General features: G+C 39.1%; 6 protein-coding genes across 14 annotated transcripts; 3 read left to right on the top strand and 3 right to left on the bottom strand.

The window, feature by feature from the left end:
- The first annotated feature begins 213014 nt into the window (after positions 1 to 213014).
- Positions 213015 to 451387, top strand: LOC117157569 (limbic system-associated membrane protein). 2 transcript variants are annotated; one of them, XM_033335694.2, is made up of 8 exons: positions 213015 to 213804; positions 334786 to 334827; positions 406750 to 406911; positions 424470 to 424711; positions 428634 to 428853; positions 439996 to 440179; positions 445884 to 446026; positions 448397 to 451387. In XM_033335694.2, the coding sequence occupies exons 3-8, from the start codon at positions 406833 to 406835 to the stop codon at positions 448504 to 448506; spliced, it is 978 nt and encodes a 325-aa protein (XP_033191585.1). In that variant the 5' UTR covers positions 213015 to 213804; positions 334786 to 334827; positions 406750 to 406832; the 3' UTR covers positions 448507 to 451387. The 2 variants fall into 2 exon arrangements, with proteins under 2 accessions (XP_033191585.1, XP_033191580.1); XM_033335689.2 differs by having other exon boundaries at positions 448394 to 451387.
- A 12959-nt stretch (positions 451388 to 464346) lies between these two features.
- Positions 464347 to 476910, top strand: Crzr (corazonin receptor). 4 transcript variants are annotated; one of them, XM_076618106.1, is made up of 7 exons: positions 464347 to 465828; positions 466665 to 466795; positions 468999 to 469665; positions 474906 to 475089; positions 475158 to 475360; positions 475699 to 475814; positions 475953 to 476910. In XM_076618106.1, the coding sequence occupies exons 2-7, from the start codon at positions 466779 to 466781 to the stop codon at positions 476056 to 476058; spliced, it is 1293 nt and encodes a 430-aa protein (XP_076474221.1). In that variant the 5' UTR covers positions 464347 to 465828; positions 466665 to 466778; the 3' UTR covers positions 476059 to 476910. The 4 variants fall into 4 exon arrangements, with proteins under 4 accessions (XP_076474221.1, XP_033191542.2, XP_076474222.1 ...); XM_033335651.2 differs by having other exon boundaries at positions 464347 to 466795; XM_076618107.1 differs by lacking the exon at positions 466665 to 466795 and having other exon boundaries at positions 464656 to 466203.
- Positions 471808 to 473584, bottom strand: LOC117157560 (uncharacterized). Its single transcript, XM_076618110.1, is given in 3 exon segments — positions 471808 to 472481; positions 472688 to 473220; positions 473223 to 473584. Coding segments are annotated over 2 exon segments (708 nt in total). The 5' UTR covers positions 473410 to 473584; the 3' UTR covers positions 471808 to 472481; positions 472688 to 472699.
- A 152-nt stretch (positions 476911 to 477062) lies between the features above and the next one.
- On the top strand, positions 477063 to 481438 carry LOC117157555 (uncharacterized). 3 transcript variants are annotated; one of them, XR_013058244.1, is made up of 8 exons: positions 477063 to 477532; positions 477906 to 478953; positions 479021 to 479212; positions 479268 to 479461; positions 479524 to 479687; positions 480696 to 480839; positions 481066 to 481217; positions 481299 to 481438. XR_013058244.1 is itself a non-coding variant. In XM_033335649.2 (8 exons), exons 2-8 carry the CDS (start codon positions 478009 to 478011, stop codon positions 481433 to 481435), a joined length of 2037 nt encoding a protein of 678 aa, XP_033191540.2. In that variant the 5' UTR covers positions 477063 to 477532; positions 477906 to 478008. The 3 variants fall into 3 exon arrangements, 2 of the variants coding, with proteins under 2 accessions (XP_033191540.2, XP_033191541.2); XM_033335649.2 differs by having other exon boundaries at positions 480696 to 480948; positions 481299 to 481435; XM_033335650.2 differs by having other exon boundaries at positions 477063 to 477620; positions 480696 to 480948; positions 481299 to 481435.
- Positions 481439 to 481571: 133 nt separating this feature from the next.
- On the bottom strand, positions 481572 to 483394 carry Uch-L5 (ubiquitin carboxy-terminal hydrolase L5). The gene is made up of 6 exons (XM_033335657.2): positions 483255 to 483394; positions 483000 to 483063; positions 482627 to 482732; positions 482369 to 482556; positions 482035 to 482232; positions 481572 to 481969 (listed from the first exon to the last, which is right to left on the bottom strand). Exons 1-6 carry the CDS (start codon positions 483328 to 483330, stop codon positions 481666 to 481668), a joined length of 936 nt encoding a protein of 311 aa, XP_033191548.1. The 5' UTR covers positions 483331 to 483394; the 3' UTR covers positions 481572 to 481665.
- Atg13 (Autophagy-related 13) lies at positions 483303 to 487013 on the bottom strand. 3 transcript variants are annotated; one of them, XM_033335656.2, is made up of 6 exons: positions 486206 to 487012; positions 485521 to 485869; positions 485220 to 485403; positions 484808 to 485141; positions 484573 to 484736; positions 483303 to 483426 (listed from the first exon to the last, which is right to left on the bottom strand). In XM_033335656.2, the coding sequence occupies exons 1-6, from the start codon at positions 486356 to 486358 to the stop codon at positions 483393 to 483395; spliced, it is 1218 nt and encodes a 405-aa protein (XP_033191547.1). In that variant the 5' UTR covers positions 486359 to 487012; the 3' UTR covers positions 483303 to 483392. The 3 variants fall into 3 exon arrangements, with proteins under 3 accessions (XP_033191547.1, XP_033191545.1, XP_033191544.1); XM_033335654.2 differs by lacking the exon at positions 483303 to 483426 and having other exon boundaries at positions 483945 to 484736; positions 484817 to 485141; positions 486206 to 487013; XM_033335653.2 differs by lacking the exon at positions 483303 to 483426 and having other exon boundaries at positions 483945 to 484736; positions 486206 to 487010.
- Positions 487014 to 496528: the final 9515 nt, after the last annotated feature.

The raw sequence follows: 496528 nt of genomic DNA, 5'->3' as shown, positions 1-496528 counted from the left end.
ATTGCTCGATAGAAAGAGAAACCAAATATGTATGTATACAATAGTTTATCCGAAAGACCGATTATAATATAATTAGTGGAGCAGAAAGTAAGCCACGCATCTATCGCTGGCGAGTGTCTTGTAACGGCGTATGAGGTATTTGTATCTGTTTTTAATTTTACAGGCCGGTCGAAACCTTTTACGAATGTATTTACATGGTTACTCGCACGTGCATGTTCGTGCGAGATACGATGCAAGCAGTGCGTTAAAGCTGTTTAAGCCGATCGAGATATAACTTAACTGCGATTGCCTTTTAGACGAAATTAAGTTTATAATGCGAGCTCCCTGGGCAGCTTTGTCAATTTGTTTGTAAAAAATAATTTTGAACATCGAAGATTGGGCAAATCTTGGGCAAAGATTGGGTCCCTTGAACTTTGTCCTTTGAAAGCAAAAACGTATCTATCGTGGTGACGCGGGGGAGCGTCGATGTCGTAATTATCCACAGACTGTTGCGAACAAGTGGATGCATTTATATTTGCATTTGTGGTAAACTAGGGCAGAGAATGTCATTTATCGAAACGAAATTTTAGCTAGTGCTCGATTAAGTGAACACGAACGCCAATTATTCGAACGAGAAATCATAGGTAGTAGAGAGATTTGGTGAATTCCTATTGTATAACCTCTAGTTACATGAACTGTTTGTCCCTCAACGGGTTCGGATAAATGGAGTTCTATCGTACAGATAATGATACGAATGCGTTGATATCGATCTTCTGCCGATCTTACGATGCGCTGTTAAATTATGAAAAAATCTTAAATTAAAGCATCTACTCAGGAAATTATTGCTTATTGCTACTACGAATCACCTATTATTAGATCGTGGATGTTTATGGAAATTTACATTTTCATGGATCGGGTCAAAAAGGAGCAATAGAATAGGACAATTAAACGCTCTAATTTTCTTTCATACCCTAAAATTTTACAACGAATACTTTACCTTGATACTCGTATTTCGTATATTCTTGTATACATTGTGTAAATTTGTGCACATTTAAGTTTTCCATAACGTTTTATTTTAATATTCATGATCGATCAACTGGGTTCGGTTCTCATACCGTTCCAACATCTTGTAGAATTTATCGTAAAATGGACCTATATATCGCGGTACATCATCGGTTCGTTAAATCGTTTCTTACGTGAAATTACGTATTACGTGAGATCAAGACACATCGATGGGCGATATCGTGCAAGAAATAAACATTGCTAGTAAGTAAACTAGCAATTTTTATATATTCTTTATCGTTCGACGATGTTTTGGAAACTTGCCAGCATATCGTGGAAAATATCATAACGCTGTGTTGTAAATTCGTGCGATCAACCAACTCTTACAGTTTGTTGAATTCGTTAGTTCCCTCTTGCCCCATTAACCTTGGAGAAATGCAGATCCTCGATTTTCATTAGTACCTATCCTCTTCCCATGCAAATTTCATTGAATCGAAGATTTTCTCGTTATTTTAAAGATATTAATTATTATGTACATTCGTACGACATGTTATCCCATTTCAACTTCTCTCAGGCAGGTATATTTATTATTACAGATACATATATGTACGTGTATGTACGTAGAAGGTATAAATAAATGTTACCTTTTTTATCACTTATCATGTTCAGCTCTTAACTACTGTTTTTCGTAGCCATGTCCTTATTTCATAGACTATTTCCTATTAAAAGGTGTTGCAGCGAATGAAACGAATAGTAATCGAAAATCAGATGATTACCTCGAAAAACAGAAACGTATTAAGCTTTCTACTGCGACGTTAACAAGCGTTAACAAGCGATAGCGCCTCGTTATTGTACATCCATTTTACGTTTAATTTCACACTTAACGGTTTAGTCTTTAGCGAAAAACTAACGACTATCGCTGGTATTCGGATTATTCTTCCATTATTTTTGGACGATTAATGTCAAGTTAATAGTTAAGCTGAAAATAATTAATTAATTAATTATGAAACTAATCAAGTCGAAAATGAATAAAACCGCATGACACAATGAATCGCAGACACAGCATGTATTAAGAGTTAATAAGTATTAAGTATTAAGATGTTAATGTAAATAGGAGAGGCGGTTTGTCGTTGATATGGTAGCTAAGGTCTCTCTCGCCGTATAGTGGTAGTTTAATTAGGAAACACGCGAAAGCAACTGCCGGACGTTTACACGGTTTTGAGATCGGCAAAGCCGAAAACAATCGTTGCCAATGTCCTTGGAGCCCGCAGGCTTTGCCCGAGAAATTAATCGGACGCCGCTGCACGCCGTGGCGGAGCAAACAGCAAGCTTCGCATTTACTCGCGTCTGCCTGCCTGCCTGCCTGCCTGCCTGCCTGCCTGCCTGCCTGCCTGCCCCTCCGCCTGGCCGGTCGGGTCCAGTTGCTTGTTTCCTCTATTGCTCCGTCGACGACCACGACAACAATGCACCCTCGACAGCTACCTCTATCAGCACTCTAATTTGCTTCCGAGATACCAATTATCGATTCGTTCGATCAATGAAAACGGCTCGACACTGAATTATCCTGCTACATTACCAGGCTACTATACTTTTTTCAAATACAACTACCGTGATCCGATCTATAAACTCCATCTACAAACTCGTATTCAATACAATAATATCTATTATATCCAGTTGTTTGCGTATATTTCATTGGATATTTGTATTCTGAATGTCGCGTGTTTCAACATATTTTCTATTTAGAAGTTTCGATAGTATTATAGCAGGCTTTGATATTATCGATTACTCTACCTATCTACTATATATTACATATTGCGTATCTCGTTGAAATTGAAAAATAAAAAATTGAATAATACAAGGCCAACTTTGCATGGCCAGAAAGTTATGTGTACTTTGTAAAATTTATAATATTATTAAAGCACTCGAATAACTTGGATTTCGATGAACATGTACATGTTATTAGTACGACGATTAATTTCAAGTTTATGAATAGATAGGTTTACAAAATAGAGTAAACGTTGAATTAATACAACGCGCGATTATCCCAAATATTATGTATATATTTTGTGCATGGTAGGCTTTGCTATTTTTATCAAAAAATTATTATTCTACCATGGATGTTTCTTATTTCATTTTCCCGTGTTTCTTCGTATCAGTTTCTTTGTATGTCGCAGGCATGTCGTGCTACAGGCTACGATACGCAAGAAAATATTATTTTTATTTTTACTTTTGTCGTGGCTTTTGCAATTTATTTGTTTCTTTTAACTTTGCATTCTATTCGTACAAACGGAACTACAAAGTTTATGATCTATATATTTCTATATGTTTACCGTAATATATGCTACGTATACATACATAAGATGATTCTGTCACGAATAAGCGGGAACGCGTTAAAACTACATGACCTTTCAATAACCTGTTTCGTTGTACAAAGATTAAATGTTATCTAATTAATTTCATTGAAATTTTGAAAGCTGTTTTCACTCCTGGCTATCCTCTATATCACACCTTTAAATACTTCCTCGATTCGTGTTTCAACACCAACTCTAGGAACAATGCGCTCCAATAACCGAATGTATCGGTATTCCAATCGGGTTTCGAGATACCAATTCGTTTAACTATTCACTTCGGTAAATTGTCGCCCGTCAACCTACGAATTAAAAAGAACACAAAACAATACTTTCAGAGAAGATTCGTGCTACATTGATTATTTATTCACTTTTGTGCTGGAAATTGAGTTTACTATAGTAACGTATAAGTGTAGTAACGTATTGTCGCATAGCTTGATATTGTATTAGTTTGTACACTTGAACCGTGCTCCGTGACAATTGTACAATTGAAAAATTGTACCTCGCGTCATATTAAAATTTAGATTGTCTATGTTAATAAGTTTTCGTTCGTTTACGGCTTACGGTTTAACGCTGTACGATCTATCGCATTGAATTTGAAAGATAAACTCCATTGCAAATTTGGAAAGGTCAAGTTGCTATTGTATAGAAAACACGAGGTTGTCAGTGTTCGCCTTATCGACAGTGACGAAGTACGCCGAGAGAAGCCATTACGAAAATCTGTACGATGTATCTAGCGTGTAGGTTGGTTGAAATTGAATCTCGAAGAATACGAATGGTAATTATTTATAATGTCACGAGTATTCGAATAGTATAAAAGTAGTAATTAAATGGTAGTACGTAGTAATTAAGAATTTGATGAAATTTAAATTTGAAAAACTGATTTAATGCCGAATCCTACGCTACGTGGTAACTTGTGTGAGATTATCCGAAGGGTTGCAGATAGAGGTGAGAACGTGAGAACGCCATGAGGGTGGTTTCCTGAATTTTGCATACACTCCACACAAGCAGCTGTATAGGGTATGCAGGCATGCAATGCGGGAATGTTGCATACGACCTTAATTTGGCAAACCGGTCCGCAATCTCACAGTTCCTGTTTCAAATCTACTATTGTCGAAGGTTTACAGTGGTACATCGATCATTATTTAGCGATATGGAGGAACATGGTGTTACCAAAATCATAACCCTCGCTCGGATAACATCGACTTTTTGTTACATACATATTTACTTGCTTGTCAGGTATCCATTTATCTGATTGTAGCAAATTCAAGTTCCGTTTTTCGAACATAATCTTATTTTGAATTGATCTGAGATTTGTAGCGATTCGAACCGATTTGACGCGATTTGAAGCGAAATAAAGATACAGATACGTACATATATAAAAAGTTAATTTTATAGAATCATTACGAACCCCTTCGAATATATTTATATTTTATATAGAAATATTTAACGATACGTATCATCGTTGTCAATTATCGAGATAACTTTACTAATATAAAAACATGTATACATATTCATTATCGTTGTAACGGAGGATAACGGAAATAACGATAATTATCTTTGATCGAGTCATCGCCTGCGTCTTAATCTTTTATTAACCGCTTAATTGAGTCCAATCTGTATCCACGCAAAATTCTATTTTGGTGCGATTGACCTGTATAGTCGTCGTGTGAAATAAAAAATTACCACTTACTGTAAAAAGTCAGAATTTTAGTAAAAAGTAATATAAGTGACACTTAGCGTTATGTTTTCTTTATACTTGCACTAAAACTATTATATATCTTATAAAGAAAAGTTTGTTTATTTGATTATTCTCTTTGGTATATCGGCCATGCTCCGTATAACGTATCACTTTTTCTAAACTGAGTTGATTATTTTCCTCGATGAAACCCCATTTGTGTACTTTACCGCGTATATCGGCTATTCCCCGAATTCTTCTGCACGCCCTACTCTATTATTTTTTGTCAATTTTCAAGTTTTGAATAAAAATGTAATCCTTCCTGGTTTTGCTTGGTTTTAGCTACGCACCCCAACGCATCCCGCCGACCGCGGATTCGTTTTCGACCCTAAGACCATTGTCATTAGCGTCTAATCACCGCGGTTACTTGTCAATTCTGGAATATCCACACTTGTACTAATAATCATATTTGCACTAGTCAATGTCTTCTCTATTGCATAACAACAATGTGTAATCCAAATGAAGATTCGTTTCACGCCTCTAACACTAATCATAATATGAACCCGACATATATATATATATATATATATATATGTATATATATACATATATATATACATATATATATATATACATATATATATATATATACATATATATATATATACATATATATATATACATATATATATATATATATATATATATATATATATGTATATGTATATAAGAGCAAGAGCAAGAGCAAAAGCAAGAGCAAAGTGAATGTGGAGCGTTTGATCTTGCCGAATATGTTCTCGGCGGATGACGCCTGCTGAAAGAAAGATGCACTCGGTCTACCGACGTCCGATGGATGCATTGCCACGAGATCGAATGACAGTCGATGGTGAATTCGGAGGAACTCGCCTATACAGTTCGCTGGCAATCGGTTCGGTAGATCGTAGACTGTAGATCATAGACTGTAGATCGTAGACTGTAGATCGTAGACGGGCAGACAAAAGAAAGAGATTCTCCTACTTACGAAACAGTAAACAGATTTTGAATACATAATGTCAAGGTAACTTTGTCGTATCAGCTAGTTTTTAACGACTGCTTTAGTTGAAAATCACAAATCGTTGACAGATTTATCGGTTTGTCGGCATTCGAGCGAAGGAGGCAGCGGAGGAAGCAACGGAGGAGACAAAGAACGAAGAACGGATTGGTCGAAGAGAGTTAATTAGTTTTCGCCATAATCTCGATGGCTTTAGACCATACGCGCTGGCTTAACGCACGTTTATTGCATGCAGCTGGAGCTTGCGTGTATTCCCGCGTTCTATCCCTTTTCGCTTCCTGCGGATCTGCACGGACAAGCCCTTTCGCCCGTATTCCCTCTTTCCTGTTTCGCGCAACCAACAAGCTAACTAGAGAATGTCCAGTTCTCTCTTTGTTCTCCAATTTCGTGATCAACGATCGATACGTAATCCGCCTGTCTTGAATAATTCGTGAAATTTGTTTTTTTAATATTCGTTTGTAGTTATTGTTTTCTGTGTTTGATCGATTACGAATAAAAGGAATATTCAAATTATCGTACTAAATATTATTCTAACGTTTTCTAAACGTTATACGCCACCGCGTTTTATAGCAAGCAGTTGAAATTTTATATCTGTGAAAAAATGGGTAAGTGTTGGGTCACAAACTAGACACGGTCAAACTACGGGTATCGTGCGATTTCCTCGTCGTTTGCCAAGTCATATGCGATCGAAAAGCAAATAAAGGAAGAAATAGAAACACTCAAGCGTTTATGCACAGTGCCATATACAAACATAAAGGCGTAAACGAGTGAATGGATGTAAGCGGAAGAATTTATTAAAAAGTTTTCGTCTTCAAGAAAAAGGGAACTGGATTACTAAAGGAATATTTAAAAAGTCGCTAACTTAAAACACTACACGGTTTTAAATACATCTTCGGAATCAATGAAATTCAAGCAAGGATATTACTCGAGAAATATCTGTTATATAATAGCGTTGATGTACAATGTACATAGTGGCTGTTGTTCGAAGATGGAAGTAATTAATCGAACGCCAAGTAGAATAAACCGCAGATTTTACCACGTATGATAATTAATAATATTTTATTACGAAGAACCAAATTCAATAGAGAAAATGGTACACGATTATTTAGGAAGCTGCCGGTATCTTGGGTTTCGATGATTCCTTAATATGATTTTAATTGTCGGGAAAACATGATTCTGAACAACTCTTGCCCATACACGTAACTGCCGTTTCGACTTGTTCGACAGTATCGGTTGTCGGACTGTCTCCCAAACCTGACTCTTATCTTTTCTTTATATAAACTAGTACGTATAAACGAAGACTGGACGAGACTGAGCGTATTTCACGGGTCCTTCGGATTACGCAACCGTGGACAACTCAGTATTGAAAACATGATTACCATTAATCACGCGGCTTAGTCTTTTAAATCCGGCCGCCGTGACGTTATATAGGTTTGGTTAGTAAATACAAATATAATTACAATTCGTATTGAGCTCTAGATTTTATTACTATCGTTTGAAATTGGACAAATTTCAGCCACGATATCGAAGGATTTAATTATTCCGTCGTTGTGCCGTCGTTGAAACAGATTTTCCAAGACATTTTCTGCAGCCTCGCATATACGGTTGAATATAAGCGAATGTCAAGGAAAGAGATAACCTATAGTTTATATACACGCGCTCTGATTTACCCATAGTATTGCGTTTTACTCGGGATGCTTGAATACGCGTAGCATCGTTTTTTCTGCCGCAGGATCCGTGGTTCTGCTTTGACGGTTCTACATAGAGGAATAGCGAGGTATACAGGGTGTTGCAGTCGCGAGACCGTTGGGGTCCGTTGGGTTCCTTTGACTCGTGACCCAGCATAATTTACGGCATCCTCGATCTTTTTCGCTATCTCACTTTCTACAATCAGAGGTGATAAAATGCAGGGAACCGCTCTGACCGTTCGAAGTCTTACGTTTTCTTACGAAACAGGCGTATACGATAATCTATCGGCGATTAGCGCGTGGTTGGTACAAGATTAAACGCTTTCGTGCGATGATCGTTGATTAGCGAGAGCAGGCGAAAAAAGGCCCTTCGCGAGGCTGCAGTCCGGGAAAACATGGCTACACAAAGTCCCTTTTAGCGCGGCTACTAAAAGTGACTAGACTAAAGTGCTGCCGTTTCAGGAGTGGGCTAAATTTCTCTTACAGGCTGCCGTACAAGACATTGGTAAAAAAAGATGGTTTTCTCATCGTTTATATCATTTAGATAGCTTTTTAGTAGATTAATTGTTTCTAATTCATAAATTGAAAAATCTTGCGAGCGCAGCAATTCCAAAATTGAAGATATTTATAAATCTGGAATAATAAAATAATAATACGGTTAATGGATAAAGTTATTCTAAATGATATTTCATCACTCTATTTAAAGAAACTTACGCGCGCTTGTGATAATATGTGACTTTTTATCTTTAGTAGGACATCGTAACGTTTGTGTAACGCGTGTTTGTTATTCGTTGCATACTCGTATTTTCTCAAACTGTAGAGGGTACAAATTATATTTCTACGAGTAACTAAGCGATTCTTCTGTCGCGTCTTTTAACGTCAAACAAACCGAGCTTCTGCGTCATCGATATTCAGGATTGCCGTTTCGATGCTCTCTTCAGGTCTCGTAAATCACAACCGAATTTTTCCTGCGATCCAAGTTTACAACGCGACGCAAAACGACACGACGTACACGACAACTAATATGAATTGAGATACATTGTTTCGAACTCTAGTTTTAGTTACACGGCACAGTTCTCAACAAAGGGACAGCGACAGTAAAATATTCCATAATTGATTATGTCGTTGGTCGTTGAAATTCTTGATTTCGTGAAAGTAAAATGCGCAAGGGAGTAACTAGTTGATCCTGTATTGTCATATTAACGCAAAGGAAGAATAAACGATAATTATTTCAATGAATATTCGATACCGTGTTTACGCGTCACATTTCGTTTGCTATTTCTACATCTGAAAAAATAAATTATTTATTTATTGAAAACAATGCACGCATTTCTGCTTCGTGGATTGCGCCATAGATTGGCATACCGGATAAAAGGTGGTTTATTATATGCGATGAAAAGCTTTTGATCAATTTATTAAGAACAAACTAGAGGTAGTCGTGTTACGCGGTTCATAATTTATCTCTGTACCTTCTCAGCGGGTTGCTTTACAACGTTAGTAGGTAATAGTAACGACGCGTGACATGATTGATACTTGGTGATTTATAAAAAATGGTTCACGCATATACCTGTATATGTATTAAACTCTGACGGTGTTCAAATCTAGCATCCAAGTCTAGTATCCGAATACTTTTTTTAACTACCTTTTTTAAATGCATATTCCATTAACTTTAAAGAAAGCTATTACGAAATACATGAAAAGCGAAGATGTATAACGAGCCCGACGAGTTTATATGTTATATGAATTTTACTCAAATACAATAAGTAAAGTATAGATAATAAATATTGATCGATGACCGATTGAGATACAGCAAACGATATTTCTCGTCATCAACAACACAGCTTAATCGACGTTGAATATTTTTGAAGGTTTTGCTGGTCGTTAAGCCGTCGAACGAAATATTCGCTCGACAGAGTATGGTTGTTAGCGGATGTTACGAGCAACGATAGGTTGCGTCGGAGGAGTTATCCACCTGTATGGGAACACTGTCAGCATGGTTGTCATCGAGAATCCAATCAAGTAGGCGAGCAGAGTGTGCCTCGATGATCTCAATAATAACCGACCGTTTAATTTCGATCAATGATAGATTGCTCGAATCACTGATCTTGAATCACTTGCGCCCACGAGATTCGATTTTGAATGTGTTATCGTGCCCTGTTACCCACCGCCCCAGCATTTAGAAACGATTTTCTGTCGTATTTATCTAAGAGTAAGTTTAATTACGTTAATCCGTAGTAACGAAAACTTTGTTAAAATTTCGGGTATCGGGAATATACTCGTATTTGTGACAATATATGGATTGGTTTTAACCGACTGCAACAAGTCGTTTAAGTACGTAGCTTAGAAAATCTAAGTATGAAATTGATTTCTTCGAACAAATTTTCCTCCAGATTTGATATCTTCTATCGATTACGGCTTACGACGCTTGTATAAAAAGTCCGATTCGGATTCTTCGTAACGAACGGATGTAACTTATAGCTTATAGCTTATAGCTAGCTATTCGCGAACAAAGTACGATCGTAAATAGTCGTCGAGTTGTTGTATTAACACATGTATATGCGTGACAATAACGATAGATTATTTGAAAGATATATCTACTTCTTGTGTAATTATTTACATTGCGAGATACGTACATTTAAAACGCTACATTCGAAATAAATGAAATGGAAAGTAAATTAAAATTTCACAAAATAGAATACAAAGGTGAAACGTACGGAGAAGCGAAAGCAAAAAAGAGATATCGGTAAACGGGAGATATTCGGTCAGTCGATCACTCGTGACAGGGCGAGTTTTCAATGTATCATAGGGAAATACAGTGATTCTGAAATCTCGTACACGAGAAGCTTGTACAGGGATCACAGGATTTATCACTCGTTTAGCGCGTGTTCAAATCGCGCATCTGAGAGATGCGATATCTTTGCTGATGGACCAATCTTCAACCGAATGATGCAACAGCGTAGCAAATGTCTACCATTTGCAGCGCGCGCGTTTTTTGTGTGTGTGCGCGTGTGTGCGTGTGATTTCAAAGATAATATCGATGAAAGATAGCGATGCGGGAGGGTAAACACGAGCCGGCACGAGGAAGCGAAGAAGGGAAACAGATAGAGAGGAGGAGAGGAAGAAAGGAAGAGAGATCTAGGTAAGTAGTGCATACATGGTCAGAATGGAGCTTGGCATTGCCTGCCTGGCTGTGTAAGTACAGTGGGTGCGAAATGCTTGGCGATGGTCAATCAGGAATGACAAGGGTAATAAGTCGTACGCTGTTCACCGTTATCCTGGTCTGTAAGGCATTTGCGTCGAGGATATATCGCGTCAGGTCGTCACGCTGTTGCAACAGTTTCTGATTTTCACGTTTTTTATTCCCTCAATATTTTTCTGCATTTTGCAGAATCATGCGCAGATCTTTTCGTAAAATCTCCGCCTCAGGTGTACGTATCAAGTACGTTTATATGGACGTATAAGTGCCCATATTACGAGCATGTACACTTGTCACTGCTTAGAAATAATCATATTTCGAACCGGAAGTCTTTAAAGTTAAAGAAGACAACGTATATAAAATTGAAGGAAATTTGTGTTTCTTATTTTATTTTGTATTATTACTTTATTTTTGATCGTATGGTTGTAAGGTGGTGATCAATCATCAATATGGTACAAATCCGAATCAAATAGTTTGTCGTAAACTTCTTCAAAGGTATCAAACTCGTCCGATGAGTTTAGCAACTGCTATTACAACTTTTAATATAATTTTGTCACAATATAGACAAAGTTTTATAACAGCTCTTGGAATTATTTGTTTTGTTCGTGTAATGTCTTGAATTAAAGTAAGAAATGTCGTATGTGCTATTGTTGTCTGTGGCTAATTATATTTCTTGCGACAAGATCACAAATGACGGAACCATTATGTTTTTACGCGACGTTATTTATTATTACACATCTGATTTTCCATGATCTGTTGCTACGACAACCGTACATACATATACATATACACTTACTTACGTACTTATCATCGAGCATTACTTTTATTATTCATTACCTTCGAACCTATCGATGCATGAAGATTCGAATAAAGTATTCTCTGTTTTATGAGCGTCATAATTGAGTTTTTATTCATAGAGATGCTTTCGATAAACAAGCAAAGTGATATGTATTTAGTATACGTATGACGCTGTTATACGTACGATAGAACTATAATATATATGAACGTAAGAACTATACGAAATTATTTGAAAATAGCTGCGTCATACTTTACAGCACACAGAATAACAATTAAGTCGATAATTCTTCGTCGAATTAAAAGTTGTATCTTTTATTGGCGATATAAAGCGTCTTTTATTGTACACGGCAGTACTACATCGGGGACAGTAATGTTTCGATTTCGTATATCGACGACTAGTGCACGACTCTACACGATACTTATTTATTTACTTGCCACATGTATTATCAAACATCGAAACAAGGGGCAAATAAATTGTAGCTTTTGGCGAAATACATACGTTTAACGTCGTGAAAATGAAAAATCAGAGGCCCAAGGGGGATTTCATTGTGCTCTGTTGGCAAACTTTCGCAGACTATGAGTACCAAGGAACAGAAAGAAGACCGCCATTAAGTTCAGGAGCGAGAGAATACCCACGGAGGAAAATACCGGCACGACCCTTCTTAGGCATTTTCAATTACGTAAAATTACCTTGGGTTATTAATAATGCTGGCTGATATTTACGTTACCTGGCGCCTCGCCGCCACCACGAACCACGCTATTCTCTCTTAAATATAGTGCTATGCCGACGGAAGCAAATAAAGCTTATTAGGCAGTCGCGTGCGCTGAAAATATGCACACTATCGTACCAATTTAAATCGACACAGTGGCTTGTGCTTACGCTCGCTTTTTCCAACTTCCAATTCCTTCCATTCCACTGAAACAACAACCACGTGTAAACAAAGTATAGGAAGAAGAGTAAATGTAAAATGGTCGTTTAAACAATTTTAGTTAATTTTCCTGTAACTGTAGCCAAATACCTGGCTTTTATCCCTCTTTGCATTACTTTGCATTACCAGATGTAGACCGATAAAGATGTCCATTAAATTTACAATTAACTTAGTAATCGAATGTGTCACGATGTAAATCGTGTCGATCGAAGTATTACTTTGAGGTTTGTTTAAATTGGTATGTAGAAACTTTCCATACGTGTATAGATTATGAGGAAATTTCAATCCTCCACTGTTCAACTATGACGCGGTATTCATCGATTTAACATGTTCGCGCAAAAAAGAAAAAAAAAAAGAAAAAAAAGAAAAAGAAAAGAACAAAATAGAAGAAAGAAAAAAGGGGAATTATAGATGTCTTTCGTATAATAACCTATTGAAATTAAGATAACGCAAGGGTTTTTTTTTCTCGTGTGTTACAACAATAAATAAGAAAGACATTTTCTGTTTCCTATGACACAATGTTTCTCTTATTCGTGATACTTACGTGCTTTACCTTTTATTTATATCGTCTTATTAATAATATACATAATTTACACCAGCCTGGATCTTTTAATATTAATAATTGAAAGCTTGCGTCCTCGTATTTGCTCCTTAAAATATATCAATACGAATTGATTTTCATTCAACCAGACACGCTTTGATAACTGAATTTGATCGTGAGTGGTATATGGCAAATATGGCATACAGCAGGATACAGCATTTCCATCATAAACCGGTCAGCGTGTATTCATTGTCGATACATGTATGTTCTCACCGACGGGTTAATCGTGTATCGTTCGTGTGTATTATAATGTAATTATTTATAACTCGATAAATATTAATAACTTCGCGTATAAAATTATAATATGACATATATATGTGCTCGAAATATTATACGGTGCTAGTGTAAAGGCTTTGCGAATGGATTATCTTTGTAGCAGTTTTACGTAGGTAGAGAAATCGTAAAAATTCCTTTTACGAGATCTTTGAAAACTTTACGTATTAGTCGATATTTTGTCATCGATTAGAGCGTAGTATTTTGTATTTTTAGTGCCTTCCTCTTAATTGTGTAAATAAAATGCTTAAATAAAGGGCTTCGGTACTAGTCCTTCTAATGCTAGTTAACTCGTAGTCTAACTCAGGTATATATCTTTTCTGTTATTACACGTGACCTTTGTGCATGGGGCCTTAAACTCGCCCAATCCGCGTTTATAAATGACAGATAAGCGGCCGGCAACCCAATACTCGTAGCATGCACTGCCACAGACGTACAACTATAAACAGTAATACGCCGTAACGTTACCGACAGTTTTTTGCAAATATCTCGAAAACTGAGCGTATCCACCCGTTTTATATGTAAAGGAAGAAATTGTTCGAAATATCGATATCTAACATATCTAAACATATCTAAAACCTATCTAAAAAATCATCGAAAGCGGAGCGTAATCGGTCTTTCTACGATTTCATCGAACGAAAATTTTCTCATGAGACGCTTGTCGAAACTCAGACGCGTTATTTTAAAATATCGCATTATCGACTAGTCTTTTGACCGTTTATATTGTATTATATTGTATTACCGCTTGTAGAATGACAAGAAGTAACGAGTGTAATGAAACTTTTCACGTGTAATGAAGCATGTCCACGTTATTTTCATAAAGAGTGCAGCCATATCTCGTCATATATTATTCGCAGATTAGGTTTCTGTAAAAAAGCTTTGATATCGTTAATTCCAGTTAGGATTGAAACCCGGATACTGCTGTCCTTGACCGCTACTAATTTCGTTATATTAGCGTTTTTAAGCGTGTTTCTATAAATATTATATATTAAATTACCGATGCGATTATCTATTTTAGTATCACTGTCTTTGATACACATGTATCGCGTTTTACTTAAGTAAACTACGTAATTATAATATATGCGCAATACGAATAGTACCAATGATATTGACGAATCGAACATATAAAAATGGATGATATTATTTATGCCATAACGTAAAGGGCGAAATGTATTTTAAGAAAATTTATTACGATGAGACACGATGAGACACGATGAGACACGATATGATCGATAATCGTATTTATGAGAGAGGTTTGGAACAGGATGGGTATACTCGCATACATATATACATACGCACATACGTAGGCTGAACATATATATGGCTGAAATGATGTCTGAAAGAGTTTGGCAGTGAAGCCAGCTTGGCCACGTTCTCCCGATATTTCTACAACGTAAAACGGAGAATGCAGATTACGCTGCTAGAATGGAATAACATGGTAGAAAATGCCGAGGATGATGCATGCGCCAACTGGTGCTGCTATACAGATGAGAAACAGTGTCTTACGAGCAACTTATGGCGTTCTTTTCGTCCTCGTACATTTGCGGCACCTCGACGAATGCATTTGCTCTTCTTTTTCCTTCCTTTCGGAACTTTGTACCTGTACGTACGATCAATTGTTGCGTTAAACGAATTCATAAACGTTGCACGAGTTACGTGAATTTGATGTTATTACTTTGTTGATTTCAGTCAAGTGCATATTATATCGTGTTATAAGGGTGAATTGACAAGTTGTAATATTGTACAGGTACCTACGTATGTTGAATATGATTCTGTAATTTCACTCTATCGCAACTCAGATCGCGATTTATCGAGTTTTTAGAGTGATGCTAGAACGGTGATTAACGCGAATAATCAACAGCACCAGAAACCGGATACAGTTACACACACACACACGCGCGCGCGCCAGATTTCTACGAACCTCTTTGTTCAGCTTCCCGAAGTCTATTCGTGCAGCATTATTTTTTCAGACTTTATAAGCCGGAATTTAGAACGTACAGTGTTCAGTTTTAATCGCTTTGACTTGCCGCTATTCCAATATTCCACAGGTTTTCTCTTGTACTCGAACGTGGCGAATTCTTCGTTCGGCTTGCACATAATATAGATCGCTTTTCATAAATATAATCAAAAACATTTGCCTCTATTTTCATTATTCTCGTTTAGCCAGCCTAAATCTACATCATGGATTTCCGTCTCCACCGCGGTGTTCCATCAATTTCAAGACGCGTTCCCTGTTCTACCGTAAAAGTCGTTTCTTCCACGCTTCTTGTAATTAAGTAAAATAAAACATTAATTTTTAAGGGATCCACGTCCGTTTGCAACTAGGACAAAGATCCAGCGACGCGGATTTTTTGACAATTAACGTACATTTTCTTCCTTTCCTTAAACTTGGTGTGCTTTGTTATTTTATTGCTTGCGGATCGTTAGACTGATTTTAACGTTAAAACAACTGGCGACATTCGCATGGTACGCAGCTCCGATACGCACGACTACGATACTTGGATTCTTGGCTACATTTTCAATTCGATGGAAAATGGTGTGAGAAAACTGCCACAAAATTCACTTTGAGATTGAATTCCAAGGTCAGATTTTCGTTACTTGCCCCGTATTATTCTCTAACTAAGCATAAAACAAGCGCTTAGAGTAACGTCGATGGTAGTAGCATCCGTGCAGTTGTGTTCTGAATACGATACGGACATACGTATAATTGTGAAAATCCTCGTCATATTCTAGCTTAAAAACGGTATAATCTTTCGCAACACGATCAGAAGAATTAGCTTGTAACAATTTTTCAATTTGATTTCCAAGAAAGCAAAGTTATGAATTTGTTCATAATTGCCACGAATAGAATTAATTGATAGCGGGTTAGTTGATGCGGGTTAACGCGGTAAGTGGTGCAGACGAATAAAATAGCAAGAGCTAACTCGACGTTTGCTGTTACGCCAGGAATATTAGTGCCGTCGCGTCGGGGAGATTGGTGTAAGAAGCACTCGAGAATAGAGCCGCGGTTATGGGATTCCATAACGACGAGGCAGGTATATACATAGATATAAGTAACAGCCGTAGCTTCGTTGTACGTTTCACCACCTCTTTCGCCTCTTTTTTCTTTTCTCATAGGGCGTTTACTCCCGGCAAAAATGAAAGTAATAATTACCGAGCGCTCTGCTTGACGCGCAATTTTCACCCCTGTCGTTCTTGGTATACCCTAGGTATACGCTGCACGTTTTACGAGGAGAGAAAATCTAAAATATCTGTGAAATTACAGCTACCGACTTCTTTAAACGTTCCTCGGATTTTTATTAAAGACGATTCATAACTAACGTAACGTAACAAGTTCTCCGTAAATAATATGTCGAACTTGGTGTTTCTTATCGTTTATTTCTGAATTATCAAGCGCATGATCGTATTTCCGGATCGATGCTACGTTACGTTTACTATTTCTGGTTTTAATCACTGTATAGTTTAATCGGTGTATCGTCCAATACGTTATAAATCTCGTCAAGTATATTAACATTTATCGCAATACACGCAATAACCGTTTATCGTGTGGCACGGTTTATGGCATGGCCGGGCAGATCGCTATTTTCTTAAGATAGACTTTCAGCTTAGAAACAATTGGAAACTCGTGCGAGATTTATTCTGGATACTTGATAATCATCGGGGGCAGAAGAAATTGGCATTATTCTGCATCTTGGACGAGAAAACTGTCATAAATCAGGCATTTCCAAAAGGTAGGAAAATACATTTACCTACAAGGATACAATGACTCTAGGGACGAACCTAAAGGAAACTCCTTGCTGCTGTTAAATTTATAACCAGATGTAAATGTATGCTCGCGTCGACGTGACATAGTCATCGCATTCATCCTCGTTAATTGTAAGTCAAGGCGCGCTGAAAATGCATTGGGAAGGCGCTGACGATATTCGTTATATATGTATATATATATATATATATATATATATATATATATATATGCATACATATATCGATGTTCCATATATCGATATTCGATATTTAAGTTTTTAATTCATTTCCGGGAGTTTTGTAATTCATTTCCGCTACTACTACCGCTGTACTAGTTGTAACTCGATTTAGACTCTTGTTTTCTGGTAATATCTAACGGTGATCTACCGAGGAGAAGCCGATACAATACGATTTTCGCAAATTTGTACAAGCACGAGAGATAAAAAAAAAAAAAAACGTAGCGAATAACCCTCATCTTAACACAAGGTAAGGCGACAAATAATTAGTAACAGTTTCATAGTAGTTGCAGGATGTGACTATATTATTTCGAATAAATTTTCTCTTGGTGTACGAAAAGTTCTGACAGGTATACAAATTGCGATGTACGCAACTAACGATGAGAATTTCCGAGGAATTATCGCCGGAATGTTTCGTAGCAACATGATCGAGCATTCTTCTCTTACCACGACTAATTACGGTTTATCACCTTGTATATTCGCAACAGATAGAAGAGACACGAAACGGGACGTCGGGAGCGAAACGGGACGAGTCCTGCAAGTGTAACCCTTCGCATCGAATGCTTTTGGAATTCGCTGCGGAATGTACCGAGTATCGATTCGCCTGAAGCCGAACTTTAATAGTTGTGAAATACGTGTGCTAGACAAGCATAAGGGGTAAATCGTTTTCCTACTATTCACCGACTTTTACGTCTATACATATGTACAATTGCCTACGACTAGATTCAACAAGTCAGTTGGCACTAACTTGAATTCGAATAATCCAGTCTTTTTACCGTTCGTTTATCCGTTTGCTCGTTCACTCGTCAACGTTTGAAGCTGGCGTGTGAAGGAAAAAAGTTGAAAAGCTTGCAAAATATATCGACATTAATAAATATTCGGTTGAAGCAGTTAGATTAGTTCCATAGCGAGTCTTATATTGCGTCTGACGTATCTAATAGGTGGTAGTGTCCTAGCGGTGGCCAAGATGCGATTAGTCCAAAGGAAGATACAATTTCGGGACAAGTAACAGCACCGTTCAGAGACATTGTAGGCGAACAATGGGTCAAACATAAGATGGCGACGTTTAAGAGACATAGCTTAAGACGAGATAGCACGTTTGTATAGTCGTGGTGATAGATGGACGCGGGACAGCCCATATTACGGTCGGCTATGGGTAGAAATTTACGTCGAACGCTCTCTACTTCGATGCATAGGTATCGATGACAAAGCGACTAAACAGCCGAGCGGTACTCGAAATGTGCCGCAACTAAAAAACAATAGGATATTCTTAAAGTGCTTATGTTCTCAAACTATTTAGATGCTTTGTTAACGAAACATAAGTTTCCGTAAGCGACACCGGAGATATTCGTAATACGTTTAGCAAACGATACATTGAACGAAGATGTAAAGGATCGGATATATCGTTAATAAAAGGAATTGAAAAATGAAAAGATTAAAAGGTCCAGGGCGAGAAACATATGGAACAGCCGAAGTAACCTTTATAATATTTGAGAATGCTAGACTGTTAAACGTAACAGCTTGTGACCTGCCAGATCACAATATAAAGTTGCTTATCCAAGCCAGAAAAATACCAGATATGCCATACGCTGTTAGTTTGGATAGAGGAATGGAGCGACCGATAGCGATGGTACAACGGCATAAATTAGCGGCAATAGATCTTTTTGATAAGAAGCCATGCTGTTCATCGATAACCATGTTCTTACAGAGCGGAGAGAGTTTGATTTCACTTTCTTCGTGACTTTTTCGACAAATTTTAAGAAAATCATTCTGCAAATTATAGTTTTGGCTATTCCAAGGGTCGCCACGTTTAAACGATTTTCACGATACGGACAACACTGCGATAAAATTATGTGTCTGTTATAAATGAAAATCTTACGTCTGTCAACGTTAATCGATTAGTTCTGTAGAAGAAGACAAACCATTACGTCTCTTGTGTTTCTAATCTATCCAAATTTCTCACTTTCTAAGTTATATTACCAAACAACAAGTTATTTCGATAAACGATCCGCGAGCTTAGGATGTTAATCGCGATGACGAATGTTCGATCCGACAGATACGCATGTACGTGTACAAACCAAGTAATTAATTCTCACCTGTAGTACGTAAGATTTCGTATTAATAGAAACAGCTATGCTTTGTTCAACCTATTATTATTACGTGTATGAACACAATTCACAATTACGTAGAGTACCTTTGACCCTTTTATCAGTTGTGTCATATAAGAAAAGTTGAATACTTTCGATGTAGTATAATTTGTAATCCTTAAGCTACATCTTAACGAGTAGCGCGTATTTGTTTGTTTGAAACGATTTACTGTGAATAAATTTACGCGATCACAAGGGAACATTTTTTAAACGGATTGCTCGTTAGAAAATCCGTAAAAAGTTCCATTGCAAGTTTGATGCTTACATCTTTTAAATAAATTATCGAAAATATTAACTCAGTGCGCTTGTAGGTTGTCGGGGAAATTGAACAATTTGGTCGGAATTGATTTACGAATTTGGCAATTGGTCGCTAAACGAATACGCATCGTAACAGGAGCGATATTATTTAGTCTCGACTGAACAAACGGCAATCGATAGAAAAAGAATTCACGTTGATTCTACGTCTAATGAAAGGGAAGGTGTGGAAGATGGCAATACGAAGCTTGCCATCATTCGCGTATCAACTTGGCCGTGTAGCAGACTTTCAACATTACTTTTCTCCGTATGATCTTTAAACAGATGGTGGGTGACGATGGATCAAGTAAAAATACTATTTACGGTTTGAAATAAATGGAAATAAAAATAGAAGGAAATTATTTGGAATATGATTTTTAAGTTATTATATTTATAAATGTGCCTGGTAACTCGACCTATTTATGTTGCGAAGTGAAATTTATTAATATGGTAATTAGTACGTGGTAATTGCAACTTGAATACGGATGGCTTTGTAACGCCGATACCTTAGTTATTATAGAGTTTACGAGTTTTAGCCGCTTATTTGACGAGCGCCGAGCACCGAGCGAGCAGCGATCGAGAGGAAATCGACCCCTACCTTTGAGTCTCATGGTTGCAGGAGCGCTTACTGCGTACAGTTGCGCGACTACTGAGGGATATAACGATGTAAGGTGTATACTTGTACCTCTCGACTCGATACACGAAGTTGAGGAAGGAAGCGCTAAGACGGTTAAGCGACGTAGAAAATGGTTACACCTGAACGTGGTTGTTTGGCCAAAACTCGTTATACTTTTAAGGTATGTATTTTGGGTAATCTCTCCACAGCTTAAGCGTCGAACTATGAAAGGAACTCGTTTGTAGCGAGAGATTCGCTCGGGGTTATATTCTCAGATTTAATGAAACTTTGTTCTCGCGTAGATCTCGAGCTGTGAATGAAGAATATACGGAATGATCGCGTATGTTAAAACAAGCGAAGATGTAATCGAAAATTATTTTCTTATACCGTTAGCATCGTTAGAATCGTTAGAACGTTTATGATAAACTTAATTTTTCGTCTCTTTTATCTGATCTCTTTCTTTTTTTTCCCCCCTCCAATTCCTTTATCCGAATATAGTTAGTTGTACTTTCATCAATTAGAAATCAAGGTTAACTTTGTAATTTTGTCTTTTAAAAGGGGTAGTTTGTAAAGATTTAAAGCATTTATTCACTTCGCGTGTGAATCACTTAAAAATTAACCAACGCCAAGAAGCCATTAAACGTCGCCTTGCAGACTTTACCGACAATGAGAATCGGATACAAGTCCGACCCGTCTGGTCTCTTATGTCCGATCGATCGTATCGATCGCGCTTAAGCTACTTATTATCCCCTATACTTATTACCGTTGCACCTTTCAAATTCTACACGAGTACATCGCGAATCGAGTGCATCCAGCAATTATAATTTTGAGGGAATATTTCCTCGTTGAATTCGGTTTATGTGAATTTATAACAACCAGCTGGAAAAACAATTTTCTATCCGGTTAACTAATTTTCAATTTACTATCCCTCTTCGGATAACTTGTTATTATTATTATTATTATCATTTACAAGCTACTAGGTCGGTTAAATATACATCTAATCCACACGTACATAGTTTGTTTCAAACATTGTAACATTCCCGCACGATCCTATGTATCTCGTCAATAAATTAACTATTTTCATTATCGCACGTGTAAAACTGCAAACGTTTTAAATTATTTATACTACGTACATATAAATTCGCCAATTTGTTCACCATCTCGTTGCATCTAATAATTCCACGTGCGTTCCCTCTGTTTCTCTGCAATGTGCTCTTCTTCTAATCGATCGATGTACATATTCGAGTAACTGACGTAAATTTCCGTTTATAGAAAACCGAAATGAATAAATCTTGCAAATGGTCATCAAAAGTTATCGTTATTTTTTGATCTCGTACGAAGTAATAATTTTTTATCAATATGAAATTAAATGTACGTTCATATATACATCGTACTGTATCGAACCAATATTCCGAATGTTATGCAAAATTTACCACTCAACTGACAAGCGATGCTGTGCTTTTCGACTGCCTCGTGTTTCCTCCTCCGCTCCCCGCTTTTAACTATCTCAAGCTATCTCATTTGCTCATTTTTTTCCTTTTCTTTTCTGCTCTTTCCTTGTTCTAATGACAAACAATTAGCTTATGGTCAATTGCGTACATTCGAAAGGTTATCTTTCTTGCTGTTTTCAAAACTTTATATTCCATGATCTTTTTATCTTTCGTCCTGGTTTATTTTCTGATTGAAAATCACTCGTCTTGTATTTCACGAACCAACGTTGGATTATTTCAATATTTACACGACCTTCTCCAAATCTTGAATTGATGTTTTCAGCAATTTTTTCGACATTTCTACAGAGTTTAAAATTGTCTAAAGAAAATAAATGTATATAGACAGATTTCGCGGTTATTGATATTGCGGTGACGGTTGATATTTTTGTTACGAATCTTGCGTGTATTCGATCCACATGTATCAGAAATGTATGAAAGTGAAAGATTAGAGAAACATTTCATAAGCACTGTAATAACCCAGCTAATGGGTTTTATCATATCGTGGGTCCTTAGAGTCAGTTCGTCGTTTAAACGTCGGTTCGATTTTTTAAATTGAAATATGCATATAAACATGCGTCATTTAGCTGCGAATAATACGAAATGACTGAAAACCTTGCCAGAGGGTCTTCAATGCGGAAACTCTCCATCTATATATTGTTCATACGCTTAAACGCGACGCGGACGTTTGTATTGGTTTTCGAACACGAGCCAGACGTTCTTGGGTCTTTAATCATGAATTACAGTGCAACTCCATTTATTCGAACGAGTTTCGTTACCAGTAGCTGGTTTATTGAACATGTTGCCGAGATGGTATTATCCAAATTCGAGCCAGGTGGGATAGTACAATAAATAGAGTAGGATCGCGTATAACGCGGTACTCGTCTAACTTGTGTATTACGCGATCGCGGCATTGCTTGAAAACGCTCTGTGATGTATACATGCATTTCAATGAGAACGTACGACGATGTAACTGATAGGGGTGAAAATATCATTCATTGTTTTAAACGTACAAGCTAAACGAATCAAGAGCAGCATCTGTTTATAATCGCTTTGCTGCGTTTGTCTCTTATTCGAGTATCTGCGTTTCTGAATCGACCCGAAAATCATAATTGCGCATTAACTTTTGTACGATAAGAAGGATTTTACGTACATCGTGACGTTTCTACTATCTCTAGATCTCTAGAATCAGTTGTTACTCGAAATTAAGAAAGAAAATTTATTTTGGTTTTTGCGCCCGCGTATTTTGTGGGACCCGCGTAGTAACGTGTTATTTGTTACGTAATGGGAGATCGCCTGCGCCTACTCCGTACGAGTTTCTTTCACATTACGTCGAATGTACGACGAGTGTGCGATCTATACACACTATCGTATAGGCTATCGACCGAAGAACGGATATACGAATATTAATTCTTAGCGTCGAAATGAACAAGCAACGATGCGAACGAAAATTAGGAAATTCCTATTACGATCTGGAAAACCGAAACATCTTGTTATCCAAGCGGATTTGCCTGCCGTCGCGACCTGCTATTATAAGCGGAGTCCTGTTGTATACTACGTTTATCTACTATTGTCCGTGAATAGGATCTATATTACGATTTTCTCTCTCTCTCTCTCTCTGTATTAATATGCCGTAGCAATATAACAGCTTACGCATTTTCCTCCTCTCTGCGTTTCACAGTGACACAACGCGTCTCTATTCTACTATTAGACACTATTCTACCCTCGGATAACAGTATATTTACAATTACAATAATATACAACTTAATAACATTCGTCTAGTTTCTCTTCTCTCTTGGTTGGAACGCGTTGAAATCTTTATTTTAATCGTTGACGACAAAGCTTACCTTTCTATATATAATATTTCATCGAATTAAGCTTAAATCAACTTTTTGCTAGAAATTGTTCAATCAACGGTCTGCGTTTGCCGATCTAGAAAATTCTATGGCTCGTACAAGAACCTTTTTCGTTGGATATACGATATTTCGTAGCATCGTTGCTTTATAGTTGCATACGGGTATGCGATGTTCGCGCTTGGAAACGATTAACACTGATTTCTATCATAGTAGCTACTTGTGAGAGTAGAGCGTAAGCCAAAGAGAGAGGCCTTTTGACAGACTACGCCTGCCATACAAACATATTGTAGTCTCATTGTGTCAACAGAGTAGGTTCATTGCATCAACTAATTATTTATTACCTCGTGAAAGTAACGCTCTTTCGGCCATGTGAATAAGTAACCGCCATTAAAGTTGAGCATGTAGGCGATATATCTGTCAAGAGTAGGAGAGTGCTTCCGGCCTCGGTACGACTTTTACGAGCACGTTGTAAGACTATCGTCCTTAGTCCTTCGTCCCATTTCCTCTTTGTTTTCTCGTGAAAATGGAGCTGTGAACTGAGTGCTTTCTTCGATAAAAAACAAATTTTTCTGGTTATTTCTTAGTCATTTTTTAAACCTGTGCCGATGCAATATGCCACATGCAACGATAAGCGGAGATACAAACATACGTTTACGTATATACGTATACACGTGTCGATCGATATTATACCTTGTAAAAGCAGAGAATCGTTGTTTCTTAAATCTTTTTACTCTGCAACTCTGATAATACGTATAGTTGCAGTGACGCAAAAACTATCGGTGTACGTTACACGGTTAGGATGGAATTTATTCTTAATCTTCTAATTTATTCCTTGCGCGTGCTTCTTCTCGAAGTACCCGTCACCGTCACCGCCACTACAACCACCGTTAAGAAAGACTTACGATCGAAATTATATCGAATTAATTGCGTTACTTCGCCTCGATTCGTTTAAAATAAAACCATCTGTAGTAAATAGTTTATCATTAATTGCAACGAAAACAGATGTCGTCATACCTACATATAATATACATATTTTATCCTCCAGTGATTGGGTTATAACAAATCCTATCAAGTCGTATAGAATTTATCGACGAAGATGACGCCATGGTTAGCTATTATCAATAGCTAATAAACAAAAGATAATAAAACGAGCCTCTAAACACAGGCACGCATAAGCAAATGTACAAATACTTTGTACGCACGTTACGTGACAAATGGAGCGGACGAAGTGAAAGGTATTCGGAGGAGAATCTATTTTCATTGGAACAGTTTGATTATACAGGTCACTAAAACCGAAATTATCGGAAAGTTGGACAATTGGACAGAGAAAAACGAAGAAACAAAATAAAAAGTAGAAAGAGGAAATACGGTAGTTTGTGACTTTCTTCTATATCGTTATTTATTGATCTTTCGAAGGATAGTTTTGAAATGGTACGCGAGTGAGCTGGCGAAAGCGTTTGTAGGAAGTACGTATATGTATATGTATATGATTATATAGAGTAAACGCAAGTGTATGCGAAGACGTGTGAAAGAGGTTAAATCGGAAGGACGGATTATTGCTAGAGTATTTCGGATATCGCTGGGAGCACGTAAGCCCTCGAGGGTAGCCCCATAGGAACGTTGTTCGGTACTCGTGCACAGTACACCGCAGCTATGTGTAATCGAGGCACTAGCTTGCGAAGATAGTGAAATAGTGATCCGCGGAATAGGGGCGGCCAGGGGAGACGGAAGCGCATGAGTGGAAGAGAGAAAGGAGGGGGAAAAGTGATTTCGACCATAACAACTGCTTCTCCTAGAAGCGACAGCCAGCCTTGAATGCGGTCGAGAGTTTCAACCAGACTCACGAGACTTGCCCAGAGTGATCCAAGACGACTAACAATAAGATGGTAGGGTTAAGTAAACGTGTGCTGTTCGGCTGGAGGAGATCTAAGATTACGGTGAAAAGCTCGAGAGCCTATAAATTGGTGGACGGTAAGTGTTACTGTTATCAAGAAACTTGGACACAGTTCCCACTATACTGCGATTATATAATCGCTCTGTTGGTCCAGCGAAATCTAATTAAAAAGACTGGAGCCCGGTGCCTAGTCACCGTTATTAGTTGTCATCGTTATAACCGCTTTAATTTTATTTCAGAAACGAATTAATCAAAGTAGTAGAAACAAGATTGGCCAAAGATAGGTTGATTGGTTGGCTATCTTTTAAAATGAAAATAAGATGTAAAATAAAAAGTGAACGATTAGCAACGGTACATCGACAGTATAGTAAGAAAAAGAAAGGTTTAATTGGTAAAAATTAGTAAGAAATCCCTTCTAGATATTTCCCTTCTAGATGAATTCGATTAGGAAAGCGGTGGTGAAGAGATAATTTGGAAACTCGTCGGTATCGGTTCGTCGTATTTTCACCACTTTCTGATTTCGTATACGCTCGAGTCTTATACTCCCGATATACTCTGTCCTTCCTTCCATCAAGCAAACTAAACTCGGATACTAATCGTAGGCAAGTTTCGTTTCTCTTAGACCGTGTGTTAAACAGATACTGTGCTCGTGATCTTATTTAGGTCAAACCTGGTCACAGTTGGCATACGTTGATAATTGTACACAGCTGTGTTGAAATTGTATCCATTTGCGCTGACTCAAATACGCGTTTTAACTTTTCTTAATAAGAGATTTCAACGTGTCAAGATTCAAGTTTAAATTTTAAATTATATTCGGTGGACGAAATGTTGCAAAACGTTGCTTCTTCCACATGAAAAATAGCCCATTTATCTAAAATGCCTATCTTTCACATTTGTTCGTTGAAAAAGCTACGTTACCGATCCAAACGTCGATTAACGAAGAAATTTCAAGTATTATATCGTATCTTGAGGCGTCACGAAACTCCAAGTACATAAGCGCCTGTTACGTATAAATATACATTGTATCGCGTAATACGATGTACGTGTGTTTACCTTTTCCTCTTTTTAATTATGCGGATAATTTCGAGGACCGAAGGAGACATGGACCCTGTCCAGTTGGAAATTTCGTAGGACAGATTACGATACCCCATTCCGGATCCCTATGAGCAAGTAGGCAAGTTGGATGTTTAATCGGCGATGTTTCTTACAAAGTGCGACATTTTTCACGGCGCCGAACGTCGTAGTCTTTTTCTCTATGGCTTGTACGAGGCAATACGCCGGACACGTTTCACCGGGTTTCAGGATCATTGTGTGTTTTCTGTCGCCTGGGTCTTAGGTCGACCTATATTCGTTCGTATCGTATTATAAGGAAGCCTGTTTCATTTTTCTGTAAACATGCTATATAGGATTTGTGTAATGGTAAGGCTTAGTGATGAAAGTTATTTCGTTGTTCAAACGTACCCTAAACATCGTCGGTTTCTAGTGGATTGAAATAAGAAAATATAGCATGATCGATGTAAAACGTCGATCGTTATAGGCCCGTGATAGCGAAAAGTAAAAACGATTGGAAGGAATACCGGTAAGGAGGAACTAGTTTAGTAGCGGTAGGCTGTGAAATACGGCGAACGAAGCTGAAAGGTTATTCGTTTGGTTGTCGGAATCAGAGTGTAAACTAATAACAACGTTTAAAGGTAATTATTCGGTAAAACATTTGCTGCCGCGTCTCTATTCGTTATGGATGCTTGTGTATATTGGATGGCGGGAGTTGCCGGCTGGCTAAGGTAAAGGGTAAAAGGATAGGTAAGAAGAAGATGTAAGAAGAGGACGAAGAAGAAAGAGCGGGACGAAGAGAGAAAGAATAGGAGGAGAAGAAAAGGAAAAGGAAGAAGGGTCTTAGCACGCGGAAACTTTAGATCTTATAAGAAAAGTTAGTAGTTCGGCCTCGCACAGTTCTTCTATTTCCCGTTTCGGTCGCTCCTGGCTCCACTTCCTTTTGCTCCTTCTATGCTTCGACCTCCGTCGAGCAGGCCTTCTTTTTCCTACGCTGCTACCACCACCATCGCCAACACCACCACCACCACCACCACCACCACTTCAAACGCCTGTAGGTACCTTTCGTCTTTCGTCAGGAGCATGCCCACCCACCACCCGAGGTCCTCCTCCTCCTCCGGATATAATACACCTTTAATTTCCGGATTATAAAGTCCCGCTTGACGCGCCACGGTTAATTTACCGTTCTCACGCGCGTTTCTATCCGCAAATGTATGCGCGCACGTACCTGTAAATTCATCGTTAGAAAATTAGTAGGCTTTCGAGTGTAAATAGCATATCGCATGAAAATTTCAGCCAATAACACTTTACGGATTTCCACTTTGTGCTAACCTTTTTCCCGTTTCCCATATTATTACTCTTACGAGATAGTATATAGTTTCCTATTCCTAAACTCTAATCTCACTGATATGTACCTACCTACGAGTTAATGATCTTTCTATGTTTTTCCACCTTATATACTTATACTTCTATACTTATTCGCGAGTATTCTTTGTCACGCACACGTTAAAACAGACATTCACGCGTACTTTAACGATATCGATCGACCATTCGTATCCTTGTCACAACCATCTAATAACAACGTATGTTAATTTGTCACGGCACTGCCTGTCATATTATTTTCTTGTCGTAATATTAATACCGTTGCGTATAAACACAAAGCGTGAAAGCGGTTTTAGCAAACCTTTGGAAATCTTGTTGAAAGCTTCGATAGAACTATTCGTCGTTCCGAAATTGCAATGGTCGATGATCATTTTCGTTGCGATACAGCGTAATGTCTTGGCTGCAGTTTGTTCCTCCTAAGCGCGTTTAAAACTTTCTACTAATTTTTAAATTCTCCTTCGGCAGCATGACGGAGGCAGGAAGAAGTTTGTCAGGAGAAATAATGACTAGCTAACCCGATAAGATAAAACGATCGAAAGTTGGTGTAGGTTCTTGTCGCGAATAGCGGGCTTGGCCCAATTTTTCGGCCAATCGACGATTGCGAATTCATGGAGATTCTGTTTCACGTTCGAACGAGACCGTTCGAATGAAAAAGTAACAAAGCTCGATAACAGCCAGGATAAATCACGTTATTCGCTCGTAAGACTGAATTATTAATATTCAGCGAGTACTTCAAGACGATACGATTTCGTTGCTATCGGTGGTCCTGTGGGTGTCTCGGAATCACAAAAACGAGTGGAGAAAAGCGTGACCGCCTGGTCAAGAAGCTAAAAGTTTCAACCATGGCTTCGGTATAAACTACCAAGGAAAAGAGAAACACTTTTATCGAGCGCCAACACTCGCCGAACTTGCTCACGAGATAGAAGAACTCTCGGGAACTCGACACTTGAACTTCAACCATTTAATGTAGTTGCTGTGTGCGTGTATCTATAGGTACGTGCGTTTATCTAGAAGAATGTATATAGCGGCGAGAAGAGTATGGCAAAGCGAGGATAATAATATATTCGATAGACACTAAGACGTAGTTTAGAAAACTTTGTAGACTACACGCATACGCTATATGCATATTCAGGAAGAAACTCTGGCTACGTGATGATAAACGTTCAAGTCGATCGATTCGTTACTATGTATTTTTCAAATTGTCAAATTTTTATGTATCGTATAATTTCTATTATTATTTAATACTTTTCATTCTACGTTTCGACATCTGTTATTTACACATTTTAACATTTATTTTTATTTTACATTTAACGACAGCACATCTGAATACCGTAATCCTAATAATGTGATTGTGAATATTGTACTGTAGCGTACAGTATTTATATTTGTAGTTGTAGTAGTTGTATTTGTTAGCGTACGTATCTTTAGTGCACATACGTTTGTCACGTACGTATTTGTTAGCGGCAGCGGCAACGGTAAGGGGGGGTCAACGCATCTTCGCGACGATGTAAGGGCAAATAGCCCTTTATGCCTAAATATTTAGCCTTTATGCCAATATCAATGTATGTGGAATGTAATATAACGAGTGCTCGAACGAATGTTTGGAAAGTCGATAGTCGCCGAGCTACGAGGTGTCGATGACACGTTGCTTAGAGTTTAGAGAATGCGTTACTAATAGAGTTGCCGATGTCAAAGAACAGAGACTGTCTTAAAGGACCTGACCACGGTCTGTGACTGTGGACAGGAACCGCACGGTACTTTCCCCGGTACCTCGACAAAGAGTATAGTTTCTCGCTATAGAAAATTTTCCATACCCGTGTTATGTTCCATCTCCTTTTACCATCGTTTCTATTTTGATGTTCCATTGAAACGCGATCCTAAAGCGGATCAACCAGATACATAACCGCGATATTACATTTTTCGTAATAAACTTGCTGGTTTATTAAAGCGACGAGAGATTGTTGCAAAGATAACAATATCGGCGACCGATGCGAATTAGAATCGTTTTAGGACAACAGATATCTGGAATAATGTACACGTTATCGGCTGAAACATCGACACGATCTACACCTAACGCTTAACATAGCAGTTTAAGTTTTAATAAATTCAACGACCTGAGCCGATTCAACGACCAGCTTCTGAAACATAGAAATACTAGGCGCAAATGGGTAGAAAAATCCTCTGGAATATCCGAAGAAACAAGTGCAAACATAATTTACCTTTCAATTGTAAAGAATCGCGTAAAATTGATCTTCGTTGACTCGTTGATTAAAATATAGGATTAATGTGGACAATATTTATTTATGAAGCAAAAATGTTTCTCGATGAATCGAGTCATACGTTTTCCGAACGTATGTACAAGTAAACCGTAAGAAAGCTATTTTGTCGTATTTTAAGACAGATTCGTAAGGGATCGATTTTCTGTAAATACGGAAAATTCCGTGTACAGGTGCTATCGCGGAGCAGCGATCAAATTATTGTTCATATCCGATATACGTTTGATCGTGTATGGTTACCGCTGGAAGATGGGAAGATGTAGAAGCAACCAAGCTACGGAGAAACCGTCGTTAATTAATTAGTTCCTAAATCGACCAATCATCGATCTTCTCCTCGATCAGTGAACCAAATCGAATCGGACGATGATTGCCGATTACAGAGTTGACCCAGTCGAGATACTGCGTGCAATCGCCGATACGCTAAAAGCTAATAGATTTCACATTGGTCTGATTGATTTAAGAACGGTAACATTGTTCGAGTTGAAGAACGCGTAACCAATTCCAAATAGTAAATTAAAATGCTAATTAGGAAAGAGGAGGAAACTAGCGCCAGGGAATTCCAATCTCCTACATACTGTCAAACAGCGATAACTAATTCTTCCGTCTTCTCTCGTTATACCTTGTGGTTTATGTCTTTCCCTTTTTCCTTTTTCTTCTTCTCTTCTTCTTCTTCTTCTTCTTCTTCTTCTTCTTCTTCTTCTTCTTCTTCTTCTTCTTTCCCTCTTCTTTTCTTTATCTCAGGCGTAATAGCTATCGGTATTTACTCTCAAAGTTATAAAAAAATTGTCAAGTGGTCGTAGCTGTAACTGGGTAACTTGTCCAAGACAATGTCGAAGCAAGCCGATTTTATTATTCCAAACATCTCGTGAAAGGCGAATGAACAAAAAGGAGAAATTGGTCGCCGGAATGTGACAGCAGTAAGGTGAAGTGGAACGTTGGGAAAAAGATCAGGATGCTCTAACGGGTGACACTGCTACGCTTATTTGACACTTGGAACGACAAACGGCCACCTTATTACCTTCCCATCGTCCTCCTTGTTCTCGGTCGCATCGTCCTCTTGATAGCCTCGAAGAAATCGATTTCTGAAGGACCACTCTGACATCTCCTTGGTCCAGGAATTCATTTTGAAAGGAATTTTGATAAGGGTTTCAGCGGGCAACTTGTATCCTTCCGCCATGCGATATTCAGACGGAAAACTTGCTATTCCCGTCAACTAGTTTCCCGTTTTTTTTTTTTTTTTTTCTCTTCTATTATACGTATATATTATAAAATGAAAGGGATTTTTGTTCTTCCTGGAAAGAGAAGAAACTTGTTCAAGTATGTCGATATAACTATATAACCAATGCTATATAAAATATTAGAAATGCGTGGGTACTACGTGGGTACATCGTTAGCGTTTTAATTATCAAACTTATCACCTGGAAAGGTTTGAAAGGTTTCGACGACGGTCGAAACACGATTGTGTCATTTAATCGAGTCGCTGTAGATTTTTCAGCAAAGAAGAATGCAACTTCTTTATAGAAAATTAATTCACCGAGGAAACGGTTTCTGAAGCAAAATTGTTTTACGAAATAATGAGTTCAAGTAAGAGTTATTTCGTTGCAAACTTGAGAGAGGCGGTAGAAAAAAATGTAAAGGAAATTACATCTAAAGTTAACGGAAGATGCATTACGAAGATTAATTCGTATTCTTTGTTTCTTCAGGCTGGGCTCTGTGATATAGCGTAAACGAAGGTCAAACTACGCGCATTACTCGCTAATGCCTAATCACATGCCAGATAGATATTGCATTAATCGTGTATGCACGAGCGGCCGCGTATATATACGGTAATATACAGCTGCGATTTCACCTCTCACGATCAAGAAAGGCCTATCGTCTATCATCGACTGGCTTATCGTAATTGACGATATGGTTCATCGGCGAATACGAAATTATTTAATACGCGATAATCGTGATTTTCCTTTTTACCTTTTCAGATATCTGTGTAACGAGCTTCCCCGCCCTTCTGAACCTTGCGTTGCTGATGTAGCTGGTCTTCGAACATTCTCATGGTCGAGTTTTGCTTATTTATTACTTTGACAGTTAAATATCAAGTTAATCGAAAGATGGATCGCATTGCACGAACGTTTAAACTAACGACTAACTTGCATCCACTATCATCGAATGATATGCTGAAAAATTAAGCGATTTTCCGTCGTATCTGAGAAAAATTGAAACGAGTACGAAACAAGTACATTCGAAAAGTTACTCGTGCGAGGAAACGATTGTCGTATGGAGGAAGAAGTTTAGTTTACAGGGATATTCTTTTAAAAGTATTTTCGATTCGTTCGAGGCGCGGGATGATAGCGGGTACCTCGAAATTGTCATGGGCTTCTCTTTTTATAATAGTACGGTACGAATGGAACACAGAGGGACAAGATGCGATAAATAATCGATGAATAACGTTGGATGAAAAAAGGCGTGAAAAAAGGTCTTAACCGACGTGAACCGATCAGTTACCGGAAAAATCGTTGATAGCACTTTCGTTGTTGGTGACAACGCTTTGCGGTCAGAGGCGTTGGATTCGCGGTAGAAGCACTGAAAGCAGCGGTTGAAACCGAATAAAAAGGACGTATTGAAAAATGGGGAAAAAACGCGGGACGAAATACATGGATGCCGCTGCATTGGCTTTCGAAGCGATTGCCACTGGCGATAAGGACTTCATTGTCTCGGTACCGAATCGAAAAACGAGCGGAACGCCGCGCCGCCGTGCTAGATAGATGGAAAAAGTAGAAGGGAAGAGTCGGAGGTTGTTGGCGCGCGACTAAACGATCGCCATTTTTCCCATTTCTCTCTTGTCTCTTGCTAAATGCCAACTCGATATGCACATGTCCACTACTGCAAAATGTGTCGTTATTCTGAGAAAATGAGCCAGATGGTGTAGCGTCACGCAGTTTCCCATAGTCTGAATCGTTAGCTACGTATTGCATCGTATTCCATCGTGTTCGATCGTATTCGCTTAATTCCTTCCTACTTGGAAATACCGCGAGACGTTTTACATTTTCCCATGAATTCCCCGAATTTTCCCGCTTTTCTAGGTTTACTGCTATTCACGTTGAAACGGCTCCTCCGATTTTCATTTCTAATTTCATTTCTAACAATGATTATCACTTTTTCTAATCGTACGTAACATACTTTCCTCGGTTATTCCTACGAAACAATGCACACCTCGTCGATGTTTGAATATCGCGAGATTGCCAGAGTTGTAGACTTTCGATTACGTATTTCAGGATTGTGACAACTTTCGAAACTGCGCTGATTCTTCCAACTTGTAAAGACTTTCTGTCTGTTCAACGTTTTCAAATGTAAATGTCAAGTACTTTCCGCATGTATCTTCCCATCATTATGCCGAAGACAACATAGGATAATGGAAATGTAAGAGCTGCAGAAACGTTTACTTATACAGCGACTGTTCCTAGACAAATCTTACGCTTTTCTTATTTTTCCCTATTGATTTTTCCCCTGGCTTTTCCTATTCGCGTCATTCTGTCACAATGTCTGCGATCTATCAATCAGAAATAGTCCCATACCAATTACTCGTACACTAGACGCATTAGTAGAAAGTGCATTTTGCATCTTTAAATAATTACGAGTAGACAATAGTAAATGAGAAAGTTATATCGCGTTGAAAATTTCTATTACTCGTTGTATTTAAGCTTGCTGATTGCATAAAATCTGCAATTCGAAGAATTTTTAAGGCAAATATAATTTAACGCGCGACAACGATGATTTGCCTAGCAAATAAAATCATATTTATAATATTTCTCGTGTTTCGATTCGATTCGATAGCGAGATAGATAAATGAAGATTTAGCTAAAGCATCGAAACAACGTTCGTTATATTAGACGAAACGAATTGTGCGAGTTTTTCTTCGAGTATCGGGTTATGCATTGTTTGAAACGAATAAAGAGCGGAATTCTACCAGCAACTGATTGTGTATTCGACTTGGCGAATCTGAAACGTCGTAATACCGAGCTGCAGAACTCTTCTAGCCGAGTATGTAACGACGAAAGGTACAACTCGACTAAGAATAACTGGATTTAACAACTACGTAGCTAGGGTGTATTACGAGTACGACGCGCGTCGCGTCGTTTAGTCTGTCAAGAGAAATGGTAACCGATGGTTTATCATCTCGATTATTTGCCCTTGATAACAGTGATATATAAAAGATATTCGATTCGATGGTCGTTTTGTCGTCAATGAAACATCCAAGGTGTATGTGATATCGAAATTAGTTCTATTTAACGACTACGTTAAAGTTGTTACGCGTCTTTATGAAATTGCAATCCGTTGTTCGACATTCGCCTCCCTCTGACGTTCGATATAACGAGACGAAATAAAATTCAAACTTGTGGGTAAAACACATTTTACTGTAATAAAGCAACGGCATCGAAGTTTACATACGATCTTAATTATCTTTCAAATACATTCGTTTCTACATGTATGATATTCGCATTGTACGTGTAGGTACGTTATATCGAAGAGTGTGGTAACTTTGAAGAAAATCTATCGTACATAATCGTGCGAATTCGTTCATAATCTATATGGAAAATTTTAACACGAGCGTAAATTCTCTCTTGGTTTTAGAACGTGCAATTCGTCCACAGAATGATGCGTCGTTTCGATGCAGTTTCCTCTATGTAAATTGTATGCATACCTGATAATAGCGTGAATATCGGAGAATTCCATTAGCCGCGCGTCCTATTTCCTTGTACTCTGCTATACTCCATTCTCAACTGGTTTCCTCGGTCGCGTTCACATTCTGCGTCCATTTTCTTCCTCTTCGTGTAAGAAACTCGCGTCAAGGATGGAAAGAGAAGAGAAGGAACGGTGGAAGATGAAACGAGTCTTAGTAGCTCGAAAGCCATATTAATAGTCAGCACTTAAGAGTTTCATTAAGTCGCAACCGCTCGATCACTGCCTACCACTACCCTTCCAACAACTTTCATCCCTTTTAACTACCACCCCTATTTCCAAGTTAGCTCGGATTCTACACTAGAATTAGTCCGCGCACAATTATAAGATATACAGCCGTATATTTATTTCTAACTGCTGTCATCCACACTCGGAATAACGCCAGCCCCGCTAATTATTTCACACCCGTTTCCATTTCAGCAAGTTCAGCATGCCCTGGCAAATTTCAATATCCATTCTATTCACCTTTGATCGAACTCACCTTCTACTATATATTCTACATCCTACTTTCGTTACTCTCCTTACTGGCGAGCTATTTTCAGCCATATAATTTACTCTACTGCCTTCTTTCGTTGCAGATTATCCTGCCACTTTGGACGAAAAGGATACGAGATTACGACAAAGGATAAATATATAATCGACAGGTGAGAAGCATACTGTGTATCTCTGAGTAGTAATCAAAGATAGGACAATGTTGAAAAGCTTTTTATCGTGAAACGAGCACAGTTCGTACCTACCAATGATAAATTCGTGACTTTCTAGCGATTCGATTACTCTTTGCCAAGATGTTAAAGCCGATAGTAACGTTTCGAGTAGATACGCGATAAAAACAGAAGATCCTTTAAGGTAAAAGCGTATGGAGATGCCGTGTAATCTTTTTTCTCTGTTTTCTCTCTTTTCTCTTTCTTTGTTTTGTTTTTTTGTTTAAAATTACCGTAACCGTAATACTTTCATAAAGCAGTAGGACGGCATATGCTGGATCTTTAACGTTATTCTTTCCTCTGTAAACACCGAATAAATGCGAGTATTCGTCCCTGTTGTTCGGCTGTGTTCGGCGAGTGAACAGGGCCAGAAATTTAGCTGGGTGTTTCCTTTAAAGTTGACGGCGTGGCACCCCTTTGCAGAAGCTGAAACAGCAGGACCGTCACCACGTCGTTAACAACGACTATCGTTCTATGGAATTTTTCGGTGGATTTTCTTTCGCTCTCGGTAATACGCCTAACCCAGGAAACGACGACAGAAGACTATGTCCGATGGGACATAGGTCGCCATGGCAAAAGCTGGAACGGGAATGAAATCTGCGCGAGAGGACATTTCATCGGTGTACCGACCCGTTGGGAAAACAAGCACATACGCGCGTACATATCTAACCGGAATTATACGCGGTGTATGTACGCGGGACCAACGTGAAACACGGTTGTCGGGATGACAGGATGGAATTCACGAGTCGGCGTGCGATCTATTAAACGCGTCGAGCTAGACGATGCGCCATAGCTTGCTGTGACTCGGATAGAAAATGGCACACCCGTACGTTTTTAACCCTCCTCTTTCCTTCGCTTCGTTTCGTTTCGTTTCGTTTCGCTCGTTAGCAAGGGTTACGAGCATCCAAGATAACGGATAAATCATAAAGTAAGCTCTCTCTCAAGAAACCGCTCTAATTCCATTAGACATTCCAATAGACATTTTCATCGACTTTGGTGGTGTTGCGGCGCAGACCGTCGGAAAGATAGGAAAGAGAAAACTCGGGTGACAGACGACTCTTATAATATGCAGCGTCGAGCAGTCGTGAGCAGTAGATTTTCTTTTAAATCTGAAAGAAATCGGTAATCCAGCTATCTCGCATCGCCTCGTTTGTAAATATCGATAGAGTTTGGAAATAGCTCCGTATACAGTTAGAAATAGTAGAATAAATAGCTTATAACGTTAATGTCGGCAGCGGCATAAAATAAAATAAAAGAAGGCTGAGTGGCGTGAATCGGCGATACGCAACGTAAATGTAATAACGTAAGCGTAACGTAAACGTTCGATGAATTTTCAGCAGGCTCGACCGATCGTGGGCCAGCTCGTTGCGTCTCTATCTGCGACCTTCTCTCTATTACGGTGAGAAAAATTTATGACCAGCCGTGCGTCGGTGATTGAGATGGCTACACCTAATGGCCCGCTGTCTGTGCCGAGTATCTATCATTTATATGTATATCGTTAGGTCCTTCTCGTGTTGCCTGTTTTTGCCAATACCTTCGCGGTTCGAACGTCTAAGAAAAGGCAGAGAAAGACGATAGCGAGGAGAACAGCTACATGGAGCAACGTGATTTAACGTTGTTAGCCACCGAATAGAAGAATATCGTCATGGATAAAAGTGAGCCATGTATGTATAACGTAGACGTATATATCCACATCGATCTCGGCGGTGATCTGTAAACATTTAAACATTATAACATTTATCATAACAGTTTAATCGAATGAAAAGATAGTCCTCCGATTCTTCCTAGAGGTCCTTAGAGAACGAACGATCGATTATTTCTAATTTTCAATGTCTGCCTCGCCCTTCCAACATATACCACCACTCTTCCATCGTACAAAGTTTCTAATGTAATTTAATAGCATAATTTAATGACGTAAGGAATATGTTCGACGTAGAAATCGATATGTGTAACTCAGATTGCTCGGCTCACAATTAGTAAGCGCTAAGTACGCGAGTACATCTCGTTTACTGCATCGAGGACAATGGCGCATCGTGCTCTTAGAAAAATCTTTCTTCAAATTCCTTTCCCAAGATTTCTCTAGACATTTTCGGTTTTCTATTTCTTCGTCTCTCTACTTTCAAGGATATTCGCTTTGCCTTGGAAGTACACACGTGGCATCTTAGTAAATGTAGACAGGTTCTGTCTTCTCTCAGATTTTCTTTTCTCGGTGCACTTCTTCCATTTCTGTTTCTATCTGTCCCTATTCTCGTCTTTCTCCTTTAAGCCTTATTTAAACTCAGCAATTTTCTTTCTAAACGCAGTCCTTCCCATTTACCGTTACTGGTAACGTATAAAAGTTGCCAACCAGCTGGCGATATCCGCAAGATTTTTAACTTGTGCTCGTTATAAAATGTTTCGATCGTGGAATTATAAACAATTTGTCGGGCAGGAAAATATTAGGATGAGAAATTTATTGGAACACGCGGACTGATAAATGGTAAAAGGCTGGCAATTTCAGAAGAATCACGCTTCCAAAGTGATTAAACAATAATAATAGTTCGGAGAATATAAGAGTTTAAAATTAGTCAGCTGAAACTGCGGATTTACGATAAAACCGATCGAGTATTTATGGAAAAGTTGAAACATCGCGTAAACGAGTTGTATCCGTTCAGCCGAGGTAAAATTATTTAAATTCATAAGGGAATAACGGAATAAAAACACTTTTGACTTTATTTTGAGATTAAATCCCTCGGCTGTCAATGGCCTCGTTGTATTTTATCATTGCAAAGGTATTGTGACGTTTATCGTATATTAATTTCATTGGTACGAAAGATATCAACGATAACGTACGACATAAATTGCGATGATACTATCGCACTGTAGGATAGAGCGTAGATTTCTTCGTAGTCGGATCGATCGGGTAAAGTTAATTTCGTGCTTAAAATACGAGTCTAAATTCTAGTTAATACAAGTACTCGACTATGACGATACTTTCTCTTACTATTTACCGATAACGATGATATCTTCGCGTTAGAAGTGTTTTAAATTACACTTGTTACGATATTAATATACTCGTAGACGAAAACTCGTGGCAAAGTCAAGAGATTTGTCTATTTCGATAATAAATACGAAAGTTGTTCACAGGTTTTAAAGTTCGTGGATGTATCATAAAGCAAGTTACTCCCCGGAAAGTAACTTGGGAAATTAAATGCAATTTTCCTACAGTCGATAGGTCTGAACCGAGAGGAAATTCCGGTGCTGTTGCCAAACTTTCGTCCACTTGGAAGTTGGTATATGTTGTAGGTATGTATACATGCATCCGTCTTCGCTAAAAGATGTGCTACACTGAGTTCTAATGACCATTAGTCTTGTGCAGGGGTTTTATATTTAATTAATGCAATAAGCAAGAAATAAACAACTCGCGTGAACGTAAGAGATACGTAATGCGAGTTATTCTCACGATACGACAAAACGTTACAGTTAGTAAATTCAGTAACACCACGATGCTACATGTTCGGTTGGATGCAAGATACGAGTAAAGAAATTCGATCGATAAACGATTTGCAAATACCACGCGTGAAAGTAATTTTATTATCACGGATCGAGTATATTTCACAGGGTTATTGCTTTTAACGATTGATTATAGTTTCGACGAATAGTAGTTACTGCATCGGCCACGATTACACGCCGTGTATTATTTAATTGCTGCTATATACATACTTGCAGTTGCAAACGCAAGATGCGTACCTGTGTATGCGAATGTCGCGATGTCGTAACGAACCGGTGATCATTCGCATTACCGCAGAATTTCGTAATGCGATAGAGGCAATGCGCAATTCTCCACGATAACGGCTGTTCGCCATGTACCCTTCGTCATAGCGCTGAAATAGAGTGTAGCTCGTACAACAGCGTTGTTGCTGTTTACTAATGAAATTTCTTATTCGTACCGCGTGTCACAATGTTCTTTTCTTTCGTTTATAATGTATTTCAACTTATACGTATGTACATATATTCGTTTTAATGTAATCAAGAAATTACGTTTTAGTCGTTTTTGCCTTTCGAGATTGTAACATCAAAGCGAGATAATTGAAATTACGATCGTAACAAGCGTTTGTCGTGCGACGTTGATGAAGGCACGGGACGGGCACGAGTAAAAGTCAGGCATAAAGCATACAGATTCTAAAGTTGAAATGTAGACGCGAATTATATTTCATCGCGATAAGATCGATATCGAATTATCATTCGAAACGGAACGTCGTCGAGCATCGTTGTTCACCGCGGGAATAATTGAGTGGTGAACGTGTGCAACGTCACGTCGGGAATAATGCTCGTCTAATTATACCCGTTTGTGACCACTGAAATTGCATCGTTTTAATTTCGCCCCATTACACGCATTTCGTCGGAGTTGTCCGAATTCTGCGAATTGTTTCACGTCTCTCCATAACCAACGCCTACAGTCTACAATAAGCGTCAAATCCGATAGGCCATGTCAAGTTTAATACGATCGATAGATGTTTGCATTTCGAAATGCAAACCTTCGATGAATTTCAACGTTTTACGACATAGGGAATTTATGAAACATTCGCAAAGTATACCGAAACGTGTTTTAACGAATTATTTATTTCACAAATATACAGGACGCTTACAAACTTGATTTTACGGAACGAATCTAATTAAATGTTTGATCGTGTGATTCCTCGCACTATGTATTAGTTGTAAGTTACCGTTTTCGGGCGTATTTTCAGCAAAACTGGGCTGTTCAATTTTAACTTTTATATTTACGGCAGAATATTTCACAAAGATTCGCATAGATTATTCGCGTATACGCGTACTCGACTTAAACGGATGGTATTGGCGAATCAACCAATCTGTTGTTTCGTCAAAACCGTACTACGGTGAACAAAATTTTATTTCAAATACGACAAATATAATAGAATAATATAAATTCTACCTATTAATAAAACATCTACCCGCATAATAATAACTTGAGGCGATACAGAATGGAAAATAACAGAAAGTTGATTAAGGTAATACGCACGTACATGTGTTATGTAATAGTTTCATCGAAGACATATGCTGTTACATTCATCAGTTTCGTCATACATTCTTTTTTCTTTTTTTTTTTTTTTTTTACGAAAATTATGTCCTCTGCTATGGCCAGGAAAGAAGATAAAGCAAAAGTTTTTCAAAAGCGTTCGTCCAGAAATTGCATTCGGAAAGTAAGAAATTAAGAAATTATCGATTTCAAATATCTAATGGTTTGTTTCATCGTCGATTGTCAGTTAAACGTTAAAGCATGGCAACGTTAAAGCTTGTTCGTTGTACGGCTGCTAGCTCTTTTATCGTAATACGAGTGAGCGATAAAAGAGTAGAAAATAGATTGAATTTATCAGCGAAATAAACAGCTATCTATTAACGACGTACATTCAAATTCAACAAACCTGTAGAAACCGTGACAGATTCAAACGTTCCCACGTATATTACGCTCCATTTGTTATTCGTATTTCCTTCATTATTCTTTCGCATCTATTCTGTAAGTTGTTAAATCGTTTACGTCACATTTAAACATGTTACGCGAACATTTCCGATTAATTTCCAACCTGCACTAATATCGCAATGCGATAATAACGAAACTAACGAACTATTTTAAAGAAAAATCGAGAAAGTAAAAAGGACGTATATAAAGTTTTTACTTCTGAATCTTTAAGAAGTTTACAAGATTTTAGTTTTAGCTTCCTGAAGGTATGCTTTGCTGTCTGAGCCAATAAAGGCCAGAATATAAGTTTATAATGAAGAAACTTTCTTGCCAGAGGTTAAAAGTATTAAATTCGAAATAAGAACAAGGTAGCTTCGTTCCTCTTTTTCTATAAAGCAGACTGAAATTAACGAATGATTACATATAAATTTGACACGTTTTATTTCGTTATTTATGTAACAATCCCATATTGTACTAACAAAGGACAAAAATTCTGGAATGAAAAGAACTTGCGCTGCAAAACTAATTGATATTAATATATTATATTACGCGTATATAACGGTAACGACTGTATCGAGTTTACTGTGTGTAGATCAGCTACACCATTGTCGTAATTAATTTCGTAATTACGATTCTTCATTCCAGTTGGAGAAGGTATATGCTTGGAGAAGACTTGGGTTCGACTCGAACGTGCAGACGATTCTTGACGACTGATCGTTTCGAACGAACAAACAATTCTGCCCTTTCCAAATTCGACGGAGCGTCGAATAAGATTGCGGTGTGGATGGTCCCAAAATACAGAACTGCTTGTAATAACGTGTAAGGTCACAATTTGCAATGTTAATAGTCGAGTATTCACGGCGAGACTGATTGATCGACACTGGTACTGACACTGACATCGACTGGCTCAACGCAGGGAGCGCCGCTCTATTTATTATGTACTGTTTTCCTAGACATTCTTCGCCGTGTCTACGTGTGCACATGTATACATATGTACGTCAAAATGTTCGATTTTTATCATCGTGAAAGTGAAAACCAATCGATTATGATTAAGAATTATAATAATTAATTATGATTAGGAGTTAAACAAAAAGGACAAGAGAATAAGATGAAATATATGCCATATAGAACTAACTACTACGTAATATACAGTGTCATGCTTTTACTGCGATGTCATACTTCTTACTACTTCATCGACCTATTTACTAAGTGGTAAATAGGTGTAGGTACACCTTACTTACTTGCTTAGATTACAACCTCAAAGTAGCCTACCTAACCATAAATCACACCTACGTAAAAATCTAAATATCTGTTTACTCTATCTACGTAATAATTTAAATATAATAAAGAAAAAAGGAAGGGATACCGTATGGAGTACGAGCTCTCTTTGCTCGATGCCACGAAACATCCTAGGACAAATTCGATCTGCGAAAGGTTAATAAAATTCTACAAAATGCGTATAATTACTTCCTACATATAATAGGGTTCTTTAGCATTTTAGTAGTAGTTAACACTAACAAAGGAATATGTCTTGTAGCAGTATTTTCAGTAAGAAATGGGGTAATAAGGGGCGCTATAAAAGAAACAATGCAGCAGCCAGAAGGGCTAATAAAATTCGATCGTCTTCCACTCTATATAAACTAGATCAACAAACCGTGAGTGGAATGGAATATTCTTTATGTTTCGCAACGCTAATTTCCTACTAATATTTATGAAACAGAAAATGCTCAAAATCAAACGCGAAAAAGTGTTCCGTTGCATCTGCAATATCAATTAATCTATCATTTACAAGAACAAAAGAAAAAGAGAAAAAAGAGTTTGAAAAAGGTCTGAAAATTCCCGATATTTGATACGCAAAGCTAATAAATGTTAATCTACGCACTCGTATTTAACATTCCTGTTACTTTTACATTATCCCTGCTATCGATCAATGACCTACACAAAAAATAACTGGAAGTTAAAACAAATGTATAAAATAATTAAATCGTGAGAATACGATCAAACTCAAGTTTTATTACAAAAGATACGATAGAAGCTACCCGTAACAGTAGCATAGCATTTAGTAAATAGACGACTGAAGAAAAATTAGAACAAGAAATTTCAGAAAACCATTCGATTACATTATCTTAACGTTCGACGAATCGTTAAATAAACGTGTATCGATTAAACTATATTAATAACGAGATATGAACGATAGTAAAAAAAAACAAAAAAAAAAGTAACGAAGAAACGACGCGATCCATGTTATCGGCACGGATTCAGACAACTGAATGACTTCTCGCACCTTAGTTTCGTTACGCAACTTCCAAAGTGATAAGGGGTCGCACGAGCCGGTGGCACAAACAGTTACGGAAAATTAAACGATCTACATAAAAAAGAAAAAACGTATGTATCTGCAAGAACATTCATCTTGCACGCAGCGCTTGCATGAACCTTTCCAAATTTCAAACAAAGCATACATCACGCGATATTTATATCCGGTACAATGATTAATGGTTTAACCGTGAGGAATTAATAGATCAAACGTTGTAAATTATTCGTTTAATTGTTACAAATCAATAACTAAATAATTAATAAGTAAGTAAGTAAAAGTTCTATTTCGATTTACACAGATGGAGATGGCAGATGGAGGAAAAATGAGCTTCCGCGCGAGTCGAACATTCTTATACATGTTATATACATATACGCGTGAAAAAATACACGGTAGCAGGCGCGTTAACTTTAGCAACAGGGACGCTGCGGTGTTGCTATCTGTCACATTGTAAAACAAAATGCGATACATTAGATTCGGTGGCTACGTACGTTCTATCGATAGCCGACTTATCGCGATCTTAGCATCGTTGATTGTAAAGCAAAGTATAGTTTCTATGTGCATGTACGTACGTACGTACGTACGTACGTATGTATGTATGTATGTATGTATGCATTATCCTGTATTACGAACGCGACGTAGAATAGTAGTAACGGTACAAGATCGCCGCGCCATTCCCGATATTACTATTTAATCGCGAGACCGCAAACCAAGAGACTGTTCAAAGCGTTGCGTAAGTTATTGGTTCGTACCTTGTTCACATCGGGTTCGGCACTACCGGCGCCCTGCGCATACCGGCTTGTGTGTACAGTGCACCGTCAGACCGCAGCATTCACCACGACGATTTTTCATCGGTACGTTGACAATCGGTCCCTTCGAGATATACCAGGCAACGATTCATCGTCGTCAACGAAACTTGAAATTTCTGACTTTAAACATCGTAGAGTGTAAACTTTCTTGCAGAAGAAGAAGGTGGCTGGTGCATTCTAATATCTTCATTTATAATCCTCCTCGCTGGGATATCTGATTTCTCGCGTTTAAGATTGGTGTTGCTGGAACGAGTGTCGAACGCCAACGGTCGTTTCAATCTTTCCATCCCTTCCTCTGTAAATGTTAAAAAAACTCGTTACGTATTAAAAATAACGAAAACGAAAATATATAGAAAGGCAAGATGCAAATAGAATAAATATTTAATTTCAATCGTCTTGTACATGTGTGTATGTACGTTATTAGATAATGTAAGATTTTCCAATTTATTCGAAATTATCCTGTTTTTCAGAAACAGAGCCACAATTAGAATTAGAATTTAGCAAGTTGATATCAAGAAATATTATATACGGCAACGATTGATTAACTCGAGTTTCACTTTTCGAATTCGAGTAAATAAAGTTGGAAGATAGTAATTTATTAATCTATTCGGAAAACCAAAGTTCTTATCGGATATTATTTATTCTTACTGGATATAATATATCGGGTATCGGACATTTAATAATTGTTGCGTAATTGTAGAATAGAATGTAACTAAAGAATGCAATAGCTGTAAGAAAACAAAGAAATAATCGTTTGTAGGAAGCAAGAAGTATCAATGGATATCGATAATCTGAATTCCTCTGTTATAAATTGGTCTATGGTTCATGGGACGTGATGTACGAAGAGTTTAAGGGCATCGGACGTTATTGGAATTTACTGGTCCGAAAATTGGGACGCGTTAAGCCCTCTAGAATTACGTGTTCCTTCCGGATCTTCCTTCATTCCTTCCTTTCAACCCTTCTCCCCGAACAAACCTTCTGTTTCACCACTATCGCAATCTTCAACTTTACACCACTCATCTTGCACCAAACCGTGCTATCCGTTCGTCGAAGCTATCCATCTTCCCTTCTTACTTAGCTTCCTTCCATATACGTATATATTCATTTATATACTTTTATACGTTCACGATCGTACACGTATTTTTATCTTCATCGTCTCCAACAACAACAACTCCTTTAACTTTTCTTTTCTGGAAGGAACGTTTTTTACATACACAACTTCCTTTCTTTCTCAAATTAAGAATTAGTTTTAAATTAAGAATCCAGAAAGTTAGAAAATGTTATTTGCGGAATTTTCATGCTTTCGTTCGTCATGAATCGGAACAGCGATTGGAAGATACGATAAACGTGTGCGAGGAAAGGATTGATTTTTAATAAATAATAATAACAATTGAATGTTTTGGAAGTTTGAAATTTGGAAGGTGACGGTGGAAAACAGCGCATCAACGGTCCATTAAAAAACTGGTCAATCGTGGCATACTCGCAACAACGTTAATCCAGTGCCGACTAAACAATATCGTAATATCGCCGCGCTAATATCTCCGCCCGACATATCCATGCGGTTCGATATATAACTCAGTAATGTACTGCATGTGTTATTGCTATACCATATTATTACGCAGACTGCTTTATTAAATCTTGTTACGCGGCAAAGCCGCAAACTGCTACACCGTTATAATTCAATTTCATGTAGAAAGCAAGTCCATTAGTTCGCTACTGACACATGTGCTATCGAAAATGAAAATGTTGCCAGCGTCGACATTATATTTTAGCTTTCATTAAGTAATTCCATTAACTTACACCTTTAAATTGTACCTTTGTGTTTGTTTAATTGTTTTCGTTATGCTTGTATCGGACTTTCAAACAACCAGCATGATTGTCCTTTTGCCGAGAAATCACCTAAAACGGTCCTTTCCTTTTTTCGAAAATATTTATCCTGCACGTAACAGGAATAGTTGCCTAGTATTGGATATATATATATATATATATATATATATATATATATATATATATGAAATGAAAAAAGGCTTTCGAGACATTAATTTTCATATAACTTCGTCAAATAGTGCAAATTTTGATGCAGCAATGTTATAAACTGATATAAAGCAAAAAGTTATGCTTTACTTAAAAGGTTGACAAATATCGTTACTAATAATATTTGAGTTAACTTATTGCAATTACCACGTTATTAATTTTTGTATTTTCGATACATGCGAGATATTTTAAGGCACGGATACAAGTTAACGTCGATATAATCGACCTACACAACAGCACAAGTAATATGATCACTTTTGTCGATTAAACATATGGATACAATAATAATAATATTGATACAATAATATGGATACACGTATAAATAGCGTTCGATTGAACTACATCCACGTTTAGAGTGTTAGATTCATGCAAAATTGTGTGCATGCATAATACAAATAGATATTCGGGAGAAACGTTTCCAGCTAAGGTACGACGCAATGTTATAGGAAATATGTATATAGAAAGCAACGAAGTGCCTGAATAATGAACTACTCGTCCATTCAAAACTAAAATACACGACATTTCAGGCCGTTCCCTTACTATTTTTTAATTACTATTGCCTAGGATACGTGTAAATGTTTATCGATAGAATAACTGCAAATCTTCGTAATTCATTGATTAATTTTATATTTTTACTTAACAATTGGCAATTTTCTATAAATAAGGTAAATAGATTGATAGAATATACAGAATTTTGACAATTGGAAATGTTTTAATTGACAGTATTGTTTTAACAGGCATCACATTTTTAATTATAATTGACCGAAGCACAACAACAAATGTCGCTCTGGTTACTGGTGTACACGAGGAACGCACGCATACTTGCCTCCACGTATTTTAAAAATCGAATTACTCGAATTACAAAAGTTAATATATTAAAAGATATTGATTACTTGTGTTATGCGAATATAGCATGTCGATTAATAATTTCGAACAGATATTAACGAACCGTGCTGCGAGAGAGTAGCGGAAAAAGGAAAAAGAGCAGGGTATAGCAAAATTTATTCAAATGTAGTTTCCAAGCCCGTGCGTCGCATTAGAATAATTACATGCAGTCACCTACACATCCCCTTTCCAGGTCGGTTTATATGGATCGAATCTGTATATTTGAGAGAACATAGAAGGAGGCAAGGAGGTGAAAGGAAGGTGGGAAGGGTGGAAGAAAGGAGGGAAGTAGGGTAGAATGGAAGGAGGGAAGGAGGGAAGGAAGGAAGGAAGGAAGGAAGGAAGGAAGGAAGGAAGGAAGGAAGGAAGGAAGGAAGGAAGGAAGGAAGGGAGGAAGGAAGGAAGGGAGGAAGGGAGGAAGAGAGGAAGGGAGGAAGGAGGGAGGGAGGGAGGGAGGAAGGAGGAACTGAAGGAAGGAAACAAGAACGAAAGAATAGCAATAGATGGCGGAGGAGAGGAAAGAGAGGAAGGAAGCAGAGAAACGCAGATGGGGCAAGCGCGGATGAACGAATGCCACGCCGCAAATTCTCAATCGCGCGAGTTACATTCCTCTCGGGTTTTCTCGTTTCTTACGATTGAACGTTTTAAACGAAACGTAAATGCGACATATTTGAACGCCTGGGCAAGAAATCGGTAACAGAAGTAAACAATTCTGCTAATTATCAAGTATCAAGAGATGATTATGTATATTACCTACTTGAATGCATATTATGTTCGCAACGTATATAACGGAATATGGATGCGTTAAATGGCAGCCTAATTATTACATATTTCAACACGGTTTATAGAAATAAATCTGGGAGAAATTTTACACTCGTATAATACTAGTAATTACATTGGCGACAGTGTATTCAGAATTACGTATATGTATAGACGTTTAAAATGAAACTGAGTAATAAACGTAACGGTGCGTATAAAGTGTAAAAGGAAATTTATGATAAAATATCGCTGAATTTCTACTTTTGAAGCAAAACACGCGATAAAGCTAGCAATTAAGCTTTATCTCTATTATAGAAATAATTGCTTCGATAATTTCATTATTCAAGTTATTTGTCTAGATAATGTTATGTCATATAAAAGATAAAGTAAGTAACGCACTGCCAACATTATCTGCTTTCTTCTTCGAAAGACCATCGAACGATGTTTGACGCGACTTCAATTTTCGATTTATTACGATAAAACGAAGAGAAAAGGCTGAGTGCTTTTGAGTATCTGAGGGTGAAATGTTTGATCGATGTTGAAGAAAAAAACTGAAAGTCTAATTTCTTTACGATACTGATACCACCGCAGACCCGCGAGACTGCCTTGCCCGATAGCTGTCTCGCTCGAGTTGCCTGGTGCACGCAACCGAAACAGAGCGAGCCTCAGTTTGTATGGTAACGTTGAACGCACGTCCAAACGAAGCGAGTAAGTAGCTACGAGACACCTTTGATCTCGCCAAAAATCCGACGATCGTTGGCTCGTCCAGAGCCAGTCTGGGCCCGAGGCACGCCTCGCGGATCTGCTTCGCGCTGTCTGTGCATAGCTACAGCTTTAGGTTGAACTTTTAGACCCAACTGAAACCTAAACTTAACTTCTGAATGCAAAGTTTCTGCGAACAGTCACTGGAAGTTCGATGACTTTAGTGCGTGTGAATGGTCTTTAGCTAGAAAATTGAGATTGTTTCCTTCCTATAAATTATGCTTAGAAAATAAAGACTTTTTCTCCAAAATATCTCGCAACGTGCAATTTTTCGTCTCTTGGGCACCTAGAACTGCTAGAAATTGCAAAGTTTCGGTCAAAGGTCCTATCGATACGTGTGCGTTTACAAATCTCTTATCGGTTGTGATATTTCTGGCGAACAATCTCATGGCGTAAAACTGCCGTGACTTATTCATACTCGTATAAAAATTCGATCTTTAAATCAGAAACATCATTCACTCCGATAATAATTACAGAGAAGAAAGTAAAGTTACAGCACGTGTATACGTGCGTATATGTACGCGAACAATCGTTGAAGATGAAAAAGAGGTATTAATTAATTTCTTGTAAAAAATAATTCGTGGTATAGCGTATTACATTCGTATCTTCGAATAGGTTTTGCAAATCTCGCTCTAGTGAAATTTGTACTCGAAGTAAATGAATGCCTATGTAAATATCAACGGAAATATAAATCTAAATGCGATAGACAGATGCATTTCAGCAGACGTATACATAGATTGTATATCAGCTAAACTCATGTACTTTGGATGTTACTTTTCTAGCTGTTCGTGAAACAGCTACATAGAGTAGCGGAACAATAAGGGAAGAACACGGGGTGCGTGAAAGGTGGCATCCTTTGTACCCACTAGGATCTCCGCTGTTTCACTTTGCCCTTTGAGGTTGCACGTTATACTACTTAGAACGTGTTAGAGAGTGGTAATGTGTCGAGGTGGAAAAAGCAAAGAGCAGTAGTAAAAAGAAAGATCCGGCGACATCTCACATTCTGCAACTTTCCTTCACAATTACATTTTATTTAAACGTGACTGTTTCTAAAAGCTACTTTATTTTAGTCTAATACAACGTTTTAACCGTTACTTCTGCAATAACAATAAAATTCAAACTACTTTTATATACGTTATTTGATATTGGCATTATCATAGTGATCATTATCTTGGTAGCACTAAAATTTGTACCTTCATTTAGGTTAAATCGTTAAATCTAACTAACCTGCCACATATTCGATATTTTTCCATTTTCTATATCTAGTCAATTTCATGATAATACTGAACTTTCTTTTATCGACTTTCTATTTAGCTATATCGCGATCGATAAAGATATTTACCTTACTAAACGTTAAAAAAAAAAAAAATGATTATACATTCTGTGTTTCGCATTTTATATTTCATAACGGTAGCTTACAAGTTACTCGCACGGTTTCATATCGGATGACATGTTTATTACACAAAAGCTATTAATCTTTTCTCCTATATTTTTGTGGATATTGATTGGAAGCACAGGACGCGGCTATAAACTAACAAAATTGTGTTCTTATGCTGCGTTTGATATTTAGAGGAAAAAGACGTATCTTAATAGATAAAAACAAATTGATCAGTGTACGAGAAAATATATGGTTCGATTTAAAAACGCAAGTGGTACGTACGTTTAAAATCGTTTAACTCCATTTCCCAAACAGGCGCATGTACGTATAAGAGAATGAGGGAACGAAGGAGGCAAATGTCTATTTCAACTGCTAGGCAATGACACGCGGCCTACACGCGCTACACCATTGGGCCGGCTTAGTTCGGGCCTGACGACAGTTTTATGACTTTTGTGACTGTCATCATGGCCCCTGTAACAACGACCAGATCTCAGATACTCGAGAACGTCGGCTGAGATTCGGAAAACCAATCGTCATAATCGAGCCACTCTTTCGTTGAACGTTGCCTAGTAGTTACGTAAAACGTTATCCGAGTGAATACAACATACACGCTTGTACGATCTTGTTTCTCGCAATTGTAAACATATGGATTAGTCGAAATAGTTTTCTAGTTCCCGAGTAAGGTACACGCACACACACGCGAGCGCTTAAAGAATAACAATACATTCCTAGAAAGACTGTTATCGTACGTGAAAGCCAAGTGGAGACGTACACAAGATACGCACAACGGAATCCGTTAATCGCCATAGAAGTACCGTGTTACAGCAGTTGCCATTTTGTCCTACTGTCTGACAGATCAGACGATAAATTGACTTGCTCAAATTAGTAGGTTTATCCCTGACGATACATTACCCAGAGGTAGTTTGGAGATGTACGAGTAGGAATCTCATTGAATTAATTTCTCTCGTTTCCTTCGTCTTCCCCCCCCCCATCTCTCTCCCTCCCTCTCGCCCCTTCCTTCCTTTCCTTTTCCCTTTCATACTTATTCTAATCTTCGAACTGTTTCCGTCTTGCAGCCAGTTGCATCTATATGTTTATTCCGTTGCACCTTCTATGCCTAGGTGAGCGTCACTTGGAAGATAAGCTGAAAAGCAGCAGGTATTTCGATGAAATGTCCGGTATTACTGACAAAGATAGAACGAGAAGCTACGAAGCTGGAAAACGCTGGTGAATATAGTATAACTAAGAGAAACATGAAAGAGCCTGCGGGTCTGTTTAACGAGTAAAGTCAGTATGACCTCCGTAGATTTCGCTATCGGCCATGAAACGTGGATCCAACAACTTCAAGACGAACTAACCAGTCATCTAACTCGCGACAGTCTCTCTTACGTCCCTTTTAATAAAGCTTCGGCCGCGAAAAAGGCATTCTGCCTGCTCTTTCTCTCGTCCCTACTTTTCGAGGATTGACCGAACCAACTTTGTTACCTTCGACTAAGTATACAAATTTTGATTCTATCAGTTAGAACTAATAATCGATAAATATTCATCGATTCTTGAATTTTACAATTACTATGCTGTACGCATTTATATATTATATTTGTAGCGCGATGATACTAATTCAGATGACAAATTTGAAAATTCACACTGCACCTGTGCAATTTCGACTTTGCAAATATAAATAGTATGTTTAACTTATCGCTATGTGAGTGCCTCCGCGAACGATGTTTGGAGCTAACACATAATACACGCCATTTTTGCGTGTCTTCGGTGATCGTGACATTTGATCGTGACCCCTTTATTTCGGTAATTTTTACATCATAAGGAACATTACGTTGAAAATAATCGTATGCCTTGAATTTCGTTTGATTATTCGTACATGATTATTTTCGTTTATACCGTGGTTTACTTCGTCCGTTATAATCCTTATTATATAAGAGACGTATTAAACTTTTGAAAATAAATTATTCTCCTCACTTTATATCGTCGTCTAAATGATACGATACTCGCAACTAGTCAAATTAATATACCTAATCGCTATAAAATTCTTTCCTACCGATTGAAATTTTATTTACACATTGTACCATTACGTGGATATATTTTATTATCGTCTCACTGTTTACCATCTTCTACTAGTCGATTATATTTTATACGACTGTTAAAGATTCGTGCAATTTGTATTTAATTTTCGTTTCAATTAAACTTAACTGAACCACGATACTTTATTCAAAATTTTGAATATCTTTGATATTTGAAGAAATCGTGCGAAGTTTAAACAATAACAATTGTATATTAATTATACAATCCCTGCTTCCCAAATGCAAATCAACCTGTTTCGCGTGTTTCAATATCTGTCAAAGTTCAAATCAGACCTACAGACGGAAAAAAGGTATCGAATATCAAATCGTATTCTGAAATATTAAATCCTATTCGATCATACTTGCTCTACGATGTGCGTAACTTACACAGAACGTAACACAGCACCGTGCAATGTTATTTATTCCAATTGTTTTATAGTATCCGAGTGATTATTTTAATGCAACCGTTTTCATTAGCACGTAGCCGGGCGCTATTTCGCAGTTATCACTTGGGTGCGTCGATGCTTCGATGCTTCTGCGCTTTGATGCTTCGATGCTTTTTACAGTAGACCAGCTTCTGTAATATAGATGCATCATTCCGCGAAATTAACGTATCAATTTGGGCCACGCATTTTCCCAGCGTATTCGTTTCAAAGATCGCCATCTTTTAATTCACGTAATGTATAAATTGATCGTTGACATCGATAAATTACTTTAACGGTCCAACGATGTTTTGTGAAAATATTTTTAAATGGTCATACCAGTGCACTTTTTTTCAACGTCTGCGTTAAACGTTCAAACGGTAAATAAAAATGCAAATATTTCGAGAATCTATCAGGTAGATTTCATTAGCAAGAGACAAGGAAAGTGCCAACGTGTGTGATTTTCTTAAATACTTTGTAAGCTATTTCCGATAGGCTTGGCACTGTTGTAAAGAAAAAGTCGCATGTAGAAATAAAACGATGTAGCAACGCATAAACGGTGGCCGATTTAAGGGAAAGAGAAAAAAGGAGAAAGAACAGTGCAGTTCCCTTGGCCATGCGCCGGCCCGCGGAACTTTCTTCCAGCAACGCATCTTGTTGACGGTATCTTGCGAAGTTCGAGTGACGAAGATGAAAGCAATTACAGTAGTCTGTTCACCGTCGCGGGAAAGAATGGTTCTCCTCTCTAACGAAGGCTTCTCGTTGCCACCTGATCGGACAAACTCCATCGTCGTTCCTTGTCCATTAACTTTGTATTACAACTTAACTTTGCTTCATTTCCGCCCTTTCCTGTCCTTTCCAGGTGTGTCTGTCAAAGCCTAAACGCATGGGCCAAGAAGAACAGAATGTGAACAGAATGTGACAGAAGGTCGAAAATGTTTCATCTTTACAAACATAACTAAGAACTGTCGCGTAACACTGTTGCGTGCCGGAGAGGAAGTTACTTTTAAAACACGAAAAAGAAAAAAAGTAAAAAGTGTACGCGAAAGCGAAGGAAATGTATTTTCATACCGTTTTCGAAAACAGAAGCACCAACGATTTTGAAATACCGATACATTTTCAGAAGGCTCGCTGAACATTTATAGACTCAAAGATATCAAGTGTCGAAAGAACGAGTCCTTAGTTTTGTTCCAAGTTGAGGTTCTCACTTCGAACGACCGGTGAGCAACAGAAAAGCAGCTGTAATATAATTCTGAAACAGGATTTTATCGTTCTTAGATCGATAAATTTGAGGAAAACGTTCAAAGAAATTATATCGGATGGCGTGTTAAGCCTAGACAAGGTGGAGTCGGGATGCAGTGTCGTCGATGAGATCGAAACCCAATTGTAACATCAGGTCGTACACACAGGCGTGGAAACTGTTGTGGCAGGAGCAGTTCCAGACTCGAGAACAGAAAGTTTCTTGTATCGATCATCGCATACAGGTCGCTGATGCCAAGTAATAGAAAACATTTTTTATCATTTTCACAATACTTTATGAGCAGGTATAACGTTATTTATTCGTAAACTGTTCCATTTATGATTTATGGTTAAACTTCGAGGGTGACGAAAGCCAGGCACTTTGAGTAAAATCGCTGCGAGCGATCGGTTCGAAGTTTCGCGTTCTTTTTTTACAGGTGAATGAAATTTCTCTGAAGGTTAGTACGGTAGTAACGTCTTAACGCTTGCCTAAAAAAAAAAAATTCTGTTTTCTTTCTAGAAATCACATGTTTTTGTTTCGACCGAATTAGTTGACATTGATAGATGAAAAAAGTAAGACACGCTTTGATAGATCTTCGTACTGTCTGCATACCGGCAAATGTATCAATAGGCTGCGTGGTTTTATTGCGACCAAAGAACCGTACAGAAGTTGACACTTTCCGCAAGATAAATCGTTATTCTCACTGTGATGTGATTGTTTTGGGCTCGAATGAATAGATACCTGCATGTACACGCAAAAAGTCGTGTAAACGTGAAGCATCTATTTGACGCAGAATTAAACTTTCCTTCTATATCGTATATCACCGACGCGGTAGTATTCGGATTTTATAAAACTAGCGAGTTTCATGAATGTAAAAAGAGGGATTGTAGCGATGAGTACTTCAGATACATGCATTGTACACATTCTTCTATTGTACACATACGATGTAGTATATATAACTAATAATTTATACGAAACACTGTAATATGTTTTTTAATCAACGAAGGAATAAATATAATACTTTCATTTGTAACGTATGCGCCAATGGCGTAACGATAATATCGATATGGAAAGAAGTAATTCGGAAATAAAAGATATTTCAAAAATTGATCGATATTCGATATGTTTGTGCCGTATATATGAAAGTGGAAGAAAATTATCTGCGATTGATTAGCATCGTATGGCACGATTTCTCGTAACATTGACGCGTTGATACAACCGAGCCGTGTGCCTGCTGTTTTCATCACGATAGCACATGCGAGTTAAGGGGTTTGAGCTTGAGCAGTAGGGGGTTAGGGCAGCATACGTCGGCCGCTACCACGAGAGGGATGAATTATCGCACCCGGTAACCGAGTCGAAAGTTCTCAATTCCCATTAAGCGAGGCAGCCGGCCAGAAACCGATAGGTTAGTTGGCGAACCTGCTGAGAATCCCCGGTGTTCAGACCACCGACCAACAACCATCGGTGACTACATATCGGTCCGATGTGGAACATCGGCAAGCAGGCGCCAGGAGAGCACTGCCTATCCACTGATCGCTAACCTCGCTTCTGCGACTAACAACGCTAATAATAATACTAATCTGATGCTACACCAACACCATGACTATGACTATAAATAAAACGACTGTAACTACAAATAAAACTATAAGTATAACTCTGACTGTCAACGGATCTTTGTTTTTCTGAATACATTGTTTTATTCATATATATATATATATATATATATATATATATATATGTCGGAGATGAAAGGAAAGCCGAAGCCCTTCCTTGGAAATTTTGGGAACATCCTCTAGTACCTTAGCCTAGATTTTATTATAGTTGTAATTGCTTAAGATTTGTAATAAGCGAGATTGGGTTCGAGGTGACAATCGGTCGCTGAACGTAGCCACGGTCACGGGATGGATGTTTTATCTAACGGAGGTCTGGAGTGGTTGTATGTGTTTTCCGAGAAATGTGGTTGTGGCGGCATGCGGCCTCGAGAGCGGGCCGAGCCACGTGTGATGTTGCCTCGGAGGTGCCGATGCAATGGGACATACATTGTATTTAGTAATCAAAACTCCAGGCGGAAACTGCCTAGCAACGGCGTTTGGAACTTTCTCGATGCTTCCAACGAGTGTGCCTAGCAACGGCGTTTGGAACCTTCTCGATGCTTCCAAACGGGGATAGAAAACAAAATGCAATCGTACAGGGAGAAAAATCTCCACGAGGCTGGCATTCTTGCGATTGCCTTGGAGAGTGATACATCGAGCGTTTTCGAGGATCGCATTTGCGTCTAAGTTAGTTTCGCTTAGTAAGGAGTTATCCCGGTGACCGTGGATTCGTTTGAACTCAAACATTGCTAATAGTATTATTTAATTTAATTATTCGTAGATCGTATTATTTATTAGGCTTAGTGTTTGTTAGACTTATTATTAGTTGTACTTATTATTTGTTAAGCTTAGTGATAGACCTGTATATACGTGTATAAAATCTCGGCTTTGTGAAACGATGGCTAGTCCACATGAAGAGTCGTCGCGCGCCCAAAATTCGAATTCTGATCCGACATATATAATATATGTCTGAATAACCATAGGAATACCTATGGAGAAAGCGATGTATTTCATCGTACGAATTCTCGACATCGACATAATTTTCTAATTAACGGCTAGGTTGAAAATCGCAAGTAAAATTCTGTAAGCGGCGGTACAACCACCGCTTGGTAACTATTAATTAAATGGGCGTAGACGATGGACCGTTGGTGGGTGGATACCGTAGCCTTAATTGTACCGTTCTCACTTACTTGCTCCGAGTCCGACGACCTTTCTCAACGTCTCTTCGCCTTTTCCCCTCTTCTCCACTACCTGGCTTATAAATTACACGTACGAATCTATTATTCCATAGTTACATAAACAATCGGACGACCGCAAGAAGCAACGCATTTATACGCGTAAAGACACGCGTGTATGAAAGTGTACGAAGCTAGATATTCGCATAAATTATCATCGACATAATGACGCGCGTGTACGGGCACACTAATCTACGTAATCGTACAAACCTAGGTAAAAAAGATTCTATCTACGTTCCTTCGAATTTGTCATTCTCCTTCGAAAAATCAGTGCACGTTGGGCGTATTCGTTGTACGTTTCAAATGTTTCGACAATTATTCCATCAGCTCGTTCGTATTCCGATAAAGTAATTATGCTTAGGAACGAGTTTGTTCGTTATTTCATAACCACTGATAGACTGTTGGCTTTCAAGACGATACATTGGAAAATTGTTGCGCTCTTCCAAATATATCTGAAAAAAATTCAAAGATTAAACAATTTCGTGCTGCCTCCGCTTTATTACCAATCATTCGACGTAGACTCGAAACGATTCCGTGCAACGTTTCTAATGGAAAATGAACGAACCGTGGCGTACTTCTATTCACGCAGTTACTGGTATGTACATATGTACGTACGTACATGCATATGGACGGTATAGAGTATAGAAAGCAATGTACGTGCATATAGAAGCTGTTGCGTACAAGCAAGAACGTGCACAATTCCATGCTGGTTGCTCGGTTTTAAGGTCTGTCCGTTTCGTTCCATGTCGCTTCGCTCCGCTTACGAAGCCACGTTTAGGGGTCAGATGCGGCGGCGCAACTTTTGTTTTCCGCTCGTTGATTTCAATATCGTACACTCTGCACTGCACGACGAATAAATGCTGTTCAAGTACACCGAAATGGCGGTTTACAGATGATAGCGCGTCAACTATACGTTTCAATGTTCACTGCAATGCGTATCGCAGAATCTTCCGTCGTTTCTCTCCAAGTATCTACGTAATTGGAAAGAACGTGGAATATCGTACTTTGTATCGTATCGTAGTTGGATTCGGCGATTTGTCTTTCTTAAGATTAAGTTTATCCTCGATCGCGTGTGTAGACGACAGAAACTTGTTTCAAAATAGGTTGTGGAGTCTTGATTATCGTTTATTCTTATACGTTTAGAACTAGAAAAGTTTACTGCAAAAACTCTGCTGTAATATTCAAGTTTCGACCAAACTGTTAGATTCACATTTTCTCTCATAGTTGAAACAGGCAACTGCCTTTAATCTGACCTAATTTCACGACGCAGTTTTATTTGCCACGACTCGCTCGTTCATTCAGTCGGATATGCTCTATCGTTGCATCATCATAGCATTTTTCTTTTGATAATCAAACGCGTTAAATACACTACTAATACAGCTTGTATATGATCAAGCTTAGATCCATCGAGACATAAACTTAAAAATATCGTTGAGTTACTACCGGCCGTGCGTTAGCCGTGATTCGCGAACTTGTCGATAGACGAGCGATAATTTATCGTTAATCGGAACGTGCTAACTTTTCACCCAGTGAATCATACTGTGGGCAAGGGCTAGAGGGCTAAAAGGTCGCTGCTTCTCCGCCTTCTATCCAACGCATATCGTATATAGGCTAGGAAAACCTGTAGATCCAATGATTCTGATTGGTGCTCTGACTGTACGCGATCGTTACGTGCCGTCGCTTCTTTCTCATATAAATACAGTTTAGTACGCGTTAAATATATCCGCGTGTCTCTGCCTCTTAAACGGTAGTCTCCAACGATATTAATGTTCAAACTTAAGAACTACCGATATCGTAATTCCTGACGTATTCAAGGTGTATCATAGAAATTAGTTGAAAAATTAGTTGTAAGCTGTTTTAACTTTAATAGAAGCAGGCGTAAACAACGAATGGAAACATTCATACCTGGTGCAATTTCAGTCATTCTATCCGAAACTGTCCAATAAAGTCGAGATGACGAAAGAGGAGGAGAGTTGACGTTACCTTCATCGATTTATCGTTCCTTGATGCTGTTCGGTAAAGAATAAAGAGAAACGAGATGAAGGTACAGGGAGCGAAGCTTACTCGTGATCGACGGCCAACGACGGCCGACAGTTAATTATCGATAGAGATGAATGATGCTATGGAGAAAATGAAGATTTTTACCTATATCGTTTGTTGTATATATGTATATTGGCAAGAAAATAGCCAAAAAGAATAAGTTTGTAATCTTTTCAACTTGTAGTTGATAATTTTACTTCCACGCGTTACAGGATTACCTAAGGCATACTTGTACAATACAAAATTGTATATGCGAGCTTTACTAATTCTAATTGGGGTTAGGTTTTGGGGTTTCTTAATTCTAATCGACGAAATAATCTATAGAACGAAAATTGAACGTATCAAGCGTTTCGTAATGTGAAATAGAACAGAAATAATAACATGAAATAGAAAGGATAAGATTCGATGAGATTCGATGAGAGAAAAGAAAACGATACCTTCCCTTCTCCCGATCAATCGTAAAACCTCATTTACTACGGAATATTGCCCTTAATCGAAGGTAATAACATCGAAGGTAAGGTTAACATTGAAAATCACCAAGTCCAGACGGTGGCGCGACGACAGTCGGTTTCAGCAGCGATCAACACACGGAGTGTGCTAATTACTAATCGAAATTTGAAAATTGCCCAATTTCACAGCAAACGATCGAAACTTTTTGTAAATAATCTTTTTTACATTCAGATATCTACACGAAACGAATTACAGGGGCGTGATTACTGTTCCCGGTAACTGGAATTATATCGGTAGCGTGTTGCGTACGTTACCATAATGCGATAAACGCATTAATGGGCGCAGATATGCCATATTTACATTACGGCTGATTTGTCGCGCAGTGCGTTCTATCCAACTCGGTTGCCACCGTTGCTGTCAGCATAGTCACGCTAGTTTAGCCGTAACGTCGTACCTTGTCGCACGTATACTTAACATCGTAATCTTATGGGATGAACGGAGAATGTGCGTAGCGTAGATACGCATTCATTTATGTGCACACGCGCACGTACGTACGTGTGGAATACGTGGATTATAGTTTGTTGCAAAGCTGCAACAAATAAAACGGATTACGATAATATCGTGACTGAACGGAGACGCGTATAAAAATATTCTTGTATTCAAACATCTGACTTATGTCAGAGCTTTATAAATCTTACATAATATAGTTGTAACAATTTTTACAACGACGATGCGATTTTAATGCGATTTTTTGTCTTTAATCGAATACTGATATAGGTGAGCTGCGTAATAACGTGTTAGATTCGAAGGTAATGCACTTATAAACGTTAAATATTAATCCTATGATTATAGTTACAATCTAATTATAACTACGATAGAAAGTTATTTAAACGTTCGTAAATTAAATTAAAGGTATCGCTATATAATGATCTTGATCGGCAAAGGCATAAAATATCAACGGTGCAGGGAGTAAGGTAATGGTTCGATCATTAAATTCTGCTAGGTATTCAGACATACGTTATTTATTTTGGTTCAACGACAGGGAACGTCTTTTGTCGCTACACTATTTGTACATGAACGAGAACAAACGCGGAACAGTCAAACGCAAGCAAGCTCGATTAATGGCGAGTAATAAATCTATCGTCGATTTCCGTAGCTGAACGACGCGACGTTATTTTACCAACACTGCCTACGTCCCTTTATTATTTCTGCCATTTAAATAGCATAACGCCTCTGTAAGCCCCTTCACATTGATATTTCCATGATGTGAATGTCCGCGAAAGAATATTCCCGATATTTCGAGCGCACTTGTTCGACCTGCATGAAAACTGCAATTGCTTATATTTACAATGATAACAAACATATCCTAGCCAGCGTAGTAGTCGATGTTTCAGCAATTTTCTTTATACGTAGATAGCTGACGAATATCAAACAGCTAACGAATACTATGATACTGGTAAAATTAGTTAATAGGCATATACGCGTTGCAATCATGTATGCAAAAAATCATCTCAAATAATGCATAAACGTACATGCGTACTTGATTATGCATACACGTGCTACGTTCCGTATTCTAGCGTCGACTCCTATATAGAGGAGATGCACGTGTCAAGGTCAACGCATCGTGCATCGTGCATTGTGCATCGTATTGCCGATAGCTGGGACCATAAACGCGTTGTCAGGCTTGCTAGCGACTTTGAGGGGCGGTACTCCAAAGGACCGGCATAGTTCTAAGAGTCGCGGATGTTATAGTTACGGGGCGTCGACAAGGGCTTCGACGCTCTCTGTTGTCCGCCGTCGTGGATCGCGTGCAGGAGGCCGAGTGCTCGCACACGATGACACGGGGCACACCAGGGTAGGTTCGGGGTCAGAGTCACGGTGGTACCGTGGCACGTGGGAAGCGATAACGGTTTTCTAGAATCATTCGACCACGGAATAGGGAGGGTAATGAATCCTCAGGCAACAGGACCTGCCGATCACGAGTGAAAAAGCTGAGCAGTTGACGCGGTTACTCCAGAGCCTTGGCTAGATCAAGATCGTCCAACATCGATGTACGTCTTATCTAATACGTAATATCAGGATTACTAATAATTTGTCTTATAATTTTTTTTCGTTTTTCCGTATTTTGATCCGATCGTAATTAATCAGACGTTGATCGTAAAAACTGAATCAATCGTTTTAAAAGCTTTATAAGAAAACGATTATCGTTTTCCCATATGGATATACTTTCTCCCCCCACGTTTTATATTGTTGTAAATAAAAGTGTCAGATACTGCAGAAACTGTGCTGGGCGGATAGATAGAACATAGAACACTTTCAACCGAGCTGGTGAGCGGAGCATACAGAGAAATATGTAGGTATTACGAAAATAAAGAACTTTTAAAAAGTCTTGGTATTCCGTATTTAGTAATTATTCCACTATTTGACAATTATTACTGACACGTTCTATAAATATAATATAAATACAAATTTACAAACGTCTCGTTATTGCTTGTTAGTCTAGCAGGAGTTACGACGATTCGTTGTAGTTCGACGCAAAGATACGCCGCTACGGAAATTTAGTTTTTCATAAACCCATTAACACGATTTCAGCTAATGCATAATTTGCGTTGTGACAATGTTGTGCTATATAAAACGTATAGTGCATAAAACGTACCATGTAACGATGTAACTGAATGCAAAATGAGGAGCATTTAGGAAGCTTATTTAAATACAGACACACAGGATAGTTGCCTTTCGAGTTAAAATCCAGTCCGTATTCTTAAAAGGCGAACGGGAAAAAGTTCAACTTGGTAAGCAATTTGCAATTCTTTTGAATCGTGCTCGGCACATAGTCTGATTTTAACCAATTCTACGACGTAGTATACGTACTAGCGTTTATTCGAAAAAGCTTTTTCCTCTATTCAAAACTGTCGCTTTACGTTTCTTCCTTACTCGATCGTGTTTGCTTGATTTTAAAAATCGAGTTAATCGCCACAGCAATGATAAAGATATCGTTGTCGATATATGTATGTTAATAAGAAGAACATAATGAAAAGGTGTTTCATATGAAATTTGTATACAGTAGACCGGGCCTGATTTTAGAGCACGATTTTGATATACGATTTCGCAACAACTATCGTTGTTACAAACACGTCGATTACAAAATATTCTATTCTTATCAGCTTCGTGATAAGTAATTAAAAAAAGAAACGAGCAATCCCAGCATGAGGTTCCACACTATGAGATCGGTAGTAACGGAATTTCAAAAATCAAATTATTCTTCCGGCATACGTGCCCTATTCGCTTTTGTCGATTCAGCAGGAGCGCATAACAGTCAACAGTAATTTATCAATAATGTTCTACGATTTTATTGCTTGGTTAGTTTAATTTGCTACCGTTTCTGCGCCGAATATTCAAGGCAAATACGAAGTTGGGCTTATTTACCGGTAAAACGCCGAAGAGAGAGAGAGAGAGAGAGAGAGAGAGAGAGAGAGAGAGTCGTTGAAATCAAACTATCAAATGTAATTATAAATATAAAGACTATAAATATAAAGTATACATGTAAGGAATAAGTAACTTTAAATTAATCAGGTATATTGGCGACATTGTACATGTATATTAGACGTGATTAACATTGTATATTGTACAATGATGTACCGGAAAAAGTAAATTTAAACTTCACGACAAAGATAACGACCGGAGGAAGTTTATTCCATCGCGTCAATTTGGATCTTGGAGTGAACACGCCATGTTCGAACAGGTACGTAGGTTAACGAACAAGATCACTATCGCAGCCGAGGCAAAAAAAGAAAAAAAATACTTCACTGTCATAATTTTGGATGTTAAGAAGGCATTTGACAAAGTATGGTGCAGGGGATTTGTTTCTAAAATTAAGCAAAACGTTCCCATCCAGCTTTCTCTGCTTGTCAAAGCGTACTTTGAAAGTAGATAGTTCTTTGTTAAATATCAAAACTCTGATTCAAACTTACACGCTATCGATGCCGGCGCCCCTGAACGAAGGTATCTCGATCAACTTTACACTTATTTTATCAACATTTGCAGCTGATACGGTAACTTTAGTCATTGACGAAGATCGTAAGGTTTGTTAAGGTAAATGTGGTAACACGTACGATCGATGGAACACTGTCTAAATCAGTGGAGAATGAAAGTAAACGACGACGAGTGCAACTACGTCACTTTTACGTCAAGGAAGAGCATTATACCCCCTGTCCCTCCTCCGCGCATCCAACTTAATAGGTACGTTATACCTGAAACTCTACTGGTTAGATACCTGGGTTACGTCTAAGCTCCGAGCTAACATGTAGCCAACAAATAAGCAGAAGTATCCAGCAAACTCGATTCAGGAGGGAAGATATGATTTGGTTAACCGGCAGACATTCCAGGTGTAACTTAGAAAACAAGTAACTTATATACACCTAAGTTTATCATTAAATCAATCTGGACATCCGGCATTCAATTGTGTGGTAGATGCATGGTATGTTCGAAACGATGAAATTCGTAAAGATCTTCGGATAAACTCTTTTATGGAGGAAATAACGCGACTGTGTGCTCGATACTGTGTTCAAGAGTGAACGATCATCTCTCTCGTATTAGCCAAAGACTTATTCCGTAGATTCCGAAGAGAATGTTCTAGTAACGTTCTACAATCGACAATAAGTTATCAGTGAAATAGACGTATGCGTTGACGTAATTTTGTACAAATGCCAAAAGGAATGGATAGGCTTCCTCCTGATACATACTCGCATTCTGGTACGTCGATTTACCGAACGCCCCTTTCCGACAAATTGTAAAGACTCTAGAATACAAAAAAAAAAAAAAAGAGAAAGAAAGAATTCCGTTGTTAATTCATATCATAGGCTTAGGAAACTCCGATGTTCTGGTTCAAAGAAGAATATATGAAAATATCGTACTAAAAATGAATTTTCAGTACTTTAAAACTTTATATTTTACTTTCGTTTGCCGTTTTCGATGTTCTCGTGAAAAGATATTCGTATGCAAAGTCGTCAATGTGATTGAAATATGTATCTTATAATTTTAATATGTTGCAAGCGAAACAGTTACAACGCTACAGAAAAAAATAGCCTCTGTTAATAACCGAATATATGTATATGTATCTAGATACACACACATATATGTAACAGATACGATGAATACTTTAGAGCGTTTTAACAACGCAACGGCACGCGTGACTCGAATAAAAAATCTCGCAGGCAGCATAGCGTGGAATACATTAAATTAGCCGAATAAGATTTGCAAACATAAATCGTCCTATAAAAAGTGAACAAGCTGACTTTAACAATATTCTTTAATATAACTGTTATATATCCGATAATTTGCTGCGAAATTGTAGAGATTTGGACGGCACTTACAGCTAATCAAACTTTGTCAAAATTATCCAGCTTTTACGTTTTAACGATAATCAATGCAGTAAGAAATATCGAAGAAGATGGCGATATAGCAATGTTGTACCGCTTTATTCTTACTACGTTATCCTCTCCGTCGTTTGTTCCACCACGGACGTAAGATATCTTCTTATCCTTGCCAAGTAACAGACAATTCTTATTTTTCATAACACTGTACGAATCGACGTGATATTTTGATCGTGTCGATTATTTTAACAATTACTTTTTATTTTTACAATTGTTTTTATGCGTGTAAGCACGTGGTAGAAAAATACAAAGCATATGAAAATAAAGCAGATATAACGACTATAGAGCAATATAAAAAGCTTGACAACAGACATAATATTCCTCGGAGTGGATAATACGTACTTCGTATCGCAATTTTCTATTTTGAATACGCTTTTTTTTATTTTTTTTTTTTTTTTTTTTTTTGTTGCCAGCAGTACATAATTGCTATCGTACCAGTAATTGCCATCCTTTCCTCCTTTCTTGTGAAATACATCGATGCTTTAATTACTTAATAGGTACATTCATTGTATACGATTTTCTGCCTTCCTATTGTGCATTCCACACACGTTTCCTGAGCGTTTCAATCCGATGGTATTTAATACGAATGTTTCGGTTTGAAATGTCAAACGCTAGTTTCCATCAAAATTAAAGTGCCTGAAGCAGGGGTGCCGTTACTACCAACGCGGTAGAAACTGAAACATGTACTTCGATTCTATTGCTGAACATTGTGGTACACTGAATGAAATAGAATTCTTTTCAACAGGCGTCCTTCCTTTTCGACTATTTCAAGAAATTTCTGTAACGTTGAAGCACACAAGTCGGAATAAAAATAAACTCTACTCGATGTAGTACAAGTATTTTTGCAATTAGACACGAATGTAAATTCGTACGTAGGAAATGAATCAAGACAATTTCGTCTTTTTCTACGTTTCGTCGGTTATACGACAGAATTTTTATTTAGACACCGATATAATTTTGATGATCAAAGAACTCTATTTTTCGATATAATGGCACAAGTGTTTCCAGTTATATGATAATAATTAATTATAATATGTAGTAATAAATTTAGTAATTATAAATCGTGATATCCTGATTTTTTTACCAGTTAGCCTTAACTTAACTTAGGTAAAGGTCTTAAGAAACGCACAACATTTAAAGTACGTAACGATAAAAATATTTTTGCGTATATCTGGGAAAGTAAAGTCGAGCGACGGTAGCATGTATAAGAAAAGGTTGTTGAGAATCATGTGTTGCCGGTAATATTATCTCAAGCCTATCTAAATTGACGTCAAGTGCCCTTTCGTAAATAATTACCATTATTTCAATCGTTCTTTCTTTCTCGCTTGTTTCTCCCTTACTCTTTCCCTCTTTCCTTCATTTTACGGATATTTATAAATCTCCATTGATGAACACTTTGATACGATGAAAAATATTAACCGAGTGGTCGTGAAATTTTTTAAAATTAGTTACACAAATAAGTACGATGTACGGTTTTTGTACGTCAAATTACTAATCAAGTATTAAAAGTATCGTTTAAACGTAAAAGACTAATCAAATATTAAATAATGCCGTTTGTACAAAAGTTGATCTTGTGTACTTAAGACCCCTGCCAGGGCTTTCAGTTTGTATTATATGCATGCATGAATTTCCATAACAGTTTGCAAGTTTACATTATCAGCGAACATGACAGCTGGTGGTAGGCAATGTAAATTCACCTATACGTATATACAACCGTTAAAGTTAAAGAATATCAAACGCACTGGCATGCTTGAACTTTAATGAAATCGTACTTTTCTCCTATAAAAAAACATGGAAGGATCTGATGAGCGGAACATTTTATTCGACGGTATGAGATATTATTATTGTTTAAACGCGAGCTTGGTAGATTACGCGTTAAGCATTTCTCATTCTCAATATATGGTCGGTTTAAAATTAAGGCAGGTAATGGAGTCGATGTTGATCGATCCTTAGTAGTCACGATTAACGGGCCATAAACCGTAAACCGTAAGCCGTAAGCCAACGATTCACATATCGGATACCTTCGAGTCTGTCAAGATAAAACTTCGTACAACCAATTGCACAGTGAAGACATTTTTGTCTAGCTGTTGTTCTGTCGATGGTGATATTTCTATGATCTCGTTTCGATTAGTGAAATTGCTTGAATCGAAGTCGCTCGGACGTAAGCTTGCGTTTAGACGAATCAAATTAGTCGAATTTACGCGAACAGGAACCTGGGTGAATCAAAGAATGTGGAATTTACCAATGTCGGTGATGGCGAATAATATTCATTTTGGAAAGGAAAAGTAGTTGACGATGTAAGCCGTTCAAAATCTATCTCGAGTTTCAAGGGATAATTTCTTAAGTTTACTTGAAACTTCAGAGGACCTTTCAAGCCAGGTAAAACAACAAATTCACGTTAGTAAAGTACATTCGAACTACTCCAATTCAAGCGAACAGTATTCTTTAAATGCTGCTAAACGTTGGTGGTGGATATGTGTATGTATGACGATCTCGCAGGTTTATTTATTGTCAGATACGTTCTCGAGCACGCCTTGTGCGACAAGCATACACAGGTAGACAAACGTTGTTTTGAAAATATGAAAGGATGCGGGGCTTTCAAAGAAAAGATTGAAAAATCTGAATTTACCTTGCGAGATTAAGAGAGGGTAAAGGCGGATTCTTTGTGTAAAGCAGAAATTTTGAGGAGAATATAATTAAGTGACTTGCCCAGGTTAAATTATCCACATAGTATCCCTTAATCATGCTACTACGTACGGATAGTAAAACAGATACGAAAATGACTGCCATAAAGCACGATACTGCGCAACGTTATCTCTTGGGAAACAAACTACGTATATGTATTCCATTGGCTGTGTTTTAGCAGGTCGATAATATCGAACATCCATTTCGATTAAGAATTTAAACTCAAAGTATTACATTAACGCCTGGTTTTAATTAATCGTGGACTGTTTGATAAGATCGCGTATACATATTTATATTTGCCAATTTACCGTGCACTTTTAGTTTTTCCTTATAATTAACTAGTTAAAACGATTTATCGATAACTTGACAAGTTTCTGACGATCGATTCGTGTACATCGACGAGACAACTTTGAATTTGCGCATGAAAGTGTAGAATTTTATTATTTATTTCGCATTTTATTAACCTATTAACTATTGAAAGGGTGAGATTTTGCGGTGCGCGTATTTAACGTTTAAAATATCGCCTTTTATTATTCTTTACAAGACAACGGTAATCGTTATTTCGTTAAAATATTACAACGTTAAAAGAGTATTTCGAGGTTTAAAAATACTCTCTGATCAAGTACTCGAGATAGTGGACGATTACTTTTCAACGTTTACCTAGTTTTCTGCATGCATGTTATAAAAACATCGTATTAAAAATAATTCAGAGTTGTTTCGTGACTTTGAAGAAATTGTTTACGAGACGAAGTAAAAATATAAATAATTCCTTATTTAAAATTCCAGTGGAATATTCCATCGATACTTTACTTTATATAATTAATTTCTGTTTCAGCTAGTTAATTAACGTATTTTTGTGCTTTATTTAAATCACATAGCTACGATCAGCAATCGTGAAAGACGAAACGTAATGTACGCGTCTAGTTGAACTGTTTTCGCTTTGGCGAGTATCTACCGGGCAATTTCCAAGGCGAACTCTATTACTCACCTAGGTAGTTAAAGCGTCGAGATCGGTGCATAAATGCATGATTGCATTTATAAAAGAATTAGGGTCAAAGATATCCCCGATATTTTCAAAAGTCACGCGAAAGAAATTAGGCTGCCTCATCGTCGGGCTTAATTGCGATCTTAATGACTTGATCGATAGCCGATAGATCATAATTGATATGATTACTGCGCCGACCCCGAGGTCGCTTGTTAATACGTTCCGTATTTACGAGGGTGGACGATGTGCAGACTGTAATCAACCGCCGATTGTTTATCGGCAATCAGTCGCCGGTCTACGATTGCCAATCATCCCGTAATTCGGTAATTGTAATTGAAACGCGTCGAAGGTGATTCGTATCTCTGTCGCAGCATTTCAAAGATCGTAAGTAACCCGCTTCACATCCTTACGGTCCATTTAACCATTTAACATTCGCGCAGCAGTTTCAGTTGTATCCGCGTGCGACCCTCTCAAAAAACAAACTGACCGATTATTGACTATTTTCAATGAACCGTATCGTGCATTTCGTTAAGATAACAACGAAAAAAAGAGAAATTACGTATATGTGTGTACATCTATACGAGACTATGTATACGTATAATGAATATCCTCTCCTAATGAATATCCGTTACTCGTCATTTGTGCTTATATTTCATATCAATTGCTGTTCATTAATCTACGATTAAAGCCACGATTAAACCTTAGTCGCTAAATCAGTTGTCCACGAGTTGCGACGAAGCTTGCGATGCTTTTCACGCTTTATCTTCGTTACCGAGGTACAGGAACTTTGAACGATGCAGCATCTAATCTAGGCGTATGTATGTATATACGCATTCGCTACAAATATGTATCACGAATACTAATGCAACATCTTTTACACGCAACATATGACATCTTTTGTGATAGCATCCCCTGAAAGTGCTATATTATACCGTGATCATTGTCGAATAATATTAACAATGTATAATAAATCTCTTGGCTATAGATACATTTTTTGGTAGAATCGTCGGTTACTTATGGTCTCTGAGTAAGTAAATATATAACGTATTCGGTGAAAGACTTAGACCATAGACATATAGATAGGCTATAGATAGGCATAGCTTATAAAGCAGATTTATACTATAAATGGCTTGTTATTAATTGATTTCTTGCTGTTCTGATAAATTGGCTAAATTAAAAATGAGTTGAAAACGTATCGTAGCGAATGGAATCTAATAATATAAATGACGAAGAATAGTTATCATTATCGTAATTTTAACTCGAATTTTTAATTCGACCATTCCCAAATGATACTTTCTACCCCCCGGATGGAAAACGTATTTTTATACGTTTAGACTTGTTGTCGTTAAAATACATTTATTTTATGCTCTATCGGTATAGAGCAGTGAAAACGCTAAAGTGTAAAAGCAAGCTTGAGACAGAGATCAGAAAAGTACATAATTAATCGTATGAATACAAATAATCGCGTAGGCATATCTAATTTGAAAACGGGATACTTTAATATACGATGAAATTTAATTTTAAATTTTGCTTTAAACGAGATTGCACGATAAAAGAACTTGAAATAGGACTATTGAAACTGAATGAAAATTAACTGAAAGTAACATAATCTTGAGATGAGAATGCTTACGAGTACGAGTATAGTGATATTAATTGATTTTATAATTCGGTAGATACGTATTTGCGATATAACAATGAATTTTTTTTCTTACAGAGAATATGCAAATTTCTTACTATGACGATATACATACCTTCGGTTGGAATAAAATCAACCAGCTGTAGTATTTATTTGCATCTTCTAAAATGTAGAGATAAGAAATTCATCGATTCGTTTTCCAGAATAGCGCACGTACTCTTTTATATAAGAAATCGATTCATCGAATCTTCCTCTCGAGATTGGATGCCAAGGACGGGATTGAGGAGAAGTCGTCAAGTACGGAATAATTCCTGAAGGCCTTAAGGATGCATAGAGTTTGAAAGCAGTCTAATATGTTGAAGGGCCATTGGGATATCCGCGTTCCATCCTATTTCATTCGAAATCAATTTATCATTATGATCTTCCAGGACAACGTTTTATTATAATAAATAAGAAGTTTGCATACCATAAAATGTACTGCATCTATTATATCATATTGAAATAATATGAAACGCAACGCGAAGCAAACGGCATCTACAAGTATCCTATTCGCATGTTCGTAGCTTTAACAAATTTGTTATTGAAACATGAACGGAATAAAAGGAGGAAATATATATACATATATATATTTTTTTTTATATCGTTTATCTTTTGTATCGAGGTAAACTACTCTTATTCGATTAATATTTTATTGTCGAGAAAGTTGAATAAATTAATACGAGATTTGTATCGGTAGAGATCAATGACACTTGGAAATACGAAAATACATATGTAATACGTAGGTGTAGGTACATACGTCTTTATATCAATGTAGTCTACCAGGTCACGTCAAATATGGCATTGAATATTTTCTTTATTGCTGATAATATGGCAGAACGTGAAAGATATAATTCTTTCCAATGTAACGTATTTCGAACTTTTGAACATCAGCGATGTCTTTCTATATGAAAGAAGATACGTACATATATGTAAGTGACACGTGCAAAAACGATGTGTCGTAATATATTTAAATTGTGTTTCGCAGATCCGATTTATTGGTCAGTATCTTTACCGTGGTACAACGAGATATAAAACGCAGGAGAACAAAAATCATAATCTTCCAACATGTTTGCTGAAATGTGGTTGTACAAACACAGTTTTCACAATCATATATATCAAGTAAAAATGCATTATAATCATAAAGAGACATAAAATGCTTTTACTTATTTACTCGGCTGAAGATTAACGCTTGCACGAAAAGTCAATCGGAATTCTATGTAACAAGAAGACAAACAAGGAACAACGAATATCCATCGTACGAGGTATGTATGCACGTACGTACGTACGTATGTAAATTGCATTTCCACACGATGCGCGATCGCAGATAAAGTTTAGATGTGGACAGTTTCTACACGAATCAGATAAAGCGTTCGATGCTTTCCACGAAACTTTAACACGATAGTTTAAACGAAACATAAGCTAATAAAAGGCGGCACAGAATGAAAAGCGGAATAAAAAGAATATTACGCGCCCATAAAAGCTGAATTTCCAAATAAGATACGATGAAACGAGACGTATAGTCGACGTGGCATCTAAGATTTATATAGTGTTTAAAGTTTGGAAGCAGCGATAGCGAAACACGTAGAATAGTATTGCAAGATCGTTGCAGGTGAACGATTTCAGTTTTACAAAGGTTTCCCAAGTACTTGGAAGAATGATACGGTATACTTGTAACGATGTCACTCAAACCTCTAGCAGTGACTTTAAAAGCAACCCAGGTTAGATAGACGTCGATCGGCTGATGCTGTAAGAAATTCCAATTACCGATCGCTGTATCTAATTAGTGTCGCGCATTTCCTTCTCTGTGGCACGCCCTTTTCAAGGAGGGAAGAAACAAGGGGACCGCTGTAGCCTATGCTGGCCAGAAGTAACTGAAGTTTGGCAATCCTGTAAACTTTTTTCTTTGGCAGCTTCTGGTATTATGACGTAAAACATACGAACTTTTAAAAACTGAATCCAAGTAACTCTACTTGTCTGTATCGGACATGAGAGTATAGCGCGACGTACGGTGATCGTGGAATATGTTCGTACAATGATTACTTATCGTACTATGTGTATGAAAAAGTTTAGGAACGTCTATCGCGTAACAGCCGTCGATAACATTTACCTAGGTACGTATATTAGCAAGCCCGTGAAAAGGAAGGAAATTCTCGTTAAGAAACGAGTTTCCAATTACGGAATATGCACGTCGGAGACGTTTTTACGTTCGGTAATATTTCATATTAGACGTAGAATCGAATGCTATACTTTGGGCAAAGTTTCAAGCAGAAGCGAGATTACACATTTCAATGTTTCGGATAACATAGTCTAATCTTTGGCTATCGTCGTTCGTTACGAAGCATCGGAGAAGGGTTCGTTTAACTATCGGGAGTTGAGCAAGTCTTGTGGTTACACCGAAATACGTGTAATCTTGCGATGTTAGAGAATGGTCTACCGATAGGACCGGTGAAATCAATGAAGGTGTAGAAAGCGCCGTACCACTGATGGGACCGAAGATAGAACAGGCTATGGCTACGAGAGAATGAGGTGCCTCGAAGCGTCATTTACGAAGGAGATTGATTTAATTGGAAGAAGTATCAGGCTTTCTCGCTGTGACAAGAGGCGAGAGTTCGAATTTATTTTTTGACAGATGCGCGCTAATTTCATTGACTTTCACGATCATACGTGGTGGATACGTAAGAGACGAAACAGAGAGGGGAACAAGTTACTTTTCATCGAAATATAATTAAAAGCGAGATAGTATAGCTGCACGAATACTATTAAATCAGATCTTTGTCGTTCTGATATCGTTGTCGCGTACGATCGATGATTTATTAACATTTTATAATTTTCGAAACATAAGCAGCTAAAAAACTCAAACGTTTTTCTTCTCTCTTTGATACCTTCGTATTTGCTTATGGTGTTTCGTAGTTTCTTCGCTATGAATTTTAAAGCGAAAACTTGATTTAAACAAATTTTCGTGATTTACACTCTGGTACGGTGTTGTAGCTATATTCTCGTAATACGCCGTACATAGGTATACAGGAAGAAAAGAGCGATGCGAAAAGTAACTTTTCCACACGTGGCGTCGCGTGAAGTTGCGCTTTTGCCTGGAAGGAAAGAAAAACTCTGACGACTGTGTACACACACTACGATTTAACCTACGACGTAATTTAGGACCAGCGGCAAACAGCCCCGATGCTTCATCGCATGCTTACACTCTAGTGCGCGTACTTTTGTGAAAGTCGCTGACAGCAGAAGGACAAAAACGATACTTTTATGATGTTCTGTTCCATTCTCCTAAGCTGTTGGTTACTCAAACGAATAACATCTCGAGTAAAATCTCGTAGAAGGATAACGTTATGAGATTTTATGTAAATCGTTGGAACAACGAGAAATTTCTAATTGAAGCCCTGTTGAAAATCTATCACTTGCTGCAGTTCGCACGACGAAATCGTTCTCGTTCGATCGTCGCAACAATTCGAACAATGGTCTTGCAAGGCTCGTTCAGACGTGGCGCTCGAAGATACACGTTATATGCAGAAAACTAACGTGTCTAACGATCAAAGAAAATTCTCTCTGCGTAGTCGTGGACGATCCAGTGGATCACCGTGTATCGTCGATCTGTGAAAATACTAAGCTTATAGCGGAAAACTTTGTTGTTGTTATCAATGCTGAATAGAACTGCCACGAATATGCTAATATCTCGATTCAAGAATAATGTAAACGGGACAAAGCCGGTATGTATGTAATAGGAAAAAATTGTATTTTAAACGCTTCGCTTACTTCTATATAAAGAACAATATTTTTCTGTGCATCTTTAACTTGATACGCACGACTGTAAATTCAACATTTTACTCTACGTATTTGATCTGCATCTTTATACAGAAGAAACATATTCCTGATTTCATTGTGTCTTGAGTATAATTCGGAGATAAAATATTCCTGAAAGATGGATGAAAGCTTTCTCTCGTGTAAAAGATCGTGCATCGTTTATCATTGTTGCTGCAACAACGTACTTGTGATAGTCAGCAGAGTACGTTTGAAAATTAATTAATGGCATTTGTGATATAGTATGTATGATACGCATAGCATGATTGTACATAAATCGTGATAATTAACGGGATAGACGCGATAGGAATGCTGTTCTTATTCGATTCGATTCGCATTGAAACGTGGCATTTCATTAACTTACTGAATCCGTCGCACGCTAGTTTCTAGATTTTTCTTCGTCAACCGTAGGATGTTTCATACTTGCATCAGAACTTGTGCACCTTAGCTTTCTCGTATGCGTACTGGCCATGTCCGCTTAAACTGACCATTCCGTTTTAAGTTACGTATAATATTTTCGTTGTGTTACCACGTTATCGTGCATCAATATACACGTGTTTTATAGCATTTTCAGCTTGAAACTCGTACATGGTTATAAAAATGTATGCACGTTTTGGAGCAAAGAGTAAGAGACACGTGTAGTGTGTTTAAACTATCATATACTTTTCAAAATAATCCGCGGGCAAGATATCGGCAAGGATTTTGATCCTCGATCAACACGATACGTAAGAAAACGATCGCTCCGATATTCAGTACACGACAGAATATGTGTATCTGGATGAACGTGTATGCGTTAACAGAAGTCAGTTAATTGGTTGAACCTTCCATGGCCAAAACTATATATTTATGTTGGTTTCCAAAGTCGTTCGGAGATTCCGTGTAAAACACCATGGTCCGAATTAGCTTGACTTCGCATTATGTCATTTGCAGATCAGACAACTTGGTCCGTCTCCTTCGTTACATGCTTATATTCCTCATTTTTCGTTGTCAAATTCCTTCTCTACGTTTTCTCGCCTACTTAGTTCTGTACCTTGCCAACTGTACGAATACTTTTGTCTCTTGCTGTATGATAAGTTTCCGCGTAAAAGTCGAATTTATAAAAAAGATTGTACGAAAGACGCGATAAAAGACGACAGAGATTTAACGTTTGCGTGGAATTCAACGAGCATTAATAGAATCGATCGCGTGTCGTTTTAAAGCTATGGCTTGACCCAGTTGGGGTATCTTGTATATTACATTTCGCTTAAGTGGCTGTTTAACAGAGATATGGGACCGCTCTTTTATGACGTTTCGTATGACAAAGAAAAGTTATACGACGTGAAAGGCAAGCGAGACGAAGGTCTAGCGAAGGACGTTAGATCCTCCCGCGATAGCGATCGGCTGCTGATACGAAAGCAAGAATTTCAAATGTCCGACGAGCCAGTTACTAATGGAACGTGAATTTTTTACATCTTTCGATAAATCAATATGAAACTGAAGCATACGCTGTAGTTCTGGCGTAGATTCGTCCGGCGTTTCAGCGACCGGGTACATACTTTACAAAACATCGTAATGAGGCCGAGTTTAAGGTTGGTGAAGTTCGGTTGCATCGAAAGTCTTGGATGAATGAACGTTCAACGAACACGTAGTGTGGCGCTTCCACTAGTTTTATTTCTTTTTCTTTCTTTTTTTCCAAATAATGGTTTGCAGGATTACAAAACTGTCAGTATTCTCGCAGAATTGTCATAACATTTTTCAGTGCATCGATTGAAAATGCGAATGATGAAAATACAACGATGCGCGAATGCGTATCTTTAATGCGTGAATAAGTAACTTTAAGATTCGATTGATGGATTTCATCGTTGCTAGAACCTGCGATCTACGTGTACAAATTAGTATACGCTGTGTATACAAGCTCATACTATATTTCTTTGCCTTTTCGTAATTTCGATATTAGGCGATATTTGTAGAAAGAAATTTCGGAATTTGCGAGGTTTTTGAAGATAGCACGATAGGACGAAACGTTGATGCTTTATCGATTAAATGAAAATGCCACTCTGGCTTCGTTTCAGACAGAGTAGTAGAAACGCGTATCGATTTTGTTTCGTTTCGTCTCGTGTACATTTCGTCGCGTTTCGTCGCATTTCGTCGTTTCGAATTTCACGAGGTCGTAAATTCCGGTTACGTTCATTCGCGACGATGCGATGTATCAAGACGCTGATTTATGTGAAATTAATCGCATAAACCTGCGTGAAAATAGGTGCGGCTAACTATTATCACTGGACGTGCTTTTCAAACGATGTTTGTAATTTAACGGCTTAAGAAGTGACAGGTGCGAATGTTGCCGACGATGAACGCAACCGATAGAGTACGTAAAGCGAAGATTTTCGTCGACGAGTTAATAACAAGTTTGCGAAAAGAAAAGCTGCGTAGCGGCTCGCATAAGGATCAGAGTTGGAGGAAAATTCCGTGACTTTGTCTAATAAGAATGCTGAAGGTAATAACCGATCGTGTTCATCTATAACCTATATCACCTATCCTCTCCTAGCCAAGGCGTACTAGAGGTTTCCGCGATAGATGGTGTCTGCAATATCCTAGAAGTATGCTGATTGAAAATTTCCTGCGCTTGATGGAAACCAATCAGTATGCATACTTTGGATAGTGTAGTATCGAGTAGTAGGTATTCCTTCTTCGAATTATTTCCAAGGTAACAGAGAAATGCGTTTGAATTCTCCAAAGTTATCTTGACATCGTATTTACTTTCATGAAAAAGAAATCTCAAAGGGTATATTTTCTCATCTTGTACGTTAACGCAACACCGTAAAGCACAAGCCTTTCTGACAAGTTATTTCTTTCAAATTCCACAATTTTGTTCTAATTTTTTAATAGGTCATCGCAGACTCGTGCCCGTACAACATTTTCGTTGCATTTGCGACTGTACGACACGCTGACAAAGTTTCTACGCAAATCTGAGAAAGATACTCTGTATATTTTAAAAGTACGCGGCTGCTTGCAAACTCTCTTTTTCATGAGTAAGAACGTAGAAAAATTAAAATTCCTATTAAGTGCGATATATCGAAGTAAAATAACATTGGTAGAACTACTCTGTGTCAAATGAAAATGTTACATCGTAATAATCCGCTAATATCATAACGAGAGTAATATAAGTGGTCAGTGGTTAAAGAGAGAAAGTTTTTGATCTTTCGCGTAAGATGGTCTCTTGTTCCCTAACCAAAGGATATGGAAGTCAGGCTCCTTTAAGGAATAGCAGAGCCAAAAGGGTCGGGTAGATATTGCGAGAAATGATTTATGAGAGAAGCGCGAGACTGCATATTGCTAGCAAAGATCGGCATGTAGACTTGGCTCGTGATGTCGGTATGATCGAACTCGTACATAACTATTACACGTTGGAAAGTTACATCTATAGTTACAACGCAGTCGTGCAAGTGCACTTACGCTTCTAGCCTCTGTGTGTATCTACCGATACTAATGTCTATGCCAATATTCCTCAGCGACTTGGAAACTCTTTCTCTCACTTACATCTACGGAAATTCCATTTGCGGCTTGCTGAAATCCCTAGGTCCAAGTAACGCCGGCTCTGATACGCGTTAGTTGCCTGAATTTTGCTTACCGTAAATCGGTATCTCTATCGAACTAAAAAATCTATCTTATGAAATTATCTACTATATCTCATGGCCTACATAGGTACGTATCAACTTTTTTTTTTCTTGAATTAAATGTACGTCTTCCACGAGCGAATAATAAAATAATTAGTGTCATAGTAATGTCAAATGTTCGCGCCACCTCATACATCTAATTTGTAATTATAAATTTTTAATACAAACGGAAAAAGTGTTACACATCGTTGCACCGAAATAACGAACATCGAAATAATTGTTCCGTGACATTTTCTGTTACCGTAAGAAGAATGGAAAACCGCATTGACCGACATTATGCCATATCGAAAAGTATTAGGTAGCAATTGTGAACAAATCTGAAACTGTAGTGCGATATTATTGTCCTGTGAACACTAACGATAACTTTTGTTCATTCCCTTCGATACGAATAAAAACGAACTGCCTCAAGCTGTTTGGATTCCTGTTGCTTACTACTGGATTATCGGTGTTTGATTTTTATCGAACGATCGAATGTAACAAAATCAATGAGTCGATTCGATAGCTATAAATAATAAAGGAACGTACGCGATTGCGATCTTGAACAAATACCGGTACGGTATTGTCCAGCTTACACGATGCGACGTCGAAAGTTTCGGATTAAATAGATGTTAATAGAACCATAACACTACGTATTGACCAGCTATCGTTCTACGTATAATAGAAATGTGTTTTTATTTAAAATTTTATTAATTTATAATATCGATATGTTTCCAATCTTAATTTAATTATTTTTCATTAAAATCTAGGTACAAAAGCATATTTTCCAACTGCCAATATTTAGGTTTTTTTTCAACATCATTTATGATTTACCTATACTTTTTCAAATTCTTCTGGTAATCGTTTAATTACTTTAAACGACTTTGTTTCGCAACACGATTATTCACTCTCGCCTATCGTTTTTATTTAATGTAGGCTGCGGTTAGGTTGAGAAAAAGTTTAATCATCTGTCACATATGTAGGTGTAGCATAGCTTTTTACGTTGCTACTTCCAAAAAAAACGGATGGTTTTGCTCCAGTGCAATTCGCTACTGTCTCCGTCCTCTTTGGGCGATACAAAGTACTATCCACTATTATTATCCGGCATTTCTATCGAAAATGTTCAAGTTCATTTTCGTAATTTATAGAAAATTTGTTGAAACCAGTTTCTGAATTTTGTTTGGTTCGCTTTATCGTGCCATTCGCAACTCCTTTTTGACTAGGAAACCTCGTCAGCAAAACCAACCTGTTACTACTAGCATGTGCGTTAATTAAACGTTTATATACTAAAAGTCCTTTTTATTTCTGTAGAAGAAAAGAAAGGAAACCGTTTAACAACGATTCTCTGAAATATATCACACACGTTTTTCTACATTTTACTTTTTCCCATCTTTTACTTCCGCATTGATCAAACTTTTGTTCAAATGTTCAATATACATGCATCGAACATATTATGCATGCTAAATTTTATAATAACCGACGTTATTATTATTACTATTGTTGTTGTTGTTATTGTTATTATTATTACTAATAATATGCCAGGCAACATGTACAACATATAGAATAGGATACACACCACAGGTTTCATTCACTTTCATACGTAATATCCTGACAATACCTTACGCATATGCAGCATGTTTCTTACTCGTATTCCATGTAATAGAAAAGTATAGACACTGGGATGCCTGCGCCGTATGTTTCAACAGCCATATCTTTAGCATGGATAACTGCAACGATATGTACTCTGTATCAAGTAGCTTTTTCGCAAATTTATAATTCGAAAATTCGACAATCAATAATAACGTGAAAACAAGGGAAGAAAGTAAAAGAGAGTCTTTTTTGTTTCTATCAAATTTCCCGATATTTTTTAGCTCGATATCAAAGTTAAGCTGTCGCGTATCTTATGCAGAAAACAAGTTCTACATGTGTGCATGTGTGATGCAAGTCTTACAATCATGTTCATAGGCCGTTTCGAAGTTGTTTCGATGAACGATATCATTGGATTAGATACATTAGTCTCGTATTTCTTAACTTATAGAAGAAATTGATTGAAATGAAACGAATGCATTTCTTTTTTATCCTTCCGAGTTATAATTTCCCAATACAATTTTACGTATCATAATTTTTTGTATCGGTCGTTACAAAACGTTGTAAACTTTACTACGGACGAGAATGTGACAGAAAACATTTGGAAAACATTAATCTAATTATGTAACTTGTAAAACCTCAATCCTCTGCCACTAATTTTCTGCACTCTGTACTTAAGCACCGTTTGAGGTGGAAGTACAACTCCGGCTTCGAATTATCCGCATCACGAAATTTCAGTCGACAGCAAGTGATGCTTGGTATCCAAGCTTTACATTTTGCATCGTGTTCCAGATATACATTAAATATTTTCGTTTCACGTTTTGTCACACGTTTTGTTACGTTATGATCACAATCACAGTCCCAGCAAATGCAGAATATTTTATTACTGTTCTATCTAAATAATAATCCGAATTATTATCGATGACAAAGACAAGAGAAATGTCGTCGATTGAACGACGAATTATGGCCTTAAAATAAATTTTTTAATATTTGGCATCTTGCTACTACGTTACTGTAACACCAAATTCATGAATTTCGTATATATCGAGGGTGTATAGAATAAAGAATAAATAAGAATAAAGTTAATTTTAATTAATCTTTCAGCCTAAACGATTATATAGATTCGATCGAATTTCTTCTCGTAGCGTTCGCAACGTTCGCTTTTCTGTAAATGCTATTGATAAAAATATTATTGTCGAATGACTTTTGACGAAAATACTTAAGAAGACTCGGTAAAAATAGCAAAGGAAGTAAAACGGATATTAACTTATGGATTGTATCCACTGTCACAGTTAGTATACGTTCCGCTTTAAAAATTCTTTTAAAGTTCCTTTTCAGACGTTTCCATTTCACTTCGTCGCTGTTACTGTGTACTTTTCTCGTCGAATCCGACTGAATAATGCAACCATTACCGGGTATTCTTTTCTCTGATACACCGTGCGCTCTGCGAGCTCTCTAAACATCCACAAACGAGCAGCATTCGTAACAGTTGATTCCATCTTCGTGCAAAGACAGACGATCGCTAGCAAATGACAAGTGCACGCGTCAACCGACGGATTAACCCCGGCCTTTTTTTTTTTTTTTTTTTTTTATAAAAAGCAGACGTTCGGTCTCGGCAACTTGAAGTAGAAGATGTAAGAGGTTGTAAACGAAGGGGCTGAGACGCGATCACGAGATGGTGGGTGGCCGGCAATGAGAAAGAGGAGGTGGATCGAGAGGTGCTCTAGACTCGATAATGAAATGGATGCCCTCGGGTGCAAACGGGCGAAGCAGCGCGTAGTGTGAAACCCATTCGCAAATTAACCTTACTTATTCATTAACGCTAACGACCTACCAGCATTGCCTTCAACCATCCCCCACCTTTAATAATTCCCCGCACTCTTCACCTATCCTCCGTTTTTTCTCTTTCTTGGAGCAAGAACTCGGTAGGCAGAAAATCCACCGCTCATTAATTTTTTTGCCGTGTCATCTGCAATTGATATTTTTTCAATCGACTTTCTAACCGTACAGTCGATATTCATAGAACTGTTAAGAGAACGTTAAGAAACTGTTTACTCCTAGATGTGATCCTTCGATTGTTAACACTCGATTCGGCAATTACATCGGGCAATCGTGTATCCGATACACACAGATACGCAAATAGCTTGTAACGAAGTTCTTAAAGCTATCGTAAAGTTATATGCGGCAGATAAAACGTCTCTTCGCAGAATACATCAGAGATATTTGCTGAGATATTATATTTGTTTGAAACAACCGTAACGAATTTCAACGAAATATTTACTAGAAAATATCGCGATGTAAGAAAAGATAACGATTATGAGACCGTCGTATAACGTAACGATAAAATTTTCTTGCTAACTTATTCAAAAGATTGGAGCGTGTAGTGGTACCTATTTGTACGGCTTGAATGTCACGATCATTTGTATTCCTTGTAAAGCGTCCACCGAATAGCAAATAGTTTAAAGAAAAATGGTCATCCATTGAGCTGGATGACGAGGAAACGTGACGAGGAAAATACTCGACAGGACCAATAGGCCAGTTAGAAACGCCGTGTTTCGTTCCGTAGCTTTTATTTTAAATTTCGCCAGGGATCCTGTGAAACATTAATTTTACATACGACAACGTAACTTTGTTCGTCACATAAGTAGAAACGTTTTCTACAAACGATCGAACTGACTCTAGGCAAGGAGGTATCAGAATAGTTAATTACCGATAAAGGTGTGGTAAAATAAAATTACCGTCAAATTTATAAATCAACTGAAAGCGAAGGAATAAGAAAAATTGATTAAAATTATGAGAAGAAAGGGATAAATTTCCACCAACAGACGATTATCGTTACTGTCGGATGGCAATCGCGATTTGTTAGGGATGATAAAGAAGGTGAATAAATGTAATTAATCGACCAGATTAAGGAAATAAACGTCGTCCTCCGGACTAAAAGGAAAGAGAAGAAGGCAAGGGGATGAAATCTTAAACAATTATCGCGAAATCCGGTAACAGACGAAATACCGGAACGATAACTGTGGCAGAAACAGAGAAACGGAAAGGTTTAGGTGGGCCAAAGGGGCAGAAAAATTACTTTAAACGGAAAAAATGTGGCAAGAGACCGCAGACTTGGCCTCAACGTCGTTCCAGTCTTTTTCACAGACTTTTCTCTCCCTCTCTTTCTGTTCCTCTTCCCTAGCGCGAAACCTTTCTCCGCTGCACTCGTTTCTCATGGCTGGGAGAAGTCAGCGAGGGAAATACGCTGCCCGTCTCCGCTGGTAATTTTTCAACTCTCCGTTTGACTCACCTCATCCCTTCAAACCAGCAGTTCTCGTGTCTACCACCTTTCCTCTACTTTTCTTCTCCTTCCGAGCAGTATTTCGCGACCTCCGACCTCCGACAACGATCTTCGTCCCTTGTGCGTATAATTTCTCAAGCTCGCAAGACCGATTTTCCTTAGCCACCTGTCAATTGTTTCGTGCAACGAGCATCGCGACAGTGATAACCTACCTATCGTTCGGTGCTTCGGTCGTATTTGTTTAACGCGTCTACCGATAGACAGACGTAACAACGATTTACCATCATCTACGGATTCTACGTGATTCTCTTGATTCCTCGAGTATGGTTAGATCAAACAGACTGGTCCTTTGTTGTGACATGTTCCAATAACGACAAGTAAGAAAGAGTGGGCCAATACTTCTCGAATTATTTTCAGTCTACCCTCTGAGAAATGCTAGCCGACGATCAGTTTAAGAACAGCCAAATGTAAGACTAATTTTCTTTTGCTACCTTATTAAATACGTATATATCGTATAACGAAGAATTTGGTATATTCGTCGAACACGTTTTCAATCACTTTGATACGTACCGAAACTATACGTATCAGCGTATGCGATAGCTAAGCCAGCTTCCAGCGTTCAATGCACGCTATACACTATACGTTATACATGATTTCGTTTCAATACATATCAGCTAACAATGCTTTAATCAATTGAAAACCAAGTTATATTATTAACCGATCTTGTACTATATCGTTACGCATACTGGCGATTTATACTACTCGATTACATAATTACCAATTCATACGGTGCAAATGTATGTCGAGAACAATGTATTTGACGCGATATAATTGGCTATAAGTGCAATACACGCCCTACTCGATTTTATCCAGTCATAATGCTAGAACGTGGACAACCAATCGACCGCGTCGCGTCCATGGTTCTACTTTCTAAATCAGATTTTGTCAAGCAATTAGAACAATTTACATTTACGCCCGCGACGTTATGATCGACGATAACGCGGTATTATTCAACTTGATCGAATCGTTATCAGAACTTGACACTGTCGTAGCGTAAATGTTCCAGAAAATAATTATGCGTCGCCCTAACCTGAAGTACTCGATAAATAATTCTGTTAGACGGCACAAATAAATATATGAAAATTATACGTGTACGTAATTTGCGAGATAATATTTTGCAGTTAGATTGTAAATAAGCTAAACTAACGTGCGAAAACATCCTCGTTGAATAATTGTACACAGAACGTATATACGGTATCGATAGAAACTTTAATAGTAATACGTAGTATTATACATACGTATACACATATCGTATAAAAAAAAAAAAAAAAAAAAAAAAAATAGCAAGAAAAACGCATATGTTACGATTTCCTTATTACGTATATAGGAAGTTTGTCATCGTTGTTAATCGTTAGGCATCGTATAAGAATGATATAGAATATACATAATTTATTGACGTAGTTCGTTCTATGGCGGACAATTCAATGATTCGCTCCAATTTAACTGGCCTGACCGTACGGTGTACACCTGTAGGCTTCTAATATGTTTGCACGTACGTCTAAGTACGCTTACATAGAGAATAGGCATTGGAAATAGCGTTAAACAGCGAGACGCATGTTGCTTCCTCGCTACTACTGTACAGGTACGAACAATAATTAGGTATTCCAATAACAATTATCGTTGAATTCGAGATCGATATGAATTTGGAATCGACAAACCATACTACGAATTAATACCCCCGATGGAGAATTGGCGCTGATGCAAGAGAAACATTTAGATAAACCACTTTTCACGTTGATTATGCGAGATAGTACGTAGATATTTTCAACTGTCTACAAGGTGATTCGTAATAAATATCAGATATCGTTTTACTGACGATAAATTCATTCTACAAATTATTCTATTGATATACGTATAACGACAATTACTTTTGTCAAAATTACTGTGTAATCTACAACATCGAATCTATACATGACATATATCGTTTAAGTATTGTAATAAACAAATAAATATCATCTATTTTAAATGGAGTATGTACTTACGACAGCTACACGCAACTCAAATTATTTCTGTTTGAACAGGAAAATACATTTCGCATCACTGATATAAGATGATTAAATTTTGATTCGAATAAACGACGCGGTGATATTGACACGTACATGTAATACATATCGTTCGATCGCTTTGTAATTCTAAATTATTCCGAGTAGATCGAACAACTGTGTTGAGAAACCAATAAATTCGTTGTAATTGATAGATCTCTACTTGCAAATAATTAAGGAAGCAAGGTTTCAAGAGTAATTAATGCAAATTTGAACGTTGCAAATATGTAGTGAATTGAGAGATATGCAGATGGGATGACGTGCTAGCGGTAGGAAACTGGTAGAACGCGGGAAAATACTCAAGTGTTTCTGTTGTCGTAAACACGCGTAATATACACGATGCCCTATTATACACAAAGTGCTAATGAAATGTTATCGTCCGAAATTTCGGTGGCAATGTCTTCTACGGAGTAATTCGCCGGATTATAATCCTTAATTGCTTTCCGCTGCTATCATCCGCTTGTAAAGGTGGCCATACTTGGTTGTTTTGCAATTTCACCTACCAGTTGAAATACGATGTAGATTAAAATTAATAAAAATGTCAATGATACAATGAAAATTTCTAGTTTACAAATATTACAATTAACGTATAACAAAATCATAGAAAATCGAACGAACGTCGGATCTCTATGTTTGTTCTGCTACATTCTCGAAAATATTCTTTTCGAGCAAGCAACACACAAAAAGAATAACGATATTTGTATTTTGCAAATTTCACTTACGATCAAAATCTTCGAATGTTTTTAAACATTTTCTTCGCAATTTGCGGTTGTTTTAAACTCGCGACGTTTAGAAGTAGATCGGATTCGACCGCTGATTAGGATTATCGAAAGATTATCTTCATGCTGCTAATGTAATTTTTAGTAGCGCGGTCCGTTATTTCATCACAAAATCCACGATTCGACGATTTATGCAGTAATGATCCTTAAAAATAACGAGAGCTTGCCATTCGCATTATAAAGCCTGTTCGTAATGAGATTTGCACAAATGCGATTATTACGACCCGAAAATTATTACAACTTGTACGAGCCATAATATTTAGTTTATTAATTAAGGAATCGTTGAAGCTGTTGCTCTCGTTGTCGCGTTACACAGCTGTACCTGTCTGATTATGAACGGATGTAGCCTCGCTAACGTATTTCGTCTCTTTACATCTTCAAATCCATAATTACATAATATTTTCCACTAATTGATTATGATTTTTAATATAACTTTGCTATAACGCTTGAGAAATTATAAAATCACTCGACGTCTTACATCCAAGTAACGGTATAACTATATAACGTATTTCAAGAATTAATTTTCTCGAAATCCTCCGTGTATAGGTATGATAAACAGGTGTATAATACAGATGTACGATAAAACCAGTGCCGTTCACGGTTCAGGTTCTCCGCGCGGCTTTGTCCCCATCTGCACTATTCATCTAGAATCTAGACTCTAGACCACTTACATGTATAATAACCTACCCCACAGCGGGCTAGAGTAGCTTACACGTCCCTTTCTGCCACACATTTTCTCGTTTCATAATCATCTTATGGAACACGTACCGGTTTTACACAACATCTTATTCAGAGTAAAAATAATCAATCATTTTTGTTATCCTTCGTTTCGATATGTAGATGTAACGAATAAACACTATAGAGAAAGTCCGACGATACACGCAGTATTAAAGACAATTTCAATTTCTAACGCAAATACGTTTGTTCCGGCAGGAATGGCACGTTCGTTTTACTCACGGTGAAATATTTTATTTAGATGAAAACATCGTTCTTAAATTCTAAAAAATTTTGCGTTCGAAGGAAATTCGAAGATAAGCATGTCAAGTATGTGATACTCTGCTGCTGTTTCTTGATTCGTTACGGCGAAAACAGGCAACCTCTTCGATTAAAAATATCGTCAAACATCATAAAAAATCTAGTGTTGTTGAAACTTGAAATTTTTCAAACTCTAACATGCTGGACATTGTAATAAATCAGTCAACCACTTTCAGCTCTTTTCCATCATCGTCCTCTCTTTTCCAAAGTTTTTCCTGCATCCCTCTATTTTTTCCGTTCATATAAATTTCGTACGTCATCCAATCGTGTATCTCGATTTCTAACGCTTCCTCTCTGTTTCCTTCCCCTTCGAATAGTGACCACTTAGCAACAATTACATACGAGTACCGAATTCGATTCAACTTGCGATTAGTTGTAGCGGAGAAACACGTTCGGTTTTAACTTTTAACGCTCGACGTATTGTATCACATTTGCAAAAAATACGGTACCTCGAAATGTAAAATATTCAGCTATTCATCGCCATAGCATTTTAACTGACAAAGCGCTCTCGCAGTAGTAAATAGTATTAAATAGTATTAAAATTAGTATTAAAACATTCGGAAATTCACGCGAGTGTTCAACGTAAAAAAACGAGACGTGAGTTACGAGTCCAACATTACTCTTACGTAGTATTCGACTAACGTTACAATGAAACTGTTGAGGACGATACCAGATTATCAGATATTCTCTTACCATGGATTAGAAAGTGTTATATCTTTACGTATGAAGTACATTCGTATAATATCAACGCAACAACCAACGTATCTACGTATATTTAATATTATATTCAAGACTAAGTTTTGTTCTGACAACGAGTCAAATTAATTTAATGCGCGACGTTAATAATCAGGAAAGAATTTTTTTAGTGAATTTTATCATTTGCCGTATCGGTTGATGTCGTTCTTCTCATAGCGTAAGGAAATTACTATAAAACAGCGAATATTCTTCTATCCCGAAAATCCTTTATCCGAACCAGTATATCTTTTTATCAATTTCATCGTCGTCTCGTTTGCGCGTGAAAAGACGAACGTGGCTATTATTAGCTAATTATCGAATGAAATGAATTGGAACAAAACTTTTCTCAAGAAGCTATTTTATTTTTCCAACATATTATTTCAATTACTATTATTATGTAGCATATATGTATAATAAAATAGAGAGAAACGAGGCAATCCAACGATAATAGTTGCACGAGGATCTGTCGAAAAATACAAAAATTGTAATTTCCACTGGTACGTGTTTCATCGGGCATCCGAAATTATCGTTTTTATTTGTCATCGGCCGATCATGCGAGGCTAAAATATCGTTCGCTGCTGCTCGGGCTGAATGAATAAAAAACCGGAGGGAAATGCGATCTCTCGTTCGTCGGATACACACGTACAGCGCGTATACAGCGCGACCTAATAACTTCGATCATCTTAAACATCTCCGTTATCTTTAGAGACACGGAAATTAGAAAAATTACAGTGTAGTAGCTATCATATGTGAAGTAATCGTCTGTTTGTAGATTGTTTTGATCTGTTTTGAAGATTTTAAAGATTATATTTTCTATTTCGGATAGATTATCAGTTTGCGCCAACGCAACGTTATGATTGCCAGATTTACAAAGTCTCGCAATTTTCATCATTTCCAAATCGATTGTAACGTATAACAAGAACGAGCACTTACGTCATACCTATTGCGTTATTGGATCGTTTTTTCCGATACGCAACGTCTTCTAATTCTACACGTGAATGAAAAATCCGTTACCATACCGATAAAAAGAAGTCTAACGTTTTCCAGCAATGTTGATTAGTCGAACTTACTATTTACCATTATTGTTTATCGTTGAAATGTTTCGCTTTATGCCGCAAATTAGCAGTAAAATTACCTACAACGATTAATACGGGGACAACGCCACAGGTCGAGTCATGGCAACTAACGGACCCCGTTAACCGCGTAGGCTCCTGGGACCCCTTTGATCCTTTGCTATCCTTCCTGTAGAGGATGTCACTCTTACGTACCTCGCGATGGCTGGTGGTTGGATACCCTAAACACGGCTGACCAAGAACGTTCCAAAGCAAACGATCGACTACTCGTGCCACCGTCCTCTTAATCCGCGTTAATATTTCCAACAAGCATTAAATTCGTAGACAGAATAGGAGAATTAAAGTACGAGTACACGTATCCAGAAGATTAAAATTTCGTTGATCTTTTGGAGTAAATTGCGCTCTTCGCTCAATGTGCGTTTTATTACCCTTGTATAATTAGCATTGCTCGTCCTTTTCCGACAAACAAACTAGAATAACGCGTATAATTTGCAATAAAACAATGGGTATAGGCGTTATTAGCGATGGAATAATGGATTATGCGAGATATTCGGAATAATGTTCGTGTTTTATCAATTTATGGAGATGGAGAGTACGAACGCACGGCTGTGCGACAGTGCCTGTTAATCCTGCGTACATAACGACACCCTCAGACTTGTATTTCAAAGGGTAATAGACTTTTGGGACCACGGATGTTACAGACCACTCCCTTCAACATTCGCGCTCAAAGAAACATGCTTCGGTTCTATACCTTGAGAACGCTTATATTTTAGCTTAGTTATTTTTCACACTTACAAATTAGTGACGCTATCCGAATAGCTATATCATACGTATATCATACGTATGTATACGAATACCTGGACACATCTCGCAAAGAATCTCTTTATACTGGAGATAAAGGTGTCTGGATAAATCTAGAGCGCTAACAGGCTCTAAACGCATTGCCTTTGTGCGCTAAATCTGTTGCTTTTCCGAATACAAAGTGAACACTCCCTCTTTATAGGTGAAATCTTTCATTATCGTATCTAGATTTCGCATAGGCATTTTTATATGTTTGCCGAAATTTCGCCAATTTATCTTTGCGAAGGAAACTATTTACTATTGTTTAATATAACTATAATCTGTCGAAGGCAGTCCAGGCAATATTACTACTGTACTACTTGTATTACCTAATACTACGTTACATGCCTATTGTATTAAAAACGGATAATAAATTAACGTGAATAAAAAAAAAAAAAAAAGAAGAAGCAAATTTCAAACCTACGCGCTAACTAAAAATCATATTCACGCGATTAGTTGAAAAAGACATTTTTCGATCGAAATCAACGATTTTGCTCGTTCTCTTGTAAAATTGAAGTACACATTGGTGTTCACCTTGTTTCGCTAACAAAACATGGGACCGGTAATACCGATTTGCTTGGAAGCTTTGCGCGTTTCCGTCAATGTCGACCATTCGTTCGAAATTTTTCAACGCATTGTATTATCCGTAGTAACATGTAAACGGCCGGCAATCTAGCCGCAATAATTTGCCAACGTTTGTTCCGGCTCCGTGTTCAACGATCGTTACACTATCAATGCGTACAACGTCAGATGTATTTGTGGAGCAGCTAACTCATGAATCGAGCGAACCAATCAGCAGTAGCCTATTAACTATTTCAGTTTCACCGTGCTCGTAACGCTGGAATTCGCGCATTCCTTCTTGTTCCACGAATTTACCGTAATTTTGTTTCGCGAAAGAATTTATTTCGTCGATTCGTTTACTTTTTATTTCGTTCGCCTTTTCCTTCGACTAAGCAGCTTCCGTACATCGAAGTTCATTTTGACAGCAGCGCGCGCAAATCAAGCAGTCGAATTATTTGCAAAGTCACTATAATTCGATTATACTTCGTTAAAAGTATTATAAACCAAAGCTGTTAATAGAACCATGTATTATATGCGTGTTCAACTTTGTTGAGACGTGGGAATCGTATTTGTCGCCGCTTCGCAAATTCACATGGATGAACCGTTCCAATTCCGCGAGGATTCTCTTTGGAAATTGAATTTCATGTAGGATTCAACGGCGCTACTTGATGGCGGTGTACAGTAGTAGGTAGAAGGCTTTTACCGATGTCATGGTCGTACGTTGAAATTCACAAATTTAAATTGTTCGTTGTGCATTTAAAGGAATCTATCGTTTCCCATAGATTACAAATATTTTCTCATACAAATGCTTTTTCGTTGCGTGATTTCACTCAGTTACACGAACTAATCGCTGATCGAATGATCGAGCACAACAATAGGTAAGTAGGTACAATATTAGAAGAAAAAAGAGAATTTTCCAGGTAAAGGTATCCATCTTTTTGTCACATTAGGAAGATACCTAATAATCTATTACTCCTGAGCATTTTGGGACAATCGGTTCGTAAGCAATTAGGAAAATTAACTTTCACGTCCAGCTTTTCAGACTAATCAATACGAACCTTTTATTAAAGAACTCCATTCAAAATCACATGAAATTACCCGAGACGGTTTGATTTTAATTTTATGCACAAGTTCGCAAGTGGGTCATCGATTCCAATTGTTAATTTTTCTGCTAGTCTACAAAAGTCAAACGAAGGAGAAAAATTCGCGTTCGATGGAATATTTGCGAAACTATTACTTTTTATCGAACCAAGATTTAACTTTCTCTTTTAATCGTAACGCGAATTGCGGCAAGAAATCTCAGTAAAGTAAAATCCATAACGCTTTTAGTTTCTCGCCGCTCGATTCGAAGCAATTTCCCATCCTCTTACTCGATATCACGCGCATTAAAATTTATCCAACGTATTGACCGGTTGTAACAGCGAAATTTACTCGTTAAACAGATAACTAAGATAACTTGTTTCTCCTGATTTTACTTTCTATTTCGTTATCTTTTAAGTACTTTGATGTATCTTACGGTTTCTAAATGTATTATTTTCAATGACATTTTCTCGTATTACTTGACTCGTTACTTTTTATCGATCGAAGAATTAAGCAATCGCGTTGATCGTTGTTCGGTCGATATTTGAAATTGTTCGCTCTTCTGGAACATAACTTTATCTCGATTGCACGATTCAATGAAAATAAAGCATACGAGCACGAGGTGTAATATCACCTTTCTCCAAATATCCGGGATAATATCGATGGTCACGTCGAAAAGATCAGTGGAAGACTGCGAGTTATGGGGTCTTTTGCGGATCAGAGGTTCGCATGAACAGAAAGGAAGGAGAGGAAGAAAAGCAAGGAAGAGGGAGTGGGTGGATTTGTCGCGGCGCGAGATATATCCTATCTCTCGTTTCTCATAAAAAATGATCGATCTTTCCAGTCAGTGCTGCCACAGTGGACGATTGAGTTCGACTCGAGTCGCTAGATATTAAGACCCGTATCGATTTATAAGACGGCCGGCTCTCCATTAAAAGATTTAAGCTCGTGTCTCTCATCGTTCTCAGCTTCTCGTTTTATCTCGCCTTGCGCGATGCTACTTTCGTTTCAAATTTATAAGTTCCAATATACTTGACAAATTTTCAAACTCGATTATTCTCGAAAACCAAGCCTCGAACGAAAAATCGGACGAAAAATCGGGCGAAAAATCGGACGAAAAATTCGATATTTTCGATTGATTAGATTACGCGCAACACCCTCTATATGTATACATTTTCTCACGTGATAATCGTTGTTTCGTTGAAAATATAACGAAAGATACTAGAAGCGAGGACCGAACGATCCAACGGTCTAGCTTTTTACCGACTTATCTTTCTTACGATGTAACAATGACAAATTTCTATATGTAAGATATTAGATACTACACTTACATACTAAGACAACTGAAATGAACCTTATGACGAGTGATTAGTTTAATATATGCGCGTATGATTTACGTCGCACGAATGCTTGATAAATTTGTATTACTATCGTTTTCTCCCACAATTTTACTTGAAAAAGCAACACGAAACTCGTGTTATACGAATGACACTGCGTTATTTTATTCCTTGCTATCTCTTGGGAAAGAAAAGGTTTCATTTGACCGTTTCCTTTGTAAAGCAACTCTTGAGAAACCTGAAGGTATTCTTACCGAAATGAAATTCAATCAATGAAATGGAATAAATACTTTCTCTAGCCGTTGGAAGCTGATCGATAACGCGGTTCTTCTATCCTTGTTAATAATCGTAACATGGAAATGACATATTTATTTAATAAATATTTCTTTAGCTTGGATGAACCGGTAAAGTTTCGTTAAAGTTTTACAACTAACGCGTTTGTTACGTTTAAATAATAATAATACGATGCGTAAAATAAAAACGAGCGAGAGTTTGTTGTCTTTTAAAAGCGAACAAACGAGAAAACCGGGAAACTGTTCCGATTGTAAGTTAGACGCGATTAACATGTAACTCGGTAGAGGAAGAAAAAAGATCTCAAGTTGGTAAGTTGGCAGGTTAATCTAAAGATATTCGGTCATTTGCGAAGTGACGAGCTCGTTCGATCGCAACTCACGTACATGAAGTAATTTGTTCCGATTAAACCAACCAGTAGAAACGACCGCAGGAGAGTCTGCTCAGTTTAGTTACAGCTGCACTTTCTAAGGGAGGAGCCAGAGTACTAGATATCGATCGCTTAGCATACGGAATCAGAAAATGATAGAAATTCGCCACATGCCACTTTTTCACCTAACAATTCAACGTTGCAAGCGTATTAATGGTTCGATGTATATTTAACGGAATGTATAATAAGCGGAGATGTATAATTGTCAGAGCTATCCACGAAAACAAGTGTATGTGTATATGTTCGCGTATAATTTAAAGAGACTAAAACTGTTTTCTTAAATACCAAGAAACAAACATGATTTTAATTATAATCCGATAAGTCTTGTAAATCTAATAGCGTTAAATATCGTTGATCGTTCGTGTTTATCCAGATAGATGTAATTGGAAATTTCCAAAATGCATATACATTTGCAGGTAAAGCGATTTTCGAATTTTTCGATAATCGTAAAAACGTAGTTGTAATATACGCGACGTCGGTTGCTCGAGGAAGTCGGAATATGGACGCGATGTTCCTGGAATTATCCAGCCACACATCGCGCGTACGTCTAAAGGTTTGAAACTAAATAACAGTAGAAAAGGAAAAAGACAAAGGACAGGATGAAATAGAAGTGAAATAGAAGGGTAGGGAAGGATAAAGAGAAGGATAGAGTGCTTAGAAGGGGTGGAGAGAATAGCTGGACGAGAAACGAGTTAAATTTCGTGGGGGATGTTACGCCGAACTCGTACCTCGAGGCTTCCTCGTGGCGATAAGAGGTCCAAACGTGATATAAATTCGCGAGGGGTTTAAGCCACGATCGGTCTAACGAGCGTACACAGCTCCGAACTCAGGGTCAGAAGTTTACCGAATGGCGAAACCGCACGGTAATTTTCTCGAGTAATCGTCGCCTGTAGTCCACGAGACTGTGCCGCCACGCTTCACCCCGGTTCGTCTTTCCGCGTTGGCCAACGGTTCGTTCCTTCTTTCTCCCTATCCTCCGCCTTTTTCCAACCACCGCGTCGTGCTTCTGATTGTTCACAGCCGTTTTCTTCGCTTTCTCTTACTCCCGTTTCCTTATTTCCGTTTTTCTTTTTCCCTCCTTCTACTCCTTCTAATAATGTATCATCGCCACTCTGTGCCGCTTTTCTCTTAGCTAAGCGCGATAGCGATAAATAATACTTACGCTTCGCTGTTATAACCTCGATGACGTAGCAGAGTCGTAAAATCGGTCAAACGTCCTAGGCACCAACTAACAGAAACTGAAATCTTAGTTCACAACCACCTGAAATATGTATGACGTGTACCTGGGCCTCTGTTAACGTCGTACAAGACCCTTATAATGTCCGTGCATCGATCGGTCACGTTATTCATTTAATAATTTAATTTAAGGGTCGGTTATATCGCGTGGGCTACTCTAACTCCGTCGCGATTCATATGCTTCGCGTTACAGCATTTCGTATCTCCTCTGTTATATCCATTTTCACGACACGTATATTCGTTTATCATCATCGTTATTCTTCATCTTTATTACCTTCGTTTACTTCTGATATCCTTCGAACTTATATGTATCATGAAAAGTAAATATACGTAGTACCCCAGTGGGATTACATGTCAGAACTAATAAATTGTTGATATTATTTGTTCTGTACTAACCTAACCTAACCTAAAAATGCTCTTTTTACTTACTTTACTATGTAATTTTAGCCACGAGCCAGGAAAATATAGCGAGCAAACTGACCTAACTAATTTAAACGCGAATACACTGTAGGGTTTACAAAACTGCGAAAATTATTATCGTTGAAATGAAAAATACGTAATCTTGAAAATGCGCTACACTAACAAAATTGTAAATATTTAGATCAACGTATCGCTTGAAGAAATATTTTATGCTAGATTTGATAAAGGAAATATCCGCTACATATAGGAGTATATATATATATATATATATACCCGGAGTAAATATAGGGGACACGTTAATATTATCTAGTAATATATTATTTCTGTAGCACAAAGAAAATATTTCAAAGTGTTTTAGAAATTTTCCTACATATCGTGGAACGTTAACAAACGATTGAAACGAGATGGAGAGTGAAATTGAACTTTATCGAAAATTAGAAATTTCACAGAACGCTTCATACTTTTCAGACTGGTCTGCGTTGTTTATTAACAAAATTTACGTAAACACGAAATTGGAAAACTTGGAAAAAATAAGTATTTTTTAAACGAATCGTATCCTACTGGATATAGCCAGGTTATATGTTCGCCAACGATTATATTTATAAATGAGATTTAAAAAGATAATTTTCATTGATTATTTACTTTGATTGATTATTTGATTGATTATTTACTTGATTTTATTGATTATTTATTTAATATACAGTGATTATTATGATGTATGATAGGCCAGGAAGGGCCCAATCTATGTGCTCTTAGGGAAGGGAAAGAACAAAGGATCGATATATAATTTTAGTCAGGGAATGTTTTTTACTCCGTCTACAGCATGTTTTTCACGCCTATGATGATACGGATTGTCTGTCAGAAAACTCAGCGTCGTGCGACTCGGTCGCAAGTAGAAATAAGTCCTTAGCCTTTGAAATAAACAACTTTACTTCAACGCCTTGTCCTAACCGAAAGAAAAAGTACTTGACAAAATTCTCCCGTTAAATTAACTTTTTTAACTTTTTGTGGTAGTGGTCATGAAACACTTGGTTCACTTGTAATTATTTAATCGAAATAGAGTACTATTAATGCAATAGATATTCTATGATAAAAAGGAAAATCGTATTATATCGAGAGTAAAATCAGGAACTCGCGATACAATTTTTGCCGAGTCAGCAAGCAGGTCACTCGACGATGATTGCAATTGTACTTACTTATACGAGCACGGCCGATCATTCGACGAACCGAATATAAACGACGGAGAATTTTTAATCGTTTGTTGTATCGTTTGATAAATCTTCTAAAAAAAGACGATGTATGTGAATTGAAAGACGTTCTGTCGCTTCGTTCGGTTTCGTTACAGCATCTTGCGGCAAGTTGCAAATTTTACTGCGCAAATTGTTTCAAATCATTTAATAGCGCGGTAGATGGCGTCGAGTGACATCCTCAACTTCGTTAGAGGGCAATAAACTGCGATCCGCTGGTACTGTTAGTTGTCGTGGTCAGGTAGACCGAGCACATCTCCAAATCTAGAGCTACAACCTCGCCAATAAGACGTTGACAATACGGTTACTGGAGTCTAATTGGTTTAGCGCAGCTTCCCGAACATAGTATTTGTACGAACGGTAGTTTACATCAAATGTTTATTTTTACGATATCTATACGCATATATCGGTTTTTGACTTTTAATTATGACTGTATCGCATGTAATGCATGGTTCTCGTGTATCGTTTGAAGTAACAAAATCGGATCAATTAGACCGTATATATTATTACTTATATATATAGGTCGGAGATGAAAGAACATCGAGATTTCCCATCCGGAAGGTTGGGGAAAACCCCAATACCCTAGTCCAGACTTTTACTATAGCTACACTTAAGTAATAAAAATAAGAAATAGTTTTAATGTTCCAATCTGGCTTTATGACGATGGGTTCGGGCTCGAAGTGACATAGCGGGTCACTAGACGTAGCCACGGTCACGGGAGGGACGTGTACCTGACAGAGGTATGGAATGATTATATGGCTCTCCTTAAAACCCGAGAAGTGGGAACAGGAATATATAAAGGCAGTTTCATTTGGATTACGGGTTAGTTAATTAGTCGTTGGACGAATTACTGATTGAATTATCGAGAAAGTTACCCGAATCGTGTATTATGTTTGTACTCGTCATCCCGTGGACCGTGGATTCGTTATCGGATCTGAATTCGTTGTCATCATCATCTCGACCATCCTATCGCCGTTATTACTCATAGCCTCTTGTAGTATCCACATTTATGTAGTGTACCGATAAACATTAGCTACATCCGCGATGGTAAAGTAAGTAAAGGTTCATCGAACGCCCCAAAATTCCATCCTGACTCCGATATATATATATATATATATATATATATATATATATATATATATATATATATACATATACATATACATATATATCACTTTCTCCGTTACTAGTCTAGTAAGCATAATAAAACTCTGTGGAGTTGTTAGTGTCTAATTTTTATGTTTTTCATGTGTCTATAAAACGTATGTATGTTTACGGGTTGGTATAAGTTCTGTCCTTAAGAACATCGCGATTCTAATTGTATCGACGCTGCGCCCATTAAATCATCTCCCTCATCTACACTAATTACTAACGAGTAATCTTCAGCTTTGCAAATGACAGCTATACTGCGTGTGAAGCTTTGCCAGTGGACAGTGGATCTGAATTAGATCTTCGAGAATCTATAATTTTCTATAGATTACCGAGGGTTACTCGGAATACATTTAACGATATGGAAATCTGATTTTTGTTCTTGACCATGTTGATAGTCGAATCAGATCGCGTCTCGACTTATTTTTATCGCAGAAACCGGCACAATCCAGTAGTAATAATTGTATAAAAATCTAATAAATGATATAAAAATATTGATTTTCGCATTATATTATATATATGTATATCGCTAGGTAAAGTCGTTGAAACCTCAATATCTTTCGATGTCGCATTTTTTTCGCAAGTTGTAACGAATCTTCGTTGCTGGTTCAGACTTCCGAGTATAAGTCGCCTCCAATAGGAATTTTATCCCAACGTTTCGCTAGCACTGCAGCTAGCTTCCTCTGGGATCAAAAGATTTGCGATTGGCGATCAGTGATCCGTGATCTGAACACGGTCGATACATATACTCCCGAACTACCAGAAATACGACATTATCAGTGTGTCACCTGGCCCTTGAGAAAGCTAGCCGCGTTGCTTACGAAATATTGGAGTAAAATTCGTGAACGCGGATTGCAACCTCAACTAGTAAGGATATAGACGCATGCTATGAAAAACTAAAATTCTGTACGTTTCAATTATACTTCGCCACTGTGTTATCTGCTCGTTCGAGTGTTACATTTCATCAGTTAATTGTATTTATCTATACCTTTATGTCATATATCGAGATAGAAATAAATCTCGAAACAACCGTTATCACATATCTTCTTTCATCCGATGCGTAATACTTATTTTCAAATATTTCAGTCTTGATAGCGCGGCTCATTTACGCTTTGCTACTCGTGTAAGAATTAAACGCGTACATCTTTAAATCATCCTCTGGTCTTTGATCACGGTCCACAACGTAAAACGAGATTTTATAGATTTAAAATGCAAGCATTGTAATTTCTCGAATAATTTCCATTCCAATTTATTGGACACTTACAAGCTTATGAAATACGTAGCGTGTATTTTTAATGAAAAAATTCAGAAAGCCAGGATTAGAAGAAGTAAAACGAAAGTCAAGAAAAGATATAGTAAAATAATATCCGTGATTGGAAAATATGTCTGGGGCAAAAATTTAACTTGCGATTGGCTTTGAATTCAAACGCAACGAAGGAACAAAGGTTATCTCGAGGATATGACGGTTGTTCCGAGTTTCAAGGAATTGGCCCCGATTCAGAGAAGGTCTGATTTCCTGCGGCAAGTAACGGCAAACCGCAGCGAAGTAGTTCGTCGCAGATGTTACGAAATGAAAAATTTTACAATCAGATTAGTAAAAGCAATGTGATATGAAACGGTAGAAGATAACCTACCGTTAATAATTGTCTTGCTATTCGATATATGGAAGAAAGTTGACGCGATAAACTTTATGCTTGAATTTTCTTTCCGATTTCTGCTTTGCAGCTATTCTGTCTTATTATTGTACACAATATCGTTCTTTGACGCTTTCGATTTTGCTAACGTAAGAGTGTCTGATCACGCCCCTATTCATGTATATCTTTTTATAAAGTAAACTTTAATCTGACTTTAAGCGACTCGTTTCAAACATCTTAAACGTTTTCGTATATTAAATCAATCGAAGCACTTTTTAATGTTTCGATGTTTCAAATACACAATTATGTGGCGTATCGGTATATTTAATTTCCTGATGACTTTAATTACTGAAATATAAAAAGACATTGGAAATAAAATAATCGAATAGAACGAGCGATATCGTGAAAATATCGATAAGCAAAAGCGAAACGTTTGTCTTATAATACGTTTGAAATATTAATTCCATTTCGTCGCACCGTACATTCTACATTCTCGTATTCGTTGTCTCGCCACCACGTTCACGCGTCATTGCGCTCATTGCACTCGTATAAAATAGATGTAACTACCTGACAACTGTAACTAATTAATAGTATAACACGATATGTTATTTTTCTCATTACTATATCGTTAATATCGATATAAACTTGAAGCAAAAGTTGAACCGACAATTGATATTGGTAATATTTTAATCGCTGTTGTCGTTCATATTGTTACGAACGATCTCCAAAAATAATATTGACATACATTTCGTACATCATGGACGTTATGTATCCTAAAATATCTATTAACCGCATCACAAACTTTATTATCTTTATTCCGATATTACATACACATTTCTACCAAGAATTGTGTAACTTAATATGTATATCGGTAATTCGCTTCTGCATCGTTCTGCCTGATGTTTAACTTTGTTATAGCACAATACAACTTCGTTAAACTATCATCCCTCGAGATAGTAGAGGGAAGTTATACGTGAACCTTTAATGGTTTAATAAGTCGTACTTTGCAAGAGTAAGGTATTGTTCCGATGATGATACGATATGATATGATATGAATTATAAATTGACGTTTATTTAAATACTTACATCGAACGTCACATCCGACGTCGCAATAATAAGAGCGAGTGATATTTTTCAGTGAAATAAAATATAATTATAAGATATAAAATGTAAATGAAGATAGAATACGATTTCTAGATTTCTCTTATTTCAGTATTTAAGAATTTCAGGATTCTTTTGGCTGCATTTACGTCGTATAATTACGACATTTTATAACCATCATCCATACATGTATAGGAGTACTAGCATTTTATCCTATATTACTCCGGATAAGTAAATTTATAGGAAAGAACTAAAAATTTCAAACAATGATGATACATGTTTGAAAATAATGGCAACAACTATCGATTAATCCTATACGTATAAGATGAAAATGATTAACAGTCGATCGACGATTTGCTACTCGTGACAAGAATGTGTTAAAGTTTACTGACGGATGAGCGGAATGAAACGGACTGAAGCGGAACGAAGCGGAACGAAGCGGAACGAAGCGGAATGAAATGGATTGAAGCGGAAATTATTTTTGAACGATTGTATGTTTTATTTGATATGCACGGTCGAGGTTAGAACGGCGCGTTGAACAGTATCTTTCTTGGACGAGAAATAAGGGTGGCACGTGGGTACCTGACGTTCGCTCTGTCTGTCTGGAGTCGAGGACCCAGACCAACGAGCAATATAGATGGGATAATTGCAGATAATTTGCGGCGTCGATTGCTACGCGTTCTCCACTTCAGCCACCCTTCTCTCGTCAGCCACGTCCGTCCCCTCGTTCTCCAATTATCGTCCCCCTTGCTTCCTACCTCGTCTTCTCACCACTCGAGTTTGCCTCATTTTGCTCGTCGAGAAGGAACAGCTTTTTGCTCGCAACTCCGAAACCTAGCGATCGCGCGAATCATTTACATGCAGCTATAACTTATAATCTACGGACCTGAAGCGCCATTGTTTTTACGTGCTGCACGTTCAGGAACTCTCATTGCAGTTATACTTCTTTGCTTTTTGCTTTTTCGTGCCAGCGATTTTTGCGCTTGAGTAATTTACTGGTTTTTATCTGCAATCTGAATAAATACACTTGTTCCATGTTACACGCTCAAAACTACTCTAAAATTAATATTCCAACATACTCTTATCTTTTAAAATATTGTTCTATATATTATTACACAAAGATAACGTATATAAAATAGAAATTATGAGGATTTAAAATACATCTCATTTATTAATGGATAATTCATATTAAATATGAAATAAAATCGTCCCGTAAAATATTCAATTTCAATAAGCAAGTAAATGTAAAAGATTAAATAAATATTCGTTTCGATACGATGTATATATGTGATATAAGATAAGAAAAAATGATCGTATTTATAAAGGAATATTACACAACCTGTATTATTTTAAGCGGATCTCTTCCCAACGCTTTGAATGTATCACAGCTATAGGTATGTAATTACTTATAGATGAGCGAAGCGAAATGGCGCGCTAGCAGAAATCGAACGTGAAAAAACATGCGTTCCGTACGTGAAAATAGCAAACTCGAGTCAAGAATAGCGCCAGTAAATTATCGCATTCGTGCCGAATAATGTTGCTAAATACATATTTCGACATGCGACACGCACGTTTCTTCCTGTTCGATTGACGCTGTTTCGCTTCCATCGACTATACGTTCAATGTATTGTAAAGGCACTCGCTCGTGATATCGAACGCTAATGAACAATAAAACATTTTACATCATGCATAATATACGTAACTATTAAATTTATCGACAGGCAAAAATACGAAGAATATCGCGCGTGTGATCACAGTTATTCTATTTATATATAAATAATTGTTACTTTAAATACGAATGTTTACATGTAGTCGGCAGTGGATATCGATATACGATCGATGAAACAAGTAACCGACAGTATCGTGAGTTGTGAGTTGGGATGAAAATTACGAGCTATCCTGAGTTTGCAAGAAAAATAATGCTAAATGAAACAACAGCGAATGTATCAAAGTTCTAAAAAGAGAAATCGGTGAGCGTACAATCTGTCGCGGTTTCCTTAAGAAGGAAAACTTCACTACTCGGATTTGATCTTGGGAATGGTTGGATGAAATTGCCCATAAGCACACCGAAGTCTCTCCCAGCGGTGGACGAGCAAGAGTGCGACTTATCGAAACTCTTCCGAAACTTTTGCGAGAGGTCTTTTCCTCGGCTCATCACTTCTGGTTCCCTCCCTTATTGACTTTAAGTCTGCCATTTGGAAACTCTTCGTTGCCTTTCGCGCTTACAACTTACAACAATCTGACCCCCTGACACGTTCCTTTACCCGTTTCACTCGATCGTTCCAATAACTTGATTTACTAATGTGCCGATTCTCCTACTATCATTTACATTGTTTCCTCTAGATAAATTTATCATTTATTCGATCTTCCTCCTACTCTAATTCCTCGTACGGTTGTTAAATGTGTTATTCTTTGGTCAACTCTTTCCAAGTAACCATCGAACGGTCGTCTCGTTAACAGAATCCTCTCTTAAGGCTAAATTAATATTTCGGCATGTTTCAGCTGCACTACGGCATAACTTAAATTCATATAAGATAGTATTCTAGATTCCTCCGAAGATACTATACTCCTTGCTTAGACAAAATAGTTAAATAACTATGAGGAACAGCTTAAGAGACGAAAGAAACAAAAAGATGTAATACAACCGATCTAACGTACAAATAATTGTCTAAGTTATGTAAAACTTTGATACATATCATTTAAGATACATAAATTACTGTACTTTCCTTCAGAGTAATTTATCTTTATCTCTAACACAAAACTCAGGACGCGTCTACCCGATTTCACAATCATGTTATGTACCACATTCTGCGATCTGGATGTCAAAGTATAGATTCATCGATCTATGCAGAAAGGTGAGAACGATTTTGGGTCGGGATATCTCGGAATACCGCGATACCGTGTTTCGTACATTATTATATACGGTTAAATTTTGAGAGGGAAGCGATGAACATTTCTATGATACCCGTCTTTACCTTTCGACGATGAAAAGTCGTACTTCACACCCTCCCCTCTTCCCCGGGCCATCCCTTTTTCTAGAATCCCGCTTATATCCTCTAGGGTATTTTTATAAATTAAATTGGATCAATGTAATTCCCGACATCTACGCATATCTTGCAAAAAATGTCATAGTAACTCAATGTTGCGTTATCTCAGGGTTTCTCAGTCGCGTGATATTAACGTGCGAGCCGCTCAACTCTATAAATTGAAAAGTGCGAGAAAGTGATAATTTTACAGACACTGTATTTTTAAGGTTACTTAAAAATTTACCAGTATTTACGTCAACTTTTTGCGGTAAATGAATTTATAGAAGTAAGATACCTATTTCTTTTGTTGCGAATTAATCATTGATCGTGTACCGACGAGACGGAGAAACGAAGAATAGGTGGAGTATTGGTCAGTTTGACTTCTGAGAGTTTCGTGTATGACGTAGGTTGCAGGTAATTGTGTTTACTATCTCTTTAATTCCTAGTTCAAACAAAGTTGAAGCTTAAATAAACATCGTTATTATTTGCTAATTTAGAAGCATATATCTTCAAATTATTATATCGCCGTCTGTTACATATTTCAAGAGCTACCACTGTTATTTATTTATACTTACAATGTATTTACATACGTATAACGTAGTATCGACTGGTTTTCCGTTGGGAGTCACTGCGTTACAGGGAAAACGGAGAGGATGCGTGAGGTAGATACGCGTACAGGTAAATGTATCAGTCCCCCTCGTAGTGAATTAAATAGACCATGCGTGGTCCAATCCCTAGCTTATTGGATCTCTCTCTCTCTCTCTCTCTCTCTCTCTCTCTCTCTCTCACCCTCGAAAGTGACCAGAGTTTCACTTACTGCCCTCCTAGCCTCTCTCGAGGGCATTGCGTTGATAGGCACATCACTATCCCTCGTCATGCTCATGGTAACGTCCCTATTACGTAGGCGTGATCACTTCTTAATTAACGTAATAACTTCTTTGAATTTACGCAGATAATAACAAAAGTCTACCAATACCTGGCAAGTCTTTCGACATCTTATATTTGACACGAGATGATCGATGAAAAAAGTGCACAAAAAGAAATTGTACAAGTATTATTAAGCAATTACAGCTGCATAACGCTTAATCGAAAGACTGTGTTATTTCATAGAAACGAAACACGTTCTATTTACCATTCCGCAGATTTATTTATTTCTCTGGATTTATATCGTCTTTATTGTAGATACCTGTATGTAAATAATTTTTAAGCAAAAGTTTTGCGTTAGCTCATGTTTCAATGATAATATAAAATTCTATTATATTTATATCCATTGGAAACCATTTTCCCATTATAAATGTAGAAAAATTGGTTGAATAAATGAACAAACTTAATGATTTCCTTAGAACTATTTACTCATTCACTGTGTTCCTTATAAGATAATTTTCTCTAAAACCTGAAAGGAGCATAAGCCGTGTAGCGTTGTATCAAAGTCTTATTTATTCATCGCCCTACTTCTGTAGTAGAAAAAGGATAGTAGGGAGGTAAAAAAGAAAGATATATATATACATATATATGAAAAAGAAACCTGAGAAAAAGTAAAATAGCGCTAGATTAAAGCTGTTCATGCCTTAAACGAGGATGTGTTTATAGGTCGCTACTTTGACTGTACCTGATAAAAGATCGACACGTTGCAATGATTTCCTGTTTTTCGACCTTTTCACTTTTAAGGAGAATTTTTTTTTTTTTTTTTTTTGTTTGCCTCAACCTTAAATCCGAAAAAAATTCTGTAGCCTATCACACTATCGATCGAAACGATTGAAAACGAGACGATAGGAATCATTCTTATGAAAGATGAAATTTAATTCTTTATTCGTTACACATTGGAAGAGGGTGATTTTCTGTATTGCCAAAATAGTATCTGATCACCGATTTTTAAGTAAATTTAATCATTACGTCAAAATTGGAGATCACGAACAAGCAATTCCTTCCAAATTATATATAATCATCGCTTGATATCGTTTAAGTATAATATAATAGAATGGAATATAAACGATGAATTCTCTACTATCTAAATTAACAAAGGAACAGGATTGTTCGGACGAGCTGGATCCGTATAAGGATATGGAAGAATGAAGTGTCGCGTAAATGCATTATTCTTTCATTTGCGAATCCTATATCCTTTTCTGCTAATCTACGTAAATCTTGTACGAATCTAACACGTTAAGTCGAGTCGAATTAGATACGTATACATATCCTATTTGCGCTTTTGCCCCGATATCTATACAAATAAACAGTTATATCCTTAACTATATCCTGACTATAGGTAACTATAGGTATGTATATACGTATATTGCGCAGGAAATATCGATTTGGCATTACAAATAGAAATTTTGTAACCAGCATGTTATAGATTCATGGTTCAAAAAATTGTTGGCGGACGTGTTTTTAGTATGGAAATTGCGGAAATTTACGTGTTTCTTCTGAAATCGACTAAATTCAGAAAGAGAAAGGTTACCGCGGGGACGAAGAAAATGACTATGACGAAGCAAAGAAAAAAGTGAGAGGTAATATTAGGGCGAGGAGCGAAGATAGAAGATAGAAGATAGGGGATAGAAGATAGGGGATAGAAGATAGAAGATAGACAGAACACCGACGGAACACTAGAGATAGAAGAGTAGGAAAAAACAGAAGGAAGAAAAGCCAGTCGATTCTAGGAGGCTGATAATTTACGAACTTGCTGGATCAGAATCATCTTCCCATTCCTTCGCAACCCCTCCACTTCTCATTCTCCCTTCCCGCCTATCTGCGATTTAGTAGCCAATTTCCAAAGTGCGAGGCGTTGCTAGTACTTAGACGTTACTCCCTTTTAGGAGATCGAATGGCATGACGGAATACGAGGCAAGAGAAGAAGGAAGAGACTACGAGGTTACAGTTGAGAGTTAGAAAATGGAAGCTTCAATTTCAATTTAAATAGTTCTTACCTCACCTTCAGACAGCAGAATCTTTCCCTTTAGTCAATACGTCCGTTTCTTCGTTTCTAACTGGCACGCGCTTACGCTTACGTACGTATACCTATACGGAAATGGAAGAAAGCGACGAAAAAGGAAATAGGAAATAAAAAGGGATATTCTGTGAGAGAGGGTAGTTTCTTGCCACAGCTGAAATCCAATATTCGGACAACGACGGAGAATCTCGGGAGTTCCATCTACCATTTACTTCCTTGAAATTTATATCGCGCTGCAATCTATCTCGTGTTACACATCCGAATCTTTTTTATCTTATTTATACAAATAAGATAACGCAGCCAAAAATAAGTTCAAATTTTATTCGTAACATTTTTAATTTTTACTTTATGTATCAAACCTTTGCCACCGATTTCGAATTACCTTTAATAATCGATAATCAAACGCGATGAAGATTACGCTTAACAACAGTAAAATAACTGCGTGTATAGCAAAATTTAAAAAATTATAAAAATGTTAAATTCGTCTCTACATATACTGAAGTGTTTAGAGATAGATATACCAAGTTGTGCCGCTTCTTGGAAAAGTTGTCGTACGATGTACCATAATACTAACTTATGTAAAGAGGGAGAACGCAAGAAGGTAAGTGAATAAGAGAGAAGAGTGGGCGGGGTTTTCCGTTCGCGTCAATTAAATCTAATTACTCCAATTCTCGTTATCCGTGAGGGTAACGTCCATCTAATTATCGTTTGACCGAAGCAAGTATTAATAGCAGGCCTGTGGACCAGCTTATATCCAGCCGTCACTTCGGTCCCAGTCCCATACCAATACTATTCTCTTATCCGCTGCCGTACGATTGCACTTGCACGTGAGTGCACGTGTACGGGCACGTACGAGTAAACGTGCATGCCACGTGCATACGTATATTTACGTGCCGTAAGCTAATGACGAAGAAAGGAGGAAAGAGCGAAAGAGCGAAAGAGCGAAAGAAAAAAAGAAAGAAGGAGAGAGAGAGAGAGAGAGAGAGAGAAAGAAAGAAAGAAAGAAAGCGGTCGGAGTCACGGAGTCACGGGGTCAACAGGGTTAAATCGTTCCTCTGACCAGCCAGTCGGCTATTACTAGCCTATTACACGGACCTACGGCCTCGTAATTCTTGACGCAAACCGTAAACGCTGTCCCCTGCCCTGTCAGTTTACTTATGAACGATGAATCGTAAGCGAATTCCATGCCTCGTTGTCAGATAATTATTCCGTCTCTACAAAGCAAGGGAGAACATTTCTTAACGCGAGGTTAACGAAGCTTAAACTTTAACGCGACTGTAACGGTAAGCGCGATTGTCAAAGTATGGAAGTATGTAACTTTTTAAACGAGTCGAAAAACATAATACGATTAACGTAATATACTAACTGATGTAATATACCTTGTATAGCTATGTGGCAGGAAATCAGATTTTTTACTTAAAGGTGTATACACGCTTGATTTTACGGTTTTCTTAACGTAACGTTTTGAAGTAACTTTGGCGAGTAAAAACTTCTAATCCCAATGGAGTGTATCGTGATACCAATGGTTTCATTGTTTATTAAAAATAGCTGCAGTTGGAAAGTTTTCTCATGAAACCGCTGTAGTTCTAATTGCGGTGGCGTCGCAGCCATCGTGAGTAGGATGTTCATACAGCGTATTCACGCAACTTTCAACGCTGCTGCACTTGCAAACGGCAGCTTTGCATACGTATATGGACCAACTTTGAGGAACTCGAAGATTGAAAAACTAAGTCTCCTTACATAACTCGACTCCCAACTTCCAAGCGCAATAACGTTTCGTAGGATTTTCAAGTGATAACGAAAATGAGATCAGGAAGCGACTGTCAGCATTCTTGTTAAATTTCCATTAAGTCATCGAAGCGAAGATCGTAAAACATAACGAGAAACCCCGCAATATGAAATATCTACGAAAATTACAAAAGAATTTTCGGCAACGATGTTAAACGAGTAAATTAATATTGAAATATTTCAGGATTTCATTAATTGTTCGTTAATTTCCGTATTTTTCGCAATTTTCTCGCATACTATTTCCAAATATTATTATAAATCTTTCTTTTTTCTTTCCCCTATATTACTGTAATACCTGTCGTAATATTAAAATTACTTGATCACTAATATTCAAATTACAAAATTTGTCTTACAAACTTCAAAAAATCATATAATGCACGATGAACAGTATGTACATCGTATTTAACACTCAATTATACCTTTTAATTTTAATTTAACGCGAATATTTGTACGATTAAATAAATTAAAAGAGCTTCTGTTCGACTTTAGGTATCGGGGATCGGGCGAAATAAAGAACGTAAATGTCAAAACCAAAAACTAGTCACTAGAGATGTTCAGTTTGGCATTTATAATGTTTGCTAGTTCAAGCTTACAACTTACAATTAAGTAGATGTGGGTAAGAGAGATGTGAAATGTCGAGAATTCTCATTAACACAGAGTAATGATCAGTCGTTACCCTTTGAGATAGGTAGGTATTTATTAATAGCATACTTGCTACTGAAATTCGGGTTATATACAAATCATATCGATAAGTTCACTTTTTCTTTTCGTTGCCGTAAAACGGATAAATTACTCGATATCGATCACAGAGCGGAGAATCTAATAAATTTCTAGACTTCTTAATATCCGTTTATTCGCTTGACTCTGCATCAACAAATATTTCAGTCTCAGAGCGGAGAAAAGCATCGGAGCCGCGCTTGATAAAGATGCCTAATGGCGCCTTTCAATTTGTACGTTAATACATTTTTCAGTGAGCATACCTCTCCCCCTCTCGATTCGTCGAATAAACAGGCATGCTTCAGCCTCGTAATAACAAGCCATCGTTCGCCCTCTGCTAACCGGCATGATATAATAACGCTCGAACTTCTGCTCGAACACAAATTACAACCACACCCACGGCCTCGAGAGGCCAAACGTCGCGTTTCATCGTGACATTTCGGCGGAAAGTTTTCCACAATTTGGAAAATTGTTGCTCTTTCATCGGGTGCTTGGTCTTTCATTAAGTAAGCAACGTGCATTCGTAGATCGTGCCTCCGTACTTGACGATACACCTAATGCCGTATGTACTTCCGCCCATGTTACAATACTTACGGCGTAACAATTGACAAAACCGAAGAAGCATACAGAAGCTACGCGATGATGCAAACTTTATTGCCGGCAAATAATCTTGAATTTTACTCACGTAACTAAATTTATCTTTTATTCGCTGATACGAGCCAAGTATGCCTAAGGTATTTCAGATAATATTGCCGACATATAATATATTTTACTGCTTACGATATAATAGTAGAAAATATATCTTTAGGTATATGGTGTCGATCGAATAACTACGAGTATCGTATTATCGTTGTTTTATCGTTATAATTTGAAAAGAAAATTTGACTTTATTAAAAATATTATACAGAGGGAAACGTTTGTCCTATATAAAAGGACTTGTATTTTAATTTTCATTTCATTACGTCCAACTGAAAACTTTCTTATTAGAAATGATATGATATCGTTATTCTTGGTATCTCATCTTGTTAGCCAGTTATTACTACTATCTTCGGTCATTTTCATTTTCTTTCATTTTGACAAAACAGCTGGCGAAACTAAGTATGTATCTACGTTCTAAGAAACTGGTGTTCTCAAAATCACCTAAACAGTAACAGGGTGTTTTAGTAAACTTTCGTAGATATATGTATAATACATGCGCCTATTAACGAATACAGCTTCGTTTAGGCGAAACTCCTTGGTAATTTGGTATCGTTATTAAGCTTATATTTCGTTAATTTTCCTAAATGAAGTTTAACAGAACTCTGCATAGGTCTCGGCATATCCGTACTATCGGTTGCGATTAACACAAGTACACAGTTATTTTTAAATATAGATAGAGCAGCTTTGCGTTTAAGTTCCAAAAAAATTATAAAAATATCGCCTAACTTTCGAGAATAACAGTGAAATATTTCTTCATCGTTTTGATAACATCCATACTCCATACAGAAGTAAGAATAATAACAAGAATTCCACTACTTCTCTAATAACTCTCGAAGGCTATATAAATACATTTTCGCAACTTATTTGCAACGTATAAATTGTACGCTACTAACGATAAAACTAAATATGAAGAAAATTGTCCGACGTTTGCATTTAACATATTTATCTGTCCTTGTGCATTATGTGTTAATTTCCAGTCATCGGTAAGTAGACTATATCGATAGTATATCGTGTGTTATATATTTATACGCGTGCTTATATATTTTGTGTATTTTATACGCATATATTATAGGCAACTTAACGTACAGTATATACGGAAGCAGGAAAGACGGAAATTCTATAGACTCGCTTAAGTTAGAAAATGTATAACAGGAGAAAGTAACGTGATCTTCGTTTCGCGATCACTTTATCGTACATTCTAATTATCTTTCCTCGAAACTGAATCATGTCGGATATAGATATCTTTTTACTTTTTTCCTGCTTATTTCTTTCTGGCCAGCCTGGTCTCTTTTACAGCGACTGGACATAAATCACTCCGTCCACGGTCATTACGAACAAAACCACCGTTATCCCCTTTTCCTCATCCGCCATATTTCGAAATATTTTCTACCTTGGATCAGAAATACGAAACTTTATACATGTGCATAATTCACGTAGATGAGAAAAATCTTGGAATACGATACGGAAACACATTGTTGGCATAGAAAATTGCCTTTCTAATATTCTATCTCATTTTTCTTTTCGTTTCTCTTCCTTCTCGCGGCTATCAATTGCTCCTGTCTTTAATTTAATAATAGAAGGTTATCGTCTGTTTTAAAAAGAAGAAGCTCGCCAAGTAAATTATCGAACAATTAACTGTAATTACTAAATATTCCTAAATTATTGATAGTAGGAAAAATATGCCGATAGAAATATTAAATGGTTTCGTGGAACGACGATATGTACATGTATTGTTTAGAAAACATTTGAGTCAAAATCATTACGAACCAGTTATATTACATGACTCTTGAAAATGTAATTCTTTTATCATCAACGTAAGATTGTTAAGGTTTGCGTTCCATTATCTATTTACAAATGTTTCGCCAAACATTAATATGAAAAGTTATCGTATTATTTTACGATCGGACATTTTTTACTCACTTATCGTTCTGCACTCTGTTGTTCGTCAATTTTTTTTTTAGTAAAATTATTCACCGCCGTATTCCTGCTTTTTGCCAGTTTTTTCTACGCTTTCCTCGTATTCTCTTTCTTTTAGCGCGCTGAATATAACAGTATAAGTATCAAGGGTGGAATAGACTAAGCCTGCTACATATCAATATATGGTTGAAACCTCTCGCGAGCGGGAAACCGGAGCCGAGGCTTAGCCGAGTCATCTTCTACGTAGCGTGTTATAGCTTCACGATTCACCACACTTTCCACATACGTACACACACTCCCGTATACCGTCAACTCTTCTCCGTATATGTATGTACTATGGACAGAAATTTGATCGCAAACTTGCAATGCTTTTATCGAATATTTGGAAAAATAATTACGTTATCACGGACGTTCATGTTATCATACGAGTATAAACGTTAAACGTGTTACTTACGAATATAGTTTGATATCAATAAGTAGCATGTTTCATATCCGCTGGTATTGTACATAGACGCTTCGTAATCGTCCAGTCGTCAAATATAATTTAGTATTTCCGACAATGTGCTCATCGAATAAACAAACGGCCTACTAGTACAGGTCATAGTTGAAATTAAGCGACTGTTTTCCACTAAATTACATCGAACGTGTGAAATAGCAGTTTTCATATTTTGCCTTTTCGTTGGTATGTTTTTTTAAACGTGTCATTGATATAAGAGTAATTATTATTTAATATGAAGTTTTTAATATAAAAGCTGTTCTCAAACACGTGATAACGCGTGAACGATAATGCGGTTTTACAGTGGAAATAAGTATATGCATAATGTACAGTATTTGAGAAGGAATGATCAACACTGGAAAGGGAATACTCGAGAAGATACTCTGTTCGATTAAACGAAACACGCATATTACACAGCTAACTCAAGCCGTACATTTGTGCGATCTTTCTTGGCTGAACGTCTTAGAACGTTAAAGTTTCATGGAACTTTTACACTTGCACCGCTAGAAACTATTTTAATCTATCTAGTTACAATAATTAATGACGCGTCTACTCTGTACGCAGTTTCACTTAATTTGCGAGCAGCTCCTCGATAAGTAACGGAGAAGGAGAGGAAAGTAAGAGAGAAGAGGGGGGGGGAAAGAAGAGAGAAGAGAGGGCTGTTGGCGCACGGCGTGACGCGGAGCGACGCGGAGCGACGCGGCGCGGCGCGGCGCACGGTTCAGCCGGAAGCTGAATGCCGTGCGAGCATATGCCTCCCGTGGGATAATCGAGAGAGGCCATGATGGACGATGCATTCTTTCTCTTTCCCAGCGGAGATAAAACGAAACGACGGGACAGATGAGCTGAGTTGCCGCTCTAAAAGTTTTTCAGTGCGTAATACGCGGCCGGAAAAAGGGCGGGAGGGAAGGGCGTTGGAAAACGAAAAGGCGGCTGCATTGTGGCGCACATAGGGTGAGCCACGGAACTAGGACAAGTTGTATTTGTGTCACTGTTTGGTCTGGAGGGAAACACTAAGCTCCCTGGCTGAAAGGAAGGAAACGTTTCTCGTATCGAATACCTACGAACCGAGATGCTGCGTATATTTTTATTTTCACTCGCTTGCCGTTTATTTTCTCGATATAATAATGAAATTTATCGCGTATTTGTCTGATCGAACAACATTAATAAACATTCCGATACGTTGCAAGCCTGTTATAATCGCTTTATAAATTACTTGTATCATAGGCATATTATCGATTACTTGCGTGTGATACGTACATAACAGACACACACATACACACGCGCGCGTGCGTACATACATATTATTTACACAAATTATATTTTATAATGACCATTATGGAAACCATTAAATGGTATGTACGATAGTGATTTCAATACCAGCGTATAAAGCTATTAGCACGAGATTCGTATACGTGCAAGTTATGTTCGTAAAATAATCTTTTATAAAAGTTGGTATAAAATACTATACGTATGATACATCGATAATAATCTCGTATGTTAGAAATTAAAACGTTCAATCGGAGTAATGGGAAAGTCGTGCTTGATCGTACGAGCCCTTAATTGAAGTATACGAAGTATGTAAGCCTTAACCTGTTTTATTTCCACCCTGTATAAGATTGTACTGTATTTCCCGTTGCGAGATAGTCGGTACTGGTAGTAATACTGGTGTCGAGTCTTCTTATGGTAGCGACGGTGGTGGTGACTCGAGAGCGGTTCGGCATCGCAACATAAAATCGCCATTACCGCAGCGGTATGGCGAGTTACGGCACTACGAACTACGAACATCTTCCTATCTCTCCACGGTCCTGTAAATAAATACGTCGTTCCATCTTACGTACTTGAACCTCTGAACGTATATAGATTTCGGAACAGGGGAAGTGACAGACCAGCCTTGGCAGTATTCCAATAAAAATCCAACAATGTCGTGCAACCTGACGTGAAAACGGATTGAGGCGCGTGTACGCTCCGCTTACCGAAACTTCTACCTCTGTCAAACTTGTTTACTCATAAAAGTTGTATAATTGTTCGTTCTACGACAATCGAAATCAGTTTATTAGTCAGTTATTATCAGTTTATTATTTATTTTTCAGAAAATACATCAAATAAATAAAACTATGTGTATCGTTTATAACAAATCAATTGTCCTTTACTAAGCGAGCAATTATAGAACTCACATTTTACGCAATGTCTCTACAACCAAAGAATGTTTAAAACTTGTATATCAGACGATAGATATATCGTAGTATATCGATCTTCGGCGATCTCGATTTGGCGCAGGTTCTAGAGTAACGGCGTAAGAATCGGTCAATCCTCTTGGCAGAAGGTTCATCGCACTCGTCATTCCGAAAACCGTTATCGCTTTCCACGTACCACGAGGCACCGCGACTGTGACCCCGAGTGTGCCCGAATGTGGTTGTGGCGCGACCGGGTCATCGGTGCCGTGCACGTGACCCTTGACGGCGGAGAACAGAGAGCGTCGAAACCCTTGTCGGCACCACGAAACTATAACATCCGTGACTCTTAGAACCGCGCTAGTTCTTAAGAGTATCGCCACTCGAAGTCGCCCTCGAGCCTGACGATACATTTACGGTTCCGGCTATCGACGATGCGACACCCTTGGAAGTAGATCGACACCGCACGACGCACGACGCAGGACGCACGAAGCACGACCTTGACACGTGCATCGTGACACTCCTATAGAGGAGTCGACGCTAACATGTAAACTGCAAACAATTTTGGATAATATATACGGACCGATTAATATATTATATCAGATCAAAGGCATGGCCCTTACGACGAAAAAACAAAGATAACGCTTAAATTTTCTAACACGCTATAATACACGTTATGAATAAAATGAAAATCGATGACCACTTTAGTCGGTGGCAAAGGGCTAATTTTGTTAGACAGAATTTTTGAACGGAATTGTCACGGGACGTTATTTGTACCAGTTACTTACTTGTACAAGGTTAAATGTAATTAGAATGAATCATTCGTTGTTGTTCCCAAAGGACGGAGGGGGCGCGAATTACTTCCTTACTACTGTACGTTGCAATATACATATGTAACTGAGCATATATATGGTAGATCACACAACTTTATCTCTCGGAATGACGTTCACAATATGCGATGTATTATACAAATGTTATGTGATCTCGAAGAGGATATGTAAGATTGCAGCGGTTTTTTATGCGATTTCTAATACATGTATCGAGATATTTCGAAATATTTCGTTCGAAGCTTTTCCATACAGATTTAAACAGATAGTAAAGTTTCTATAAAGAGACATTACGCTTTCTCTACCTTGAATCTAATAGTTATCTTAAACTTAATAAAGATATTTTTAGAAAAATATTATTCGTGGTTTTACTAGTTGAAGTTAACTTTGATACGATCCGATGTCGTTTAATAAGAAGGTTTGTCAAGAAAAACTTATAATCTCTAATATAGTCAGGCATGTCATTAGCCATTCCGTCAATGAATACTTTTATTCAGACGATCGAAGTTATTCTGCGATCTGGGAATAATTAAAGTTTCACGAATTCGAAGGAATTCGAGTAGAAGGGAAACTTTCAGATAGCGAGACAATCTGCAGCATTGCCACTAAGAGATTGCTTTAATTAAGACCGCCGACGTATGAATCAATAAAATTCGGAATAAATGTTTGTACTTGATTCTTTATTCATGTTTAACTCGTAGAAGCGGTCGTAATTTAAATTACGTTAGGACAAAAATAGAATAGGAGGGATTCGATGCGTAAACAGATGTTGCTTCCCCAGAACGTATAAAAAACGTTCAATTATTAGAGACAGACAGACAGAGAGATAGACAGACGGACAGATCGTTTACTATCAGTAATTGATCAATGATTTAGTATTACGCGTAACTGCAAATATATAGAATACCTGTTGCATAGCCTGTGCAACAAAAACTTGCATAAGCAAAATTTCCAACGAAGCATTTTCAATTCTTCAATTTCCTACTACGGTTAAGATATCTAGTAATGGAAAATACCCTGTATTTATGTACGTGTAAAATAGAATTATATATCGATGCCCTTAAAGAGCAATTACGTATTTCGATTACAATTAGACGATTGGCCAGCAAAATAATATATGAATATTGTACTTTCTTCGCTGGATATTGAAAAGAAAATTTCTTAAAGTATTTATAGCTAGTTGATTCGTTGCGAAACGAAAAATATAGAGTAAAACAATTTTTCAATAAGAAATTTAGTAAATTTATACACAGATTCATCGTTACAAACTTTTGAAAAGTTCATATTAAATTAAAAAATTTAGAATCAAAATTTGATTATGTGCAATTAATACCACTGGGTGCGAAAATCTTAAAGAAGTGTCAGTAAAACCGGAAAAATCGTTCTTAAAATGTTAAGAATTAAATCCTTTGCGAATGCTATGTACGCATCAGAAAAGTGTCAAGCGGAAAGTGGTTGTAAAAAGAAAAGAGCGAAACGCGGGGCTTACAGCTGTTTAGTAGTCTCATAAAAACGTCTCCCCAGTCTGAGCGCTTACTGCATCGCTTTTTCCTTCCACCGTTGCATCGTGTCCACGTTCTTCCTGTATACTACTTCCGTTTCCAAGCAACACGTAGTGTCCATTTGTCGACGATAGCTTGGTTTCCCGGTTTCACCTAGAAATACGATATTTTTATTAGCCGTCTCGATAAATTGGTTTAGGGAAACAACAATTTATCATAACTATGTAACAGGTTTCGCTTCTCTTTCTCTTGCGTTTTATTTTGCAAATTGGTAGAAAAAATATCGAAAACGCTCTTCTACAATTTTTCTTCAATTTCATATAATTAGAATTTTTGATCTTTATACGCTCGGAATTAACGAGGTCGCAAGTTATTTTAATAGATCGGCAAAAGCGCATCGAACATTAAAAGAAATAAGATTCAATAAGATTCAACGAACATGCATTAGACAATTAACGATAGAAAATATTCAATTTTATAAAGCGTACGACGATTTCTAAATTGGATAAACTTGAAAATAAACGTAAATTTATCTACGTCATTTGCAAAGTTTTCCTTAAACGTAAAGTCGTAACGATTATTACCTCCTTTACAGTCCATTTGATCGAAATTAATGTTTACAATTAATCGAATATCACAGATACATGTAAAATTATTACGATTCGTCAACTTTAGACAAACTTAATGGAAGAATGCTTAATAGGCGAGTATTAACTCATGAATACGTTATGGGTGCAAGGATTTATATGATAGATTCCGAAGACACGTCTGTTATGCACACATAGCCGAATAAAGAAAAGGAAACGCAAAGAGCAACCTGTAGAATTCTCGAGGTTGTACCATTGAAGAGGTTTCGATACATCCGGTCCTCGAGACGCTATCCTACATCTAGTCGCTAGCTGCTGTGTCAGCCAAGTAACTATCTCGAATTACAGAAATTGGCCTTCGCAATGTGAAACCACGATCCTTGCTGATAATTAGGGACAAGCTCCATCTGCATTTCGATATTTATGGCTGCTTATTAAACCCACACAAACATATATATACGTTGGAATCTTCGTCTGCAATTAGAGATATTTCTGAAAACACTGTTTAAGAATGGTCATTGGTTTTCATTAACTTGCCTGAGAGTCAGTGGAAAATGGAGAAAGTTGGTAAAGCTGATAGGAACTGAGCTGACGAGCGTTTCAGAGGCTGATGGAAGCACCGAGGGATTTGTCCCTTCTCTACCTTCCGTACTATCGCTACTATTCCTTTTCTTGTCTTCGCCGTCGGTACACGAAGGTTTGTAATTTTAATTATTTCATTAGTGGAAATCCTTCAAATATACAAAGGAGATACGGAATAGAAGGTGAACTTCCCTTGTTCCTCTAGCTCGAGAGAATTCGTTGACGTCGTCGCCATTCTAAATCGGCTCTATTTTTCTTACAGAGGCATTTCCCTTCTTTGTCGCTACTTCTTACCGACTTCTTCCTTTATCTTCAGATTTGTCGACGTCTCTGCAATTTTACTTCTCCGATAGTTAGCTTCTGCGCTTTGACTCAATCGCCATTCATAAAAATCAGTATACTCGAATATCAACGAATCGTATCACTAATATTTTAGAAGAAAATGAAAAATGTTGACTGATTTCATTGATTCTTTCACTGTTTTGATAGAAAATAGTAATTAGACAACAGTTAACGATTACGTAACGAACTTGGACGAAGATGAGAAAAGTTCGAAATTAGAACCTATATCGATTCGTCTGGATCCGTATTACATACCTTCGAAGGTCATTGTTTCCGCGTTATTTATGGCAAGAATTCATTCTGTCAAAAAAAAAAAAAAAAAAAAAAAAAATAAGAGAGAATTTCCAAGGATTGCTAGTTGATGGGCATAGAAATTGACAGCTTGGAACAAAGCATAAGAAAATTTTAAACTGATAAGCGATCTGACGTTGTCTTGAAGTATAGGAACATTGCCTCTAAAGCGACAATCTAAGGATAGTAATGTGACCATAACATAGGAAAGACACGAATGATAATAAATAAATGAGAAACAGTACGACACTCGTCCCGGAATTGCTAAATGAACGGAATGGGAAGGCAATTTTACTTTCATAAAATGCTGTTTTACTACTACCGTATATTCTAAAGAACGTTCGTTTCGAAGCTGTATGTTTCGAACGATGAATTGTGTAACGTCAAATCTTCGAAGATATTGTTTATTTCATTGAGTCATTAGTGACTATTACGGATTACATGGTATATGGGCGGCTTATATAGGGGTGACAGATGATTGACAATCAACAAGATGCGATTTATTAGATTCTCTAAATTTACGACGAAGCGGAACTATGTGCTATGATGATGGTTATCATAGCGATAGCGGCAGATGCGCGGCTGTCGCGATATTAGCCCGTAATAAACCACGACGTAGATAATCAAATACACGACACGTAACAAGGGCCAAGCACCTACCTCTACGTACAACGGGTCGCGTGGTGCGCTGGTAATTTAGGTACCATTGATTTGGTTAATAGCCAATTCCTATTTGGCTTAGATCCAAGAGGTCGAACAAACTGGTCGTACCACTGCGAAGGATAAAGATTAAAGCTGAGAAATCCATCGTGCTCGGCCATCGTTCTTCAGCTTTCGATAATCCTTTATTCTTACGTGCTACCTCTCTATACGTAAATATTCTTCCTTCCGTTTCCCGCCCTTTAACATTGAGTGGCGCATTCGAATTATCGTCATCTGTTCTTACGTTCCCACCTTGAATCCAATAAATCGATGCGAGTTACGAAAATTTCATACACTTACACATATAAGCACGTTCTACCTAAAAGCAAATGAGTTCAGCGCTGTATTTTATTAACCATTTATTTAAAACGTCGATTATTAGCATACATATATATTACGGCAAGCTTAAACAAAGTTATAAAATGTAATTAATCGTTTAATAACATGAAAAATTGAATACACGCGTAAGATATTACGATATTACACGTAATTAGTCAAGCAGTTATTAACAAATAAATTACTGTTGCACTGTTGCAGTTATTAACCATTAAAATTTAATACACATGCCCCTATATGTACAAGTAGGTTAAATGCATATCTATAGGATATTTAGGATATTTATATTAAGTAACTAGCAAGGAAGCCTTAGAAGAAATAAAATAGAAGAAAATGCGGCGAAAGTTAAGAATCAGAAAATTGCGTTTCATTTAAGATTCTCTTTTTTTTAGTTATGAACACGCAAAAAGCAGACAAAATATACGGGTATATGCATTTGCACGTTGGAACAGATATTAATCTATCATGATTATCCTGATCAAATTTTACCAAATGTTTCGATGCTGAAACATCAAAATCCTCGAACGTAGTTTTCACCAGGTAGATTACGAACCACGCCTCGTTGCTTTCTGCCGATAATTATACATACATAACAGCAGCTAATGCATAGAGGTTTTCTGGTTTCTTTAAATGTTTACAACTGAGAATAGGTAAGCCTGAAACACAGTTTCATAATTCTTAATTTTCGGCTTGTTTCGTTTATGGTATATGAGTATTATTAAAATTCCTTCTTGCGTTGAAAATAGTATCGTCATTTGAAAGCTGTAATAAAAGTCATAAAAATAGAATATAAATTGTTTTCGAATTCTTTTTATCTTGATATTTGCTTTAAACGTTATGAACGATAACTATTACAAACTAATTAACTAGGTAAGAGAAAACTCGTTATATGGATTACCGATAGTTTAAATGTATTAATTTATTTGCAGAGAATTTCTCAATTTTTTTCGGTAAATTAATATATGTATACTAAACATAGAAAATTTCTATCGAAAGATCGTTAATATCCGAATTGTTGTAATTCTCTACATTATAAATTAAAATTAAAGTAAAGTATTTATTTTCATATATGTGCAGCTTATATGTGGTGTGACTTTCGAGGAACGAGCATGAGCCGAAGCTATACATCTATTTGGGATCCGCTATCTCTTTTCGTGACAGTCACGAAATTTCATCGCGATCGGTCGGTCACCCGTATCATTCGTGGCAATACCATATTTTATCGTTATCACGTTCGTTGTTATGCTCAAACTTGTGAAAATGTGAAAGTCTGAAGTTCGTAAGAAATTGAAAGAAACGTGAAAGTACGAGTATATCGGGATATCATCGGGATAGCAAGTCTATCGCTCGGTTACATTCGTTCCGTGCCAGTGTTATCGTCGGAAAAAACTCTACTTTCCGGGATGACTATCTTGTTAAGGCCCGCGGTGGCACGCATGCAAGGAAGAATCGTATCGCGAAGAAACGGCACAATTTTTCTTTTATTCTCCATATATCTCTCTGCAATTTGTCTGTAATTGATACGGCAATCGAACAGCACGAGCAGCGACGAACAATGTTCGATGTTCGCGTGATCGGTCAGTGACAGATCAAAGGAATAATTGCTAGCGCCCGATCAGTCATCTATCGATGAAACTTAACATTTTTATATTAATAATTATATCTACTACTACGAACTACCATTGTTGAATTACTGAAATCTCGTCGATAAAAAAAAAACGCGATCCTGTGAGATTACCAATGCTATTAAAAATATTTGAGAGTGAACAACGACCGAAATCCACGTAGATACTATAACTGAATATAGTTTAATTTCTCTATCTAGGAATTGGGATTTAGGTGTTTGAATTCATTTCGATCGGGGAACCTCAGGTTTTCGTCGATAACATTTTCAATGTAAACTCAAAAATGAACTTTCGACGTGCAGCTGGGTAATCGCGCGAGTCGCAAATGTCATTCATTGTGTAATTCATTGGTCTTATTGATTAAAACATTTGGATAAAATTGGAATCGAACGACTTATTAATAAACAGTAATAAAAGAAGTTAGCCGGAAGAGTTCTTCCGCGCTATTAGGAGATTAACCGCGGAGATTCTTCGGTTCATTGTCATATTTCGTGAGCTTCCTTCTACAGATACTCTCCTTTCTTCTTTTATTTTATTTTTATTCCCATTAGTCATACAGATCTCTTGGTTGCAGTGACGTAGGTCCTTAGTGTCCTAGTTTCCAAACTGCCAGAGAATATATTTGCAAGACTTGTACTATCGACCGTTGGTACTTGTTCTCATTTTCATCTTTGTTCTCTTCGTTTCCTGTCTTGTCTCTAGATTTCGAATCACCAGACTACGGCGCCGCGGCGCATCTACGCTACCGTAGATATGCTATAATGCTCGATGGCATGTTCGGAGATCTGGCAAATGGAAAACCGTTCGCGTTTGAACATCGTATCTGTACAGCAAGCGTTTTTCGTGTTATATCAACGGACACGATATGACTTTATAGTTTAACCTATTCGAGACAATACGCCAGTTCGTTAGAACAGATGCAGACCAGGTAAAGAACAGTGAAACGCGAGAAAAATATACTATCGTCAGTTACGATTCTTTTTACCAGATCGTTAAGGTAACCGTGTGATCGTTAAGGACTACCGATCACAAACTAACTTAATTCGCAAACTATTAATATTAATTCATATTATTCTCACTGGCGCGTAACCGTGTTTCAAAGGGTAATCCGTATCTCAGGTAAAAAATTTTGCGGAACGTCTCGCGTAAATATTAAAAGTTTACCTTTAATCTAAAGCAACAATTATTCACGTTATATAGTGATAAATGATTCACGAGCAAAGAATAGGGTGACTTTTTGTGGGAAAGAAATGAGATGGAAGAAGAAGCTATCCTCGCCTGGTTTATAGGTAGCGAGCCGCGTTTAATTACGTCTATGGATCTATAAGAGAACCGGTAGGGGTAGGAGAACGGTAGTGGCATGATCGGCGCGGCGGCCCGAGTATACCCTGGAGACCCGTAGCTAGCTTTATAATGCACGACACAATGTCTCATTGTCAGTAGTGACTCAGCGTGCAGCTGTCTGTCCTTAGCTTATTAAAGCACACATGCTATCGCATGTAACGTCATAAATACGAAATGCGAGCATGAACTATATACACTATATACGCATCGAAGGAAAAGTTACCAATTATTCGACGATACGCGTATAAACATTTCGAAATCATCCATAAATGACAATTTGGAATATCCCTTTTGTATACGCACTATAACTAACTACGTTCCAAGGGCAATCGTTAAAGATATCGATCTCATAATCGTTACGGATGTTTGTAAGATTCTGCTTCAAAATTATATCCCCCCCCCCTCCAAAAAAAATCGTAAAAGCTATTAATACGTTGAAACGTTACTCTTTTCGATAGAATATAAAATGAACATCTATTTCGATGAATACATGTATGTGAATAAATTATAAATATGTATGTATGTATGTATGTATGTATAAATTTTCAACACATTCTGAACATCAGCATACTATTCATGAAATAGATCCGTCTTTCGTAATGCAGCATAAATTTATGTTTGCATTGCAGAAAAATGTAAATTCACCTATTCGCTGTTCTATAGCTAAGGTATGATTGAAATTCATTGAAAATCCGCTAGCGAACGCGATTTTCTTCCAAGATAGTTTCAATAGTAGGAAAGGGCGTTTGTTGCTCAGCATACAAAGCGTTTTGTCATGCTTAATGCATAGGTACATGGTACATAGAACAATGCAAAGAACAGCTGCTAAGCGATATTGAAATCAAAATTCAAAAACAAGCATCTTTCTATAACTGTGAATATCAAATGTATATTCCAGCTTTATTTAGTTTGTTTTATTTACGATTAATCGCCACCATTTCGTCTACGTAAAGCATCGATCTGTGTTTCTATAATTAGCAGCTTATTAGCACCTTGTTGTTTGTAGTTTTGAATCATTGTTGTTTTCTTTACCATAATTTATAAGCTTCGACAGAAATTTCTTTTGTTCTAGTTGTACCTTATGTTGTTTAGTTGTTGTTCATCGAAGAGTTACGCTTTTTAATCGTTCACTTGTCCGATTTCGTTTCTCTGCATAATTCATAAGAAAAGATCAAACGCTTTCTATTTATTTACACTATTCGCTTGCTATCGGTAGATTATTTTATTTTCACAGTGACAAAAGATCAATTAAGAATTTCTCACATATTCGTATGTCTTATGGCGTATTATTAAATATTCTATCGCGAGGTAACGTTATCGACGCGTATTTCTCATTTGATATTAATTCGCTATTAATATCCAATTTCATCGGTTTTACAAAAGCATGTCTGAAAATGCCACGAATTAGGATTTTAATTGATAAGTGGGAATATTATGAACAGAATGTCGGATGGTCTGGTTCGATTAAATACTTAAGGATTTTAAAATGAATGCAAATATCGGGTGGCGAAGGCGTGACGGTTAGGATTGGTGGGGAAGCACGTTCTCTATTTTGCTGGGGAATCGGTCTGATCGTAGCCTGAACTGGGCTAGGAAGCAATCTCGCGAGACGACAGGATCGCACGAGTCGTTAACGAAATTCGTTAACGACATTCGTGCGTTCGAGCGAAATAAGGTTGGGTAGTTTAATCGAACGATCTCTTCTCGGATGTTTTCCTTTTCCGTTACCTTTTTCCTCCGCCAAGATGGGAAAATCGAATGGATCGAGCGACGGTTTCCGCGATCGTCCCTTTTGGTAATTACTCTTCCTTGTCTCGTTGTTTGACTAATTAACGTTTCTTAATGTGAATTAATCCCAGAGATAACTAACAGATATATACTTTTATACACTAAATTCACATACCTAGCTTTACTCGTGATCATTTAATATTTTTACGACTCTAAAGACATAATATATATATATATATATATGTAAAAAGACCCGAAGAGCCTGATACACATAATATACAACTGCTTCAGTCGTATCACGAGTAAAAATTCAAACACAAGGTATAATAATGTAATCATAATAAATTACATTCAATTGATTGAACGGCCAATAAGATAATAACCAATTACATTAAAACGAATATATACGGATATGATGAAAAATTTTCTGTTCTTCGTTTGCCAGTTACGATATACACGTGTACATGTACACACAGAATATCGTTAGCTTCTTAGATTTAAAGTATAAGATTCGTTTCGATAATTTGACCGACTAACAAAACCGCTATAATCACCAATTACCACGTTGATCATATCTAACGAATTTTATATAAAATTAATTTTTATATCATACCAGAATGACCAAACACCAGAATTTCAAGCGGCAGTTTAACTTCTTTTATCTATCAAAGTGCCTACGCGATGCCATTCTATGATCGATTGATCGATCGAAATTTATAACTATTTTTCAATATTTTCTTATCATACTTGCACTCAACTTGCGCTTCTTTTTTCAGTTGTCCGAAATATCGGCTTTAAAAGTTCAGATTCGTAAGCTGGCGACAACTCGTTCCCGTCTTTCCTTGGATATTTTTTACCAGCGGTCTCGTCGCTTCGCTTTATTGCTACGAGTCTTTCTATTCGATACTAATCGATAAACATTCTACGTGAATACAGTCTGCGAGATTTGATATGAAAATCTAGCCAACGCTACTCTCTTTCCACGTGTGTACGTCTTTCTGCGAAGAAAATTATTCGATGATCAAATAATTCGAAAGAATGAAAATTATTATAAAATATGAGACAGGATATGTTTTAAAAATTATCGAGCGAATATTTATAGGAAGGAACGTTTTCTCGATCACGGTCTGGAACATTAAGTATTACTGGCCCCATGGCACGAACGAACCACCTATATTATTTGCTATGAGCTAGGAACACGGTATCAAATCATAAACAAATATTCCGGTAACGAGAAGCAAACAGTGCGTTCATGGGACAGCTGAGATGATACCTACGTAGTAATGGTAGGTAACCAAGAGAGATAAAAGACAAAAAAGACCGAGAACGGTATGGTGAAGCAGTGAATGAATATAACAAGCGATAAAAAGTGACGCAGAATACGTTCTAAACGCGTAAAGATGGTGCACAACGACGAATAAAAATTAAGAATAAAAAATTAAATACATGCGTAACTTTGGTATATAGTAAATTATACACGTATAGCTATGAGCGAGCAAGATAATAGACAATAGGCATATAAAATTATGACAAAAAGTTGGTGAAAAAGTTGTATAATTTATCCGTAAAATGAGATTCCACGAGCGAAAAAGATACATCGTAATTCTTTCTTTCATAGAGTTATTATCACATAATGCGCAATATATCTATATACGTTATATTTGTACGTATATGCATATATACGTGTACATAACATGTTATAATATTAGAAATTTAATTGGGAATTATATTCAGCAAAGAAGGCTCTAAATCAGGAAACTTTCGTATATTTTAAAGACAAGGAAAAAGTACGGTATCAATTTTAGATTATTAAATTTCTATCAACGCGCAATAAAAAATTAAGAAATAATATCATCTTACTTATTTTACGTGTAATAAAACTGTTGATTTTTTTTATTACGTAATAAAACGCAACTACGTAATTACAACGTAAAACATAACTCTTCCTTGCATGTTTTCCGTAGTCCACGTTTCGCCCTTAAATCCCTTCGTTTCTTCCGTATGCACATGTATGTGTATGCATACGCGAGTCGTATAATGTATGTACGTAGACACGTACATACATGCATAGTCGAAAAATAAACATGTTTCGCTTATCTTTGGTTGGAGCAAATTTTCAATAATAGCCACGATTATCGAATACCTGTGAGAGAAGAATAGTTATAGTTTAAGCGGAATTTGGGAAAGGACGAAAGTAAATTCAGACGGGGACAGAAGCGGATAAAGTACCGGGAAAGGAAAATTTGAGGAGAAAACAGAATCCATTCGCGTTCGTACCTGCGTATGCATAAGCATTTTATCTGCAAGGCTACGCAAAGACGAAAGAAAACTCCTTGAAAGTAGAAAGATGGAAGAATAGAAAACTGGAAATATCTATAGAAATCTGGATAGAGGAAACTTGGGAAAAACAAAATAAAAAACACATTTCTAAGTGCACGCTGCCTGGCACATGATAACAGCGTTATAAACTACTCATTTCGCCGAATATTCTGCCACTGATTAAGGACACGATGCACGTTCCTTGATCTGAGGTAATATGAAATGATTATTACAAAAGCTCTTTGCATTACGAAAAACTTCGATATCCCCGATAATCATGCAAGATTTAAAATAAGCATTCGTTCAAATATAAGAACGCTTAAAAATATTCTGGATTAAAGCGCTGTTTCCTGTTTCTTAATAAAAGCCAATCGATTCCTTATATAATTATATTCTTTGTCTAATGAAACATTGTTTGCAAGCTTTCTCCGATACGTGTAAATGTGTAATCGTCGTGGAAACAGCAATCGATGGAAGGTATATAAGGAACGAAATAAAAAGAAAATAAGCAATTTTAAAAGAGACGCGCAGATACATACCAAAGTACAGTGCAAACTGGCAGATTGCACACTCTTGCCTATTGTGTCTATCTATGTGTATGCGTGTACGTGTGTGTACATACACACACACACACACACACACGCGCGCGCGCGCGCGTGTGTGTGTCCATATATATATACGCATACATATATCTATGTACATACATAACTGCTGCATATTTTCGGCACTGCAGCTTGATATCGACGTACTACATGCCACGCGTACAGCATACAGACATACATGGTAAATACCATGTACCATACCATGAAATCGCATATCAGGTGTGCATCGTAGAATGGTATGTGCGTATTAGTCTCCACACAAATGCGCGCGTTACATATATGTACATACTCGGTGGAAACTTCTATATTCTATATATACCGGTATAGATATTCTATATGATATATTCCTCGGTAATGCTCGTATCATTCGTAATCCACGCGTGTATATCCTATATGATCTGAATTCATACGATGCGACTCGTATTCTTCAGATATGCGTATTAGTTTTATAATAACTTAAAAGCATTATTTTCTGTAAAACAGTCATCTATAAATCTGCAGAGCGACGTTACTTACTAACTTTGCTGCGAAATTTTCTGACACTTTACTCGAACGAAAAATGACACTTTTGTAGACGGTTGTGCGTAATATCTCGATAAAGGAAAAAGGAAGAAAAAAGGTAGAGAAAAAGAAAGGAAAAATCAAAGTAGTGAGAAAAGTGATCGAACGCTGAGACCTTTCAACTTGCCGCCGATGTATCCGTCGATGTGTTGGCAAATAAAACGTTAGAAAACCGACTAATGACTATACGCGTATAATATATGCGAATACTAGTCTAGCGGCAGAAGCTGCCGGACGTCAGAAACAACCTCGTGCTTGCGAAAATAATGGGGGCGGGAAACGAGCGAGTGCTCGAGAACACTGGGGCAAGTACGAGAGATGCGGCCGAGCGATTAGGGCGTAGACCGTTTCTCTTACGCCGCGTTCCAGCTGCTGCAACGAACGGCACAGAATACACTCGAACCGTTTAAAAAAAGGACCCTTTTAATAGGCTCTGTCCATTAACTGTGAGAAAACGCGTGCTACGCGTAAACGAATAGACTTCCTTTTTCCTATACTCGACGATATAATATCGTAAATAACGATGATAACAATAACTTTGTATATGTACAAGTTCTACCAGATCGACGTACGGAGATCGCACGAGGATCAGGTCGATCCAGTTCATAATTTCATAGAAAAAATTTAGCTAAGCCATCTCTATCGCAGAGCCATTCGTTTGATATGTATGATATATATCTTGGATATGATATCTTATGAGCTAGGAAAAGATCAAAACGACGACCGAAGACCTCTATTTTCTACCAATATAATCGTGTGTTGTACTTTTTGCATCACGCTTCTACGAACACTTTTCAAGGTGTCTTGCATTTTCGAATACTCCAAAGTATAACATAGAATGCTGGCCACGAACCATGAACAGGCTGCTTCAACTTTCTCGTTTTATCGGACCCAGTTTTTAACTGAACGCTATTCGAGGAAACGTATCAGCTTAAACCCTGTGCTTTTCTCTACAGGCACGTGCCTTAGGATTGGAACAACGTTAGGAACACCGAGATGAAACTTGAAAAAGCTGCATGCTAGTTCAACTGCGATGCTAGTTTCCATGTTACTTCGTTCGATCCACCGTTATAATGAAAATATCTACGAAACCTTTGGATTATTCTGAAAAAACGTTAACGATACGGTGAATTCTTATTTGTACTTGAACGAATCGAATTAGGGATACGAAGGACAGCGTATAAAACGATAAAAGAATAACGGTAAATCCGTTAGCCACTGACATCATTACGTCTGGCTGTACCCAATTTTAATAGCCTTTGAACTTCCTAAACGAACACTATACCATACGGATACGGATTCAAGTACAAAAAGGCTATAACCTATAACAACCCGCGATAAATGCTTCAAGCTGGATGCACGATACGATCTACCAACTGCAACTGTATATACATACGTATGTACGTGTTAGCAAACTAAACAAATACAGGCACAGCTTCCAACTTTGATCACTCGTTGCACGAGAAGCCAGGTTATATGGGCTTTCAAAACGTTGCGATTGTTTCACGAAAGTCCCGGCAACTAGCCATCTGGTGCTCTCATTTATTGCAATTCCCGTCACATTATATACCGTACGTTCGAACAGCTTTAAAATTCACCAGTTACTCGATGACGATATACAGGCTAGCGCTCTATGTTAATTTAGAATGAACGTCCATTTTTTATTGGCACGGATAGATACGTTATGTAACAAACTGTTTTTGTGGTTACGGTTTTCGTTAAATCCACGAGTGGTAGGATAGCAATTGATTATTACATTTATAGAAATATGTTAAATACAAGTATAAAGTTACTAGCAAGTATTCGATACGCGTGTCTTTAAAATTTTCTTACCGATAGATAAGATTGGACGCGTGTTTATTGAACGACTATCGTAATACAATTACATTCGTGTAATTTGCGTGATACAATGTTGTAACTATATCGTATTGGCCTATGTAACTTAATTATTTATCGAGAAACCGAAGAACGTTAGTTCTAAACGTTAGAATAGTTATCGTTACGATCGATAAACCGATAAATCCTTTATCGAGCGATCGACAAACCGCTGGCACGATAAATCGTTTGCTGCTTGCGAGTATCGTAATAACACGGCCGACATTGCATAACTGTAAAGAGTCGATTGGTTATCCAGAGGAAGACGTTTTACGTTTCACTCGATAACCATGCAGCTCAGTTTTCGACTGAAAAAGGCAGTACCGAGTTGGCTCGTTAAATCTGGATGCTTTCATTTTGCTGCGCAGAGTAACAGCAAGGTAACTCCGAGGGCGACGAGATCCCCGAAGCAGGAAAAGAGGAAGATCGGAAAGAGGCGTAACCTTCTGTCTCTTCTTACCTGAAGCTGTAGCCGACCTAGTTAATGCCGGTCGCGTCTACGATGGAGATTCACTAAGAAAGAAGCTCCAACGAGCGTGACTAATGCGGGGTTATACGTATACGTTTCTCTGGATAGATACAGAAAAGCGAGTAAAAGGGAGCAACTGCAGCCACTAGTTCGCTTGACAAGATTCCTGCCTGGCACGGTGGGGTTGGAGGCGGAAAACGTATTCAGAAGGCAGGCACGAGCGACGGAGGACCCGTTGTATCCACCGACAAATACGGCGCATCCCTCTTCGCCGTTTCTCCGAAAGAAAAACTCCGATGTGATATGCTTCTAGCATAAGAGTAAGAGGACGTTGGGCTAAGGCGAAAACCGACAAAAACAATAACCCGTCGTGTCGCCTCGAACTCAACCGATCACTCTGCTCCCTTCTCTTTCGACGATATTCTCGTTTTTGTTGCTGCGCAAACAGCTTATAAGAAAAACATGTATTCCTATACGGACGTTGCATCCCCCGCGCGAAATAAATTACACACACATTTACGGCGAAGCATTCGCCAAGGCAAATACTCGAGAGTAAGATACGACAGACTTTCCAGACGAACCAATTTCATCGTGAATGCCCTCTGATTAAATGACACCAGTCAGCTTTACCTAAGACCTAGAGCATCGCCAACTGGAACAAAATCCTGGCAACAAGTTTCGACTTATACATGTTGTACGTGTAGTACGTATCACGTATACGCAGGAAAGTATCCACGAGAAGCTATTTGTTTCGGTTTAACGACGAATCGGTTCTTTTAATTAAAACGACATCGGTAGCTCTCGATCGACTTTCTCACTTTCTGACAGTCACGTTCTCCGACTAAACTAACATTCTCGACCGTTAAATGCGTCAAAGAATAAAGAGCTGTTCCTTGCCCGACAGTTTCGTACATCGTTTGTCCGTAGACGAACAACGTCTAATATTTAAAGAAAGGCGGGAACAAACAAGTAAGAAACGAAGGCGGTGCGTAAAACATAAAACATCGCAACTTCTCTTAAGCTTATAATTATCTTTTTCAATAGTGCGCGAGATCTTTACTAACGTTGTATAAAAGATATTATATATTCCGATGAATATAATTCTGCCTTATACGTGGCTATAAAAACGTTTCATTATTTGTTAAAGGTAAAAATGTAAGTGAGACTTTTTAGTTTTCCGTGAATTTCAAATCTTTTCTCGCGCGATATTTAACTATGCCATTTTACGTTTACAAAGAGCTAGTCATTTTCACTGCGTACGAGTATGCTACACTATCCCACTATAAAACGATCCGTTACGCTCGCCAATCGTAGCCAATGTTCGACTACTCATTTTTCTTATGCTTTTTTTCGCGTTAATTTTTTCCCAGCTTCCATCAACCGTCGTTCCAATCCAATTGCGTATCGTCGATGTTGAATCGGCTTCAAATCTTACACCAGTATCGGCGTTACTTGTATTCCAATTGATAACGACGTCACGTCATTCTACATTTCGGTGGTACGTAATGTCACCTCGCAATTATTTAAATTCATAACAGCGGCTTTTTCAAACGATGTTAGCTACAAATTACGTACCTGTTTTCAATTTTGTGCTAGACATTTCCATCGACTAATGTAAACCACAGTACATCGGCTACGCGTACATCGATTATTATTATTACTCACCATTTACAGGAAATGAACGAGGATCCGTTACATAAGTATTAGTTAGGTAGGTGTTTGTAACGTATCGACTTACCAATCCATATTGTTATTTATTTATATCTTTGTACGTATATCTTTTACAACGGCACGTACGTATTTAACAAATTTAATTAGAATAAATTGTCTGTATAGAATTTTGTACTCCATTATTGGATTTGTATTATATTATTATGTTCGAACAACGTAACAATATCTTTTCGCAGTTTCAAATATATTCTAGTAGAATGTTTTGTGCGAACGAGGAAGAAAATCACGTTCGTTCGATGAATAGATTTGAAAGCGAAAATTTTGTAAAATTTTGTAAAATTGAAAATTTTTTATATTTTTGATTAAAACTTCGTTTGGAGCGCAACGAGTCCACGATTATAGGAAACTACCACTAAATGGTAGAAAATTTAATATACTTGTGGCTAAATAATTAGTATGTAAATGTTATAGGCAAAAATATTTTGAAAATCAACTTGTAAATAGCATTCGACGGTCGCACGCATTGCACGCCCGACGTTCGAGTCTGGCGCCTGTTTTATAGCGTTTTATGACGAAACCTCTTTGTTTTACATTTTTTGTTAATAAAAATTTCATTAACATATTGATGAGATTTTCCCAATTTAAAATGAGACCAAACACGAAATTGTTACAAAATTCGGTTACGTTGATCGAGCTTATGCATCTTCTTTTTCGAAGCGTTATTCGGTCGGTTATATTCGCCGCTATTGCCGCTATTGCCGTTATCCAGTGTTCGGCTGGGTCCTGGTTGCTAGATCGTAACTTCGGACGTTTAAAGGACGACACGAATAAACGCAAATACGATACACCATAACACATTAGCACAGTATAATTTTCTTTCTTAGTCTTATATCGTTCTTATATCGTGCTATTACCTTTAACGTTAAGTAGTAACTTAAACAATATGCAGTGATGCACTGGTAGTGATACCTCGGTGGTATCTCGGAAGGAGAAACGTCGTTCGCGAGCAGTCGATCAAGCACCAATCTGTTAAGTTATCGATCTCGCCACGTATATAATCCTCCTAATTTTAGCTAGATCGAGATTCACAGCATTAATAAATTTTACTCGACTATGAAAGCAAGATGGATAAAAATCACAAATTAGCCGCGACGTTAAATCTTGTCTGAAGTTAATTCGTTCTTCCGTTTTTATCGTTCTTATAAATGAACACGCGTATAAAATAGATACATCGCGTTAGGAATATCATTCGTAGCACGTCAACTACTGAAATTACTATTAAAATGAAATTTAGGTTTTATCATAAGAAGGAAATTATCGCGACAAAGGTATATCCAGTGTTAAGTCTAGAAAGCTATTGCGTATGGGGAATATATTCAGATTATTGCATCGTTCGTTTCATTGATCCGTTATCGTTTAAGAGAAAAGATTTTCTTTGTTCCTCTGAAAAAAGAGCGTAAACCATTAATTTCCCTTTCTTACGAAAATTCAATTTAATTATCGCGTAATTTTGTTATTCTCGTACTTTTATGTTATGTCGTAATACGTAGGAAAGTATGAACTTTTCCGTGCAAGCGTAGGATTGAACAGGTTTCTGTATACGTACTGTTCTGTATACGTATGAAAGTACGCACATACATTCTAGCGGGGAATAACTTGCTTGTGGTGAAACTAAACAGATTCTTGTCTATGCTATTGTGGAACTCGATAGGTTCTTGTCCATGCTGCTGTTAAACTCAATGGGTTCTTGTATACGTTAGAGTCGAATCGCTGGAACAGCTGGCCGCTTGACGCAGCACTTATATAAAGATAGAGCACGTGAGTCGTACGTTACCGCGTAAGTCAGCGCCGTCCAATGTTGTCTCCTGGGTACAGTCGTATACACAAGGTACGTGCGACTCGTCATGGAATTTATAATTCCTACTAGCACGGTAAGCGCTACAATCGGTTTCTGTATTCTGTTGGTAACGTTGCGAGTGACACGAATATGATAACGGGCCTCTAGGGACCAAGAAATTTGGGCTGAAAAAACATTGCACGGTCGATCTATTTACTCGAATCTTGAAAAAGGAAAAATGTATATTTTGTTCGCGATCTAGAGCTCCCGTATCTCGGTACGAGAAAATGCATGGATCGGGCGATTGGCACAGGCCAATCAGGTAAAGAACAGCTTTACCTCGTTCGTGGTCTCGCGTAATGCTGTATTTATCGGTATTTACTGCTATTCTGTATTTAGTGGTATTAATGATATTTGCTCGCGTTAACCGTTTGCTACATATACCATTGGCTAATGTCAATTCGCAATATGTACATACATTTGTAGGAAATTATAACCTACAGAAGAGAACTGTCCGGCTGTTGAAACTTACCTTACACAGGTACCTCACGGGTATCGTCGTAATGTTTTTAACATTGTTTGGTAAAGAAATACGTATGGGATACCAGGATATTTAGAAATAATTAGCAGACAGATAAAGTAAGGTATTCGTGAGATGAAAAGAATAAAGCTTCCAATTTCCTTTTCTTTTCATCACACGCTCGACGAAAATTTTGTAACTTTTTACAGATGAAAGAAACACGTGAAAGATACTTGGAACTGCGTATAGTTCGCTTCTATAGCCATTTCGCCGTTACACGGAAGTTGTTCGAAGCTTCGTTAGAAAGTTATCAAATAACATATTTACTTAATTAAAACTTAAAGAATCCGGCGAAACGAGTTAAAATTTCATCGAAATAAAACTTTGAAATTTCATCGCGTTAAATCTCATTCGCGGAATCTTACGCATACTCCTATGCAGTTTGTACAAGTTGCAAACCATCGATGTATCACACTCTCAGCGCGAGCCATTATTTTCAGAACTTCTTTAACGCGAGACCTAGCGAAGGTAAGTTGCGCAACTTCTCGAGAAGTTAGACAGTGCATCGTGCCTCTTCTAAGAGAACTCGAGGAAGGGTTTCGTGCGATGTGATACTACTTTGCCGGAATTCATCCGCGAATCCTCGTTCGAAACTTTTACCGAAGTGTTGGATAGCTTCGTTTTCTAAAACTTTTTAGCTTTCCCCAATAAGTCTGAAAACATATAAGACGTCACCGACAGTTTTTCTTTTCCTTGTAATCGTGCTTGCCGAAGTTTCCCTGATTACTAAAGTATTTACGTTTTATAACGACAGTCGACGAACGATTAAAAATATATTACAATTGTGCACGTTAATCGTAGAAATGAAAATGCGAGACAACAGCGTTCATCTTCAGCGAAGAAAGAAAATATTTTATTTCTAAACAGAAACAAAATACTGTAAATTTGTTTACTTATCGTCACTCTTCATATTCTGCAATCATACTATATTCACTTTTCGATCATCTTCGTAACTACATCGACACGTCAATTTCCATTCGTCGAATTACTATGCTCGTTGCATGAAATTTAATTACTTTTAGTAATCGATATGCGAATAAATTGATAAACAACGATATTATAGAACCGCCATCAGGTTTTTACTCGTGACATATAGGACGAAACGACTATCCAATTACAATTAGACAACGGATATAGCTATATAAAAAGAATTATTCAAAATCGTTACTCTCTATTCTTCCAGTGTTTTCCGTTATTTTTCTAGGCCATGCGTCACGACTCGATGTAGTCATCCGCAAAAGATAATCTGTCACGTCAACCTGGAATCTTGGGCGACAGCGATACCCACGGTATGGATATAATTATTCGTATATCAACGTCGATGTAATATTTACAAAATTTTATGCCAACGCTTAACTGAACATCGTTGCTTCATAAAGGAGCACAAAAGTTTGGATTAGATTTGATTTACATGGATTTCAACATATTTAATTCGAATTTCTGTATACTTCGCTAAAAATCCAGAGTATCGTGGAAATAAAGTGCTCTAAAATTAATCGAGTTGGTTGAGATTGTCGCGAATTACCTACCGTGAATCCAATAGCATCGATCGAGGATTAAAAATTCCTGTTACCACCTAACGGATATTCCATTGCCGTGAAAATTGCTGTTCAAAGGATTGGACATTGGTGTTGGCGTGTCACGTAACCCGATACAACATTAATAATTCCAGCCGATCGACCGGCTCGTCGACGGAAACGGTCGCTGTTCTATAAAACTATATTAGCGGTAGACATAGCATCGCTAAACAGTCTGCTGAATTCTAAACACGATTTCGATTGTAATTGCGCGACGTTTCGATATCGTTATCTGCGATTAAATTGGTCCTGGAACAGAGACCATGATTTCGATGCGGTAATTTACGCGGGACCATTCGGTTTAGTCTGCCATTGTCAAGATTTAAGGAGATATTCCATCGTAAATCTGTCTGAAAATATTCTTTTTTTTTTAGATTTTCTGAAAGTATACGCATATACTTAATTTATAAAATTAATCGACCGATTACGTACGTATAGGGTAAAGTAAAAAATCGTTACTTCTTCCAATTATTTTAACCCGTGAAAACTGGAAAGAAGCTAAAAAGATCGACAGAGAATGTTCAAAGAGTCTTCATTTTCCTATTGGTCTTTCCTATTGGTTTCGTTTTAGTATCCGCACGACCAAACTATAATAATTAAGAGCTTTTCTAATCCACTTATTTCATAAATAAGCAGAGTAAATAAGTTAGAATCACGACCATTGGAAGACATTTTTCTTTCATCTATCCTTTTCAAGGATATTCGAGGTTTTTCGCTAGCGGCGACTTTTTTTATTGTTCGTTTTGAAGAAGATTCGTAAATATTACTGAAACACGAATAAAAAAAAAAAAAAAAAAAAACGTCGTGTTCTTTGGTAGTATAGAAGTGGGGAAAAAAGACGGAAGAGAAACACGTTGAACGGTAGAATACTCCTCAAAGGAGTTATCGCAACTCGATGTTATCCGATAGCACTTACTTCTCGTCGCTGTAAGATCGGCAAAAGTGAAGTTTTCTTTCGGTTACCAACAGTTTCTTCGAACTTAAACGAACCTCTTCCAAACCTCTTGGAAAGTAGCTTTCTATTCGTTAGATGATAAAAGGACATTTAGCTTCCGAGTCTACTTTAGACGGAACTCTCGAAAAGTTACGCTGCAAATATGTTTTATTCTCGTTTGCGTTACAATGGATACAGCATCGGATTTAACAGCCGTCGAAGAGAAATAAAATTTATTTAAGCAGAACGTTCTTACACACCTACGTCACATATTATATGGTATATAGATGGAGGTAGGATCCAGGCAAGCGAAGAAATTCAGGCTAGGTCCTTCGGAATAATTTGGCAGTGTTTCAAGTTAAGAATATTACGTTTGAATTCTATTCGAAAGAAATAACTTGGAATAATAGCTTGGCTTTGAAGCCATTTCTGAAAGCCGGCGTCGACCTTGATGATCTACCTTAATATCTTATCGAGTATTCCTTTCTTCCTTTGCGCTTCCACATAAAATACCGAATACAACTCAACGTTTTTTTTTTTTTTTTTTTTACTTGACATAAATAAGAGTTGTCCAGTGTAAGTCCAGAACAATTTCACAGTGGATCGAGCAAGCAAATTTCTCATAGCGTCTTCTTTGGTTCTAGTTTGGTAGAAACTTTATATCTAACACTTTCGTATCTTAAATACGTTTCATACGTATAGTGAATTTCGGTACTTTTGCTACCGCCACTGTCGTTGCCAAGAAAATTTATATTCAAATCGTCGTGTCTAAAACAAAATTTCTCAATGTTTCGAATTAAAATGTGCAATGCTAATTATACGAATACTTTACGTGTGCAAGATCGTTACTTCAGAGCTTTTTTACCTAACCGTATCACGTTTTACCTATATCGATTTCCACAAATCTTGTTACGTTTGCTTGTGTCCATTAGGTTTCACGAGAATCGAAGAGAGCGTAGTCGTACCTTTCGAGTACAGGAACGGTTCTGTCGTGTTCGATAAATCTGAGGTCGATCCCTATCGACTCGCGTAATTCGGCGATCGTCTCCAACGTGTCATACGAATTTCGAAACCGTCTCGATCATGTTGCACCGTTCTGCAATCGTCCTTTTGGTTCAAAGACGAATCTTCGGTTACTGAATTTTCATCGATCGAACGTCGTTGTTGACGAACGGGGGAACGAAACGAAGAGAAAAGTACACAACGGCTGCTACGTTTATAGCGACAGAACTTTTTATCGCGTTTCCTCTTCTTTTTATTTTCATGCAAAAGATGGTGAAACGAGTCACCACAATGTGGGGCATCGTGACACAGCAAAACGCGCGGGAACAGTCCATGACTAGGTGATAAATCATAATTGATAATTAATCATTCCTCTCCTAGGAGAAACTTTATCATTTGTAGGATTAAAAGTTCCGTTGCATAAATCATGTCGCCCTTCAAAGGGTGTTGCAAACACGTGCCAACTACGCGGGAACTTAACGCGGGAACGACACTTACACTTCCTCTTTGGGATTTTATCTACGGCTGTTTAAGGCAGTGGCGGCGAGCCCGTCTTCCAATCTTATGGAGAAAGTTGCCCGGTAAATGCATTCAGTCAACGATCCAAAAGCGACGACACTGACCCATATTCCTGCACCGTGTTCCGGCCTTTTAGGGCTAATGGCGCTTTTACATCCACTTAGAAGAATATCTATAATATACGACAGGCAGCAGAAGAAAAAACGTATAAAGCGTCTTTGCCACCGGTATCTTGCTTAACGACACTTTCAAGGTTCAACGCTCGTTGCTCTGTTCTTCGTCGAATCTTTTCGGTTAAATGTGGCGTAAGTTCTGATCAACGATCGATTTTCCAGCGATCACGAAACTCTATCGATTTACGAATCACTGATTTATGAAAAAGAAAAAAAAAAAAGGAAAAAACAGAAAGAAAACGTACAATACTTGTACCATTTTATTCCTAACAGCTAAAGCTATAAGCTTAAAGCTATAAATCATACGTACGAAAAAAGCTATAAATCTTACGTACGTAAAAAAATGTTGAAATCTTTTAAATCCTAAATTAACGATAGGATATTCGTCTAGGAAGTAATTCCCTTGACACGTTATAAAGGGTTAATCAAATTCTAGAATCTCGGAGGGATTGTAACAAGAAATTCACGTTAAGTTAACTTTTGATGCATGGTGTTGCCCCGTTATAAATCATTCTTTGCTGGAAAGCGCGAACCCGTTGAAATTTATCAGCTGGATAAAAATAGATACACAGATACGTAATAACGAGATAGCAACTGGAAATCCTAGGAAAGCGCGATCGATCGATCGATCGTCAAACTCTACGAGTGCTGACTGAGATCGCTGCGATGCGAGATCGATCCGACGTTCTTCGTTTTTCGCAACTATTTCGATTAACGCGATATATTGCTATTTTATTCGACGAAACAGAGACGGAACGTGGAATTTCCAGTTGAAATCTTGAACGCTTTTTAGTTACCAGCTTCGTGGGTTAAAGTTTAGCGAAGGAAAAGCCACGTGTCTCGTAAATTATGGTTGCTCGTTATTGCTTTATGAATAAAGCCGAATACTAATCGGCGAGTGCATGATCGACGAAGTCAACTATTGCGAGAAAGGGGCGATATAAAGTAGCGTCTCCCTTTCGACAGTGGGCCATTATCGGAAGAAATATTCATAGACTTTGAGAAAGCGAAGCAGAAGAATAAGAATAGATAAACACGTATACGCGATGAAACGTTTCCAGCTATTGAAATATCGATTTATTCGGAAACATTTGGATAGTCGATCTATGTAAACGAGGTTTCTTTTTAAGAGAAAGCGAAATCTTTCGAGGATATTTATTCACCTTTCTGGTGTAAAATTATTCTGCAATTTGTAAGTGATACTCTCATCGTAAATATATTTATTGACTTGTACTTTAAGTGACGTTAATTAACGGAAAACTTGTTACATTATTATACGTGTTACTATTCTAGAGATAAATAATCAGCGAGAATAGCAACCGCACAGGTGAAACGTCGAATTCGTAAGATAAAAACGTTTGGAACTCGGTTCACGTTTATTGGTAACACAATGTAACATGGCACACTCGAATTCTCGTTTTACGACGCCGTTTCTCATTTTCCAAAATCCTCTTTATCGTAGATAGTTTTTCAATCAAAGTCGACCCTTTCCATTGCCACTCGGAAAACCAGTTTCATAAAACCGTATTCAGCCTTCGAGGCCTTCGACCTATACCTCGGACTACCTTTCGAGAATCGATTAAAATTCTGCGGAACGCGTCTCATTTCCATTTAAACGTTTACGAGCCTTCCCATCGATGGTCGCAAGTTTCCGACATTTTCGTCTCCTTCCTCCTCTTTCTTTGTTTTCGTTTTCTTTGCGCGTGAATTCGTCCGATTGCCTCGACTCGGATAACATAATCGCCGGCTGTAAAAACCCGCGGGCAATCTACCGCTCCAAACACGCGGCTGTGCAAATTGGCTTCCGATTGCTCGCTGTGTTCTCATTCGAACAAAAGCGTTGATCGTTCGCGCGTTTCAACTGTCATTTCTGTACTTTGTCTTTAAACCGCCAAAACAGTGTTGCAAGTACCAGCAATTTTCTTACGAATCGTTTGCGACGACACGCATCTTCGTGAAACACGATCTGCTACATTGGAACGTTGGAACGTGTTAGGCCGAGTAGCGGTTCATGGTACAACCGGAGTGCAGAAAATTCTATAATTCCAAACGTGTCGCAATGACTATACATAAGCGTAATAACAAATGTTACGATAGCTGTACGGTCACTGTACGAGGTTGTGTTTTTGCAAGAAAACTAATTCACGTTGCCGTCTTCGCTCTATGCATATAACGTAGTAATAAAAGTAGTGTAGTAGAGTGAAAAGTAAAAAGGTGAGAAAAAGGAAAGAAAAGGTTATACGTTATTCGGCTGGTATCGGAATAAACAGCTCGACGTAAAAGTTTCGATCGCTGTCGGTCGGATCGGGAAAGAGGATCCGATAATTCGAAAGATGGGTGATCGAACGAAATTAATAGTTTTCATTTCAATAGTTAGAAATAGCGTTTCACGTAGGACGCGTTAAAAGAGAATGGATCGTAATACTTACGATGCTGTGACGAGCAAAGGCGTGACTGTCCTATCTTCAGTCGCTTATCGTCGTTCTACCGTCTTTCGAACAGAAAATTTGATCATTGTATCGTCGAACGAGAACTTGAAAGGCACGTGTATCGTACGAAACAAGGTCCAAGTAAGCAAGGAATCAGCGTACATTTTAATATTCGTTCTTTCGATTTACCATATATTTCGGTACAATGTTTCACGAATCGCGCGAATGAATTTTGCGATCCAGCTACTAGAACGTATATTTATTCCGACTAAATAGGACTGGTACATCGACGAAGAGATAGCGCAGTCTCGAGGGCGCGATCGAACGTCCTGTGCCGTTCATTTGAATACGCAATGCGTAAATGCAACGTGAGCGTTGCAAATGGAACGCAGTACTTGGGAATTTCGAAATAAAATGTTTAGCGCCGGGATATCTTGCGCCTGTTCGTTTCATGAATTCGGACGAAAGGTAAGAAGAGCAGAAGCTACGGGTCGATGCGGATATGACGTTTTTCAGAGGATCGCGAGACGCGGCAGGATATTATCTTCGTTCTGATTAAGTAGAACGGTGAAAAATTCAGAGTAGTGAAATCGCTCGCGTTCGTTTCCACGTTTCAAATTAAACGCAAACGTTTGATGGCTCGTTCGCGGAAGTGAAACGCTTCTACGTGCATCGAAGATGAGCGTTTAGAGACGCATCGACGTACCCTGGACAAAAATATTTTTCGCGTTACAGAACACTTCGCATAAAACTTCGATATTATCGTTCGATAAACTACCGTGACGGACGAATAGAGTATTTTAACGCAGTAATCTATCGAGTAGTAGATATCGACGAATCGATAAACAACGAGTCAAAGTTATTCGTCCATGAAACTTTCTCATCTTTTTTCATTTTCGAATCGATCAATTAATTATTATCCATTGATTATCGCTGTTTCCGAATGTTCGACATTTGGAACCACGTGGTTGGTATTTTAAATCACAGTATTACTTGCTCTGATAGCAATTTTCATGCGCGATATGTCGGACATGTGTCACAGCGTTGACACCAAAAATAGAAAAAAAAAAAAAGATTTCAACAATTTTACCGCAGTTTTTACAGTGTTGAACCACGAGAGAAGAAGAGAACACAGCATCGAATATGAATTTTATCGACTGTCATCGTATTCACGCCCGTTTTACCAGATATATGTATATATCTTTAGCAGAGTGATAAACGTCACGATATTATAAAATTGAAATGTATCAATACCATAAATACGCTGAGATATCTCAATTTAAAGTATCGTAGCAGGCTGCGAAATTCTTTCCAACACCCAATAAAATTGGATTATGCAATTTTCCTATTCAAGTTTATACGACTCTACCATTCAACGTCGGTAACTGTATCCTTGTTTGATGTCTTTCTATACACTGTATATAGATATTCGTAATTTCCAGTGATATTTCGTATTCTTCCTCGCTTTATTACACGTTGCAAAGTTGTTCTCGAGCTTTAGACAACTGGTGAAATTGTCTCAGATAGATAGGGAGATAATAAAATGCAAACACGTTTCCCCTAGTTGCACGAATTGTGTTGCAGCCTTTAAATCGTTGTTACTAGTTTACCACATCTTGAAAGTAACGATAAAGATCGTAATTTAGTAACTAAGATAGTTGAAACCGATTCGTGTTGTTTTAGAAGGTCTGTGAAGCGAAATAGACATTTTTCAAATAAATGTTTGCCCATGAAAATTTTCGCATTGTTTTGTTCGTTTGCATTATTTCTGCACACGTAATATTCAATGCTCGAAAACAGAACGCTTTTATACGGAAATTCGTTGGAAATAATCGTTTCGTTCTTTTCCGCCGGGAAAGATCCGCAACTCTGGTGCTTCGCGTAGACATGTTTCGTAGGACGAATATTATCGCATCTTCTACGGAAACAGAATCAGCTGGAAACAAGGAGCTGTGTTTACTTGTAACAAAGGAAGCCTGCAATTACTATACACCGCACCCCAGGGAATAATTGACCTCTCTATTCCGTTTAGGCTATTCCGCGTACCCAGAATGTGTCGCAGACACGATACACCGATGTAAATAATTGGAAATCTCGGAAAGTCAATTTACATTGTTGTTATCTCGAATTCTGAATAATCTGTCTTGCATGTTGCCTGTTTGTTTCGTCGATTTAAGTCTTTTAGCGAATTGCGAGTCGATTGCACCGTGAAAGAAGTGATATTTTGTCCTTAATGTTCGAGAATGTATTCTCTTCAAACTCTTCTTTAAACTCCGAATCACTGTCCCATCGTGTTTCCTAGTGTTTGGTTATACGAAACAAGAAACGCGAAGCGTGCTGTGCCATTTTTTAAATCCCAGCGTGTAAAACAAAAACACATCGTTCAGAAAATGTAGCAGCAGATAAAAATCGAATCCAACGTATAATCCAGCTGTAAGAGAAGACATTTTATCGAGAAAAAAGAAACGGAAGGTACGATGCAACGTGGAGTTATTTCGATTGGAGTAAGAACTTGTTTCCAAAAAGAAAAATCCGGAAATTTGTTAAGAGATGTATGGAGTTTGTAGTTCGAAAGATACGTAAACGTGGAAGAATGATAAACGGTTGAATTATGTAATCGTAAAATTAAATGCGTAAATGTGGATCATTCGATTATACACGAATAAAACCAAGCGAAACAACAAATAGAACGGATGTGGTAGACGGTTTTGCAACCGTGTCGTTTGCATGTTTTTATTTAACAAGAACAGCTAAAATTTTTAGTTCGATGTCTAATTTGTGTATTCGTAATGGAACTATTTGTAGAAATTTATAAAATTTAAAGGACTAGGAATTTGAGCAAGAGATACAAGACGATCGAGTTAAAATGTTAGCGCTTTTACTCTTAAATACGCTTTACTTAGCGGCAGGCGTAAAACCCAAGCCATAGCCGTAACGATATACCAGAAACACAGGTTAAAGGGCGGTTTAAAGAATTCTCTCGCAGCGACATTAACGAAGGGTCAACGAACGTCTGCTGAAAGTTGACCGATCGAAGCTTTCGTGCAACCTTCGACGTCGCGAGTCGATAACTTGGATCGTATACTTTCCACTCGATTGTCGTATCGTTGGCAGAAAGGCATCGAAGCTTCATTGAACGAAAGAAGAAAGAATACCTTGTCCCGCGAAGCGACACATGCCAACGGCAAATAATGTACTTTTACACGAACACGATGGCATCGGTCGAAGCCGGATACGTATTTGCAGTTGGAAGAGAGACGCAGCCGCAGTCACTCAGCAATAATAAACCGATTCGCCATCCCGTGCACCAGTACGCATCAACTGCACTTGTAACGTATTAGGAGCTACGAATATTTGCATGCTGTGACGTAGAATTACGACAACGCGTTCTCTCTGAATTGTTACGACTCGCAATCAGCAGAAAATCCACGACTTCAGCTTCTTAACCTTTTTGCTCATTTTTGTTTGAAAAGTGGAGCATGCGAATTGCAATTGACGCGATTCTTATAACACAGTCGATTTACACGTATATATCTCGGGAAGAAAATGAATTTGGGAAGTAGAGCAAGATACTATCTAGTTGGACGTTCCTTTCGAGAGTTATGGAATGACTGTTTCGTACTATAGAAATGTTAGACGGATTTTATGATTCATAAACTGGATCCATTATCAGACGCACAAGGGCTCGTTTAACCGAAAACTTTGACGGTAATTACGGTCGGAGCGCGACTCGAGCGACATAGTACTGGTTGAATTTTTAATTTTTAACCGTTAAATTTTTAATTTTTGCTGAAGCGCAATCTGCGCAACTTAAAATTGAATTTCACGAATGACCATGCTTTATTTCTAAGCTTTGTTGCTTATTCGTTGGAGAATGAGAATCTCGTTAGATAACAAGAAACATTGTTCGCTATTCTTACTCGTTACATACATTAGCTATGTGCTAACAAGTAATTCCTATACATATATGTATTTAAATTAAAACAATACGCAGAGTGTCGAGGCTTTACAATAATATTTATATACCACATTTTCTCTTGAACGAATTACTAGAAATATTAATCTGTGTTGCATGTTTCGGAATTCGCGTCACACCTATATTACATGTAAATGTCGTATATCGCAATGCCAATCGTCGCATTCCAAGATACAAGACAGCGTTCAAATATGCCAACGAATTATCGAACGAATGAAACGATATTTCATGAAACAGCATTTTTATGCATAACTACTTTAATACCTAACATTTTTCTTTCTACGGTAAAAATATGCCTAGACTAAGCAAGAATAAGTAAGAAACTAAATCCAAAAATCCGTAGCAACGAATACAGGTGCTCGAGTGTTGTAAGTTAACAAGCCAAGGGATCAGAGTTTCTCAGCGGTAGTAGGCCACGATACCACAACCGCGTTGGGATTATCTCACGACTGCTCGGATTTTCGCCTTGGCCGCAGTTGTCAACGATTATTTTATTAATATTCGCCGGGCAAAGAAATCCACGGTTACAAGCGATTGCGTCGTTTCGCGCTTTCAGGTCGTTGCCGTTTTACCGACGTTGCGTTAATCGAAGCTCCGTTGCGCGATGCTCTTTGGTTAATTACGGATAATCACCGACAGGCCATTTTTCACCCATATAAATTACACGATCTCCCGACAAATTTCTCGAAAAATACAAAATACCAGAATCGTTATTGACACGAACAAGTTACCGCGTTCTACGTTGCTTTGCTAATTTTACCGACTATTCTTGCCGTAAGTTGCCGTAATAAGTATCCCTAATTGAAGCAACGTTACTAGACAGGATAAGAGGCCATTTGGATGTAAAGATACGGAAAAGCACATTCTCCTTTGCGTAGTTAAATCTTAATAATGACGTAAAGAAAACGCTTGGATGACTTCCAGATATCCTTTTGTTTCGAATGAAAAGAATCGTTCGTTAAAGTGGAATATTATACTCGTACTTTTTTACGTTACCATCGTATTGATATTATTCGCGTTCAACGAATTTCATGAAAAGATAACTATTGTAAATGCGAGTAAAGGTAAGGTAAAGCGATATAAGTGAAATCGAGAACTAGCACACTATAGTCTGAATATTCTTTTCTCGGCATTTTTCCTACCATTTGGGTCACACGAAGTTCTATGATTTCTCGTTTCCTGCTTTCCGATAGAACTTAATGTTCGCCATTAGAAGCCTTATCTTCGGAATATTCTAATCGGCAGCACAACTACGAACTACCGGAATAGCTGCTTCGAGCGCGTAACTACGTCGTTTTTATCACGTACGCCCACGACACCGCGAAATTTTCGTCCGTATGCCATCGAATTTGCCTCAAAGGGTTTTGTCTTCCTGTTTCCTGCCGCGCACTGCACTCATCGACTATTTGCGATCTCGCGTTCCAAATATCCTAACCGAGCGAATTTACCACACAGCACGAACTCACCGTCGTACCAGCATAAACAAACGTTTTGCGTGCAAGATGTAATCCAAATGTTCAAACGTGATTAAAATGAGAATAAAGTGTTCGTATCAGGTATTATAGTGGCATGTATTCAAAGTTTTCGAATATCAGATAAGAGTTTAATATAATATGATTTAATATAATACGTAAATGTTGATTTAATTCGCTTTAGAGACTGTGGAACATTAAAAAATCGCGAAAATAGTACATATACACGTAATACGCTTTCCGTATTGTACATGCCACGTTTTACGTTACGTTTTACCTCGTGTCTCACTCTATATGTACTTATACTACTGTCGCAAGAACCGAATAAATCCTTGCTTCGTTCTTTGACAATATTTTAATGTTGCAGACAAGTTTCACCGTATGAAGGATTTAGTGTATTTAAAACCATAGATGTACATTTCACGTGGCCCAATAACAAAAACATACAAAACATTTTGAAGAGGAGAAATTTTTTTTGTAGATTGGAAAGAGGCTTTCGCCTTACAGTCTTATACGCCACGAGAGATAATGGATCGCTTTATCGTGCACGCCCATAGTAATCTCATACTCGTACCAAACAACAACTCTCTAATGTATTGCTGTATCCATAACCATAAAATGTACGTGGACGTGGAACCAAGCACCTTGAAACGTACATATGTATGTATTTATCACGTGCCCTATTCATAGTGACGATATTTAATACGAAATAAAATTTGTACATATGAATATTTGTTAGATTTCTACAACGAAATTTTTAACAATTTCATTACATAATGTTACATAATGTGGAAATATCAAGAAAATGTTTCTTTATTACGGGAGCTGTACTTTTTGCACGCCTCGTCATCATCGGTAGTCCCTCTGACGGTAAAGTGTCGGACGATAAATCTTCAGCTGCGTTTTCATGGCATACATTATTCGTCGTATAACTGTGCGACTTCAAGGATCTAACGATAAAGTACATCTTGAGCGACGCATACCCTGTTCCGCAACTCGACGACAGACAATTCCTTTCATTCTGACGGATGATGCAATAACGATATACGAGGACGAATTCAAGCCAACGATACGAGTGCTTCGATCCAATTAACATGTTACACTTAAGAGTATTTTATACCAAATTTGTTACTAGTCGATATATTTCGTTTACTTTGAGTTTTCTACTTAAATAATCAAAGGCCGATAAAATGTTTTTATAAAACTATGCAAATATCGAGATACAGAAATGCACAGAATGCATATAACGCATAAAAATGTATAAATATGCAAAGTAAAGCATCTGTTGTGATATTTAGAGAATGTAACAAATCTCTACCTAGTTTCCACTTCTTTAGTTATATTCGTAAAAATGTAAATTTGCACAAACATTCGCGGTCCGTAATACATAGAATACACACGGTATACAGATAAAAGTTTCCCAGGATAAGTGTGGAAATATTTTCGCCGGCCACGCAACCGTACAAATATATGAAAAATCTAGTTCGGTGTCTAATCCTGGATCGATGAACGCGACGATAATACGCGCCAGAGATAATTGGCATTATTATAGGTCGATCGAACCCGCTAGCCTGTCGGTCACTCTCACTTGCAGCCCCTATCAGTCCGCAAACCACGTAGCAGATGCACGTGCTGTTGCGTATAGCATATAATGCGGTGGTAATGTGGCCAGTTCGTACCATTGATTACAATATTCAAATTTTCCAATCTCCATATGCACGTGTGTGTACGCAGACGTGCAGGTAGCACGCGTGCGTCGTCAATGAAAACGGCCAACGCCTATGGGTGGCCCGAATGTCAAATTCCCAGGCACAGCGTCGCGTCAGTTATTCGACTATCCTGTGCACGCGTATTTTACATTCAATCTTCGAAACCCGATGCGCGAAACTCTGCGAGAAATTCGACGAATCCACGAATCCGCGAATTCTCTTCCACGAAGCTCGATTTAACGATCAGCTCACCGATACGCACTCGGATGTACGTTGATCGAACCTCCGCGGGCTTGATTAAACGGGAATACAATCACGCGGCTAATCAAACTCTAACATCTTTCGTCGATATCGCAGCCATCGAACGCTTCGAGATAGCCTACCGTGTTTCCCCTGTTTTCTGCGATATCAACGTGACAGACACCGCTGGTTGCGCAAAGCCTTCATTCTGTATTCGCCGAGTCGACAAATCCAGATGTCAATCGTGTAGGTTCCTTGTCTCAGCTTCGCGAATTGAATTTGCATAGTCGAGCAAAATAATAATATGCCGAATGAAATATTTTGCTGTTATTCCAATTGTGACATCGCATTTTCTACCTATTTCGAGTACGAAACAGAAGCGCACGAGTCTACGCGTCTACCGTGTTGTCAGGCCAAGAAAAGGGAAACGTTCGTTAATAGAAAATAGTTCTAACACTAATATCGCGAGAGCTTTGGGACGTCGTGGATTCCGGAGCCTAGAATGTCATTAATCTCAGACACTATGATTCCCACTGACATAGATGTCGAGAATCCTTTGGATAACTCAGCTATAGTATTACAAACATAATTTCATAGAAATCGAGATGGTTCAGGTTCCTTGCTTCGGATTATCGTAGATGTCAAGGCTACCACTCTGCCGAATGGTTACTTTGGGTCTCAAAATTCACGAGTCATAAGCACCACGGTCCTTGAATCCCAAGTTTATTTGGCTCAGTTTCCTCGATAATCTGCTTCTCATCCCGGGACTTCAGGATTATGGATTTTGATGTCCCATAGTTTCAAATTGTTCCCAGACAGTTATCGTTTCTTCGATGTTGTGAATTTTGATGTTCCATATTGAGTGGCGTGAGTGGCTCGCAACGCATCCTTTGGCTTTAAGATGACTTACATTATTCCAATGATGGTAAAGGCATTCGTAGTTTGTTATACATATATGTATATGTTTCGGTTTCCGAGATGCATCGCATGTCCTTTTGGTAATCTCAGGTGATCGCTATTAGCACGTGATAGCGCGTATACGTTCCTATGGGCTTAGTACGATGTGTTGCCTTTCCCTTAATGTCGCTATATCGCGAATATCGGGTAGTTAGTCGTGTCAGCCCCGTCGATTATAAATTGTATTTCTCCGTTTCTATCGTAATTATCGACCGAAGAATTAACCAAAAGCTTTCATTTTTATACGCTTATAACGATAGAAAGTTAATTCTATGTATAGTTTTTAGAATTGAGAATTTTAATAGTTCCATGTTTCGCGCATAATCTGAGACATTTTTTACAATCTTAAACGCGATCTTACAGCTACGTCGTTCAAGGGATTACGAGTTATAATACAGGTTGTGACAACGGAGGATCTTCCGTAACGCACAAAATCTTGCGTCTATCATTTACTTATCAGAGAGTCGACGCGGACTGATTTTTCGCCCATTGGACGAGTATGGGTAAAACTGATCGAATGACGCTAGGGAGGAGGTGGCAGGCATTCATCAGGGCGGAAAGTGTACGAAGGGGCTGGAGAGAAACCGCTGCACATCCCTTCTGCAACCAGCGGTGTGCGGATAACCAGTAATTAGTCGAGATATTATCGCGATCGGTGATGTACTCCGGTAAAATCTATCTATTATCGTTAACCCTAAAACGGCTGGTCATCGTTCCGTCTCTCTTAGGAGCACCTGCATTTTTCCACGTCTTTGGATCCGCAACTGCTTTTCCTATTAAATGCTGTTTATGCTTCCTGGTCGAGTACCTTATCTACATTACGATCTGCCATCTTTTTCCGCCAATTACAAATCTCTACTTTACGATCCTTTTTTATCGATAGTCCTTTTAATCATTTGCGTGGCGGATTTTTTTACGTTAATTATCATAATTATCTTCCTACATAGATTTTTCTACGTATATTTTTCTATATTTTTTTAGAGGAATGCCTGATATTATATTTTATCTTTTGGCTTACGGTTTAGTAATATAGAGCAATTAATTTGCGCGGACCTCTTTTCGGGCCCCTCCTTTTGGGTTCGCCGAATATTAGAAAATAAATATAAAAAAATTTCTAACATTCGTACGTCTGTTAATCGTTCACCGTGACAAATTTCTGTCAGAAAGATATTTGAATTAACGTCGGTAGAATTTTAATTTGATACATCTACATACGTTCTCTGGATCTATTCGAATTATTAAACGCGTCGTTCACCTTATATATTCTCTTATAATATAAGAGATGTCTGTTAATTTATGAATTACTTTTGAATAGTAGATTCTCTTGAACTGGCAAAGTTTATTCGAGTTATCCGTATATTATCTTGCCGTGGAATTCTTCTGACACGATCATTCGTGGACCAAAGTTCCTAATTCGCGAAACTTTGGAGCTGTTTCCTAATCCTGGCCTACTGTTGACCTACATGGGATAACTTTAATCAATTCCGTTTTATCCCACCAAGCTCTTTGATCCAACGGCTGCTTATCATGTGTCTAGATTAACCATTTCCCTTACAATCAATTATCGCGTTCCGTATGAAACCAAGTGTCCCGATAATAATGAATGAACGAGGGTGTACATATAGAGTCGTGGAAACTAATAACACAGTAAGCGAAAGACAAACGAATATTCCAATCTCTGCTTCTTCGACCAATAGAAGCCTCCCATTGAAACATCCAGTTTCTGAAACCGAGCAAGTTTGTAAACAGGCAAGTGCCAGAACACCAAGGAACAGCGAAAGCATAGACGACTACTAAACGGAAGCAAACTGCAGGCCAGAGTGGAACTGCACCGTTGGCCCTTCTTTGCTCTCTGGAGCGTAAAGATTATTCGTTCGTTTGAACGAAGCTCGCGTGCGCGTAAGGGCTATTTATACCAATAGCGAGGACATGCAAGCGTCCGAATGGCCGTGGCTCTTTGTACCTGATCGGAAACAAAGCGCTTCTTTGACAGACCCCGTTGCACGACCGAAGCACCCCCGTGCACAAGCCGAAAGACTTCCACCGGCAGGTGTTTTCGGATGCGCTGTGCGCGTTATTAAAGTGGAAGCCTGAAAAATGACAAAAGCCGCCGTTGGTGATTACGTCCCTTTCTCTCTTTCTCTCCTCGGTTTGACAAAGAGAACGAAATTACAGAGAAGGAGCGAGGAACGAGAGAAACGAACGGAAAGACGACCACGTGGCCAACGACGGTTGCTTGGCAAAATAAAAGTTAGCTGTGGGCTAGTTGCAAAATGGGGGTGATCTTATTCTACCCTCTCTTCCTCGTTAAAATTGGGTTTTTATTATTATATCGCGCGTACCGATTAATCTCATGTCCTTTTTTGTACATGTCTGTCGAACAACGCTCGTTAGTTTAAGGGGAGAAAATCTGTCTCATGACAGGATTTTCCATTTATCGGAGTTTAGTCGATTTTTATCCTTTATCGGATAAAATATCTTGCAGTTTGTATAAAATTGAAAATTCCGCAGAGTCAAGGTTTCATTTAAACTGTTAATATCTTGAACGTAACTGTTAATATTTATTTGTCTACGAATATTTAGCTTTTAATATATCATATTATTTCGTTCTCACGATTGCTTATTCATGCTGAATTTTGCAGTTGAAGAAGTAGTTTCTAACGAAGAACAAATGGTCATGACAGCTATTAACAAAACATGAAATTATCTGTTTACGATGTTCTATCGTTCCTATCCTATCCCTAACGACTACTACCATCAGTGTGTACGTATAGTTAAAAATTTTCACGACAAAGGGGGCTGCTTCGTTACAAGGATCAATGGAGCCTGATTAACAAAGAGAATAATGCCAGGCAAATGAAGGCGCGTCGAGCTCCACTCAACTTTCGAGCGGTTCCATGGAAAGATACCGGCGTACCCGTTACAGTCGGTTTCCATCTTGATAAATTAATTTTGCTTTCGAGTTCACGAAGAGCCAACCGCTTTGTTAGCCTTCGTTTGCTCCGGAAAATTACAGCGTTCGCCACGTAGTTACCGAGTATACACGCTTTAGCGACAGTTGATGTCCCGTTAGCGGCACGACTACGTGTTTGCTGCGGCAACGGAACAGGAGCCATCAAACAGCCTCGCCCGTTACAAGTTTATTTCCTTGACCCACGACCCACGATCTCGCCTCCGCGACCGCTACAAATACTCGCAATCTTACGCCAAGTCCGACAGTCCAACTTACTCTTCCAGCCTTCTACCAGACTTTACTTCAAATTCTCCTAAGGGACCATACATGTCGATTGCCATTCTTTCTTTTGCTAACTCTTTCAAGTTTTCGGAGCAGCGATTTTTAATCATTTTTATCTCGCGGTACATATAAGCTAATTACTAAAATTCTGCGGCGCATCCAAAAATAAATTATATTTGCTATTATTGGTTTACGATTGGACTAAGTAGTTAGATATTGTAAGTTTCAAAAATTCATACGGCAACCTTACCGGTTGAAAATTGCGGTTATAGAGTTACAATTTGTAAGGCGAGGTTATATTTTATGACACAAGGGATATTTAATGAGATTTATGAATCTAAACAATTTAAATATGAAAAATAAGCCTCTCTTCGTCAAAGATTCGCACAACGAGATTTCATCGAGTGGAAAAAACACGGGAACTGAGGGATGCGAAATTTGCGCGGCAGCGAGGTAAAACTATTATCTGGAGCGAAATTCAGCGCGGATAAATTTCCTTAAATTTTCGTCTGGCACAAGATAGCATATCCGTGACACAGGGAACGTCGCAAAGACATTTTTATGGCTTGTACCCAGCAGTGTCTTCATGGGAACGATGTGGTGGATAAAGTTGGCGAACACGATTCTACGGCCGGCCGATGTTCTTTATTGCATGGTCACGTACTTCGGCGACGTCAGCTTCGAGGCCACGTTGTAGTTTTATCTGGTTTTGGTTGATGTATTGTGCGAACGAGGCACTGGGTGTTCTTTCACCGTGCATCGTATGCTTGTCAAACGTAACGAGGATATTCTATCCAGCTAAACGTGAAACGACAAAGTGCAGATCAGACGTACTACAGTTGATCTGTAGCGTATAAACGGAACTAGTAATAATTCATTGTAATTAATGTTACAAAATACATATCAAGGAGTGTGAGCAACAGGATGCGTAACGACTCGAATTATTTCGATAAATACGTAGCTCATTGGCTCGTATCAAAATCAGTTTTATCTTAATCCCTTATTAATCCCTTTTGCTTATAATAATATTAATATCGATCATAGTAACATTATACAAATGTGATAACTTAAATGGGTCTTAGAGTAAGGACAAGTAATGATGTTTTATTTGGAGTTAAGTTTAGTTTAACAAGCAATACTCGATACAAAGAACTGATTACAATCGTACACGTCTTATTATTATACTCGGCTCTCAACTTCCCGATTCATACTCTCCGGCTTCTCCACTCACACTCTCTGCGGCATCTCCACTGACTCTCTTCGACTTCTCGACGGACACACTGCGACTTCTCCTGTATTGTAGTCAGTCATTGTTCTGAGATATCACTTTCACGAATAAACAATCACTTAAACTCTTCACTTGTCACTTGGCGTTCTAAATCCCGGCTCGAGCCCCCAAAATATGTGGGGACTTAGGCTGTAGATGTCGCTGCTGGGTACCGCCGCCGCTTTTCTTCTCACACTTTTGTATCGTGGAAGAAAAACCGAACTCCGGTCGCCGGGATTCGAACCCGGGTTCCGAACGTTCGTAAACCTAAAGCGCTAACCACTGCGCTGCCGTCGTCCGACACTAATTAGAGTCGAGTGGTGGTATTTGCTATCGAATGCCGCCACAGGCCTTTTTTCCACGATACTACACAAATAATACCAACGAAGCAAATAAAATATAACATAGAAGCAAGGAAGAAAAAGATCAAGCGTTCGGAGAAGCAGAAATGTAGAATAAATTTCAATTGATCAAACATGTATTAACATGATTCACTTTGATATGTGTCTAAGAAAATGAAAAAGGGAAGGTTGCTTTTTATCCGATGATATTCTAAAGTTATTCGATGATATTCACAGATAATAAAGCAAAGAACGTTGGAAGGTGTCGGTCTTTGCTTCATATTTAACCAGTGGCAATTTTCTTGTACACGATCGCGCGGGGAACCGACCGAAGACTATGAGAATTTTCGAGATATCGCGTATCAAAGACGTATCGACGATATCGCTGTTGCACGTTGATCTTGTTGCACTGTTCTTGCGATGACGTTGATATTGCCACCACAATATTTCGATCGGTAGTGGTGTTTCCGAAAATTTATACGAGACACCGCTGCGTCGCGATCGGTTTCCAATTCTCAGACACAACTACTATGTTTCCTTTCGTTTCGTTGCCCTATGGATTTGAGAATGCGTTGCACAAAGTGTGAGAAAGCCGGATAAAACGGTAGCATCGCAATAGGAAAACAATATCCCGACCGAATCTCCACGACTATCAGTCAAATTGGCACATTCAGCCAAACGAGTTAACGATGCGCTTGTATAAGCGACGGTCTTGCACCGATTCATTTGCGCGTCCTGTAATTTCACTGGAACATCGGCCTTCCTATTGAACGCGATACCGACGCGACGCAACATGTCCGCTCTGTTGTTTGCCAATCAACGGCTACGTGCCGCTATGCCAAAAATCGAATGTAAATTTGATAATTTTGCTCGGTAGACACCAATGGTTCGTTTCTGTCGGCGTTCGTTTTCGTCCATCGTGTCAACTTTACGCTCTTGTTACCTTGAAAATCTGCTTCGTCATACTCTACAGACTCTGTAAGCCTTCTTAGATAACCTAAGTAAATATTACTTGGATAATTGACTGTTTTATATTAGATTAGAAAACTATGGAACAATTAATGATATTTATTATTTATCAGCTCGCAAAATTCACTAGTATAATCGATCCGTTCACAGACCAAATCGGTTAATTCTACTCTTTAAAATTGTCGAAATTTTTGCAATTCTAGTGCCAAAGTACTTGCAGCTGATGCAAAGAACTCATAAGGGAATTCTTATTCTATACATATATAATTGCATTAGTTTTCTCTACATTTTGTTTCGCAAAGTTAACCGATTTAGCGGTGTTAATAAAATTTTTAAATGGCTCGATAAATAATAAAATATGTAATTATTAAAGTACGCGTTGGTCGTGTACAGAACGTGATAATCGATTCATATTGTTAGGGATACGATGAATCAATTAGAATTTCGCATGAAAGTATATATTCTTATAAAATTTGCGTTGCCGAATTGCTCAGTTTTCTTGAACGTACGCAAGTCACTGTCTAGAGAAGTTAAGGGATGCAGTCGATGAACGCAGTATTCTTGGGCAATGTTTTCCGCATAGCGATAGAGACGATTGAAATTACCGTGTCGCAGAAGCATCGTCAGAATGTGAATGGAAGGGACGGGGGCCACAAATTGCGTTAGTTTAAAGGAAGATTGAACGTACTCGCTGATCGATGCATGCGTACAGATCAGTGGCACAATCGATCAGTGACATGCGTTCGATCGGCGGCGTTAATCAACGCCAGTCTGCAATTACGTTACCTAACACCATGAACGTTACACGCTTTGTCGAACATAATTCACATTACCAGGATTACAAGGCAGAAGTTGGCAGCCGTGTATGACAAGCGAACCTCACTTTTTCGCACTCCTGTCTTTATAATTGGGGATTCGATCTTTTCAAAGAGACGAAATTTCATTTCATGCAACATCGTTAGAACACTATGGGTGGCGGGGGGAGGGATGGGGGAAGTGCGATAGTTTGAAACAGAAAACGTTCCTGTGAGTTCGATGATTGACAAAATGCAATAAATAAATACCTAATAATTATACACTCATAATTGTGCTTTATTTTATTATTTAGCTTAATTAGATATATATATGTGTGTGTGTGTGTGTGTGTAATACAAAAATTTGTCGATCCATAAATATGAAACTGATAAAGAAACGCTTCATTGAAAAATAAGGTCATGTGCAAATACTTCTTGTAGTTGCTGTTTGCCTTCTGCAATGGTGAAAATACTTATGCAACAGCTTCTTACGTTATTAACGATAAATTATCGACAATGACAGGCGCATCCTCGTCACATCCGTTTACAGTGCCGAACTGTTTCCCTTTCAGCCAGTAATTTGCATTGTGGGAATTCTGTTCGCTGAACCATAACGCGAGGATATCGATGCAACGTAAGCCATACAATGACGTTAATTAGCAGGACCGATCGACTTGTGTAAAGATAGAACAGACGATATTTATCGTGTATCCCTGAACTAATTATCCGCTCTCCCAAATTACTAATGAAATCGATCGCGTTAGCGGGAAATGTCCGATCAACAGTATCGATCACTGATTCGATAAGTATCCTCCAGTTATTTGCCCTAACAAAATTCCTTATGTCCTCGCGGTCAATTTCGCCGAGTATACCCTATGAAGATGTATAAAATATCGATCTCTGTAAAATTTCATACGCGCCAGTACAAAATTTTAATCTTTCTTCGTTCAATGTGAGATGGAAGTACAGTCTTTCATTCGAGATAATATTTAAGATACTCGCCAATATTTATCACACGTTCATGTAATTGGCAGGATCTTTTATTCGTTACTATTTGCTTATTTTGCCACTCTCGTGACTCTCTAAAATTCTGTTCCAGGATAGCAAGATGGTTAATCTCAGCGATCAATTTCTCATGTGTCATCGGTATTGCGTATCCAACTCCAAGGATCGTCGATATCGACGTCTCGTTATTCCATGGCCGATCACGTCACGTCTCACTACCAACCATGTCTCGATATTGTGTTCCACTCGAAGCTCGCTACTATCCACGTCTCATCTCGCGTTACTTGAATACCCTTTATCTTTACTAAGATAAAGGTGTCCAAATTCTGATTTAAAATCCAAAATATATCGTCGTTTCGTTATATAATACGATGCTACACGCGATACGTATGATATAAAATTTCTCACTCGTGATATCGCTATCAAATTTAATCATTACGCGTTACATAGCTGAATCATGTTTTTAGTTTCATATAGTAAGTTGGATCGGTCGGTGATTGAATTTATCGTTGCGATAAATTCCACTATTTTTCACTATTCTAGCTATACTCTGTAACATGTGCTCTGGCATTCTAAATTCGGAGAGTTGTTACCAACGATACATTAACGTTTCAATGGTCAGCTGTGTCCTATTTCGCTGTTCAGGTTTCAAATAATTACTATTTAGGGTTACACGACGGACGAACGAACAAATCAGTACTTGTGAGATATACTTCTACTTAGCTGTTAAATTTCATCATAGCGTGCTTCTCATGCATTTATCGTAAACGTAATTTAATCAATTTTTGCTACTCCCGTCAATGATGTATTTCATTATTTTGGACAACTATATGACTTCCTCGTTCATCGATATATTGTACAAAGTCTTATTAGAGAAAAGCACTATTCTACCGCGATTTGTTCTGTTTCGTTGTATTCTACCGCGATTTATTCTACTTCATAATTGTAATTTGCCACGAAAAACTTAAAATTTAACTATTCGAATTTATAAAATTATATTTAAAGCGTAGTAATATTTGCTAGATGTAATTCTGTACAACCTATTGCATTGTAACTTGGACAATAATATTGAAATTAAGATTACGAAGCAGTTAAAACACAAGATTCATTAACTTGAACTACTTGAACTTGTCAAAATGTTAGCCTGTACTGTTCTATCCCGTGAATACGTTTGTTTCCATTCTGTTGTTTACAAAAATCTCGTGGACCGTTCTAAAATTGTTTAAACATCTGTTTAAACTTGCTGCTTGCCTTAGTTGCTGATTTACAACTTCTCGAATTCACAGCGCCAACCCGCTCGAATCTCGGATATCGCATTAAGGGTTTTCTTGATACTGATAAACGAGTTCTAGTTAGTTCGTTGCAGACTAATTGGCATCGTAATTACACAGATAACCACGAAGACCGAATAGGTATTCGAAGTTCAATTTACCATTCAGCGATGTGATTATTTGATACATATTCAGAATGCACTTTTGATATTGTAGCAATTCCCTTTGGACCGTGATAAAACGTAACGGATTTCGTTGCAAATGAAACTGGCCCACTACCAAGCGAACATACTCGAGTACGATAATTCTGTTGTATAGAATCACTCGCTGATTAAACGTAAATACACATTTCTATGTACACTTATTAATTGGAAAATTTGATATAATTTATGAATAACCGTTTAGGATACAAATCTTCACACACCAATTTCGCCGCCAACGAAAACGGAAACGAAAACGGAAACGAAAACGGAAACGAAAATGGAAAAGGAAACGGAAACTGAAACGCGAACGATAACGAAAATAACTGGCAACAATTCTCAAAAAATAGTATACACTAAACGCTACTTATCACTACGTTTGTAAGATCGATCGAAACTGAGATTGCAGCAAATTTTTTAATTTACTGAAGCGCATGTGTCTCGTAACGGGTCTCCGTTAATGAGCTTTGGTATTTCGTTCACGTTTTCACCATTCAATTTAAGGATTTTATAGATTGCTAGGTATGAACATTATAGGAAAGGATTATTGCGCTGTAAAGTTTAATAACATTATACAAATAATACGTATTCGATCGTGATAGTTGTTTCATAATCTACGACGAGCAATGGAATTTCAATCGAAAGACGAATTAAACAAATATCGTATTGACATCTTTATACCGATGGAAATATCGTCGATGGATATTTGAAATGGTGATCACAGCCGTACAGTAATAGTTGGATGGGTAATTTATAGGTGTGTTTATTAACCACGTTCGCGGAACATCCTATTTCTATTGTGGAAATTCTCTTTAGCGTAATACGTAGTTGAGGTAGAGCAGCGTTGCGTAACCCGATCGATAACATTGATTACTGGAAGAGGTGAAACGATCCTTGGCTGGGTAAATCTGTCGAGTAACGTTCATTCCGTCGCTCTGTGCGAATTTATAACTCTATCGCAACAGTCGTAAACGACAGTCATCGTTCAAAAACGATGAACGCGAAACCAAAAAATTTACAAAGAGATGAAAACGTGAAAATACGTTAATTCAGATACAGATTTATTTCTTTCGTAATAAGACAGAAAAAGATATTTTTATCTTTTCGACGGAGAACTTATGCTTCTTATTGATCGTAAACTGTTTTAGTTTGGTTCGATTACATTTATTTACAATGTTACATTTGTTACATTTATTTAGAATTTAATCAAATTACAGTTATTATGCCCATAAAGTAGTCCACGTCAGAAGAAATTATCAGTTGTCGACGATGGTGCTGGGAAAGGTAGTGTCATCGTTAAACGAGCTTTAAATCAGAATGACGAATGGATCAGACGGTGACGTCCTCGTAAACGTTGATCGGCTGGACATCGTACGTGGTCCGATCAATCATGGCATAGCATCGATTAAAAGCAGAAATAAATATATACGAGTCACCACGTTACAGAAAAGGATGTTCCTATATACGAATTCTTTAGCAATTTACACAGTTGTTTGATTGTACGTACGTAATAGCGAAAGTAAGCCGTTTGACATTATCGTATTACTCGTTTATTCCACTTGTCTCGCACGTTTAAACATATTTAATTACTACCAACTTTTTCTACGCTATTAATCTTTTTCCTACTATTCTCTTCTTTCTTTTCAATCCATCCTCTGCCATGGTTTACCATATTTTTTTACCGATGGTCCTTCGCGTTTTCTTCCAGTAGTCTTTACTTTGTAATTTGTTTCTTCGCTTTCTTGAACATTCGCCCTATTTATTTCGCTTGCGTTCCTCCCTTAATCTTGTTCATCTGCAACGTTTGAGCGACTGATGTTCGATACGTGTAATTAAATCTCCGATCGGATCGTTTCTATTTGCGTGATAACTTTCAGCTTGATAAACACGTAGCCATGCTCGGCTGGAACATGGTCGACGCGGGAACTTTTTGAGAAGAGGGAAACATCACTGGTCCATCTCGATCACTGTACAACGAGGATAAACGTTTTCACGAGTTTATCGAATTTGTTGTCGCCCTTTCCTAAAAGATGGTACCTAAATGGTTCCTAAAAGTACAATTAGGTAGGGGCTGATATTCTGATGTGGCGTTCGTGTGATCGTACGATCGGTCAAGAATTTTCATTGGCTTCGCCCACTGTCACGCGTTTTTAGAGAATATGCGAACAACGATGATTCTTCAAACTCAGCACTTTCAATTAAAAGTTTAATTTACGCGTGTTTTAGTAATTTTTGTGGATATAACAGATTTTTACCGTGCAAAATGTGCAAATGTACGATATTTTAATAATAAAGTTCAAGGCAGCTGTTAAAGGCAACCCCAACCTAACCGCTAATCGATACAAGTACATAGGGTAAAATTCGATTATCACAACTTATCGTAACAATTATCCAAACTAATCGAACAACCGAATAACTTTGTTTTCATACGAGGAAAGACCATTTACATCGAATTGTTTCGTAAATATTAATCTTTGAATAAAAAATGTAATAATATCTTTTAACTTGTTTTCTTGATTTCCAATTTTTCTCACAAGGGGATTTTTCATTGATCGATTGTTTCGTTACACGATGTTCTACTTAATATTACTGTTAACGTTTTATCTCGTAATAGAGAGAGAGAGAGAGAGAGAGAGAGAGAGGAAATGCGTGGATGAATGTATAATAGAAAAATATATTTAAGCAGGCTTAAGTATAAGTACAATGTGTATGCTAGTTCAGATCCGCACGCTGGCAGCGTTACTTTACGAAAAAGCTTCGAAGCCATGGGTCTATGAGTATTTATATAATTATCATCTGTGCGAGTTATGTTCCTAGAAAAATACGAGACTGAGAGGTCATTCAAATTGATTTAGTGCTAAACAATACTCGATAGCTTGGAGGGCTAAGAAAACTAAACTTTAGAAAATATGCGGAGCTCCCCTTGAAGTGAGACGCACTTTGACGATTATGATTCTGCAAAAAGACAGGTATAAAAATGTAACTAGCGTAAGATCAAAGTTCGATAATGAAATTATCGAAGAGTATGATAGAAAGAAGAAGAAAATACTAAAAATAGTTTTCTAATCACCATCGTGTTTTGGTGTAAAGAGATGGTCCGATGACAGCGGGTATAAACGGACCGAGTAAATTAATTACCTATATCTAGAGAGTTCTCATTAAAGTTCCTGCAACTGTTCATGGCACGAGCTACCAACTACGGTATATGAGCGCATATGTGTGACCGTGTTAAGTTATCGGTCGTGTGCGTGGCGAACAGCGCTTTACATGAGCGCATTTAACAGGCTCGTCATGGCTCGGCTCGGCTCGTCTCGTCTGGCGAAACTAGCGCGCTAGTTTTAAGCCTCGATGCCATGGATGTTGCTATTTTAATATCATCCTGTTAGCCTTCGCACGTTACGAAAGTATAGTTGATTCGAAAATCAGAAACTTCTATAGCTGATTATACAATATTTTACAATAGACCAAGATTTAACGATAGATCTGGTAAATGTGTAAAATATTACAAATCCTAGTCTTCATCTTTGGAAACAGCGTGCTTTTTTTATATTGAACGAAATTAGGAAAATGTCACCAAGCTTGAATTAAATAACAGTTTATTAAAATATTAAACATAATACAAGTTGCAGAGTTGTATATGACTAATCTCTCGAATGAAGAACGATTCAAAGGAACTCGTAATAGTTTCCATGAATTAAATTACCGCTACGTGTTCGTCAGATAAAGCAGCAGATCGTCAAAAGTATTAAAATAGAGTCATTGGAAATAACCAGCAAAGGGAATGAATTATTCAAAGGTCCTGTTTTAAATTTCAAGAGACAAACCTCTTTGAAAACGTAATACAGTTTTGAAGGCAATTGTTTAATGTGTTTCTGGAGTTCTGCCAAAGTTTCGGAACTTGTTCTTCGAACTAAGTTTTGTTATATATGCTATATACATATGTAAGACCTAAACTATTAATCATAAGCCGTGTTAAGTTAAGATGTTGTGTTGTAAGGAATACCTAGATATCTATGAACAGTTTACTGTGAAATAAAGTTTGCTGCTTTGAAATAAGTTTAAGTTAAGAATAAAATTTTCTTTATTCGACGTAATCTCTACTACGCCGTATGAGTAAATTTTCTTTCCCAAATTTAATGAAATATTATACATCGGATGACTGCAGGTTATTAATTCACTTTGACCGCTTTCTTGCGCGAGAGAACTTGTTTTCTTTTATGTGGGTCATGTTTATAGGTTCGTTGACCTAATATTAAAATTTGCACGGCTGAGTCGTTTTTGATGAAATTTTACGGACTAGTAACTTACATCCTTATACAACCTTACAAACTTATAGACCTACGATATGAAATCTGAAAGTCGATGTGAGATAACTCTGCTATCGAATGAACGTGTTTTTAATGACTATTAAATTATCACGAATAAAATAAAACAAAGTTTGATATCCCTCGTTTGAATTCGATCCAGTTTTAGCTTAACGTAGGTTTGCCACGTATCTAATCTGGACTTACTTTGCACTTAATCCAGATTTCACAGGAAGCATGGACCTAATTTAAACTTTATTCGGCTTTAACGTTTAACCAATGTACACGACGATGGAGTGCTCATTCGCGTCTCCAATTCAGGTTTCATTAACTCGCGACTCGATCAAAATTTCCCCTGCTTTTTATATTTACGAACCGGGAAGTTACGAGTTGTCGACTTACGGCTGTCGTGCGATATTAATCGATAGTTTCGATTGTTCCCACTCGCGCGATATATTTCATTAAATTTTTAATCCTGCTCGATCAATAGACAGAGTAAATTTACTCGAACGAATAGATTTTGTTATTCACGAAGAAGTTAAGAAGAAGGAAAGTTGATCTTCCGCGTGATATTCTTCTTTGTATCGAAATTGCTCCATCTTCGCGAATCAAAACGCTGTCGAGATATTAAAAATCCAAGGCAAATAAGCTCAAAGAAAATAGGCGTGTCACAACCGTTCCGTTGATCTCGAATTCCTCGAAGGTAACACAGGAAAAATTTAATTTCTTCCATTTTTTTGAAATTTTCCTCTGTCTCGGCAGCGTACGACGCGCACAGGGTTCACTCAAATGCACCGAACGTATTCCAATTCAACCTCTTTCACTTGGATTTCTAGCTCTCATTCTCCGGCTATGCCAGCAACAATCCTTTCGCCGAGCAAATCTCGCACCTGTTGTCGATCACCGACGGAATGGATTTCGCTTGCCGGTTAATCTGGCTAACTCTTTAGGCCAAGGAAAATCCAATAGCTATAGAATCCTCTCATGTAGACGCTTATCGATAGCTTTAATGTCCGTTTGTCTGGAGTCGACATGACTCACAGGCTGGTGACGCCATTCGACCACGCCAATCCGTGGTTAGTCGCGGTTATCCTCGGTTAAACGAGGACCCGATGACCCGAATTTTGCAGGGATGGCTTACGCGCGTTTCTCAACTCGACACATTGTTCTTTCGCATTGCGAACTTGTGCCAAAAAGTATAAAGAGTATCGGGCCGGTTTGTTATCAGGCTCGGATAAAGGACAAACGCGACGAACGAGAGGAAATAATTACAACAACGGAAATTACGGCCTTTTGTAACCATGAATTCTGTTATCAGTTGCCTGGATTTGATGATCCAAGACAAGGAAATCGTCGTCACGCTAACCGTCCTCTCATTTAAATAAGACATTTGAAATAAAACGGTAAAAACTTTTCCAGTAAGCCGTTGAGGCTCTTACACCACAAACTATTTTATCTATTAACTCGTAGCGTTGCGTTTAAAACGTAGATCTCCCAATATTATGCGGTTATAAAGGTGGTCCTTTGCTAACGGTCTCAGAATGAAACGAGGATCTTTTCATTCTGTTTCCTCCCCTTTCTACGACCGTACCTTCTTCGTACAAGCTCCTTTGTCGGACAAAGCTCGCCCGGTTGGAGCAGTGATCAAATTCTAATCAGCAATTCGTCTCTTTGTACGATCGAGAACATAGTTGGTCGAATGGAAATGTTTTCATTCCTTTACCTCTTATTGAGACTCTACCTCGAAAAGAGCAAAAACTAACGTTCCGTGACAAACACACGGCGCAACAGGGAGAGCACATTTGTTCCCGCTCATCTGCCTACAAATTGGCTGTCCGTAAGGAAAAGACGTCGATGTGGCCCCACAGTAGCGGCCGTGGAACTTTAGTCGATCGACAAATACGTCGGACAAACTGGTAGCGAAGAGGACGAGAATTCATACTCCGCGGAAAGAGAGGAGACACGACGACGAACGCCGCGGCAATAAGCCACGAATCTCCGGAGAGCTCACGTAATTTCGCCATAACTCCCGCGCGGTGTGCCTTGTAATTAAGGTAGCGGACGGCTGCGCGATATCGAGATTTACGATCGTCGATCGAGGGAACGTCCCGTTAACGAGTTAAGGACGAACCGAAGCTGGCGTTGCAAGCTGAAAAACTCGTTATCGCGGGTTCAACAGAACCGAGCTCGGCCGAAGTGACAGTGAGTGACCCTGTGTGCCACGACGAAATAAAGTCGACGTGGATCAAATTAATAACCGAATTAGATTACGACGAGCAAGGTATTACGAAAGCTTATGTTTTTTTTTTTTTTGTTTATTATTACAAACTGTAGATATTTGTAGTCTGGCAAGTATTCACAGTAGATTTCCGTTAATCGCAAAACAACTTCGATTAATGCTGACTGATCTTTCGCCGACTCAAATTTTCGACACGATTTCAACTCTATGTAAACGAAAAATAACAGGTAGCAGAGAAAATTTGGTAAATTGTTACAACACAAACTCCAATTATATAAATTGTCCAGCGAAGAGTTCGAATAAATGGATTTTTACCATACTGGATTTAGCAATGGAAGTTTTATTATCCGAAGGTGAGAATAATTGCAAATAATTTGTATTTCGTTCATCGAATTAACACACCTGTTGACGAGTTTCAGAATTATATGTTATTCCGTAGCAATCTACATTATCCACTTAAATTATCGGAATTATATTTGTCAGATTACGGATCTGCGTTGCAATCAGATTAATGAAATCCTCTTTGGCACTCTTAATCCCCTTTCGAGATCTAAGACACTACAGTACTACATAAATTGCTGTCGTCTTATAGGATTGTTGTTTTACAAGCCGTACTGCCGCTGAAACGACGAAAGATCGTTAAAGATGCCACTTTACAACGATCCTTTGTATTTAATTCATCGTCTTGTTCTAATTCTATTTACGAATCCATCCACACTGTAATTATTCTAAACTGCTTATATCGTATTGGCAGCTTTTATCCATCCGCGTGTATTTCTTACCGCTAACAATACGATGACCATTCTTAATTGTGTTAACGATACGAACATTTCCAATATACATATATTATAAAGGATACGAGCATTGTTAATTCGTATTAACGATATACAAATTGCTTTGTATCGCAATCATAGTCGAATTTTCTTAATCTTTTCAAATTTTCCATCGTCACATTACGAAGTAGAGGCTTTCAAAATAATCGACTCGTCTCGAGTTTACCTGTATCCTAGCGTGTTAACCGTTAGATGGCCACCGTGCATCGCACACCGTGCACCGTGCTGCACAGCCTTACAAACGTAGCGCAAAAATTGAAGAGATTCTCAGATACCTCGGGTGCAACGATCTACAAGTATATTCCGTGACATGGCACCAACATCCCTAGAAACGTTCTTCTGGCAAAAAGAAAGATCTCGACGTTCCCTGCGGAAATAACGAGACGCCATGTAGCTGCCTACTCGTGGACCGATACCGAACGATCGATATAGGAATTCCATAAGGTTCGAGTGGATGCGTGGTAAGAGTACCTGGCCCGGTTTCCATGCCACGATCGGCAAAACTCATGGCTCGGCAAATATTCTGGAAACAGTCTGGACGCGGCGAACTAGCGTAGACGGTGTGACGAATCGGCGCAAATGAAAACGCGTAACAGCGGATAGAGGCGAAGTTGATTCAGGTAAGTCAGACGAAAAGGTAAGGAAAATCCAAGCAAATGCAAGGTAAGAGATTAGTGTGCAATGTACGTGGAACGTGCAACGCATTGGACGCTGTAATCGCAATTTAGCTGATACATTCGCGGTCAGGCGAAAAGAGCATTCCCCAGTGGGCGTAGAATTTTTAATCTGCTTCCGAGCGAATCGTCGTCGTGGAGAACGAAGCTATTTAAACGCAGGGAACACGTCCGAAAAGAGAGTAACGGAAACGCGAAGCGCGGGGAACAGCACGGAGAAAGGGAAGGTACACGGATCTTATCGCGGCCGGAGAAGCGCTAAGTACACGTGCTTGAATCGAACTTAATTCCGCGATACGATCTTAAACGAGTACAGGTTATCAGGGCACAAGCGGGTGCAATAAAGGCACGAGCAGAAACGGCGAGGTGGTGCAGTTTAAAGCGACGCTGCGCAAAGAGAACGGAAGGAAAACTCGATGAAAAAAGAGGCGAAAGGGTAAAAGAGCGTGGCAAGAGTAGAGTTGAAAAGGGAAAAAATCGCGGAAAAAAACACACGTACAGGCACGCATACGCTGGCACGAGAAAAGAGGTGAAAATGAAGAGAGAAATCCGGGTATAGAGGAAAAAGGCGGGCGAGAAAGAGAAAGAGAAAGAGAAAGAGAAAGAGAAAGAGAAAGAGAAAGAGAAAGAAAAGGGTGCTGGCCAATGAAGACGGGATGAAACATCGTTTCGACGGACGTTTGGATTCGCCAATGATTTTTCTCAGCCACTGGCCTATGCAGTCTGCTGGCCCCCTCGACTCTTTCAAATTCCAGGCATGCCTGAAAGAATCTGATTCACGTGCTTGTATATCGGAGCAACGTGCTACGACTTAATATTTATAGGGCGAAATGCATGTCTTACTTTATTCAGAAGCGTACTGTCGTCCACCGCTTTAAACGGCTGACCCCTCCGCTCGTAATTTCACTGCCGAACCCCCTACGGACGAGAGCCTCGAAACAATGGGCGTATTTCAACGCGTGGCCGGGATCGAAACTGCGCCACATTCCTTCGCGGATACTGTAAAATTCTGCTCAGAGAAATCATACTAAAATTATTACTCTAAAATACCATATCCCATAAAACACTAGCCAACATCCTTTCACAATTTGGATAAATAATATTTGAATATAGTCGGCCGTATCCTGTTACATGTTTATTGTCCTTTAATCGCTAATTAAACAAATTTACTTACAGTGTTCATCGAACTAGTCACGAATCAAAGTAAATAATTTTCTTTTGAAAAGAATTAATAATTACATTTCTTAATGACAAATCTCTTATCGCAATGGTTTTTTAAAGTCAAATTATTGATACGTTCTTAAGTATGCCGAGCTTGTAAGCGACATGTTTTCCACGTAAATTTCCACGTAATAACGTCTAAAATACGAGGCGATAAACATCGAATCAGCATCTATTCAATACCGATTGCACCACATAAAATGCCATGTATGCAAAACAGAAAAAAATACATTTTTCTAGATTACGTCCAGCCGTCTTACTTACAGTTAATTCTTTAATTTAGAACTCTAAAGTACTCTATTTCCTTCGAGTTTTCTCGAATCTCAAGTTAACTGTAACTGTAATTGTAACTGATGTTCTTTAATTAACTGCAGCTTGAAGCCAAGTGTGCGATAGCCAAAGACCGAAACAGGTTGCAGCTGCTGAATGACAAAACGGAGTTACCTTTGCGTCGTTGTAAAACAAGATCTTTCTTGTCTCGGTAAGCACCGCCACTCTGAAACTTGTGCATGTTCCGGCAGTTGTTGTTCTTCTTTAAGGCGAGCGTCCATGCATGTCAACATTTCCCCTACGACCTGTATCCCCGTGAGATTCTAGACCCGATATAAAGCGAATTACAAGCCCATTGTGTCTTGATTTAAGGGTGTACAAAGGGTTCATAGGTCACGCTCGGTTTATGCATCTTACGTGACAAGAGACCATAGAAAAAAGAGTTTATCAGAATTTTTCTATCTCGCACCGCGACTCGACAAATTAATAGCGAGCCTATTTTACGGATTGCTTCCGACTCTTCTTCTTCGCCATTGCATCCTATCGACCTACTATACCCTGTCTATACCTATAGATCTACAGAATATCACAACGTCGTAATAGTAATTTTTATTTAAAAATGTTATCTCCGGATCATTTGATTTCTCAGCTATAAGTGAAATAAACAGGTCCTTTACAGTAGGTTGATCACCGTGGTTTGTTTCGACGTTAGCTAGCAGAATTATCGGAATTATCAACTTTCCATTATTTCGTACGATAATCTAAGTAATTGTGGTGAACTAGTGCACATATTTGCGACTAGACTGTAGATTTCTATGTATTTATTCAAAACTTAAAGATCCAAAATCGCATCGACCGCGTATAACATACAAGAATATATACTTAAAATACCTAAAGTAGCGTACTCGTAATAATTTTTATTCAATAGGTAAAAAAATTCTATTTCCATAGAAATATAAGTTTGCGCGATAGCATATATTACCATAGTAATCAGTCGTACGATAAGTTTTACTTGTTCTCTATATACATATTTGATATACACGTGAAGACTGACTCGTTCTATTCCGTTATCAGAGCCTTCGACCAGAGCAACGAGGATGATGTAACGGATTGAATGAATAGTGGTTGAATTAGAATAATCCCTAGTAAAGTTGGCCTCTCTTTTCTGGTGTCATCGACAATATTCGTAGCGACGCGCTTGCGTAAGAATAATACCGCGAGCCAAGCTTCCGAGGTTCGACCGCTGTAAATTCAATTACAGTTGAGTTCGTGCCAGAATTTGAATTGCGCAGCCCTGTTTTAAACCATGCCCTGGACGCGGCTTTCACAGCGAAATATTACGTTCTTTGGTACGGTTAACCCGGTTATTTATTACCTGCAGAATGGAATATTGTATTACATCAGGATACGCGTCCATCCTCTACTTACTTTTCTGGCTGCAACGTAGGTACCATTAAATTCCTAGTTTTCACTCCCATATATCCCTTCGTATAATATAATCGATAATTATTTATTGGCCTGTTATATCAATCGAACCGAACGAAGCGATCGATATAGAAAATGTAAATTGTGAAATTGAAATTTAACACTTGAACAGTGTCGAATCTCACGATCGATGATATCATCTTCTTCGTTTCAGTACACTTTCCTTTACATATACATATTTATGTTACTAGAACGTTTCTTCGTTTCATCTTGTAGAATATTCTTTTACATCATATATATTTCGGTTATTTTGACTACAATATCCTGCAGATAAGATAGATACCTTTTTGCACGAAAGTGTCAAAGCTGTAAGTTGTACATTTGTACGCAACGGTACAAGTTGGTACGGTTTGATTAGTAAAATTCGTACAGTAAATTCTAGTTTTCTAGTCTCCGATATAAAATAAACTAAATAGAACTATTTGAAATTCCCAGAACGTTAATAAATCTCTATATGTTTCTGCAGAATCGAAAGAATTCACACGCTGTGTGAAGTGTGCCAACTAATTGCGCGATGGATAGGGTCGTATGAGAATTTGTAAGTTAGCGTCGAGTGAGACGTTTGAATGAAGTGGCGAATAAGAGTTCTTTAGAATGCCGGAGTGGAAATTGTGCCAAAGAGAGGAAGAGCTACAAAGAACTGCAAAGAGTGCAGAGAGCAATGCACAAAGATTTCAGGTGAACAGAGTTAGAGGGGGAAGGGAAGCTAAGAGTTAAAGAGAACGTTGTGCTCCATTTGTGGATATTCTCTGAGTATCGCACGGTATGTGCCCACTATACCTTTCACCATGCCACAAAACATCGAAGGAAATTTTAAGAAAATCTAGATGATCGGTTTAAAGAACTTTAAGTCGGAATGTGCTAGACCCATTCGATATAGGTTAAGGAGATGTAGAATTTTGGGATCAAGGTTTAAAGGGGCTTATGAGATTAGATACTTTGCTACACATGCGTGAAACGTTTATCGTATCGTGAAATATCCCGATAGCGCGAAGGATACGCATACTGTATATTAAGATTCCCTTCCAAATACCACTTTGCGAGACTACGTGTATATACACATTTTCGTATTCAGATAAGGCAATATCGCGAGCGTAGAAAAGCTATTTACGAAGAATGGAAATATAACGTTTCCAGACAGCCTTAAATCGTAACAAGTATCAGGAAAAAGGAAAATTCTGCAGTTACGTACGATCGAATAACAATTTATTCGTTCCGAAAGAAATTTCACCTGAATTTAACCAGGACGATATTTAATGAAACAATTCTCCACCTAGATTATATTTTTGAATTATATTTGTAAAAATATATATTTGTAAAATAATCTTAGGATTCTTGTGTAGAGAAATCTTATAAACGTAGAACAAAGTACGGTAATTATATAGAAATTGTTCGGATTAACATTCTAAGCACCGCTTGGCCTTCGTTTCCGAAATAGTCACAAGTGACCGCATTTTTATACACTCCAACGTAAGCTTAATTTATCGATGCTAATCATTTTTAATATAAATGAAAAAAGATAAATGAATGGGTTATAGAATGGACCTTACGGCGGTCGCAAATAGTAACGCTAGCACGGCTTATTTTTTACGTTAGACCACTTTGTAAGTGTATCGTAAATTCGATTACCGCCATTTATCGTTATTTATATATATACTTCCAAACAGTTTTCATTATTTATTTTTGCGTATAACTTGAAAAAGTAAAATCATGCGTGGTTATCGTTAGATTACGTGTTGGGGGAAGGGGGAGGGCTGTGTGTATACGTATCTGTTGACTCTAATTGTTATTATCGGTATGTACGCGAGAAACGGACGGATAAGAAATAGTGAAATGATTTCATATATCGATAGCTTCGTTGGAAGTTATTTCACGCTGGGCATTGCCGGTCGCCTAACGGCGATCGTATACATCCCAGACCCATAACCCTGACAGTTTTCTTTCTTAGTTACACGATATTAAAAATTTTTCGGACTTTGTACATTGGACTGTAGAGAATCGCGCTCTCTTACTCGAGAATGGAGTGTGATCGCAATATAGATCGAATTGCGAGTAGTTTCTTGGGAATTTCGAAGAAATTAAGGCCAAAATACGACGGTATCGTGTATAGGAAAAAGTTAAAACGTGCCCTTTTCTACATAATTGCCAAAAGTACGAAAAACTGCTGTAGGACCTTATTACGTTCGGCAAGTGTACAGTGTTTGAAATGCCAAGAGAAAACAATTCTATCCGTGAATTTCTCTCTGCGCCATAAAGACAAAAGCAATATTTGAACAGGAAGTAAGAGGGAGCTAAAAAAGAGAGCCGGTCGTTGTAGACCAAAGTAACAGTTTCGTTTCGACCAGGCTGTGAGTTTAAACGATCGTTTAAACGGTACGATAGAACATTTACCGTGCGGTTGCAAAACTTCTGTCCGTTTAGGCAAATAAAGAGCGGAATTGAATTTTTTTGATTTTCTCGTGCTTTTAAATCACGGACACGGCACACCTTATAAAACGCGATAAAATCAGATTATAAGAAAGAAAAAACGTTTGATCGAGAACGAGAAGAAAGGAGAGCGGACAGAACTTTTATCCCACACTTGCAGTATTTATAACGTGCCATAACACCGGAGTGTTCTGGGACGTGTCATAAATCCGACGGAACGCGTGTGAGCTCTAACGTAAACAGCTTGTATGATTGATCGTAAAGCCGCCGAGATCGACTTAATATCTTACGCGATCGTGAAACCGCACGTTTGGGACCGATTTTCTTTTCTACGCCCACAACATGCCAGCTGAGAACGCGTACAAGTTGCCTTTATACTCTACAACGAGCTCTTCGAGTTTAGACAGTGATAACGAGCTCGCTATGAACGCTCCTTTCGTATCTCAAGCAGATTTGATCAGTGAAGAAATTTGTTTATTATCTATCGCCATTTTAATATTAAACATTTTTTAAAATAATATTGTAAAACAGATTTTTGCTTCTGGAAATAAGTTGAAATAATATTTGATTACATATACTTACGCTACTATCGAAATTTGAAAACAATCTATTCTTACTATTGTCACTAGTGTAAAATTGTTAAATTGAAGATAAAGAAAGGTTCGATAAACGCTTTGATTTTATTTAGTTAAAAAAAGTTTGGATCTGGAATAGATTCGGACTGATGTAAAACTCTGTATAATTTCGAGCCGAATTTCGGAACATACGCGTATTACGTGCAATACGTACGTTTACAAGTACATGTAAACTACGAAATTTGTTGAAATGTTATTTATAATATATACTAGTATACATTTTGAATGCGTGTACGATAGATAAATTTAGCTGCAGCACAACGAAGAACATAGTTGCGTTTATGTATGAAAAATGTCGACGGAAAACGAAGTCGGTAAATTTTTCAGGTTCGCAGTGACTTTCTGAAAATAAACTGTATTGTATTGGGTCTATCTATTCGTATCTATTCGTATCTATTCGTATCTATTCGTATTGTTTCATGTTCGAATGCACTGTACAGCGAAAAACCCATAGATGCAATATCTTTTCGTTCCTTTCGTGGTTATTCACTCCATCGCACTACTGTCCAGCTTTTTCTCAAATCTTCGTCGTTTTCGAATAAAAGTCTCATCGATGAGAAGTCATAACGACAGGTTGCTTCTCGAAAACAATTAGTTTCCGTGTAACAAAATAATTCGTTCGATTGCTTTCACAAGCACCTTTTTATTAATAGTACGATGGTATTAATATAGGGAACCGTTTAAAAGAAAAAAGTCGGCCCTTCCATATATTCATAAAGCATAAAAATTTAATTAATAAAGTGCATTTCAATGATTTTCTTTTTAAATTTAATAGATACGCTTGTGTATACCATATATATATATATATATATATATATATATATATATATATAGCGTACCATGATATTACGGACATTTGAGCAATATTATCTCGAACAATTCTTAACGATATCCCTGCATTATAATTAGTATAATGCATTCAGAAATATTCTACCGTTTCATTCCGGTAGGATACATATTAATCTTGAAATTCTGTTCTAGATAATGTCAAGCGATCGAGATTACATTATGTCAGCTGATTTATGAATCTACGCGTGGCACAAGTATGCACATGTTCAATAATCATTAATTATCGTAATCGTAAACGTTCGGTTAAATATGCATACATCGAAGAAAAACAAAATTGGTTACGGCTCAGTTTAACGCTGACAATGAGTCAGCGTACGCGGCATGCGATCTTCCCATTTATCTCAAATATTTGTCCCCTTACTTGACGCTACTCAAAGTGCTCCTTGACAAGTGTATAGGTAGTAGCTACTATTATCGTCGAAACTGTTTTGTAATTTAGACCGTGTTAAGCTAACAGGCTTTCATAATCGATTACGTAACCACACAATACGTTGTTTACATTTCCACGTACTTACTCTACAGAGGTGAATATGTACCTAAGCTATATAAACGCGTACTTCTTGTATAATGTGAAGCAATTAATTGGGCAAAGTTTCATTATCACCCTATCCGGTGAACTTGTTGTTCCCAAGTACCACTGTGAACCGCCGTAAGCTACGATTTTCTTCGTTATTTAAAGTACGCGACTATACGAACATGATTTCTTTCGATAGTGCAAAATTAATTAAGTTCGATGGCGCAAAAAAAAAAAAAAAAAAAAGATAAAAAAATGAACAAACAGGCCTTGATGGATGCATCGATGTCGGAATTATAGCGAACGCTCAAGATGCAAGACGCCTCGAGATATATGTTTTGCGTAGAAACGAGGGATTGGTAATAATAGGATGATAGAAATGAAGCATGCTGGACGAAGAAACGAAGGAGAACTAAGGGGTTGTTGCACGACCCAGCTGTGACTTCGCCGTATTTCCACTCTACAGCCTAGAACAATGGCCAAGATACGCGCGGTCTCGTATCATGAATATTTAGCGTGCGAAACGGAATGGCTGGAGCTAAACTCGGCCACTCTCGAGATCTTATGTACTCGACTAAAAAGGATACGTTCTTGTTGAATTCGTCCTTCCATTGCGTGTGTTAAGCTAAAAGACAGATGCCAGTGACTACAGGCAACCACGATTGGTAACCTAGTTTCTCCGATGAATAGTTTTCGTTATCCTTTATCTCTAGGTATTGAGTTTGCGAAAGGGTAAGAGAAAATTACTCTAATATATTTTCGATATTTCTTACACTACCTTTTTACATTGACAAAGTAGAATATTTTTTATTGTGAGAATCGTAAGGCGTACCACGAAAATCATTTTATACGAGCATAATAATACTACATACTTTTATACGTAATTCCACGTAGTTCGTTCTCTGAATGAAATTATCTCGAATTGCATCGATCACCGTTTCTTACGGCATAACAGATTCTTATATGCATCAGTTACGAGAAAGTTAAAGAAATTTGTCCACGTATTTATTAGTCTTTCACCGTTCGTTGCACCAAAGAAAGGAGGAACACACGTAAAAGATGCGTCTCTTTCAGTCACGATCGTTACGTTACTTGTCTCGCATGGACGATCGCTACGTCCAGTTGTTCGTCCTATTTATCTTTAATGCTTCGCGAGATACTAGAGTTCGACGGCCGAAGGGACGAACGGAAACAAAGTTCCAGAAAACCTTCTTCTTCTTTTTATTTCGCGTTTTTTGGCCTCGCCGCTCGGAGAGGATTGTTTGGCACTTGGCCAATGTGCCTCGGCTCCTGTCACTTTTGGCTTCCTTATCCTGAGGCTTCGGTTTGTCGTTGAACGCTGCTAGCCCGTTGCCTCCGAGCGTTCCGTGCTAAAGAGGCCTCGCGCAAACTCCAACATACTTAATAGCCGTCGACGTTGGCGAATTTTGAGCGAGATTATCGTCGTCTTCGACGATGCGACGCCCGGTCGTCTTGTAACAACCACGTCGAGCAGTTTGCAGGAACGATTAACGTCCCTGTCGACAGAGCCTCGTTCATCCTGTATTCTCCGTTCGAGAGGACGGCGCAAGAAAATTTGAAGGCGTTTTCACGTCACACGACAAGTGCTTGCACGCCCAATGAGTGGTGTATGCAAAATTTTCTCCCGTCGACGCTTTTATTATTTTACCGCTATTTTATGTTTTTACTACTCTTCTCATTGAAAAAAGCGATATCAAGTGGATGTAATCGTATGGTGTCAGATGTTATTAAAAACATCTAAGAAACTGACTAAGAAAATGACTGATTATGATAAAATATTGATGTACATTGATATCGAAGACACCGAAGGTTTATACAAATTTCAGTGGTTGTTTTCTTAACTCAGATATGGAACTCTCCATGTAACTCGAGTACAATGTTATACGAGGATTATCGCCGTTATATAAAGCTACTTCGCACTTGGATCGCTTGTAAGATGTCCGTATTCTCTGATACAATATCGTTTAATAACGTAGCAACTTTTGCTAAACATGGTAGTAAGTAGTTGTACTCTGGTGAAACGTTAGCAATTTAAATAACCTTTGAAATCTATTTATTTAACTCAGCTTTGTCTTTCTTTAACGCAAAATTGAACAGCATTCCACGCGTTAGAGTTTCTTCGCCACCATTTAGTTTAATTAGTTCGATGCGAAACAAATTTTATAACTTCGTCGAATCTCACGGTCTTTCGTTCTTACCTGTCTTTCTTAAAAAATGTTTAAAGAATCTCAAAGATCGAAGGATCTTACATAGGCAGAAAACAGCCTGGGTCTCTCGTAAACGAATGAAACGAACGAGCCTTTGAAATATCGAGACGTTATTTCGAATTTGGAAAATTGACGTATCGTTTCAAAAAAATGTGCCAGCTAAAAATATCGAACAGTCGAGAGTAACTTTCGATTGTTCGAACGATTGAAATGTTTGAACGGAATCCATAGTTGACGCGCGTCATCAAAACTTGCGAGCTTTAATTAGCAATCATGCTGTTCATTTTCCAGTTAAGTACGCACTTGTAACCTTGAGTTTGTTCCCGGGCAATTGTGAGATCCGGGAGAGGCACACGCGTACTAACTAGCGGCAACCTCGCGAAATTCGTTAATGAGAACGAGTCACGATTGGCAGAGAGCACCAAGTGAGAGTCGTTCGCGCGAATTATTTTTCCACGATATCGTTACATCGGTAATTGGTTCAAACGTCGCATTTCGTGCGTGTGTCGCGGACCGTTGATTAAATTAACGCCATTTAAGAGATAAAAAGTGGACGATAAAAAGTAAAGCAAGCTACGACGATGCTAGAACCTAGTATCAAAATTATGTTTAAAGATAAAGTAGAAGAGTGATTTTACCGAGGTTTCGATACGTTTAGAGAATTTGTAAGAATTTTACAACAACAACGAAAGGAAAGAAAGAAGGGAATGATACTTAATTAAGTTTCGTAACGTATGAAACATTTTGTGACTGTTCAGGCGAAAGTCTCACTGAGAAATTTTCGTGCTCGATACTTCGAGTTGCATGAAAATTTCCAAAGCTAAGAAAGTGGTAGACGTTGCTCGTGTAACCTTGTTCTAAAATAAAGTATATAGGGATGTCGATTCATGAACTTTTTGCGGAGACGATATTTTTGACGCGCGATGTATCTTCGACAGAGTAGAATATTTCTTTCTTTTTCGCTGTTTTATGTATTGAAGAAACTTCCATTACTTTCACATCGACCCTCTACATTATACTAGTTCACAAACTCGCTGTATTTCCACCTTTCTATTCGATGTCCCATTTCACCGCAGCACGCTCCATCTAGCGCGACAAGAAACGAAAAACCGGATGTAGGAACTCGAGTCCCCGATGTCTTTGTTCCGGAAAAAAGATTACTCGTCGTATTGAAAAAATCTTAGCGACGATATTATCCAAATATTTCTATATAACGAAACAGTTCAATGGTTACAATTTTATTTCTTTGCACATATGTATTAGCGCGATTTTCAAATATTTTAATTAATGTAATTCCAAGCTTCTTTGTAGTTGCTCGAAACAAATTTCATCCGTTTAAGAGATGCGGTAAAAAGGAAACGGCATCCACTTGAATGAAATTTTTGTGCTGCTAATTTGAGATTGTCGAGACACGGTAAAAGAAAAAGTGTCTGCGCTGGAAGTAGTCCCCCTGGTACACCGTATTAATTCGCGTAGAATCGCCTCCGAAACTTTCATCAAGACGTTCCATAATCCGGGATTCTGCTCGAATCGCTGCACCATTAATGGATAATAATTAACGCGACTTCTTCTCGGAGATTCTCTCGAACGAAAGCTAAAGAGAACTCGCAACTCCTCGGCCATTTTAGCGATCCGCCTCTTGAAAAAATTCGTCGAGAACTTAACGTCATACCTATTCAGCTGACTCGTTGACCGTGCAAGTTGCGTTATACAGCGTATATCATCAATCGCGTTCTTTCACCGGATAATTTTAATTCACGCGGATGTAATTGAAAGGATAACGGGTATGTATATGTTTGAGATACAGCGATATGTCGACATATGATTCGACGACAGCGCGGATCCGATAACAGTAACGTGTAAAGGGACGGCTCGATCGTTCGGTGAAGTCATCCAGTCCACACTATGGAAAACGCGTACTCAGCTTATCGTTTACGAGGTTAAACGATCAACAATTTTCACGTGGATATGCATTTTAACCTCTTAAACAAGCATAAGGAAAAGTTGCAACGGTTTAAAAACATTCGACCAAACGAAGCTATACCGATAGTTTTTATAGTCGAAATTGCTCGTAATCGGTAACTCGACCGAGTTGATTCGAATCACGGATTCGATAGAACGATATTATCTCGCGTAAAATGACAGAATTATAGAATGAATTAATTGTTATCGTAATCCTCGATTATCAACCTATTTGTTAATAACTCGTTCAAAGTGAACAAGCGATAGGGAATCGATATTATTAAATCCGCAGAATGTGTCCATGTCTGTACATGTACATGTACGAGTACTAAACCATCCTGCAAGCGATGCAACTGTGCTGATTGATTTTAAAAGAGTGACGGCAGGAGTTTCATAAAAAGGTAACGGAGAACTTATCGTTAGCAGGAAAACGGCAAACATCACCGACTAACAAGCTATGGATATCTATTTTTTCAAATTTATATTTTCATAAACGGAATAGGACGAGTAGAAAATAGAGATTTGATTGGTCTTCTAAATAGTATAACGATTTATTTGCATCTGTAAATTTTCCATAAATGTATAAAAGTCCGCGGTCGCCTGATTAATTACCGACAGGTAACGATGTTTACAGGATGATTGATAATTACTATAGGGTAACAGACGTAACAAAGCGATCAATGGGAACAAGTGACGACATTTGCAAACCGAACACGTATCGAGGATACCGTCCGTATAACTCTGTTTTCATTTAAATAGGTATACTAGATAGAGACGGTGCTGGCGATAAACCTTCCGAGGGCGTTTCGATATTCCTCATCCCCCGGGCTATCGTTGGCTAAAGGTATCAGGTTGGAGAACGCGAAGAGACCGTTCGTGTTCAGAGACATTCGGATACTCGGCACGAGACGCGCTCTCCTTTGCAAAATGGCTCGATTCGTGCGGTCTGGAATAACGAAGCCGGTAAGTGGTACTAGAGCGAGGGCAAGGGATTTTTTCGAATCACGAGGACGTCCCGTAAATTCGTGAGGCTTTCGCGGTGAAAGGGCGAAAGGGCGAAAGGGAAAACAACGGGCCTCGTCAAAAACGTCGTCGCGAACGATTTCGAGATGCTTTCGTCGACGAAAGAGACGAAAATCGGTGCAAAGTACGTGCACCTACGTGCTACGGGGCATCCAAAAGTATCCTGAAATATTTAGTTAACGCTGTTGGCATCGCAATGGAAGTGGACTTGAGATCCGAAAGTTCACGTACAACGACGATGACACGCTACATCGATGTCGTTTCTGGATCCTTTTGATTCTCCAATGGCTTTCTTTTCCCCCTTTCCCACTCCCTTTCCCACCCTCTTTTCTCACAGTCCGTTTCTTTTCTCCTATATTTCGTGTTTCATTTACTTCGTTTCCGCCACTGTTTCTCTTCCCCTTCTCTGAACCATCTCCGTTTGTAAATCTCTTTCCCTTCCTTTTCTTAAGGTGTCTCGTGGTAGTTTTGTTTTCCCGAGTCGCGTCTTTCGCCTCTGCCCTCCACTTTATTTTCCTTCATTTTCCAGCGCACTATTGTCCCCTTCTTTATTCCCCAAGATGTAAATATTTTTCTACCGAAACACCAGAGCCTTTCTCTGCTTCCCCTTCGGCTATTCGTATCTTTGCCCGAGTATCCCTCTGAGTGCGAGTAATTGCTCTTTTTCCATCTTTCCTTGTTTCAAATCTATGTCGATGATTTCACAGTTCGAACGTTTACACGACGATATTTTCTAACGATCGTTACTCGCTTTCTTTTCTCACTTTAAACATAAATTAATAGTAAGAACGTACACGTTAGTAGGCCCTGAGCTTCTTGTTCTATTTATTCCGCGTCTTTTTTCGTCCCCACTCGCCGATCTACCACATCGTCTTTATCTTCCCATTGCTGTCTCGTCTTAGTTCTCCTTCAGTTTGCCTCGGTTACGTCGATATTACGTAAATTGAGCTTAAGCGGTATCACGCTGTGGAAACGCCGGCCAAATGGGTCAGCTCTGGCCGAGCTACGACTGTGCAGTCAAGAGATTTTCGACGGAACAGCCCAAACCGTTTATCATTCCTGAGAACGATCCACGGACAAGACGTTTCGTTCCGTTCCTTGCGACTTTTTTGGATGGCAGTTGGGGCACAGCTCGCTACGCTACAAATCTCCAAAATTTCCAAAGTTTCTTCCTATACATTTGATGCCGAAATATCAAGCCGTTATTACAAGATAAGCCTTTTTTACTTCTCAAAGGCCGGCATTTTTAAATCGAAAGAATCCTGATTGACTTATCTTTAATCGATGCAGAGAACCGAGATCGTTGTATAATATTTAATTTTAAATTCTATTCCGGTTGTTATTCCAACGTTATTTATCTCATTAACTGTATATCTTTCGTCAGCGAGTCTGGAAATTCTGTGAATCTCCAGGTGCAAAATTTGTTATCTACCGAGCGATCAGCATATTAAATTTACATCGTTTCTTTTGAAACATGATACTCGCTTCCTGAAGTAGACTGAAAAAATTCGATCGAATGAATGGAAAAGTCAATTCTTTCTGATTAATAGAGCATTAAGTATTCGCGTCTCTTTACAAAGTGCTATAATTACACCCTTGTTCGTTAACCTTTCTCTTCCATAACTCGTCTAGAATCATTTCACTTCGTCGCACGAAGAAGTGTACTTGGCGTTAATTGATCGTCTCGTCGAAGAATTGTTCCGAAATATCGTAATCGCGTGTTCACACTATTTTAGAATTACTTCAGCCTGTAGTCAGGGCAAGGTTGCGAATCAGCACTGTAGAAGTATGCATCGATCTGCACCACGAGACACACGTTCCCAAACCTGTTGGAAAATTTGTGCGCGTAATTATCTTGCGAATTTAATGTCCAAAAGTAATTTTCGCTCGTGGAGAATTGTCTCGGGATTTATTTACATGCGTTTCACGCGATAGCGGAAGAATGGTAGTTGAGAGTAGGTTTCTGGTTCGCCATTCGGTATACGCAACTAGTTTTGCATGGTTCGCGTTCATTTCGTATTAATCTGCGGCTGTCTCTGTAATATACACTTGTTACCAGAGAATATTAACGACAAGGTTCGAGATAATTATTAAAGGTATTAACGATTGATAGTTTTGTAGACTAACGTGGAAATATAGTTCGAGAAGCGTCTTGTAAAAGACTTTTAAAAGACCTCTGGATCGGTCGTTTACTGGCATTACCCAGGTTTCACACGAAATATATTTATTTCCAATTTAAACACTACTTGTATCCATGTTGAAAATTCATAGAAATGTTCACTCGCAAGACGATTTTCGCCCGTAAAATCTTAGACGAAACAATAATTATATCTGATAACGATATATTACCGATAATTATCGACTTTTGCTCCGATTAAATGCTTAATTCTCTAGGACAAACTCTCGATCTGGAAGCTGACGCACATCCTGAACTTTCGACTCTGAACTCTCTCTAATTCTTCAATTTCTTACTCTCACCTGCTCGCGTACTTATTTTCCATAATCATTTATCACGCACATTTCTTTTTCCTCTAGTTCTCCCTCAAGCTCTCTTTCGTTCAGTGTGGACATTGAGACACGTACACCGCAGTCTTGAATAGTCGTGCATAATCGCGAGCTCTTCAAACATTCTTCTTTCGCATCTCTAACACTTTAGCACTAAGTACCCTTCGTTCGCATATCCATAGCTCTAACTCAAACGCTTTTTGCTCTCTGCTGTAGTACACTAAACAAAGTGTTACTACAAAACATGAACCGTTGTGCAACAATTTCGCTGATTAGAATCAAATGCCCGCTTTAGGAATCTTTTAAAAACAAATGCAAACATTTTCACGAAATATCTCTCGCTGCAAAAATCAATTGTACGCACACTGGCCATGCACGAAGGAATTAACCTTCCGCTGTCGGATGTTACCATATGGCGACATTTAAAATTTATCTTAAACGTCGACCATAGCGGCGGCATTCAAAATTTCTCTGCAGAATCGGATGGCATTACTATGACAGCGGTAAACAGAAAAGTATGCCGTTGATCGTAAAGGGTTAATTAATCCATAACATGCTCCCAGAGGCAGCAAACTTTCCACAAAAAATATTTGTTCGTTTCAAAGGACGATCAGCGACTTTTGCGGTTTATCGTAAAGGCGACACGATCCAAAGGTAAATTCGTGGATACGTGGCAAGCGAAGAATTAATCCTCTCGCGTGCCGACAGAGGGTAGCGTATTCTACACGGCGAGGTTTGTCAGTGTAGCTGGATTTGGCCGGTGGGCACGGCTCGTTTAACCGCGGCCAGCCTCGTATTTCGTGGCACAAAAGCCCGATGCCGTGAATGGAAGGGTTAGAGGGTCGAAAAGCAGGTATCTTCGGGCTACGGGGTAGCCGTACGATTGAAAGCGACGCGGTTTTAGAGGCTGCGGAACGAGGGCAGGCTACAACTAACCGGACTGGTTCGTGGAGTCTTCGGACCCGACCTCGCTCGCGCCTGTAACGGACCTACTGTTTGCACAGATAAGAGTAATTAATGTCTTCTCGGCTCTGGGTTCCCGGGGCGACAACCTCGCTTCGTCGCCTCACACGACCGGCTAACAGCCGCTGGCTCGACGAGCTGCCTTCTTTCTTCCTAGATGCACCCGAAGACTCGCCAAGGTGAGAAGTAACACCACGTCACCTGCTAAACGACTCTGTTAGGACACCAAGGTGACCGTTACTCGCTCGATTGGTCGAGGTTGCTTTTAAAGGACAGACGCGGTGACTGCTGGCAATTCAGTTTCCGACGACATTGGTCGAGAAGATCGAACCGCAAACCGAACCGAGGTTTGTATTGAGAAAATCCAAGGGATACAGAAGTGGTTAAAATGGTACTTGTATTTGAAGAAGTTGGAGATTGGAGATTGTAACAGACAATGTCCGCACTTATCCTCGTTTGCCAGTGAAGCGTTTTTTATTCGGTTCCATATTTCATTCCCGTAGTATCAAATTTTTTCCAATCATACGAAAGTACTATTTTAAGCGTTTTTTTTTTCTTGTCCTTCGTGCATATTTCTTGGCATTTCCCGCCAGTTGTCGTCGACGTTTTTTAAGAATAGAGGTGAGAAGATTCGTTGACGTAATTCAGCTATTGTCATTGAAACGTAGATCTTCCTGAAAAGTATACTCTGTCTTAAGAAAGCTAAGAAGGTGAGTTCGAAAATTTAACAGCCAGCTTTATATAACGATAGAAGCAAAATTTGTCGAGTTCTGTCGTTCTTTAAAAGACACGATGCTTACGAGATCCAGGAGAAAAATCGACGGAACAAAGTGTGAAAACAAGATGATAGAGCGGCAGTTCTCGAACATTGACAGCTCTCTCGGCGCTATCTATAATGGATTAAACTTCGACTTGGACGGATCGTCATCGACTCGTTCGCGTAACTGGCAATTTCACGCGTCTATGGTATCGATAAGACACTCTCTTACTTAATAACAGGAAATCGAATAAAATAAAAAGGTTCAGATTCTTGCTCATCGGAGCGTCCGGTGAAACAACGAAGTTTCGAAGACTCGAAGTCGATCAAAGAACGAAAAGTTGATCCGGACGATCGTTAACGACGAAGTATACAAAACGTGGATACCGTCTACTATAAATACGATGTTTCGTAAGCGCCTGCAACCACGAAGGCAGCCAAAAAGAACGTAACTTTCGTTGCCGAAGTTGCGCAAGTTTTCTTTCAATATAAGCCAAGATATTCTGTAGTCGCGAGAGCCAGCCGCGAATAAACCGAACTGCAACGGCATCGGGATCTTAAATAAGATACTCGTTATGTGATGCCAGAACTACCGAAGCTCCCATAATCTTTCTAGGCGTAGGATTAAACTTTGACTTGGCGAGTTTGCTTCCGCAGGGATCGTGCGACGACGCGCTTTATCCGAGAGACGACAGAAAAAAAAAGGAATGCCCTGCTTTGGCTTACTTGCAAAAGTTTTTACAAAATGCTGTAAGAAAAAAAAAGAAAGAGAAAAGAAAGAATAAAAGGTAGACGATATCGTGCGTGCATACGTTGTATACGAAGATTTTGTTTCACAGAAATTGCAAGGGTGAATCTTATCTGTCATGTACCGTAATGTATGTATAACTTTAGTCTAAAAGATATAAAAGAACTGTAAACAAAAATTGCAAGTTCCCTGCGAATCAACACGAAGAACGGTAGAACGAGTATAGATATATTACTATCACTTGATATTATTGTAAAATTATATTATCATTGCGTTTAACTATGCATATTTGCGTTTTTATTCGCTGGAGGATTCAGTCCAAATGTCGTTATTTCACCTTTGCTATAAGAATACTTTTCCTAAGCATTTACCAAAGTTATCGGTAACTTGCAAATAGTTTATATACGTATGAATTATACGTTACAACTTATATATCTATAAGCGATGTCTTATTCATCGTGAAATTGTATGTTATATCTATTTTTAATGGTTACGTTAATTCTAAGCTATATCTCCCTATGCTGTACTCGAGACTTAGCACTCCTATAGGGACTATAGTCCAGATTTAAGTCACGCTCGACCCAAACCAAACCAAAGTCTAACCTAAATCTAACAGTCCAAGAGGGTTGCACGTTTAGTTGTTTTACAACCAAGTGGCTCTCTGTGGTACACTGGTCAATGCCCTGCGAGAAGTTGATTTAAGGATTCTACCCGCATACATTGTGCACAAGAACAACGTTAGAATGTCAAATTTTCGTTAATTCTCATAAATAAAAGCGTTGATTTGATGTAACACTTACGCAATATTTCTTGCGGTATCCGATAAACAATATTGCATTCTTTGTAGATAAAGAATGAGAAAATATAACTCGAATCCTCGATAAATATTTAGTAAAAGTATGAACTATATAAAAATTCTTAAAGGTAAGAAAGTTCAAAGATTAACTTCTGTTATATCTTTAGTCGAAATTAAATCATATTGGGATCTATATACATAGGTACGTGTTACCAGACTGCGAATTTTTATATTATGGTGATTATATGAAATTTGGAACTACAAAGTTGCACAGAATGCGCATAATACGAAAAAATATACGAAATATTCAAAGCATAGCGCTTCGTACGAGACTTGGTAAGCGAAACAATTTTCTACCAAGGTTCTACCCTTTGATCATAATCTCAAGGATAGGCATTTGCATAAAAATCCGCAACCAGTCTACTACGTGTAGTCGTAGTCTATCGCAGTGAAAACTTTCACGTATACGAATTATAACGAGTCATTGTAAATTTGGTCGAACCAAGTGACCTCGTGAGACGCGAATAAAGGCGAAACAGTTTTATCGTCAAATTTCATCAGGGCAATCGGCACAGAAGTCGAATAAGAGGAATTAGTGTCGTGTACGTGAGTTTTCAGCACCGATGGGAGACCGCGTCTAACTGCCAACAGCTATTACGATGTGCAGAAACCACCACGGATCTACCACTGACCTTTCCATGATCCTTTCAAAGGATTAAACTTTAACGTGTCCGCGGTAAGCGCTTTCTCAAACAACAACCAGCAACAGTGTTTCCATTAACAAAGTACCAAGCTGACTATGCTTTATAATTGCATTGCGACAAGAAAGAACATAAATTCGTCAAGTGTATAGAATTGCATTATCCGAGGATAATTATTCAGCGATAACTTTAATTTCAAGTGTAATTAATTCTCTGAAATAATTGTTAGTGGGAAGTTTAGTAAGGGAAGTTTAATAAGGAAATATTTTTCTAGTGGATGTCAGTGGTTGCGCGAGACAGTCAAACGAGAGAGAATCATTTGAAGAAGATAAACTGACTTAAAAGTTGGACAGACGAAACTCTTGAACTGCTTTCATTAAACATGCGCACGTATTAGGACTTTGTGGAAATATTTGCTGTACCTTAACGATTTATAGTAAATATTGGAATTTTCGAAAACGAAGGCGTGAATATCAAAAGAATATAGAATTTCTGTGGAAAATGGAAAGTACGTTAATGCACATTTACATAGAAAATTCCTTAGTCTACTTATATCCCATAAAAAGACTAATTCGTTTCGACAATGATTTTGCGTAATAGAGACCATCTTAGCGAGGAAATTTAGGTAAACTTGACAAATCCCTGAAATAATTACAAAGAATTGAAGTTAGAACTATTATATAAATGAATGTTTCGCTATTTAGGAGAAAATACGATTTGTCGAATCTGTAATAAGGGTTCTATCGAAATTTCGAATCCGATAACGATAATAAAAATAGGTATAGATGAAAGTTTGCCGTAAATCTTAGCCGATGGAAGTGGTTATAAAACGAAATTAAGATTTATTTACGTTGGAGAAGAAGTTCCAAGAATCCTAAGTCGAATCCTAATTCGCGAATAAGACTTGCCCGTGAAACCAAAGATTTATCGAGGTATAGGGCGGAGTTTCTAAAACTTTAAGTCAAAGCCTATTTTACGTAGAAATTTGTTTCTCTGCTAGATGTACTTGGATGTTCGCCGTTGTGTATAGTATAATTCCACATGGTAAACGCTCGTCTTCGATTAATTCGTGCACGGAATATTAAAACGCCACAAATCCATCGGGTAAAGTGTCCTCGATGTTATTACAGATATCCATTAATTTCGCAACGACCTTAAAAGTAATGCAATTAAAATCAGTGGATATTCTGTCGTAAATTTCATTAACGAATCTCTTTAAACTCCGCCAAAGGTCAGCTCGGCGATACTTCCATATTACAAATAGAATCTCTGCTAAAATGTACAATGCCGGCATCCTTTTTTTCTTTTTCTTTCTCTTTTCTTTATTTGTCATAATTACTAAAGTTTAACATATAAATACAGTAAAATATATAAAATATTATCATTCTCTCTCGTTGAAATCTTTTGCCTCGCATTTTTGCCAATTATTATGACGACGTATCTGATTTACATGGCGATACGAGTACACGAAACAATTTTTCATGCGTATTTTCGTTCGCACGGGGGCGAATTAACGAAAGGTGAGATCAAAAAATGGCACAAGCCCCCGAAAAGATTGCGGAAATAATTATCACATTAAATTGTAAACATTGGATTAAGAAGTTCTGCGAGAATTTTAATTAAGAAACTTTTCTGGAACTTGAAGGAATTAAAGGAGTTAAAAGTTGAAAGATTTAAAAGCTGACATGCCCACTTAAGAAATTTGTAAGACTCAACCCTTTCACGAAATGGAAAAGTCAACTTTTGGAACTCTTCGAGTTAAAACATTCGATTCTTCTTTCAATTCTGTTTGACATTCCTACTAATTTCATATAGTACTCTTTCACTATAAAGATATGTTATACATATCAGCGGTATCTTTAAAAGGCTATGGTAACGCGCATCCGCGGGATGTTTCGTTATAAATTATAAACATTTCGATTTTAAGCCGAATTACTATCGTCTTCTTACGTGGGAATGTATTCCGTATTCGAGGAACTTTAAAGATTTTGGCAAGCCTAGAATTGTACGATCGGTATTCCGATTACGCCATTGGCGAATTCGAGTTTACCCTCGATCCAGATCGTACGGACCGTAGTTTATCTTAACCATCCGAAAGATCGACGATAGAACCGAAACTAGGCACCTGGCGCATTATCGATTTCCCAACAGACAAATACACTCGATATCAGCGTGTCTTCCTTCTAGACCATCCAAAGTAAACTTGCAGGATAACTAGATAGTCGAGCGTAATGATATTTCAGAATTCGATTGATTATAGCATTGGAAGATCACGCGAGTACATAATAGATACGTTAATATTTGATATTTGTTGAAAAACGTAAGTTAATAGAATATCAGAGTTGCTCTTTGGTATTGTAAAAGAACCGTTGAATGTGGAGAGAATTAACATGGCACAGTGAATTAAACGAACGAATCTTAATATTAAAAAAATTCATATGATATTTAAATATTTAAGAATTCAATAGCTAGACACAGGATACGATCGTTTAAAATTAATGCACATATAGCATCGTTACCGACATCCGATGATAATGTTCGTTTCTCAGATATCTGGCTGAATACCGCGTGTTCTACTGCTACAGACTACGTCGCCGCGCCGTCTGATCGTACATTTGGTCACTCTACTGGCGGTAGAAAATTCTCACGTGTAATATTTATTGGAAGAATAGCGCGCAATTCTAAACAAAATATCGGTTTAAGAGCTAGTTTGTTTGCAAGCTGGCAGAGATCTCTTACAACTCGTTACATTTTGCTGAATGTTATTATATTATATATTATAAAATAGATATTGCCAGCTGTTTCGGCCGAATATTAGACAACTCTGTTAAAGCAAGACATAAAATGTTTGCGACTATTTAAGGGTAGAAAGGGACGCTTTTACAACACATTTTGCAGTTGCTGCTTCTTTCGATACAGTCGTGTATCGTTGTATCGTAATTACGCACAACAACGTGGAAAGTAGTCGGAAATAAATAAGCGTAAAGTCGTGTCGAGACATACCACAGAAACACGGTTATCGCCACCTCTGGAGCAATTATTAGCATCGAACACATTGCCCCTAATAGATTGGTATGGTGATAAACATCACCCGAAAGGTTGTCAAGCTCGCTCCAGCCGACGCGTTGCTCTCTCGCGCTGGCTCGCGAGTTAATAGCCCGTACTTTCAGCTCGTAACTCCGAGGGCGATCTAGATAAAGCTGCTTTATGAAGCCAGAGTGAGCACACAGTTTCTCTTCCGTAGTCGCTCGCCGCGTGTCGTCGAGTCGGGTCGAGTCGTAGGCCAACAATAGCCACGCGTCGTCTGACGCGTACCTAGCCGTGTTCAGCTCCGGTGAACTCGTTCTACCCATCGAGAACCAACTTTAGGTATTTTCTCATACACTGTGCGCAAATTTGTCCCCGTCATAGTTTCTCTAACATTAACAGACTGTTTCTAGTAGTACGCGGCTACGGAATGTCATGATTTACGAGAATTACGCTGTCTACACGCGAAACTTCGTTACAGTATAACCACGTGAAATTTCTTCGGTCTGATTTCACACGGGTTTCTTCCAGTTGCTTCGACGCTGCGTTAATTTGCAGCGTAACGATGCTTTACCGCTCGACGATTTCCTATTATTTTCCCGTACGTTACAATGACGTGGACATAAAAGTGGAAACGTCGGTAGTGAATGTTCAACCTCGGCTTATACGCTGCATGCGCTTTTGGTTTTTATTAAAGTAATAAAGTATCTTTAGGCGTAAAAAGAGCACAGTATTCTTATGTGAAGTTGTCAAATTATATAGAAACGGAGAGATACTTTCGCACGTTCCTTTTATCAGACTGATCAGAAAGTGATACTGTCTTGTAACAGAAAATATAGAACATCAAATATCGTATGAGTTATATCGGCAAAATGAAATCGAATTCTGTATTAAACTTTTTAGCAGAATAGACCGAATCGTATTATAATTTACTTCAGTCTGAAGCAAGAATCGTTGAAACACTGGCACCGGCTACAACTTGGAAACGGTATCTAGAGTGGCAGAGGAAACCTACTTATGTAAAAGCATTTTTTTCTCGCTAAAACCTATTTGTACTTACATTTCATTAAATACGTTAAATACTGTTTAGCGTGAAAAGCGAAATATAAAGTTTGACACTGGTAAAACGTTGCCCGCTAATGAAGCGCATTCACCGTACCGTGCTATGACAAAAAATTCAGTTTTCAAAATATGAACAGTTACGGCCTTTATATCTGCGTGGTCGTACAACGTGATGGAGCAACGTGAAAGGACACGTGAATGGGGAAGGAGAAAAAGAAGAAGCAGCGTATAAATCTGTCGTTTTCACACGATATCCTATTTAATTGGTACGAGTAGCGTGTAAAAGTTTTATACAATCACTTACAGGCCTGTACCGCGTTGCTCACGCTGGTGGACTTTGTAGTATCAACGATACCGTTCCATTTTTTAAACTGTTACCCGTGGTCTGTTTTAAACGGGACGCGAGAGTAGCCGCACTCGTTTTCATATTTGCGGAAGGACGGTTTTTCGGGCAAGGTGGTCGAAATATTTTGTCGCTTCAGCTCCCTACTTCCGATATTTCATCTCGGCGACGATAAACGAAGCTTTCTCGAGTAGCAACGCAAACGCGACCGCGCTTTTATAATTTCATCGGTCCTATATTAATCCGAGTGGCGCACGATCCCGACAAAATTAGTTATCGAACGTGGAAAGATCGCCGAATCCTGTTAACCGCTGCCATTTACGATCCCGATGCGTGCATAAACTCGTAAATCTAAGGACCGAACATTCAGGATCAAACGTTTTGTCAGATCCTGAAATATTATCGTATCGTTACTCTCTTTATTATTATATTATATTCCTCTATGGATTTTTGCACTCGCGGATATCCGTAACAGCTGCAGATATTTTCAAATAAACGTGTATCGATGTACGAACAGATCCTTTTTGGTAAAAATTGTTCAGGTTTCGAATCGAATTAACATTTTCTCAAACAATGTATTACCATTTTAGCGAATGCGTAGGAAATACGGGATAAAAATACGTCGCAAAGAACCGAAATGTAATGTAAAGTTCACTGAATTTCACTTTGCACCTCCCGTATCGATGAAATATTATACATATCGATAGAATCGTAACATTAACCTTCATCGTAGAATTGGCACGCTATTATTTATTTTTCTGTAGAACTTGTACGTTATAAAAAGTGAATATTTCACTTTATCTCTTGAGGCATTCTCTCAAAAGCGGCGAATACACGCACGAAAAGCCTAACGCCGTTCTCCTGTCGGACAACGAGCGGCTCTTCCAAAACGTGCCTGACGTTTTTCAGCTGAACGGCCAGCGTTTTACAAAACGATTCGACGGTACTCTCGACGACGAAATCGCACAGGAGTCAGTTGCGGTTAAACGTTACCCCCTGCTGGTTTATTCGTCCTTTCTTTTTCGTCCAGTTTTCATCCCCCTTCCTTATCCGAGTGGGATACGAACACTTGGGATTATTTGCATAGCTGGTCGCGGTTTACACAACGGCCACGTAACAGCACAGACTATCGAAATATTTTGTCGGTTCCTCTTCAACCTTCCATAAATTCAGGTTACACCCCTGTTTCGTTCCGTAAGCCGAGAAATCCATCAAACTTTCCATTCCCTCTTGTTCGCCATTGATACTTGGCTACTGGTCGATAAAGTACATTTTTACAAAAATATTGATTCCTGTTTCCTGTGCAAAGATCATCGACAAAGTCGCCGCGTGAAAGTATTCGCGGTGAAGATGATCTAACCGAATATGGCTTGTAAACGTAGCGCTGTATCGACTGTTGCAATATATTTCATTATATCTATATATAATATATTTTCAGATCCGTTTCAAATTTTAATAAATAATATCGCCAATAAAATCGCGTTAGCGCGTCCTTTGGCGCCAATGAGATTTCAAAATGTTATCTACGCTATATACGTAAATAATTTCCATCGTTCGTTCTTTCTCACAACCGCGACGTTTGCCGACGTTTATTTGAAATTAGCAGTAATCTTAATTTAATTTAATCAATTTAAAAAAAAAGTATAAATATCTGTGTATAATCGTTCTTTCGAATTGCAAACCTTTTGATTTTCAATTAATCTTTTCTTAAACGTGCCTCGAATCCTTTTTAAAACAATGGGACGCTTCGGATCAAAACGAAGATAATAAAAATAAACGTGAATTCGAACGAAACGACGTTAAATGCAATTTCATTGCGTCCTCTAATTGAGTAATTTCCAATAATTATCGCTCGTTCCCGCCTAGCAACGAGCAACGCTTTGTTTAAATAACTTACATACCCGTGGATTCTAAATGGTATTTTATTTAATCCCTGGTGCGATTGAATGTCAGAAGAATAAAGTCCCAAAATTAATGTAACGCGGTACGTCGATTCGATAACAGAAAGTAGCCGTTTTCAATGCTAATTAAATCTCGTGCTTTTGTTACGCGTAATAAATTCGATACGCATTAAATTTTCGTTTTTAACGTTACTTCGGTTTAATGGATATTTTAATCAATTTTCTGCTATAATATCAAAAATATTTTTCCTCGATTTAGCTTCATCTCAGTTACCATTCTTGACGTATCCGATATTCAAATTCTAATTTATACATTCGCAAAAAGTTTAGTAATAAAATTTCAATGAAATATCCTCTATTTCGGATCCTTCGGACAGAGGCGAAATCAATGACTGGATTAAGAATTTAAAAGTACGTTCAATTTCTCGACGATCGATTTGACATCGTCTCGGTTGACATGCTTGTCTTTTCTAATATTGGAACTGTAGCTCATAAATTCGCAAAGAACTTACTAATGAAAAGAAAATCTCGTCTAACAAATTTTCTATTCCTGATTTACAAAGACAGCTTGGACCTACCGCGTCTATTTTTTTTCTCCTTGCACGGCCCCGTAATTCGTGCGAGGGTCTCCGATAATCCAAACATCTATCGGCCGAAGCCGATGATACAGTCCGTTTGACGAATCGACAACAGCTACGAAGCGTTATTAGACGAAGGCGAGAACAAACGATTATCGTAAAAATTCGCTGTCATTCTGAACAGTCGCCTTCGCCACTGTTAAAACGGTGCATAGTATCGCGAAAAGCTGTATATAAATATAAATATAATATATAATATAAATTGCGTAGCTAAGAAGAGTGAAACGTAGCGACAAAGCGCTGTTCTTCCATATTCATGCGTTCTCCTCCTTGGAATCGTGGCGAAATAAGCTGTAGAAAGGGATTGTTAAGACGAAAACCAAAATACTTAGGTTAGAAGGTTTCCGTCGCTGAGGCGCATTAACTGGCAACAGATTTTGTACATCTTTTTGGAGATTTTTCAATCTTTGTTTCATATTTAAATATTTGTCTTTTTAATTTGATTACGATCGAATGTTGGGTAACAATCTTACGAACTAAGAATATCTCTAAATTTGTGAAAGATATCGCTGATAATACGAAAAATTCGTCCACCTTTCGATTTAATACCGCGAAAAGTTACGACAACCGCGCCATTGTATCCATCCTCCCTCCCCCCGACTACTATCCAGAACGGAGGATCCTTAAAAAGAGGGGGCACACGATTGTAAGTTTCTGCTACGCTACGTAGAAAGATCTCGCAAAGTTTAACCAATAAAAAGGCAAACTTACCGCAGGAAAGTCTGCCGCCTGAACAAGAAAACGTGATTTCGTTGTAGACGCTACAGGCTCCCATTGCAATAATATCTCATTGAATCGCGTTTCTGCTGATAAGTCCGCGTTTAACGAGCGCTAGATACTTACGTAGCTGTTTCGTGTCTACGATCGTTTATTAATAAAGATAGACGACAGGTTTTTAGCGAGAAAGAACGAAGGTGAAATATTACGAAAGAAAATTATAAACGCAACTATAAGATAAGATTGTACACCAATAAGATAAACGCCAGATAATTATTTAATTTCTGGAAGAGGCTTTCATCCATCTATGTATCGAATACTAAACTTTACTATTTATTTACTAAACTATTTATTTATTTATTTTCATTACCTATGGCAAATGGTTTTCAATAAAATGAAAACGCGGCCCGGAATACGGTCAAAAGTATCGAAATAGCATGTTACCAGAAGGTGATCGTGAAAAATAGCAAAAGTTCTCGCACTCAGCGTGTTCGGAAGAATAACATTTCGAGAAGCGACAGATTTGTTCAGGTTTTTCGTGACAGACACAATTGATTCTCGCTTCGCCGCCATCTGGAAATATATCGAATTTTTCATGCCTGGTGCGTGGTTAGAAAAATAAAATCTCAGCCAAGTGGCAAATTTGTCCGCGCAGTTGTCTTGAGAAATGGCAGATTCCTCGTACGAATACCATCGAGGGACAAGAATTTCTTATATCCAGAAACACGATAGACGAGAAGTATAAGGTATTGCGAGATCTTGAAACAAGCAAATTTTCTTTTTTTCTTTTTTTCCTCTTGTTTTTTAAATTACGATATATCGTAAAATTACGATAACTTCTTTTCATTATAATTGCGTAATAATCAATAAAGATTCCCAGGAGATAGTATCGCATTGTTCCAAGTCGAATCTAATTTTCTTCGTTCAAACTTTACTCTTATTGATTAAACGTTATAGAGGGAAATCTCGCAGTTTAAAATTATGTTTTCGTTGGTTCGTTAAAAAGTAGAAATAACGGAGAAAATGCAATTGCCAGTCTCGTTTTCCTTTCGAATCGATATGCTCTATTAAGTTTTCCATTCCGAGCTTCGGATCTCAAACGTATCCAGCTTTCATTCTCCGATATTCCTTATTTGTTGCGAATCGTGTAACGTTATTTAACAATAACGAATAATTCCTGTATTATACTAGCTGTAAAATATGTTGTTAGTACTTATCAATGAAATAAACGAATGCTCTTAAGTAGTCCTTTATACTGTAGATTGTAGATTATAATAAAATACTGACAAACCTTGTAATATATAAATATATTATATAAAAATCATAGATTAACGTAGTTACTGCTGTTTATACGATCAATATGCTTCTTTCGCTATGCATTTCGTCTTTCCACTATGTTATCAGGATTAAAAATTGATCGTCGAGAGTTGCGAATCACGTAACCGTGATTCGTAAGCAGCTAAAACGTGGATTAAGTTTTCATGAAAGATTTTGCAACAATCAAAACGAAGCCATAATTTTATTCGTCCCGATTAACTCGAACGAGATAGCAAGATCCCTTTGACAGCGTTTCCTTTAGACATTATTCCCGAGACAGCTGGACAAATTCAGGAAAGTCAATGGAAACGATATGAAATCAAGGAGATTCTGATCCTCTATTTTACGAGATATTTGCATTTATTTACGGATTAAGCGCCGCGTCCGTGCGGAGTGCGGAGAACTTTATTCGAAAGTTGCCCTAGCATACACGCTACACCGAGTTATTACTGTCTGAAAATTTCCTAAGTGCATCGAATGGATTCAGCGAACGTACTTTAAGGGACTTACTACTCCCTGGTGAAAAAGACGGGAAAGCCGAAAGTTTCGCGAGCACCGCAGCGCTGCATAATTAATCGGTAAAAGTCGCTGTGCAACTCGTTCGAATCGTCGCGCAACGCTATCTCTTATGCATTGCCGCAAATCGGCAAAATTCGCGATACTTGCAGCGGGAAACTCGCAAGATCCGGTCAGCAGACGGGAATAAACGTTTCGACGGATGTCAAGCGGGGATGTTCGGCCGGATGCGTTGTTTCGCGATAGAATCGCTTTCGAAAGGCAAGGAAATGAAAATGAAGTAAACGAGTTCTGGACGAAACGGAACGATGCTCTGTGGCGTTTGAGGGTTGGGTACCAATCTGTTTTCGTAGGTATTCGTTCGTCTATCGACTCGCCCCTAATAATCAGCTTCGATGATATAAACGTCGGACGAACGAAAGTACTTGAACAGCTGTTGTAGAAAACCTTTATGCATATAACCGAGTTACATAAAATATTTAAAAACACTTTGTTAATACCGCAATAAGACACGACTATTACAACTATGTTGGTCAATTTCAAACTGATCTGAAAATGCATGTACATATCGAAGTAAGTATGAAAGTGCTAATGAAATTTCAAAATGTTTCGTATAACTCGCAAAATATATTCGTAAATAGTTGCTGGAAATCCTGTTTGAAAGTCTGTTTCAAATTTAACACGTTGAAACCGGCATGACCCACCATCCGCGTGGTCCACAATCCGCGCTTCTTTCTGCCAATTTTTATTTATAAAACTGTAATTTAACGAAAATTGGAATAAAATTCAAATGCTTGCCGAATAAGGTTAAATAAGGACAGGTAGCGTTGGCCTTTAAAGATGGTCTTATTTATTTAAATAAGTTTGATCGTACAAGAGATAAGCAGCTTATTCGATAAGAATAAGAACATTCCGCGCAGAGTACGAAAAGACGCGCGCGCCGGCTTCAACGTGTTAAACATTTTCCTTCGTTTATTTGCCTTTGTTCTTTTTAATCGCGAATCAAATATAATGTAACTCGTAGGTTCTCTCGTAGTTTTAAGAGGAACAGGAAGAGGGTTGTAAATGTAAACCGTATTTCGACAGGAGCAAGTCTTGTAGGAAGTTCGCACGTGATGACTATACGTGGTAAAAAGCCGAAATAGCCTGCATATGACGAAAGGGAAGAAGACAAGGCGAAAGCCTTTCTTCAGGGAACATTTATCCAAGTTAGAATCATCTTATCGTCGGTGTCGCGACAGTTGTTTGGAATACTGCTTTTTCAGATAATGTTTGCATGTTCTACTAATTTACGTAATAAACTGACTTATATCGATCACCGATATATTTAAAATAATTATTAATGTTCTATTTACATTGCTGATTTTGACAATTTAATCAGGCTATTGCCGATATTTCTAGCGTACTAATATAACAAATTACGAAATACACGATCGAGATATCGCAGGTTTGCATAGCGAATTTACGTCATCCAATTTACCATTTCGAGCGAACAATAAAGTAAATTCGGTATTTTGAAATTTCTGTCGGAACCGGGGAGAAACAGAAATTAAAAAGTGTCGGCGTACAGGCTTATTAACTGTTAGATAAAAATGCAACGGTGGTACGTGTGACGTTGAAGCTTCTCCTCGTTTGCATCCTGCTATATATCTCCTCGATTTGCATTTTAGTCGCATTATCCGAGTTTGTCGAGTGAATTTTCCATTTCGCTGGAAACTCATCATAGTCGCCCTTCGCACGACATTGTTGTTTAGTAATGGAGAAAGATGAGGCACGCCTGATAAGATAAAGAACCAAATAATAATTAGGAACGAACACGTTTAACAGCTTTATTAAAGGTTTTTAACTAATTTAATTTTCGATATTTCGTAAACATAAAATTCAATTTATCCGAGGGATAATACGGCTTTATAATGAGAAAATTTCGCTGTTCAGCCTGTATTCGTTTTACTATAGCCGAGCACAGAAGAGAACAACGTAATTAGTATCGTATTTTACATTATGTATAAAATAAGTAAAATTCGACGAACGAGACGTCCTTTATTTCTTTAATTTCTTTTTATCTTAATGTAGCTGACGTATTTGCATAATTTCCCTCCGATAACAATACAGAGTATTATATGGTTATCTCGTTCAGCGTCATAAAGGAGAGCTCGTGACGGTACCATAGACACTTTTAGTCACAGCCGTTGAATAAAAATCACACTTTAATCTCGAGTAATTACTTTGAAATCGTAAACGCGTGATAAGTAAAAAGCCGCGATACTCGATCTTTGTCCATTTTTCCTGCCTACAGGTCGGATATATCGTGCGACAATTAATTCTTTCAGCTCGCGCATCGTGTTCGTATCGATAACCGTGTCATCGAACACGGTCGACAAATTGTAAATCAAATATCTGCGGTCGCTTGTTTCGTCGATTTCGTTGGAACACGCAAGACCCAAGACCACGAGCTGAAAAAGCGACGATTCGAATCGAAGCGAAGAACCGTCGTGGAGCGAAAAAATGGGCAAAAGGTAACGTTGAAAATCGCTGGTTCGACGGTCGATTATCGAGATTGCTTTCGTCTAGCGAGCATGCCGGGCCGGGTACGAAAGGTCGAGCTCGATCATCCAAACCGAACACATAAATCTGACGCGGTTGTGTTTAAACAGGGCCGACTGAATCTTTTATTTTCTTTCGGCGTTTCTCGTTTATACGATACTGTTCCGAGATACGTCCAATACTCCGAGCGTTGCATTATTCTTCCAGCTATAAGAAGTTATGGGAGAGCGTACGCAGGTGTAGAAACCTCGTTATTAGCGTCGTGAAGCTTCGACCCTCGTTCTATCACGAAACTAGAAATCATATCGGTCGAATCGTGTCTCCTGTTCGCGTTTCGATCGTCTCGATTCTGTATATCCGTATCTTGTTTTTCGCTATCGAATCGACGACACGTTCGATTCTCACGGATTCTCTCAGATCTCTCACGGATCTCTTTCGTTTTTGCGACACCGTTTGCGCGTCGTCAATTTCTTCGTTCGTCTCTTGTCTTGCAATTTTCTAATCGAAATTCGTCGCATGCGTCTCCTTCGGAGAAGGATTCAAACGAAAACACGAACGAAACGAAACGAATTGAAAATATTATCTTTCTAAGAGTTGCTCGTATCAACGGAAACGTCTTTAATCGATCGATCTTTGGGAAGATATTTGATCGTGATTCTCGTAATGTTTGCATTTATTTGGGTTAGATTGGCGCGAGGATACGTTCTTGGTAAAAGTCGCCTACACCGATAGACATCGAAACATCTTTGATTAAACCGTCGTAACTGTCGTAACTTGTTATAACTGTCGCATCGTACTTTGACTAACTGTAGAATAGACAATATGCATGTCTTTGTCTTTTTCTGCGTCTTCTTATTTCATTGAATCGAGGGAAGAAATTTCCGTAAGGGCAAAACGTGCTCGGAGAATCGGCAGACTCAATCTCCTAAGGGATATACAGCGCGAATCTTGCAGCATTTCTCTCTTTGCCGTCACCATAATTCGTCGCTTTTGAAATATCTGTGGCGTACAATTGCTTTCTGCAAATATTATTTGTATCTTCGACGTTGAAAACGTTGTAAACATTTTGTTGTATAAGCGATGCTTATGCGTCGTAAAAGCATTTTCTTTATCGATATAACGAACGAACGAAACACTGGATTTTCCGTTGTACTTTTTAATTTTACTGATTCGTCGTATTTCTATCGTGTTAACATTTACCCAGATATTCGTTATACGAACGAATAATCGTCAGCGAAATCGTGAAATCGATACGTTTAATCGAATACAGCAGATTATCGCGCTTTCGTGATACGCGGTGCAACAAATAACACGTACCATTTTTCTTTGTTTCTTGTATGCCTACGTATAACTAAGAGACGGTCTTCTATCTTTACATTTCCATACGTAATACCGAAAAATGCGACCAAACGGTTGGTAGCGTAAAACATTCAGCCAGTGCAACTGTGTATTTTAGAGATGAAAATATTACGGTGACGTAACAGATCGATTAATCACTTTCCGTACTAATTTCGACCTACGCTGCTGTCGTTCGAGCTTTCAAACTTTTTGCGATACAGCAACTCTTTTATTCGTTCTGATTTAACGAAATCGCATTTAATACGAAAAATTCTCTGCCAAGTTCGAAACATTAAATAAAATAAAAATCAAATACGAAGAAATTGTTTAATAGAAAACATGTATTCGTAGCTGCATTCATCCGGTTGTTGTCGACGGTATGCACCTCGGCAAAGTTGTTTCAAGAGCATCGTTGTCATCATATCGCCGACTCGGTTCGTTCACTCGGTCGTTCGAAACCGAACTCGATCAAGTGCTCTAGAGACTCGTTGAATTTCCGAGCGCCTCTCCGAGTTCCTCTTTCCGAAAAAAGAAATCGACTGCCTGCCAGTTTCTCTTCCCTGTTCTCCTTCCGTCTCGTCCTTCCAATTCCGTGTCCTTCGAATCCCTCTTTTTCTCCTGTTCGTTAACCATGAATGGCTGTCGGTATCTTCCGACACTTTTTCCAGTTAGCAACGAGTGCCGATGCGAGCAACTTGCTGAAACACCGAACAGTCGAGAACGGGACCGTAGGAACGATTTTACAACGTCTTACAACGATATCGCATCGTGAAGATAAAAAACTGAAAGATGCAAGCGATTGGCGAAACGCAGCCTGAGCAGAAATTTAAAGCCGATAGAAGCCAACATCAGCCAAGTTACGCGTTACTCGTAGATCGGCAAGGTAAGACAAGATCGGGACATTGAGAAATTCGAAAGACTCAAACGATACTCGTAATTAGACTGTGCATAAAAGGTGACCTATTACTTATAAATAATATGGAAAAATATAATATAAATATGGGTAAAATATAAAATATTTATGGTACGATACTTTTACTTATATTTTTAGTAAATGAAACAATTTTCTGCTTAGGTTCCAGTGTATTTGTAAAAATATGAATTTTCACAGGTCTGCTGCATTTCAGTCTGCTCGTAATAATTGGAGCATCGCGATAATTGTAACGCAACGCTGACAAAATTCATTTTCTCGCATTTGATTCGTCGCTTTGCGATCGATATAGAGATCTGCTCTAATTTGCAACTGACTGCGTTGCTAAATTACGTCAAAGGGTTTGGAATTGAAATTCCGTTGCAACTTCGTGAAATAAAGAGGGGGACAATGAAAGATGACAGGAACGTTTTCCACGTCTGAATCGCTTCTCGCAGAGCGCATGTAGCGAGGATACTGACACGAGAGGAAAGTGGATCGGTACACAGCGATAGATTCGAATGTAAAAACGAGCCATCCTCGCAGTTACATGGATATTAATCAAGCGATCGATTGTAGATTCGCGTCGAATTGCTTTCTAAAACGGATTTGCTGTTAATATCGTGAAACGCATCAGCGAATAGCGTGACGCGGCTCGTTCGTTCGATTCTATTCGACTGTATATTGACAGAGGATTTGAAATCAGGCCGCAGCGGATCAGCGCATTCGGTAACGACATTCCTACGACGACTACGTTGCACGCGAAAACTCGTTTCATTTTACACGATGGTAACGATATAGGTAAAAACGAAGGCAAGCGTTATTGGTGCGCGCACGAGGTACCAAGGATAGACAATGCTAGCGCCAAATAGAACACGCTCGTTTACGTGTAACCCATCTATACGATACGACCAAAGTACACGAAGAAAATAAAACAACCTTGAGAACAATGCGCCGGAACTGTCACATTTTAAACGTAAACAAGAAAACCGCCACGTTCTTTTCCAAAACCAACTACGAGGTCCGGCACAATATCCACTAGAAACGAACAATTAACAGATAAAGAAACTACGGTAGAAGAGCGAAAAACCGGCTAAGTAGGGGAACAAAAGAGAACACGAGATGGAAAATATTCCGGGCGGTCTTTACAGTCCGCTCACATTCTTGCTCGCGTCTTCAACACGAATACGAATGACGAACGAATCATACGATAGAATAATTTAATTGAAACATTTCAGATTCAACGCCAGAACAGAATGAGGAATCCAGTCGTCCCCTATTTTCTATCCTACTTTGTGCCCTATTTTGTACCCTATTTTGTACCCTATTTTTTGCCCTATATTTTCATCTACATCCTCGTTCTACGTTGTATGAAATATTAATGGAAATATCGCTCGAAACGTTATTTCAAACACCCTTTAAAACATAGTTCGAAACATTAGCAATATTTTACAAATCGGCATAGCTTCTGTCTACTTAATAATGGACTTACTAAAGTATTCGAACGATCTTAGAAACATTTTATTTATATGTTACATAAAATATTTTCGAATTCCATTAGCATCGTAACTGAACAGTCGAATATTCGCTATATTAACAAGCCACGAGCAAGTAGCGAGACCGTCTTTAAAACAGATTGTACATACGTTTAAATATATACTAATTATTACTGATTATTCGTTAACTTTATCTTTGCAATAAAACTCTTGTAACTTTTGTACGTATTCTGCATATATGTATATATCCTGGAAATGATTTGAAATTTTACAAGAATTAATGAAAAATCGTGCGGCTAGTGTTCCAATACTTTCGTCAGCCACTGTATACTAAGCTGTAGATACTACTAACGGATTAGGACATAGTATTATGAACCAAAGTGAGAATGGAGTGTAATACGCAAGGATGTTGTTGTTGCAAGCGTGTAACTTTAGGAACAACGATAAACATTTTCACGAGGAAAAGTAATTGCTTCGTCCTGATATCCCGTCGTGTCGAGTGGCACGAGTCTCAGGAAGGTTCCGTTGATGCGACATTAGCGAATGGATTAATCCGCTTTACGTCAGCTTGGCATCGCGCCGATCTAACTATACGAAGAGGCTGGCGCTCGCTCCATGCATATATAACTTGCAGCGTAATTGTTATGCCTGGTAGACATTTGCGAGACGTTGCTTATCAAAACACATACTTTCGCCGTTCGCAGTTCCATGGTAATGAGATATCAACACTTCAGACGCTTTGCCAGCCACTCGAGGCAATGCCTACAAGTTTTCGTTGTTGCGCGTACGCCACCAGTGACTTTAAAACCCACGAAACAACTTTTCCAACTTTGACTGATAATGAAAAGTAATAATCTGTTTTGTTACTGTTGGGTTCGTTCGAAAGTTCCGTCGCCACGTTTTGTAGGGATATCCACTAAACTTTTACTATCATCTCCACGACGTAAATGATAAGAAGGCAATCTAATATCGTCGGAGAAATAATCTTTCGTTGGATCGATGCCCCGTGAAGTAACGATTAGTCGCGTTTCGTAAATTTCGCAAAAACGGAAAGATTCATAAAACACCTAGAACGAGTCGGAATGAAAAATTGGAATCTTTCTTCCATTTCTTACGCTTGAAAAATTCTCGTTACTTCGGTGATCGTTCCTATAATTTATTCTTCCGTTTAACTTGCTTGTTCTACTTGAAGCAATCTGCAGAAGTGCTACTGCGCGTTGCAAATAATTGCCAACTTTCTAGACGCCAAAGCTATTACCGAATCTACCCTCTTTATTAGCCTAATTTACGTTTCTTTGCTGTATCGCCTATTATTTCTTTCGATTAATTCAAAGCAACGATTGCGTCCACATCGTGCAGAATATTTTTCTTAAACCGACTAAAACCATTCGAACCATTTACTATCTGATATTAATCTCCGTTCCTAAGCTAATGCGATAATAATTATCAATTTCTCCATCGATATCAACAAAGTGCTAGTATTACAAACAACAAAGTACTCGTTTATAGTAGAGAATTACGTTGATCGACGAGTATTCCTGCAATATCGACAAAGATTCTCGTCGGAAGATATATACCTGCTTGCAAGCTTTATTTTCCTCTCTCCTTTCCCTCTGGCAGACTAACAGTTAGCGATTCGATTTAACTTCCGCTGATCGCAATATCTTTTACGTTCAAGTTATTTATTAACTCGATCGCGCCACGCTGGATCGCGAATCGCTGACATTTAACACCGTTCTTCATTCCTCCATCTCGTTTCCCGTGTAAAAATTTTATTATTTCGCTCTACTCGAACGCCTTTAATTCTCAGATATTCCATTAACATCGAAATATTTTCCATCTTGCCTCTTACCTTGTATGGGTGGTGAAATCGTTCGTGAAATGTAATCGCGTCAAACTCGCACGCAATTGGATCCTTTATTTATTGACGTTTATGCAAATAAGCTTCGTACAAGGTAAATTTTTCCTCCAAGCCATAAATCTTGGTACTACGTAAATTAAAGTACGAAACCATTTCGCAGTACTTTATTTCACAACCTTAAAGCCGTACCGGTGAATTTACGCGCACAATACACATTAACGCTAAGTGCATATACCTAATTTTCACCGCGTAAAACTCTGCAACTTTATTCCTTGTTTCATCTAAAATTTCGATGAAATTGAAATATTTATGCGTGTTACACAGCCTTGGACCTACACAAACTTTATAATTCTTACTTTTCTCGTGTTTCACGCACGAAAGTTAACAAGTCCCTAAGTAATCCATTTCCACTATTTTCAACCATTTCATATCGAAATTGCACATCCTTTTACTGAGAAAATGGCATAAAAATCTTCTGCGGGAAATAGACGTACCAGTCGTATCATTTGCGTACGGTATATTACGGTCCTTTATATGTATATCGCGTGCATCCTGTGCATTTTCGCATTTGTCTTTATATTATCCATAAATGCATAAAAATCCACGATCTAATTAGAATTTCACTAGTTAACGAACCGTCCCCTCGCCTCCCATCTCTGACAACAGATCGCCTCTTTCCTCGGACAACAACCTAACAGGAATTTTTACGATATTTTTCCCACCCAATATCCTGCTTCACATTCCTTCTGGAACGTCGTTAACGCTTGTACTCGAGGAAACCGCCTCGAAATTTTCCCCTGGAACCATTCTGTCATCGGGAGGTGAACCCGAGAAGAGAACGTGAAGCGACGTTTAAGCCGTTATTCTCGGAATAGACGACGCTCTCAATTAGAAGCATGTTCTCGTCGCTCTTCGTGTCGGTGGCTTTCCAAGGTACTCGTCGCTAACTAGTAATTCTTTTACTCTCTTTCGACTCGTCTACGATCGCCTTGGGCGCTGCTCGCTGAAACGTCGTTCGTTTGAGACGCGTAAAACACGACCAGAAACGCGTTCGAGCGCAGGATGGAGCGAAAGTTTCGAAGATGGTTACGAACAATCAGATTTCGGGACTACACTGTCCCTGTCCATCTGCGGATTAACCAGAAAATGCTGGATCGCTATAGCGATAGGTAGTAGTTGCTTGCGTGGTCCCTGTAATGAGAACGATCGGAAAGGTTCAGAGAGATCCGTTTGTTAAAGAGTAACGACGAAGATTTGGAACCTGAAACACATCTTCGATCGAATTCTTAGAAATATAATAATTTGAAAAACCTGATAAACATTGGCTATTTAAACAGGTCTGTTCAAAGTATTCATAAAGCTTAGTTGCGTTCAGTGATTAAAATTCGTCTTGAGCGTACTATCTTTTTCATAATTTTAAAGACTAAGGTTAAGATAAACGAACGTTATATCGGTATGGCTTTTATTCCACGATTAGTAACGACAAATGATTTATTCGGAGAAAACTGAGCTGTGTGAGAATGATTTTTATAAGCCATCTAGAGAATTGTTCGGCGAAATGGGTAAAGTAGAAAAGCACGGTCATTAGTCAGACGTCGTGGAATAGTGTCCTCGGGGAGAAGATCTACTTAGAGAGAAGATCCAGAAATTCCGTGATCGCAGAATTCACCAACGATCTTGTAATGCCGAAGAAAGGGTGAAACTTTTTAAGTGATAATCACGACTCTAGTCGCTAGATTTATGGGGAAATATTAATCAATTCGGATTATGCGTAAAATCGATCGATTCATCCAACTGAATACATGTTAAAAGGTTTCGCGAAATTGAATCGCATAGAACGAATATCTACCTGCTCGAAAACGATTCTGACCGACTTTTCCACCCATTGATTAACACGTCATTTACATAATTTTTCCAAGAGTAAACAAAAATTATCGAAGCAAGTGCCATCTGCTTTAATTACTAAAATGCTAAAATAATACTAAATAATACTACATAATAAAATAATAATAATTACTAAAATAATAAGATAATAATATTTAATTAATGAGATAAAATTCGATTACTTAATTTATTCGCGAATTACAGTTTTCTTCTTTCAAACGCATATTAATTTGAAATCTCTCATGGCGAACCTTTTTAGAAAGTATTCGATCAATTTCGTAATAAATTTTCCTTGTTCGGCTGTCGTTAATACCCAATAGATTACGTTACGCCTTACGACTCGGTACAGCGTGGAATAAAATATCAGCGGAAATTCCAGTTTGAAACAAATTTCCCTTCGACGAGGGCTCGAAATTAAACTGTAGGTACTCGCTTAATTGATTTTAACCGCGACTTGTAAATCTTCGTTTAACGACGAAACTTGGAGAATACGGCTGTGAGGCGTGATCGCGGGAAAGGCAGAACGGAAACCATGGAAAAAGGGAAGCATTTGTTACATGTCGCTGAACAATGTCCCTTAAGAGCATCGTTTCTCGCCGATATCAGTGGGGGAAGAAGAAAATTGTCGCTACGACATCGTTAAGCCTCCACGGTTCATCCCTTCTGAATGAATAATGATTCGTCTAAGTCGTCCGCCGGCAATAGTCTTTTGTTACTTAATTAATTACTCCGTGGCCAACTGGGATGCATTGATTCCACGACTACAATTGTTTTTTCCTCGCCCATACATTTATCTGTAGCTCGATGAATTTGTGATTTATATAAATTTGCTCCTCCTCTGCGTAACAAACACTCCTTCTTATTGCGAAAGTTTTGCATTTCCGCACTTTAAGACCTACTTGAGATTATTCTTTTGCCTCGGTCGCTCACTAAAAGTTTCAAAATGTACGATTTATCCAAATTCGTTTCTTTCAAATATTTTGTATATAAACAGGATTTAAAAAAAGCGGACAATTAAAAATAAATGTACCGACTAAAGCCTCGTTAGCATTCGTTCAAATTTCTTAAGCTAGTATAATTCGCGTCGCATGAAAATTCATTCGTTGAAATTCATTCGTAAAAATTTAACAAACTTCATCGTGTACGAAGTTCGTGAAATATTTGGTAAAAAAATTAAACATTAATTTGATCCCAGGATGTCGCGATACCAACTTGAAAATACAAATGATATTAAATCAGATATGACGTGTTACGAGAACCGCTGGAATCGTCTGCTATTGAATTGTCTGTCCTGTCATTCTCCGTTATCGTATGTGTAAAAATATATGTCGTGTTATGTAACAGTTGAACATTTGAAGCTTGGGCTGTGCATAACGACTACTTCTTTAAACGGCGGTAACAAAAGAGTTAATATCGAAACGTCGGAAAGCAACAAATGTATTTACCTTTTTCAAATTACCTTGGGAGAAAGAGGGCAAATTCAGAATTCATAACAGCGAGAACGCTGTCTACCTACTCAGTTTAGTCTAAAATACTATTTCAATTAAAACGCTCATAACAGAGTAACATAGCGTCGCGTCGCATAAATTCCCCGACACTTTCGCTGCTCAACCTCATTTTCCCATACAACTGTGAAACGTATTCCGTAATGGATAAAGTAAACGCAATACACATCGTTCAACCATGGGAGAGATACCGTTCTCAAACGAAGTAGCAATTTCATTTCCATTCTCATCTCGTCGTATGGTAGTTACATTTTAATCCGCGGAGGAACCCAATTTTTCCTAATCCGGTAATATCTTTCGCCTTATTCCTTCGCCCTGATACTCCTCTCCTCCTTGACCATTTACATTTCTACGCTTAAGTACGAGTGTACGGAGGTATAAAGCGTCCATATAGATATGGCAGATTCGCGGACCAGCAACGGGTACGGCTATATCGGGAACGCTGGTCCATGTCGTAGATCCTACCTAGCAACCTATATACGTACCTGTTACGTCCAATATCCTCACAGGAACGACATTAAGGTAGGTGCAATGTCGGAAATTTGAGGCAAACCGACCAGCCTCTCTCAAACCGCATCCATTCCGGCTCCCAACCTTCCTACTACCTGCAACGTCTCGTTCGAACTCGAATGATTTTCCAGCACCCTGTCGCGTACAATTTAACGAACACATCGTGGGACAAGGAATTTCGCTATTTCATGCAATAATATCGTGATAACGTTCTTTTCATTTCACGATTGGTGAAACGATTGAAACCAAATTCCGAGGCCTTTCACTTTTATGACATTTAACGAGCTTTTAATTAAGTCGCTCAAAACGCACACCGATCAACCGCATATTCTACCAAAATGCAGAGACAAAATTATTACAATCGTTGTATTTTACAATTTATCTAGAAATTTACGATTCTTTGTGCGATCTTATTGAAAATAAGCTTCCGACGAACTCGAATTTCGAGGCTTCCTTGTAAAATCTAGTCGATAATTTCTATATAAAATTCTAAATCACAATACCGGGAACGATTTCAAACGAAACACTCTGATTCGTTGGTAAATGTACGGCTTCATACACATTTAAACGTATGAACGCGTAGTCCAATCTCGATCGACCTCAATTTATCTTCACGATAAACGTCTGGATCCTCGCGGAATATTTCATCTTTCTTTTGAGTGAAAACACGGGACAGTTATTCTTTCTGATCCCTTTAGAGTTCTACTCCTTATTTCGTAGCAAAAGTAAATATTAAACTGTCGCGATGCCGGTTACGTGATTCGAAAAATTATACAGAGAAATTATTAAGCGGATCGAGAACGTAATGTTTATGCCATAAAATCAATCGTAAACTCAAAGTTAATAATGTCGACGATTAGTAGACATTTTACGCAGTCGCCGATAATCGTTGCTTGTCTTGATATAATATTTGAAGAAAACGTATTCAGCATCGCAGACAAAAGGAACATTGTCATTGAACATTAACGTTAGCGCAACATTGCACAGAACCGAAAACGAACAAGTCGCGAAATATCTTCTGAGAAGATAAATTCCTATTTAACGAATGCTTTTTTCGATTTATAAATATCCCAACCACGGACAAGGAATTTCTGGTCACTGTATCTTCTTATTATAGTCGAAGGAGAGCGTTTCCGAGGTATCGTCAGAAAGTAGATCATTTACCCGCTCGTTGTCGTCTTTCTTTCTCGGCTCTCTCTACTCACCTTTGAAACGGTGCTGTGCCGTACCATAAAGGAGTAGTCTCGCCGCCCTTCTCCTTGCAAAGAGAATGATTTACTACTTCTACGGTCAAGACGAGAAAATAAAGCGCAGCTTTTAAACACGAACCTCTTAATCGTTTAGCCATTCTATTAATATTGATTCGGATACATCGAACTGTATAGATTAGAGGAATTTTTTAAACGCAGTAATTCTCGTATAGTCGTATATGTCGATATAGCAGTAATATTAATATAATATTCTAGCCGTTAGTCACAATTAAATCACGAATTTATTATGTAGTTATAACGAAATACTTTGCGAGCTTTCTATATAATTTAGACATAGAAAAGTACATAGTACCTACTAATATTAATTAAAGAAAAATAAATCTCATAAATCGTAAAACTACAAGGTTTAAATTAAGTATCGAGGAAAATATATTTTGGCAGATAACCGGCATCAAAGGAAAAGTAGATTTTTAAGCAAAATATAAATGACTTTAAAGAATATTTACGATTATCGGCTCACCAGTTAGTTTATGTCGTGAGATGCACACATGGTCAGAGTTATCCTCTAATGGCCACAGTTTGACTTGTACGAACATGCCACTTGCAACGCCACAAGAAATATCTGTCTATTGACAACCTGTCAACACTACAAGGGCTCTTATGTCACGTCACATTCCGGAAGCTTAAATATTTTCTGCCGCCGCAGTTAAATCGATGACGCCGGGGCGAAGCTGTCAGCGCCCCCGAAAGGATTCGAAAAATCTCGATATATGACAAGTTACGCAAAACGGAACGAATCTTTCGTTTCGTTCGATTCGAACTACGAACATTTGTAGCAACGATAACTAGAAACATATCTCTGGACGTGGTGAATATTCTTAAACTGAAAGTAACGTTTTACATAAACGTTTCAAACGATTTGTTAAAACAGAGATTGGTTAAAACGCAAGTGAAACTGAGAACGAAGCTCTCTTACAGCCCTTACTCTCGATTCTCTCAAAAATGGATCGTTGAAAGATCCAGGCGAAGCTTTGGGTGCTACGCTAAACAGGTATCCTTGATAGACGTCGTTAATTGTAGCGGTCAGTCGACGTTCTAATACCTACCTTACGCTCTAGAGTCTAGAGCAAGCATTTTTCACATAGCACACCTATCGCTCTATTTTACAAAATTGCATCGATATGCATTTTGCGTGGTTGCCTCGTAACGAAAAGCGAAAGAGAGTATAATATTTTATTAAGCCAAACAACGAAACTAACGGCGATCGATTTATACACGATATCTATATTATTTTGGAAAGTAGCTGGCATCGCAATTCTTCACAGCCATTAATGCACATCCTCGGGCATGTTCGATGAAAAGAGATGACACAGAAATACGAAATTTATGATGCGAACCCTGGATGGTGCGCACGCCGATCTCCCTTGTCGTTCGACCGCATAAAATATTTATATAGGCGCACCTATTGCGGCGTGATGAAATTTGAAATTTTACCAAGCTTTCTGTGGCTTCCCTCTACCGTGGGACTCGGATATTTGCTTCTTGCCAGACGTAGCAGATTGCGCTCGACGCTTCACGGCAAAAGAACCAGGGTCCCTACGTGGCAGAAATTTCGCGTTTTTCGCGTTCTATGGATATTATTTGAAAAACATTTACATCGGTCAACAAATGTTGGTCGACCGATTGCGCTATCGAGATTTCTTATTTCGAATATTAGAGTCACAGAGATACAGATTTAAAGAGCAAGTCTTGTTCGTTTCTCATATACTATTTCTTCGTGTATATACTTTTCGTATACCAGATTCTACGTTGTTGTGAATTTTTCAGTTATGTGTGGAGGAGAGCGTGTAGCACCGACCGGCACATACAAACAGCAAGACAAGCAGAAAGACAGAAGAAAATTAGTTCTGGTTTTTTTCAGCAGATATTAGCGCTTCGTTCGAATAAACAAACAAGTATAGCAATTCATTTCCGAGCAATATTATTTATTCCACTGTTCTCGCTGTTCTGACACGTTAAACGTATACGCTGATATTCAAAGTGCTAAAGTTTACGGTTATTTTCTATTACGTATAATATATCTAGTCTATTGATTTATCATTATTAATTTATTATCAGCTCTAGGTTTGCAAGTTTTTTTCAATCTTATGCACATTGTAATCTAAAACGTTTCAACGTGTGCGTCGTCTAGTATCGACCAATCGGACGAACAGTACGGACCAAATTTTTGTTATCCGTAAGTTCGATCTGTTGGCCACTGAAATTGAATTAAAAGATGTTCGTTTAATCTCTCTTCTACCGCGAAATAACGTCTGAAATTTCAAAGCAGACAAAGGTTTTCGAGTTTCGATCAATGTCAATTGAAATGGAGATGTTGGTCGCGAGTCGAGTTAACCAGCGAGAGGATCGGCCGTTATTTGTGCCATTGATTTAAACATCGAATGACGGTAGCGGATGGAGAATCATATTATATACGTAGATATGTACATGGTTTCTTTCGTTTCTTTCTTATCTACTCATCATAGATTCCGTCATATATCGAAAGTATTCATATTGAACGACATAAAAATAATGAAACTTCTGTATCGCTTTTATTCATAGAAAAATCTTGCAACATCCTGTAGCTTGGTCCATAGGTTGGCCCCTGTCAAATATATCTATGTATAGTCTTTCCATCGAATTGTTGGAAAGCTAACCATTAACCGTGGCTGGACACGAACGTGGATAGGCTTGAAAAGCGTTGAGTAATCTGAATGTAGAACCGACAAGAGGAAGAGGGGGGGGGGGAGCGGCGGCGGACGGTGCAATGAAAATGGGCCGTGATTGAACCTTTAACGTAAATCAAGCCTCGCCATTACATGCTGTCGAAGCTATAATCGTTGTATAACGTGTTATGCGGCGCACTTTAGCCGTTACAGGAGGAGCAGTATCGCGGTACCAGCGTAATCGGCAGTGATTTAAGCCAAGCGGCACTCGATCATTCGATGGTACATCCAAGTGGAACCGAGCGTCCGCCGGTCGGGGCTAATCTGGTTCTCGTGAAATTAATTCCCGAACTCGGCAGACGGCCGACAGAGACTAAGTTTTTCACTCCCATAGGCATTACCGGTCGATCGATCGACGAGTCGTCCCTTTGATCGTCGCCGCTGCCGCCGATTCACCAATAAAGCAAAATACCACGAACAGTTAGCTTTTATCGAAATTTTCGTAAGCATCGTTCTAGAACGACGATGCTTGCTGTTCCGAAGCGAAAACGATACGTACGTTTCAACTTTTTTCCAATGTGGCTGCGAGCACGCTGCTCGTCGTACGTGACAAACTTTGAACCTATCGTTCGTCGAAAAATTTACGGGAAATAGAGCGATAGCTTTGAAATTCGATAGACTAGTTGCAAAAATAGTTTCTGCTTACCCAGAGTGCTTTGGTAGATTAATATCAATTACGGTTTTCACGCGTGATGTAATATATTTTTGTTTCGGAATATCTATTTATAGTTTGGAATTATTTGGGATATCGTTCGAATCAGAAACGAATATGTATCTGTAACTAGTTAAAATATACACCGTATTATCTTTGGTCGATACATTTCAACCCAAACGGTGTATGTAATTCGACAGAAAAGTGATTATCGTCGAATAGGATAAGAAATCTGTAAAGGTGTAGCGAAAATGATTATGAAAGTGACACAAAATTGTTTAATAGATTTCGAGGAAAATTACAATAGGCGAAAAAGTCCTAAAAAATATATTATTAATATTTATTAGATATCGAGAAAAAGTTATGGAAAGGGAAAGAAGCATTTTAAACTGAGGAACGAAAAAATGAAAATAAAGTTATATAATTATAACTTATAACACAATATACAAAGAAAGAAGCTTGACAGAGATTCGAAGAGCTACAGCGATGAAATTTTGTATAAAGATACGAGGCAATCACGAACTTTGGCGAGTTAACATCTTGCATACTTTTGAGAGTGCTCGAATTGATAATCTCTGCACAAAAATGCTTTGAAGTTTCAAGATGCTTGGTGACACTTGATATATTGGTTTTTTTTTTGCTCGTAACAGTTGGGAAGTGGAGACAAGCTGCTCGAAGAAATCAGTTTAAGGGTCGATTAACCTACAAAGTTGCGCTACCGAAGTCAAATCGTTATTTGTTCCATCGATGCATATCATTTCATACGTACGATAACTTCTATACATTTCTCGACCTATATCAATTAACGAACACACAGACTTTTTTTATTATTCGTTCCTGTTTCCACGTTTACGTGCTATAAATACTGGAATCTTTCAAAATTGATAAAACTATGAAATCCAAACGGAAAAAGCAATGGTGGTTTAAGGATACGAAGCAAACGTTTGAAAGTCGCTTTGATAACTGAAATACTAAAAAGTAGAGAAAGTTTTCTGCACATGAAACGTTGTATTAACACGATACTGGTCCTTAGCGGATCGTACGAATTTAAATTCAATTTTCACAAAAGATATACGATAACACACTTTGTTGCTATCTTATAAATTCAACTCTACGTCTCATACGTTTCCATCGTACGTTACATAAATTTACTCTTTCGAGTCAAATGTAGATGAAATATTTCTCAAATCTTAATCAATGTCATTTCATCTCTCGAAAGGATAGTCGTGTTTTCCGAGTAACAATATGTCACGCTAAAATAAGATTTTTCCAGCTAGAACTTATCTGCATATTAGTTTAAAATTAAATTCTTGATGGGCTAGAAACGTGAAGCGGAATCGATTTCGGTAAGAAAGCGGAGAAAGAAAGCTCGCAACATAGTTGGGAAAAAATAGACAAAAGTAATTATTTATGCACCGGTACAGACCGCACCATGGGATCTATCGGGGAATGGAATTAAATAACACGCGAAAACATAGGAGACGCGATACTAATTACGTTAAAAGCATACAAGCGACAGCGATGGAGAACATAGTCCGGCATTAGTAACGACGAAAAAGCTCAAACATGTGACTAGCGAGAACAAAGACCGGCGAACAACGATCTATTTTCCTTTATTCGAAAGGGCACAGTCGTTGGACGCGATAGAGGCACGAGCAAACGCAAAAAATTAAGGAACAAAAGCGGCGAATTACGAGAAAAAGCATGGCACCAGGCTAAAAAGTGCGCGCTGAAAGCGGCACGACGACGACGACCGAACGACGTTCACCGCCGTTCGCGGGCATAGGGAATGCTCGGGAACAGAGGGGAAGGGTAATAGTAGCGAAAATGGAGGAAGAACAAACGCGAGGAGAAAAGAGGAACGCGTAGGACAAACGGGAGAATGGGAAAGAGCCAGATACGTTCGCTATTATAAACAGAGAAATGAACGAAGAGAAAGCAGCGATGGGAGGAGGTGATGCAAATGACACGCAGGAAAAGAAGAACAGCGACTAAAATCCGAAGGGGACGAAGAAGAGAGACAGTATTGGTCGAAGGATCAGGTGAGAAGGCATTGGTATGGGGGTCAGGGAAAAATATGCTCGCGCAATGGCTTGCTCCTGCACGGGCCAACTCGGGTAAGGCGTGGGTGGTACAGGGGTGAGGATCGAGGCACGTTTAGCGGGTAAAAGAAAGACGAGGCGGACAAGAGCGAGGAAACGAAAGGGCAGGAAAAGAAGGGCAAGAAAGAGAAGACAGATAGAAACGGAGGCGGAGGAACGGGGTTGAAAGAGACGATAGAAAAGGAGAACTGGATCTCCGAAGGGTGAAACGAGCAGAGACAGCGAGACTCCGAGGGAGAGAGCTTGCGTGAGAGAGGGAGAGCATAAAAGTGGTCGACGGATGGAGAGAGAGAGAGAGAGAGAGAGAGTGAGGAGGGGGAGGGCGCGCGCGCGGTACAGAGTGAGAGAGAGAGAGAGAGAGAGAGACGTGGGTTGGTTCGCGGAGCTCAGTTACGCCGCGCCCCTTGCGAAGTGCGCTGCGCCTCACGAGCGAGATTACGGTGTCCTCGCAGCCCGAAAATACTTTTTACCACCACGTTTTCGGCGCGTTTACCGAACGTTCGGCTCCCGTGCACGTTCCTTTGTTTTCGTTTTCGCATCCGGTCCCGCGTCGAGCTGCGTGACATCGTTCGGTGGACACGTTTCGATGTTGCGATCGAGCACGAGTTTCGCGCAAGGTTTATCGGCTGCGAACGAAACGAACGTGAGTGAGAGACTAAGCGACAGGGATAATGATTCGGTGAAACTGTAGCGTTCGCGCGAAAAGTGTGGTGAAACGAAAGTGTGGCGAATCGAAATTGACACGAAGAGCTTGCGAGACGAACGCGTTCGAAAAGTTCGAACGTGGAAAGCGTTCTCTTCTCGTTGATTTTTAGGGCTTGACTCCCGGAACTAGATTCGAATAAAAAGAAGACGATAAGGTTAGAGGAACGAGGTGATCCGATGGTTGAAAGAGAGGTTGAACAAGCGTCGATGAGCGAGTCCGACCGTATCGAGACGTAAATAAAGTCAAACGACTCGGGTAACTCGGTTCATCGGTTACCATAAAAGAAACGCCTTCAACGGTTCACACGATGGATAATGGACTTTGCTGAAGGTTTTGCATTCGGTTTCTATTGGCAGACACGGTTGGTCACGTACACGGAAAGATCGAGCATCGAGAATACCGTGGCATCCGCGACGAGAGGGAACCGCTCTGGAAACCGCGATGGATCAAGTGGAACGAAGTATTAGGTCCGCTGTTTTCGTACCTTGAGACCATCCATCAAAGGTAAACAGCACGCACGTTTTCCGTCCACTAACCGGAATACTTTGCCATTTTATCGAAATCTCTATTTGCATAGAGTTTCGATCTCTTTCAAACAGGAAGGATTCTTGTGGAATTTCATTTATTCCTTTTTAGGCGAGATATTAAAATATATATCTGGTAGACTCTGATTAACTTAATTAAACTAGCAGACTCTAATTTATCGAGACGAAATGTAACAGATATTTCGACAAATGGTTAAACGGTAATTGGAAATATGATCAAAGTTGTGGGTAATGTTTTCTACTGGATATATACATGGTTGATCGCAAAAGTATCTTACCGCGTTAGACATTTAATACCGTGAATATTCGTTATTTTACTTTACAATGAACTTACATGATCTACCTGGTGATTTGAAAATAAAAGAGCGAATACGTAGTAGAAAATTGTATTATATATTACAAACAGACTAGGAGGTATTCAGATTACCAAATATTTTCGACACTAACTGTAAATATAATACCTTGAGCTACAATTGTCTAAAAAAACGAAGATCTCTCTACTTGATAACAAACTTCCGAGAATACATCGATATCGTGTAACAAATTGATAGAGATAATTACAGAATAATTACAAGAAGGTTTGCGTTACGTGATTGGACCAAATTCCATCCATTCGAACTCGGAAATACGTATTCGTGGAGCGGAGCAAGCGGCAGTTGTCAACTTTTCATAGACAGAACTCGTTAAAGAAATCGTGTAAATAACATTTTCGAGATAAGTACCTCTGGAAAAGAGGCGTGTCGCTTTCGTCTTTTCTCAATAACGCGACGCTTTCGAGCGTTTCGTTAAACGTAACTTTAAAATTCAAATTAAGACATAGCCCGTCCGATGGCGAAGGCTCCAGCTTATTTACATTTCCAATTATTGCAAAGACCGCGTCGTTTCTCGATCCATGCTCCCATGAAACTGTTATTTGTTCCAATTGGATCGAAGGGAATAGAACTTGAACCCGAGAAATCCTGAGACGGTTTTAATAGTTGGACAACGTTATCGAATGCACGATCTCGTCTGATAAAGAAAGGTTACGTTGGCTAACGTTGTTGCGAACTCGCTTCGAAGACGCGCAATGTTCGAATATTCATGGCCTTGCTGTATGTATATATGGAGCCGATTCCTGATTGTTTTTTCACGCTGTCGAGTTCTCGTCGCGTCGTACGTCCGTCTTCGTTGTTTTTAACTGGGAAAACAAGAAAGACCTAGGGGCCCAAGAACGGTGAAAGGAAATCGGATAAAGCGAATAAAAGGAATTTTATGAGATAAAAGAGAAACCCGCGTCTCTTTTCTAACTTATTGTCAAATATGTCAAATATAGGGCGGGGGTTTGTCAAAATTCGGTATAAAAAATAAAAGAAAAGATTAATATAACCGCTTGAGCTTTATTATTTCATATCGATGAAGATGTCGTTTCAAAATTATGGAAATCGGAGAGGCAGTAGCTTTTCTACGACCTCGCCAAAGTTCGTAATTACGAAAGTATGTACGAATTTTTGCACGCGGCCAATCTTTCTGTTGTCTTAACGACAAGATAGGACAGATCGGTGGAGATAAAAAGTTTTAGGAATACCAAAACGAAAAAACGTCACAAACAACTTAAATGACCATACCCGTGGGTCTGGTTTTAAATTAATTGCTAGAGCGTGAACGTTTAAAATTACACAAAATCTAGGTACAGAATATACAAAGATATTAGGCAGAGTATCCGAAGTATAGCACCGTTATATTTATTGGTTGAGAGAAGTCTTTGATTAGATTTTATTTCTTTAATCGTACTTATGAAAATGTGAATTTGAATACCGGCGATCTACCGATTTACCGATAATAATCTCGGAATTTGCAAGTCTAGGCTCTGGACGATCAAATATCGATGTATAATAACTTCGTAACAACAGTCTTTCGACCATCGAATCGTAACCGAATACTAGCCCACCCACTAGTCCAAATCAATCGCTTTGCAATCCCAAGTTCGTGCCAAGTACTCGAACGATTCGAAGACCCGAAATTCGGTGTCGATACCTTGCGAATGTGACGAGTCTGTTCTATTCTCTCTTCGTCTCTTTCCGAGCTCTGTTTTCTCTGTGACATCGGAAACACGATGCTCGAATAGCGGATATGAGAGGAAACAGGAAGGGAACCCGAGAGAAACTTTAGCCATCCAAGCGGAAACGCGAAGAGAGCGAAGAGAACGTGGTCGGATAGTTCTCCTCGAGGGACGACGAACTCGCGTCGATTTCGGCGGGCGAACCATCGAAAAAAAGTTGTTAAAAGTCGAACTTAACTCGAGTTTCTCGGTGAACTTGGCGAGATAATCGGCGTGCTGATGCTACAAACGTGAGCGCCTAATTGAAATTCTATTGTCGCCTGTCAATTCTATCTAGTCTAGTAACGTCGTGTATGTACACGTATGAAACGATGAAAAAAGTTCACGTACAAAACTATCGTTGGAAGCTTATTTTTCAAGTCGTTGGTTCTTGTTTTTAGAAAAGCAAGACGATCGGATAACTCGAAGACTCTCGATCAGGAGGGTGGCTCCTGAAGCGAGTGGGTGAGATGAGGAAGACAGTTTTAGTTTTTCGAGTCGAGTCAGAAGCAGAAAACCAACGGCAAGTTCGCTCAGTTCGGTAAATTTCACCGCATCGTAAGATTCTGTCAGTCTCGTTCAGGAGACACGATCAGCGTAACGTTGCCAATACGTCGAAATTAGATGGTCAGCTTCGAGCATCGACGACGCGTATCGTGCAATATTCAAGGCGAAAAGAAATTGCGTAACAAACAGTCGAGCGGAGCAGCCATCCAGTAACAGAGGAAAAGCTGCGTCAGTTGAGTTATCGTACCGCTACTAAGTTAAATTGTCCGTAACTTGAAAATTAAGCCTGAAAACGACACTCTTCTACACCAAGTTTCTTCGTCGTTTTGCTGTTTAAAATCCACCATATAAATATCCCGCACGTATTTCGTATTGACATTCCGTATTACAAACGTGTCTGTGGCTATTGATTGGTTCGGGTCAAACGACGATGAAGAAATTTGAAGCCGAGAAATTTGCCGACTTTTCATACGCGATTATCGATTTTCGAGAGTTTAACGATGCTCTTGTTGCCACCACGAGCATAACGGACAGAGAAATAACGGAAAGTAGCTGGAACGTAATGGAACCAGAAATTCTTATTGGACGCACACAGACACATCGATCGTTGGGAAAAATGAGATGGTTCTGTTGGGCGAATTGTTATCTCAGGATGGACGTCTCGTCGTGCAAAAGTTTTTGCCAGCTTCGACGAAGACAGGATTGCTTCATTCGGAAGCTGTTGGATCTTGAGAGACGTTGAATAGAGTTGTTAAGCTTGTCTGTATTGTTTGCCGATTCCAATCTAGGATGGATAGGACAGTTTTGTTAGTCAAATTGGGTACAACTTACATGGAAGAATCGTTAAATGTGTGAATAGATTAGAATAGAATAGAATCGTTCGATATATTTATTTTATATAAAGTATCGAGAATATCCAATTTATAGAAAATTAAAAAATGAATGAGAATTGTATCGTGGTTACCAGTTATGAATATAAATAAACTGTGGATTTTTCATGCAAAATCATATTTCGGAAAGTACAGTTTTACTCCGTTTCTCTTGTCCCGTCCGAGAACAAAGTCAAGCCGAATAGTATACCCGATTAGTAACGAGCCACTGGCCCGGTACCGAGTGTGTTTGCTTATTTCCAAGCGAAACGTATAATTAAAGAAGTAGATCTTCGGTAAAAAGTTGTTTTACCTACCAGTGTAAGTACAGAAAGCACTATGCTTCGTGCGATCTTGCACTTTCAAATTCAAAATATATATATATATATATGTATAATACACGAAAATCTGCTGCCTCCTACGTTTTATTAACAGAAGAGTAAAAACTGCTAGAGTTTGATAGATTCCGCTATATATTAATTTGATAGAGTTGAATTACGAGCCAAGTATCCTTGAGTCACAAATAATATTCGGAAATGTGATTCGTAATTGGTAGCAACCGAGCGAATTATCAGAGAATTAAGGAAGAATGTGCAAACGTTAAATTTCACCATCGAGAAATGGTTGTCGGCTGAGGTATGTATGTAGAGGGTAGTGGATAAATTCTAAAATACGATAGTTATTTTGGTAGCAAGGAAGACGAGGCGGTATAGCGGAAGAAAAAGGCGGAGACGGGTCGGTAGATACGATGGAGGCAGAGAAGTGTAGAAAGGGGTGGCAGTCGGCGTAAACGAGCTAGATTATAAACGTATTAAGGGTCGGTTGTTTTTGCTTTCTTTGATTCCACTGCAGCCGGCGCGTTTTTCGTCGACGGCTGGCAGGAGAGGAAACACCTTCGTTGCGAAAATCCGGCCAGCTTTCCGGCCTTTGTCAAAGGATCGGATGATTAATCACTCTCGTAGTGTTTCCCTCGCTGCGGGCACACGCGCATACGTCACCGCCGACGGGAATTCGTCAACGTCGAAAATTCCGATAAAAGCACGCCCGGTGATCAACCTGCTCGGACTTTGTCGTTCAACAGCGTTGCTCCTTGGAGATGCTTTTAACCACTGTGTGCTATGATTCACCGCAAACGAACGATGGTAGCCAATATAACTGTCTTTATATATACGAAGATCACATTTTCTGATTTTAATATCTCATTATGAAAATGAAAATAATTTGTTAGACTCAAGGTGTATGTCTCTGACAACTGATTGGTAAGTTGAGGTCAATAATAACAATAATAGTAATAATAATAATAATAATAATAATAATCAATAGGTTGCAGCCAGAAGTAGAATTATTAAGAGAAGCCATATTTTGAAAGCCAAAAGACACATTTTGGGCTATTTAGGATTAATCGATGATGTACTAAATTTGAAAAGCGTTCAAAATCGATTTAAACAAGCCATTTCCGTGTACATAAGTACATAATGTTCGATCTCGAGAAACGTGCATAAACGTTATTAACAATTGTGAAATAAATTTTTACATCTCTGTTATTTTATTATACATACTATCCACGTCTCGTTATTTTAGTAACATCGATTCGACTGTTGGTCGAATAACCCGTCCTTCTGTTCTATGTCAATAGATCGTTAGGTTCATTGCACGCGCGTATAAAGTTACAAGATCGTAATTATCGTGTGTTAATGCGGCGAAACGACTAAGGCTGCATCGATGAAAAGGAATAGTTGGACAAACGAGTTAGCCGGAAATCCCGAATTGGCCATTGCTAATCACGGTTGATCCGCTAATTTATTCCACACCCAGTCAAATAGTACCGTTTGTAATTAATTAATGAGGTTATTTATTACATTAAACGAATATGATGGGATAGTCGGGGGGTGTTGTGACCTAAATTACGACGAAGAGATTGATATCATTAACGTAGAGATAGCGTTGTAACTCGAATGACATTTACTGGCATGGGATAATTATTACGTTTCGTTTTATCCTCTAAATATACCAAGGTGTATTTCACTTTGCACATTCTGGATATTTTTATATAGTATGTGTTCCACGGTTTGGTATTGAAATTATTGAAATTATTGAAATTATCGAAATTATCGAAATTATTGAAGTTATTTGAAGTAGAATCAAATTTCTTAAAACACTCGATAATTATTATCTTGGTTTCCTTGTGATTTAGACGTTCTTTAGATCGATCGATGACAGTTTATTTCACGTTGCTATACACAATCTTCGTCACATCGATCATTCGATACAGAAGGTTTTGTACCGCGTCTATCGCTCTATTATTCTCCGCATCGTTGCATCGTACGAAATGTCGCCGATATCGGTAGATCATCTCGTGTAATTACTCTGTGTTTATCATCGACCTTTACGCGAAATGGAATTTCCACGAAACACCGACAGGAACAACACGGTAAAATCGACCATTTCATTGTGAAGCCAATTTTCTTACTACAAGCAGCCCTCTCCCTGTCGTCTCGTTTCTTTTCAATTTTCTCGGCCGCGTTTTTTTATCAACCTACGTCGCGTTCATCCGTCTTTCTCGTTTCAGACCTTGGTCCCACTGGATTTTTCCTCCTGTTTTACTGCTTTTTATTTTCCCCATTTCCGGACACGATAGAGGAAGTGGTTGCGCACTAGGAGAAAATTGTCCGCTACTTACGACAGGTTTCCGGTATACGTCTCGTTTTTGCATCGCGATCGTGCCGACCATAGAACATCGTGAACACGTCGGCGAATCGTTTAAAACGGTTTCGACGAAATTTAATGTCTTTTCCTTGTCAGCCTATTTTGAACTTGGCGCATGCTTGGATACAAAGTCCAGCGATTCTGAAGCGAATTCTATGTGAATCAGCAATTTTCCATGTGATAAAATACGGAGCAGCGTGTTCATTTACGTTCGAGCCAGTAATTAATCGTGTTATTTTCAGTGCGTGTGTAGATATTCAATTATTTGTAAATTAAAAACGTGCTTTTTGAAATTTCCAAATTGCAAATAACAATGACAATTTTCTTCTTTTTTTTTTTTAACACGTAATGTGTTTTTCGGACAGACTTTGAGGCCATCTCCGATTTATTTCTTTTTCATAACTTTTTAATTTCGCGAGTTTATCCACTGTAATGGGTCGAATACAATTTTTCAACAGTCACTTTGCGGAAACTATCGTGAAACAGCTGTATGCTGCGTTTTATCGCATTTTATCCGTTTTATCCGACTCGCGATTCACTTTGTCTTTGCAATCGAGTGTTAAAAAAATCGATTTTGAGCTCGCATTCGACGAATTGCGTTTTTATGCGAGCAGTCGGCGAGAATATAAATGGAAACGGGATTCGCTTATCCAATTTTAAGAACCGAACAGCATATTAAGAAAGTGATAGAAATAGTCGGGAGTTTTTCGAACGTAGTTGGAGATTTGTCGAGAAGGTTGAAGCTTCTTTTTGACACCGGTATCACGTACGCGGTACTTGGATGTATGTAGATTTCGCTGGTTGGGCTAGAACGTGTTGCATGGCTCACGTAAATCTGGTTTGAAGACGCAGCAAATGTTTTATATCGTGCGGTAGCTCTTCGGATATATACCGAGGGATTCTGATTGCAAGAATATCGTGTATGCTGCTGAATCTTGTCTTTCCTCGAGCGTTATTGAGTTTGCAGAAATTTGCTGTATAGGGGATGGATCGCGGATATTTTTGATTCCCGAGCAAGTTATCCCGAGCAACGAGAAAAAATGCTAGTAAGGAATTTAAAATTTTTAAATCGGCTTACCAATTTGATTTTGCATGCGCGAGTCCTCGTATCACTTTACGAAGTTCGTAGACAGGTTACTACGTCGAAGGAATAATCAACTTGCAAAGTATCGGACACCTTTTTGATGCACGTTCAGAAAATGATTCGTCGAATATCTACACGTCTTTGTCCTGCACATTTTATTCGATATTTTTATTTTTAATTCGTCGTTCGTCACTAGCAAGTCATAAATGATTTAACTTTAATCCGCTATTCCGATCTATATGTTCCTTTGTATCCATTAACCTCTATCTTTACGTATCGTAAAGCAGAGTATCGTATGTCCGATAAACCTGACCGAACGATACTTTGGCAAACTACGCTGGCATGTTGCGATTCATCGAGGATTAAATCGGTTGTCGAGCGGACCGAGTATTCGAAAGTCTTTGCTATCGCGACGAAAAGAAGGAAATTTCGTGGCATTTGTCAAACGAATCGTATCGCTAATTGTTTTTCACGACCAATTCGTCCGTGCTTTCTTTCCATTGTACTCGTTCGTGTTTAATTTACTATCATCCGCTTTCATCTAGAGCAGCTCTACATGCTATTAATTAGAAGGAAACTTTACAGTAATGAATTTTTCTTAGTAAGATAAATTTTTAGTAAGATTAATGGCAACTGTATATCGTTAGATTATTCTGATTAATCGGTTTCGTCTAAGCCTTAAAATCGCCATAAAATAGAAATTACTTTCAATGCTACTTTCCTAACAAAATTCTTCGGTCATAAATGATTCAACCTTTACAGAATGATATCAAACCGGTCAATTGTTCGCGTGCATGGAACATACTATTTGTCTCGGTCGAAGAAAAAGTTGAAAAATGACGGACAATTGATCGAACGTTCGCAAGAAGAGATTGATTGGTACAGATTAGTCAAGTTTTTGCTTACGGTTCTCGTTCTTATGTACGGGATGTACGGAAATGAGGGAGAGGGATAGAACGAAGTTTTCGAACTTGTCGTCTCGTATTTCATTGGCCGAAAAAAATATGTTTCTCGTTCGCTGGATGTTTTTGAAAACGCGTTTTTTCTTTTATTCGTACAGCTAATTTCATTTAACAAGAAAGGAAGGAAAAAAAGAAAAGATGAAGACGAAAGAAGATACGGGCAGAGATTTTCAAGTTTTTTGAAACAGAGCCTCGTGGCTCCGATAAACTAATTACTAAAATTCTTCGGCTCGCCAAAAAATATATCGTACGTATGTATTTGATTCAGGACACTTACACTTACTTCGCAATCTGAAGGGAACGAAGTCAGTGGCTCTGATTAGATAGTCGAGTACCGCGTGTTCCAAAAATTCCAGCGACGCATAATCACAAACAGTGTTGATCCATTTAGATTCAATGTATGTATTTATAGCAGTTACAATTACATTAATTTCAAAGTAATAACCGTAATGATAATAAACCGCGTATATGTATACCATTCACATTGCATAACGCGGGAAAAGCGAAAGATGATCGCATTTGTAGCTGGAATTCAGGAATGTACGCGGTTGGAAAGCGTTCGATCATCGGAAGGTGGTGGGATTTTAAAGGAAAGTCTATTTACCACGGCCTATATCGGACCAAAAATGGGGAAAAGATTCGGCCCTGGCAACGTGAACGCGATTACGGCCGCGTACTTCGCTATGATGACGCAATTTATGGGCTGGAGAACAGAGCAGGCATGCTCGACGTTCTGACCCCGTTCGATCGTTTAATCCGTCCGAGATAGGTACGTACGATTAGACGATTCGACGGAAGCCGAGAACCATTTGGTATATCCCGTCCCTATCCACCCCGACCCCCACCATTCATCCATTATAGGCAGTCCCTTCGCACTGTGCCACCACCCTTTCAGCAACCGATCCCTTGAATCGGACAGAACCACTGGCATTCGTACGGTTTCAGCTTGCAATTCGAATACATTCTATTCCATCTCTCTGCATTTGTCCAGGCTTGCGAGCTTTTCGGTATACGAATTAACGAGATCGCGACTTCAGCAAGCACCTAACTATATATATATATATATATATATATATACGAGATGTCTATTCGTAAGGGACTAACTGACAATCGGCGAATCGATGCGGAATTCGATTGCCGATTGCCAATTGCCGATTGCCGATTGCCGATTGATCAAAGAGTTGCCGAAGAGTGATCAAAATGTTGGTCCAACTAGAAGACCTTTGCCGCTTTTCGACTCGATTCTGTAGCCTGATAACCACGGATAGCGTGTCCTAACGCAAATTAGGTAAATGAAGGTGTTTCGGGAATTAACGAGTTTTCGTTGCGGCAGAGTCGGGTGAAAGAAGCTTAAGGAAATCGTAAAATTGTTTTCTAGGATACAGTTAGTAGCATTAATGGGACGATTAAAGCTGGCGATATACTTTTGTTTTCAATTAATAAGGGACTTTTGCGTCGAACGAAGAATCATCTAGTCTGTGATAAATTAAAACGTAAAATCCCTATGTTTGCAACATATTCTGTACAAAATTTGTCATTTATACAAATTTCCTATCTAAATTTAAAATTTACCTATCTCGCAGGAGTTAATATAGTCGTGTGAATTTGGCTGAAGCTCGAGAGATTTTATACGATACAAAAATTTAAAGGAATTGATATATCGCGCATCGAACGCACATTCTACAGCGGCTAAGGTGTTAGTTAATTTCTTACTAAGTTAGTTAATTTCCTACTACACCTAGATCCGTCTCGAGATTAAATTACTTTCGATATTTACATCCGCGAGAATCGTTGAGAAACAACAAACAATTCATAAAAATCTGTTAACAGTCTGCCACTAATACGAAAATTCCATTCATACGAAGACAATTGCATATGTGATTAGCACGCATATCAATAGGAAGCTAACGATCGTTTTTTAGGAATGGAAATATGGGAAAGATGCAAGATGAAAGGAAAAATAATCGAAACAATGGCCTGTATTTTACGACCTCTCCTCTGTTTTCGTTTCAAGGTGTGGCGAACTGCAATGAGAGAAAACTTGCTTGTTTCGGAAAGGATTTAAAGACGAGATATCGAGACCGAAGCGCGCCTCGTGCCCTAAACGATTTGTTAATAGATACTCGAGCAGAAATAAGCGTTCGTAATTCGAGAAAAATAAAGGTTGGCGAACGTGAGACGACTGTACGTCGCGCGAAGGTAAAATATCGCTCCATGCGCAGAAGGAAGATGTACGACATCTAACGTATTCAGATTTTTCATGGAAGGATGTTTCTAATATTGTGCTATAATAGCGATGTTTCGTTCAATACGTGACAAAAATTCCGATTTTTATCGAAAGATACGAAACAATAACATCCGCAAGAACGTTTTAACGTTTCCCTTCTTTTGTGTTCGAGATATTTCTACTTTCGAAAAGCATACACCTTTTATATCGTGCTCATTTGAACCGCACTTGTACGACGAACATATATTCTAACGTATATCCTGACATTTTCGCTATTTCCATTCTCTGCCGAAGGTATTTTCGATTCGGAAAAGCATTCGCTTCTGCTTTTTAAGGGGAAAACGTTAAAATAGAAGATTCTGCGAGTTCATTCGTGTTTTTCCATAGTATTGAAAATACGAATTTCACGGATATACGTAGAAATAATATCGTTTCTTAATATGTATTTTGCCGCATTCTTTTGCTTTTTCCGCCGCGATAGAAATATTTTTACGTTGTTATTTCTGATAGAGAAGTTTACGAACATGTAGGACCGCGCGTGTTAGTAGTATTGGCCGAACGCACAGGAAAGCAAAACAATTGCGCTATCTAGATCTAGTTTAATAACAAACGGTTACTCTGCGCGATGGAACGCAGCAAAAGGTTCTTGGTTCGTCAATTGTCGGGATCGTAACGTGGCGTGGACATTCGTGAACTTTCTAAATTCTGCAATCGCAACGCGAACACAGTATGTTCACTTGTAAAAGCATTTTTTCGGTAGAGTACGCATCAGATATGTATTGATATTATCGATGATCTTTCTCCTTATAACGGTACTAATTTAAATCTTCGACAAACGATATTCGAGGTCCTGATGAATCTAGATTGAAATTTAAACGAATATCCGAGTGAATTTCAAATATATCTCATTGTCCGTATGAAAAATTGTCTATTGTACGAAATAATGTGGTTTATGTATCGAGTGTACGAATAGGAATCCGATTACGAGAGAAAGATTGTCACGAAGGTGTTAAGTTGACAAATAAAGACTCGTTTGCCTCTGCTAACAAGGATTCTAAGTAAATTACCAACTTTTTACCTAATTAAAGATAACGTCGTAGTTGACGTTAAAAGTACCGCGACAGATGAAAAAATTTAATGAAAACGTAACATAATATATATATGTTCCCGGCAAATGGCGACATTTCATGCATATATGATACAGTTGCATGCACGCGTATGAATCCGCTTGAAATTATATGGAAAGAAAGGAAGGAAGAATCTACGTTTTATGATTCTGCGAGACAAATATTCCAGCAACGAGCAATGCGTTATGTTTGTACACGGTAGTTCTTTTACGCGTAAATACCGAATTGTACACTGCATGTATACTGCATCTTCTGTACGAACGCGTAACTGTAACTTACAGAAACCTACTTATATTATACGAATCGTGTGTACTTTGAAATGTACCAAACGTAAATTAAATGCCATCGTATTTTTTGCCACTACTTATTGGCTTACATCGGATTGGATTACGCTTGACCTCGTTTCATTTTTACCGAACAAAAGTATCGATTTACAATTAGTCGTTTTACGGTTAGTTGAATCTGAAAAATGTGTTATAATCTGTTGTAAATAATTCTACTAGTAATTAGTTCTTAGTAGTTGTCGGCGTAAGCGAAGAAGCGATAAATTTTGCTATTCTTGATCGCGTATTAACAAGCTCCTTGAACAAATTTATTCCGATCGATAATACATTTTTTGATCATCTCGAGGGAGATACATGCGTAGAAAAATATTTAAATGATCGAAAATGATCGGAATACACGATTTCGATAACGGGGAGTTTCGGCTATTTCAAATGCGCGCATGAAAATGGCTCGCGATGTCCACCTATTCGTCATAGTAACTTATCAAACCTACAAATGGTCATCCTCGAGTGAAAATTCGTGTATGTACTTTGTCGACGCTGCGGATCTTACCACGGAATAAAGCAGTTACATACGCATGTTCGTATGTAGGTTGTCAATCGTTATTTTGTTTCTTTTAATATGTATCTGTATCGCTTAGCATTGAAATCCTACAATTATCAGCACGGTCGACTTTTTGATAATTTCAATTCTAATATTCGATAAACGATCTTATCTTTGTTACAAGCTCGGAATTGTTTGCTGCTAATATTTTGGAGCGACGTACGACAAACGAAACGCGTGTGTTTACAATATCTTACGATATTTCAATAGAGTTAGTTCAATAGAGTAGAGAATTACGATAGAGCAAACAAAGATGTATCGCGTCCTGATACAATCTGAAACCAGCATCGATATGCGGGGCTTTCCCTGGAAAACATGTTCTCTATGGTTAGAAATATATGGAAATTCCTCTGGAAATATTCAACCCGTGAATATCTGTTGACATCGTTATTCCAATAGACGTGTATATGTCTCTGGAAACTGCATTCGAATTATTTGCGGTACAATTAAAGTGCGTTAAATGTTATCGCATAAGTATACTACGTAAATGCACGCTTCGATGAGCGTGCCACCGATATAGTTTTTGTTCTCGATTATTAAAATCGAATCAATTGGAAGCAATCTCGTTGTACGATGCAGTCGTTTAAATTTTTCTGGAATATTCCTCCGTTCTGTAATAACTGCGATTCAACTGAGAATCGTTTAAAAGCCCATTGACCGTTACATTCGTGCATTATCGTATAAAACAAACGGAAAATTAAGGAAATGTAATAAGTTTGAAGGAAGATTACATTTTTTAATCAACGAATTAAAAAGAAAAATAGGAAATATTATCGAGCTTGTTCCAGCTTCCATGAATTAATTTTAGCCTTTGAAACGATGAAACGTGCAGTATCTTAACAGAATAAACTATATTCATCGGAAGAAATAAATTTATTCGAAAGCTGCGTATTCGGTAAAATCTCTGTCAATCGTCCCTGATGTTTCATAAATTCACGATTATACGACTGAGAAAAACGCATTAATTTTAATGCAGATAAATTTGTCACGGGCAATGGACGTTTGCGGGGAAAAAAGGTTGATATCGAATAATTACGATGCGATATCCGCGAACGAAAAACGGAATCGTTCGTACATGGCTAAATAATGCTCGTTAAATAATATTCGATCCGGAGAATTTACGCCTGGGAACAGAAACCGAATTGGCGAGCGTGCGCGTGATCGATTAATATTTTCGTGCGGGTCCTTGTCGAGCGGCATTCCCGTAAATCTTTTTCCCGTCCCCGTAAATATAATCGACTACGTTCGAGTGGAATTTTCGCACGACTCGCGTCCCGAATCAGCCGGTTTCTCGTCGTTTGCAATTTTTAATCTGTTCCGCCGCTTGCTAACCGACGATTCGTCGCGTGACATCGAAACGATTCGACGCGAAGCTTTGTAATTTCATTTGTGCCGCGGCCATGATGATTTACGAGGTAATTCGCGCCAAAGAAACTATCGTACCAAGAGAAGGGAAACTGTTCGACGCAAGTATCGTGCCTGTCGTTACGGGTTCACGAATAATAAGGCAAACGTACTGAAATTGGCTTAAGATAGCGATGTACGATTCAACCGTGACGATGTAAATCATCGTTCTTCGTGACGTTCGTTATAAGAAACGTTAGGAGGCATTTGCATAACTTTTCTTCGACCCACCTTTCTCTCTTTCTCACATAAATTATACAGCGAGACTTTCTGCCTTAGTTTCTTTCTGCTTTAGGTCTTCTTGTATGGTATTTTTGTCGAGCGAGGATTATTCGTGGTCAACGTAATTACGGTTACACCGAACGAAACATCCGAACATCGAAATGCATCCATAGTGATCATCGTCTTATTCGTTCGTTAAATTAACGGCTATGATCAGGCTACCGATATTTACGCAACTTTGTCCTTTTATTAATATAATTTAAACTTACTTCTCGTGGTAAGTACTATAAGCTCTTAAAGTCTTAGACTTGGACTCTTTTTTTCCAACACCCTGCATATGTTTACGTATCATATGCATTCTATATATTTTTTCACTTCATAAATATATAGAAATTCGCAACCTGCTTATGATTTATTGAAATTTCTTGAGTTTACACGGATCGCTCTCTCTCTCTCTCTCTCTCTCTCTTTTTCTCTATTGTAAGTTGAATTTTATTTCTCTGTTGCTCAACGATTTTGTTCTTCGACTTCTCCTTTCTTCTTGGTTAAAATAGCGCACGAAGGAAATATTATCGAATTCTGTTGTAAATAAGATTACTTTGAGACATCGTGCAACCTTTATACTCTATTTTATGGAAGTCTTAAGGAGACGTATCGAGAGCATCGATAGGATGCCCCTACTAATATCTCTGTATCAGACGTTACAAGGAACTTGCACGCAAGAAGGCATAACCATTGGAAAGGGGAACATTAAGTTTATAACAGGCGTCTCGAATCCAATATCACAGGAGAAATTTATTATAGCAGCACGCGCGAAATCGCCGGTATAGGTAAGCATAGGTCATGCACGAAAGCCCATAAATACGATCGACCGAACTTCCCACCCGATAAAAGCGATTCTTTCTACTGGCGCGTCAGTAGTACGAGTCGAGCAATTGTGAAAATAAGAATGTGCACCTGTCGATTCTTCGAGTTGAAGCGACATTTTGGCATTGTATCTTATTACACAACACACGTTTTCCCATATCATGCATCGAACGTTGTCATTCGTAGTAGATCGTACTTACGATGTTAATAAACACGTTCGTCGTAACAATTCTAACAATATCGTGTTGGACGTTGAGTCGAATATTTTACAATTTTTCGCTGTATCGTTCTCTTTGTCGAAGTAAGACACGTCACGTTGCAATTAATCTCAGAGATCGTTTAATCATAATTATACTTGATTATAGATCGACCACGGATCTCAATATGTTACATTTCTGAAGATTTATTTACCTCTTTGTCACGAACGATCCAAGTTTCTTCCGCGATTTAATACGACTGAATAAAAATTGTTTCTTCCAAGCAGAGGGTCGAATAATTGGCCTTATGAAAGTAACGAGCAGTTTGAGAGTCGTAGAATAGGAACGAGTGGAACACGAAGCAAAGTACATAAATTCCCAGTTGTCGCTAGTTGCAATTATTACTTGGCGAATATATATCGCGCTGGCCGAGAATTCTTGTTGAACTCGGATCTACGAGAATTCAATCGTATAATAATGTTTCGCAGAGCTTTGTTCTTCGGCGAAATTGCTGAAAGTCGAATGCGAGAAAACAACCGATGAAAATGTGTTTTGTAAAACAACTCGGCGTTCAATCACGAAATTGTGTCACTCGCTGCATTCTGGATACGATTACACAATATCTCAGTTCGGCGTTAATTAACGCGCGATGAAATAAACGAACGCAGTTGCCAGAAGGACTTTTCATACGCGAATGAAACTTGTCTTTGTATCTTTTTTTTCGATTTTACTAACATTCTTTTACTAATCGTAGAATGTTTCGCGTAGATCGATCCATTTCTAGCAATTATGAAAAAATGCAACGAAAGTCGAAGAACACCCGATGAAAATGTGTTTTGTAAAACAACTCGGCGTTCAATCACGAAATTGTGTCACTCGCTGCATTCTGGATACGATTACACAATATCTCAGTTCGGCGCTAATTAACGCACGATGAAATAAACGAACGCAGTTGCCAGAAGGACTTTTCGTACGCGAATGAAACTTGTCTTTGTATCTTTTTTTCGATTTTACTAACATTCTTTTACTAATCGTAGAATGTTTCGCGTAGATCGATCCATTTCTAACAATTATGAAAAAATGTAACGAAAGCCGAAGAACATAGAAATATGTGATACGCATATTAAACGTTTTTCGCCAAGGCCTACAAACTTTAGAAAATATTTTGAAGTAATATAATTATTTATAAATTTGATTTTATGTATCACCCGAAGTGAACATTTCATTATTACTTAAATACGAAGAAACCAAATTACTTTCGACATTTTTATTCGCAATTCGTTCGTAATTTATCGATTACTCCTTTATCTACGGTTTCATTTGATATCGTTGCTCGACTGTATTTTTGCTTTTGATAACTTTCGCGAATATTGTACGGTGATACGACCAGACAGGCTATTTGTTGCATTTGCATGAGGGAAGAGAATGCACGTGGATGTAATACCCTATAATAGCTGGTCTTATTTGGAGATGCCCCCTTTTTCTCTTTCTCCTATCTAGCCGACAATTATGTGGGTATAACGTTCGTGGCAGAAGTAACGAACCGTTTTCGTAGAACGCTTGAATCGCAGTGCAATGAAGGATACAGCTGGCGGAGTTAAAGTAAGGGGAGAGAAGAGCGTGCGATGTTGAAATTTTGCGGTAGAAATGATATCGCGTCGAAAACCGCCGGATACGATTACCATAATCGTAGCGGTCAGCGATCGATGCACGAAATGCTGTCCCTCCGAAAAGACGGATACGCCCGTAAATTTGAAATATTTGTACACATCGTCCCGATTCGAAAGTTTGAAATATTTTCGGAGCAACAGTTTTCATATACGAACCAAGCAATCCGGTTACGATACGAGAAAGAACATAGAAAATTCTATAGATATTTTCGCGTAATCTTATATTTGCTAATTTCGTTATACTTTCGAAATTCAGTTAATTACATTTACTTCGGCGAGAGAAACCAGTCTTCGTTCAGATTAATTCTCGATTGCTATTATTCGTATACGTATATTGGTACATATCGGTATGTAACACAAAGACAACAAACAACGTTTCGAGCGAAGAAATTTTGCTTGAAATTTGAAAACATACTCCAAATGAAGCAAAAACTGAGCAAACATTTGGATACTTTTAAGATGTAATATACGTAACAATGTAAAACGTAAAATGATAAAAGAAGCATCGAAATACAACGCTCATCAAGTATTAAATAGAGATGTACGTTTGAAATGGTTTCCACCATTGTTTATATAGAGAATTTTTAATACCATTAACCGGAATGTTATCGCCCGGCAACGATTCCTGCGCGAAATCCCCGTTTAATATTCTCACCGTCGATTAACCCCCTTTTTGCAACGAGTTTCTCGTGTTTCGCATTTGGGTTGCAAAATAGAGACTAATTTCACGTCGACGGTGACCGAACAGTAGCTGACGAGAGCATATTTTATGCTGCGGTGTGGCGCACATTTTGATATTTCTAATGCGTTACCAGAGACAACTCTCCCATCCCCTGTGTAGTGGTTTACAACCGGGATGCGGAACCGCCTCGTATACGCTGTCCGCTGAAAAATGAGATTTTAAATATAACAAAGCGAAACACGGGTATCGAGATGAATTATAAATATTCGTTTAACGTGGATCCATGGACCGGCGTATTTTAGCAAAACCCTGGGTTTTTTCAGTCCACTACTTACATTTATCAAGAGAACTTGCGAGAGAATGTGGAAACATCGACGTATAAACTTGCGAAGAATCCAGATGCAACTAAAACTTTTGGATTTTGGCGCGGTTTCGATATCCCTGGTGCAAGACCGAAGAGAAAAGTGCTCTTTGTTGATGCAGAATCGACAGGAATCGGTAGCAAGAATCGAAAGAAAACATTTTCTTCCAGGAAACATGAAATATTATACATTCAAACATCGAATAGAAACGTTCGTATTTTCTACCTGATAATCTTATTTATCGAATGCGTTGTAAGACTCAATCTGATAAAATTGTTTCGTTAGTATTCCGAAATATCGAAGAACTCGATATATATCGACGAGACTTTTTCCAGAGATGTATTAAAAATGGATGTAAAATACTTTTGAAAATGCATAAAGTATGTACTACGAAAAAAATTGTCAAGTCGTAGAGCTATCGCGAAGCTGAGTCGACGGAACTCCGTTGATTAGAATTAGTACCAACTTACGAGAGACGATCTAGAAACTCTATGCACCGTTGTGGTACCGTGAGATGCAAAATAGAGCGCTGTAAACTAGGCTAATGGCTATGTAACTGTGATAAATAAAGGTGATTAGATTTAGTGAATGTGTAGCGACAAAAGTAGCAACGCAAGGTGAGGGACTCCGTAACGGTAGTTGAATGCAGAGGAGCAAGAGTAGTTGAGAAGTAAAGTTCGACGATCATCTTTCAACGATCGTGATTAATCTCACGTTTGCTACGCACATGTTGATACTTCACGATGATACTTTTCTCTCTTTATCCTCTTTCGATTTAAATATGATTTTTAATAATCTACATTTATTATTACCATCGCACGTGTGGATATACATCGACAATCGTCATTATTAATCGCTGCCCACTATTATACGTTCTATGCCATTTATACGAATGCAACGAACAATCGATCTAATAAATTATTAAATTAGATTGCACGAACAACGGTTGAGGAAATATCAATCGGCATATTGATTACAATGACACAACGATTAGAGAACATAAATAAATCTGTAGAGTACGTGGACAATGAACGCAGTTGCTCCAGTTTTAACCATATAATTCGTTGCGATAATTCGATTTAATTATTATAATTAATAATTAGTTATATTACATTGAACGCTATTATTAATTCGCGAAGTATACAATTTCTGTTCGTGTCCCACAGGAAGTTGCAAAAACAAACTAATCATTTTTTGTTTATAACGAGCGAAACTAACGTGTTCGCTGGCACTGGTAGGTATACACAGTATATACATGTAACCAGAGAGATTCTCATAACGCGAACTGTGTTTTCCTTTCGTTCTTCCTCGCTGTAAATCTGCCGGTTGCGCGCTCTTTTTCACCTGGTGCGGCACTCACCCCCGTTAAGTTCGATCGTACATTCCTCCGACGAGGCGTAATTTTCATGCAATTCCGCGTAAACAGCCAAAGTTGCCTGCCATTTGCGAAAACAAAACGGCGGAGCGTTTCCCGTGTTATTTGCAACAGGACGCGGCGCGGCGCGGCTGAGCGCAATGTCCCTCGATTCCATTCCCCGCTCGCTTCGTTTCCCTTCTCCTCTTCTATTCCTATTCTTTAACTTTTTCGCGAAATTTCCGCAATTGCTTGCCAGTTAGCTTGTTGCATATAACGTGGACACGAACTGATCGAAGTCGTAGAAAGTGAAACTGCACGCGAGCAAAACCGTTTCGAATAACGTCGAGCGCGTTCGACGTCTCTACGTAACACGTACCGTGGTTGTCAGAATAATTGAATTCCTGTTCGTTGCTCGTAATTTCGGTAAGTCAGTCACTCGCCTGACAGATTTCTGACATCGAAAACGAACGCTACTTGGCAGAAAGATATTTTTACCGGAACAATGTTCCAAAATTGTGCTACCTCGAGGAAAGAAGAAAATCTTATTGCAAGCTTATCGAATTCAATCAATGGACGAAATTTTAACATTGCTCTCCATAACGTGTTCGAATATCCATGTTTTACGTATATAATGACCAATCTCTCTGCTCTAAATGCAACTTCTCTCAACGTCTCAAACATAACTTTTTATTCTTATTTATTTTTATTATTTATTTTTATTTTTCCATCTTTTTACTTCGTTATTTTCTATATATAATCGCTATATATAATCTTTTATACCAATTAGTAGGCTGTGGATTTTGAATAAAAGACGCACGTAATCTATATTAAAAGCAGAAATACATAACATATCGAAGTGGAGTATTTGTTGTAATATTTGATCGATAAGTTACTCATAGTTGGTAACAGTGTAAAAAAGCATAGAAATTGATAGGATAAACGATACGAGACAAAGTTCGCTTACTTTACGTGCGAGTGATCGAAATTTCAAATTTTCCAAACGTATTCTAATCGAACAACCTTATACGTATTAAGAGGGCCGATCTTTTGCGCATTGCGGTGAAAAGAAAATTGCCACTTAAGGGCCGGAAATTGTGGCAAAATAAAGCGCTGGCTGCATTTTAATAATCACAACAGCAGGCCGCTTCTCGTCGTTAAACGACTAAATTGCTCTATCGAAATGTCAAACGGTTGAACCGCGAAGCGAAAGTTTCTCCTTGTTCCCTGATAATTGTTCGTACGATTAATCTACGTCTACGACAAGAATACGCCGCGGTATTACTGGTTTGGATCTCGAATTATGCGAGCCTTATGAAAAACGCAAAACAATGATCACGGATTTATGTCGGTAGTTAGGCGGAAGTTGGCGAACACGGCACGTACATACCTCAAACCACAGAAAGAGTTACGAGTTCGACGAGAAGCGAGGAACGCCTTGTTGAAATCGTTTCGAAGAAAGAATGAAAAATCGTTACTGGAGAATGCGTCGCACGGATTTCCAGGCGTTCCTGAGGCGAACAAGCTACGACATCGCGCTATCATGTTAGAAACATGAAATGTCACGATGTCACGATGATTCAGAGTTTTGAAATTGCTATTTCGTTGTTACCGCAAGATGGAAGAAATTGGAAGAATTCGTGAAAGAATTTTCCTGCAAATGCAAATCTATTTAGAAAGTCGGTTATAACGGTTCGCACGACGTGTAAAAATGTAGAAGACGAACAATTTCGTTTGCAACTACTCTCGATGGTCAAAGAGTCGCACCTAAGTAACAGTTTTAGGCAAAGCATCCCGAATTAACGACAATTTTAACAAGAAATTGCAATATTTGCAATGTTCTTACTTAGCTAGGTAATCGGAAACAAATCAACAAATGCTGTAGCATCACGTTGCCGGTTAATTATTGCTATTTGCAATTTGTTATCTTTTTAGTTATCTTTAAACGTAATAACGTATCTTTGAACGTAATAGAAAATCAAAGCGAACGATGAATTTATATGCGTATGTACGCGAGAAATAAGAAGACAGAGTCATACTCTGTACAACAAATTTTACTCGCGTTTCCCCGAGAAAAAATATTTTATTCCGCCTCGTGCATCGATCAGAGTATTCGTTAATTTTCTATCGAACAGCCGATCCAGTTCGTTTAGCTCGTTGATTTTCGTCCGAGAATGTCAATTACCATGCATTTCTCTCCAGCGAACGATATTTATTAGCAGTGTGTGGCGTGCCACGGAAGTGATCCTCCCATCGTCACCGACGTTAATTGAATTCTATTGTATGGAGGAAATTTACGAGCGTTTTACAGAGCTGTTGGAACCGTCGGATCGGCGGAATCGGTTCGATGCGCGTCGCTGAATCGCGCGTCTTATCTTACTTTGTCGGTTTAAACGGTATTTTCGTTCGTTGCAACTTTCTTGCTAAGCGTAGTGTTAAGCGAAACACATTTGTGATTCGTTGTTGCGAGTTACGTTATTTGATATTTCAAGCCATAGACCGAAAGATGAACCATGTCGATAAGTAGACCGTGTAGTTTTATGCAAATTCGTATCTTTCAGAATATACGATTAAAAACGTAGACCCTTGGTAGAAAATTGTTTTACCCCAAGCATCGTAGGAAGCGCTATACTTTGCATATTTTATATATTTTTCTCATATTGTGTGGATTCTCGTATTTTGTGCAATTTTCGACTTTCGAATTTCCTATAAACGTATAAGAATCCGCAATCTATCAATAAGTATAATTTGAAATTTGAAATCAAAATTCATCCAAATTATACCTTTTCGAGCGAATTATATAATTGTTTAAATATAAAATATCGTTTCTATACGTCTACAAAGTCTTGGAGCACCTACTAACGAAACTTTTCAAATTTATGCTATTAATATGAAACATTCCGAATCATTCCGTGTATACGTATTCGATGTTAATTAAGAATAACGTTATTGTTTCGTCAACGTACAGTTTAACTGCTGAGTATTGTATTATCGTATACATGTATGTACGTGTATCACGATATATGATGTAACGTATGGTATTTTGAACAACAGATTCGCGCGACAAATTTACCGAGAACATAATAAATTATGTTAAAATAACACGGCGTTGCCTTTTACAGGTATGCCATTCGTGTGTCGAACATTGATAGAAAGTTCTGACGAGTGACGTTATGGACGATCTGATCGGTATTCCGGGATTGTAAATGCCGATTGCGACGCATTCGAAACAAGATTTCTTTTTCATAAAACGAAAAAAACACGATCGGCGTGTCTTTGGTTATAGAGTTTGTCTGTGTACGCGTATCGGAATTATACGAATTCCAACGTATCATAAATATTAACTTTATCAAGATAACAAACGGTACAAATTGTTTACTTCCCGCCTGGGGAAGCAAGCAAAAAGATAAGCAAAGGGAGTCGGTGTTGATAGTACATACAGAATGCTAGAAGCATATTATACTATCAAAATAGTAATAGTCGTTAGAGTTGTAGCTCTTATTACGTTTATTTTCAAAAATATAACACCAATAAATTCAGCCGATACTTTGTCATTTTCTATAATTTAAACGTCTGTTTGACAATTCTAGATCTTATAATAAAGAACGGGGCTAGAATTTGCCGATGAAAAATTCGAATTTTATTCATTGTTAAATACAAAGTTGATCTTGTCGAGAGCTTACGGGCTTGACCATTTGATAGAAATATTTTTTATTCGTGTAATATTATAGATGGAAAGCGTTCCCAGCATGAAATTGTAAGTTTACGGTTTTCGCCAAAAGTTAGATATTCGTATGATACACCGCGAGGAGAACCGTATTTCTACGCAAAGGAATCAGAAACTATTTGAGAAACGATTTCGCAGCGGAGAGAGAGGATGAGGATCGCTCATTGAAAAACAACTGCTTTCCTGCCAGTTTCGAGAAGTTGTAAAAATACCGGGGAAATATCGAGTTCAAGCCCATAAAAATTCTCACACAAGCTTTTGGATTAAGAGGTATGCTAAATAAAGGTTAAAGTGTTCGCCAGAATCGAACAGAGCCGTGGCACTTATCGATGTTCGATATTCCTGCCGCATAAACGAGCATTCGTTGCCTCTCGTTTACCCTCTTTTGGCCGAAACCTTCGATACGTAAACACGCTGTTAATAAGCCAAAGACGGAAAACCCTGAAAACTAGAGGAATGGACGAGAGGGATCGTGGCTATGTCATGTCACGACGTCGTAATAGTCCCCGACATCAGGCAAAAACTTGGTCGGATCGACGTTAATAAAGAACAGGGCTAATCGAGAGTTTTTTCTAAGTTTTACGAGCCCTCCTTCTCCACGAACGAATTCACGGATGGTGGTGGGTGTATTATCAAGGAAAACTAGAGCAGAATGATAAATACGTCGATCCAGTGGTGATTATCGACTGGTATGCTAATCAGGCAAGTCGGAGCTGCCACGAACATCCACGGCTCGAGTTTGCATCCGATCGTCCAAGAACATCTACTGAATTGCTAACGGTACGACGATCGCGTCCACAGTCCAGGCAACTTTCGTGACGAATCTCGTTTCGTCCCGTCCTCGCATAATTTCCCCATTGAACGTCAGCAAATTTCCCGTGTCCCGCATTCTACCAAAACGCCCTGCACGTCGCGTGTAATTTCTTCCTCTGGTCTCTCGTCTCACCTCGTCACACCCCTTGCCTTTTCCGCAGTCCGTTCCAGTGGAGCTCATTGTCCTTCTTGTCGTTCTATCGCTTCCTCTCATATTCCACTTGCACTTCTTTCTCTTCGTCGGCTTCTCTTTCGTACCGCCTTTTCTCCGCACCATACATCGTTGCTTCGTTTCCATTGCTAAAGGATGATGCAATTGAAAGTTAGGCTTTGCGAATCGCGAAGCAACTGACGGCAAAATTTTCAAACGATATATCGAGTATACTACGATAGAGCGATCGAAGCTTCGTCAAATTAGGATTTTGAGGATTTGAATTTAATCGCGTAAGTGTTTCAACTTTTAGAAGCGTCATCTTGCTGGTAAAAGTTGTAATTAATTAAGTTATAACTTGATTCCCTGTCGCGATACGTTTTCACGACTCTAAGAAAATGTAATGATATTTCTGTAACGCTAAACACGAAACCCACTATATGTTATTTATAGGCACGAATACGAAACATACAGTCTTCCGATTCTCTTTAGTCCTCTTCGTAAATTCGCGTTTCTCCCATTTTACACTTCTGTTATCGCATGCCAGCATCTTTCGGATATTCCTTCGCCTCTTTTCCTTACGCGTTATCCTTCGAAATCGATGTAACCTCCGGAGCTCTTCTCACGCTCGTTCCGCTGCTCTGTTCACAGTCTGCGATACAAATTGCCTGGTAGCGTGTCGCCTCGCGAGCAAAGCAGATAACGGCAATTAGAACATCATCCAGAGTGGTGCGCTCAGAGTGCGCCCGATTAGTCTCTCCCCTTGACATTTCGCTGCATAGTAAACGACTAACACGCTGGGGTGTTGAAGTTTCCACGAATCGCTATCGCCGCTCAGAAATGTTATAACGCCGGTGCACCGTAAAATCGTCTGTCTGTTTCGTCTACCCCGTTGTCCCATAAATTTTGTCTCAACCTAACCCTAACCTGTGCAAGTGCTTCCTATGTTCGTGATGACATTAGATCGCCTTCTGACGAAATATCTGCAATCTGTGTGTACCAAAATTGATCAACAGGAACCGTAGAACCATATTTTACTCTCTTAGTTGCAATTTTCTAATTTGTTCGTACCGATTTAAAGGTCGGACTGTACTTCTGTTGCGAGTAATGTTATAGTTAGAATATCGTAGATCTCGTATTTTAACTGCTTACTGAACTGTTTTAGTCCTGCCAACGATGTATTTGAAATTAATAGAAAATTTTCATCGCAAAAACAAGGCGTCGCTAAAATTTTAAGGAACGAGGCCTGCAGCAATGATTATCTGGAAAATAAAAATATTTCCAGCCTTTGATTTCTATATATCTTCTGCAAAGGGAGGGAGGCCTGTTAAATTTTCCATTACGGAGTATATTATAACTCGCGGCACATATCTACGTCGTGCGAAGAAAAGCTTTCCTCGTCACCTTTCAAAGAGTTCGCTAAATGAAATTTTATTAACTCGGTGTGAACCATGCGGGCAATATAATACGTGTCTTTTAATGAAATTTTAATGGAATACCGACGCTTAAACATAATTGATTTTCAAACAAATAATTAACAATTGAATGGCAAACTAATCGAACGAAATGCGTGGCCACTGTGATTACAGATAATATAATTCTCTGTGTGTCACTCGTTTCTCTCGCATAAATTGTACGCTTTCTCGCGTCACGCTAATTTATAAAAATCGATCGTCACGTGCGCCTAAAAGCAACAAAGGTTTTTACATCCTATGCAGTTTATCTAGTGTGTAGTATTATATAAAACTTTATTATTTACGATGCGTCTACGATAAAGAAATAATTTCAATGTCCTTCTTAGCAAGCGGAAAGTTTCCTCTCTGTTTGGATTTTGATCGCAGCATGCCGAGTAATATTATCTAACCTGATTAAATTGCTTGGAATTCCCACGTGATAATATTCGCGTGTCTATTAATTAAGTATGCTTATGTAGCGAGAGAATAAGAGCAGCTGTTCAAATGTCAGCGTGTATGCTAAATAGACGCGTTAAGGTTAATCTTGTAATCATAATATCATCGCTATATCGAACATGGTATTATGTTTATACAAAAATATCTTTCTAGTAGCCCTTAAATATGTTATCCTACGAATAAATTATCGAGTGAATCCCGCGATACGTAAATACATATATGACGAGGTGAAAGTCATGGTGGTATAGTTTAGAACTTTGAGGATTTCAATTGAACCACATGTTTCAATCATTGAAAGTATCATCCTACTAATTACAATAAAACTGCCATAATTAATTAAGTTGCACCTTTATCCTTCGCCACGTAACGTTTTCATGATTTGAAAAGATATAACGAAATTTTCTAAATGATAAATACAAAACGCTGTGTCAGTAAATCACGCTATGATTCTCCATATTTCGATGACAAAGTAGAGGATTAAAATATTATTATTTTCTAATTTTGTGTCTGCTTCATGCTCCCTCTCCCTCTCTCTCCCTCCCTCTCTCTCTCTCTCTCTCTCTCTCTCTCTCTTCGCGTAATTTTCAACTCGCAGTAATTACAAGCTCTCGTTCATCACGAACACTCTGTCGTTGACGTATTTTTATCTGCGAAGATGGCGAGCACTGGGATGGATCGTTCTTCACGGTCGTTTAATTGCAACTGCGCTTAAGTTCAGAGAATGATGGACAAGCGTGTAACCGTGAGGAACGCGAAAGCTTTTCCGTCGGGGAAAAGGGTCGTCCGGTCTCTCTCGCCGCTTAGTTTAATACCTTTCATTAAAGGAGAATTCGCTGAAAGGCGAATGATTTCGTCGCGCCGAAAAAGCAGGTTAACCGAAAGCGGAAAAGCGTGCGATTCCATTTGAGGAAAGAACTTTGCATCCGTGACGATTTTGCGGATGGAAGATGATTCGGTTTCATATAACGCAATGTCCATGTCCGAATCTTTCTCTCTTCCGACGCGATTGTTCGCTCGAAATGGGTACAATTGCTTGCCCGACTGTGCTCTGTTTTCCTTCATTTTCCTGAAATAACAAGTTCCAATTCCAAAAAATTGAACATCCTACGTATAGTTGTTCTACGTATAGTTGTCGATAAAGTTCGAAACAAACCTGAAGGTACGCGTAATCTGTAACAGAACCCTAAGGTCTTTAGTGCCAGTAGCATATACATTTCGAAAGCATTTAAACGATCAGTTACCATCATTGATCGAATTATTTTAACAAACGTTCAATTGTATCAATAATTTTGTAATTTTATCGAAGAATGTTAATTACAATGTCAGCTGTGTTAATATCGGGATAGTTTGACGTACTAAGATCATCAGATTTCACGTTCTCACGTTCAAATTCCTCTGCCGCGACCTCTTTTCAGTTTCGTCGATAATTTTCATTTCTCCGACACAGTTTTGATAAACATACGAGAAAGTTTCCGTGCCAGATTTAGTTGGCCGGTGCGCGATCTTTCGTCCGATACCGGTGACCTTTTCGATCGTTAAGTCGAAGACTGTTTCTCGAAAGTCAAACAACGAGCGCGTGTCTACCGATGAAATTCCTTCCGACGTTCGATTCGATCATGGAGAACTTTTTGTTCGCAGCACGTCCTGCTCTATTAACTGCCAACTGACATGTCACCCTATACTTTCGAGACAGTTGGAGAAGCAACCGATATTCACAAGTGTAGAGTATACGAACACACGTCTGCTAACTTTCGAATAGAAGTTGTCGAAATTAGGCGATAGACGTTGATAATAGATCGTTGAGCCTTCGGTTAGAAGTTGAATTTAAATTCAATTGAAAGGTATTTGCCCTATCAAATGACAAAATAAATCTTTATGGTGGTGGATATTATCAGTGGATACTTTGATAAATAATCAAATTAATCGACTAATCGATGTAAATTAATAACGATTGCGCTTCGTCTTCTTTTAATCTGTTCTGCCCTTTTGCTTGCCATCGATGGTCATATTTCTGCTACGTTATTTATCTTGAAGTATTCATATTCGCAGTCTAAAAAGTTAATTAATCCTGCGGAAATCGTGGTTACGTTGTCTGTCAGATGCATGCGAAATATAATTGTGATTTACTTCGAACGAATTCATATTTACAAATTTGTACGTTATATAGGAAAATCACGACGGGAAAAGATACGACAAAAGTCACATTTTTTGTATTTTCCAAACTTCGTTATGGAGTTTTGCTGAAAAATGTTGACATAAAAAAGAAATTGATTTCTCAAAGGCATTACATATTTTACGACTTGAACACGTCGTTAGTTTTTTCACAAAACTTCACGGATTTTGTTACATGCTATTGTTAAGCATATTTTTAGAGCGAATAGGTCGTTTCCCCGTGCGACTATGTTGCATTAAATTACGTTTTATTAGTTTGTTAGCTTCGAAATGATATGAAAATTAGAAAATGAACAAAATTATCATAAAATACCTTCGTATTTTCTAAAGCATTCTGACGAATGATTTTCGATTTACAAGTTTAAAGGCACGCTGTACGCGCTATAAATCCGCAGTTTGCTTCTCACGCACGAAATAACGAAAGCGCAGCCTCTGTTTAGTCGTGTCTTTTGTTAAATTTTCGATAGCACGCGTGCAGGACGATGTTTCGCGTGGAATACATTAATCACGTATAACGTTACACGCGATGCATATTGCAAAAGCATAGTTGTTTGCTGTTCCTTTCTCGTACAGTGTCGTGTACAAAATGAAAGCCAGGGGCATTAACGAACCGTCTCTATATTACACCGCCTTTTTATTCGCTTCATCGTACTTGGAAATACTTACAACGAAATATTGTTTTGCGCATTAAATCTGTCGACCGAATGGACGATACGCGTTTGATATTTCGCGAGAATAAAAACCGCGAGTCATCGTTTCACGGAAACGCGATGGCAAACGCATGAAATTCAAAAATCGAACGTTGAACCGCATGAAACGCGCGAATAGAATCTATTGTTTGCTGGGCATACACGGAAACATTGCATGGCGCGTTATTCGCTGTAAAAATGAATTTTCATGCAGCCGCGGTCGACCATCTTATTTGATCACATTGGATCGCTTTCTGATACAGGCTTCGTAAAAATGCGCATCTTAGGTACCCGTACTAATAGGCAGGCGAGAGCGTCCGAATATCTTGGAAACCTTTTATGTATGCTTTATACGAAACATTTTGAAACATTTATCGGAAGCATACATTTCGCAATGATCGCTAAAGTACTTGGATAGTCGGTTCAATTATTCGTTATTCAACTAAAGCACAAGTTTGGCGTTAGTTGTCCGTACAAGATATTATTTACGCTGTATACTAATTCTTCGTCGACGATTTAATTTATCGATTAATTTAATTTATGTTTGGAATAAATGTCTCGTAATTTCTATATACATATAGTTTCGGATGACTTTCAATCTCTAATACTATAGTAGATGACGATAGTCGTGTCATATCGCGGTGCTAAGAAACGTAAGAAAACGCAAAGGGCAACTGCCCGATCTTCGTCGCCTTCGTCGGCTATGGGAAAAGGCAGGCGTCAACGCTTTGGGACGCTATAAACTAAACCGTTATCCGCCGCGTAGCGTGTGGGCCAGGTATCCCGACGTCTTGCGATTGCGATTGCCTGGATTCCAGTAGGAGACAGCGAAACCAGGTGAGAACGTCGAAAGCTATGCCATTTCCCTTGCTGGAGCACAGGCTAGCGGGCTCTGACCTTGTTCGCGGCTGCGACGCTGAGCTTAACTTGAAAGCGAATTGGTCATTTTCCGATCTTACTGAACGCGTTGTAAACGCTGTCTTCGTAAAATTTTCTATCTCCAAAGAATCTCTATCTCCAAAGCTGACACGACACGCGAGTCAAATTTCACCGTTGAACACCTTATTTCACAGTCTACGAAGCCAATTTCAGGGACGTCGATAATGTTCTTGAATATCTTGCTCGAAGCGAAGTTTCTCGTACGTATCTATCAAAGCTATCGAAGACACCGGCAGTAGCCAATGTATCGGGTTAAAAATTTCTGTACGTTTACGCGGTGATAACTCGGGGGTGGAACGTCTATCGTAAGGCGCACAGGTGCTTTTATCGTTAACTGGATCCACGTATCGCGGATCAGAAAAGAGAGGTACAAGTTAGATAGCGCGCGTATCGAAAAGATGGCGAGAAGTCAGCTGCCGTGCGAATTCATGGAACGCAGCTCGTTGCGGCCACCGATGTGCGGCGCGGTTTGGGATCCTGGTGCCAACGTGGCTGTTCGGAGCGAGTAAATCGCTGAGAAAAGCAATACTCGAACCGCTGAATTGCGAACACGGTGAGAATGCATCGATGACGGCAAACAGCAATACATAAAGGCGCGTGAAACCAAGAAGAATCGATACGTGTTTGCACGTAAACCGCAACACGTGTCGAAACTTACGGATCAAACGCGTGACGTTTGACGACAGTGGGAATTCAGCAAAGTCTCGTGTATGCATAGATATTTTGTAATTCCGGCGATGTATCGGCGCTAAATTGTTCGACGAAGAAAGCAAATTCGACGAACGATAGAAAGAACGCAGGCTAGAATATAAAATCGATCGGTGGCGATTATAGGGATTGCTTGAAAGCGATATTTGCAACTACGTACGCGACAATTAAACGTTTCCGCAAAACGGAAGGAAATATTTTAGGATTGGTATCGCAACGACGAACAAATTTAACTTTTCTACTGGACATCTTGATTTTCGTATCTTTGGTACGTTGTAAAATATATTGGGGTGATTTACTTTATTACAATGGTAACAAAAAATTGTACACACGCTTATTTTTCAAAGAAGCGGTTTTCCAATCGGTTCTACGTTTTAGTTGCATAGTATCGAGTCTCCTTGTGTAACCGCATAAAATATCTATTAATGTAGAGAACTCGTACGCGAGTGAAAGCACGGAACGCCGAAGGAGTTTACACGAACGAACGACGAGAGCGTATATCTATCCCTATTAGGAAAGAGGAATACGCGTGCAAGTAAGCGGGTAGAATCGGTTCGACTATCGGAAGCATCGAAGTGCTCTCGAGAATCGAAGTGAATCTCGAGCGAGCGAAAATAGTTGGAAGCTCGGTAAACGTTGCCTCGGCTCCAGTGTGCCAAGACTCCATTTCGAGCGTGGCTGTCCGATGAATGTTTGATGCACGCTCTGGCTTGCTTGCGGATTCACGCGGTGTCTTGCTACGAGAGAACGACAAGCTTGCCGCTCGCTAGGCGTCACCAACTCGAGCTTGCGGGCTTTCATCCGGTTTCACCGAGTTCCCTCGCATTTTTGCCTCCTTTTCGAATACCTCTCGTTGTTTCGCGGCGCTGGAGTTAAAAATTCACTTCTCTTTCCCGTGTCGTCACACTGCTCGTCACCTTTTACGCTGGAACCACAATCGGCTACGTAACTGTAAAAGATCGTAATGATCGCATCGAAAACGTGGAATTCGTTGTATACGTACATCCCGTTCCTAAGTATCGAGATATTTATGACAAAGAGCGAGATAAACCATTAGACAATGAGTCTTGAGTTTCCTTGCACCCTTAGACTGTAAAAAGTTTATACGTTTAACATCGTAGTAACATCTGTGAACGAAGGTGTACGAGTACGATACATGTACGTGTAAGTTTCGATGTGACGAGAAAAACTTTCGGTGCTCCTGTACCACCTTCTCATCGTAAAATATTTTACGGAGCGAACAAAGTCGATTTTCTTGCAAAACGAAGCATATATTTTTTGTCAGATATAATGCGTTGATCGGCTGTAAATCGTGAATCGTCTCACGCTGATAAATAAAGTCTTCTTTTCACGGTTCAACGTGGTACGATACACGCCTCGCTCGATACTGTCTGTCGCCTTCGTAAATAGATTCTACATCAGCCGGAAGGATTTTCCCTTAAAGAGAATCTTCGTGGAAACTTCATTGTGAAATATTATTTCGAACTTCCATCGGCATCGATCTATGTTAGACATTTATCTTCTTTTTAGGTTCTTATCTCTTACACCTACGAAATGGCTGAACGACGAGGTACGATTCGATCGCTTCTAGAAACTCTTCTAACTCTAACAAATATCTTGCGATAATAACATCTAAAAGTATAACCAAGCGTGGCTTTGATTTCGAATTTTATATTAAAGATAACGGAAAAAGAAGTCTACGACGAAGAAAGAAATCTTTAAATTGAAACGAAAGTATCGCTAATTATTTCATATTAACAATCAAAAATTAATTACGATACTACCGATACTACCGAATTCCCCTCGATCGCGCGGCTTAACGAAGACTTAAGGCTCGAGCGAAAGAATTAATCAGCCGATTTGAATCAATTTGCCTGTACGATTCTCGTCTTACGATTTACTAGAAATTCGAGAATCTCGCTAGATCCATACTGTCTAGTTCGATCGCAGTCCCTTCCAAATTAATCACCGATGCCGTACTAACTGTATTGCCAACTGAAAAAGAAGCTAATCCTAAGACTCGAATACCCATAGACACGTAAATAAGCAGGATCTTTCCACCACTTTGAGATACGTTTTTTAATACGATCTAAGCCCTGGGCCAAGTCTCTGGTTTCTTCGTCGATGTAAATTCATCACGCTTCCAATGTTTTTACGAGATTCGTGGCCGAGATGAGTGGGCGGATTCCTTTGCATTAAACCTATCATCGTTGCTACCTCTTTTCCTTTCGTTTGGTTATAAATCAGCCGGACGCGATTCTCGCTGCGATCTCTAGAGAGACCTTCTCATTCCCCCATTCTCTTTCTGCCTTTGCCACGGCATTTTCATTCGAATTAAAGCCGGTCGGCTACCGGATCGCGATAACAGATGAAATACGCCAATGCGACCATAGCCGACCGACTATCTTTTTCCGCCCCTCTTCTCCTTCGCGCGCGGCTCGAAATAAAAATTCCGCTGGAAAGTAGCGCGAAAGAGCCCGGACGTTATCGGCGTGTCCCTGTCGCGTTACGGGATACCCGGTTTATCTATGAATTTTAAAAAACTACACCAACGCTGTTCAGCCTGGCCTACCGCTTCGAAAATTCCTATTAGACCTTAAACGTTGACCGACTTCTCTTTGACTCGCGTTGAAGGAACGCGGATCGCTACACTTTGAATTTATTCGAATGCCGCAATTTCTATACATAATAGGAAAGGAAACGGGAAGTCGGTACACGACGCATACCTATACGATGTTTTAAGTTGAGAAAATACGTTTATGCTCGTTGATGATTTAAATGTTTTTATCGTGTGTGTCACTTAGGAGCGAAGTTGTAACGATATATACCGTGGCTATAATAAAACGCGTGTGCATACGATTGCATTTGTTACGAAGGCGAAGAGAAACAGAACGAAGAAAAGAAACTGTCGTGGATACGTACCGTTTATCGATAACTCGATCGTTCAAAGGCATTTCTCTTGGTTGAATCGACGTAAATTTCACGGACACCCGCGTTAGATTCACCGTCTCGTTAGGCGCGTGTAAGCGCGCTGAGTGGACGCGAAATAAAGAAAGCGATCGTAGTTGCGTATACGTTAACGAACACACAGAGGCTTTTGTGGCGGTTTAATTTACACGGGACACGCGCTACGCAAACGAGGCGGTGTGCTTAATTTGATACCGTTTCGTTCCATTCCGTTCGACGATGGCAAGCGTCCAGACAATAAAATTAAACAGTCTTTGAACCACACCGGTGCGGTGCCACGTTGAAACACCGACATTACGGCAAATACCTCGCGCTACCATTTTAAATATAAAACGCCAAACGGTCACGCGGATAGCGCGATACTCTGAACGCGATATTACGTCGCTCGTTTATCAGAAACGGCTGATACAGACGCGCTATAACCGAAGAAAATTCCGTTAACTTCGAAATCACTTTCCGCGTTCCAACCTTTAAGCTATGTACTTGTTTGTCGTGCATCGAATATCGGCTGGTTGCGCAATTTTCGCGAGAGGTGCAACCGCGTTGCAGCGTTCGATCTTCGGTTGTTTGCGTTGTCATTAGCATTTGGGATCAACGTCTTCATTTCCGAGCACGAAGTTGGCGCGGGAACGTGACGTGGACGCCATTCCTCTACCACCGCGATCGGCTAGTTAAAACAATTAAACGGATATGTATGTAAACAATGTCGCGATAGTAATTCCAAAAACGCTAAATGCGTAGTAAGTGATATTACGATTACATATAGCTTTCGAAGCGAGATCGATCGTTACGAGGCGATTTTGCAATTTTTAGCAAACCGAAAGGCTTTATTTGAATTAAAGCGTGATGCGTTTGCGAAAGTTTCTCCGTTGGAAATGAAATTAACTTATTCTTGTATGGAATTTAATTTCTCAACGCTTTTGGATGAAATTAATTTTTGTATACGTGTCGATATTGATAGTTGGTATATGTAAAGTACGACGATGGAGGTGCTCGGAGCCAAAATTAGTTCGTACGATAAAATTTGTAGATTCGATTTCAAGCATTCTAAGAAATACATAAAATATAAAATGTCCTCCTTATAATGGATAAAAGGATGTAAGTTGAGTATAAATGCAGTTGCGTGTTAGTCAAGATATATGATCAGGTTTTAGTGGAAGCTTAAAGCACCGTTTTATGGAGATTTACTAAGACGGTCGGGAAAAATATTTCATTTTTTATAATTTTATCATGTACTTTTTCTTAAAACAACGGGAAACACTTTCCCGTTAAAGCAGAATCTGTTTAAAGACTTGTGAGAACGACGAAAGCGTTCCTTCTATCTGAATGTTCGAAACTCTGCAATTAGCTTTTCTCCTCGAGACCGTTATTTTGACGAAGGAAATATTTCGAGATGACTTTCTAAGTGGCGGAATTAATAGACAGATATTTAATAACGTTGTTTTGTTTTTAAGAGAATCTTGAAATTAATTTCGCTAATTCTATTCCGTAACGAAATGTTCCGCCGTAAGAAGGAAACGATAAGATTTATATCGCCAAAGGTATACGTACGCGTACGTATATATTAAAATTTTTCGTAAATTAATCTGTCCATGCGAACGTCATACATTCGTTGAACGAGTTCTCTTCGAGTTCTCATTCAGAGCTTTTACTCGTTCCTTCTTTACCTTTGCGTTAAAACTCTCGCGTTAAACTTCCCATTCGCCCTTAAAAACTCTAAAGCCAAACATACACGAATAAGTGCACTTACGACCGCCACTTTACCTTTGAAATATAAGTACACGCATTTCTAGGATCCCTGCATTCCAAACATAATATTCATACTGCACACTCGAAAAGCTTTCACCATTGTGAGATATCTTTGGCTACTTACACAGGTCGTACATAAACAGTGAGTGTTTCGACTAAGAAATTTTCTCCGACCGATGATAAATAATATCGGGTCGTGTGGAAAGTTCGTAGCGAAATTCATGCGTGTTACTGAGAAATTGTAGAATCATATAGCGAAGCATCTCGCAAGATAACGGTAGCACGTGGCAACGTGTCACGTTTCGATCTTTCATCTTGTAACATGGAAATGTTAATAATTCTAGGGAAGAGCGGTGGCCTGCAAAATTCTCGATTCTGTTGGCAAGTATTAAAACTTTCCGTACTGGGGATTCGACGAGGTTTGTGCACGCATCGCGCCAGGTGGAATATGCGGTTCACGAATACGTGCCCTGCGAACTCATTGTAGGATTGCACCCGGCGAGAATGGAAATGGGAAGGTGGGCGTGGTTCGAGGGCATTGATACCTATTCGAGCACTGGCATCCGTCCAGTTCTAATAAGACTTAATATTTTTGTTTAACGAGCCCTCTCTTTATGGCAATATCGTTCTAGTTTCGCTAATTGGATAGCCAAGGTCCGCCTTCGATCGTAAACTTTTCCATCCGTCCACGACAATTAACTCGTTCGTGTCTACGAATGAAACTGCCAAGTCGACAACCACGCGTTTTCCGATAATTCACGAACGATACGTGAATCGTATTGTCACGCGAAATTTAGTAAGTAGCGGACAGACAAAAAATTCCTACCGATTGGAGAGACCTTTGGTATATTAGGGGAAATGAAAGAAACGCTCTCGAAAGATTCGATCTCCAACTAGTTGCAAGTATTTGCTTATACCACCTTTCGAGCAAATTGTTAACTAGAACGTCCACCAAGACGTCAAAATTTTACGTAAAAAATTCTAAAAATATAAAATTGAGAAGATACTACTACGACATGCTACGAATCTCGGTATCACGAAAGATCGGACTTGCTGGATCTAAACGAGGCATTAAGGACTCTGTTTTAGCGAATCAGTGAACGAACGTCGAAACAATCGAGTTAGCGAAGCGTGTCTCGTTCGAGTATTCTTCTCCGAGCATTGACTTAATTCTGCAAGTGTAGGAAGCATCGACGAACGCATTACGCGGAAGATTATCAAGGATCGGGTCGCTAGAAGCCATCTCTTTCGCGACAACCGTGCAGCGGCTAGCAAAGAGCCTACGCGGGACAAGGTAAAATGTCCCGTTCATGCATTATTTATCCGAGCGGCGCTTACCGTCGAATCCACTCAGTTGCCACGACGAACATCCCTCGAAGGCGCGAATCGATTTCCCGAAAAGAGAGAGAGAGAGAGAGAGAGAGAGAGAGAGAGAGTAGTACACGGTAGCCTCTTTGAAACCACGCCATAAGAAACAGGCGGACGGAGAATTCGCGTTTGAAGAATCGTGGCCCTCCTTTCGGCACGACGCGACGTCGCCCGATCTTACGTCCATTTCCATGACAATGAAATACCGAAACGTTCCCGCTGCTGGAATCTCGATGAAATATCTCTGGCGGTATTCGCTAGTCACCGGTCGAATGAAAATGTCCGGCAACCGGGTTATCCGGCGTTTGACGCGACATAGCGTGAAATATAAGGAAATCTCGTTCATAGATATTAGTACTTTGATTTTACTATTATTAGTACCTTGATTTTTTATGTAAGACGCGATAATTGGTTCGAGGAAATGATAGATCAAAATTTTCCATTCGTACAAGGTGACCCATAAAACATGTTTCAGCTTAAAATTTGTGCAACTTCCTTTTGAAAAAAGAAAAAAGTGTTCACAACGAAGCAACGAGCAAAAATCCTCGAAAAAGTAAGTGAGCTACAAGCTTCGCAGGATGCAACGACTCTTGGATTTTCAGTGGCTGAAAATCTGATGTTTTATCTATTAACATGGCGGTTAAGATGAGAACGAATTTGGTCTCTCGTTAGAATGGAGATGGAATAATGGAGCATTGATTTCTAAAGGAACGTATAATTATTTGTACTCGGTTTTGGAGAGATTCGAGAGATATCGGCGTAGAGGGACCGGTAGGAGAACTTTTGTCGTATCTGTTTGCAGTTGATGGACGAACGGCGCGAGAATGAGGCGAACGAGGCTGAAACGAACGCGGGTGAACGATAGAGAGATCGTTGATCCTGGAGACAGAGCCCGGTTGGATTCGCGCCAAATGGTTTATCGGTGAACTTTTTATTTTCCGTATCGAGCGATATATCTACCGTTCAAGTCAACTCGATCTCGTTTCACCAGATTGGCGGTTTAATTATGGATTAACCAATTCAGGACCAACGTTGCAGCGTTTCACGTGTAATTTCTGTTTTTTTAGTCGATTTATTTTATTCTATTCTATCGAATTCATATTGCGATTGTAAATGGTATTCCAATATTTCAGTATTTCCTCGATATTCTCTTTCGTTACTATGTATTCATCTAAATTCTACGACTTTATGGTGTTTGAAGAAATTTAATTGATACTTTATAGCGGCGTAATAAATCATTTCCTTTCAAATTACACCTGTATAATGTATTTTTTTATATTTCGCTACCTATGTGCCAGCGATAACGCAGTTTCTTTACGATATTATGACAGATAACACAGGCCGCCGCTATTTAACCTTGCCGTAATTTGTAATTGGATCGAGGGCTTGGTAAGGGTGCTCGAGCGAATGTTTGGAAATTCGATAGCAAGCAATCGGACATCGCATTGCCAAAGAACGGAGACCTTATCTAAAGGATCTAGCCACAGAGCTGGGAAGGCATCGATGCCTCCGTGGTAAGCGAACTGCGACTACGAGGGACCGCTCGGCACATATCCCAGAAAGAAAGAGTCCGAGTTTCTTTATAAAAATATCTAACACGCGAAACAACAATTTGCTATATTTACGTTTGTTTCATAATGTTGCGCCTATGTAAATTTACGCGTTATTACACTGCGTGTTCGTTGACGAATTATCGAATAATTAATGGCAGTAATACATTTTCAGATTCGTTTCGGATTTGATCAATCGCGTCTCGTTACAGCGCAAATCGAAAAGTTTTCTATGCTAAGTGCATAATATCGCACTGCAAGCGCAATAACAATAATTTTATCATTGTCGTTACGTACCCACTTTGCCCGCGCTGAATCCATTGCCTGTGATATTATTTGACGGATGAAGCGAAGCGAGCCGATTGAAAGCACCTAGTTGGTTAAGCTGAAAACAAAGAACGTGCAAACCGATTGTTCCAGCAAAGGAAAATCTAATGGATTCAAGATGTGCGTACAAAGTGCCGCTAAATTTGTATTATTTTTAAAACTTAGGTAACGAGTCTGTAATTTCAAACGTTAGTACGTTATGTTACATACTGTCTATGCGACCAGGTGATCATAGAACGAAAACGTACAAATTACCGTATCTCGATAGTCATCGTGAAACAGATACGTGTACGATCGCGTGACGCGACGTCCCTTTTCACTCTCCAAAAATTACACGTCGTTCTGCAGAGACGCGTTGCACCTCGCAGTGCATATATATATATATATATATATCGTATCACGAATATCGTATATTGTAATTCAAGGAATACGAGTTCGTGACTCGATGAATACGTATACTTAAACGATTCTACGGAAAAAGGAAAATCCGAAACACCATGGTACTTGAAACTATTCGAACATATGTACGTATTATGCGTGCTATACGAGAGACAGATGCATTCTAGATTTCTGCACAGTGATCCAAGTCTCTGACAGGTGCTCTATGATTCGAGGATCACGGAAGTTGATCGGAAATTAACGCAAACCGGATGTTGCGTTAAGTTTCTCGGATGAGCGATATCCCCCGCGTGAAAAGCGAAACGGCAGAAACTGTTCTCGAAGGCGACGAAAGGAGCGAACTGTTTGAACTGTGTCGTGCGATACGCTCGAGTAATTTCTGCTGCCTGTTGGAGCTGTTTGAAGGAACGGTACCAGAGGAAACAGATAAACGACCGTGACATAGGAGATTAGGATAAAAATCGTAGAATATTAATCCTCGCGATTATACAAATCGAAATGGATGGTACGCTTCGATAGATATTACGAAGGTATAAACAGTTGTTCGATAAAGATGCGTTGAATCGCGGGAAACGAATACCACGCGTCTTGGCTTATTACTTTTGCTGTCAGTACGTCGGCTGATGCGGAAAGGCATCCGTCTCTCCTCAGCCGTGTCTGTCACTGACCATTGTGCATGTGCGACGCGTGGGATAGGCGAACGAAAAAGCGCGCGAGTGGCCCGAGTACGAGGAAGTCGTGCGAGCGAAGATAGACCAACTTCTCGAAATGCTTGTTCGCTTCTAACGATGATATCTCGAAAAACGCGAAATAAACGCACAGAGACACGGGACAAAAAGGGACTTCGAGCGGAAGATTCATAGATTCTATTTAGGCCAATTTTAACGTACGTTCGTTTCGACCAACGTACGATATTTGAAGTCCGGCACAACTCAACGAGTTGTTTTCCGTTTTAATTCGAAACTCGGTTTCTAATATCGTCGACGTTATTAACATCGATATCGCATTAAGCAATAAATAACTGAACGATACGTACCCGCTGAAAATTCATTGAAAACGAGTAAATTACGAAACGATAAAACTCGGAAAGTCGTATACGGAATATTGCAAGCCAGAGAAAATTTCCAGTGTCTCTCTCTTAAAGAAAAGCAATTATCGCGAACGAATCCAGGTATACGCATATTTCTTGAAACGACGAAATTGAGGATACGGAAGAAAATAGGTGCGAAATTGCGAAAAGAACGAAGCGAGCGACCATCGTCGAAACGGAAGTATCTTGTTCGCGTGAAAAGGGCACGATTCGTGTTTCATTTAAAACGAATTAATTCCTTCGCAAGCGTCACTTAGTTCGCTAATTAGCAACTGTATTTTCCATGCTGTCGAGCAAACAGTCACGGGAGTAGCACATTTTAAAAGCGACAATTTCCAACTGTGCTTGTTACGAAGCTGAAAATATGCGGCGGTCTAGTGGAATCGCGCGCGTTGGTTTCGAAGCACACGTTCCGCTTTCGCCTATATATCCGGCTCTTCCGCGATTATTTCACCGTGCCATGCCATTTCGCGTACTCATCTCCGCTCGTAAATACGCGTAATTTTACAATAAGCGATACACGTTCTCATTCTACGAAAACTTTTACTCTCCGACGACGTGACGCCGCGACGTTTCCTTCTTTTAAATATCCTACTCTTGCGCGATCCAAATATTTCCATTTCTGCCGTTTTTTATACAAGATATTATTTCCTTTTGCTTTCACGCGAAAATTGCATCGCACTTTTCCGCGTAAAGGCAACTTCGACGACTGTGAAATCGATTAAACTGTGTCTGTAAATAATCCTCCAGTAACTTTTATTCCCATTCGAGGTATCGAATTTGCGATAAACAGCTTTTCATTTTCCAACTTTGAACGAATATTCGTAAACGTTTATTTTTCTACCGTTCTTGTTTATTACAAAAAAGTTTTCCGTTGTTCGTTTGTTCGTTGTCCGAAACAGCAGTGGAACATAAAAATTCGGCAAGCGTCTTTTTTTTTTTTTTGTTTACGAAGAAACGTTTGATAAGTTGAAAACGAACGATTGATCGGGGATTACCGGGGTTGAAGTATCTAAAATAACGGTTGATCGAGAGCTTCAAATTTCTGCTTGCTCTAATTCTCGTCAAACGATGATTGCAATGTCAAGCAGGCTAGATCGAGCCGACTTTTTGCTCGGAGAAGCTTTCATCGAAATTGAATTCTTAATTGCGAACGGGTGGGGACCAGAGTACCAATACACTATGAACGAAGCTCTAACGCACTACCAATTGGAAAAGTTTTCTTACTTTGACCGCATTAGCGTGATAACGTTATACGCGTGTATACGCGTCAGGGATTGCGACGATACAATTATGATTTACAAATATTTCATTCGGTCGATATACACGACACTGCCTGTATATTTCGTTATTTGAGATACTATTCGAACACCAGAACCTCGAGGACCTGCTATCGTCAGGGCATTCAAAATTAAATTTCACATTTTACGTTCAAACTGAAAGTCGTGATTGAGACTTTTGCTTCGCGATATAGCCTCGACTGTTTCCTCGTTCGACCAATCGACCGGAAATTAATTCATTCTAGTCGCGTGAACGCCACCGACTACCCGAGCATTTGGACGCTGATCGTACTATGCTCAGATTATAGGAAATTATTAGCGGTGAGAGTGCTGAGATAGAGAAATAATAAAAATCGTACGTGTCTTCCGAAGAATAACGTTCGATGGATTATTAAAATCAATAAAACTCGCTAATGCAAATATTTGCTGTTACGTGCGTTTCTTTTGGATATTATAGTTAAAGTTAAATTACCAAAGTTATTATAGTTAAAAGTTTCCTTTGGAATTATCTTGTATTATCTAGAAACGAATAAAACAATTTTGTGAACGAAACAATTTAGAGAAATATTAAAGGATCTTGTTTCACGTTTTGCACGAATTAACGAATAAGTTGTATTTTTTACTGAAATTTGGAAATCACGTAGGACAGATATTACACGACTAGAATAGATAGAAATAAAAATAATGTTATTGGATGTAATTGTTTTGGTATCGCGGGATTCTGCGAAAGGTGCGTCTATAGAACCTGCTCATAATCGATCTTCAGTAGACTCACACGTGTATTTATTTTGCCAACGGAAGAAATGAAAACGTTCAACGTACGTTCGGTGATCGCGCGGAGTAAAAAATTTGAACGATCAACTATTTTTCTCGAGATTTACGTTACCGAAAAACGGAGTACGTTCGTTCTACGAACGTATGCTAAATGCGAAACATTTCAAGTTTATTTCGTTAGAAGCGAACGAAGATTATATATTAGTAATTTCATGTAAACGATATAATACATTTCAATTGGAAATATAAACAACTTTAAACTTTGCGATCAATAGTAAATTTAGTAGTAAGATAGTAAAAAACGACATAATATAGTAAATAGTTAATTTTACAGATTTCGAACGACGAATCAAACAACTTGGAAAAATAACGATAGATCGAAACGATTCGATGGATTCGATTTATAAAAGGTTGATAATTTTGCCAAGTATGTTTTGTTCGAAGGAAATGGAAGTGGTAAAAGATTGAACGTGGAAAGAAAACGGTGAAATGGTACAAAAGCGAGAAAATGGCTGTTAAAAATAATCGGCGATTTAAATGCGCGCGTTAACAGGAACGATTTGCTAATCGGAATGCATAGGTAGGAAAGTCTGGCAAGTTGGAAAGTTCGGTACTAACGGGGGTTGAAAATGTCCAAGTAATTCGATCATGACTGTTGAAAAAGTTGCGAACCCCGCAGTTGATATTATGCCGAACACGAACTCCTAATTTCTCTTTCCAAGTGATCATTCCGAGAGATTTGAACGTAAGCGGGTTTCTCGAAGGACTCTCGAGCGATTTCCTGAAGTTTGCATGCCAACTCGCTATGCGGATGCACGATGCAACAATATCGCGCGATTATATAATTCCAGACATTAGTCGACGAACGCGTGGACCTTCCTTAAAATCTGCTACTTTTCGAGAGATCAAGATGTCCCCAACGCCATTGAGAAACGCCAGGGAGCCTCGGCACTTTGTACTTTGTACTTTAATTAGAGTTCAGCGCGCCATAGATGAACGAAACGAAAACACACCGCGATGAAAATAATATTCCACCTTTTAAGCGAAGTTATATTATGCTGGTTGTTATGAAACGAGCTGTTCGCGGGCCAAAGTGGCTGTCTCTACTTTTTCACATTTTTGAAATTTTACTGCCAAAGTAGTTGACGAGTACTTATCTTTTTACATTTAAAATAAATCCTGTTTAATTTATCAAAAGGGGCAACGCAGATTTTTAGCTGTATGAAAATTCCAGCTAACAATAATAACGAGTATTCCAAGAATATACTAATTTGTGCATTTTATACGTCGTTAGATAAGAGCTATGCCTGTAATAATACATTCTACGATGTTAATTTCGGTTTATTATTGTAAAAGGAACTTTGGGAAACGATATGTGTAATTTCATCGTTTCATAGCTACTTTTTGTTTCGCGGTTGTGTCTACTTTCGTTCTCGCGATTGATTTGGCAAATGAGCCGGTCAAACAACGGCTAAATATTTTTAATTGAACGAAGAAAAACAATGATAGACGATAACAGGTAAGGACGATAATCCGGAAAATCGAGTTAGGATTCTATATTCTGAGTCGTGATCGGCCGTGGAATACGCCAGAAAGTTAGCTCGTCTCGCGATACTCGGGTGACAGAGGAAAGATCTTAGCGCGATACATATTTCATTTCGTAGAAAGACCGTGGCGCTTGTTTTACATCAACGGTACGATTCATCTTGAGGCGAGGGTGTTCCGCTGGGCGGTGTACATCGCGGAAAATATAGCGACGTACAGCGGCGGAATAATTTACAATTTCGAGCAGCGAGGACATCGCGAAACAGAAAGACGCGGATGGCTCGTCAAATTTCCGGAGCAACCATGCTCGCATGCTCGTCAACACCTCTTCTATCGGTTAAAAATCGGGAAATTAGATTCTTTTAACGTCTATAGCGACACTGGTATGATATTTGATTACGAGAACCAAGTACGCGAACTATGCGAAGAGCTTTTTTCTTTTTTTTTTTTTTTTTTTTTTTTTAGAAGAATACGATACAACATTTTTTTAATGTTCGGTAGGATGTGAAAAAATATATGGAATCCCACGGCCAAACGAAAGGATACTTTTGGTAAGGTGGAATGGATTATTGAAATTTTAATTAAACTCGTTAAACTTAAGTCGAGCGTTAGATTTCTATTATCCGCAAAATGATAAAACAGAACTTTGCAACAGAAGTCTATCGTTTTGCAAACAAATCCGATACGTCGATGTAACGGTATATCTCTATAAAAGATAAGCTATTTTCCGGTCAAACCATGGCTAGAATTTGTCAGATCCGAAGGGGGAAATTACCAGTCAGCGCGTGCACTCTCGAATCGGGGAAAAGCGCGTAATCCCGGAAACCTACGATCGATCGTAAAAGCTACGAATACTCTGGCAGCACTTGCCAGTTCAAAGCAAATCTTGGACACATCGCGCGTATTGCGAACGAGATATAGGATAAAATGAACGATGAAAGTTGGCTTGGTGGACGAAAAGGAGATAGATGGAGCGAGTTCGGGAAAGATGGAACGAAAGAGGGAACGAATCAATCCGAAAATGTTTCATCGGGCGGTACACGAGCAACGTCCAACGTTTCAAGCGAACAGGGTGAAACACACACGCAAGGTTTGCAGTTGACAGCAGTCGAGGTCAACACCGTCCTCGATATCCACTTAGCGTGGTCCCATTAAACAGAGGTCCTGGCTGGAATCACTCTCCCAAAAACACGAGGATGCGTTTTTAAAGGGGCAGAAGGACCCGGGAACAGGAAAGCGACAGCACTTATCCGGAAACGAGCTATACCAGGCGTTCATCTCGCGAGAGGGCGAAATACAGGCCAGCGATAAAAACACGGGCAAGCCGTTTAAAATGAAAGTCGAGGTCTACGAACTTTTCAAAACGGCACCAAAGTGCACCGACTTTATCGACAGGCGTCGCTGGAAATTAAGACGCTTTTCATCTTGATCACAAAATCATTTTGCTTCGCATATGGTAATCTGAATTTTGTCAATCGAAGAAATCGCTATTCTATGTAGTAGCTCTGCGTTTTAATTTTCTGCGTTGTCCGACATCCACTATCGTCTTGCGATTTTCATTCTTCATCGATATTTTAGGGCTACAAGTTGTATATAATCTTGAGATACGTGGCGTAGCCATTTCAAGAATCGTCAATTTCATTCATGAGTGGTATAAAATATAAAATTCCAACATGTTGGAATCTTGTCTTGTAGAGAATGTACTTTTGTCAAATATCGTCAATTTTAAGGAACAACTCGTTTTTCAATCTTATATTACTTATGGACGTTTATATGCCCGAAACTTGCGATTTCGACGTTCCTTTTGACAGAAGTCAATATGAAAAAGTAACGTATCACGGAAGGAGACAAGTACCTATGTAAAAGTTTGAAATACACAGCACTCGAAAGTTAATTCTACGACTCTTTTCTAACCAAGTTAAATGAGATACATACGAATTTTAATAAAACTTTTTTATCTTTGAACGAGTAGGAGTAACAAGCTGTTCTATTCGAGTCCCCTTGATATTTTGCATTTAAGTTTCTGGCTGCATAAGCTTCGTATATTATCAAAATCAGAGGCGTAGTATCTCTGAAATAACAACTTTTTGTCGAGATTCTCTTAAAAGATAATACTTTCCGTAGCACTATAAAATCCAGCGTTACAGTATTTTTTACTCGTACAAAATTTGTACAAATAAAAATTCGTTCATTCTATTTAATGGCATATGTAATAATAAAAGGGGATTATTTCAGACGATACTTTTATCCTAGTTCTATGTAGATAATTAGGTACGTATATTTATGCACTAAAGTTACCAATTAAATGCTAGCGAATATGGTTTCATTTCCGTGAGTGTAAAGCCAATTTTACTTGTTTAATTAGACTTGTTATCGTGTTTAATTAGTCGCGCCCGTCTAATTAGGTGATTTTTAAATTTCCAACTACCAACAATTCTGATTTATTTGTCGGACTAATAAGAAAATTACATTGGAACGCACGTTCGGACAAATCAGAGAGTCGAACGATACTTGTTCGATCAGATATGATCCAGTTCTACGATACTCGTCCAGTCAAGATCGGTTCCATTGCAATTATCTGATCAAACACGACAGCGTACAGATATCCTTAGTTTCGTAACGAACAAGTGTCGAATTTTCACGGAACGCTGATAGTAAATTCACCAAGTCCCGATGTAGTTTCCAACGCCGGTTCAGAATCATAGTTCTACCATAACAACGGAAGCAAACTCTAACAATTTCACCTCTGAATAATATAGCAAGAAAATTAAAGCGATCCCAGGCTTTCGACGACTCTCTCAAGTCTCTCTCTCTCTCTCTCTCTCTCTCTCTCTCTCTCTCCAAAATTCATTCGCGAGAAACGTTACGTCGTTATTTTGTGAATTAATTCCAATTACAAAGTACGATTTGCTAGTTCTTCGTCGTGCTTTATACTTTTCTCTTTGATTATTTTTAGTATTAGTAATATCGTTGGTAGTAGTTAATAACGTTGTTAGTTCTTGATGGAAGGCACGTGTAGATGATTGTGCAGTGTTTTGTTAGTTACACATCAAGGTGTGTGATACGAACGCGTGATCACGCTTGTCATCGTGCGTAGATAGTGTGCTGGCCCGTCATCGGGGCTGTTCTCGTCACGAGATTAGCAACCTTTTAACACGACCAGCCTATCGTAACTAGATCAGGCTATATAAACTCGTCATATTCTGCTTTATTATTACTAATAAATAAACGATATATAGAAGTAAAAATAAAATTCAAAATTGTACAGATAGCATCAGCGTCGTCTAAAATTTCATTCTACTTTTTCTGTATCAACTTCGATTCTACCTTGAAATTGTGCAAATATCGTGGTCTTCTTCTTAGATATACGCTAGCCTTGCGGATAGGCCAGTTGTCCTGCGATTAAGAACGTTCGAATTTCAAGCGGTTACTTCCAGCGTGCAGACTTTTAATTCCAATTGCATGGGGCCGTTTCGTTGGTTCCGGCCGTTGTTTCTGGGCGATATCAGGTCGTTACGGCAACGACAAGTCACCGGCCCGTGAAACTAGATCCGGGAAGGCACGGGAACTGTTTCTAAACGCTGGGAACCTGGAACGCGTGCGACACCACCGTTACCTATCCAGAATCCTCGGAATGGCTATTGCACGGCCATAAGTGTTATCCTTGCTAACGCGGCGCCGATTTACATGCCACTCGAGAGCCTTCGTAACAACCGCCACCGGGGAAATCGTAGAAAGAGCGACGGAGAAAATCCAAATAGAGCGAACGCGAGCAAAGGGTAAAGAGAGAGAGGCAGATAGGGATGTTTGGTGACCTGAAAACGTCACGACATGCATCCTTTTGGCGTTCGGATCACGTGCGGAAAATTAAGTCTGCGATATTAATTCAGCAACTAGCTAGCGACAACGTCGTGACAGCACGAACGATACTTTTTAGCTCGTCGCAGTACATAGTAGCCTCGATGTTCTCTAACTTATTCTCGTTTTTCTTCCTCTTTCCAGCCATTAGGTTCTTCCTGATCCTGTTCCGATAGAAACCGCTACTCTTCCAGCAATCGAATAAATTTTCAAAATATAAACGGCGAATCCCGTAAGATTTATACGGCTCTTTGTCTGTCGTTCGCAGTGTCTGGCGTACATAAATTACCCTTCGAGTAATCTTTTCCTTCGCTGTATTCCTCCTTTTTCTCTTTCTTTTTACATAATTTTTCAAGTAAGGCGAATTTACGTTTATAGAGCAGAGAATAAATTTTACAATGCTTGAAATAATATCTCAATGCTTGGAATAATAAAGAGTAGCCTAACGTTCGAGCGATCGAACCAATTTCAGATTTTTAATAAAGATCCGCGTGTTTTATGAAATTTCCAGACACGAAAATTCGGTATATAAACGTGTCTCGTATTCGGTTCGAACAGAGTTAGAAAATCCCCAGAAAACGATTCCCCGTATTGAACATGAACAATAAGCGTCATCCATATTTTAGCTTTCCTTTTTTAAAAATATCCTCTACGTCGATCACTCGTCATTTATATTTCAATAATAGACTAGTGTCGGTCAGTGCCTCTTGCGGAACACAAAAACGCGTCTGCCTAAAATACGGATAATAAGTATCCAATCGGATCCAAAATTAAACTGTAATAAAATCAATTCTATCATGTACCACTAATTGAAAAAAAATCTTTTCCACAAGGTTTCATCTTATACGATTAACGTGAAGTTTTCTAATTATCCAGACACGGGCTACGAGGCTACAAGAAAAAAACACGATAAGTCGCATCTTTTACTTTCTACGAAGGAACGATTTTAAAATTTGGTACATTAGCAATTAATCTTACATTATCAAAGTTATCCTTTACCCAATGCTAAACGTACATGTTTCTATCGTGTAACTTCAAAAAATGTTACGTGTCATTGTATTCGTATATCAAAAATCATAAGAATATCGAAGATATTCGAATATCGTTTATCTTGACAATTACACTTTTGTCCAGATCTAACAGGTTCTTTTCGTACAAGATAATAATTAACGAAAATTATCGCAAAGATTTCATGAACAACGTAAACGCGCAGTATTGTACTAGATGCGTAGTATTCGCAGTCTTGCGAATCAATTTACAGAATAACCGTGACTTTTCTCGAGCTGGTTCAACTTCCTAGATGAAATTCGTAACGATCTTCATCGGCGGTGACTAGTTTTTCCGGAAAATTGGCAAGCTGGAATTTTTGCCGCTGGACTCTTGGCTTCTTTACGGCGTGGTCTTTATCGCGACTTAGGAAGTGACGCATCGAGCGGCGAAATATTGCTCGATACGATCTTCGCGGGCTTATGTTGTTCGCTCGTCAAATATACGCGTTCTACCATTGATATTGAAACTCGTGCGATCTTCGTATCATCTTACGATCACCTTTTGTCCTCCAGTTTGCATTCTCTTTTCCTGTCTCCGTGTCTATATTCGAACAAAGAAGCTACACACCGATCGATCAACTTCGCAAATTAGAAGAATAGAGAATTAATGGTGTTATAAATGTTACAACTTGCTAGAATTTATTTTAAAATTTACAACTATGTGTACCATTTCTTTGCGGTAAATAGCATTATGCCGCAAAAGTAATTTGCTGTTTGAAAAGTTTTACGCTAATCGTATACCCACGGCCATGGTAATAGCGAAATTTTACGAGTCACGAGTACACAAGTTACAAGTAGTAAGAAATTCTTTTGCGTAGAACTAACGAATTTGACGACAGAGGAGATGAAATTGTGCGAGTGAATTTTACAAATTACGACCGCTTGTCGTTGACGCTATTAATTTCAACGAGAAACTAAATAATAAAACCGAATAATGAAATTGAAAATTAAATAAAAAGCGAAGGTTGTTATTTAGATGACTCGGTGTAAACTATCGAAGGTTTGGCGAATGGAACATTCTAAAAACATTTTTCCCCAATAAGAATTCATTGGAGAAAAAGTTGCTTCTTTTTATTGAAAGGGTGGTAAACGAGTTGACATAGTCGATGAATGTAAGAGATTCAAATCGTGGGGCGTGGAAAAAATAATTTTCCGCGTATCGAGTGACCACGGAAACGGTGAAATTTTTATACGATAGCCAAGCAAAATGCTTTAAACGAAGAAAATGGGGTTATTTGCTGTATCCGTGGAAATCGCAGCGTGATTATTTCCACGCTCGAATGCCAGTCATTAATTATTCTCATCGATAATCGATGTGGACGTGTAATTACTAAGTGCGGTTTCAAGATCGACGACTGGTTACGATACATTTCACGTTTATTACGTATCGAACATACCGGCGATACGAGAGCAACGGATAACCTGTTAAGCAGTCGTTAAACGCAGTTCAAATATCGCCGAATCAGACTGTCGCGTATTTTTATCCTCGCGTTTAATCGTTACGAAATACTTGGTCGTGTCAAATATTAACGAAGGATAATAATAATAACCTGTTTCGTTCGTCACCTACGTAACTGCTCTAAATTCCGTCAAACGATAGATACGTATTTTAATGGAACGTTAAGCGAACCGTTCGGAATCTACGTTCATCGATTCCATAAATTGAAAGTACAAAAGACCGATAATGGTACGAGCGCTATTTCTTTAAATTTACTTTAGGATCTACAGTTGTTCGCACTGTATTCTTGCGACAAGCAAAATTATGGATTAAATCATTTGTTTCTTGAAAATTGAAAATTAATCCCGTAACCGTGAAACAAAATCGAGAAACCTATTATCGTACGATGTAACGGAATAAAGCGCGTAACTTACTGAGACGATCACGTGTAAAGTTAATTTCAATAGAAAGCAACATAGCTGTCATCTTATTCTTTTACTTGCTATTTTATTTTTCCCGATCGTCTCTTCCTCCTGCGCTTGTCATATATTTCGGTAACAAGAATCGGAGCGACGAAATTTCCATACAGATTGAAAGGTACGCGAGCAGGGCATGTTTCTGGTCAAATAATTCCTCGGTTAACAGGCTAATCGTGATAAATGGTAAACGGTATTGCGTCTTTGAAACGGAAACACGACAGCTCTTCAATTTGCTTTATCGGAACCGTACGCGATGGCCATTCACCGCGGTTGTAAATTCGGCGCGAAGCCGACTCAAAAAGTGACTCGTGCGATCGCTATGGTATTAATTGACGATACGTGGGAAGAACAAAGAGAGGAAGCAGAAACACGATAAAAGAGTTCTCCAGCGCAACCTCTCTCCATTCGTTATCGTGCAGATCATACGGGCGTGTGTGCTCAGAATACGCGGTAGCTTGTAATCTCTGCTGCTCGAAGAATCCGGTATTCTATGCTCGTCCTGCGCTGAAGCCGCAGTCTTTAATTAAAAGAGCAAGGAACGCAGGGTTGTTGGAGCGGCATGGCGCCCGGTCAGCCGCGTCGGCTGGCGAAAAGCCCGACCATCCAAACACGTCTTCCGAATGAATACAAGTGTTACACGTTTAATGTTTAGTGTTTACCTAACGGAAAATCGTTTCTTCGTTCATTGCGAATAACGGCCGCGGCACTTCTCTTTACAGATTCCATGATTATAAGATTGTTTCATCGTAGAACCATGAAAAATCCATTAACGTCTCGGATATAAAGTTTATTACGTTCTTTGTGCTTATGAAACGAGTATTTTCATAAAACGGGTCGAGGTTATAGGTGTCCAATTTTTATCTTCGCTACGCACTCGCCACGCCTTTGTAAGTCGTGCAATGTTTTAATATCCACAGACCACGGGGAAAATACCATTTCCACTTCTGTCGATTTTTCAATTTCTTATCTCGGACTTGTTAAACGCAAAATTTGTTAAATCCAAAGATACGAGTCTTTTATCTCTATAATGTTATGACGACCGATACTCTTGAAATGTACGAGAAACTGACAAAGACGCGTACACACGGGCGTATACAAAAATCAAATAAATCAGAAAAATCTTAAATTGCTCTGTTTAGTAATTTAAAGTCTTGAAATTGCTCCGCCGCAAAACACGAACGTGATTTTTTCTGCGATCTTCCCACGAATATTCGAGTATTCAAATAAATTGAGTGGCAAGTAATTTAATGGTAAATTTAGAGTAACTCGCTCTTAGAGTAAGTATGAAAATTAGGGTATAATAAAGAATCGTCGAACTGCGTGATCTACTATCAACGATAAAATCGAGAAAGTTGGAGAACGAGGAGAATTCGTGGAATCTAAGGAATTGGATCCTACTGGGTTCGTAGTTTCTAGACAGAGTATATGTGTTGGTTATAAGATTCTTATGTAAGTACACGCATGTTCAGCTTTAACTTTGATAATTTCATCTTTTTAAATCAGTTTTCTCTCTATTTTGAACATTACTCGTACAAAATGTAATTACGCGGCGCGAGCTAAGATACGCGACTGATCGTTTCCTCGAGTTCCACTGGACGATCAAGAAATTATACGAATAACAAATCACAAAATTTGTTCATCTGCGGTTCGCATATACGAAATCAGCTTAAAGTTGCTGCGAGTAATAACCAATTATTCTACCTTACGCAATCTCGTTGTAACGCATGTGTAATATCATAGCGGTTCCATGCATACGTAACCACTCCATAGAATAAAATAATACATAAACGATGTTCGTTCCTAGCTTCGCTTAATCATATGCAACGTAAATTGTTACGTATTATATTGTACCTATGATCGAGATAAAAATCTTTTCCCGTCTCTATTTTATGCAATTTAAACTGTATTAAGTCTTAACGAACTTACAAACGATTTATTAGACATCAGATACTAGATTTCATTTCCACAGCGTCAAATTTTTGTAGTTATATGAAATTAAAAGTGCTACTAAATGATACGAATATATTGATATACTGATTATGATAATATAATATATTAATATACTGATTAATTATTACGTATAATCGTCAGACCGCGGATATCTATGTACGTTCAGATTTTTGCGAATATGTGCAATAAAAAAAGATGGTACCTAGGTAAAAGATTCTTTTATCTACCATACGTTAGAACGAGTACTCTACTTTGAATATTTTATACATTTTTGCATTTTATGTGCTTTCTTCGCATTTCTACATCTTCAAATCTCCCATAAACGCATAAAATTCCGCATATTCGAGCGAATTATTCTTATTACGAACAATTTCTCTAATAAATGCCAAAATCCAGTTACGGTCTCGTTTATCGACGAATATTCGTCCGTACGTTTTATATTTGCAGTGATTCTTTCTCATTTTCACAGTTGTACGGTTTGTGTGCGAAATATTCGAGTTGTTGGAAAGTTGGGAATCGTCCGTTACTTCGATGACAGCCCCTTTATCAGTGTAACGAATTCGCTAGGTAGAATAGCGACCAATTGCAACCGTTTTACAAATTAAGCACTCCAAACAGGTCGACCTATTGCCCTAGCTGTGAGAAAGGGTCAGCAGGAAGGATGCGGTAATATCACAGTCGCTGCCCTTGCTGCTGCAGATTAATGCGATTTAAACGCGAGGATAATCAGGGAGCTTGATGCAATTAACAGATTTGTGTATGTGTGTGCGTGCGTGTGTGTACGCGAACGCGATTGTGCTTGGAATCGAGTTAACCTGCAATCAAAATTGTTAGGATGCGTAATTAGTATGTCAAAGTCGTTACAAAATTGTTTTCTCTCTTCTGTATCTGTATCTTTGAAATCACAGAACGCTCGTATCGATTTCTGACAAAGGATATTTTAAAAGATATTTGTTAATTGGATTCATTCGAAAATCGATCGTTAATATCGCTCGATTACCGCGAGAATGGCGTCGATCTCTGTACATAAGCTGTATACAAGCAAGTTGCCGTGCTATACATTCGTAGCTGTATGTATCGATCTATCTGTTTACGCGTGTACAGGCAACTGCATCTAACCAATGTCTGTTGCTTTCGAGACACCTGGTCACCGATGAACTCGTAAATGCGGTACTATGTCAAGGGTCTGGGTCGATAATTATCTGTCATACTCGAATGGTGTTGATCATTCTCTAGTGTTATCGCGACTGACGCTCTACGCTGAAACTGTCTCATCGGAAACGATGAACATCGCGATGAGTCAATTAACGACACGACTCGTGTCCGACACTTGTACATGCTGCACTATACGCTATGCATCGTTATAGTTTATAGGAATCGATACACGTATCGTTTGTCTTCGCATAAGAAGTTTCGTGATACAAGGTAGCTACGAGCGTTGTATGTACGAGCCTCTCGGTAGTCAAACTCCGCTCTTTATCATCTTCTCAAATTTTATTACGCAAATACACGATTTAACGTTCGATTCTAAAAAAACAAATTATGTACTTGCTTTTGCGAATTCGTTCTATATAACAGGAGGATGACGTAAATAACAACAAATTCCAAGATAAGTTCAAGGGATAATATTTACAATGCCATTTTTTCTGCTTTTCGATTTATTGAGTTGATCGGTTCACGCCATTGGGACCTAGTTTCATTTTTCGTGAGTAGCAGATTTCGTGAGTTCTTCGATTTGAGACCGTGAATTTCTCGATTTCGCGAAATTACATTGTTGGAGTATAGAGATAAAATGTGTACGTCACTTTTGACGCGTGAGATCCTTTTTTCCTGAACAGAACGCACAAAGCCAGTCGATCCGAAGACAACCGTCAACTGATTCGATCGCAGTTAAGGAAGTGCAGTTTTTAAGAAGACGCTTGGCATTATATCGTTTCACAGAAGTAGTTCGCCGTATAGCTATATGTTATCTCCTACTATCCGTACACTTGACACGAACTTCCAACGGTATACGTAGAACCGCTCAAAAATTGTGTAGAAAGGGTTGTAAAATGAAAAAAGGAACAATCGGCATATTTTTTAGACGCTTTCGCACTGCCATTCGTATTTTTGGCCAACGTCGAATCGTGAAAGTTGTTCAACTTATAATTGGGTTCTTTTAACACGAGGCTAGATGAAAAATCGGGTGGTGTGCGGTTCGACGATGAAAATACAGATTCGTTGAGCGGGCGGGGGGGGGGGGCGCCATAAAGAAGTATTTACGAGGTTAAGAGCGATTCGGCTGGCCTTTCGAAGTTTTCGCGCTTATAATCGGCGCAAAGTTTCCTGGAAAGTTCCCGTGACCACCGAGCAATGCCGAATCGTCGAGATCTCAAAATCGATGTCCCACTTTCTGGCCGCGCGCTCTCCTCGATTCGAGACGAGCGCGTACACAATACCGAAGTTACTGCAGGAAAATTTGTCCGTCACGATTCGGTAAACGCTCGCCCTTTTTCGAACATCCTGGCCTGACACCCCTTTATCGTGACTTTCTGCCCTTCTTGCGAACAAGGTTAGAACGTTCAAAGGCTGATCCGAAACTTGGGCCAAGTGCACTCTACGAAAGTCGTTTCGTTCGATCTTTATCTTTCATCGGAAGCGAGGTATCTGAATCGTGCAATCCCACCGTTGACAAAGGACAAAGGTGTGTTTCGTCAACGACGTTCTTTCGTAGCTTCCGATGCAATCGCGGATGGTCCACGGCAATAACGTTGTTGAAAATTTGTTCGTTTACGAATTTACTAAGAAGAACGATATTCATTATGGTTCAAAAGGTACAGTTATTCTTAAAGATTCGAGTGTTGGCGTGACCTCGATAAATATAGAAATATTTATCAAGACGATTATTTATCGAAACCTATGTACGTATTTACGTTTGTCCGATATCGTGAGCCGGACAGGAGAAGACTTTTGTTGCTCGGGAGATAGAGACGACCAAAGACTGGAACTTTGATCATTTTTATCCTTCGGTTACTGCTACGGCAAACGATGCTGGTGGTATGAAATTCGGAAACGATCTGTTGACAACAGTCAGGGTAATTCGGTGGAAAGGTCTACTGCGAGGGTGGATCTGGTTGTTTCAGGTTAAAGTTCGATAGATCTGGAAGGAAGGAGGTTATCTATGGAGGAGGAGAGGCTCTCGAGTTTGAACCCTACGAACTGGTCCGTTGGTTTTTTTCAGTTGTAAATGAAACTTCTCGGACGCCGGAAAAGGGGATGTTTCAGAGTATCTAAGACCAATAACCGCGTATACTTTATTGGAATATTTATTGAAATATGATATTTGTGAAAACAGAATTACTTCCTTTTTCATTTTTATTTTTTACAAATGGAACGAAGAGAATTTTAAGTTTTTCTTTTTATGCCACGCGTCGAAAGCAACGAAGAAATTGTGAAAGAAAATCTGAAAAAAGACAGGTTAGAAAAATCAGTACTTTCCTCTATCTCGTTCTGGTTAATTTGCCAATGTAATTCAAGATTCCAGTTTCTCACGTTGGATAACAGTTGCCCGATGAAACAGACAGCGAAGCAACCGTTGGCGAGATAAAAGCGTACGAGATAGCAGCAGCTAGGTACGAGATGCAGGAATATATCTTAGCTGTCGCCATAAAAACATGGCGGACAACGGCGCGTCTTCGTTCGCTGAAGCATTTAGAAATACATATGTACGTACTGTGCGCATCCCTGGAGTACGGAGACGTTGCGTTGGTTGCAACGTGGTTCGTTCGTAAAACACCGAGATTACGCGATTTGTTTCGAAGGAAGTTCATGGGTGAAGAACATAGCGCAACGACATTCTTCTCCGTTTCTCGTCCGCCTTTTTCTCGGTCTGTTTTTTTCGGCCGAGTGATAGAAGTACGACTATACATCGAACGGATCTCGAGACTGGGTCGACCGTGATGTGCCGCTGGTTGGCAACCGGCCAAAGCCGTTTCCGTAGACAAATGTCCATTCAACCGCGAGGAAGTAAGCCTGTTTACGCTTTGCTTTCTTTCCTACGATTCCCTTTATACCGTATATCACCGGCGTCCATCCGCTTCTAGTTGAGCGGGCTCACACCGACAACTGAAAATCGGTCACGAGCACACGTAGCTACACGTTACGCGTATTCGCGAAGATATTCGATCACTCGTCGAAGAAAACTTTCACGCTCGTGTATATCGCGCGTGTCCTATAAATTACATTACATCGTGAGATTTCACTACGGCGATGAGAATAAGAAGACAGGTACTTGGGATCGGCGGATTGGTTCGTCGATATCTAATTCCACTAGCTATCTACTTGTTTTCATCGGCGACGCGTATTTAGTATGAATGCATTACTTAAACACGCAACAAGCGATAGAAATATCGAGGTTCCTTCGTATAATTGACAATTGACTGTTTAGATACTTTAACGACTCCTGCCAGATATACGTACGGTATATGTACTTGTACTACGTACCTTTATATACGATATCATTACAAAATCCATCGATATAATCGCGATAATTGGTTCAAAATGCAGTGCTAATGAAATTTCATAATGTTTCGGGTATCGGTAGAAAGTATCTACGAGCGTTCGAATACTTTCGCGAGCAAATGTATTCGAATTCGTATAAAATAAAGAAAGGGACATAGAAAGGGACACGATAGGCAGATCGTGTAACAGGTTGATTGATACGCGTGGGTAAGGTCAAGCTGTTGCCTCGTATAAAACCGTCGACGACGTAAAACTGTGCCGGCTTGAAATTTGTATTTCCCTCCCTGTCCATGCCGATTCGAGACCAAACAGTTACGTAGCTTAAACGAACGTAATGGATGCGTTCGATCCGGGCTTGCTTCTAACGGAGACTAATGATTATTCTTGCGGCGATCGCACCGCCGCACCGCCGCACCGCCGCGTCGCGCCGGGATAGAACGTAACGAAGTGGTAATTGCCGGCCGATTTAATCTGTTGTAATTAGTTTGGGTGGTCGTTGTAGTTATAGTAAAACAGTTTATTATCAACCGGCCGAAGAATATATGGATTTTTATCGATCGAGATAGCGGTTTTCACGGTTGCTGGTCAAAATGATTTGTTACGCGAGTCGAACGTCAAGTATCGTCGCGCGCTAAAAAACGTGGACGATGGAACTTATCTAAATCGATTATGGCAACTTGTCATACTTTCTCTTCGATTCGATATATATATTTATTTTACCTAGCAATATGTAAATTCTGTGAATCATCGATTCTGAGTTATCGTTACGTGGGGCAGAACGTTTGACAGCTGTCGATAATAATTTACGATGATTAATTAAACGGTTAATTATATTATGGATATGCAATGTCGCATGATAACGTAACGCATTTACAGAGGTAATTTTCGTTAACCTCTTTTTAATCCGTAACGGAATATACGTGTCCTACACGCTTTTCAAAGTTTCGAAACTTTCAGCTTTCTAACTTTTCGAATCTTCCAAAAAATCGCTGTCCGAGGAATTTTCTGCTACAAAGATTCGAAACTATCCAAGTCCCATAAATTCGTCTGCAACTTTTCGACGGAACCACTCGAGCGATTCACAATCGTAACTTGGTTTTAACGCATTCCGTGGACCATCGGTCATTATCTGATACACAAGAGTTTTCCAAATGGAGAATGTCGAAGCGATTTCGTAACCAAACGAAAGCGTTGAATATTTCGTCGAACTCGTTGAAAAACGCGCTAAAAACTCGCTTTCACGGACTATCGTCGTCTTTAGCTGTGCAAATACAGCCAGCAGAGGAGAAAGCAAACCGACACGGCGATATCAATTTGTAACGGGGCCAGGATATAGTCGCTCGTTTAAACCGAAATAAGAGGACGATGAGCTACGGCTTTTTCCATTAACACCGTACGATTCTTCCAGGCGTCCACGTAATTACGCTGTTTTACTTCCATTATCTCCGCTCGACACTTCGTTCGAAGCGATTGTTTAAAAACACTTACGAACGAGAGCGCCGTTATCGCAATTTAATCGAGCGCGAAAGAAAAATTTGTGTTTCGTTGAGAGGCTGTTGTCCGGTGGCTCGCTCGAAAGAGGAACTCGCCGAAAAATCATTTCCTGCCACCGCCGAAAAGCTGCTCGAGAACCAGCGTTGAATCGTTAATCGCGGATCTGTCGCGCGCTGCGGTATAAAATCGAGTAGAACGCATCGGAATTGGCCGCGTGATTCTCGATAATGAGAATGATCGATCGTACACAGGATAACGCGGTCGAATCTGTGCGACGGAAAAGGCAAACTCCGGGAGACGGTTCTGTACGGTATGGGAAAGCTAGTTGAAGCATCGGCGACGCTGAAATACCGTTCGGTGGGAAGGCAGGATCGAGAAACGAGGCAATTTAGCTGATGAAGGAAACGAACGGTCAAACAATTGCAAAGCATAAAGGCGCTAGTGAGAAAAGAAATGGAAAGTCGATGGGTAACAAACGAACAAGAAGGATTTAGAAATACCTTAACGGTAGAAATGCACGAAAAATTCTACGTAGTGCTGCTGTACAAATACCATTTTATACTCGTAACTAACTTGCTTCGCGGAACTTTTCGCGTTTGCGGTTTCTTCTAGTTTACAAAGTTTCAATTATATATGCTCCGATATTATGTAACTGTGATCTAAACGCGATGGAAAGTGCGTGGGATCGTTAAGAGAAAGCGAGGTAAGAAAGGAAGCGAAAAGTCAGCCAAAAGCCGAACATCGCACGTGCTCCCTTAACTTGAGAAAGCAAGCCGCGATTCTACAGCCTCTGTTCGAAGTTGTGGAGGGCTTGTGACGCGACAATCACTGACGAGAGGCGACGCGAAACTCTGCCGCTGCAACTTCTAATTAGAATCTGAAGTTTTCCAGTACATAAACGATTAAATCGAAGAAGGTCGAGAAGTCAAGCTAGCATGGAAATTCTAATTGTCAAAAACAGCAAACTGTGTCCGTATCGTAAAACCGGGTGCAAAGTTTGACGAAGCGACGAGAATAATAGCGAACGTAAAGATGACGATAAAATGACGAAACGAAGTAGACGCGGGAAGAAAGTGGAAGAAATATAGGTGGAATAAACGAACGTAGAACGACAAATTTTAAAGCAAATGAAACAAAAAATGACGGGATAAAATGAAAGAAACGAGAAGAATTAAACGAAAGCGAGCTTCACAAAAGGTAGTCGATACGAGAGGAGACTTGGTCGTGTGAATAAGAAGAGAAGAATGAATCGGGTGGGCCGGAAACGAGGGGACTCTATAACCGTAACGGCGAAAATGAAGACAAGTGCGAGAGGAAAAACAGAGCCGGGGCCAGCAAACGAATAAATTGCGGCGGAATATTTTTATAGGGAAAGAAAAGAAACGACGTGACGAAACGAGAAAACCGGGAGAGGGGCGAGGAGTATGGAAGCTAGACGAAAAAGACGAAAAAGACGAAAAAGACGAAAAAGACAAACAGAGCTGAAGACGTAACACGGGGATGTGGTATGGAGTGAAAAGGAACGGAGAAGAGAAAAATAGTGTCGGAAAGATCACAGCGTGGTTTCCCGCGGGCACATAGAAAGGATTCGAAGAGAGGAAAGGGTACGTACGGGTAGAGTAGACTTTATCGAGAGCTTGGATTTATAGGTTCGCGAGGGAAAGCGAGACGCCTCGTCGTTCCTTCTTTCGCTCTCTCGTAGTCGCGACAAGATACGCGCGATATGGCACGCCGTACTCCTTTTTCTTCGATATACGATAGATAGGGTGTATACGATACCGGCATATAAAAATCGCCTTGTCCGTGAACCCACAGCTACAGCTATCTTACGATACAACCGCCCTTGGTTTTGCATTCGTTACGCGCGTAATCTTCATCGAACATGGCAAACCAGTTCTTTAAAATAGTAATTTTATACAGCGAACGAAAACTTTGCTAATTTTGCACAGTGACTTTATATAGTACGATTGTTTTCTTGTAGCATAAAAGGTAGGCAAATATTTGCGTTACTTGTATCGTTCTTCGTTACTAGTCCGAATATTTCAGCCATAAATTCAACGAAATCCAATTCATCGCATATCGGCGTGCTAATAGCCGCGACGCGTCCAAACTGCTCGACGTCGTAGTTTTCAAATTCGAGAAACTCGATATAAAAGTCGATCGTGTTTCGATTTGGCATCGATTCGATCTTCGACGTTCACGACGGATAAAATTAAGTCGAAGCGAAACTGTGCGAGTTAAAGCCATAATTTTCGCGAAATACGTATTTAAACGTGTAGGATCGCATCGATTGCAAACCTAAAGCTTTGAACGCCACGGCGATAAGTGAATAGAAATTTATATTCTGTTAGGATTTGATAAATGTGGCTCGTGCTCGGCGATTTCGCGGCTGACCGACGCGGCCCGATATCAACGATCGGACCAACCAGTCGGTGAAATCGAAAACGAGATATGGAAAAATCGATCGCGTACCGACAAAAAAAAAGAGGCCCGTGATACGATCGATCGCTAACGAACAGCTTTTAATACGGTTCGATCGAGATTTTGCCGCTGAAACGTTAAATCGTTGGTCGCTGTGACGATCAATGCTATTTTTAAGCAACGGGAGTTCGTAATTCGTAAAGTTGGTTTCGACATCGAAAGATCCTGCCTGTGTTCGAAATTGTTTAGCTGTCGAAACAATTCGAACAAAAGAGTTAGGAAACCGTGAAGCTTCGAAGAGATTTCGCCAGTACACTTATTCAACGTATCGCGACGAATTCTTTATTGAAAAATCCACATTTCCATAGCGTATAGATCAACTTCTTCTTGCACGCTATCAAGCGGACGAATCGTATTTTCCATTAGCTAGCGCGTCGGTCGAACGAAAAAATCGTGCTAGCCATTTTAACGGACGGAAGAATCCTAAGAATAGGCAGCGTAGACGGAAGCTCGGGCAGGATAAGCGCTACCATCTGTCAGCGTTAGCGAATCGGTGGCCAACCGATGGAAAATTCATTAACCGGAATTACCCGAGCGCTGGAGCCCCCATGAAAAAGATGGTAGATTTGGCGAACGACTGCGAAATGAAGCGTCGTTCGTCGCAGGCTTTAGTTCTGGCTACAGGACATTTATCCCGGATACTCCGACTAAATCCGACGTTGTCCTGGAAACTGGTGGAGCTACCGTGCACACGCGGTCACTCCGTGGAACGACAGAGTAACCAAAGATGCAATTTCACGAGGAAATGACAATCGTGCGCGGCTCCTCTCTCGGAATTCCTTTCGCTCGCTGTCCAAAGCGTCCAACGTTTAACCGCTCGTCTTCGTCGACCAGACGAACCCCCTTAACTCCTTTATTCTCCAAGAACAGGGATGGAACACGATTTATACGTGGATCCTCATCCAACGGATGTACAAACGACGTCATTTATTTAACCGCTTTGAAGCGATTACATGGCTTGAATCCTCGGATCCTCGAATCCTTGAATCTTGTTCGCGCTCGAGATATCGGTCTTCGTCCGACTCCGTGTAAACACGCGCACTATCCAACGTACGTCGTGCAACCAGCAACGTAATTGCAGTTGTCGATACGGTACGTATGTAAGATCGAGATTGATGTTTCGATTAGCGAATTATTTATTCTGCGCCGCACTTTATTCGAAATGCGGCGAAGATGAGACGATCGAGCCTTTCAAAAAGTTCAAATGCAAATTCTTCGTAATTTCACGTTACGCAGATAGTTGTTCGTTTGCTCTTATAATTTTCAGATATCATCAAGATGCAGAATTCATACCAAGTTTCATTCGTATCCTTCCATACAACAGGAGTCGTACAAAGTAGTTTTTAAATTAGAATCAACTTCTCCCAAGTGCCGTCGTTTGAAACTTATTTCAACCGACAAAGTCTACCGCATGTATACGACGCAAGATTTTCGGACTTCTTCAGGGTCAAAATCTTATTTCGAATATTACTTTTTCCATAAAACTCAGCCGCTTCCACGGATATGCGCGAGTGTTCCCCAAAGTGTCTAAAGCGCGCATTTCCTTCGATATTAAATTGTGCATCAGGGAAAAGATTTGGTCTCGTCGCGACTGCATTAAATTTCATACGAGGCAATCTTACAGAAATTCGATTCTTATCTTTGTTACGAAAAATGGAGAAACGCATTTGGTATCGAACAGCGATATAGAATTTGAAACAAATAACAGTCGAACATGTAAAAAGTTCCGACTTTCGAGACAAGTAACAAAGAGACAATAAATTCGAATCAATCTATATCGCGGTATCGAATATATTCGAAACTCGATATTTTCCATGTTACAGATAACGTTATAATAGACTATGTAGTGAAGTATCCTCGTAAAATAATTAATAATATTCCTTTCGAAGAAACGTTGCAGTAGATAACCATCGTCGAAATTAATGACAAATAAAACCAATGCTTTCGCATTTCACTCGGTATTCTTCCATCTGAAAGGAGAAAATTTCACCGAAACGTTGTTAATAAGCGAAAGCTGAAAGTTTCGATACTTATTAATTTCTGGCATTGCATCTTATTTCTCTCTCCCTCTCTCTCTCTCTCTATCAAGACTTTCGGTATTACGAATTCGATCTTGTTATCGATTCTACGATTACTCTTCAACTTGCGAGTCGACGTTTGTTATCCGCCGTACAGAAACCTTATTATTCTTCAATTAGCTTACAAAACTCGAACACGATGGAAACACTCGAACGTCATGTCGACAACGACTTGTTATTTGTTTCTTATGCCTTGAAACAGTCTTTCTACGATATTCAAGATATTCTGAGAAACTTTCGGGAGAAATCCCGGAACATTATGCATCGTTAATTAAACGTCGACAGACGGTTCAGGTTACCTTGTTATCCTTTGCTCGGTCGTACATAAAATTCGCTGACCGTATTTTATGTCTGACAGCCTTTTCCCCTTTCCCTTCTGATCGATGTACCTTCTCTGTATTCTATCACTGATAGAATATAACGAATGAATCGTCGTCCGCCTTCCGTGTTTTCCTAAGAAACGTGCTATCTACTATGGTATCTCCGATTCGAGCTAAACGACATATTATTCGTAGGATCAAAGCAAAATCAGCTTAACGCGAAACGAACTCGAATTCTCGTACGAAAGTGGTCTTCTTGATGAACGATCGACGCAAAACGTATCTCGTTTAGTAATGCGACCATTGATTCAAGAAACGCTACTTTTTGTTTTTGTCGTTGTACTATTCCGTATGCGCGTGAAATTACATACGGCACATTCGATCCGTGGGAAGTGTTGCCAGCAAATAATAGAAATCTATCTATTATTACAGATGGTAGTTACGTATAAATAATAGGAAAAATTTTGTGCAAAGAATAGAACGAAACGATCGTTTGCGGATTTATTTTCTTTCGAAAGGATCGATATTTAATTCTAAAGTTCTCTATTAGACTTTGGTAAGGAAATAAAGATTCGAACTACATAGAGGAATGGGACGAATAAAAATATACTAGGATTTCGGAATAAGATATAAATGGATCGAGTAATTGGCCGTGGCGTATAGGTGGACGATACTTGATCCAAGTCAAACGATTCTCGTGAAATAGCGGTGCACGTGGCAACGATCGGCCCAGCCCGGACAGAAAGTTTCCTACTCGATTAAAAGTTATAAATGAGAGTGTTACACCGTAAGCTCGCTTCTTTGGTTAGGGGACCGTACAGATTACCATCGAATGCCTCTGGGGCATCGGTCCGTGAAAGAGGCTAAAACTGGGATAATTTAAGCGATATAGCGACTATTCGTTACTTCTTATCGGATCGATGATCGTGGAAAGTGATCGATTCAGGAATTGCCTCGATGACTAAGCGACTCTGATCTCTATGATTCGATGGTGCGAACAACCCAGAATAATTAACACGATTTCTTATTATCACGCTTTCAGTATCGCCTATAGTTATCGCCTACAAGCAGCAGACAAGGGGTTCTCGTACACACTTTTTTTATCATTCCGAAGCAAAGGCAACCGAGGCGACTTGACTTTATTCGTCATACGTTTACGTTTGCAAGCGGAGACAAGAATTTTGTCGTTGGCAAACAATTCGATATATGCGTCGATATATGCGTACGCTTGTTTGCGTTATCTGCAATTCAGTGAAATTCTGCGTCTGTTGTTATTTTAATATTTATATTGTTCGGGTGTGATGACGCCTGACGTTTGAAACACGCGAAAGTATCGTGTTATCTCGCTGATTGGAGCGCGTGCATTCAAGGGAAAATAAATTTAATTGCGAGCGTGTCACGGTAAACTCTCGAGGCTCGTTAATAAGATAAACGCTCACGCGGAAGGAAACGTACTAAACGTACTAAAAGGCTTGCTCGTGCATTGTTTCGCCGTATCTGCATCGATGTCCGTGTGGAGAGAGTTACAATTTTCTCTTCCAGCGTATCCCACGATCCTACGGGCCAAGAAACCGTGGTTAAGGACAGCGAACGAATTAAAATGCAATTAACGAGCTAAAAGTGCAAAGTTTCCCTGCGCTTCGAAATCGCCCGACCATAATTATCCCCCCGCATTACCATAGCAAAGAGATGATGTTGCGTGAGGGAGAAACTTTCTCGGCTGGATTTTTTTAAAACTGTCTCGTGAAAGAGGAACGAACGTCGTTCGTTAAGTCGACCTAACCGAGAACCGAACCTTAACTTAGACACACTTGGCCAAAGCAGAATTTTGAACGATCGATTTAACGTTTAATATTCTCGTATAACGTTCAGATTACTACGCGCTTCTTGAGGGATGGATCTGAAAATTAGATGGCCAGCCAGAGATTCCTTATCTATATCTCTTTCTTCGAATCTCTGCCATCTTTGCTCGTAGTGAAATTTTAATTATCGTTACAAAGGGATCGATTAACGTAAAAGTTATTTTTATCTGCTTATCGACCTTTCCAATTATCAAACTTTTGTCTGTTCCTTTTTTTCTTTCTTTGCCCTTCTGCTGCTATTACGCTGGAATTTCATTTCAAGATAATAATAGAATAAAAAGTTAATTTAAACATTTCTTCGGTAAGCGCGCTAACGGAGTGTTTCTACAGGTATGTAAATATGTTCTTATGCTTAGCAGTCATGGCGAAACGGTGGCCCACCAGCGCTCCAAAGTCCACGCTGCACGTTCTCTTTAATCTTATTCTCTTAATAAAGAGAAAATTCTCGAAACGTTAACGTAATACAGTTTTTATTCTAAATAGCAACCGTTATCGACGTCAAATGGTACCAGATATTTAATATTTCTCGAAGCGTTTCGAAACGATTAAAGTTTCATCGATAATTAGATAAAATATTCGTTGGACGCTGCAACTTTGATTATAGTTTAAAGTTTCGGCTAAATATATAATCCAAAGATCTTTTACGTTCGTTATTAAAGCGATCTTTCAACTTGTAAATTTCCAAAAGAATCCGTACCGTCTAAATCGAATCATTTCAACGTTTATTAACGTTCAACGAAAGATTTTTGTCTGGCGAGGAAGCAGCCGAAGCGACGTTAGCACGAAATATCCCGCTTACGTCAGTTTCCTCGTAATTCTAACGTCTTATCGATCCCTTCGAAGCACGAAACTATAATACGTCTTAGAGCGCATTTCGAACGTATTGTCAGAGATAACGAATGGAGGAGTTATAATCGTTGCCAAGTGCGTTTCGTCGTGGATCGATCCCAAGGACAGCGCCAGGTCGTACGGCTGAACCGATTAACCAACGATGCGGGTAGAATGTAGGTACAGAGTGCGATATCATGGCAGCAACCGATCTTGCGGCACGTCGAGTTTCTTCATCTCGATCGTGGTTTTCGTAAAAAGAAAAATGCCTTACGATAGACTGCAGTAATATCTCTAGGAATGCTTGCAATTAGATTTTAACCTGTTAAGTTGTAACGCGAGTTGGAAACACATGCTTGGCAACATAACGAAAAGAGTGGTTCATGCTGGCTGCAAGCTGGCACGAAATTCCCTCGTAATTTATAATCAACTTGCGTCGCGACAACAAATTTTTATAACTCGTTGTTAAATTTCGCGTAGAAAACGCGTCAAGGGGGCTACGATATCGGCCCTTTGTCATCCGTGAAACTTATCCCCTATAATATTACTTTAAAGATGCAAGTTTAACGTTGCTACGACAACCATCATCACCGTCCATCGTTTACCAACACCGGCCATGCAAACCAACAGCTTTAAACTGCACTTTTATAATTTAGCTTAAAAACCTGGAGAAACTTGAAGAAATTACGAAAGTTTCTCGACGACGGTCGGTTGCAGTTAAACGAGTTAATTTTTCAGTCTTTTAACAAAAGCGTAGTTCAACTTTGCTTCTCATCGAGGATTCTTTCGTCCCCTCCACTACGAGCTAGCGACGTTGCATCGACTCTCGTTCGTTACTTCGGAGGCGAAGATTCGCTGTGAAGCTAACAATCAGAAATGGCCAAAGGTCGAGCCGAGAGTTGGAACAGCTGTAAATAGCTGCAGAGCGTGTCGAGAGCGAAGTAATCAATTAGTTAAGCGAGTTTGCCGCGTTTTCGTCGCGAAGAGAAGCAAAGAGAAGTTTCGGGAAAATTTAGCCATCGGCGGCGCAACAACGGCAACATTGCCGTGGAATTTAACGTAAGCAAACGAGGAAGTCACGCTCCATGGCCCTCGTTACAACGGAGAAAAAGGAAAAAGAGAAGAACGAAACGTCTTCCTTCGTCCTGTTTTCCCTTCCGTTCTATCGTTGCCAAGCGGGACCAAGCCGCTACGAATCCTCGTTTCGTTTCACGCGACGCCTGCATCGCGTATACACCGTACACCGATGCGAACTGATTGTACGCCGGCATAGTTTCGCCGTTTCTTCTCCGTTTACTACCTCGAGAATCGATGATACGACAATCGTTATTTCCGAATCGAGAAGAACACTCGAAACGTGCTGAAAAATACGACTTTACAAAGCACTGGAAACTCGAAGGTGTCGAAATTCTGTATTCATATTTGTGAAACGAAAATTACGCTTCTTCTATTTTTAATCGTTCGATATTTGTTTTTACTATTCGATATATTTAGATCATAGCGTGTCGCGCTCCTTTCGCGAATAAAATACTTGAAAATTTGGAAAGAAGATATAAATGCGAGGAAGAAATGACGAGAGCAGAGACATTTTGAAATCGATTTGTAGCTATTCAAAGAATGAAAATTCTACCTGTACCGTTCTACCAGATACTCTGAGATTAAGCTAGCGATACGATCTATAGCGGTATGATCCATGCGTCGAGAATTTACAGAAAAATTCTACGTGTTTTCTGGCTACGCAATCCTGATAGAAACGCTTCAAATTCGCTCCAACTTCCCACTTGCAAAATTCAAACTATAAAGTGGAAGTCGTTTAACCGATTGCGAGTTCCAGTCGCTAACTGATTACGCGGTATCTGTCGCGGCGAAGCCAACGAAATGGCAAACGAAACGAAGCGGTTCGTTCGTAACAAGCGAAATTTAGCGTGACTCGGGATCGTACAAGTTCGCTTCACACTTCGACCCGTGTTCAAGATACCGATATCTGTTGCAGCATGCTCGAGCATCATTGAAAATCGCGTGCCGAAGCCTATTTAGGCTCGATTAAGGCGAGCCATTCTTTCCTGGGTTAGAGTTAATTGCGAATAAAGATAAGCGGTGTTGTGCGTTTAGACGTACTTTGCAAGAAAGGAAAACGAGGAACGTTTCGCGGACGAATTTAAACATGCCAGAACACTTATCACTGTTGCCGGTTATTCCAGATCAAAAGCGAACGGCAGATCTACGACCGCGAGCCACACTAATTCTACCTGCGACCACGAGTGGAACGACCTGTTGTGTCCTGTAGAATGAGCCATTTCGTTCGCGTGACCGCAAGAGCTACTAATTTTAACGGTGACCGCAAACAGTATAACCACGATTGATGCTGTTCCTTCTGAATTGCGTACGAACACCAACAAATATCGAGCCGTCGCGTTATTCGATCATTGCGGTTATCGCGATCCTGGTGTACGAAGCGAGATGAGAAACGAGGAAAAAGCTGCAGAAACGTGTATTTTTCCTTGCCTCGTATTTTTAGAACGCTTGCGATTACACGTAATTAGAATTCGTTATTTCCTTCTACCGTCGGTAGGTCGCTTAAGAGTTTAAGAAACGAATACGTAAAATCACGTATTTGAAATAAAACTCTCGATGACGATGGAAAAGAGAAACGCAGTTGCCACGATCTCAAAAACTCGTAATCGCGAAAAAATCGAGAATCAAAGTCTCGGCAGGAAAAGGTAATTTAATTTCGGTGTTGGCGAACGAACCAGCCAAATTCGGAAGAGAAGAATTTGCTCGCAATCTCTATCAACCCCGCCAAGACCGTTGTTCGGATCGCCGAAATCGCTGCCAGCAACAATACGTAGCTAAGAAAGCAGGCCCTGTCCGTTTCGATCTATCGAACGAGCGAGCGTTCATCGACGGTTTATTAGCCACAGAGGAAGCACGTTTTCGCTGGAACGTCGGCATAATTTACGAGCAGAATTATCGAAATATAGGGTTATGGTAGGTGGTTGTAGGCGGACGGGGCCACCTGCGAAAATATATAGCCGGCCGTTCTCTCTCCGGAGTGGCGCATGTGTGGCGACGAACGCGAGACTCGTTATTAACTTCGAACCACGCGGCTTGGAAAAAGGCGAGCTTCCCTAATGAAATATTAACGACTTGGACGATACGGGTTTCCACGGGAGTTTAAGCCGCGCGATAAATGCCACCACTTCCAAACTATACGTCTCTTTTCTTTATCGCGAGCTTCTTTGCCGTAACGTAACCGGAGGTCGTTACACTTACCAGTCGCTTCACGTGGCAATAAATATTTTTTCGCCACCTCACCCGTCATACGCTCTTCCCTATCTTTTCGCACGCGACGATGCTCCCTTCACGATGCAAATTTCTTTCGCCAGTCTCTCGCGACAGCGCGGCCTGCGCTTTTCAACAGCTGATATCGTATACCACCCACTTCTCCGGTGGTTAACAGGTAGTCAGAGATCACACGATCGGGACAGAACACGGTTAACGTTCGCGTGCCTCTTGGTTTTCTGTCTTTCTTTCTTTCGTCGCTTTCTTTACGATTGCTTTACGATTGCTTTACGATTGCTTTACGATGAAGCGACATTCCTCTGGGGGTGAAAACAGGCTCGTTCCTAGTATACAAGCGCGGGTTGTCTCGTTCCGCAGTCGTGTTACGCGCGCAAGACGAAGTTCTGACGTTTTTGCACCGATTCTTTGTTTCTCGTAGCTAGACTGTGCGAATATTTGTGCAAATTTATATTTTTACGAAGATCTATGTAAGCCGAGATTTGTTTCCATCGCTAGATATTGTAACGAGTACTAAATTGCTCGCGTTTAGTCTTTAAATTTCACATAAGGTCACATTGATCAACTCCGTGGATTGAGAAAGAATTTGCTGTTACTTGCTTGTATGACTTGTAATAAGGGCTCTTTTTTTTTTAGAATTAAATATCAATTGTGTAGTTATAAAATGAAATTGAACAATTGGCAAAATGTGTTTTCCTCGTCCGTATCATAAACTCGCAAACTTTGGAAGTTGTAAAATGCGAATAAATACCTAAGAGCGATATAGGCGTAGTATTGCAGGGTTAAGAAGAGTGACACGACCGAAAATATGTTTATTCTTGAAGGGTCTGACCCATCACCCCAGAGGGAAACGTTCTTCTCTATTTTTCTTTTCCGGTACTCGTGATAGCTACGAGATGTAATTCAACTTCCAAGGATAACAAAAGTGAACGGGCAGCGGTTTGTAGGAAAGTTTCGTTCTCCCTCGACTTATTGTTTTATAGGATATACGACGCAAGGTCGTGAGGTTGCCGAAGAAGAAGGGTCAGGAAGTGGTTTATGCGCTCGATCCTTATTTACGGACGTTCGTCACCCCGAAACTTTTCCCTCCCTTGATCCTCGTTGTGCGTAACCTTTTATGACAGGCACCGTGGGAACTCTAACAACCAGATAAAAGATAACGCGATCAAATATTTTGATGGTTGTTCGTGATTGCTCATGGACGAATCGAGTGAGATATCTTCCATCATCGTGTAAGTACTGCAAAAACGTGATAATTAATTAATACGAAATTGGAGATTTTATTTATTATTCGCTGTTTAACTCGATCGTTTCGTTTAACGTATTTATTAAATGCGCGAAAGATCGCGAAGACAAAAATTCTTTTATTAGACGGACTTATTCATCTTTCAGAAAGGTAAACGTTCGAGCTTATCGTACCTAGCGTAATTCTCTCAGTAATGATAAAATCCATTCGAAGAATGAGAAGTTTTTTAGAAATTTTAATCGTAAAATTGTCTCGGTCGTCTTGGTTGGACAGCGAGAACATTTTGCCCACATTTGTACTCGCGGTAACATATCGATTTCGTGGCTATTTTTCGTTCACCTCTGCGCTCGATTGTCCGATACAAAAGGCGGGGCCGTAGAACTGGCTTCTGGCAGACCAGTTTCTTTCGTATTTTGGCATGTTCTGTCTTCTTCCTGGACAAACATAACTCGTCCTTGATTTCTTTCGCAAAAATAAATGACGAGAAAGTTTGCTTATCGAGTTACGTACAGTTTATGCTTGTGTGTCATATCCAAGACCAGGAATAAGAATCTCTTTTCTGTTTGTTTCGTACGTTTTTATTTAACGATTCATAGTATGCGAAACAATTGTTACGTGCCAATAAAGATCATAGTTATCGAAAAGAATTTGAAAGTCGTTTGAAAGCCGTGGGACGTTTCCAAAAATGCTTTTAAAATCGAGGTTAAATCGCGGCCAATGTCTGAGCGTAATAAGCACTACGGTTAAAAGTAATAAATCCGGACAACGATTATCCAACGATCGTCAAATGGGCTTCGATATAAATCTCCTGAGATTTATTCGTGTGTTTCCTTCGCTAGAATTCACGATGTCGATTTATGTTCGTTTCCACATTCATCATGTTCTACGAATGCGCCAATTCTTGATTCTCATCGAGCTTTCAATCGCAGCGACGAATATTATCGCCTTTATGTTCTTTCGATTCGACGATTAATCGTTTTAAACTCCTCTCGTCAGCGTAATATCGCAAATATACGATAATAATTTCATGATCATTTTTATTCTTGAGAATATTTTCGCATAACGACGATTAAACGATTAAATGTGAATTTTAGAACGATTATCTAGGATATTTTTGGTATGAAACGTAACTCTATCCAGTCGAAGTCCGCGTATTGACCGACGATGTAATTTTTGAAAAGTCCAATGAATGCTGTCAGAAGTTACGACCGAAAGGAGTTGACACGCGTGCGATCTTATATTCTTTAGAAGTTTTATAGTACGTAATTATTTTCTAAATCGTAATCTTCCCAGATGTAATATACCAATTACGAATCAGCATAGCTGCTGTTATTAAATCGTACGATAAAAACCTACTAGATGTTACTTGTTTACTACCTTGTTTTGCAAGGTATGCAACACCTTATAATCCTCTAATTACGAGAGGATGCGGTATGGTTAAAACATTTTCTACCACATTATCTCTTGTCGCTTCGAAACTCACGCACTCTTGCTTTGCATAGCGATGAAATTACCTTCAGAGCATGAATATTACAATAAGTATACGTTGCTGTGTAAGTAACAATAACAGCCACTTGCCAACTTCATCTTCTGACTGATGAGAAACGTACGCGGGGTGAAACCTTAGTTGACGATGTTGTGCTTTATCGTAATCACAGAGAGAGAGAGAGAGAGAGAGAGAGAGAGCCTTGCCTATATACAAATCTCTTTCGACTGCAACTTTCTTGCATAACGGAAGCCATATTTTCTGCGAACTTGAACTCTTCCTACCGTAGTGTCGTAACTTCTTCGAACTACGATATAACAGAAATTTGTAATTTTTGACGCAATCTTCTCGTCCATGCTTCTATACCGTTCTCGTATATTTAACGACACGTTCAGTTTTCGTACGCGAATAAGGAATTATATCCAGTAATCTGCGGTTCTACGTGTAAAGAAAAATGTGAGCAACGATAGAAAGATGAGACATCGTCGCCAAGGAAATATAACTTTTCTGTTCGGTTGCAACCCGTCGGAAGAAAAGGCGAGTAATTTTAGACGAGGCGTGGTTACAAAATTAAACGAAGCTTTTATCGTTTACAGAGATTTATACAAAAAATACGTGTACGCGTTTCAGCGCGAACAATTTTCACCTGTAGAATACCGTAATGCAACGATTACATTGGGTAAAAACTTCATTGCGATTTTACGATGAAGCTGGGAGTCCCGGGAACATTGTTGGATTCGCGTTTTAAAAAATTCCTTTCGCGCGCAATTTCCATCAGGATCGGTTTTGAGCAGGCTTCGAGATAATTGAATCGTTTCAAATCGATTGAAATATTTCTATGGTGCAACGTTTAACGGTGTTCCCTTTCTTTTTTCGCCGCTTCCATATCATCTCGGGAATACGTGTCAGCAAACGACGTGAAAGCCCGATGATACGACGACCGAAATCCTCCTATTATGAATTTGTTCGATGCAACATTTTCCGACGATAGACCATTCTGCTCGTCGTGACAAGGATTAATGTCACGCGATAATGACACGAGGCGTCGAAATTATTTTTGCAACTCACGCGCGCGTTATCCAAACGAAACGCATTTACGTAAAACGGGCCATTGTCGAAGCGTTTTTTTTTTTTTTTTTTTTATGAAAATAAATAGCACCGTAAGTAAAATACACGTCAAAATCGCGATCGATTTTCTCGTTTTACGTGGAATTTGAACTAAACTGTAAGTTGCATAATTTTATAACGGGCTAAATTCGAACGATAAAAGTTAGCGAACTAGCGGGAATAACGGTTACAGGCTTGTGTGTTACGTTTAATAAATTGATTATAACTTTACGATATAGTATTATATTCTGTATAGAGTGAATATTAAACATGATAAAAGTTTCCGGTATTATTGTGTACTAGTTTATTCTGGTAAATGATTTAAGAACGAATAATAGGAAGTTTTAGTGGTACATTGAGATTACCGTGACCTCTATTTCCGTATTAAATTGTTATTATCGCGGTACGAAATAGTTGTAATTTTGTTAAATCGTGTCAAGCGTTGATCCTTGCGGACAATAAAAATCATCGTCCGAACTTTTTCCGAGGTTTTACAGAGATCAAGTAACCGAAACAACTGCGTACAAACGAAATTTTATTAAATCTATCGAGAAGCGTCGATTCTAAAGGCTGGAATTTATAACCTGCGACTCGAAGGCTCGCGCAATCGTTAATCAGAAGATGAAATTTGATTTTTATCGTACTTTTAATAACACTGACTCCAAAAACTCGATACACGTGGAATCGATTTTGAAATTTGTTCTTTTGAAATTCTGAATTGCTACGACAGAGAACGTGACCGGCAACCATTTCCTTTGACAAACTTTCCAATTTTGCTTAGAAATCCATTTTCAGGGTACGTTAGCGAAAAGCTCGACATCCGTATATTTTTTGCTTCAGGATCCTTGATTTTGCGAAAATTCGAAAAATATCTTTCGCTAAAATTTAAATACGTAACAGATAGATGGTTAAAGGGAGACGATGTTTATCGATTCGTTTTACTTTAATTCGATAATCAAACTCTTGGAATTTTTCGGTAAAATTTTGTTCGATCAACTTTCGAGTGTTTAAGCGCTCGAGCGAATGAAACGAAATGAAAATAAGCGCGCTTATTACGAATAAAACCAATCGAGTAAGATGAGGATTAGAAGAGAGGAATTGCGGGATGAATGGGAAATCTGATAACGAGAGTACCATACGCAACGCGTTGAGAGCAAAAAGATTATAAAATACGGCGGGTAGATACGGTCGGCGAACGAATCCATTCGATGGAAAGCTTTTCTTCGGGCTCGATCCATTTCACCGAGCGTATAATAAATTGGCGACGCATCCGAAATCGAGGAAAAACGACGAAATCACGGTCAAGTCGTAATTCACGCACTGCTCGTCGCGGCGACGCGAGAGAGGACGCCTTGCAATTACATCGGCGCCCGTTTCTCTTTGACTCCTATCGATCCTATCGTTCCCCTCGAAACGATTCGAATTAATGGAAATGACACATATGTTTGCAGCTGGAAAAATAATCGCGTGCCTACCATATGGATACTCACCGGGGAAGATCAATGGAATCAGGCAACTTTTGTCTCTGATCGGAGGAGCCTGAATTCAGATCCATACGATTGGACCATTACGATTCCTAATTCTCCTACTTTTCGAATGGTCGCTGGCTCAGTTTAGTCGGGCAATCGGAAACTCGAACGTAGTGTAAAATCGCTAACGGAATTACGAATCGAAATTTATACACAGCTGTTTCAAAAGGAACGAGATTAATCTGTGTTGCGTCGCGTTTCTCTGATCGCTGCAACTGTGTTTGCAATCGAGAGATCGGATGAAAAATGATATGTATTTAGAAAATCAAGTAACTTTATAAGATTTAGATTTAGATTTAGATTTAGATTTTCCAACGAAATATAGGCGTGTATTTCAGTAAACTAGAAAATAAAGGAGAGGAAGTAGGTTGCGAGGTTAGTTTTAGGTCCGGATTATTAAGATGTTCGATTGTAATTAGGTCGGATGTCCTGTTCGCGTTATTTCGAGTTATTTCGTTGAACGAAATAGCTAGGAAGCTTGAAGAAACTTTGTTGTAAAATCTGCAAAATTGAAGACGCGATCTCGAAGAGCGTATAGGGGAGGGAACCAAGCTCGCAGTTTATCATATATATGTACTCCTGGCATCCACTATCTCGCAACGCAATAAACTCGAGCTCTGGCTCGAGTCGTTGGCGCTGTGATGTGGAAAAAAAAGCAGATTTTCTAAGCTGCTAGCTTGTAACGTGATATTTATCGCTTCCTTACGTCATAAAAGAGTTACACATAAGCGACGTTATATCTAAGAGCTAGCTTTCCAGACATTAAAAATTGTCGTTTTTGTTTCGTGTTCTTATGCCGTTAACCTTGCCGTTATCTCCGTATCTTTTCATTTCATAAAAGGCTGTGTAAAAAATTCATAGAAAATCGATTAAATAAGCTTCAGATTCGTATCATTGAAACATCCTTTCACGTACAGCGTATGCACGCGTTTATAATTTTGTACAAAAATTTATTCCACGATTTTCCAGCAGTTTCTTTCGTATATTAAATTGTTTGATTTATTTCGCAATTTTCCAGCAAAATTAAAATAGAGTTAACTGAAACGTTCGTTGCACGATTTCACGTTCGATTAAATTACGTGAAATTATTTTTGAAAAGCTTGGGACTACGTTCGTGTAAGTTCCGTGTAAAAGTAAGGCAACGTTCCATAATTTTATTTCCGGGCGATGAAACGTGTTCTGATAAATCCCGGCGTATTGTTCTTTTCAGAGAATTTCGTCCGTTTCTCCCAACGAACAGCTGCTTACGTCCGTGTATTTCTCTATATAATATCGTGCACCTTCGATCTCGGAATTTCCTTTATGCCTGCAATTTTCCTCGCTGAATATGCTTTTTCTGTAGCCGTTATAAAGCTACCTTTACACCCTCTTCCAGCTAACTTCATAGTCAAAGTCGTTGCGATTGCAAGCCAAACACATGCAGCGCGAAATTTCGAGCAAAGTGGCTACAACAACAGCTTTCTTAAGAGGCAAACTTTGCTTCTTAAAAATTCTACTCCGCTTATTAACGTCGTTTCTGGCCACGATTCTAGCTTTATTTCGCGGTTTACTGTTTTCCGTTAAATTCGCCGGTTTACAATAGTTAAATGGCAGGATTTAGAAAAGCCCGAATTTTGCCAAGTGGTTCAGTTTGCGAAAGGTCGTGTTTTATAGAAGACCAAAATTTAACGTTCAATATGTTGTCAACGCCATTGCACGTGAAACGTATCCTTGTATCTAATCGTAAGATGAAATACGTGCCCTGTCAGCTTTCTCGTCGTTTCAGAAATATCTTACTTACTTACTTTTGAAAGCTGAAATACACCAAATCGATAGAGTAAATCGAAATTCCAGAAATCTCAACTTATCCCGTTAGGTTTTTCAGTCTGCTGACTCTTTCCACGATTATTCCGCTGATTAAAGAAGAAACTTTCGAACGAGGAATTACGTAGCACGCGTGACGATGTCGATCGCGAGGTCGTATCGAAGGCTGCTGCAAACGACCGATCCCAGAGCTTTCTGGTAAATGGCAAAATCTAATCCATGATCGAATCGAACGGACCCGTAAAAACTACGGACAGCGATCAAGCTCCTCTGGTTACAGACGGCGTTTAACGGGCGGCAATCGAGAATATCATTGAGCCGTGTGGCCGGGCTGTCGCGAAATCCCATGAAAATGCGAGCGCGAAAGCCGTGGTCCAACGGGGTTAGTCGAACGGCGATGGAACCGTTTCGGACAGAAACAGCATCACTCGATACGATTAATTGAAATCACTGAACGCGAAACGTGATTAACGTCGGCCAGGTTTTTCCTTTGAAGTTGAGCCAAAATGGAAACTATCGTGTTAATATGGGATACGCGATGGCAAGAGGAATTATGCATTACCTGTGTGATACGCCGGTAATTATTTGCACTCTACGGACGAAGACTCGGAGCGTGGAAAATTGCAAATTTAAACTTCAGAGATGTAATTGTTTTATTGAATTAATTTTATTGCATATACAATACACGGACGTAGTTGGTTATACCGTTGTATATCGTTATTTGGTCGATCGGTTGTTTGGATCGATGTAACAAAGTTATATCTATCTTTGTCTGGTCTTTGTAGCCGCTGTATTTATGTTTTAAGTAAATAAAATGTTTCAGAGAGTGCAAGTAGATGAAATAGATAGGCGTAATCGCAAGCAGGATTTCTGCGAGTCTTTAAAACAAATTTCACCATTCCATATCGTAAGCAATCTGGCCAAGTTTTCTTTCTCAACCGTGCGTTCTTTCCATATTGCCTAATGTAAGCTTTCGTTTATTTTACATAAGCACGGGTGCGTTTCCCTGTATGCGACTAAACTTTCTGATTTGAACTTTCTGAAATTAAAGTTAAACGCAGTATTATAATTGAGCCTTTGTTGTAACTTTGTTGACCGTTTGTATTAATGTTCGTAGAGGGATTTTCTCCAGAGAAATCTACTAAAAATTGCACGACAGTTATAGTTTACAGGAAGAAAATGAATGGACCGGGGCGAGAATTTTCAGAATTTCGTATGCTGTACAATAAATTATTATCGCTGGTATTTGCCACGGAACAACGTACAAATCAACACGCCTAAACACTCGCATAATCCAAATTACGTTCAATCGTTCCATCGAACGAATAAACGAAGAATCTGAAAATATGTTCGACGCACGCCAAGATTAAAAATATTCCACCGCCGAAGCTGGAGTAAAGTCGGTTACCTGAATTTTCCAGTCGGGTAACGGGCATCTATCTGGTGAAGTAAGAACTGGCCGTGAGACGGGTGCCTTCGCTGTTTCTGCAACGTAATATTTCACCGGGGCTGACGATATTGCGTCTCTACTCGGTGACAATAGGTCGACGAATGCTGCATGCACGCGTAAGAAATTGAACTTGGACACGGGAACGTACGAAGTTTGGGCCACGATCTTCGAGATCGGTGATCACTAGCTATTCAAGTCGACCCTCGAATCTCCGAGCTCTCGCAATATCCAATTTCATTTCCTTTTCTCGCTTCTTCGTCGTTCCGATTTTTTTCATCTTTTTCTCTCTTCTTCCTTCTATCGCTCGGATGAAACGCGACGAAAATCCAACCTCGCACCGTTGAATTTCATTTTCATAACTTTTAGCCGTTGTCAGACACGCTCGGACGACGCGTCGCCGAATCAAACCGATACTCGAGCATAGTCGGCCCTTGCTCTTCCATGACAATAGGCTTCGCGTCGATGTGTACGGACTGCGCTTGTTCGCTCGTGCACGGATCAAGGGTCGCCACTTGATTTCATTCACGCTACCCTTTTCATCGTGCTTCTCGTCGATCTATAGAACAATGTGGTTGGCTACTTTCGTTTCCTAAAGTTAGACCAAGTGTCCTTACCGGGACTGTTAATTCACTGGGAAGATCAACTTTCGTATCTATAAATCGATGGAAACTAGCCTAGATATGAAAATTTATAGCTTTGCGAAAGACGATGTATCGAATACTTGTCAGAATCTTCGAAACCTATAAAGTCGCGAGAACCTTCGAGATGACAGCGAAATGACTCCGGAGAAGTCGCTTGCAATTTTCAAAGACCGACTATTCGCAGGATCTTGAGGAAGCGACCACGGCGACCATGCCTTCGTGTTTACGAAGAAAAAGAAAACGACAAGGGAAAAGTTAATCTTTTATGCACGAAATTCGAATAAACGAACCCATCCTGTATATTACACGTCTTTCCAAAATTGACAGATATTCGACATTTTACGCGTAAATCAACTATTTTGGATATATATTTTCGATAAAGGGTAGCCACTATCTTTTAACGTTAAAATTCAACGCATATATTACAGAACTTTGGAAAGGAATAATGGAATGTCACGCAAGAAATATTTGCCTGGCCCGGTATCTATGAAACGCGTCGCGACCACGCGCGATAAATAACTGTTCGGACTGGCTACGTCCACGCTAGCCCGGCTTGCTAATCAGTTGTTCATTGAATCGACGATACTTGATCGATCCTCTCCGGCAAGTAACAATGCCTCTTTGAAGGGATTCTGCATACGTGATGGATGCTCTCCCGTAGCTTGTGTGCACGCAACGCTTGCACAACGCCCGCTGTTTCCAGACGCATTGATCCTCTCCATTCGATTCACTGATGCTTTCGCTTGAAACGGACGTGTTTTCCTTGTATACGTTTCCGGTCAAAAGTTAGGGATCGTCTGTTTCAAGCGCAGGTTATACCTACTACGATGCTGCGCGAACCGTCAATCACTCGAGTATTCTTCATTTAAAGAAAACTTGATCAACTCGATTCGCATTTCTCGTTACCGTGCGTTAAAAATCACATAGAAATTAACGAAATTAGTGTGGCACGATTTGAACAATTTCTCCAATAACCAAGTAATCTCTACGATAACCCGACTTAAAATCTATCGAGAAACTCGCGAAACCAAGTCAACAGGTTACTTCTCTAGGTGTGACTTAGAAGTCATATATATATATATGTGTGTGTGTGTGTGTGTATTTTTACTGCAATCGGTAACTCAAAACGGAGAACTTTCATTTTACGTTAAGATACGTTATATAATCGAATGTAAATCTATACGATGTTTAACAATCTAAAAGAATTCGACTATTTTTATGGGATTGTCGAGTAATCTGAACCTTTTAATCGGTTAACCGTGCGAAGTATACGTAAGGGTTTCTTTCCCTCTCGTGCCAGGCTCCTTTTGCTTGTTTTTCTTCTTTCGTTGCATCCCGTTGCGTCCCGAGTTTTCCTCCTCCGACTGTAGACGCTTCAGCAACCACGATTTCCTTTCCTCTTTCCCGTTATTCCGATCACCGATACCCCATTAAACTTCCAAGAGCGTCTCTCCAAAGTATTCGCGCGCCATTGACTTTTCCTATAACACGGTGAACGTCGTGCATACGACGCGGACGACTGTTTTCTGCAGCTTCTGGTTAAAGGCTGATGGATTCGAAGCCGTGCATTTACGCGTGCGTTAACCAAATACGGAGTTGTGATATAAAGTAAAATTTTTACATTTTTAGATTCCTATCTACTTGTAAGATAAATATGTTCATATATATCATATATTATATATCGTATGATAAATACCTGTACACGTGTATTTCGCATTAACCATGGAACGCACCTATCCATACGTTAAGGATAATTTACCGGAATGTCAAGAATAGAGAGTCCCATCGGACTAAACCGAATTTATTTGGACCGCTTTGCCGCTAAACTGGATGAAGCACCGGCCGTTCCTGGTATCCAATAAACCGGGGCGAAACAAGATAATCCTAACGCAAACAACGTTATCGTAACACATCGAACGAAACAGTGACTAGCAGCGACGGTATTAAGCGATGCGACCAGACTAACGGAAAAAGGAAACGTGTACACGCGGAAAGATCGTGAAAGATGATGGAAGAAAAGGGGTGAAACCAGCGTTAACCGATAAGCGAAAACCAGCGACATTCGATTACGGAAAATTGCGGAACAACCGGAATATGGATACCAACTTGGAACGTTCCTAACAAATCGAGTCCATCTTTGGAATGCCGTAGGAATCGAACGACTTTACAAGTTGAGTCGGTCGTTTTGGCGGGATTTCATTTCCGTTAAATTAATCTTATCCTCTTCTTCGTTTATACAGCAGCTGTTTTACTAGAAACGCACAAATCGCAAAGATCTTTCTATCTAAACTTTTCTATCCTTGAATAAACTGGTAATTTGACGTGCGAAAGTTGGAAAATTTACTTCTCCTAGCTATCTTTCGGCAAACCAACAAAATCCAGCTCGATAATCGACCATTCGAAAAGCAAATCGTCCGTGCTACTCGCCACCTTTTATAAACTGTAAGATTTTATCTGACATTGAAATTTCATAGTTGGATAAATATCAGCGGATAGAAAGATTTTGTGGCGCGGACCGATGAACGTCCATGGAGAGACCGATGGTCGCGAACGATAATCACGGTAATGGTATTGCCAGCGCCGTTGCTGTAGCCGAAAGGTCGACGCAGCGGAAATTTATTATGCACACGAACCGACGTACGTGAGAACCGGAACTCGTATGTATATGTCACTCGCCGGCGACGCCCGACTCAATTAATGCCACGCTAATTGGTGCCATGGTCATTGCAGTCCACCTGGTAATTTCATTTTATCCACGGTATACTCCGGATCATTTTTCTGAGATCGTCTCATCTACGCGCGTCTACGCACGTGTTATATCCGTTTCCGTCATTGTTGAAAAGTAATTTTTCATTGAATTAAAATGTAAGATTATATTTATACGAAATTTAACGATAACGCGAAATCGTATGCAACTGGATATTTAAAATGAGAGAAAACTAACGAATATGGCGGACGGCAAGACCCTCGCGTGAAACTGTATTTCTGTTAGAAGTTTTACATATTTACGTGATTACAGTGATAACGCATCGTCGATCTTGAATCGACGGTTCAAAGGATCTTTCTCAGAGGATGATACATATCCAGAGCATGGTGAAATGTATATCCTTTAACGTAAGAGAACTTCAAGAAAGTTGAATTTTTGCAACTTGGAAGTTGCAAGTGATACACGCCACCATTCCGTGTAAAAGGGTCATTTTTTAAAGTAAACTTTAGAGTATTTGAATTTATATAAATCGTCCCGTTGAGAGAATTGCATAAGTATATTTTTCAAATTGTGTGTGCGTTGCTTAGTGAGAAGATGTAGCATTTAAGCAATGAATGTTTTCTCGAATACAAAACGATTTTATTGGGTTTATAGGAATAAACGCAAACGATGTTTCGTATTCGCTATGTGATTCCTGGTAGTAACAGAGAGAGAGAGAGAGAGTTACGTTTTCATGAATCAATATCGCTTCACAAATCGGATATGATCTGCTTGTATAGCGGCCAAAACGGTGCACAAACGTCGTGAAGATAACCGTACGATGGGAAACAAGCCTAACCGACAAATCATTGTATTATCCGGCTTAGAAGCAAACGAAAAGCTAGGATACCTACTAGAATGGGAAAGATGGAACAGCGTGCAAGGGAATCTCCGTAGCTTTAGAAAAAGATAAGTCCGAGCTTTTCACGTAATCTGGCAAACGATAGTACGTAATATCTGACGACGATATCTGTCAGAACCAGATCGGTGAAATTAGCCGGCTCTATGGATCTCGTTATATCCGATTTTTCGTTCGTTGCATTCGATGAATCGTTCGAAAAATAAAATTTCTGTAGCATGCATTCTTGAAATATCGCGTCGAAAGATCAAGCGTCCAATCTAATTATATTTCGATAAATTACGTGTCGTCGTAGAAACGATTTTAAAACAGGAATTAAACAAACGGCGACGTCTAAACGTTCCCATTGTCTATAAATCTTGTACGCAGTTTTATCCAAATGATCGTTTTTTTCAGCTTTTTTTCTAATCCTATGTACAAATACTACCGTAGCAAAATTTTCAATCAACAGGAGACGCATATTTAGACGGTGAAAATACGAGCAACGAATATCGTTTGGCTCGAGTATGTTGCGAAAAGACAGAGGAAAAGCTGCAACGTGACAGCCTTTCGCGAGAAATTTTCACAAAAATGTGACAACCGTAGTAAAATCAGGAATTGAAAACTCGAAGATTTTAATCATTCCGATATCGAAGATTCAATTGTTTTACCATTTGATTACTCTTGTTTTACATCGATCGACTTCCCATCAATGAAAAACCAACGACAGAGAGAAGAAAACTCTCGTGAAATCGAAATTGGAAAGCAGAAAAAGGTACGATCGGTAGAACAAAGGCCAAGCAATAAAAAACACTTTAACTTCCAAATGGAGTGAAACTAGTGCACTAAATGCAGTGAACTTTTGTGAAAATTAAAAATTGAACTTTATAGAAATTCCAAAATGAGTTTACTACGAAATAAGCTGAAAATGTTTAATATACCTTGCGCTGTAATAATATTCTATGTAATACTCTAGTACCGTAGAAAGTTTTAATGTGTATATTGTACGTTACATAAAACATTTGGAACTTTCTTAACACCTTCATGAGATACGACTGACACGATTATACTTACCACAAGCATACACAGGCACGTATGTGCGCGCGACATTTAGTATATAGCGCGAATAGTTGTCTTAAACGCATAATAAACGATGAAGACGGTCCTATTGAATATCGGGGCTGGTCAATAATAATCGACTGTTGCGATCTGAAATTGCAATCTCGAACTTTCTTTTAATCGTGTCAATCGTGTCTCGTTACGGTGCTGACGAAATTTCAGAATAAGACGTACAAAAGTTGGAAAGATTCGAATAAAACATAATACGTACGCATATTCGTAAAAGTTTCTACAAGTATCGCAAAACTTTTGTCAGCTATTCCAACTTTATGACCTTTCTTATTCAGAATACGTAAATTTCCACGTCATAAAATCGAAAGTATCCTTCGGTTATTACGAGTATAAAAAATATATCAAATAAGTGTCTGTATCGTAGCACGTGGTAAAGGAGCTTGAAACGAAAATGGTGGAATATGGTGAAACGCGTTTCACGAGTGCGTGAATTTTTCCGGCTCGTTACGCGTACTTGGCCGACGACTTGAGTTCGAGGCTTGCTCCAATTGTCCATATCCGCACAGGGTTGCGTTCGTTTGGACGATCGGTGAGTAATCGGAGAAGTCAGGAATTGGCGCGTCGCCAAATCGTCCCGACGTTGCTTTCCTGCAGCGCGGTATAGCGATATTTCGATTCTCGGGCATACTTAGCTCACGGAACCGAGGCAACGAAAGAACATGGAAGACCGGAAGAGCGCGTAAATACGCTACCGATTCTTCCGGAATCCAGCGCCAGACTCTGCAGCGGCCTTGTAAATCTGCGCTTTTCCCCAGACATTCGCGGAAGCTGTCCACGAGAGAAGGACAAGGGAATCTTCAAGGGAACAAGGAGAATTTTGGCAGAGGAAGAGATTTGGCAGCAACTAAACCCGCCATAAAGATCGTCCCCTCTCCCCTGCTTTACCTATGCATTTATTCCATTATAGCGTGTATCATTGTTCGCATCGATCTGAGGCATGGCAAAGCTGAGCGTGTTCTCTCTTCATACCAGACGCTCGTGGATGTGTTGTTTCGACAAACAATGGACTACGAGATTGTACGTTGTTTTAAAGCGATTTATTAGTAATTCCACGTAGCATGATATTGTGTTTTCTAGTTAGCGTGTGGTGTAGCATTACGTTTCCTATGTTAGTATACAGCTTACGGTATTATACGATATGCACTGACGCGATCCTGTATACAGTCTAATACGTACGTGTTGAATAATTTCGTCCAGCTATATTCTACGATATAACGCAAAGAGAATACCAAGATTTACGCTTACATTTGCTAAAAATGGCGAATTCCACGTGTAATATTAAGTATAGTTATGTGCTACATCGGAGCAACTTTTTTATAAACACTTGTTTTCTTTCGTCAACTCAAGTACGATACTAGAATATGTTAGGTTGGAGAAGTAACTCGTAGGAAACGTTCCGACCATGACACGTCTCTCGAATAACGATATCGCGAAAGTTGGCGCAACTGCTAAAGATACGCTTGAGCTCGCTCGGTTCTTAACATCGAACTTGAAACTATCGAAACTATCGAAACTCTCGAAAGCTCTGGACGTAAGAACCTTCGTAGAAGAAGCTGCTTATTCTTTTATATTTTCGTCTATATTCTTTAGAGATATCGACGATTGCACCTTAATTCTCACGCGAATAAAGAAAAGGCAAAGGGAAGCGAAAACTCGCTTTGATCTTATTGCACGGACGAGATCCAAAAATGCGAAAATCTCAGCGACGTGGAAAATTTTTCCATCCGGTAGGGACAATTGCTGCCCGAGCTTGCGCGATGCAAAGGCGTTGTGAAAGCCGCAGCAGAGCGCGAAAACCACCAGTCGGTCGAAAACGGAGAACAACTTGGTTCCTCTGGTCTCGGTTCGTTCTCGTGGCCCAAAAACGAATCGTCAAAGAGCGGGCTACGCGACTCGGGCAGTGGGTTCGGGGTGCTGCTTCAAACTAGCGATAAACTCTCGCGCAAATCGCTCGCAATTTGCGTTCTCGCGAGTACCCGACTGGATACATAATTTCAAGTTCTGCGCCCCGTTAAAGCGTGCCGCGCAAATACGCTACAGTCTGCACCTGTCGAGCAGCGTAATTTACCTTTTATCCAAGTACACCGGGCAAACGAGTGAATTCGATGGCGTCTACCGTATGCAATATCTTGGCCGTTCTACGTCGTCGACACGCGTATAGAGGCCATTAATGGTAAACTGGCGACCTCGTCGACCACGCAAATTGCTAGCCAAATGATTACAGGCCGAGCCGGACCACCCTCGACCATCCTCGAATTGGTTCCACGGGATCTCCTATCGAAGACGTGCTTCTCCATCGGAGGACGTGCGCCATGTTGCACCAGCTTGCGTGCAAATCGATGGTAATTAGCAGCTTTTCAAGCACCAACGCAGACAGTTGCCCGAACTGGAATTGAACGGCAATCTGTTGGTAGAGTCCTCCTCGTGGAATTTCGAGCGTTGGGTTGGTCGATCGCGGGGCCAGCTGTGCAATGATTTTGGATTGATGCGAGTTGAATGAAGAGAAGAATGGAGAAACTCGAGGGGCGAGAAAGAGATTTGAAACATTAAGGAAATAGGGACGAAGAAAGAAAATGATGTAATACGAGGCACAGATGTAGCGAAATAAAAATAGAATCAATGAGATCGAATAACAATGCAGAGTCAACGAAAAAAAGTTTATATCGTAGCCGAATATTATTTGACTTTCTGCGCACGTATTATACGAAACGATAGAGATCATTTAACTGAAGGTTAACTTTGAAGATCGATAGGAACTAGCCTCGAACCGACCTGATGAAACTAGTAAAATATGTGAACGGCATCGTTTCTTAAATCGACACTGCGCGTGCTTGATTTTCATCGTGTCGTATAAAAATGTAAAAAAGGTATTTTTCATTGTACTTAAATGTGACGAACATTGTTTCAACAAGATCAACAAAATTCATTTGAAATTGACTCGATCGGAATTCTCATGACGATGACGCATTTTCAACGATGACTGAATAACCGAAACTGTCCGATTTCTAAAGTTTCCATTGTCAAAAGCATTTAACGAATCGAACTAACGTAGAAGACATGGAAGTGGGTTTTTCACCTTGCGCGATACATTAAATCCAGCTTCGTCTCGCACTTGACAAAACAGCGAGACGTAATTAAGAGGCAGAGGCGATTTCACGTCGCGACGCGGGCTTTGAAAAAAACAAAAAACTAAAGCAGCGAGACGTTCGCGTCGAACATGATTCTTTAGGAATTCACTTGGAAAGATCTGGGATTCACCGCTGTGTGTTCGATTCCTTGAGTTGACGTCCGGAAATGGAAGAACAGTCTTGAAAAAAGAGAACGCCACTATGAACAATCCTCCTAACGTTGTACGATGACAAGAAGACTATCCTGCGGGTTGACACTGTACCAATAACGAACAACGTTTGATCGACGATGCAATTTCTTTATCGTACTGTACATACGATATATTAGGATACTCCTCCTACTCGAAGAGTTACATTTTATATTATATTCAGAGGATTTTTCAAACAATTTTTTCATCCAGGATTTTTTTTCTCAATAGGTACAGCTATAGCAGTACGGTTTTCTGTCTCAGAGAAATAACTGTCAAATCAATAATTTTACATTCGGATCTATCGATTGCTAGCGAGATGTGAAAAACTAACATCGAAAACGTATAGGCCGCGATGCATTTCAAAAGTACACGAGAAAAAAGAATATTGAAACAGCTCGAGTTTATCAAAAATCCATTATGTCTAATGCGATTTGTCGGATTTATTTATTTTCAGGTAGAATATTCCTTCCTCGTACGTAGACGTCATAATGCAAAATATATTCATGAAAAAGGTACTCTCGACGGGTTGAAAATATGAAAACGTGCTCTATGATTCCTCTGGTCCGTTCGTATTAATTATTCTTTGCGTATTTCATATTAAACGTGAAATATAATTTGTTATAAAACGATGGAAGAGATTTGCTATAGGAACGCTTTTATAACGTATCGCTGGCGAAAATGAAACCTTCGACTTTCGAATATCGTAGCGGAGGATCGTAACGCGAGTTTATGAAAACAAATGAAAGCGAAATGGGATGGGAAGATGGAAAGAAACGCGAATCCAAGAATTTTGCGTCATCCGCCGAGCGGTAACCGCCCTTGGACATCAGCCAAAGTTGCGTCACAGGCAAGAGTGAAATTGCAAAGTCCGCATTATTTTTCTATATAGATGTTGAACTTCAAAAAAATCTTATCCGAGTAATTTCAAACGGCACGACCGTTATAACTTTCATTCTTCACATTGTAGTCGTTGTTTCCTTGGACAAGCATACGGAAAATTGCGATAGAAGTTTAACCTGGCTACCAGATATTAATAGGCTATTATTCTCTATTGCCTAAATTATCCGGTCAAATAATTTTATTACTTTCGTTACTGTGAACGATATAAAATCGTCGCGAAGCAGCAGATCGAAATTAGAAAAATTTGTCTATTCGTTTAACGCATTGATGCGATCGTGCGAAACTTACGACACTTTAAGTCGGTGCAATTGCGCGTACCTCCCAAGTGCTTTAAAAATGCTTGGAAGAGGACGAATTTTATGGTTGTTGCGGTAGTTTTCAATTTTCCGATATTGTTACCCGAGCATAGTGCCTGAAGCGTATCTTCTCAGTGAGCATCAGCTTTGAACCAACGAGACACGTCGCACCGTGATGCGATCAGCGATCGCGTTTGACACAGTTCCGCGTGCCTAACGATTCCAAATTCCGTCCGTCGTAAGCAACGATCGACGACAAGGTTCGTCGTGAAATCGTTCGACATAAATTATGCAGATTTTCGCGAGAAGTGGTGCCTACAGACGCAGAATGTTTCGCTAAAGATCGGATTTTATCGATGGCTCGTTGTACGCGGCTACGTCTCGAGCGCGAATAGAAATTGTGCCATATTCGACGGTGGATTTTGTAGTCGCGCGGCTAGTCGCACGTGCAAAAGAGTCGTTAAAATCTGCAACGAGCGATCTTTCGCTCAAATTGTTCGAAGTAACGCGTCAGGCAGCTACAGCTTGGCTCCAGGTGCGCCGGTCTTGCGCTTGTTATCAACAGAAATTAATTACGTGTGATTATTTGATACCGCTTTGGCAAACAATGCGCGATTTCGCTCGTAAATCTGTCCAGAGTTGCGAGCTACTTGTTCCTTCGATTATACCATGTGTTCCATTGTTTCAACAGTACGTTGTTTCTTCCACGCGGCGGAAGGACCAAAGATTCATTTTTATATTTCACTTTCTACGATTAAATACTTTTCGCTTTAACGACAAATACGCGTACCACGGTAGAGCGGAATAATTCTTCAAAAAATCGTCTACAGACGAATAATTAATTTTTTGGTTTCCTTTTTACTATATCGCAAACGCCGCTGTATTATTTTTCCGCCATTAAAAGCGTTACAATAGTCTTCTTTATACATAACACGAGAGCGACCATTATTTTCTCGCTTAAATCATGGCACGAAAAACAGAAAAAGAAACGAAGAATTTCAACAGACCATTCAAAAACTCTCTTTACGATTCCACTCAGCTGCAGTCAAAGGGAAGAGAATAAAGGGATACAGGGAAAGAGAAGACGAGGCAAGAAGAAGTAAGAAAGAAAGACATCGGCGTAAGAATCAGGTTCGTCAAATTCAGTCAGAAATCCCGTTGGAAACTTCGTTCCTTTCGTCGACGATGACATTTCCGTAAAAGTGTTTCCTTCCCGACGACAGCCAGGATCAACGTCGAGGTGTTTCAATAGATCCTTTCATCGAAAAAAGCTCCTCTGTCTTTTACTTATCCTCCGTTTTATCTCTTAAGCTTTATTCGATTGTCTGTGGCGAAAGATCGGAGTCAAACGTCGTGACGAGAGAGAAGGAGACGGAGAAGAGATCGAAAGAGCGAAAAGAAAACAGGAAAAGAGCAGACACGGAGAGCGAAGATGCGGATAAAGGAATGCGAGAACTGTCGTCATTTTTCGTGAACGAGAGTAAAGGAAATGGATGCGGTGCAATTTGTGTACAGCGCTTTCTACTGGTGAACTTGGTTAGATATTTACCGTGTCGTTCAGACCTTCCGCGAAACGCTTTACATCGAACCTTTCTTTCCCTTTACTCGCATGTTGATCGTTTCTTTTCGAAGCGTTCGTTTCTTCCGAGTCGATTCTTTCAAAGTTTTTAGCCTCGTCGATAAAACGCAAATAAACGTACATGTTCTCTTCGTTCTCTTCACGATGGATAATCGTCACAAATTTGAAAAGAATTCCCGTTCATATGTACGTTTAAAAACTTCAGTTGAGTTAAATTAATCGTAACACGAGAATTTCAATGAAAATTCCAGTGAACAAGTAACGAGAAACGAAACGTACAATGACGTATAATACATTTAAGATTAAAAGTTGCATTTGGGTGAACGTGCTACTAGCAAAGCCTTTCGATTTGAATTGTATTCGGTATGATGAAACGTAATTGCAAAGGGAACAGAAAATCTACGAATAAAAAATTATTCTTTACGAATATCGTTACGTATATAACGAATATCGCTGGTACCCTTACCTTTAACACTTCGTTTACAAAAACTATCGGTCAATATTCGAAATTTTCATTCGGGGGGTTGAACGCAGGGAAGGAAAATTCACAGCTTTTTTTAGAAAAAAGGCTGGAGAGGGAGAAGAAAGCGGGAAAAGAGTTTCGCACAAGAATTCAAACACCTTGGCGTCTCGCATTATTGCCAGTTATCGAACTTAAATAGCGTCGCTTGTTTCACCCGTGTTTCAGCTGCACGTGCGCGTATAACTCGACGACGTGAGGTAGGAAGAGAGACGGTATCGAGGCGATCGTAATCGTAAGCGAAGATAATCGTCTTTCAACTTCGTTTAGCTCGCTTTCCTTTTGTTCGAACTCGTTGCGCGACCGGCTGGCTGATTCAAATTTTACGCCATACTCCCACAACTACGAGAGGCTACACGAGGAATAAAAGAACGATCGAAACGACGCGGCCTGGCGACCCAGAAACGAACAAAGCTCGGATCATGAGACAATTATATGCACGGTGCGATCCAAGTACACCCGGTTCAAACCAATTGTCTCTATTTCATTCTTTGTTTTTTGCGATTTGTTTTGTCTGCGAGCTTGTTGAACTCGCCCTAGCCCGTCTGCCGATAGCTTTTGTTCTTACATCACGGTGGATTAATAACGAGGAATTTTTATTTGAAAGGTGGTTGCATTACTTTCAGTGGTGAAACACACGTACTTTGCCGGGTGCCACCGATTATCGGCACCGATTTCAATTTGTGATGCGCGATTTAAAGACACGCGATCGCGTTGCACATGCAACAAATATGAATTTTAGCGAAATGGAATAGTCTATATGGATTAATTTGACTTATACTTTTTTAATGACTCAGTAACGAAATGTAAATAGAAGAGATGCAAAGTATCGTTTAAATCGAATGAAAAGTTGAACATCTATCGCTGTTGTGTTAGAAGCAGAGGAGCGTTTATTCAACTACTTACAATTTACACCGCGAGGATATTCCGCTCCATGGAAACGGGTATGAGAGAAATATTTTCATTAAAGATAAGAAAATAGAGGCGAAGAGCAGCGACGTGTTTCGTTTACGCGCTATCCACTAAAACAGAGTTGTTTCGCGTGTAAAACGTACGAACCTCTATTATTCCGCGATGAAGAACGTTTACTATCGTTTAGAATAGCGGCGTATTCATGACTGATTACGAAACGACCGATACTACTCACAGTTTCATGCTTAAATGTTTAAAATATTACACAAGTTACACGGAGTAAAGTTACTTTGGAAATAGACGAATTAAATTATTATACCGAACAGCGATGCTTCGAGTTATATTTTACAAAAGAATCGATTAAAGTAACGTGTTATTTCAACCCGAACAGTGCCGATACTTTCGTTCGATGTTTCATGGACCGTTAAAGTACTAACTGATTAATTAAATTCCACAGAACGTTATATCGAAAACTCGACAAATACTTTCGATAAATGAAAATGGCGGAAGGTGAATAGGAAGCTCGGATTTCTGGTGACGAAGGCGTTAAAAGACCATCGGATTCTTGGTATTCAGAATTCATCGTCAGAAACTATTCCAGAACGATCGAAGATTCTCCGACGTCGCGCAAAGCCCTCTTCCGAACACAGCCAATGCCTCGGCTGAACGAAGTTCATTAAAGCTCCTTAAAGCGTCATCAAGACGCGCTATCGGCGTTGAGGTTCACCCATTGGAATCGATTAAGAGACTCGGTGCCTTAAATTTTTCTCCGAGCGTGATTTACATAAAAATAAGGTAGCGAAAATAAGAGTCTGAGAATATCTGACCTGGAAATAGTCGTTTCTTTTGTCCGCATATTGTACGTCGTAGGTTCGCGTACCCCTTCGATTCAGAGTAGACATAAAAAAGAAAAGAAAAAAAAGAAAAAAAAGAAAAAAGAAGATAAAGAAAGAATGCAGCGAGTTATCACGCAGTTATTGTTGTCCCGGTTTCGTCCCCTATTGCGAGAATGCAGCTAAATGCAACCGCGTACATGCGGCGAAAAGTTACAGAAAGGGAAGTTTGTTTAGTTTCGAAAAGTTCGAGGGAGGCTTCGAGGAAGAACATGCTTCGGTTAATTTCTATTCATATACATGCTAACGAGAACGGCCTTTCAGAAACGATCGTTTTAAATCCGTTTTTACTTAAAGCGAGATAACGATTCATAAAAATTGCATATTTTCCTGAAGATTTGATACAGAAACGTTTTAGGATGATAACAGGTGTGATTTATTCGGTAATTTTTCAATTTTTGCGAGATTCCGATTGTTCAAATTAAATATTTCGCTAATTATTAACAGAAAGGCACACCTCGTCGATTTAGTTGGACTGGATGTCAAGGACAACTTTTCCCCATACATGTTACTCATCGCTGGGCCATAGTTTCCGAGATAGTGGGAAGAAACTGGCCGTACCGTTACAGTGAATTCTATCTATAATATCTATAATTATGCGTCCATGAGAGCGTGTGCGTTAGTATCAATCGCCGACCGCCTCGGTGGAGCCTAATTCTTACCTTTTATTTATGTAGTATCGGGGAGAAGGGCCTAGGAAACGTCGAGCTAACTACAGACAATGTCGGGAGAGCCGAGGCGCTGTCGGCTCCATCAATGCGTTACCGGGTCCTTCAAACAAATAGCTTCGCCGAAAAGACCTGTGTGACCCTGGCTACGAGCGTCTGCCGAACACGTGTGCGGTGGGCCTAGCAAAAGACAATAGAGTGCTACAACGGCCAGAGAGTCAGTCGAGAAGCAGAGTGCGAGTTGAGAGGATACGGAGTGTGAGTCGGCGTGCGACGATATCGTAGTCGGTCCTTTTGTTATCGAATATCACTTATTAAAATACATTAAACTTTAAACTCTACCATCACCACTTGTCCTTACTCTAAGAAACCATCAGTTACTACATTTATAACTTATGTGAGTCGGGCTTGACGCGCAATTATAAGCAGAACGTCTCCAAAGATTAAGGCCGAGCGGCGATTATATGTACAGAAATAGGTTGTTCGAAATGTCGATTTCTACGGCATATTAAAAAATCATCGAAATCGGTGAGGTGTGCCGGAACGAATACTCGTTCGTATTCAACGTTCGTACCTTTCTCAAATTTTAATTCAGAATCTAGATCATCGTATTTTCTAACGTCACGCAAGGTATAAAATTGTATTGTACATAACTACACCGGATCGATCTTACATATACGGATTATGGAACGTATTTCGAAAATATTCTGCGATCGATATGTATCTGAAAACAAGCGCACGTGAACAGTTGAATTCAGTTGCGTGTAACCACCCTTGCATAGGACAAATTGAAACCGTATACGACCTGACGTTTAGCTCGATGTACGATGGCTCGACGAGTTAGGCAACAGAGTCATGAAAGATAGTCGTCAAGATCGATGTTAATCGCGAAATGGATGAGACCCGGGCGACGGCGGTTGTAAGACACGATTCGAAGAAGCGAGTTGCATATTCGAAATATCTTGGTCGGGTCGCAATGAGCCTCGATCGCTTTCGAGGCACGACAATCTGCTCGTTTGAGACACGGGTGTGCGTCAAATGCCGGGGCTGATTGTATCTCGGCGCAATACGTTACGTCAGAATGTAGCGCGGATAGCGTGGAGTGCGGTGAACCTAGTCCGAACGTTGTTTCCTGCCGGTGCGGTGCCAGTTGTTCCACAGTCTGCCGCAATATCGTGCCCCGAGATCTAAATCAGTGCTCGTCACCGTGATCAACGCTGGTCTAACCACGCGACGATGTAAACTACTTTTCTAATTGAACAGGCTGCTACTCTAAGCAACGATCAGAAGCATTCTAGATCTCTCTCTTGTCCTTCTAAATGACTCTTTTTGGTATCTGTACTGTATCGAGTGTCGAGAAGAATTAAAATTTAGGCTCGTTCAGTCACTTGCTTGCGAAATCGCACGAACAATGGAAAGTCGGACGACATATAGGAATGTTCGAATACAGTAAAAGGTAGATCGCGCGACAGAACGACGAATAAACGAAACTATAGACCGCTCTGGCCCTTTTTAACTTCACGTACATTTTCACTCGCACTTTTCTTCTAAAATCATCGCTTTTACGTACTCTACGTATATGAAAGATTCTCTTGGTTTCATACAACTTGCAAGAATCTTCCCTCTCGTATCTTAAGATCCATCTAACACGAATTTTAACTAAATACAACGTTAATCGTCAATTAGTGCAACTAGAAACTTTCAAAGTAGTAATTTTCTCAATTTTCGAATTGCTTATGTACTCGGCGTTACATCGCGTTGTTCAACGCTAGCATGTTAATCATTGGAGACGCTTCCGTCGTCACTTATTCAGGGTCTTACTATCGCGGCGTAGAACATTTCACGTGATTTACACGAGCAGTTCCACGTGGCGAGAATCTTACTCCGATTACAGTTCTCATTTCGTACGGATTACATTTCTGAATATTTCATGGAGTTTACGTGCAGGCCGGGAAATTGTGGTTTTAAGAATTGCGATAGTAATGCTGCGAACAGTTGTCTCAATGACCTCACCGTTTAATATTTAATTCGTTTTGTCACATTTCCAAGGGAATGAGCTTTCCCTCGCTGTTCTATGCACTAACACGCGTGTACTTAGCCCATTAGAGATACCTCGTTTTCGCCTATGTTTCAAATATGTAAAAATGCAAAAATCTAAGTGCGACGATTCATGGTTTAAAATCAACTACTGTAATAATTACTTTTTTGAATAAATTTTGACTACAGTTTAACAATTTTTTAATTCCATTTCAACGGTTAATTATTATCGAGTTATTAGGTTTTCTCCTAGTTACTCGTAACTAAGGGAGAACGAAAATCTAGTAAATTTGTAATTTCGTGTAGTCGATCGAAGAAAACGAATTATCTACGTATTTAAATATATTAACCTGTTAGATCGACACGTCGACTTCTGTATGGAGGAGATACACGTGTCAAGAGTCAAAAGTCGACGCACCTTACGTCGTACGTCGTACATTGTGCGATGCCGATTCATTTTCAAGAGTGTTGTGCGTGTTGCCGATAGCTGAAACCGTAAACGCGTCATCGATCTCGATAGCGGCTTTGAGTGGCGATACTCTCAAGGACTAGCGCGCTTCTAAGAGTTTCGGGGATGACAACAAGCGGCCTGGAGCTCTTTGTTGTCCATCGGCGAGGATCGTGTGCACGGGGAGTCGATGACTGGAGGAAACAGTCATGGTACTCCGTGACACGTGGAAAGCGATAAACGGTTTTCCAAAAGAATCTGACGGCAAAGCGGGGAGAGCGACGCGAACCCTCTGGCAACAGGACTGACGATAAGTAAAGAAGCTCGGCACTTTCCCCGGAACCTTCGTGAGATGCGGGTGGCCGAAAATCGATATACGTATTATCTAACAAACGTATATAGCGTACGTAGAGCGCAGCATATTGCTATGCTACTTGTTGTCCCACCTATTTTCATAATACGTTAAATATCGTCGTCCAGCACGCAAGCAATTATCGCCGAAGCAATCTTTCCCCCGTCCAGGCTACGTGCTCCTCGTACAGAAATTCGAAATATTCGCAAATCGAACGCTTCGTACAATAAACTCCAATCACGGTCGACTGTACATAGACGATCGTTTTGACGACTTCGGATTACGCGATAAATAAACCGAATCGCCATTGGAAATCGGAACGACGCGACGATTTAACGATTATGATTTTCATGCTCATTCTCGGACAATAATGGTAAATTAAATCTCGGAATAACAGCGAGTAAATTATAACACGCGAAGAACGTTGTTTTGCGAATCGGTCGCGTCAAAGCAACGTAACTAAATTGCGGGTGTCGCGCGATTTTATATTTTTATGAACACGGCTAAACGAATTGGACCTAACTAAAAGTTTGTTTCATCTAGTAAATATTTTAACGAATACTATATTTTGGATATTACATATATTTTTGCATGCTATACGCGTTTAATAGATTTTTGCACTCTTAAATTTCTCTTAAAAATGCCGAAACACGACGCTCGAAATAAAACGTACTCAGATGAAATTGTACTTTTTCATTTTAAATTACGTTTTCAGCGAAAGCTACCAATGGTTTGAAAAAATTTAGGAAAAAATACCGAGGAGTTCCAGTAGGGGGATGGCAATTTCGAAGCAGTCGGATGTAACCGCTGCGGAATCCGCACAGCGATTAAGCTGAAAGCTCGCATTCCCAGATAAATTTTCCGGCCAGCCGTCTGTCGGCATTAAAGGGTAAATTAAGTTAAACGCTGCCAAATTAATTACTCGCGCGGGTCTTTTCGTGCAAGCGTTACTTCGCGGTCTTCCGCGTCCCTTCGTGCAACCAGAAAATATTTCCGAGAGCGAAAGTCCGTCACCAACGCAGAGCGGCTGCGAGACGTTAGACGCGCTTTATCGTCTCGTTTCGACCGATAACGCGACTGACATATGTACTTTAGCGGAGAAGTACGCGGCCGCATGCAACGCTGCCGCGAAAAACGTCGATTGCGATAACGCGACCCCTTTTTTTCCACCTCTCCTAACCGACCATCGGCTCTGGGTTACTCGAGCTGAGGCCTCCGTGTTGCAGTTCATCAATATCAACATAGAATTTACGACGGAGGATTTTATGAGCTTCCGTGTATCGGCAAAACAGTTACATAGCGCGTACGTGTGTTCAAGTTTGCTTCCGATTTTCATTCTTAATAGACTCCTCGAGATCTTTAATCTTCAAAATGTTGAAAATTAAACATCTTTAATATACTCTGGATCGAGAGTTTTACTGCAGATTTACTACCTATTTACTTCAAATATTGGAAATAATTATAGAAGAATTATTTTGTAATAATTGATTTTAATTCATACCTTATTTGGTAAAAAAAGAAATCGCCACTGATATAGTAAAATTCGTATTTCAAAATGCATCATTTACAACGATCTAACTATTAAAACTTTGTTACAAACAGCAGGTGTCCTGCAATTTTTGATCACCAATGTATTCGATTTTGATTTGAAAAGTTAAACCTCAAAGCTGTCGTTTTATGCAACTCTACTTTACGTCCCTTCCCTTCTTGTACCCGCCATCGAGCTGCGGAAAACATCTTGTTTTCATCAAAAAAAAAAAAAAAAACTCCGAAGAAAGTGAACCCGTTCCGAATCGTTTCATCTATTTTACCTATTCCAACTTCGACCTTTATCTTCATTCTACCCGTAACGTTCGTCTCTAATCTGTTTATCCTATTCTTCGTTTTCAATCCATCTGAAATTGATTAAATCATCGCTCTCGTTTGAAAAAAGCACGCAACTGTCAGATCCTATCCTTTTTTGTCGTTCGCATAATGTGATTATCCATTTTTAGTGAAAAAATATCTTTGTCATGTATACCATGAAACTGAGAATTCCGTTACATCCGGTGCGATGGCACCGATAACTTCGCGGTATGGGAAACTGGTTGCAAAGTAATTTGATAATCGTCGTGCGTGATACGTAGCATGTATATCAGGCTGTAGAAATAAGTTGAAATTTCCAACTCGGTACACGAAGAACTAATTTAGCAACATTCTATTTTATTCAAAAAATCAGAGCACGTTCCGTGTTATTCTACGTGAATTTAAAAAAATCCTCGTCTAAAATGGCTGGACAGGAGATGTCGGAAGTACGATGAAACGCATTAATACGCATATTAACGAAATATACAAGAGAATTCAGCGGGATGGCACCAGTAGCGAACGCGAATAACAGCTGGTTCCAGAACGACTAGAATTCTAGTCACGAGAGATTATTAATTAGACGGCTCGCGAGACGAATTTTTCTATTCTTGCCGTTCTAATGACCTAATTCTTCTGTCGTCGCACGCGTTGAGGAGCGTATTCCAATTTTTCAGGTGGAGCTGACGTTAACTGTGTTACCGTGCGCCTGCCACGCTGGGAACTCTCAAGGGAAATGATTAATCCTTGCAACATTCTGTCAGCAGAGCCGGTGCACCAGAAAAGAGTACAAAGAATCCTCTCGATCATCCATTTTGAATTCCTTCTGCCTCTTTGATCCTTTCGCCTCAAAATCGCTCCCGGTGCAACCCTTTCGTCCAAAGTGTTTCTCCGTTGCTCTCTCCCTCTCTCTCTCTCTCTCTCTCTCTCTCTCCTCCTTATTCTCCCTAGTATGCTTTTCCACAAAACGTTTATTCTGTTACTGTTATACATACGTTAACTATACCTTTTTCTTTTACGCGCAACAAAATAAAAGAGGTAATAATTCAGCAGAGGATAAAGGGAAATTTCCGCGTGTCACGCGGATCGACCACCCTCGATTTGTTTACGCGTCGTGCTATATCCGAATTTCCAGCGTTAATTACGTCAAACATTTTTTATGGTTTTGATGGCTTTCGTGGTTATACCGTAGTGGTGTAATCTTATTGTTAGCTGATCCGAGGGACGAGAGAGTATATCGAACGTGATATTTTTTGATAGCGTGAAGATTAGGTTGCCAGAAATTGACTGAAAAATTATTAATATACGATGTATCGACACGTATGGAAATTCTATATTGGATACTTACAAGGTTCGAAACTTCCATATGATATGTATCTAAATAGGATAATACTATATATTTTTACTTTTACGATGCTTTGCATCGTGTGAAAATTTTGAATATACAACGTTCCGCAGAAGTGGCATAAAACGGAAGTTTTATTTTTAGCAACCACGTAATAGCATCAATAGGACAAAATGCGATTCTAAGTAGTTACATCGATCACTGTGTACACAGGTGTGATGCAAGCAGCATCACGGTGAGGTATTCCTTTGTGCAAGGTTGTCGGATAATTGTATCCAAGTTGCGAGACTCCACTTCGGTCTCTATAGATAAATAAACGCGAGCGAACAGAGGCGAGACTGACTGAATGCTCACAGGTGGGAACCGACGCAGCTAGGCGCACCTACCGAGAATGCGAAGTACGTCATGCCGAGGGGAAACAATAGACAGATTAACCCGAGACAAGAGTACGGGTGAACGAGGTTCCCGTAGCTAAACACGACCAGCCACTTCGAACCGGAACTCCTAGTCGTTTTCGCGAAATGCGAGTGAGTGTGTAACGAGGAAAACTACGTGACGCCACCAATGGATTTTACCTAATGTTCAGCAGCGAACAGAGGCTGAAAGCGGACGTGTTTGGATACATTTTCGGTCGTTGGATCGAGTAACGCGATAATTATGAAATTTGGATCGAGCAACAATTATTATAAGTTTTTGCGATATTTTGTTTGAAATTCTGGAATTTGTCGGTAAATGAGATCGTATCATCTTTATACCATAACATCGGGTAACTTTCTTCTCTAGACATTGTCGTAATGTTGGCCACTTGGTCTCATATCGCAGAAATTTCTATAATTTTTAATCTTAAATTTATTTACGTTGAAACTGTTACGAAACATACAGTTCTCCGGCTATCTAAAATTGCTATTTACATATAAATTGGTACAAGTTAAAAATTCCTTCTTCAAATAGACATATATGTGTAATATGCATTAACGATCGATGCAAGCCGATTTAGCGTAGAATAGACGGATCAATGTAACCGAAATAAAACGAACAGAATAGATAGCTAAACACAGGTATCCACTCAGATGCAAGTATCTGGAGATGCAGGGAAGATGTTATCGAAAATCCAAGTGTATGATGATGTCTATGTACCTTGTACCTTGACGTAATGGAGCTCTTGTTGCCTAACCTTAATTAGTTTTCGTCTAGTTTCGTTTCGTCTCGTTTTGTTTCATTAGTTTTAAAGCACGGTCGCTTCGATGAACCAATTTTTGACGCGATATCACTGTCGACATTCGAATTTTATAATCTATGTTACGCAATAAAAAAACTTTAAGGTATATTCTATCGATATACGATATAATCAGTGTTATAAAAACGTCCAGTTCACAATGTCATGGTCTCGTATTCCTCTGTAGATATCACATTCTGTTTACAATTATCTTTTAACCACGTTTATGGAGATTTTTTATTGTAATTTTCTCTTCTAGCAAATGTTCCTTTATCGAACGTCACAGTGGTTACAACGAATTGCAAACAGTTCGAGCCATAAACAGATTATGGATTGAAACCTTTTTATTTTTATTTCATAGACCGAGGAGAACATCGTATTTGAATAAATTCTACGTCCTTTGAAAGCCACGATCGTTTATCGACTATCGAATTTCATCGATAGGAAGAAGCTGATCGATTTTTCAGTTCGTTTCTCCATTCGATATTTCCTCTTTCGGAGTTCCATAAAATCTATAAAGGGCCATTTACTCGAAAATTAAATCGTTTCGTCAGAGAAGTTTCGTATAATTGAGAAAGTTTGTATCGTAAAATTTTCTACATTTATCCAGTTAGATGTTCGGATGTTGGTTGCGTGAAACGAAAAGTCCAGAGAGACTTAGATTTCACTACTGCAGAAAAAACAGGGAAAATGCAATTACCAGATCGTATTCCCTTCTCGCGCAACTAGCACGGGCCAATCGCCGGTGCTTGATTTCGAGCCGCAAGAGGATCGTGGAATGTGCTGACGGCGACGTAATTAGGCGTAGTCGTAATCGTTAAGAGGGACGATGTCATCTGTAAGGGTCGAAATTGGAATTCCAGCCGCGAGCTTCTTCTCTGCTCGATTCGTGATGGTATTTCAATAAACCTTCGTTCGACGCCTCGATCGATTGCACGCGATCGACCATCGCGAAATTACCAACGTGCACTGTGCGGGAAGCTTGTTTCCTGTGTCATCTTTCGACTATCATCGCGTAGATTTACGAGTTTGTTGTTTTGAAAATAAGATCGATTTTTTAAGCAGCAATTGCGAAAGAAATCTATCTATATCGCGTTAGAACAGAAAACGCTTCTATCTAAACTTGTTAATCGTTGGTAGTTGTTATATAGATTTGACTAAAATAAAACAAAGGTCGCGTAACAATTTCCAAGAACAAAAAGTAGACATCAAAGTTCTTTAAACTCTTCGTTCGTCCATAAGATACAACTTAACGATCCTGGAACGATTATACGCAGCAGGAGAGCAAGATTGGCGAGAAGAACGGGGACAACGTGTTTTTGCATTTGCTTGATAAATAGACCGAACGTAATATCTAAGCGAGATTTAGTCCGCGAAGTAGGACCGCTTCTTTCCAGCCACGTCGTCATAAAACTAAACTTCGCCGACGGTAATTAATTTTACAATCGATATGAATGTCTCTCGCTGGTTAATCGAAGACGGAGAATCGTCGACCGCGCAAGTTTTTGCCGCCATAGCAATTTCTTCGTCACGCGCGACATCCCTCCGGCGGTTGCCGTTACACCGCCAAACGATCCACCGCGCTCTATACTTTTCCGCGATATGCTAATTCCGGTGAAACAGAAGAGCAAGCAATTAAAGTTTCGGCGAGAAACGCGATCCCGTTACTTGGCGTCTTCCCTCGACGAGAATCGATCATCGGGACGAATTAATTCGTTCGCGCGGCTTTGTTTCACGGATTCGCCGCGTGTTTCGTTCTTGCTGCTCTGTTATGCGGTATACATACCATTCATGAGCATCTCAATTTGAAATCCTTCGAATTATCGAATTTCCATTGCGTTTGCCGGGACGACGTCTCTCGCGTGAACCTCCTTTAATAGTTTTCCGTGAGACGACGTAGAATCCATCTTGCAAATTCACGCGTCATCGTTGCTATAGAAAATTCCCGTAGAAAGGAGAGGAAAGAGAGAGAGAAAGAGAGAGAGAGACGAAGAATGAAAAGAAAGATGGTGCAGGATCTCTCAAAAGTCTCGAACCTCCGCTCCTTCTTATATCGAACCTCTTCTCTCTATGCACCATAAAACATAGGTACGTGGTGGCTGCTCGTATGCATACAAGTAGCGACAAGGAGATCCACACAGTGCTCTTACCTGAAGCCGTTATCGAGCTATAAAACCAGCCACATCTGAACCGGCGTGGCAACTCTCTCGGATAGTCTGTTTGTGATCGAGCCTGCCTCCAGCAACGTTCGATATTGCCTGTACCCTGTCTTATGCAATAAACTTCTTAATGCCCTATATGGGAACTTGTTACCCTCAGTTTCCAGCCATAGCTAGGAAAATTGTCCTCTTTACGTTCGGGTGTTTTACGCGAAACTGTCGAACGCCGTTCACATATTAACCCTTGAATCCATGAGAATGGAGAAGGTGAGAAATAAGACCACATTTGACGATATTAAATTAATATAAGAAGAATCGGAGTAACTGTACCGAATCGCCTTCTCTATTCGCTCTATTACGAAGTACACAAATTGGTAAGTAGTAATAAAAGTAATAGACACTGGAGATTCTAAGCTTCGCAACGATATCGATCTAGCAAATTTTAATTAACCTAAAACTAGGACGAGCCATAATGCGTTAATCGTCTAACAGACGTTAAGTGGCAAAAGATTTAATGGACATCGACCGAGATAAATGACTATCCGGGAATGAAAATGGTATCTTCAAAAAACTTCAAAAATCTAAATTACTTCGATATTTTCAATTTCTTTATGACGAACTTGCTTGGAACAACGTGCTTGGAATATAAGTCCGCTAATAAAATGAAAACACTTTACATTAATTCGCTTGTCAACAACATATACGTACGAACGTTAAAGATATATTTGAAAAGGATAGTTATGCTCAACATTCGTTACCTTTGTGGAAATTCCGTTTGCACGGAATATTATCAGTCTTTTTCACTCCGTAAGTTCTCTATTTCTATCAGTTTACAGAATATATTCCCCACTTTTAATGCGTTTCTAGGAACTTCAAATTTTATAAACCTCAAATTTGGAAGAGCATAAAATTTGCTCAAAATAAGGGATGACGAGAAGAAAAGTTAATGAAAAACTCTCTAACCAACGAAAAGTGTCGCGTTCGTCGGTTCAACTTTTCTTCTATAGGCGACGATGAAATATAAATTTCATAGTTCGTTCGACGACCGAAATACGATTCTTTCGCAATAGCCACGTATTCGCGTATTAGATCCGATGCATCGTAGAACTATGGATATCGCAGGGAACTGGAAAATACAAAGTTTCCTCGCGGCCAGCCAGCTGCACGGTTGAAATGCCTCTAATCTTTGTGCTTTCGACGAGAATGGAATCGAATACGCAGATTTGGATATCATGGGTAACCACTTCAAACGACATGCCATTCGATGACAGAATCAATGCAATTTGTTCCCATAAGTTTGTAGAACCGCTAGTATCGCTGTGTGAGGATTTCAGCGAATTCGCACATTTTTTAATTCTATCGGAATTAAGGGATATTGTTCAGATACTTGCTAGATCTGTAAATGCAAAATCTTTTGTATCAAACGCAAAATGCCGAAATATTTTATATTTATTGAAATGAAATTTGAACTAAAAGTAACGGTTTAGTTTTGTACTCGTTGGAGCTATCGATGACTTTTATATGTATATGGAATTAGTGAAATATCGATGAGAAGAGTACTAAACGAAACGTTGGAATTCTTTTTCATAACGACAATGGTGTGTAAAGTAGAATTTAACAATGCAAATTGATTCAAACAATCGCAAATAAAATCGCATGACCACGAATGAAAAGAAATAATTTATTTTACGAATCTTTCGCTTTTAATTTAATAAAACCATATTTCACGGAAAATTAACCTATAACAAATTAGTCATTTACTTCTCACGAACGTTCCACACGAACGTTTTTACGTGATTATGACACAGAGCTTCCTAAATTCTTGTTTCTGCCTTCATGACGACAGATCGATCGTATATAATAGCGTAGTTTAATGTCTTAATAACGTTTTATCGTAACACCCGTTTCTTTCAGGATAAGCGATACCTAAGTAGTGACATTTATATCGAAATGATAGATTCGTCGAAACGATTCATTTTGATTTTTATAATTTGTGTCCTTCGATCCTCTGTTAAGCTCTTTTGCACAAACGTTTATTCGGGCTAAAACCATTAGCTCCGCTGTGCGATTTATATCGCGCGCAATTTGCAGCAACGCGTTCGTATCAATGATAATACATAGCGTACTTAACACGATACCGAACACGCACATTTTTATACAGAGATTAAATATAATTCGTACACGCAAGAAATTTATTTCGTTCAATTTACGTAATTGAGAAAATTCAGCTCGACTGGAACGAATCGCTGTTAAAATCGCTGCCACATGGCGATTCGTTGATTTTAATTTCCGAGCCATAGAAAAACGTTTTTATTTACACTTGCATTTGACAAATTTCAACTGGCAAATTTTGTGACATTTTGCACGATCGGAACGCCTTCGTTCTCTCGATATTTGTAAGTGTTTCGCGCAGATTGCAAATGGCTGATTGAAACGCAAGTACTCGATCCCTTCTACTTCGTCCCTTGAAAAGGTATGAAAGTTGTAAAAACGGTCGAAGAAATTCCTCGATGCAACCTCGGTTAAGCAGAAAAGGGGAGAAATTGCGATCGGGATACCGTGCTCAAACGTACCTACATGCACGTTACTGTGCGTTACGAAGCTCGACCAGCGTGCAACATTACGTTTTAACGACGCGCATAAACCGCCAGTTACCACCAGTTAATAAAAGGTAGACACTTTCGAAACCTCTCGAAAGTGAACGCGCGCGTTACTCCTTTTTCGGCCGCGCGTTCCGAATCAGCGTAACACGCCTAAAACTTATTTGCTTCTACCGGAATCTCGCCTATCTCTGAAACAACGCGAGATAAGCTCCGGAGTTTAAGGAGTTTCCCACACTCTGTTTACGGAACCCTGGTGTAGTTACATACGGTGGTGATAAACGGAAATTGTCGCGGTGCTATTAAGCCGGTATATCCAAATAATACAATAGATAAATGCCGAGCAGAGGCAGAAACAAGTTGCGTTGAAAACAGGATTTAGTTTGATAATTATTTAAATATTTCCAACATTAAGACAAAATAACGATTTTCTACGTTTGAAGCCACTAACAAAAGCCACGTTTCGCCACATAAATCATAATTTCCGATAAACACTAAGCCTCGATTTCTCAAAGAGTTTCACTCCTCGATTCGTCATTTCGTGCATAAAATAAATAAAACGTTAAAGTGGCGCGCGTGAAAATAGAGTTTTTTTGAAGCATCGATCGCGATGTGACCGCTGGTAATATCGGCCACGGATGCGCGCATACTTGGACATAAATGGCGTACTCAGAGAGTAGAGGCAGTGCTTTTTGCGTCTGCTACGTTTATGGTCGATTCCTTCCTTTCCCTCGGCAACGATATCTTTCCTCCTTCCAACATTTTCGCTAACACTTTCTATCCTGCGTCACGATCAGTATCCACGCTCGAGTGCTTTTCGATCGAGTTTCATCACGATATCCAGAAAACGGCATCCGTAGCCGCGATTATGTTGCTCGTGAAGGCAGGTTCAATTTCGCGGTGTTGCTTCGCGTGACCATGACAGGTTGTAGGAACATTCGTAAGAAAGACGAAACATGTTCTGGTCCGAGGCAAATACCTGGACTTGTATGTTGCGGTGCGGTAACGTCCGACTGACCGAACGCAGACTATACTACTGTGCGCAGCAAGATAACGCAAGGTCAAGAGTTACTCTTGTTCGCTCTGTGCAACTACTACCTTGATACTCTCAACAGTTTTTTAGAGACACACGCTGATTACATTGTCATGGTTTTCATCATACGATAGCGATTAACGTTCTGCGTGTAAAGCGTAATGTATAGTGATTCACGATTGTATCATAAAACACTTCTATGTTGTGTTTTAGTTATTATTGGCTTCCGTCTCGCAACTTTAATACCGGTATTTTCCAACGGTACTCGGTGAATAGTTACGGGATGGACATCCTTATAAAAATCTTCGTTAATTGTTGCGACCTCCGAAGAAGAGACAGTGGGATCATTTTTCGCAATATTAATGATTTTACTCTTTCGTCGCTCGTTCAAAACATTTCTGGGTGACCCGATCGCCGAGCATTTACTACAGTTTCTGTGTTAGAAAATCGTTCGATTACGCTTCTAATGGCGACGCGACTTCTTTCCATTAAATTCCCAACAATGGAACACGAATATCTTTCTTTAAGCAAATATACTATTATTTTTCGTTCTACAACAGTCGTTTCTTGGATCCTACGACTCGTTTTATACTCGTTGATACTTTCTTTTAGAAATAAGAGACCGAATAAGAAACAAATTAATGTCGTTATATGTAAACGAATAATCGAATATTGAGTTCTCTGTTCGATTTATTTGCAGCTATGCTCTAATTAAAATCAAGCTGTGCCGATACTTTTGTTCGTCACCGTATATTGCATGTACCGCATAAAACGTCTTGAAATTTCATTTACACTGTAACTGCCATGATTAAATTGGCCCAATTTGAAGCCAATAACTTTTGTATTATGCGTGTACATTTTTAGATCTATCTCAAACTTTACTGATAATAATCGTAATCATAATCTGGTTTTATTAGAGTGTCAATGAAATTTCAAATTATTATTATTAAAAACGTATATTTAAACGTATTATAACACATATTATACGTTTATAAAATGTTATAAAATCTTATGAATCGGTGTATTCATTTCAACGTGTTGTTAACGAAGATTTGTGTTTAAGATAAGATCAGAAATACGTTTTGCAGTCTATTACGTAAAAAATATTGAAACAAAGTTTCATCGATTTAATATATGTATGTTGTACGAACCATCAACTGCTCGTCACGTTGATTTGGCTCGAGAATCTCTGAAGTTCAGGAGCGACCAAGTTTAAAATATTTAATCCAGACGGATACTTCTTTCTGCTTACGGCTAGCACAATAGGAAAAGTTTCTTCTTCTTCTCGAGATGTTTTCAAGAGAGGAGCTGAAAAAGAGGGATGAAAGCTTAAGAAAGGCGATGCATACTCCTTGTGAATATTCTTTTGAATTTTACATAACCTTTAGAAAGTTACTAGTTGAGTCCTTAATCTAAGAACTGAATTTCTATTTGAAACTTTCAAATTCAAAGTCTAATTTGTCCGTGGTAAGTAGCAAAATAACGTTTTATGAATTTATAATACACTAATTTGTTTTGCAAACGATTCTAGGAGTGCCTAAGCTTGATATTGTAAATTGAACAAATATTTACTTCTACAAGGAAAACTTTCATCAAAGATACTTCCAGAGACATAAAAGGCTATACTACTGAAAAGTTCCATGGATAAATATTTGGCTATAACCATTATGGCCACTGCAGGAATAGTACTAACGTAAAATGCTCCGAGAAACTCCTTGTACTTTAGTATTGCCCTTTCTCCTTCGTTCGACTTTTCAGAACGAAATATGAAAAGATTTTTCAGACATTTCACTTGACAACGTAACAAACTCGTAATTATACGTTGTGCATAAAAATCAATATTAGTCGCTATAAAATTTCACGACAGCAATGATAATATTTTACAAAAAGATAGGTAACTGATTAAAATTAAAATTTCATTACATTTCGATGCCGATAGATTTTAATCTTACAGCATTGTTCAGCCGAATTCCGCACAAAAGACGCGGACTGATGAAAATTTTCGAGTCAACGATTCTCTCGTCAAATCTCTCTCAACTTCTTCTATGTTCCTCGTTTTTATTTTATCGCCACGTTATTTATGCTTTCGATAAAAAGAAACGATGATCAAAATATCAAGAAAAACATTCGGTGACTTTTATTCTAACGATATCCCGGCTCTCGATACGTTAAAGTGCAAGTTCCTTTGCATTTACGTAGCATGTGCTCTTCCATCTTTTATTAACCAGTTCGGGTAATACGCATGATTTTACGTTACCGAAATCAACGTGCTTTTTAAACGAAGAAAGGATTCAACGGGGAGGCATAAAATTTAAAAGGGAATTAAACGGAGCGACGTGAAATCGGCGTTTCTCATTTCACCGCAAATTGCATCTTAACTTCCTCTTAAATGCTAACTGGAAACGATGGAACTGGACTTAGAGCGTTAGTACTACTATTACCCGTCGCGATGAATCAGCCGAATAAATGTGTTTAATGGAAGTACTATTTTACAGCATATAAAAAGTATTTGGTAAAATGAAACCGAGCAATTACCTTTTAACCCTTTAGGTAAGTATAAAACAATCATTGCCACTTCTTCGTATAGGCTACAAAATTGTTTTCAAAAATTTATCTAGGAAAGCTTTGTCTAGGAACAATAAATTTATCTGGGAACGCTAAATGCGTTATTCCTACACACTTATTTCAATCTCATGTAATACAGTAATAATATAATAATAATATAATTTTTTATTTCAGAGGAAATGAGTTATTAATAATAAAGTTGTATTAAATTGGTCGCATGTGCTTGCAAACATCCTCGCATTGACAAATAATAAATTTGTATTAATTTTTTGCAAACAACAAGCTTCTGTTAAATTGATTCGTAGAAATAATAAATTTCTATTAAATTGATTTATACAAATAATACATTTCTATTAAATTGATTTATACAAATAATAAATTCCTATTAAATTAATTCGTACGAATAACAAATTTGTATTAAATTGTGCGCGTATGCTTGCGAATATTCTCACGTTCGTAACTCGTCGACACACATCACGCGATGAAACACGAAGATCGGCAAAGCTTGACACGACAAACGAAAACATTTCATACGCGAGCCGGTCCAATTGAAATCAGAAAGCAAGAGAAGCGAGGCGAATACCGTCAAAAAGAGAGTGAACAGTTTGCTCTCGCAATGTAAGACAGCGGGCTGTCGAGTGTGTCAGAGGCTGTTGAAGGGTGACAGATGGCTGTAAAAGAGACAGAGCGGAGTCGGTGAAAATTAGTACCAGCATTAATAAAGCTGAAAGCTCCTTTAGAATAACCCTCCGCGATAGGGGGGAACTTCGAGTTCGTGTAAGCTATTACTCTCTTTTGTGCACGACCGTGTTTCGTACTTTGCTTCTTCCGCCTCGATGAGAACAAACTTATTGTGCCCAACTGAATGAAAAATGAAGAAATCTGTGTTGTACTGATCGATAGAGATCGGTACGTTGGTATTTAAGTGAGATTACCGAGAGACACAGAGAGAGAAAGTCTTTAGAAGGTGATTTAACGGAAACGTAAGAATGGAATAATTTATGTTGATGGATATTTAGAAATTATTAATTGTTGTAGAATCTCTCTAGAATATACTATATATACTGTACAATAGAGTTCAACTTTGTCATAGTTTTTGTCTCCTTCTCGTTAACAGATTCAGAACAGATATTAAACTATCGGACAGTAACGTTTTCAAGCCTTATCGTTTAAACAGAAAAGAACTCGAACGCTAAATATTCCAGTTAAAAACACCAGATTTACACTATCAATACGGTAAGTTTCAAATTTTTCCCATATTTCTGCGAATCTTTCACTTGCGAGGAATCTTTAAATCTCTCAAGCTACTTGGCCTGCAAGAGTTCAAACACCGAGAAAGATAAGTCCCTCTCGAAGTTCTTTCGTTGCGTTCCCCCACTTAGTTGGCCCTTTAAACCCCTGCAACGCTTACATTCATTCCTTCTAGCCTATCCTTCGAGGCAACCTTCTGTTCGGTTTTCCCTTCTTTTCCTCCAGCTTTTCACAGCCTCTACTTTGCGCCCTTGTATCAAGGTGAAAATTCTTAATCTTGAAATACATCACGAAACAGCAACTGCAGCGAAGGTGCGCATTCGCATGTTTACGCGTTGGAAAATCGAGCAGCAGGAACATCTCTCTAGCTTTGTTTCGTTTCGCGGGACGGGAAACGGGCGAAAAAGAAATAAAAGTGTCGCTCGTAGCACAAGAAAGAATTCGTAGGAGGATTTCGTTCTTGGCTCGTCACACGATTGGCTCGAAGGAAGAATAGGAGACGCGTCGAACGGGGAGAATAAAATCACTTTAGAACGAGTCATTTGTGTCTTTGGATTTATGTGCTTCCTTTGAATGCTGCGGCCGACTCGCGAGACCTTTGTAACTCCAAGCGGGAAGAAGTGTTCGACTCAGCCGGCTCTACTTTCTCTTTCCACTGTTCTCTATTTTCTTTCCCAAGTTGCCTCACACTAGAATTTTTCTCTTCGCCTTTTCTCGTTCCCGTGGAAAAACTAATCGTGAAATGGGATTATCTGTTCTATGATTATACGAAAATTTTGATTGATTTTTATAAATAAAGATACTGCATCGAATGCAAGATTTATAGGATATGTCCTATAGAATTTGGAAATTTCTCAAAAAATGTGCAGAGTGCAAAGAGTTGAAATATTAATACATCAAACTATATATCATCTACTTTCTTTTCATTTTAAAAAGATCGCTGCTCATTCAAAGCGTCTGCAAGTTTTACATTTGCAATCAAGACAATTCGTTTCGCGAGTCGTCTCATCTCTTGACACTTTGCTTAATCTCGACTTCTATCCTATCATTATTCTGTTTTATCTAGGATTATCGCCTTCCATCTTCCTCTACCTGTGCTTCGTCAAGCTTTATTCTCTGTTATCGCGTACTATTCTTTTACTTCTATTCATACTACTCACACTATCCAGTTTAAATTTCTAATTTTTTGCACTTCATCGTGGTCAATTCATCGTGCACAAAACTTCATCATGATCTGCTACGTAGCTCAGCTTTTCACATTCTATACTTCCTATGACTAATATTAAGTTCAGGCATAAACTCGAACACAATATCGAGGATGCTCGATGGTCTCGCCTTAACGCCAGTTTCACCGAGACCGCTCAACTAGAATAATCCACGTAATTGAAGATTCAACGAAGGAAGTCAGAGGTTAGGAATGGATCGTGTTGTTCGGTAAGTTTATCGCATCCCTGTGGGTTCGATACGCAGACCAATATCCTATTTACATGCTTAAATTAGTTGCGCCGACGAACGGGGTTAACTATCAAATTGAAACAGGTGCGCGTACCGCGCGAGTTTATCCGAATCAAATTCCGATCGTGACAACAAGTGTAATTGGTCCATTTGCAGGGAAAATCTGATAAATGCGGCGTTGCCCCGCACCAGTTGGATCACACTAATGCCACAATTGCTACAAAATCCTTAGGAACTCGGCACATTTTCCTAATTGACCGCTAACGTGCACGCTATATAGTGTTCAATCTTGAAGTTGAAAAGGAAAATATCGTACATACATAAATACATACACAAATAGAGAAAATGTACGCCTTTTTCACCTATAATTTTCATCCAGCAAAATATTTCTACCTTCATCTGTCTTCTTCTTCCGATTTCTTTTTCTAATACGATCCTTACAATTGTATTATTTTTATGATACATGATAATAGCGTATTAGGTATATATTGTGCAATGTAATTTTAAAAATTGTCGAAAGATCGTATGTATAAATTTAGATTAAGAACGTAAATAAAGTAAAGATATTTCTATAGTAATTTTTTAAATATGTGGTAATATCTTAGAATACTAAAAGTTGGTCGAAATAATTGGTATATACATATATATGGTATATACAATAATTGGTAATAAACATGTTCGTGAATGATATATTCTGAAGTAGAAGCTTGTCATAAAATGTATAAATATTTATCACGACTTGGCTCGGCTCTCCACCACGGCTTGAACGAGCAGGGGTTCAACGCGATACAAAAACGGGGGCTATAAACAAAGACGCTATGAAACGTCAAGGAAAGGTCGTTACATTCTCAGTCACTGCCGCGGTATCGCGCGCTCAACATTAGTTTTACGATACGGCTCGTGTCTTACGTATTATCGCGACGTTTCTCATGTTATAAGATGTCTCTCGTTGCTTAATTACGTGTTGTATTAAATGTCGCGAAATTCGTGAATCTTGAAAAAGAAATATCATTTCTCGTTGTTCTACTAGTGCATTCTCATCTTCCATGCCATGGAGATTCATCATGATGGTAACATGATAAAATATAATTATTAATATGCTTACGTACATAAGTATCTATGCACAATGTACTTTGTTTATCGGTGTTTTAAATATCATTGTTAAATGATTAAGTAATTAATAATTCTCTATTTGAAAGTTCCTTATTTGAATGAAAATATTTTTACTTTTGTTAGTTATGTCACTCTTTTAGCAAACCAACGATATACGATATAAATCACACTCTTCTATTTTTCATGTCAATAATTGCGCGTTTAATGATACAATCGAATTATTTGAACATTATTATAGATAATTAAAGAACAATCGAAATTATAAGCGAATCGAAGTTGCTAAAACTCCTCTAACGATAGAGAAAACAGATTGCGAGTTGGTGAAATTGCACTTCGACTTCGAAATACTGAATTTTTGCAATTCGCAAAATTCATAGTTACGTAACTGCTGTAAAGTGATATGTTTTAAATGTAATATACGGTATATACGATGTAGCTTGTAGCAAAGCTGTACTATACAACGAAGAGAACAATTTTTAGAGAGCTTAAATGGGCGGGCGAGGCTTTCACGAATGTAATAACCGTAGAAGAAAATTAAAATAGATAGATACAACGGACACAAAAGTCTTGACTCAAACAAGTTATTTTACTAAACTGACTGCTAAAAAACTGCGAAAATGTAATAAATAATTTGTCAGTATTCAAAGCGCGTATTGTATCGATCGTTTATATTTCGATAAATAAATAAATCAGTTTCTATATGGTAAATAACAGGCTACTTCGACCATGTGATTTCTGTAATCAATAACAATCAACTTTGCTTCGAAACATACTCTGCCTGTGAATACTGAATACAGAAGAACCGTATTTCACTCTCGTCCGTTGTATGGCCTGTAAAATATACAATATCGATATAGAACATCGATAACTCCATTGCCAATTACCTGCCTTAATTTTAAAAATCGTCAATTTATTCTTTTCGTAACAAGCAAGTAGGAACTAATTAACTGGCAGACAATGTAAAAAGGGAAACCTGTCATTTTCCACGAACATTGAAGTAAACCGATACGTAGCTTCGATAGCGATGCAACATTATCGGCGAAAAGGATCGGCCGAAGACAGGAAACAGAAAATAGGTCGATTGGCGTAGCGGTTCGATGGAATCCCTGCGGATCGAGGCGACCAGCCAATATTGTATTTACATGGCCGAATTAGTTGAGCCGGAATGAAATTTTGTTCCTGTTTCCGAATCTCTCGCGATACGCGCAACTTCCATACAAGTAACGATACGGCTGTTTAATTCCGTAAATAAAATCTTTGCGGAAAGTTCGACGAAACCGAGTTAAAAGTACCACCGCCGCGTCGCTCCGTGTGTTATAGATGGTTTTAATCTAAGATCAGGTCCTTTTTTAAGTATTACACTTTCGATAGAACACTGCACTCCCAATGCGCCATTTTGATTTTGCAAAATTTTTTAAATTTAATTTCTCTTATTATGCAAGTTACGTACCCATTTTTTACATAGTTCAAGTCAATCACATGCATTTTGAAAAGTAAGCGAAATATGCTAGAGTATCTGTACTTCTTTAGTAATTATTAAACTATGGATATCCACGCAAACTGATACTTTTATGGAAACGATTAGAAAAAGGAATCTAAGCGGAGATTCTATCCATCAAATATTATCACGAATATATATACGATATTATCACTTAATTTTTTCGTACTTTACCGATAATTAACATAAAAATCCGCAACCTAGTCGTCGTATCTTTATGTATCACGTATTATTATGAATTATATTTCAACGATTAATTACTTACTTAATTATGCTGATCGTTCCAGCACGTCCACTTATCACCATACACAATGTTACGAATATGTTTTCAATCGTTTTCGTTATTAAACCGATATTCTAGAGTTCGATAAAGATCGATTGTTTCTTTCGATCGATTCTGCCAATCGAACTTCGACATTCTGCATCATGATCGTGTTAAGTTGGCAATCCAAGCTTGAGACACATGTACATATATTAGGTTGGCTACACTTGTTAGTTAGCCGGTAACCTTATTAGAATGATATGATAAATGACGCGTCTCAAGCATGTTTCATAGCAGTATTATAGTTTTGGAAAGTAAGATTTTTATTTGCTAGGTAAAGGAAATTGAAACTCGCAGATTAAATAAAATCGTGTTGTTTTCTTTGTAACTTTCTTCTTTGTAACTTGATTCTTTATGTTGGTTTAAAAGCGACTGAACGTGGTGATTTCACAACGGATTCAACGAAATGAGCCGCGTCGGTAGAATAATCGTAGTGATATGTGCGCGAATATTACGTTTGCTTTCGTTGGAATGTCGGAAATTCTATTACGCAGGATATTGTAATTTAGTTGCCGGTAGCTTGTGATAAACAAAGTGCTGATTGCGCTACAGAATATCTTCGGTATGTAACTCAAAGATATTTAACGCGGAATAGAAAATAATAAAATAGTATTCTAATTCCCATAATTCAAATTTTCTAATTTTTTTATCAAGTGGAAATTTAATACGTATTATCGTATAGCTTCACTTAATAATATCCAAGTTATTTTCGAACAGTTCTGCCACGTCATAAACAACTCCTATAGTATTTAAGATCATCAAGTTATTATCCTGTATTAAAGCCATCAGGCTGTAACATATTGGATAAGCATTGATCATTAGAGATAATGAGTTTGCATAATTATTAACGAGTTTAATGGTGAATGAATGCGTGGTCGATGGTCCGCAAATGTTCGTCTATCCATAAAGATCAATATTTGTTAAAACACGGCAAACATAATAAACAATGTTTGTTCATCGCTTTGTATGTTAAACCGATCGTTATTAACGAACAAAACAGGCACTATAGACACGGTTAACACAATATCGATGTAGGAAGAATATGATTTATCGAAGTAATCGAAGCATCGGAACTGTTGGAAAATTATGGAGTTTAAATATGATTTAAAGAATCGTCGTTTCGATAGAAATCTATAGCACGGTTACTCGTTAAATCATGAACTTGACAGAAATGGCGGACGTGTATCGGCAATTGTTGCGATAAGGCTTTGCCTTCGCCCGCGCACTGCTTCAAAACGAATTAAAAATACCCCACTAGATATACGATAATTGTGGCGATGTTTAATATTGGCATATTTCCGCATCAAACGACCGGGTTCCCGCGTGCTTGATTCTCGTCCAGCCACTGTCATGATCGATCGATAATTTGCCGCGTTTGTCAGCGTTTTCGATGCGCGGTGCACGAGCTGGATGAAGCTGACCCCGTCGCCCCCCACTTGCGAATTTTTACAAAAACCAAACTGCGTTCGGTCGTCCACGATTTGACCACATTTGTCCGATCAAAATTTTCGTTTCCTCACCATTCGAAAAAAAGTTACCACCAAATGAAAATTTAAAAAGCTCTGGTACCTTCCTTCTTTGAAGAGTGGATAAACGAAAATTTTGATCGGACAAATGTGGTCAAATCGTGGACAACCGAATGCAAGTTGGTTTTAATAAAAGTTCGCATTTGAGGGTACCAACTTCGCGCAGCTCGGTCAATATCACAGGCACGTTCAAATAATTTAATTACACGCAAGACGCGTGGAAAATGCTGACAAAGGGAACTCTAGGAATCCCGGAAATATCATCCTACTCTTCGATTTACTTTGAAATTCCATTGAAATTCTTCTCTCCATAGAACTAGATAATTCTATCACAAGAATCATAACGAAACAACGTATCAAGATTGGTAGAACTTTGTAACAGCTTTCGTACATTTCTGCAGAAAAATAGATCTCAATTAATTGTAAGTACAAAACAAGATAATATTTTATTAGTTTAGAGAAGTAGAGTTTTTAAAAGCATAGAAACACTTTGATACGCGTGGATTTAATGCAATCGTTTCGCTGGCACTAATTTTTAGGTGGAAATGGGAAAATCAATTCCATTAGCGGTCAAGGCAACGAAACGACGAAGCCTAGAACGTAATACTACTTGCGATTGTAACTTAAGCCTGCAATCATGGGGATCTTCCTTGCATTTTCCGTGGGCTTAGTAGCCATGGTGGTATCTCTGAATGAGATGATCGATCGGAACCAGCGTGATATATAATAATAGCGTGATCGACCATTGAGATAACAAGATCCATACTTTTAAATTCACCCTGGAAAACTTAAATCCATAGAGTTTGAATAACGCGAAGCTTTGTAAGAATTTTGTGGAAACGAATGTAACGAATTTGATCAAGTGGATTTTTCATTGGACTAGATTTCAGAAATATATTTCAAAATTCAGTTTGACGTATATTCGATATTTAAACGATCTCAGCTCGTCCGTAATCTAAGCTTTAAACGAACTCAACTTTAACGTGAAAGATTACTCAGGCTCTATGCTATTTCGTGCCGGTGAATCGATATAAATATGAGTATGGGGACTTTGGCGAAGAGCGATCGTGTCAAAACGTAGGAAACGCGAAGAATTTCTCGGGGAACGTGAGACAAATATTCGAGATCTGCCATTTTTAACTATCGACGTGGGTCGATTTTAAATAGCACGGGTAAAGAAGCAGATCAATGAGAAGGCTGTTTTGAGGAATGGTCGACCATAATTTAGAGCGTTGACGAAGATATCAAGAGGAAATAGGATGAGAGGTTAATTGCTTTTTTCCAAGCGGTTCGCTCGTTGAGAAAGATAAAAATTCGCTACTTATCTTTTATACCGGTGTTCTTTTCCCGGAGCAGGAAATAATTTTGTGGTTGGTAAGCTTGAGGAATGATATCGCTGTAGGTTACTAATAACCTGGATTGGGTAAATGTTTATTTTGTGCTGTTGCAGCAAACTCGATGTAGTTCAAACATTGAATTTATTTCTGTATGCCAAGATAAATTCAGTAGACAAATCTTTTGTTTAATCTGAGAAATCTCGAACGATAGTACAGTGTAGTTTAAATATTCGAAACCTAAATTTTTTCCTCTCCTGTAATATACGACTCTGGATGTGAAAGAAAAATATTTTGCTCGCTCCTAAGACGATCGAATTTTGTTGTCCTTTATACCTTTTGTACCCTTTTAGTTCTGTCTTAATTCCGTGGTAATAACTTACTCTCGGCAATCGATATTATTGCCACGGAAGCCAGAGAGCTGACGAAATTTTATTTTGCTCTATGAGATTATCGTGAGAGCCATGGTTAACAATCTATATCCTGTGTTAGATATTCACGAAAGTCTCAGCTACTACTGACCTCGACTGGCCAATTGCATTTAGCTTGAGCGCTCTATCACAGAGAGATGGCAGAACTTGTTCTTAATGAAAACATTAAGACACGCGGTTTGATACTAGCTTCATACATAGAATTCTTTCTAGTTGAATAAGATTCAGCCGTAGTCGTGAATCGAGTTCTCTATATTGTAACAAATATTGCGAAAAGGATCATGGAAGCATAATATATTTATCGGTCATTTATCACAGGTTACGATATAATTTATCTCGAAAATAACAATATCGGGGAAAAAGAAATACAAATATTATTTCTGCATTTTTTTGTGCAAACGAAGAACATTCATTGAATTACACTTTGGTTTAAAAATTAGTCGTATAAATTTTGATTATCGTGTTTATTCGGTCCTGATTGCTTTTATTTATGGCATATATTTTTTTTATTAGTTTTTTTTCAATTTATCCAAGTTTCATTAAGTTCGACATAAATTACGATCTTATTACGACAGATATAACTAAAAAATGGATGAGTAGCGAATAGAGGCAGTTACGCGTAAAGAGACCTTCCTTCCTCAAGTTATAATCGTTTTCCTTTACTGCAGGGAGCTATAGTTAATCGAATGAATGTAAGTGAACGAGAAAAGAGAATGATAAATGAAGCCGTAGTTGTACCTAAACGAGCATCCGTTTATATCCTAACATGAATCGCAACGTGCACGGGTGGCTAAATATAAAAATTATACTTTAACGGATCCAATCACTCTATCTCAATAATTAATTCAGCAATATTACCACGAAGAATTATTAATCTGTTTTCTTTCGGCGCAACACTTTACGATATATTTATCGAAACATTTTATGTTTCAATACCCTAAACTATCAAGAATTTGAAACATAACTGCAATTTCTAGAATTCTCTATTGTTGAAACAGATTGTGTTGAAATTCACAGTTGGAAGGAAAAATAAGTGATAGATCAGCCAGTGGAAATGGATATCAATGAAATTCTTCAAATACGGTTTATTTCAACAAAAATGTAGATGTTAATTTCAATTATTTAATAAATAAACTACGCACTATACGGATATATAATGCCGATTTATTTTTCTCCGCGACTTTAGATACTTTTGCTATTTGCAACTTGCAATTGATTTTCTCGTTTCGCAAAGTTCAGATAAAAGCAAACAAAGCTTTTCGTGACTTTCTGTTTCCTTCCATCTAAGCTCCGAACTGCGAGCATCCTTGACGTGAAACGCCGCAACAACAATCTCTGCACTGTGCATGGATTCGAAGAAACGCGACAGAAATTCTGGCAGGCACATTTACGAAAGTACAAGCGAACGAAACCGCGTGTTTGGAGTTGCTCTGATGTCTCGTACACGTACATAGCGATTCGTGGTTTTTCCCTCTCTTCTCGTATTCTCGCTCGCCGGAATCGCAGAAACCATTGCGTTATTTATGCGCGTTCGTTTAAAACCGCTGTTTTCGGTAGCTAAGGCTGTTTATCATTTAAATGGGAAATACGAGATATGGAAATAACGAGGAAGAAGTGCGTAATTGTGGAAAAATGAGGATTAGGGAGAGCGTAATCGTAAAGAGCAGTTCAACGGAGCGACAAAATTTTGGGACGAAAGTTTAGTCTTTTCTTATTCAGTTTTTATGAAATATAAAAGTTTTTAAAATAATTTCAGAGTTGTAATTAAAAATGCAAACGTTAAAGCAGATTTAAAACGATGTTCTACAGAGGAACAAATTTTTATAAGATAATTGTACATTTTATTACCGGTGTCCGGAAACATGGAACGACGCTAAATTGAATTTCTTTGTATTTCGACTGTTTTTCGGAACAAACCCTTTATAATAAAAGGGTAGTGTTAATTTCAAGAACGTAGTTTTAATCTACAGAGCAAAGCAAGATCGTTGAAGCAATTAAAAAATTAGGAAACAGAATAGAATGATTATCCGTTTCAACGTTCTACTTCTACGAAAATCTACTTCTATCATCTGTGATAATTGAAATTTCAAGATTCACACGATAACGATCAGGTGCTTTAAAAATTTACAGGTCATTCGCGATCCAACACAATCCAACCGTCGAACAATAATTTCACTTCTTTACGCTAGTCTCCCGAATACACTTGGGTTTATCTCCTAAAGAGCAACCCGGCAAACTAAAACGCGAACAACTACGAATTGGAGGAAATACTTTTCCTCCGGTTCTTTAGATGGTATTGCTCGAGAGACGTTTTCCAGCAATGGTCGTAAGCGTGCAAAATCTAGCGTGGATCGAAGTTGCGTGCACGGACAATGAGAAACGACTACTCGCCGTACGGTAGAAAATTCGTTGAGCAAAGTGGCGAGCCCGTTTCGATCTCTTTCCTCTGGCCTCGTCTCGCAATCCGGCGAGAGGCAGCTCTTCGAACGAGGGCAAAGTAAAGCTCGAAAGTGTATTTGCTAAACGACTTTGAAAGAATCGAACGATTCCTTCTCGTCTTCTCATCACCGTCTTCTTTTATCTCTGGTTTCCCTGTGTCTCGGTTTTTAACCGGTCGCGCGGTATTTTCTATCACGTCGATTTTCGAAGATTCGCCCTCCGATAATTTACATCATCCCCCATCGCGCTTTGTAGTACTTTGCGATTTTATACGCGTCTTTATGCATGCGATGCAAATGTTTCTATATGTTCTTGCTTTCTAGAAAATAAATATCGAATCTATATGCACAAAGAGTTAAAATGCATGGGGTGCAAATAGAAGGTACAAAATTATTGCACGGTGGTTGCAAAAATACAGATAATTTTTTGTATCGCATTTATTACATTTACATTCGTTTGATTAAATTGAAAATCGTTCGATTAAGGTGAAAACAACGAATTTTATTCGATAAATTTGCGGCTACTAGAATGCTACGAGAACGCTATTGGTACTTGTTAATCCGTTCGAAGTTCATTGCTCGGTATCGTTTCATTTATTTTTCTTGATAACAAAATCCACTTGAACGGTTCGCGTATAGTAGGTTGTTATTTTTGATCAGTTAGAAAATACGTATAAAATATGTGAGAATTCTCGTACCCGTATGCATGGCAAATACGATGTATTATTCGAACTATAATTCAAAGAAAGAATAACTCGATCGTGCATATATGTATGTATCCCGTCGAAAGCTTCATCGTTTCCGTGGTCCTTCGATATACGACTGCTAGCTTTAAATACAATATCTTTTACGATTTAACGTTGCGAGAAAAAATGTCGCGGAATTATTGATTTTATGCCGGTAAGCGGCGTATCTCGATTACTTAGATCCCATTGAAACCGATATCGTCCTTTCTCTTCGTTGCCATAAAACTCGCCTTGAAGATAGTCTAAAACCGGAATATCTAAGATAAATGGATCGGATCCGGCGCCTATGCACTCTGCTCGCAGAACCTTCTGACGTATTTGGTACGCGTGTGCATATGTACAGGTTCATCCCGCATATTCAAGCAACGTTCTTCCACCGAAACAGATACACGGTTCTCGCGTCCTCCGGAAAGAACGGGACAAATGCATCCTGTTCTCCCTGGTCCCTTTCCCCGGCTGTTCCTCGAGATAATGACGATCTATGGCGGGCTGCATAGTTTTTCAGGTCAGCGTTATCTGGTGCGTTCCGGTGTGCAAGAACGCTAGCTAGCACGCATACCGCGTGAACGAGCTGCGAAACTACCGAAACTGTTTGTCTGGAAGTGACGAGAGGTCCAGCATACCGGATCCCCGGAATTGTTGTTGCTCCAGATGAAAGCAGAGCATGTGGAACCATCCGCGTACCTGTCTCGTAAATTCGCACCTCTCTTCCCGTTCTCCGCCATCTTCATCCTTTACCCTTCTTTCGCCAGCCACGAATTTATACTCTTAACGCTCTACACGCTACCGTGGCTAGACATTTCTAAAAAACTTGTTAACAAATGACAGAGAAAGCCTAGAAACGTTTAGTTTCGTTGCTTAAATAACATAAACGTAAATAGCAACGACGTTTGAGGTATCGCGAGTGTTTCAAATAGTAGTAACGTTGGTAAATTTGAAATAAATAGCAAGAAGCTATTAATTTAATGCTTAGCCGAATGTGTAGATCACCGAAACTGTCAAATAATCTCGATATCTCGTAATCAGCGCTTATGGGAATTATTGTGCGAATAAGCGCGGTGGACCGTAGAAATAGCGATTATTTTACACAAGTTTACAATTTTTATAAAAGTTTACGATCCTCTGTTCTTCAAATATTGTATAAAAGAAACTCTTTTTGTTCTAGGCTGTCTCTAACGTCGGACCAACGTTCCATCTCGTGTTCGTGGTAAGTTTTACATCCTGAATACGTTTATATGTACGATAATATGCAATATCGTTAACAAAGTTTAAAATCAGCACAAGTAATTGTTATTCGTTAAGTCTCGATACATACGGAATCCATCGTATACGACACAAATAATATCGTTAAAGTTACTTTCTCTACTTCATCTTAAGGTGCATCTTAACCGACGAAAATATTTGACTGCTAATTAATTTACTTCCTGTTTGCGTTTATTACGTGTAGACGAAACTTGGTAAAATCTTGAAAGTTGGTACGTGGTCGTGCAAAGAGCTGTTTACGCGGGAAGTAGATATCGTTTTCTTCCAATTTTGTCCCCTGCCTCTTCTCGAAATTTCCTTCGTACGTCAACTTTCCGCTTTCCGTTTCACAAGAGCGTTCGTTACTCGACGCGATTTACGGATAACTTTAATTTACTCGAGAATAAATGTTTCTCGACTGGCGCGGACGTTAGGAATATCGCGAATCCCACGAACCAACTTACGTTAATTAAGCAACGACGAAACATAACGTAATTACGCGCGATCATATCCTAGTAATTAGACTTAATTTGTCGTGGAAGATAAACGAGCGACTGTTTCTACACGCGGATGGTAACAAGACATCGTCCTTCTCGCAGTTGCGTATGTAATTTATTATAATTTGGCTCTTAGTTTTTCTTCGCGGATCGATTCCGCCATCTTTAAATTTCACGTTCGTTACATCAGCTGTGCAACTCTGTACATATCAGCTTAGATAGTCGAATCTGTCCGATATGCTAGCATAAGCGAAAATACGTTTTATTAAACGCTTATCAGTACATTTGAATCGTTGTAACGAACTGATTGGGATCGCAAGATACGACAAAACGAGGAATTACAGGGAAAGGAGAGTGGGAAATATATTCAACTCGATTGTTTCCCTCGTGTTTATTATTTTTAATAACGTTTCGTTATAACGAAAAGGGAAAACGAATTAACAAACTCTCGGGCCAATTAACATTTAAATCGAGTAAAGGGCACGCGCATACACAAAAAGAGGAAAGTAAATGTTAGGGCGATTATTATTTGTTAAAAGAAGCAAGACAATGTCAGCAGATCTATATAAGTTCGCTGACTATCGGTTACTGGTACCGGGCATCGCGTTCTCCGATTTAAAGCAACTTTGGTAACTAGTTATAAAGGCCCCTGCAAAACGTTGTTGTACGAAACGTCTTCGAAGTTGCAGAAGTATAACGACAGAAATTCAACTTTACAGAGTAACGCGCCAAAGATGACAACTGTCGTCACCTTTGAAAAAATATGCAGAATAACTGTACAACTGTAACTTTAGAATTATACCACTGCTTCACGGACGAAGCATATCGTTTGCCATTTGACGAATGTATCAAGATCACAAAGTATACGTTTCGTCTTTCGATGAAACTTTTTATCTTCGAGATTCGTTCCAAAGGACTGTTTGATACATCGAAGTTTTTGCGTTAGTGATATGTTAGGAAAATAATCACACTGTCGGCATAAGAAAATACTAAAGCCGAGTAATATCTGTAGAAATGTCGAACTCGCGTGGTTTTACTTGGACTTTCGTTCAGATCGACGATTGTACAAAGAATAGCGGAAAATACCAGGCGTCCTAATCGCAGAACGTCAGGGCCCGGCATACAACACACCATACGAAGGAGGGCTTAAAATTTATGCGGCCTCGAGGTCTTCGATAACGAAGGTCGCTTTTTGATCGTCCCAGGCGTTCGAACTCTGCATTTTCTTACTCGAGATTTATTTTTCGTCAAGATACTGAGTGGCAAAGATCGAGCGTCGTCTCTCATAGTTACAGAGTCACCGTCCACGTACCAAAAGGCATGGCTGTCTGCCTCGCTTCGCGGTGCAGCGTCTCTATTCTTTGGCAGTGCGACGTCGGATCGCGTGCTACCAGAACCTCACGCATTCTCTAAATTCTAAACGGTCGTATCGCCGACACTTCGTAGCACGACGATTTGGAGTCACCGCGTCGTACGAAGTCGAATATTAAAATATTTAAAATGTTTTAAGCTGCTGATGTACTTTGACCGAAGATGGAGAACGAAATTGAACAAGCTTGACAGACGATTTGGTTAAGAGTCGCGGAATCTATCCTCTAACCAAGTAGCTTAGGATGGGTGAAGAGGTGTTTGCCGATCTATCTAATTATTTAGAGTTATTCGATGTTACCTGCTTTGATCGTGCTAGCTGTGCTACTGGAAGCAAAAGGCTATGGTAGGTAAGAGGACCTGTAAAGCAGTTCCGTTGATCCAGATCTCATTCCATGCATTTTATATAACACTATACGTTAGAAAAACTCTAACAAATACACGGTAAGTTATGGCACGATAAACGTCGCTCTTCGATGAGATCTTTTTCTAGCCACTTTAATATCGTAAAACGTTCTACGATTCTTTTCGTTTATATATATAATTTTTCTTTTTTTTTTTGCAATATTAATCTCGAAATAACAAGGAAATCATCGAACAAACTTACTTTACGATTAATTAGAATTTTATATTTTTAAACAAGTTACATTCTTCGGTATCTTTTATTTCCTAAACGACATTTGTTACGCAATACGAACCAACTTGCTGCTACGTTTAATAATAATTAATCCATTTCAAACCAGACTCTTGAGAATTATCTCAACGATTGATAGAAGAAACAACGGTAATTGTATTCACATTTGCATAGGCAAACTTTCCTCCAATTTTCCTCCTTAAGATCCATCTCTAACCGAAAGACACGCCGCAGAGTCAGCGTATCTCTTCTATCGTTATTCCCAGTCAGGGTGATTCCGTCACGGCAAAAACGTATTAGTTTGCTCGCTGGATCAAGCGATCGAAAAACTTGCAAGTTTCGCGAATCGATTCGTTCGACGCCGCGAACGCGACCAAACCGCTGGTAAAAGATAATTAGCAAGTACAACACGGAGATGGTAAATGGCTGAGTTTTATTAAACGATCACGTATCTGCGGCTCGGTAATGCAATTGCCCTGTTATCTCGTTCGTCCGTTGTTGCGATTCCGCGTGCAGGATAGAGACCTCTTTTTCTTCGTTTAAAGAATACGAATTACGGTCTGCACATGTAAAAACAACCATTGTAGTTGATTCAAAGGCAGTATCGATGATCGTTCTGTGGACTTTTTCGCCGTATTTCTCGTTGCAAATACGTCGTGTAAAAATTGAATATTGCTGAAACTTCTGAAACTTACAGGACGTCGTAATAAAAGATAGCATGCTGATTTTAGTTAACTTTTAGCGCGTTTACTGCCTGTTGCATACATTCCGTGTCGTAAACGTAGATAGGTCGAGGAAAGCGTGTTTCAGTAGGCCAACTTCTTTATTGCTGTATTGTATGAATACTATTTCTTCTTTCTTAAAAGTTAAACGATCGGTTTTCTTGCATTTCTAAAAACACTCTTCTTAGATCTCTGACCATTAGTCTAAAAACATCAGGGCTTACCGAAATTATCAAATGCCTATAGTCGTAATTTTAGAGAAAGAAGAATAGGAAAACTGTTCTTGGAGAACTTACATCGTATTGTTCCTTATCTCTAATTTTGATCGTCTTCGAAAGACGAACGAAAGCGATTTTAGTCGCGATCAACGAACAATAATCTTGTCCACTGTACGTATATCTAAAAATTTCACGCACGGTATATCGGTTCAGGTAACGAGCTCGAAAGCACGTCGATAGATTCCATTGAATAAATTTAATCTTTGCAAATCGCAATAGGTTTCGTTGAAACAGGAAATGCCGCATTGCGCCGCTTCCACCGACCGAAAGTTACGTCCGGAAAAATGGCTTAGAATAGCGAGTCGCGAAGCGGAGTTAAAACTCGTTAAACGTGTTCAACCTCGAAAGATAAATCGCGTTAAAAGCGCGATATTCCCCGGTGGAGTTTGCTCGAGCGAGTACACCGGTCTAGCAGCAATCACCATTCCACGAGAAGAATTTTCTTTTTTTCCTTTCTTTCTTGCCTCGATCGAACAGTTGAAAAAAAGAAAACGGTGTGAGAGAAGAGGTTGGAACAAAAGAACGAGCGAGGGGGTATCGATGGAAAAAATTTTGGAAGCTGCAGGCAGAAGCAAAAATCGGACCTCGTCGACTAAATCCCGACAAAAGAACCGGAAAAATGATCCTCGATCGAGCTGGAGGAAAAAAGCGCGCGCGGCGTGCCGGGCCGATCGAAATTCAATTCAGCGTCGATTTTTTTACGGTCTCGAGCACGAAATATCGAAATGTGCTAACGTTCCGCGATTCGCGACAATAAAGAGCAACAGAAAGCGGGAACGGGAAGATTGGAAACAACGGCGAAACATCTAGCGAGACGCCGTATCGTCGTCGGGTCGTCCGCTAAATCGAATTTAAGATGAAAGGAAAGAAGGCTGTGGTGGCGAAGGTGTCTCGCAAAAGTCTCGCGATCGAACTGCAAAACATTTTGAGAAAATCTCCGGTTAGATAAAAGGAAGATTATCGAGCTACCCAGTCCATCTACTCTCGTTTTCCTTCTTTTTTATGAATTTTGTCCGGATAAATGGAACGAAAAAACGGCAAAGAGTGGAAAAGTTGTCGAGGATGCAAAATTTTTTAACCAAATGCATAGGAGAGGGGAATGGCGGATGAAGAGGAGTAACGGAGCACAAAGATTGGCAAATATTTTTTATGGGACAAGGAGAAAGGATATAGAAACTGTATAAATGGCGTTAACTCTTATCCCGTAATATCGATCCTTTTTCAACGGCAGAGCGTTTTTATTTTTCCGCTGAAAGTATTCACGCTGCTCGTAAAATATATCTTGCTTTTTTATAGGTTACTTGCCTGTAAACCATCCTCGAGAGTGGGACAGTAGTTTACGTACGATATTCCAGCGGGGACATTATTGCGTAAACAAGAGAGAAAGAGAGAGAGAGAGAAAGAGATGCGTACAAAGGTTCCATGAAACGTAGTTGACTCAATAAAAGTCTGCGATAGAATAGTGGCATTTATAAGCCTCGGCGTAATAAATGTTTTCAATTTACATCGTTGATAACTTTATGATGTATCGTATCGTTTGCCCTTTATTCTTTTAATAATCTATCGTATCAGAGAATCTAAAGTATGGTATAAAGCTAAGTTTTCGCACAAGATGGATAATAGAACAATAATTGTCAAGTATTGATCGCGGATTGATCGTGAATGAAGAGATGAAAAGTATTTTAGAGGTTAAAATGGCGTAGAAGAATTTTAGCTTGGCCGAATGAATGCCGAAAAAAGGCGATTCTTTCTTCCGAGGAAACACGCTTTTCTAACAGAAAGCTTGTAAAAGCGAATACACGTTCGCGGCACGGTAATGCCTTCTCGAGAAACTCGTCGATGTCCACTCTAAAAGAAAATAAGAAAAACGGCAGACTGGAAGATACGAGGATACGGTAAAACATCAACAAACACGAGAGCCATTCCGTGAAAACAAATTCGCAAGATAAATACAAAGACGAGAAAACATGTACGTTCGGTAAAGTTTCGTAAAAACCGTATTGGGTATTTTCATGAAATATTGGCCATGAAATATTCTTACCGAATTATTTCTGAGTTTACCCAAATGGATTTAAATCAACTGTGACTCCGTGACTGGTTTACCGAACCAGTGGTTATTTCATTTCCTCGTACAAAAACTACGACTTTGAGAGGGAAGAAAATAAGGAGAAACGCAGCGAGCTTAGATCAAACCTAACGATTTAATCCAGCAAGAATCAAGCGGTCAAAGAACGTGTAAAAATTACGCAAACGTTGCGTTACTGAAAGAAATAAGTGAAATAGGTAATCGTCGGTTTGGTCAAGGATAATAAAGAAGTTGTATAATTTAAAGAAAGAAATACTTTATTCTATGAGAAAAGTAGTCGAAATCGTTGGACTTGGTTCTCATAACGACGATGTAAATCGAAGATGGAATGGAATTCGCTAACGTAAATTGGCTGAAGGAACATTATAAATGAAACGATTAGGTTAACAGAATATAAATAAATAAATAAATAATCAATGTAGGTGTGCGTTACCAGCGATATCGCTAGCACAGATTTTAACGTTCGATTCATGACCCTTCGCGTTAATAATAATCCGCTGTAGAAGGATAATTGTATCAGCAATTAGCAGCTTTTACAAACTTTGGTTTACGACCACTTTAAAAGGTCAGTTACAGCCATTTATAACGATTTTCAATGCATGCGTTAACGTTCGATATTTCCTACCGAATATTCCCATTATCGGAAATCATAATTTCGACATACGTAACAACCGCGATCCTGTAATTATTGTTCTCGAAAATCTGCCCAAGCGTTCGTTCGTGAATATTTATTCGACCGCAACGACGAAAGTCTACAGCGTATTATCGTCCCATGCACCCGAGTTTACCATTTTTCCGCGTCATGCAACGACATCGTTTTTATTAACTGTCGCATACACGTTGATACGAGACGAGCAGTGGTCTTGAATAAATCCGCCCTTTAGATTCTCTAGAGCTTTCCTGCTTCCAAACGTATCGAATATGGGTCGTGTGTTTTGCTTTCCTTTTCTTGAAAACAGAACAATCCTATCGAAGAAGATTATAATACATAAATGAAGATTTACACGTACCTTTTGTTCTTCGCACAGATTTTCACAGCAATATTGAAATTTTACAGATATTTTTTATCATAAATAAAAAATGTGCTGAATGTCAGTTTTGTAGCGAGAAGTTAGAGCAGAAAATGTCCTGAATCGATAAAAATGGCTTGCTTTCGCATCCGACAGGCGCACGATTTTTCTGCTTCGTAGAGCAGGATGTAGGATTTCTTTGAGGTAGCGCAGTTATTCTATTAATCCCATGGGGTCGTGAAAAGAATATTCCCGTCGATGGACTTTTTTCATTCCAGACGTGTATCGGGAAATATCCTGGTATAGGCTAACAGAAATTCTGCGTGGCCGGGACGAAAGGCCGCGAAATTGATTTCGAGCCCTATAAAGATGTAAGGAGTTTAATATTCTTAGTAGGGTAACGAAACGCGATGGAAAAAAGATGTTTTTCACGACTTGAACTTAAATAGCTATATACGTATGTGTCCCACGTAGATTTCAATTCGTAGTGGATTGTGCGAGGATCAATAATGTAGAATAACGAGAAATTGTTGCTGCGACCCGTCCAATATATTTGGAATAAATAAAATAAATACGAATAAATATAAATACCGCCGACGCTCGTACAAATGTGATCGCAAAGATAGAATATGATCGCTCGCGGATAACTTGATAACTCGTACACTCCGTTAATCGCAGATAATAACTCGGACAAATAACTCGTGTGTTAACTGGAACTGTAACTCGGATAATAACTGTTCGCTCGCGATCGCGTCCGTTTATTTATACTGGTCGGGGGAGTCGGAAAATTTGAATTTGTCTTAGATCGACGATTGCCCATAACGGTGACTTTGTTTTATCCGGAGTTTATCTATCGTTATGTTTCGTGCGTCAAGGCTGTGCCCGTGTTCCGAGGCACAACAACAACACGAGTCGCTCTCGATCCGCATCGTCCCACGACTCATGTGCCGCTATAAATTTTTCTCACTACTCTCTTTTACAATATTTCAAACTCTTAAGCGACGTATTTTCAAATGACAAATACATCACAATTGACAATCACAGTTTGAATAATATTAGTTTGCTTTTTTTCTGTAACTTGACTTCCAACTACGCGATTTACTTTTTTCTTGTTTAACTTAGGCATTACATTTCGAACGTTTCATGCATTACTAAACACTCAAAGAGCAAGCGAGAGAGAGAGAGAGAGAGAGGGAGAGGTTAAAAGACTCGAACCAGTCACTTGGCTCTATCGAGAATTTTCTTTAAAATACTATCATTCTCCCTAAACTATGGGCCAAACTTCTCCGATCTTTATACACCGCTTTCGAGCTCAAAGTTATACCACTTGGAAGACAATAACAACAGCTCGATGAATGGACATGCATTGGCTCCTCTCTGTTGGAATCATTAATTGGAATCTCGCGAAAAGTCAAGGAAGCTTTGCCTTGGAAAGAGGGCAAAGACGGATCGACGAGAACCGAGCGTAAGGAGAAAAGTGGACCGATCTGAAAGGCCGTATAGTTTTAATGGCATACAGGGTCTCTATTTCCGAACCAGTGATCCGAAATTTAAACGATCGGTAAGCAGCTCGCTTTTACCCAGAAAAAGTGCAGTCAAAGCTGCTGAACGTTGGCAACTCGTTTCACGGACGTTTCTGACTATCCAACTGTGCATGGACAAGACCGAATCTTCGTATCGATTCACGTCCTTTTGCTACTTGTTCCTCTTTGTTGGGTTCGTGCATTCTTTTCTTTTCACTACACAATTTGTCCACTGGCGGTGAAGAGCAACGAGAAATTGATTCGTGGAAAGGATCACTCACGCTCCGTTTTATATTTCACCACATAAACCGCTGCTTGATTTTTGTTACATCAACGGATACTACTCTTCTTTTTCCTAACGTGTACTGTATAAAATGACAGCTATATTTGCTAATTACATACTTGCAGCTTTACTCCTCAACGATGATTTTCATGATTTTTGAATATGTTGTGGAACTCAATCCGTTGAACACATATATATCCAAATACGTATAAAGAGGTAAACTTGTAAATAACGACCCTATCCGTACAGCCTTTGCTAGAAATAAGCAACACGGTCGAGACCGTACAGTTGGTTTGTTCTCGAACGGGAGGAAAGAGAATGGCGGCAGATCGCAAAGTGATCGGCCGAGTAGCGTATAACGCGCGAGGATCGCTGACACCAGAAAAAGCATTACACGTATTCTATTCGTCTTCTGTTAAATTATGTTCACGACTGTTCGTTCGACCACAAAAATTTATGGCTTCTCGCTTTCACCAACCTCTTGCTCCTTCTCGGATCTCTCGTTCTGTCGGCGAGTTCAAATAGAAAAGAGAGGATCGCGAGTTGCTTATTCAGAGGAAAAACTGTATTTTAGTAATTAATCTGTTAGAAACGAAAGTACAAAGCACGTACTACGAAAAAAAATGAATTTTTCGCGCGAATAATACGATCGCAGCCACTGAAAAGTGTCACGTTTTGTAAAATGTAAGTGCTACATGCTTTATATGGGTGCATCCGCGTAGAAATTTTCGCAATTTTCTATCCAAGCTAACAAAATTATCGAGTTTCCGAGCAGCTATAGCTTAGAATCTGGGGCATCGAATGCTTCGACACTTATACAGGATGAAACGTATAGTACGGTCTATAGTTTTATGTTTCACTCGTACAGCGTCGTTAAATCTTTGATTGGGTACAGATTGGACAGAACGATTCGTCACTGGGGAACGCAACGAACTTTATCGCGCAAGAGAGCAACGTATAAACGATGGAGCGAATGTTTCGTCGACGAATGAACCTTTCGACCGTAGGATAACTGGCGCGCCGCAGCGTGCAATCGGTAATTCGTTCGAAGAAGCGCATCGAATGGTCGCTCCAATCGCGTAATATTTCGATTGAATTTCTTTTCGTTGTTCAAACGTTCGAACCGTCAGCCAAAATTCTTCACGGCCTTTGCTTTTATTCGAAACACGCGACGATATTCATCGATTTAGAAATTTCGCGTACAAATTTTAGAATTTTCTCCGTTAGTTTTTGGATTTAAATAGACAATTTTTTAAAAATATCGAAATTCAATCATCGAGCCAGTATGTATTATCGTTAGAATATTTAACATTGAAAGAATTGTTGGGACAAAGGGACGGAACCACTTCTCAATAATTTGGGTGAACTATCTCGAAATCAACGAAGCTTTTCGAAGGTGTTACGAAATCCTAGTTAACTAATACTCGTAGTGATATTTCTATTTATCGTAAAGCTTATTAGCTTTTACACGCGAGGCATACACCAGTTGTTGTAACATTTTCCGGTAATCTCTGTTTTGCTTCGCGACAAAATTCATAAAAGATTGTACAACATATTCGTAAAATTCATTCGTCGATCGTAAAATTATATAACGAGTAGATCAAGTTGCGCGTAGATTCAGGGTTCGCGTCTGTCGACGCTTTTCCACCAGTTTATTCGCGTCGATCGCCGATCATACGTATCAAGGGCATAATAAAATAATAAAAAGAGCTAACAAAAGGCAGGGGGGAAAAAACGAAAGCAAGGGTGCAGACACCGTCGAGAACAATGTGGGTCACGGTCCTAGATAAACCAGTGGGATTGAATTTATTCGACCGACGACATATACAGTTTAATTAAAACAGGCTTGCCTGTGTTTCGGGGAAAAGAGAAGGCACAGGTTCGATCAGCCGGGTTTGAAATATTTCGGAACGAACGACGACCTGATACGATAAAAGAGTATCGAGCCTGGTATTTTCGCGCGCGGAAAATCGCGGAAAATCGCGGAGAAACGCGAAAGAACGCGCTCAAATTTTCTTCGTTTCTACGATTCCTTTTCTTCTTCTTTGTTTTTTTTTTTTTTTTCTTTTTTCTCTTGTCGCAGAGTTTCGTGAGAATGTTCCACGCTGTTGATGAAAAGTAATATCACGCGAGATCGATTACGTGGAACGCAGAACGTTAATTTCACAAATTTCAAATCATTTGGAATATGATGTACCATCGTTGGTATGACAATATTTTGTCGTTCATTTTATTTTAGCAATCAATAACGATGAAACAATAGCATTAATAAAAAAAACGTAGTTACAATTTGATTGGAAACACGTGCAATACGTCCCTAAGGTATCGATTATAGGTCATTTGCAGTGAAATTTTTCTAAGCTAAATTAAAATATTCGAACGTCGCTAAAATAAACGAATGTTAGTTACAATTAATCAGAATATGTTTTGAAATAACATAGTCGAACAGATTATCGAGCTACGCGCGAAAACAGAATTATCTCTTAAGCAAAAATATTGTTCGTAACAGTCATTCATCTTGATCGTGCAACAACGTCTACGTTGTTATCTTATTTTACTAATGACCTTCTTTCACGTTTTCTGCCAGTCTTTCCTTCTTTGCTACGCTTTGGTCCCGCTGCTATTGCTTCCTATTTATCCCTATTTACCCGCGCGAAAAGAACAGCATATTCATCATCAAGGGTTTTCATTGGCACCATAAATAATTCCCAACGTAAGCTGCAACGCATCGTTCTAACGTGTTATCGTTCTAGATTTTAGGTAGATAAAAAGTAGCTCGTCAAGTTTTTGCAACTCATAGCGGACGAAGTACACGACAATTAACGTTTTTACGATGCGGTACCGATAAACGTAATGTAAATACGTTTAACGGCTAAAAGATATTTTTACAGATTTTTATTTTCCCCCCAAAAGCATAAGCTTAGACGAATCAAAGTTGTTGATCGTAATAAACACGTAAGTTTATAACGAAAAGGCATTTTAAAATAGATAAAATTCTTTTGCGAAAGATCATCGGCCATATAATTTTATAGATAACATTTCGGGTGTGGTTGCGAGCATAGCTGGGGAAAAGAATCGCGGAGTTAAAGTAAGGTGGAAAGGAAAAGTTATCGAGCTGACGTTTCGCGAAAGGACGACGCGGATTTAAAGTCTCGAAGGACGCACGTTGTGAAAAAAGAAAGAAGCTATGGCTCTGGCATTTTAGCAGCGTTGCGAAACCGAGTTTCTTCGCGTGTCCATTCAAGTTGCTTGTCAGATTCTTTGCGCGTGAACGTCGAAAGTCCATGGAAGGATATCGTAGAAATCGTTTAACGATTCAAGCGCATCGGCTATGACACGCCGGAAGACGTCCGGTTCAAAGGACATCCGAGGATTCATCGTGTTTCGCGCTAATCGCCGATTACGGCTTTCGCCTGTTAGAATTATTTTCTCTTTTATCTTTTAGTTGAAAATCTGTCGTACGACGGTTAGAGTTATCGTTATCCGATACCTAGAAAATCTTTGATATAATCAGGATCTTCGGTTTTCCTCGACTTCCGTAGCATATATTTAACGAACGGTGAGAAAATATTCCGCGAAGAGCACGAAAGATCGTGATCGTATCTAAAAAATTTCTGCCCCACGTATACCTTGACATAAATATTAAACGATCAATTTAGCAAGAGGTGTGCCTCGTCATCTAATTCGTATAATTTAATGGTTCGATCAATCAATGTAACAATTAATTGCAAGCGTACACCGAACAATAACAAATTCTGTGAATTCGTACGAAATTTGTATATTTAGAGGAATCGCCAACATCAATTTGGGGTAAAACGCTTGCTTGAAATATTTCACGGTATGAAATCGATTAAGATCGAATTAGCTAGGATAATGAAGAGACGTGGCACACGTTGGTAAATAAAAAAGATTTAGTCGGAAATTCCATATAAAGTTTTCATGCATATTCGACGGGACGATATCGAAGGAAGATTAATTGTTGGAATTTTCTCAAAGCAAAATAAATCGTTTCAGAAAAACGGATAAAGGAGTTTAACGAAATATTCTTTCGCCAGAAAAAGGTTCGTATACGCGTAACAAAAATATTGGAAAAAGGGGCAGAGAAATTATTTAAATTCGTTTCGAAAGACGAAACAATCGAGTACGGAAAAATAATCGAAATAACTATTCGAACGTTCCGCGATAGGAGCGAAAATCTTACGAATCTTGGGACCGATTCTCCTTCGAATATTTCATAACGTTTAATTACAACCGGAGTAAACCAAACTTAAATTCGTTAAAAACTCAGCTAGCACTCGGACGTTCCACGAAATAGCGAAAACCGCAACTACTGGTCCGATACTCGGCAGCGTGCGGCGAAAGAATTCACGTGCACCGCTGAAACCGCCATAAAGCGCGGAAATTATTCAAGTCGAGTCCAAAAGGGATAAAGCAACTCTGGAAAGTGGGGAGAGCGGTGTAGGAGCGCGGTCAGCGCGACGCGACGTAGCGAGGCTAATAAGCGGAAGAATTAAAAAAGAGAGAGAAGAGAGAGAAAGAAAGAAAAACTGGCGGTGTGCGTCGTCGAAGTTACGTGGTGAAATTGCGCGCTTCGTGCAGGAAATGCGGACGACCGCGTGTTTCTACGGCCGGAGGACAAGTCGAATTGTCCGGAAAGAGAAAATCCAGGCCGACGCGGCGGTGGCGCACAGCGAAATCCTTTCTGTCGTAATTAACTGCGACACCAGGACGGTCCGGCTATTACCGAAATACGCGACGTTACAAACGTACGTATACGCGTTGAGAATCGCGAACGCGCATACAGGTGCACAGAGAGAATACGTGATCGAAATTCCTGCCACTTGTTTATATGACGGTAATCAATGATCGGGCGGGTGATCAATTATTCCGAGCTACGTACCGAATTACGGGACGAATTACATTTCGGGAATTTGATCCGGGAACAGCCTCTGGAAAGCGAATTTTCATTTCGTTTCTTCCCACCGTTTAAGCGTTTGACAGAGCGGGAGAGGCGTAGAGGTCGGCTACAGGGATAACGATCACGTCCAGTGATAATGGGAAATTAAAAAGTGGAGATTGCCACGATTGGCCTGGTTTCGCCTGTTAAAACGGGTAATTGAAATTAACATCGTCGATTCGTTTGTTCGCTCGTTCGATCGTACGTTATAATTACTTGTAATACGACTGCCTCGTTGCGTGCCTGGCGTACGTACGTATAACCTGACGTGTCCATTTCTCCGCTGTTCCATAGAAAATATGTATGTTAGCGCAAATAAGATGCTACGTATGCTTTAGAGTGCTGGAGTTTTCAACGAAATAACGAAAATTATATTTGACAGAATAAAAAGACGACGGATAATTATATCGACACGAAACTTTCAATTTCATCTTCTCAGTGATCGACTGTTCTCCTAATCTTCCCTAACTAAATGTTCGTTGCTCACAGCTATTCGAAATATTCTCCGCTTGTGCGTCACGTATATGTGCATCGTCTAATTGATATTCCGTGATAGTATGCAAAATATTCTGTACGCCGTGATAATCATACTAAATCGGACGTCGTTTGTAGCAAACGTTCGTATCCGGAGTACTCGAAATTCAGAGGGTTGATGGAGCGAGCGAACAGAGGTTAATTAGATTCGATTTGCTGTTTCGTGACGTCCATCTGGTCGGATCGTTGATACGATCGAATATTTATTCATCGCCTCGTAATGGTATTAGGTTTTAATTTTTGTAGAAATTATCTTGCAAACGAACTTTCTTTCACGAACGAGAGACGAGAAAGAATATACGAATATACTTGAGATAGATAAGATTGTAACGATCGATGAATGGAATAGACTGACCTACTTCGAACGCGTTTTAGCCTAATCGTTTGCCGAATTCGCGGTGTATTAGTTTAATTCGTAGGTATCATTAGCGGGAGCACACGGATATCGTATTATGTGGATTTGTAATCAGTAAACCACACATAGCATACCACTGTTTATTGGAATTAAACGAATCCGGCTGTATAATTGATTTCACGCTAATGATTTGTCTAACGATTTCGCGGCTTAAAGCGTGTCGATCGTCACTCATTACCGTGATACGTGAGTCGATGATTTCCTTCCTTCGCAAATATTTCGTCAACGAGTAAAACATGTTAATCGCCGACGACTATAAAGATTTAATTCGGTTAAAGTTCGGTTGCGTTCAACGGCTTAGTATTTGTAAACTTGATCGAAGTAGTTTACAGAAATTAGTAAACTGATTAATTAAATGGTACACCGCGTTAGCTGTAGCAGGGCCTTTGGTGATTATCAATGTCTAATTAATTAAAACACCATTCTGCGTTGAGTGGATTATTGTAATTTAATTAAATGGAGCTGCTCGAAGAACTGTGGGGGATGTTTAAATATCTTCCACCGTAATATTACTTTCCTCGCGGATGGAATTTTACCTATAGATGGTTTTATTAGCGTTGAAATTCTTCTTAGTACCGGTATTCGGGATACGAAGATAGGTTTTTCGTTAATGTATAAAAAGAAACCTTATTTGCGAGACCGTTTCTACTTTTAACGTTGATATTTCCTGCCAATAACTTTATTTTTCATATCGGGCTTTAAAATGAAGTGCGCGGAAGTTGTAAAGAGACGTAGTTGCTGTCACGTGCACAGCTACCAAGTTCGTCCGACTGTGGACGATCCATTTTCCCTTACGCAGTATTCCCGTGCTACAGAAGTCAAACATACCTTCGATATCTTGTTGTAACTTTTGACGTATCCATTACTTTGAAAGTTTGTTTCGCTACAAATTACTCGTCTTACTCGCAACTACAAAATCTGTAACTTCGTGTAACATTTTCTTGATTTATATTCAAAACCTATTTAACTTTCTTATCTTCCAGGCCCTTTCTCTTGTTCGATCTCGTTGCGATACAAAAATTAAGCGAATATTTTAGAAATTTTATAACGTTAAATTTATTCAATACTCCGACCCCCTAGTTATCTGCTACGCAAAACACGATCTTCAAAGTGTCACACATTTGAAAAAAAAGAAAAGACAATGAAACGTTGACAACCGGAAATCCGTATCATAACGTTAAATGTGTGTAATGGCTATGTTAGGAGATGCGGTTAATAAATGGCGGACTCGCAAATCGTATGTAACGCGGAAATGGCGTCTAATCGCGAGTCAGCATGGAGCAGGGCGTGCAATTAACATAAAAAATTTGTGCAATGCTTCGTATCAGGTGAAACGAGCGCGTTACCATAATTGTTAAGCCAATTAACATGCGCGGCGCATTAACATAATTTCGATGGCTTAACGGCTATTTAAATAATCTAAGGGTAACTGCTATTTGAATATTCCATAGAATATTGAAGCATGTTACGAACGATAATGCTCGGTGCAAGATGAAAAAGCAATTACATATTACATACCTTCCATAGGAAGTTGTTGCAGTTGGTGCGGTGAAAATGTTTCGTAATCGGCGCGCACTTGTGATCCTATTTTATCCGCCACTGAGGTACATATGCTCTTCTGCAATTATGCACCGTAGTTCTCTCTCTCTCTCTCTCTCTCTCTCTGCTTCTCTTTCTCCCTCTTTTACGTTACGTGAAAACATATTCAAGAGTAACAAAGTCAGTTTATTTTCATGCGTCAATTTGTTAGAAAGATGGCGTTTTGAAAATATTTTCTTCTAAATGTTGACATTAAAAACGAGCTGCTACTAGAATTATATGTCGATAGAATGCCACGTGTTGCTAATGTTGTGCTACGATTTTACAATGTCACCGAATAGTTCTTAACATGGAGAACGCAGGATAAAGACAGCATAAGTAGTATAAGCAATGACGAGTTGGACACGATACAAGTGATACGACCACCTATACGATAAAAATTTAAAAATTCATAGAAAATGTATAAGAATACAAATAACAGTGCGATAATACTAAACCATAATATTTTATAATATCTAAATTTCCTCCTACTAGCCTTATCAATTCGAAATCGATGCTTTAGTAGATTCTTTGCTTTGAAAGATTCCTAAAGAATGGCAATTCTAAACTCATAAACTGACGCTCTTTTCAACTCTTCTTCGCGACTTGACGTAATACGGAATAGTCGTAAACTTTTGGCTGACATTATGCGTTAACTTCGATGTATCGTCACGTTATCAAGCTGTAACAAACTTGCGGAACAATCTCCAAACGATTCGCAAAATAATTGCAAAAACTTGAAGTTTGCTTACAATACACGACTCATTAGCACAATCGTAGATCGCATTTAGGCACCTATTATAGTTAGTGGTTCGGTAACGCGAATACCTTCGCGGCCAATGTTTCGAGCACGTGCCCGTAGCTCGATCGATGTCCGCGTTAGTTTGGTTTACTGTCCGTGAGGAAACGTACGTACCTGTTTCCCCTGTCACGTCGTATCATCTATGGTCATGGTAGCGTCAGCATCCGAAATACATACGCGTGTACACGTATCGTGTACATGTACGCGTAACATCGAATCTTGTCCGTGATTTTTACCATTCTCGTTGCCCATACGCAAGAAGATTTCCCTTTCTCTTCGCGCGGATCCTTTGGTCAGGCGTTCGAGATCACGTTTCACAACGTTCCAAGAAGAATTCAGCTTTTAAAATCGAATAGAGACGAATATGGCAGAGTTATCCGACCGGTTCACATCGGTGTAGAGGCGAGAATGGTGAAATATGGCAAGTGGACGCGTCGCAAATATTTCCTTTGCTTTTCTACCGGTTGAGAGAGTATCGAGAAATTATGCAAATTTCATTCGTGCTACCGAATTATTCGAAGCCTTTTAACGCAGTGGCTACTGTTGCGATTTTCTAACGAATCTGTGACGGATAATTTACGGCGGCGAGTTAACGAGTCTCGATTTCCTAAACAACAGTGTTTGCGCGTGGTTTACGTGAAAATGAAAAATCGAAAGCAAAAGATGTTACGATACTTTTTGATTTTTAAAAGAATTCGATACCTCGTGTCTCGAAGAAACGAAAAGAATCTTCAAACTGGTTGGCAATAATCTGCTCGTGAAAGCATAAATTTGCATAAAAATCCATAGTCTATATATACATATGATAACATCAATTAAAATATAACGGGAATATTAAATTGCTGTCCTATTGGGTATTTCGATTAAATATCGAAGAACACATCGAGCTCAAGATTACCATAAGCTAATAGCTATTTGCAACCGAGTAATACCTTAAGCCGAGCGGCTTTCCCTAGGTAATTTGTAGGCTTCTCCTTTTTTCAAATGTGACGGGCGAAAGCCGATTATTCGTCGTCCTTCTGTCGACGATCGTTCGCGGTGAAGAGTTGCTTAATCGGCTAACAATATTTGACGTATTAGTACCAGCAAGAAGAACCACCTGAACGATAATTCCCGTCGCTGACACAATTTCGAATATTCAGCGTTTACCTGTATTAAATATTGTTAACGTTTAATTCGGGCAATTAATCTAGAAACAAATATCGATCGAAATGTAACGTGTATTTGGAATCGACACGCGGTATTTTCAGATGGTCGGTAAGCGTTGTAAGCGTTGCAGTCGTTGCGTCTTCTATAAGAAACGAATAATCATAAATACGTGCTAAGAACTTTGACCAAACAATGGACGATGACGCAGGTTTGCGAAGGGAACGCTATATAATGAGAAACTTTGCGCGACACAGTGACTGAATGGTTGTGGGACCTATTTGAAATTCCTAAAGGATATGTCTGGAACATCGGCCATGGCGTGGCATCTCGCCGAATATTATCGCGAGCCGCGCGTAAATCACGCAGGGAGGAAGCGTAGTATGCGAAACGATGCCAACGTCGACGACCTGCTCGTCCATTATCGGTATCGCGGCAACGACGCCAACGATGATGCCAATCGTCGTTGGTGAAGCGAGGACGAAGCGTCGCGACGCGCAATAATATCCTCGATAATCCATCTTGGTGACATCCTTATCTCCCATTCTCGATATTATTATTGTTTCTCGCGGAGAAAATCCGTTCTTAGTATTCTTTCCTTTTATTATTATTTTTTCTTTCTGCAAACGATCGTCCTTTTACCGGCGATGGCCCTTAACGAGAACTTTCGACGTACTGAAATGGTAAATCGGATTTCTCTATAAAGAAGATGTTCCGCGAACATCGCTCGACGATCATTGAAACAATAGCGTCGAGATACCATTGTGCTCGATAAGCTGAGATTTTTGTTTCGAGTTTCGCGAACAATCGTGTTCTCGGAAGTCTTTCAATTAAACGTTGAAACTGCCGAAATTGGATATATCTGTGTGAAAAATCACAGGGAATATAATCGCATAGGATACCGAGTAAAATAGGAAAAGAAGGAATGAAAGCAAAACTAGCGTTACGTTATCGTATTCGCGTTAAACTTTGCAAGGTAGAGGATTTCAGTGGTGGAAAAAATGGACCAACATTTTTCAATGTTAAAAGTTAGAAAGATTGGGATATTAGTAACGTGCGTGTAACGAGCGACGGTAAGTACCAAGTAAATTACCAGCGACGACAATAGTTGACAAGAAGAAGATACACGACCCCTTTGGCAACGAGCCTGTTACGTCGTTCTTAATATACGACGATTTCGCTGTAAATGCGTGAAAATAACGATCATTACGAAGAATGATAATGCGGGATCTCTAAAAAGGAGGGACAGCGATCGATGTTCGAATAAGAAACACAAAGTTACGTACGACATTCGCGCAAAATAAAAATAGACGAAATGAAAAATTTGTGTTGGGAAAAACGAGCATAACAATTGCTATTCTTTAGCAAGATTAATCCACGGGTTCTGGCGTTAATTTGCTATTTGAATGTAAATACGTTTACCTATATACCGGCCTATATTATAAATTCGATCCTCATCAAACGTCCGAACGGGTCATTGACATATCTGATAACGATGTTGCTGGCGTCGCAACGCATCGCGTCGGATTACCAGAATGCGCATCGATGCGAAAAGCCAGCGACGGGGGAAAAAGTAAAAAGATGGTACGAACTGGAATTCCGGCTAAAAGGGATCGACCTTTTTAAAGGGAATTTATAACGAAACCTGTATTTCTGTTTGTATGCTGGTTTTCAGACATTGGCGTGTATTTATTTGCTTTTTTGTCTGCACTCTTCCGATACCGGCGAACAAGTTATATTATTTAAAAAATATACAATACGGCCAACCGGTTCGCGAAGGTTCAATGACTGAAACGTTGCACGAAACGGACGTCGTCGATGGTTTTCTACCATTGGAAACGTTTTAAATATTTCAACGTACAAAGAGACTGGTCGCGGCGCGGCGGTCCGGTAGTACGGACTCGGCGCGCCAGTTATTTTCACAGCAATTAGAACCCGTTTTAGGTTGAGAGAAAAGAGAGAACCAAGTGTACAGTGCTCTGTCTGCTTTTGTTGGCTGGTCATTCCTTGCTCGTCGCGTTAACGATTCGCTCAAATTCAACGAGTACACGCAAGAACGAAAGGTCGGCGTAAAAATGGGAATTCGGCGATTCTTTCGCACGATTTTTCACTTTCCGGTGTCGCGTCTTCGTTCCGTTAGATTACCCTCATCGCCGATACCAATGGTCACACGATATGGTAAGAATTTCAGCTATGCGTTCAATTTCCATTAAACCGAGCTATAGAGTTCGGTTCTCCGATTAATTCTTCCGACCAATTAAGTTTTGCTGCGGCTTTCCATTAAAATAGCGTGGCCGTAACATAGCGTATGTAGAAGAAGGTACTTTCCACTGCGAAGCAAACACGTTACACCAGGATGATCGACGATAACTATTACGTTAGAAATTGTCCACGTGTCACGTGGAAAGAAATCGACGAAAGCTTGGCCATTTGCGAAATACGCGAATAAAAATGCGATTGTTCGTATAACCAGGTACTAATTGGCAAATTCCCTGCTTGGATGTTTTTTATTTGCTCGGCATTGTTAACCGGATACCGCGTTAATTAACACGGCCCTGTATCCAAGTTTTCGAGCATGAATTCGGAAATATTGTTTTCTAAAGAGATATTTATAGAAATTTCGTACCATTTTCTGGTACTTTCGTACGAATACGACAATTTTTATATTACGAAAGTGAAATTGAGTAAAAGCTCGTAAAAATAGGCTTCGGAACAAATAAGAACGTACAGATACTTTTCGCAGCCACGGTAAACTACGTTCTTGATTCTCGATAAATGATTAGACGCTACGGAGAGCATGCTTAGCTCGGCGTATCGATATCGATTCTTAAGTAAGAATCCTTAATTAAACGGCCGATCGTAGCGGCGTTAGCGTAGAAACCATCTGTACACTGCTTCGATAGAAACGAAGAGAGGAGAACGTTAAACGCAACGACAACGAAGGGCTAATTATAACGGGACACCGCGCTTATATTTTTGGCGTAGTCGGGCTGCCGACCGGGATACAGCGGTTACAACGGTCCACCACCATAAACTCGAAACGTAATGGCGTTCCGGACGTTGGTTAAACGTTGCAGTACGACGCACCTGTGGGCCCACGGCCGACACATTTTACTCGCTCTTTTATTTATTTATCCGTAACGAGTGTGGCCGATTTCCAAGCCCGACCGATGCGGGCTACCACCCGCTGCTGTTTTCCCGATCGCACATTTTTGTTTTCTCTCTGCTATCTCGTCGACCCTTAGCGAGTCCGTTTCACAAAGCCAACCAAAAACCGATGGCGCGATTTTTGTATTTCGAAAATCTCTGTAAAATCCTAGCGGATTTTCTTCCCCTGTCAGCGTCCCTTGGACCGCTGCGTCCATTGGATCGTAGCGTTCCGACGATATTTTAGGAATTTTTATTCATCGAACGATTGTAAGAGTAGTTATAAGAGAACGATCGCAAGTAACCACAAAGATCGTAGTCGAAGAGTTAGCAAAAGCAAGAATGTAAAGTGAACATTGGTTGGAGTTAGGAAAACGGGGAGGAATAACTCGGACGAGGAGTACATTCTTAATTATGTTTCCTTGGGAAAGATACGAAGGAAGCTAAGAGCGTGAATTTGTAATTTAGAAAGGAGCACAGTCGTTCGTTTCTCTCGAGTCGAAGGATTTTCGCTTAGAGATTTCACAAGAACGTTAATTTACATCGCGTAAATTTGGGATAATAGAAAATTTGGGATTCGCTTTGTTTTCGCATACTTGTAGCTTTGCTAGTTGGGATATATGCATTCAGTTAGACTTTGTGAAAATATTTAACTCGTTTGAATATTAAAATTCGTTCTAAACCACCGATTCGTTAAACGATCTTGCGTGGGAAGACTCATTATTGTTGCCAATATTACGAATCGATGATTAAAACTATAAACGTCGATGGAAAAGAGCGGAACATTACGAACTGATTGCATCGGAATAAACGAAATCAACCGTATCCTCGACTTTCATTCGTTCGACATACGACGAACAAACGGAGTTTAAATTCCGCTCTGGGATATTGTATCAATATGCGAGAAATTGACGAAGAATCAGCAGTGCGGAACGAATTAATTTCAATTTTGAATGGAGTTGTGGCCTTTGTTTCCATCGACGTACATTCGGTTCCTGAAAACGGACGTTAAGCATCTAGCTATATTTGCGACCGATTTGAAAACGAGCCTTATATGCGCGCTCCACTACGAAAATAACGTCATATATTATTACGTACGTGTATAATATACAGCTTCATAGCGTAAAGGAAAAACTATGGAATTTCCGATGTCCAGCTTATTATAGAGATAAATCTGTATCCGTGGAAATGTTTTACGCGTACGTAAATTACCGAAAAGTGTCGTTCCCTTTGTCAACTGGAAACGCGTGAAAAAGAATCAACTTGTCATTAAAAATAATTCGCTTGCATTTCGGTTTCCTCCAAATTCCTCGGCATTCGGGCAATAACTTGTCCTCGCAAAACATATCTTCGATTCGCAGACGGTTTAATTGGTCCGACGATTAATCGCAAGCTGTCGAATGCCCGAACGAGATTCGAAAAACTGCTAGAAATTCTATCATCGGACGAAAACTCGTGACACGTTCGATGATTTACGATTGGCCGGTCGAACCAATATTTTTTTTGTTCTCTTCTAGATAGGATAAGTAAAGAGGAAACGCGTGTCTGTACGCGACAGCTTTCGCTCCTACAAATAAGCGAAATGCAGAATACATTTGAATATTAAATAAACGTTAATGAACGCAGAGTAGAATCGATGAAAATTTCTGATTCACACGACTAAGAATATATATATATATATATGAAATGATAAAAGTTGTCGAAGCAAGTCGATACGCGATAGATTATTTTGCAAAGAGAGAAACATCGTTTATTATTAATATTTTGATCAAAGCTAAATTTTGATCGAACTTTTGGCATACCGTCGCGTTATATCGATATTTGATCGCGTACGGCTCGATCCACTTACTCGTATTCGATCTTCAAACTTTATTCGACACTTTTCATTAAGGAACACAGAATCGCTGTATTATATCCTCGAACGTAGCAACTTTTCCACTACATTAGCCGAGTCCTCCCAAACAAAACACCGTACCGCGTTGCACTTTAGAGATGAACGAAATCCAAGAGAAATTCAAGGCAAAAGGAGTATTCCTCCTGGTGGCTTCGAGCATTTCTGCAACCCGGTGCGAAACTCGACGAGACGGCCAAGAGCTTCTTGTTTAATACTTGTAAAGTGTTTCTTTGCCCCTGCAACCGATCCTGACGACCTCGATTCTACAAATTGCTAGAGAAACAGAATCTGACCAGTCTCTACCCTCGTAGACCATTAATGCTCGCTGCATTTCGCGATTCTGACGTTTCAACCGGTTCGTTTAAAATTTGGCTGCTGCATTCAGCGAATGCTGCTGCACACAGTGTGAATGTGATTACTCTGGAATCTTTTAACGAAACGTCGCGATGAAACGAACGGTTGTTCGTTGAACTAGAAATCTTCGTTTCTCTTTACGAACGGACGAGATTTGAAACGACAGTCCGTGAATTATTCGCGTATTTGTTCTAGAGCGCAGCTACAACTTTTATGGGAAAAGAACCAAGGAACGGAACGGAAGGAACGGAAGGAACGATAGGAATAATTCGATGGTAAAGTTCCTTCGGCTCTTGGGCTGTACGACAGTTTCGACGTATTTCGAACGTTCGATTAATTTTACTGACGAACATTTAGACTTGTCACAGCATCCAATTACCCTGAAAAAGAGAGATAAACTCATAGTGCCAAGCACGCGATCTACAATATAAAAGTAAATAAATTCGATGTGAATGGACTTTGTAATTTGCTAATTAGAAATTGTATCGCTATCTACGTTTTACTGTAATTTAGGTATTTTTCACAAATGTCCGCTGAATTAATGAAGGAATACCAGGAGCAGCCAGTAGTTGCCGTTCGATGAATCGTCTTTTAATTACCGACGTAGCTTAATAATTTTAACGTTTATAGGTACGGCGACCAAAACGCGCGACTACACGCACATGTTATAAAATTAACGTCACGCGTTCGATCGTGCAATCAAATTTATACAACGCATATTGCTGCCCCTTTAAAGTATCAATCAGGCGATGAGAATAACTTCGTGTAGCGAGGAAATGGTCGAACCGATGCTCGAAATAGTTTAATAGCTTCGTTATAGCATCTCTGGTCGGTGATTACGCACAGAAAATTACAGATATAAAATTAGCAACTTAACGACAACTTTCGAGTAAGAAGGAGTTTCGCCGTGTAAGCTACAAAACTGTTAAAATTAATTTTGCGATACATTTCTACGAATACGGAGAATACGGTTACATTATATTTGATTATTCTCGAACGACTGTCGCTTCGAGAGAATATAAAAAAGTTTTCGCATATTTTTGAATATGTGCATATCCTTATATAAATAAAGTTGGTCGCTTGGAGACAAAAAAAATTGACTCGTACGATTAAGAACCGAGAGTGTAAAACGCGAAAAAATCGTCCGCAGAGGTAACAATAACGGGGAACAATGGCGTAAAGCGGAATTTATTCGTTCGTAAGATCTCGGGTGTGCATAAAATGAGGAAATGTACGCCATGGAGAGACGCGGCAGCGTAAAACGTTTATTAGTGAGAGGCGACCGGTTCGCGAATGAAACCAGGCGAATGACTCGTTAAAACGGATGAATCCGGGGAATACGGAAAATAATAATGCAGCAGGACCTCGGCAGAGAAGGAGGCTAGGATGGTCGGTACGAAATTGCTTAACCATTATGAAGAGGGAACGACTTTCTCGTTCTTTGCCGGCCGAGTAGCGAGAAAGCCGCCTCATTTCCCATCGTCCCGTCGTCGTTTCGGGTTTTCGTGACGTTTCAAACCTCGGAACGAACGCATTATACCTACCGTCTCTCCATCTATCTCCCTCTCTGCTCCACTTTGCTCCACTTCTCTTTCTGCGACTGTATCGTAGCTCGAAGAACGAGCAGCAGGTTGAGAAATAACGAGAATGTAATTTTCCGGGACGCGTATTATTATCATCGGCAGGACATCGTTTCCCTTACCACTGTCTCTATTCTTGTCTCGCTCTTCTTCTTTCTTCCCTTCTCGCTGCTACTCGCCACTCTCTTCTCCTTGTTCTTCGCTATTCTTCGTGTTTTGCATATTCGGCCGTTCGGGACGCGCATCCGTCTGTCCCTATTTTCCGTTCCTTTTGTCCACAGCCAACATTCCAGCTGCCAGCTCGCTTCGTTACCGCAGATTCTTCCCTCTACACCGTTCAACTCGCGCCTCACCATCCTCCGCACTTTTCTTCCTTTTTCTTCAAACTGGTTTCACGGGAAACAACGTCGTCGCCGCTGTTTCCGGATGACACGCCGCTTCTTACAATAGTGGACTTTTCGACCGAGTCTCGTTAGACGAGTTTTAAACGGACGAGGTCTCTCGACTCGTTCTCTTAGGTATAATCGAAGAGGAGAAAACTTGGTGGATTCAGTGGTGCGATCAGTGGAATAACTACGAGTGCTTACGTCGTTCTTTTGTACAGCGATTGATCGCACGAATAATTTTCAAGATATATGTATGTAGTATCGGGGGAAAGGGCCTAAGAAACATCGAGTTAACTGTAGACAATGTCGCGAGAGCCGAGGCGCTGTCGGCTCCATCAATGCGTTATCGGTCTTTCAAATAAATAGTTTCGCCTAAAAGGCCTACGTGACCCTGGCTACGAGCGTCCGCGGAACACGTGTGCGGTGGGCCTAGCAAAAGACAAAAGAATGCTATAACGGGCAGAGAGAGTCAGTTGAGAAGCGGTGCGTGAGTTGAGCGGATACAGAGTATAAATCGACGTGCGACGATATTATAGTCGGTCCTTTTGTTATTGAATATCGCTTATTTAAACTACACTAAACTCTATTTATATTCCTTTTGTTATTGAATATCGCTTATTAAACTAAACTAAACTTTAAATCTACCATCATTACTTGTCCTTACTCTAAGAATCCATACGTTACTACATGTATACTTGTGCATCGAATTTTCTGTCTGTCTAATGCGAGTTTTGCTTTTAGAATGCGAAATGCGATAAATCTTTTGACGGAAAACACGATCTCATCGCGGCTGACCACCTACGTCTAATTTCCCTATTTGATACCAGCTACAAATAAATTCTCTTTTATTCGTTTTACATCTTCTCTGCGAGATTAATTTTAGAAATTCAACGATCGACTTAAAAAACAAAAATATCGTAGATACACGAACGACGAGCTTCGCTTAATTAGAAGTTTCGGCAAAAGGAAGATTTTTAATGAAATTTCAGCGAGACCCGTGCTATACGGCCGCGCAAACATGCTAGACGAATGGCATAAGTAACGAATTCTCAGCTGAGATTAATATTCTAGCGTCTTAAGTGCTGAGAAACGAATAGCTTAACATCTATAAGCGTCATCCATCCGACAGGGGATAATGCTACTTAAATCAGTCGTAATTTGTCTGTACGCCATTGTTCGCAGGATGCTCGGCTGCATCTGGCAATCTACCCTAATTTCCCTGTATCGCCTACAAAATCGTACACCATCGTTACAGCCTGTATTCCGCAATCTTATCAATTCTCTAGGGAGGGTGAATTCTCGCTGAAACAAATGAATCGAAACGGTAATTCCTTCCCTAACACCGTCGCGGTCGTTTGATTCTGTCGCAGATAAAGCAATAAATCGTGAGTCAGATTAAAATTAATCCCAACGTATATCCTGTATCTGTAACTTTGAAACGAAAAATTGGAAAATTCGGAAATTTCATCGGACATAAGAATTTGACAAAATAGAAACGTTCTATTGGCTTTTCCACCGTATTATCTATCGAAACAATACGATCGTGACTACGAGCGACTTGTGCAATGAAAAATCGGTCCGGTTTGATCGAAATAGACGGCGAATCGTTTCGACAACTGGCTAACAGAGATCGACCGACTGGCTATTCGCTCACAGATTTACGTACACGTTTACGTACGTTTGTGTGGATAGTTGTATCGTAATGAAAAAATATATTATCGATGGAGGAATTAGAGTAAGAAGAAATGGTCGAAATAAGAAAAAGTTGGAGAAAGTTGTAGGGTAGTAAAGGGTAGTCAGGTCCGAAGAAACCGTAGACCGAAACTCGGCGAAACAGAAAATACGAAAAAACTTACGAAAAGTCGCAACCCTGGAAAAATAATAGAAAAGATAATAGATAATACGAGAAAAGACGAAAGCGAAAGTATACGTATAAAATTGAGCGAGTTTCTCTGAAATTGCGGGAGATGTAAATAGGACGTTGGATGTAGGAGCTTTTACGTTATAAAACTATATTGTATATACGTAAGTAAAAACTGTTTACAAAAAGAATACGTTCTATCGCTTTGACCTCTCAATCGCAACTAATTTTTGTACATCCCTTGGAAGGGGGTGCACGTGCTATCGAGAACACGTTTGCGGGTGCACGCAAGTCCGTGCCGCTTAATATCCTTCCTGACCGTAGACGGATCGCGTTATACGTGTCTATTGCGCTGTATACGTATATTTGTTCGCTCGTAGAAACAATGTCTGGCTGCGTTGCTCGTAATTCGTAAGACCGCACGCCGCCACAGAAGCGAAAGCTTGCTTACTGGATGACAGCAGACACTACCGACTTCGACGATACCGAATCACCGGAAAGTTTGTCGGCTGATCTGGTCGAGCAAACGTCTAGGCGTTCTTTCGCTCGAATCGAGATTGTTCTCTATTCTCCGCTGTTGCATCACGTTCGGTTCATGATCGTCGGATACAGGTGATTTGACTGGCACGTAAATTTGCGATTGCCGTTGGTCAAATATAATGGAAATATCGAGGAGAGAATCAATTTGTTTATTTTGTGCTTAAATATGCGCGATACCGATATCTTTTTCGTACCTGCTGTTCTCTCCGGGTTCGTGTGATCTTAAATGAAAGTTTCCGAAAAATTCCGAAAAAAGAAAATATCCGAAGAGATGGGAACGCGAAGAAGAAACGAGAAGAAGATGATTTTTATTCTTTAAACGTTTGTTCGCAATCACGTAACGTACGTATATTCGAAGAACTTTCAACGGTTGATTCGTTCTTTTTATCGAGTTTCCAATACGTCGTTTGCGAAGCATATTTTATTTTATACAAATACATATTGGCGATTTATATTATTTTATACGCCGCGTTAATTACGCGTAGCCTCGAAGCATCGTAGATTGTACCGTTTTTAAACAAACGTTTCTCACATTTAATTCAGTTGTTTCGATCGAATTGAAAATCACGTATAAAACGGAAAAGTTAAACGCTGAAATTGGTCCTCAATTTTTATGCAGAATTTATTCAAATACGAAATAACGAAGGTTTATCGTTCTCGGTAAAGGTAAATGCGACAGTGAGTCCCGTCTCCGGTATTTTTTGTCCGTGGATAATAGAGTAATACGCGATATACGGTAAATATAGAAGGGAGAGGTAAATTTTTCTTTACGGATAAAACTTGGTGGTTGCTATATTTTGCGCTTCCTAAATGAAAGTGAAAAATGTTTAAATCTCTTTGAAACCGATAGCTAGTTTTAAACTTTACCGTTGGAAAATTAAACACTGTATCATGGTCACCCGGTGTAATACGATATACTTTGATGAATGCTGTTGTATATAGCGCGATATATACGACTCTTTGAAACGATCAGAGAAAATTCTGGTCTGACTAACGTGTCGATGGATTAGTTTCTATAGTGCTGTATCGATATATTTTCTCGTACGTACCCAGTGAAAATTGTACGTTCGGGCCTTCGACCTGACCCATTGCCAATTACCAAACTTTACCGTATGATAAGTATCTTTTCCGTTCTGAATTCTTCGCGTGCAAAAGGCGAAAATTTTCTTCACCGTCGAAGAAAAGTCGACTAAAAGTCGATTCAAAGTCTTGGAAATTATCGTAATTACATTGTTCAGACTTTTTCCTCGATCGCGTTACAATTTTCACCCAATCCGTACGATAGTATCGTCACGTAGTTAAGGTTCGACGTAGATTACGACTCTGTGGATAAAGAAAGGTAGAAGGAATAACGCGGTTAAAATATCCCCGGAGGATAATATAGCAATAGTTGGAGGTATTCGAAATATTCTAGCGTAGCCCGGGTAAACACAGATTATTAGCGATTCGCTGGCAGAACGAAGCGACGCTGTGGCAGCCGGTGAGTTCGAGGGAACGTTAGATAAATATTTATTCCTGGGAAACGGGTACGAGAGAACGTTTAATAAGAAAATATCCCATACGAATACACGAACTGACGTCTAATTTACACGATGCACTTTGATACGAATCATCCATATTAATTAAAGTAGGCGATGCCTAACCAGCGGTGCTGGTACACAAACTGACAGTTCGTTAGCCCGATTTCGGCTTCGCTTGCCTGCTTGAAACGCGTTCGACCCTCTTTCGTCGCTGCTCCGTGTCTGCCGCCCCTTGTCGTCACGAGGTAACACGGCTGAGTTTGCCGGGGGATTTCGCCGATTTAATATTCGCCCACGTCGCCTTGATATTCAGTGGACAGATATTAGCATGTAGAGAAGGACGCCAGCCCGGCTAAGTTTCAAGACGGATTTGCTTCCGTCCGCGACGGCAACCGAGCTTGGAGTTCTCCCGGCGAAACCCGGAGAAACCTGGCCAATAAATCTCCCCGCGGGCTGGAATTTCCTACATTTCGCGGATTCCCTCTCGCAACTTTGAAATTCCGTGCCGACCGAAACACTCGCTGGTGTTTACGTGTTAATCGATGACGCTTCTCCGGTTCCTACCAATCTCCGACTCGCCATCTTTCTTCCACCTAGCATCGTGGAACGCGTTAGAGTGGAACGCGTGCATTCGTGAGAAAAATCGTACAAAATACGAAACGATGCGTAAAATATCCAAAATATGGTGCTCTCTATAATACTCGGCGGATAAAATAATTACATCGCGAAAAACGTAAAGGTGCATAAAGATCCAGGTTCTAATCATCGGCGAGATTTTGCAAGTTATCGATGTTAATAAATATCCTTGCACGTAATATGTACAAGTTTGACAACGAAACAATGTTGCAAGCGATTATAATACAAAGTGTAAATTTCTTGATCATCCTACTGATTCATGCTACTTACGGTAATGAGTATCTTACGATACAGATTTCGGAATAAGAGCTTTATGCCGTATTCGGATTATATAAGAAATATTTTCAGACAGCTTAAGAGAGCATGATTGACGTATCGCGCGATCGGGGATGAATGCGAGTGTGTGGGTTCGAATAGGAAAGATCGCGGACGTGTCTAGAATGGGAGTATCGGTTCGGAGAAGTATGTGCTTGGACGAGTTCGAAGAACTCGGAATGCAGGCAAGGCTTTGGGTGCAAGATGTTACGTGACACGGTTGTGTGATATGCGTGTGTATGAATTTCGTTAGGTAAGAGTTACGGCAAGCATATTAAAGGAGCTGTTGTTCGGTACGATAAAATTCTTGTACAAACAACATTACAGATTCCTAAAGAGATAGGTAAATGTTCTTCTTTTTTTTTTTTTTTTTTTTTTTTTTGTTTGTAGATGTATACATTTCACTTTCTCGTAGATTTTTCTACTTGTTTTAACGAAGAAACGTACCGGACGAATACATTCCGTCAAACAGTGAATACGTTTTATCGTAAGCGATACTTCCGCAACGACAGGCGTTGGCACATCGATTTGCGATTAGCATTGAAACGAATTTCGGTTATATGCGTCGACGATTGTGTTTAGAAAGCTCGCTCTTCGCCAAACTGTATTTAGCGGCATTTGCACAGCATTCGTTTCGCAGTGTCATCACGCTCGTCGCTGCCACACTGGGGGAAAGAATACGCTCAATTGGCACACGAAATCAAAGGATATTCTAGAAATTCTGTGACCACTCCGTCATACTGTTTTGACATTTTTCTTACACCTTAGCTTTAAATGTTCGAAAATTAAACATTCGCGTTAAATTTTCACGACCACGATATTAAATTAAAATACGCTGAAAACGAATATCAAACGGTGGTGACACATAATCGGTAACTGGGTACGAAGATCGCGTTTGCGCGACAAGCACCGTGAGATTTATGCGCGTTCGCTTTTAAAGTTTCTGATCAGTCGATTAATCGTACATTTTATTGCAACCGATGCGGTCGGCCGGTTCTGCACGCTCCTGTCGTACGTTTCGCACGGAATTGTCGATTCTGGACGTAAATTGGAAAAACGAGCGATATAACGATACCGTCGAACCAGTACGTCGCAAACGTCGAACGCCGCGTCGTCCTTTTACGACGGTGACCTTCTTCTCTTTTATCGTCTTATTCGTTGAGATAATTTCTCCGTAGTCGATCGTAAATTCCTTACCGTCACGATAGCGACGATTAAGCCGAAAATTAACGGCTCGTCCGTCGGCAGAGCGGATCAGCGAAGCTTTTTAACTGGTAAAACGCGACGGTGACTGGCACGCCTGTCAAACCGAGCCCCCAATTTCGACCGGCGATTTGAATCCACGAAACAGCGATAGGCGTGCAATCGGAGACCGTGAAATATATCTGTCCGTATACCTGTCCATTTTCCCTGGGGTTTTTTTTTATTCCGTTTCACAAGCTTCGTTCCGCCGCGCCGCTATCCCCGTGTAGCCGCTGTAGTTTACGTCGTATTATTCGACGTTGCTTTATTTCCTTTTTATTGGCGGATGACGCGACACGTGGTCGTTTTGCGATCACAGGCGAAATCACTGCGCGCGAATTTCCTACGACGTGGCGCGGCGTCGAGTGTCATCCGGGGTTGTCGGCGGAATCCACCGATCGCAGATTTACGATTTTCACAGATACCAAAGCTATGTCGCGGATATTTCAAAGCGACCGAGCCTACAACCCATTATTCCCTAGTCGATCGTTTCTTCCGCTAAATGCTGTAGCTGTCTATTTTCTCGTGTTTCATCGAGACTCGCACCATGCGAATCGTATACGATCGTCGTGACGTTCGTGACAAATGTATTTGATATTTCTTCTATGCCGGCAGCTGACTAATTTCATTCTCGCCGTGTCTTTTTCTCCGTTCACTCGCGAATATTTGTGACTTTTAATGTAACGTTTGGCGACTACGATGTAATTTAGCGCACTTTTCCAATTTCGACTGTTCGACTGTAGTCTGTTTTACGAAACAAGGGAAGACTGTATGTAGGAATGTTTAGTTCGATCTACTTAGTGCGCTCAAAGTTTGTTTAGGAGAAGTAGCTTGATAGCAACTATGTTTAGGGTTCTGATCGCAAACAACGTACTCTTTGCACGATTACAATCGCCATAATTTACGCTTTGTCGCGGTTAAGTATCGAGTATACTCTGCGGAGATAACTTGGCCAATTTAACATTTCATAATGACTCTGAGAGAGGAATTTTCTTTTTGCAGATATAACGTCAACGTGAATAGTAGCTCTCGTAGATCCGTTATCGATGATGAAATCGCGTCTAATTTATGAACCCACGGGAACAAACTTTAAGTCATTATCGTACCTACTTACTCTCAATTATGATTATCTTACTCGCAGCTGAAATTACTCGCAGCTGTCATAAATTACGAATAATTAAAATTGAGAAAAATAAATTCATCTATCACCGTTTATCACGCTCGCGACTTAACTCTAACGACGTTTCCTGTCTTTCTCGAACTTGCATTAGTCAGATTTTTATTTCGTTGTCATCTCCTTAGGAGTCCAGAATTGCAAAAACGCAGAATCGAACGTTACACGGTATGTAATAATTCGACTGCGTATTTTTGTATAAATTGATATTTTCGAAAATATAATTTAAGGAATGAAACCGCGGTAGAAAAAGCGCTATACTTTTGGACACTTTATATAGTTTTTCGTGTTATACACATTTTGTACAATTTTTCACTATCGAATTTCCGATAAATGCACAGTCTGCAAACGATACAACTTTCGTTTAAACTGGTTGTTCGTGATCTAACGGCACCGCTAAAACCTTGAATCCTAAAACGATCCGAAATTGCAGTGTCTAAAATTCCAATACTACAAAATCTAATAACACGCTTCTCCGCCAATCCGAGTCCTCTATTTCCGTGAAAATCACAACATTCCCAGAAATTTGAAAGCCAGATGCGAATAGAAACGAACAAGCGCGAGCACGTAGCGAACACGAAGGTTGCAGAATTACAGCAGACGACGAGGTGTTCTCGTACGCAGAATTTACGAATACGTAATTTCATAAAAATTGGGAATTTACGTACGTGGCGAATATTGCGAAACGCGACAACCTCGGGTAAGTGTGGAAACGTCGAGAACGCGGCCAAGTTCGACCAAGTTCTCTTATTCGATTGATAGCCGCGGCCGGCCGGTTATCCGGCAATTATAACAGCCGCGTGGTAATTAATTTACGATCTCGCGTTACGCGAGATAACGCTCGTATTAATGGATTAGGATTTACATTATTGCACGCGGTCGAATTAATTACGTTTGACATGAGCGCGAGCCACGCGTTCGCCGCTTGGAATGCAATTAAACGGCACGCTTGATTAGCCGTCGTGCAAGTCTCGATCGAAAGAGGAGATGGGATCGTTGCATGTTTCGTTCGGTGGTTTTAACAATCGAGTGTCACGATTCACCACCGGCACCGACCTATGCAGCTTTTGTACAAGCGCGAAGGCGCGATCCTAGAAAATTTGCTGTTGATTGCGTCGCCGGTTCTATTGTACGTGTCGGAATGGCGCGATTCGAATCGTTGGAATTATTTACGGTCCACCGGTGTGCTCTGTATGTTGCTGAAATAGCGATGGACGCAGTAAACAGTTTGTATCTTTGACGTTCCCTCCAACAGTTTTTCAACACAGTTTTTCGCACAGTTTCTCTTTTCATCGACGTACTTTACGATGTACATGTTTAGTCGTAAAAATCTAAATCTAAATCTTTTATTCTTAACGTTCCTAACAACTATAAACAAATAGGAAAACAAATAGAAATTCACCGTCGACCGCTCGAGTATTCGTCGAGAATCCTCACGTCCGGAATTGCTCATCGCGCGATGAAAAATCGATTCCGTTCGATTCCTCGTTGAACAAGGACCATCCTCAAAATTCGTTTTCATTACGCGCGGACTAGGAACGCCTCTCTCCAAGAGCAAAAAACATCAGATGGAAGCGGAACGACGTTTCCCGTTCCACTTTCAAACTATTTCATATTCAGAGACTGCTCGTATGATGTTCGAGACATTAGCATGTAAAGCGTGTACGAAGGAAGGAAAAGCGGAGAAAGGTGGTAGTTCGGTTGTGGAACGGAACGGTTGGTACGCTACTCTAGCGATCATCCAGCTGTGCCGTAATAATTAGAATAAGTAATTAGAATCAGGGAATTGGAATCGGATAGGCCTGGATCGTGCGTGTGTCGCATTTATTCCATCAGTACCAATCTTACCCTATGAAAATAAATGAAAAACTATAGAATAACCACGGAATATGATATAGGATATAGATTTTGCACGGTTGCTGCTAATTAAAAGTAGCACCGGGTCGGGTATGTATGGAACGTTGTAGCGAGTAGACGTTGAAAAAATATATCGTCCGTTCTCTACGCGTTGGCGAAGGAAAATGTAATTACAATTTGAAAGAAAGGGGGCAAACGAATAAATAGGTGGAATGTTGTCGAGCGAATAATAAGTACAATTCTTGAATATTTTATTTTGTAGAAAACAAAGGTATAATTCTTAAGAGAAGGAATCGGAGAACTCTCGATTCGCCCAGTTACGCGATTCTTCGCGTTGAACAGCGCGTTCATAGCGGCATATTTTTCTCGTTAAAGATCCATAAGGATCGAAACGATATTCGATGGTCCGCGAGTTCCCGAGGGAACTCGATTTGCGTACAAAGTCGTGCGTCAAAGTAAAAATAAGGACCCTCGTTGAGGATCGATAAGCGGAGGACGTGAATCGGGGAAACGTGGCGAAAGGTCTCGCGAAACGCGGCATTTCCGAGCAGCTGATCCGACTTTAACGAAGCTGACTGGCATCCGTGCTGCGACCGGAATGAAGTATTCCGGAATTTATGGTTTTCATTTCTTGGATCGGACGTGTTGCTTGTCCCCTACGTGACGAACATATTCAAAGAGCCGAAAAGCAACGTTACGTCGGTGATTTTAAAAGCAGAACGCTTTAGTCCACCGCGTAATCTCCGACGACGATGCTTCCCTGCATGTAAGCGGCTCCTCGTGATACACGTGATACCACGCGAGCATTTCATATCTCGGACATCGCGTCCTAAACATGCATCTTCTTTCCGCTTGCGCTCCAATACGTTTACGCGTTCACGTGCAAACAATAATACTGGCTATTCTTAGTCGCGATATTATTTATTTCTGTTTTATTTATTTATTTCCCGGATAAATCCTTCGATATACAACAAGGTTGGCAAGGATGTTGTTCTTGAGAATAATCGAGGATAATTCGGTTATAGCTGGTTATACAGAACAGCCATCGAATAGTTCAAGATAGAACGACGTCGATTCGGAATCGTCTCGTACTCTGTGTTGTATTTAAAAACATACGATCTGTGACGTGACAAAATCTTCCATTTTGTTTGTACTTTTTAAATTAGCTGATTTTCTATCGTCTTTAATAATAATATTAAGTGCGAGTGTATATTCTTGTTGCATAAAGAATCGATGTAGTGAGAGGAACGGCAGCCTTTAGAATGGTTTGCTTAAAGTTCAGTTGCAAATTTTGTAAATCCGCGCATTCAACTGCTGTGCCGAGTCGGTGGAAATTATTCCTGTCCTGGCGAAAACGTGAACATCACCTAAAGGATGCGATCTTCAAATTTTGTTATTACGTTTATTCCCCTACGTCGCTCGAATTTACATACTGATTGAAGTTTCAAAGTATGTAAACTAGCCTAATCAACGTTGAATATCTTAAATTGCTAGAAAATTTATTCTAAGGTTATTCGTGTCTAACGTGTCACTTTTGACAATTTCAGACAATTTACCGTGCTCAACTGCGAACTCGTAATTATTATATTTTACACGAAGAAACTAGTAACGCGTGTATATCTGTTTCCTTTTATTCGGATAATATTATTTCGTATTTCGAATAATACTTAAATTCCTAATATTCTAAATATTATGTATTTTTCTACATCTACTATAACGGCAGATTGAGAAACAGTAGAAAATCAAATATGTTCCGGCACCTGGAATAAAATAGTCGGTCTGTGAAATCAGTCTATAAAATTATTATATGTACGCAACTGTAATAACGTAAATTATTTTCGTTGAACCGATTCGAAATAAAACTGATTCGCGGACCGTCCTCCGTGCAAAGCCAATACGGTAACGATCGCGATGCAAACATCCCGTTAATTATCCTTTCTCGCGACTCTCAACCATAATCGCAATCGGTCTGATAGAATTTCTTCTGCCTGACGAGACTATGGAGGGAAGAAAATGGAATATCAACGAAACAGAGAAGTGTAACGAAGCGAACATACCGGATTAGAATCGCAACGATGTCTCTGGGATGTCGTCCTTTCCCTTGGGCGACTCCACGGTTCTCCTCTTTTCGACGCAAGAGAACTGCAACAAAGTGAATCGGGTCGACACCGTTCTCTCAGGATCGATCTCGACGTGACTGAATGCGAAAGAAAGCCTCCGAGTTACCTCTAACGACAAAGACGATGACTACGACGACAAAATCCCCTCCTTCCAGACGAGATAATCACCGCGGGATCGCTCGATGCGATTGTTAAAATCAATGATCATTCCGAAAGCCGTCGAAGCAAATGGGCCAACTTCCGTCTTGAAGACTCCAGGGACAAGGAGATTAATCGACGATAGCCACCGCAAAGTTGCTGCCTAACGCGTTAAACGAACGAACTTGCAGCGAGGTTTGTCGATTTTTGCGAATTATGCAATTTGATTCGATGGAAAAATCGTGGCAATTTCTCTTGGTCTCTCGCTATGGCAATTAAATTATGTTTTTGAAAGAAGCGAAGATTTATCGTGCTTACTTTGTTGACGAGGTAAGGAGAACGAAAGAAATCTACTGGAATTCGGCGACGGAATGCGATGGTTTGACTAAAAAATAAGCGAAATGAATTTAAGGGATGACGAAATCGTGAAGCAGAGTTAGGTCGAGCCATCTATATTCGATGTACATATTGGGAACGTTGTGCCAATCGTCTCTCCTGAATGATACTCGCTAAACTTGAGATGTAGCGAAAATAGAACTATACCGAATGTTATCTACTCTGACGGTGATTCTTTTCCTTCTTCTTATTCTTTTTCTTTTTCTTGTCTCTGACTCTAACTAAAAAAACTGAAATTGTCTTCCTGGATTCGTCAACATGCTGATCGAGAGTCTTCACGGTCGAAGAAAGAGACGAGATTTGATGATTCCTTGCCAGGAGTCCGTCCTTTCTGGATGGCTTTCTCGGTGAAGCGATTCCAGAATCACCGAAGATAGTGGGAACTGCGGTTACCGTCGAAACTTTTCCGGGTTTCGACGATTCACGTCGGTCGCGAAACTCTTGGAATTCTTTAATTTATGACACCGCGTGTGGCAAGAAACGAAGCGACCTTTCGCGAGCGTCAACTGTCCTGTCGTTCGATCGCTCGGAGACTCTAAACTGGACGCAACAGCCGTGACTGTGTAAACCTTGTTAGCGGCGATGGCTGACGATTTAGGCTTGGCCTGTGATCTTCGTTTATTTCGTCCACGCTTTTCAGTTTTTATGCGTAGCAGCGCAACCTTTTCATTCTCTTTGTTCCATTGCATACGCCCCCAAAAGCGAAAAAAAACTTGGTAAGAGGGCAATTGTTTTAAGTAGAAGAGCGTTCCCCACGACCCGGCAGATGAAGTAATCCGCAGGAAGCGCCACCGAGAGGATTTTCCAGCTTCGAATTTAACTTGGAGGAGTTCCATTCTCGTAGCTGCGTAACGTGGCTGTTGGCCGACTACGTCCCGTGGAAAGTTGCACGACGAACAAGGGACTGACGAGAGGAAAGCTCCCCCGGGAGGACGCGCAGAAGCAATTGCTCTCACCGCGCGGAGGACTCGCGTTTCATTTCTGCTCCAACTGCGACCGTGACGAAGAGAAACTCGGACGAACCCCTAGGAAAAGGTTATTATGGTAGTTGCGAGCCGTGGTGGATGCAAGAGGAAAAGTGGCGCGGAGACATACATCGGAAAGAAAGAGGAAAATAAAAGAGGAATCGAATAGAGAGAGAGAGGCCTGTAAAGTTCTTGGCATTGTGCAGAAACATGACGCAGCCTGGTTTGAATTAGATCCAGAGGTTTGCGTGCCACCACCAGGGAAATTAGCAGAATATTTTACGGAATATTAGAAGAATGTTTTATGGGAACGAATACGTCGGTGTTGAATTTGGTATAGAAAAGAGATCGAGGAACGTTTAATACTGACCGGAATTGATTTTCGAGGAACGCTAGCGATACAGCGTACTATTATAAGTAATAAATAGGTTCTATTATTTTTTGTCAACTCCGTATGTATAAAAAGTAATTAATATTCATTGTATAGCGTGCACTATATCGCGGAACAACGGTACTCTCTTGCTCGCACATCGTACTAATCGCGCTTGAACGAAACTTGGCGATCTTATTAAGGATCCTATGGATCTCCGAAGCCCGCTTAAACGTATCGACGTTTTGCTTTGGTGCCTCGACTATTATAAATTCGAATTCCAGTCCCAAGGCAATTCTTAATATTCCGTAATATTAAAATCACCAGAAAAGTTAGCGTAACGACTGTTGAAAGAATAACCGACTGCAGGCGATTCTATCAACAATAAGTTTTACCATTTTGAGCATGAGGAAAGTTGAGAAAAGAATTCGTTACGGGGCGAACAAAGAAAATGGTGATTCTCGTGCGATATTAGAGGAAAGAAAAAAGGAATAAGGGGTAAGTGGAAGAGCGTTCCGAGGAAATATATGGACTCGGTGCAGCTCGTAGACATTTTTTGAAATAACGCGCACCCGATGGAATCGCCGTGCCGGCACGGTGTAATATACTCAGACAACTTAACCGATACGGTTGCACGAGCGTCGCAACGGTGGATTGGGGGCGGAGCTATGGAAGTGACTCAGAGATCCGGCCGGTAAGTTTCAGAAACATTGAAAATTGTGGCGACACGAAATTGCCGCCTGAAACTTTCGAAGATGGTCGTATATATTTCGAAGCCGACCGGCTGATTCCAACCAACTACTTACTTAAGCAATTGTCGGGAACGCGGTCGACTTTGTTGCCGCTATTAGTTTTCCTTGTTTCAACGTATCGCACTCCTTAATTTAACCGTTTCCTATTTGTTCCACGCAGCGCGAGCTTTAAAAGCAAAGTATCGGAATTTTGGTAGAAGCTCGTAAGAGCTATTTGAGGGAATTCGTCCTGGGAAAATAGAGGACAAAGATTACGATTCTATGTAAATTTTGCTTAATTTTGGCAACAAATTTTCCAAGCGATCTATATCTCCAACCTGACAGTGTAAAAGTAAATGTAGACGAGTATGTGGTAAAACGTTTCCTTATTGCGGTTATCGTTTCAACGATCAGAAAGACGTTTTCATCGTTAAATCGCTGTAATTTACACCTACCAAAGAAACGGAAATCCGTTGGCATATCGTGACAGAATTGCTCGATCGCTCGCATACCACTTGGAAACAAGTCGGAACTTGGAAGTAAGTTGACGAGTTGCTTGCAAAAAACGAAACTGCGAAGCAGACCGGCCAGATTCCAATCAATTGTCCTCTGGGTGCGAGCATTTAGTCGCATCGCGGATAAAGCACGCGCCACGACTACCGAATAGTCGAACAAAAAGCAAGATTAATCGCGATCGGTTCGCGCAATTTATCACCCTCCTGTATTTAGCTTGGTGCTCAATTTCCCTCGACAAAACGATCGAACGTTTCTGGAGCATCGTTTCTTATCAGGGTTCGCGGTATATCGCGCGGTTGTTGCGTTATTGAACCTTCCCCTGGTGGCTGGTGATCGTTTCCTGCTCGTGGGTTCGAACTTTGCAAGTAGATTGGTGAACGGAATCGCACGGTGGATACGGGAGAAGCTGCGGCGAGCAAAATGCACGAGGTCCATTAAAGGTAACCAGAGAGACGGCTGGTTGAATGCTCGCGAGATTTCTCGAAGACACGCGTAGAAAGGTAATGGTGGGATTCGGTCGTCGGCGATCACGGCCCAACTTCCATCGGACTCTCTGGTTCGAGTTTATGCACTTTCACCGGGTGCGGTTTGGTCAGCAAACTTGATTCCAAGTTCGACGAATGGAAACTTTTCGAGGACTAACTACAGAATGGTCGAAGAATCGCCGCGATGTGCATTGTTTTCTTCGGTTTTGTCAAATTCGAAGGTTTGCCATCGCATTCGCGAAACGAAACGAAACGAAACGAAACGAAAGAAAGGTTAATCCGCGTTTATAAGAATACGATAGTTGGAGATATAATTTCTAAGCGATTGCAGCGGAACAGGTGACTAGAATCGGTTGAGAATGTCGTAGCATGGCGGTCGTATCTCTTACAAGCAGATATTGCTCGTTTTCTTTCCTATCTCCGATATTACGTACGAAATTTGAATTTCTCCGAGATATTCGCGTTTACTCTATCGTGTCTTCGTTACTTTCCGATACCTTTCCATTAGACGATCTGGACAATTAAACGGCCAATCACGAATCGTGCAAGGTTTTAGCCAACGGTTTCGATGACTTCGTATCGTGACAATGATATTACGATTATTTAGCGTAGAGTTGCGAGTTGCAAAGAGTGAATTTAAACGTCTTGCGACAAACTCGGCAGCAAAGTACACAGCCTAACGGAGTAATTTAATAAGCAGAACGCTGCGCTGGCAATTCGCTGCGAGTGTAACGAGTTACCTCGCTTCTCGAAAGTTCAACCGTCCGAACAGCTTAAATTCTGTTGCCGTAAATAAAGTCGACTCTTAATCTCGCGACGTCGACTTTGGTCGTTTCATAAACCTCGCGCCGATAAACTGCTAGATTCGCTTTATCCACTAAAACAGATACAGTCGCGATAATAACAAAGAATATCGAAATATCGTTATCGTACGAAAGATTCCGCGCACTTTCGACTTTCTGTTATTCGATTATTCGAATATTCACGTACAATGTAAATAATAAATAAATATATATATTTTTCTGGAATTGAAAACATCGTGAACACGATTCTAGATCGTTCGGAAAGAATGTTACTAAATCTCCAACTAGAAGAAAGATATTGCCGACCAAAGATTTGAACGCTCTAAACAACTAGCAATCTCGTGCTTCATCCTTCGTTCTGCAAATTTACTTTTACCAATTCCCGTTGAACGGTGAAACCATTTCTTTCGTCGGACGCCTCGATTCTCTTTCTCTCGACTCTCGATCGATTTCGCAAGAAAAATAAAAAGATACGGCGCAGCTTGCACAACTCTCTTTACCTCGAATCGATGGAAGATCTGGCATCGGATCGAGACGACGTCGGAGGCGAAACCACCCATAGGCAACGACATACGATAAGCAGGGATCGTTTTTCTCCGGAACAGCTATCGGTATCTGTGTAGCTGTTCCAGGGCAGCGCGTGAGTGGAATCAATCGAAAGCTCGAGGGTGGAAGGGGACGCGGCAAAGCCACCTCCGAGTGCAAGTTCCATTAAGCTCGTGGAGATGCACGGTCTTTGCAGTTCGCTCGGTTAACCCTAAGACGAGGCGCGTGTACGTGCCGTTACGTGCGAGACGATCGACCAAGTTGCCAGAAACTCCGGATGGAAGACTCGCATTCTCGGGACAATGACTGGTAATCGAGGCTCGGATGGAATGCTCGATACTGCGAATCTGACCTGGCAATTCTATCGCTACCGATCGATTTGCTTTGGACGAAGAACGGTAGGATGCGACCGAAGAATTTTATGCTTTTCGTATCTTCTCTTCTTATGATTTTATAAGAAATCATCTTGTGATTTGACGCTTTGACTTTCAATTTCACTTTGACAGTTGGTTGGTACGCACGATCTCTCTAACTACAGCCTTTGGCTATCTCAAACGATCTTAGACCGTCAGCCATAGAAGATCGCTTAACACAGGTAAGGAATTTAGCAGGAGTACGCGTGTTGTAATCGCAGAGTTTCGAAGAATATTGTCTCGCAAACGCTTCCAACGGAGACTCTCGAGTCTGGAAACGATAGAGCAACATCGTAAAACGAAGCCGCGATGCGTAAAGGCGGGATATCCGACGTGCGTGCGACGCGCGCGTCTGCCTCGGAAACAGTCTTTAAACCCGAATCACAGGGCATCGCTGTGAAAACAAAAGCATGCTTCTCCGTTGTAACTTGTAACGGTATAAGTCCGTCCGACGCTGCTGAACGTAGCGAGATTGCTACGCTCGTGTGATTCGCCTTTCACCCGTTTCGGTTTCGCTTTTGACGCGGAGGCGCGCGTTCCACCCTCGTAAGAAATCCCGCATTAGAAATCCGCCGAGAAAGATTCGAGAGCGTCGTTGCGTCGGTTTCGAGTAAGTCGGTCGAGCAATCTAACGCGCGTCACGCTGATTCTGTCTATGCGCCAGCCGAGAAAAGCCAAAGGAGATACACGACGTTGCGAAAGCTTTTTCCTACTTCGTTACTAGTGGACACGAAAATAGGAAATGAGAAATACGAGACGATCGAGTGACACGCAATATCGTTAACGTTGCGGCGTCTAAGATCGTTGGAATCTTGCGGCGAGAGTCGGTTCCAACGGAAGATAATCGAACGAGCCCGGTATAACGCTGATCGCCGCTTTGCCAACCTAGACGAAATTATATCGTATAACCGTTAGGAAAGTGGACTAAACCGTGGTCGCCGCTTGATAAAATTATAACGATTGCCGATATATCGAACTTTGTATTAAGAATGGAATAAAATTATAAAAAGCGCCGCGGGAACAAATTTTCCATTATGTCGTATATGTCGTGCAAAAATTTTCCTGAGATTTCCTAGGGAAGATGGAGAAGAGCGTGATAGACCGTCCTGCTCGAAAATCGTTTAAGCCATCCGTGTTTTCAATATAGAATTCTTCTTCGGCGAAGAAAATGGAGAAAGAACGATCGAGCTTCGAGAGTATCGAATGAAAAGAAAGTGGCGACAAAATAAAAATATCGAGAGAATGTGGAATTGAAGTGGAAGTTTCGGAAAATGAGAAAAGTCCGTGGAACGCGAGGTACGGAATACGGTAAAGTGAGGTTAGTGTAAGAATAAAAGGTATATAAAGCGGAAGATTTCAAGGAGATTAAAAGCTAGAAGATAAGTAAAGAGTGTTTCCATATTAAATTGACATGATCCGAGAAAGGAAAGAAAGGAAGATGTAAATGCGAGATAGAATTTAGAACGTAAGAAAGAAACGGTTTAGAATATAGAATAAGGAAGAAACAGTTAATCGTAGCGCTGTAAGTACTGCGAGTTTGTCGATCTTCGTAAAATCGTAATATCTAGATAGAACGAGAAATAGGAAAAAAGGTATAAAAGAAGCGTTTCTTCCTACGATCGCGACGTTTAAAAACCAAACTCTATGATCCAAGCTAGTCGAAAAGATCGTAAAAGGTCGCCAACAAAAAGAAAGAATCGAGAAGAAGAGCGATAATCGCAAAAGAAGAAAGGAAAAGGAGCGCGCGAGAATTAAGAAAATGGGACGAGTGGGATGGATGGGAATAAGAAGAAAATGAAAGACGAGCGAGGAAGAAGAGGATGACGTTCGATGGAAAGGACAAGTAAATCGTGAGAGGAAAGAGGTCGGAGAACCGGATAGAGAGAAGACGCGCAGCGTTGGTTGGCTGACACGTGACCGGAATATTCTGATCGGGTTGCTCGTGTTTCTGCTTGCAATATCGGCCGATGCTCGTTCAGCCGATGCTACACAGGTTCGATGTTCACACGTGTCACGAAACCAGGACGAAATCAAAGCGTGTTGCACGCCTGTGCCAATGGAAGCGCTAAACTAAACCGAACGAAGACCGCTCCGCGAATACTGCGGGACCGATAATGGAGACGTTCGATTCTTCTGCACCGACGGTGATTACGGGGATACCCTTTACAAGCGATTCCCTTCGAACGAACGTGTCGGGAAAATTGCAACCAGACACGCCCGCGTGTCTATCGATTCTCAACGGCACACTGTACACTTTTTACTCCTGCTCTTTTGCTTTTCTCCCCAACACCGATGCGATGCAATTACATGCTTTATCTTTCCTGCCCTGCGATCAAAGTTGCCAAATGCTAGACGATAATTTAAAGAAGATTCGACAATTTTTCGGCTAATATTTTCCGTAATTGCCCTTTCCGTAATTGTAGCGAATTGATAATTAATTAAACGAAATGAAATTTTACCAGCGGACTTTACACAACGTAAATCCGTAAATAGAGCGTAAAACGCTTAACCAACGAGCGTCGTGTAATCGAGCAAAAAGTATGCGCGAAAAAAAAAAAAATCTTGGAAAAATATGAAACAGAGAGTAAAGAAACGGAGAGCCAGAGGATAAACTCCTAGATCGTGGAAGTACGTAAACCCGAGCCTTGCACGCGATTTCACCTAGTCCCAGAGAAATATGAAATTTTATCGGCTTGGAAAAATTTGCCGAGGAACAGAAGCGAGATCTAAGCTTCGATCAAAAACGAAGTAATCAGCGATCTTTGAAGTATATATTCCGCATGCTGCAGATAATCAAATATTCGAGCGTGTATCTTTCGAACAGAAGGTAAAATTCATTTTCGAGAAGTGGAAAATGTAGCTCGTTTTCCGGACAACGAGGAAGGTAAATTAAATTTCAAAAATCCGTACTAAAATTCTTGCTCCGCCCTTGTTCCTCGCTTTTTCTTTCGCTTTCGCTTTATTTGCCAATAATAACTATACCTATACTATAACTATATATAATACATCCTAGCTCTTTTTTTTTATCACTTCTGCGTACGGTAGTGTGGAATTTGCGATACTTTAACCGCATATTTTCTCGAGTATTACGATTTCATACTTTTGAAAGCGCCTTTCGTAATTTATACAGTATTTTCAGAAGAGAAGTACAACAAGCAGAATTCTGTTGTATAAAATTCAACGATAAACGTCGTTCGCGCGAGTTTGACTTTGAGCGAACTATTTTCGAATCGCGAATCGAGTTTCCATGACCATTAAGTTGTTGCTAGACGCGAGAAGCAACGTTCGCACCAACGCTAAAAATACCCCTACAAGTTACAACGCTAAAGATAATCTTGCGTTAACAAAATTCACACGTTGGTTTCGCCAAATCGGAATTTAATTCCCCTCTTTGAAATTTACCCGCCGAATAATATTTCTATATACACACATATGACGGTTAAATGTATATAGCTTGTCCAATATTGCGAAAATAATATCCAAAAGAACGTACGAGAGCGGAGTTTGAAGAGTTTGTGTACTTTAGATTTTAAATTATTTCTATTTTTTTTTAATATAAAGGGAAAAACATATCACGAAACGTATACAGCGGTGGATCCAATTTCTACAATTTCTCGCGATTTGAAATACTTTCCGAGCGAACAATAGCCGGTGTCTTGCACGGCTTCCCGGTCCATCCTAACGGTTAATTTCACCGAAACGCTCGAGCAAGCCACCGAAAAGCAGCGCGATATGAATTTGATCCCTGCGTTGCACAATTTCCTACAACTCGTATCGCTAGTTACGCCGGCTTTTCTCGATAAAGAATAATCGTAACACGCTACCTTTTCTTACGAGTCGCACCGAAGAAAGATTCGAAGTGCGTTCGTAGTGCGTTTAAATGCGACATTTCAGATTCGTCAATGTGCATAAATTTTTAACGGTGCTCGTCGGTACTGTACCATTGTAAATACGTATTTTATTCAATCGCGACAAAGAGAAAGGTAGCTGCCGGTGAATCGTAAAGAAAGGGACAAAAGAAGTAACCGAAGTGTGCGATATAAACATGTTTAAGATTAGACTAGTTTTACCGCGCTATTCCAACTGACGACCAATTCCACGTATTTATGAGATCGCCATTTTCACGGATCTACGAATCCTAGTTTATGACGCGTTTCGCCGTTTCATTTTGCTCGCCAAATCTTTTCGCTCGTCGCGCGTTCGACTTTAACCGATCCACGAAGCTTTGTTCCGAAGCGATATGCCATTCGTACACTTTCAGCGTTGGAACGTTGTCGCTTAAATGACATATCTACAAACTCGATATTTAAACTTGAGATCAACCATCGACGTAATTAATAAGCTTTAGTTTTATTTTTCAACGTCGAAACAATTGTATTTTACCGATACTTGTTTCGATCTTTATAAATCGACGATAAATCTATACATTCGTACGATACAAAAATTCGCAAGTGAAGAAAACACGAAGAAATATTGCGTTTTGTGGAACCAGGGTATGTAAAATACGCGTGATTTACTGTCATCTCGATGCTCGCTGTAACGCATCTATCGAATCACCAAAATCACGTGTCGCCAATTATCGTCGGAAATTGTATCCGCTGTATTGAAGACGCTGGGAACTTTGGCCGTTTGACATCGGAACCGCGAAGGAACGACAAAGGCGGTTCCACTTAAACGCAACGATTATCTATCCCCAGAAGTCGGGATAAGCGAGAGTATCGCGGCAATCGTCGATCACGTACGACGAATCAATTCGTTTCCGTATTCCCGTTTGCTTCTTATTTTCCGTCGTGGCGCGGAAATCGCAACGAGCGGAGCCCGCCGACGTTTACACCGACGCGATATCGATTTCGCGTTTCATAAAGGCGGCCGTCTCGGCGATTGTACCGCGGCGGAAACTTAACAGAGACGGGTGAAAGAGCACGAACCAAGGTAGCCGAAGCGAGGGAAAGGGATTGGCTGAAGTGTATAGAGTGACACGATGGCTGATATAAAAAGAGGAAGGGGCAAGATGGAAGCGAGCAAGGGTGGCGCGTATGAAGCGGGGTAAATAGCAACGAGAGGCCAGCAAGCCTCGCAGCAAGCAAAGAAGAGACGCAGGGGAGGCTTATATCTATAGACAGGATGATGTATCGACTTGTAACCACACCGAGCGTTCGCGAGGGGGTAGTTATGTAATATTTATGGGCATCGTTCCATGTATTATTCTGTTTGCAATGTTGTCTTTTTTTCTATATTACGGAGACCGAAGTGAGAGAAACGCTGGATAGATGTTTCATACTGAATATTTTAATTGAATACTGGATTTTCCGCATATTTATGGACACGTATCTTTGTGATATTTATGGATCTACCATTCCGCCTGCGGTGATTTTTCTTTCTATATGAAGAGTAGATGGAAGGAACGCGATAAGTGAGCTGCGGATTTTTACGCGAACTTATATTTTTAAGAATATCGTTAACCACGCAAAGACGAGAAACTGGTTTTACCTACCGGGTATCTCGGCAAGAGCTATACTTTGCACGTTTTATATATTTTTTCGTATTTTGCGCACTTGGAACGCGCAAATTTTCTAGAAACGGATAAAAATCTTAAAAAACTGAAAAATTTTCGAAATATCGTTGGTCATGGTGCGCCGATATTTTTTGACTCGCAGAATCAGACTATTAACGCCGTTTAGACGAACGGTGAAAAGCATCGAAATAATAAAGAAGAAAATATGCAATAAACGCGTGCGAATAAATACGAAAAATACGTTGAAACGGAGAGAAGGCAAACAAATGCATAAACAAAGAATAGGGAAAATAGAAGCGTACAGTTGTATACATCCCGTAGCAGGTAAAATACAGGACACGAAATACGCGAAGCTACGTGGCGATATTCGCAGCAACGAAACGCAGAAAAAGGGAAAATAAAGAATACAAAAGGATACCAGACACAATCCCAGATAAAAACACTTACCTATACGTTCTAACCGAAAAAGAATCGGACTTGTACGCGGAAATGAAAAAAAGTCAGAAAATAGGAACTGATGTGCAAAAAGAAAAGAGAAGAACAACGAAAAAAGTTTCGATAAAAGAGAATTTTGTAAAAACAGGGAACAAAGCCGCAAACGTAAGAAGAACGTAGTCCGACTATATCGTGTATCGTAAGTATCGAAGTAAGGAATATATGATTGGATATTGAGAAAACAGAAGTCAAACTGTGCGTTATCCTTTGATTTTGTAATCAACGGATTAGAAATTAATAACGAAAAGAAATGCAATATCGCAAACGCGTAAATACGATACGATTCGTCGCTGTTTGAAAGAAAGCGGTACGTAAATAAAACAAGGAATTCCTAATCATCGTAACGTAATAGCTGAGATCGAAACGTATCGATTTTCCCTTGGTGAAATATAGTTTACGTATGGCGTGTGCTGCAATGCAGCCACTATTTTAGAACTATATGTATCGAACGAACGAAAATGGAAGGAACGAGAATGGAACGAAAGATGCAACGGCGAAGAATCGAAAGATGTGAAAATTATGGAAGAAAGTAGAAACGTAAGAAGATGGACTGCACGAAGGGTTAGGTTCAGGTAGAGCAGAGCTAATTAGAGTTCGTACGCTGCCAGCTGTCACAAGCTGCCGGATCGAGTATACTTACTCTGCGAAGGGGGCTAGTTTCACTGGGATCGTGTGACTCGCTCCCTCATCCTCTCGTGCCCCTCTACGCTCTGTCGCGTTTGTTCGCACCTTCGAGACTCCGTCGTCTCGATTTCTTATACAGAAAAGCAGCCGACGCTTTGACGAAGCTTTCCACGGATGCCTAACCAGTAACCGTACCCTTTTCTTACCGACGGATCGTTTACCGCTTGAAATCGAGACAATTTTTTCAGCTTTCCTTCCAATAAAAGAGCGTGCAAACACCGCTAAGAGGGTCGTTCAGCGTCGAGGCTTATCGTTCGACTCATCGAGCTTCTCTCGCGAGTACGGCTACGTTAGCGACCTATTGACCGCCAACCTATCGACGAATATTGCGGCCTCGACGTTCGCTCGAGATTACTTTTACGATTATGGAGGTTCCACCGGCTAGGCGGCTGAATAGTCCATTACAAATGATTAAGCTGGAAATTTGTGGCCAGGTCGCTCCATATTCCAGCATGACGGCTAATAGTTTATACGGCGAGGAAAATTTTCAGACTTTTACGGTTCGGCGAGTGCGATTCAACGCGGATCGATTTCATTTTGCGGAATTTTGAGAAACGTTAACCGGTGTCGATAGAAGGCGCGAAGGTGTCGATATAATTCGAATAATGCGTGAAAAGTAGAAAAGAATTAGTTGCAGGAATCGCGATAGGAGGCAACGATGATGCACGAAATTCACGATATGCAGTGGCTCGTGAAAGTATTCGAACACCTACGTATCGTAGAAAATGTTGATGTACATACATACATACATACATACATACATGTATCGCACGTGTTACAAAATAAAATATTTTGAAATTTTATCGGCATTGTAACGAAACGGTAAGAACATCGAGGTTTATCGATGCGACGAGTAATCGATCGTTTAAATACTCGTACGATCTGTACAAAGTACGTTGACGATAAATATCTTGTAGCTTCCTCTTTCAAAACTTCGCGACGATAGTCGGGACTCGTGTAACGGTGCTAAGGAAATTTTGAAATATTTCCTATAAAGCGCGCAATACGTTCGCAAAGAGTTTCGACAGGTGTTGGAATATTTTCATCAGCCGCCGTACCTATTAATTCCAACGATTGGATTTTTTTCCGACACACTCTTCGTTACACTCTCTCTTTTTAACGGTAATTGATTTGAACAGACGCAAGGAAATACCACCGACACGCGTGAATAAATCGATTTCGCCTGAAACCAATTCAAGTGGATTTGAAAATATACCACCAGTGTGCGCGTAATAACGTTGAAATTTTCAAACTAACAAATATTGGTGCAAACGCTTGTTCCATTGTTTCGTTATTGGGGCATCGTTCTTTGTGCGTCTCGAATAAAGCATGGAAATTTTCACGACTAATTTTCGATACAACAGCGCCGATCAAAAGTGTTTTAATTCGATCGGCCTGTTTCGGCAAACTCCAATGGTCGATCACAAATTAAAAATATCGGAACTAAAAGTTGGGCTGCGCGTTCAACGAACTAAACTTGTGCTTCGTCCTACGATATCGTGATTTTAATTATCGAGCAAACCAACTGATTTTGTTGGTTTTACGAACGTTTTTGTTGGAAAAATGCTGCTATCCTTTTTGACACGAAAATATACAAAATTCTAATAAAAATCGATATTTCGTTTTACGCCTGTCGCATCTGCAAAGTAGAATATTTGTACAAGGACGGTTCGTTTCGTCGAATACCAACGAGATAATAGTTCGTCGTGCTCTTTTTCAAAATATAACGGCGACGAAAGGAAACGTTATAGAAGCTGTTGGATCTTTAATCGCCGTTTCTTTTCTTAAGATTCTTTAAATCAACTGCGTTCGTGTCGCGTACCTCTTCGATTATCTTTCACTCGGTCGTTTCGCGATTCTTTGTCGCGACCAGCGAACGAGACTTAATAAAACACAGGGTCCGTATGTTTCTCTTGCGAACTACGGCTTTTCTTTTCGCGGAAGATTTCGGACTTTCGGGATCTCTGGATCTCTCGAACTTCCGTCCCTCTTATCGAACTTGTTTCATCTTTTTTATTTCACGGCAGTTCTTTTTATTGCCTCTTTAACTACAGTTTTTTAAGTACTTATCCTCTTTCGAACTTTACACGCGGATGTTAATCATTCGATAAGCTTGGGAGAAATTATACGAACCTTTGCCGTAAAATATGTATCTGTTTCTCGTATCTGCGAAGACAACGATATCACATTCGAAATCTCTTTTCAACTTTTTCATATTGTTATTCTTCTTCTTTTCTTCCCGTTTAACGTCCTCGTTTCCATCGGAGCGGCGACGTTGGCGCAAGTTTCTAATATTGCTTTCGAATATCGTAATTTTTCTTCTTTACGGATGTGATTGGAAATATAGCCCCATGTAAATCCGTATATCGTTGCACCCAACCGGCTGTTTACATTTTCAACTATTCTATATTAAATGACACTAGTTTTTACTCGTAAGGTGAAACCAACGAAAGCGATATTTTTCGCTATCTTCGTACGACCTCGATGCACCGAAAGAACTAAACGTTCGATGAAAAAAATCTAAATATATTTCCAGGGATATAAAAATTATATCTTTTTAAATTCCCGTCATTTCGCGACTTTCATGATTCGAACAATTATTCACCCATGGCCCTCGTGAAATTTAAACTCTCGCCCTTATAATATTATTTATGAATCCCGAGGACCCTCTTATGCCGATACACCCATCAGCGGTTCTGCCGGTTTCTTCGCTTCTGACTTTGTAGTTGAAAGTCTTTGCGCCCGCTTACTCTCCCTCGAAACAACCCCGACAACCCGTAATTTTCACGAACAGGTGTCGACCGCATTAAGCAGTCACAATGCCGGGGTTACGAACCATTAAATTGACGGTTTATTTTACCAAACAAAGGGGTCGGTTTCCCCCTGATTTCGAAGCTTCTGATTCTCAGTTATTTCTCTGGCTGGTATACGAGCACGATTTACAGCATTTCGCTCCTTAACACTCGACACGATCTCGCTTATTTCCGCGGTTTTCACCTTTTCTTTGCTTTTCTCCGCTGCGAGACAGCTACGATGATAATGGAAAATCACGTGTTCGTCAAGTTTTTGACTTTAGCGTGATATTGCGACTAGGAAGCAGAAATGTTTCGATAGAAAATTAGTTAAAACTGAAAACATGCCGTTAGATAAAATTTCTTATTTTGTTCGGACTCCACGATTTCGTAGAAACGACGATCGAACGCATTGCGAAATCACGTTCGAAATATGATTTTCGTGCGAGCCCGTATTTTTTCTACCGGCTCTCTTTTTACGCGAGAGCTTTATCACAGCGAAATAGAACGAATCCTAGAAATTGAACGAGGGTAAACTATCCCTTTTGAACGCGTTCCGTACTCGTACTCGTTCGTCGCGTTGCGTTCGACGAATACGATTTCGAAAATGTCACCAAGTACGTGACAATTTTTATGCAAATACGCGTTCGTCCGTTGACAAATATATAGTGACCTCGGTTTTTCGAACTAACGTTTTTTTTTATTTTTCACCATTCGCGGTTTTATACCGGGCCCTCGGGTTACCTCGATTTTACAAGGTTCGTTTTTATTTTACGACGAGTAAAGCGAGAGAACCTTCTACAAGTTATTAGTATGCACGATAAAAACATCCGCGATGTCAAAGATTTATCACCGTATTCGAAAATATGCTCGATGGCGAGTGGAAAGGATCGCTCGCTTCGATTACTTTTCAACGTACACGTACTGATAAACGTACCGATAAAATGGCGAGGAAGGCAGGATTTCTAGGAAAATTTCTAAATCGGCCAATATTTAGAAAAAGGAGGAAGACAGAAAATCGTAAAAATCGTAAAATAGTTTAAAGTCGTAAGAACAAAGATATTTATCAAACTATTACGATACAAGGTATTAACAGATCGATAAACGTGAAACAACGAGGTTGAACGAAACAATTTTGACTCAGGTATAACGTAAGTTTCAAGGAATACGTTAAAACGAATTATCAATTGTCACGCTATGTCTGAGAAGGCAAAATACCTATTAACAACAAGTTCCGTAGACGAAACAAAGAGCGCACGTTCCTCGCCACGTTCCATACCGTTCGAAAGAAATTTACGGCACATAGTAAATTCCGAAGAGTACACTCGCCACGTACCAAGGAACTTGGAACTTGGACGTGTCTTAAGGATTCCATCGACATACGGGTAGAAAATGTTCCATTGTTAACCTAGAGGCTAAAATCCCTTGAAAGAAAGAAAACAGGAGAGAAGAAAGGATCTAAAGTCTTTTATAGTTCGTTGTGCGCAACATGTGCAAACTGTAGACCAAAGTTAATAAAATAGTATATACATAGTACGTACATAGTATATCGAGCGATTAATGAACAATCCTACAAAACCTATCCTATTATCCTAATTATATCCTAATTAATTAGTATATCAACGAAATAGATAATAAATGCAGTGGGGTGCAAATATTTTTCTCGTAACGGTATTATTTCGCTACATCCTGTTGGATAAAAGACCGAGAGAAAAAATGAATCGTCTGTGGCGGTACTCAACAGCAAATACCACCACTCGACACTAACTAGTGTCGGACGACGGCAGTGCAGTGATTAGCGCCTTAGGTTACGAACGTTCGAAACCCTGGTTCGAATCCCGGCGACCGGAGTCCGATTGTTCTTCCACGCATCTAAATTGGAAGAAAAATAGCAGTATCCCGTCAGAGACATCTACAGCCAGCGCAACAATTATCACGGACAACACCTTACGCCTCACGTCAATAAGAAAATGCCAAAACGCGAATAAATATAGGTGGAGAATATATCAGTCGTGGTCGAAGCGAGAATAATAGGTCTAACGCGGGCTAACGGGGGCGGATGGTTCACGACACCATTTTCTACGGCGAATTACGCGAACACGTCGATCGGTGAACAGACGAATACTAATTGCAGCTTTTCAAGCATTGGCGTCATTATCGTGGTTCGGTCGTGGTTCACGCGTTTCCACGTCTCCTTTGGAACGCTTTGAGGTTCGTCGGATCAGCTATTTAAAATCCAGCTATGCGGTCTCGATAACCGGCCCTTGCCCAACGGGCGTAATTACAGCGAACCGTTCGAGTTTATTATGCTCCTTTGAGGATCGTAACGAGCATCCCGCACCTAACCGTTGTACAACACTTCTCATCGAGATCTATCTTCGTTTCAGACGTTTCTTCGATTCCGTGATGCAACCTCGCTGAACGCCTCGCGTCATATATCATCATCCATTCTCGTTCTCCTTTCGCCTTTCTTCTTTCTCCTTCTTCCTTTCTTTCGTCGAAGCCCTCCTTATTTTTATTCGTACAACGAGCTGTAGTTTTCGTCAAACGTGTAACAGATACCGATCAAAGCTCGTTTCCAGTCGTTGATTCGATCGACCGCTAAACACGAACATATCGATTCCATATGCAAAGACCACGGGCAAAGATCGTCGTAAGTCAGCCTTGCTATTTCTTACAGAAAAGTAGTTTTAACATTCGCTAAATTGAAAAACATGGTGGTCACCGACGGCCATTGCTCCAGTCAACGTGTTTAATAATTATATCCTCGGCATTCATAAAAGGTCGTCAACTAATCAACTATTTTCGGAATACTTAAAATTCCGCTCTTTAATCCTAGAGCGAGGTCAAAACGAGAAGGCGAAGAAAAATGTGTTTATCGAGTTTTATACCTGCGATCTTCATACACTACGCGAATATATCTGTCGTCGCATAAATGTCGCTTTTCGACAAATCACTGCGAATTTACATTCGGCGATCGTTTCTGTTTGTATATCCCCGCTGCAGTCTATTATTTCCTTATTGATGATTACGATAAAATTAATTTCAGTATTTCAAAACACTACAACAATTTGCCATAGATAAATATGCCAAAGTATACAAATGTTTGACAGTACGATACTTCGTTAACGTAACGAATCATTATCATCGTAAATAAAGTTTTAGTAGCGGACGCACTTGCTCGAAATAAATCTGTCAATTTTACTCGCTTCTACGTACCTACATAATCTGTACACGATGGAATTTTCGTGTACATAACGGTACATACAGTGTTATGCAAATTTATAAATCCGGTAATCTCCGAAAATTATAATAGATGCAAATTTCATTATGCAACGGTGAATGTATGCTAAACGATATGGTAAATAAAGAAGTATGTTGAAAAAATAAAATTATTCATAAGAAAACGTGAACGAAAGAGAGAAAGAAAAAAAGGAGGCAGAAATTAAACAGCAGATAATTCTTTGTTTTAACGAATATCGTGCTACGCGAAGACTTTAACGAAAAGAAAGAAGAATAAGAGTCAAATTGAATAGAAACGAAGAGAAACAATTGCGAAGCGATTTATGGAATGGAAGAACGGATGTCGCGTGCGATTTAGCTACACAGAGAACCATCCATGCTCGTGTAACAAAGGTACAAAGTTGCAGAATATTTTCGAAGAAAGGAGAAAGAAATATAAATGAGCGTAAAATGCGTTACCGATATAACGAATTCCTATCAAAGAATTTTCTAGTAATTAAAAAGTATGAAAATTTATGTTTGCCTGCATCGAAATTTTTAATATTCGCATATTTTTCGTGTACCGTATTTGTAAAATTAATTCCGACGTTGATAAACAATTTCGACGAGATAAAAGGATTAAAAATAAATTTGGTATTCGGTAAAATATTACTGGAATTCGATATTTCAATATCAACAATCCCGTAGCATTTTACGTGTAACGCGACAAGATAGAAAGAAATGTAAATTATTTCCAAGTGGCTTTGAATGACGTTTAATTAAAGTTCAAAAAGTACACGTAAAAATGCGCATACGGAAAACTCACAAAGGCAAGGTAATTAAGCATAACATTTCGTGTCTACCGTAAGCACATCGCTGGAAGCGATCTCTAAATCTTTTACGCAGTTGCTTTTAAACGATGCAATGTAGTAAGAATACTCGACGTCAGGAGCATCGAGTTAAACCGGATTTACGATATACAAGATCCTTTCGCCGTCTTCGAGAATGTTGCGCGTACTCGGGATCGGTAGTTACTTATTTGCGAGGAAAATCCTGTTGAATTCTAGCGCCTGGTTGATATTTTCCAACTCTCCGAACTAGCACTTCCTCCCGAATTGGCCCGCGGATAATATTTCGCAAAGCGTACGATTAATTTCAGTTTGGATGTTCGAAACGTTGTTTCTACATTGTTCGATTTGGATAATCGATAATAACATATTCGTACTACGTGCAAGATATTTCTCCGATAATCCGATGTTCAGATTTCCCGTATTGTCCAACCGTTAAACCGTTTATCGATCGATATCGATCGTGACAATCGTGTCTCGTTACACTGCCAATGAAATTTCAAAATCTTTCGTAGTACTTATATTGGCAAGAAAGAGTCAGCGTAAATGCTCTCGTGAAATTTATACCGTCGCTGATGATGATATTTATACGTATAACGCGATGCGCAACTTGATGCTGAAACAAACACGTTATTTATTCCCATAAACAGTCACAAGGTGGAATGCAACAGTTGTTGCAAGATATTTGAATAACCTATCCCATCCATCTTGTAAATCGTTATATAAGTTGCGTGTAGAGTCGAAACCGAGCATCGCGAATCTCGCGCAAGTTTTATTTCCTGTTGCCCGAAATTGTGGTTTGTCGGTTTCGCGCGACTTGGCCAGTTTCGTTGTTCCCCGTCAGGAAACAAGATGAAACAAAGATGGAACGAAAACCGGCCAGTTCTTTTTAACGAGGTCCTCCTTCCTTCCGCCGCTGACTTCCGATCGATGCTCGAAGAAACTTGCAGCTTCCTGTTGCTTCAACTTTTCCCGAAAAGGCAGAAGTTTAGCCTCGATACGGAAGGAAGGAAGCTTGCTCCCTTCTGGCTCGTTCGAACGAATCGACGCGATCGAAGGATGTGTAATTTACTGCCATGCTCACCGTACTCGTCGGAAGATCAAACTACGAAAGAGCAACGTGCGGTTTAATCGTAATAATTTCAATTACTCGGACAGCCGGGCGAAAGAACGGCGCTCGATATTAAGACGAAGAGCGAAACGTCGAAAGACGCGAATTTCTTTCTTTCTATTTTCTTTCATCGAAAAATTATCAACTGGAAGACTGGAAGAATCTTTAAATTTCTCTCTCGTGTTTCGAACAAATTGAAAACTGTGTTAATTCGTTCAATTCGTTCGATTCCGACAAAGGACGATTGTTTTACGAAAAAAACTTTCTTCCTCTTCATCTTCTTCGGGTTTCCTCTCTCTTTTTTTTCTATTTATTCTTACGGAAAAATCGCTCGTCACGAGGCGTTCACTTAATATAGGTAGATGCGCATCTCTGCAGTTTTATGCCATGCAGTTCGCATGCATATACGGCGCTCCGTATGAAATGCATCTCTGGAAAATGAGAAATTCCTAGTGGCGGAAGAGGGGAAAAGGGAAAAGGGAAAGGTATGGAACTAAACTGAATTTTCTAGTAAACGATTTCATTGATTCTTAATAATTCAAGAAAAATCAAATGGCGAAACGTACGCGTTTAAAATGGCAAGTGCGTCGTCTCTCCTTCGATATTCCGAATTGTTCGCTATTTAAATTCGATCAAAATGAAAATCAACGAGACGACGCAGACAGGATGACGTTGTCAGGAACGTTAGAAAATTCATTGCGATAATTTCGATAATTACCAGTTGGGAAACTATTCGAGCAAAAGTTACTCGAGCGTCGGAGAACGAAACACTCATGACGGAGGAAAAAGACATGGGCGGAGAAGAGAGGCGGTTTAATTTCGTAAAGATACCTCAGCCGTTTGCGGTTTCTTGTTTCGGGATGAATACCGAGGGAACGCGAACTCCGTTGACGATATTTAAATGCTAAGCAGCCCCGCGAACTACCGTTTCACCGACTTCTGACCTCTCCACTAGGACAGCATAACCTCGGAATACGTTTAAAACCACCTGCTCTCTTCTTCTTGCTCCGCCGTTCCTTGTCTCGTCGTTACTCTAAGTCTTATCTGTTAAACATCGGCCTTTGAAATTCCAATTTGAACGAAATGACTGAAAAAAGAATTTGTGCCGGTTCTCCTGACTGTAAACTGTGTCCTCGCTGGTTATAGGAAGACCGTGGAAAAAGGAGAATCTGACACTTGGAACCTGGCTCCTCTCCACTGCGACGCTATCGACGCTATCGACGCAATCTACGCATAATTTGTAGTCTACACACGTGTAAATGATTCTAGACGAAATATCACGATAGAAACAAAGGAGCAATCTGTACGAAAATCGAGGACACTTAAAAATTTCATATTGTGGATATTTGCCTATAAACTTACAGATAATTTAAATAGGTCTCTTGACCCAAACGTAGATGAAGCGAAGTTCCATGTTTTCACGTGCAACGGTACTCGAAACCTTAATTAATTAATTAAATTTTGTAGTTAAAATACCTTCTTAACCACGGTGCGTCTTAACTTCTCAGAACGAATTATGTACGATATTAAACGCCAGTACGAATATGCGACTAATAAACTAAATCCGCCGTTAGTTTCATCGAATTCGCATAGTTTCAGGAAACAAATAGAATTTTAGAATTAACTCTAGTAATTATGTACGAATATCGTATATTCTTATCTGAACAATGATCGAACCACATGGTGCGTAATTGCAGTAAATTTGTTGGTTAACTTTTCGACGAAAATATGTATATAGAATAGAGAGATTAAGGAAAAGTTATCTTTTTCTGAAAATAATTTTTTACGCGTTAGTCTTCAAAAACAGTTTCTATCCTTTAACCAAGTATCGCGTTTTTGACGTCCAATTTTCTGCATCAACGAAAGCATCCAAACAAGCCGTAAAAGCCACGATCGATATTTTACAACGCGGTCCCTCTTTCTCGACAAAAATCGATCGATAATCTTTATGTCTGAAGAGAAGCATAGTCTTGGAGTAAATATTATAAAAAATATCATTTTTTCGTTTATAGTAAATTCTTCTGATTCCTCGGATAATGTTTTCGAAATAAACGTGCTTTTAATTTCAGTAAAAGTCTGACCCGTAGAAAAGTATCTCGTGGAAGGAAGAAAATCTGCTTCGTTGCTAAGATATCGAGAATCAAATTAAATGTAACTTTTCATGCGAAATTTAATTACACATCGCGGAAGCATTACGCGCAAGTAACTGTACCATGGAAAAAGAATGATTATTCATTTATAACAAAGGTAATTTCAAGAACATCCACGTCGAAGGAAATTACAGGGAAATCCGAAGAAGAGATAGTTTGATAAATTTGTTTAAATAAAAAGATATGCAAAAGATAAAAATCGAATTTTTCAAAGCATAACGAATACATCTTTTTCGAAGCAAACGCGTAGAATTTTATGCATTTCGATCGAGTAAACTTTATGGTGTGATAAGAAAACCGTAAGACGTTATGTTTTTCAGAGCAGTGTTCGCCGAAATTCGAGCCTATGGAAATGGCAACAATGTCGTCGAAGGGGTAGCTGAAAGGCAGAGAAATAGCGGTATTCATTTTATCCTGGCTATTACTTTCCGAAATGTCTTCTCGCGCAAAAGGGAGGCAGGATCGCAGGAAAAGATTAAGGGGTCCTTTGCTATATCGAAACGATGAGCTACAGAAAAATTTCCCGCGTGTAACGACCTATAAATAAAAGACGATCGATATCGTGCTTGCTAATCTGTAAAACTTGACAAGTTATAAATTGCTAGAAATAAATTACGAATAAACAGAAATTGTATATGTGCAATCTGTCGAAACAGCCGGTTCCTCCTGCTATTTACATTTGCATTTCCTTCTATTTACGTCTAACAGTTCTTATCGCCTATATATGTAGGTATCCTGTTTTATATAAAATTATAACTATGAATATTCAATTCTAGTCAGAATAATTCCGGAAATTCTGCCGTTGCCATTAAAGATGCAACGAAATGCTAAACGTTGCGAAACGTATCTCTCTGCTTCTTGCTTCGATATTACGCATCGTTTATTTATTAACCAAGTTGTATATCGCTATGAAAAGGACAGGCAGAATTTATTCACGTTAGGTACGATTAACGTTTCAAAATTGCGTTACTGGAATTACCACTGCGATCGTTTAACGAACAATCGCTGTTCGTACTCTAATTTTCCATTTTAGTTCTTCGACGCAGAAAATAACTCGAACGTTTTGTTCGCTGCAGCGCATATCTTTTAATTATTTAACGCGCCATCCAGCGTAATGGCCATCGTGCTACGTTACGCTTGCACAAGAAGCATCGGAACCGCTTGCAGGAACATCGATTAGAAGAAAATTGAATAGAACGAAATTGGGACAAAAGCAACAAACACCGACGAAACGCGAGTACGGTCCAATAACTCGCGCGCAAACCAAAATCACCGCTGTCTCTGCATTCTTTCCGTTTATAAATCAACCACGATGATCGATAAAGCTCGTAAAGAAAGCGCTATAGCCGCGTGTCTGCTGGACACATCGCGACCAATTAATTTCGATTATCCTTTCAACGATGGCTTTACGCGACTCGAACAACGCACCGAGCTAATCGTACTCTTCGATTTCCGGCCTTGCCAGGCGTAAATCGTTCGCTAGATAGAAATTAAACGCGACTTTGCTTCCATCGAGTGGAAAGGAGATAAATAGCCGAGCGGAATCTTTAGCGTTTCCATTTTGAAGAAACGTTTCTGACTGGCCCGCTGGCAGTGTGCTGTCTCCTAATATGTTTTAATGCGCTGCAACCGCGATGTAGCAGAGGCTACTACGGCAAAACGAGCAACCGATCGGTTTCGCGTCGTAATCTCGCCCGAGCCGCAACAGTTCCGTCTAGGAGAAAAAACGTAACGTTTATCGCGTTCCGTTTTTGCGATTCGGTGATATCGTCGCGAGAAAACCGACCGGAGAAACTGCTCGTGCCGTGTACGTCCGCCACATCCATGGACCATCATAGATAAATTGCTCGCATTTTTTTCCAAGTGGAATTTCATGTTTTTGAGAAAGAGAGTGAAGTAGGTAAGACTGAGTGGGAAGTGTCACGATGTAGGTACCTACGCATATACGTACAGCCACGTATCTGATTTTCTATGGGAACTCTTTAACAGATTTTATCTGTATCTCCAACTCTAACTTATTACTTTCAGACTTGTATTATTATTTGACCTTATTTTCCCTGACGATGTTGACCGCATATACGTATATGTACGTAGATTTCATAATAGATTTTGCATAATTTGTAAGCGGGCCGTATATCCTACAAATGGAAAAGCTCCGAAGTTTCGAAGAACGTATTTAATCGAAGCAGTACCTCGTGGCTAATTCTCAGAATGGCTTGCATTAACAACCAGCAAAAGTAAATGTAAATAAGGGGGAAATTAAACGAAGCAGTCGACAAGACGTTTTTCACGTTTATTCCGGTAGCTGTATTAATTCGAAACCCGTTTCGCGCGTAAATCGTGGTATTAGTGAAAGTGATTGAATCGTAAAAGCAAGTGGTTTACGAATTCGCATTCAACGAGACTCTTTATTAATTCGAGACGCATTCTCGATAATTTTGCAACGCTCGTTTACGGTAATAGGATTAATTGCATTTTCATATCTCCAGGCTATACTGAAATCCATGGAAATATACGTTGAACTCGTATATACGTATATATTTAGCAAGAGTGGTATTAAGTAAGATAAAAGAACTTAAATGCAATAGAAACTTTCATTTGTATAATGAATAAGTTCTACGATGACAATTCGATGAAATACATTGAAATTTCTTCCGCTATATATTAAATTTGATATTCGGATTAAGGAATAAAACGGCTTCCTGCATATTCTATGAACTGTAAAAGTAGAAATAAAGAGACACGTGGTGCTTAACAATGTCAAATTTAAGAGAAAGACGTGAAAAACGGCGATACGGTCGAGATAGCACCGGTAGGCGAATTAGAATCGAGGATTTACGAGAATCGAAGGAGCAATTGAGCCGCGTATAATGGACGGAATGGCTCGAATTCAAGATGTTCGTATCCGGAACGCGATAACCTAAATTTAACAGAGAAGTAGAGATCAGCAACGTTTATGTATCCGTCGAGCGTCGTAAGACCTCTCTGTATGTCAGAATCGAAACGAATCTAAAATCGCGTTGCTGCTACTGCTGCGTGAACTTGAGGCGATTCCGTGGAATTGGCCGAGATTAAAAGTCTATTCGGAGTTCGATCGATGGAAAATAGCTCGAAGCGATGCTTTAGTGGCCTCTCGTACGTTCTATGTTAGCATCGCTAATTTCGTTTTCCCTGTACAGTGCAAAATTACGTCTTCCTAATATTCGCGTAAAATTGCTGTTTCATCGCTATGGTTTTTAATCTCCGTATCTCGAGTTCGTCGTTAGTCGAAGAAATATTTAATGCTTTGATCGCTTTAAATTTTAGGATATACAGAGATTACTGTACAATCTACTACAGTTATCGTAGTTACGATTGTTTCAACACGCCGGTATTATATTATTTTGTTGTATTTTTGGCAATAATTTATTCGATCTATCGGAGTAATTTACTCGCAGCAACTGCTTTGGAAAATCGAATTTTCCACATAATTCGGTAAATCGTTAATAATCTTGTTAACATTTACGGAAATTTGTGCCCCAGATTTCGAGGATAATTACCTTCGTATTACCTATACATTTTATACTTGATTGAAACAGCCCCAAATTAGGCATAGCAGAGGTGTACTACGTGGCATTTTTATGTTAATGCGTTAAAAATTATCTCAACTTACTTCTCATTTCGCGAAATATCGCTCGTTTCTATTTTTTCTTTTTTTTTTTTCAAAATTATTTCAGAAATATTTAAGCAGCTTCGCGCACTTGCTAATATATTTCGGATCTTGATCGATAAAAAAACTGCCTCTTTACAGGTTAGCCTTCTTTTACCAATTAGCATCACGAGATACTTTATAACTTGTCAAACAAATATCGTAGAACATTTATCATAAAATTCAATAGAGAAAGCAATTTAACTTCTATCATACACCTATATAGTAATAGGTTTATGAAACTAAATGCTATTAAAATTATGACAGGACTACGATGAGATTGAAAATCCAACAAGATCGCAGACGTAAAAAATATTGGAAGAAGTTATCGAGCGACGTTAATTACGTTACTCTCGAAATATGAATCATCGCACAGAGATTAGACAGGGGCAACCTAATTATAGAGAACGATAGAGTAGGCGTTTTAAGAAAGGCTATTAATCATCGAGGAATTCTTTTGACTCGACTGCCTTTAGCCGAACACAAAAATCCGTTAGAAAGCGTAAAACTCTCTCTTCATCGAGTATTACCTACCACTGACATAATGGTGTTACTTTGAGTTGCGTGTTCTCATCCACTCTCGCGCGTACCTTTCAGATTAAATCGATCGATGGTTAAAATAACGAATAGCCTATATCGCCGATTAAACGTTCTGGCAAAGTATGGATATATTTGGAGATGCTAAAACGATGTTCCGTATTATCGATTACGTGCGCGATTCATTTCGAAGTGGAGCGATTAACAGATTTTTTCAATTAATAATAAGTTACAAATTTTCTTGACAAAGGGCAATGCTTCAATTTTCTTGCTCGCGCGTATCCAGATCACTAACGAGTAGCTCCGTAACGTAACTCTGGTAAAATATTGACGTTGATATTAATAAGTTACGCAACAGCGTTTTATTATTTCGCGGCGACTCGTAACGCGATTGATTTCGGTTAAGCGCTTTTACGAGCGAACGTCCTTTACATTATCCTTTTCACCAAAAGGCACTCGTTTCAGTGAGATTGGCGAATCGCTCGAATCTCGCAGAGGAATCTTCGTAGGCGGAAAGACAACTCGAGAAGGAAAGATCGTGGCAGAACAACCTCTTCTTCTAATCTACCTTTAAATCGCGTACTTACGTTCGCGAAGGATACTACTTGCTACCTAAAGCACACATACAAAAAGGACAAAAGGAAAAAGTTGTATTTAACTAAAGTAGAATTTAAGAAACAAGTCGATTATTTTTGTTCGTGTCGGTTACGAGTTTCTTTGCCATAATTCCAGTATCGGCCATCGTTTGCAGCAAGAAGCTATATTTCCCAGTTCGACTTTCTCTCGCTACTTGTCTTTCATATGCAGAAAGTTTGATGCCAGTTAACTAAAATTTTCGTCACGTTCTAGGACAAAGACGATAGATTTTTCTACATATACGTATGTTTATATATTCCGTATCCCATAAAGTGGGAAAGTCGTATGTTTCTCTTCGATCTTTCGAAATTAAAATCCTATATATTTCGTTCCGAATTAGTAGCCGGAACTTGTCTATAAATCGATAGAAGATATCGTCGCGATTCATAAATCATGGCTCTTTTTGAACACACTCGAGATCGTGTAATCGACGAAAGCAAGCGTGTATCGTTATTGAACTGGACGGCTGGATACAAGTTTATCTCAAACGCAATCTACTCGATTTCGAATCGAAAATACTTTATTTTTCATCGTGGCATCGCTTAAAGCTGTCGTAAATTATCTCCTGCTATAGATAAATGATCTATCTAGTATAAGCTAGCTAGCTTATATCACACTTTTTAGAAACATTAATCATTCTGTTCGTCTTGGTAATTTCATCGTATTATATATGTAGTACATGAGAACAAATTGATCTGTATTTATAAGATCATTAAAATTCTTGTATTTCTTTTTATCGCTTACATCGTTCGATGTATCTTGTACGGTCGGCAATTTACGTTGTATGTCTCGTAATATGTCTCGTAATTCACCGAAAGTGGATAGATACGTGACTCTATTCGTAGCGTTGTCGATGAAAAGCCAATTCGTCTCTGACATAAAATATCCCCCGAATATTATTCTTTTCTTCAAGTAGGAAAATGGGATATCGCGTGCGTATATACAAAGCAATTGTTGCAACGATTCTGCGATCGAACCCTCCCTCCTTAAACCGTTGTCTTCCATCGAACCAAACGGAAAAGAAACAATAGGAAGCGGAACAATAAGTGCATCAACACGCGAATAGGACGAACTTGACCATCGTTATGCAAGACTCGTTAAGAACAATTCGCTACTGCGGGCGAATCACATCGTAAACCAGTGCCCACCGTTTCCACCGCGATAGAAGTAACCCTGTAGCATCGGTATTAAACTTATCCAAGTTCATCCCCTGCTGTAAGTCCTCTGCCTCGCCCAGTTAGGGTTAAAAAGTTCCACGCAGCTTTATCTTTTCGAGCCGTGAGCGTTCCTTCTCTTGCTCTATGAGCTTCTGTTTTGCCTTCGTTCTTCCTCCTTCTTTGCTTCCTTCATTTTTCTTCGCCTCTCCACGGTTCCTGCAATCTTCCAACGTTCTTTCCTCCTTTTTCACTGGCAGGTACTTACTTCTTGGCCAACTTTCTTCCCTTCGCCACTTTCCTGGTGCTTAACCGCACTGACGTTGGCGATTTAACCGATCCCGTCGAAGACCCGGTTACTGTACGTGGAATCGGCCAACGTTTAATTAAGGTTACGACGAAATTGCAGCATCAATTTCAAGCCAAAATTTCGTTCTTCCGCTTTTATTCGTCTCGTCGTCGTAGTTAAGTAGATAGTTGCCGAATGATCGTACGTGGCTATTGGATTATGACTACTTGGAACGATCGGGTTTCGTAGATGAAGTAATCCTGCTTGGTAACGCTATGTACCTACACCGTTATATTCGAAAGATTATCACGCGCGTCGCTCGTTTGTCCAATCGGTTAACTCCACGAAACAAAAAATAGAGAAAATCGATGAAATTATATAAGATAAGCGTCGAGCTAGGTGGAAATAGAACGATTCGACAATTTCAGAAAGTAAAGTTAGCCACTTTGACCCGTAAACGGGTCACGTGCGAAACGAAATTACGATATAAACGGTACACCGATTTAGTCCATAAATCGAGAAAATAGAGAAAAATAATTTTAATTTATCGTTTCCTTGTAAACCGAAAGAAACTTTTGGGACAGACTAATACTCGCGATAAATGGATTTATGGAAGTACATCATCCGTCTCTTGAGAATTGAACGTTAATTTTATCTATGCAACGAAGCTGAGAAATTCTTGGCAATTTCTCCAAATTTTGAAAGACTCGCCTGCACGATACGTGCCTTACGCGCGAGTACGTAGACGATTAAAAGCAAACGAAATCGTCGAACAGAATAATCGATCGATCGGAGACCTAAATAACGAGGAAGATTAACAAATAAGGAAACATCCGTTGATTAAAAGTGGTTTCGCGTAGGTTAATTTCGTTTGTAAGTGCAAAGTTTTACCATAAAGTAAAGTACGTTATTAACTAACGAGCTCGTGCTATATTTCGTACCATCTTCGGTAACTTAACTTCTCTCGACCGTAATCTTTTGAATATCAAAGTTAGATCACCGACGAACTAATATTCGTGCCTTCAGAAACTACTTCGTTCGAGAGATTAAATAAGAGAGCTTGCTAAAAGGGCCGCTTAATAAATGACAATACAAATTCCGAAGAAAAAGAGAAAAATTCCTTCGTTCCTTCTTTTCCGAAAAGTTTCCAATATCGACGCGTTGAAAAGATCGATAATTCGAAATTAAATGGTAAATTTCAATTTTCTAATACATCGTTTCAAATTGTCGTGTAACAACTTCTTTTATACTGCAACCTTTCTTTTTTACTTAGGAAAATGCATTTTTCTCCGATGTTCTATTTATCTGCATGCGTGTCAGACAGGGTTTCTTTATCGCGTAAAGCAACATATGGTAAGCTAGACGCGATGAATATTCGCTGGATGTTTATTTTAAGGGTACGTGTCAATCTGTCAGGTTCGTTTAAACTTGCTTACCGAGTTTATACTCTGCCTTCCAGATAGTTGTGTAATTATTTCACAAAGTTGATAACACGTCGATGCATGCAGTTTCGGTCGGTGCGCCAAACTGTTGAATTAACTGGACATGCTCTGTATGGCTGTTAATCATTAGTAAAATATGGGACAACATGGTAAAAAGAAAGAAAACAGAATGATTAAGGGAATGGTTTGTTAACGATAATGGACAAGCTGGAACGTAATGGTAAACGGAGATCAAATTATTTTGTTTGTACGAAGTTTGGAATCGGTAGAAATCAGTCGTAAGTGAATTAAATTGGTATATTGGGAATTGGGTTTGCTTTGGTTAAAATTTACTCAAGGCAAAGAGAACAAAGAGAAAAGTTTTTCGCTCGCTCTGCTATAACTTTTTAGTCGAATCCGTATAGTCGAGCTAAACGCGAATCACTCGCGTCAAATTTCATACGTATCGGGGATTAATTCTATTTATGTAGAATTTTCAGCGAAACGTAGACAACGTTTCGTGGCATTATTCGACAGCAAAAGCAAAGAGAAACGAACAATTAACGCATTCGTTCGAATACTCTGCTGCTGGTGAAAACGGTGCTTTTCAACTCTGATTTTCTATACGTTCTCCGCTAAAAGACAGTCGTGAATAATGAGCATACAACTTTCAAACAAAAACAGAACTTAGTTAAATACGTTATACAAGTAATCGTTGCGACATTTGTGCCGTACCAAAGACGAACCAATTGAAAAAGTTCCACGATAACGTAAATACTTAACCTGACCGATAAAAAAAACGAATAAAAAAACCAGCGAGTTAATAAAAACGATAAAAACATCTCGAAATAGTACGTTGAACATTCAATGGGAAAAAGAAAAGAGAAGAAAACGGGGACGAACGGTACGATGGAAAGTAAAACTGACCGAAATGAAACAAACTGGAATATTAAAAAATTTGTCGAACAAAAGTGGGATACGCGATCATCGAACGAGACGAGATCGATGCGAATTTTCCGTCTGAAGAGAACTCATAGTTAATTGAACGATGAAATCCGGCTAAATAATTAGCGGTTCACGCACGTGTATAGAAGTTAAACGATGTTAAAGCGGACAAATTGGATCGGACATTAGCGATCGAAACGCGAAAACGATGAACGTGGAAATCGTGCTTTCGAAAATGAAACGCCAGCCAGGGAGGAAATGGAAGGCAAGGAAATCGAACAAAGTTGATCTCGAAGTCCGTGTCGAAACGAAATTTACAATATCGATACGGTTCTCGTTAACTGGCCGTCGTTCAAGTAATTTTGATTTCTCGCAACGATTCTAGCTGGCCCTTTTGCCGCTGTTCCATCGCTAAACGAGACTTTAATAAAGGCAGACTTTTGCTCGTGTGCGGTGAATATTCTCGTTTCGCGCGCGATCCCTATTAGTTTCGATCGAAGATTCGACAGGTTATAACGTTCCTGAAAGGTGAATATGGCGGGCTGATTTTTAGATAGTTGAAAACCAATGGAAATTTGAAAAGCCAACTGGTTGCGGTGGAAAAGTTCGTAAGGAGAATGGGAAAAAAGGAAAGTTACGAAGAAGGGTAGAAGATCTGATCTAGGTAATAAATTCTAGAGATAACCAAATAAAACATTTATCGATACAATTCAAATTCACCTTCGAATTGCGATGAATCGAACTTGAGAAAGTAAATCGTTCGTCCCTCGACGACCGGATATCGATCGTAAAATGAAATTAAAAGATCGATAAAAATTGCAATTGATCAGTTTGATTTCTGAGTTTACGTCTGAAATCTCGAATTTAATTACTACGTTCGCGCTATTCTATCGTATTAATTCTCAGCCTGAAACGCGCGAGGAGAAACACCTGCGAGGCTGTTGATCCGTTTTGTCAGCGAAACGCGGAGAATTTGTTTCCCTTATAGCCGCGTATAGTCGACGATTGCAGCGTCTTAAACGAGAACTCGTGTACCTTTATCCCCGTGATATCAGCGATTCATGCTTATGGCAACGCATCGCTTATGTCGTTATCCAGCCCTCGCGTTTAAACGGCAACGTTCCCCCGACTTTCACAGACCTTCGAGGTTAATTTATCAAAGAGTCGATACACGGTTCCTGTTCATCTTCCAACCGATTTCAAGATGGTTTGCAGCCTGTGTTATTAGAAACGTCGAATTAGAATTCCGAACGCGCGCTTCTCCCTCGAGGAAAGTCCTACGAAACCATGAAAAACTGCCGAACTTGATAGGACGGAAGTAGCTGCTGGAAAGAGGACAAAATTAACGATATAGGTGGCTAGATAAGCACGCGCGTGTGTGTAGAATAATATACGAAGCATGGTTGGAGTGTGTGTGAGCGTTGTTGGCAGGGATCGGGGGCTAGAAGTCGTCGAGTAGTAGGGAGAGTAGTGAGAAAGAAAGACGGATTAATTCTACGGACAAATAAATTTCGACGGTACGTTGGTTTCGGACCTCGCATCGTCTCCACGCGAAACGAAAATATCTTCCCCGGGAATTAATGGAGCCTCGCGGTAATCTGTTGTCACGAGAACGTTTTCAATCGAACGCATCTCCGACCAAGAGTCGAACCTTTCAATCTATGAAATATTCGAAATAACGGTCGATAATAGAACAGTTTCGCGCTTATGGTTAGTCCGAACTCTAAATTTTCATTAACGTCGAAAAAGACATTTCGATACAATTATGTTGATTCATCGTTCGTACAAGTTATAAAATTATGTAAATTTCTAACGGAATTTTAGCTTCCACGCGATTAAAGGAAAATTCTCACAATCGTATAAGTAAGCAGCAAACGCTTAAATTACTTAATCATCGTATTACGTAGAAATCGTAGGATCGTAGAAATTTGGAAACGCGACGCGATCAAACGTTTGAACAAACAACTATGCTTTGTAAATATTAACCTAAGTAAATATTAACTAAAGGATTAGAGGATATATTTATATGTTTACGTACTTTTATTACTGCTCCACGTCCAAACCTGCGGAAAGAATTTTCTTCTATGTATCTACTTGGCGCTACAACATTGTATAGCATACATTTTCAAATTCCGAGTTAGGCTAAAACTTTAGCTTATATATTTTATATTGCATATAAAAAATGTAACGCTGTATTAAATGTTAGATATCGCGGAAGCTCGACCGAATTTTCATCCGACTTTTTCCGACTAAGCCTGGAAATATGGAGCAATAGCGGGTAATAACCCGACTACTTGGGGCGGCCCGAAAGCTTCGGACTACCGGCTCTGTAGGGTGAGGTAGCACAGCTGAAATTTATCTAGCTTCGCTAACACGTTGATACATATTATTCATCTGTTCGTAAGTATTAGGACACTTGCTGATTCTATATAAAGCGTGACAATCGATTTTCTATTCGTGCAAGACAACGGTTACAAGAGAAAGAAACTGTATTTCGATGACAAACAGGAATCACAAGCATTGGTTCTCGCAATTTTCAAACCTGAATTTCAGAATTCGCAAGGTTTCGTAACGACTTCCAGTATTCGTTAAAGTAATGGTCGAAGAACGCAAAAGAGAAGAAATTGTATTGTATAATGCTTTTTTTTTACAAAGTATATGTAATGCCTACGAACGCGAGTGAATACACGTGGATGAATCTCACACTGGCACATTAAAGGACAATATAGTTACTTTGACACAATTTCCCGTTGCCAAATAAAATCTAACAAACTCTGGTTGATTGCGTTCGATTTTCGACGATATCTTCTTCACGACGTCGTACGAGCGAAGTCTGGCTGAAAACTCGGCTGAAAATTCGATTAGGATATCCGAATCGAACGTCAAAGTTAAATGTCTCCATGCTCGCAGGTAGAAAGCGTGTCTATCGCGTGGCCGATAAAAGAAATCCGTGTTCGGTAGGTGACGTAAAAGGAACAACGCTGAAAGCCTAGGTTCCCAGCGACGGCGTGCAAATAAAATCGCACGCGAGCCTTCCGAGTCAACGCTGTAAATACGTGTTAACTGAACCGCAACTTTTATTCAAATATCGTAGTACATAGCCATAGTCAGGCAAGAAGCTCGTTCGTGACTAGAATCTTTCGTTTCGAACCGATGCCGTGCCGATCACACCGACGGAACCTTGGCAAACCTTGTCGCGAAGAATCGAAGGCCCGGCAGATGAGAGAAACGACGCGAAAAACGAAAGTACACGTACAGTTGCTCGCAGCCGAAGGCTACGTAGCACCACGTTCACCATTTAGGATTGATTTCGCTAGCAGTGGTTGTGCGGTCTGTGGACTTTTTGTTTCATCCTCGTGAACATTGGCCACTCGGCGGTTGCCGATCGCGAGAAGAGATATTTTTTACATTTTCTCCAAATTTTTTCTAGAACCACGAATGGAAACGTAATTCGAGGAATCGCTGTCGTACGTTAAGCGTAATGCCGGTTGAACAACGACAAAACGAATTTCCACCGGTGTAGCGATAGAAAAAAACGTTTCATTGGAGGATAGAAGGATATGTGCTTAAAATTAAAATCGTAGGAAGGATAAATTCAAGATGATTCTTATTTATACACGTGGATCACGTTTATACGTAACGGGTAAATTAATTTAGGCGAACTCTGAGTAAATTTGATCAGGAACATCGACTGTACATATGTACCGTTGTTTGAATAGATCAAAGGTAACTACGCGTTAAACGCGTTAAAGTTCTTAAAACAACTGATCACCGGGTATCCGGAAAGTTCGTCGTGTTCTCTTTGGTTTACGAGATTACGATGGAAAACGACGAACTAGAACAGAGGGCGCCACGTCGATTCTTTGTTTCTTTCAACGAATTCCCCGTCCAACGGTGCTTAATTATACTTTAATTAAAATCCGCGCACGCTGCCCGTGGGAAAGTTTCAGAAGTTAATCCCCGCAGAGTCCGCGATACTTTCATATTAGCGGACCAACCGGCCGTTCCGCACGCGCTAAAATAAAACCAGTTAATTACGTTATGGCCATGGCATCGAAACTCTTCTCTCCTATACTCTTCTCTCTCGTTTCGACCATTCGAACGTCGTCTGCTCGCCATTTCGTTTTGGAAAACCCTGAAATATTATCGATCCGATGAAAAACTACATCCGCCAAAATGAAACGCAGCAAAGCGATCTTCTTCGAACATCGCACAACTCGTGCAACGATCGTACATACGTATAGTGATTAATGCGAGGAAGAGATATCTTAGACATGATTTTTGCTGCGAAACATTTGCGAAAGTTATTAACGTATTTTTCTATTATCGCGTTAGAAATACTTCTTCTAGTAACGATACGAAAAGTAACCGAGTATCTCTCGAGTTTCCATGGAACTTGATTTTAACGGACAGGATGATCGAACTACGCGACCTATTATACGTTTCAGCGAATCTGCTCGCAAAGTTAATCGATCTGTGCGAACAGAAAGGCTTCGAACGCGGCTTGGAGATAAGTCGAAGCCCCGTTGGTGCATGGATGCAGTTGAAACTATCGTGATATCCGGTCGTGTGTTTCAGATGACAGGAATGTCGAGGCAGCGGTACGCGAACCGCAGCAGCGGGAACAGATAAGGAAGGGAGGAGCCACGCATCGGGCAATCATGTGTAGTGTCATGTGGCTCCTTCGGCTCCTAACGACTTGCTGCCTCGTTTACCTATCGGCGTCCGACTCTCATACAGGTACGTGGCTACGAATTTTTCATCGCGACATCGTTTTTCCAAATATCCCATCGGTCGAATTATGAAACTAAAAAATCAAGGACCAACCTTTATTCAGGCGAACCAGCCATCTTTCGTTAATTTCGGTAATTGGCCTTGCGTTTATCGTTAGTGTCTGTCGTTCAACGATCAAGAGCCGTACAACGATATTAAACATTCATCCGACGATATGAGAATCGAAATATATCTTGTCTATTATATTTCCTAATATTAATCGTGTATATACAAGTTCTTAAATTTCACGAAAATTTATTATCGTATTTTGTTATTACCGTAACAAACTTCGTTAAAGACAGCCCGGTAACGAGTTGATATTAATATACGCTTTATGATCGTTATTTATGTTCGTGCATATTACGTTCATTGGACATTGTGTGCGTACGTTTGAAACGTGACGAGCTAGTTAATCAATCGGAAACCTATATCGGCTGATAATAATCTGCGAGGATCAAGGCGAGTAAACGAAACAAATACGTACACGAATTAAAAATCAATTGCTCTTTCAAAGTTGACTGCCGGCCGAATTAAGAATAATGGAAATTAATAAATTAATAAAAGTCTAATTTCGAGCCTAATAAAATAATTTGTCGTTGAATAAAGAACATTTATTTACACACAAGGAGGAACGAGATAAAAATTCAGTTGGCTGACTAAATATTACAATCGGCACTGTGCTTCGAATATTTCATATTCTTATATTTATTTTTCCCCTTTAAATTTTCAATAAATGGCATGAACAGCCGCGGTCTGCTTATCATCTGTCGTCGACAATCTCTTCATCGCGCGTTATTCCCATAATTTTTAATATATTTGTTTGACGCGTGACACCATTATACATTACATAAAATGATCGAAATAGATGACAGAGGGTTTCTATAGAAGTGTAATCATTGGACAATCGAAGAGATCAAACATCCTCCGCATCGGGTTCGCGTTCCCTTTGACATTCAACCGAAGCGCGAACACACTCGCGTCCTCTCATTAATCAGAACCGTACGACACGAACGATCCATAGAGCATCGTATCGAGAATATCGAGTCGGTCGAACAATCGCGACAGGGGCTGTTCAAGAGCGCAGAACTTGCGATACGCTAGAATCACCTATAATCGCGTCATCCGTGCGCTGGATTTCGACGAGCCACGTCGATCTATCACCGGATTTATTAATTTTCCATCTATCACACTCCTATGATTATGACATATTCTTGACATAAAACAGATATGGTAAGATCAAGATAATAAGATACACCGTTGTGGAGAACAACCTGTACAAGCCAAGAACCTGCTAGGAATTTAATTTTGTGGAAACTTGATGCTTCAGTAAATAGTCGAACATTTTTATTTCATCGTAGCATATGCAAAATGATATATAAAAGAGCCAAATTATTGACAGAAGTACGGAGCTCTACCTAGAGGCTGGAGCTATAATAGTTCAACCATCGTTCGATCTCGCGTTACTTATCGCTATAAATTCAAGCAGTTGTCCACGCTCGGGAAACAAAGAACTAAAAAAAAAAAAAAAAACGGCATTTTCACGCCCTGATTTCCACTTTAACTAGACGTCGAGTCGCTGTCCACCTTGTCACGCAGAAAACGAGCGCGTTTACAAGAATAGTACGCGAACTAAATCGACGGTGGCCAACTGGTTGCGTCGCGTTGAGTCACGCTTTTGATTAACTAATGAATTGCGTGAGAAAGACACAGGACAGTGGCGCGTGCGTAAAACGAACGAGATCGAGGCGGATAGAATCAACGCGGCGGTCTATGCCACGCGAGGGAAGACTCCATTAAACGAGCCGCGGAATTAGTTTCCATGAAATTCAGATTGCGCACGGTTATAAATCCTAAACGTCGCGACTATGTAAATTCATCGTCGTCTTCGTCTTCGTCTTCGTCTTCGTCTTCGACAGAGTAAATGCGACCGTTTTCCTTCTTATTACCAGCGTAATTACGATGCGAGCAGCCGTGACGTCCTTCCGCGCCACAAATTGATTTGCACTCGGTAATCTAAAATTTAACATACCTACCTTCCGGCGCAACGCGGCGTACCGTACGATCCAACCACCACAGAGACAGAGGTAGTTTTAATGTTTGATCGGGAAACCGTTCTTCACTCGTTTCGCAAATACGCCAGGGTTCGTCTAACACGACTCGAATTACCTTTAATTGCTTTCGAATTTATCTTCTCTTTGATTAGATGTCGCGTACAGGAATGTTTACACGAGAGCTACGGGCTATGTAAGTCGAAGAAACTCCTTTTTGCTCGTTTTTTGGCCAGGTAGAATATTTGAGATCAAATACCGAGTAGCGTACATTACGCGCTGTTGAATAACGAAAACAGAGCAAATTACGGTGGACGTAAGACACGCGCAAACTTTTCTTATCAGCTACGTTAATTCGAAATTTGTGTTTCGAATGAAACTAGTTAGAAAACTTGCGCGAATAGCATATCAAATTACACATTTTGCTCGGAAATACTGGCAAATAGCTTGTTGTATTTTGGTAAGGCAAACTATGAAACCAACCACCGGTTTATCTCCGCATTAAGTTCAGTCGGATTTTTCGCAGAACGAAACTTATTGGAAATATTTATTACGTAAAATCGAGTCAGAGTACGTTCTTCCATACGTTTAAAACAGATTTCAAGCACGCGATAGACGGCAAGTCAAGGCTACGTCTTATAAGTCTGAAAGATATTGAATTTCCTGACTTGCCCCAGTCGAATTTATGTTTCTCAGGTTAATCGAACCGAACTGTCTTTGTAATTCATCCCGTTGAGGATAGGCTCCAAAAATGATCGAATAACTTCATTAATAATTCTAGATAACTAGTAATAACTAGTGATTTGGAAACATAAGTTTAACGATCTTCTACGTATATTTGGAAATATATCGATAAACCTTTTCCGTGATGATATTCATAATGTACAGTAAAATTCTAAACTTTCCATAATTAAATCTGAAAATTGTTTGCAATTGAACCTCGTAACGTGAAGAACTGGTAGATACGGCTACCTATCTACGGCCTACGTACCCGCGCAATAATATTCGCAACTAAAGTGCCTGCGTGATGCGGTTTATTCGAGTAATTAATTTCAATCACCTAACAATGTGTTACCGCTAAGCAACTAGAGAATTTCCACTTGTAAATTAGGTGGCCACCGTAAATCATCTCGCTGGATCCATCCATCACCGGCCGCGTCTTCTTCGTACACGTGTCTATCTATCCTATTTCTCGCTTTTTTCATTTTTCATTTCGATAATAAGAAATTTTTCATTTTATGCATGTACCACACGTTCGTATTACCTTGAAATTTGCATTTAATTGGAACGACACATGCGTTTTCGTAAACTTTCTCTCGTCGAACCTCGTGTCTCGAAGAAAATAACGATAAAAAAGATTGACGGAAAGAAGACAAAGTCCCGTGAATTCTCTAATTCCAAAGAAGACACGCAGCTATTTCACGAACAATGAAAACTTACGTGGATCGTTGTATCGCGCCGTATAACCAGAAAGCGTCAAATCGCGTCAGCTGTCCGTCGGCATGCAGCGTCGCGAATTTCTGCTTGTAAAATTCTTTTTCTGTCCACTTTTTTCGTTTTTTCTCCTTTTCGTTCGCTCCATCATTCCCGTACACCGAAACCAACTAAATTTAAATTGCGTTATAATATAACTATAACGCGTTATCGTACCATCAGCTTGCAATTTTGTCTAACGATCGTCGTACGTTACGAACTGCGAATTCTCCTTTTTAATTACAAACACCGTCTTTATTTCAGATACGGAAAGATTAAACGATTTTCACATAATTTGGCAGACGAGTGGCAGTGGTCATCGAGTTATCTGTGTGGTTATAGTTTACGGTCTATGGATTATCGTCGCTCGTAATACGAAAGTACGTTAACTGGCTCTCGTTTCTGCTTTCACGTACCCGGATACGATACCGCTGGTATTCGCCGACAGACATTAAAGGATTTCACGATAATCTTCCCTGATGTGGGTCTTTAAAACGTCATCGAGCCGTGTCATTATTACCGGCGACGTAATTGCTTTTGCAACGTAATAACGTGCACGTATCTTTGAGGGATCGTTTCAACGAATCGACAGCAAACGAGCTTGCACGATGTTCTGCTGGAAACTTGTTTGTTCGTTACATCGAATCATCGCATTCTTTTTCCCCGATCTTCGATAGCAACTTTGATAGTTTGTTAAGGCTGCATCGATGATTCGTCGATCTTTCTACAAACCTACGTGTTTCCATTTCGATTCGTTTTTCGAATCTACGCAACATGAAAAATTAAACAGGTAAAACGAATCTCCATCCGATCTCACTGCGACCCGTGAAATTTTAGCTTTTAACGTTTCAATCGTTTTAGTAAAATTGAAATTAAAATTCATAAATTCCAATAGCAATTTTTTCATATTAATTTTTCATAATTTAAGGTTATGCGTTCCGTTTCTTTAATCGCGTTCGTCGAAATATAAACTTGCTGGAAAAGTTTGTCCGTCGCAGGAAAAAAAATATAGAAACGTGGTGTAGGAAAGCCAAGGCAGGCGAAACCACGTCCGTGAAGAAAGCACGTGGGTCCCGACGTGGCGAGAAGGTCACGTTTCTTTCTCCAAAAGCTAAGCTTATTTCCTCCAGCCGATTTCACGTCGTCAAATCGGAAACGCAGTCGAATTCCGAATTCGCAGTCGAAAGTGGATGTTTCTCTCTCTCTCTCTCTCTCTCTCTCTCTCTCTCTCTCTCGCTCCTAACCCATTCTTCGAAAAAACGTTCACGAAGCGGACAAAAGAGAAGAGAGATTACACGTGTCTCCTTCCTGTCGTATTCGCGTTTCGCGGAAAAGATTCTAACGCGTTCTGACGGTCACGTTTCCAACTCTGTTAAGGCTGACAAGCATCTGCCCGTATACCTGACTTTCGTCCGAGACGGAAACGCGGTTTGAATTCGACGACTGCGGAAAACCTATCCGTTCCGTTTGCTGCAGCGCAGATGATTCGAGCTATGTATCGCGGCCCGTCTAGCTCTGCGACTTAGACCGCAAGGCATTGATGGCTACTGCGAATCTAAAAATGAATTTTGTTACTCGATCGTTTAATCGTCCTAAGAATGCAACTCTATCTTTCTACATATACGAAAGAGACAAAGAGGGGGGATAAAAAGATAGCTTATGGAGCTAAAACTGGAACGATGAGTGCGGTATGTTACGCGTGCTAGTACTGTTTCGACGATATCACTACAAAATTACTCGGACACGTGCGTGCAAGCGAGACTCAAACGATTAACAAATAGACTGTTATACCGAATCGCAGTCGAAAGCTTTCATCGATAGTTACATAGATAGATACAAATCGCAAAAAAATTTTCTCAAATTTCGTATATATTCAAAATGTGAGAAAATTACGCGAAACCTGAAAAATCCAAGTGACGTAATTCGAAAAATTAGGGTACCATTCCAAGGTTGATTAAAGGAATCACTCGTGGGAAAATCTGTACGCCATTTTGTTTCGTGAACGCGCGTTTATTCGTAGCGATTCAAATTTATTTAGGGGTGAAACGGTGATCAAGGGCGGTTGCCTCGAATCTCGTCGATCCTCGTAACGTTCACCGCGCAAATCTTTGTTTCTGCGGTAAAAGAACGACAACGTGAGATTACAGGTGAAAGGATGATGGGAGCCGCGTCGATAAGTCCTGATCAAAGCTAAGCCGCATTAAATTACAACGTTAATGTTAACGAATGTCCACGACAATCGAACGTAAAGACGTCGATAAAAGTATTGTTATCGATATTTTGTAAGCCCGCTATAAAAGAGGGAGATAATAGCCAAACGAATTTAGTCCAAATATTACGTAATTAAAAGTTCGATTTGATCTTTGTTCGTTTCGTAGATTTGATAAATTATGGCGAACAAATATTTCAAAAATTTAATTGGAAAATGTACATTTTCGATATCTCGTAGTCGCTGGCACTTTATTCCTTTGACGCGATTCAAGAAGAAATCTAACGATAAATATTTCACGTGCTTAAAACGAGGACTTTCAGCCAGCATCCGCAATGCGGTCGTACAAGCGGCATCGAGGAGCCGCGTGTTTTAACTTGCACGCTGCGACGAAATAAAATTTGAAAAATTCGAAGCTTTTTATTGAGCGAACGGTGAATAACTTGGAACTCGGTGAATCTTCGTAAATTTGGAGAATGTCGAATTTCGTGGCGCACAGACTACACGACTCTATTCGAAGCATTTGAAGTGTCATTAAAGAGAAAATTTCCTTCGAAAGAGCCGATTTTCACACTTCCCTGCGCGACAATATCGAATCCCTTTAAAGCGTTTAAATGGAAATAAAGTGGCTGTTTTTTCCTCTAATGTCTATCAAGCGACGCCACTTTCAAATATACGATAACCGGGAAATATTCTGTTATTTCCTAAAAATTCTTCATGATAATACGAACAGTTATTTCACGTTCTTCTTGTCTCTTTAATTTTAAATTAATTATCGAAAAATTCGTTTCATAAGCGTGAAAAGAAGTGCTCGTACTCATAGTTCGTTTAATCTGAAATTTCAGTTCTTTTCTTTACTCTTTCTTCTCGTTACACGCATATATATCTGAACTCGCGGAGGAAAAAATGTAATGCCCGAGGAAATTCGCAAATGAAAAATTATTACCTGCGAGCTACAAGTTAGCGACAAGCTACGAGTTGGCGAAAGAACGCGTAAAGTTTAATATATATGAACCGGAAAAATGACTACGTGAAAGTCGTTTCGCGTTTCGACGAGAGTACGTGATTTTTTATTCACGCGCAAATTCGAATTTTTTGAAAGGTAGAGTCTGCAGGAATCGAGTTGATCGGCGTTTTAGAGGAAACAAACGCGCGTTTTCAAGTTATACGACCGATTTCCAGAGATTCGGTTCGTTCTAACGTGGGTGGTAATATCGTACGAGACCTTTGGATACGAGACTAGCCAACTTGAATTTCTGAAACTAAATATATACACAGCATCGAACGAGTAATCTCAAATACAGACGACGAGTTGGACAGGAGAAGTGGTGGCGAATTTGAACTCTCGTAAGGCTAGACGCAGGTGACACTGAACCTGTGTGAGACTCGATTCGGCAAGAGAATCGTGAATTCTTGGCATGGAATGGCGTACGAATAGCTTCAGACTCGTACAACATAATACAAACACTTCCAAGTCCATAGAACCGAATACAAGACATTTTAGATCGCACGAAGTTAAACAGAAGCAACTTTGCGTTCCTACTATGAAATAAGATTATCTGCAGACACGTGGCATTTGCTATCGAAAACACCGAATTTGCGGCAGTTGCGATTATGGATTTCGATGCAATTATCATAAACTTGCTGCAACTCGATAACTACGCCGGATATATCGAAATAGATACGAATCCTTCGATAAGGAAATGCACGTATGAAATTCGCGAGTTTGTGGGAGAAAGTGTAAGCATGTCCCAATTCGTGGAACAACATGTATATGTAAAAGATGAATCGTAAATACATGTTCGTTCATCGGATCGCTCTACGATGAAAAACGCTAAAATACGTGAACAAAAAATCGGACAAACACGGGTTCTACGTACCTTAGTTTTCGAGTTACAGATGATCGAGCGAATCTTGCAAGCGATCATCTTCGTGCCTACCGCACGCTTTAACGCCGAGTTCCGTACTCGCTCGAAAATACCAGGTGTTCTTCCAACGATCTCACATTTTCTATCTTCTCTCACAGGTCGTACATTCTTCTCGTACATTCTCCGGTCGAATACACGATAGATCTTCTTTGTTCCAAAGACGAAAATCTAATGGATTTTAGGAAAGTGCCGTCAAGGAGGAACGTTCTTAATGTAAAAAGAAAACGAAACGAAAACTTTGAACATTTTCTTCGATCGCCTATAATTCGGAGACCAACGTACGTAACGTAACGGACAAGAGATACATGTAAGACGACTCGCGCAGATTTCGAGCACTCTAGAGACTACGAAGACCGCGGAAGCTTCGGAAACCCTTTTGACTCTGGAGACCTTGGAAACCCCTAACACCTTGCAGATCCTACGATTCTCCAAGACCGCCAAGAACTTAGAGACCCTCCGGGAACTCTAGGGACTCTAGAGACTCCGAAGACCTCGCGGATCTTGAAACCAGCGATACACCTATAAGCTCTCCGGAGAGTTCAGGATCCGTTCCTGCGTGTCCCTGCATCGTTCCAGGTGTCGAACCATCGAAGGTTCGAATCATCGAAATCCCTCGACGCACGGAACCCTGCTGCTTTCACATTTCCATAAACATAAAAAAGTCTGGCAAGTATCGATATCCTTGGAATCTTCGGAAAAATATGAAACGACTTCCGAAAGTTTTAAAGGCACTTATATTCGCCTGTTGACTCATCCATATCCCTAGAACTCTTTAAAAACCCTGGTATCCGCGGGATCGATCTCTATAACGTTTTAGTATCCCCGTGTCTTTAGCAACTCGCGATCCCACGGTACCTTGCGGAAATCCTACGCTCATTATAATTTCAAGAAGCTTCGAAGTCGCGAAATTTAGGAATAAAACGAATATAGTAAATCCTCGCTCTCGCACACTTGGGCCGATATCATTAGCGAAGTTTTACCCGTCACGTGTTTCAAGCTAGCGGTGCTAATGAATTCTCTTGCGTAACACGAACGAGATAAGTAACGAAACGAGTCAAATTTTACGATTTTTTTATTCGACGTGGAATTATAAAATTGTAAAATGACGATACGGTAAACGAAGAAACGATGATAAACGAGACAGGCTCCCTTTCGTAAGTAGTAGGACACTTTTGGGAATTTAAGTAAACCTAGAAAATTATTATGACGTTATTTAAACGTTTAAGAATCATTATCTGACTTTGAAACGTTATCCTATAAAGAATCTATATTCAACAGGTGGATGTATCTGTGATAACAGAATCACATAGTTTTGGAATTGGGTTTGATCGGAGTAGTTTCGATGATTATCGATAGAAAATTATCGGGAAAAGTTGCTCGTTTACCGAACGAGACACGCACGACGGAAAATAGTAAAATTAACAGAAACGCGTTCCCCGTTTCCTGGAAGGTGCTGGAAATATTCGTTGCCGCTCGTATCGTTTACCATTCCGACTATTCGGTTATGACAGACAGAATCGATACTCGCAGACTATAGGAGAATGGTTGTCGGATTTGAAGGGAGCTCGCGTGCAACAAACGTAGGCGTGAAATGCCTAATTCGAAACACGATGACTTGACAGATAATTCGACGATGGAATTACTTCAGCTTGCCGTGATTAGCGTTAACGATTGCTAAATGGATAAGGATAACTACGACGAGGCGTATTTCTGTCCGAGATTTAATACAGCGTGACGTTCGATTTGATCCGGTGTACTTAAAAACTAACGAACGGAATGTATTTCGAGCGGTAAAACCGTTCCAACCAAATATATCGTTTCGTATCCGATACGGAATTCTATTGCTAATACTTTTTCGATGGATAAACGACAAGTAGGAATAAGAAGCGTCGAAAGAAAAAGACAGTTTTATTGCTTACCGGCTGTAGCGTTTTTCATCTACGTACATACGTTCCTCGCTGTTATTTCACAGCCTGGCAGTACGAGTTGAGAAAGCAGAATAAACCTGACAAAGAAAGATCGCACATCCATTGTAAAAAAGCAGCTATTAGTTCGCAAGCTACTACCGTAGCGTATTATTTTCATCGTGAAGAATTTTAGGCACGGAGAGCGGAGTGGTTGAGAAAAAGAAGATAGACTGCGAATTTTTACGAATTTTTATATTTTTGCGAACATGACTAAAAATAAACATCTACTAAATATTGTACTAAATATTATACTAAATATTCCACTTTCGATATTTTATATTATATGCATTGTGCGCATTTTTGCAGTTCGAAGTTTCTCATAAATGCATAGAAATGCACAGTCTACTCATCAGAGTTATCAAGAATATAACGTGACGATATGTTCGTTTGATAATTTTGATATCGAGCATGAAAGAAAGTAATAATATTTATTACTTTCAAAAATAATCTTTATCGAGCAAATGTTTTAGAACGATCCAAACATTCTCGTAAAGCGGACACGTGTATCCTACTGTAGAATACGTCGATAGAATACGTTGATAGAATACGTTGACGTACGCGCGACGAAAAAACTCGCGTTGTATGCCGCGCGAAATGTCGTCGTGATGCCTACGCGATCGTTGTCGAACAACGTTCGAGCCCGCTGAGCTTCTGACCGCGCGTATATCGGTAGAGAAGGCCCGTCGGGAAAGACCGACAACGGTCGATCATCGTCCGATAGCGGAGAACGCGCTGCCTCGTAATGATAAATCAGTCGCTCGATAACACGTCGCTGATAACGTGTACGCGTTTTATGCAGCGCAGCACGATCGATCGCTACGGTGCGTAATGGAACGCGCGCGCATTATCGTGCCGGACGCGCACCGCGCCGCTGTTACGCTGTTACACTGTTACGCTGTTACGCTGTTACGCTGTTACGCTGTTACGCTGTTATCTGTCGCGGCGCGTTGCTCCTTTTGTTGGCGCATCAGCCACACAATTTATGACACCCGGCTTTCCCTCTTTCTACATTCGTCTTGATGCCGATCGAATTACGCATTTGGCATTGATCGAGTTTCAACTTTGAGCAGCAACGCGTTAATCTATACATTTAGATTCAAATTTCATTCGTACCGTTCTCTTTAGTTTCTTAAAACTTTCCGCAATAATCTTAGACTAACAAAAATCTACATGTTCGATGTTACGATAAACTTGTAACACACCTGTAATCAAATTAAATGTCTTGTTTATACAAATTTAGTTACATCAGATTAGACTTTGATAATCATTAGCAAATGAGATACAATCATCGCGATCATATGTATCGATAATGTTTCAAACCGATTCAACCTTGTAAGATCCAACCTTGTAAAACAATGTAAAGTGACGCGAAATTCGCGACGTTTGCTAGATCGATCTCGGCGAATTCGTGCGTTCTATTTAAGTTTCACGGGTTCGTTGCACATCGTCGTTTACGGATTCGTTTCCGACGATTCTGATCGTCTCTTGAGCGCGTATCGTACCGTGAATATCATGGGATTCAAAGTTTCCGCGAGAAGAGGACTTTTGGCAGCTTTCCGCTGCGTTGCGCCGGTGTAAACTCTCTGGTTATCGTCGGGCAGATCGTCGGGAAAATCGTCGGGAAATCGTCGAAAGTTGAAAAATGGAGAATCGCTCGAGATACAGCTGATGACTTTAAAAGTGAGAATTGGCGTTTAGATTGGAAATCGTGGCAGCGATTTTGTTGCGGAACAGCGTTTAATGCTCCATATAGCCGATGAAAGCCGTCGTTGAAATCGTCTGGGAAAAAAAAAATTTCAAAGATGTGTTTCGATGATATAGAAAATAGGTAATTATAAATTTCTGCGGGAGCCAAGTATGTGCAATCGTATAAGAGATTCGCGCAATTATGTTTACATCGTATTTTATTATATTTTCCCAATAAGCAAAGTACGATGAATTCAGCGGAATTCGATGAAATTAAACCTCATCGCGCTATGTTTGTACTACTGCATAGTCTCGGTTTAGGTATTCGATAGTTCTAGCTTTAAGTCGCACAACTGGAAGCAAGTACAACCGAAACTCGTGAAACTCTTCGACGTATTAGGGATTCAACGAGTCGCGACTAGTCGGGACAATTCGGTGAAACTAAGTCTGGTTTCGGGACGCGGTATCGCGGCTTGACATCCAATAACGCTCCAACAGCGGTTCGTAACAGGAGATTGTTCCATCCTGTATAGTATATACACCGATAGAGGCAGCGCGTGAACGCATATCGAAGGGAGAGAACAGCGTCGAATCAGTGGACAGAGCCGATACGCGTTTAAGTGGTGGCGCGATTCGTGATTCCAGCAGGAGCTACAACCACGTGTAACGCGTGGCGGACCGCGGGTCTGGTCTATGCATAAAACATGAGCGTGCCACTGGCCTGTGTCTCGAATCGGAATTATTTACCCTGGTTAGCCGGACTCGCTGGAATTACGGCGTAGTCGTGTTCCACCGTCGAATCGAGGAAACGTGCGCCCCCTATACGAAGACGAGCTCGCGTTCGCGTTTCTGTTTCCGCCACGCAAGTTTCTCGATTCGTCGAAATCTGGCCAAGTATTTATACGCGTCCAGTTTATCCAGTTAAGATGACCGTATAGATGACACGATCTTCGTGTTTTTTATGGCAACGCAAACGGCAGCGTTGGCTGTGAAATTTTCGATTTTGGGAAAAGGAAGAATTTTTCACCGGCGTGCAAAATTAAAGGAACGCTCGATTTTCGTCGGAAGGTTGCTGGTATTCGAAATGTTTTGCACTAAAGAGCGTTGTACGTTTCTTTGTTCCGAAGTTATAACGGTTTAAGCGTTGACAATTTTTTCGGCGAAAGTTGAGCGGTCCTTTGCTCTTGTATGCTAGTTGTATTACGATAATAACGCGAAGTACCAGATAAATGTTCAAGTGTTTAAACAATCTTGCCTTTTTAGTAGAATTATGCATGTTGCAACGTATTCTAAGCAACGATAACTACGAAACATTAAAAACAGAGGTAGTAGGAAAGTTTAGGTTTCCGAGTGAAACGAGTCAGTGTTGGTCGGACAGCGCCTCGCCGCTAAGTAATACAAGCGCATAACTTGCGAAACTGTCTGTTGTACTTGCATAAAACGCTCAAGTATTTTATTCAAATATATTCTAATTATTCTTAACCGCATCCGTGAACACGTAGAAGCTAAGCACACTGTCTAAATCGAATACTTTCAACGTACCGTTAACAAACAAAAAACTCGTACGTCGAGCACAAGGGAATTCAATTTTCTCTCGAAATATCCTCGTTCGGAAATTTTAATCGATTTTTCAAATTCGAATCGCGCGTATTTACTCGCTAAATATCCGACGTAAGTTTCCAACAAAGCGATTCTCGAGGTCGTTTTACCTAAAAAAGGCGAATGTCTCGATCGGTCTTTAGACCCGCAATTGTTCATCTCGTATCGCGCCTCTCTTTCTCTGTCGCTTGCTTTTCTCAAACTTCGTTTTTCCGCGGCGATACGGAATAATGCACACGATGCAATGCCGAGGAAAAGCGCCAAGTCAGAATCGTCGAGTGTTTGCAAGTCTCGAAAAAATGGGTCGATTGATACTCGCGAGATCTCGCGCCCAACGAGGATATCCGCGTCGATTGTGCCTCCGCCCTCTGTCGAATCGAGAGGAGGAAGATATCCGCGAAATGTATCTCTGAGTGATTACTCGATAAATCCCAGTGATTCGATCGGAAAACCGCAGAGAGGAACCACTATCTTAATTAGTCCAAGCACAGTCGTCGATGAAATTGACGAGTTAATGCGTTCGTTTACCGCTTCGTTGCCTACCTTTTAAATAAATTTCATCTTTATAAATACGTTGCGATATTGTTTTCAGATCGATATCGATATCTATGCAGTGAGAATAATTTTGTATCTTCACGGTATAGAGATCGGTGTACGTAGAGTAATTTCAAGATTTCAAAATTCAGTAAGCAATTTCTCGTCCACCAAGTGACATCGAAATTATAAAATTGACGATAATGGACTTGCCTCGTTCTTCTCTTGGGCTCTTCGTATGTTGGAATTTAGATTTCGATCGTTTCAATTCCAAAGATTTTCAATTTTCAACCGCTTTCTGCTACAAGTACTGTTGAAATACAGATGTCTCGATGTCCATCGAAAATATTTAATACAAACGTAGTTAAATGAAATTTGTAACTTAAACGAACGAGAGAAACATGAAAAAATGATTACATCGACGAGAAAGTATCTTCTATAAAATTCATTCCGAATTAAAAGAACGAAATCTTTATGCTCGTAAAACGCGCGTATATCGTTCTTCTCTTATTTTAAGGCAAAAAATATTAAAAAAGTTATTTTTGCACTCTCGCCATCGAAACCACCGAGGTAATTCTACTCGACCAAACAAACGGACAATCCTTGCGCACTAAACTTCTCCATATTCAGTGGTCTCTCTCCAACATCGATCTACCGGTTCGCATAACCCAACGAAAAATAGTCCTTACGCGAAGGAAAAACGTCCTGTCGAGCCATCATCCCGGAGGGGTAACAATCACACCGTGTTTGAACAAAGGATTTAAAGAAGAACTCTCGACGTGAACACTCGACCAACTTTTTCGGAGATCGAAATCCGACCGGCCGTTTAAATATTCGCGTGGTTCGATCGCGTACACGGGGATCTTCCGTGAGTTAAAAAATGAGATCCCGTAGCTGGGTCCACGGTGGAGCGACAATGTCAATACGACGTATAACGATTTTCATATTCGCCGAGGCAAGAAGTCGCTGCTGATTCCTCGTCGGTATCCAGGACACGCTCTCCGCGGTTCCATCGGAATTCCCGATCAGTTTTCCTTCCCCCTGGACAGCGGCAAAATTTCCACCGCGGAAGCAAAGAGAAAAGATCGAACGAACAGATGAACGTTTCCAGAAGGGGTGAGACGAAGAGAAAAGCCGATGCGCGCTAGTCGATTCGATCGTTGCTGGGTTCTCCTATCGGCAGGCTTGTGGGAGCTGCTTGTGCAGCTATAACAAGGTAGATTCTGAGTGACATAATTAGGTGATTAATACTCGGCTAGAATCGTATGCGTTGCTTCGTTTCTGACAGATCTTAATGCATGTGGATGCTGCATTGTCCTTGCGTCAATGCAGCGATAACGTATTGAATTTATTTGGTAGAATAGGGTAGACTATATCGAAGACAGATGGAAGCTAAATTAAAGTAGCATTCGTAATTAAGGAATAAGGAAAAATAAGGGTTATATCCGCGTTTAACGATTTTTCAGTATATAGTGAACTGGCTGAAAAGAAAGTTATACAAAGTTTAGAAATTCACGAAAGGATAACGAGCAAGATCGGAAGATACGTTGCTACTTGTAGAAAATCATGGTCGTGTCGGTGTCTCATATTTTTGGTGAACACTCGAAGGGTTAAACGATGATAAATAGAACTGCGGAAGTATAGAGTCACGAAAGAATGGCAAAACAAAAATGATCGGAAACAGGCAATGTACGTTTTGTACTAAAAGGAGAACGACGAATGTTGCGAAAGTCAAACTCGTGACGAAAGGAGTAGAGAAGGTAGGAGTATCGCGTTAAAAATTTTAGAAGCAAAGTCGGTTTACTTACGATAACAAAAGCAAGCAAGCTATGATTTTCATAGCTATCCGGTACGTATAAGTTTATATTTAAGTGACGCGAGTCCTTCCGTCGATACTAGACAAATATCTAAGCGTACTTATCGCACGCTATCGTTGGAAAAAAATACCTCGTCCTTTGTACGCTCTTACGTCAAACTGCTTACCTGTTTCGGGTTCTCCCGGTGGACACCGTTAAATTGGAAAACATACGGTGACAACCTCGTGAAACTGCTTCTACTCGGCTAATGCTAACGTATGGATTCGCCGTAAGGGTGCAGAAATTACGTATAAGGAATGAACGAGACCTAAAATGTGGATGGCGACAGCTCTAAATCGATAACCTTCGTTAATATTATATGGCGGAATCGAACGTTAGAAAATCGAACGATTGAAAAATTGAATTTACTGGCTTCAGAGAAGCAGCGACGCTTTTTCCTAACAATCGATATTGGAGAACTTGATGGAGGCGTGGCTTAGATCTCGGCCCTCCAGTGATAAGTAGCGAACTACCGAAAGTAAATCCTTCGATCTTTTCGTTCGTTTATTCGAATTAGCTGATTAATTTACATTCCAAATACTCGGTAGCGTTTAACAATATTAAGATCCTTTTTAATTGACAAAAATGTTCTTCCAGAGCTATCCTATTCGATAGTCTTTTTTTCTCGTTCGGAAGTTTCAACAGCTGTGGATATACTTACCGCATCGGAATCGCGAAGTAAACAGCGAAGATTGCTTTTTACAACTTTTTTATTCGAAACTATAGTGGAAATTTAAACCATATGTTTATACGTATATATATACATATATATATATTCTGAAAATTTCAGCGAGATCGGTTAACGTCGCTATGGGCTAGAAACTGTTAAAAATGGCGAAAACCGCGGGTTTTCGCGATATTCGGCCCGATAATTGTAATAAAATAATCTACCTACATCTTTCGGTGTTCGTTTTACATCGATCGACTTCGTTGAAATTTCCAGTATGCTATAAATCTTTAAAACGTGTTGTTTAAATTTTCTATACAGATAGAAAGAGCGGAGGGTGATGATAAAGTTTAAAAAAACGACCTTTCCTTTTTTTCCTCGCGATTCCGATTAATTGCTATTTTTTCAAAAAATTTTTGCACGTCATCTAGCAAACTAATTCCTCTAACTTCTCGAAAAAGCTGACGTCGTTTGGCCCAATTTCTAAAAAGCCATTTCATTTTAAAGAGCGTTCGAATATATATGTTATTTATAGTATTTTGTCTAGGACAGAAAAGTCCATTGCGTAAATTTCGATAACTGCTTAAACGATTATATGATTCTTATGACGTCGATCGATTTAAAGCAACTAGAACAAATTTAAAAACACTCGTTTTTCGCAACGTGTCCATTTAAACTTTGATGATCACATGGATGCCCGACCTACTCTCAGGAGCTTAATTTTCTGTCGCTAATTGGCCTATCGAAATTCTCGGTTTCCCAATACAAAATGTACAGTATAACCCAATATAGTACTCGATGTACAGTGGCTCGTGAAAGTATTTGAAAGCTTTTATGTCCATATTATATGTTTCGTATAAAGCGTTTTAAAACTTCATTAACGCTGCAACGGGACACGATCGTCGTGATTGTATCGGTGAAATTTGAAACCAACGTCGTATGTATACGGTGCTTCGTAAGCTGTTCGTTGCTTTTCCCTTCTTCAGCGTTGTTATTCTTTTAACCTCCTATTATATATATTATATGGATATATATATCAAAAATTTTGCAAAAATGTTTCTTCGAAATTTCAAGATCGTGCCTTGTCGTCGAAACTGCTTACAAGTATTTCGACTCTCTTGGCATCGAATATCGCTTACAAACACGAGAACTTGACTTCGTTACTCAAAATTCTTTTACCGCTTGAAGCATATCAGCGAGTAATTACTCTCGCGCAATATCGTGTGTACCTATTCATTCAACGGTTACAAACGTGAATAGACGGATGTTGCGAACGAACAGAAACGCCAATATGTACTGCCAGTTGTCAATTGTCTGTCCAATACTTGTAAACAACGGGAAACGCAGATCTCCAGAGACTGGGGGATATCGCGACAAGGTATCAGGTGTGCGCGATCAACGGTATAGATGTACGGATTAACGAATAGCGCAAAATTTTCGAATAAACAATATCGAAAAGTTAAACGTTTCGTATCGCGACGAAGCTTGTGTTTACGATTACGGTAGAATTAGCGATACAATTGTAATTAACCATGTGAAAAATCGTTGTCGATTCCAGATCTGCCGCTAATAACGGATTCGGTATCGACGAAATCGACGACGGCGGCAAAGCGATCGGTACCGACGGACGCGCCGATGTTGAACTACATTTTCGATGCGCACAGCACGCTAAACAAGCATCAACATCATCACGATCATCGGTGGGGTCCTCATTTCGAAGGGGAGAGCAAGAACATGACTGTGCAAGCTGGCGGAAGCGCCATCCTCGACTGCAGGATATCCTTGCTACAGGATAAAACCGTGAGTTTCCTCCTTCTTCGTCCGTATCGATATACGTACGTATATCGTCGCTATTCGTATAAGTAGCGGGACACTTAGAGAAAGTAAAGTCGTTAAATCGTGATCGATGGATCGTTTCCTTGGTAATCTAAACCGATTATCACGTTTTACATGAAACCAGAAGATTGCTATTTAGTTGATCTTAGTGCTTACGAGCGAGAGAGTACAGCGTACATACAGCCGAGCTAATCGTCAATTACGTCCATATCGACTTTTATCGGATTAACTTTTTTTAAATTAAGCGATTAGTCTGGATCGAACTGATCGGTTCGATTCGGTTGGTATGTCAGCTGTGAAACAGAATGACTACTGCAATACGCGAATTATAGATGAAAATACATAGCGTGTATAGAGAGTATCCGATACAAAAATATGTAAAATATGTACAAACAGCGGGGAACGTATGGAAATGTGTGCAAAGATATGAAAAACATTTTATAATATGCGAAAGTAGGCAAAAGGTCTTGTATATTTCTACTTATACGAATGTTTCTGGACATTTTCACATAGCCTTCGCATATTTCTCCATACGTTTTCCATAGCTTTGCATCTTTTCTGCATATCTTAGCAGTTTAATAGTCGAGGTCTCGCATTTTGCCGGCTTACCGTTCGCGGAAAATTAGAAAGACGATAACTCGCAATCAATCTTGTAAACTGTAGTAAAGTTCGTTTTGCAGGAAGATAGGCGAGCACGATTTATTCTAATTAATTTCTTTGCGTTCTCCGGATCTTATATCTCGGCTGCGGCAGGACTTGCGGCAAGCTAGACGCATCTATCGCAGTTGGAGCAATCGCGCCGTTCGAATTAATTTAATATCCGGCCTTATTATACGTGTCCCGGTGAGGTTGAATAGGAATTATCCGCTGCCGGCGAGCTTTCACGCGAATTTCCCTCCTAATCGTTCGCGTCTATACTCTCTGAAATCTGATCGTTTTCTGTTCCCAGTATTTTCATAAATTCCTACGCTACATACATTATTAGATGTATTTTTATATATTTTTCTCTTTCTTTAACGTCGAATTGAAGTACAACGGTGATAAACGATAAAAATATCATTTGTGTTTTTTTCTCAATTACGGTCTCACAAACATATAATATTTACTGAAATAAACTGTTTAAACTATTTAAATCGATAGAATTCTTTTTTCTCTAATATTTTACATAATTTTCTATAGGTCTGTATACGTATACCTGCTCGATATATCGCGCAGCTTACATTCGCGCCAAGTATTGGACTGCTGCGTAATCAATACTCGTAGATAAAATATCGAAGAAATCAATTTTTAGAATTTTTAGACTTTGCGCCTATAGTAAAAAAAACATGATACGTTTCTCAGAGAAATGCCTGAAACTGAGCATCGCGTCCAAATTTCTAGTACGCGTAATTTTCGATCATTGTCTACTTCGATAAAAAAGAGAATGCTCCTTTCGGGTCATGGTCCCGAGAGAGAGAGTATCTAGCCCGTCATTAGCTTCCTTTGTTAAGGTCAGCTGAAAACGTTGTAACATAATACTTAGGCGGAAAGAGGGTATGTGACGAGCAAAAAACCCAGGATGGTAAAAAGTAATGTGCTGCTGAAAATGGGCACATAACGCGCACAACAAGCGTAATCGTAAGCATGTCGAAACATGTGCTCGCATAATGCCAGTATTTTCCCTAGTATTAAGTAACAGCGACGATTTAATTAAAAAAAAAATCTTGAAATTTATGTCTAATTAATAACACGACTCAAATACTTTTATGAACAATTTTAAAAATTAGATCGGTCGATTATAGCCCCGTTGGTTTTATTTTACGTTTAAATTAATTAATAACGTATAATTCGGAACTTTTTCCAGCTCGTATGGTTCTTACAAGATATAGATAAATCTGTATTGCCCAATTTTTAAGACAAGATCAAATTTATTTAAAATATAGTAGAAATCTCGATGCGTTTTATACAACATTTTCTAAAGTATAGTTTATAAATCAAAAATCATGCAACGATGCTATTATTTAAAATTAAATTAATTAGGATTATAAGGTAACGCGTGTAGTTATTACATCCTAATTAGACTGTTAAGCATATCATTATAACGTAAGTAGCTGCCTAGTAAGCGATCTATATAAAAATGCGGAGTACGAGTTAAATGTAGACGTATAAATATTCGTAGACTAACGACCACACAACGACACGGCACAGGGTCGTGGTTTGCGAAGGGACAACTTGGATAAATTCAAGACTCGGTACGTAAGCCTGATGACATGCGACGGCGAATATCTTTTCGAACGAATTTACCGATGCTGACTCGAAACAAGGGAACGACGACGACGACGACGACTAACTCTGTAGAAACTCGTCCAGTAGTTATATCCTAAAAGCATCGCACTTGGCTGAACCACGGTCGAGCTCGCCTCAGCGTAATATTAGGCTATTAATGTCGTTGCTGTTGCTGGTACTGCCAACGACGGTGTCGACTAACGCGATTATCCATGCATGATTATCTTGAAAGTGCATAACTCGGCTAAAGACGATATTTATTGCTGTAGGTCGTTCGAGTCGCTGCAGGACAATTCCAGCCTCTGTTTATGACTCGTGACTCCATCACCGACTCGGATTTCGACGTACAATAACTTCACGGTCCCACTGGTAGTTGCTCCGTTGTCAAGTTTTCCATTACAAATTCCCAAAAAACCAAACTGAAAATCTGAAAGAAAAATTTCAAAGTATACGATAAAAAAGTAGATTAATACAATTTTTAAATGGGAAAGTGACTTACGCAGCAGCTTGTACAAATATCTGCTAATTCCACTGCTCGTATAAAGCACGTAATACGATTTTTAGGAACAGTACAGATTTTAGAAGAATACCTTAGAAGAGAACTTGCAACTTAATAAGAAATCGTTTTAAGGTATTTGTATTCTAAATGATTTCTAACAGCAAAACGATATCGTTTTAGCGAGCAGTAATTCTTCGTACTGCTCTGAAATCATAGGTGACGAGATTCGAGGATTTGGAAAAAATTTAATTTAGTAGATAGTATCGGTGAGAATTTTGTATCAAATATTTCACGTTTCAGGGAAGAAGATGGGTAAAGCGATCGATCACGATCAGTAACGATCACGCGCATCATTGATAGCTGCCCATACGCAGCAATCTCTATTGAACGGACAATAGCGAGCTTGATATCCATGTCGATATCGCGCGCACTTAATGGGAATACCAGGAAACACTATCCAATTTCAGTTACGTGGATAAACTGCGGATTTCGAATCCTTGTTTATCGTAGCCCGATTGTATGCACGGCTCAAGCATAACGAGTAATCGGACAGTACGTCCTGCTTCTGTTTTCTGCGCTGTATTCGGATATTCTTCTATGCGAACCAAGAATTAGTTGTTGCGGTGTTATATATAGATATCCTTGCGCTATACAAGCGTTTAGATACCGCGGACATACAGCTACATGTATCGATCCTTTAGCAATCGGCATATTTTCCTAGCGTTACTAGCGCGACTAATCGAAGCAAACGGCTAATAAATATTTACCATAGCGGCTTTGAAAAGAAATTTCAAATGCCGCCACTGTGACGACATCCGACTTCAAAGACTTCGAAGAGTGACACAGCTCGAACAAACTTTTTAGGAAATCAGCAACTATCTAGAAACTTGGAAAAACGTGGTTTACTAAACGCGTAACGTTAGCGAAATTTAGCGAAAAGAATAAACCGTAGGAAACAATGGTCAATTATTATTGTCAATTATTATTTATTTTTAGCGCTCTTCGAATCTGCCTCCGATGTTGCGACATTTTTTAACTCTATGTGCGACGCGTTAATGCCGATATTCTGGTAAATTGATCGAACAATCGTTTATGAAACAACGTGGAATAATCTGTTGACAGGTGTCTTGGGTACGTAGACAAGATAACGGGGAAAAGGTGAATCTGCTGACGGTGGGGCAGCAGACGTACATAGGAGATGCAAGATACACGGTGAAGTTCCAATACCCGGACAACTGGCGCCTACAAATCGAGCCCGTGAACAGTAGCGACGAGGGCCAGTACGAGTGCCAAGTCAGCACTCATCCGCCCAAGTATATTCACGTGAATCTTCACATCAACGGTAAGTACAGCGATAATTCACTTTTACGATCGCGTCCGTATCGTAAAAGCTAACTCTCGCGTCACGTACCTCTCGACCGAGAAAATTCCACATATTACGGGATATACTACAATTCGCCGATGAAACGTCTTTTCATGAAACGTCAAAGCACTGCTAAATGATACAAAATTTAATATACTTTGATGTAATTACGTAATTAGGACGTAAATGCTACAATGGTAAAAGCTTTGTTTGACTAAAATTCTTTCGTCTAATCGTAAAGTATCGTAAAAATCAGATCGGCGAGCCTGTACTTGTCATATTTTTCATAGTCATTTTCATGCTATGATCTTTACTTATTATCATCTTCCATCTACGACGTCGGGACGAAAAGCTGCGATAAATCAATATTTCTTTAAGAGATCGATGATCTTATTACCCTGTTTTTCTCTATCACGTACACCCACAAAAGGGACGACCATACAAAAGTAAGATTATCGACAAAACTTATCCGCAGTTTCTCCCGCTCTACATTTATTCCTCCAGTATACACCGAGTAATATTTGTTCGCCTCGTTTACTCTGTCAACTTAGTTAACTTTGTTTGCCAGTCTGCTTATGTAGCCGCTTCGACGCGGTTCGATTTATTTCCGCTCGCGCCTTAACGACGTTCATTATCGACGATCCTTTCAGGAAAAATACATTCGATCGAACTTTCTGTTGCGTCTTTTGCGCGCTCATTGACACGCGCGCATCCCCAATAAACACAAAGAGATTAGCTCCAGTAAACGATAATACAATGCGGAGTAAATTGAGAATAAATTGAGATACAAACGGTCGTCTTGCGAAACGGAATTACCGGTGGAAGAGGAAACGAAGTCGGGAGAGACAAGAAGAGAAAACGAAACGACTTAAGTAGTCGCGTGGGGCCGACGGAAAAATTGACTTGATCCACCAAACGAATCGCGTTTTAAGGAAGCAGATCGGCGTGAAAATGATATATGTACTTTGAGTGTCGGTTGATATAAGTCCACTTCTATTCTCTCTCTCTCTCTCTCTCCCTCTCCTTCCCTATATGACCTGAAATCAACGATGTATTAGAAATTAAATAGTTTTTAAATATTTGGTTTTGCCATTCGATGTAATATCCGTTACCCTTTGTGTATATCGCGCATTTTAAGAGTAACTAGTAGATATTCCTAAGAAAGAAAATATTTTATTCCTAAGTAGAGACACGAGCGCGAAGAACCGAGAAAATAAAATAAAATGTTTTCAGTCGTAAAATGTAAATGTGATATAAATTAGCGACACGTAGGTCGCGGATGTTTGTGCATGTTTGGAAATTTAAAAAATTTTCATACTCGATAAATATGATACAACGATATGATATATATATGAAATACCGAAATCGTGGTATTCTCTCTAACATTTGGTACCTGAAACAATTTTCTATCCGAATTCCATTTTTTATTTAATTCCTAAAAATATGAATTTGCATAAATATCCACAGTTTATCGATATAATTCTTACTAGTAAATTCTTCGAAACGCTCGAACGTTCGATTGCTGGTAAAAGCGCAACGAAAGATCTTTAATTCGGATCTTAAATATCAGAGCTGTTGTTCGTAATTGAAGGAGTAAAATGGCCGACTTCTCGAAAACTTTAAACGAATTGCACCATGGTTTATTTATATCGTATTACGTTCCATCTGCCAGAACTAGAAACAGCTGAGTTAAATAATTAAAGCTGTCGGCGTTGTACCTAAGCTAGTTTCAGGAAAACTTAATTTCACCGTTGCTACCGGCGGAGGAATTCCAAGCTCGAGAAATTTGTCCGTAGAAACTGATACGAACATCTTCGGTTTAGACCTCCATTCGCCGGATGTCGAATCGAACTAGTCGTCCTATTACTAACCACCGAATCAAACTAATTGACGCGTCGTTAGCTTTACGATCGATCTAATTATCGACTTAAGAGTCTTTACGATAACATAGATAGGAACGATCGATGAGAAAAATTGTACGTTTTTCTGTTTATGGAAAATATTCGTCTAAACGATGGTGGCCTTTGAAAGAAATTGGAAGAAATTTGGATAAATGTGATTAAAGCTAATTAGCAGTTTTTACGTAACGATAATTTCAATCGTATATCCAAATTATTCGATCAACTGTTTCATTTTCCAATTTTCTTATTTAACCATCTGTTAATTAATTTCCATAATCTCATTGTGATTCGATTCACGCTGTAATATTCTATCTCTTACATTTTACATCGAAGCGCTCATCTAAATATTCAACCTTTTAAATTCATTTGCACCGATAACGATCAGAAGCTGACAGAGGGACATGAATATAAAGTTGTATCATGCACGAAAAGGCTAGAAAAAGTATTTGCATTGGATTTTTGTCGCCAGTGCAGGTACAAGTATATTAAATTTTCTATCGTTTAGTAGTACTCTCGCGTGAAACACGGAAAAATTTGATACTACGAAAATAATATTTAGCGCAGGTTAAAAAATATTCAGATTTTGTTAATGTTCGTCCGGCGGAAACACTAACTCGACAAGTTCAACTGTATCCTCGAAGCGAAAAGAGAAATCCATTAGTTTTGCCGCTAGTAAAACGCGCTGATCGTCGTCACGATGCAAATTAGAAGAAAAACGCAAGCTCTCTCGAGTTAAGATTTTTACCTCAATGATGCTGAGAGAATCGTTTAAATCGAACAACCGGAGAAATGGGATAAAAGGCTAAGGTGGGTAGCAAGGCGGAAAACAAAGAGAAAAAGACGCTCGAGTATTCAGCGTGAGATCGAGGAAATTGGCTACGGTATCTGCTATTTTCGGTGACTTACGATGACACGAACTTCGCATTGGGAATCGGTCGCGGGACCGGAACGTCGAAGAAACGAAGCTATCACGATAGAAACGGAAAAGAAGGAGACGAAGTTTATTTGGCGCGAATTAAAGCTGAAACTCGTGATGTTAATCGGTTCGAACTTTATATTTAAGATTCTGAACAAGGTCTGATAATTTTTTAATCGAGTTTATCTTGTTTTTGATAATACTTACGAAGCGTAGGAGGGTGTACGTTCTTTGGGTATATGAACTTCTCAGTAGTCGAAATGGTCAACCAACTGCGCTTTTTGTCGGTTTCTCTGTCTTATTGCACGACTACGCGATTAATGTTAAATTTTGACAAAGAAAAAAGAAATCACGCGTTTGCGTTTATTACGATAAGGTGGCTCAACGTCTAACTCTTTGGTTATTTTATAACGCAACGGGAAATTTCTAGGAAAAACCTCCCACGAAGAATATTTGCAATGTAAAATGTTTGCCGCGCTGAAAGCTCGACGAACACGTAAAACTACGCAAAATTACGCTAAACCATCATTGTGCGCCTAGCACAGTTCATCTCCGAGGAACGTGTTGACTATAAAAGCTTCGTGTTGTAATCATCTGGATAGAAGAGTCTCGCATAGTCCCATATACCGAGACTCGCTCGGCACGCTCACGAATATTAACAGTGTCTACGGTCGATGTGACCTGAATGGCGAAAATATTTTCCTCTCCGCGACTATGAGCCACGTCGGAGGATTTTTACAAAGAGCAGAATTCCACGGCTTCCTTTTTCCATGGCGGATCACGAACACGGGGTCGTATTCAGCCCTGGCCAGAAGGCAACTCTCGTCGAATGGTCAGCAGAGAGTGAAATACCCGACACGACCAGACGGCGACGACCAAACGACGATTTCGACGTACATCAAAGGAAACTCGTCTTCGACTTTTCATCGTTAATGTTCTCCCCGTCCACCTGTACCAACCACCAGAATTGAAACACTACTCGTCAAAGATGGATAATCGAACCGTCGACTCGCTAAGAGGATTTAAACGTAGTCGTTTAAAAATCGATGGAGATGGCGACCTTTGTCGGAGCGCGATGTCTTTCGATTTAAGTATTCTCTTTTCTCTCAGAAATCTTTTGTTTCTACGGTCAGCCGTATGAATATGTACCTCGCGGCTATTCGAGATTTGCCTCGTGGACTATATAAAATTTTTATGAGACTTTACGTTACATCTGTTACTCGCAAGTATCTGAGATAGTAAAATGTGTCGTATATACACGCGCATATGGCGATATATACGCATATACGTATAGAGTAAAAATAAAAGGTATAATAAAAATACGTGGAATATAATTTCAGAATAAGGTACTCGTTATAATCTCTACTCCGTCTCGTTGGGATTATTTATAAATATGCGCAACCTAATAACACGATCGGTGCAAAGCGTTAAAAGTTTGGATAATATAGATCGTAAATAGCGAGCAACGGATTTATCGCGTACCCCGCGTTAATTATCGAACAACGGACACTTTACAAATTAAACGAGGAAACGCGAAATAATTCTGAAAGAAGTAAGGAGCCTGTTACCATCTTAAACCTGACCCTGAGATGAAGCACGTTAATTTTTTACCATAATTATTTCAACGTCGTTCTAGTAAACCAGGCACGCCGTTCTTATATATAGCCGTTACTATGTGTCATCATTACCGATAGCCAGTTTACAAAATGCCGGCAAGCTGAAACGCTAGAAGATAAAACACCGAGGCGTCGAAGAGGAAGCTCGGTAACAGAGCGAAATAAAAGGGTACAGCTCGGCAGAAAGGAGAAAGAACAAAAGGAAGAGAGGCGGGCGCGGATGGAGAAACAGGATCGAAACTATTCGGTACATTCTGCTGCTGATCGGGTAAATTGGGTTCGTTCGGCGAATTTTTGCGGCTGCGAAGCGCTTAGGAGGATAATTGACGGAGAAGTGGCATAGTCGGAATGGATGGAGAGCGGCAGAGTGGCTGGCAGCCGTTAGGAAAGAAGAACCTGGAGAAGCGGAAGAACTTCGTTTCGCTGGCTCGAGAGAAAGGGACGGCTAGTGGAATCGAGATACGTCGAGCTCCGTTCCTTGGAACAAAGGGAACGAGAAGAAGAAAGGGGGGACAAGGAGGGGCGAAAGTGGTACTTAGAGGTAGACAGGAAAATGGACAGCGCCTGGGAAAATGTAAAACTACGGAAGGAAGTTCATAAATGAAAAAAGAACGGGCAAAACAAGAAACTCGGAGATAATAAAAATGGGAGAAGGAAGCTACCGAAAAGGAAAATTTCTTCTCCTCGTTGACGTAATTTTTGAAAACGCGAGCAGGCGAAATACAGGCGGAATAGAGACGAGACCAGCCTCGTCGAAAAGGGAAAACGATCTCTGAGAACGAACGAAATCGCATTTACGTTAGTTGGCCAGTTTCGCGAGAGTTTCGTGAGCAGCCTCGATGCAAAAGCGACAGGATCGGTCTTTGTGCTAACAAGATGTTCCACTTAACGTAATAACCGTGCTTTGTTGGCACTCTGCAAACACGTCCACCTGTTTCACCAAGCCTCCGTTCGTGTCCCCGACGAGTTCCGACTTTGATATCTTCGCGCCACCAATTCTAATCTCGTTCCATTTTTCTTTGCACTTTGTCTACCACGATTCGTTTATCGTTTCGTACAGAAATATAGGCGTGTGTACGGAATATCTCAGCACCTGTGTGTAATAAATATGCTTTCTTACCTTTAATTACCTTTAAGAAACTCAGGGGAACCAGGACGATTCTACGAGAACCTATAGCGTTTACGCGTGTCAAATTTTTATATACGTTGGCAACTTCTTGTCAAATACGCGTAAAATATTCGATCGTAAATAAAACAGTTGGTTTACAAGTTCATGCTTAAAACGTCACCGATATTGAAAGACATAATTTCTCAGCAAAGCGATAAGGTTTGACATTTTCTCACCCTCGTAACTTTCTCGCTAATCGTAAGACGACAAAACTGTTTTATTAAAATTCATACGTTATTGGAAAACTCCGAAAATCGAAAGTGAAATTATACTCGTTTCATCGAGATTTACGTGTTACGGCTGGATAATAAATAAGACCCCGGCTTACGGAAGTAAAGCCGGGATACTTGACCGAATATACCGAACCGAATAACGAATATAAAAATTCCTACTTTTAAATTTTGGACGTAGAAAGTACAATAGAATACGTATCTTTCTAAATGCAGGTTCCTTGTCAACTTCTCGACGCTGGATTACATTTTGGTCCTACGCTTTTCTTCCTTCGGATAATTGCACGCGTGTAATTCCTTCGGTATCGCGGCAAATTCAAGGAGATCAGCGGATTCATCGTGGAAACTTTATCCGAAGTTGCAAGTGCTTCTAACGTGATTCGTCAGGACCGTTCGTGATCCTAATTTCGCTGTTTGACATTCGTCACTTTTCGTGACTTCTGTTCGACCCAGTTCTAGTTCGTGAACTTTCTCAAAGCGGACTAATAGCAGCTGGTCAGGATGGCGTACAAGATCCTGCGAAACTTATCGAACGTCCCATGATTATTGAGATTAATTTGGCCGTCACGCGAACGGCAAACTATCAGTGCGCACGAAGTTCCTTGAATCGATTACAACGTAAATTCGGACAGTATAAATACATAGTAGCCAGAGTGAACTAATGTACTTAAGCTGTAGATTTATCGGGAAGAAGAAAATTAAGGAAAGCCAATTGGAGGAATTCGATTATTTCAATGGAATTACTCGAGTGCAAAATAGATTGCTCCATCGAGTTGTTAGACGAAATTGTAATTTAGTTTAAGGATGCCTGTATTTATGGAAGCAAACTTTATAAAATAAACTCTTCTTTCGTCCGTGTTACTTTGAATCCATAGAAATAAGAGAAAGAACAGCGAGGAAGCAGAAACGCATCGGAAACTCAAAATGCCCTGATATTTGATGCTTCGATATTCGTCGATCTTTAACGTCGAGGCCACGATATCCTAATTAATTACTCTAATCGTGTTCTAATCTTTAATTTTCACTTTTAATTAACTCGGTGTTCGCGCAAAAATTCAAAGAACTTTTTTAAAAATAAAATATTACAATTGCAACGTATAGCGATGTAATTCTAGAAGCTAAATCTAAAAAGTAACAAAGTGGTCACGTCCATATTCTAAACTCGAGTACTCGTTCTATCGAGAACAGATGTTGGCGAGGGCATGTATCGTGGTTAAGAAAAACGGAAACCGCATAGCTGATATGGCTGCATTGTTTTCCTAAGGTGTGCGGCTGAATTTAAATTTGCAACCGCAGCACGGACAACTCGTACATACGTGGCTAGCCATAAAACAACGGACACTTTCATAAACGTTATAAATTAGTCGTGCACGAAACTCGAGGTTTTCCAATGTTTCCGGTTTTTGCAAATGATAGGAAACAACTCGTAACGAGAACACCGTTCTCCGCGTGTTATTAACGTCTGCACAAAAGTTGATTTTTAAAGACAATTCTTACCAGATTTACCTCGGTTACCCTTTAGTGCACGTTCCTTTAAACGCAACGAGATGGCATGCTATTTAGTAATTCGGAATTTATTTTAATTTTATTTAGTAAATGGAATTAGACACGCGATCTGTATTAAAACGCGTGAACGGAATACAAACGTTGGTTGGAAAATGAACGAACGATTTCTAACGCCAAATGATCTTCCATATATTTATTTCGATCTTTTTCGCGGATCGTGACATCCGACGCGACGTTTCCATCTATTTAAATAAAATTCTTTCGAAATAGAAATCTAACAAACGTACGTTTCAGTAAAATCGTATCGAAAATAAATATATCGACAGTTTAAAGCGTCGCCTAGGATTTTGCAACGTCTCTATCGACTCGCGAATCTCCGCGCGGCTCTTGTGCACCCTATGCGTCACAAATCACGGGGTATTCGCGCAACGAAAAATCCACGCGAGAAACGAGAGGCGGAAGATCTCCGACCGAGGGCAAGAATTACGAGAGGGCAGGGCCGACGGATCCAGAACAAAATCGATAAGCGTCGTGCGACCATGAATCAACGCCGATGTGTTTAAACCGCCCGACCTGCGGGATTTGGCAAAGGATCCCGCTGGATAATCTCGACGAAACCACCACGGGGATTCGCCTGTGCTAGACAACACATGCGGAAAGAATCGACCAACCCTGGCCACTGCTGACACAGCTGAACCTTACGTGTGTACAGTTCGATAAAGAAACACGCGTCTGAAAGAACGAACGTAAAGAAAAATATCTATATTTAATTTATTTAATGCCAGAATTTCCAACGACTGGAGCGACCAACGGTGGACGTTGGGACAGGCAAACTTTTCGCGTCTCGAGTCGAACGAAGAAACACGAATGCGAAATGTCGTACGCAAAGATAGATATTCGTTTAATTCGTCGAATGCCGAAACTTGAAATAAACAAAGTTCGATAAAGAAACTGAAATTGTGGACTGAGGAACGAGTATGGAGAGAAAAATAATAAGGAAAGCGAGAAATTTTGAACGAGATAAACTCGAGCAGAGCTTAATATCGCGACGTATCTTCTTCCGTCCTCCCCTTTTCACCTGTCTTCTCGAGTTTCAAATGCTCTTACAAATTTTTTCGCGTTTTTTATGCTTGGTCGTTAGGTACAATCTCGTAGTTGATCTTGGGAAACGGCTACGAGAGGATGATATATTCGTTCGGGTCTTAAAATTCGGGGTGAAATATTGTTTCGGGTTGAGTAAAGAATCAATGTATCACGGGGTTAAAACCGTAGAGAAATTTTGTGAACTGACACTTTACAAGTACAAATAACATCGTGAAAAATGAACGACTTGAGAATTGACGGATATAATCACAAATACATTATATACATTTTACACGCTGATAAATCTGTTTTCCTTGTAATCGCAAAGGATTAATTTTTAACAATGTAAGGAATGTAAGAAGAAACAGTGCCAAAGAACATAAATAGCAACTTGTGTATTATCAAGGTATTGGCATAGTCGGGAAAGTTGTTTCGGAAGATTCTTCGATATTTCTCCACTAAGGAGATTCGTTTTGTAGAAACGTAGCGGCTGACAACGTACATGGACGCGTGCCCTCCGTCCTCGTGATTCCGCGTGAAGCTCGGTCGATGAAAACTGAGGAAAGAAGGCTCGACGCGATGGAACGCGATGATGAATCCGATATCATCCAGTGATCGGACGAGCAAAGTGACGGCTTCTCGGCCGTATTCGAGGATTCGTGTACTACGATTCGTATAGAAAGATTCAGGAACGAAGAATCAGCGTTTAATTAAACGTTACAACAACGTATACAATACGACGCTAGTAACGAGTTATTAATTGTAAAATAGTACTTAATAATCTGCAAAGAAAATTAAGAAAACGGTAGAAAATGTAGAAAATTTAAATTTGCCAAGAGGTAGAGTATTTAAATTACGGATTACTCGAGTAAAAAGGAGTCGTTTTAAACTTCGTTCTTAGACCGCTCTGTACATTGGAAACATTTCCCTTTCGCGTGGACTCCCTACTGCTAGCGTACGTACGTTTTTCCAAGGTAGTCGTACTTTTGAAGCTGGAAACGGTCCAAGGAGCGAAGCAAGAGATTCTCGGTCGAACCTTGGTCGTTAGATACACGTATGCGTCACCGATGACGCGTCGTTTTGTATTTAATGCCGCTGTGGGATAAAATATTCGGATTACATAACGTCGCAACATTGCATAACATCGGTTTACAGACCAACAGTCCCGTTTCGCAAGCTTTACGAGAAAGGTAAACGATGTCGGCTCTTGGTAAGCTTAAATCCACTCGGTTGAACGAGTAAGACGCCACCTGCTTTTAACCCCCTGCATTTCGCGTGCTACGATAACGATTGTAAATGACTTTGATAACGGTAAAGGATAATATTTTATAAAGTTGCTACGTTTTAACGAGATTCGATGGAAAATTTCTTTTCGACAAATCGAGAGATCGATCGTAAAATTGAGAAATCGGCTAGTTCTTTTCGGAAACGGATACTAGATGTCGGATATTTTCGCGCTTTATCGTGCAAAAATAAAAATTTTAATTATCGCGGACGTTCGACGAATCTTTTATCAGCAAGCTCGAAATACAGTAATTTGAACAGTGACTATAAAATTCCGAAGAAAATTTGAATTCCACTGCTACCATCTCTGCTCGATATTTGCTGCGTTAAAACGACATTTCACGCTTTCGTGCGAATAATTCGAAATCCTGGTCCACTAAATTTCCATCGAAGGATTATATTTTGCGCTACGAATCCGCTGACCTGTCTATAAATGCTTAATACCGGTTGTCGACGATAAAACCAACGAAATCGGCAGTAGTAGTACCGTGATTCGTCGCATTATTCGCATTATTAAGCCGATACGATTTGTATTCGTCTGGCAGTCTGCGTGGAATTTGTACGCGGGCAAAATGGAGAAATCTTCGAGAAACATACCGTGGATAGGGCCTTCCTCCGCCCTCTCGTTCTTTCGTTTCTGGATTTCCATATTCTTAAACCACGCTGGCGGATGCATGATAAACTTCGAATTGGAAATGGTCCAGAAGACACCGGATAAAAGATCGCATCTGAATTGTGCCGCGATCGTTAGATGCACTTACGCGTGAACAACGACCTATTGTGAATATATATGTATATCGGCTCGGTGAAATATTGCGAACTAGAACTAAAATGGTTTCATCCGTTATCGCATTTGGGACGACTCGATTTGCCGTTAAATAAATTATTTTTCTACGCGTTTCAAGATACTCGAGTACGTTTACTCTGACAACTTGTAAAATCACGGAGTTAACCCCACTACGATCCTCGAATTTTTTATATCTCAATCTCGCTTTCGTTTCGATCGAGAAAGCACGTTTAAATCTATTTTAGGAAATCTACGGCATTACGTGGAGACGAGCACTCACGCGTATCCATGACGATTCTTTCTCTTCTTCCTTCGAGTTACCGAGTTTTCGACCGAGAAGCCGACGTCTACGACGAACGAATTCGTCGAAGCGTACATAACGAAATCAGGAAATATACAGGGATAGGGGCTTGCAAAAGATCGGGCCAAAAGATGCTGATTTTAAAACTTTCTAATTTTCCAATTTTCCGAATTCATAAATCCGTTTCATCGTATGCATTTACTTCTTACTATTGTGCGTACAAGATAATAAAAACGAGGAGATACGAAGAAAACTATTTGGCGATATGTCGAGACACGCTTGACTCGGTGTTTACCGCTGTATCCTAACGTTACGTAATGAAATTTCAGCACCGTCCGTCCAGATAGTGGACGCCCTGGGTGAACCGCTGAGAGACAAGTACTACGAGGCTGACAGCACCATCGAGCTATTGTGCGTCGTGCGTCATATAGCGATGCAAGTCCAGTACAGCGTCGTTCAGTGGCTTCACGGCAACAGAGTTCTCAATTACGACACGACGAGGGGCGGTATCAGGTAAACGTTTCGTTCTTTTCACGCTCTCATTCGCTTAAAAGCTCGAAGAGCTACCGGTTTTTCGAAAACTAGCGTTATTTTCCTCGATGGGAAAATTCTAATCGATTCGGTTCTACCTTTGCCTCGCGTGGATCGATCGGTAAATCCAGCGACATAGAATTCATCGTCCAAATCGCGCGTTTAATTTAAAAGACTCGTAGACGTTACGACGAAAGGAAACAAGAGAAGTAAAACTAGCGAAACTAATTGCAAGAAATTTCTCGTTCATAGTTTTAGGCGAACGCGTGTGCAACTCTTTCGTACGATAAATATGCAACGTGTATCTGCGCGACTGTGGATATGTATTGAAAATCATATTTTACGAAGACAATTAGGAAAATGGAATCTGGCTAGAAAATTATTTTACGTACTAATTGCAAGTATTATAACGAGTACCATTCTCTGGACATTTTGCATATCTTTGCATATTACGCGCATTCTGTACACATTTGTCACGCTTCAAATTTCCGATGAATGCACAAAAATCCACAGTCCAGCGACGTATTATTTGTAAAACTGGTATCTCGTATATATAACTCGTATCGTATAACTTAATGCTTGAAAGCCAGATTCCAAATGTAATCGTAAAGAGGAAATATGGAAGAGAGAACTGGAATCGACCGTGTGAGAGCCATAACTCGATACAGCTGCGTATATACGTCAATCCTGTGCCAAGCATCTATCCTTCACGCAAGTCAAACACGACAAAATACCGTGGCCCATTCGATGCGCAGCGACGCGTCTCTGATACGACGTTTGAAATCCGGTCTCGATTCGCAGAGTCTGATTGCGACGGGGGCAAAGGCAAGCGTTCGCGCCACTCGCTATTCCGTGGATAGGAGCGCGATCGTGACGGCCTCGGCTAGTCATAAATCATAGCCAGGTGAACGCGCAAGCGGTCGACAATCCACGGGACGCCGCGGTAAGTTCTAATCCAGTGTCGACGATTCTCACTGCCTTTCCACCCCGTAGACGCACCCACTCCGCTAATCCTCGTATAAACTACCCCGCAGCCTGGAAAATCACCGGATCCCGCATCGTCGAACCGAGTCAGACGCCGCGATGAAACACCGAATGTACACGCGTATACGTCGAATAAATTTGCATAGTACACGTGTACGGTGTCGCTGAAATGTAAGCAACTCGCGTACTTTTCCCTCTTGCGTTACGCGATCGATCGCGTCAATTATCGTTTATACGAGTACCAAACTATGTTTTTTATACGATCGGAATGTTCTCGTTAATTTCTTTTCCTTCCGATCGGCGTCTTGTAAAATATACCACGAATATTTCATTCGCGCTAGTCGCAGCTTTTTTCTCGGTGTAATTGGAAACAAACGTTTAAAGGACGTTTACGATTTGCAAAGACCGTACGATTGGAAGGTGTAACGATGCCTACATCGCGTATATTTAATAATTCTTAATTCGTAATATCTCTTTTAAACGAAAGGACAGAATTGTTTAATGCATATTTGTCATTTAAATTAATTTCTTATTCCATCGAGTATAATGCACCAGCGTATAATATAAACATGAATATGAGAGGAAGAATATGAAAAGTAAAACTGCATACGAAAAGTATAAATAAAAAGCTCGTAACTTACAGCTTCTAAAGTATACAAGTATTTTATAGCGTGTGGCTGATGACGAAGACTCAGCAAACTTGCGTTCTACGCTTTTACGATTTATAAAAGCAGAATATTTTACGCGTGTATTTGTAGTTGGAAAAAGATCGAATACGTAATATCTCCAATATCTCGAGCTTCAATTTCCGGCATCCACTTGTTTATAAATCCGCATCGCGAGGCACGTTGTACGCGTAAAATATCCGAAATTTTGTTACAATTTTGGCGACTCTCTTCTAATCGTAGGAATCTGGAAAATGATAGAAAACTCGTATTAAGTCCGTTTATCTGCGGGACCTCGCGAGTGGTTTGTCAGTGAATAACACTGATCCGAACGATCGTTAACCTTTGAACGAGAATGTAGTGGCGCGAAGGAGAATGCTTCTCGCGAAAATGTTGTCGATGTGGCCGACAGCTCGACAAAGTTACAACCCGGCAGACACGCTGGCTGCCGGTAAATGGAATTAGTTTGCACTGTGCACCCGGTACATAAAGGCGCGTGTACATAGAGACTTGGCCTCTCGTTTCAGAGCACCCTCGTGGTACGACCACTTCAGCCCTCGTCGTACGTAGCGCAACCACGTGGCCCGTGGAAACCGCAGACCGTAAACACATTTCCGCAGTAACTACCGCTCTGCCGCTCGTTATTTTTCTCCGAGAAAGTAAATGTCCATTTCCGGCCGCGTGCCACCGCGCCGCACACCCGTCGCATCGTCGCGTCGATTCGAAAAACGTAAAACGGCAAATTATTTGTCGCCGAGATTATTCGCCTGGATTTTAATTAACTAGGTCCGAAGATAGCGAAAATTTGCGTCGTCGTCTTAGCCCCCCTTGACCCAACCTAACCCCAACACACAAGAAATCGTGTCAGACGATGTTTCTCCACCTGTATCGTCGATACGTACATACGCGTTTTAAAAGAAAAACGATAAAAATGCATTTTAGAAAGGTTTCTTCTTTCGTAATCTTTTTTCAATAATTTTTTACTCCACTTGCTTACGATCCTCTGCGCCTGTGATCCTCGGACACCATGAATAATAATCGTAATCATAATAAGACTAAAATAGTAGTTTTAAAATTATTCCACCCTTCTATCGATAAAATCTCTCGGAGCTAATCGGTTAAACGTGCTCGCCGGGAGTTATAGTTTAAAACAATAGCCGGCGCGATTAAATCATTCGTACGCAGGGACGCGTTAATAGGGTTGCGATTCAATCCCGTTTATTATACATTCACCGGAGGCGAATGGCTCGCAGGCGTCATTTTTCATAGCGTTAAAATTACAGAGTCGTATCGTGCAGAAATTTACAACCCCGTGATGCGTTAATTCCATTACTTGGACGAGTACGTGTTCTGTTTCTCAACCGAGGCGACAACGCAATTTCGTAAGAAAGCTGGAACGGTGAACAACGGCAAGAAAGAAAATGTTGGATGAAAAGGAAGAGAAATGGAAAAAAGTATCCCAACTGCCGGTTTATTAACGTGAAACTGAAAGAAGCCAGGTGAAACGGTTGAAACCTCGATGGTTGGTTGCTTCGCACTACGGATCAACGAGCAATCGTGCTCGAACGAGCAGATAACGAACGGACAAATTGCGCTCGCCAAGTTTTTCAATTAAAGGCAACCCCCTGCTCCGTATTTCGCGGAGAATAGAACGAGACAAAGGCTACGGTATTTATCGTTTGATTTAAACGAAGCGTCGAATAAAGAGTATATATTATTTGTTAAAAATCTTGTTTGATTTAGAAAGGTAGGTGCATCGCAAATATCCGTAGATCAAGACACCTACTGGTCTCGTACAAACGACGATTATCGAAAGTCAGATTGTCGGAGAAACGACGAATAATCGGTTGGAATTTTGTATTCGTATAAATGTAAAATTTAAAACATCCTGCGGAATCGCGTGAAAGTTATATCGCAAGATAATAAATAAACAAGCGTATGTCGATCCTCGCTACATAACGAGCGACGCCTCAGCGACAAAAGTCGCTAACGAATCGAATAGGTAACTGCGAGAAATCTACTGATCGTGAAACACAAATGTGGGAAACGAATGACTATTTTTAAAAGCTATTCGTACGCTGCTCTCTGCTGAAAACCTTACTGCGATAAAATACCATAAGGATTCGATTTCCACGTAACATTGTGTTTTATAATACGGTGATATATTTTATAATGCGATATTTCGAGAATTCGAGTCTTATGCGATAGATTGGTTCGTGAAATCGATTTCTACGTACCTTTGCGGTCTTTCAAAGGTTCGATTTTTGCATAACCTAGTGCTTTAGAAACTCGTCTGCTACGTGATACTACGCTACATGAAAAACACGGTTTCTACGTAACAATGTATCGTACGTACTTTGAGACCTCGATTTCTATAGAATAGAGTACCTTGAGAATTCGATTCATACATAGCCCGATATTTCTAGACCTCGATGATGTCTGTATTACACAATGTGAACATACTTTGAAAGCTCGATATCTACACGATTCGTCATTTTGACTTCAAGTTTGGATAAAACACGGAAAAATGTATCTCTCGTGCCTACGAGATTGCTAGACTCGAAAGAAATTGAAAGTTTTATTAGCTTCTTCGCCGAGAGATTGATAAGGGGCGTGGAAAAAGCGATGGTAATGAAAAGAAATCGAACGAGCATCCGATGCACACTCGAGTCCTTTTCGAAGCTTCTTCTTCCCAAAGAATATCAAACCTTTTATGACTCACATACTATAACCTACGGATAATCAAATATTTCATTGCCGAATCTTAAGATTCGTCGTTTTCGTGTACGATCACAGTGCTTTATCGTAAAATGGTTCGATGAAAATACGATAAAAGTTCGTTTCTACGTACATTTCGAAGACGAACCGAACGAGCCAAGTTGCGTGTACCTTTGTCCAATTACGATCAATAAGATGCAACGTAAGATGTATAAGTAAGATGAAAGAGAATAAATTACTTTACGCGTTCTCTTTCGTAAGCATGTACATAATCTCGAAACGATGAACGCTGGCGATTTATTAAGTTACAGCGCCTTATCATCGTGAAGAGTTCTTTCGCAACGTAGATGCGTTCGTGTCCGCAAGGAAATAACATCGTTTCTTGCCAGATAGATCGAGCGGACCAAACAGATCCTATTACGGAATAATATCGCTCGTGTACGTTCTACTTGCTTTGACAAATTATTCGAATAAAGTGGCACATTTTTCCCTTTGCTTTTTGTTCGTTAATAAGGTAGCCAACGACGAAATTATTTTTTTAGATAAATAATAAAAATTATAAAGTTAATAAAGTTATTCGATAATTTATCCGCTATGTAAATCAATTTCGTGTTGGCATTCTCCCCTGACAATCTCTCTTTCCAATTTACAACGATGCAGGAAAAATTGACTCCATTATAGCTATGCTATATTACACGATGTTCAAAATTCCATATGCTAATGCTTTCCAAATAGAAGCTGATTGCATTTATACTTTCCCAATGCATATCAATATGGAATTTTAATTCGATTCGAGTTTAAATACGTCGCGTGCGATATTACCAAGAATCGCAATAATTTCGTAATCGATTTCACGCGTCACCGATCTATGTAAATTGTAAATAACCATTGTATGGATACGCGTACACGGTGTATCACATTTTAATCATACGAATAGTCGAAAAGAAAATACATACCTCTTTTCACCTCCAGGCAAATGTTTAGCCACTGCGATACTAAAATACTTTTCATAGGTTTTTCTTTGAAAAAAGAACGACCAAGGGCAAAGACCAAGTGGTTAAGGGAGAAATAAAGAGAACGTGAGATTTGTTTTATCACGAGTGTCGTTCGAACGAGAGCCTGGCGTTACAAAAACGCGTGATAAAAGAACAAAAAGGCAAGGAGGATGATAAAGGGTAGAATAAAAGTCTGCAGAACGATCTCTCAAAAATCGGACTGGCCATTTTTCGCGTACGCTTCCGGCCGCTGATAAAACGCCCGTCCCGCCCGGAAGTTCCGTTAAAAATTGAAATTTCAACACCGCTGTACGTATGTTCCAGCGTGAAAACGGACCTAATGGAAGAGGGGGCCAATTCGACACTCAGCATAGCGAGGGTGGGACCAGCTGACAGCGGAAACTACACGTGCCATCTCACCACCATGCCCGATCAACCTGCCACTGTTCACGTGCACGTGCTCAACGGTGAGCATAAACGTTTTTCTACCGTCTTAGAGCCGGCGCTTGAAAATTTTCCAACGTTCCTAACTCGATACGTAATTTAAGAACCCTTGCACATTCCTATACGCGTTACAGCAAAAGGAATTACATGTATTTGAAATGATACAAGCGTAATATTCACTCTTGTCCGTGTTACAGTCGCTTCGTTTCGAAAGCCATTCTCGCAACTAACGCGTAATTAAGCATCGAGCGATTTTCTACGAACTTTTACATCGTGCCAAAGAATAGAAAATTTTTGCTCTAACAACTATATTTTAAATTAAGTTAAATAAATTTATTTTAAATTCCTCTTTTAAATTCGAACAGATTAAAGTCGAACAGATTCGAATTACGCTATTCCGCCTAGTATTTCAATGAAGTTCACGGTATCGCAATAGTTGGGTTAAGAATTTCATTTACCTGAAATCACGTATTCCGTCGATCATCTGCAGTCGTAAAAAAATTCAACGTAATGTGCATGTAAATTACAGCCGATGCAATATTCATCAACCGCGGCCAATCCAATCCGCGGAAAAGAATTTGAATACTCTCGTTCGCTAATGTTTCGTGTTGTTTATCGATGCAGTGGTTTCCACGTTTGATGTGCGTATTTCATGAATTTTTACAATTTATTTTTTGTTTTCATGTATTTTCCTAATCGTACCGAATTAATAGGAGAAACACAGCGCCAGAAATTCTTGAAAAAAGAGGGAATATTTATATTCCTTTTGATATTCATGAATATTCCAACGATTATTCGAATTTCAAAAAATAAAATCAACAAGTCTACGTAAAGTTTTCTGAAAATATTTTTTAGGAATTAGGTAATTGCGTTCGACGAAGATGTAGCGTAAATTTATAAAAAGTTAACAACGTGGTGATTCGTATTCGATGAACCCCGCCGAAAGTTTTCGACGTAATGCCGAAGGATCGCGAAAACTTGCACTACGATCTTTATGAGGCTGTCAAAATGAAAGTCACGTGGCCGACGTTAAATATCGTGTGATATTTATGCATATTACGCTTAATTACAGGCGTGCGTGACGAAAGAAGCGAACAGAATATCAGGGAACGTAACTTCCACGACGCCGCGCCGCCGTTAAATCGCAACAAACTCGCGCGCGACGCACAAAACTCCTGATAAGATATGCGCGACTTATCACCGCCGATAAACTCTCGCTACCTAAACATAAGGTTCAGCCTCTGCGCTAAATAAGACGATCGAAATACAGAAAGTAAGATGCGTTTCTTATTGAAAAATTTAAACGACTTTCGCAACTTTAAGCAAAGAAAAAAGAAAATAGAAAACGGTATTTTTAAATACCGAGTAAAACGCGAATAAAACGCGAACGAGAAAGTAATAAAACACGTGAAAAGCATAAAAACGAAAATTATATAAATCGAGATAGTAAACGAACGTTTGATTTATGCTGTGGAATTTGGCTTTAGATCGCAATTGATCCGCTGGAACAACGTTTTTTGGAAAAAATTCTTCAACGTCGAAGAGCCTTTGACATTTGTATTCCCTTTTGTCCTTTCTGGTGGTGCTTTATTCCCTTTCCTGTTTACCGTCGATTGAAATTCAAAAAGAGAGAACGTAACGATGAGTCAGCGTTGCATAACAGAGGCCCGTGTTAATTGGTTTTTAGCTCTGTCGTTTACCCCATTTCGTAGCTATTGCTTTTTACAAAAAAGCCGGTTATATCGGGATTCACGACAGCGAATTCCATCAAGACCTGACTAATTCACGGTTATATCGAGCGGGAAAACGAACACGCGCCACTCGTTCGGTCGTTCCTGGGTTATGCTAAATGCAAAGCGTGCTTTCGCCAGGTAAAAGTTTACTCGTAGCCCGTAGCCTTTCAAAGTTAGGAAACTTACATCGTGGCGCAACAGCGATGCTCGCAATGCCCGCAGGATGCGTCCACAACAACAATATCTATCCTCGTTGCTCTTCGTGCAAAACGCGCTCTATCTTTCATTTGGAAATTGTTGAGAACTAAATTTCGCTACTTTCCTCGTGACATCTTTGCTTCGTTCGATGTAAAATACGTCAGGTAGAAACAAGAGTTCGTAACGTTTTGCAACAACGGGATGCTAATTAAAAATAGTCTCTGCGTCGTTTGCCATATACATCGTCGAGTAAATCTACGTAGAAATATGTAAAGGTTGTTTTCGAATTTTTTGAAGAACACTGGCAATTTTTGTTCTAATCCGATATTATCCTGCTCTGGCAACAGCGCTTTCTTAACATTTTCGCGCGGTCGTACCAACGTGTACGACCCTTATCAATTTCTTAAGCCAATATAGTCGAAAGCTAACAGTGTTTGAGTGTACGTAACGATGTTTCAGGAGAAAGCTTAGCCGAACTCCATCACGGATGCGCAAAAAGCGTGGGCGGTAGCGGGTCGTTGCTACTGCTTCTGTTCGTTCTCCTGGGCCGGATACAACAGGTGTTCAGATGAAGGATCGACGACGCTTCGTCGCCGTATCGACACGGCGCTGCACGAATAACGATATGGACTTTTATATTATCGTTGAAGAATGGAGCTAGCCGTGTGGACGCGTAAACGACGAACGAAGGAAAAAAGAGCGACGAAAGAAATGGATGAAACGAGAAGAGGTGACATAGGGCGGGGAAAGTAAAACGTGGATCGAAACGTTACGAGAGTAGACGAGAGAATAAGCTACTGCGAGAAAGGGAAAGGTTGGCAGCGTCGATCCGCCGCCATTGTCTTTCTGCGTCGCTACACGCCAGTTTCCGGTTCACCGTTTGTCCTCCATGGCCGACTCGAGCTCGTAAAGCGCCCGACTCTCGCGTCTTTGTCCTTCCGATTGCCGGAACTCTCGGATCGTAGTCGAAAGAATTAGGCAACCCGCCGAGGTTCGGAGGAAGGAATTAATTCGTCGATAGCGCTGGTTGCTAGATCGATCGGATCGTATCGAAGGTGAGAGAGAAAACGGGCTTAGAGATTCGATTTGGAAATTCAATTTGGAAATTCGATCGGCTGACTCGTAGTCTTCCTGTTTTCGCGCGTCAGCTACGTCATGTGCCTTTATATTCAGTTTCGAGAACGAAATCAAGCGCGAAGAGTTTGGCCGCAAAGTTGCGTCGTACGTAAACGAAGATGGAACAAGGTGAGGACGACACGTGCATATCTTTTGCGTTCTACGTTAACTCGTGTAATTGCACGTTTTCGTTTATTTTAGCGATCGTGTACGATAGATCTTTGTATCGTGGAATACATAATCAAAATATAATAAAAATAGTACATAGGGGTTTAATACGTATAAAAATGTTGACATATCTTGTTATTCGGCACTCGAATAGACTGAACTACTAAACTAATCGAAACGGATGTAGATCAGTAATAAACTTAAAACGTTCACCGTCTACGATTCCAGAGAGAAATGTCCTCGCTTTCGCGTCGCGTCTCTATTACCTTAAATTTCTTAGCACGGATGGTGAACGCGTTAAGTTTCGATTCATCGGATCGATCATCTCATACTCGCAGCCATACTTTTTCGTTTATTTCCTGGAGAAATGTCTCTTATTTTTCCACTTTATGTAGGACCGCCTTTATCATCGAGCCAATGCGAAAAATACCAAAAGATTTCCAAAGGATCGTCGATAGCGATCTAAAATTGTCTCGGCAACCAGAATCTACCGATGGCGAAAGAATCAGCTTTGATCTCCGGCGCGGCAAAAGAGAGCCGCTGCCGGCGGGAGGTTGTTCCTTCCTCCCTACGGTCGCAACCGATTGTCTCGGGAAAATTCGTACGAAACCGTGTCGCCTGACTGTGCCCAACTGCGTCGATTCGAAAATCAGCGCAGCTTCGATCAAGTTTGCGTAAACGCGCAAGTATCGAGCACTCTTATACGTGGCCACTTATCCGCATGTCGACGAAGAAAGCGCGAACTACGCGCCGGTTACTTTAAGTTGGATAACGCTCGGAAGCCGCCTCGCGCCGTTGCATTCCTTCGTCGCGTTCCAACGTTTCCGAGATCCGTGTTCGGAAGCTGGTTTTACGGCGATGCACCGCGAGTCTTTGATTCCGAATCTGTGTCGACGTGCGTTCGTCGGAAAATGGCGTGATGATGCGACGATGATCGAGCGTCTCGCGTATATTCGTATCGGCGATCGAACGAACGCGCGTTAACAAGTTTCAGCGACGATCGTTCGTTCGATCGTAATTGCGCTTTTCCTTCTTTGCCGAGTTCCAGTTGAATTCGGATATCGATTGCGAACGAAGATAAGAAATACGACGTATCTAATAAGAAAAACTATTCGATGACTGTAACAGTGAGTTTCCTTATTTATACATTTTGTTCGAGTAATCATGCGTCGACGGGAGGAAAAGTCGACTGTGTGTACCGAGTACGGATCGCTCGAGCGAGGCTCGAATTATCAGTATTATCTAGTTTTCTAAAGAGCCAGGCCGAAGCATCGCGTGAAAGAAAGCGGAAGCGATCGCGAACCGCGTCTAGTCGATGGTATCTAGGCGTCATCGAGGAGCGCGCGATCGATTCGATCGTCGACGAGATAATCGAGAAAAGTGAGAAAGCGCCGCATACGTATATCGGACGTATGCTCGATCCTCTCCACTCGAACGAATACAGTGTACTTAATTCGTAACATCGACTACGCGCGTCACGAACATTTGTATTTACATCGTTCTTAGTTAACGAGAATGTTATGCAACAACGTGTACGTCTCGTTGTTTTCTATATCGACTGGTTGTAAAATTACGCAGAAGCACGAACAAGTGGACGAGTCGTAAAACTACAAATACCTAGTACAAATGAAAATGCTTAAGAGATTAAATTATTTCGTCGGCATCGTTATTTCTCTAAGTAAAAGCACACGTTTTTCAAATTTACCGATTTTCGTATCAAAGGATCGCGGTAATACGATTCTGTGGTTCGTGAAAATAAATTCGAATATTTAACGCGATATCGTTGATTAAAAATATGAGATATCCTTTGATCGTAAACTAGCGAAAATTCGTGTTACGAATCAAGGATTAAACCACTCGTAAAGCGTTTTCGAGCGGCTCAATGGGCACAATGGGATGCGAGAAAAGCGATTAACTGCCAACCTGATCCTAAGCTCATCAATTAGCGTTACGAAGCGAAGTTTTAAAGCGGCGGCAGCTACGCGTTTTAGATAAAGTCATTCTTTTTCCGTTGATCCGTTGATCTGTCGCTCGACGGACGAGGCTCTCGAGCGGCGCTCACGGCGCGCAATTGAACTTCTGTATCGGGACAGATCGCACAGTAATACTCGAACTTGACGTAAAATCCAAAGTTTTCTTCGACGGTGAAATTATGAAATATACGATATGCGTTTTACAAGACTTTGTTCCTTTCCTTTCTACCATTTGTTCCCGCCGATCTTTAAGAAGAATCTTTCTCCTTTAAACATCCACGATTTCACCGAATAACATTTTCTGCCATTTTCTCCTAGACACAGAATAGGCGTACAGCTGTTGATAGAAATATTTCGATTCAAGATGATATCAAAGGTAAGCGATATGAAATCGAATAAGCGAAAATAAGCCTACTACGTTCTTTGCCGCGTTCCTTGCTACGTATTTTCGATCTAATCGTGTTTTTCTATCGTGAAAATACGTATTTCTTAGATTCGACGAAATCGCGAAACAACTATCATCCTCGAATCGGATGAAAAACGTTTCTCACTGCCATTTCGTTTGCGCGATTCTCGGAATCAGTCCGTAGAAACCGCTCTGGTAAGTGGCGGAAATACACGGTCCTAAAGTTGCTCCAAAGACAAAATTACCCCTTTCCCATAGGAAACGTCCGCTTTTGTTGCCTGGACAAACTGGCCCGCACGACGAACTGGTTCCAGCGCCAGATCCAAGTAACTGGAGATTGAAGTTTCAAAAGGACAGCAGCCCCGCGCAAACTACCTACACGCGGCACTCCACTCGCCTGCTACACGTATATCGGTCCGTGACTCTGCAAGGGGTGAATGCAATGGGTCGACAGATTGGACGTCGTTCCATCGATCCTAGTTGATTCGACAGCAACTCTATTTATCCGTCACTGGCCGAGAAATGCTTTCAAGCTGGATTCCTCCCTGACGATCCACCTTCTTTTTTCCTCGATACGTGCGAGCGCTATGTGGCGAGATAATTAACGTCGCGAAACGGCTGACGCGAGAAAATTGCTACTTTTGTCTTAACTCGGAGAACTAGAATTCCGAGGCGAAAAATTTTGCAAGTTCGAACACTTTTACGACGGACCGTGTTGCGCTATGCAATTGCGGACAGAGGAAATTCGAAAATGTAAAAAGAGAAAATACTATAATTTTGCAAGATCGAACTATAATTGGCAAGAGTAATAAATAAATTTACATACAAATAGCGTTACCTCGAGTAGAGATTTATAGAAACTCCCATTTTCCTTCGTTTTTGTCCGATTTTGGGGAACGAGACAAATAAGACGCTGGCGCGTACATACGCGTGTATATTCTAGAATAGATAACGCGATAAAATATCTGACGCAAAGATTCGCATCACTCGTATACGCGAGTACCAATTTCAAATTTTAAAAATTTCTCGTAAAAGTTTCTCGTATTTTCCGCTGATTCTATTACATTTCCTTTTAAATGTATATTTTCGAAACGTTTCGGCACGTCTATATCTTTTCCGAACGTCCCACGACCATCTATTTTATTTTGCGACTAATTTTTTCGTTTTAATTATTGTAATCGCCGACAGCCACGGTCACGCGTATGCGACACCCGCTTTGAAAACGAATTAAGACGAAGAATATCTTTGATTTGATCGAACGTTTGGAATTCAGAGGATCTCGCTGTATTCCGTAGCGCTGCGTGTTTAACATAAACGAACAAGTTTTCTCCTCGAAGCGTTACCATTAGCACATCGATGTGTCGTTGTTCGAAATAGAGCGACTTTAGCCAATCGACGTTTAAACGATTTCAGTTGGCGAACAAGTACGGGCGAACTAAGATCAAACTGCGAGTAGTTTTCGAGCGATCGCGTGCCCGTCGATCAGCTCTGCCGTTCGTCGAGTTTTGTGCACCGTAAAATCGATTGTGAGCCACTGCATGAACAGACAGGAAGCCTGATTAGACAGCCTCTTAAAGCAATTCCACGTGGAAGCTCGCTCGATGTAGGTCAGCTTCTTAAATCCTTTATCCGAGGTAAGTTCGATGAAATACATTCGTAATTAATAACGCAAGTCGATTCAATTTGTTCTCGGGTTAGAACGTAAGAAAAAAATGGCACATGGTAGAATTTCCAGCTTTTAACTTTCGACGGCGTTTCTTCAAATTGAATAAAATATATCAATCTGTTTAACATAACGATCTTTGCGAGGAGAATATTAGCTTGCGCGAAAAGTTCCTTTCGTTTCACTAGGCGATAATAGATGAACAAGAATTTCTGTTTTATATTATTTTATCGAATCCAGGCGTGATCCATTTCGTTCTATTTCTGTTATTACATTCGTGCATAATTCGATAAACTGATATAAAACAAAAAACATTGTGCGTCTATTATTTCCTTATAAAACGAAAGAAACATTTCGGACAACCTAATACTTTCCTGTGTCAATATCGATATGATACCGCTGTAATACCTACGTGTACAAATATATATATACATACATACATACATGTATACCGTTGTATATCGCTAAAGTTATCTTTTATCAGATACTTTATATACGTTATATATTTCAGAAAGAATCATTGAAAATCGCAAAAAAGCACCGTCGTAAATCTATAGGATTATTATGAAAAATCACTCTGATACTTCTAACGTTAATAAATCTGTGGTAAGAAATCCAAGTTATAACAGCGATACGATCGATTTTATCCAGGGTCGAATGCAGCAAGCCGGGGTACGTTCGTTCCAATTTTTCTCCAACGTTCGAACGATGTTTGGAAGATTTCATCGTAGAACCGCATCTCGATCGCAGAGTACGTTCTAGGGTACATAAAACGACGGCAAGAAGGAGGAAAGTTGTCCGAGAAAGTATCTCATTGGTTAGGCAACGAACGAAAGGAGAATCGCGGGGTTACGTTACTGGTTGTATCGCGTTGCACTTTCAACAGATACGTTTCTTACCTTTATCCGGGCTTTATCTTCACGAGCGATATAACTGGATCGGATCGACGTTCCCTCGTGGATAAAATTTTAAACAGGTCAGGACTGGTAAAATTGAAAAGGCAGTCGAACGAGATACAATTTATAGAAGCTAGCAATTGTCAAGGAACCGATAAAGGCGCTACGATTTACCTAGGGAGTTGTAACTTGCTTCTTTCGTTATTATCTTCTCTTTCGTTTTGATGGATGCGCGTGTGCTCTCTGAAGTTAAAGATGCTTTCCGGACGAACAACGTATCCTAAGAGACGACATCCGTGGCGTTGCTTCGGTTGAATCAAATCTATCCTTCTGTACGAAATTCTGTATCGTAATACATTTGTAAATAAAATTTGCGATTCAGCTATTCGATACTACTCTTGATACGTTTGGAAAAGATACTCGCGCGTGTGAAATCGAGATACTAATATTCTCCGAGCTATCCGTAGGATATCGCGTCGCAGCGGTTCTCGTAAGTGCCCTGTAGCGATCTTTTTGGAATTTTCTGTAAGCCTCTGTTCGAAGCATTCCGCATCCGTGAAGGCAAGATATCCTGTATCGTTAGAAAACGCGGCGTTTCGTTCGTGACTCCAAGCTTCAACGAGAAATTATCGAAACATTTTCTACAGGCATTTGCAAGGCACGCAAATAAATCGTACGGTATAAAAAAAAGATACCGATCCTTTTACTATTAACTGTTACAGCTAGTAATAAACGCTCCAATTTTTCGTATCACAGTTGCAACAGAAAAGGGAAGGCGGCGAATCGTGACGGAAACGAAGGAGGACGCGTTACCGGATGAAATTCTCGTTTGTTCACATTTAAAAATGTCGGAGGAGGATACGCGTTTCAAGATGCGAGACAGAATATTTCTCTTCGTATGCCGCCGCTTCCGGCAAGCACACACCTTGCCCCTTATCTCTATCCTCCTTTTTACCTTCATGAATCACGTTCCTCGATCCTTACCCTTTTCTTTGTCTCTCTTTCCCTCTCTCTCTCTCTCTCTCTCTCGCTCTCTCTCTCTGTTTCCATCATCCGACTCTACTTTTCATTTTCTTCCACCCACCTCGATCTCCACGGGGCGGAATAAAAATTAAAGGCGAGTAAAAGGGAAATTGGCGAACCGAACGACAGCTTACGAAGCGCGAGAAGCTGTTTGAATGTTTTAAGAGGAAAGTTTCGAACGGATCGTGCGAAGATAACTCGAGCGAACTCGCGGTTTTATCGCGAGAATGACGACGGAACCGGTTTCCCGTGTAATCTAATAAGCCAAGTTCGTTGTCGGCAATAAAAATACATCGTCGAGCGAGCAGAAAGAACGGGAAGAAAATGTAGCGTCGCTTGGTCTGCGACGCACGTCCTTATTGCGCGCGGTCTACCTAGATTTAACGCGATGAAATTGTTATCGAAAATTTTCTCTCCGGACGTGACGATGTCCTCGAATGGCGAAACTGGAGCGTAACATCGGCTATAAACCAAGAAGTGTTTTTATTACGCGATTTTTATTTTTCCCGGATAAAACGATCGAGACCTCGTTCCGAGAGATTTTACGTCTAACGATTAGGGCTCCTCGAGAGATCAACCTTTCCGTGTCTTTCGACGATAAGACGGAGAATGTCCTTGAATCGCAACGTAGTTGCTAGAAAATATCGCGATGTTTGTATTTCGTTCAAGACGAATGCCGTAAAGAGTATACGGCGTGCGTTTTGCCACGGGTATCGGGAAATTTAAGGGACGAGTCTTAAAGCCGAAATGAGATCGGTCGGAGAGGATCTGTGCTTCGGCCTGCTCGGTCCTCGGATTTAAATTCCCTCGACTTTTACTTCTGGGGACGCCTGAAGACCGCCCGCTTCCTTTCGTTCGCGCGCAGGGATATTTTCGTCTCATTTCGGCTTCGAGAGTCACCCTGAATACCTACGTACGTAGTTGTTTCTTGGAAAATTGAACATCGATCGTGCAACAATTACGCAGGATTACGCAGGATGAGAAATTGACGAAAAATGGAGTTGACCTATTTTAGCCGCTAGAAGACTCGCATAGAAACAGGCTTTTGCGAACCTTTACCTTTAAACGCGAACCATATAAAACCGAAACAACGTTTATTAGGAAATCTAACATATGTTAGAATCGACGTTTGTCGAAATATCGAGCTAAACGTCCAAAATCTGCGTTTGAAATATTTCCGTCGAGAACGGACCACGACTCGATTGAAAACCATATGGGACGAAAGATATAGAAAGACAGGGCCATTCGTCGTGGACGAACTCCATCTAGAAGTCGGAGGAAAAAGACCACGGATTAGCTTTTCAACCGTGACCGGGAATGCATCTAAAAAAGCCAACCCCCGCCTTTATCATCGCGTCACAGGCGACCCGTAACCCGATCGTTTCTCTATTGTAAAGGACGGTGCAAGAAAACCCGGAAAACGGAGAACTGGAACAATTTGTCCCCGTTTCCGGCGAAAGAGGATCGTTCCCAGCGTCTGTTAGAAAGCTGTCCGGGTGCATGCGAGGCAAATACGCGAAAAGTTCGCGTGAATGTAGTCCGCGCGTAAAATGGCCAACGTTATATCGTCGCTGGACCACCCTCGTACGAACTGCGCTGAGCAAGATAGCGAGGTTGGCGTTTAAAAATGCCGCAATTTCGTTCAACTCGTGACTTTTCATCCTTGAGATCCGCTAAACTGGACAAAAGTCGCTAATCGAGGACAAAAGTAAATGTACTGGTAGATAAGAGTCGACCGATACATCGATCGAGAGACAAAGACCAAAGGATCGTTGATTCGACGGTCGAGCCATACCAATTAATTATCGATCAGCGGTACTTATGTAGAGATACATTGTAGCTGTTTCCAAAATTCAGAATTGCGATTATTACTTTTATTTCGTCGTTTTAAGTTTTATTTCGTCGTATCGCCGCGCGATCGAACCGTAAAAGCTATACTCGTCGTAGAAAACTGTGTGTTTCGAAACTATCGTGAGATCGTAAGATCGATCGCGAGAAACCGCCGAATTTCCATGACGTTCGCGTTCGCCGTCTTGCCACCAATTTCGAAATTGTATCGATCGCTTGTATCGACAGGTTTTTCACTGTGCCCGGTGAAAAGACCGGTCGTAAAGACCGAAAAGATCGTGGCTCTTCTCTTTACACGCTTTAACGAAGAAGGGAAGATGTTTGCGTCTCGCGTCGTTCTACGAGAATAATCGCAACGATAAAAGTCGCTGATGCAAATTTAACCCATTAGTAACCACGATACGATCTTAATCGTGTAACCGCGCGAGTATCGATGAAGCGCTCGTGGTCGAATTTTCATCGTTTTCGCATTATCTCGGGCTCGAGTGACGCGTGTGCGCGATCGTGGAAAAGTCGGTGCTGAAACGTAGCGAGAGAACGCAGACCGGTTGCGTCGTACGTGCGACGCGTATGAAATATTGCGTTATTTCTAAGTTTGCTTAACTCGCGTTTCGCGAACGCGTCGACGTAATAACGGACGCGTATCACGTACCGCGCAATAAGAAGAAACGGAGATCGCATTCAGCCAAGCGACTCGACGTCGACGACGACACGACACGACACGACGCGACACGACACGACGCGACACGCTGCGCCGCTCCTCAAATAAAGTTATCCACCATCCGGTAAAGAACGAAAGGAATCGTATACGCGTGGACATCGCGTATCGATTTGAACAGAGAGGCTCGTTAATTAATCGGGACGATGCGACGCGGCGATCGATTGCGCGCAAATACGCATGGACGACCGATCGATTCGCATCAACGTACGCTAAAAAAAGGATTTACAAGGTTCGAATCGGAATGGTAAGTGATAAACGGCGACCCGATATTCGACGCAATATTTCCAGCCTGTCCTGGTCGGTGTGCCCGGCCCGGATAAACGGCCCGACGATCCCACCATGCGTGATATAACGTCGCGCAGGCAAATGTCGATGCGATAGGCACAGTCGCTAAATACATACGTACGTATATGGCGAAAGGGTGAAAAGCAAGTGAATAGAAAGAGGGATAAGAAGATCTCGTTTTACGACTTATCGCACTCGCGTAAAATCCAACGCGTGCCACCGACTACTTTCGCCAAATATTAACAACGCTTTTACGTAAGAACGCAAAAAAATCGACGACGTATTAGCGACGGGTCGAAAATATGTTAGTTTTCAAGCGGTATCGTCTAATCGTCCATGACCGATAACGATAGTTTCGGCTCGTTCGCTTATTTTTCAGGTGCTTCGTTTTAATTTAGATCGGTTACGCTCTGCGTTTCCTCTATTACCTCTGTTACGATGTTATCGATAAAGATCGACGATGGCCAAGAGTGATAAAAAAAATTTTCTTTGTCTCGGTGACCTTTTTCATAAATATCGTGGAAATAACAGTTATTTTTGCTTTCCGATGAAAAACGATAACGAGGCGGTCAATTACCGTGAAAAGGTCGAAGAGAAAAGAATAATATAAACTAACGGTAAACGAATAAACAAAAGTAGGCGGCGATAAATTGTTCTCGCAGAAGCCAAGAGAGAATAGGAAATAATTAACGAAAAAAGAGAAAAAAGGAAGAAATTAAGTAACAGAAAAAAATAGAATTATTGAAAAGCTGATATAGAGGAGGCTGTTGCTTTTCCGGCTGGGGTGGTAACTATCGCGGTTCGTTTATTGTCCGATTATTAATTACCGTGGATATATCGGGAGGCCAGGCGGCCGTAAATAATAACGGGGAAGCCGAGTTGTCGTGTCGCGATCATTATTTACCGCGGCGTGTTACGTTGCACGCCAGATTCCGGAATCGCGACTGTTTCGAGGAGCGGGTGTACGAGGTGTTGAATTACGACGAGTCAACGAGAAAAATTCACACGAAAATCGGTTGCAGAAAATTTGCGCTAGCCATCCAATCATCGCCTCGTGATAAATCTAAATTTCGGCAACGTACGAGTTGCTTCTATATTTCCAATTTAAACGATCAAACCGTACGAACGTGGAGCAATTTGTCAAATAGGACTCTATATTCGCTGAAGAAATTTTTATGGAAGCGCAGCTTCTACGTAATGGATGACTTTACGATTCAGATTGTAAATACCACACTGTTTTCCTCGTCTTTTTCTTTTTTTCTTTTTTCTTTTTCTCTCGGATAAAATTCCACCGACGACAAAAATTATTCGACGCGAAAAATATATCGTATCTATCATCGCGTCTAAGATATTCCAATAGATCGTCGAGTTTAAACATATTTGACACGTTTTTACGCGCGATTTTATACATACTTTTATACGTACGACTTTATCAAAGTTGCCAGTTATTGGCTCGATGGTGACAGAGCGATCGAACGATTAAAAAATACGTCCGAGTTTCAATAGCGCTTTCGAGGAAATCGTAATCGCGTGGATCGCGAGTAGCTCGTAAACATCGGTAGGAAGAAATAAAGGTCTTCATTGTGGAAACTAGCAGAATCATCGTTTCGTAATTGCGACGGTGAAGCGATCGAAGAAACAGAATATTTTAGAGTTTATGTATTATTTAAACGGCTTTTGCAGCTCTCGTTGTGACTCGCTTGACTCTGGTTTGCAAATGATCTCGTTAATATTCCGTAGAATTCGACGTTCTATTAATATAGCCTGGATAATGCTGCTCGAAGAGTAAACATCCGCGTTTTATTTTTCTCCTTTGAATTACAGCTTTATATGTATCGTATTGGTTAGAAAAAGAATTATCGATTTAAAAAATTGCTGACAAAAGTTAAATTTTATTTCGATTTCGCTACAAACGAGAAACGCGAGGAAAAACTGCGTAAAGTATACTTTCGTGGAAGATCGTTGATCGCGAGCTGAAGGTGAGAAAAAGTTGCAACGAGTTGACGCGAATTGGCCAAAATTGCGAAAGTCGGCACGAATTTCGGCGTATCGGCAAAAGTTAACTTTTATTTAACGCCATTTGCTCTCGATTTATCTGGATCCTCTACCCAAGTTACAGAATATTCGCGCATTTGCAAGAGAAAGACGATGAGAAACTACGAAACTACAATTTTATTGACGCCGGATAACGACAAAGATAGGGCAGAAGCGAAAGAAATTAATCGAAATTAAGAAAAAGAAATTAAGAAATTAAAGACGGAGCAAATATCGAATATACGTACGTCGATGCTATTCTGGAAGATTTGAATTCGCGACACGACGACCGCATCACTGAGGAATCGAAGATGCTCGTAATTTATCGAAGCGCTATAGTTTCAACGGTCAACTATAGAGTGGTTCGTCGAAGATTTACATACCGAAACTGGAATCTTGTAACGGCGTCGGTATCGTTTATGGAGGAAACAAGACGTGGAATCGAACGCAAAATCGACCGAAGGAACGGTCTAATTTCCGTGTTGCGACACGATGGTCCGACGTAAGATACTCGACTCACGACTGGCGACTTGGCGGTCGAACGAAACAAACGGAACATTCAGCCGATACGTTCGAACACGCGGACAAAGTTAAATTGGACCAAGTCGTGTCGAAACGAGGAAACGTTTTCGGGGTATGGCCGATGCTAGCAAATCGCGAGACTTTCTTCGATTCAACAACGATAAATCTAGTTCTCGATCGTGCGTATAAACAACAACGTTTCGTGTAAACCGTCGTGATACCAACGGAACGAGATATCGCGAACGAACGTTGGATCATCCGGATAAGGAACAAGGTATTCGCGAACGCACGCAGAATTTTTGTCATGGATATATTACACGCGTTGTGCAAAACTGTTTGAAATTCCTTTAACACCGTAACGAGACGCGAACGTCGCGAGTATACGTAAGAGTAAAATATGAAACAAGTTTGAAAATCATGCCTGGAGACTGAAGGATCGGGAAGATACCATCGTTAGAATCCCTTCGGGAAAAACATTTTCGTTCGTCGTCGGAGTGAACGCCGAATCGACGCTTTTTATCGTTTAGTTCGATAGGATGGTTGGTTAGCGAACGCGGATGTATTCGGCTTTTGACGAATTACGGAACAAATTAATTATCCCGACTCAAATTTCTGACCCGAATTACCCTCGCACACTCTGACGATCTTCGTCTGTGCATCTCTACGACACCTACGATACGTCGTATAAAAGTTTGTCTCTCGTTCGAGTCGCGTAGAAGCTGAAATTTGTGGCGATTTCGAGGTACGGCGACGAGAAAAGAAATTAGAAAGAAAAACGAAACTGTGGCGAAAGTTGTACGTCCGACGAAACTTCTGTTTCCGTGATAGCTGAGTTAGCACGGAACGGAAATGAACGCGGTCGATCGTTACGCCGTAATTGCGATGAACGTTGAATCGCGAAATACGACGCCGTTGGTCGAAAAACTCTGTTAACGGGTAATTATCGATACCGTGATCGTGGCAAATAGGCGTCGATTATGTCGCATAATTGTCACACCATCGGTATGTGAAGCAACGTTAAAATTTTGCTTAAAATTTGTCGAGACCTATGTAGAAAGATACTTTGATAGGTCGATTAATCGACTCATTAAGAAACCGTTCGCGATTTCCCTCGATCGTTCGTTATCGAATTCGCGTTATCGAATTCTGTTTTTTCTTTCTCTTTCTTTCTCTTTTGACAATGTGAAATTGTGTTTCTACGAAACAGAATTCCAAGGATTCGTTTGATATTCGTTTTCCACCTAAATTTTACGAGTCTACCAAGTTTCAGCAAGTTGACGCACGTATGTAGAACGTTGCGTTTCTTTGTTAATCCTGTTACGATCAGCCGCGTTAAAAAATCTCTCCGTCCGAAAAGAAAAATCTGCCCGACTAGACGAAACTCGAAGCGAATTATACGAAATTTGGATGGTGAACGTTTATCAAATATCGATATCGAAGTGGAATTGCTAAGTGAAGAACAAACGTGACCAACGTTAACAACAGACGAATAACGTTTTACGAGAGATCGAACGAGTAGAAATATTTTATCGAGGAGGCCGTTATCGACGAAGCTAAAGCTTTGCGACACCAAGCGCGGTATATTCGAAGATTTAGCCGCGCAAGCCGCTACGTCAACAAAAGAACACACGGATTTGGATTACATTCCTGTTGGCTGATCCACGCTCCCTCGCGAATCCACTGACATCTTTCGCATGCGAATCAGGAATACGAGAATACGTGACGAGTGATTTTATTAAAGAAACAGAAGATCTTTATGTATCTTTATGTGCGCAGCTGTTTAATTCGATCATGCCGCCGAATAGACGTATATACGTATTACGCGAGTTATAGAAAACATTGAAAAATCGTATTAGCGGCGAAACGAGACGCGTTACGATCTATCGCGTTCGTACGACTCGTAAAATTTGACTGATAACGATAACGACAGCTGTCCCGATACTTAGGAAGAAAAATGGACCGATAGAATAGCACGTAATGAAATTACGCGCTAGTAATCGAACGATCAGTTTCTTCGTTTCTCTCTCGCTTCGTCTCCTGTTTTTGGTCCGCGTTACAAAAGTACGTGCCCTAAATAAAATTTCAGAGATGAAAGCCAAGAGAGGAACTGTTTTATTTGCTTCCATGTTATTCAGTGGAGATTCTCCACCCAGGAGAAGGCAACCACGGGCGTTTAGTATATTGTGAGATCTCGCGGACGACGCGTCGCGATGAATAATGGAAGAAACAAAGTTAAATGATCCGTTCGGTCGAGTTTCTTATACCGTTTCCAACTCCTACCGTAGAAACCTACGAAACACCTTTTGGATTCCGTGATAAAATTCTACTTGTCGCAGTTTTACGCATCATCTATTTTTACCAGTGATGATAATTGGCTATCTAGGAATCGTGACGTTGAAAAGCTAGCGTCATACGTTTTTATATCGCGAAAGAAAACGGGCTTACGAGTGGACCGTGCTTTCAAGAGTTTAAACGTGTCAAACTCGCCAACTTTGCTTTTTTCAACTCGTACGTTTGATTACCGTACGATGTACGTGTATATCGTAGGTACGCGATGAACGTTCCATTCATAGATTCGTTTATCGGAAGAAGATGACGTAAAAAAATATCAAATTATATCGCGTTATCGCTAAATTCGTCGTTTGTCCGGGAAATTTCTCGAAAGATTCGGATAGCGAGAAAAATAGATGGTTCGAAGCATCGATTCGTCGCGAACTGGTGGCCTGCTACAGAGTCGAAGAATACGACGCGTTTAACGTTTCGAACTTCAAACAGATCGCTCTTCGGCTTTCGTCTTCCGCGTGATTCGACATCGTCTCTTCGACAACCGGACCAATCAAGCGACGAGCTCATCAGCCAACGACGAAACTCGCTTTTCCTCCTTCTCCCTCTTCTGTTTCCTTTTTCTTCTCGACCCTTTCTTTAAAGCAGCTGTTTCCTTCGCCTCTCCGGTTCTTCGTTCACCAAAAGTTCCTCCGTTAGATCTCGTTTCCCCGGCAACAGTCTTTTATGCTTTCGTTCGTATTAAGCCCGGACCGATGTTTAAACCATGAGTTGGTCCGCCGTCCGCCGTCCGCCGTTCGCCGTTCATCGTCCGTCGTCCGTCGCGTCATTCCATCGGCAACGCCGGCAAATAGCATCGTCGGTGATTTTGTCTTCGGACTGACCACGTTTCTCATTTCTCAACGTCCGAGGCATTCCTTCGTACGCCATGGAACATCACCCACATAGCGTGTGCGTCCGTTCCGTTCCCCACCTTATCATTTTTTACAATTTACACCACTGTGTCTCTCAGTCTGGTGATCTAAGTCTGCCTTCTTCCCTTCTCGTTTCTCTTCTTTCGTTTCGTTGCCGTGGTCGATCGTACGAAGGGGCGAGAAGTTGCGTAGAAAGAACGGAACATCGACCGTCATAGCGAGGTGGACAAAGGACGTGGAAAGGGCAGAGTCGCAGAAGCAAGAATTCGATCGATCGAGTCTGCTCGTGCAAATTGATGAAGAGCGGTGGACGCGAACAGGGACGCTCCATTTTTTCTTTCCAACTTTTAAAGCGCGACAGGGGTCTCGCCGGTAAGTGACTAGCTAATCTGGCCAACTTTCCACATGTACTTAATTCGTGACAAGTATCTGTGTGGAAGTACCGCGGCGGAATTATTTAGATTTAGAGCGAGATTTTGCGAGCGTTGGAAAAATTCTGCTCGCATCGCTCGTAATCCATTCAAAGTTGGCATAAATTGCGCGTGATGAAGCGGTGGAGCGTCGTGCGTCGCGCCTATCGAATCTTTCGCCGAAGCGACAACGGCGAGCAACTTTTTCCTGCTGCACCGTGTTTCTCGAAACATTCGTCGCTCGTTGTCTGTTCGCGTTCGAGATGGCAAAGATCGAAGAAAAACGGTATGCTTGCTGCTACGAACAAATACCGCTTTAAAATCGATACGATATTCGTCGCTCGAATATTCTTCCGATCGCGTTGCTTCGACGTAGACGCGCTGCTTCCACGAGATGACGTTCGTTGCGTACTGCGTTTGGAACGCGCAGCAACAAGATAGGACAACGAGTTCCTTGTCGTTGACTCGGTGAAAAGGCGGCCTTAAGCGAAAAGTAGAGAGGTTACGATTATAAATCCGTGCCGTAAATCCCTATAAACGCATCGTTATTGTCGATTCCTCCGATCTTTGTTTTATTTACTTAGTTCGTGCATGCTCCGATCGTCTCCTACGGTCGCGTCTCGTCTCGTTACACCGCAAAAATGTAAACATGCACTCGTACACAGGTACGTAACTTTTTTACCGTGTTGTGTAACGCGAATCGCGTTGAACGAATCAGTACGATCCGTACGACGGATTCACCGTAAAAAATATAAGCCGATGGAAGTTTATAACAGAATAATGAATTCCTTGGAAAAAATAAAACTGAATAATGCATTACTTACGTATTCGTATTTAAATCGTTTACATGGTTGTAGAACGCAAAATGAACAGAGTACAAAACAGGCAGATTCGAAAGAACGAAGAAAGAAACGAGAGAACCGGCGGACACTGGCGAAACGGTATTGTCTTCCAACTGCTAGTCGATGTCCACGTAGCAAACTGGTGGCCGCATTTTCCAACAAAGAATTGCCAAATTTTCAATTACTCGTTCCAGTTTCATAATAATAATAATAATAATAATAATAATGATACTAACATTCCGACAATAATAATCGCGAGATTAAGATTTAACGTGTGGTTGAATTTTCAAAGTTACATCGTTCACCAGTGTTTGACGAATTTGTGCAAAAAAATCAGACATCGTACGATGAGTGTCGTAAATTCATCGATCAATGATAATATTTTCTAAGAAATTATTATTGTTCTCTGAGAGGGGACGAAGAAAGGATGTAGTTTTTGTTAGTCGAGCGATTACGCTATTAGTAAGGCGCTAATATAACGTTGCCACTTCTCTTTCTTCGTCGATCGCGTTATGCGATCGAACGAAAAACCGAGAGCAACGAAAGACGAGATACAGAACGAATCGATCCTCGAGCGAGTACAGGCGTCGAACGAATATAAATCCGTGTACGCGATAACGAATCGTCGATATCGAGAAAAACGAGGACAACGTTTTCCGTGAAGCCAAATTTTATTTCGGTGATTCAGAAATAAATTACGATATCTGCAAATTCGAACAAACGAAGAACAACTGGCGGATGTGTTTTCGTGTCTATCGAGGATCGTTGAAATTTCCGACTAAAGCGAAGAGTGAGTATTTTCGGTGGAACGAAACGGAAGTTAAAGTGACACACGCGTGTTTCCGATAAGATCGTGACGTTAAAAAAATTGTGCAACGAAAGATATTTCAAGAAATCGAATCGTATTCGAACGATAAATCGGTATTTGACGAAAACGCGCCAAACATCGATTCTATACGTAGTAAATTTAACGAAACGGAGAACCATGAAAGTTTCAAAGTTGACGAGTTCGTTAAACGAGTGAAATTACCGAACAAATTTATCGATGTAAGAACAATTAAAGCTGCGATTAAAATTGACCATGGTAACAAGTTTTTTCTAAGAACTGTCGCTAACTATTCCGCGATAAATCACGCGAGAAACGTAGATCGAGTAAGAAACAAAGGTATTAAAAATTGATTTTATGCGACGATATCGAAGGAAACGAGAATTGGTAATGCGACAAATTAATCCGAACGACCGACACATAGGAAATTGACGTTAAAATTAGAATCACGATGGAATATAGATTCCGATCAAGGGCGGATTGTGTTTCTACAATTTGAATCTTCTAATTGCTAGGCTGACACGGCATGCTTTTGCGAGCAATTGCCGTACCATGGCCAGATAGTTAACGGGATTATATTTCTTCGATTTTGGTCTCTCTCGAATGTAAACCGTGAAATCATGCGATCGGACTTCATAAATATTCACCGAACGATTAATAATTTCCATATGGCAACATTAACATCGACATATCGGTATAACGTTACGAATTCCTATTAAGATTATTCTCCGACTTATGAATTACAAAAAAATAGTCTTACTACTTTTGTTACAAATATCTCACACGCGATCGAAGCACAGGTATTCGAGGAAATATGTACGTAAAATCAGAATGGTTGAACGAAATTACAACTTGTAAACAAACGTTACCGTATCATCGTAAAATATACTTTGTCGTATCGGAAGAGGAGAAAAATGTTGAACGTAAGACGGTAAGTAGGTGTTTGCGTAATATCGAATGATTTTAATCAAAATCGCCGTCAAAATAGAGAAATATAACTTTACGTGTAGACTCTACATAGACTAGACTATATAAACTATATAGCGGCACATGTATACTAATACAGATATCTGCGTACAACGTTGAAAACTCGTTCGTTATCTGTATTCGCTTCGCTAACAATGTACATTATTTAATTGCTTAATTAAAAACCATCAATTATAACAGAATAGTTAGTTTCCTTTGAATCATAAAGAACCTGTTTTAATATTTCCAACTCGTTAAACGATTACAGGCAGGTCTGGAAAATTATACGCTCGACATAAATCAATCGACATTCGATTCTTAAATACATACATCGATATGTACGTACAGACGTACGTATGTGATACTTGGTCGTGGGGTTAATAGATTTATTCTCTGCGTGACACGTTCGTTACGTTCGTTCATCTCGCTCCTCTAAGCACTTGGGCCAATTAACTTGATTCTATTTAATTATTCTCACACAAAACGATCGATACTTATCCGCTCGTTATTTTGTCGCAAAAATGACTAACACTTTACCATCGTTCGCCGTTCGCAACAAAAATACATCAACGACGTTTGAACGGCAAATAATAAATTATTTATAGCCGATTCTCGATTGCAAAAAACAATGAAAAAAGGAAGTTGATCAACGCCGTGATTCCCATTAATTATTCATTTTCGCTTTCGTTGATTATTCACTTTGTAAAAACCGAATCGCCTTCGATGAAAGGAAAAATACTGGTGAAAAATCCTAAGCAGTACGTACGTAACAAGAGTTGGTCGAGCAAGCGTATATCGGTTTCAGTTCTTTACAACTTTGTCCGCTTTGCTAAAATCTCTTTTTTCCTCTTATTTCTTTCGTACGACAGATATTTTTTCCACCACTAGTCTCTTGACGATCGAATTTCTTTCGAACGAGACATTTATTTATCCGACGTATACGTTTGATTTGCTCGCGATCGTAATTCGTTTTCACGAAAGATGAAAGAGATAAGCATCTTTGTACTGCCAAGTCGTGACGCGCTCGACAGTTTCGGTTCGATTGCGCTCGGAAAATCCACGTCTCGATCGCAACGTTCTTTCATAAGCACGCGATAATCGAGAAAAGAAGAAGATAAAGACGGAGATAAAGAAAGGATCGTTTATTCGTAAATCTGAAAGTCGAGGAATAAAAGACGAATGGACGTGGTGCGAATAGAATGAAAACGGGTGAACAGAAGAGTCGGATAGCGTGTTGAACAAATGCGAGAGTCCGGCAAAGAGACGGTGGTGGCAACGAGACTTTGCAACTATAGCCGGCAGAATCTCGTTAGTTCAATTTTAATACGAATCAAACGTCTACCTTCCTTTTTTGTGAGTTTCGCGACCGGTCGAAAAAGGGAGAAGAAAGTATTTACGAGCTTCGTGAATGTAAAGTGAAATAAAATTCCGAATTATCTTTCGCGAATGTAAAGTTATAACGTATCGTGTTTTAAATTTTAAACTTTGGTATCTCGAGAGATACGCGCGCACATAACGTACGGTTTAAATTATAAGATATTTTGTTCTTCGTGCGAATGCCGCGCGAGTATATTGCCTGAAATTTGCGATACGACGCTTTCTGTCTTTCGCCTACCGTCCTTGTAATCTCGATATAAGGGAATTTGTACCTAGGCGTTAAAAAGAGAAAGGAGACGTTGCGCCTAAATCTTCAAAATGACTTAATTCGTAACTCGAAGAGTAGTTACAGCCACGCGCATACGCGTAAAATATGTAGAGTTTGATTGCACGATCGATTCCGTGGTCAGTTTCCAAGTTTCAAGAACTGCGAGATTCGATTCGACGACGAATATTCGTTATCCCGTAATGCTAGAACGTCGATTATTCGGTACTAATTATCCGAATTTCCGATTCGGATTATCGCGAGACATCAAATTATCTGGACGTCGATATTCTGGTGATAGATCATCCAGATATGCAATTTCGAATTGGTTTCAAATTTGACCAATACACGGAGGAAACGTGAAAATGCTTTACACGACGCATAGAAATTTGTAGGTTTGTTCGAACCTTTGCGCAAAATTATATTTTGCTTCGCGATATATTACGTATACGTATATATGGTATTATAGGCGCGTATTTCACAAAGCATGGTGACCGCTACCAATTCCGAAAACCACGATTCACAGGTACGATGCTCGACGAGACAAAAGTAACGCAATAGCAAGAACAATGGAAAACTCTGTACGATTACCAATCGACTATATCACGTACGTATTGTCAGCCTGTGACAACCTGGCCGACTTCACCGATCAGTCTCGTGGCGTCAACCACACCCCTGACGCTCGGCCAGTGCACAACATAAGCGAATTCGTCCAACTAATTTCCACCGGCGTGCTGAACAACGTGACTTGCCTGAATCACGCTCCACAGCTGACCAGAGTGGTCGTGGTGAAAGTGGTCGTGCTCTCGGTGATCGCGATCCTCAGCTTCGTGGCGAACGTCGCGACTATCTACTCTATCGCGATAAATCGACGAAAGCAACACGCTTGGTCGGCAATTTACACGTTGATCCTGCATTTAACAGTGGCCGATCTGTTGGTCACGGTGTTCTGCATGGTAGGGGACGCGGTGTGGAGCTACACCGTGGCTTGGATCTTCGGCAACGTCGCCTGCAAGTTGTTCAAATTCGCACAAGTGTTCAGCTTGTATCTAAGCACCTTTATACTGGTGCTGATCGGAGTGGACAGGTTCTTTGCTATACGATACCCGATGAAAGGCATGAATACCGCTGACAGGTGTCTCAAGTTTGTCGTTCTGGCGTGGATACTGTCCTTTATATTCGCATCGCCTCAGGTAAGAGTCGCTACGAAGCCTTGTTCGGATTAGTCAAAGGGATGAATTTGCATTAGCGAAACTGCATTGCCCCGGTCCAAATCGTTCGAATTCAAGTAAACGTGTGTACCTCGAACGGACGTGCCATCGTTCGTCGTAAATAAATACGATCGATCGTAAAAGAAATTCGATACGACGGGCGGCAAAAATTCAGAAAAAATCGACGACCTCGTTTTTCAAGCTCGAGTCTATCGTCTTGATCGATATTTCATACTTATTCGTCTGGTTGGTTCGAACGCGCATTCCGTTTATTTCCTTATAAAAATTTGTTCTCCGAGGTTCGCGGCAATTAAGATTTAAAAAGCGTGGATTCGCGATTTATTCGTCTTTAGTCGGAAGCGATTCGATTTTGTCGTACGACGATCATCCGCGTCAAGCTGCTTTTCTGGTTCTTCTTTTTACGTAATCTACGACATTCTAGTCTACGAATTCAAATGAAGTAAGAAACTCGTTTATTTACATCTAAACGGACGTAGATGTAGCTCTCTATGTTCATTAAAATTCATCGTTAAGATTTATCGCGTTATTTAGTGATTTAGTAAAGGGAACATCGTGTTGTGTCAGCTATAATTACTAATGACTGCTAATTAGAAAAATATTAAGTTCGATATACATTTACGAGCGTGAATTGATTCGACGTTTATCGAACGGGTATCGTTTCGCTAACATCTGCTAATACAAACAACTTCGTTAAATGCAAAACACTTTACAAAGTTAATATCGAGTATAAATCAATTACGTGCAACATCTGAATACGTACGTAATATGTAAAACATAATGGAAGAATTGGTTCCGTGCTACGTAAATCGTAACGAAAGCAATCGCTCGATAACAGTTATTATATATTATAACCATACCTTTGTAATTATTACTTTCGATTTAACTTGGTTTCTCTCTTAACTTTAAAACTCGGCGAAAATTAAATCCTTACGAAACTAGTTACTCTGCTACTTGTATCCCATTGTATTCGATCTCGATAAAAAAATCAATCCGATAAACGGAAGATTCGGTCGTCGATGTACGAGAGATTCGAGTATGACGCGACGCAAAATCGAAAAGTAGCCAGGTTATCGGGGGTCGATCTCACCCGTGAATTTGAGGCTGAACGATGAATTTGGCCAGCAACAAAGAATTACATAACCCTTACGTATTCTCAGAGTTCCGTAATTTCTTGAATCTTCGGCTCGACGATCTTTCCTCGTTGGTCTACGCGCGTCGATTAACGCGTCCCTTGCCAATTCCAGTTGATCGACGATTACTTTTTCTATTGTAGCTGCATACGGCGCAATTTATCGTCGCGGAGTGTCGTAGTGTCGCGCTTTTAATTTAGCCGAGAATAAAGCACTCGTCACGGGCGCGAACAGAGAAATTGTATAATGCTGGAAAACATCGCATCGAAATTGGAAACCGAAGCAACCACAGGACATCACGCGATAAAGCCGAAATTCCGAATGGAGGCGTGTAAAACAGTTGCGGATGTCTGGACAGGGGAAAAAATTCAAATTTATATGTAAATTCGCGATAAAGTAAAACCGAAGCGTAACGATGTTACGTTGTGCCATGAAAAATGAACGTTTATACTAATTAAAAGAAGAAGCCAGACAAGAAATTGTTTTAAACGTCGGAGAAATTGATTTAAAAGTTCGACTCGATATTCCGAACGTTGAATTTAATTAAAAATCCTGGCCACTTGGAATTTAAGTTCGACGAGTTTGATACGGTTCTTAGATCGAGACTCGTTGTTAATTGCGAATGTTACCTATATACGTATAACGATGGTGTGAGACAGGTATTAAAAGTGAGATTAGATCAGTCTCGAATCAATTTCGATAAAATTCCATTACCGTTTCGGTTATTCCTTCGAATACGTAAATCGAGATATACCAATGTGTTTGTAAATCGAAGACCAAATATACGAATGACGTATTTCAGCAGGATTGAGAAACGCTAAATATAAATAACGATACATGCTAAATCGTATAAAAGTCAACGAGTTATCTCGCGTTTAAAAAAACCCTATGGAAGGAAAATTTTCAATTAGCACTGAAATATTCGAGGAGACGATTACCGATATTCGCTAGTGGTATTAGTAGAAACAACTTTAACTGTATAATTTGTATATTTTTCCTCTCAAAGTTACAAAGTAAACGAGGCACGACAAAATATTAAAGCCATGTCCTATAATATAACATCTACGCAAAAACGAAGTCTACTCTAAAATAAAAATGGTAATAGAAAAACCGAATGCACGCAAATATATAAACGCCTCTAAAAATGACGCATCTTGGAAAGATCTCGTATATTTTCCATCTTCTGCCCTGGCCTGTACGATGATAATTTAATCTTGTTCTTCCACTACACGAGTTTACTACTTTTTCTTCCGGTACTGCAAAACATATCGATATATTAAAATGTATAAATAGACGCTTTTATACGCCTAATACGATACCGTGAGATGTCTCTTTATCTTTGAATTAAATTCTGCTTCCCACTTTATCTATTCTTCGCTCTTTTATAAATATTGTCTCAGCAAATACAGCAAATACTCCGCCAATCGTTAATACCTTTCTACTTGTTTCAATTTTCCATCTTCCATCTACCATTTGTAAACCATCCATTTAACCATCCTCCATTTTCTCCCAGCTGTTTACCATTTTATCAATTTGTTACGAAACATAAGAACACACCCCCGTAAAGGAAAGCTCCTCGTATAAATTACCGTCTTAAGCTTTGCTTTGTCGCGGTACATGCTGTCTCTACTGCTGCTCGTCTTACACCTAAAACGAAAAGAAGTAGCTCGTGTACTTCGAGACGCTTCGAACTTCGAAGGCAAAACTAAGCCTTTTCCGACTACGGCCCGGTTACGACCTACGAATCTCGAATAACGCGTAGATAAGTAACTCCATCTAGCCTGGTATCCAACGTATCCTGCCTTCCGACACAAAAATCTTGCAAAAATTAAAGCGACCCGCGATATACCTACCGATGAACGTTTCTAGTCCGTTGCCGAGGTGATGCTGGACAAAGAGGTTTTCTCGCTGGCCGCGGAATCGTAAGCCTCCGACGGTTCGAAAAGTCTCCCACTTGGAAAGTTTTCGGCTGCATGGGGCATTCCGGCCCGTTTCGTCCTATCTGGATCACCTCTCCTGAGATTTCTTCCTAGACCACCGCACCGACACTTCCTCTTCCTTCTCCTTCTCCTCCTTCCGCAAACTCTGCTTCGTCTTCTTACTCTCCTTCTTCGTCTCCGCCTACATCTACACAACTTTCTTTTTCTCCTTCTACGTCTACGCCGTCTCTTCTTGCACTTGCAGCCCAATTTTTTCTGCATTCTGTTTCTGCGACAGACGTCCAGTAGATTGACCTCCTGTTCGGCAATTTCTTGGCAATTTATCTCGCTGTTCGTCGGTAGAATGTAACAGCCCCCGTTCTTCTTTAGGATACCGTAGGCGACGCCGCGCTTTAACGCGGTCTGCATCTGTTTGCGTGAAATTATCGTCGAGAATCGAAGGGAGTCGTTCGAACGATACGCGAATACGCGCGATCGGAACGGTTGCTAACCTGACGACGTGCCACATTTGGTGAAATATCGTAGACGGACGAGAGATAATGTAAAATTTCTCGAGAAGTCGAGCCTTTCAATTCGCGAAGATTTTTTATCGCCGTGACCACCAGGGCAAGAATTTTTGCCGAATCGCTCACCATGATTATATTCGTTCTCCAACTGCAAGCGAACCGATCAATCTTAAAAATGTTCAATCGTACGCGAATCTTTTTGTTCGAGGAAAGATCGAATTATATCGTGCTTGAAAATTGGTACGCCACGTTTTTCTGCGTCTCTTCGATATTTTTTTAGCCGTTGATCGACTTATTCGTAAGACCTATTCGCTCGAACAAAACAGGCAAAAAGTATGAGTTGTACAGCTGGTTAAGACAGAAGTAACTTCAAAGTACACTTTAAACGTTGTATTTTTGTTCCTGCATGCGTAACGCGTGTAATTTATAGAATCAATTTCACGTGGAATAAACGTAAAATTGACAACGTTGCGCGAAAAGTTCGATCTAGAAATTTCGAGAAGTTATTTCTTCGTACTTGACCACGAAGAAAAATTGTACGAAAGCATAAACAGTAAAAGCGGAGTACCTTAATTGGCAGCAGCGATTAATTGGCTTTCAGACGACCTAGACGCCACTTAGTCTTTGTAAGCTCGCTTCCATTCGGATCGCAACGTTTAATCCATGATTCGTTGATTCCACTTTCCACAGAAATTAACTAAATACAAGAAATTTTAAGATGATACAACGAGCCGAAATTTTCTTCCGTCACATTGCTATTGAACGATCGACGAACGAGCGTCGGCGTTTACAAATAAACGATGCTGTTTCGAGCACGATCGAAATAGCTTCGTTTGTCAAAATGGCGATGAATAATTTTTCCATCGAGGTCGTCCTAGCACGCAAAAAACAGCTGAAACGTATGATTTGGGAGAATCGTAAAAAGTTGGTGGTAAAAAGTGCCTACATGTGCGACTTACGATTATAAATTTTCATGATTAATCGCACAGCATCGATGACGAATGTCCTTCTCGCGCTTCGTACATTTCTACATACATATGTGCCTATGTACACAGTATAAATGAAAGTAGGTGTAAAAGCCAGCATAGTGTGATTCTACACCTTTGGATAGGTGGAGATTTTTTGAAAAACAATCGTGCAAAATTGATCTTGACGATAAAGCTCAAAGTCGAATCTTTTCTTCGTTCCATCGTATTGTTCTTGTATCGGTCGCATAACTCCACCGTTCTCTTGGACAAAAATATTTAGATTGCACTTGTTATCGGTGCAGGCAAATAAACTTCGTCTTGAATGTCAACGTCTAATTTGCACCGACTTTTTACTATAGATCGCGTTCTTTACTATAGGTTCTTTGTAGGTTCTTTACGCGTTCTTGGTAGAAATATTTAATTTCTCGTACAAAATTTGAGGGTACAAGCCCATGCGCGAATAAATAAATTAATAAACGAAAGGTTTAGTTATATTAATAATAACCTCGCGATGTTAATCGATCAGCTTATGGAAATTGCAAAATGCACGAGTTTACCGATCTGTAACAGAATAAATTCCGAAACGAAATCAAACATTCACGCTTGCATATATTTACATACGCTAGATTTGCATTTAATAATGTTTACTATTTCCAGATTTTCATATTCCATGTAGTTCAAGGACCGTTCATCGAAGATTTCAAACAATGCGTGACCTACGGATTTTACACGGAACCTTGGCAGGAACAACTTTACGGATCCTTCGTTTTGTTTTTCATGTTCCTTCTTCCTCTCGCTATACTCGTTGTTACCTACGTTTCCACCGTAATCACAATCTCTCGTACGTATTCCACTCTCATTACGTACGAACTGTACGTTCGATCTGAGCTACGAGCAAAACAATTTTAGGAAGCGAAAGGATATTTAAATTGAAGCTAACTAATAACATTATACGTCACGTAAATGGGAATACAAACCGAAGAAAATTAATGCATCGAGCAAAGGCCAAATCATTGAGAATCAGCATCGTTATTATAACTGCTTTCATCATCTGGTGGACACCGTATTATACAATGATGATCATTTTTATGTTCCTCGATCCTGACAAACACGTAAATAGTTTAAATTAATCAGATTTACTTGACGATCTTCGCCAGAAGTCGATCCGATTAACAGATTGACTGCTGTTGGCGTCGCGTTGACGTCGTGGCCTGGTTGCTGCCGAGGATGCATGACGCCACGTTGTCGTCACGCTCAAATTGTTTTCAAATGACGTCGGCGAGATCGACAAATTTTAAGAGAAAAAGTTTCAGTAACGATGAAAGACCACGCAACTTCGGCCCAACGGTCGATGTGTTAATATAATTTACTAAAAATCAATTACTTTTATATTTTAAGACGTTGTAAATATTTGAATCGTAGTGATTATAAAAAGCTTTGATATTTTCAGCTCAGTAAGGAATTACAAAACGTAATCTTCTTTTTCGGCATGACCAACAGTTTGGTAAATCCTTTGATATATGGCGCGTTTCATCTGTGGCCGCGAAGGAAACGTTCCATTCACAGGTTATTAACATTATAAAAAATAACAATTCTCGTTCTTCCAATTATTATCATTGGTACCTGAATAAAATAGTTCTACAAGCTGTTCATATATTCATCCAGGGATAGAGAATGTATTTGACAATATTTTGCAATTTTCAGAGAATTGTCTACCGTGCAACGCAGACTTACGCCAACCAGCTGTGAAGGTAACGGCAAACAAGAATCCCGAGAAACACGAACACCATTTATACCGAAAAATAATTGAAATACTAATATCTAATCAGAGTTAACGAAACGATTAATTACGACAAATTCGGTCGTATTCTTCTGTTAGAGAGTTCAACATTTTTATATTCTTTGCGTCCATACGTCGATGATCAACGGTAATCACTAAAATTCATACTTAAAGTTTATCGTCAGATCTAGTCCTTAGTCTTAAGTACATATTAATTAAGATCACGCTACATCTGTCGCCACTATATACGAAACGTCGAGTATCTAAATGTGAATTAAGTGTTTGAAAATAACAATAATAAAATAACAGTATAAGAACAAAGTATAAGCAGTAATATAATATAATTGATGTACACAAACAATATTTACATATACGATAGTATTGTAAATAAGAATTGTCCACGTTATAAATTCCCTTGTTTTGTTTTATTACGTGCTACATGCCTTATATGCGCACATTTGTTATTAGATCCAAAACAAATTTATTTCTACCAAAATTACTAGTTAATAGTCGATTATAAGTAAATAAAAATGTTAAGTAGACTGTCACATTGCTCCGGACTGTATGAAAATGCATGGCTTGTACAAGCTTGACAAAATTAAAACTCCAACACGTTTACTTTTAACACCTCGTACCAGATGGGTCGAAAATTTCATCAAAATCATTCTACAGTGCGAATGAAATGGAAAAGCGTTACTGAAAAGCACTCTCCATTAGATAGTTAGAGCTATTGTTTAACCATAGAATAAGATATCCTATAATTCATTCTTGTAACACTAATTATTAATAGACACTGCAGATCATTCGTGTTGTTTAAAAATATTTTTGTGAATAAATAACTTTCTTACTGAAAAAATGATTTAAAAATTCATTAAGTGAAAATGTATTCGTATATTATCTATTCTTCGTCTGTAGTTAGGTTAGGGGTTAGAACCTAACTGTTAGCTTTTGAAAACCTATGCGCAAGTAAGTACGTACGAACACGATCGTACAAACAGGTCTCGACGCTCATATACCGAAAGCATAGAAGATAATTGGCGGAAAATTGAAAATCAAATAAGCCGTCGTGAAATATCGACATGGAAAACAAAAACGTTCTCATTCTGCGCCATTGGCCATAGAAATATAGGAATCGAATGACTGAAGCCGTTTCCGAGGAACGTGGTATTTTGGGGCCGCGTTAGTAATTAATTGTATTCATTCAACAAGCGCAGTCTTATTTTCATCGAGTAAGAGCGAGCCAGTGTAACTGGTCAACTGTTAACTGGCCCTGTGTGCTATGAACATCTCAGATAGAGACAGATGCACTCTACTCGTCTCTATCTATCTGGCAAGAACGAGAATTTCGTTGCCTTTCATGTTCATTTTTCACAACTCAAGTTTCGGACGCTTTTCCCTAGCAAATTTCCTAGAGATATTTAGTTTAGTTTAGTTAGATCGTGACTGCGATTATTTCCACGTGTTACAATCTATGTCTATATAGTATAACAGACGCTTTGAAGAGGTTAGTTTGTTTATAGATTTATGGTAGTTATATGTAGTATATGTTACATGTGCTGCGGAAACAACAAAATATTTAAAATACTAGAATTGTAATTATAAAATAAATAATTTTATGATTGTATATTACTTATAATTTATTCTGACATTGCAATGACACTCTTTTAGAAAACGTCTAAATCGTAATATAATATATATATATATATATATATATATATATATATATATATATATATATATATATATATATATATATTAAGACATTAATTGAATAAAAACAAAAATGATTTTTTTTAGTAATATTGTAGAATAATTATTTTAGTTTTAATAATTAAAATAAACAGTAGTTTTCATAAATGACTATGAACATTTTTCAGATATGGAAATAACTTAAAGTGTTTGAAAAAAGGAGAAATACAAATGAATAATATATATTAGATAATGAATTATTACATGGTAGTAAATCTTATGAAATAACAGATGGAATTACAAAAGAAAAAAATATTAACACAAAATGGAACTCCTAATAAGGGAGTTAATAAAAAATCATTGGTTAACAATGGAAATGTAAGTTCTGAAACTAGTCATGCAGATTTAGATTTAAAAAAAGGTTGCAGCAATGATGAAATAACAAATAAAAGTCAACAATCGATAATTAGTGTAAGAAAAATAGAAGATTTATGTAGGACCCCCCAAAAAAGTAATACATTGGGAGGTTTAGGAAGCATAGAGAACATTCAAATAGAAAATTTAAATAGCCCAAAAAATTTCACTCCTAATAGTTTAGGTATAAATTTAATGAAATGGCATTCGCAAACAGAAACACCATCGAAACATAAAAGAAAGAGGCAATATCTCTGTAATGAACATACACCTGAAAGAAAAATAAAAAGGGAACTTTGTAGCGACAATGATTATGATCAATTGTCTGATGCAGTCAAATTAGAATCCTGTGATAATGAATTAAATGATCTGGAAGCTATTGATATGTTGCATGATCTCGATTCTGTGATGGATTTTGAAGAAAGTAAAATAGATACAGACATTTTTTGTTCGACGATTAATGAGACCATGCAAGACAATCAGACTATAGAAACATCCAGAGATCCAGAAGTTGATCCCCTTTATATCACTGACAATGAAGAAACTAGTACACCTCATAAAAATATAAAAAACCAAGAAACAAGTGTTGAAAATAAGATTAGAATGACAGGAAAACATAAATGTAATAAAGAAGATACCGACAACGATTATGACGACTTAAAATATATTTTAGGAGAACTAGATATTGAAATGCCATTAGAAGATGAAGAAGAAGAAGAAGAAGAAGAAAGGGAAGAAAGAGAAGAAGAAGAAGAAGAAGAAGAAGAAGAAGAAGTAGAAGAAAAAGAAGAGAAAAATGAATTATCTGAAGATGCAATGAAGGTAAATATCTGCATCAGTCGTACTTCACATATATTAATTATTTTATATTAACTTATTATTCTTTTAGAAATTATATAAGCTAAAAGTAAAATTAATGCATAAAGTACCGAAACAGCATAAAATTGAACATACTGCAGGCTCAAAAACATTAACGAGAAGAGAGAAAGAGCTATTCTTAAAACATGGACCACTAAAAAGTGGCATATTTACACCTAGCGAAGATAAAATTATCAAGGATAATTGGAAAGCATTTTGTAAAGTATGTCTAATTAATGTTATATATTTCTCTTTTATTGATAATCTTTCATTTGCAGGCTCATGACTGGAATCCTAAATGTGTGAAACCCTTCATTCATATGAAACATGCTAATAGATTTTATATAAAAAGCATGGAAGAGAGACAAAAATTTACTCAATTTTTAGCAAATAATTTACCATGGAGAACACTGTATAGTGTTTTTCATAGATTCAAACACTTATATGGAAATCATGAGAAAATTTTTCAAAGGTACCATCCATATCAAAAGCTCAATGCATTCGTGTAATATTAATTACTAATGTATCTTATAGATATACATCAGTTGAAGATAAGAAAATTTTATCTTACATGAAGAATAAACAAAATGAGGAAAAAGTACACAGATTTTCAGAATTAAGTAAAATGTTGGGACGTTCAAGACATTCAATTTGGTCACGTTATCAACTGCTTAAAAAGATGCAGCAAGATGAAGACCGTAAGTTTCTTTCTAAATATTGCAATTTTTATAATATATGTCGGAGATGAAAGGACATCGGAGCCTTCCCTTTGGAACTTCGGGAAAATCCCTCAACACCGTAATCTAGATTCTATCATAGGCGTAATTAAACAATTGTCGTCATTCGATCCGATTGTATTTGTTCGAGATTTGTGATAATGAGCTTGGGCTCGAGGCGACAACCAGTCGCCGAACGTAACCGCGGTCACGGGATGAATGCTTTGTCTGGCAGAGGCATGGAGTAATTCTATAGCTCTCCTTAAAAAGGAAATAGTTGTAACACTCGACAGTAAACATTCCAACGGTCTCTATCCCGTAGCTTGCCATTTGCAGACCCTATTCTTCAAGATGATTGCCAGACGTGCAGCTTTCCCTCGAGGGCAGCTAGCATCTTTTTCTAACCACCAACATTAACAGCAACCAATTAACAGCAACGTCAATTTCCCTCACTATCTGAACGAAGGCTATCCTCGATGAATCCGATGATCTCGTGTCCTTAGACACACCCCATCATAATTTTCCTCTGCAGCATCATCGCGACGAAAAGTCATTTCTCTCGTGAAGTCGTATTAGCGAGTTACTTAGCGTTTTTACGCTCGGTGGCTGTTCCACGTTTTAACAAAGAGTTAGTTTAGTTAGTTAGTTTAGTTAGTTTAGTTAGTTTAGTAGCCAAGCAAGTCGAGTACGATTTGGGCTTTGGAAGAAAGCGCATCCTGTTATCCCGTTAACCGCGGATTCATTATTGAACCTAGGACCATTGCCATTAGCTTCCCGACTATCTAAGTACCACGGTTACTTGTCAAGTCCTGTAATAATTGTATTTGCATTAGTCAGTGTCTTCTCTATTGCATAACGACAATGTGTAATCCAAATGAAGATTCGTTTCACGCCCCTAATCCTAATTCTAATGTAAATCCGACATATATATAATAATAATTATAGTAATAAAACTAATGATAAAACTAATTCAATCGCGCTTTATTGTAGCATCGTCTGAAATCAAATGGACATTATCTTTAATTGGTAAATTTATAAAAACTCTCATGAGCATAACATTATGTGAGACGGTGGAGGATTTAAAAGATGCTATTATCCCAAAACCGGTTTGGCGCAAATTAGAAGAAAAGCTAGGTATACACCATAATACATTGAAGAAATTCTGGATATTTCAATTGCACATGCAATTATTTTGTCCAGAACCTATTTATTTAAATGATATAAAAATAAAATTAATTGAATAGTAAGTTAATAACTCTTCATAATACAGAAACTTCGTTATATCTCCTAACATAAGTAATTATTTTTTAATATAAAATATAGTAAATCTGCTATATGTATACTGAAAATTATATTGCAGCATTTATGGAAAAGGGATTTCGAATAGTCGAGAAATAGTCTGGTCAAATGTAGCGAAATATTTTGATGGAGTTACTAATATCTTTTTGTGTAAAATATTTTTTTATCTTGTGCAAGAAGCTGCTCTAAAAATAAATACAAAAAACTTTACTGGTAAGTTTTTAAATTAATAAAATTATGAATATTAAATGCTTTGTTTTATAATAATAATAATTTTCACTTCGTATTTTTTAGACATTGTGGAGTATTTATATAATGAAAAGATACAAGATATAAAAAATGAATTAACTGATAAATTTCTTCCTAGACTCTTTTATAATGGAAAAGTTAAAATTATAGATGAAGACTTAAACGAAGATATCAGTATATAATAAAATAGGAAAAGATAAATTAAGCATCTTGAATATTTTCTCATATAATTCATATTTGAATTACATCGTCATACATATAAGTTTCTACTAACTTTTTTAGTTTAGAAAAATTCGAAAAATAATATATTTACATCTATTTTTAAAAACACATTGCTATAATTTATTCAATAATATTTATGCAGTATACATACATTCCAATATTTTTCTTATACAGTTCAGAAAACCAAGATTTAAACTTTATTCTTCTTTGATTCCTTTTCCAATGCCTTCTCCTTTGCCCTTTGATATAGAGGCACTAACTTGCCCTCTTTAGCAAGCATTTTAAGAAGCTCCATTATCAATGGCAAATAATTATGCTTCCTTCTAATATTCTCAATCTGATATCTTTTAGATTTTCGAATTTCTTTCTCAATCAATGTTTGTAAACGTTCCAATTCTGCTGGATCACAAACATTTGCTATTTGTCGTTCATAAACTACTTTTCTATCTGTTACTATTGCCATTAAATTAAAATGTATTTCTCCTTCGTTATATCTGCAAACATAAATTGTACAATTACTACATGAAACAAATGAATACATTAACCAGGTGATATTTACTTATTTATTCGTTTCTGTATTATTGGTTTAGCTGATTGAACCCATTGATCGCCAAGTGGACAAGGACCTAAATCCATAGGTCCATCTTTTAATCCATCTAACTCATATAACCGTCCGTCAATAGGAACGTAGCTCACAAAATGAAATACATCATCATCTTTAGATGCTTGTTTTGAATCATATTCAAATATTGTTTGTCTACAATAAATAATGTTTATTTTATGTCACATATATATACATATCATATATATATATATTTTTAACATTAAGATATGCAAAACACACACACACACACACACACACACACACACACATATTGTTATATGAAAAATACCTTGAGAAAGAATTATGTACTTCTCTTATCACATCAGAATTACTAAGAGCCAGACCCCTCATGTTAGCGTCAAAACTCTGACAAAAATTTTTAAATTCTTCCAAATTTGGTCCTAATGATACATCGGAATGTTTGCAATTCAGTAATACACTTAAGATTGCTTGCGTTGCACAAGCATTATTAATTACCTAAAATTTTCAATATTTTTATCCTCTAATTTACTATTGAGTAATATTTAATAATAATTATAAAAAATACCTGTTTTGCAAAAAAAATTTTATCCAACCTATTATCTAAAACAATACTTCCAGAGGGTTCGTCATCTTGCACCCATTTGAACAAAAATATCAAGCCATGTATAGGCCTAGTAAATAACAAAATTATTATTAACGTATCATAAAAAATAGGAGATTAATTAATTTAAATTCATTTATTTCCTTCAAAAGTTTACATGCATGTGGTTATAAGCTTATAATTTTAGATTTAAAATTAAGTTTTTACTATATTGTTATTGTTTATTATCAATACGAAAGGATATTAGATTACATTATAATTTGAGATATTCGTTTACACTACGAAACAAAAATAAATCAATATTAAATAGGTTATGTTATATGAACAAAATACTCACTTCAAATTATCAAATTGCTCATCATCCAAACTCCATAATTCTTCCACTTGGGCACCTTGAACACCTTTAATAAAGAGAAATTATATTAAATGCCTTGGAAATGTATAATCTTACAAGAAATAACAATCCAAAATGCAAGTGTTCAAAGCAATCGTCAACAGACACAGATACCTCCTAGCATAATCATATATAAATTATTTTCGACAAAATTAAAGTAATTAGAAGCAAATCTAAATAAAGCCAATCAAACTTTACCAAATTCTTTTATTAATTCCGTAAAAACTCCAGGATCGCTTTCAATAAGACACCAATTGCCCGCTGAGTCCGCCATGTTTCATTTCTTTGTCATGCTCCAAAATGTGATACACACTACTCACTACTTATTCTTAATACTCATCTACCGCTTTTACAATTGGAACATGCATACCTACAAACCGATTTACATTGTAATATCACAATGTAACGAAAATTGTTTCCTTAACCAATATTTAACTTAGCATTATGGAAATTAATATTCATACACATTTGAAGAAAAGTAAAAATAAACATTGAAACAATATAATTCAAGTTCAAAGTCTATTGTATAATGGATCACTATAACTTGAAAAAATGAATTAAATAGTTAAGAAATGTCAATTTGAACTTGACAGAATTGAACAGTTCAAAAGCAGAAATAATATCATACATTGTTATGAAATGGAACAGACAAAAACAACTTCCCAGCATTAAAATATTAAAAAGTATTTACATAAAAATATGTAATTTCAGGCTTTCAATTTTTTTTAAAGCTTCTATTACTCTAAAGATGGTATCTTGTAATTAAGATTGGTTAATTAAATGATCATAATTGAGGGTTGCATATAGCATCTTAAACATAAAAGTTTTACTCAAATTGCAAGCACAGCCTGATTTATTAAGTGATTGGAATAATAAAACATGAAAAAGTTATATAATCCTTTCTTAGTCATCAATTAATATTATAACACTAAAATACAATTTACACTATGTACAAGCAATAAATTAAAGTTTCAAAATATATTAACTAATTATCATTTACGCTGCTTATCAATTCGCATTATTAATAAGTCGCTCAACAGATAAAATACACTTAATTTACAATAAATTTGAGAATATAGTTTATGCGATAAAAGTAAATTAAAATAATTTTGAATAAAAATGTTTTGATTATTGGTGGAGTGATAAAAGGAACTAATAAAAATAAAGAAATTGTAGAAAAAAATAGTACATCAATAAATCACACATACCAAATTACATACATTGGCAATACAGATGAACTATTTTTATTTTTATACGTTATAGATAAATCTTGTATTAAATCCAATTTTTTTCATAAGTGATCACAAGCAGTGATAGCATTTGGCTAAAAATTTTATTGAAATGCTCTTGCTGAAATATTGTGATACGTGTAATGAGAATCGCATAAATCTATGACGAGACACTATATGCTGGTTGTATATATTAACATTTCTCGTTGAAGCACCTAACATTGCATTGATTTCGATATTAGTTATTATTTTCTGTTTGACATAATGACGACAGAATATCCTCATACCGCCGCATATTTGTTTCAAATGTTTCCAACTGTTTCGTGAGATCTCCTACTTGTTCTGCAAGTGTTCTTTCCTCCATAAAAGCTTGAAGTTGGGGTGCACTTTGACACTCACGATAAAATGCTCCTAAATCGCTATTGGTGTTTGTTATTGCGAAGGGAGTCTTCTGTAATTGCAACATTTAAAGAGTTTAGTCAAACATTTCTAGTATCTTAAAAATATAGGAACGTTAATTACCAAATCTACCATAATAAAATCATCGTTGGCACTGGTCATTGAACAACTACTCCTTCTCGATCCATTTTGAGAGTTACACTTTGACGTTGTGTTATCATTTGTAAGTCTTTCATTGTTTCCATTGCTGCTATCCGTAGCAATGATTGTTGTTGCAGTCTTTGTACTTGTGGTCTCAGCCACTGAGACTGGAGGAGGTGAGGTTTGTCTAGGAGTTAGCAAAGAGCTAAAAGGTACATCTGGTATAACAAAATCATCTTCGTTAACAGTGACAGGCTTATTGACTACAAATGCTCCAACCTTGATAGTATCACTAAGCGATTTCGACGTTTCTTCGCTAAAATATGAATAAAGAAAGTTTCAATTAATCCAATAGAAACTCATTTCACTTCACAAAACAATTCACTTCACTTACCTTTGTTGATACCTAGCATGACGAGGACTCAAGTCAGAATGGAAATGATCACTTTTTAACATTATTGAATCACGACCAGTATGAGTAGGAGATATAGTCATTTTTGTCCTATATGATACTGATAAATGAATTGTCCCCACTGGTGTACACAACTGACCTACCCTAACATGTTTGTAATTATCACCTGCAAAAAATTGCAATATGTTTAAAATATTATCAATATTATAAGTAAACTTATAAATATTGAATTTATTTAAAAAGATAAAATTAGATTTTAATATAAAATTGATCTATTCTGTACCTAGTGTATGTAGCTGGGGTTCTCCCATATAAATCCTATAACAAATAACATAGGAATCCGGACCTTGCCTCCTACTTAATTTATAAGCTGGAGTAATTCTTGATACAGATAATAACGATTTGAGTAAAATACCCATTCTATTATATACTGTATATGTTACTCTTACAGTAGGATCACTATGCTCTGGCAATACACCCAAACTCCATGTTTCTAAAACCATTGTATCACCTTCAACAGTTCTTAATGAGATTTCAATGCAAAGAGGTATGGTTGAATTTACTATTTCTCCACATAATACTCTTTTAGCTTCGGCCAAAACTTCTGGTAGATCATGGATAGCAAGGTTGAACTGTATAATAAAAGGATATATAAGTAGGAAACTATAAACATCTCGATTAACATATTGGAATTAATATAAATATTAACTACATGTTTTCAATTATGTATTATACATCAATAATAATTTATGCGTTTGTTTGTTATGAATTTTGTATTTGCATAAATTCTTTTCAAACTTTTCTTCAGCATAAAAACCAATAAAATGCTGTTTTAACATATTGAATAAATAAAATATAATTTCATTTAAGAAATTCAAGAAAAGAATAAAACGATGTTAAAAGATAAATATGTGCATTATCTATAACATATATATGCAATCAAAATTATTATAAATAGAAGAACTTACCCAATCTGTTCCAGATGAATTTGGCTTGCACTTTGTGCTAACCTTTTCACCTGACCTCGACTGCACAATGATTTGTGCAGCCTTTAATGCCAAAAATTTGGTAAACTTGTCCAAGTCCTTTTTGTCCTGCGTACTCAATTTTAACGTGGACATTTTAACGCTGTTATTTTTTTATGGAGTTCCTTTCAAAGAAACACAAATGTCCAATCAAAAACATCGAATTCCACTAAACTGAATAGAATTTTGAACATATCAAAGCATCTCTTCTTGTCTGTGAAACTACATGGTAAAATCCTTTCTGACGCTCGCACGTGTAAACCATCGCACTCGGATTGGCAAACGATTTCTCCTCTTTCTATGATTCGCTAATGCACATAGTCCAGCCGAAAAACGATAATTTAACAACAGCATAAACATCATATCGTTGCATTGTGTTGCGTACAGCTGCGTGGCAGGTGATACAAGTTAGATCGATTCTGTTAACTAGAATCTAGATTATTGTTGATCAATTATGGAGACAAATTCGAAAGTTTTACTCAAATCGACTGATCAACCTGAATATCGCTTGTCTCGAATAATACGTGCAACTATCGAGTATATAGTTCTTATTTCGCTATTTTTATGACACACTGTGGATCGATTTTATTTCGTGTCGCAATTACCTTAAGATAGGAAGCGTTCACATGAATAACATACGTGAATTTGCCGAGTCAAATGTAAATTGAACTTTTTAAATATAATTTACATTTACAAGAAAGATAGAAACACAATAAACGCTTCCTTGTTAAAAGTTCAAAGTAAATTTCGAACCACAGTGCACGCCGTGTTCAGAAAATAACTGCTATTTCATTTTACGCCTTACATCTGGTAAATAAATCTATCACTATTAAAGCATAGAGTTATTTAAATTATAGTAAAAAATTAAAAAGTTATTATTTCTTACTTTTTTGATCGCAAATTAATTTTGTTTTTAATTTCCGGATAGATTATTATATAATGTCAATGTTCTATCAGCTGATTGGTGTCGAATAATGTACAACAGTTGATCAAACCGAAACATCGTTTTCAAAGTATGATTCATACTACTCGTATCGCCTTCTTTTGTTTTATCTCTTCTAGGGAAGTTTTTCCATTTCCCTATATTTTTTACACATTTTGATTGCGGCAAAAGGATTTAGTTATAATTGACTTTGTTCAAATACATTATCTTATTTCGCTCTTTCATCAATTAAATTATAAATTCAAGTAAATTAGATAAATTATAATCTAATTGTTACATTTAGCGATATATAAACATAAAGGACAGAGTAACGTTTAAAATTAATTAAATTATATTTTTATAACATTAAATGAACTCTTCTCTATAAATTTATCGTTAATATTAAATATAGTTCTAAACTAATATTTGCAATTAGATTAATAATCTATACATAACATTTAATATATTTTATTCCTCATAATTTTTAAAAGTGTAAAAGATAGAAACAAACTTAATAAACAAAATTAAATATAAATTTATATATATACTACTGTCATGGAAAACAAAAATTACAAATATAGTTCTTATTACAAAATCTATCACTAACATTATAAAACAGTAATATGTTATAATATGTAATAATGAAAAGCGCTCGAACAATATAAATACGTATACGTATAAAAAGACAATTTTTACATTGCAAGCATAATCAAAAGGTGCTAGGATGCAATCCTTTTCCTACGTGATTAGGACAAGTTAATAATATTTAGTTTTCTTAATAATAAATCATAGTTTCAAAATTGAAATTAAGATTATTATCGTATCTCTTTTAATTTTTGTTCTGGAGATAAAAAAGAAATTATCACTTGTTCGTGATGGATTTTGAGGTATACTCTTCTATCGATGTATGATTTGAGGTCTATTTTATAACCATAAAATTGACCTTCTATCTGCGATGTTCATATTTAGTGCTTATGTTGTAAATGCACGGTAGTTTTCGTAAAAACTTCACGTACGGCAGTTGAAGTGAAATTTTGTGAATGTAGATACGTATAATTATAATATATATGTGTTCATGTACTGAATTATCCTTCTATACATATAGTTACCAGAAAATCTGAAAGAAGATAAAAGGAAGAAGTGAGACAAAGAACATGAGTACATATACATTGTATGATTGCACATAAGGATGTGAGTGATCTAATGAGATAATTAAGACTGGTATAGCAACAAAAGTAGTTTATTGAATATTATGTACGAATCCTGAATGATGTAATGACACCACGTGACTCGCAACGTGGATGTTGAACATTGGCATTTCACCTTATATTCTTTTTTGTGAGGATTTGTTATACACCGTCTGTCTCTTATTACGCTACAAAATGTCCCATCTATAAATCAGAGATGTGTATGCAAAATAACAGATATATGATATACTTTTAAAACTTTTTTTTTTTTTAATTGCAAATACCAAAAAATAAAGACGCAAGATATCTCGTTCATAGCATACGATATTGCGTCGTGAAATATCTCGTTCATGAAAGCTTTCGGTATAAATTTGTACACGAAATATCTCATCCGCAAATGTGAATAGGTTAAGTCATTTCTGCGACTTTGTTATAATACAAAATTGTTTCTAATCATGATATAAAAAAGAAATAATGAATTGTTTCTTGTAATAATATTTTCAATGTTTAATATAAGAAAGCCGTTACTTTTATGGTGGACTGTACAGTCACACCACACAGCATGCCAACTGCAATGGAAATTTCCACTGAAGCAGTCGATTGCCACCACCTTGTAGACGCTTTGTAGCCGCGCCTAAAAACCAGATTACGTCCGCTAGGAGACTAAACCGAAGGCCATCCTTATATTTTCAATCGATTAATTTCAATTGGCTAGATTTGCGGTTTTCTGAGGCATCTAGTAATTTGACTACATTCTTTTCAATATAAAATTTAATTACAAATGTCAACGACCGTTTTCCTTGGAGTAAATTTGAATTTTTAATATTATAAGAATTTTTTTATGATATTTTATTTAATTCATATCGACTTTGTTTTCTAGAATGACAGTGTAATAAAAATGTTATATTACTTGAATACTTATGTTACTATGAATTACGTACTGTTTGCATAGCTCTACACATGTCTCTTTAGTTAGGATTTAATCCTGAAGAATTTGAAATCCTCTCTATAGACTATATATACACTATATGCACTACAGATTTTAAATGTAATTGTAGTACAAAGTTTCTTTTTTATTCAATGACATAAAAAGCCAGTACTGATCTAAGAAATAAAATTAGAAGAAAATTTAACAAACAATTTTGGGCTAGAAAAATAATATACATCGTAATTAAAGTAACGTTCCATAAAATCGTTTATATGTAATCATTGCTTATTCGTATCCCCTTCTTAATAAAATTTGTGTACATTACAGTTAAGGTTCCTGCGCTGTGATTCGGAGGAGCGCCATTATCAGCGTGCAATGTTTCCATTCGTGGAATTTTTGGCGGCAACGGGTAAATATATAAATAAAAAGTAGAATTTTAGATCAATCTGAATGTATATAAAGAACTGAATAAAATAATACTGTTAAGCACATATATATGGATTAATTAATTGGTAACATTCAATCATAAACTGGCTGTGATTGCAATGGTAGTGACATAAACACAGTTGCGGTGATAAGTTGACTTTATTCATAGAATAAGAGCCGTACACTTTGATCGAAAATAAACTCCATCAAGCTGAATATGCAAAAACTACTCTATATTCTATAGGAACAATAATTTTATTTTTAACTCTAATATAATTTATATGTGATAGAATTACGATCAAAGATACTAAAGATGTGCTGCGTTTAAAGTAAAATCATTCCACATCAAAATGTAGAGCCCCTTATGCGAACAAAGTTCGAAAGGAAATTGCGGCGTAACGAGGACATGAAATGGCCATGGAATGATGACGCAAAAGGAAAAAACTTGCTTTTGACTTTTCTCTGACGTAGAATCGTTCATCTCGATGAGAAATACGTTAGGAATTTTAAGCTGAAAATGTCGCGGCAGACGTCTCAAGAATAGAACGTCATATGCGATCTACGTTAGGAACATCACTTACTTTTGACAGGAAATGTACTCGGGGGTCGAGAGGCCTCGCATGGCCTGGTCCCCTCTCAAGATAAGAAGGCCTAAGGGGCCCGGTTGGACGTTTGCCATAGCGTTTGCAATACTTCCAAGTCTGTGTATTAGAAACGTACTCTGTTCGATCAAGCCAGGATACGATCAACCACATGTAACGAATGTCCTTACTTCAAAAAGATTCATCCTTTATAATTTGAGGTTTCGTATACGATTCGAAAGTGCGAAAGCAACGAGAGAATCGCATACTCCATTAGAGGTTATGTTTTAATTTGATATGTCCGATAACCGTACAGGATACGAGTAAGCTTTACTTCCTTACTGAGTTAAACGTTGGAAAAAGTCTATAGTATTTTCGCTTAATAGAATTGCAACTTTATCTCAATTCGAGGAAGCGTTAACATATTTTTAATTTTTTACGTGTTAAATCTTTAGGTCGTATGCTCTTTTTTGAGAGTAGGAAAGATATTTACGCATGATTAAGAAAAGAATTAATTCTCCAATTATGTTACACGATCGTCGAGTTTCACCAAACATTGGATGATGTTACAAAGAAATACGAAAAATTCATACGACATTTTATAAAACATTAATAAGTGCGTATCAGTAAACTCTATATTATGCCAAACGAAGAGTACAGTGAATATATGTGTGTAATTCATGATAGAATAAATGCCATTTGTTTCGTTAGCAAGCAAGTAAATGAGTGATTTACGTGGAATGTAATGCGTAAATCACGTTATTGTATCTACAATAAAATATGTGTAACTCGGAAACGCAATTTTTAATCAGTTCATTTTATTCAATTACATCAAAAAAATGTAATTACAGGATATCGCAAAACTTTCAAATAAAAGCTTTAGTACATATAGGTTTTAGTGAGATAATTATTTGTTTAAACAAATCTTTATTTTCTTCATATTCACCTATACGAATTTTTGCAGTATCAAATAGTGCAGAAAGAGAATTCTATTAATATGTAGGTAAGAGTAAAAGAAAATTTGAAACTATAATTTGCGTATTAAAATAAAAGATCTACGCAAGCATTAAAACACAAGGTCGAATTTCGTACATACATGGCGTGAAGTCACGTTTATGACTGCAATATAAGCACGTGTTGCTACGTATCCGCTGCTATTTTACGATGATAACGTTAGTAAACGACACTCAAGTAGCAGTTATAATTATTATGACTCGATCTTTTTCTCGACATCGGTAGATTTTTTGATCCGACAACGCATTGTGCAAAATGAAGAAATAAAAGAATAAAAAAGATCGAAGAGGATATCAATTATTAATATCAACTGTTAATATAATATTGTTACACACATTGTAATTGTAATAATGTTGTACACAATGCTATTATTTATCAGCTTTTAATACAGCTAACGCTAATACTGCTATGACACATTTATATTACAAATATCAATATTCTCATGAATATTATCGTATTATCATGCACATGGTTATTACATTATTACATATTTACATACAAAGACCTTTGATACTTTGATTTTTTATACTTATCGTGTGTAATCTATATTTATATATCTCTTGTTTTATTTACGAATGTATGCTAAAATGCTCTTACATATTTTTACTTCTACAACGACCGAAGTTGGGGTTCAACTGGCTGTTCCTTAGAGTGTTAGAATGTGCAAATTGTTCATTTATAAATGTTAAGTAACTGACGGTACTTTCCACCGATAACGCCAAAATGTTTCAACCGCATGTTATGCAATTGCAGAATTATGTAAGCAACAGTTTCTCAACACTTTGTAGTCATATTATATCTCCCAATAAGAAAAATTTCGTATGTGTTGTGTACATTCGAGGTATAAATATGTTTTAGAAACGTTGCAAGTCGTCTGAATTTTTTGGCTTATTCTTTTAAGTTATAACGAAGTAATTTATAGATCACACAATCACGAATTGCTTAATTCTGTTAGTTAGCGAGATACCGAATAGTAATTATGTACTACTTTCTAGCCAGTATCGGGGAAAACTGGTTTTAATAAATACCTAAATTTCCATAAAATAAAAGGAAATCGATCGAGTTTTATCACGCAGATGGAACATGTATGCTAACAATAAATGATTGGTAACAGCATCTTGTCGTAAGCGTTACTGATTAAAACTATGAGATTATATTCTTATCAGACCTTAACAATGCTAGAAGGAAGTATGTATTCGTATGTAGCTCAATTCGTCTTCGTATATAGTTATCAATTTACGGTATCTCCAGTATAGTAATAAATCAGTAAATCTTCGCGTGATCGCCAATCAATCTCTGTTATGCTCTAACGAGTGCAATAAATCACGACAACGAGACTAATTTGTTGAAAATGATTTTCATAAACGACAATACAATAATACAATCTGTCACGAAGTACATACGCGCGAGAAATACTGTATCGTCAAAGTGTATGTAAATCATTAATACCGATACATTGGACGAATGTATCGAATTTCATTAACGATATCTTCTCAATTACAAGCAAGATAATATAAAGTAGTAAAAAAAGAAAAAAAAAAGAAAAGAAAAGAGAAAGGAAGCAAAGGAGCTCTCTCATCTTCCAAACCATTTAGTAACTGTTACCGAATTTTCTAGGCCTTAGGTAACGTTTTATACAGCACATATACGACGAAACTTATAGCTGCACACAAAAACAAAGTCGAATATAGTTCTGACTGCGATCGTGGAAACAACTCAAGTGACGCAACGTAAACAGCATCATCGACATAATAGCCTATTTTCCTCCACTGAAAACAAAATTCAAGTCTCAAGGACGGTGTTGTTCGCACGAGGATAGCTTTCGTCCTGGCGCGATGATTTAACCAAATCTGGCCTGGATACACACGCGCGTCCGATTCAAGGGATTCATGTGGGCGAAGGACCAATACCATTGTGATGCTTTCGCGAAGTTTTTGCATGTATCTGCGTCATCGTTGTCCATTTATCTTATTGCGACCTATATACAGGCCTTGGAAGCATCGATCGCAGACAGTGAGGCGCTCTGAAAATTCTCATTTGAATTCTGTCCGATTTTCGCACATCCTTGCAATATCTTTGGATTGGATCGACGAACGATCCATCATAAATAGATGGTGTTTTTTACTGAGACATCGATGGATGGCTCGATAGACAAACGTATGTACTATTTATTGAGTGTTTGCTTACAGTTTTGTTTGCGCAAAATGTTCGGGATTCTGTGGGTTGTTTGTTCGTGCATGGATATTGATAGTGTGATCGATGTGATAGGCAGCCTCGTTTGACAGGCAAATGAAGCAGTTCTTTGGAATGAATTCGAGATTTGAGAATGTACGATGGAATCTTTATCATAGAAAACAGCTTCTATTATTTATGTGCAAATACTAGGCTCGTAAAGTCTTTTCTTAAATGACGTACACTTACTGCCGGATATTTGAGTTCAATTGTATGGTGTCGGGTGTGAAATAGAAACGCTTTTTGTTACGCTTCCGTCAAGCAAGATTATCATATCGAGACGAATAAATGAAATCTCAGGTAATGATAGTATCGATGATTAGAAATCACTGGCGTATTTGCAGTTACGACGTTAATCCGTGCGACCAAATACGATTAAAATAAGAATGTCTGCAAAACTTTTGCAATGAGTAGAAATTAAACGGAACATGGACAGTATCTCGTGCACCACGATCGAGTATGCACGGTATCAAGTTTTTGCATTTAAACTCGGTATATTAGATTATAATGAAAACTTGAATGGATACTTTCACGAGAAATCGTTGATGGATATACAATTTCCCCATCGTTAAATCTTTGAAAGTTACGTTTTAAAAGACAAATGAACAAAAAAGAACGAGGATAGGCAATGAAAATACAAAATTATGATGGAATGTAGGTTACTCGCATATTTAAATTTCTTAATTTTCGACTATTTTGACATTTAATCAGGAATGCTCGCTACAAATTATAAGTATAATCATATACAGTTTGAATATTTTCCAAATAATATGGTAACTAAAGTATTTTCAATAATGCAAGTATGTTTACTTTTTTCGGACATGAAATAACTAAGTAGGAAAGATAAACTATAAACATCTATCCAAAATATAAATATACGCTCGTGTAAATGGTACATACATACATGATACATGCGATATTACATATATCAAAACGGTGTTCTCAATGCGCCACATAGAGGTCACCCATATTCTTATTTCTAACTAAGCTAAACCTAACCTATACTTTTATTCAAATAGAATACAGGAGTAATAGTATCTCGATAGTTTTATTCTTCTTCTTACTCTGCCTGGTGAAATCTACAGAATGTTTTTCAGATCAACTATCAGTATGATGTACGAACGGAAACAAGCAAAAAAGTTAATTGAAAATAACGAAGTTCATTCTAGCTGCACGTTCTGACAAAGGAAACCAAGTAAGTACGAACTTCGCGAATTCCTACCGGATGGCCTCGTAGTGGAAAATTTTCTTTCGCGTGGACACGTTGTGAAACGGAGCCAAGCGAGTTTCGCATTACCTACGATATCAGCGTCGTTAAATTCAAATCTTGAGCGTAATATCGTATTGCCGTGACAAAGCTTCGCTGCGCCACCGGTCAACGGTTTCGTATTTGATTGTGGCGCGATCTTTTACACGATGCCACCGCGAAAATATGCGTAGCCAACAAATCCACATGCTTCGCGGGCGCAACAACGTATACGTTGATTAAATTCATTCTGATTACGACGTATCTGCTCAATATGAAAATAACGCGGTTGCTTTAACTAGATCAGTGTTGGATAATGGTGACAAAATGTCATTCACTGATATGATCAGTATTTGTGTGTCTTTAATTTGACGTAAGTTTACTTACGCTCGATACGAGGTTATGAAATTTATACTTATATATATTTTAAAATTTATACCTTTCGATTATATGGAAGTTGTCGATGTTTGCATTTAGTACCGATTAATTTCATAGTTAGGATGAAAGCGAGAAAGTGAGATATGCAGTGGCTCATGAAAATATTTGAATTACATGTATATTATGTGCATTATACATTTGATGAAATTTTTATACATTTTATACATTTTCAGATCCGTTCTAAATTTTACCAATATAATCCGTTACAGTGCTAATGAGATTTCAAGATGTTCTGAATGATATATACGTAAAAAGTTTCTAGAAGCGTTCGAATGCTTTATATTCGATTAAATACTTTATATTTATGTTCGAGTTACTGTATATTTCAAAGATATTTCATAGGATTCTTTTCAATGTTGCTCATTTTATATACAAATTTCTGGTGCTATCAATTAAACGAAAGAGTAGCTGAAACAAGCTGCAGAAAAATGGATATCATATATCCAAGTGTATAAAAATCTTGGTGAAGTAAGTAAGATACTGTGTTAACAGCTCGTAGATTTTGAATGCGACGGACATCCATAAACCATGTTAATGTTTTGCGATCTTAAAACGAAAGAACGTCGTTCTGGTACGTGCATAAATAGCGTGTATTTGTTACGCACAAGTCATACGGTAACGTCGTGTCAACTACTTGCAGTTTTTGCATATGAAAGGGCGTGTCGCCACATAAAAGAATCACATCTTTCGTTTTAATGCGATTGGGATGCGTAACACGCGCCGATTTTTTATTCTGAATCAAAGACAACGAAATTTTACACGAGTGAAAGATTTCATTGAGCAGCGGCATAAAAAAACGACATCCCCAAAGTATTTTTGTCATAAATAACTCGATCCTAATTGAAATTTAAATTTTGTGTAACTTTTTAAAATTCCATTCGAGAAAGAATGAAATTTTCATATGAAAGTGTGCAGTAAAGTTGTTGAAATTGTTGTTCAACGAATTGTAATTAATTCTTAAAGTTAAAAATATTCCATCGTATCGCAGATGGAGATTGCACCTGTTGTCGCAGTCCCTTTTCTCCATTTTACTCGAAATTTTCTTTCTTTATCGTTGAAAAGGGTCATTTTTTATCTTTTCCTTGAAACGAGTTTGTTAGCCTTTATCTCGCTGTTCAAGTGACACTGAATTTTCCTCGAGAGGTGAATCGTTGCATTAGTACTCCTTTGTCGAATTTTTTTGTTTATTTTTTTTAAATGTTGAGAGTCTGAAAAGAAAATTATATTTTCTTCTACCGTTAAATAGGCACGCTAAAATATTGTTTGCTGTACGAGGTGAAACGCGAAGTTAT

Source organism: Bombus vancouverensis, chromosome 4, assembly GCF_051014615.1.
Source record: "Bombus vancouverensis nearcticus chromosome 4, iyBomVanc1_principal, whole genome shotgun sequence".
Lineage (NCBI taxonomy): Eukaryota > Metazoa > Arthropoda > Insecta > Hymenoptera > Apidae > Bombus > Bombus vancouverensis.
The sequence above is the reverse complement of the archived record's forward strand: the minus strand, read 5'-3'. Positions and strand labels throughout refer to the sequence as shown.

Bases quoted from the DNA above. Each gene is read 5' to 3' on its own strand.
- Uch-L5 (XM_033335657.2), bottom strand. From the start codon at position 483,330: ATGGCGGACTCAGCGGGCAATTGGTGTCTTATTGAAAGCGATCCTGGA. The intron at 482,733-482,999 runs GTGAGTATTTTG...GTTATTTACTAG, and splicing joins GAGCAATTTGATAATTTGAA to GCCTATACATGGCTTGATAT. The intron at 481,970-482,034 runs GTAAATATCACC...TTATGTTTGCAG, and splicing joins ATACAGAAACGAATAAATAA to ATATAACGAAGGAGAAATAC.
- LOC117157555 (XM_033335649.2), top strand. From the start codon at position 478,009: ATGGAATTACAAAAGAAAAAAATATTAACACAAAATGGAACTCCTAAT. The intron at 478,954-479,020 runs GTAAATATCTGC...TTATTCTTTTAG, and splicing joins TATCTGAAGATGCAATGAAG to AAATTATATAAGCTAAAAGT. The intron at 480,949-481,065 runs GTAAGTTAATAA...ATTATATTGCAG, and splicing joins AAAATAAAATTAATTGAATA to CATTTATGGAAAAGGGATTT.
- Crzr (XM_076618106.1), top strand. The intron at 469,666-474,905 runs GTAAGAGTCGCT...TACTATTTCCAG, and splicing joins TTATATTCGCATCGCCTCAG to ATTTTCATATTCCATGTAGT. The intron at 475,815-475,952 runs GTTATTAACATT...TGCAATTTTCAG, and splicing joins AGGAAACGTTCCATTCACAG to AGAATTGTCTACCGTGCAAC.
- LOC117157569 (XM_033335689.2), top strand. From the start codon at position 406,833: ATGTGTAGTGTCATGTGGCTCCTTCGGCTCCTAACGACTTGCTGCCTC. The intron at 428,854-439,995 runs GTAAGTACAGCG...ATGAAATTTCAG, and splicing joins CGTGAATCTTCACATCAACG to CACCGTCCGTCCAGATAGTG. The intron at 446,027-448,393 runs GTGAGCATAAAC...ACGATGTTTCAG, and splicing joins TCACGTGCACGTGCTCAACG to GAGAAAGCTTAGCCGAACTC.
- Atg13 (XM_033335653.2), bottom strand. From the start codon at position 486,358: ATGTCCACGTTAAAATTGAGTACGCAGGACAAAAAGGACTTGGACAAG. The intron at 485,870-486,205 runs GTAAGTTCTTCT...TTTATTATACAG, and splicing joins ATTCATCTGGAACAGATTGG to TTCAACCTTGCTATCCATGA. The intron at 485,404-485,520 runs GTACAGAATAGA...AATTTTTTGCAG, and splicing joins ACCCCAGCTACATACACTAG to GTGATAATTACAAACATGTT.